The following is a 576,716-nucleotide window of genomic DNA, read 5'->3' on the forward strand; positions in this document are numbered from 1 at the left end:
CTAAATAATACAGAGTATAGGGTTCAGGATAGTAAATATACAGATGGTGGTCATCCAGACTCAAGCGCTACACATAGCTCCCAATGAAAGGCATGTCATTATTTTCATGTCATCTGCACCTTGTTAGACCAAGTTACAATCTCCCTTTCTGTCTTGTCTGCCCTTTGAAATATCAGGATGACTAGCTCTTTCAAGAAGTTTTCCAGGATTTAGATATTGATGCCCTGTCCTCGAGATGTCATCAATATCAGATCGATGGTGGTCCGACATCCCACCCACCCACCAACCAGCTGTTTCGGGCAGCCAGCCTCTGGTATAGGGAATTATACAGTGTGTCCACTGTGTAGTGGCCATACTAGAGCTCGCCTTTACATGGATGGGAGCTGAGGGGTGCAGGGTGTCAGACCCTTATCTTTCTGATATGGATGACCTGGAAAACCCCTTTAACTATCCTCTGCTACAATGTTAATATGTACTAATATGTGTTCTGTAGTCTAGGGTTAAATAACTATTATATCGTTTGCTGGAATAATACAAGCCATATCTGATGCCGGAGATTAATCCTGAAAATATTTTAGAGAAATGAATGACACCCTTTGTGAGGATCTGAGAAAGAGCCTTAAAAGACTATCTGCAGTCACACAATGGCTTCACTTTACCCTGAATCGCAAGCTCTTTCCAGCAGAGACTCCATCTAGCGCACAGTAGGTGGTCCGTACAAAGCTATAGAATATTGTTGTCACTCTATCACTTGTATTATGTTATTGCACTTTTACATTTTTACATAGATACATAGATAAACAGGCGGACTGGAAGCTGACAATAGTGCCCAGTCTAGGCAACGTATGAGGCATGTTAGAAGATTGTATACCCCTTCCCGCAGTGCATACAGGGATTACGCTTTATTAGTCTAAAAGATGTGAGATCTAGTGCATATCATTCTTTTGTGCAGCAGCAAACACTGGCAATGCTATTTTCTCTGGTGTCCTCCAGGGAAGCAGCTACTTTCACACTCGGGGACGGATTCGTTCAGATAATACAACCGTTTGCATCCGTTCAGAATGGATCCGTTTGTATTATCTTTAACATCGCCAAGACGGATCCGTCTTGAACACCATTGAAAGTCAATGGAGGACAGATCCGTTTCCTATTGTGTCAGATTGTGTCAGTGAAAACGGATCCGTCCCCATTGACTTACATTGTGTGCCAGGACGGATCCATTTGGCTCAGTTTCATTAGACGGACACCAAAACGCTGCAAACTGATGCATTCTGAGCGGACCCTTTTCCATTCAGAATGCATTAGAGTGCAAACTGATCCGTTTTGGACCGCTTGTGAGAGCCCTGTAAGTATGCTACACATGATGGCAACATCAATTGTAGCACTGATACCACCAGGAAAGACAATCTCGTATGGAATGTCAACAAGTATTGAGAAGGAAACCCCATAAGGGTATAAGGGTAGATACAACATATTCGTTTGACAGTAATGGGGAGCATTCATTGATCATAGTTGTATACTGAACACATCTAGCACAATCAGGAAGAACGTTGCTGAAGAACCTCACCTTCCATTTAAGGCTCACATACACCATCGTATGTATTTTGCGGTCCGCAAAATACTAATACCGGCTGTATCTATGCCGCATTTTCCTAATAGAACCGCCTAATCTTGTGCACAAAATGGACAAGAATAGGGAATGTTCTCTAATTTGCAGGTGGCCGCACTCACATGGACCCATAAAAATAAATGAGTCCATGTGAAATCCTCAAGAAAAAGGAGATTGGACACGGACCCAAAGAACAATCATGTGCATAAGGCCTTAAAGGGGTTGTCCGGGTTCAGAGCTGAACCCGGACATACCCTTATTTTCACCCAGGCAGCTCCCCTGAGGCTAGCATCGGAGCATCTCATGCTCCAATGCGCTCCCTTGCCCTGCGCTAAATCGCGCAGGGCACGGGCTCTTTTGTTTTCAATAACACACTGCCGGGCGGAAACCTCCGCCCGGCAATGTGTTTGGTGACGTCACCGGCTCTGATGGGCGGGTTTTAGAGCTGCCCTAGCCGTTTACTGGCTAGGGCAGCGCTAAATCCTATCCATCAGTGCCGGTGACGTCACCGGCTTCCTGACAGCCCTATGGAGATCTCCGGTACGTCACCGGATCTCTTAAAAAATGCCTTTGCCCTGGGCAAAGGAGCGCATCGGAGCATGAACTGCTCCAATGCTCCTGTTAGGGGGGCTGCCTGGGTGAAAATGGAGGTATGTCCGGGTTCAGAGCTGAACCCCTTTAAACTGATAACTTTTTACAACAGGACTTTTTCACATTTTTGTTGTATAAGCCATTTGTCTTTTTGACATCTGTGAGTGATGTGTCGTTGATTATGGTATGCCAAAGACTACTTAGATACTAAGACAGCATCCATATCTGCAGCATAGTGTGGCTACATAGTGAGGTATGTGTTTTATGTGGTATGTGTGATGACAGTACCTACCTAGGCGGGATTGTGGATTTACTGTTTGGAGGGATTCAGTAAGTGAGAGGAGGGGGTTGCAATGTCTCTGAAGGTGGATTTCAACTGCCCAGTTGTAGGACTCTGTCGTACGAACATTCATTCATGGGAATTATATGCAGCAAATTGAAAGGGAACTCTGCTGCCCAAAAACAATGACCCTGGATGAGGACGTGCAATGGCAGTAGAGGCGATCGCTTCATGTAAATGAACAGGCATTTATTGGGCGGGAACGTTTCTTTCTCTATAATCACTTGCTCCATTGGGCTGTGTAAATTAGGCATTAGTACTTTAAGATAATAAATTGATATTAGATTTGATTTGCTGTCATTATGAGTTTGGAGGAAACGGCTGTAAAGAGAAAACATCAGTATAGTCAATGACCTACAGCTCTCATCCTCCCAGTCGTGTTTGCAGGACCACTCCTGCGCTACACCCATTCTATGGAACCCACTGCTCCAGTCTATTAGACTCATTAGATTTAGACTTAATTAGGGCTCATGCACACGACTGTATTGCTTTTTCAGTGTTTTGCGGTCCGTTTTTTACCGATCCGTTGTTCCATTTTTTGTTTCCGTGGTGTTTCCGTTTCCTTTCCGTTTGTCCGGTCCGTTTTTCCGTATGCCTTATACAGTATACAGTAATTACATAGAAAAAATTGGGCTGGGCATAATATTTTCAATAGATGGTTCAGCAAAAATGGAACGGATACGGAAGACATACGGATGCTTTTCCGTATGTGTTCCATTCTTTTTGCGGACCCATTGACTTGAATGGAGCCAAGCACAGGACATGTTCTATCTTTTCACCGTACGGAAATACTGAAACGGAATGCACACGGAGACACTTCAGTTTTTTTTTGCTGAACCATTGAAATGAATGGTTCAGTATATGTACCGCATACTGAACTAAAAAAACGGCCAGTATACTGAACGCAAAATACTGTGGTGTGCATGAGCCCTTAGACTCAGGCTGTATTGTCTGTTTTGAGTTTGCCCATAGCCCACACAGCAACTGATCTATTTGCAGATATCTCAGCTCCACTATTCTGTGGTCTTAAAGGGGCTTTCTCAAAGTACACTATTGATGACCTATCCTCAGGATAGCTGTTCTAGCTGTTCACTGATCCTAGGCCAGTCACATCACGTTCATTGGTCACACGGCAGGTCTGTCCTGTTCAAATGAATGGGTCTGGGCTGTAATACCAAGCACGCCCAATGTACGGCGCTGTGCTTGGCATGCTGTGAGGAGGCCACAGCACTTGTCTTTTTTGAGCTGCAACCCTTTTAAAAAGCATATCAACCGGAGGTGCTGAGTGTCAGACCCCACCTATATGATCTTGGTGATTTATCCTGAGGTAAACTCCTAAAACTTGTTACTTTTGATGCGTTAATCTACACTTTATGCCTGCTGTGTTGGAGCTTTACTTCTTATTCCATTGCCAATACAAGGGGCTCGTCTCATGAACATAATTTGCACCGTGTGCTTACTACTGTACGTCACTCTTGCCATTACATTTAGATTGTAAGCTCTTAGGGACTTCCATTTGTTTGTTGAACCAGGTGGCAATGGTAAGCTTTGCTGAAGAAAATGTTAGTTGTATCACATGTATACAAGTTATTACGTTATGAAGTATGCAATTTATATATTTTTTTTAATATATATATATATATATATATATATATATATATATATATACTGTATATGTATAAATATTTCTCATAATGTGGAATTAGAGAAAGTCCTGGATTTACAAACTCTTCCTGTTGTCTCCTATATATACTGTATATATATGCTGTGGGTATCACTTCAAAGCAGGAGGCAAGCTGATGAGAGGTGCTCTGGGGATTTGGAGGGTGGTGGGCTAGGGTCTCTCATGGTCAGAGCCCTCCCAGACACTTTGCATAAATAAATAAATCAGTTCAGAGTGTGCAAGGAGGAGTGGAGGAGGTTACACAGAAGGAGGGGGGGCTCATCTAGCTGGCTCATCTGATCCCTGCAGTTCAGAGGGAGAGAGCAGTGTGTGTCATGTTACACAGGAGAGAAGATCAGCCACAGCACACAGCTCCCAACCAGTTGAGAATTACACCTTCCTAATGGGGACTTCTATGCGGGATTCCTTTACAACTCTCACAAGTCACTGAAGTTTGCAAAGCAGAAGAGGGAAAACTCCACAGCTCAAGACCTTTCCAAGAACTTTTTTCCTCTTCTTTTTCTCAATATTGAAGTTGGGTCCCTAAAAGCTGCAGAAACCTATTTATTTGTGGCTCCCGCACCCTGCCTGGCATATACTGAACAGCTGCTAGTGGAACCACCTTGGGTTGACTCCCTCACCTTTAGTTCTGGATTGTGCTCCTTGGATTAGGATTGTGGCTTATTTATTCTATTTATTTATTTATTGTTCCTCTGGACAGCATGGAGGGGAAGGAGGATTGGAGAGCTGCTGTCTTCTCTAGGAGTTGTAGAACCATGCCCTGTAGGACAGAGGACTGTGGGAAGTGCAGCAGGTTCCCTGCACTCTTGGGATGTGGGTTTGCCTTATTATCAGTGTTTTCCTTACTCCTCAGTCTCCTGGTTCTCTGCAGAACTTCAGATTTACAGTCCAGGGTTTCTGATTTAGAGAAGTTCAGATACACTCACTTATCTGCCTTAGTCTCTGCAGACCAAAGGGAGACAGCTATTTTGGGAAGAGTTGACCAACTGCTGGAAGAGGTCTGTACATATTTACTTATCGCACCTTTCTACTTTGCTCAAATATTGAATGAAAACACCAATATCTCCACATTTCACACAGCGGCTGCTGGGAAACACATTCTGTTCTATTCTGGTCTTGTGAAAGCATGCTTGCTTTTATGTTCTACTCTTAGATAACTTTTTTTTGTTGCCATTGTTCTATAAGCTGTAGACTGGTTTGAGGAACTGTTGCCAAAGCAACCAAAGTATCAATGAAAAAAAAAGTCTGAAATGTTTAATGTCTTATATTGTCATTATAGTGCAAGCTCTTGAGCATCACTTGATATTTTTTGAGAGGGAAGCACATGTAATAGGGAGACACTTCGGGACACATTTATGAAAAGTGTCATTTTGGTGACAAATGGTGCAATGTTATGAGATGGGCAAAATTGAATGGGTGTATGTGACCTTAACACGCACTGTCCTTAAGAAAACTCTTCTGCCATTCTAAGACGGTCTGGTTGAGTTGAGTTAAGTTAGTAGGTTTTTGGTAAAAATTGTTGTGCATGTTTTAAAAATTTGGTGCACATTTGAAATACATTAGACTATACCTCCAAACTGGAGATTGAAGAAAACGTCTATTTTATTTAAGATGACATAAATGACAGGTATATGTCAAAACCGCCATCACTGTAAATTTACAGATTCCCAGCGGAAATCTGTGGCAAAATCTTTGTTTTACATGTGGCTTTTGTTGTGGATTTGAATCCTCATTGAAAAATCTGCTGAAAGAATTGACTTGCTGCGGATTTCTAATCCTCACCACATGTCAATTCCCACAGGGATTTTTCTCCACATTTATTAAAATATCATTTTGCTGTCCCTATAATATGTTGAGGATTTTCCACTCACAAAATCCAGAGGAAAACCTCTAGTGTAACCGCTATCTGTACGACCACATGTCCTAGTCGTGTCACAGTTAGGATGTGGCCGTTCGGTACTCGACTCCCAACTGTGACACGACGGCGCCGACAAGGTTGCAGCATGCTCTAATTAAACTAATGAAGACAGCGCTGTTCAGTGGGTCTGTATTGTAAATGGCCACTCTCTATTGAAGGTGCTGTGCGGCCATTAACAATACAGACTCACTGAAAAGTGCGGTCTTCATCAGCTTAAATAGAGCCTGCTGCGGCCCTACTGGCCACACGGTACGCGAATGCAGCATGGCTGCGTCACAACCGTGACAGGACCGCTCCACATGGTCTTGGATTTTCTTGTGATGTCTCCTTTACCATGTGACTGTTTTCCAGTGGATCCAAACTCTGCTAAAACCAATGAGTTTAATCGGGTTGTGGCAGGTTATAGTATCTTATGCAGCAAAATTGGCGCTACAGGATATACTATAAAAAGCTCCAGAATGGCAATCGGAACCCCAAGGGAGACAACCAATAAAGCAAATAGAGCCTTAAATAAACCTAACTTTTTATTAAGCATTTGATGGATATAATATTATGTATTGAGCCTAAACCTGGTCTTGAAATAAGATGTTTGAGGCTAATATCAGTTCAATGTGATTATCAATCACGATCAATACATTGTACAGGTACAAGTCATTGTAATATATACCCCAGAAACCTTTATAATGATTCAGTTCCAATAATAGCTACAACTTTATTTTACAAGGGTATGGACTAAACCCTCTCAGTCATTACACATATATTAAGACTGAAGATGTCCTCAGAATGGGTCAAATACACAGATAGGAACAATGCATCTCTTTCCTTCATAGGTTAAGTAGAAATGATAGGAATGGTGACCTCTTGTCTGTGGCTTCTTTTGAAGTTATTTCAGTCCTGAAAACTACTGCTCAAAAGCAACCATGTTTGATTGACGAGGAGGAGCTTGATGGTTTAGTGTCTCCGTCCTGGAACATATATAAAACTTGTCTATGCCCCAGAATGCTAACACAGATTACAGGGACACATTTCTGCTTTCTGTTTCACATGGTCATAGATCTTTGTGATCATAATTAGGGTAATGGCAAACAAATGATGAAATGGCACCAGAATCAACTGAACCTTACATTTGGCATTAATCGTGTATTGTCAATAAACAATCTTTATAATCTGAAGGTTGTTAGCTTCATGTCCACCAGACTTGTATAGAGGTCCTAGTTGTTGATGCACCAGGACATATATATTGTAATGTATATGTCTAAATCTTGGTGTATATCGCGCCTCCATTAAAGGAACTGGGTAGCTGGTTGTGCTCTCCTACTGGAGTGACAGAAAATCTAAATGATCAGCTCTTGACCACAAACCTATGGTATATACCCGCTGACGGGAACATTGGCTCAGGTATCATAGTGATGGTGTGGTTTAAGCAAAGTACACATTTAATATTATACACAAGAGCGCAAGAGGGTTATTTTTTATACAAATTTTTTTAAGTTTATGGCATTGAATTAGAAATAGAAAAAAAGACTTCCAGTGTAAGGCTAGAGTTACGGACGGTGTATAACCCCAAGTTATACTATGCTACAAAACTGGGACATAAGTAATAAGTAGCTACTGTATATTACATTTTGATGAGAATGAACGCTGATTTTTTTTGTATTTTTATAAGAAATCGGATGGGACTAGTCATGATGTAATCGTGCGCTACTTTATTATTTAGTATGGAAGTAGGAGTCACATTAGTCATATTGAAAGTAATGAAAAACTTTTGCACAGGATATTTACAAGTTGTCACTTTCTGACAGCGAGGATGTATAATACTACACCGTACATTATAACGGGTTCCTCTTTACTAATACACATGAAATAGACATTATCTGTTACCTTTGATTGTCTCTAAACATCTTCTGAAGGTTCAAGCTCTATGCCTTTCTTAAAGGACTCCTACACTTGCATGTCCTTGTGCTCATATAACTGGTGACTGCTGTCTGCAACTTACAGACACAAGATGCATGTCCATACAGCAACCTCTGTGCGCTCACTGGTTTCACAGAGTTCAATGTAATTACGTGGTCCGTACTTGCTTTGTGTGTTTCCAAGCACAAGCAAAGACAGTGCATTCCTCCATTTATGGTCCTGGACATTTCAACCCTGGAATCACATTTATATTTTATAGTTACATAAAAGACATACATTGGAAAGGTCAACCAAGGGATGGGAAGGGAGGGGGGGGGGGGATGAAGGAGATGGGGTATGGAAAGGCTAGGGAATTATTGCATGTAAGTTGCAGTCGGGTAAATAAATAACTGCTAATAAGTATAGAATTCTGTAATAGAATGCATCCCGACAGATGATGTTGGGGGAAGCAAGGATCGGGCATGTTGACTTTCAAAGCTTGAACCTTTTCAAACTTAAGGGAGATACCGATGTACAGTAGTAGAGTTAACATTCATGCTTTCTAAACTAAGCAAACACCTTTAATTGCTTTTCAATGGATTTTGTTTCAAGATAACGATGATTTAAGAAATGTGAGTTAAGAGTTTGAGTGCTAACCCTGCTCCATCTGTATGCAGACAAAAGTGTCTGGCAGGAGCTTTTCCCCTCTCCTCATTGATAACACTTACTTGCATGTCCCCAGTGGCGTAACTAGAAATTACTGGGCCCCACAGCACATTTTTGAACAGCAACTTTTTTTGCAACCCTCTGCTCCTGTGCAACCCCAACTCCTATGGCTAGTCTAGATCATTCTCCTAGGTGAAGCACGGCAGCCGGTCTATCGGTTTCCTACATGTATATATTGTATATGATGTCACTGTATAATACTGTTGAGGGGGCCCTGACGATAAAATCTTTTAGTCCTCCTCCTGGGTTGGCCCCTTCTGAGTTTGGGCCCCAAAGCAGCCGATTCCCTTGCTTCCCTTATAGCTACGCCCCTGCATGTCCTCCCATCTCCATCTACACAGGCTCGCTTGATCCACCAAGCCAGCCTATAGCTTATGAGAGTGTATGACTTTTAGTTACAGTAGTGACCATCATCATTGATGTTTAGGACCTCCCTTGTGACCCTTCGAGCTCATTTAGGCAGATATAGTATATTATGCTGTTATATACGTCTTTGACAACAGCACATACCATATTAATAATGACAATGTCTACAGCCATAAATTGTCATCACCAGAGCAGGGTGGGCTCTGTTGTCATCCAAGGCAAAGTCTTCAAGCTTTCTCTTACCTATCTCATACCTTGGCATTGGTTGTCACGTAGTTATTACACTGTATAATTATAACTATACTTAGAGTAAAAGTTGTAATTATGTCCACTACTTCAAAATCTATCAGTTCTCATAGCCGCACACTAAAAGACTTGGTGCTTCTGGTCTACAGTGTAGCCTACACTTACGCTTTTCAGCACTTCTTGTCTACTAGCTAGGAATATACAGCGAGTCTGTTGTGTGTGGCGGTTTAGGTGACATGTTTGACAGTAGGATTTCATAGTTTATTAATTGTATTATACAGTTTGTGTGTTCTTTTGTCAGCTTTTATGCCGCAGACTTGCTGTATGGTATACATTCATGAGTTATTGCAAGAAACAAATCATCTCACATCATCTTGTTTGCTTATGTCTGTAAAGGTTAACATTGCCATTCCTCCCAGTGTGGGAAATTTGTTAATCCTAATGAACTATACAAGACATGAACCAATATGTCTCAAGTATAGCTGCACCAAATTTACCAATGGGTCACAGCCCCTGTTCATGAATACAGTGGGGATGAGAAACAATATCGGGGTAGATATGGCAATTATTCCTGTTAATAATATTAATAAATGAGTCTTATATGGTAGAAGATCCACCACCAACTGTAGTTTAACACTGGCATTAATGTGTCAAAAAATCTGCTCCTAGGTTTTTGCTGTTGTCGTTTCTCACCATCAGCATTAATAATGGTTTTCTTTTAACCCTTTAGTGACCCCAATATGCCTTTTTACGGTGGTCACTAAGGGGCCTTAGGCTGGCCCAGCCTAAGAGCTGCAGGAGTCCCCCGTAACCCCAAGGCCCCTTTCACACGGGCGAGTATTCCGCGTGGGTGCGATGCGTGAGTTGAACGCATTGCACCCGCACTGAATCAGGACCCATTAATTTCTATAGGGCTGTTCACATGAGCGGTGATTTTCACGCATCACTTGTGCGTTGCGTGAAAATCGCAGCAAGCTCTATTTTGAGCGTTTTTCACGCAACACAGGGCCCATAGAAGTGAATGGGGCTGCGTGAAAATCGCAAGCATCCGCAAGCAAGTGCGGATGCGGTGCAATTTTCACGCACGGTTGCTAGGAGATGATCGGGATGGAGACCCGATCATTATTATTTTCCCTTATAACATGGTTATAAGGGAAAATAATAGCATTCTGAATACAGAATGCATAGTCCAATAGCGCTGGAGGGGTTAAAAAAAATAAAAAATAATTAAACTCACCTTAATCCACTTGATCGCGCAGCCCGGTATCTCTTCTGTCTTCTTTTTTGCTGTGTGCAGGAAAAAGACCTGTGGTGACGTCACTCCGGTCATCACATGGTCCATCACATGATCTTTTACCATGGTGATGGATCATGTGATGGTCCATGTGATGACCGGAGTGACGTCTCCACAGGTTCCTTTCCTGCACACAGCAAAAAAGAAGACAGAAGCGATACCGGTCTGCGCGATCAAGTGGATTAAGGTGAGTTAAATTGTTTAATTTTTTTTTAACCCCTCCAGCGCTATTGGATTATGCATTCTGTATTCAGAATGCTATTATTTTCCCTTATAACCATGTTATAAGGGAAAATAATACAATCTACAGAATACCGATCCCAAACCCGAACTTCTGCGAAGAAGTTCGGGTTTGGGTACCAAACATGCCGATTTTTCTCACGTGCGTGCAAAACGCATTGCAATGTTTTGCACTCGCGCTGAAAAATCGTGCATGTTCCCGCAACACACTCACACCTTTTCCCGCAACGCCCGTCTGAAAGAGGCCTAACATTAGAGCTGAGCTCCTGCTCTAAAGGCCCGGACGGACTGGCAGGAGCGCTGATCCAGGCCATTTACCCCATTCCATTCCAATGGCAATAGCACCGTTGGCATGTAAGCGGTTACAGAGAGAGTAGACACCCTTTGTCTCCCATTGGAACCCCACCTGGTATTGCTGTTTTCTCCCTCACAGAAATGGTTAATAAAAATGAATCAGTAGGTTATAAGTACCCCAAAAAGGCACCATAAAAAACTTCAACTTGTCCTGCAAAATGCAAACCCCCTCATCCCCCCAGCTATAGCTCTTGGAAGGCGACAAATGTATATATTTTTTTTAAATCAGTTGGTCAGTAAGAAATTGTCACATTTAAATGCAGTCCAATCTAAAGGAATTATGTCATAAAGCAGGAGTAGATGAGCAGATTGATATATACTTTTTCGGTAAAGATTCAGTAAAAGGTCATTTATTTATTTAAATCACTGCTCAGTCTGAACTGAGGGGTCCAGTAGGTGGTCCTAATAAGTGATTTACAACCTGACCTACACATACCTAAGCTTCAATGCAAGGGTCAATCCTTGAGCAGGACCGCCCACATGACTCCTCAGCTCAGAATGACTATATATATATATATATATATATATATATATACTGCCTGTCCAAAAAATAAGTTGCCACCTGGATTTAACTAAGCAAATAGCTATGAGCCTCCTATTGGATAGTTACTGCATGGGTGATTATCTTTCTGTACAAGCCTGTGGGGGCAGTGCTATGATCTGGGGTTGCTGCAGTTGGTCAGGCCTAGGTTCAGCAACAGTATGTGCTCCAAGAATGAGGTCAGCTGACTACCTGAACATACTCAATGACCAGGTCATTCCATCAATGGATTTTTTCTTCCCTGATGGCACGGGCATATTCCAAGATGACGATGCCAGGATTCATCGGGCTAAAATTGTAAAAAGAGTGGTTCAGGGAGCATGAGACGAGACATCATTTTCACACATGGATTGGCCACCACATTCCAGACCTTAACCCCATTGAGAATCTTTTTTTTTTTTTTTTTTTTTGTGGCGACTTTTTTTTAGGACAGGCAGTATATATATATATATATATATATATACTAAGCTCCTTTTACAGAATTTACTGGTTCCCTTTAATCCTATAAGCCACAGTGCCATAATAGTGTGTTGTACGTCACTGGAAGTAAGTAGTTAGGCCTCAGCAAGATCCTATTACAGCTTTGTGATGTCCCAGGAGCTGTGCCCACACTATCACTGGTGGATGCCAGCTATATTACAAGGCTGCTCTCACTGCTGGTTTAACTCCAATCCTTAGATGCCACAGTCAATGCTGCTCATGGCATCTAAGTGGTTAGAGGGAAGGCGACGACTCCCTCCCTAACGCATTCAGTCCTCCCTTGTCTTGATGTGATTGCAGGGCAACAGGGGGATCCTATGGCAGCCAGAAACAGTTAAATGACAGCTCAGCCTGCGACTTCTGTACCTGACAAGCATGTCACTGGGATTATTTTTCTTCTTTCTATATAAAACTATGTAAATGTTTCTTTAACAATCGCACCAAATGTTGAGGTGAAGAATGTCTTTGAGCAAGTGTCTGCTGAGTTTTCTTTTCCGGTTTGGGTATGTCTCATTGGTGTAGTGTTGCTGACAGGTGTCATAGCAATGTGTGTGGTACTACAGACGGCTGCATCAGTGTGACTCACTCACTCGCTCCCTGCTTGCTTCTACGCTGAAGATAGATTAAAATATGATACTCGTCTATCAGCATTACCTTCCCTCTCACTGCTGGGACCCATTCTATCTACTGCAGGGAAGATGTCCTTCATAGAAACTAGGTTTATTCTTCGCTTAAAAATTCTCCTATTTAGTTCTATCAAAAGGCTATCTTTGCAATTAAAAATATAAAAAAAAAAAAAGTTACACATTCCTTGCCAAACTGGCACCAAAGTATTTAGTTCCAACTGTTCCAACAGTTGCTGTGTCCTACAGTCATGATGATATTAGGCTGGGGTTTAAAGGCAGCCGGAGCCCTGTAATCTGCACATTAATGATACCATTACAGTGTGTAATTATTCCAAGTTGGCTCAGCTATTCTAACATGTTCAGAGGTTTTTTGGGGATATCCTTACTTTTAAAATAAAACATTTGCATATGTATTGTACTTCAAAGTAGCAAAAACCCTATAAAGGCAAGTACAAGAAATATAAATATAATAGCAATATACAGTAGAGAGTAAGACATATTACATATTGTTTTCTTCAACTGTATGTGTATCATAACAAGTGCTGCATAACTTTTGTAGCTCCTCTTTCTATAGTGTATAGGGAATAGTTAGCATTTCATATTTCTCACAACCCCTTCCCTCACGAGACACGGTCTATAATCATCTATCAGCTACTGTATCACATAACCAGCCGTCTTTAGTTGAAGGTAGGAGGGTGGTGTAGAAGATTTGAAAAGGATCCCAATATAATCCATGTTTGGTGCTGTTCAGTTATGTGCTGAATGCAGCACTTCCATGGTTTTCACTGTTCTGCTCATCTAATCGAGCAGAACAACAGAAATGACTCCGGTGGTGTGAACAAATGCTTCAGACTAAAAAAAATAAGTAAAAAAAATCACCCATTTAGTCCCACATAGTATGGCATGTGAGGCAACTAATTGACTGCAGTGGCTACGTCCTGGCCACAGACGGCGGAAACGCTAGAATAATTGCACTGGATCAACTGGAGAATTAAGTGGTGAAGAGGTAAGTATTTTTTTTTTTTTTTAAGACATCTGAAAAATAAAACATTTAATCTGACACCCAGTTGCCCAGAGTGACAGTACAGTCCAATATGTTAGAGATTTAGTACGGGCTGATTGGAAGTTGTACATAGTTGTATTTAAGTTGTATACCCTTATATATGCTTATATTCTATAAGTGGGCTTGATATCTATCAGGTTGCTTTATGTCAGATTTTGGTTTTATGCTTGTCCCCATCTTACAGATCCATAAGTCTAGGGGTGCACAACGACATGTGTCGCGCGACACTGATGTCACACCAATGTCGTTCGACAATTTTTATAATGATAGTCTATGGCGTTGCACTGACATGCGACATGCTGCGACTGTGACAGGACAGTAGCAAGCAGTGCGACACCATAGACTATCATGTGTCGCGCGACACATGTTGCAATATAGTTGTGCCCTATGTGTCAAGTTGCATGACACATGTTGTCGTGTAGCCCTAGCCTAAAGGTTCCTTGTGGTATATATTTGTAATATGGCACTAATGTTATCCTATAGAGACAAGAGATTTCTTCATCACCTTCCCACCTATTGGTATTGGGGGGTCATTTATTGCCAGTTTTTTGGACTAGAAAAGTCACAAATTTTAGCGCAAGTGACAAAATTTGTAGCTACTTTTCAACGCTCTTGTCACTTGTTCAAAAAGTGGAGGCGAGTGGGTGGGAGGAGGTCCGCAGGTGGGAACTTATTTAACAAAATGTGCGTCAGAAAACTGGCTCACATTACACAAGAAATCTACTCCTAGTTCCTGGCTGGAGTAGATTTCATATCTGATGCACAGATAGCAGAAGATGCAACAAATTCCTAATATGTTGGATCTTCATGCAGAAGGGTGTTAACTAATACTGGCATGTGAAACACTGTCCTTTAGTAAATGACCACCATTAATAGAATAAAGCTTACATTTTTTAGGCTGTCTTTACAGGTCCGATTTGAGTTGATCTTTTACACACCAGTGGCATCAGAGATTAGTTTCTGCACATTGTGGCCATTAAAGTATAGCTTATTTAATCTCACAATATAGAACTTTATACCTGTCCTCAGCAAAAGCACAAAAATAGGACTTTTCAGCATCTTAGAGGGACCATTTGGATTGTATACAAAGTCTCACAGTTAAGCCTTGATTGATGCTGCTGACTCTACGGAAGCATGTCCGCATACAATTAATTGTTGTCCTACAGGAAATTGCTAATAATTGCACAGGGACTTCCTGGTGACATTTGACTTCTTCTTGTATTTCCCTGGAGGTATGTACGTCAGTTTCCAGAATATGGTGTTAAAAGATACAAAGTTTTAGAATATTACACTTCCAAAGTTGGCTTGGGCAATTAAAGGGATGGCACATATGCATGCTTGTTATGAGCAGTGAGTGTGGAACCACTGTGTCAACCAACTAGTTTGAGTTGGGCTAAACCTAGGGGTGTTATCCTAGCAGCTCCCTAGTGCTCACCCTGTTACCTATGTACAGGGATCTATAACCTCATTGCAGGGGAGCTACCAAGCTGCTACCTCCTAGTTTAGTCCAGATGTGGTTGACAGCTGACCCACGGAGATCAGAGACACTGGTACAAGGCAGCGAAGGAACTGGTCAAAGTCAGGTAGAAAGACTTCATGCAAATCCAAGAAAAAAGTCTGGGCTGACAGCTGAGTGTCAACGGTAAACAGGCAAGGTTGGTACATAGGCAGACAATAGAAAACAACACCTTTGCAAGGAGCTAGCATGGTAGGAACCTTAATTGCTCTGGCAAGGAAATTAGGTCAGCATCACAACTATGAAGCATCACACAGAGGAAAGGGAGGAGGGGAGTGGTAGGGAAGGCAAAAATGGGAGTAGTAAAAGTTCAATGAGTAATGTTCATAGTAGATCTAGCGTAGTAGCGACAGACCTGGACCACTGCTGAAACAATATATGGAGATTCTCTTTTTGAAAAAAGACACCTCTGGGGGTTCTCACCATTTAGAACACAGTTTGTAAAGATAGGGTAACCCCTTCAGTAATACTAGGCCTCCATCACATAAGAGTGTTTCGGTTTCGGAAATGTGTTCCATGTGATGGCCGCATTTTCTGGCCTGAACACTGCTCTTCTGATCAGAAATCACAGCATTATAATGACTTATAATGCTATATGTTCCTGCCTGACTACAAGTCTACTGTACTGTACTGTATGGCATTAGTATATGAATATAGCACAGTAGATCTGCAGTTGGGCAGGAACTTACAGCATCATAAGTCATTTTGAAGCTATGAGTTTGGGTCAGATGATGGTGTTGGGTTCGGAAAATGTGGTCATCACACAGAACGTGTTTCCCAGACTGAACACGCTTGTGTGAAACTGGCCTAATATCTGAAATAAGACTGCAGTTTTTGCTACCAATATTCGTCTCTCTGTAAACCTACAAGCCATTACATAGTTTCCTTTCTCTACTTCCACTGCTCACCATTATCCACCTATTATTTTGTATTATTTGGAAGCATAGACAGCTATTGTGATGATATCTGAAACCAGATGGTGATCCAGATGACAGCTGGCGGCATATCATGAAGACACATTTCAACTGAGAAATGTTGTGAGGACTTTTCCGGATTTAGGGTTTTAATCTTAAGAGTAACGTATGCATTTTGTGTGTAGTGTAGATGTATAAATAGTTGTTGGCATTGGGAGGTCTTGTCAGATTGCCATTCTTAGAGAAATGTGGCTGGTTCGTGCAGGGTTTGGCAGTCTGGACAGGATGCTGCCGTTTAGCTGCTCATGGTGGACAGCTGCCAGTATTAGTAATACATGTATGTCACAGTTCATAGGGTTTACCTCTCTCTTTCATTACCACAAAGCAAGATATAGGGGGTAAATACTTAGGGCTCATTCAGATGGCCGTATCCTATCCACAAAAATGCGGATCCGTTTTTTTGCGGATTAGATGCTGACCCATTCACTTCTATGGGGCTCTTTTCTATTCCACGGTTCTGCAAAACACATGAAACATGTCCTATACTTGTCCATGAAAATCAGGACATGGCCCCATTGAAGTTTATGGGTCCGCAAAAAAACGGATAGCATTCTGTATTTTTGCAAACAGAATACGGCCGTCTGAATGAGCCCTTAAATGTGCAATTTAATATTAGGTTATCTAAAGCAGTGTTTCCCAACCAGTGTGCCTCCAGCTGTTGCAAAACTACAACTCCCAGCATGCCCGCACAGCCAAAGGCTGTCCGGGCATGCTGGGAGTTGTAGTTTTACAACAGCTGGAGGCACACTGGTTGGGAAACACTGATCTAAAGTATATTATGTTATATTAATGCCGCACGATTTTATATTAGGGTATCTATAGTATATTATGTTATATTACTGCCTCACAATTTAATATTAGGGTATCTATAGTATGTTATGTTATATTACTGCCGCACAATTTAATATTAAGGTATCTATAGTATATTACCGTATGCTATATTACTGCCGTACAATTTAATATTAGGGTATCTATAGTATATTATTTTATATTACTGCCTCACAATTTAATTTTAGGGTCTCTATAGTATATTATGTTATATTACTGCCTCACGATTTACTATTAGGGTATCTACAGTATATTATGTTATATTACTGCCGCACACAATTTAATATTAGGGTACCTATAGTATATTATGTTATATTACTGCCTCACGATTTAATATTATGGTATCTATAGTATATTATGTTATATTACTGCCTCACAATTATCAATTTAAATGACATTACTTATCATTTATATTTCCCCTGTTAGTTTATTGCTTTATCGATACTGCTCCATTCTTTCTCTATGGGACCACCAGAGATAGCTGAGTACAGCATTTGACTATTTCTGGAATTCTCATAGAGAATGAATGGAGCAGCAAGGCGCACGCTTGACCTGCCACTCCATCAGACTGGAGGAATGGGGCCCCATTTATCAGATCAGTGGGGATCCCAGAGCTCAAGCCCCTAGCGATCAGTTATCCTCTGGATAACTTCTAAACTTGACACAACCCCTTTAATTATATAGTCTCCTTTTAAAATGCTCTTGTATATTCCTACATATTCTTATTAATTTAAATGGGCAGACAGATGTGACCACACATACCGTGCATGTCCATCATTGTTCCGCAAATTAGAACCTCCTCAGAAGATGCACATTGGACTCCGCTCTTATTCATGGAATATAACATATAAGTCTGATAGATGTGGGTCCCACCTCTGGGACACGTTTGTGGAGAACAGAGGTTCTCTGACCCCCTAGGAGAGCTTGAACTCAACAAAATATCATCTGCAATTCTGGTGGTCCAGTCCACAACTGTAGATACCATATCAAGACTGCCCCTTTTTACCTCCTGTCTGCAAATAAATGAGGCAACTTTGGTATCTACCTAAAGGTGCTGCCACACATTCACGCTGGGTTCAGACCTGAGCGTACTTGAACGTACGCTCTGTATGCGCGATTGTACGGCGTTTGCAATCGCGCATACAGAGACAAGCGAACGCCCATTGTCGCGCGTTCCCGCTAAAGTCTATGTACGGGAACGCGCGACAAGACGCCCCAAAGAAGCTCATGTACTTCTTGGGGCGTCGGGCGATAGGGAATCATTGGTTCTTGCCTGTTGAGCGTTTTACAGCGCGTAGGAACGTGCTGTAAAACGCTCAGGTCTGAACCCAGCCTCAGAGTTTTTTATGCAGATTTGGAAGCTAAAATCAGGTGTGGATAATAAAAATTGAAAAAGTATTAATGGAAGATACTCCATCTCCTTTTTTTTTTTTAATCCACTCCTGATTCTGGCTTCAAAAAACTTAAACAGGTGTCAGCACCCTAAGGTTTAGCATTTAGTATGATTGTGAATAAGCTGATGCTAATTTAAATAATTTTTTGCCCTATTGTCAAGAAAAGATGAGCCTGTCGCAGTGCTTTGTCTTAATGTGTTTTACATCTGTTTCTTTGAATATTTGTAAGACCCACAGAAAATTCTGTCTTTAAAAATGCAAATGAGCTTGAACAGGAGCAAAACACATAGCAAAAACTGTGAACCACCTACCTACAGTATGTTTGTTTTCAGATGGGTCTAGGAAATTTTGACAGGCGGAATATACAGTCATCCAAAACATTTTGGAATCATAATTTAACAGTTATATGCAGTACCAGATGAAAGGAAAGAAACGTGTGAAGAACATCTTACAGACTTCTATACTATAGATATAATCTCTGCACATTACAGACCCATAGCCTGATGCTGCCCCAAATGGAGAGTCCAATGGCAACTTGTCTCTTTTCTGATTCCTGGCATGTGCTGCGTCTTTATGAAAACCTTGCTTTGGTTCAGTTCATCATATCTACATTCTACCTGGTTTAAATAGTTCAAGTTATTATGTGTGTGTGTGTGTGTGTATATAGATTAAAAGATACATAATTAATATATAAATTGAGACAGACCAATAGATAGATAGATGAGATATATGAGAGATAGATAGATAGATAGATAGATAGATAGATAGATAGATAGATAGAGGTGAAACTCGAAAAATTAGAATATTGTGCAAAGTTAATTTATTTCAGTAATGCAACTTAAAAGGTGAAACTAACATAGGAGATAGACTCATTGCATGCAAAGCGAGATATTTCAAGCCTTTATTTGTTATAATTTGGATGATTATGGCCTACAGCTTATAAAACCCAAAAGTCACAATTTGAAGGCACCCTGTGCTCAGGGGGTATGGATTAATTAGCTGACTAGAGTGTGACACTTTGAGCCTAGAATATTGAACCTTTTCACAATATTCTAATTTTAAGCTGCATTAAAGCAATTTCTTTTAAGTTGCATTATTGAAATAAATGGACTTTTGCACAATATTCTAATTTTTTGAGTTTCACCTGTAGATATATATAAGATAGATAGATTTTATTAAATATTTTTTCCATAAATGACAAATCTGGATTATATTTTCTTATAACTCTGTGTTGTGCCATTACTCTGTTATTCCTCCTAGGCATGTATTCATAAATTGATAATTGTTACCATTCCGTTTGTGAAAGGGGTGTATACTTACAGAGTAAGCAGTGACTGGACAATATCAGAGTGTGCATGTATACTCCCCAAATGGTAACACCGAATTGTCAATTTATTAGTACATTTCTAGGAGGAATAGCAGAGGAACAGTATAAGAGCTAATTGACATGACCGTATAGTCGTCGTGCTCGGTCTGCAAAACAAAACTCTATGCTGCGGGGCAGACCGATTGACTTTAATGGGTCTGCGATCTTAATGGGTTCACATGGCCAGTTGCTGTGCATTGTGGACCCGCTGTTTGCGTTCCGCAACATGGGCATCATGACCATGCGGTTGTGTGAATGAGCCCTAACACATATAATCTTGCATTATTATTTTATGGGAAATAGAGTCATTTGTCCCCAAAAAAAAAACAACACAGACAAAACGGAGAGTTGACAGGTCCTCATTAATGCATTTTGCCATTTTGAATCCACACATGGTCTCCATGATAACTTGGCACCTGATAGGAATCAGGAGAAGGAACTTAGTAATCAGAATCTGTGCAAATAGTGCAGCTCAGGCTTAATGGTACCTGTAATCATATCCGAACACAGAGAGATATTAGAAATGGCTCTCAGAATTTTTATGTACACCGAAGAGATGTTTTTTCTTTCCCTTGTCAGGTCTCCTTTTGAGAAATCGGCATCTTCTTATACTTACTGATAGATGACTGAGGATCTACTTAGTATGTTACATTTATCTTATAGTTGGCTACATTTCAAAATACATTTCCTTTGTTTTGAAAATTTTCTTCATGGCGTGTATTATCATTTCTGTTCTTTGATGGAATCTAAGATGTGGTTTGTACTTTAGAAAGTGAAGTTATGCAGGCATTCTATGGCTTGCTTTCCTGCTGGAGAACTTATGTCCTAGGAAGCCCATGGATTCTGGAACCTGGAGTGGCACAAGTTCTATATCCAGTGCTTTCTGAATCCTACCACCCATGATCCATGTAGTCCAGCATGATAATGCTTTACCTGTCCATAAAGCAAGCTTTTCTGAGGCGAAAATAGTGTTAGGGATCCCTTGGAGAGTGGAAAACATACTAATTGGTTTCCTCATGATTAGGGTTGGGAATGACAGTCTTAGGCTTCATTCACACGTCTATGGAACACGGTCCGTGAGATACCGGACTGGCATCCTGCTTAGTGCAGAAGCATACGGCGTCATTGGTTGCTATGACGCTGTGCGCTTTGTGCCGTACCGCAGTACAGTAATACACTCGTATAGATCATACAAGTGTATTACTGTACTGCGGTGGCGGCACAAAGCGCACAGCGTCATGGCAACCAATGATGCCGTACGCTCCTGCACCAAGCAGGATGTCAGTCCGGTATCTCACGGACCGTGTTCTACGGACGTGTGAATGAAACCTTAGGCTGACCAGATTGCTCCAGGATATGATAATGTGCATGCAGTGGTATTTGTCTGACCGAATCCAGGCGTATTTGCTGGGTAGTAGCTGAATCTCTGCTGGACCCTGATATAGTCAATGGGGGCGGCATGCATTCTGCCAATGCCAGATCCAGAGAACTCCAATAGGGTGTTCCAGGAGAGAACTCCACAAATGTGAAACAGGTCTAAGGAAAAATCCACAATGTTCCTCAAAATCAACTCCCACTGATCCATTTTAGGGATGAGCTGCAGGGGCTATATTCGAATTTGCGATATTTCACAAATATTTTGTAGAATATTCGTCATATATTTGCAAATTTCGAGAATAAGAGATTATTTTATTGAATGCGAAAAATCGGCAATGTAAAACTCGCGTAATGCGAATTTGTAACGAGAAATACAGGCATGGGTCACTTTGGCTACATTTTTCAAGCTGCTAAAAGATTCCTGAGATTGGAGAAAATGGTTGGCACGACAGAACATTAGAATAGCTTTATATGCAGATAGAGTCAAGTGCTCCAATAGATTTGCGATTACGCTAATCGGCAGTGATTGGAATATTTTATCGCACTACGTGTAACTTCACATTTTAGCAGGTCTGACTACAGATTACTGATTGGTGCACTAAGTATTGTTGTGAACTTGACATTGCTTCCTTCTCATTGGCCCACAGCAAGAAGCAGAGAGGAATCATGTGTTTAGATGGAAAAAAATGCTGAATATTTAATATAATGAATATATAGCACTATATTCTAAATATTCACGAATTCTCAAAGTGGCGATATTCACAATAAAAATTAGCTATTCGAATATTCGTGGTCAACACTAATCTATTTCCCAGTTAACAACATTTTTCTGAAATTTTTTACCATGTTCATATGTGCCCACATTGCTGAAAAAAATAGCAAATGAGCCTCTATGAGCAACAAGGGCATTGCCTTTACACTTAAAGGCTCTGCTCTCTCTGCCACTACCGCCCCTGCATTTTGTTTGACAGGACCAAGAAGATGTGATGATGTTTACACTGCCTGGACCTGTCAATCAAAGTGCAGGGGTGTGGCAGTTGAGGAGAGAGCAAAGTCTCTAGGAGTAACAGCAACGCCCCCATTGCTCCTAGATGCTCATTTGCATATATTAAAACATCATTTTTCTCAGCAATGTGGACACATATGAACATGAGACCACCACAGATGCCTTCAGCTGCCAAGTGCACATGTAACAGGTCAGCCAGTTTCATAGGTACAGATCTGCTGACAAATGACCTTTAACTGAAAATTGTACATTTGCTGACAAATTACCTTTTGATATCAGCATAGTTTTTATTCTCTTACCATAAAATCATAACAATCCCTGAATGAGGAGATCAAATGTGATACCTGATAAAAATCTAATAGAGAATTTTGTTGAATGTTTTGCAACGATAAAAGACAACTTTGATTTATCTCCCAGAAATAATGTGGGGCCATCTTAACCCCATTAATGATTCCTAAATATTACTTAATAGCATTTGACATTCACCATGGTCAGGTTGGTTTTTACAGGGTGTGAAGCCATTGCAAACACCCCGTAATACTCTACCTAATGTTAATATTACCTACTGACCACCACACCAGTGACACTGATGGGGACTTTAATGTCTCATGTGAAATGCTGATGTGTCCCAACTGATTTGGAATGTACCTCTTCCTGACGTACAGTATGTCCTTGTCAACAAGAATATTAAGCAATTGGGAATTCATCTAGGGGTTACCTGACAGTGGACAGTAAAATATGGTGTCTCTATTTGCTTCTGTTTGGCAAGCAAAGGAAATTGATCTCCTAAGAGGATGAGTAGTCAGAATGAGGTCAATACTTCTGTCTGGACATTGAGATCTGACAGTCATCCACATAAAGTCTCAACTGTACGGTGTTCAGCCAACAGCTAAATCCCCAATGTTCCCTACAAATATTCATTGTTGGCTCAGCAGAGCATAAAAGTTTAGGTAAAAAGGGAGATCATTCACTGTGACACCCCTGGTACCATTTATCTCCTAGGGGAACAAAGCATGTTGAAATGTTCATGTCTTCTGTGGGCTGCAGTTGGCTGCCTCTATACACATTCAAATGTTGACTGATCTCCCAGAATTTGGCAAGTCCAGCCAATGTTCATTTATGGTCAGTAGTGATGAGCAAAGTTTTGAAATGTTGTATTTGGCAGTTTCGCCAAACTTAGTCAAGAAATTTGAATCATTACAAATTACTTTGTCACTTTTCACTTTTCTTTGTATGGTGCGCACGCAATGACTGGGAACGGCAATCGCTCCATGCCCTCCCCCCCCAGTCATATGCTGCATTCAATGCTGATCGCAGCATCTGAGACTTACTCTCAGGGGGTTAATACAGGGTTAAAAAATATATCTATATATAGTCATCGCATCCACCTGATCGCGGAGAGGCCATCCGCTCCCATCTTGATTAAAGAAAACTCGCCAAAGGACCTGTGGAGAGCGTGATGACCTCACTACGTAATCACCCACTGCCCATGGTGACGTCATCACGCTCCACGCAGGTCCTTGGAAGGTGGAATTCGATCCAAATTTCAGGAATAATTTGATTCATCACAAATCCGAATTTCTTGCAGTCTTGTGATAATTAATCAATTTTTCGCAGTAAAAAAAAAAAAAAACATACTCACCTCATCCATTTGATTGCATAGAGGCCATTACAGCCATCTCGATTGAAGAAAACGCGCCAAATCCTGCACCTGCTGACATGTGACATCACCACGTCAGCGCGCTGGCCAGGCACGATGATATTATCACGTCAGAGTGCGAAATATTTGGTGTCTGCTACAGCCTTTCAGTGATAAAATGGATGAGGTGATCCTAAATAACCCCAGAAAGGCCTCAATGTTACTTTCAGATGTCGCAATCAGCGTTGAATGCAGCATCTGGGGATTAAATGATGGGGGGCGATCACTACATACAATGAAATGCGATTTTTGACAAAGTACTTTGTAACAAATTCAAAATTCTTGGCGAAGTTTGGCAAAGCAGCCGTATCAAATTTTTTAAAACTTGGCTCATAACTAATTCTCTAAGAAGATGGGGCAGTATATCATATATGGTGGGAACTTACAATCTGTTTCAGCAAATCTGGTCTAGATACCTCTTTTTGAAGTTTCCGTGTTTTAGGTGGAAATATTTTATTTCTAGCTCCCTCTTGTGCATATTAATGGCTTTGACATTTCACTGGACAGAAGTCCTTTTTTTGTATGGTCCACTCTAATTTAGATGGTATCTTGGTTGTGGTGGTCATGTCCCTCATGTTCCTTACCCACATATAGATGCTATCTGTATCAAAAGGGATGTAATGTTGTTTGGGAATGTTTTGTCTTTATTCTTCCTAAATTCGATATCCCAGCAAGATCAAAATGCCTGCTGCTTTAGGTTGTGTGGGAGGAACTGTTCCTAACTCCAAAGTCTTGTTTATACAGTACATAGGCACGGTTACACATATGCATTTTCTGCAAAATGAGACTACTGCTAATTTATATACCAAAGAAATGTGAAGGTGTTTTCCATGGCAGCCCAACGGTATCAGTATGTACAGAGCCAGTTTTAGACAATATGTGGCCCTGGGCAAAATGGGACAGTCAGTTCAAATTGTAGTATGCCAGAGTATTGCTAAGTTCTTAAAAGATCAGGGTTAAATGGCATATGACCCCCCCCCCCTCAAATAAATGTATATATGTATAAAGTTGTCCAATATTATTACTAAACAAGGACCAAATATTAACACCACAGTGATAAAATATCAAATAGTAGTTCTCCCTGTATAATACCCCCTGTAGTTCCAGTATAATGCTGCCTCCATAGTGCCAGAATGTATAATGTTCCCCCTGTAGAGCCAGTATTTATCTAATGCTCTCCCTTATAGTGCCATTATATATATATATATATATATATATATATATATATATATAGAGCTCGCACCCGTAGTGCCAGTATATAGTCCTCCTCTGTACCCCCCGAAACATAGTGCCAATAATCCTCTATATATAAAGCACCCATGTAGTGATATATATATATATATATACTGTTTCTCTATTCTCCCCTGACGTGCCAGTATATAATGCTCCCACTGTACTGCCAATATATACAATGCTCCTCCCATAGTGCCAGTATGTAATGCTCCTCAGCCCCACCCGAAGTGCCAGTATGATGTCATCACGACTTTGTGCACAATCTTAATACCTTGTTCTACTGACTTCCATAGTAAAAAAAAACAAAAAAAAAAACATTGAGGATACCAACTTTTCAGTGACTTCACTTATGGCGTTAGCACTGAAATACATATTAAATGCATTGGTCAATTGCCCTTGATGTTAGGATGTCTATGAGATATCCTAACAAATACAGCCCCTCTGGTTTAGTGGGTTCTGAAATGAATTCATACGTAAAGTACATTCTACCACCTGATCAGAGGGATTCATCCAATGTGATTGCATACAAGAGGTAACTATAGTGTAGTGGTAATAAATTATTTTATTATACATATAATTAAAAAGAATATGAAAGTATAAAACAATATCTGATGTATAAAATGTTTTTCGGAGAGTGTCAGAGATATTCAACAACGGGGACCGTAGTAGATGAGACCATGGTATGGTTAGGTCCCCGTAATGGATATCTCGGATAGTCTTCAAATGGCCATATAGCACCCTTTGAATACTATCCGAGATATTCATTACGGGGACCTAACCATACCATGGTCTCATCTACTACGGTCCCCGTTGTTGAATATCTCTGACACTCTTCGAAAAAACTTTTTATACATCAGATATAGTTTTTTTCTTTCATATTCTTTTTAATTATATATATATATATATATATATATATAATAAAATAATGTATTACCACTACACTATAGGAAACTCTTGTATATAATCAAATTGGATGAATCCCTCCAATTGAGGTGTGCGCAACCATTCTCTATTTCATATTCACTCTTTACCTTATAGACTGGGTGTGTCTATATCGGTTGGGGCACCCACTCCATGTACAACAATTAGGTGAGCCATCACAAATACATTTTATTCACCTGATCAGAGGATTGCCATTGTCCACCACTCTCCTGTGTGCATCCGCTAATTGCCCATATAGACATTATCTATAGGTAATAGTTGAGAGAAGGTGTTGGTGAAACCAGTCTCTTCACTTTTACTCTCCCAGGCCAATAAAATATAGGCTCTATGTTTGGTGCCTATAATCTGTCAACAGAAAGTAAGAAGAATCTGTTAGGAGCTTCTTCAGCACATCTTGATAGACCCGCATTATTCATAGAGTATCAGTGCTGGAAGTGGAGGCTGAATTCTGAGGAGAGGAATTTGTAAAGGAAGCAATTCGGGTAATAGGTATATAATAGGAAGTTACAGTAATTTAATTTACTACTATATAATCCTGAGTAAAGGCAAACCTTGGCTTCAGCCCAGTTATTCTAAGCTGCTGTGATCACAGAGGAACAGCAGTTGTGATCCTGCAATCACCCATGAAAGATGCTGTCAATCACACCCCACGGGAAAACTTTGATCCTATCTGTTTAACTCCCGTGTATAAATTTGAAGCTATATTTCATGCACTGCAAAAAGATGCCAATGTTATAAAAAAAAACTGAAAAGGTCATGGCTCTCACAGTAAGGTAAAAACATCATTGTGTCAGTATTCTGGTATCATGCAGACTTACACAAGTTGGTACTGTGGCTGCTCCGCTTAATCCCTGATCATTACAACGTTCTGCGAGACCATTGTTATTGATTAAGTGCCACACATCTAACATGACACTTGAGGCACGTATAATACATCTGGCAGATATTTAATTACAATTCAATTTTTTTCTATTTGTATATTTTCTTTTATTATTATAAAATAAGTTTTATCGTAGTTTTTTGGGGGGATATGCAAGGTAAAAATGCTGTGTTCTGGAAGCCACATTTAGCCACGTCTTAAAGGGGTTAATCATCAATGTCTGCAAATCATTGTGTTTTAGTTAGAGAATCAAATTTTCTTATATATGAGAAAGTCCGTTTAACTTTTCTTGTGTCTTATTATTTTCCTTCTCGCGATGTGATGAGCCGGTTTAGTAGCTGAACAGGATTGCTTTGGGGTTGACGATTTCCTGTTTTAAGATAAATGCCGTTCAGAGCGGCAGAATATTATATGTCACCATTGTTTAGTCCTCAGGGTGGGTGGGATGTAGTACTTTACCAGTTTTGTGCAGATTCCCACAGTGTCCTCCAACCATCACTGTATAAAAGCTGTTTCCTGTATATGTAATGTTTTGTGCATTTTCCTACAGTGACAGTTACACATGAGGTGTTATATGGCTGATTGACTTTACTGCTATTCTTGTAACAGTCCCCTTTAACAGTGCCCTCCATCTCCCCTATTGTGACCATTTAAATGCACCAGAGCTTTGATGTTTAAAACCTCATTGATAGTGTTTTGTTGGCTTTCATTGATGCTCTATTACAGGCTTCTTCTGATGGGTTGTTATTTGAAGTGGTAAATACATCATTAAAACCCGATAGATCCCTTTAATGCAACAATCAGATGTGTGTGGTATGGTTTACAACCTAGCAATGTCTTAGGCAAAAAGCAATGGAGAGGAAATAAATGTAGGGTAAAACAATCTAGGCCAGTAAAAAAAAAAAAAAAGTTACACAGTCAAGATCTACAGTAATTTTTCCCCCTAGATTTTTTTACATAGTTTTTTTTTTAATTGGCTGAATGTTTTTAATTGAATAAGATTATAAAAATAATTGCCCACGGTTTATTGTGAAAAATATATTTCAGCGTGGTTTGCATTTTTAGAAAAACAACAAATTTTTTGCAGCATTTTTCTTCCAGTGTTTCAATGCTGGAGTCAAATATTTGCTGGATAAAACACCATACAAACTGTGATTTTATTTGGGACTTTTGGCTTCGTTCTTGCTTTACTAATAGGGTATAGAGCATTATATATATTTTTTATGCAGTGGGGAACCTTACCTAATGCTTTAACGTCACAATTGTGGCATAAAAAGTCACAAATTATGGTGCATGCAAATAGCTGGTGTAGACTTAAGTTTCTGGCGCTCTGAGTGCAGGAGATGCAACTAATCTGCCTCATAATAAATTAGGCATATATTACTCCAGCGCAGAGAGATCAAGACTGACTACGGATGAGCGAACCCAAACTTTGCGAGTTCAAGTACCCGGATCCAGACTTTTTCACTAATGTTTGGGTTGAGGGTTTAGGTCATTTTATTATTTTCCATTATAACATGGTTTTAACGTAAAATAATAGCATTCTTAAGACAGAATGCAAAAGAATATGGCAATTTAGGGGTTAAAAACAACAACTCACCTCATCCACTTGATTGCACTGCCGCAAAAGGACCTGCGATTACATCACTGCACTCACCACGTGCAGGTCCTGCTGAAAGAAGATAGAAGATGGTAACGCAATCAAGATGATTAGGTGAGTTTTTTTTTAATCCCTAAATTGCCATATTCTTTTGCATTCTGTCTTAAGAATGCTATTATTTTCCGCTATAACCATGTTATAACAGAAAATAATAAAGTGAGGTTGGGGTGACTTTAATGGGGTCTGGGTTCGGGGTCAAGTTTGGGTCAAGTTCAGGTCCCGACCCCGAACTTTGACCTGAAGTTTGGCTGAACCCGGCGAACCCGAACTTCCACGGGTTTTCTCATCCCTAAGGCCTCTTTCACACGGGCTAGTTTTCCGCGGGGGTGCAATGCGTGAGGTGAACGCATTGCACCCGCACTGAATCCGGACGATTCATTTCTATGGGGCTGTGCACATGAGCGGTGATTTTCACGCATCACTTGTGCGTTGCGTGAAAATCGCAGCATGCTCTATATTCAGCGTTTTTCACGCAACGCAGGCCCCATAGAAGTGAATGGGGCTGCGTGAAAATCGCAAGCATCTGCAAGCAAGTGCAGATGTTGTGCGATTTTCACGCATGGTTGCTAAGGAGACGATCAAGATGGGGACCTGATCTTTATTATTTTCGCTTATAACATGGTTATGAGGGAAAATAATAGCATTCTTAATGCAGAAGTAAATTAGGGATAGAGGGGTTAAAAAATAATAAACAAATTTAACTCACCCCATCCACTTGGTCACGTAGCGGATCTCCTCTTCTTTCTTCAGGACCTGGGTAAAGGACCTTTGATGACATCACTGCGCCCATCACATGGTCCATCACCATGGTGATGGACCATGTGATGAGTGCACTGACCTCATCAAAGGTCCTTTACCCCGGTCCTGAAGAAAGAAGAAGAGGAGATCCACTACGCGACCAAGTAGATGGGGTGAGTTAAATTTGTTTATTATTTTTAACCTGTCAATGGACATTGTACTATGCATTCTGAATTAAGAATGCTATTATTTTCCCTAATAGCCATGTTATAAGGGAAAATAATAAAATCTACAGAACACCAAACCCAAGCCCGAACTTCTGTGAAGAAGTCCAGGTTCGGGTGTGGGTACCAAACATGGCGATTTTTCTCACGCGCATGAAAAACGCATTAAAACGCTTTGCACTCGCACAGAAAAATCGTGCATTTTATCCGGCCCTCACACGCGATGCTTGGGTGAAAGAGACCTAAGACTGGCGTATTGGATAAATCTCCCCAGGGTGCTGTAGTTGTGATTTGTATTTCAGGCATTCTCTTATAGGAGTCTCTAGCGAACTTGAAAAATGCCTGATGAAAAAAACACGTTACAAATTGTCTTAATTGAAAAAAATGCATGATGTTCTTAATGCATATGTTGATTTAAAAAAGTGAAATGGGAAATAGAAGGAAATAAGAGGCAAAAAAAAATAAAAACTGAATGAAAAGCTGCCACAAAAACTGCATTGCAGAAAGGTCCAACACATTTCTGCTGTCTGTTCTCCAGAACCTGAAATCTATTAGCTGAAGTAGATTTCACTTAACTTTTTTTTGTTTTCTGGTGTAAATTGTCTCAGGTCGTGGCCGCTTCACCCTACCATAAAAAGTTGCAAATTTTTTGTGCAAAATTATAATTTGTGTCAAACTTTGCACCTTTTTTACGGGGTGTGTTCACATGTGCTAACTTTGTGCAGAAAATCTGCTGTTTCTGCAGGATGTGCATGGTTTTCTGCACGCCACATTCAACAAATCTGTCACGTGTGAACATGTCCCTATTTGAAGTTTCAGTTTTAGGTTTTGCGCTGTGTATGCATTTGGTCATTAAACATGTTATACAGCATTTTCTATAGGATTCAGCTGTATAATACACAGTTCACTTCACATTTTCACATCTGAGGACTGAAATGGAGCCAGCACAGTATCTTGAGGTACGTTGGCACGTTTCTGCCAAGGGAAGAGAGCAGCGCTGCACCTGCCCGCACTATGCCTGGCTCACAGTCCTGCAGGAAGCTATATCCTGCACCATCCAGAGGTGCAAAGACTGTTCAGTTCAATGTGTTTATCAGTAGGTGCTCAGAGACAGGAAAATCTAATTTCAAATATTAAATCCTGGTTAAGATCATGGAGCCGGAACCTTACGTGAAATGCTGAAAGCAATTACGCTTACAAGAACCATGGATCTGATTAACCGCCAACATGTGTGCACAGAACTGTACACTGCACCACATCTTGTCTGCTTTTCATTCTCCTTCCCAGATGTGGTAACATCACGTTTGGTCACGTCAGTAAATGAGCCATGCTCAATTAATGCTTCACTTAATGAAATCTAAATATATTTTTATCCCTTTCCCTTACAGAAACTGCAAGCTCATCTGCCAAAACTTCGAGAAGTAAGAGACACAAGTGTTAAATGTCTGTGTCCGCCTGGTAAGGATCTCTTCTCTTTTTATTATATGACTATGTGCTAATAAATGTATAAATATATATATGCAGATCGGGTATACAGGTCCTTCTAAAAAAAAATAGCATATTGTGATAAAGTTCATTATTTTCTGTAATGTACTGATAAACATTAGACTTTCATATATTTTAGATTCATTACACACAACTGAAGTAGTTCAAGCCTTTTATTGTTTTAATATTAATGATTTTGGCATACAGCTCATGAAAACCCCAAATTCCTATCTAAAAAAATTAGCATATTTCATCCGACCAATAAAAGAAAAGTGTTTTTAATACAAAAAAAAGTCAACCTTCAAATAATTCTGTTCAGTTATGCACTCAATACTTGGTCGGGAATCCTTTTGCAGAAATGACTGCTTCAATGCGGCGTGGCATGGAGGCAATCAGCCTGTGTCACTGCTGAGGTGTTATGGAGGTCCAGGATGCTTTGATAGCGGCCTTAAGCTCATCCAGAGTGTTGGGTCTTGCGTCTCTCAACTTTCTCTTCCCAATATCCCACAGATTCTCTATGGGGTTCAGGTCAGGAGAGTTGGCAGGCCAATTGAGCACAGTAATACCATGGTCAGTAAACCATTTACCAGTGGTTTTGGCACTGTGAGCAGGTGCCAGGTCGTGCTGAAAAATGAAATCTTCATCTCCATAAAGCTTTTCAGCAGATGGAAGCATGAAGTGCTCCAAAATCTCCTGATAGCTAGCTGCATTGACCCTGCCCTTGATAAAACACAGTGGACCAACACCAGCAGCTGACATGGCACCCCAGACCATCACTGACTGTGGGTACTTGACACTGGACTTCAGGCATTTTGGCATTTCCCTCTCCCCAGTCTTCCTCCAGACTCTGGCACCTTGATTTCCGAATGACATGCAAAATTTGCTTTCATCCGAAAAAAGTACTTTGGACCACTGAGCAACAGTCCAGTGCTGCTTCTCTGTAGCCCAGGTCAGGCGCTTCTGCCGCTGTTTCTGGTTCAAAAGTGGCTTGACCTGGAGAATGCGGCACCTGTAGCCCATTTCCTGCACACGCCTGTACACTGTGGCTCTGGATGTTTCTACTCCAGACTCAGTCCACTGCTTTCGCAGGTCCCCCAAGGTCTGGAATCGGTCCTTCTCCACAATCTTCCTCAGGGTCCGGTCACCTCTTCTCGTTGTGCAGCGTTTTCTGCCACACTTTTTCCTTCCCACAGACTTCCCACTGAGGTGCCTTGATACAGCATTCTGGGAACAGCCTATTCATTCAGAAATTTCTTTCTGTGTCTTACCCTCTTGCTTGAGGGTGTCAATGATGGCCTTCTGGAAAGCAGTCAGGTCGGCAGTCTTACCCATGATTGCGGTTTTGAGTAATGAACCAGGCTGGGAGTTTTTAAAAGCCTCAGGAATCTTTTGCAGGTGTTTAGAGTTAATTAGTTGATTCAGATGATTAGGTTAATAGCTCGTTTAGAGAACCTTTTCATGATATGCCAATTTTTTTAGATAGGAATTTTGGGTTTTCATGAGCTGTATGCCAAAATCATCAATATTAAAACAATAAAAGGCTTGAACTACTTCAGTTGGTGTGTAATGAATCTAAAATATATGAAAGTCTAATGTTTATCAGTACATTACAGAAAATAATGAACTTTATCACAATATGCTATTTTTTTTTAGAAGGACCTGTATATAGGCTTAATGGGCTTCTCCAGCAATATAGTGATAATAGCTGGACATGCACTGACCTTCTGCAACACATAGTTTTGTGCAATTTGTTTTCCTTAACGCCTTAAAAATTGTGAATTGGTCAGTAATTTTTGTAGCAGTTTTTTAGGTACTTTAGAGGCTTTTATGCCCATATAGTATGCTTTACTCCCTGCCATTTCTTCTTGCTGTTTTTTTTTGTATAGGAAAGTATCTACCTCTATAGCTTAAATTCCTCTGTAGAGCAGTATGGGGAAAATATATTTGCAAAAAAACAATGCCATGCTAAAACGCCAACACACAATGATGTTGGTTTCGAGCAGGGCAAAAAAACAAAAACAAAAAACAATCGCATACTATGATTTAAAGAAAATGCAATTGACCCAAAAAATACATAATGCAAGGTCAAAAACACCACAACAAAAGTAACTCTTTGTCCTGAATGTAATATTTCCCATAGACTTCCATGCAACATTTGGAGCTGACATTTTTTGTCTAAACAATGCAGCAAATATGGCAGTAAAAAGGTATCAAAAACTGCAAAACATAAAAAACCTATGTGTGACACCAGCCTGATGGTACTTTCAAATATAGGTTTGCTGTTTTTTTTTATTATTATTTTTTATGCATTTTTTAAAGAGGTCTATAGGAGGTCTATGGGAAATATGAAAAGCAGGACACACAGGATGTCTTTTTGCTACTGGTGTTTTTATCAGGTGGCTTCTATTCAAAAATGCTGCATGCTGTAGCTCTTGGCATCTTTTCAGGCATTTTGACATCACCTTCTCTATAGGGAAAAAACACTGAGGAGGAAATGCTAGAAATACTTTGTCAAAAGTGCCAGGAAAACTGCCACTGCGAAGTCATAGGTGGCCAAAAACAAATGCAAGAGGTCATTTTAGCATTTTTTAATGGTGCCACACTCATGTGTGCAGAAACCCTCTGACAGTTATTTTGTTTCCCCAATTCCTGGACATTTTTTAGGTCTACCATAGATAAGCTGATTCTATCTTCAAAAAGTATGACGTTGTGTTTTTTTTTTTCATTCATCTCACCCACTGGTGGATATCATCCATCCATGTATGAGATGGATGGTCATATATTTGAATGTGTGCATGCAATACTATATTTCCCTTCCAGTTTTCTTAAGGCCCCAACAAGTGTTTGTACGGACACTCATTAGCAACAAAGGGGCCTTCCAGACAATCGCTTGCTACATCAGGGCATGGAAACCCCACAGCTCAAGCTTGCTTTTTCCAGTTCTGCTGACATTGGTGGGTTCTGACGACGTATGGCCAACTTAAGAACAGATTCTTCATTAAAAGCTACAAAAATGCAGTACTCCATTAGCTGAACCTTAGGTCTCATGCACACAAATGTTATTTTTTTTCCGTGTCCATTCCATTTTTTGTTACGGACAAGGATAGGACTGTTCAATTAGGGGCCCTTCAGTTCCGCAAAATGCTGAATGTACACAGCCGGTATTCTTGTTTTGCGGATCTGCAATTTGTGGACTGCAAAACACCCAACGGTCGTGTGAATAGGTCCTTAGCAATATATTATAAGTGAACAGCTTTTCCACCGATCTGAAGTACAGTGTATGATTTCATCTTCACAAGGGACCTTAACCTGTGCAGATTCGGTAACCAGAGGAACACAGTTTTATATTCAGGTACATGCAGATCATGGGAGTGCGGGACCCTTAAATCTTAAGGCAATGTTTCCAGTAAAGCAATGACACTTAATACATAGTTTGTGTTTGTAGTTGAACTTTGACATGAGTGAAACCTCAGCAGTAATCAGGGTCATTCTCTAGTGACCCGACCTCTCTGCTTTAATATTCATCAAATCCAGGTTCTTTAGAAATGATGGTGATTTAATGATATTCATGTGTTGCTGGGTACAATGGTTTGACCTCTTGTGCAGGCGTTGTTGATTGTTACCATCACCACAATGGTTTGAGGTTGTGTCTTTTGTTATTTCACGATTCATCATTACGCGGGCTCTTTTTCTAAAAAATCATAGCGTTCTTAACCTTAGAATTTTTTTTGTCAAACTGTCCATAGTTACATTAGACCATGAAGCACAGGAACGATCAGAAGTGACTTTTTCTTTTTCCCTTTAAAACAAATGTATAATAATTTACCTTTTCCCTTTCCTGGGATTCTCACAGTAATATTTCCTGTACCCACTGTGCAGTACAGGTAACTGTTTTAATAAAGAAAATAATTACATTCAATGACATTTTCACATGTGACATGATTAAACCAAGTGACTTCATGTATTATTAATAACAATAGTGTCTAAGATTATACTTAAATAATAGATACTGTAGTCTTACAGTTTGTAATTTTTTTAGTTTTTTTTATAATTGTATTTTAATTAAAGATAAAATTTCTAAGCACTCATATATTACTCATTGAAACAATACTCGTGATGTGTTGTTTAGTGCTTTCTCTGTGATTGCTAATCCATTAATTCCGGAAAAACGGAAGTAACGGATTTCCTGATATATAGTGGTATATTCACACTGGATGCATAGAAAAATATTGTGCATTTAAAATGAATATTAGCTTTACAGATGAGCGAAGTTATCAAAAATTCAATTAAGCTGCTTCGCCGAAGTTCACAGAGAAATTTGATTAGTTACCAATTAGTTTGTTGTGACTCGCATTCCATTGTATGTAGTGGACGCAATGATGGGGAACGGTGATCACGCCGCCCCCTGTCATTGAACCACTCAGATGCTGCGTTCAATGCTGATCACAGCATCTGAAAGTCACATTGAGGCCTTGTATGGGTTAATCTGGGGTTAAAAACAAAAAATACATACTCACCTGATACATTTGCTCGTGGAGAGGCTGTCATGGCCATCTTGATTGGTGATGAGGAGACTATGTATTTTTTTGTTTTTTACTGCCATTTCAGGAAAAATTGATTCTTTACCACTGAGCATGAGGAAATTCGGCTTCGTGACAAATTTAATTTTTCCTGAAATTTGGATCAAAGTCTACTCCGGATGCTTCAATTTGCTCAACACTAATTAGTTATACTGTGCAAATCTTCTGTTTTCACATCATCATTTAGTACAGTTTTTTGTTTTGCTTTAACCAAGAATGTACAATTTATTTCGCATGCCACATCATTACAGCGGTTCACCAGGAATGATTTAAAATGGCCTTCAGAAACCGATCCTAGAGACTGGTTGTCTCCACTGCAGAGCTGCCTGGGGGTGAGGGGATGGGGACTCAATAAACATTATGCTCTGGCACTTGCATATACTATGTATTGGTGAGTTGTCCTGTCAGGCTGCTCATCCATGATGACATATTGTAGGCCGGATTGCATCGTTACCATCTATTGTAGAGCAGAGTAGTGTGACGTGAGACCTCTCTCCCTCACCCCCCCCCCCCCCAGACAACTCTGCAAGTGGAAGCAATCAGTCTTGTTCACCTTCTAGAAATGGTTGCCAGCGGCCATTTTAAATCATTCCTCGAGAAACCCCTTAAGATATGGCCACACATGGGTATTTATTGTTACAGACTTTCATGCGGATTTCTCAAAGATTTTATGCTATTCCTAAAATCCCATCAACATTACTGGTATTTTATAATCCTAATCCATGGTGGTAAATCCACAGTGTTTACGTCCCCTTTGGACATACACTTAACCCTCAGAGGACCTTGTGATTTTATGTTTTTACATTTTCGTTTTTTGACTCCCTCATTCCCAGAGCCAGAACTTTTTTAATTGTTTACATTAACATAGCCTTATAAGGCTTTTTTTTTTGCGGGATACATTGTACTTTTTAATGCTACTATTTAATATTGCTTATGATGTAGCGGGGAGCTGGATTTTTTTTTTAAATGAGGTAGAATTGGGAAAAAAATAATTATGCCATAGTTTTATGTTTTTCTTTGTGCTGTCGGCTATGCGGTACGATTGACCTGTTATCTTCATTCTCCAAGTCAGTACAATTAGAAAGATATCACACTTGTATATTTCTTTTTAGCATTTTAATACTGAAAAAAAAATTTTAACCTTGAATTTTTTTTTCTTTTTATCGTCATATTCTGACCCCTATAATTTTTTTGTAGTTAGCTTTTAAAAGAGCTGTATGAGGGCTCTGCTTTTTTTTGCGTGGTGACCTGTACTTTTCAGTGATACAATTTTAAGGTGTGTGTGACTTTTTGATCACTTTTTATAAAATTTTTGGGGGTAGTTGAACTGACAAAAAATGGGCAATTGGCCACTTTAAATTTTATTCTATTACACAAGTCAACGTATGTGATAAATATTGTTATAGTTTAATATTATGGGTGTTTTTGCACACAGCAATGCCCATGATGTGTATTTTTTTTATTGGTTATGTATTTTTATTTTGTTGAAAAGGAGGTTATTTGAACTTTTATTTTATTGTATTCCATGGTTCTTTGGCAATCGTTGTCTACTAGCCCATTGCGATGAGGTGTCAAATTCAGCAACTGCACCCTTAATATTGGTTAGAATGGACAGCATATCACCTCTGTAGTCAGTGAATGGCATATTTATATGTCAGGCACACAATAGTTGACACTTCATCAGCAATTGAAGGATAGTGTGTGTGTGTGTGTGGGGGGGGGGGGGGGTATGAAACTATTGGTATGGCAGTGGTGTGACATTTGAAATGCCAATATGTAACATAAAATTATTTTTACCCCTATTTTTTTTATACAAAATAGGTATGTATGTTTACTAATATACTGATGCATACTGGAAAATGTATGCCAGAAAGACACCTTTTTGGAATACATTTAGGGGGTCATTTATCAAACTGGTGTAAAGTAGAACTGGCTTAGTTGCCCATAGCAACCAATCAGATTCCTCATTTCATTTTCCAAAGGAGCTGTCCAAAATAAAAGGTGGAATCTGATTAGTTGCTATGGGCAACTAAACCAGTTCTACTTTACACCAGTTTGATAAATGACCCCCTTAGAAGACCTGTCACCACAAAATGCAATGCAATCTGAAATCACCATGCTGTAGAGCAGGAGAAGCTGAGTGGGTTGATATATATTTTTTTGGGGGGAAAAATTCAGTAATACTTGTAATTTATACATTTATATTTTTTCTTTTTCTAACAGCTCGGCACAGGAAGGAGGTGTTATTAGTGACTGACTTCTATGTGTGCCAATAGCTGTTCACAGGAGGTATAAAAAGCTAATATATAACTGGATAAATTAAGTTTTTCTGAATCTTTTCCTATAAAACTATACATCAATCTGCTCAGCTTCTCCTGCTCTAGAATTTGGCGCTTTCAGATTCCATTGCATTTTGTGCTGACAAGTCCTCTTTAAAGTCTACATGGTAGATTTTTTGTGCGCCACAGATGCAGTCTTTTGTTCAATGATGATACAGAATACACTTCCTAATCCTTTTTGTTATAGCTATAGTCTTCATTTTGAGCGCTGCCATTACATTGGCCGACCTGTTTCCACTCTAATTTGCTTTCATTGTAGTCAATGGCACCTGAGAATAGATTTCTTATTCTCCTCTAGTAGTGTCTGTCTGTGATTTTAATAGGTTTTATTGGTCAGTAATAAACTCAGTCTTTCTTCCTTCTGCTATCAGTCCATTCGGAGATTGACAAGCAAAAAGCTTTTATTTAAATGTACGGCTTTCTTGAAATGACTGTACGCAGGTTTCAGATAAATGCTTCTCTGGGCTTGAAGAGAATACAAAGCTTGTGATGCCCACGCATCATTTGATTGGCTTTGTTCATGGCAGATATTGCCACCGTTAGATGTGTTGAAATGAAATGTCTACATTGTCAGGAATTTACAGGTTTTATTTTATCTGTGTAGACAAATGGGAATTACACAGAAAGCTGCAATATTGATGCCTTGTAAGCAGTAAATACATTTTTGGGTGGATAAACCTCTAAGGATAGATGCATAAACATACACATAAATAAACTAGACATTGAATTGAATTGAATTGAATGGTTTTCTTATTTTGTACTCTAATAATTAATATTGTTTCTGTAGAATCAGAAAAATCAAAGTGAAAAGAGCTATTTTCTGTTCATCACTTTAAAGGGGTTGTCCGGGTTCAGAGCTAAACCCTGACATATCCCCATCTTCACCCCTAGCCCCCCCCCCTCCCAATATGAGCATCGAAGCATTTCATGCTCTGATGCTCTCCCTTGCCCTGTGCTGGATTGCCCAGGGCAAGGGCTTTTTTGTTCATATTATTACAGTGGAGGAAATAATTATTTGACCCCTCACTGATTTTGTAAGTTTGTCCAATGACAAAGAAATGAAAAGTCTCAGAACAGTATCATTTCAATGGTAGGTTTATTGTAACAGTGGCAGATAGCACATCAAAAGGAAAATCGAAAAAATAACTTTAAATAAAAGATAGCAACTGATTTGCATTTCATTGAGTGAAATAAGTATTTGAACCCTCTAACAAAAAAAGACTTAATACTTGGTGGAAAAACCCTTGTTTGCAAGCACAGAGGTCAAACGTTTCTTGTAATTGATGACCAAGTTTGCGCACATTTTAGGAGGAATGTTGGTCCACTCCTCTTTGCAGATCATCTCTAAATCCCTAAGGTTTCGAGGCTGTCTCTGTGCAACTCTGAGCTTGAGCTCCCTCCATAGGTTTTCGATTGGATTAAGGTCCGGAGACTGACTAGGCCACTCCATGACCTTAATGTGCTTCTTCTTGAGCCACTCCTTTGTTGCCTTTGCTGTATGTTTTGGGTCATTGTCGTGCTGGAACACCCATCCACGACCCATTTTCAGTTTCCTGGCAGAGGGAAGGAGGTTGTCGCTCAGGATTTCACGATACATGGCTCCGTCCATTTTCCCGTTTATGCGAATAAGTTGTCCTGTGCCCTTAGCAGAAAAACACCCCCAAAGCAAAATGTTTCCACCCCCATGCTTGACGGTGGGGACGGTGTTTTGGGGGTCATAGGCAGCATTTTTCTTCCTCCAAACACAGCGAGTTGAGTTAATGCCAAAGAGCTCTATTTTGGTCTCATCAGACCACAGCACCTTCTCCCAGTCACTCTCTGAATCATTCAGGTGTTCATTGGCAAACTTCAGACGGGCCTGCACATGTACCTTCCTGAGCAGGGGGACCTTGCGAGCCCTGCAGGATTTTAATCCATTGCGGTGTAATGTGTTTCCAATGGTTTTCTTGGTGACTGTGGTCCCTGCTAATTTGAGGTCATTAACTAACTCCTCCCGTGTAGTTCTAGGATGCTTTTTCACCTTTCTCAGAACCATTGACACCCCACGAGGTGAGATCTTGCGTGGAGCCCCAGAGCGAGGTCGATTGATGGTCATTTTGTGCTCCTTCCATTTTCGAACAATCGCACCAACAGTTGTCACCTTCTCTCCCAGCTTCTTGCTAATGGTTTTGTAGCCCATTCCAGCCTTGTGCAGGTCTACAATTTTGTCTCTGACATCCTTGGACAGCTCTTTGGTCTTTCCCATGTTGGAGAGTTTGGAGTCTGCTTGATTGATTGATTCTGTGGACAGGTGTCTTTTATACAGGTGACTAGTTAAGACACGTGTCCTTAATGAGGGTGACTAATTGAGTAGAAGTGTCTAACCACTCTGTGGGAGCCCGAACTCTTAATGGTTGGTAGGGGTTCAAATACTTATTTCACTCAATGAAATGCAAATCAGTTGCTATCTTTTATTTAAAGTTATTTTTTCGATTTTCCTTTTGATGTGCTATCTGCCACTGTTACAATAAACCTACCATTGAAATGATACTGTTCTGAGACTTTTCATTTCTTTGTCATTGGACAAACTTACAAAATCAGTGAGGGGTCAAATAATTATTTCCGCCACTGTACACTGCTAGGTGACGGCTTCTGTCTAGCAGTGTTCCCAGTGATGTCACCGCCTCTGATGGGTGGGCTTTAGCGCTGCCCTAGCCTTTTACAGGCTAGGGCAGCGCTAAAGCCCGTCTATTAGTGCTGCTGACGTCACCTTGCTCATTGCTAGGTGGAAGCCTCCACCTAGCAGTCCCTATAGTGACCCCGTTATGTCACCGGATTTCCATAAAATGCTTTTTGCTTGCGCAATTCAGCTCATTTCAGTGGGGCCGGAGGGGTGAAGATGGGGATATGTCTGGGTTCAGATCTGAACCTGGACAACCCCTTTAAAGGGTTGTGTCACCAAACATATTCTACATTTTCCAAATTAGCACCAGGATGTGAGAAGCTTTTTAATTGAATGTAATTAAAATGTTAGTATAGCCAGTGAGCTATTTAATTAAATGTATTTGCATAGCGCCACCTGCTGTTTGTTCTTTTCCTCATTTCTTGTCTGCCTCACTATTCTGGTCGCACATGCTCAGTTTAAATCTTCAGCTGACACCAGCCATATCTTCTGTTAGAAGCTGAGGCACTTACAGGAAGATAGCTGTAGCAGAAAGGACACCCCCTGAGCTGTCAGGCTAAAGATAATCTAGCAGAGCAATTAGAGCAGTGAATGGGGAGATCTCTGGATCCATGTGAGGAACATGGCTGGTTCTAGCTTTGTTAGGAAGGTATTGTCATGTACTATGACATGTCTGAGTTTCATTTTTTACATCAATCATGGCATAGCCCCTTTAAGATATAAGTGTTCCATATACTGTCACACTGGGTTGTGATGTAGCCTGCACCGTAGGATATAGAAAATACTAGTAAAATATTCATAGTTAATAATATGTTGTATCCACAGGCAGTCAGGATACGGATTTCACCTTCTGAGTTCAAGGGAAAATGTATAATGTACAAATAGTCTAAATCAGTAAGGCAAAAATCTCATTAGATTTGAACGTGCATAGTAATAGTTTCCCCTGCATTTACATTAAATACATTGCCTCTGTGTATGAACTGTTTTGTCAGCATGATTTTATTAGATTTTATTGATGTATACAGCTTAAAGGAAACTTTATATAGCCAAGAATGTAAGAATTAGATGCATATCCCTGATCCAATTTTTGGGGGTCTGAAGTAACCACATATCGTTAATTTTCGATGATGGTCACCTGTTGTGTGGTTGACGTATATAAAAAAGAAGATGGCTTCGGCAGCATGTAGCAGTATCAAAACTTCTTTATTTGTACCTCCAGACACAAATGGCAACGTTTCGACTGTTCACCAGTCTTTGTCAAGCCTAATGACATCAGTGTTGGTAGGCATATAAATACCCCCCATAATAAAAAACACGCCCCACATTCAATCAACAAAGCTAATCATTGTGATGGAATAAATCTGTACAGGTTATTACTTACTGAAACCGGCATGGCCTCCATCCTCCTCATGTGCGCCACAGCGTGTTGTTTACTCCATTGCGCAGCCGCGGCTCGCCGGCTACACATGTCGGAAGTGTCGTCAGTTACCATGACTACGGCAGGCATAGACGTCTCCGGTCAATAGAAAGCCAGAAGAGAACATTGTCGTCATCGTCGTCATCATCTGCGCGACGTCCACGTGACACCCCACATGGTGCGCACAACCGTGCGTCAATCTCATGGGTCACATGGGCGGCGCAGCCAATGAAGACACAATGCAAGTGTCGGAGCCATGGAGACCCCGACGCCGCGGACTGCGCAACTTAACCTAAGGTGATGTGCATGATCCATATGTCAACATGCACTCGATAGGTGGCTGGATGAACATTGTCAGATCAAGATCGCAACAATGATCACCACATTCTCCCTAACTAATGGCCAAATCAAACAGAGGTGGAGACCATGTCCGGCGTCGCACATCATTATGTATAGCACATATTTCACAAATGACACCCATCAGACAATAAAAGACATTATATCATACAATTATAGCAGTCACTATAATGGGGATGTGTTATCACATATAAAAAATTAATTATAAAAAATTAATTAATGATGTCCCTATACTGAAGAGGACCATCGAACGACCCACATCAATCGATAGATGTAACGTTAAACTCCAAGTTTAACCCATAGGGTTGAAGGGATCTAAGGGTATGGATCCACTTTAATTCCTTTTTCCTTAGGATCGCCTTCCTATCACCACCTCTTCTCAGATATCCAACTCTGTCTATTACTCGGAATCTTAATTGATTAATAGCATGTTTACAATCAATAAAATGTTTGGCAACCGGTTTGTCAATGGCTCCTGTTCTAATAGTACTCTTATGCTTATTAATCCTTTCCCTCAGTTCCATTGTGGTTTCACCCACATATATTAGGCTACACGGACACTGTATCATGTAAACCACATCTGTGGATTTGCATGTGAAGTGTCCCTTGATCTTAAACCGTTTACCACTATAGGGATGAGTAAAACCATCACCTCTCATGATGCAACTGCAGTTGCAGCAGGAGAGGCAAGGGAAATTACCATTCCTAAGTGGTGCCAGTCTTTTCTGTTTGTCTAAATCCTTGCCTCCTATGTCCGCTTTGACCAATCTGTCACGTAAATTACGGGTCCGTTTATATGCCATCATGGGGGGGACAGAAAACGCTTTGACTGTTGGCAGTCCTTTCTGAAGGATCTGCCAGTCCTGGCGTAAGATGGCAGCAATATTGCGGCTGTCACCCCCAAAGATGGACACAAAAGGGATACGGGCAGACTCTTGTTTCAGTGGTTTTCTCACCAATGTGGATCCACGATTCATGGAAGTGATCCTATGTTTGGTACGGTTAATCAGCTGGTTAGGGTAGCCTCTCTTTGCAAATTTCCTACACATCTCATCTATTCTGTAGTCAAATTGGGTGTCATCGGATACGATCCGACGTACCCTTAGTAACTGGCTCCATGGAAGAGAATTCACCATGGACTGAGGGTGATTACTGTTGTACATTAGTAGGGTATTCCTATCTGTAGGTTTCTGGAATAGATCAGTACTGATCCTTCCATTGTGCACCTGAACTCGGACGTCAAGGAACTGCAGCTCACGGGCAGAATGCATCACGGTGAACTGCAGGTCCCGGACCCCAGAGTTCAGGTGCACATGGAAATCCTCCAGTTCAGGTATAGTGCCTGTCCAAATCAAGAAAATGTCGTCGATGTAGCGCAAAGAGAGGCTACCCTAACCAGCTGATTAACCGTACCAAACATAGGATCACTTCCATGAATCGTGGATCCACATTGGTGAGAAAACCACTGAAACAAGAGTCTGCCCGTATCCCTTTTGTGTCCATCTTTGGGGGTGACAGCCGCAATATTGCTGCCATCTTACGCCAGGACTGGCAGATCCTTCAGAAAGGACTGCCAACAGTCAAAGAGTTTTCTGTCCCCCCCATGATGGCATATAAACGGACCCGTAATTTACGTGACAGATTGGTCAAAGCGGACATAGGAGGCAAGGATTTAGACAAACAGAAAAGACTGGCACCACTTAGGAATGGTAATTTCCCTTGCCTCTCCTGCTGCAACTGCAGTTGCATCATGAGAGGTGATGGTTTTACTCATCCCTATAGTGGTAAACGGTTTAAGATCAAGGGACACTTCACATGCAAATCCACAGATGTGGTTTACATGATACAGTGTCCGTGTAGCCTAATATATGTGGGTGAAACCACAATGGAACTGAGGGAAAGGATTAATAAGCATAAGAGTACTATTAGAACAGGAGCCATTGACAAACCGGTTGCCAAACATTTTATTGATTGTAAACATGCTATTAATCAATTAAGATTCCGAGTAATAGACAGCGTTGGATATCTGAGAAGAGGTGGTGATAGGAAGGCGATCCTAAGGAAAAAGGAATTAAAGTGGATCCATACCCTTAGATCCCTTCAACCCTATGGGTTAAACTTGGAGTTTAACGTTACATCTATCGACTGATGTGGGTCGTTCGATGGTCCTCTTCAGTATAGGGACATCATTAATTAATTTTTTATAATTAATTTTTTATATGTGATAACACATCCCCATTATAGTGACTGCTATAATTGTATGATATAATGTCTTTTATTGTCTGATGGGTGTCATTTGTGAAATATGTGCTATACATAATGATGTGCGACGCCGGACATGGTCTCCACCTCTGTTTGATTTGGCCATTAGTTAGGGAGAATGTGGTGATCATTGTTGCGATCTTGATCTGACAATGTTCATCCAGCCACCTATCGAGTGCATGTTGACATATGGATCATGCACATCACCTTAGGTTAAGTTGCGCAGTCCGCGGCGTCGGGGTCTCCATGGCTCCGACACTTGCATTGTGTCTTCATTGGCTGCGCCGCCCATGTGACCCATGAGATTGACGCACGGTTGTGCGCACCATGTGGGGTGTCACGTGGACGTCGCGCAGATGATGACGACGATGACGACAATGTTCTCTTCTGGCTTTCTATTGACCGGAGACGTCTATGCCTGCCGTAGTCATGGTAACTGACGACACTTCCGACATGTGTAGCCGGCGAGCCGCGGCTGCGCAATGGAGTAAACAACACGCTGTGGCGCACATGAGGAGGATGGAGGCCATGCCGGTTTCAGTAAGTAATAACCTGTACAGATTTATTCCATCACAATGATTAGCTTTGTTGATTGAATGTGGGGCGTGTTTTTTATTATGGGGGGTATTTATATGCCTACCAACACTGATGTCATTAGGCTTGACAAAGACTGGTGAACAGTCGAAACGTTGCCATTTGTGTCTGGAGGTACAAATAAAGAGGTTTTGATACTGCTACATGCTGCCGAAGCCATCTTCCTTTTTATATACGTATTCCAAGGCCTGATGGATCAAGGGCCTACGGCTAGGCTACTGCATTGAACGACGCATTATCTTGAGACCGTAAGGTGCTGCTTCTACATTTTCACGTTTATCTGTTGTGTGGTTGAGTCACTCAGACCAAGAAATGTGCTGCAGCAAGTGTAAGGTAATGACTCTGTACCCCTGGCTTCCTGCATGAATTTTTCTAAAACAATGACAGCTGCTGGGATTATGCCTATGGCCACATTTGAGAAGCACTGTACACAGATGACTTTCATACTTCTGACTATAGGGAATGGCTCTGCTGATAATTTAGTGATTTGGGCATCAGGATGCATTTGTCTGTGGATGCTTTCCATTTTCTGCATAGCTAAGATGTTAGATCATTAGAATTTTACCTGTAATTAATGTATGGTCCATATCTAGGCTGTTCACACAATACAAAACATAAAGTTAGAAGTAGGTGGACGATTTTCAAAAATTACATTTGAGAAGTTAGGATGAACTTAACGGTAAGGGCGTAGGCCTTATATACATGTCATATACTTGTCAGTAAATCGTGGATGTGTACTGTCCATGTAACTCTTCTTAGCAGACTGTGAAAATCACACAGGGGAGGATCAGTCACAAAAACTGAAGGGCCTGCTGAACTTGATTTGTCTGGCATCGGATTCCACCATGACATTGTCCTAAAATATAAAACATTTGCATGCAATAAAAAAAAGAATAAGATGGAATGATTCAGTGATTATATATTGTCTTCATACATGACTAGTGCTATGACATCCAGGTTCCAATGCCTGAGTACCCACATCGTATCTTCATACATAACTACTGGTATGACAACCAGTCTCCAACACCTTAGAATCCAGATAGTATCTTTATAACTAGTGATATGACATCCAGGCTCAATGTCTGAGAACCCATATCTTTATACACGGCTAATGGTATAACAACCAGGCTCCGAAGCTGGACTGGCCAAACCCGGGTCGGGTAGATTTGTGATGAAAAAGACTTGTTTTTATGACTCAGATTTTAGACCTTTTTGTAAGTAGAATAAAACCTGCTGATTGCGATAAATCCCTGGTGGAACTTCACTATTTGTACTAATACTTCCCTCTAGGGTGCAGGTGTACGTGAGTGCACCTAGCCTCTGGTAACCGATTGTGTGGCTACAAAGTGAAACAACCTGAGCATTGGAGAAAAAGAGGGTCTGGGATTGGAACTTTTGCACTCAAAAGGCAGCGCAATCTACAAACTTCTGGACATTTTAACCATTCTCCAATGTCTGAGAACCCATATAGTATTGTTATGCATGACTAGTGTTATGACAACCAGACTCCAATGTATGAGAACCCACATGGTATCTTTATACATGACTAGTGGATATGACGACCATTATCCAAGGTCTGAGAACCCACATGGTATCTTTATACATGACTAGTGTTATGACAACCAGACTCCAATGTCTGAGAACCCACATGGTATCTTCATACATGACTACTGGTATGACAACCAGTCTCCAGTGCCTTAGAATCCAGATAGTATCTTTATGACTAGTGATATGACATCCAGGCTCAATGTCTGAGAACCCACATCTTTATACATGACTAATGGTATGACAACCAGGCTCCAATGTCTGAGAACCCATGTGGTATCTTTATACATGACTCTTGGATATGACAACCAGACTGCAATGTATGAGAACCCACATGTTACCTTTATACATGACTAGTACATATGACAACCATTCTCCAATGTCTGAGAACCCACATGGTATCTTTATACATGACTAGTGGGTATGACAACCATTCTCCAATGTCTGAGAAGCCATAAAGTATCTTTATGTATAACTAGTAGATATGACAACCATTCTCCAATGTCTGAGAACCCATATAGTATCTGTATGCATGACTAGTGGATATGACAACCAGACTCCAATGTCTGAGAACCCACATGGTATCTTTATACATGACTAGTGGATATGACAACCATTCTCCAATGTCTGAGAACCCATATAGTATCTTTATGCATGACTAGTGTTATGACAACCATTCTCCAATGTCTGAGAACCCACATGGTATCTTTATACATGACTAGTGGATATGACAACCATTCTCCAATGTCTGAGAACCCATATAGTATCTTTATGCATGACTAGTGTTATGACAACCATTCTCCAATGTCTGAGAACCCACATGGTATCTTTATACATGACTACTGGTATGACAACCAGTCTCCAATGCCTTAGAATCCAGATAGTATCTTTATGACTAGTGATATGAGATCCAGGCTCAATGTCTGAGAACCCACATCTTTATACATGACTAATAGTATGACAACCAGGCTCCAATGTCTGAGAACCCATATAGTATCTTTATGCATGACTAGTGTTATGACAACCATTCTCCAATGTCTGAGAACCCACATGGTATCTTTATACATGACTAATAGATATGACAACCATTCTCCAATATCTGAGAACCCATATAGTATCTTTATGCATGACTAGTCGATATGACAACCAGACTCCAAGGTCTGAGAACCCACATGGTATATTTATATCTGACTAATGGTCTGGCAACCAGGCTCCAATGCCTGAGAACCCACATGGTATCTTTATACATGACTAGTGAATATGACAACCATTCTCCAATGCCTGAGAACCCACATGGCCATTGGCTACATTACAGTACAATAGTACTGTGAGTATGTGAAGGTACAATGAAATATATGGTTCTTTTTTTTTACATTGTTGTATAGTAGATGGAGCTCTGTCACTCTATCATCAATAGCTCCACTTTTATAATGTATATGGATCCAGTCACCACACATCCATCACCATACACAACAGTATATGACATCATTGGTGGTAAGGTGGTATGTGCTGAGATTACTCTTGCAGCAGGTTTAAGCTATTTCTCTGTACTGATAAAACATGATACTATACCCACTTTGCACAAATATTGCAGTGGAACCCAATTAATTTTTTTTAGTTGTAACTTTTCCTTGGAACTATCCAGTATATATTCATGCTAAAAGCATAAAAGCTTACCACCCTCATCTGTTTAACTAACAGTGTGCTATGCTTAAAGAACAAGTTATAGTTTTGCTCATGAAGATTTGCCAAAATGTACTACTTTAGTAGAGGTAATGGTGAAAACGTTAACATCTGTGGACTGTGGAGATGAAACATTGTAAAAAAAATGGTAGATCTAACTTTTGCCATGTTCAAAAAAAATGAGGAAAACCTTAATACCATGTGTAGCAGATTAAAGAACATACAGTATGTATGAAACTGTGGAAGTAGCTCAATCTTTCCATTAGCAGTATCTCTCCTGCTTCTCACATAAGACATAAGAAAAAAAAATGTACTAGAATATGGGAAGACAAAGCCAAGGCTTTGTAGACAATGTCTTTTGGATATGTCTTGTTATGGTTTCTGGCAATAGTGTTTTCCAAGATTTTTATATATGACAGTTTCCATAGAAGAGATCTATTTTCTGCTATTTTATCTGCTGCTTCACATGGGAATAATTTACCAAGCTGTAATTATGGATATTTTCTAATTATATATAAATGTCCATGGACTATGTTATATCTTTATTACCTACTGAAAGAAAAAAATACTCTATGGTCTATTAAATGGCAGCTGCTACCGGACTCTGGTGGACCATTGAGTATGATTATTCTCAACGGAAAGACTGACATATTCATGTTGCCTCTAGTGAATTTTACTGGATTTTAACTAAAGGAAATCTCTGTAATTACTTTGGGTTAGTAATTTATTTTGTGCCATTATCCCTAAATGTTTTCAGCCTATAGCATTTTCTCCCGTTATATGTATGTTTAATATTAATGTAAATTATTAGAAGGATAATTAGCTTTTTCCTGTTACTTAGCCAAAATCTCAGTAAGACAATAGTTTTATTCATATGCTATCACATAGATTTTATATATAGTTCATAGACCTGTCAGAAGTTTTATAGTATATATTTCTTTCTTATCTTCATTTAGTGGGTGAGGTTTATTAATACTGTAACATTGCACCATCTGATCTGAATTCAATGTTTTTTCAATGTATTTATGCTAAAAAAAAACTAAAAAAAACTAAGTACAATTATAAAACGGCCTCATTGTTTTAAAGGGGCTATCTGGGAAATCCAAAATTTTAACTGATGCCTAGACCCTGCCTCTCATTTAGAAGGAATCATACACCTACCTGCTCCAGTCCTGTGGCACAACCACCTTTTGAAGTCAGTGGTTGGCTGTCATGGAGCAGATCACCATGCCCATGACTGAGAAGAAGTAAACAGGACACAAACTAGAAAATGGACACACAAGAGTCAATGCGCAGTGAGCCGGCAAGTGTGAAGCTGTTATTGTGGAGGCTGGCGGCAGGCATCAGTTAAAAGTTAGGCATTCCCTGACAACATCTTTAAGATGGAATATTCTTACAGGAGATGTCTTATAGTGACCTAGTAGACCGTATGATAAGTAAATAGCTACAATAGACAGTTTACAGGGCGCTTCTTAAGGGCTCTTTCACACTTGCGTTCTTTTCTTCCGGCATAGAGTTCCGTCGTCGGGGCTCTATGCCGGAAGAATCCTGATCAGTTTTATCCTAATGCATTCTGAATGGAGTGAAATCCGTTCAGGATGCATCAGGATGTCTTCAATTCCGGAACGGAACGTTTTTTGGCCGGAGAAAATACCGCAGCATGCTGCGCTTTTTGCTCCGGCCAAAAATCCTGAAGACTTGCCGCAAGGCCGGATCCGGAATGAATGCCCATTGAAAGGCATTGATCCGGATCCGGCCTTAAGCTAAACGTCGTTTCGGCGTATTGCCGGATCCGACGTTTCGTTTTTTCCTAAATGGTTACCATGGCTGCCGGGACGCTAAAGTCCTGGCAGCCATGGTAAAGTGTAGTGGGGAGCGGGGGAGCAGCATACTTACCATCCGTGCGGCTCCCGGGGCGCTCCAGAGTGACGTCAGGGCGCCCCAAGCACATGGATCACGTGATCGCATGGCACGTCATCCATGTGCATGGGGCGCTCTGACGTCATTCTGGAGCGCCCCGTGAGCCGTGCGGACTGTAAGTATACCGCTCCCCCGCTCCCCGCTCCTACTATGGCAACCAGGACTTTAATAGCGTCCTGGGTGCCATAGTAACACTGAAAGCATTTCAGTACACTTGCGTTTTTCCGGATCCGGCGTGTAATTCCGGCAAGTGGAGTACACGCCGGATCCGGACAACGCAAGTGTGAAAGAGGCCTAAGAAAGGAGTGTTTATTAAAACAGAAATATATACAGCACATTTCACCAACGGACTTCAGGGTTCCTTTCTATTTTACTAGTAGACCATATGGACATGAGAGAGCTGAACTCATGACTGCCCCTCTATGAGCCAGGATGCATGGGCGCTAACAAGCGAATGGGACAAATCTATTTTTAACTTTGAAAGCAGAAAAAATAAACCTTTGCAATTCTTACAGTCATCCGGACCGTCATTGGGAGTGACGGGGAACAATAGAATTTTGTGACCTTATGTTTTTATATATAGAACATGATAATGGTTTGTTGCAGGGAATCCAGCTTCACAAAAGACCCTGGGAGCCTTCTCTTAGGAAACTGCCACTTGACATAACGTCACAGTGAATTTCCAGGTGAAGATAGCCCCAGTGCACATCTTAAGAATAATTTTAGTATGTTCCAGGATGAAGATATAGTCTAAGGAGTTGTATTTCCTATATGTGTACTATCAGCGGGTGGCTGTCCTTGTCTGATTCTTGGTATGGATTCTTTGGCTTGTCAGTGATAGATGGGTATTGCTGAACTTGTGTGCAATACTGACACCGTTCCAAGATAGCTACTCAAACCAGCTACTCTTAAACTTCTTACCTTCTTGACTGTCAAGCTAAGAATTTGAGGTAGCTCTGAAAACTGAAATCGAATCAGCCTTTTATGTAGAAGTCTGTAAGTCTGCCTATAAAATGTGGAATCAGAATACACATTTGCATCATTTTTCTTTTGCTTGGAAGGACCTTTAAAATGCACTCCTTTTATGAGTGCCATCATTTGGATTGAATTACTTATGTGGCGCCTATGTATTTTCAGAGTATGAATGGGGGGCGTCAAGAAATTCTGTAGAAGCTGTATTGCTACACCATATAATAGGCATGCTCAACCTGCGGCCCTCCAGCTGTTGTAAAACTACAACTCCCACAATTCCCCTGCTGTAGGCTGATAGCTGTAGGCTGTTCGAGCATGCTGGGAGTTGTAGTTTTGCAACAGCTGGAGGGCCGCAGGTTGATCATGCCTGCCATATAACATTAGTTACATATCTCACACTTGAAGATATTGTGAATGAAACTTTTTTTCGGCACATTAAAAGTCCCTTTACATGGGCCAATTATCAGGAAGGAATATACCTAGGAATGCTTCTTCTCGATAATTGTCCCCTGCAAAAATGCTGCCAATCATCCAGTGAATGAGAAAACACTCTTTGGTTGAAAGCATCATTGATGCAGACACCAAAATCATTCTTTTTTGGCCTGGATCTGCTGCCCAGAATCAATCTTTTTGGAGACAAGCAATTTTGGTCACTCATCCCTATTAAGACAAGATTATTGCTGCATGCAATTGCTGCACTCTGAAAAATGGTTTGTTCATGATCATCAGTCAGCCTATGTAAAGGGGGCCTTACCTTATCCCATTTAAATGTAGATTGTGTGAATTTAGACGGTCTAAAGATCTGTCAAATTTATCACTATGGGCCAGGCTGGATGAAAAATTTGGTGCATTGCTAGATTTCTTTAACTTCATACAACCTATTGGTTAGCTTACAGATTTTTTTTTTGCAAAAGTTTTGGCACAGAATGTTGCATCTTCATGGGCAAGGATCATACATTATTCTTTTTGGCTTACTTGACTTCATAATGTGTCTAAAATGAGATATACAAAACCACGAAAAATAATCTAAATTGTGATGTTAAGTATGCAACAATTCAGGTGCAGCCACAACATGTCACAGCACATGTAACCCCTGTCAAGCAGGACAAGAGCGAGGCAGTGGGGGTCTGAAGGAACCAGAATCCAGTAGCAGGGAGAAGCAAAGTATTAGGGGCTCTGGCCAAAAGGCCCTTAAAGTTGTGTGTTTTAGGAGGACTTGAAGACAATCTAATGTGTATGGGAAAGGGGGGGGGACTCTTGACTATTCCCCTTAAGGCTCATATATAGGATGTTGAAGGGGAAAGAAAAGTACACCAGGACCTTGGAAAAACCCAACACTATAATGGGTGACCCAGTCTATTCTATGGGGCATGCTCTTGTCTAAGTATGCCTCCAAGACATTAAGGCCTCTTTCACACGGGCATCCCGGATTTGCTCTGGATGCGTCACGTGTGCATTGTGGGAAAGCCGCGCGAGTGCGCACGCAATTTAAGTCAGTTTTGACTACGATTCCGTTGTATTGTCCAGTTTTTATCGCACGGGTGCAATGCGTTTTGCAACGCGCGTGATAAAAAACTAAATGTGGTACCCAGACCCGAACCCAGACTTCTTCACTGAAGTTCGGGTTTGGGTTAGGTGTTCCGTATATTTTATTATTTTCCTTTATAACATGGTTATAAGGAAAAATAATAGCATTCTTAATACAGAATGCTTACTAAAATGTTGATTTGAGGGGATAAAAATAAATAAATAATTAACTCACCTCATCCACTTTTTCGCGCAGCCATCATCGTTTTGTTTCTTCTTCTTTCAGGACCTTTAAAAGGACCTTTGATCACATAATCCTTCTATCTTCATTCAGCAGGACCTGCGCTGACGTCACCACATTCACCAAGTGGTGAGTGTGATTACGTCATCAAAGGTCCTTTTGCAGGTCCTAAAATAAGAAGAAACAAGACAATGCCAGCTGCGCGAACAAGTGAATGAGTGAGTTAATTTTTATTTATTTTTAACCCCTCAATCGACATTTTAGTAAGCATTCTGTATTAAGAATGTTATTATTTTCCCTTATAACCATGTTATAAGGGAAAATAATACAGTGAATTTACTTTAATGGAGTCCAGGGTTGCTCATCCCTATCATCTCCTAGCAACCATATGTGAAAATCGCACACGCATCCGCACTTGCTTGCAGAATATAGAACATGCTGCGATTTTCACACAACGCACAAGTGATGCGTGAAAATCACCGCTCATCTGCACAGCCCCTTTGAAGTGAATGGGTACGGATTCAGTGCGGGTGCAATGCGTTCACCTCACGCATTGCACCCGCACGGAAAACTTGCTCGTGTGAAAGAGCCCTAAAGCTTTACATACGCAATTAAGACGTGTAAGATAGAAGGTCACTATGCTGAACTCGATAAAATAATTTAGTCACCTTTGGTGACAAGACCTGTTGCTAAGCATTCGATCATTTCAGATAGACACGTCTTGCCACCAGAGAGAGATGTCTCCCTGTGATCCTATTTTATGCTGTAAGTGCATAAATAGGGCACAAATATAGTGACTTATTTGCATTTCTCATATGGTTTCATATTTAACGCAGCAAGTTAGAGCATGAATTATACAGCTGTGTGCTTTTAACCTACTGATTTGTATTCAAGCAAACGTTGAAGAAACTCATGCTGTGCCACTATTGGGCAAATCCTACACATAATGTTGCATAATGCTTTCTTTTGATCCAATATGTAAATGTGCAATTGCACCCTACTAAAGAAATTCCCTGCCAGTTCTTTGTTATTCAGACAAGTCATTTTGTCTCCGATTGCCCCTGGCACCAAATTTAGAGTGCAAGCAACAGGCTCACCATGCCCCTATTGTACATTATAGTATAGTTCGCCTTTGGTTATTTTAACTATACAAGATAAAAGAATCGTTAGTATTTGCATAGCTATGGACCCACAATGGATAAAGAGCCAAGACAGGTTCTGATACTAGCAATGTTCTCTAAAAGAAAAAAAAATCTGTGCTAAAAAAAACAGTAGCCTAAATGCATCCTTGGCAATATATTTTGTGTTCTTCGGTGCTTAGTGTAGGCAGTATGCTGTTTATTTTAGTTGTACCACAATTGTTCAAAGTTATATGTGTGCGGGGGAGACGTTGGTTGTCAAGCCTTGTTTGCAGAGTAGCACAAAGTGAGTTTGTCAGCTGAAACCTAAGATCACGTTGGGACTAAAATCTCCCATTCTAACTTTCCCATAAAGCATATTCATATACATTTCAATAGCTCATTTGTAAAGGGTTTTTATCTGAATATTTATTTAGTGTCTCTTAGATCTGTGGGGCTTTTGTGATGTGTCCTGGCCTCGTACATTCCAAGTAACACGTCAAAAAGGCAGAGTCCTCCACTTGAGAATAGTGTGGCTCTGCAAAGGAATCTTTCTGCAAATAAGATGTTTTCCTTTGTGCTGTTTTCATGCTAGTTGCTTCTTTTGAACAGGTTTGTAATTTGTGCCTACAGTGTCATTTAGAACACGCAAGACATTAAAGCTAGAGGAAGAGTAGAAGAAAAGTAAGTCGTATTCCCAGCCCAAAAAAAGTACAACTGACACTTTTCTTTTCATCTTAATTCATTATTGTGTTTATTCTGAGCCCGCTAGCCAGCCTACATACCTATCGGCACACAATCATTTAGATAAAGGGACAATAGCGCCAGTTTCACCAAATAGTTGTTGTGTTCCCTTTTAGGTACCTTATTGCAGATTTCACACCAAAAACAAAATCATTTTAGTCTAGTTGATGCTTTTTCTGGTCTATTTCTATGTTATTCCAGTGTTTCATTCACTGCTAAATAACTCAAGGACTCCCTGTACAATAATACTACTTTAGTTGGTTAGAGGTTTTCATTGGAACCTGTGCCATTCGACTATATGCCCAACTCTTAGACCTTACATACTACAGTGCCACAGGCACTCCTTGTGTCATCATATGGTGTCTAGTATCGCCACCAAAAATATGGTTAGTTTTAGGGTGTATATACATGTGCCAGTTTTGTATCACTTTTTGCAGCGATCATGCCTAAATCACATCCAACAAAAACACCACAAAACTGGTACTTGTAAACAACTCTGAAAATGGGTATAATGTGGGTGTAGTTTTTGGGAATAACTTCACCCTGTTTTGCCACTTAGCACTGGGAGCCTCAGACAGACAATGACTCACTATAGCTCAGTTAGTATTCTCCTCCTCTGCCCTCCGGTCTTAGGTCTTGGAGCAGGCAATGCAGATGATTCTGGCTGCTGAATAAGTGCCCCTTGCTGAGATATGCTGCTTGCTAGCTGAAATTTCTTGCGGGCATCGTCCCCATTAGACTGTCCATAAGTCTGGTCAGCCTGGCAAAGGGGGGAAATCTAATCCAAGGGTGAAGTTATCAGCTTTATTAATGGGCTTGTCCAAAGGATAGGGGATAAGTGTCTGATCGGTTGGGGTCTGACTGGTGGGAGCTGTATTCCCCCATTTTAATGGTGTGGCTGACATGGATACTGGTCTGCAGCTCCATTCACCTCTATGGAACTGCCGGAGACAGCCAAGTACGAGCGTTCTGCTGTCTCAGGCGGCACCATAGAGTTGAAAAGAGCAGCACCACATATGTATGTCCACAGCTCCATTCAAACTTTAGACAATGGGCCCCTGCGGTCGGATCCCCCCATGCACACACCACCCCACCCTGCCAATTAGACACTTATTCTATATCCTTCGAATAAGGAACAACGTCTTTAAAAATACTGACGCTAATTTATTGCCCAGTAGACATTTTTTTTATTGGTACTATCCTCTAAGTATAAATACCAGCCAGGTGGTCTACCAGTCTGGTGGCAGTACTAATGATGCCTCATATGGCGTTGTATTCTATTTGTACATAAAACTATAAAAAATAAAAAAAACACCCTGCATTAACTCGTAGGCAAAGAGATGTAGTAAAACCCAAGATATTTTTCCTGAATGCTGTATTATGATTCCATAAAACTAGAAGGTTGCATGGAGCTGTAATATAACAACACCCTTGGGTCCTTACCGTGGTCACCTTCAGCTTAGTACGTCCGTTCTAGAGGCACACACTCATGGACTGTATCTGCAGGTAAATAATGACATCGATTTTGTCATCTAAGACAACTAGATACCTGCTACAGAATAGGTCATATATGAAAATCTAGAAAACATGCTCATTCATATGTGGATACAGTCAAAATCTGAGATCAGAAATAAATACTATTTATTTGTAATTATTCCAAAGGTATCCTTCCTGCATCTACATATTTGTCAGAAGGTTTCTTCATAAATGAAGTCCGTTCACTATGAGAACGAAAGATTATTGCTTTCTTACAGAGCCCTCTTGTGGCAAACTATACTCATAAGTAGTGGCTCTTCTGTCTCTTCTCGTATGGAACAAGCAATATCATGCAGGTTCACTGATGAGTGGAAGATGATATATATCAGGTAATAAAGAGTTTTCTCAGAATCAAGTGTCCAATACCACTGTAGAGTTTGCAGTGTGTGTGGCCTTTATACAAAATAAAAAGGAAATGGAATTACGGGAAAAAGCCTATATTTTTCTTTCTGGAGCTTGTTTGCAGAGTGATAAAATTATCGTGGGATAAGGGCATGACTCAAGCTCAGGAACTGTTTGAGATGTAAAGATAGATTTTATGTGGACTTATAAAGTAAGATACAGAAATGAGTTACAGATAGACTGGCAGACATCCAGTGAGAATTTAAATCATATGCTATAGCAGGCTCCCCTGCAATATCACACTTGTCAATGTGTACATACAATGAGCGGTAGCATTGTATATGTCTTCTGTAATTGGCTGGATGACACAAAGCAGACAATTATTGTGAGGGCATTCCCTCTCCTGGATGTTCACCCATACTAAAGATGTTTCTTCTTCATCATATTTTTGACAGGTAGGAAAAAGCCAAGAATGAATTACATTTAAATAGAAAATATTATACTGGTTATCCGGTGTTTAGTGATTTTTGCTTTAACTACAGATTATTTTTCCTTGCAAATCTAGGATTTGTCTTACAATTTATAGTGAACCCCAGCTAATCTAACATACTTAAAATGGCTTAAACTTCTAGATTTTCTGAACAAAAGAATGCTCACTTGGTTCTTCACTAATCATTACTATCTCTTACAACTACCATTTAGAGATAGCTATGACGGCTAATGCTTACCGTGGTTCAGTGGTTTGCCTTGCCTTGCAGTGCTGGGGTCCTAGGTTCGAATCCGACCAAGAACAACATCTGCATGGAGTTTGTATGTTCTCCCCGTGTTTGCGTGGGTTTCCTCTGGGTGCTTTGGTTTTCTCCCACACTCCAAAGGCATACTGATAGGGAACTTGGATTGTGAGATCCATTGGAGACAGATGGATGCTAATGTCTATAAAGCACTGCAGAATATAGTAGAGCTATGTAAGTGCATAAAATAAATAAATAATAACTGGTAATGCTGGTTATTCTGATGTACTTGGAATATCTATAGGTTCTGTCTAGTGCTACATTCAAAGGGATTGTCTGAGATTTTGACATTGGCTCCGACTCCCGCCACTCCCACGATCATCTGTTTGAAGGGGCCACGGTGCTCCGGTGAGAGCTGCAGCCTCTTCCTAGGCCATTGATGTCATGTTAATTAGTCCCAACGCCCAGTTACAGCTCAGTCCCATTCAAGTGAATGGGGCTGAGCTGCAATACCAAGCACAGTCGCTATCCAATGGACGGTGCTGTTCTTGTTAAGCTGCTGTTGATAGTTCCGCACCCTGTAGAATTTTTGGAGACATTTTATTGCTCTTTAGAAAGTTAATGAATTGGTTTGCCTGGACAGTACATTTTACTACTGGTACTGTATACTTTGACTTGATTCTTTTCCCAGATTTTAAACCTCTACACACATCTCTATTATCTTAGTGGGAATAGACACATATAATGTTTTTACTGTAGCTAACAGGAGCGCACTGGAAACTTAAAGTGGGTCTGGAAGAAAAACAAAGTGGCCTCATGTTGTAAGGGGTCTGAATTGACAGAAGGCAGGTCAGCAATACCATATTGTGGAACAAAGCTAAATACCTCAGTGCAACACAATAAACTGACCTAGAAGCATTAAAAACCACAGTGCAGCACAAAATAATGTCCCAGCAGGACTAAATACCTCAGCAGAAGTTACCTCTTTGTGGTTGCCAGTGCCAGCTGCCACGTTCTGTCCTCCTACTCTAATTGCCTGGCAATACAGGATGAATTCAGGAATCAGGAGTGCACCTATGATCACTGCCCAGGTACATAACTACTTCACACCCCGGGCATTAATTCATTCTGGGAGTGACAGATCATGACTTGGCTGACTGGTGGCCCCCTGGGCATCAACCCAATACGGAATTTCCCTGTAGAGACTATAGGAAATGTGCCCCTGATAGCTAATAAGACAATGATTGATATTCAGGAAAGCACTGCAGCCTCCTCAACAGCTGATTGGATAGGGTGCTGGGTTTCAGATTACCACCGATCTGATATTGATGACCTTAGATACCCAGAAAACTGCTTTAATTTTGTAAGTGCTAGATTATCTGGAATTTCGATCCCTGCTTGTTATGGCATACTGCAAGAACATGGTATAATATTTTGACTGGTGGAGATCTGATTAGTAGGAACCCTCCACCAATCTAAAAAATATAGGCATTTTTTCTTTAGGCTACTTTCACACTAGCGTTCGATCGGATCCGTTCTGAACTGATCCGATCATAATAATGCAGACGGAGGCTCCGTTCAGAACGGATCCGTCTGCATTATTTTAGCATATAGAAGCTAAGTGTGAAAATAGCCTCGTACGGATCCGTCCAGACTTTCAATGTAAAGTCAATGGTGGACGGATCCGCCTGAAGATTGAGCCATATTGTGGCATCTTCAAACGGATCCGTCCCCATTGACTTACATTGTAAGTCTGGACGGATCCGCACGGATCCGCAAGCAGCGTTCAGCTGTCCGCCTGTCCGTGCGGAGGCGAGCGGAGCGGAGGCTGAACGCCGCCAGACTGATGCAGTCTGAGAGGATCCGCATCCATTCAGACTGCATCAGGGCTGGACGGAAGCGTTCGGGTCCGCTCGTGAGCCCCTTCAAACGGAGCTCACGAGCGGACCGACGAACGCTAGTGTGAAAGTAGCCTTACAGTGACAATCTGGTGCACTTGTACCCAGTCCCCCATTCTTGAAGGGCCCATATTATTGTACCACCAGCATTATACTGTAAATATCATATAGTAGTAGATGTGGGCCATGTTACAAAATCCATTGAGATTCAAGGGCTTCAAGTCTCTATTCATAACTATACTTCATGCCTATTTATTTATTTAATGCACTTATGAACCGCTGACATATATTAAGAAAAGTGGTTACAAAATCTTGAGATAAGACCAGGAAAGAACTAGAAACTTAAAGTGGTCCTGGAAAAAAACCTAAAAGTGGCCCTATGTTGCAGGTGGGTCCAAATTTACAGAAGGTGGGTCAACTCGAGTAGATAAGGCTAGCATACTATAGTGCAGCACAAAATACTGCCCCAGCAGAACCAAATACACAGTGCAGCACAAAAAAATTTCGCCCTCACTATAGTATTCAACTATATCACTGCCCTGCCTGAGGCTGTATCACCATTATGTACCCAGCTGGCGGCCATGAAGAGGACTGAGGCAGTCCTTTGGGCATCGGCCTACTCTGAAATGTTCCTGTAGGGTCTATGACCAGTGAGCCCCTGGATAAGACTGTACTGCACATGATACCTGCTCATTGATACTTGAAGCCCCTGTAGTTAAATCCAAAGTTCAGCTCTACATGCACAATTCTTTTTGCACGATTATTGTGTGATGTTTCTGTGCTAGTGCTGTTATTGATTTTTGTTGTGTTGAGAATATCGTGAATAGACATTCAATTTTGTCTAAATTTTTTAATTATGTGAAAACGAATTATGTGAATTCATAATTTTAGGGGAAAGACATTTCCACTATAAATCAGCATTGAAGTCCAAAAATAATATTTCTCAAACTTTTTTGTGTTTTCTTTGGAATATATAAATGTATGAGAGAAACTCTAGCTGATTTCAACTTTTTTGGTTTAGGAAATGGCATCTTCAAGTACATGTGCAGCTACCTCATATCCATACGAGAGCAGTCATAATAAATGAGTCATTTATTTAAAAGTTGTGAGTCATTGTCCCACCAGGATTCAAAGCCTTTGCACAGTAGCACACAAGGACCTTCATCTGTCTCATGGAAAAAATAATATAGTTGGAGAGAATGCCAATTTTTTTTTTAGCACTTCTTTGGGTAAATTGTATTTATAGGCTTACCATAGAACATGGTGCTGGATAGTCACTGGGCAGTATCATAGGCAGCTATTTAGCTTGTTCATGCTGTATGTTATGGGAGGAAAGCAGATTAATACAAGTGCATATGTTGTAGTCAGATGTGAATACATGCCATGCCCCTATGGTAAAAGTATGTCTTTGTGTATTCTGTAGTTTATACTCAAATTAACAGTGGTTAATTGACAAAATTATCATATTCCGCCTGTTTAAAGGAGCTGTCATGGCATTTAATTAAAATAAAAGATGGCATAAAATGAGTGAGACTTGCCTTACAGATCCCCCCCATCACTACCATTCTCAAGATTAACCCTGTGCTATCACTCTTTTCTTCCTGATCCCTGATGGCACACAGGAAATGACTGCACAGCCAATCACTGTTGAGGCTAGTGATTGGCTGAGTGGTCATTTCCTGTGTGTTGAGAGTCACCAGGAAGTGGAGAGTGACTAGGGATTGGGAACATTAGAAGAGTAGTGGTGATGGATCTAAAAAGTGACTGTTTATATGACTTACAGAATTTTACCATTTTACACTATTGTAAGCCTTTTAAACATGTAATCGGCAAGACAGTCCCTTTAAGGTCCTTCGCCTTGTTTCTCCAAGTGCTCCATAGCACCTCTATGATCTGCCTCTATGGTATGTACTCTCTTGGTCCATAATATTACTTAAAACTGCATCAAAATATATAGTGTGATCAGGCCTTTGATATTTTCATGCCGTGTAGCATTTTGGAGACTTTTCATGCTCTTTACAAACTGAATGAATTTTTACATGGACAGTCCATTTCACTCGTGGTAATATATAATTTGACTCTTTTCCCAGCTTTCAGACCTCCAGCACATCTGTACTATCTGCCTTAGATAGACAATGATTGCTATGCAGAAAATCTCCAGTTACGTCTAGCAGACCATATATACTACATAACGTATAACCAGCATACCTGTATGTGGTGATTTACAGGGCTGGAGATAAGTCTTGGCTTGACAAGTCATTTTTTTCACAGTGGGTATGCCAATGTCTTTCAGAACAGGATGAGATATAGGCAGATAGCCAGGCTTGAATATTATAAATGTCACCATGCAAACCACCCAGATGACAACTCAAATGCTAAGGGCCTCACAGCATTGCAGCTACTCAACTATTTGAATTTATTACACTACGGACATGTTCACATACTGCATCTTATTAATCAAACATGAGAAGTGGAAACAAAATAAATTCATTTACGGTCATGTTCAAAAGTGCAGTTGAATTGGCAGCTTGACCGGTTTGTAATGTTCTCTTTCCCTAGGAAGTATTAATGACATCAGTGTCATGAATTGATGATGCATAAAAGAGGAAAAAGTTTTCATCTGTGTTGATTTTGCAGGGTCAATTCAGGTTCATCAATAGTGTTACTTGAAAACTCCAGTAAACCAATTAATTCAGCGTTTATTTTGAGGCTGACAATAATCTAAATATATGTTCGAGACATACCGTATATCTGACATTTCCTGACAGCTTCTTGTTACCTTGCATATACATATTTACTTTGACTCTCTACTTCCCAGTCAACTTGAGCATGTTTAAAGAGAACCTATCGCCTGAAAATGGAGCTGATGTTTGTCAGTGTTACTAAGCTAATTAAATTCATTGAACCAATTACTCTCCAGATAGTCCTGGATTTGAAATAAAAAATAGCTAAACTGACATCACATTTCACTGTAGTATAACCATTGTTCACCTCCACAGCTTTTACAGTATATCTTAATACAGTGCTAAACTAATGTTCACATGCTGTCCTCTATGTGAATGGATCCTTACATACGGTACTAAAGTTACATACATTACATAATCAGTGCTACCTTGCAATACCCAAATAATGCCCCCCAGTATGAGTTGCATTGAGACTAAAACATGCCATCAAACACCAGTACCAGCGTACAGTTGCCAGGATAACACAACGTAGAGGTCATGTGTGAAAGGCAGTGACTGGAAGGAGTTGTGATTTCAAAATGTTGTGAAAAAGCTATAATTTTAACGAGAGGATCACTTTCTACATGGTGTATGGGGACCAGGGGCGTAGCTATATGGGGTGCAGAGGTAGCAGTCTGAGGGGGGCCAAAGACCCTTGTGCCACATAAGAAGACACTGGTATTATAGAAAGTGCATTCAAGTCAAGTTACCTCTATGAATATTGGCAAGACTGGTGTAGTCGAGATGATGATTGACAATGAATGGCGCAGTACACAACCAGACGTGAATATATGATGATTGCGGTTTTATTTTAGGTTCAGGACAATGCATTTCAGAGTACGAAGGGCGCCTTTATCAAGTCTAAATATATACAGGTCCTTCTCAAAAAATTAGCATATTGTGATAAAGTTCATTATTTTCTGTAATGTACTGATAAACATTAGACTTTCATATATTTTAGATTCATTACACACCAACTGAAGTAGTTCAAGCCTTTTATTGTTTTAATATTGATGATTTTGGCATACAGCTCAAGAAAACCCAAATTTCCTATCTCAGAAAATTAGCATATTTTATCCGACCAATAAAAGAAAAGTGTTTTTAATACAAAAAAAGTCAACCTTCAAATAATTATGTTCAGTTATGCACTCAATACTTGGTCGGGAATCCTTTTGCAGAAATGACTGCTTCAATGCGGCGTGGCATGGAGGCAATCAGACGGTGGCACTGCTGAGGTGTTATGGAGGCCCAGGATGCTTCGATAGCGGCCTTAAGCTCATCCAGACTGTTGGGTCTTGCGTCTCTCAACTTTCTCTTCCCAATATCCCACAGATTCTCTATGGGGTTCAGGTCAGGAGAGTTGGCAGGCCAATTGAGCACAGTAATACCATGGTCAGTAAACCATTTACCAGTGGTTTTGGCACTGTGAGCAGGTGCCAGGTCGTGCTGAAAAATGAAATCTTCATCTCCATAAAGCTTTTCAGCAGATGAAAGCATGAAGTGCTCCAAAATCTCCTGATAGCTAGCTGCATTGACCCTGCCCTTGATAAAACACAGTGGACCAACACCAGCAGCTGACATGGCACCCCAGACCATCACTGACTGTGGGTACTTGACACTGGACTTCAGGCATTTTGGCATTTCCCTCTCCCCAGTCTTCCTCCAGACTCTGGCACCTTGATTTCCGAATGACATGCAACAGTCCAGTGCTGCTTCTCTGTAGCTCAGGTCAGGCGCTTCTGCCGCTGTTTCTGGTTCAAAAGTGGCTTGACCTGGGGAATGCGGCACCTGTAGCCCATTTCCTGCACACGCCTGTACACGGTGGCTCTGGATGTTTCTACTCCAGACTCAGTCCACTGCTTCCGCAGGTCCCCCAAGGTCTGGAATCGGTCCTTCTCCACAATCTTCCTCAGGGTCCGGTCACCTCTTCTCGTTGTGCAGCGTTTTCTGCCACACTTTTTCCTTCCCACAGACTTCCCACTGAGGTGCCTTGATACAGCACTCTGGGAACAGCCTATTCGTTCAGAAATTTCTTTCTGTGTCTTACCCTCTTGCTTGAGGGTGTCAATGATGGCCTTCTGGACAGCAGTCAGGTCGGCAGTCTTACCCATGATTGCGGTTTTGAGTAATGAACCAGGCTGGGAGTTTTTAAAAGCCTCCGGACTATTTTGCAGGTGTTTAGAGTTAATTAGTTGATTCAGATGATTAGGTTAATAGCTCGTTTAGAGAACCTTTTCATGATATGCTAATTTTTAGAGATAGGAATTTTGGGTTTTCATAAGCTGTATGCCAAAATCATCAATATTAAAACAATAAAAGGCTTGAACTACTTCAGTTGGTGTGTAATGAATCTAAAATATATGAAAGTCTAATGTTTATCAGTACATTACAGAAAATAATGAACTTTATCACAATATGCTAATTTTTTGAGAAGGACCTGTATATATAAGTTGAGAAAAAAACGGTATGAGCAGCACTGCGGTCAAATCAATATGGAGAGCCAGCGACTGAAGAGGCTATCCACCAACTAAAATGATAACAGGACAAATATAAAAAGAAGTTGGAGAAGGGAACAAATGGAACACACATAAATATATATATATATATATATATATATATATATACAAAATTATAAGTGTATAGCAACAATAAATGAAGGTCAAATTACTTTATATAACAATATAAAAAATAATCATTGTATTACATTAATTAATTAAAAGGGTACATGTAAATAACAAAATTGATATGATAATAAGAAAAATTTATCACCAAGTAGATAATAATTATAAGGGTAATCATAAGATAAAATAAACAAAGATAAAATATTAAATATTACATTTTATATAATCACGATAATGACTAGTGTTCGGCGAGCATGCTCGGCTGAACAGTAGTTCAGCTCGAGCATTGCTATGCTCGGCATATCGCAGTGTTCGGCCGAATACTTTGTATGCTCGAGCACAATTGAACACAATGAAAATCAATGGGAGACCCAAGCATTAAACCAGGCACCCCCTGCTCTGAAGAAGAGAGAGCGTCTGGTTCACAGAAAAATCTTAGAAATTTATGGAAACACCACCGAAATGGTTTGGAAACAGAATGGGAAGGATGTCTGGATGCATCTTGGACTCCCATTACCTATGACATACAATAGACAACCACACAAAGGCTATATGCAAAAGCCGGGTATATGCAAGCCAACAATCTATCCATGATAATGATAATGATCTAGGTGAGCAGGTCCACCCAAGCCATCAAACAGATATGAAGCAACTTTGAGGCATACTGGTTCTCAGTCAGATGAGAGCTGGTTTTGAATGTCTCATAGTGCACAAGGCTACCATTGTAAGGTATGCTGACTAAGCCTGTCAACTATCTCATGGATAGATTGTTGGCTTGCACATACCTGGATTTTGGCATATAGCCTTTGTGTGGTTGTCTATTATAGGTTATAGGAGTCCAAGATGCATCCAGATGTCAAACCATTTTGGTGGCGTTTTCCTTCAATTTCTAACCTTTTTCTGTAAACCCGACACTCTCTCCTCTTCAGAGCAGGTTTAATGCTCGGGTTCTCCCATTGACTTCCATTATACTCGGGTGCTCGGTAGAGTGTTGCAATGTGTTCGGCCGAGCACTTTGGTGCTCGATCAACACTAATGATGACATTAAAAGCTCAAATAATTCATGAATGAAATTGTAGCTTGTGGTAAGCGCTATTCAAAGTACTAGCACTAACCCACTAGTGACACAAGCGTGTCTGACCACTGACAGTTGATAAGTTATTAATTATTAATCATTACAAGAAAATAATTCATAATTGGTGTCTCCACATTAATTATAGTCTAATACATTCCAAATTGTATCGCCAGTATATATTCGAAATATATAGAAAATATATGAGGAAGTGTATCTAATTGGACAAACCCTATCTGCAAACTAATGGTTGAACTGTGTATTGGTATCTAAAAAGAATATTTTCTTATCTGTAATAAAATGTATCCATATGACTGAAATGATTTTGGCATGAACTTATATTGAGGAGTATGAATCGTACCTGTATAAGAGAAGTAGCTGTGTGACTGGCGGGAACGTCAGTGAGTGCAGCCGCTAGGAAGCGTAACCCAGCTCTGCTGCAGAGACACGTGCAGCGTTCATGCTCATAGGCAGTTGAAATGAGCGCCTAGTGGAGAATGGACAAGGTATAGCAATGTGGGGTGGGGACGACATGGTGGATGTGTGTACTGTTGAATGTGGGTGTGATAAAGAATGGGGTACCCAGGGAATGTTCATTGGGATCTGTAGCAGGATAGGTGAAGAATTTGGCATGGGGGGTTGCTGTTTCAATTTTTGCCTCAGGCACCTCGAAGGCTATCTGCTTCCCTGCCCCTGGCCACAAAGCACTGAGGGAAGGGGGGCCCAAGCTGAACTCTTGCACCAGGGCCCATGAGCCTTTAGCTATGCCCCTGATAGGGACCCCCCAGAAGATATTGTATTCCCCACTAGAAGCAATATTTTAAAGCAAGAATATCTCTTTAATGTCGCATTTACTATTTTTGTCAAATGGAAAAAACAGTTTACAGCTGCATAAAATCATAATACAACTATGCTATCTGACCATATTAATACAAATAGAATATGGTTATGTGGCAAACATTTGCATAAGGCTTAAAGTCATCCCACTGATTTTAGCAGTACCAGCTGACTATCTTATGTGAGTGGCGGGGATCCTGACTCATATCTGTTAGGTTAAAGAAAGATCAGGCATGTTGAAGTTCATTATCTGATTTTTTTATTCTCACAGAAGATAAGCTGCCACCAGAGGTGTCTGGCAATGGGTAATGGTGGTATTACACTGTCCGATGTACAGGCAGTGAATGATAAAATGGATTACACAGACTAATGCAAACAGAATGATCCGTGTGCTTTTCGCATATCTATGTGTGATCCTCAGAAAGACAGAAAATGCCCTATACTTGGCTGAAAAATGCAGACCACAGACCCATTAAAGTCAATAGGTCAGCAAAAAATGCAGATGCAACATAGACTGTATCCATATTTTGAGATCCATAATTTGTGGAAAGTAAAATACATATGATTGCGTGTATGAGGCCTAAGCAGTGAAGAGGACGCAGTGCTCGCACAAGTGCTGTGGCTTCTTCAAACAGCTGATCGGTGGGGGTGCTGGGAGTTGGACCCACGCCAATAGGATATTGATGACTTATCCTAAGGATAGGTCATCAATATACTAGCACTGCACAACTTCTTTAAGACATAAAGCAAAATTCCATTGTGCACTGCAAATAGTGTGGTGTTTCTTAATGATACAAATATCATACCAAAAATAGTCAACCAAAAATGTCATATTTCCATTCACTTACTTTTAACATTTGGATGCCGTGTGCTTCAGCAAGTCTAATGGCAAAATGTTCAATAATAGCTTTGGGTAAAACTAACCAAAAGGATAAACCACCACCATGAAACGACAAAATAAAAGACTGGAATATTGGCAAATAAAATAATTACAGACATTCCTCATGCCTAGTTTATAGGCTTTTTTTTTTGTGCATAGGATGTAATTCCTTGCATTGTGTATTTTTGCCTGCTCCAGTAATGTGCACTCTCTACACAGGTCAAGAACTAGATCAGACTAATCGAGGTGTCAATGAGGATGAGCAGTGCACTGGTTTAATTATGCTGAGTGTCCTCAAAGGAGAGATCAACAGGAAGGGTAATGAACTCTCCTTACGTCAGATCACTTTTCAGATCAGCTGCCAACCTGTATTCTTGACTTCAGATTTCTATGTCTGGTGCCTGCTTATAATGGACAGGGATGGGAAGGACAGAAGCAAGCATAGCAATGCTGGGAGAAGAGTGGGTACACAGAGAAACATCATCTGCTAAATACATAGCTGCCTCTTCTCTTCCACCCATCCCCCAGGAACATTCTATCCTTCCTTTGATGGACGTCCAAGAAAATAGTTCTTCCACATCCTAAACTTGTTAGCACCAGTTAATCACCTTAACCTTCCCCTTCCCAATACACACTCCAGAGAGTGTCTCATCTCCACAGGTCATTAGAGCAACTGGCATTCTTAACATTAAAAGCCAGAGAAAAATTAATAATTAAGCAGTTGTGGAAATCCTCTTTATATTATAACTTTATTAACTAAACCTAGAAATTTCACTTGGTAACCCCATATTCAACCTTTATCACATTATGAAGTTTTTAGTTTTTTTTTCTATACTTATGTTAATATTTCATCATGCATATTATGTATTATTTTTTTAATATTTTATTATTATTATTACTATTATTATGATTATCATTATTATACTTGACCTCAAAGTACCCAGATGAGATATGGGCACAGAAGAAAATGAAATCCTCAGATGTTGCCATGATCCTTATGCTACAAGACAGTCAGCCACCACCAATTACAAAACCTCCTTCGTCTCTTGACAGTGGATCCTCATGCAAATGTAGTAATGATGCTTCTGTCTTTTCTGTGAAGCTCAGAGGAAAATTAAAACAGTTGTTCTCTATTGGATACTGCTAAAGTCAAATTGGTTGGTTGCTCTGAGACTATTTTAATCTATATATAATTTAAATACATTTTTCCCCCCCTTGAAATCAGAGGCCCAGTTGTACTAATCCTATAAATCAGTGATGGTGCACCTTTTACAGACCGAGTGCCACAACTGCAACCCAAAACTCACTTATTTATCGCAAAGTGCCAACATGGCCATTTACCCTGAATACTAATATAACATATCTTCCATGTATTTTATCATTTATCTATAATAGCCTGCCTACATTCAGTGAGCTGTCTGTGCCATTCATAGCATGCCCTGCGCTGATGAATGGCAGAAAAAGTCTAAGGCATAGTGTTACACCTTGGACTTCTTCCAGGGTGTGGGTGCCCACAGAGAGGGCTCTGAGTGCCGCCTCTGGCACCCGTGCCATAGGTTCCCCATCACTGCTATAAATGATGTAAACTTGGACAGCCTGTCTAAACGTACACCAGATTTATCACAGTATCTCAGGCTGGTTGATGAGTGTGGAGATCTATCTCTATACCAACTATTGGTTACCTCACTTTGAGACTGAATTTTATGCCAGAATTGTTCAGCAATTATGGTGCAAAATGTGGCAGCTTAGGCCATGGCAACTTTTAGTGAGGAGTAGAAAAGTCTTCCATTTGGCAAAGCACTTTTCTGTGTTAACTTTTTTATGCCTTTCTGCATCAGTTAAGCCAAGTTCTTACTTCAGTTATTTCGTCAGTTACTTCTAACATTTCTTTTGAGCCAAAACCAGTACTGAAACCTACACAGAGATAAGATATAATGGAAAGATATGCATCTGTTCTGTGATTTTGACCCGCATCTGGCTTTGGCTGCAAATAACTGCTGGAAATAACTGACCAAATAACTGAAGTGAGAATTTGGCCTTAAATGAATGCCTTGGAAATATAGTATTTGATCTCAGAAACTACAGTGGGAAAATCTAGTGTGCGGGGCCACTATAAGGATAGTACTGGCAGTGTTGCTTTTACAAGCCTGGAGCAGCTGGGGGGCCCAGCCAGCCACTTCGGATCTGTGACATTGTAAGCCTTGTTAGTATTAATTTTAGAGAATACTGAGGCCCTCTCCCTGCACAAAGAAATATACTAAATTGATTATTTAATCATAACTAGTGTTAATCGAGCATGCTCGGCTGAACACCAATTTGGCTTGAATACCGCGTGTGCTCGAGCTCGGTGCTCGAGTCTCCTCCCTGCACGTTTGCTGGCTGCTAAGCAGCCAATAAACATGCAGGTAAGTACTGCCACTCACTGTAATGCCGTAGCCATGTTGGTTACTGGCATTACAGTGATTGGCTGGCCGACACGCGTCATCGGGTGCCATAAAGCAACCGATAACACGTGGTTCGGCCAGTCTTAGTCAGGGAGAGCTGTGCTGTAGAAGATAGTGTAGGGAATTTTAATTTTGTGTTAGGGTTAGAGACCCAAAAGTCATTTTAAGGACTATATTGTGTCTGGCAGCAATATATATTTTTAGTGCAACCTGTGCTAAATTGCGTGCGATTAGAGACCCAAAAGTCCTTTTAATTATTGTTGTACCTGGCAGCAATATATATTAATAGCGCAACCTGCGCTAAATTGTGTGCAATAGCTAGAGACCCAAAAGCAGTGGCGGAGCTAGAAATGACTGGGCCCCACAGCAAATCATTGAATGGGGCCCCCCTCCTCCAGCAATTTTTTCGCAACCCCTTTCTTTCATGCCGCCCCCATTCCTGTAGCTAGCAAAGATCGCGCTCTCAGACCAAGCCTCGCAGCTGTTCCATCCGTTTTCTACACTGTCTATACTGTCACTGTATATAATTTCATTGTGTAATACTGTTGAGGGGGCCCTGACAAAATCTTTTAGTCCTCCTCCTATTGGATAGAACCCTTCTGGGTCAGCGCCCCAAAGCAGCCGCTTCCCCTGCTTCCCCTGTAGCTACACCCTGCCCAAAATTCCTTTTAAGTAGTGTTGATTTTTATACAAAAAAACTAAACATTTTCTTTGCTTATAAAGCCAATAAATAGTACTACAGTGTTCTTCATAGGCATAACATTAAATAATTAGTAAACATAGTATTACTGGGTTGAAGTAAAATAAAAGTGCCCTTTTTATTTATGCTGATAGCCGATCACTATAAATAACGTGTTCCCTATATTGTACAGGTTATTATGTTTATAGGTATACCAAATATTGTTGTGATAGTTACTGAAACATTTATTGTAATGGTTTTTGGGAAGTAAAGGTTTCAAAGGTCTCCGGTGGGAATGTATGGGCAGGCAGCGTGTTTGCCACTACACAATAGAACTGCTCTGCTATAAAGATAGGAATTTATATGCCTATAAAGCTGCTAAACAGGAATATTATTCATGCTATTTAATATCATGCGTATGAAGAAAACAATAATATTATTTAGCAGCTTTTTCAGCACTAATTCCAAACCTTACAATAGTGTAGTGGTAAGCATGCTGCCTGCTATACAGAGGGTCCTGGGTTAAATTCCCAGTGGAAAGTTATAAAATAATTTGTTTAGTAAAAGTTATAGCAAAAAAAAACTTTTAATTTCTAGCTTCTTATGGTAAAAGAAAAGCTGGAAAGTGAAAGGTATATATTTCTGCAAGGTTAATGTCACTTAGAAAAAATAACGAAGCAAAAACTATTACAATAAATGCCTTTTAATAACATATACTACAGCATTCGATATCCTTGTAATCATAATAACCCATACAATATAGCGAACATTTTATGTATGGTCATCAATAAATAGTGTAAATAAAAATTGTATTTTTTTTTTTACTTAATTTAACCCATAATATATGTCCTTAGAAGTTAAAATCTTACTAGGTGACAAAATGGCCTGATGCAAAAAAAAAAGCTGTGGCTGTTAATGACTGTGAGAAAGGATGGTGGGCCAGATTGAGGGGTGGGGGACACATAGTTTGCCTGCATGGGGCCCTGAAATTCCTTATGGAAGCCCTGCTGGTAAGGTTCATTTGAGCTATTCTTGAAAAAAGACCCAAAAGCATAACATGGACAATCATTGGTGTACTTTTTAAGGAGCTTTCCAGTTAATTTTATTTTATGTAATGCTCCCAGCGTGCCTCTCAAAAAAGAAGATTCTTACTTACCTGCTCTATGCCGCTCTGATTCTCTGCTGTCTCCATCTTCTGGTCCCTGTACTGTTTATACCCTGCTGGCCATGGACATGGTGATATGCACAGCTCCAACCAATGATTGGCTTTAGTGGTGATGTGGCAAATCAAACCACTTTGATGAGTAGTGCAAGAGAAGATTTTGGGACTCAAGGTAAAAAGAGAATAGTTGTCATGTAGAATACAATTTCTACCTCAAGCCTTCATTTCTTTAGTCAAGACCATTTCCTATGCCCGAGATCAGTGGCAGGTGCCTTACACTTAGAATATTGTACAGTGCAATGTGAGAACTTGGGAGACGGGTAATTTAATATCATAGATGGCATGATGAGTCAACTTAAATAAATATTCCCTTAGGTGCAAATTAATAATACATGAGGGTACCTTTGCCCAACCCTCCAAAATTTTGTCTTTGAAGTGTTCATCTTGAGTTATGTGTTTCTACCACGCAAAGATCCTACCATCGATACAATAAAATATCATAAAATATCTTCAAAATCATTTAGCACAGTTTCAATGCTTGGGCTTATAAGTCAATTTTTAGAATGATATAAACTGTGATATCTAAAATAACTGGTTGTCTTTCTAAAATATATTTGATTTTAGGTTTAGTTACTGTAGGGTGAACCATGTGCAGTCATCAACATGCATGAGTTGTTTTGCTTCTAGGATCCTTTTTTCATTCCATGTCTGAAAAGACTTGTTTTCTTTTCCCTGTGGGAATTCTAGATGATCCCTTAGAAGTAGCCTTTTGAGAAGAAAGAAAATGCAACCTGAAAGCTTTCCTTCTAAGTGACCACTATGTCTATTAGCAAGATAGAGGCTTTAAAAAGGGAAAGCAGGTGCTCGAATTTAGCATGTAGGTAAGATACCAGGCCCCACAGAGCTCCTAAACTTGTCTCAAGAGATCAATCGATTGAAATAAACGTCTGCTTTATGTATCCCGTCAGGGAGCTTTTATACCCATTTTAGCTGTGCTCAACATTCATTTGTGAAGAGCTATCTATGGCTAATTACTGACCAGATGTATTTGGCAAATTTGAAATGTATCCACAAGTTATCTTCAGTTGTTTGATTATGAAAGGAACAGTTTGTAAAGGGTACAGCAATTTAGAAAAATGGTTAAGAAAAACGGTAATTGCTAATTATCTTACCTTACTCGGAAAGGTGATAGGAAGGTGTGACCAGTGTTTAAGTGCCACTATAATTTTGACAAATAAAGTAGTGTAGTTTAGCAGGTACAGGAGGCTGGGTGATTTGCTATGTTGCTGCAATTTCATGTATATCATGGATACAATCGTAGTATGACCTTTGCCCAGACAAAAGACTCTTGAATGAAATTGCAGTTAGTCGTGTTTCAAAAATATTCAGCAATAAAGTTTAATTCCCATTTCTCTTTTACCTGTCAGATGTTCTGTTGTCTTTGGTCTTAAAGATTTTAATGGAAACCAAGAAGCAATTCTCCTTGAAACCATGTAGCTCCAAATAAGACAAGACAATGTCTGAGGCAATCAGTTTGGAATTACTTGGCAATGTGTTTGTTGTTATTATGCAGCCTTTCTGATCTATGTGCAAACACATTGTGGTTTTGTTTAGTTTTCAACAATTTCTTCATCATGTTGCTCTGGTGTTTTGTGAGAGAATTCTGAATCTGTTAGTTCAGCTGGAGAATTTAGGAAGATCTCTGAAACCATGCAGAGAGAATGTTTGGGAGGTAGGCGTCTGTAGAACATGTTTTCACCCCAGGTTGCAGAAATATATTCTTAATTAGGTGACCAAGCCTTAATCCTTTCTTTGAACTCCCTGCCTTCCCATTGGCTATTTGATCATGCATCAACTTGAATCCATGTTCTGTGTGATAATAGACTGCAATGCACCATGTTTGTCAAGTACCTTAAAGGAAATGTGTCACAGAATATTTTTTTCTCCAAGTTAAAAGCAGAGGCACATCTCCTTTTTATTATTCTATTTCTTGTACAAGATTATGGGGGCAGCCATCTTGACTGAGCTGTTGTTAATAGCATTGACATCATGGGCCATACTGTAGATACAATAGACAGGAGGGGACCTCATTAAATTTGATGAAAGAGTTTTCCAGGCATGCTCTGCGACCTGTGCAGACTTCAGGAAGGTGTAGATAGGCTGTGATATCACCTATTGTGAATGCGGATCCTGTGTTATCTATAAAGAGGTGATATCTGTCATTGTAATCCTGCCTGTAATGGTAGATAGATGACTGCATTAAAATGATCTGTACAGAACAGGAAGTGGTGCCTATGTTTTATACCAAAACATTATATAAAAAATATGTTTAACATAAAAACATGCTTTAAACAATAGGTCATTTTCAGATGACATATTCCCTTTAACTTAACTTAAACTTCCTTAATAATTTTACTAAGAAGAGAAATAAACATTTTATCTAGAGGCGTAGATCTCTGGTGGCCCTCAAAAGTATAGTAATGTAGACCTTATGACTATGAACTATACCCTTAAAAATCTTGAATACATAATTATTTACAGTACAGCGAAATTGAAATGTGAAACTCATAAAGACATATGGCTTTTTGCAATATCAGGACCAAACGTATGGAAAAGTTTCAAGTAGATGTAAACCCTTTCTTGGAGTAATTCAGGAGAAACTACTAGAAGTAGTTGAAAATAAATAATGAAATTTAAGTTCTATTTTGAAGAAATGCTCCATTGTTCTCATCCTCCTCCTCCTCCAGTCCAGCCCCCACAGGGCTCATGTGGCCGTGACATCTAGGCTCCACATCTCCAGTCCCCTGACCAACCAGATTTACCAGCATCTGTTACAGAAAATAAAGCAGTGGAATGACGTTGTTCATCCCGTAGTCCTGGTGAATGACAAATAACGTGGCCTCCTCAAAGGGCCTGAGCAAACGGCAGGTGTCCCGCATGAGCTGCCACTGGCTGACATCAAAGTTAGGCCTCTTTCACACTACAGTTTTTTGCGTTCCGTATACGGTCCGTTTTTTGCGTTCCGTATACGGTCCGTATACGGAACCATTCATTTCAATGGTTCCGCAAAAAAACGGAATGTGTTCCGTATGCATTCCGTTTCCGTATTTCCGTTTTTCCGTTCCGTTGAAAAGATAGAACATGTCCTATATTTGGCTGAGAATCACAGTCCGTGGCTCCATTCAAGTCAATGGGGCCGCAAAAAAAACGGAACACATACGGAAATGCATCCGTATGTCTTCCGTATCCGTTCCGTTTTTTGCGGAACCATCAATTGAAAATGTTATGCCCAGCCCAATTTTTAATATGAAATTACTGTATACTGTATTTGCCATACGGAAAAACGGAACGGAACAACGGAACGGAAACGGAACCACAACGGAAGCAAAAAACGGAACAACGGATCCGTGAAAAACGGAACGCAAAACACTGAATGCAACATACTGTAGTGTGAAAGAGGCCTAAGGCTACTTTCACATTACTTTTGCATTTTGGGCAGATCCATCATGGATCTGGAATAACTGATTTGTTACAATAATACAACTACATGCATCCATCATGAACGGATCTGTTTGTATTATCTGTAACATAGCCAAGACGGATCCGTCATGAACTCCAGTGAAAGTCAATGGGAGACGGATCCATTTTCTATTGTGTCAGATTGTGTCAGAGAAAACTGATCCGTCCGCATTGACTTACATTGTGTGCCAGGACAGATCCGTTTGGCTCCGCCTCCAGAGCGGAATGGAGACTGATCCGAGGTAAACTGATGCATTCTGAGCGGATCCTTTTCCATTCAGACTACATTAGGGCAAAATTGATCCATTTTGGACCGCTTATAAGAGCCCATGACGGATCTCACAAACGGAAAGCCAAAACGCGAGTGTGAAAGTAGCCTTACGCAGCGGAGTACTCCTGTTTGCTTGGGTCATCAAGAAATCATTTATAGCCTTTCACTACACCTTGTTGCAACTTTGAAGGATATTATTGTATAGCCTAATTGAACTAAAATGGATTGCACCCAGCAGATACAGAGGAGTGTTCAGACAGGGCGTTTCCAGATGCAGAGGAGTGTTCAGCCAGAGCGTTTTCAGATGCAGAGGAGTATTCAGACAGAGCTTCTTTAGATGCAGAGGAGTGTTCAGACAGAGCTTTTTCAGATTTTTTCATATATTTGTTCATTTTTTATATCTCGTGACTGCACTCTTATTTCTCTCCTCCCTACCTGCTGGATGCAATAATATTATAGAATGTGTGTTCATAATGGCTCATTTTGGATTTTAATTTTTAATTCTGAATGTGTTTTTGTGCACTTAAATTTCTGTTAGCACTTTTAATTACAACACCTGAGATGACCAGCACCGCCCTGCTAGTTTAATGGGGGAGGGATTTCTGTGTTCACCTCTCTATATATACACTGTGTTGGAAATTTACTGTGGAGGTCATGATTAAGAACCATCTGGTTCGAAACATGTAGACCGTACTGGGGCTTATTTTTGGAGGTTTCTATCACCGCTGTACATTTGGTTTGTGGAATAAACGTCAAGCAAGAAAAACAAGGTGCTGGATCTTTCTTCCTTTCCGTTCAAGTTTATAGCCTTTCTCTGTTTGCATAGTCGGTCCAACATATCGAGGGGGGAATTCCTTTTTTTTTTAAATATAAATCTTTATTGCGTTTTTACAACCATTCACAAAAATTCAATTGGTAACGTTTTTGCAACCATTACAAAAATTGTTAATTATTCAATTATTGCATTTAAATACACTTAACCCACCCCCCTCCCTTTGCTCGCCGCATGCTCCTTCTAAAGGAAAAATTTAAAATACATTTTCTTTCCCCCCTCTCTCCCCTTCCTCCCCTCTCCTCTCTCTCCTTTAAGTCACCATCCCCAATCTCCCTGTCTCTCCAACTCCCCCACATCTCCTGGTTCCTACTCTCCCTCCCCAAGACCGCTCAATTTTTATTAGTAACCATTTCTGCCATAACCTAGCTAATCTATATTTTTTCTCATTACCTACCAAATGAAATTCCTCCCTGGCAAGCGAGACTCTAACAGAGCTCTCCTATTCTTTGACCGTGGAGGCACCACTCCCCCCCCCAGTGTCCAACAATACATTTCCTGCCCTGGAATAGAAGTATCTCTCGATGCTGGGGGACATCAATTCGATCCATCACCCCACTTTTTTTTTTTTTTATTGCCTTGGTACTTTAAACTGGTGGTATTCCTCTATTTTTTCATTAACCTTTTCCCAGTACTCTTGAATTTTTACGCATGACCATAATACATGTATATTGTCCGCTGCTACCGCACCACATTTTGGACACATAAACTCTTTAGACTTGTAACACTTCATTACATCTTGAGAGAGTAGTAGAGGCAGTACAGTATATTAAATTGAGTAATTCTGTGAGAAAAATTCCTTGAGATCTTATTTTCTGCCTGTATGGCCAGTTCCCAAAAATCTTCTCGTTGAGAATTTAAGTCCCTCCGCCATTTATGCATTAGACTATCAACTGCTCTTCTCTTGTTTGCTGGAATTACAGAGCTGTATAATGGCAATTTGGATCCACAGTCAGTGCAGCCAGGTGTAATAGGATTTTCCCTATTACCAAGGATGTAAACTCCCCTACTGAACCCTGTTCTCCTTCAATACTGTGGAATGATTCCTCCCTATCCTTTCCCTGAACTTCTATACAGAAAATCATTTCTACCACTGTCCCTAGCGCCTGCTGACATCTCTCCCTGCACTATATACACTGGAAAATGGCTGAATCCAAGATGGCTGAGGCTATTTATAGGGCTGTGGCATCACAGGGCTGGCTGCTGATTGGATGCATGCATGGCATTGTGGGTGATCTCTCATTCCCAGAGTTCCTTGCTCTATGTCCTAACACGTGCAGCAGCCATTTTAGGAAAAAGTGTGACACAAAGAGTAAGGAAATTGGGATTCGGTGCAAATTGAATTTTTCCTGAAATTCGGATTGATTCGCTCATCTCTACTTACAACCCATCTTCTTTAGAAAATCCTCCCCTTCCTCAGGAGACAACTTCCAGTGCAATTTTGGGTAGTCTTCTCAAAGCGGTTAAATTATATATAAAGTAGTTCTGGGGAACAGATTGCCAGCACCACATCAGGCACTAATGTGCTTTCAAAATCACATGTTTGCCCCTGCATATGTGCAGTAGGGTATATAGCAGGTTCCCACTTAGGACCTTTCTCTATGAGCTAGAATGAAGAATGGCTGCCATTGTGTGTCCAGGTGCAGCTTCACCCAGGAGTTAGAGAGGCTGACTTCTATGTAAAATATCCTTTAACTTTCAGTCCCAAGCAATTTATAAATGTTGTATTCTATGCTACCCAAGGTATTATGTATAGGACCATATGGTGGTCACTAGAGATGAGCGAATTGAATCCCACAAAGTGGAATTCGATCCGAAGTTAAGGATGAATTTGATTCGCCTCAAAGCCGAATTTCCTTGTGCTTCATGTTAGCGAATCGATTTAACCTGAAATAGTGTAAAAAAAAAACAAAAAAAATCATACTTCCCTCCTCCATTTGCTTGCGACGGACCTCCAGCCACCATCTTGATTGAAGATCTTGGCAGAAATCCGTATCATACGTCACCATGACGGCCAGCGTGATGACATAATCTCAAGACGCGCAAGTTTTCGCTCCAGATCTTCAATCAAAATGCGGCTGGCGGCCCGTTGCGAGCAAATGGAGGCAGTAAGTTTGATATAGATATTTTGTTATGTTAATTTTTCACACTTTTTACACTCAAATGCCGCGATCATGTATAAATGCAGCATCTGACGGGTACAATGACGGGGGGCGGCTCTATCACAGCTCCCTGTCCCCCGCTGCTTACAGAAAATGCGCTTTGTGACAAAGTAATTCTTTTTTTAATTTGCTTATCAGCCGAATCTAAATTTTCATAAAATTGCTCATCTCTAGTGGTCACACGTAACTACTATGGTTATGTAACTTTATATCAGATCCAACATGGTCTTGATGCTGTCCACTATATGGCTAAATAATTAGCCGTATTTATGGTCCCATGATGACATATGATGTTTGCCAGTCACCAAATTAAGCCCTCCTTATTTGGCTCCTCTAGTGTCATTTTTGTTCAATGTAGGAATGATACATAATTTTACTTTACAAGGTAATTTGAGGGCAATTCTCACCATATATTAACCTCATGGAGTCTCTTCTATAGAAATCTGGCTTGAGCTATCATCTGTAACCAAAGTTTTCTATGTTGACATTGCAGTGATTTGTGTCTCTTTTATCACGATGCTTTACAAACATACATTTTTAGGCCTTTTGTATACTATACACTTTGTTGTAATGGATCCATTTACTCTAATCATTAATCCTTACATATACATTGATCATTTACATTCTTTAAAGGATCAATAAATGACTCCTTACAAGTGGCAGTGATCAAAGCATGCACAGTGCTCATTCTGTTTTCTCCATTACTCCCCATTATTCACAACCATCGTCTATAGATTACTGTGCGTGCAAGGAGGTCCTTTTTTCAGGCCTGGAAATTCCACTTTTTATTAATGATGAAAGATAGTGCAGTGCAGGCAATTTCATTTTCCAGGTAGCACATTTGTCCTTTCCTTTTTTCTGTACTGCATTGTATAAGCTGCTTGGGGAATGTACTCTCAGCTGCTAAGAGGAAACACGAATGCTCGCCAGGTGCAGTCCTGAAAATGGTAATACTAAGCTGAGAAGAAATCTCACATATAATGTTCATTCAGTAATCAGTATTCTCCAAATATACAACAAAATCCTATGTATTGCAGTATAGGTATATGCAGGGAATTAGGTGTCTGAGCGGTATAGTTTTTATCCTAGACCCTCTGCTCTTTTGCATCTCCTGTGCTGCTTCCGGTAAGGTATTGTGCTGACTTGTACTTGTACTCCTGATTCCTATTGCCGTTTCCTAGCAAATAATATATTCAGCACCAAAAATATGGCCACATACTGTCAGAGAGATGCAGGATATGTTTTTTTTTCTTCTTTTTTTAGGAACAATTTGCTTGCTTCCCTTGATGGCTCCATTGCTAATGTTGTTGCTGAATATGCAGCATTCGCATGGAGCTGTAATATAGCCATGTGAATAAAGGCTTACAGCACAGTAATTTGATAGACAACGGCAAATGGTGCTGCATTTGTGTCTTTGGCAGTCACTAGGTGACAATCCGGCACCTGCCACATCTGTATGTCCCTTGCAATGTAGTACTGGGAGGTCAAGAACGCTGCTCAAATTGACCCTTGTTGCATTAAATATACTGCTTGTAGACAGTGGCTTCTGGGGTGCAATAATCCTAATATTAGACACAGGGCTCATCTATAGCTGAAGACAGATATTCTTTACAGTGAATCTTAGAATAAATGTGAGAACTTTGCAGCCATAGTGAAACCTGAGTAGCCGTTGCCTAATATACTTACGTTAAAGTTTTTTTTTTTAGCTTTTTTGGACTTTTTTAACCGTCAACCCAAGTCTTCTGTTCCTTTTGAATATATCATACTGATCTGCTCCCTGTAACTCAGATTCATATTCTTGGCACTCTTCATTGGTCTTCCAGTCTACAGTACATCTTGTAAACTTCTGGATGGGCCAAGTCACGTGTACCACTGTAGCCAATGACTTTGTCCCGAAACAGCACAGGGTCCGTTCTTCTGGAAGTTTACAGGCTGGGGATCGGAGGTCTGTTGAGGGGAGTCACGAACCCAGGGAGACAATACAGAATGGTGGGGAGCAGGCAAATCTTTTTTTTTTTTAGGTACAGTAGGCTGGGGTTGACAGTTAAAAGTCTCAAAAGCTGGACCATCCAAGGCTACATTGACCTAGACATATTATTATCTCATACAGGAACTGTATAGTTAAGGGTCATGATACTTTCTGAAAGAAGACATTCTATATCCTACATGACCTGGCTCAATCTGTAATGCTGGCAATTCCAATAAAATTAATCAAATGCTTGCAAATGAATGAACGGTAAAGGATTATGTGTAGAGTGGAGAATGCTCGATATCGCTGCCATAAAGCCTTGAGCATTTCCCTATATCCAAGGATTGCAAAGGAAATAGTCATCTACTCCAAGCATGTAACTAATACCTTCTGACAATATAAACATATAATTAGTGAGGATATAATCCTATCTATATCTTGATGCCATTAAATGGATCCATTAGATCATAACCACTAATTTCCTCTGCAGACAAGTAAAATAAACCTTCCTTTTTCACATCAAAAGACTCTTAGTTGAGTGATACTCGCTGTATGATATGTTAGTAGCCTTTAGCACACACAGAGCTGGACAAGTCGCTGAGATCCTCCTGGAAGTCATTTGTATGGCATAACGGGATTAACGTTGCTCTCTTAGCTTTTGATATTTGACTGTCAGCTTGTGACCTCTGCTGAACTGATGTCCGCCTCTACAAGAAAATTGCATTAGTACACCTATGTCCCAGGCAGCATAACAAATAGAGCAAGGACAGAAAAGTACTGATGTCCTTGAAAAACAAACTAAACAGATGGTAAATTATCTGGAAATATGTTTTTTTTTTGTTTTTTTTAAACAAAATGCAGACATTACATTTTATTTAAATATCAATATTTTAACATAATTTTGTCCTTACATGACGGTTACTTCCAGAATATACTTATAGGGGTTATTCTAGAAAAAATAATGATGACTTATCCTCAGGATAGGTCACCATTATTACATCAGCGGATCAGCGGGGGGGGTCTGAGTCCCGGCATCCCCACTGATCAGCTGTTTCAGGGAGCCACTGCATTCACTGGGGCTATGGTAAGCAATGCAGACTCCTGGAAGCTTTCCAAGGAGAGTGCTATACATTGTATAGTGGCAGTGCTTGGTATTGCAGCTCAGTCCCATTAACAGTGATGTCATTGACCTAGTAAGAGCCTGCAGAGCTCAAGGCCTGATCGGTGGGGGACCCCGATGTCGCATCCCCACAGATCTGATACTGTTGACCTATCCTGGGGATAAGGTATATATCTTTTCCTGGATAATCCCTTTTAGGCTACTTTCACACTTGCAACAGAGTGTTCCGGCAAGCAGTACCGTCCCGGAACTGCCTGTCGGATCCAACAAAATGTACACCAACTGATGGCATTTGTAAGGCCTATTGCACACGGCCGTTTTTTTTTTCCCGTTTACTGGCCGTTTTTTGCGTTCCGTATACGGTCCGTATACGGAACCATTCATTTCAATGGTTCCGCAAAAAAAACGGAATGTACTCCGTATGCATTCCGTTTCCGTATTTCCGTTTTTCCGTTCCGTTTTAACATAGAACATGTCCTATTATTGCTCGCAAATCGCGGTCCGTGGCTCCATTCAAGTCAATGGATCCGCAAAAAAAACGGAACACATACGGAAATGCATCCGTATGTCTTCCGTTTCCATTCCGTTTTTTCCTGAACCATCTATTGAAAATGTTATGCCCAGCCCAATTTTATCTATGTAATTACTGTATACTGTATATGCCATACGGAAAAACGGAACGGAAAAACGGAACAGAAACGGAAACACAACGGAAACAAAAAACGGAACAACGGATCCATGAAAAATGGACCGCAAAACACTGAAAAAGCCATACGGTCGTGTGCAATAGGCCTAAGACTGATCAGGATCCTGATCAGTCTGAAAAACGCCTGATCAGTCAGAAAAATGTATTGAAATGCCGGGATATACGAATCCAGCATTTATTTGTTCACCTTTTTTTCGGTCTGCGCATTCCGGTATTTTGAATGCTGGTTCCGGCACTAATACATTCCTATGGAAAAAATGCCGGATCCGGCATTCAGGCAAGTCTTCAGTTTTTTGGCCAGAGATAAAACCGTAGCATGCTACGGTTTTATCTTTTGCCTGATCAGTCAAAAAGACTGAACTAAAGAAATCCTGATGCATCCTGAACGGATTACTCTCCAGTCTGAATGCATGGGGATAAAACCGGAACTCTATGCCGGAAAAGAAAAACGCAAGTGTGACAGTAGCCTAAATTGCTTTAACTGGCGGAAGCTTCTTATGCTTCCCTACCTGAGCAGTGTATGATAGAATATGGCTTGGCAAGCTTGGGGTGATAGATTTTTTTTTTACATGAAAATACATCAAATCATAAAACTATAACTGCTACAAGGGCTCATAGATAAAGCCTATGGCCCTGATTTATCGAGACTTGCTTGTGCTAACAGCTTGTCAGGGTAGAGTAGGGAGCTCCCCATACACATTATAGTGTTGTCCGAACCAGTGTTCCCTCTAAGCCTTGGCAGCTGCTGAGCGGGGTCGGCTCAGAGCTGGGCACAGCGCCATCAAAGGTGGGCGCTAGGAAAACCTAAGATAAGTGTCACATCAAAGAGCATACAGTGTAACCTCTGCACCATGCCGTACAATACAGTGTAACCTCTGCACCATGCCGTACAATACAGTGTAACCGCTGCACCATGCCGTACAATATATAGTATAGTTCATACACAGTGCCGTACAATATACAGTATAGTTCATGCACCATGCTGTACAATATACAATATAACCCCAAAACCATGCAATATGATGTACATTATAATCCCTACACCATGCTGTACGATGTACGTTATAATCCCTACACCATGCTGTACGATGTACGTTATAATCCATACACCATGCCGTACAATATACAGTATAGTTCATGAAGAAAAGAGAGAAAATCCAGCTCTTGATAGCAGGGAATACTTTATTCACAGCGGTATTAAAACTTCCACATACGCAGGGCAGTCAAATCTATGCATTTCGGACATTTACATGCTGGTCCTTAATCATGATAATGAACAGTATAGTTCATACACCGTGCTGCACAATATAATCCATACACCATGACGTATAATATACATTATAATTCATACACCATGCCGTACAATATACACAATAATCCCCCAGTGTAGGTGGTATACTGTATATTGTACGGCATGGTATCTGAACTATACTGTATATTGTACGGCATAGTGTATGAGCTATACTGTATATTGTACGGCATAGTGTATGAACTATACTGTATATTGTACGGCACGGTGTATGAACTATACTGTATATTGTACGGCATGGTACAGGGATTATAATGTACAGTATACTGTACAGCAAATGACAATATAACCCCTGTGCCATGCTGTACAATAAACAGTATAACCCCTACACCAGGGATGTCAAACTCGTGGCCCTCCAGTTGTTGCAAAACTACAACTCCCATCATGCCTGGGCATACTACAGCTATCAGGGAATGATGGGAGTTGTAGTATTGCAACATCTGGAGGGCCATGAGTTTGACATCCATGCCCTACACGGTGTCCCTACACTGCACCTCTCTGTATATATTTCATTATTTTGCCCCTCTCTCCATCTCTGTATATATTCCATGATAATGAAGGATTTGCTGCCAGTGGGCCTGCCCTCATATGGCCGGCGTGGGCTACCTTTTCTGAATTCAAGTGCGGCGTGCCCCCCCCCCCCCCATGAAGCCGGTGTGTGTGCATACATAAATAAAAATACCTACTCTGCTCCACTCATCTGTCAGAACAATCCCGTCATACCCTCTCCGGCGCCGCGCCATTCAGTCATCCCGCCATTCAGTCATCCCGCGTGATCCTGCGAGACCTGTGACCTCAGTGCCGAGTCTCGCACTGTCACAGCTGGTGGCGCAGGCGCAGGCGCAGCACCGGAGAGGGTATGGGTTACTTAATGTGCGCACTGGGCCGGTAGCGCAGCCGGCCAATCGCACTGTAGGCGTTATAAAAATAAATTGCACAGAGAGGCCCCGAGCCCCTTACATAAAGTCCGGGCAGCAGCAGTGAGCGGGCCAGCAGAGGTGCTGAGCGGAGGCATAAAGGAAGCTGCGCGGCCGCGCGCCCGCGCAGCTTACAGGGAACACTGGTCCGAACCCACTGTACTCTGGAGGTTCGGCCAACAATACACTAATATTTGTACAGTCTCTTTTTCCCACTCCATGTCTGGGTCAGATCTGTTCTTAATCTTATGATTGTTATATAGCATGTCAATATTATACTGTACATAAATAAGAAATGCATGAGAATTGCCTTCCTTTTTGTCCCAGTATAGAGATTCGTTGGTGGAACTGATTAGCAAAAGTATCTAATGCTTCCCCTTTCTTTTATTTCTTTGGAAATGTGGTAATGGGTATAGCCCGGCTTACTTCATCCTTTTGTTTGTTTCTCTTCACCTTTCTCATGTACGTCTCAGATACCTAAGACCCCAAGGCATGAGTAAAAATCCAATAGAATGTACAGATGCCCTACTCATCTCTAAGATTACTTCTCAACGTTCATTAAGGTTGAAGGTCACTAGACTACCTATTTGCTTTGTCTACACATCATCTTGTGAAGGTGATGATTTCCTAAGACATGAATCTTCTTGGGAAAATATACTGAGGTTTAACTCTTGAGTGCTATGCTAACTAATTACTTCACCACCCAATAACTGTCATTAGTCCCTCTATCTCCATTTACTCCCTTCTGATCTCCTTAAGAGGACCTGTCCGCTCTCCTGCCATGTTTGTTTTAGGAAATAATTGTTTTTCCCATGAAACCCGAATTTTGGAGCATCATTTCTTGTAACTTGTAGTTTTATTCTGTTATTCCTATTAGAAGTATGAATAAATTCATAACTGTATGTTACTAGTTTGTGGTATGACCTTACATAGTCTGACAATTCCCAATCAGTGCTTCCAGTATTAGATTGTGTAGAGGCACACACCTTCGACAAGAGGGATAGTAAGACCCAGTTGTCAGTATATTCTACATTTCTAGAAGAACATCAAAACACAGAGGCCCAGATTTACAATTAGTTAGATAGGCTAAACATGTAGAAGGGGAGGCATTAAATGCACCATAATTATAACAGTTGTTTAGGTTGTATGACAAATCTGGCTCCTCTGTAGACTGCCTGAACTGTAAAGGAGTTGTCCAAGTAAAAACTTGAGCAACCCCTGCAAACGGTCTAAAATAACAAATGAATAGATACTCATCTGTTCTCACCACTGTTTCTTCGAGTGCTGCACTTTGATCTCCCCCCTGTTGATGTCATTTTCTTGGCTGCTGCAGTGACTTTCCGTCAGCTGTGCATGGGATGTCTCTGCCGAGCCCAGTGATTGGCTGCAGCGGTGACCTGTATGCACATCACAGCTGCAGCCAGAAAAAGTAAGAGCAGCAAGGACCCGAGCCCATCGCAGGAAGAAACAGCAGAGGAAACAGGTGAGTAGCCATTCATTTGTTATTTTAGGCTGCTTGCAGGGTTTGCCTGAGTTGTATGTAACTCAGACAACTCCTTTAAAGCAACTCATACTCGCTTTCAGATGTTTAAGTCACATTTTAGGCTACAACCTTTAACCCCTAACCCATATTCTTTCTCGGCTAGCCCTGGCACCGTTGTCAAACATGTCAGAACACTAAGGAAAGGGATTTATCAAAGACTGGCATTTTACGCTGGTCTTTGAAATCTCTTGCACTTCCTGAGGATGCCACTAATTTATGACAAGGCTCCTCGTCATAAATTAGGCGCATTCTCTGGGTGTCTGTGCGCCAGAATGAAATCTATGGCAGCTCAGACCTGCCATAGATTTCTGTCTTTATTTGCTCCTGAAAACAGGGCCAAATTAAGATAAGTGTGACGGACCCTCTTGCCATGCCCGCCCACCACCCTCACCACAAAGCATCCTCTCAGAAAGTGCTGTGCAGGTTTTGACTCAAATGGCCTTTAAAAAGATGCAAACACAAGGTTTGCGACTTGTTACGCCACAAAAAGAGGCACATGGAGATGATAAATTTCTACCTAGATGTGACATCTTGCACCAAAGGTTTAGACAACTTCAAGGCGCAGAGTATTGTGAATCTAGGGCAAAGTTCTAAAAAAAAAGATGCTCCAGAATTGTAATCTCATGACGAATACATAAATTTGCTAAAACAGACATAGATCCTTTTTAAGTGCCTCTAAAACATGGTTATAAACAGAAAAGTAACAGAAAAGTTCTCTACTATATTCTCTACTGCTGTACAGTCCTGTGAACCATTTTGTCTATTTGTCCACATCATCTACTGTAATGCAATTAATGTTCCACCAAACACAGACATCTTGGTGACCATTAGTTACCAACTACTGTCAGAATGTTTTACATTCATCTTTCATTACGGCCCAAAAACAAGGAATATACACCTAGAAGGTCTATATTTACGTTGGTATTGGCGGCCTATCCTCCGAATAGGTCGTCAGTATTAGATTGTTGGGTGGCTGTCTGACACCACCACTACTGATCAGCTGTTTCGGGCAGCTGCTGGTGCCAGAAACTATACAGTGGATGGAAGGCATTGTTCATATTCTTTGCAAACAAAAATCCTTTACTGATTTCTCAAGACGTGAAAAGAATTTCTATAGGAGAAAAACACTATAAATCGTGACCCTCAGAACTCTACATATAAAATACACACAGCTGCATAAATATACCAGCAATAAGGTAAGTAACACCAGAGCCGTACATAGGAGTTTTATTTGTCCAACAGATAGTCGTTTTATGGAAGCAAATTGTTTTAAATGTTTCAGTGACCTCTGCGAGGAACAGCTCTAGAGAAGTGAAGTGTTTTATTCTGTTTTACATCTGTGCCTTCGTTCATTTTCTATGTAATGGAAACAGTGAGGAGGAGACGGTGCGATTGCTCCTTGGCAGGAGATTTTGCACATTTTAACAAAAGATCACATCTTTGAGGGTAAAATAATATATTTGCTTTAAACTCCTCTGCAAATTTTTAACGGGTTTTAAACTCTCCTCTGTGTTTAACCCATCAGCTTAATACTATATAGGGTATTGCATTTTTAATTAAAGGGGTATTCCTGTTTCATTCAATTGATGACCTATTCTCGAGATAAGTCATCAATTTCAGATTGGTGGAGATCCTCGCCAATCAGCTGTTTGAAGAGGCTGTGGCACTAGTGCAAAAAATGCATCCACTTCAATGTTTACCTGCATGCCGTCCATGTAGTGGTGGTACAGGGCAATTGCAGCCACCCAAATGAATGCGAGAGCAAGCTGTAATTAACCTGCACCACCACTACATAGATGGCGTGCAGATAAACATTGAAGACGATGCAGCGCTTGCACTAGTGCCACAACTCCTTCAAACAGCTGATCGTGAGTCTGCTGAGAGTCAGACCATTACCAATCTGAAAAGGTAGGTCATCATTATGAGGAAACCAGAATAACCCGTATTCAGTGTGCTAACTCCATTTTGTTGTACTGTAACATCCTGTTTAAACTCCATTTTGTTGTACTGTAACATCCTGTTCAGCACCCTAAAGGGGTGCTGAAAGTGCTGGCCTATGTGCACTCCCAAGGTCCCAGTCGCCAGAGGTTTTTCGCTTTTTTCCTTATTGTACCAGCACGACCACTGCTGCTGAATTACAGAGTGGTCTCAAAACATAAATACGAGCAGTGTATAATGTGTTGGAAAAATTAATCAAGCCAGCAAAGATTTGGACATCTACAGCCCCACTCAAATGTGGTTTGGGGTTTCGCTCTGGTAGACAGGATTGGAGGACGCAGTATAGAGGCTACAACAAGTTCTTTGGATCAAACAGTTCAGTGTTTTATTCAAACTTTAGGCAAGTGACAAAACAAGCAGTCATAATCAAGCAAAAAGTCACCTTGCGGTGTTGGTGGTAATTCACACCATGCGGCAATTCTGCCTCTAAGAGTCCTTGACCATAGCAGCACCAACCAGTTTTTACGCCAAACAGATAGCAAGCCTTCATCCAGACACAAGGCTCCCAGATTCCAACACAGAGACCTGGCTTCTGAGCCCAGCAGCCTATTTAAGGACAGCCAGGTGCTGCCAAAACCTGGACCGGCACTTAAAAGCCGGTCTGGTTTTTGACCTCACCTGGCTGTGAATCAGCCCAGCAGCACATGCTGGGAGGAAAATACCTGTTTTCCCAGACCAAACCTCTGACTGTGTTACAGTTGGCAGCATCCATATTGCAAATTTCATGGCCTAGCAACCTCCATATCCATGCTACAAATTGTTATTTCAGCTAGTATGCGGCATAGTCTACTTTTCTTTTATTCCATTGCAAGCATATGCAGATGCATTCCTTTTTTTTTTCTACAAAAACCTGCAACTGCAAGATAATGGAGCTTGAGGGATTCTCTAATTAGTTAATATGTGAAAAAAACTGGATTAATTGATGGTACATTCAGTTCACTGTGAATGTCAGCTGTAAATATTGTGGTGTATAGAGTCCAAAAAACAGGACTATACTCGCTTTGTAATATAGGTACTAATACAATGCATAGGTCAGGAGAATGCTTGTACAAATTTGAGATGGTGTTGAACACTTGAGTTAACATACATGGACTTACTGTATTCTGTAGTCCAGATTTGTGCATCTATACTGGTGGGATGTGTGGAATGCCAATTCTTCTCTGTCCTTCTTTGTCTTTTTTCTTTTGTGAACTTTTTTTCTATTGTGACATTATTTTTTACTAATATAGTCCAATATACTATCCACGACCACTGAATGGATCCAATGCTTGCCATGTATCACATGTATTACTACAGAGTCACTTGGGATACATTTGTGTCTGCATTACTTTTTAGCTCTGAATGGACTGCAGTGATTGTTCCTTTAAAAAAATTCAATAATCTGATGTATTCTCACAGCTGGTATGAAACAAGCCATGCTTGGCCAAGTTTCTGTAGTTAATTGAAGTTACAGAGTCATGTTGTGCTCTACTTAGGTGAGTGTGGTTACAAGTGGTGTGTATTTTATGATCTGCTGCTAGAAGTGCCACCTACTACAGACAGCAGCTGGGAATTCCTATGGAGCTGCCAGATTGCATAAGATCGGGTCTTGCATCTAGACTGTTTACAAATCTGACAGCAATGTAGGAGTCACAGGGAAATGTATCTGATTCATTCTATGTTACTCCTGATATATAGGGGAGAAAGGGATGCAAATGAGCTCCTAACAAGCTCTGCCCCTAATACCACCAGATGTAAGGCAGCTATCCTATAAGTCAATGTTCGACCCTTTAACTAGGCCTTATGACATGACTTGGATATTAATTAAGCCAACACCTCATCTAAAAAACAGCTATTTCGGGGTGATTGCTGCCCTATTTAAAGAGTGAAACATTGATTTATAGGATAGCTGCCTTACATTTGGTGGCATCAGAGGCAGAGCTTGTTAAGAGCTCATTTGCATCCCTTTCATCCTAGAGTTTCAGAGAAGCATGTAAGGCCTATGATCCTCCTCACGCCGATTAAGGCGTTCTCTCCAAGGAGAGATAGTACCCCACAAATACTGATATATTCAGCAGGTATGATTAATCCATCTGGCATTTCACACAAGCCTATGTGCCTTGAATGAAAAGAAAAAAATTACACCTGTCCAAAAGCTGAATACCTTAGGAAGCTGGGTAGTAAAGATTTAAGATGTCCACTGAATCTAGAATTTAAGTCAAGACAGACAGTTGGTAAGACAGGTAGCTGTTATGTGGCCAGCCATGGCAAGAATTTCAGGAAGATACATGTTATATGTCTAAGTCTGTGCAGCTTTGGGTGTGTTGCCAATCCAAGTGATTTCCCATCTCTCTTTACAGAAGTTTTGATATGTTGCTTTGCCATTGGCATTCGCTTGCACTTGGACCTACAGTACCAGATACTGTCACTACCAAAAACATAGGGTTGTATCTGGTAAAAAATGAAATCTTTGTGGCAATCAGTGAAGGCCATGGGATTGGTCAATATTGTAGTCTTGCTAAAAAAAAAGCTTATACTTAAAAATCTGGAACATGCAACACAGTTTACTTAGTTAATGTATTCGTTTAATTACTGATAGATGTTCACTGCAATCCTGGAGAAGATATATTTGACTACATGAGACTATAAGACTATAAAAGAAGGGCCTAAACCTTATCATTTCTATTTAACTGAAAATTTTATATTTATACATTTGGTATTGTTATACACTAGCTGATACTCTATTCTCCAGAAATATGGTTGATATACCCATCTACATAGAAAGAATCAACAACTATCCCTGACTCGTGATAGTCAGGATTGTACTGTAAGTCAGTTTGTTCATTCATATATTGGGTCAATTGGATAGGATCATACAATAATCAATATGGATCAAATATGCTTACAAGTCGATGTTCAAACCAGGTTCTTCAAAAATAATTCTTATGATAGTAAAGTGTTATTTTGCCATGAATAGATAATAGTAGTTGTAAATATATCATTTTCTAACAGGTTCATTATTAGAAACAATACTTTTTTTGGGGCTACACTGACTACCCAATAATTCATCATTGTGACATCAGTTTGTGCTCGATAATTACATAGAGAGAAAAGGCAAAATTAGTTTTTCCCATCACAAAAAGACCCTTCCATCTCTTATAATGGGATATCCCATTGAATCATGGCAAGTCTATAAACAATCCAAATATTGATCTTCATTTAGCTATCAAACACTTACTTTTATAGAAGAGCCACCATTTGCGGGCTATGTCTGGTATATTTATTGCATGTCAATATGACAGAAATGTGCAATAGTCATATCTGCCATTTATATATATATGTGCTCCATGTTGATTTGGCTATAAACGTCAGTGCCATGATGATCTATTTGATTTGACATCTATCACTTACCATCCATCATCTCCATCAAATTTTCCATAAAACATTTCCTTCTCCTACTCCCTAACTGGTTTAATTTTCTCAAACCAGGTCCTCCCGGAGCAAGGGGCAAAAGAGGACAAAATGGGGAGTCAGGTACTGTATGTTTTCTTTATGGTAACTGGGACAGTATCGATATATTTGTTTTTTCATTGTTATTATGTTTTGTATTATCAGTACTGTATGCTCCTTTTTAGTGAACAAATATTAATGAGCTGTCCAGCATTTTAAATGTATACTGATTTTGGGTACACAAGGTAGGTGTACTACCATTTTAAATAAAACAAATAACACAGGGCATATTTTAGTGAATTATTGTATCCAGATGTACTGGATCAATGATGCATGCCCTGCAGAAAGTAACACATTATGAATATATCTGATCTCCCAAACTCATATATTTATTAATTCCAGCTTTGCAATAAAGATCCTTTGTAGCTTGCATGAGGCTTCCATGAAATTCACATGTAATATTTTCAAAAAGAAAAAAAAAATAGCAGTAAAAAAGCTAAATCTGAGTAATATGTATTTATATTAAGCTATATTTTATTTTAATAGAATTAAAGGGGTTGTGTATACCATAATATACTGATAACCTACCCTTATTCAAGTAAATGGACCAAGTACTTGTAATTACCCTGCACTTCTGAGACGATGGGCAGTGTAATGAAGAGGAAGCAACGCTTGCATGGAGCACCGTCTCCTCTTCAAACAGCTTATCAACAGGGGTGCTGGGTGTTGGACCTCCTGTCCAGAGGATAGGTCATCAATATATTTAGCCTGCACAACTCCTTTATCAATGTATGGTATATTATTATATCTGTGTTTCATCGTATTCACGTTGAATTCCAAAATCCATACTTATGGTACATCGAATTTGCAGAGAAGACCAATGCAAATTGCATTTACCTAGAAAACCTTATCGAGGTCTAAATAATTGACCAAAAGTAAAAAAAATTGAAAATTTGCTGACACTATTTGTCAGTCTAAGGGATTTTCTGCATGTTCCTGAAGCAAACAGTCTTACAGAAATGTCCTGATTACTTCCTTTCTCAGTTGAAAGAGGATAAATGGAAGGGACCTAACTAAAGGGCTAGAACTTAACATTTTAAGTCTTCTATTGAAGATATAACAGCGGGGGATGCTCCTTCTGCAACTAGTTATTTTAAAGGGGTTGTCCAACTTAAATCTCGCCAAAGCCCCTAAATGGACCTCAACTCTGGTCTGTGTTTACAGGCTGCAGTGGTGATATACAGAAGCCGTATACATAGCATAACCACAAGATAAAGTTGTGTGTGGAAGTCATCGTATGCACTTCAATTAAAAAACGAACACATTATGCAATTTTAGATTTGGAGTGCATATGGTGATTTCTGCATATAACTTTGTCTTGTGGTTCTGGCACCCGTTACACCTTAAAACTTATAAGTGGTGAAAGACGTATATAATTTTTAGCCTTGAATGTAACAGCTTACAGCACATGACTGCTGCAGCTAATCACTGGCCTCAGCAGTGTCATGCTGTATACCATTGAGACCAGTGATTGGCTCTAATGGTCAAGTGCTGTATACAGCTAAATCACTGATTCAGCCTGAATACAGACCAAAGCTGAGGACTGGAGCAGCAGCACTAAAAAAGCAGAACATTAAGGCTACTTTCACACTAGCGTTCGTCGGTCCGCTCGTGAGCTCCGTTTGAAGGGGCTCACGAGCGGACCCGAACGCAGCCGTCCAGCCCTGATGCAGTCTGAATGGAGCGGATCCGCTCAGACTGCATCAGTCTGGCGGCGTTCAGCCTCCGCTCCGCTCGCCTCCGCACGGACAGGCGGACAGCTGAACGCTGCTAGCAGCGTTCGGGTGTCCGCCTGGCCGTGCGGAGGCGTGCGGATCCGTTCAGACTTACAATGTAAGTCAATGGGAACGGATCCGCTTGAAGATGTCACCAATTGACTCAATCTTCAAGCGGATCCGTCCCCCATTGACTTTACATTGAAAGTCTGAACGGATCCGCGCAGGCTACTTGCGCACTTGCGCACTTGCGAATTTTTTTAAAGTTATTAATGCAGACGGATCCGTACTGAACGGAGCCTCCGTCTGCATTATTATGAGCGGATCCGTTCAGAACGGATCCGCCCGAACGCTAGTGTGAAAGTAGCCTAAGCTGTTAGTTATCACATTTAGGGCCTCTGGGAAGATTTTAAATTTAAGACAACCTCAGGTTTTCAAGATGGTGCCCACTCAGAAGCTGAAGTGGCGCCGTAGCTGCCAGGTTTCTGCTGTTTTACATAGCAGACATCAGGAGTCATCAAGACATCAAGATCGAGTGAGCTATCCAGTTGCTATGGGAGCCTCAGACCTTCTGAAAGCTCTGAAGCCTGCCAAAGCAAAGTTCCTGTGGAGCCCCGCCTGTGGCAGGACCCACAGTGATTCTCCTATAGACTGCAGTGTTAAATCATTGCAAATTATGAGATAAGCGATAAGGCAAGCACTTGTTAAAGTTCCCTATGGGGACTTAAAACAAGTAAAAAAATTTAAAACATGGAACAATATAAAAATTCTATTAACAATAAACAACAAAATAATAAAGATTATTAGCATCACCGCATCCCAAAATGCCTTACTATTAAAACATAAAAATATATTTTTATTGTATGGTGAACAGTGTAACAGAAAAAAAAATGGCCAATTTACCATTTTTTGGGGTTAAAAAAGTCCTAAACAGTCCAAAATGGCAAAAAATTAGCCCTCACACAGCTCTGTAAGTGTAAATATTGAAACGTTATGGGGGTTAGAATATAACAATACAACTATTTTTGAAATCATACTGTAATGGGTCACTTTTATCTCATAAAGAATGCCATAAAAACAAAACCCATAAAACTAAGGCAGAATTGCATTTTATTTTTCCAATTCCATCCCATTTTGGATTTTTTTCCAGCTTCCCACTACACTGTATGCAATATTAAATGGTGCCATTAGAAAGTGCAACTTGTCCCACAAAAGCAAGTATTTATATGGCTATGTGAATGGCAAATGAAAAAAGTTATGGTGCCAGTAAGGCAGAAAGTAATAATAAAAAAAAAAGAAAAAAAAAGAAAAAAAAAGAAATGGGGTTAAAAGCCATACATTCCGATAAAGTTTGTCAAGGAGCATGGATTTTACCCTCTTACTTCTGTGTAAGGTAAGGGACTAGACAACCGTAAAATTGTGTTTTTGGCCCCCTAAACTCTCATAGGAGACTTACTCTGGAATTTCTCAAGGTTAACAAATCGTCTGAACAGCTCTGCTTAAATTTTCTGAGTAGAATCCTCATTTGCCTTCCTAAAGTAGAGAAACAGCCCCAGAGCTGTCATTATGCCATTACAATTGACTCATTTGACACTAGCACTCTGTGTACTGCCTGCCGGAACACATGGGTAGATGTGAGAATGAAGAGAAACATAACGGTACAGAGGAGAAAAGACTCGGGGTCAGGAGGGAGTTATACAATGCTTTTCACTGCTTATATTGTTTAGAGAATTTACCTTATGACTCCTGATGTTACATAAGTGCAGACTGACAGCTACAAAACGGTGGTACCCGCCTTCTATTGTATATTGAATTATGGTCCGCCACATGTTTTACTATAACCTCTGTTATAGTAGCATTGTGAAGGTCTAGATTTGCTTAATTATCTAATATAATTGAACATATCATTTTAGTCATTTATTACATTAAGAATATTTCCATCATGAAATTAGAAACATCCATAACTGGAAATATGTGGAACGATTAACTTTACATCCTGATTTTTACTTAATTTGCATTCATTGTCAAGGATTCTTAAAGTGGTTTTCCAGTTTGCATCAACATCCTTTAAAATAATCATTTATGAAGGTGTAATTTTGCAATGTATTTCTTTGATCTTTTTTGGTCCTTTCTTCCATTCTGGGCTGTGGTCAAATGACTTTGTCCATGTAGCTCTCTCTTACATCCTGCAATGTCATGTCTATGGGTGTCAGAAAGCACCAACAGGGACAGTGATAGGGGAGGGTCTATGTAAATAGCTTGGTGGGAGGAGCTATAAAATAGCTGGGCGTTGTTACGGGCAGTGATAGGGAGTGTCTATGTAACTAGCTGGGTGGGAGGAGCTATAAAATAGCTGGGCGTTGTTACGGGCAGTGATAGGGGAGTGTCTATGTAATTAGCTGGGTGGGAGGAGCTATAAAATAGCTGGGCGTTGTTACGGCAGTGATAGGGGAGTGTCTATGTAACTAGCTGGGTGGGAGGAGCTATAAAATAGATGGGTGTTAGGGGCAGTGATAGGGAGTGTCTATGTAACTAGCTGGGTGGGAGGAGCTATAAACTAGCTGAGAGTTGTTAGGGATGGGGCTAAATCTGTGACAGAGAAAGGAGAAGTGCATCATGGCTTTGGTTGGATGCAGCAACAGGAAGTGCTACATACAGAATGGCAGCAAACCAAAATGGTTTGTTTACATGGTGAGAACAGGTCAAGAGGAGAGTCCAAATTGTAAAAAAAAAAAAAAAACGAGATATACACGAAGTAAGGATTTATATGGGCATATCTGTTAAAAACCATAGTAAACCCCTTTAAGCTCATTGCTTCTCATAAATGCTGATGGAGAAGACATGACTCTAGTAATATTAATACTAGTACTCTATCAGACTACTGTGTTTTATAGCACGCTGCTGTATGATAGATATCTGGCTAATAAAAGTTTGTGTTGGACTTGAAATGTATAATCATTTACATCCTTTATTTTAGAAGGTCCCCTGGCAATTAGTAGATGTTTATAGCTAAGATGTGTTATGAGATGATTTAGGTCTAAAAGTCTGACAAAATGCATGCTAATACCGGCCATTGCTGACAGAACTATATGCAGAAAACCAGACAATTAGCCCCATTCAGTTATGACAGATACCAGCTTGACATCTGTTATCAAATAGTACAATGCAACATTTATTCGTTTCCAAGTTATTACCGCAATAAAAGACATGGTGGACAGAACCAGGATAAGAATTTATTCCCACATAAAGCATATTGAGCTTAAAACTGTTTTAATGTATTGCATTAACGAATTATAGTTCATCTGTCATGGGTGTTGTCTAGTTCTGGTCATCAATGATCAGATATTACCATTGGGTTAAGTTGCTTGTGTGGGTATGATGTTTTACATGAAATGGAATGGTTGTCAGTTGTTGCTCGTAGTGAGATGTCTTAAACGGGCATGTCTTCTTCTTGGTTGTCCATCCAAATGCCCTAATAGGGAAAATGAACAAAGGCTGTACTGATCAGCCAACCACTTTAATTTTGTATGTCCTCACACTTTGTAATGTATTGTACGCAGTGATTTTAGGGACTGTGGCTGCTGTATCCCATGGTCTGCTTATCTGTAATGTGTCCACAAACAAGATATGCAATCACGGATACATGTCAACACATTACACCCCCTGTCAGCACTACTCAGGCTTTTCTAGATGACCCCATGGTCAGTCATTGACCATATCTGGACCAACCATTATTTGATGTGTCTGATGTGTTTTTTTCTTTTTTCTTTCTTTTGAATTTGGAAAAGTTTGTAACATTTTATTGAGATTATAATTATTATTATTTCACAGTTCAGTGATTGGTCTTAAAGGGGATCTGTCATCAACTTTATGCTGACCCTACTGAGGGCAGTATAAAGTAGTGACAGAAATGCTGATTTCAGCAATGTGTCACTCATGGGCTAAAAGTAAGAGGTTGCTGAGAACCAGCATCACAATCATTGCAGCCCAGGCCTTTAAAAGAGTCACAGCCACCTGAGGAGACTCATGGTTATTCTCAAATCCCTGCTCTCCCTGCCCACCTGCTGATGATTGCCAGGCTTCTACCTAGTTTTCTCCCTTTCTCTCTAGGAGAGAACTGCCAATCATCAGGTGGGCGAGGAGAGCAGGAGATTATAATAACCAGGACTCTTCTCAGGTAGATTTGACTCTTTTCAAGGCCTGTGCTGCAATGGTTATAATGCTGGTTCTCGGCAACCACTTACTTTTAGCTGATGTGTGACACACCGCTGACATCAGCATGTCTGTCACTACTTTATACTGCCCTCAGTGAGGTCAGCATAAAGTTGATGACAGGTTCCCTTTAAGGAAACTCTCTGGGAATAATGAGATTTTCTTAAGTGCCAGCAGCCTGCCTGTCTGACTAGAAGATTTATACTTACTTTCTCTCCATAGCTCCGTCCCTCTGCATTTCCTTGGATGTCTCCACATTCCAGTCCGAGAAGTGTTGATATCTGATTGCATGGGAATGGTCACATGCTCAGCTGCAGCCAGTGACTGGCTTCAGTGGTGATATGGCCAGTCATCGGCTGCAGTGGACCATGTGACTATGTCTATGCTGTACCAGATGTGTGACATGGAGGCACCAGTGGATCACAGAGGTCTTCAATGGCCTAGAACAGGCAATCTTCTGGCCAGAGAGGCAGGCTGCTGTCACTTGCAAAAATGTTATCATTCTTGGAGAACCCGTTTAACATGTTAATATCAGTATTTTGAACTGTATTCAAACTTTCATTATGGTTTTCAAATGTGCTCATAAAAAAATACAGTTTTTCTGCAATTGGTTGTCCAGGAAAAAAAAAAAAAAAAAAGTTGGCCACACTGAGGGATTGGCAGGGGTCAGATCAGTCAGGCATTAGTGTAATTTCCGGGGGAATCTTCAGAGCTCTTTGATCACATTATAGGTTGAAACAGTCTCTCTACTGTAATATAATCATCTCAAGTAATGCACTGTCAGGGCCAGCTCTGGGTTCATGTGGGCCCTTGGGTGATAAAGTCTCAGTGGGCCCCTTGTGGCATTTTGCACTACGCACGCGCCAATTAAACTGCATGTATTATAGATGATGCCAAATACAATAGAGCATGCTACAGAGTGGATATATGTGATTTAGTCCTTAAGCACCTACTGTCATTTACCTACCCAGTATTTTAATCCCTCAGGTCTACTCACAGTATTCCATTTTCGACTGTACACCCTCTAAAGAGATACTACAGACATTGAATATACTGCAGATCGGGAGAGGGTTGCAGAGCTGAGGCACTTTGCCCCACTTTACTTTGCCCCACTTTATGCTTATGATGCTGATGTGCAGCAAGCCTTCGCTGATTGGCTGCTCACACTCTGTACTGGCACCTAGTCTGTTGGGCTTTCCTGTGGCTTCATTACAGATCACAGTGCCACCAGCTACTATTAAGTGAAAGCTGAGGTGTAATTATTCCCCTCTTGTGCTGGCACAGAGTCGTAATGCCCAGATATGCCACTTCACAGTAGTTATGTCCACACTGTGTTCCTTTCATAGAAGTAATGGCTACATTGTGCCCCTCACAGTAGTAATGTTCACATGTGCCTCCTTTACCAAAGCTATGGCCAGATATGTGCCCCCCTTCACAGTATGACACCTCATAGTAGTTATGCCCAGATTCATGCCCTCTCATAATAGTTATGCCCAGATATGTGCTCCCTTACAGTAGTTATGCCAAGATATGTGTCCCCTTCGCAGTAGATATGCCAAGATAAGTGCCCCCTAACAGTAGATATGCCAAGGTATGTGCCCCATTCACAGTAACTCCCTAGATATGTGCCCCATTCACAGTAAGTGAAAAAAATAAAATAAAATACAGTAAATACTCACTTGGTTTCTCCGATGATCTGAGTTTTCCAGGAGAAGCAGGATACTGTGCCACATCATGCTTCTATGAAAGAGAAGGAGGAGGAGCAGAGGCTGATTCCCAGATCCTCCTCCTACACAGATCAGCAGCACAATGTTTGAGATCGTGCTGCTGCTGTAGAGTGCCGGGGGCTGAATGGTGCTACCTTCCTCTTCTGGTGCTGACGCGGGCCCTATGCACTGTTAGATATCTGCTGCTTCTTTTCTTACACTTACATTTTTGTTAAAGGGAGTCTGTCACCTCCATATGGCCATATACAGTGCTTACATGACTCTGTAGCAAACCTATACAAGATTGTAACGGTACCTTTGTTCTTTTCTTTAGACTTGCACAAACAGGAAAAACGAAGTTTTATTCATATGCAAATGAGCACTCGCAAGTGCCCAGGGGCGGAGTTCAGTGTGTAGGTGCCCAGGCTGCTCTGCCTTCTTTTCACTTTACTCCTCCCCAGTCTCTGCCTTTGCCCTCCCTCCAAGTCCAGACCTGTCGATGAGGCAAGAGACTTGGAGGGCGGGCAAAGGCAGAGACTGGGGAGGAGTAAAGTGAAAGGCAGAGCAGCCTGGGCACCTACACACTGAACTCCTCCCCTAGGCACTTGCCAGTGCTCATTTGCATATGAATAAAACTTCGTTTTTCCTGCTGGTCTAAAGACAAAGACAAAGGTACCATTACAATACTGTATAGGTGTTCTACAGAGCCATGGAAGCACTGTATATGGCCATATGGAGGTGACAGACTCCCTTTAATATTTTGACAAAGAGATATACAGAGCAGGCTACGTTGTATCAGCACATAGCAGAAAACAAGCTCTGAAAGAAAGTGGCAAACAATAAGAAATAGAACCAAAATACTATAAAGTTAAAATCCATACTTTTAGCCAAACAGGAACAATGAGTAAGCAGTGTATATTTGTCCGTCATGCATCAGGCTGAGGGGAAGGGACAGGGAGTATTATTATAGTTGTAAGGAGGTTGTACACCAAGTATAATTACAAGATTGAATTGGGTAGTGTGATAGCATAAGGTCCAGTAATCCATTTTCCATCTTTTCTAGATTTTGGCTTTAAAAGGGGGGTTAGAAGTGTAGATGAGTTTGTATTGCACACTGTGTATTGGTTGATTAAATTAGGTACCTTAGATACAACAGGTGTGAGCGGCAGTTTCCATGTTCTAGCAATGACCTTCCGGGCAGCCGTAAAGATGTTGGCAACCAACTATCTAGATTTATAGCGAACAGAAGTAGGCTCAAACACAGTACTGCCAACGCAGGTGAAGGAACAATTCGTATTTCCAAAATGCAAAATAGGAGATCAGAGACATCTTGCCAAAAAGAGAGAATAAGGGGGCAGAACCACCACATATGAGCCAAAGTTCCCCTTTCCACACAGGTACACCAGCAGAGATGGTCATAACCAGGCATTATGTAAGGTAGCCTAAAGTTTAGCTACAATCTAACTTAAGTCTTACAGTCTTATTCTGCATGGTTAATACAACTTGAGCCAGCTACAGCCCAGAAAAAGCCATCATGTCAGTCAAATATCGGATAAGTGTCCCTAAACTCTTCCTCCCATTTTGAAAATAAAATCTGGTTTAGCGTCCGGCAATATAAAGCATAGGGATATGTAAGCTATAGACAAAAGTGTATGCGAGGCATGCCCATGGATCTGGATGAAGAAAGGGAGGGGGAACTGACAGATTGCTAGAAAATCTGGAAGTACTGATAAAACCAAAAGTTGAGGAGAATGAAGGAGAATGAAGGACTGATGTAATGAATCAAAGAAAACCAAATTGACATCATAAAACAACTTGCCAAGGTCCCACATTCCCCCAGTCACCTAAGGTATCGAATTAAAGCCAGGGATATGTACAGTTAAAGCGAACAGTGGGATATATGGGGACAAAATATTTGAGGCACTGTAAAGTGGAGTGCCATATTGACAAAGCCCTATGCATGGTGTCTAAGGGTAATTTGTGGGGGTGTCGTGCTTCCAGCAGTGCTTTGAGAAAATGTCGTGGAACAAAGGAGGCTTCTATTTGAAGCCAATGCATCGCAGTAGGGGCCCAGCATTCTTTTACTTGACCTATGAGACTTGCTGGATAATATACTGTTGCTCACTCACAAACAACAAATACATACCCAATATAGTCAAAAATATATCCACTTTATTGCATAAAAATCCATGTACACAATATATAACAATATAATAGTAATAATAAAAGGAAACAACAGATGTATAAAGGTGCCAGAATCACCTGACTTATGCTTCTACTACCCCAAAAAATGATCTTCCACATGTCAAGTGTCACCATATCCAAAAATATACACGATAAAACATATATATCACAAAACTGCCTACCTGTTACTCTATGCATGGGTATATCCCTTAGTACGGGTAGATACCTATATTAAGTTCACTTCCAGGAAGTGTATAATAACACTCCCTAATAAATATTTCCCAAAACAATGGTAATGATGTACAATTTTTTGGGGCAATATTTATTAGTCAGTGTTATTATACACTTCCTAGAAGTGAACTTGATATAGGTATCTACCCGTACTGAAGGATATACCCATGCATGGAGTAACAGGTAGGCCGTTTTGTGATATTCATGTTTTATAGTGTATATTTTTGGGATATGGTGACACTTGACATGTGGAAGATTTTTTTAGGGGTAGTAGCAGCATAGGTCAGGTGATTCTGGCACCTTTTACACATCTGTTGTTTCTTTTATTATTATTATTATTTTTTATATTAACATTTTTTATTGTTTTTATCAAATGTTCACACATACCCATAAGAATGAAGTAATATCTCAGACAATTGAAATACAGATATATGAGTTACATACATGAATGGACAGGGCGAGGAAACGCTCCTATCCGTCTCACAATGGGGATATGAGTTATTGCTAAAATACGTTTGATAACATAACTGTAATAACAGAAATAAGACATGAGGTGGTGCCAACATATCAGTGTAATTTAGATACTAAGCAGTCGGCGTTACTATGACTCGTTTCCTTGTTATATATTGTGTACATGAATTTTTATGCAATAAAGTGGATATATTTTTGACTATATTGGGTATGTCTTTGTTGATTGTGAGTGAGCAACATTATAGGTATATGTTCTGGCTAATATAATAGGTCTGGTATTCCTAAGCCCCCTTTTCGTAATGGGGGGATAACACATATCAGAATATCCTAGGACAAATATTTCCCCAGATAAATCATAGCATATCTGTTGTCTCTGGGGTGTATGCCCAGTACTATCCTCTGCAGGTCGCAGCCTGCACCCTCCCTTCCAGCCTGCTACTATCTGTGCCCTTAGAATGCACTCATGCTCATTAGTGTTGATCGGGCACCAAAGTGCTTGGGTGCTCAAGTAGAACACCTCGGGATGCTTGGATGCTCTGCCGAGCACCTGAGCACAATGGATGTGAATGGGAGAACCCGAGCATTAAACCAGGAACCCCCTGCTCTGAAGAGAGGAGGGTGTCTGGTTCGCATGAAACAGTCAGAAATTGATGGAAACTCCACTGAAATGTTTCGGGAACAGTAGGTGGAGCATGTCTGGATGCATCATGGACTCCCAGGTCGCTGCAGGGAACGATGTTGTCAGAGTAGTTCACAACTTTTACAGACTTTCAATAATGCGCACAAAACCGAAGATAAAATCGATGTAGCGCAGATATTTTTAGGATGCAAAAACGTTATACAGGAGACGTAGCGCAGGTAATGTCACTGTCCGCAGCGTCTATGGAAAATGTACACTGGATGTCACAGATATTTTTAGTATGTGCACACGTTAAACAGGAAATGTAGCGCAAATAATGTCGCTGTCCACAGAGTCTATGGAAAATGTACACTGGATGTCACAGCTATTTTTAGGATACTCAAACGTTATGCAGGAGATGTAGCGCAGATAATGTCGCTGTCTGCAGCGGCCAAACAATTGCAAGCTATTGAGCGTAGGTTGCGCTAAAAATATACATTGCTGCCAGAAACAACGATAGTCCTTAAAAGGACTTTTGGGTCTCTAACACCAACCCTGCCTAACCAAAAAATTAAACTGAATTCCCTACAGCATCTGTCCCTTCTATAGCGCAGCTCTCCATGACTAACACTGAGCCAAACACGTGTCATCGGGTGTTATATAGCACCCAATGACGCGTTCCGGCCAGCCAATCACTGTAATGCCAGTAACCAACATGGCAACGACATAATAGTGAGGGGCACTACTAACCTGCATGTTTATTGGCTGCGTAGCAGCCAACAAAAGTGCAGGGAGGAGACTCGAGCATTGCGCTCGAACGCACGCGGTATTCGGCCGAACACCGCGATGTGCCGAGCATAGCGATGCTCGAGCCGAAGTGGTGTTCTGCCAAGCATGCTGGCTCAACACTAATGCTCATGTCCTACCTCTTAAAGGGCCAGCATGTCCCCTTCCAAATTCTCAACCATCCATTGGCTGGGGATCTCTAGGTATTTAATGCACCCTCCCCAGTCTAGTGGTATTGTGAGTTACCTGTGTTTATCCTGCATTCTTTTCTTCCTGTGAATAACCAGAATAATGGCTGTCAAACTAGTTAGTTGACCCAGTGGGTACATGCTCACTGGTCTGTAACAATATCTGGCATTATGGTTATGAGCTGGTATTATAAGCAGGAGGCATAAGAATTTATATAGGATTTTAGGTAAAATAAGCATTTGAATGACATTTATTTTAGCTATCCAAGGTAAACAGTTAATGGCATGCAAATTAAATGGAATCAGGTGTTTCTCAAGGAGCGTTAGATAAATACCCATATACTGTAAGCTGTCTGGAGAGACGGAGACCATTGATATTGGTAATCTCCCAGTATTTGGAGTTAGACATGTGCTTCTAATAAAGAAGAGCAGCTTAGCTTCTCATCATCTAACCTTTAGGCTGGGTTCAGACCTGAGCATTTTACAGCGCGTTCCTACGCGCTGTAAAACGCTCAACAGGCAAGAACCAATGATTCCCTATGGGAATGGTTCTCACCTGAGCATTTAACAGCGTGTACGATCGCGCTGTAAAACACCCGATGCCCCAAGAAGTACATGAGCTTCTTTGGGGCGTCTTGTCACGCGTTCCTGTACATAGACTTTAGGGAACGCGCGACAATGGGCGTTCGCTTGTCTCTGTATGCGTGATTGCAAATGCCCGTACAATCGCGCATACAGAGCGCTTCATCGCGAACGCTCAGGTGTGAACCCAGCGTTATATATTGGATTTACAGATATAGCAGAGCTAAAAGGAATGTTTCATGTGTTAAGTAAATAATGGCAAGAAAATGTAAATGGACTTTTTGAATGTTTTTTGTTACAAATGGTTTCCAATGGCTTTTTTCACAAGATAACACTGTGACGTGTTATCACAATTCCTTTTAGTTCTGCTACAGTTATACCGTTAATTAACTTAGCTAAGATGCTGGCACAGAGAAGGATCCATTATTTTACACACTGATCATAAATGTTACCGTCACTGTATAATTATGTTTGTACATTGTCACTCAGACATCATTTAATTTTCCCCTTCTCTTTTCTCTTCCAGGGCCACCTGTAAGTAACTGACATATCTTCTTGTAACTCCCTGCTGTGTTCCTGCTGGTAACAGGTTTATAGGGTTGGGGGTGGCGGAAACAGGATAATGTTCAGATAATGAACATGCCAATCATTGTACATAAACTGCAATGCCTAGAAAAAGGGAATGACAGTGAAAATAAATCAATTTGTGATGTATGAGCAGATGATTCTTTATGTGTGACAGGTTTAGAAGTGAGATGTGAATCATCATTTTATTTGTTCTTTATTTATTCTATTTTGTGCAGCATAATCTCCGATTATGATCTATGGTTTGTAGTGTCACTTTCATTATGTTGTAAGCATTGCAGTTATCTCTCTTGCAGGATGTATGTTGAAATTAACTAAGTAAAAAACAGTAGCCATTTTAGGCTAAATTCACTCAACAGCAGGGAAAAAAAAGGCTGTGAAAAACGGACACACTGTCAGTGTTTTATGGCCATTTTTCAACCATTTTTACAGCCATCAACGGGCCGTCTGTCCATTTTTAATGAACATACAGTATTGAGGCCATTTTCAATGATTTGATCATGACATTGGTGGTTTTATTGCGTAGCTATATGATGAAATGTGGTTCCATTTACTTCTGTGAAATCATACGACATAGCTCCCAATGAATTTACAGCTCTAGTAGTAATAGGCTGACACTTCCTGCTCTATAGAGAACATCTCATTATCATCACAGGCAGGATTATAATGAAAAATAACACCTACAGTATATATGGTTACAGAGTATGTCTATAACACTGTTCCATAGAAGCCAGATGGTGATCTCTAAACAACAGGTTCCTGTGGTCCATGTGGCTGCTACAAGGCATAGCTCTAAATGCTGTCCCATAATCAAGTACAGAAAAAAGAAATCATACTAGAACTAGCAATCATATCTGTCTGTGCCTCTGTCTCTCTCTCTCACTCTACAACAGCTCTCCCTCCCCTCTCCATGCACTTCTGTATGCAGCATATAACCTGATCCCCCAATGAGTTGATAATCCCTCTTGTGTCTCAAAAAAGATTTCACTGAGAGTGAATGATTAGTGCAGGCGGCGAGGAAAGTAGAAGAAGTGGCTTATAAGTGGAGAAAGATGCATCTTTCTCTAAAAATATTTATTATACATTTTCTTATAGTCATTTGTGCTATTTATTTATGCAAAGTTTGTTGAAAACTCAAGTGACCATTTAACCAATACAATTAATTTATAGTTACTAAAGTACAGTGGTCCCTCAAGATACAATGGCCCCAGGATACAATATTTTCAACTTTTAAAGGTCTTCCCTTGTCTATCATAAGTTGAAACTTGATTCAGCATTAAAAGCTTAAAAGTCAAATCCAACCAATCAACATGGTAATTTTCTCTGGTAAAACAGATCTATTGGCTTCCATTAGCTACTTTTCACAGTACAGTCTGGTACTATATATCCTGTACTTCATTATCTCTATACCAAGATGAGCTTCTTCTTTGAATGTCAGGTGAGGATGGCTCCATTTTTTTTTTTAAGTTCACTATGTAACTTGAAGAAGCTCCTGTCCTCTACATAGAAAATAATTTTTAGCTTCCAGTATACTGACTGCTATATGTAGGAACTCACTTTATTTGTCTTAGTTATCTGCTTTTTTCTTAAATTGTACCTCTAGCTATAAACATGTTTTCAGAAATGAATAGCACAGGTGACTATAAGAAATTTTGCAATATATCTGATTAAAGATTTATGCATACTCCTGGGATTTCCATGCTACTTTTCTCCTCTTTATTTTACTTAGCATCTTATCTCTATCTGTATCTCTAGTACTCTAGTAGTACTCTAGTCTCTGTCTCCAGCCTCACACACAAAAGTCTATGGATATAAGAGGAGGAATGAGGAGGCTGCTGCCAGTTAGTAGGTGATCTATTACCTCACTTTGAACAGTGATAGACCCTTAGGCTAGGTGTACACGACAACATTTGTCGCGCGACATTTTGTTGCAACAATGTCGCGCGACAATTTTTATAATGGCAGTCTATGGTGTCGCACTGCAACATGCGACATGCTGCGACTGCGACGCGACAGTTGCAGAAAATCCATTCAAGATGGATTTTTCTGCGACTGTCGCGTCGCAGTCGCAACATGTCGCATGTTGCAGTGCGACACCATAGACTGCCATTATAAAAATTGTTGCGCGACATTAGTGCAACAAAATGTCGCGCGACAACTGTTGCGCCCTATCTGTCGTGTAGACCTAGCCTTATCCTACTAGATATAGTACATTCAAAAGTGCCAAGTGTAGCAGAGCTATGAAACTACAGTTTGTGTCTCTCATCCGGCAGCCTCCTCCTTCCTCTTCCTCTCTTCATAGATATCACTGTTAAAAGCAAAAAAAAAAAAATGCCTAAATCACCTAAACTATTCATTTATGAAAAGTTGTTTCCTATTTTGAGGTATGTTTTAAATCTTTTTTCTTATCTTGGGATGACATTTTAGGGCTTTGGAACCAATTTTCAGTTTTGGTCCCAATTTAGAAAGGTCTTCCCCAAACCAAATATAATTGTAGGTTGAGGGACCATTGTACCTCCTTCCTGAGACCTCAAGGCCAATCTTTCTTGATAAATGCAGAGGATGGTAGAGATGCCAAGTTGTTACCAATACTATCATTTCAAAACGTGAATATTAACAATTGTTCGCAATACTTTTTGTGTTCCTTATGTGACCTCTTTAAGGGCGATCTCTGTAGAATCTCTTTCTAATCTCAATCCTTTAATGTACTGCAGCTGACTAAACTATCTGCTTTTTTTCTAGGGCCCTATTGGACAACCTGGTATTCCGGTAAGTGTTCTTTTGTATCTTTTCTGTCCTTGTTGATGAATTTACTGTTGAATACTTATGTTTTTGTGCTGATTGATTTATTTCATGCAATGTAGATCAAAGCAAGACAGTAGCAAAACTTTATTTATTGGACTATAAAATGGAGAACCATAACTCTAGCAATATGTTTTTGTTATGTGTAATGTTATAATAGTATGATGCAGCTAACATACAGGACATTTTTTTTATTCATTGTATTGAGCCTGTTTTATAAAATATATTTTATGAACAAGGATCTGAGAGGAATTATACAACATTTTTAGCCTATTCAAAACCCTGGCTTCTATAGTAGTAATTCACCAAGTAGGTGTCCACAACAGTATATACCAATTAAGAATAAAACCCACTTCCATTTATAAAATTTTTTTTTTTGTTCATCAAATTAAAATGAGACATAAAACATTGAAAATATTAGACACGTAAACCACATAACATAAGTCACCCACTATTGTATGTGACAAACAGAAAACACCCCACACATGTTCTGCAGTTGCTTCCTCAGGGGATAACTGCAAGAAGGAAAACACATTCTTTAAAAAGGAAGCACTTAGCCCCCGAGGAAGGTGTTTGTCACCCAGATGGTCATTATTCATATTATTTTGTTCATAGAGGATTATAATATTGTTTTCCTTTAGTCCCATATTTTATCCTTTCTGTAATTTATTGTGATATATTTGTGAGGGGAATACTAATACGTATATCGATTGAACTATGGTTCCCTGTGACTATATAATTCAACCCCTTTTTTGCACATGCTACTATGCACTTTAATATACCACATTATAGTGGGTGACATTACATTATATGGTTTATATATCAAATATTTTCAGTGCTATATGTGACATTTTAATGTGATGAACAAAATTAAATGTATAATTTTTATAAATGACATTGGCTGTTATTCTTAATTGGTGGTTATTTGCGTTTTTATTCTGTCACTACTTATAGATGTAGAGCTCTCAGAGCACCTCCCGTCAGTGGCGTGCCTAGGGTGTTTGGCACCCGGGACAGGTCCTTTCTTTTGAACCCCCTCCCCCCCCAATACTTTAAATAATATTTAACCCCTCACAGTAGTATTCCCTTTATTGTACAACCTTCACAGTAGTTTTGTACAGATGCGTGCCCCCTCACAGTAGTTATGTCCACACTGTGCCCTCTCACAGTAGTTATGCCCACATTGTGCCCCCCTCACAGTAGTTATACCCTCTCTGTGCCCCTTTCACAGTTGTAATGCCCTCTTTGTGCCCCGTTATAATCTCCATTGTGCCTCCTTCACAGTAATAATCCCCATTGTGCCCTCTTCACGGTAATAATGCCCATTGTGCCCCCTTAATAGTAGTTATGTGCACTGTGCTAGTAATGCCCTCTGTGCCCCTCCATAGTAGAAATCCCCATTGTGCCCCCTTCAAAGTAATAATGCCCACTGAGCCCCCTTCACAGTAATAATGCCCTCTGTGCCCCCTTCATTGTAGTAATGCCCTCTGGCTCTGTGCCCCCTTCATAGTAGAAATGCCCATTGTGCCCCTTCACATTAGTAATGCCTTCTGTGTCCCCTCCATGGTAACAAAGTCCTCTGTGCCCCCTCCATAGTAATGAAATGCTCTGTGCCCCCTCCATAGTAATAAAAACCTCTTTGCCCCCTCTGTATTAAAAAAAAGCACAGTAGCTACTCACCTTGTCCCGCTTCTGAAGCTTGCATACCTCTCTTCTCTGCAGGCATAGATCGGTCTACAGCACTATGTGGGCAAAGCTTATGCAGATTTCAGGGCTGCAGGCTCCGCCCACACAGGCTGGCAGCGCGATCTGTGCCTGCAGGCTGGATATTGGAGTGGGGATAAGTCTTCCTGCTTAACCATTTTATGCGCCGCTGGCCTGAAGGAGGGGAGGAGCGTGGGGAGCTGAGCGGTGAGTGACAGGACCACAGTTCCCAGCACTCCAGCAATGAGCTCTTCCATCTGTATTGATGGAAGCGTTCATTGCTTCTGGCAACCCCCTGAGAGCCGACACCCAGGGCGGACCGCCCCCCAAGCCCCCTCCCCCTTAGTATGCCACTGTGATTAGTCCCTCTGGTAGATATCATAGGATCCGGTGTTGATGGTTGATGGTGACTACATTGTGCAGGTGATCAGGGTATAATATTATGTGGAAGCAAGCCAGGAGAACACAGAGATCTCTGCATCATGGCATGTCAGGTACTAAGATGTAGTACATCAGGTAAGATGTTAACGCCTCTACGCTGTACTCACATCTCTATGCATAGCAGGAGTCTGTGAAAATGACAGAATTGCATAAGAGAAAATAGAATTTCTAACACACTTTTAAGTGATTATTATGTTCTGAAATGTTTGATTGACTTCCACACTTGGTCCAAGCCTTAATTTTTGTGGTTAGCCATAATGTGAAGCCATGTATATGGATAGTTCTAGGATGATCTGAATATAATTCCCACTGTACAAATGTTGGTTTAAGCTGACATATTTATTAAAATCGAAAATCATGAGAATAAGCAGAATGACTAGTCTGAAAATATAATATGACAAACATATGCGTAGAAATACGTGTAAAATAAATCTGCATATGTTTTCTATAAACATCATGCTTTTAAGCCAACAGAAATTATAGTGCATTTTAATCATACACTATTGCGCATCTAAAACATGCCAGTGGGCTGAAAAATAGTATATACGAATGTCACGGGCATATGATTATTTTTCTACTGAAATACAGTACTTCCTACCTAGCAATTAGCCCTAAAATATTTTCAAAATATCTTACAGTAAAAGTAAAGTAACAGTAAGTTACTGTAAAAAATACCTCAATCTTTGCAATTTTATTGCCTATTATAAAATACTAGAACTACAAATAGGTTGCTTAAAAATGTACATTTTATGTTGCTTGTATAGTGCCAACATATTTTGCAGTACTGTATAAAGTCTGTCACCATTTACATCAGTCCCTGTCTTGGCAATTTAATTTCCTTTATTTTACACACTCGGTCCCTAAAGAACAGCATAGCGCAGATGTCGAACAGACAATAACGGACCCCAATTCCCAGCATTCTTAAAGGGAATTTCCAGGTTATAGATATTGATGACCTATCCTCAGGATAGGTCATTAAAGGGGTTGTCTGGCCATATATATTGATGACCTATCCATAGGGTACGTCATCAATATCTGATCAGCGGGGGTCCAACACCTGACATCCTTACCGATTAGCTGTATGAAGAGGAGGCGGCACTCCATGTGAGTGCCGCTTCATGTTCATTGCACTGCACTTTGTCACAGAGGAACAGTGTAATGATGAGTACTCCCTCCAATTTATTTATTTTATGCACTTATATAGCGCTACTATATTCCGCATCGCTTTACAGACATTATCGTCAAGCTGTCCCCAATGGGGCTCACAATCTAAGTTCCCTATTAGTATGTAATTGGAGTGTGTGAGGAAACTGGAGTACCCGGAGGAAACCCACGCAAACATGGGGAGAAGATACAAACTCCATGCAGATGTTGCCTTTGGTCTCATTCAAAACCAGGATCCCAGTGCTGCAAGGCACTAGTGCTAACCACTGAGCCACGGTGCTGCTGTGGAACTAGTACTGGTAATTACACTACACTGCCGCTCCACAAGAGATGAGCCATAGTGTAATGATGAGAAAGCTGCACTTGCATAGAACGCCGTCTCCTCTTAACAACTGATAAGCGGGAGTACCTGGTGTTGGACCCCCGTCGATATGATATTGATGACCTATCATGAGGATAGGTCATCAATATGTATAGCCAGACAAACCCTTTAATATCAGATTACTGGAGGTCTGACAGCCGAGTCCCCCGCTGATCAGCTTTTTGAAGAGGCTGCGATGCTTGTGCGATCACTGCCTTCTCTTCGATCTCTACATTGCAGTGACGTGCAATGTGATTACAGCTTCTTCTCCCATTCACTTGAATAGGATGTACAGCTACAATGTAGATGGCGTGCAGGTAAACCTTGAAGAGGCTGTGGCACTTGTGCGACCACTGTTCCTCTTCAAACAGCTGATCAGCAGAGCCAGATTTTGGATAGGCAATCATTATAAGGAAATCATTTCAGTGTAAAGTCACCTTACATGCTTGGAAATCCTCATAGGAAGCACCTTTTCTATTGAATATGTTGAGATTTACAGCCTGAAATAGACCTCTTCTCTGGGCATACTGCATTCAAGACACTTTCAACAATATCCTGAGTTAACCTTCATATTTAATGTATGTGTGAATGAGGGCAGATACCAGAATTTTTACAGACATGTAACATCCTCTGTTAAACATGAACGTTTTATGAGGAGAGGAAACACTGCAGATACAACCATTAGGCGCCTGTACAACATGGAAGCTGCTGTGACAGGCGAGTCCCATTGGGACAGGGAGTTTGTACAATAAATGTATAAGAGGCTGTAGCACGTCTTTTGAAAAGTTCCTATAATGACTATATTGCTATTTAAAAGATCAGGGACGAACAAAACAGGAAAACCTTAAGTGGCGACATGGTCTTCAAGTTGCATGCAACGCTGGCCAGATGTTCCTCTACAGAAGCCGAGGACAGTTTCAAAGGGAATGTCCCGTGATGCCATTTTTATTGTTCTAGGAGTTGTAATCTGTTCATTGCATGTTTATATTTTTATAGCTGGTTAAACCCTTTGATAACATGCCAGATCTGACTTATCAAAGTAGGACACCATTTTTTTTTATTTTTCACTATTGAGCATCCCATTGGAACATCATAGAAAGATAAACAGAATTTCCCATTCTATTCCGAGCCATTTGATGAATCATCATTTACTGTAGTTGCAGCTATTTCACATAATGGTGGCTACAGGCATGTATTTAATTAGGGGGAAGGGAGCCAGAAAAAATAAACTGACCAAATAAATATATTTAGATAATCATTGGCTACAGAGAAAGAATAAAAGAGACACAACATAGTAATTTAATGCGAAACATATAATCTTGTTGAATCAGTGCAGTGTCTTCTTTCTACTTACCAGTTCTTTAAACTGAAAGCTTTTCTCCTTGAGACAAATGTTGGGATATTGTGGAATGGCATCCAAAGCATAATTGCCGGATATCAGCTATCACTGATTAATTAAAAGCAAACTTTAGTGTACTAATTAACTTTGCAGTATAACAAGCTGAACTGGATAGATAAAGGTCTTTTTTCAGCCTTTCAAACTATATACTAGATGGCAGGGGCGTAGCTATAGGGGGTGCAGAGGTAGCAGTCACTACCGGGCCCAGGAGCCTGAGGGGGCCCAAAGACCCTTGTGCCGCATAAGAAGACACTGGTATTATAGAAAGTGCATGCTGATCAAGTTACACCTCTAGCTGGAGGAAAGGGGTTAGGTCAAGAATTTGGCAAGGTGGGGGGGGGTGCTGTTTCAATTTTTGCATCAGGCAGCATGACGGCTATGTGCTCCCCTGCCCCTGGCCACAAAGCAGTGAGGGAAGGGGGGCCCAAGCTGAGCTCTAGCACCAGGGCCCATGATCCTTTAGCTACACCCCTGCTAGATGGTCTTCTGTATACTAGATGGTCTGCCAACAGATTCTTCCAGCATTAATCTAGTGTGTTTAATCTAGTCTACTTCTGTTGTTCCTGCCTACTTGTATTGCCCCTACCTTCTGTCAATTTGGATCCACCTACAACAAGGGGCCACTTTTAGGTTGCTTTCCAGGACTACTTTAAGTTCTCAGTCTGCTCCTGTCTGTAACCATGGTCCCTAAGATGGACTTTCTGTATTGTACATGCTAACAAGTGTAACATGTACTGTTACTTAAGCTGTTTTGACATCCATCTATACAAACTCTGAAAATAGCTACAGCTTTGATCACCACATTATGATTTAAGCCAAAACAGATTTTGGTGCATTGTAAATTATACTGTATGTTATTTTTTTAATCCTTTAATGTTTTACCATTACACACTTCTCCTTCATTTTTCAAATCCATGCATATTTTTAGACTGTACTTTTGATGATTTTTCCTTTCTTATTTAATATATAGTCTGAAATCAGGTAATTCTAAATCCTGAACTGTTTTAGGCATTGGCATGCCGAGCTTATGCATTTCACAGAAAATGATCCCCCATATTACAAATACCATTTCTTCCTCCTAAAAGAACGCATGTGTTTAAACCTCCTAGACCATGGCCTGGTTGTTAATGTAGTGGTAATGCCTCTGTCAGAGCATAGGTTCACTTTCTCATATGGATTTGAGCTTGGAAAAATATTTCATTAATAAACCAGCCTGTATACTTATTGTGGCTTTTAGTGATGAAGCTCAACCTAGCATATCTAACATTTTCCGGTATGTTCTTACGATCCCCTCATCCTGCCCTACCTGATCACATTTCATGGTAAGTTTGCTTTCCGCGTTCTCCAATACTGGATTTTTCTTTGTTTATGCTCATCATAAACATTATTAAATCTATTATAGGAATGTGCCCAGCAAAGTTGCATGGAAATCTTAACCATATGGCCAGTTCCTATATTGCTTGGAGTTTTACTTAATATACTTAAAATGATTTCTTTTGAAGATTTTATTAAATACTTCATTTTGAATACATGTTTGCTCCATAATTGCCAAAATTCCTAGTCTTGGGACTTTGTTGATTTACACTGCAGCTCTGAATAGCTCAAGCCATACACATAAAAGAGGACATGCTGTTTTCATTTTGATGTACATCTTTTCTCCAATCAAGTATGTACCATATGTTGTAAAAACAGACCTTTTAGAAATTGGCATACTATCTGCTGCATTTACAATGCACCAAAAATCCATGTCTCAGTAACTGTAAACTGGATTTGTCATCAAACTATGATGCTCTACGTAAGAGCATCAACATTGTGGGAATACACTGGACACATAATTATGAGTTGTTGTTGTTATGATTGGAGAATTCCCCTCACTTCTTGCCATGTCCCTCTCACCTGTTCCCACCTCCCAGAGGTAAATGATGGTTGACTACCTTATATCTTCAATAGTCCACCAATGACTACAGGGATCCCTCCTCTCATAAATACACCAGACTTGTATCTAAAGGTGGCTTTACACTGAACAATTGTCGGGCAGATTATCAGGGATGAATGTTCATACAAACGCTCGTTACCATCAATCTGCCCATGTAAAAGTGCCATTGGGACTCTGCTGCCCAGAAGCAATTAATCTGTATGAGAATGAGCTATAGTGGTAGCCTTCACTCATGCCCATATAGTGTAGGGGATTGCTGTCTGACCAGCAGGTATTAGGAAGAATACTTCTTTCCTGACATGTGCCTGCTTCATTAGGTCATGTAAACCCGCCTTAAGTGTCTGATGTATTTTTTATTGCTCCTATTAGGCAAACATCACACAAGATTTTGTGCCATTTCAGCTAATAGGAGAGTGGGCATGTCCTTATATATGCTGTTCTTACATAGGCTAGCACTAGAGTTGAGCGAACACCTGGATGTTCGGGTTCGAGAAGTTCGGCCGAACATCCCGGAAATGTTCGGGTTCGGGATCCGAACCCGATCCGAACTTCGTCCCGAACCCGAACCCCATTGAAGTCAATGGGGACCCGAACTTTTCGGCACTAAAAAGGCTGTAAAACAGCCCAGGAAAGAGCTAGAGGGCTGCAAAAGGCAGCAACATGTAGGTAAATCCCCTGCAAACAAATGTGGATAGGGAAATGAATTAAAATAAAAATTAAATAAATAAAAATTAACCAAAATCAATTGGAGAGAGGTTCCATAGCAGAGAATCTGGCTTCCCGTCACCCACCACTGGAACAGTCCATTCTCAGATATTTAGGCCCCGGCACCCAGGCAGAGGAGAGAGGTCCCGTAACAGAGAATCTGTCTTCATGTCAGCAGAGAATTAGTCTGCATGTCATAGCAGAGAATGAGGCTTCACGTCAGCCACCACTGCAACAGTCCATTGGCATATATTTAGGCCCAGCACCCAGGCAGAGGAGGGAGGTCCCGTAACAGAGAATCTGTCTTCATGTCAGCAGAGAATTAGTCTGCATGTCATAGCAGAGAATGAGGCTTCACGTCAGCCACCACTGCAACAGTCCATTGGCATATATTTAGGCCCAGCACACACACAGGCAGAGGAGAGAGGTCCCGTAACAGACAATCTGGCTTCATGTCAGCAGAGAATTAGTCTGCATGTCATAGCAGAGAATGAGGCTTCACGTCAGCCACCACTGCAACAGTCCATTGGCATATATTTAGGCCCAGCACACACACAGGCAGAGGAGAGAGGTCCCGTAACAGAGAATCTGTCTTCATGTCAGCAGAGAATTAGTCTGCATGTCATAGCAGAGAATGAGGCTTCACGTCAGCCACCACTGCAACAGTCCATTGGCATATATTTAGGCCCAGCACACACACAGGCAGAGGAGAGAGGTCCCGTAACAGAGAATCTGTCTTCATGTCAGCAGAGAATCAGTCTTCATATCATAGCAGAGAATCAGGCTTCACGTCACCCACCACTGTAAGAGTCAATTTTCATAAATTTAGGCCCAGAACCCAGGCAGAGGAGAAAGGTCCCGTAACAGACAATCTGGCTTCATGTCAGCAGAGAATCAGTCTTCATATCATAGCAGAGAATCAGGCTTCACGTCACCCACCACTGTAAGAGTCAATTTTCATAAATTTAGGCCCAGAACCCAGGCAGAGGAGAAAGGTCCCGTAACAGACAATCTGGCTTCATGTCAGCAGAGAATCAGTCTTCATATCATAGCAGAGAATCAGGCTTCACGTCACCCACCACTGTAAGAGTCAATTTTCATAAATTTAGGCCCAGAACCCAGGCAGAGGAGAAAGGTCCCGTAACAGACAATCTGGCTTCATGTCAGCAGAGAATCAGTCTTCATATCATAGCAGAGAATCAGGCTTCACGTCACCCACCACTGTAAGAGTCAATTTTCATAAATTTAGGCCCAGAACCCAGGCAGAGGAGAAAGGTCCCGTAACAGACAATCTGGCTTCATGTCAGCAGAGAATCAGTCTTCATATCATAGCAGAGAATCAGGCTTCACGTCACCCACCACTGTAAGAGTCAATTTTCATAAATTTAGGCCCAGAACCCAGGCAGAGGAGAAAGGTCCCGTAACAGACAATCTGGCTTCATGTCAGCAGAGAATCAGTCTTCATATCATAGCAGAGAATCAGGCTTCACGTCACCCACCACTGTAAGAGTCAATTTTCATAAATTTAGGCCCAGAACCCAGGCAGAGGAGAAAGGTCCCGTAACAGACAATCTGGCTTCATGTCAGCAGAGAATCAGTCTTCATATCATAGCAGAGAATCAGGCTTCACGTCACCCACCACTGTAAGAGTCAATTTTCATAAATTTAGGCCCAGAACCCAGGCAGAGGAGAAAGGTCCCGTAACAGACAATCTGGCTTCATGTCAGCAGAGAATCAGTCTTCATATCATAGCAGAGAATCAGGCTTCACGTCACCCACCACTGTAAGAGTCAATTTTCATAAATTTAGGCCCAGAACCCAGGCAGAGGAGAAAGGTCCCGTAACAGACAATCTGGCTTCATGTCAGCAGAGAATTAGTCTGCATGTCATAGCAGAGAATGAGGCTTCACGTCACCCACCACTGCAACAGTCCATTGGCATATATTCAGGCCCAGCACCCAGGCAGAGGAGAGAGGTCCCGTAACAGAGGATCTGGCTTCATGTCAGCAGAGAATCAGTCTGCATGTCATAGCAGAGAATCAGGCTTCACGTCAGCCACCACTGCAACAGTCCATTGTCATAAATTTAGGCCCAGCACCCAGGCAGAGGAGAGAGGTCCCGTAACAGAGGATCTGGCTTCATGTCAGCAGAGAATCAGTCTGCATGTCATAGCAGAGAATCAGGCTTCACGTCAGCCACCACTGCAACAGTCCATTGTCATAAATTTAGGCCCAGCACCCAGGCAGAGGAGAGAGGTCCCGTAACAGACAATCTGGCTTCATGTCAGCAGAGAATTAGTCTGCATGTCATAGCAGAGAATCAGGCTTCATGTCAGCCACCACTGCAACAGTCCATTGGCATATATTTAGGCCTAGCACACAGGCAGAGGAGAGGTTCATTCAACTTTGGGTAGCATCGCAATATAATGGTAAAATGAAAATAAAAATAGGATTGAATGAGGAAGTGCCCTGGAGTCCAATAATATATGGTTATGGGGAGGTAGTTAATGTCTAATCTGGACAAGGGACGGACAGGTCCTGTGGGATCCATGCCTGGTTCATTTTTATGAACGTCAGCTTGTCCACATTGGCTGTAGACAGGCGGCTGCGTTTGTCTGTAATGACGCCCCCTGCCGTGCTGAATACACGTTCAGACAAAACGCTGGCTGCCGGGCAGGCCAGCACCTCCAAGGCATAAAAGGCTAGCTCTGGCCACGTGGACAATTTAGAGACCCAGAAGTTGAATGGGGCCGAACCATCAGTCAGTACGTGGAGGGGTGTGCACACGTACTGTTCCACCATGTTAGTGAAATGTTGCCTCCTGCTAACACGTTGCGTATCAGGTGGTGGTGCAGTTAGCTGTGGCGTGTTGACAAAAGTTTTCCACATCTCTGCCATGCTAACCCTGCCCTCAGAGGAGCTGGCCGTGACACAGCTGCCTTGGCGACCTCTTGCTCCTCCTCTGCCTTGGCCTTCCACTTGTTCCCCTGTGACATTTGGGAATGCTCTCAGTAGCGCGTCTACCAACGTGCGCTTGTACTCGCGCATCTTCCTATCACGCTCCAGTGCAGGAAGTAAGGTGGGCACATTGTCTTTGTAGCGTGGATCCAGCAGGGTGGCAACCCAGTAGTCCGCACAGGTTAAAATGTGGGCAACTCTGCTGTCGTTGCGCAGGCACTGCAGCATGTAGTCGCTCATGTGTGCCAGGCTGCCCAGGGGTAAGGACAAGCTGTCCTCTGTGGGAGGCGTATCGTCATCGTCCTGCCTTTCCCCCCAGCCACGCACCAGTGATGGACCCGAGCTGCGTTGGGTGCCACCCCGCTGTGACCATGCTTCATCCTCATCCTCCTCCACCTCCTCCTCATCCTCGTCCTCCTCGTCCTCCAGTAGTGGGACCTGGCTGGCCACATTTGTACCTGGCCTCTGCTGTTGCAAAAAACCTCCCTCTGAGTCACTTCGAAGAGACTGGCCTGAAAGTGCTAAAAATGACCCCTCTTCCTCATCCTCCTCCTCCTCCTCCTGGGCCACCTCCTGTTCCATCATCGCCCTAAGTGTTTTCTCAAGGAGACATAGAAGTGGTATTGTAACGCTGATAACGGTGTCATCGCCACTGGCCATGTTGGTGGAGTACTCGAAACAGCGCAACAGGGCACACAGGTCTCGCATGGAGGCCCAGTCATTGGTGGTGAAGTGGTGCTGTTCTGTAGTGCGACTGACCCGTGCGTGCTGCAGCTGAAACTCCACTATGGCCTGCTGCTGCTCGCACAGTCTGTCCAGCATGTGCAAGGTGGAGTTCCACCTGGTGGGCACGTCGCATATGAGGCGGTGAGCGGGAAGGCCGAAGTTACGCTGTAGCGCAGACAGGCGAGCAGCGGCAGGATGTGAACGCCGGAAGCGCGAACAGACGGCCCGCACTTTATGCAGCAGCTCTGACATGTCGGGGTAGTTGTGAATGAACTTCTGCACCACCAAATTCAGCACATGCGCCAAGCAAGGGATGTGCGTCAAATTGGCTAGTCCCAGAGCTGCAACGAGATTTCGCCCATTATCACACACCACCAGGCCGGGCTTGAGGCTCACCGGCAGCAACCACTCGTCGGTCTGTTGTTCTATACCCCGCCACAACTCCTGTGCGGTGTGGGGCCTGTCCCCCAAACATATGAGTTTCAGAATGGCCTGCTGACGTTTACCCCGGGCTGTGCTGAAGTTGGTGGTGAAGGTGTGTGGCTGACTGGATGAGCAGGTGGAAGAAGAGGAGGAGGAAGCCGAGAAGGAGGAGGTGGCAACAGGAGGCAAAGAATGTTGCCCTGCGATCCTTGGCGGCGGAAGGACGTGCGCCAAACAGCTCTCCGCCTGGGGCCCAGCTGCCACTACATTTACCCAGTGTGCAGTTAGGGAGATATAGCGTCCCTGGCCGTGCTTACTGGTCCACGTATCTGTGGTTAGGTGGACCTTGCCACAGATGGCGTTGCGCAGTGCACACTTGATTTTATCGGATACTTGGTTGTGCAGGGAAGGCACGGCTCTCTTGGAGAAGTAGTGCCGGCTGGGAACAACATACTGTGGGACAGCAAGCGACATGAGCTGTTTGAAGCTGTCTGTGTCCACCAGCCTAAATGACAGCATTTCATAGGCCAGTAGTTTAGAAATGCTGGCATTCAGGGCCAGGGATCGAGGGTGGCTAGGTGGGAATTTACGCTTTCTATCAAATGTTTGTGAGATGGAGAGCTGAACGCTGGCGTGTGACATGGTTGAGACGCTTGGTGACGGAGGTGGTGGTGGTGGTGTTGGTGGTACATCCCCTGTTTGCTGGGCGGCAGGTGCCAACGTTCCTCCAGAGGCGGAGGAAGAGGCCGAGGCGGCAGCAGCAGAATAGGCCGAGGCGGCAGCAGCAGAAGAGGTAGCAGGGGGAGCCTGAGTGACTTCCTTGGTTTTAAGGTGTTTACTCCACTGCAGTTCATGCTTTGCATGCAGGTGCCTGGTCATGCAGGTTGTGCTCAGGTTCAGAACGTTAATGCCTCGCTTCAGGCTCTGATGGCACAGCGTGCAAACCACTCGGGTCTTGTCGTCAGCACATTGTTTGAAGAAGTGCCATGCCAGGGAACTCCTTGAAGCTGCCTTTGGGGTGCTCGGTCCCAGATGGCGGCGGTCAGTAGCAGGCGGAGTCTCTTGGCGGCGGGTGTTCTGCTTTTGCCCACTGCTCCCTCTTTTGCTACGCTGTTGGCTCGGTCTCACCACTGCCTCTTCCTCCGAACTGTGAAAGTCAGTGGCACGACCTTCATTCCATGTGGGGTCTAGGACCTCATCGTCCCCTGCATCGTCTTCCACCCAGTCTTGATCCCTGACCTCCTGTTCAGTCTGCACACTGCAGAAAGACGCAGCAGTTGGCACCTGTGTTTCGTCATCATCAGAGACATGCTGAGGTGGTATTCCCATGTCCTCATCATCAGGAAACATAAGTGGTTGTGCGTCAGTGCATTCTATGTCTTTCACCGCTGGGGAAGGGCTAGGTGGATGCCCTTGGGAAACCCTGCCAGCGGAGTCTTCAAACAGCATAAGAGACTGCTGCATAACTTGAGGCTGAGACAGTTTCCCTGGTATGCATGGGGGTGATGTGACAGACTGATGGGGTTGGTTTTCAGGCGCCATCTGTGCGCTTCCTGCAGAAGACTGGGTGGGAGATAATGTGAACGTGCTGGATCCACTGTCGGCCACCCAATTGACTAATGCCTGTACCTGCTCAGGCCTTACCATCCTTAGAACGGCATTGGGCCCCACCATATATCGCTGTAAATTCTGGCGGCTACTGGGACCTGAGGTAGTTGGTACACTAGGACGTGTGGATGTGGCAGAACGGCCACGTCCTCTCCCAGCACCAGAGGGTCCACTAACACCACCACGACCATGTCCACGTCCGCGTCCCTTACTAGATGTTTTTCTCATTGTTATGGTTCACCACAACAACAAATATATTATTTGGCCCAATGTATTGTATTCAAATTCAGCGGGATATAAATTTGAGGCCTAGTATTTAGGCGCTGGGTGACCGGTATGGATTTAGTGACAGAATTAGACTTGGAAATGCACAGAAGCGTGTGTGTGAAGTTATTCTGAATGACCCTATGTGCACCTTCAATATTATATACCCTTTTAGGGATAGATTTCAAATAGCTCTGATATAGCAGAAACCACTAAATTATGAAATTGCTAAATTGGGAATTGTACTTCAACCCAGAACAAAAAATGTGCTTTGACGGACACTAAATATCTTGCCCAGCAACAACAGTACAGCGGTGGGTAACGAGAGATTTAGAGGGATTTAAATTTGAGGCCTAGTATTTAGGCGCTGGGTGACAGGTATGGGTTTAGTGACAGAATTAGACTTGGAAATACACAGTAGCGGGTGTGTGTGAAGTTATTCTGAATGACCCAATGTGCACCTTCAATATTATATACCCTTTTAGGGATAGATTTCAAATAGCTCTGATATAGCAGAAACCACTAAATTATGAAATTGCTAAATTGGGAATTGTACTTCAACCCAGAACAAAAAATGTGCTTTGACGGACACTAAATATCTTGCCCAGCAACAACAGTACAGCGGTGGGTAACGAGAGATTTAGAGGGATTTAAATTTGAGGCCTAGTATTTAGGCGCTGGGTGACAGGTATGGGTTTAGTGACAGAATTAGACTTGGAAATACACAGTAGCGGGTGTGTGTGAAGTTATTCTGAATGACCCAATGTGCACCTTCAATATTATATACCCTTTTAGGGATAGATTTCAAATAGCTCTGATATAGCAGAAACCACTAAATTATGAAATTGCTAAATTGGGAATTGTACTTCAACCCAGAACAAAAAATGTGCTTTGACGGACACTAAATATCTTGCCCAGCAACAACAGTACAGCGGTGGGTAACGAGAGATTTAGAGGGATTTAAATTTGAGGCCTAGTATTTAGGCGCTGGGTGACAGGTATGGGTTTAGTGACAGAATTAGACTTGGAAATACACAGTAGCGGGTGTGTGTGAAGTTATTCTGAATGACCCAATGTGCACCTTCAATATTATATACCCTTTTAGGGATAGATTTCAAATAGCTCTGATATAGCAGAAACCACTAAATTATGAAATTGCTAAATTGGGAATTGTACTTCAACCCAGAACAAAAAATGTGCTTTGACGGACACTAAATATCTTGCCCAGCAACAACAGTACAGCGGTGGGTAACGAGAGATTTAGAGGGATTTAAATTTGAGGCCTAGTATTTAGGCGCTGGGTCACCGGTATGGATTTAGTGACAGAATTAGACTTGGAAATGCACAGAAGCGTGTGTGTGAAGTTATTCTGAATGACCCTATGTGCACCTTCAATATTATATACCCTTTTAGGGATAGATTTCAAATAGCTCTGATATAGCAGAAACCACTAAATTATGAAATTGCTAAATTGGGAATTGTACTTCAACCCAGAACAAAAAATGTGCTTTGACGGACACTAAATATCTTGCCCAGCAACAACAGTACAGCGGTGGGTAACGAGAGATTTAGAGGGATTTAAATTTGAGGCCTAGTATTTAGGCGCTGGGTCACCGGTATGGATTTAGTGACAGAATTAGACTTGGAAATGCACAGAAGCGTGTGTGTGAAGTTATTCTGAATGACCCTATGTGCACCTTCAATATTATATACCCTTTTAGGGATAGATTTCAAATAGCTCTGATATAGCAGAAACCACTAAATTATGAAATTGCTAAATTGGGAATTGTACTTCAACCCAGAACAAAAAATGTGCTTTGACGGACACTAAATATCTTGCCCAGCAACAACAGTACAGCGGTGGGTAACGAGAGATTTAGAGGGATTTAAATTTGAGGCCTAGTATTTAGGCGCTGGGTCACCGGTATGGATTTAGTGACAGAATTAGACTTGGAAATGCACAGAAGCGTGTGTGTGAAGTTATTCTGAATGACCCTATGTGCACCTTCAATATTATATACCCTTTTAGGGATAGATTTCAAATAGCTCTGATATAGCAGAAACCACTAAATTATGAAATTGCTAAATTGGGAATTGTACTTCAACCCAGAACAAAAAATGTGCTTTGACGGACACTAAATATCTTGCCCAGCAACAACAGTACAGCGGTGGGTAACGAGAGATTTAGAGGGATTTAAATTTGAGGCCTAGTATTTAGGCGCTGGGTCACCGGTATGGATTTAGTGACAGAATTAGACTTGGAAATGCACAGAAGCGTGTGTGTGAAGTTATTCTGAATGACCCTATGTGCACCTTCAATATTATATACCCTTTTAGGGATAGATTTCAAATAGCTCTGATATAGCAGAAACCACTAAATTATGAAATTGCTAAATTGGGAATTGTACTTCAACCCAGAACAAAAAATGTGCTTTGACGGACACTAAATATCTTGCCCAGCAACAACAGTACAGCGGTGGGTAACGAGAGATTTAGAGGGATTTAAATTTGAGGCCTAGTATTTAGGCGCTGGGTCACCGGTATGGATTTAGTGACAGAATTAGACTTGGAAATGCACAGAAGCGTGTGTGTGAAGTTATTCTGAATGACCCTATGTGCACCTTCAATATTATATACCCTTTTAGGGATAGATTTCAAATAGCTCTGATATAGCAGAAACCACTAAATTATGAAATTGCTAAATTGGGAATTGTACTTCAACCCAGAACAAAAAATGTGCTTTGACGGACACTAAATATCTTGCCCAGCAACAACAGTACAGCGGTGGGTAACGAGAGATTTAGAGGGATTTAAATTTGAGGCCTAGTATTTAGGCGCTGGGTCACCGGTATGGATTTAGTGACAGAATTAGACTTGGAAATGCACAGAAGCGTGTGTGTGAAGTTATTCTGAATGACCCTATGTGCACCTTCAATATTATATACCCTTTTAGGGATAGATTTCAAATAGCTCTGATATAGCAGAAACCACTAAATTATGAAATTGCTAAATTGGGAATTGTACTTCAACCCAGAACAAAAAATGTGCTTTGACGGACACTAAATATCTTGCCCAGCAACAACAGTACAGCGGTGGGTAACGAGAGATTTAGAGGGATTTAAATTTGAGGCCTAGTATTTAGGCGCTGGGTCACCGGTATGGATTTAGTGACAGAATTAGACTTGGAAATGCACAGAAGCGTGTGTGTGAAGTTATTCTGAATGACCCTATGTGCACCTTCAATATTATATACCCTTTTAGGGATAGATTTCAAATAGCTCTGATATAGCAGAAACCACTAAATTATGAAATTGCTAAATTGGGAATTGTACTTCAACCCAGAACAAAAAATGTGCTTTGACGGACACTAAATATCTTGCCCAGCAACAACAGTACAGCGGTGGGTAACGAGAGATTTAGAGGGATTTAAATTTGAGGCCTAGTATTTAGGCGCTGGGTGACAGGTATGGGTTTAGTGACAGAATTAGACTTGGAAATACACAGTAGCGGGTGTGTGTGAAGTTATTCTGAATGACCCAATGTGCACCTTCAATATTATATACCCTTTTTGGGATAGATTTCAAATAGCTCTGATATAGCAGGAACCACTAAATTATGAAATTGCTAAATTGGGAATTGTATTTCAACCCAGAACAAGAAATGTGCTTGAACGGACACTAAATAACTCGCCCAGCTACAGCACTAGGGACAGATTTAGCTGGATATAAATTTGAGGCCTAGTATTTAGGCGCTGGGTGACCGGTATGGATTTAGTGACAGAATTAGACTGGGATATGGCCAAAAAATAAACAGACTATTGCTGGTTAAATGCACTTGGTGTGACAGCTTCACCCTGATGTAGGCTTTAGCCAAAAAACAACCACACCATTGAGGGTTAAATGCACTTGGTCGCAGCTTGTGCTGGCGCACCACAAGACACAAAATGGCCGCCGATCACCCCAGAAAAATGAGACTGACAAACGGTCTGTGCAGCCTAAAAACAGTGAGCAATTGAGGATCAGCAGCTCAATGATCCACAGCTGCAGATCGATCAGTTAATCAAGTCCTTTGGAGGAGTTAATCTGCCTAATCTCGCCCTACTGTCGCAGCCGCAACCTCTCCCTACGCTAATCAGAGCAGAGTGACGGGCGGCGCTATGTGACTCCAGCTTAAATAGAGGCTGGGTCACATGGTGCTCTGGCCAATCACAGCCATGCCAATAGTAGGCATGGCTGTGATGGCCTCTTGGGGCAAGTAGTATGACGCTTGTTGATTGGCTGCTTTGCAGCCTTTCAAAAAGCGCCAAGAAAGCGTCACAAAAGCGCGAAGAAAGCGACGAACACCGAACCCGAACCCGGACTTTTACGAAAATGTCCGGGTTCGGGTCCGTGTCACGGACACCCCAAAATTCGGTACGAACCCGAACTATACAGTTCGAGTTCGCTCATCCCTAGCTAGCACCATCTGATGGCTGGTCCACTTTAAGGTAGTATTGTAGCCACTTTGCCCATGGATACTAAAAGTTTTGGGAGGGACTCAGACTTTGTGACTTTAGCCTTGGTTGTTATCTTTGGAGCTAAAGTGCAAATGTAATATCATTGTTATGTTCCATCAACACCTTGGAGCACAAGGAGTTAGGGGCTTCAGTGTTGCCACCCAGCTCTTGCTTATTCCTTTGGTAGAAAATCTGAGTATATTCAGATGTTGCCTGCTGGATATAACATATACAACCCAACATGGAGCCCAAAGAATACACTGTATACACATGCTATGGGAAATTCTTTCTTTAATGACGTTTACAATTACTATAATAATGTGTCTCCACCCAGAAAAACATATTTCAGTCCAAATATTGGAATAAAAAGACGAAAAATAATATTTTCTACCTTGTCCCGTAAGCTTTTGGTGTGCTTAAAAAAAGCATTACCATAAATGTCTACAAATGGTATTTAACAGAATTCATGTTAAAGTTCCTTGTGTCATTTCCATTGATTATCAGGGAGATAAAGGTGGTCTTGGGATGCCAGGACGGACGGTGAGTGTAATTCTTCAATTATTTGTGTACAAAAGCTTTTAAGTCATAGAAACAAATTGGAGACATGTAAGGGAGGGCTGGCAATGTTTAGCCTTGGGGGATATAGTAAGTGAGGCGCATGATGAAGAAGCATCCTTTAACAGGTTTACAGTAGTTTACTTTTAAGGGAAGGAATGCAGAGATAGAAGTCCATACTGAGCCGGCAGTAATGTCCTGATTATCACGGCTCTACTTATTTCTTTTTTTTTTTTGCCTTAAAGAAAATTCTGATGGGTGATCACTGCTTTGGGCCATACAACAAAGTGAAAGGCTATTTAACAATAATGATACTATATACAGTCCTTGTTCAAAGCTTACCAATGGACTGAAATGTTGCTGTTTCATTAAGGTCAACCCACATCTGGAAAACTAGACATGCCAGGGGCACTTGCCCTCCTGCCCCCTTGCCAGCCCTTCCTTGCCTTTATTATGCATGCGGAAAGTGCTTTTGTTCACCGTGGGTTTGTGGCTCCTGGAATTTCACTTGAATAATGCTACCATACAAAACCTAAGTGTTACATATAAGTCTTTGAAAAAAAAAGTTGACATTTTTATATGACTAGTAATTGGAAATGTAACGCTCATCTTAGCTGCCGCTTTAGAACCAGCTGTTTTCTTTAGCAGCATGTAATATATGTCCCTAAGTAAGGCAACCTGCTGAACTGCATTAAGGTTAATTTACTGGTCTGAATCCTGCAGTCACAACGAGGAAATTGAGACCCATATCAAACTCTCTTTTCTTCCTTGGGAATGAGGGAATACATGTTGACTTTTCCTTATTACTGGTGTCGTGAACTTTTATAGAGAGTTAGAGATATAGACAGAGATTGGGGATCCTACTGCTAAAGAAAGCAGATTGATTTCCTGTTGAACATGAGAAAATTAATGTGAAGAAATTGTTAGTTTTTCCAGCCAGTCATCAAATATATATATTTATACCATTTATGCCAGAGTAGTTTCCCTTTTTTTTTTTTTTAGAATCTTGTTTGTTCTGTATTTTACAGCAATCTGAAAAATGTTCCAATTTTCATATTTCAAAATAGCTTCATTACTTATTCAGTTCATAATTAAAGTTATATGTTCACAAGATTATTTGTATAGATGAAGGATGGCACCATATGCAGTCCTACTAAGCCTTCACAAACTAAATTTCATACAATCAAGATTTTTTGCTTGGTCATCGAAAGCTTTTCATAAACATATTGCTTTTTGTTAGCAATCAAAACAATTTTACATTTGTTAATGATAATCAACCATTAAGTTTAACCTTACAATAATATGACATGTAAAATAGTTCTGAATTAAGGAACATAATTTTTCTACTTTTCACCTATAGATCACTATAAGTCATTAAAGACTAATGTTCAGGTTCCCTCGATATTGTTCGTATTGATCTTGACATCAAATCATATATAATACTCATTGTAGAGACGACAATCTTTATACCTGTGGTCAGTCAAACAACTACAGTCACCTTCCTGCCAAGCACCAAATGCTTGTTTGGTGGATGTCTATTCCTCCTGACCCTCCCACCTCACGCATGTGTTTTCATTGGGGAGAGGGGAGACTGGTGGTAGCCTAACTCCTTTGAGAAGAAATGAGAATGTTGAAATCCAATACGCCCGGCACCTTTTTCCCCTAAAATCTGCTGACAAGGGATAGACTAGACGCCTTTATACTAGTGATGAGCAAATCGATTTGTTAGAATCCAAATTCAAACCAAATTTAATTTTAAACTATTTTTAAACACAAGTGTTCAGCCAACATTATTCTAACGTGTAAGGCCAGGCTAATGCATGTCCGTCTAATTCTACCCAGGCCTTCAATTGTAAGGATTGCTTGTCCACACCTTTTTATTTTGGATTACTGCTTTATTGTCTGGTTTTGTGTACAAGTTTGCATGAAGTGAACTGTTAGTAATAGATGTTGCATGTATGTAATGTTGGTCATTCTTATATACATATGCCGTAAAGCTTCCTACTAGAGATGAGCAAATCGATTCATTCATCAACAAGTTCTTCACTTGCGAGAGGCTGTCCTTGAAGATGCAACCCCGGTCTCTTGATTTACAGGGCTGGCTCTGATAATCCTGTGCCTGTGCCACTGCTGTGAATAGCATTGCATGCGCAGAGACTCTGCTTATGCTTCAGGAGCAGTGCCTGTTTATGTACCACTACCCAGAAGTGTAGAGGCACATGCACTATTGCTGCACCAGTGCTCTGTGCTTGCGCCACTACTCGGAGCAGATTGTCAGAACTGGGCAAGATATCAAGCCCTGTCAATCAAGCAGCAGGAACAGCTTCTTCGGCAGTGAGGACAGCTCCTTGCAGGTAAAGAACTAATCGATTTGTAGGAATCCATTTGCTTATCTCTACTTCCTACAGAATATCAGTCTTATAGATATTAAAATTCACAAATTACAGCATTCTATGCTGTTAAATTGGGAAATGAAGTGATGATATGGCTATTCTAACTTTCTTATTAGGATGCCTTAAAATGTTGCCAGTTCTACGTATGTCTTCAACTTTAAATAAAGTTGTGTTTTTTTTTTTAAACTGTACCTTTGTCACTGCCAAAATTTGTGCATGCCAAACGTATAGAGCCATGTTTTTTTTAATATCGATTTTAGCCTCCGCACTACATCAGAGCAGACTGGTCGACTAAAAGCAAGAAACTGTACAAATCCATGACTTCCCACTGTTCTACAGAATTTGTCACTGTGTTATTGCCAGCATCATGTCAGGATCATGCAGATATTGGCAATGGTTACAGGCCTGTCAAGTCTTAGTTAATTGGAGCTAATTACTGTTCTTAGTACAGCTAATCCGTCACCTGCATTACATCAGTTTAAGTTGATAAACATGTATTTATTCACAAAGAACAGACCAGTCTTTTTCATATGGGTTTTTATGTAATGAATACAAGGAATAGGTCACTAGACATCATGCCAGAAGCACGGTGACTAGGGGGTCACATCTGTATCACACATTGCTGTGTTGGGTGTCCTCATCATGGCTTTATGACACACGAAAGTGGTCTAATGTCGATGATACATAGGCTAACACCGGTTCAATCTCTGTGAAGCTCACCTTTCTTTTCTTTCTACTTCTCTTAACTCTTACGATCCTGCCTTATTACATGGGACTGTGTCTGATGTAAATGATCCAGGGAATAAAGGGTCATCCTGGCGAGAAGGTGAGTCAGCTCCGCCTTTCTACAAAATACCCCTAACCACATGTGTAGCCATCTGGAAACTGTTTACATGAAGCAAAACCAGCAAAATGACTCCTCTTTTGAGTTTCTGCTTCCCTACTTCCATGTCTGTAGATAAAAGACCCTGCTGCACATAATAACTCCCATCCTAAGACTGTGCTATTTAGGATTAATTACTACACTTAATGCTTAGTACCAGTACACCACCATGGCGCTAGCAACCACATGGCCAAGTGTTCGCCTGTGTTGAAATTATAGCCTCGTAAACACCCACAGAAGTGATAAAAACGTTATACTGACCAGGAATCTTCACCACAAAGGCCATGTGTGGTTGTTCATATAAATTGGACATAGTATTCCATTGCATCCAAATAGAAACAGCTCAGCATTTTGTGAAAATGGTCTAAATATATTCCTTTCTCTCAGCTAAGCTACAAAACACAAGTGCTGTGAAGTAAAATGTAATCTGCAAAGGTATTATGCTGATGATGTGCTGTAGACATGTGGGGACTAATATGACATGAAGGCGGAATGGATAAACACAGTCTATCAGTGGTAATAATTTAGAGGAACGGGACTTATATGTTGCATTTACTCTTGAAGATGTTTTACTGGTTTAACTCAATTAAAAATTGAATTCTGAATTGTTACTACTGATATACCATGACCTGGATGAATGAGAACCTTCATAAACACAAAACACAATAGAATATATAGAAACAAAATGCATTCAGAAACAAGTGTAGTGAACCACCCATCAGAAGACAATTTAAAAAGTAAAAAAATTAAAATAAGAAGTTAAAAATTCTGCACTCTCCGTGAAGTGAAGTGAAATGAAGGTATCATGCGTAACTTATAGTGCCAGTAATGGCATGGTGTGTTGACAGTTCCAGTTGACAGATGTTCTTCACTATAATACTTGGTTTGCCCTTATCTATGAATAAAAAGAACCGGACAGTGATTGGGGAGAGCAGAGTTTTTGCATAATAGATGCAATTTAGCTTTAAATGGGTTGTTCACCCTTGGGGACCTTTTCTGCAGAGATTCCTGAGTGTTACCTGTCCCCCTGTGGGAATCATACCTGATCCCTACCATTGAGTTCTTTCTCCATCACTTCCCCTCATGCACCACTAGTTTCTGATCTCCCTGCATTATTGAATGGCTGCAGCAGTGATGTGTCCTCCATGCGTCATTTCACTGGATCACACTCCACTGCTGTGGCCACTCATTGGCTGCAGTGACCACGTGACCCACATCACACTGTATTTTGACACAGGTAGACTCAAGACCTGCGGTGCCTGAGCGGGAACAAAGAAGCCGGAACCCAGCTGTGGGGATCAGGGAAGTATGATTGATTACCACCATGCGCCTGACCATGCAGGGAAATCTGCAGAAAAAGGCTTCAAGTGTGAGCAAACCCTTTAAGATCGTGACTATGCAACAACATGAAAATCACAATGTCGTACAGCAACATCACATTTTATGATTATTAATGGGGTAGCAATACACTATTGAATGCACTGACTGAGTGAACAGGTGAATGTACTTATTAAGCAGGGAAGAAGCTATTAGGGCATATTATTGATCAAAAATATGTTGGACCCATCTACCAGACGTCAAGGTAGCTTCTTATCAGATGGGACCTACTCTAACATGGAGTGTCCAGCTCCATTGTTACTCTGGGGTAGCAATACGACACATTACATGCTGCAAAAAATGCAACACTATTGGATTTTAGTTCGCAGTCTGCATGTGATTTTGCCATTTTAGACCACAAATTCAAATTGCATTTAACTTGCCTGAGACTTTATTGCAACGTAGATGTCACAGTTCTAAAATAGTTGCATGACAGAAAGTTGCAGACAAGTCATGCAAATGCTTTGGTCTTACGAAATTGATTAGTTTATAATCAATTCACTCATCTCTACAAAAATATTGCCCTAATAATTGGTTTAGTATATATTGGTTAATATGGCAATTTTTGTATTTGATATATAAAATAAAATGTGAATTGTAGGCTAAGCTGCAGTGTAAGTGGGGATGTGACTTTACACACAGCCAGATCTGGTAGTGGGAAGATACAGCTGCACTGCTCTAAGCCAAATGCTTTCAATGAGAACCAAAAAACATTTACATGTTTGTAGACTGTTTCCCATTTCCTAAATGTGTCAACACATGTTAGTGCTCAACAGCAACATTCATCAATGCCAATAATAATGGCCTGGGCTATGTTCCTTTGTCCAAAATAGCATTTTTTTCCAGGAAGTCAGAAGGATTCAGTTGGATTACATATCAAATCTAGACTGGAGGGATAGCTGAACCACAAGACTATGATGTTGGGATGAATAGTGAAATGAGAATAGACATGTAATCATCACTTATATATCAATATATGTCAGTCCCCAAGATTTATTTTCCCATATAACATAACTGATATCACTAATATATGTGTACATTGCTGGGAATATATAGGTAATATATAAAGTATACCCAAAAATAATCAGAACTAATATCTAATACTAGAACATCTAATTATGCTTATTTTTATATGAAATGGTAAAAGGTTTAAATTATATATTTTTTTTAATAAACAAATAAATAGTTTAATGCCCTCTATAAGATAGTCATAGATTTGCTTAGATTCAGAAGTAGGGCCAAACATTCAAGTAGAGATAGATCTCTCCTCTCACTGCCAGCAGTTACATACAAAGGTTTGTCCTTTGAAGTAATATTTAATTTTTTTTAAAACTAGACATTAAGCCCGCTACAATAACGGGCACTAGAACAGTAGTGCATAAACATTAGTCGGAACAGTCTATATTAAATGGCACTGGCACTGACTGGTGGCTGTGGCTGGTGGTCGAGACTGTTGGCTGTGACTGAGACTGCTGGCACTGTAACTAGTGGCACTGACTGATGGCTGAGACTGCTGGCACTGTGACTAGTGGCACTGACTAATGGCTGATATGGCTGGCACTAACTGGTGGTGCTGAGACTGCTGGCATCGAATGGTGGCTTAGATTGCTGGCACTGACTGGTGGTGCTGAGACTGCTGGCACTGACTGGTGGTGCTGAGACTGATGGCACTGACTGGTGGTGCTGAGACTGCTGGCACTGACTGGTGGTGCTGAGACTGCTGGCACTGACTGGTGGCCGAGACTGCTGGCACTGACTGGTGGCCGAGACTGCTGGCACTGACTGGTGGATGAGACTGCTGGCACTGTGACTGGTGGCTGGTGGCACTGACTGATGGCTGATACGGCTGGCACTGACTGGTGGCTGAGACTGCTGGCACTGTGGCTGGTGGCACTGACTGATGGCTGGCACTGACTGGTGGCTGAGACTGCTGGCACTGTTACTGGTGACTGGTGGCACTGACTGATGGCTGAGACTGCTGGCACTGTGGCTGGTGGCACTGACTGATGGCTGGCACTGACTGGTGGCTGAGACTGCTGGCACTGTTACTGGTGGCTAGTGGCACTGACGGATGGCGGACAGCTCTACACACTGGGTGCTCAGGTATGGGCGGTGCAGGCTGTCTGTGCATGTGTGCCGATTGGCCGGCGCACCGCACATGCACACTTAACAAATTAGCACACACACACGGACACAGCGCAGGCACACAGGGCTTTTATTAGGTAGGATATATAGTATAAGACATTGTATACATGAGGCCAGTGTGACTATAACCCCCATTATCATGCATGGTCAGCTCCAGGTATTACAGTAGTGCTGTATATATATATATATATATATATATATATATATAGTATAGCACATTGCATACATGAGGACAGTGTGACTATAACACCAATCATCCTGAATCCCTGTATACCCCTCTATCTCTATAATATATCCACTGTAGCCCCCTCCCTAGCTCTCTTTAATGTAATGGCCGGAAAGTACAGATGTAGTCAGAGTAATGGGTGGAGGGGGCAGAGAAGTTGCGCTGTTGTTTCCCTGTGTCAGCTGCCTGCAGCTCGGGATGACAGAAGACGACACAGAGGGGTGGATGTGGCCTCTCACCTCTCACCGCCACTCACAAAGAGACTGCAGCGAGCAGGTGAGATCATTAGCTCCAGAGACGGGTATTTGGGGAGCCCTGACAGTGCAGCACACACAGTCCCCTCCCCCCAAGTTACGTGGCCCTTTATTTCCAGATAGCTCTACACACCGGGCGCTCTCCCCCATACACATCGGGTGCGCAGGTATGAACGGTGCATGTGTGCAGATTGGCCTGCGCACCGTACATGCGCACTTAAATAGGCACACACGCACTGGGACAGCGCAGGCACAGAGGGCTTTTATTATTATATATACAGTTGCAAGAAAAAGTATGTGAACCCTTTGGAATGATATGGATTTCTGCACAAATTGGTCATAAAATGTGATCTGATCTTCATCTAAGTCACAACAATAGACAATCACAGTCTGCTTATACTAATAACACACAAAGAATTAAATGTTACCATGTTTTTATTGAACACACCATGTAAAAATTCACAGTGCAGGTGGAAAAAGTATGTGAACCCTTGGATTTAATAACTGGTTGAACCTCGTTTGGCAGCAATAACTTCAACCAAACGTTGTAGTTGCAGATCAGACGTGCACAACGGTCAGGAGTAATTCTTGACCATTCCTCTTTACAGAACTGTTTCAGAATTGTTTCAGTTCAGCAATAATCGGGTTGAGGTCAGGACTCTGACTGGGCCACTCCAGAAGGCGTATTTTCTTCTATTTAAGACATTCTGTTGTTGATTTACTTCTATGCTTTGGGTCGTTGTCCTGTTTCAACACTCATCTTCTGTTGAGCTTCAGCTGGTGGACAGATGGCCTTAGATTCTCCTGAAGAATGTCTTGATAAATTTGGGAATTCATTTTTCCTTCGATGATAACAATCCGTCCAGGCCCTGACGCAGCAAAGCAGCCCCAAACCATGATGCCCCCACCACCATACTTCACAGTTGGGATGAGGTGTTGATGTTGGTGGGCTGTGCCTCTTTTTCTCCACACAGTGTTGTGTGTTTCTTCCAAACAACTCAACTTTGGTTTAATCTGTCCACAGAATATTTTGCCAGTACTGCTGTGGAACATACAGGTGCTCTTGTGCAAACTGTAAACGTGCAGCAATGTTTTTTTTGGACAGCAGTGGCTTCCTCTGTGGTATCCTCCCATGAAATCCATTCTTGTTTAGTGTTTTACGTATCGTTTTACTTAGTCCCTTCATCAGTAAGAGATGACGTAGGTGGTCACGTGATCACGGACTTTCTCTCAAGCGCCTTCACAGTGTTCTCCCGACCTTACTGATGAAGGGACTAAGTCCCGAAACGCGTTTAAGCAGCCGGGGATCATCACACTAATTGCGACTCTGAACCAGAGCAGGAGAAGCAGAAAATTCAAGCGCTGAACAGGATCGCTACTACGGGCCGCTGACGTCATTCACCAAGACGCGCGAACCACGCCCCCAGCATCCAAGGCAACACGAGGGACGCTACTGAACACACAGCCTCCCAGGAAGTGCCGACCAGGAGTAGAAGAAAACAGTACCAGCGCCAGGAAGGGTAAGTGATCTCTGTGGCCAGAGACAGTGCGGGACGCCGCACCCAGGCACAGAGCACCGCTCCCCTCTACAGCCTGTACCGCAACTATATTTACATGGTAATGACATAGAAAAATATTGATACCCTGGATTAAGCGGCATCACTACCTATTGATGAACTGTCTCCACAAAAGAACAATATATTACCCGGGATATCCCTACCAACTATACTTGGTTTGTTTTTACCCTTTGAACAGCAGCTACTGTGATAAAGAAAATAGCACTTGAAAGACGTAACAGACTTATCGTTCATTCCAACCTTTCTTATTACAGCTGTCCTTTTTATTGCAGCCGTTTTTATTGCATCATTTTTATTTTAGACCATTTTTTATCAGAACTCTATTATATTGAAAAACTTTTTATGCTACTTTGTTTCCAGGATATTCACCACAGAGTGATAATACCCATACAGTACTCTTATAACCGCAATTACCCAACATCTGATTATTAATTTAAAATAAATACTGATTATTAATTCAAAATAAATATTTATTAGAACCCAAATAGAGTGTGCCTTCTTAACTTCCTTCTTCTTATAATCATTCACATCAGGCAATGCTTCTTGTGAAAAGCAAACCCAGAACTGGTGTGTGTTTTTTATAGGGCAGGTCAGCTGTAACCATCACGTCCAATCTCATCTCATTGATTGGACTCCAGTTGGCTGACACCTCACTCCAATTAGCTCTTAGAGATGTCATTAGTCTAGGGGTTCACATACTTTTTCCACCTGCACTGTGAATGTTTACATGGTGTGTTATTAGTTTATGCAGACTGTGATTGTCTATTGTTGTGACTAAGATCACATTTTATGACCCATTTGTGCAGAAATCCATATCTTTCAAAAGGGTTCACATACTTTTTCTTGTAACTGTGTATATATATATATATATATATATATATATATCCTCTGTATACAGGGGCCGGTGTGAATGTATCCTGGGGCCACAGCCAGCGAGGGCTGTGTGTATATATTGTAAGGGATCGCATCTTATTTGGGGGTCATTCTCACAATGATCTTCATAACCACTGGGTTTCAGGTCCAAACAGTGCAATTTATTTTACACTCTTCATATACAACATGGCATAAAACAAAAAAACCTGCCCGTCTGGGCTCTACCTAAACATAATAAACATTGTATCCCTAACTCGGCTATACGATAGTGTTCCCACATGGAACCAGGTGCGGCTTACCCCAGACATACAGTCCACCAGCCCTCAGGCTGTAACAAATGCAGTACCTTTGGAGGGGGTTGTGGTCTAGCAGTCCTCCTGACTCTGACCTTTCAATACTTGTTCCCGGGTGTCACTGAGTCCCCCAAAGTCCAGGCTATCGCATAGCCTCGTGGCCCCTCAGCCTTGCCTAGCTGAGACCACACTGACAGAGCCTCACCAGGGCTCTGTCCGCACACTATCCAGAGTTAGACACACCCGAGATCCAGTAGCAGGATTAAATAGGATCCCTGGACATGAGCATGCACTAAGTCCCGGACTGGAACCTGGGGAAAACAACACTTCAATGTTCACATTGCCACAATATATATAGAACACACAGCAGTGACCGGGCAGAGATCAGCGCTGCACACCCACTTCCAGTGTCTCCCACTCACACTGAGCTCAGAACCTACCGCCTACCTGCTGCTCCAGCTGCACCACCCGTGATAAAGCCTCATACTGCTTACCTCCGCCCCTCATATCACATGACTGTAGTGTTATCCCAGGTCTTTCAGCACCACTTCTTTTCTTCACTGCTGAGGTCCGCTCCCTTTTCCACTGGTAGCATCTCGGCTATCTCCAGCGCGGCAGTGAAGCGCACTGATGTGGGAGGTCCGGGTGGCTGTGTGGTGTGCCGCCCGGACACACATTCTATTGGCCGGCGCGCCACGCATTCAACATCGGCACACACCCACGGACACATTTCAGGCACAGAGGGATTTTATTATAGAGGATAAATTTCCGTAAAAAGTTGAAAAGCTAATATTTAGCTTTTCTTATAAAGCACTAACATATCCTGCACTGCGGCACATACATTATGCCAAACATCAGTTCAGTATCTGTCCTCAGTGAGGCTCACAATCTAATTTCCCTATCTTAGATGTATGTATACAACCTACATCTCATTTCATAAATAATTAACTTATCAATAAGTTTTTGAGTGTAAAAAATAAAAGGAGTAACTACAAGAAACCTACACAAACATATGAAGGGCACACAAGCTCCATGTATTGTTGTCCTAAGGCTATGCTCACATATGCGTCACAAACTCCTATAGTCTGTTCCGCCTCAGGAAAAGACTACCAGAGTTTACCAAATCTGGGATAGTCGAATAGTGCCATGAACCGCTGGATCCTCACTGACTAAATAAATGCCGGAAAGCAGCTAGAAAAATACCACTGCATGCAACAGTATTTGTCCGAAAGCTGGCACTATAGTCAATGAGAATACTGCAGTGCACGGCAGCATCTGGCTATGCCAGATACAATTAGACTCTGCTAATCTGTTCCTCTGCCGAACCAGATTACTGCGTACTGTATGTGAACCTATCATTAGTTTGACTTGAGCACCTGGATACTAGTGGTGCAAGATGACAGTTTTAACCACAGATCTACTTAGCTATTATTCTTCCCATGATCTTGAGTTACACATTCATAGTTTCATTTACAATTCTGCAGACAGTCTGAGCTAACTTCTTGCAGGTTCTGCAATGTGGTAGATAAAGAATTTTCACTGGACACTGTACATGTACCAAGAGTTCTCATAGAGACAGATCTGTCCTCACAGTGCCAACAGAATTCTGCATACATTGTTAAAAGTGAATGGTCTATAAGAGAATTTGTGATCAGAGACAGAGAGACTCCCCATATTCAGCAAGAGTGCCAATGGCCCATTATAGAAAAGTTATAGTACCAGCTACTAAACTGCAGGCAGTACTAATTTTCAGTTCACCAAAGGTACACCAATGAGGAATTTGCTAGAGAACTACAAGGGAATTATTCAGGGGTACATGGGTCTCCATAGAAAAATAAAAAAATAAAAAAAATGTAACCCAGTTCAACAAAACTTGAAATTATATTTTGACCTCCACTCTGTCACCTGTGCCTCTTTGTCTGGATCTCCCAGTGTTCTACATTAATTTGCCCACCTTCCATCATCCACAGTTATTGCTAACTTCATATTACCTTTGAGTGGCTATAGTCTCCCTTAGTTACAGGGCCTCATAGCATCTACTAAAGTCTATCTTGTTTGTTACTTGTGTAGGAGAGAGTTTTTCAAGCCTTACACCCTAGAATTCTGGCTTCAAAAAGTCACAAATTAGGGCTGTATACATTTTTGATCCTACTTGCACAACATTTTTGCAACATTTTCAATTTTTACTCCACTCCTGTTTTGAATAGTTGGTGTAAAGTGTGATTAACCTGTCAAGCTGATTTAAAGTATCGCTGCCATTCCATTTATTTTTCTAATGTGTACAGTAGTGTGATAAAGTTTTTTACTGTATATACTTTAGAAAACAGCCTCTAAAATGTTCCCTTAGCGACCCTCTAACAGAGTGTGGCTAAAGAAATTCTGTCTACAGTGCTCTGCTGAACACTGAAGATGGGTACCTGTAAGATGCAGGGGCAGGCTTCGTAGCCTGCCTCACGACGTCCTGCCACAGCCACTGCCTCACTATATCTGCCATGTCTAATTTGTTTGACTAAAAATGTAATTTTATATGTTCCATACTGCATTTCATCTGCTGCCAGCACTGATCGCTAGCATCAACGCTGCCTTCTATCTTCCTAGCAAGTTTGTTCATGCTGGGAGGTAGGGAGAGGAGCGGGCTGTAGCAGTTATCTTTAAAGCTAAGTATACAGGAACATAGTACACTCACTGTCAGCGTTAATCATTCGAGCTCCAGTCAACTTAATATCTTCTCAGCACAGAGAGAAGTGGGTCTGCAGAGAAGTGTATAATGTTCCTGTATACTTACCGTCGGTGTTGATGGCTGCAGCTCTGCTCCTCTCCCTATCTTACCAGCGCTAACCAGAGAGGCACTGGGGAGATAGAGAGGAGCGCAGCTGCCAGCTATCAGTGCCGGCAGCAAATGAATTGCATTATGCAGAATATAACCTTAGTTTGTAGGGAAAAGAGTCTGGGGAAGAGGCAGAGAGAGTAGAAGCAGGCTGAGAAGTCTGGCACTGTAATTTACAATTATCCACCTTCAACATGAGGAAAACTCTGACGAATAATTTCCTTAACCACACTCTGTTAGAGGGTTGCTGAAGGAACAATTTAGATGATTTTTGTATAATAGAATTTAACATAATTCCCTAATAAAGTATATTAGAAAACCACTTTATATCACTGTCTCTACACATAAAAAAATAAATGAAATGACAGTTAAGCCAGATTTATCTTCTGGAATATTTTGCAAATTCTAAAAAAATTGTTGCAATCTTACTCTAGTAAAGGGCTGGTGTAGAAAGTAAATAACATACAAAGAAGGAATTTAAAAAGAGCGGGCAGCACTGCTCGGTCACTCCTCACGCAATGGGACGTCCTCCGATACCCAGTCACACACAGTGTTAGTGGTGCTCAGCCAAAAGACCAGACAACTTGCGTAGAAAGTAAAAGTAGACGGCACTCACCACTGTCAGAAGTTTCTTCTTTATTCCTCCATATAGGCACAAACATACATCGGGCTGGGCCTGACAGTGGTGAGTGCCGTCTACTTTTATTTTCTACAATAAAGAGTTTAGAAATTGAATAATATCGCTAAACAGAAGACCATATTCTTCAAACGTGAGACATCTGAAAAACTTTGCCGCACATTATGGCAATGCAGACTCCTGCAAATTGACTTTACAAATTCCCCTTATGATAAATCTCTCCCATGGAGCTGGTTTATGGTGTGCACTTTGGTCTGCAAATTAGCTGTTGGAAAGCAAAGGGCTTATATACAGTTTTTTCACAGGTCCATCATTCTCTGGCTATAGCTCAGATATTCAATTTTATATGTAGATTAAACCTAGATCTGAAGAAAAGAAATGATCCTCATAATAAGAAATGAAAATAAAATTTACTGTAAGATAAAAAAAATATTCTAAAACCAAATAATCCTGTGCCTTGGGTGTGTTTAAGATCCACATATGATCAACTAGAGTCACAAGAAAATGACATGAGTTGTTATTGCTTACACATAAATCAAAAGCCGTATGGTTTGTCTTAGACAATAAATCTGTGAAACCACATCCTGATGATGTCTTCCCTCTTATGTATATGGAATGCTTAGCTTTATATACAGTCAGTTCTGTTCAGGTTTCTAAGTGCCAGAATGAAAATGTATGAGAGATTACAGATGTGACCCTTGTCATTGACTGCCATTGAGTAAGCATTAACTTACATCCCATGGAAATACTGTCAGATGTTCGGATTGACTGTGATAGTTTGCATTGTGCACATGTTGCCACGGGGTCTATGAAAGAATCTGTATTGTCTGCTAGTTTAGCAATGTCACCCAATCATGCAGACATTTCCGTGAGTTGCTCTACAAATCTTTTGGGTCTTTTTCCATTGGTGTGCAGATAAATGTTCTAACATATGATAGGTCTTGGTGTAATCTCATTGTTAGCTTGATCATAAATTCAGGAGAACAATGTTAAAGGGAACCTGTCACATTGAACATGACATGTAATCTGCAGGCAACATGTTACAGAACAGGGGAGCAGGGTGGATTGATAGATAGTTTTTAAAGAAAACTGGTAACTTATTTTTTTAAATCCCAGGTCTTTCCATGGTTGAGTCCAATAGGTGGTCCTACTCATTGGTAGCCCTCTCTGTATGCATGGTCATAGGACTGCCCACTGGAATCCTAAGCTAAGAAAGCTCCTTGATTTTTCTATGCTTAAAAGTCCAGTTGACAGTCCTATTCAGTGACTGACAGTCATCTCTGTATGCATGGTCATAGGTAAGCCAACTGGACTCCTAAGCAACAGAAGCTCCTCACTCTTGCTATGCTTGAGAGTCCAGTGGAGAATCCTATTATAATACTGACAGTCATCTTTGTATCCGTGGTCATAGGATTACCGATTAGGCTCCTATACATAGAAAGAGCACAGATTTTAATCAATAAGTTACAAGTTGAACTAAATGTTTTCCCGCAAAATTCTAAACCAATCTATTAGGATACTCCTGCTCTTTACTATGGTAGATTCAACAGCATTGGTTTTATTTCAAAGAAGATTATCGGGGGCAGACTGACCATAGATCATACAGGGAAACTTCCTGGTGAGCTGTTGCCCAGAGGGCCATTTGAGCCTTCCATACAGTTGATGGCAGGGTACATGACAATCTGACCCTCTCAGCATTAATTAAAGCCAGGAGCATCGGGTACTTATACACTTGGCTGTCAGATGCAGGTGCCCTCCTGAATTCAACTATATTGCCATTCTTAGATGGAGATACAGATGAATACTGCGGCAGGGTGCACTGAGGTATTTGGTTCTGCTGGGGCAGTATTTTTTGCTGCAATATAGTATTTATTTTGTCTTTTCCCACATGTGTTGCCTACCTTCTGTCAATTTGGACCTGCCTACAACATGAGACCACTTTCAGTTTTTTTTTTCCAGTGCCACCTTACATTCCCATTCCACCCCTGAACATTATTCTGAAATTTAAGCTGCTCCAAATGCTGAGTATTTTGAGCCCATATAACCATAAATGGCACAATATACAGTGTTTGCTGTCTGTGGCAGGTCTATTTTATAGCTAACGGAAAATATAGAGAAATAAAAGAGTCTTCAGCCTGCTGCTGGACCTGCAGGGCAACAGTAATGATTTCAACATTACTATAAGATTGTTCACACTTGGATGGAGCACATCCATAATATATTATATGGCAGAAAATTTCTAATTATGTGAAGTTCTAATATATTAGTTTAGGTTAATTGAATGTTGCAACAAACAACAAATTGAAATTGAGGAGCTATTAATGCATCAGCTAAATACTCATTTACCAAAGGTATCCAGGATACCAATTATTCCCAGCAGTTGTAATATCTTCCCTGAGCAATTTTAAAACAAATGAAAAATTCTATAGTTAAGAGTAGGGTCGAGCGAACCCGAACTACAAAGTTTGGGTTCGTACCGAACTTTGTGAGTTCAGGTACCTGGACCCGAACCCAGACTTTTTCACTGAAGTTCGGGTGCGGGTTCGGTTTTCGGGTGATTTTATTATTTTCTATTATAACATGGTTATAACAGAAAATAATAGCATTCTTAAGACAGAATGCTAAATAAAATGGCCATTGAGGGGTTAAAAATAATGAAAAAAAATACTCACCTCATCCACTTGATCGCGCAGCCGGTATCATCTTCTTTCTGCAGGACCTGCAAAAGGACCAGCTATGATGTCACCACACTCACCACGTGGTGTGCGTGGTGACATCATGGCAGGTCCTGCAGAAAGAAGAGGATACCGGCTGCGTGATCAAGTGGATGAGGTAAGTTTTTTTTTATAATTTTTAACCCCTTAATGGCCATTTTATTTAGCATTCTGTCTTAAGAATGCAATTTTTCCGTTATAACCATGTTATAATGGAAAATAATAAAGTGAAGTTCGGGTCCTCATTGACTTTTATGGGGTCAAGTTCGGGTCCCAAACCCAAACTTTGACCTAAAGTTCGGCCGAACCCGGTGAACCTGAACTTCCACGGGTTCGCTCATCCCTAGCTATGAGAGCTAAAAAAAATAATAGTAAGTATAATATGGTTGTACCTGCGCTGTCAGTGAGTCACTTTCCTATCTCTGTAAGCAAATGGTATACAGAGCCGCTGCTAAGTACCTAAAAGGATATCGGCTGCCTCGATCCAATTAAACATGCATGAATGTATAAAATTAATTGCTGTACCAGCGCTGGGATAAAGGAATAATAGCTGTGATTTCTAATATCCTGATGAAAATTTCTCCAAATTAGAATAACATTCCACATATGATACTATGAGTATCATTATGGTCTTACTAAATCACATATCTATGGAAGATACGGAATTGAGATTGATGTCTGACAAAGCAGTGTACAGATATGTGCTTACTTACCTTTCAGAAAAATCACAGGAAGATAGCAGTGGAAAAACATCTGTATGTACAGTAACATAGATGCAACTCATGCCACTCCTATTGGGTTCCAAGAGTAGGGGACTCCAGCTCTTGTCTTCTCCAATAGGTGGAGGGAACTTAAACTGGACTGTCTCTTCATAAGGTAACATTAGCAAACAGCAAGGAAAGAACCAGACCAGGCTTCTACCAAATTTGTCACATATGATGGTATGAATTAACCCATCTTCTGATCTGCAAGATCCACATTCAGCAAATTCCTTTCTTTACTTGTAAAGGCCTCTTTACACTGCTCAATTGAGCAGATGATTATCGGGAAGGAAGTGTTTCTTCCCGACAATCACTTGCTCATCAGGAAGGAGCAACATGCAGCAATCTCCTCCATGGTATGAGCAGGAGCGATCGCTAACGAATCACTTGCCCCCATACAGAATCATTGTTTGCCAGCAGCAGAGTGCTGTTTAGACTGCAGGATCTGCTTCCGGCAAACTATGATTGAGATGACCGTACCAATGTTCCTGTGAAGGCTTATTTGGGATTATCTGCCCTATGCTCAGGGACTTTAATTCCATTAATTTAACTAGTGTTGAGCGAACTTGTGTTTTAAGTTCTGCGTCCAAAGTTCGGGTTCGGGTTATCGAAGAATCCTGTTATGGATTCCGCTACCACGGACCATATGGAATTCATAACGGGATTCTTCGATACCCCAAACCCGAACTTTGGACGCAGAACTTAAAACACAAGTTCACTCAACACTATCCATAACATTTTGTGTTTGTATGTGCTCTCTAATTGTATGTCATAACAGGTGTGTGCTCTGCATATTTACGGTTACAGTATGGTTTCTACATTGTAGCAGCTAATTGCAGTTTTTTGTATGACACAGATAACATATAGCTAGTCCCCTCCCAGGGTAGGAAAGATCTACAGGGACTGATATAGGGTATCTCTGTTCTGCAATATGAAATCCTCATTATCCTTGGTTTCTTAAAGGGTTTTCACTAAAGAAAAATTATGTTAAAGAGTGATATAAAATTTATAGGATAACAGTTATAGAATTTTCTATGAATTGAATGATGCTCATTATCCTATTTTCCTTTCATTCCTTTGCTAACCGTCGAACTATTCCCCGGGCATTTTGCTCCCTGCACCTACTTAGACTGATGTATTGTCTGTCCTCTTTATCTCATGTGGTTGTCTGCTCCTCTGTGTTGTCTCATCCTTATTCTTTCTGTCTGCTGTCTCTCTGCAGGGAGCTCCGGGAGAATCGGGAATGTCTGTTATAGGACCCCGTGGCCCTCCTGTAAGTTTCTAGGTTCTGCAAGGCAATGCTGTACCAAGTGACATTAGGCGTTTCAACTTTTCGTATTTAAAGCTGTTTATTGTTCACTTTCTGATTTTCAGGTTGTTCTACAGGGCATGTTTAAAACTTTTAAACACAAGTTTATGTGTCTTATGGTGAATATAAAACATCAGCCACTCGATTGGAACCATTCAGCCTCTAAGTCATAATGGAATCACATGTAGGAGTCTCATCTGGTTTTGCAATAGTATTACGCAAAATGATAGACAGTCTAATCCCATCCTTCCCAATTTTTCCATTCAAGATGCTTAATTATGCACGGCCTGAGGGGGTAGTGCATGACAAAGAATAGCAAAGAGAGAAAACATACAATGCCTATTTAGATTCTAGGTACAAATCAGTGAATCATTTTTTCCTTTACCATTGGAACCTGAGGGTAATGAGTTTACCTGGATATAAGTTAACTAGCAGAACTGTACTGGGTACGCAGGAATTTCATTTTAATACAACAATACTGATGGAGATCTTCTATGGATGCATTGCTAATAAGAATTTCAGTATGACAAGCTCTTACAGAATCACATCATGATTTCTGACAATATTATATCTGAATAGGTTTATAGTAGAACATATCTAATTTTGCAAACTGCAACTTGAAGGAGAAATATAAAAAGCATAACTTTTTACCCTAACTCTATAGAGGACTATTAGGGGCTTAAATGCATTTAGGTGCTCTGAAACATTGACCCCCTCGACAACATTTGTCCTTGATTTGTTTTTTTTCTGTCTTGTGCATCCAAATCATCAACTACACATCAACTGTAACTATTAAAGATAGCGAATATGTAGAAATATGCTGTAGACTGCAATTAGGATCCATGTGATACTCCTCAGAAAAGGTTGGACTGGCAGGAGACTTTTGTCACGAAAAACACTGGTAGACATGCAATATACACAATATTTTTTTCTGCTTTTCTTATTAGGAGCAGTTGTAATTTTAGACTTTTAACTTCAATTATGCATAGTAAGGGGGCTTATATATAATGCTTTAAGTAGTGATCCTTTAAAAATATCTAACTTTAAAATCATAAAATATGTTTTTGATAATTGGATCAGGATGCGCTTTTTGGAGATGTGACAGTAAATGCAACTGCCTCAAGGGCAAGACACAAGACCATTAAGAATTAGCTAGCAGACCTGTGTGAATAATGTGTGTATTGTGAACAGTAGGCAGCAAATCCCAGAGGAAGTCCTCCGCACTTACAGGCCTGTTACTGAAGCTTCCGTGCAGTTAAATCAAGGGACAATAAGTTGTTCCGTGCTTTATTAAGACATGTACTTCTACCTAAGTAGGAAAATAAGGATAGTTTACAGCTCTTGGCTGGCTTCCTCCTTTGCTGTTGGTCTTATAAACTTGATCATTTTGTATATTTTGTCATTGGTTCTTTATTTATTATGTGATTTATATCATTTTCTGTAGAATAAAAATTAAATTGGTGCTAAGGCAAGATTTATTTGTTGGTTTTGGCCACTGGCCACCTAGGACCAGCAGCTATTCATTTCATTCCGATATTAGTATGTACTTGGGGTTGTAAATTTGGTAAGAATACATTAGACAATATAGTAAATATTTCACTTTTAAATATGTCTTCATGTAAATGGGTGAATATCGTGTTTTGGGATTTATTTGTTAAGAAAGTGTTTGCAGGACTTTCTGGAGATAGTGTTTCCACTGTTCACAAATATACTGAATCCAAAGATGAAAAAATGCTTTATTAGCAAGCTGAAGGCTATGATCTCTCTGTAAATGGAAGCCATCATTATCACAACATGGGCCTTAAGAAGAACGAAGACAAATATAGTTCAATTTGGGTCCAGATTTTTCTTTTTACATTCATTAACAGCCAAGTCTTTAATCCTTCATGTAAGAGTCCTAAAAGTAAGCATAATCACAACTGCTTTGCTGAGTGCCCCATGACTTGGCAAATACACATCTCAATCATGTGAGTGGTAGAAGCACATGGCAGACACTAATTGTTTTTTTTTTTTTTTTATGTTCCAAAAGGTGTTAACAGATTTAGAAAACCCATTTTCAAATGTACTATAAGGGAATTGTTTAGTTAATTGAAGGAGATCTCTCATCTATTAACCTAGTGGAAAATAGTTACAAAGGGTACCTGGAAAATCCAACATCTCTTTTATCCCATTGTGTAATGCTTCATTTCCCCTTTGGTGGCGCAGCACAGATATTGAATGTCTTCTGCAGATTACACATTGGAGGTTGACTGCCATTCCAAGTAGCAGGATATTTTGTGATTAGCTTTTTCTTGAGGGACCCTCAAAAAAGAAACAGATTGTCTAAAATCACAATTTGTAATATAACCTTTGGTAAAATTCAGCCCCAAGACTCTGGCTACAAATGAGGGATGGTTTGTTTTTATACCCCTATCCATAGATGTGTCTAAAGGGTACAAGTATTTAATGGGTGAGTAGGATAGCATTCCTCCTTCCTGTTCCTGTGAGGCTGGTCAGCCACGATGGCATGTCACACACAGGATCACGTCATTACTGTCTATTGTTGAATAGAGTTCATACTCTACAATATAGAGAGTAGTGGAGCAATCCTTTGTATGATATGCATGATATGTATGATAAACGCTCACCAATGTGGAATATATGTGGGCACTAGCGCGCAGTGTGTAGTGAGGACCTATCTTATTACCCCTCCTAGGCAGCTCTGTAAGTGGAGGCAACCTATCTTAGGCTGCTTTCACACTGGCGTTTTGGTTTCCGTTCAGGGCTCTCACAAGTGGTCCAAAATGGAGCAGTTTTGCCCTAATGCATTCTGAATGGAAAAGGATCCGCTCAGAATGCATCAGTTTGCATAAGTTCAGTCTCCGTTCCGCTTTGGAGGCGGACACCAAAACGCTGCTTGCAGCGGTTGCATTATCTGAACGGATCAATCTGTGCAGATTCATGACGGATCTGCACCGAACGCGAGAAAGTAGCCTTAATCACATTCTAAGATGAGTTGGTTGCGGGTGTTTTTCATAATTTCCTGAGAACTCCTTTAAGTTGTCAACATACTGTAGATGAGTATGTCAGTCTCCAACTGAAGCCACAATAGCCCCTAAAAGACAACTTGGTCTTAAAATAAAGATGTTGTTTGTTACCTAGATAGAAACATTCCCCTCCTCCTGTGATATGATCTCCCACCATTTGTCTGGAATCCATGTTTTAAGAGCAGCTAATGCATGACAAATGGTCCTAATGAGGATTACTAACAGAAATGGGTAAACATCGGCCTTCCAAATGAGTGCATATATTCATTTATGTGAGCAATTAGCCCTGTCTTCTTCATGGGTGACATTGCTAGTGTTTACTGCAGGTCATGAAGTAATGAGAACAATAATAAATATATTAAACAAGTAATTGGGGCAATCACATTCCTGCTAAATATTAGATAGAAATGTTTACTTGAAAATGGAATATCCACAAGAAATGATTCAAATGTAAACTATTGCAGTTGCTGTATATCACTGCATTTAATATATAGTAAATTAAATCATTTTACAACTATCTTAACATAGCTGCGTTCATGTACATTTTCAAAGTATAGACATACACCGATCAATAATAACAATTAAACCACTCAACAAATATTGTGTAGGTCCCTCTTGTGTCACCCAAACAGCGCTCTTTAGAAAAGGATGGACTCCACAAGACCTCTGAAGGTATCCTGTGGTGTATGGCACTAAGACGTTAGCAGGAGATCCATTAAGGAGTATGGGGTCATTTATAAAACAGAAATTAGTCTCAATTAGGTGTATTTCTGGTGCAAATTGTGAAGAAAGGGTTCTTTGTGCCGCAAAAAGGGGGGGGGGGGTGGGTGGCGTGGGTGAACGGGCAGGCAGGTGTAGAAAAAGGTCTGAATGTAAGACAGCTAGGAAGCTTTCTCACATTTTGAAGTGATGGATGATCCTCTGAAGTTCTTTAGAGGCCCGCACCTCTTCATAACTCCAACGGATACACCACCGGGTTTAGGGGTTTTAGAGGCATTTTAGACGCCGGTCTTAATAAATGTGCCCCTATAAGTTTTCAAGTTGGGACTCCACAGATTAGACTTGTTTGCCCAGCACATCGTACAGATCATCTATTGGATTGAGATCTGGGTAATTCAGAGGCCAAGTCAACATCTTAGAGCATTTTCATGTTCCTCAAACCCTTAAATTTTGGCAATGTGGCAGAGAGTATTATTCTTCTGAAATAGACCACTGATGTTAGGGAATACTGCTACCTTGAAGGAATGTGCTTGGTCTCAATGTTTAGGTAGGGCATATATGTAAAAGTACACACATGAATGCCAGGACCCAGGAATTCACAACAGAGAATTACCCAGACCATCAGGCCACCTCTTCTAGTTTGTCTTTTTCCCTTAGTGCATCTTCATGCCATGTTTTTCCCAGGTAAGTGATGAAGGTGCAGATAGCCATCTACACTATATAAAAAAAACACATTATGCATCAGACTGCGCCACCTTCATCTATTGCTTCATGGTCTGGATATGATATGCACATGCCTATTATAGGAGCTTTTGTCGGTAGACAGGGTCAGCATGGCCATTGTGACCAGTCTGTAGCTACACATTCTTCCCCACATGCATCAAGATCCGTGATGCACTGTGTGTTCTGAAACTTTTATATCAAATCCAGCATTAACTTTTTCAGTTTATGCTACAAACCTGGATGGCTAGCTCCTGCTTCCCACGCATATTAAAGAGCCTTGAGCTGCCATGAAAGAGCGTATTAAAGAGCCTTGAACTGCTGGGTTCAATGTTTTTGCTCCCCTGGGTCACTTTTGGTAGATACTAAGTTAACCACTACATCATGTACCCCACAAGACCTGCCGCTTTGGAGATATTTTGACCCAATCAACTAGTCATTGCAATTCAGCCCTTGTTAAATTCGATCAGATCCGTGCCCAGTTTTCCAACGTCCAACACATCAACTTCAAGAACTGATTATGAACTTGCTGTCTAATATATCCTACCACTTGAAAGGTGCCACTGTCATAAAATAATTAATCTTATTCACTTTATCTGTCACTGGTTTTGATAATATGACCGATCGGTGTATATAACTGAGAGGAATGCTGAGATTTCAGCTCTGAAACTCACATAATTGCGAATGTTGCTCTGAACCATAATGCAAGCTGTAGCTTGGGAATAGAACAAATTAGGCTACTTTCACACTAGCGGCACAGACCTCCGGCAGGGTGTTCCGTCGGGTGAACAGCCTGTCGGATCAGTCCTGCCGCTAGTGACCGTGTGCCCCCGGACTGCTGCTCCGTCCCCATTGACTATAATAGGGGTGAGGGTGGAGTTACGGCGAGGCACGGCAGCGCATGGCGAGAGGCTGCCGAAATAAAACTATGACATGTCCGACATTTATTCCGGCAGCCTCTCTTATAGTCAATGGGGACGGTGCGTCAGTCCGGGGGCACACGGTCATTAGCGGCAGGACAGATCCGACAGTCTGTTCACTCGACGGAACAGCCTGCTGGAGGTCCGTGCCGCTAGTATGAAAGTAGCCTAAGGCAATGTATTTAGTAGTTATTTTTGTATAGATTAATTCTGCTTGAAAAGTTTTAATGTTGTGGGCCTGTGCTAACTAAAATCACATTTGTTAATGTTTTAATGTTATTTTCCAAAGCCTAAGATCTCATTTCTCTTTACAGGGCCAGCCTGGAACTCGAGGGTTTCCTGGATTCCCAGTAAGTCATGGAAGTCTCAATCAATACAGTTAATCAAAGTGGACATACATTTACATTTTGGTTAATATTATATTTGTTTTTTTAATACCAGGTATTTTTTTTTCTTTACCAAGGAGATATGGTACAAAAGGAGTACAAAAATCTACAACTTGATTTGCCCATGGCAACATATCCAATGCTTGTTAATGATTTCTAACCTTGAATGTTACTATGAACAACACTATAGTTAATACATGTATTTTTATATTTAAATAATAATGCCATAATACAATAGATACAAGCATTATATTTAGACTAAGCCCTAATTCTGATATAATAAAACCTGAGACTCTTAGCCAATATATTTTGAACAAAACACATCTGTTCCCCCCTACCAAGCGCCAAGGTGATCTCAGTCAGGCGGGTCCTACGCTAAACCTACCTATACTGTTGGGCATCTATGTTCAGAAGCGCAGACTATGCACATATAGTGTGCTGCTCCTAGTCACCTCTATGTGCATCCAGCAACCAATGGGAGGAGGAGCAAACATACCCATATGTACCACCTAATCAAGGAGGCTTGTTTGATAGGAAGGGCAAAAGTGCACAATGCTACTCGCAGGATAAAATAGGAGCGTATTCACACTTGAAGGTGCCACTCCCTCAAACTTATACTACAAACTAAACAAAAATCACAGAAAAGAGATGAACAAAGATAAAAACATCCTGCACTATATGATAAATAAATATGTGGATGTCCATGGCTACAATTATGAAAAAAAATCACAGAAAACAAATAATAATGCACTAATATTAATGCATTATTATTTGTTTTCTGTGACCCCCCCCCCCCCATAAATGTAGCCATGGACATCCACATATTTATTTATCATATTCTGCAGCATGTTTTTATCTTTGTTCATGTATTTTTATATAATTTTCATAATACTATTGTGTTTTATTGCATTGATTGCATGATTGCAGTGGGAAAAAAACTTTTATGTGTTTCTTGTGTTTTTTGGTTTATCCATTTTGTTGAGCATGATGAAAGCTTCATTCATTAGTTAAGTTATGCAATTCATTTTAATGAAGCTATTTTGTTTTTTCTTTACATCAAAATTACATATTTATTCATGTACTTATTTCTCAAAAATGTAAATTTTTTGCCCCAAAAGTACACTGCTAGAAAAGAATGCTACTGGATGCCCATACAGGTGGATCCTGCCGCCATTGACTTCCATTCCAAAAAGAAAGACTATATGGTCTGGATACTGTTTTTTGACAGGAGATAACTTGGCAGGCTTCACGTTTCTGTCCTGACAAAAACAATATCCAGGTGTAGATTAAATTCAGACTGCAGTGTCTGTTTGCAGTGTCATATGCACCTGCGGCTTACAGACATAGCTGTCTTTTCAGCCTCCGTCAGGCTGGTAAACATTGGTTCACCTTTTCTCAGTTGTTTGAAATCTTGGCATACTGTATATTTGTTGAGTCTTATTTTTAAACCCGAGAGCCTGTGGGCAACATATGCTACCATGTGGCTATATCTCAGAGGTTTACATCAGCATGCATACATCTGGCATACTGTACACTGTCAAATGCAGTGTGAATAGTCCAGTATACTTTTTTCCCCATTGGAAGTTAATGACAAAAGGATCTGTATAGGCATCTGGTTGCCTTCTGTCGCATGCTTTTTTATTGTTTTTTGTGTGACATAAAAAATCTATATACCTCAAAAGGGTTGTACCAAGATTTGAAGTTACCCCCTATCCACAGGATAGGGGGTAACTAACTGATCAGTGGAGGTTTGAACACTTAGACCGCTACCAATTCTGAGAACGGGGGTTCCGTTCTCCCAATCTGATGGAGTGACTGGTCAAGCATGCACCTTGCTACTCCACTATTTTTCTATTGGACCATCAAAGATAGGCGAGTACAGCACTTATTTATGACAGTGCTTTAGAGAATGAATAGAGCAGCTTGACCTATCACTTCATCAGATCTGGGGCACGGGACCTCCATTTTCAGGACTAGTTGGGGTCCAACCACTGGGAAGCCTATGGATCTCAAGAATGAGGATCCCATTCCCCCGGATCTGATGAAGCATGTGCCCTGCTGAACAATTCATTCTCTATGGGCCGCCAGATAAGAAATAACTTCAAAACCTGGCATGACTCCTTCAACTCTGTGGCAAAATTTAAGTATGACCCTAGCTTAAAAGAAAAAAAAGTTTGCCTATTTTTTTGAAACAGCCACTCTTAGGCTATGTCTAGTATTACAGCTCATCACTGTTAAGACAACTTATCCTCTAACCACACGATAAGGGATATTTCTGAATAGGATGGTACAGTCCAAGCGCTGGGACCCCCAGTGATCAAAAGAACAAGGGCCTATGCTTCCTCGTTTGAATAGAGTGGCGGTCACATGTACTTGAAGTCTACTATCTACAGCAGAGCAGTCCCATAGAGTTGAATGGAGTGGGGGACATGCATATGCGTCTGACACTCCAAGGAATTGGGGAGCACAAGCTCCTGTTCTTGTGATAGATGGGGGCCCCTGCTGTTCAGACGTATCCTCTATACTGTGGATAGGGGTTAAGTTGTCTTAATGGTACAACACCTTTAAGTACATGAGGCTGGGATGTAAAACTTGACAAAAGCCATGGAAAAGATTTATGCCGGTTACTGGAGAAAATCCCTTTAAATGTAATATTTTTCAAAGCTGTCATCAATTAACACCAATGGAAATGTTATTGCCATTGTGTCGAGTACTGATAGGGTTGCGAGTGAATGAGTGGTTGTTTTTGGTTTAATATATAGTAATAATGCTTATGTGACATCTTCTGGGTACACAGCACTACTCCCATGTATATGATGCGTAAATGGTGAGATCTGTAAGTGCTCATATGTATCTTTTATTTGTATTCCAGGGCCCAATAGGATTAGACGGCAAGTCTGTAAGTGTCTAATTGGGTAGCTAGTCTATGTAGAATATGATACTAGTCATTTATGTCAGACTTAGGGCACATGCACACGACCGTATGGATTTTGTGTTCCGCAAAAAATACGGATGACATCCATGCGTTCCATGCGGAACGAAACAGCTGGCCCCTAATAGAACAGTACTATCTTTGTCCGTAATACGGGCAATAATAGGATATGTTCTATTTTTTTGCAGAACAGAAATACGGACATACGGAAACGGAATGCACACAAAGTAACTTTAGTTTGTTTTTGCGGACCCATTGAAATGAATGGTTCCGTGTACGGTCCGCAAAAAAACGGAATGGACACGGAAAGAAAATATGTTCGTGTGCATGAGCCCTAAGTCTGTGGCAGATCCATTTCCTAAACTTCTCAGTTCCCAGCTTTCTTCAGTAACTTTTATGATGGAAACATACACTCAAGGTTATTGCTGCAAGTATTGAGTATCCAAAAAATGTCACTTGTACAGTGGGGTCACTTAGTGAGAATGAAATTCCTCTCCAGAATTAGCAGCATGACTGTGGCCCCTTCTCTGGGTTGCTTGTTGAGAACAATTCTAACCATTTTACTTAGCTGGTTCCAGTCTGAGCATGATCTATAGTGTACTAAAACGTATGGCATCTAAATGCTTGACGCTTTGCATGGAGTAAAAAATAACGTGAAACATTTCATCTAACAGCTCCTGGATACATGGCTGGTCAGTCCTCGGCTGGTCAGTCCTCGCCAATATTTTCTGCCCTTCTGATTTTAACAAACCATTTTATACCTTTCTGCAGCTCTCAGCTATGAGTTGTCACTCCATAAATAATCTGCATAACTCAGGCCTAATAACTCTAGTGACAAGGTCAGAGAAGAGAGGGCACACGGGACACCAATTGTATTCTACCCAGTTGAGTTGAGGTTACAATAAACATACTGATTTTATGGGCTATAGCAGCGGGTGACATGCTCAACATAATACCCTCACCTCAGTGGAAGAGCTTGTGTTTTCAGACGTAGATTTAGCTATCGCGGAGGATTACATTACACAAATTTGTTCATGTCATTTACTGCATATTTCATGTTCTTCACATTGTAGGGTCATCCTGGGCAAAAAGGGGAAAAAGGTGATCTGGTGAGTTCAACAGGAATTACTGTGGTATGGTTTTAGTGCACATGTATATTAGATAGATTTGTGCATAGTGGCACTGTTGGCAATTCGGCATGGGTTGAAAAGCGCAAACTTGGTTTTAGTTAGTCCAAAATTAAAGGTGTATACTGGTAGGTAAAAGTTATCCCCTATTCTCAGGAAATAAATAAAATGTTATATTTATTTTGATCCAAAACAGGAAAGTTTATATTTCTGTTTCACTGCATATGTTATGTCCTAAAAAGTGCCTGCACAACCTTGCTGCCTCTTAAAGGGGTATTCCGGTAGGTAAAAATTATCCCCTATACACAGGAAAGGGGATAACTATTAGATCGGTAGGGGTCCTACCGCTGAGACCCCCACAGATCATGAGAACGGGGGCCTTATACTCCCTGAAAGCCCCTTGTTTCTCCCATGAAATGACCGGAGTGTCACCTGCTACATTGATTTCTTTGGGAGTTCCAGTGACAGTACTCAGCTATCTCCTAAACTCCCATAGAAATGAATGGAGCGGCCGTGCACATGTGTGACCGACCACTTCGGTCATTTCAGGATAGTAGCAGAGAGCCTACAGGGGGTACGGGTCTCCTGTTCTTAAGATCAGTGGGGGTCCCAGTGGTAGGACCCCCACCGATCTGATAGTTATCCCATATCCTGTTGATAGGGGATACATTTTACCCAACGGAATACCCCTTCAATAATATAATATATTCATTATTTATTTAATTTATCGGAAGCCTTCCCCTTTATGTTAACTTTGATTCACACTTACTCGTGATAGCTGACCTGTCTGTTATTTTCACTGCCAGGCCATGAAAAATGAGGTCATTATGGGCCTGTTTGTAACGTCCATGTATGACATACAGCTGAAAGAGATATCAGGCCCCTAATGGCCTCATTTGTTATTGCCTGTGTAGAAATTGGACAGGCTGGCAACCATAAATTGCCAGCCATGTATCCTCACACATGAAAGAAAATGGGTTGACAACCATGGATATTTCAACAGAGTAGTTTCACTCTTGTGTATTATCTTACCTAACACGATGATACAGTGGGTGAAATATTACTAACATACAGTGTCAGGGTATGACCAACGTAACTGTACCCTAAGGGGTTGTACAAGGATATTCAGAATTAGAAACAAATATTAGTAGTTTTTTTTCTCTCCCAAAAAGAGTTGCACCATTGTCTATCGACTATTTCTACCCATAGAAGAAGACTGGTGCTATTTTTGGGGAGAAAAAAAATGAATTCCTTTATTTTTATTGGAGATGTTTATACTTTGGTAATTGCACCTACTAACTGATTCATAGTTAGAGATGAGTGAATTTTCCCAAAAAATCTTTGGGTCTAATTCAGTCGAATCATCCGTCAAATTCGATTCAGTCTTAATAATTGGTGCAAATTAAAAGTGCCCCATTTACCCTATAAAATCTGTGGTCTCCTAGGCTTGTATCCAACCCCTTTCAAGGTCTTTAATGCCAAGACAGCATTAGTAATGACAAAGTGGTAGCAGCATATATATCTATGTGTAGACATATGGTAGCCAGTGCTAACAAACAGCTTGTTTAGTAACATGCCACACTGTCAGATTTTTTTTAAGTGGTTCACAAAATTACCCTTTTTTTTATGGACAATGACTTCTTATTTGTGTTCTGAACTGTAAAACAGTGTCTGCCATGTTGTGCGATTTGGGATGAATCCCCCAAAAATTGGATTAGTTGGAAACCAAATTTTTGGGTAATTTCATACTCATCTCTACTCATAGTTATCTCTCATTATATTATTCTCAACAAATATGAAAATAGAAAATCAACGGTTACATTGAATCAGCAAGAATATGAAAATACATCTGATTTACAGGTGTACTCATGTAGTTATACTTTTCTTCTACAAACATTTTCAGAAAAATGTATTCCATGTGTGACACCTAATAACCTGCCCTAAGAACCAACATACTAAAAGGCCCTGTACATTGTGTAATGTGAAATGTCCTATTATTAACACAAATCTATATTTCCATATTGCGGTTCTGGTTAACATTAAGTGCCCTGTGTGATATATTTCGCATCAAGAGTCCCGCTGCTGTGATGAAGTCACTGTTCCGGTCCCACAATAAATAATTATTACGCTCAAATTCCTCCAGTAATGGCCCCTTTAATGAATCTGTCTATAGCACATAAAATTCCCATTATAAATACATATTTGGGGGCTGTAATTTCTTTACAGTGTGGTGCACTCATGGTCCTCTATTAACAATTCAAATGTCCCAGATTTTGCCATTTATGAGAAGTGTGAGCTTTTGTTACCCAGCTAACAGCTGTAAATGAAATCATTCTGTTCCCAGACACCTCTGAAAGTCTGTCCATTCAACTTCAAACAAAGCCATTAACCCATAGTGGACCCTTTATTAGAGAGGGAACAGTATTTACAGGATCTACTGAGGTGTTTTATGAGGGCATCCACCCTAATAAATCAATGTCCAGGAGCAAAAAGCAGTGATCATCCAAATGTCAGAAATATATTTTTCATGGTGATACATGTCATTTACAGTTCTTGGGGTTAAACTAAGGTGTTTGATATTGAGAGTAGAAGATGGCCCTAGGCATGTAACAATCGAGGACCCAAGCCTATGAAACTCAATAAGTGCACATTGAATGGATTGTCCAATTTTCATAATCCCCTTGTACCCCTTTTTTAGGCCGGTATAAAGTGTTGATCACAAGGTACTGTATCCTACTGCTGAAACCTCCAGAAGTCACGTATAAAAAACTAGAAAGTGTTCAATTTCCCTTAAGTTCCACCACAGGGGAATTAGTCTGCTTGGCCTAGGAGATGACAACCCCAATGGACCCATTGCCCAGTTAAAAAATACTAAACATTCACTTTCAGTCCCCGCCAGACCAGAAATGGCTTGTTCATGAGACTAATGTGGCCAATCTCTGATCACAGAGGTCACATGCTAGTCACTACTCGTGATGTGCCATTCAAGCATATGTGACCATTCAGGCTAGTGATCAGCTGCAATAGTCATGGGACCAAGCCGGTTTCGACATGGCAGGGGCCAGAAGTGTCCAAGAACAGGGCAGCAAGATAGAAATAGCGAGACTGAGGACAAGTTAGTGTTGTTATATATATTTTTTTTTAACTGGATACAGTTTCTGTCTTCCTAGGTCAGAAATCTCCTTTAAGCCCTACATAGTTTCCATAGAAATCAATTAGGTGTCCGTGGATTGAATGTAGCCACAATTTTACAGACCTTCAGATTAAACACTCCCTCAATTGACTGTTGTTGGATATCACTGAAGTGCATATTATATAATGTCTGAAAATCTGGATTAAACATGCCTGAGATTAGGAAAAAAAATTATAAAAGAAAACACTGTGTTATTATCCCTCCTAAAGTATCTATGATTCTATGCTGTTGGCCTAACCCATAGTAGATCTTCACAATGGTACCTTCATTGTTTTGTATTAACTATCCACAATTGTCATCTTTCCACTTTTGAGTAATTCATTTAGGAAGTGTATAGCTCTGTACACCTCATTTTGGGAAAACTGCTCCATGTTCTTCCCACTCTTGGGACATCTGGGGTAGTCTCCTGATATAGTGTTTAGTCAACAGCAGCTGTGATATGGTATCATTTCATGGAGATGTGAATTATGAATTTAAGATCTTTAAAATTGATAGCTGTACGGAAACAGCATGGTCCTGGAACATGTTTTTCCCTTTAGAAAGGTAAAACAAAGCAATGTGTATGACTTCTCCCACTTCCTGAAGCATGCATTATATATCAAATATGACACGTGCACCATTATTACACCCATGTTTGTCTAGACTGGATGTGTCCAAACATTACATTTACACATCTTGCAGTAGGATAATGTTTATTATGCTGAGTCTTTTTGTGATGTCTAGATGACCTTAAGGACAGGAGGTGATAATTCTATTTTAAATTGTAGAACATGGAAGTGGCAGTAACAAGATGTCAACTTTATCACTTCCAGAAATACAGTGTTCTTAATGTCCCTGGTTGTCACCCACTGTTCTTCAGGACACTAGTGGAAATTGCAGATTTTTATTAGACGTTATATAAACAATACTGGAAGGAAGAAACGAGATGAGTAGTAGAAATTTACTAGTCCAGAGGTCTTAATCCTTGTAAGGGTTCATGCAAATGGAAAAACTCTGGAACTGGAGATATGACTCTGTGTGCTGACAAATGGAGGCTTTCTGGGTCACTGTATTCTCACTAGAAGCAATGCTTTCATTATATTTTAGTGCTATCCATGTCATGTTTTTATGTGAAGGGCCATGACATGTCATGGAGAATGTTGTCCTGTGTCCCTACATTTTTTATGAGCCATTCATCCATCAATATGGCAAAGTAGAAATGCAGCCATTATTGGGCATAGTTTTTTGATTAGGCAGAACTGTACAAAAAAATGCCCTTCATGCATGGACCTATCAATGATTGGTTGACTATGTAATGCATGGAGGGTCTGAGTCCAGCAAAACAGGAGCTGTTCTTTCAAAGCAGTGGAACCTACCCTATTGAAGGTGTCCAAACCTGAACCTCCGTTCAGCCAACCGCTACCTCTCATCGCTTTCCCCATACAATTTCAAGATCAATTCAGCGAATCATGTATGTATTGTGAATGGGGAGTGAGATGTAAGACTCTTTCAGAGATCTCTGTCAGCAGCTTATCTCCCACCGGTAGAAAAGGAGCAGGCATTACAGTCCAACATGTCTAATCCCTCTTTCCCACAACATAATCTGTCAGGGAAGATTCGGGAAGCCCCATAAAAAATATATAGTTGGCCATCACACCTGAATCGGCAGGTTCATCTGACTTTTCTAATATGTGCATGTTGGTCTTAAGTCCTTGCTCTGTATGATTTATCAATCTCATTGTTATACATCTGGATAGACGATTAGCTTGGACATTCACATACAAGAATTTAATTCCTTTGTTTCATTGATGATTGTAGTCCATTTAGGTGCCACTTGTCTGTGAGGCCATAATGTGCATCCCTTGCTTTCTCGAAGATTTTCTCTGTAGTGCACTTTTACGCATAAAATGAGAAAAAGGTACTTTTATGTCTGCAAATCAGGGAAAGGTTAAATCAACCAATTATCTGTAATGGCATTCCAATATCCCCAGCTTAAATCACACTGTGAAAGGTATATTTTTATAAGTGCTGAACAGAAGCATGGAACGTATGATTGAGCTAATATGAGTCTCAAATAGCGGCAATTTGTGCTCAATTGTTTATATAGCTGACATTCAAAAACTTTTTCTACATGTAAGTAGAATCTGCCAACGTAAAATACAAATTATACAGGGTTATTACTAAATGTTTGGTGCTGAGCCATGTATCACTCAATACGGCCAGACTATGGATTTGTATAAATGTGACCTCAAATTAACACCAAACATAATTACTAGACAAGATGTGGTTTGCAAATGAATGACCATTATTACACTTTTCCTGTTCCTGACATATACAAGTGATTAATTTATTCTAAATGGTAAATATTCGCTATGCCGATGAGTTAAAAACATTGACAAGTAATTAGTCAATTACACACAGAATAAATAGAGAGAAGCTGCTTCTTATTTCTGGAGCTAATACCAAGTATTGTACAGAACTATTACAGTGTTACATGCTTATTTACAAGTAAATTAAGTGTCCCATATTCTCATATAGCAAATGACCCCCATTGTTTTGCTTGATAATTATGGATGATTTATGTAATTGCCATAAATTAATAAAAATAAAATGCTTTTTTTTTTCTTGGCAGGGTCCTCCTGGCCCAAAGGGACATCTAGTAAGTGCATAATAGGATTAAAACTCTTATTAGTTTGATTTTGTTCATTTTTTTTAAATCCTATTTTTTCTTTTGTTAGGGTGCTACAGGTGTTAAAGGAGAGAAGGTAAGAACTTTAAATGACTTTTATGTTCACTTTAAGGTTGTTCCATTGTCAAGTGCTATGATGTCCAATACATGGTGATGGTGACGGGTGCTAAATCCAAACTGCTTCTAGACTTGCCAAGCTGCTGCCTTCCGAGAAACTCCCCTGTAGACTATCGTCAGGCGCGTAGAATGGCTGCCCATTGCTTCTGGTAAAATGTTGGATCTATGACCGAGCACAGCCGTGCTGGGATCGAAAATATTGTCTGATACAAAATGCAAACACAATTCTGAGTGGAATTTATCTTGATACAATGTGACTAAATGGAATGGGTAGATTAAAGCTATAGGATCAATGTTTGGTGCTGATCCAATTCTTAATATATCTTTACAGAGGTTGAAGCTTTGTTGTTTTAGATACAGAGTCCCCTGAATATACAATTTTTTTGCTTAGATATAGAGAAAATTTTCTAAGCCTTTTTCTGGCCCAAGACACTGGCATATATGACTTGCATCACATTTAGTATGTGTTTTAGACACTTTATGACAGTTTTGAAAAGTGTCTAGAAATGGGGTATGGCTTAAAATGTGCCAAACTGCAAAATATTGGTCTACTGTATACTGAGATAAGGAAGACAAAAGCATCTGTTGCAATGGTAGTGCTTAGCTGCCACTATCCAGTGCGCACAGGTGTTGGCTTCCTATGTGTGAATTAGAGCATGTATGCCTTATATCTCTGTCTTCAGCGCTGGGTAATCTTTTTCTGCTCTGTGAGCTGCTGCACGGCTGTATCCAATGGCTAATCATCTGCTCCCTATATATACCGGACTGTTTCCTTCAGTCGTTGCCTGGGCAATTGATCTCTTTTGGTCTCTACAGATCCTGCTAGGTCTCTCTTGTTAGCTTGAGCCTGTAAAAGAGGTATTAACCATTTGTCTGTCTGATTTCTGGGCTTATTCAACATACTGATCCTGTGTAACCTGCACTGACTTTCTGACTCTTCCTCAAATTTGTACGCACTCTGCCTGTCCTGACCTCTGCCTGTTTCCTGACTGCGTGTATTTCCTAATCATTAGTTCCATGCACTGGTGTCTTTGATTCTTGTGAGTCAGCAGCCAACTACACTGGGACTAATACAAAAGGTAGTGGGCTGATAGCTCCCCTACAATGAAGTCCATATCTCTGTATAAACATTAAATGGTGAATACTAGGGGAACCCCAGGATAACGCCCTTAGGTCTAGCCTAAAGTCAAACCAGTTGGTTGGCACAGTGGGTCCACACCCACTGCCTGTAACAGCGTCAAAGCAAAATACAGCAAACCTATCATACAGAATTAGCCACTGTGATAAGTTTGGCACTTCAGATTGCCTGTATACCATTAAGCTGTCTAGGTTTAAAGGGGTTTTCTGGGAATTCAGCATTGATGACCTATGTCCATGGGTCTGTCTAAGCAGCAACAAGGGTAGTGATAGGGGACAGTCTATGTAACTAGCTAGATGGGAAGAGCTATACACTAGCTGGACACTGTTAGTAGCAGTGCTGGAGATGTGGCAGACAAAGGAGAAGTGCATATTGAGTTTGGGTGGGTACAGCAACAGGAAAGTGATACATGCAGTATGTAAGTAAACCAGAATGATTTCTTTACATGATGAAAATGGTTCAGGAAAGTCCACATTAGAGGAAAAACATGAGGTAAACAACTACATGAAAGCTATGTGTTAAAAACTAAAGTAATCCCAGAAAAGCCCTTTAAGACAGTAATAATGAATCTTCCCCTATAGGAACTGCCACTAGAGGGAGCTTACTGCATACTGTTTAGACTGAACCTAGTAATAAAGCTATAGACGGTAAGCATGCCCTGGGGTGGTTCACTGTGGATTGATTTTATGTCTATGCAGAGAGAAAACGTAACTCTGACCTCTATAAAGATATAATAAGACATTTAACAGGAGAAAATGTTGGACCTATTTAAGATGGGTGGACGTTAAGGAACATAACAATCTTTATTATAAAAAGAATGGATAATTGTTGTTCCTGAAGTCCTCAGGGTTGTCTCACCCATGACAATGTTTTCTTTCACCAATCCTGTTTTGCTCAAGAACAATCCGGGTGTGGGGCAACTTGGCAAATGAGAGAGGATAAACCCAATGCTCTTTGACCAGAAAGGTGAAAGTAAACTAAGGTACTGCACATAACAATCCAGACAGTATCCTTCCTGATACAAAGACAATATTCTCAAGGGTTTGCAGTGTAGGTTACAAAAACGGAGACAAATTTATTATTTTTCCATCTCCTTTTAACAGCTGACCTTTCATATTCTAAGAATCAAAGTTAAGAAAACGATGAACTTTCCATTCAGCAAGGCACTTGAATCTTAAATAATCTGCATAATGTGCAGGGACTCAGCCATTGCTTCCATTTATAAAGACATCATTATGTTTTACGTTTCAGTTGAATTTACATATTTTAACTATAGTTTGTATTGAAATCTACAATGAGGAATTCACCACTAGGTGGAGCCATAGTTAGAGGTACAACTACTTCAACATAGTTCTGGGGCCACACTGTCACATTTCAAACCCTTTGCAAACATGTAATATTCAGTTCAAGAACGTGTAACTTGTAGGAAAATAGAAAACGAATCAGCTTTTTTTTTTTTGCCCCTCATGTCTAGCATATGTTTGGAATTGCAGCTTAGCGCCATTAAAGTAAATGCAATACCAGACATAGACAATGAACAGTGTCTGCTGCCATTAGTATGTCACTCCTTTGGGTCTAATGGGACTATGACGGGAGTTAAAGGGCTTCTGTCACCCCACTAAAGTTTTTTTTTTTTTTTGGGCTAGTGAAATTAGTTATATTGCGATATATGACAATATAATTGTGTTACTTACTTTGATCCAGCAGTTTCTGCAAAAAACGAAGTTTTAATATATGTAAATTCGGTCTCTACCAGCAAGTAGGGCGGCTACTTGCTGGTAGCTGCTGCAGAAATCCGCCCCCTCGTCGTGTTGATTGACAGGGCCAGCCGGGATCTCCTCCTCCGGCCAGCCCTGTCGGCATTTCAAAAATCGCGCGCCTGTGTGGATTCGGCGCAGGCGCTCTGAGATGAGGAGGCTCGTCTCCTCAGAACTCCCTCAGTGCGCCTGCGCCGATGACATCACCAAAATAGAAGACGTCATCGGCGCAGGCGCACTGAGGGAGTGCTGAGGAGACGAGCCTCCTCATCTCAGAGCGCCTGCGCCGAATCCACACAGGCGCGCGATTTTTGAAATGCCGACAAGGCTGGCCGGAGGAGGAGATCCCGGCTGGCCCTGTCAATCAACACGACGAGGGGGCTGATTTCTGCAGCAGCTACCAGCAAGTAGACGCCCTACTTGCTGGTAGAGACCGAATTTACATATTATAAAACTTCGTTTTTTGCAGAAACTGCTGGATCAAAGTAAGTAACACAATTATATTGTCATATATCGCAATATAACTAATTTCACTAGCCCAAAAAAAAAAAATCACTTTAGTGGGGTGACAGAAGCCCTTTAAATAATGCAAGGCACATTGTGTGTTGCATTGCAGGTCATAGAGAGGCAGTCAGGTCACATGAGGATGCCAGGATGCATTTCTGCTGTAGTGGATTTTATTCACATTGTGTTTGGGCTTTAAGGTGGGTTTACATGGGCAGATTATCAGTAATGAATGTTCCTGTGAATGCCTGTTCCCGACAATTTGCTCATCTGAAGGTGCAGCAGATCACCTCGATGAACCTGGTGATCCTGTTCATGCAGGCAAATAAATGATCATTTCGCTTTTTCTTGAATGGAGCCAAGCACCGTGATTTGCGGACAAGAATAGGACATGTTCTATCTTTTCACTGTACAGAAATGGAATGTACACAAAGACACTTTTTTTTTTTTTGCTGAACCATTGAAATGAATGGTTCAGTATATGTACCGCATACTGAACTAAAAAAACGGCCAGTATACTGAACGCAAAATACTGTTGTGTGCATGAGCCCTAAGGGTTCATTCACACGTCTGGAAAATGGGTCCGCATCCGTTCCAAAAATTTTCAGAACGGGTGCACGCCAATTCATTTTCAATGGTGTCGGAATGTGCTGTCTGCATCCGCATTTGCGTATCCGCACTTCCGCATTTGTGTACCCGCACTTCCGCATCCATGCTTCAGTTTCTGGAAAAAAATAAAACTTGTCCTATTCTTGTTAGGCATTTTCTATTATAGTGCCAGCGATGTGCAATCGCGATCCCTTGTCCTCATACTGTGGAGGTGCAACGTACTTCTCTACTGAACGAGCAGCTGACTGACGTTTGAGTGTGCTGCCTTTTTGCATTTTTTAGTTATAGCCTGGTGATCCTTCACTCTTGTTAGTTGCATTCTACAGTCCCAGGGTTACCCTATAATTGAGATTCTAGGACGCCGGATTTATTGATGATAAGAAATTATTCGGTCATGCATACGGATTTTCTCCCATACAATGCATATAAACCTTGCAAATTAGCTGCTGACTGTCATGGTACATAATTAATGACTTAACAAGGATGTGCCCTATTTTTTCTCGTTACAGGGTCACTGTGCAGATTACTCCCACAGGGTAAATATTGCCTGCTATATGCCTGTTTATCGCTCCCTAGGCTCTAATCATACTGCACGCTGAAAAAGCACTTAATTGAAGTGTTTACTTTCCATATAACCATAGTGTACATCTCATTACAGTTTATTCACTTGGGGGAGAACAGATTTAACATGACTAATGAATTGGAGCTCGGATGTGTTTTAATGAAAGACTCTCATTGTTGAGCTATATGTTAATGTATGTGTGTATACTCGTCTGTCTGGAGGCTGTATTTCACTTTTTATTCTATATGAACACAAGGATAGTGAACGGGATGCATGGATGGATTGACAGACAAATAGGAGATAGAAAGATAGACAATGAGATAGATGCAAAAAAGGTACTCTACAGCACTCCAAAAAGAAAAATAAGTGTGATTTTTATTCACCAACGCAACGTTTGGGACCACACACTGGAACCTTTCTCAAGCAGTGATACAAACAGTGGGTGTGGAAGTATATAAGTAGGGTGATCAATATAAATAGTAATTAACGTGAATCAATTTAAAAATCTAAAGTTTTTTTGGAGATTAGGCTGCTGGCACCCAACCTCTATCTGATCTGCAGTGCCGTCCACATGCTTTCAATATGTCTAGATAGATAGATAGACAAATAGGTTATGTAGAGGGAAATCACATGACAGCAGTCCCTGTAAAAAGGGAATGTGTTTTCAGAAAATTACCTATTGTTTTAATAAAGTTTTTTGTAAAAAAATTTTTATAATTTTTTAAAAATGTCCATGTTGCTAGGTATACTTAACAAAAACAGGTCCTAAAATATGTCAAGACTTCTTATTCTTTGAGAGCAGTCACATAGGCCACAAGATGGACAAGAGCTGACCTCATTGACTTCTACTGCAGAGTTTTCTAGACATGCTCTGTGGCCTGTACAGAGGTCAGAAGGGAGTAGATAAGATGAGATATCAGATATTTTTAACGGTGGATCTTGTGTTATCTAGATGTAGGTGATGTCTGTCATTGTAATCCTACAGGTGATGATAATGCAATGGCTACTAAAAAGTTACTTGTACAGAACATAAAGTGTCTACAAAATATTAACAGATAAAGTTCCATTTGGCAGGAGAACTTTGATACTGTAGTATAAGAAATCCCAGCAGCCGTTAGTCCAGTCTCATTCAGTCCTGCTCGGGCCATGGAAAACACCCTAAAATGTTGTTGACAGAATGCAGGGTAAAACAAGTAGGCAAAGCCAACAGAAGTAGGTGGGGCTGGCAACACCATAGTGCAGCACAAAATACTGTCCCCGCAGAACCAAATACCACAGCGCAGCACAAAATAATACTGCTGCCCCACTGTATCTCCATCTTCAGTTGAATTCAGGAGGGCACCTGCAGCCTCCTGACAAGTCCATAAGTAGCTAATGCTCCTAGCATTAATTATGGATGAGATCAGATCGTTATGTACTTGGCCACTACCTCCCCAATACTGTCCCACTATAGTGGCCAGTGTCGGCTGCCGTAGTCTGTCTAATTGCCTTAGGATGGCAATACAGTTAAATTTAGGAGAGAAGCAACAGATTTTTACTTACCATGGCTTGTGGTTGCAAGGGTGGCACAGGCAACTCCCTAGGCATGAGCCTACCAGGAAGTTTTCCTGTAGGGTCCATGGCCAGTCCGCTCCTGTGGGTGTTTTATTACTTAACGTATCAAACAATACTCTGGATGCTTTTCAGCCCCTCCCATTCTTTTTCAACTGATAAATTCAGCTTATTAATTGAAAAGGGCTAGAATGGGCCGAAACACATCCTGAAGATTTATGATACTTTATGTAGTAAAGCAAGACTGAGTGAGATCTCACTAATGCATGCTGAGGATTTCTAAACATATTATTAGGTATAGTGGCCAGTGCGAAAGCTGTATGATGTTAGTTATTTTCTTAAAATAAAGATAGTGATCAGCAGGGGTGCCAGGAGTATGACCCTAACCAATCAGATAGTGATGACTTATCCTGGCAATAGGTCATCAATATTAAAGGGGTGTCCCATGATTGCATGTAATTAAATATTTAGCAAAGCCACTAAGTTATTCAATAAATTGTATGTGTATAGCGCCACCTGCTGTTTGTTTTTTTACTTATTTCTTTGACCTGCTCACTGAGAAGGCCGCACACGCTCAGTTCTATCCTTCAACTGCCTTCTGAGCTGTAATAGGGAGATCGGAGACACGCCCCCTTAGCTGTAGTAGAAAAGACACTCCCGTTGAGCGGTCAGCTTGATATAAATCTAGCAGAGCAATGAATGTGAAGATCTCTGGACCCATGTGAGGTACAGGGCTGGTTCTAGCTTTGTTAGAAAGATATCATCATGTACTATATGATCTCTATGTGATTTTCATTTTTTATATTAGTCATGAGATAACCTCTTTAAATTCCTGAACAAAAGTAAGTTTAAAAAATCCGTTTTTAATCATTGTAGTCTGTGATATGTTAGTTCTAAAATAAAATTCCGTAACATCTGACACCCAGATTATTTGAAGCACTGAATGGCTATTTTCAGGGGCGAACTGGCCATAGACACTACAGGGAAATTTCCCAGTGGGCTGAGCCCTACTTATGGCTGTCAGCTAGGTACAATCTGATGATCTCAGCATTAATTAATGCTACGAGAACCAGGTACATATGCAACTGTCAGGCGGCTGCAGGTGCACTCCTGAATTCAATGTATGGCCATCTTCAGGAAGGAATTTTCTGATGATACATTCCCTTTAAAAAAAGCTACACAGCCTTGGAAAATATATCTTGCATACAATGCATAAAACTAATAAGTTGCTTGCTAATACACTGTCCATTATATACATATTATATATGACCCATTCCACTGCAACCTCTGTAATTCTATGACTGAGAGACAGAGTGTACGGGATCTGGAGCAGACAGTAACTAAACCAAAAAATTAACTTCCAACTCCTATGATGACAGATGATGAAATTATTCATCAGCTCATAATTTTGGATCTATTTCCAAAGCAATAGGCACATGTGAAAATGAGCTCAATAGTATTTTTAGCTTTTTTTAGCAGCAAGAAAGGATGTGCAAGGCACTTCATGACAGTGGAGGGAATCACACAAGATGTTCGGCATATGGTCTCGTAGTTTATTTTTCTAAGTTTTGCTTTTTTCCCTTCCAAATCCATGATTCAAAATTCTGGGTATTGTTTTCCTGAGCAGAATACTCCTCGAGACAAAAACAAGATGTAAAAGGACTAAATAAAGATGTTAATAAACCATATTGTAAAACAAAGGCAAAAACATCATGTCCCCAACCATAAGTAGTATCAAGAATAATCTCAGCATTCAGAATAACGTGTCGCTATAACAATGAGCAACTGACGTTTGTCTGAAGAAAGGCTCAAAGTTAAAAGTAACAAAAAGTGTTGCCGAGTAAATAAACACTGTTGTAACTACCATCTTCTTGGCTTCCTTCCAAATGACATGCCAGTCATTTCATCAGGAATGGATGACATGGTTTATAGGGTGGAGCGGAAAGAGAAGTATTATCAGGTGAAATGAACAAGCACACGCAAGCCTCTAAATATCTTGGTATAAAGGTCTGGCTGCCAGCCATGAACCTATTAAAGCCTGAAAGATTGTTGACCTGACCTTAGCCATGTGTAAGGTACTAGTGGCCAGATCTTCAGCACCCCAGCCAAATCGTAGCTATACAGTATAGAAAATAGTGATTTTGACAAAGTATTAGATTTTGACAAAGTTTTAGACTTTTAGAATTATTATTAGAACCCAATAAAATAGTTCTAGGCAAAAAGTGAGCTGCCTAATATAATCTGTTTATGTAAGGATACGGCGCTTAAAAACTACAGCTTGGTCTAATCATATGTTTCAGTCCAGTGGATTAAAGGGATTGTCCTGCTGGTTATATATTTTTTTAAGTTTCAGAACAGTGCAAAGGAATAAAGAAAGTCCTAGCTCACTTTACCAGTACTCCATCACTCCTGTTCAGACACTTTCTTGTCCACCATCAGTACTTTGCTGGTTGTTTTTGACACACAGGAAATGACCACAGCTAATCGTTAGCCATGGTAGTGAACTACCTCAGCCAGTGTTTGGTTGAGTAGTCATTTCCTGTGTATCTAGAGAAACCAGGAAGTAGAAACCAGCATTGGACTGGGAAATGTCTGAATAGAAACCAGTAAAGTGAATATAAAATTTTTAACAGCCCCTTTAACCAATGCAAATGCAAAAGCCTCTTCATATTCTGAGGTACTGAGTTGTACTCAAAAAGTAAGCTGTAAGCTCCAACTATCCAGTTAGCAGAGGACCAAAGAACAATAGTGCTGTTATTTTACCAACGTCCCACCTCTAATGCCACTTTAAAATATAATAATTTATTTAACAAAAAAGGTAGAGATGAGCGAATTTCAGGTTATGAAACCCGTTCACGCTTCGTTTACTGGTAAAAGGTGAATTGCGTTATAGATTCCGTTACCACGGACTATAAATAAATTCTATGACGGTATGCATGACGGAATGCCTTTAGAGGAATTCCGTTATTCCTTCCGTCATAATAGAAGTCTATGGGCTGCAAAACGGATCCGTCCGGTTTACGTTATGCAGGAGAGGACTCCCCTGCATAACGGAAACAGGACGGATCCGTTTTGCAACCCATAGACTTCTATTATGACGGAATGAATAATGTCATAAAGGCATTCCGTTATGCATTCCATCATAGAACTGCGTTATGGTCCATGGTAAATATTCATATTCAGTCAGCATTTCTTTTAAACTTAATTCCCCTTCTATGTAAATTTTGTGTTTAGTGTCCTGAGTTGACCTCACCTTCTGCTGTCAACTTTCTGCCCTGGGGCACATGTGTCCAGTGTATTCTGTTGGCATTAGACCTGCAACTCTTTGGCGTTTAGAAACAGATTCGACAAATTGCAGACCAAAGGGTAGCGCCTTATACTGGTACAGCCCCTCCGGTGTGATGAAGGCCGTTTTCTCTTTGGCAACCTCCATTAAGGGTACCTGCCAGTACCCTTTGGTGAGGTCCAAAACAGAAAAATACCGGGCTTTTCCTAACCTCTCAATCAGCTTGTCTACCCGGGGCATGGGATACGCATCTACCTCATCAATTTTCGAAAATAATACCTCACAATACCTCATTTAATTTTCGAAAATAATTACAAAACCGAAACGTTTCGTCCGGTTTGGGTATCAGTACTATAGGGCTGGCCCACTCAGTTCTAGACTCCTCGATGACTTCTAGTTGCAACATTAGTTGTACTTCTCAGAGATGGCCTGTCGCCGAGCCTCGGGTACTCGGTATGATTTAAACCGGATTTTGGCCTGAGGCTCATTGACAATATCATGCTGGATTATTACAGTGCGTCCAGGGAGGTCTGAGAACACATCTATGTTCCTGCTGACAAACTCCCTGGCCTCCTGAGTCTGTTTAAAGGAGACGCTGTCAGCAATCTTCACTGTGGCAACTGCTTCCCTTACATCAGACTTAGGGGCTGGAACCTCTCCCCCTAGAAAACTCGGCTGTGGGCTATCGTCAGTACTGGTCTCCCTATCCTTCCACGGTTTGAGTAAATTCACATGGTACATCTGCTCCAGCTTCTGCCGCCCTGACTACCTTGTAGTTTACTTCTCCAACCTTTTCGAGTATCTCGTAGGGTCTGTGCCACCTAGCCAGTAACTTATTGTCCACTGTCAGTACCATAACCAAAACCTGATCTCCCAGGTTAAAGATCCGGACTCGAGCCTGCTGATTTAACATCCGACTTTGAGCTCGCTGAGCTGCCTCCATATGTTCCCTTACGAGCAGCAACACGGCTTCCATACGTTCCTGCATCTGGATGATGTATTCAACACTTTTATATGGTGTGGGTTGTTGCTCCCACTCCTCTTTGGCTATGTCCAACAGACCAAGTGGATGTCGTGGATGTCTGCCATATAGTAATTCAAAAGGCAGAACCTTTTAGAGTAGAGGCCTGAGGCACTTCTCGTATTTCGAACATAAGATAGAGCAGAAGGAGGTCCCAGTCCTTTCCATCCTTAGCTACTACTCATTTTAACATAGTTTTTAACGTTTGATTAACCCTTTCTACTAGTCCGTCAGTTTGCAGGTAATAGACGGATGACCTTAGACATAAAAGGAGTCCCCTGGTCAGTCAGAACTTCTTTGGGTATCCCCAATTTGGAAAACATCTCCATGAACTCTTTTGCTATGAGTTTGGCCGACGTATGTCGCAGTGGCACTGCCTCCGGGTACCGAGTGGCGTAGTCCAGGATGAACAAGATGTGTTGGTGCCCCCTAGCGGACTTTTGTACTGGGCCTACGAGATCCATAGAGATTCTCTCAAATGGTACCTCGATAATCGGGAGGGGAACTAAGGGATTGGGGAACAGGTGCTGGGGGCTAGTGGTTTGGCAGGTCGGGCAAAACTTACAAAATTCATCCAACTCTCTAAAGACACTGGGCCAGTAAAAGCGTTGTAGTATACGGTCCTGTGTCTTCTGCAGTCCCAGATGACCCCCGAGAACATGTTGGTGGGCTAACGCTAACACGAGTTTTCGATAGGCCCCAGGCACCACCAAGTGTTCAACAGGTTCACCCTGCAGCTGGTTTACCCGATATAGCATATTCTGGTGGACCACAAAACGAGGAAACATTGACTCTACCCCAGGTTTTTGGGGTACACCATGAAGTATTACCACATTTTCCCAGGCCCGGGTTAGGGTTGGGTCTCGGCGTTGGGCTGTACCGAAATTCTCCCCGGATACGTTGAGGTCTGCCAACCCAGGACCCTGTGGCAACTCCTCCACATCTCCCACCATTACCCTTTGTGGGGTTCTCTCCCGCTCTTCCACCAAAGTGGCGGTCACCACTACTGCTGGCCCTTGGGCCTCAGGTTTCCAGGGTCTGGCCACCCCCCTGAACAAGGCCAATCTCCTGGGCATATTCCTGTCTCAGGGGTATCCTTCACCACCAGCCATAGGGCAGGGAAACCTGGAAAGTTTCTCCCTATTATGAGTTAATAGTGGAGATTTGTGTCGACTGGCACTTCGTCGGTCCACCTGCCGGCCACCGTGGTTAGAGACACCAGCGCAGCAGGGTAGTCTTTCAAGTCTCCATGAATGCACATCACCCCAACTTTCTGGCCAGTATACTCAGCGGACCGCACCAGGGTAGCCCTTACCAGAGTCACCAAGCTCCCTGAGTCCATCAGTGCCTCCGCCTGAGTGTCTCCCACTTCCACCTGGCACAAGTGGTCTAGAGCCTCAGGGGTACCTGGGACACACAGTTTCCTAGCATATAGCAAATATACCCGATGAGGACACTCACCCTGGTGTGGCCAGGTTCCTTACACCGCCTGCAGATTAACTGGGTCCGGACCATAGGGGGAACCTCCCGGGGGGTTTCATTGGCTCATACCAGTGGGCCTGAGGTGGGGAGTTCTGGAGTTTGCCTGCCCTCCTCCCAAAAGAACCCCCCTTGAGATTCTTGGTGGCCTCATAGCATTCCACCAGGTCCACCATTTCCAGGGCATTTCCAGGAGATACCTGGCCGATCCAGTGCTGGAGAGGGGATGGCAGCACCCTCCAGAATATGTCAGCCAATAGTCTATCCAGCACAGCCGTGGGACTCAGCACATCAGACTGTAGCCACTTTTGAAAATGGTGGAGTAAGTCATAAAACTGGGGTCTCGTGGGCTCAGCCGGCTTAAACCCCCACTGATGTACCCGCTGGGCCCGGACCAGCACATTCACCCCCAGTCTGCTTGATCATCCGGCAAGTCGAAATACACTCGCTGTGACTCTGATGCCAGGAAAGGAGTGACGACCTCAGTCCATTGGTCTCAGGGCAGATTTTCCCTGGTGGCCACTTTCTCATACATCACCAGGTAGGTTTCGATGTTGTCTGCAGGCGTCATCTTAGGGATTGCTGCACGGACTGCTTTCTGGGCATCGTGGACGCTTGGAGTCTGCAAAGCCATCACATGTTGTAGCAGCAACTGGTTGGTCTCTTGCTGCTGCTTATTAGCCTCCCGTTGGTGCAGGTTGGTCTCTCGCTGCTACAAATTAGCCTCTATGAGGGCCTTCACAGCAGCCTCCATTTTGTCGTGGGGCACGGGTTGAAATACAGCTGGTTTGATGTACGACATACAACTGTGCCCAGAAATGCAAACCCTAAAATATATCGGCGTTCACGCCAGCCTCACTGCTCTTTCACGCATCCTCCACCAATTGTGGGGATTCGCTCTGGTAGTTAGAACTAGCGGATGCAGTATAGAGGCAAAGTACACAGTTCTTGAATCAAACAGCAGTGTTTATTCACACATTGGTGAATAAGGTGTATCAGAAAACGCAAGGAAAGTCCATAAACAATAAAAAATCTCCTGCGTGTTAATTCACACCCTGTTAGTAGTTCAGCCTCATCAAGTCCATAAGCGGCCTGTTCGTTTTTAGAGGGGCCTTAGTGCTTCAGCCCCGATGATTCCAGGTACCTTCTTACACTACATAAACTACATAGAAAGAAATAATAAGCACACCTCACTGCCCTAAACCACTTCGATTAATCCCTTCACCATCCCTAACCTCCATAGATATTAAGTGTTTACTACTAGGATAACAAATCATTGGTAAATTTTTGAGCAGACCATATAACAGGGAAGGATTATACTATTTCAACCGTGGGCATCAATGTTCTTAAAAAATGCCCCTTTAAGATTCTAGTAATATTTCTGAGTCCTTTGATCTTTCTCCCTTTATATGGGCAGCATGGCAACTCAGTGGTTAGCACTGGTGCCTTGCAGCGCTGGGGTCTGAGATTCATATCCGGACAACATCTGCATGGAGTTTGGATGCTCTCTCTGTGTTTGCGTGGGTTTCCTCCCACACTCCAAAAGACATACTGTTTGGGTAATTAAGATCATGAGCCCTATTGGGGAGATTACGTAGTGACAATGTCTGTAAAGCACCGTCGAAGGCTATTGCATAAGGTTACTTTCACACCTGTGTTCTTAATTCCGGTATTGAGATCCGGCAGAGGATCCCGGAATTAAATAGATCCTTTTTTATTTTGACCATCAGGATGCATCCGTTCAGTTAGGACGCGGTTGTATGAAATCAAAACGGAAAAAAAAGTGTTCGTCACCAAATACATTGAAAGTCAGTGACAGATGAGTTTTTTAGGCTTCCCATATTTACTATACAGTATTTACTGTTGCAGTATTTTGCTTTTGTAGTTTAGTCTTGGCAAAGCCTTTTTCTTGGCTTGTATAGCCAGGTGTGTAAGGCCAGTGAAGTGACCCAGTCGTGTTTTGCTGGTGACATACGGGCTCTTCCAGTGATCTATTGACAGTGCTTATGTTGCAGCTTTAACACAGGAATAGAAGGGTCAGCTGTGTTTATTTAGCAAAAACAGCATCACTGGATTGTTATGCTGAAAAAGAAAGACCCAAAAAATCCACGCTTAAGTAGTGTCCTGGCTTTTATTACAGAGCTGGGCTGCTGCCTGAAGCTGAGCCCTCAAGGTGAAAAAGAGGAATAAACATAAAATAGGATTAGAAAGCAAGAGAATGAGCAGATCTGTCCACAGCCATCTGTACATAGACTGAGAATATCAGGACACAAGGCAGAGACAAAGGAACTGCTGTAGAAATATATTGCATCAGCTTAAATCAAATCTCCCAACTCAACATCCCTCGACATTATAAGTGCAGACATTACTAGAACAATGCACAGCATCATTAAATACTAGGAAATACTAAGGCCCGCTGTCTAAGGTGACAAACCTCTAATCTAAAACAATCGATTCCTTTTACATGGGACAATTTTTAGCATCTCAATAATACAGTGCATTCGGGATGTCTTCAGACTCTTGAGCTAAAATAAAAATGAAAATATATATAGTTTTCCCCATCACTCTGCACTCAATACCCCATTATGAGAAAGTTAAAAAAAATTATAGAAATGTTTGCAAATTCATTAAAAAAGAAAAACTAAAAGTTCACCTGGACATAAGTATTCAGATCAGACCCTTTACAATGACACTTGAAATTTAGCTCTGAGGCCCCCCATTTCTCTTGATCATCTTTGAGATGTTTCTACACCTCCATCAAAGTCCACTTATTGTAAATTCAGTTGATTGGACTTGATTTAGAAAGATACAACTGTGTCTATATAAGGTCTCACAGCAGAGAGCTCCTCCTAGTGGTGGACAACAGTTAGTGACCTTTTTGCACTAAAGGCAAAACTCAAGAGAAGAGTTTTTATTTTTATTTTAATGAATAAACTAGACATTCCCTGCTTCTTACCTTCATCTATCTGAACAAGTGTTTTACGGGGAGTGTTTTAACAGGAGCGTTCGTAGTAATGTCCATACCTCATAATCGGCCCAACAATTTCCCAATGTAAATATTCCTTTACCAACCAATTATTTTTGTGAGATGCCCATAAACATAAAATAGCTTGATTGTTCAGGTCACATCCAAAGTAAATAGTAGATGTCATGGGTTTACCAGAGTGACCACAGGACAAGAGTCTCTGGTTTGGCTGGTATAAGGTAGACTGGAAAATTGGCTAATTTGCATATGTTTTTCCCATTTTCCCATGGAGCATTGCCTGTGAGTATTGTTACCTCGCCTTGTTGAACCTTATTTATGCATCTGTCACTCTTCTTCAAATGCAGTAACCTTTGTAGTCAGCCGTCCAATTTACAGCTATTCATATAGATGCTCAATTAAATATTAGCCAAAATGAAAATGTATTTCTTGTGTGTATGATATCCTTATCATATATGTTCATTCAACATTATGTCTCATTATGTGAAGTACTAATACACATCGTGGTCCATACTTTAATACATGCTTTTATTATTAAGTGCTAAACTGCTATGTAAATGTATATGTGGTCTTAATGTCTCAATATATTTAATTACAAGTGGTATATACAAATGTATAGCTCTAGTAATTAAATATATAGTATATTGTACTGGTGCCCAACGTAAAAATCCTATATGTAGAAGCTAAAGCTTCCTAAAATATATGACACTATGTTTCTGCTGTCCAATAGGAATATTTAAGTACTACTTTTGCAGCACTACGCTCCAATCAGATTCTTACTTTGAAGGTTTGTGGGTAACTCTAACTCTAAGTGAAATCTGTAGACAATGTCTAGACCAGAGCTGTAATATTGCATTTTCTGAGTTAATTATACCTATAAAAATGTATAGCTTTTGATTTTACTTAAATCCTAAAAACATTGTATATCTCACAGTTACAGTGAGATTCTAATTTTTATTACTTATACTTACTGAAATTATCATCGCATTACATTACGGGGCTTTAATAAGGTGCATGTGTAAAGAAAATGCAGTAGGAAGCTGCCAGACATTGTATGACAGACAGCCTGAAAATGCACTTCCATTGAAATTACATGGAAGAAATATTCTCTCTCTTTTCCATTCTACTTGGAAACATAAGGTACATCTCTTTAAAGTGAGGTGCAACACAGAAGTCTTACCACCAGTGTCAGTTCTTTGGGTTGTAGACCATCATGGCAAAGATTACGAGGGCTCATGCACAAAATGCTAACTAAATTACCTTTGAATGCCAACAGACAAAATGGAAATGTTGCCCTTTCCTCACTTGTGCCTCCCTACGGAGGTCAGCAGCACAGAGGAGCTTAAGGGACATGCTGCTGGACTCATTATAAGCAGGAATTCTCTAACGACTCCTGCCACCGGTCACATTGTCTAACATGCTGCTATTTGTCACTTAGAGAAGTTATCATGTATTCCGATCACTATTTACATATTTGGTGATCATTATTTAGACCCACAGTCATCACTTGGGAGATAATTTATTATACGAACAGCACCCACTATAGATGTGTCCTTCCTTACTTTTCTTTGTGCCTTGACATATCCCAAGATGAGTGACTCAAGATGACTAGCTTAAAAAAACAAAAACAAAAAAAAAACATGTTATATTTGTCTATATGTGGCCACCCAGTGGTTGAGATATGAATTGCAGCTTGTCAAGGTTTTGCTGGCATGTTGGGATAATGTATTGAATTTGTATCCGTCAATGAAATTTGTGGAAAAGTAAGAGCGGACACATCTGTAGTTTCGAAACCCTAATTTAAAGTGGACATATATTATGTGGCAACAGACTTGTCTGTTGCTTTCCAAGATACACCACTTAATGTATGTCCTTTGAAGTTGAATATTTTATAGAGCCAGATGACACCTCAACGGTCCTAGTAAAATGCATATTGGAAAATTGTAATTGCAAAATCACAGGATAAGAGTAATTTTTGTGTAGTGGAAGTTGACTTATTATTCTGCCGGGCAGTGTCCTATACACATCCATAGCAATGCTCCCCCCTACAGATTATGTTAGGTATTACATCCAAATCATTCTTGATATTTCAAGACACTGGAATGATGACACTGGAATAGCAAATTTCTTTGTCATACATATCATTGAAAGGTTATTTCTCAATTCTCCATGATTTAACAGTGGTGATGCTCAAGCTTCTGTGTTCCACTCAAAGACACTTACCTAAGCTTCTATGTAATCACTATTAACGAGAGGATTATTAGCATTGTTTTGTATGGAACCGTTTCAACAGAAGTGAATGAAATGCATAATCTAGGGTTTAAAGAGCAGTACCTGAATGGTCTCCTTCTCCTTCTTGTGCTGTTTCACAGTAAAACATTCTGTTACCCTTTCTCTGTTCTTTCTTCACCTGTCTTGTCCGATCTTCTGACTTGTCACTCTTTGCTGGCCCATCTTGCACTGTTTCCTCCCACCCTTGCACTGGGAAATTCTGGTCTGATGTCCCCCATCAGCTGTTGCCTGCTATGATTAATACAGTGCGGGCGGTTCAGCCAACGATCGTAAGGAAGCGCATCTTCCAGGTACACTCCTTTATTTGCTTGGCATTCTGGCTCATTCAATGACTTTCTTTGCCAGGTTCACATCTGCATTGGAGGTGCAGTTAGGAGCCTCCATTGCAGATTCCGTAAAAAATGCAAGACTATATAGTAAAATGGCATGTGCTATTTTTTCTTAATGCACACCATGACAGAAATCCTATGGATCCCATTATAGTCAATGGGGTCCATCAGGCACTTTAGGAGACTGTCTTGTTACAGATCTGCACTGCCGTTTTTGCAGTTCTGCTTCTATAATGGAAGATAAAAATGGAAATGAAATTGCTGATGTGAACCTAGCCTTGGCAGTTTGCATTATTGTATTTGGTTTTGTTGCTTCTGCTTATTTTTTTTCTAATACGACAATGCTACCAATTGGTTTGCATGATAATGAAATGCAAATATTTAACTCCTAACCAAGTGGATTATTTGGGCCTGTTTCACTGGGCTGTAACCATTTCTAAATTTTTGTATTACGGCAGTAACACCGGTAATGCCCTTGGCTCTGCTGAACCAAATTTAGATAACAGTAGGGCCTAGGTTTGGTTCAATACAACAGCTGGGGGTCTGGCTGTTGTGACCCTGATACTGACACTAAAATGTGGTATGAAGGCAGCCTGAATTAAACACTAATTAGAGATATGAGAATATGCAGAGTAATGAAACATCAAATTTGTTAAAAACTTATTTGAATACTCTATCTCCTTTGGAGAATCAGCAGGAACATAGGAGGCAATACTCAAGAGCATTGACAGCAATCCCAGCTTTTAGAGCATTTGTTTAACTAGTCTTAAAGTGGCCAAACTTCTTAGCTGTCACACGAACACTCTTTTGACCAACATATAATCCTCCTGATACATGTGCAGCTTGAATGTGTTCTCAATACATACTGTGTAATAAGCTGCTGTTAGCCATATCTGGTGGAGGTTTATGTCCCCTTAGAACAAAGGATCAGACATGTTGAAACTCAATATGCCCACCTAACTTGGGGAAATTTGGGACATCTCCATTCACATTAGATGGTTGAAGGGTTTGGCTGGCGCTCATCTAATGTGTATGGCCACCTTTATTCTTGAATAATCTGTACCCAAAGCCATATATTACAACTAGTTACTATACAATGAATAGACACTCTGTACTTTTTAAAACTTAACCAGAAAACTGTTTCAGCAAGCAACAATATGCCTTCATTTTATAGCATTGTTGGGGAGAGATGTTCCAGGAGTGAAGTCACTGACTGACAATATCTCCGGATTAGAGCAGTCATAAGCTGAGGCATAACTCCTTTGTTGTTGATCAGACCATGTGTTAGGACAATGAGGCCTCCAGTCAGCCAGCACTGCAGATTACCTTGTTGCCTGGGAAATTTATTGGTGTATATCAATCTCAACTTAAAATATCCCAACGAGCATGCTAGTAATGGATAACTAAAAATATCCTAACATTCCCTAAGTAGTGCTTTCACTGATCTTCACCGTAGATCTGAATCTGAAAACTGTTGTAACTTCTACTTTATTTAATTAATGTATATGAAACAGTCTACCACACCAGTATTAAAAACAGACTGTTTCCACCACCATGGCCAGAAGCTCCAACCACTGCTGGTTCTCCAATTGGTGTTTGACACCTGCAGGGCAGCCAACCTAATTATTTATTTTTGTGGACAACTTATCACTAAACCAAGTATATCTAAAAAAAGATACAAAAAAAACCTAAGAAATTATAAAGAATATAAGGGATATATGTTTACCGCCCGGAATACTAATATTGACAAATGGGACGCAGCATTTACTGGGATCTGATAAGTACATTTACAATAATCTTTCCCAGTTCCTCCAGCTTCAAAAAAATTATGGAAACATCCATTGTTTTCATGGAAAGAGAAAAAATATCCTGTATAGCTATAAACTGCCTAGGAATTTTTTGAACGCCAACCCTAAACTAATTATAGCCATGTAATGTGCCCTGCCATATGCATTAATGTCACCACCTAGGATGATTGACAGCGGGTGAAGCGATGAAAAGTGGTGGTGGAAAATATATATTTAAAAGATTTTTATTTTCCTACATCTAGCACCGTAGTAGGATATAAATACATTCAGCTCAATTTAAAAGAGTTTTACTGTGGAAAAAATATGGGGCAGAACCAATACTCATTCTCACCAATCCCGCCACTGACTCCCATCCTCTGCTGTGTGTTCCCGCTGGTCTCTATTTCCTTGTCCTGTCTCAACACAGGAAATGCCCACTCAGCCAATCACTAGCTGTGGGGTCTTTTCAAAAATGTGTCAAAATGGGAGAAGGAAACAGAAACCAGTAGGAACCTGAGCAGTGTCAGACCAAGTGCGGCAAAGGACATCTGAAGTGAGCATCCGTTTACATTTTTTAACCCACTCTGACCCAACTGCCATTTTTTCCTACAGGAAAACCAATTACATTTGTTAGAATAGCACATTAACATTCCAAAATTAATTTCCAGGGCCCCTCAAAAAGACTTGCCTAGTAGTTCTCGTCTTACCCTACCTATCTGCACATCCTGAAAAATCACATCCTCGAATTGTCACCCAAAGTTAAGGATGCATAGGAGATAGATTTTCCAGGGGTATGCTATAAGGTAGTAATGTAGCACATATCCTAAACAGTTAAATGGGGATTGCGCCATTAAACCTTGTAGCAGCCGCTCTTATAATCCCAGCTGTAAACGTAGCACACTGCTCTGGCACATTGAGTTTCACAGCAGAATATTTTTAGAAGATATGTCGTCCTTCTAAGAAATCATCTTTCCAACAGCATAGATGCCAGAGGGAAATGCAAGTAAAAAATAAGCGCACTGAGGATTATGCAACTCTAATAGATCTAAAGAAAGGTTCAGTGTGCATCCACATATTTCTTGTATGTAGAATGGCCAAACACCGTAGTATATGCTCCTGTTTACTCCTACCCTCCTTAATCATAGTACATGGTTATTATTTTTATTATTGCAATTATATCTAAAAGCTGCATAGCAAAAGTTTTTACATTTTGTTATAGGAAATCCCTTGAGGTTTGACGCATACTAACCCAATAAATTAAGTTTGCTTGTTTTGTTATACCTATATTTTTATACGGAGCTCCTTGCTGCCTAATGTTCATGCTTTTTACATTGATGTTAGCAATGGTTTCATATAGTTTATGTCTCTCCTTGTTTTCTTGAACTAGGGTGAACAAGGACAAGCGGGAATCCAAGGACCACCAGGGTTACCTGGGCCACCTGGACCTCCTGGGCCACCAGGATCTCAAGGAGATCCAGGATTGCCTGGTGTTGCAGGGTCACCTGTAAGTTTCATCTCTTCTTGCTCAGATCAGGAAGGTTTATGCCATATCTCTAGCTGGGAACATGACATAACATCAAGGATGTGAGATAATTTATTGAATATGGTGAATTAATTATAGAATTTACAAAAGACATGAACAGCACATTATAGACATCGGCCATCATTGCAGCTGCCAGAAAAACGTTTTCAGCCCCAATAGGGTATCGCCACATGGGTCCTTACACAGCAAAACCTGAAATGTATCTACATGTATAACAGGCATATTTTAAAGGATTTTTCAGATTTCCTGTAGATTTCATCCTCCAGCATAGCATAAATTGACAAAATCTGCATTTTAGGTCAATTTCCTCAGCATATTTTTTTTTTACTTAGTGTGTGGTTGATATCAATTTGTTTAAATGTCATTCACTTTGCTTCAACTGTAAAACATTGCAAATTTTCCACCTGCAATTCCACGGTAGAAAATCCACAACATGTATGCCCTGTGTGGATGTAGTGATTAAATGTATTAAAATATGTTATTTTCTAAATGACCAATACTGATAATAACAAGCACATTTCCATTGAATCTTCCTGTTACTGTCTGTACATTCACTAGAAATAGGGCAAAAGAGGGTGAATATTGCTCTTCCAGTGTTTTCATTGCTCCTGTCACTATCAAGACTATCACTATCCAAACATATGTGTCAGAGGGTGACACCAATGTTATTCCCTCCGCTGTAGACTTAAATACCAGGGAGAGGAAGTAACACTCTGACGTGTAATGATCCTGGTCTCAGCAGAAAATCCAACTAAAAAAAGACCCCAGGAGACTTTGAAGTTCCGACTGTATAGGAGCAGTCACATCAATATAAAATTAGTGATCAATTGAGTTTAATTATTTATATATCTATTTTTCTCCCCAGGGGAAAGCAGGGGAGTCGGGTAAACCTGGAAAAGATGGAAAAGTAAGTGTGACACAGTCAACATTTTTCTAAGAAGACTATTTGTAGTTCTCATGGCCATCCACGTTGTGTGAAGAACAGGTGCAGAACTTTTTATGAATTTCAGGACGCTCATGGAGTGTAAGGCTAAAACGACACTATTTATTTGGCACTAGTGTTGGCTCCAGCAAAGGGTGGTTTAAGTCACCTGTCAGATGAAGATACACCTTAATAGCATCATAGCCATGCCGCCCTAGGCTAAATACTGCAATGACATTGAGAAGTGACACCTCTGAGCTGTATTGATGCTACAAACTATTGATCTTTTTAAATTATGCTTGCAATTTCTTGAGGCAATTTGCCAGTCAATGACAGAGCTACTACTAAAACGGCTTGTACAGTGTCTGGTGGCCGTAAAGTTATGAACACCTTTGAAGACATTTAGTTTTTTAATTATTGATTTTTTTTTTGGGGGGGGGGGGGGGGCAAAAAATTGCTTTGTTTTGTTTCTGCAGCCTCTATGTTTCACAGTACAAAGCAAGCTGCAGAATGCTGTTTCCAGTAAAATTTGTCAGAGCAGCAGTATCACAAACCAGCATTCTACAGCTGATGGGTGCCAAGAAAGAACCTGCAGAAGCTAAACACCCACCTGGACCTTAATTACAAACTAATAAATAGTATTAAATTAATAACTTTATCAGGAATAATAAATGAGTAGCACATAATAGAGTCATAGGAAAAGATGCACCATAATTGTCATTACATTTAGGATGCAATTAGTTGCTAAAACAGGTTAGTTAATAAAGGTCCCTTTACATGGGGCGACACAGCAGGCGACTGTTAGGAAGGAAGTAATCTGATCTTGATGATAGGCCATCAATGTCAAATTCCCAGATAACCCCTTTAAGCAGAGGGGGAGAGCTGCCATCACATGCAGCTATTATTCCGTCTCTGTATAGTTATTTTTTGTCAGATGCATATAAGCCAAATTTTCATGATTTAGTGGGACAGTTAGCTCTATGACAAGGTTTACATGGTAAAACAGGTTTCATGGTAAAATCGGTGCATTGCCAAGCACAGACCTTCACTATTTCCTTATGGCAAAGAAAATTGCAAGCAACCATGCAAACATTAATGTTTAATTATTTGCAATGTTAGCAAGGGTCATTATATCTGGTTTTGTTCCCATGGAAAATATTTAAGTTGAAGTAATATCTTGATTTTACTGCTAATTATTGCTGTTTTGATATTGGTCTTTCATTCCTGATCATCCATCCATCAAAACAAATCTTCGATCAGCCAAATTAGATATTTTAGGTTAAAATACAAATAACCATTTGTTCGTTCTCCATACGATATAAAAGACCCTTTAATTGAGCACCAATCCACTTATTATATCATTAATCAATGCTCATACAGCCTCACATCAGCCTGTCTAAATGGAATCTTACACTTTCTATAATGCATATCACTAGTGAAAGCTCAGAATGGTGGGAGATTTTTAGCTCTGCAGAATTGTGAATGCAGCTGTGAACAATAAATACAATAAACAGAAGATATAAAAATGTATTTTTTATCTGAATTATCTGAAAATGGACCTGCACTTTAAGTATCATATGACCCTGCCGTCCATTGGCTTCATTACTACATTGAGTTTAGCTAAATCTATTTGCTTACCTGAGCAAAGCATGATTGGAATTCAACTTTACTGACCATATAGCAATTAGTATTTCTCATTTTGTGCTCTGTTATATTCCTAGGGATTGCCTGGACCACCGGGGCCACAGGTAAAGAATTTTTTTGGTTATAAAAATTTAACAAGCTTAAAAAATGAATAGTTAATTTAACCAAGAAAAGGGAAAAAAATAGCATTACGCCTGACAATCAGAGTCATATTCCCATGTACTAATTTGAGGTCAGCATTTGATGCCAAATTGTTCTTCTCCTCCAGCCTGCATTATAAAAATTGAATTTAAGGGTTTTTCCATAGGGGACATCTTTTTGTTACATAAGTCCAGTAATATTCAGATCACAGTATGTCCTACCACTAGAAACCGCCAAGATCAGCTATTCTTTCTGGAGGAACCTGGCAGTAAGTGTTTAATATCCCTGCAGTGCCACCTCAGGAGAAATAAAGCATTATACAATTCTTATTGAAATCAATGAACTGTCTGAGTGTTATACAGACATACTTGATCCTCTTTAGCAAGAGATGCTCTTTTTAGCCAATTTATAATTTCATCTTCTGGTGTACTGGAAACATTTATCTTGTATTTTGTAATGTATTTATTTATTATTATATTTACCTCTTGGCAAATTAATTGAGAAATGCTAACACCTGATGTACAAAGCGGATCGTCTAGAAAAGTTGTATTATAGAACTTCATGAAAATATAGCAGGATTGATAATGTAGCCTTACATCTGCTATTTCCATAAAAAAAAAAAAAAAACTCTTATAGGATTATTTATTTTTCAGGGAGAACCAGGGGCTGCAGGAATTGCAGGAAGGAAGGTAAAAAAATATTTTTTGGAGCACTGAGCTGCAACAAAGGAACACTGAGTATCTAAAAACATTGTACAGAATAAACATTGTACTGGTATCATCTAATCATGTGTAGAGTTTAACAGTTTTTTTATGTTTAGTTGTTTAAACATAACTAGTTCATAAAATGAAAATTTAAAGTTTCCCAGGAACAAAATGAAAACTATTCTCTGAACGCAAAATGTAACAATAGTAAACTTGCTAATTTACCAAATTTTACAGGTCATCTGTCAGCATATTTGCACCTATGAAACTAACTGACCCCGGAGCTTTCCAGCTGAAGGCACCTGTGTTGGTCCCATGTTCATATGTGCCCGCATTGCTGCAAAAAATTATGTTTTAATATATGCAGATGAGCCTTTAGGAGCAAAAGGGGCAAAGTCTTCACACCTAAAGGCTTTCCTCTCTCTGTAACTGCTGCGCCCCCTGCACTTTGATTGACAGGGCCAGGCATGAGATGTTTACAATGCCAGGTCCTGTCAATCAAAGTGCAGAGGGCACGGCAGTGGCAGAGAGAGCACAACCTCTAGGTGTAACAGCATAGGTCCACTGGGGAGCTGTAGAGACAAAATGAGGGAAAATGTTTAAATGTTCACAAACTTTTCACAAAACACTGCATAATTCAATAGTACAAGCAACCACAAGAAATTTTGTAATAATTTTTATCAGTGGGAAATGTCTAGTTCTTATGTTATCAGCTGTTTTCCCTCCCCTTGCTTTTTACTTAGAAAAATGTCTTAAAGGAGTTCTCCAGTAATAATGACATTTTATCAAATGCCAGCAGCCTGCCCTCTAAGCTCAGAATTTGTACTTACCTACTCCCCGACACTGCGGTCCTCCGCACTGCCTCTGGTGTCTCCATTGTGGCCACAGGCAGCATGTCACCTCTGAAGCCAGTCATCGGCTGCAGTAGAGTATGTGACCATAACCATGGAGCTCCACAGGAAAACATTGCAGAGAACGGAAGATGGAGACACCAGAGGCAGCATGGAGGACTGGAGCAGCAGGGAGTGGGTAAGTATTAAGCCATAGCTTAGTGGGGCAGGCTGCTGGCACTTGGTAAATTAGCATTATTACCAAAGAAACACTTTAAACCCATCCAGGACAGATCAGACACAAAAGATCATATTATACATGTCAATACATTTATGGAGAAGTCTGTAAAGAGAGAAGGGGGAAGGAGAAAGCAGGAGCTGAGGAGACACACACACACACACACACAGACAAATAGACTTTATAGCTAAATAGGAAGCATATATCTTAGTGCTTTATTCACAGCCATACATGTCAGTACTTCTCTTTAATGTCCTCCAAGATCCTAGGGCTGCTTCTGAGTGAGTAAGAGAAGGTTATGAAGCATATTCTCCTCCACTTTCTGTGTGCAGTGGATGGCAGCTAGTCTCCACCACAATGTCTGAGATAACTGCAAACTAGACAGTCAGTATGCAAAGTGGAAAACTGCTAAAATGCCAGATACAAGTGATATTATGGACAGAGATAGTTATTCCTCATGTACACACACTGTACTATTGATTAATGCAAAGTTTACAGAAAGGCTGGGTACGCTTTTACCCCTTAGTCACCACCCTTACGTGTTTCACTAAGGGGCCTTGGACTGGAGCACCGCCTTTTTATGGTGGCACTTCAGCCCAAGTTAGCACTTAAATCAAGAGCTGGAGCTCTGTGCCCGCAGCTACCTGAGGTAGCTAAGGGCTCGAGGCAGTGATCAGAGACCTTGACAACATTACGGAAAATGCTGGCAGCAGAGCTGCTGGCAATAAACTCTCTCCCTCCTCTCATGTAAGAGAGGAGGGAGAAAGTCTCTGGTGCAGAAATCGGGTCTCCCAACTTCCCCATAAGGGAAAGCTGGGTCCCGATCCTCACCACCCCTCGCCCTCAAGAAATATGGCGGCCCAGCGCATGCGCACACTATAAGTTGGTCGCCGCCACCCCTGCAGTATTTCTCTCTCCTCAGGAGAGGATAGATAATAAGTAATTATGCCCCAATGTATTTAACCCCCGCTGTAGACTCCAGTGCTCATTGTGCCCCCCTAATTTCAGGATGGCCGGCGGCAGCGCTGAAGATCCCCCTTCCGCCCCGATCTGTTTCAGGATGGCCAAGCGGTTAGCAGACCGCTGTATGGAATGGGTTAACAGGGAGGGAGCTCCCTCCCTCTCCCATTGGGCCGCTGCGCTGTGCCCGCTGCTGTGGCATGGTGTAGCTATGCCTGATCAGGCTCCTGCTAAAGGCAGGAGCCTGATCAGGCTAAGTGTAAAGTCACAATACACTGCAGTGCACTGTATAGTGTACTGCAGTGTATTATAGAGGCATCAGACGCACTGGATCTTCAAGAACCAAGTGGGTCTGGGTCAAAAAGATGTAAAAAAAAGTGAAAAAAGGTAAAATAAAAAAGATTTAAATAATCTAATTTCTTCTTATAGCCGCACATTTATAATTGATTAAAAATTGAAAAAAATAAAATATACTATACATTTTTGATATCATCAGATCCGTAACGACCTGATCTATGAAAGGGTCATGTTACTTTCCATGGACAGTGAACGCCATAATAAAATAAAAAAATTATTATGATGGAATTTAAATTTTGCCCAACTCACTTCCCCAAAAAAGGTGTTAAAAGTGATCAATAAAGTCGTATGTACCCCAACATGGTACCAATCAAACCGTCACCTCATTCCACAAAAAATGAGCCCCTACATGAGACAATCTCCCAAAAAATGAAAAGAATATGACTTTCAGAAAATGGAGACACAAAAACATATTTTTTTTCTAAAATGCTTTTATTGTGCGAAAGTGAAATAAATAAATAAAAGTATACATATTAGGTATTTCCACGTCTGTAACAACCAGATCTATAAAAATATTACATCACCTAACCCCTCAGGTGAACACCATTAAAAAAAAAAAAACAAAAGCCATCTTACATTAGAAAAAGTGTAATACCAAGCGATCAAAAAGTTATATGTACCCCAAAATAGTACTAATCAAACCATTACCTCATCCCACAAAAAAATAACACCCTACCTAAGACCAAAGAATAAAAATAATATGGCTTTCAGAAAATGGAGATACAAAAACATGTTTTTTCTTTCAAAAATGCTTTATTATGTAAAAGTGAAACAAACAAACAAAGTAGACATATTTGAAATCATTGCATCCGTAACAACCTGCTCTATAAAAAATAGCACACTATCTAACCTGTCAGATGAACATTGTAAAAAACAAAAAATAAAAACTGTGCCAGAACAGCCATTTTTGGTAACCTTGCCTAACAAAAAATTTAATATAGAGCGATTAAAAATTATATTTAACCCAGAATAGTATCAATAAAACTGTCACCTTATCTCGTAGTTTTCAAAATGAGGGTTTTCTATTGTTTTGGCAGCTCAACGCCATTACAAGTGTGCAATGGGGCCTAAAACATTTTCAAGCAAATGGTTCTGAAAGCCATTGGGTGCTCCTTTATCTTTGGCCCCTGCCGTGTGTCAAGACACAAGATTAGGGCCACAATAGGGGGGATTTCTGAAGGCAGGAGATATGGGGTGATACATTTTGGGGTGTATTTCTTCATTTTCATGTGCTTTGTAGAAAAAACGGTCTTTGAATTGACACTTTTGTGTAAAAAATTTAAGTTTAATTTCTTTTCACCTTCTTAGCATTCATTTCTTTAAAAGACTAGGGGGTAAAAAAACTCACTTACACCCATAGATGAATACGTTAAGGGGTCTAGTTTTCAAAATGGGGTCACTTTTGGGCGGGTTCTATTATTCTGACACTAATAAGCCTCTGCAAACTTGGATTGTTGCAGGAAAAAATATGTTTTTTTTTTATTTATGTTAAAAAGTCACCTAAATTAAAAAAAGTAAAAGTTTTTGGTAAGTGCAGCCAAGATGTGGAAATATATTTCTGATAAAAATATTGAATAGTATTTATGTATGTATGTGAAGTATTGCAGTTGAAAATAGGAAAATATGCCAATTTTTACAAATTTTCATAGATTTTTTAGTTTTTTAATAAAGATACGCATATTTTATCAGTAAAATTTTACCACCAAAGTAAAGTACAATATGTGATGAAAAAAACAATGCCAGAATTACTTTGATGTGGAAAACCTTTACGGAGTAATTCTCTTCTAAAGTGACACATGTGCAATTTCTGGCTTGGTCATAAAGGCCCAAACAGGCTTGGTCACTAAGGGGTTAATAATAAACATTCCTTTATATTTTTTGTATAGGAGTCAATAAAATTGTCTGTAAAGGTGAACATAGCCTTTAAGGCAGTAAAAGCATCAAAAAGGAAGATGTGACATAAAAATGGATATATGGGTGGGGTGGAATTTATGTGTAATATTTGGAGTAAGATTTGCTTGAGTCTGCTTTGGCATACTTTTCTCCAAATTCATTAAATGTTGCATGTTTGTTAAATTTGGCACATCTTTAAATGTAACATTTATGCTACTCCAGTTTTTTTTTATGCTTTCAACTTGTTTTGTGACTTTTCAAAAAAGTCACAATGATAAACCACGACCACATTCCCATCCAACAGAAGTAAGTGGTGTAAAAATGTAAAATATTGCAATGTTGTAACTAGGAATGAGCATAACGGAAACCGGATGGATCCGTTATGCAGGCCATAGACTTTTATTATGACGGAATAAATAATAGAATGCTTCTAACGGCATTCCGTTATGAATTCCGTCATGGAATTGCGTTATGGTCCGTGGTAACGGAATCCATAACGCAATTCAGCTTATACCCCAACACGAACTAGAACTCAAAGTTCAAAATATGAAATTCGCTCATCCTTAGTGGTAACCTCAAAAAGTTGTGACATTTTAAAGCCAGAATTCTGTAGTGCGATGTTTAATAAATTCCCCCTGTGGTTTATAATGTAAATATTAACATTTTGGGTTGAATTAATCAAGCACCACTTTCTAGAATTGTGGGTTTAAAAAGTCGTAAAATAGGGCTTAAGATTTTTTAGACTTACATAAAAATTTTGCAACTCCAGCTTTAAAATGTGGGTGGAGAATTGGGCATTGTTAAAGGGGTTGTCCGGGATCAAGATTTTTTTTTAAAACCAGTTAAATCACTATTAATAGCGGTTTGAAGGTCCCCCCAGATGTCTCTAGGTATTTTTACACTTCAGCAGGGCTCCTACAGTCCCCCACTGATTGTTTACCTTTCTGTTTATGTGCCGTAACTTCCTGCCTCAATGCTTTCTGGGTCCCAGCGCAGCTAAACGCCTCCTTCCTTACTAAGAATGCGCCCTGCTCGGCGAGGGGCGTGGCTTAGCGCTACGATGGGCGTGGCTTCGCGGCGTGAGGGGGCGTGGCTTAGCGCTTCTGTTGCCGCATAGTTACTGCCCCTCCATGCGCTTGGATTAATTAGAGGCTGACTGTGACGTCACCGGGCTCCTTGTGAAGCGGAAGGAGAGGCTTTGCTATGCAGAAAGGGACCCGGTGCGTCACTGACTGTGAGAGAAACTGCACTTCCGGCTGAAAATTTGTGAAGTGAAAAAGGGCCATCAGAAATGTCTGGTAAGGGAAGGACAGGCATAAATGTAATATTTAGGGGACCATTGTACATGTAGACCCAGGTCCCCAATCCCAGACAACCCCTTTAACTATGTTATTGAGTTTCACTCCAGATTTATTACCGAGTCTTTTTTTTTTTTTTTTATTACCAAGAAAGGTGACAAGATCACTCCAGTAGGGGGTTTGTTAAAAAACCTTTGTGTAGTATTTCTACTCAAAAGTATAAATTTTAAAGATGTCCCAAATTAAACAATGTGCAACTATTCATGAATTTGGCTCAAAGTACACCAATGCAGACTTTAAATATTCCCCTTGTGATAAATTCCTGCATTGTTTATAGCCATGAAGTGCGTTTCTTTTTTGTTGGGATTTTTTGGTGAACATAGGGGGAAATTTATCATGAGGGGAATTATTGAAGTCAGAACATTGCCATTATTTGAACCAAATTCATTAAACATCGCAAGGTATTTGATAAGGGTACTTTCACACTTGTGGCAGGAGGGATCCGGCAGCCTGGTCTTCCTGTCGGATCCATCCTTCCGCTGTTTCACCGTATCACCGGACCGCCGCTCCATCCCCATTGACTATAATGGGGACGGGGGCGGAGCTCCGATGCAGCACGGCGGTGCACGGCGAAAGCCACCGGACTGAAAAGCCGGACATGCAGGACTTTTTAGTCCGGCGGCTTTCACTGTGCACCGCCGTGCTGCGCCGGAGCTCCGCCGCCGTCCCCATTATAGTCAATGGGGACGGAGCAGCGGTCCGGCGATACGGCGAAATAGCGGAAGGACGGATCCGACAGGGAGACCAGCCTGCCGGATCCGTCCTGCCGCAAGTGTGAAAGTACCCTAAGTTCTGATCATGTTTGAATATGTCCAGAAAATTGTTACTCAAGTTTTTTGCCACCTCCTTCTTTTCCCCAGCTGGAGTAAACCTATGACAATTTTGTGACTTTTTAATTTCTTAAATATGGCCTATTGTTTCATAAATGATGTAAGACATTGATGTACTCTAGAGACACTTCTCTTTTCTGGAACAGAAAGGATATTATCAACTTGACACTATTATTACTGTACAAGTTCAAGTTGTCCCGCAAATGTATTCAAAACTGTCCAACTACATCACCTATTTCCTTTGTCTTTCTTTAGTATCCTTGCACAGCCAATATTGAGACATAAGATGATATAACATAGGGTGGAAGTCTTCTTGTACATAGCTGTAAATTGTAACTCCCTTTGAATTTGATATGGACTTGGCACATTAAAACAACAATGATGGATCATTTTATACTTAAGATTACATGGAAATGATGGGAAATTTGCATTGCTCCACATGTGTTGGAAAGCTAGACTCCGGGGTTGTGTTAGTTACTAGTAGAGGTGAAGGGAATTCTAGAAGAAGCTACAATAAGGTTTCCAATCAGTGGAGCAGATTTCCATTCCTAATGCCATAGATGCAATAATTATCGTTATATTTATGTCTATGGCAGATGTTTGCTTCAAATTAAAGGAGCACCACCATCAGGATAAACAGTATCAAAACTTCTTTCTCTTTTATGATCTCTCTTGACCTGTCAGCTATATCAAGGGGATAAAATGACGTGACCTTTGATTCCTTATGAACTTCCTGGTATTGAGAGTTTGAAAACATTTCACATGATACCTATCATTGTGTTTTGTTGCCTTGAGGTATACATTAGGGACTATAGAACTGTTTTCTAATGTTGGTGCATTTTGAGGTAGCTTGGTATGTTTCTATTGTATCACTTATGTGTCTTGCGTGTTAGGGGGAACTGGGTGAAGCTGGCTTACCAGGCGCACATGGGCTTCCGGGACCAGCAGGTGCCAAGGTATATATGAATGGTTTTGGTCATGCTGAGTGGCATTGATGTGTTTCAAACATGCATTTTGCTTTTATCTTAATGTATCTCAGATATTCATAGATAGATAGAATGATAATACAATATTATCTTACTAAGCAGCAATCGTGTATCTCTATGTCACTGTAGAGGACACCTGGATAATGGATGCTAAAATGATTTTGAACTAAAATTACAGACAAAACAAATAAAATCTACTATATTAAGATGTAATAAGAAAAAACACTGCATCAAAATGTTATAGACAAGTCTTGTCCTTAGTAGTGATGAGCGGCATAGGCAATATTCATTTTCGCGATATTTCGCAAATTTTTCACATAATATTCGCAATAAATTCATGAATTCTAGAAATCATGATCTCCAGTCATGATTTTTACGATTGTGCAAATCGTCACTAATGATACATGCAACATCACATTTTATCGGGTATGACTACATATTACTGATTGGTGCACTAAGTATTGTTGTGACATCACAGCACTATGTCTGTAGCATGTATGTTACACATATGTGTGCACAGTAAAGCCTCATTCACACGTCAGTGTTTCACGGACGTGTGCTGTACGTGTTCTCCACGGACAGCACACGTCCCTATTCATTTTAATGTGTGTATTCACACATCAGTGTTTTAGCACGGTCCGTTGGTCCATTATAGTCTAAGGGTCCATGAAAACCATGGATGCCATCCATGTTGAATCCGTGTTTCATGGATCAATAAGAAGAGATTCTTCGAAAATTATTTCTCAGCTGTTCAGTGTCAGTAAAACACGGCTGCAACAAGGACAGCAAAAAATGGACACACGGACCCAACGCGGATCCTTCACAGACAGCTTCACAGATGCATCACAGACCACCTGGTCACAGATCTGAGCACAGACCAGACGTGTGAATAAGGCTTAATTCCTATCACACTACCTAACACTCTGCACTGGAACCTATCAGCTACACTATATCACTATCTAACCTACCTGACTATCTCCCACTAACTATCTGTATTATATATATGAGCTAACTAACTATCTAATGTAATTGGATAAGGAATAGGATCCAGATGAAAGCACAGAGCACAGCAATGTCACTGCTCTCTCTCAGAACTGCAAAAAAACTGTAGAAAATGGCTGCTGGGGAGGTTCTTTTATTTTCCTATTGGTTGCTAGGGATGTTGCTAAACTCAGACAAAGATAATGCAGCCTTCTCATTGGCCCACAATCAGGTTACTGATAAAAAAAATATCGAGAATATTTGCGATTACGAACATATAGCACTATTTTCTACATCTTTGAGAATTCTGGAAGTGCCAATATTCACAAAAAAAATTTGCGATTAGAATATTCTTGATCAACACTAGTCCTTAGCCAGACATGGATAGCCTTATAAATACACTATACCCTTGCACTGTCCTTGCACAGAGTCTTTAGGTGCATTTACACACGCCAACTGAGCAGGCAAATTACCTTCATGTGATGTCGCCTCCATTCAAACACACTGCTCCTGCACTAGACTTCCAACATTACAAGTGCAGATGACAGGTGTAGTGTATTCAAATGGAGGAGACATCACATAGAGGTGATTTGCCTGATCACTTGACCTTCCATCAGCGGCCATCTCATGGACAAGACCTCTGTGTGGACAGCACAAAATACTTGGCAAACAAGACCGCAAACCGTATGAAATTTAGAAAATGGTGCAGAATTTAAACAAAGGCTATATTAATAAGTGCCATATAATCATCTCACAAACACATTGGTCAACACTGTCAGTCTATAGCCTGAAGATCTGCATGGTTTGAACTATATCATTCCTTTAAACCCTTGCGGTAAAGAACTAAACTGTACAATCTGCTATGGAAGGGACACTGCTATCATGATAGATCATGGCTATAAACAAATCTTAAATGGGTGTGCCTTTGCATGCCAAATGGACATTAAGATAAATGTATAAACAGCACTAAAATAATTTACCAAACATACATTAAGGATATTTTTACAAAACATTTTTTTACATATATTATGTCTTTCTTTCAAACTCAGTTCAACTATATACATATCCATCAGATATTTAGATTTGTGTTTGATCAATACCCTTCTGCTTCTACCACCGGCATTATCTATCAGTGAACTCCTTCTATGCAGTTTCAGAGAAAACAGATTTCCCTACATCTTCAGTGACCACCAGCATTTATTAGTTACCCCTTATATCATGACACTAACTTTCACCACTTCCGATCCTAGGCTACAGAATTACACAGGGCACTATACCCCATAGACTCATTACACCAACCTCCTACTACTAAATGTTGTTATAGTATGTAGCTACTGAATTCTTTTCTGCACCCACCGAAAGGTGGTGAGCACACATACACAAAATGGAAAAATTGCAGAAGATGCTCAATGAAACTTTGAATCCATATTGGAAGAGCAACAACATTACTTATAAGCACTTGCCTCCTGAAGTCAATCACCAGACACAACGACATAGTATTCTCTTTCTTATAGACTAGATTTCTGAAGGCAATGGTTGTGTTTCCTTTATTGACCAAAACGTAGATCAATAATTTTTCATTTTTACAAAATGCTTAGCTATAGGATTAAAAAATGTCTCTGCAGTAATGTCATAAGTAACAAATATCCCACGCAGTATAATTGGCAAGGGATGATCTGGGACAAATAGAAAGCTGGGATTTGTGACATGGCACATTAAAGAGCTGTAAGGGTTTGGGAGCCATTTACTAAAGCACATTTCATTGATAATAATCATCTCAGATAACAAGGAAAGGGGTCTGGTACCAAGCTACTTGAAGAGTGGCAGCTGTGAAAGGTCCAGTCTGGCACCGAGAAGACTACCCTATATAAATTAGCTTGAACACAGAAGAACCACAGAATGAGATATTTGCTAATAAGGCCCTGATTTATCAAGAGCGGAGTGTGCTACGCCGGTCCTGATGTCCCCTGTGCCGCCACTGAATGCATTTAATTCATGATGAAGTGCACACCTGGTTATAAATTAAAAGCATCCTCCTGCAGTCCATCCACCTGAAATCTACTCCAGTTTACAGCTGGCATACAGTTCAGTCGAAATTTATGCCAGAAAAATGTGCCAGGGTGATGGCCCCACCCCCCATTCTGTTGTTGCATGCCCCCTATTTGAAAAATGATGAAGGCCATTTGCAAGAAAAGTGACATGACTGGAAAATAAATCTCCCCTAAAAGAATATGGAAGGTGCAGAACCAAGGTTTACATCATGAGGGTACATACTATGTCTTCACCCTGTGAAGGTGGCATGTGGCTTAGAAACACTGAGATTCTACTGTAGACTAGAACTAGAGTGTAAAGCACACCAAGAGTCCAAATAATAGAAGGTTACCTTGCATCTCATAGACATCTCAAGAAAAAACATAACAATTATGGAGATTGAGTATTATATGTTATGAAATGGATAAAAATAACATGCTAAATGACACTAAACACTTACTGAAATTCGGCACATACCTATGTGCTCCGCATTGCTTTATGTGGGTTTTAAGGGCTCTATGTTAGTAAATACATCCTTTTCAGTTTCCAAACTTTGGTTTTAGAAAGGATTTCTGTTCGTGAGCCAGTACATTACTGGCACGACACACACCTGCATTCTCACACGCATGTTGTGCTTTCTGTTCTTGTGTACTAAGCCTTCATTCCACACATAGCTAAAGAAACTGAATGTCATGCCAGCATGTGCCTTGTCTTATATTCTTCGCCTCTGCGTGGCAAATTATGCATGAGAATTTTTTCAGTTTTGTTTTGCATCTTATATCTCTACTGTTTTCTGTTATGTCTACTCTTTTATTCTTTCACGGTAATGACAAAGGGTGAACAGGGAGAGCCAGGACTGAAGGTAGGACTCTAATGGCTGAATTTAAATCTATATATTTGATGTTAGAATCTGTCATTTTTGGTTCAGTTGACGTTGACATTTCAGAGACAACAAAGGTTTTTACTTTTACGTACAAACTTGGATTTATTCAGTCCACACAATAAAGTGGAGATGACAATGCGGAATGCAGATATTTTCTCCTGAGCTCTGCCACTAGTCAGCCCTTATGGCAGACATTTATGCCGCAGTAATGAGCCAGATGACTGAGGTCCATCTAAAAAACCCTAGTGAAGCAACCTTCACACCATACCTAACAAATTTAAAAATTACAGGTGCAAAAAAAAAAATTCCAACATTTTCAGTAAACCAGGTAGTTTATTTAAAAATAAACATTTTTGTCTGATCCATTAGAAAAATGTAGATGATATATATATATATATATATATATACCATTCAGCATTTAACCCGCTGCAAGCTCACAATATATTTTTCATTTAGGCTTCGTTATTGTTGGCTTTTTAGTGGCTTGTAACGACTGAGCTGAATTTCATACATTTTTTATGGCATTTTTACCTCAGATAGTTTTTAGCATGTGTTTTTCCAAGTGCTTTGCAAGGCCAATAGATTAAGTCAGTGGGAGGTTGGTCAGAATTTTCCATCAGCAGAGGTTGAACATTGAGAAGAAAAATTTGTGCCCCATCTGTGTTTTGGACCCACTCCTGGTTTTGACTTACCTTTACTAAACTGGTAGATAAAATGAATATGATATGTGATTGGTTTATGAGACTGCTGCAGTGGGTTAGTGGGTTAGTACTGCTACCTTGAAGCACTGGGTAGCCAAGAACTTGCATAGATTTGCTCCCAGTCCAAGAACATACTGATAAGCTACTCTTACACATAAAATAAAAGTGGGCTTGAAATTACTTATTTTGATGGCCATTGTTTGAGAATTAAATACAAGTGATTGTTCATACTAGTCCACGCCAGGACATTGTCTGCTGAAACTGATACTGCTGCTCATTTTCCACAAGCCAACTCTGTTCTTTTATTTAAGCTGTGTCCCTGATCTGCAAATTAAGGCCCTAATTTAACAACAAGGGAAATTTTGAAGTTTGACTTCACATAAGTCTATTTGTGTAAAGGTAATGATCTGTATGCCCAATTTATGAAAGCAATACACAGCACTTGTTAAATTTAGCACAGGCGAACTGCCTAGCTGTGGCAGGAGAAACTACGTCAGAATATCATCATTTACATGCACTCATTTTAGCAATTGCTGTTTGACACTTTCAGAAATTTGTCTCACAGACACAAATAATGTGACTGATGTGAAGACAAACTTTATTTATTTCCCTTGTTGATAATTCAGGGCCTATGTCTAGGGGAAAAAAACTCTTCTGTTCTTATATTTAAAAAGCTAAAAAATCTGTGTAGTCAAGTAATTCTTCCAAGGTATCTCACATCTGACAATTGTAGGTATTGAAAACTGCTTAGGCTACTTTCACACTCCGTCATGAAACGGATCCATTTGTATTATCTGTAACATAGCCAAGAAGGATCTGTCATGAACTCCACTGAAAGTCAATGGGAGACTGTTCAGTTTTCTGTTGTGCCAGATTGTGTCAGAGAAAACGGATCCGTCCTCATTGACTTACATTGTGTGCCTGGACGGATCCGTTTGGCTCCGTTTCGTGAAGCAGAGAGCAAAACGCTGCAGGCAGCCTCCAGAGCGGAATAGAGACTGAACGGAGGCAAACTGATGCATTCTGAGCAGATCCTTTTCCGTTCAGAATGCATTAGGGCAAAACTGATCCGTTTTGGACCGCTTGTGAGAGCTCATGATGGAGCTCACAAATGGAAAGCCAAAATGCGAGTGTGAAAGTAGTCTTACTTGGTGTTGTGATTAGGCACACCTCTGTGTAGAACATAGATAAAAGTCCAGGCTATCATTAAATACCAACTTGTGCTAGTTTGATGAGGCCACCAGTTCAGTGTTAGAACATGCTACAATAAAGTTTTGATTTTACCATATCCTGTGAGGTCTCCTCCTCACTAACGATATACTAGGTCATATATACATCTGCTTTTCTTCCACATATCTTTTCCACACTCTGGTATACTTAAAGGGAATGTGTCACCAAATACCTTCCAACGAAACCATCTTCCTGTATAGGTGTGCAATTCTCCACTGGTTCCAGTACACAGAGAAATAGCCCTTTTTAGTTTACACCAATGGGCCACTTAGTCTTTGAGCTAGAGGCTACACCCTTTTTTCAATGCCGGCCAAACCCCCAAAGCTTTAACGGACCAGGCAATGTAGATATAATGGCGCCTGGCCCTGAAAGTTTATGGCAGTGCTTTTGATGCATGCACAGTACAGGGCTAGAGATCGCCAGGCAGATGAAATTCTGCTGAGCGATCTCCAACCCTGTACTGCACCTGCACCAAATGCACTGCTGTGAGATTTCAGGGCCATTACATTTACACTGCCTGGTCTGTCAGTCAAAGTGGTAGGGGCTTGGCTGCCAGAGAAAGAAGTGGAGCCTCTGGGTGCAATTAGGTGCAACAACAAAACCCTTATTGCACCAAGGGGCTCAATAGCATGAACTAAAAACAGGACATGGATCAAAATAGCACAACGTGTATTGGAATCATATAGCATTGATACAGAGAGAATGTTTGGTTGAAAGGTATGTGGTGACAGTTTCCCTTTAACTTTTATTCATACATTCACTATTCAGTTTTTTTTTACTTTCTTTTAAGGTTAATTGTCCGAATTATAGGTGTACAGAACACATTGAAAGAGAAGGTGACATCATCATTTAAACTTTGAATGGATTATTGTCAAATCCTGAGTTTGATGGCGGTTTATCCAATGAGTATAGACAGATGATAACAATAGTCATCTTTTAGAAGATACAGAGATCAGAAATATACTTTAAACTTGACAGCTTTAATGGATAGCATCCAATGTCAGATCTTCAATATTTTTCTTTTAAGTGACTTGTCAGAAAGTATTTGGAATGTTAAAGATCTTTTTTTTTTTTTTGAAGATTCAAAAAATCTGATGAGAGGGACCCAAATAATTAAAGGGGTCACCATCATTTCAACAAACTACATAAATCAATAGTACAGGTTAAAAAAATGTGTCATCAGAAAATAATCTTTTATTTAAATCACATTTTTATGTTCTTCACACTGGCCACTTGGCCTAATAACAGGTGCCACTTCTTGGTCTGTACAAGTCACTTTACTGCAGTAATCGCCTTATCATTACAGGCGGGTTTAGAATGGTATATATCACCAATATGTATAGATAAGACAGGATCCTCCATTCACAATAGGTGATTGTCAAAGTTTATCTATTCTTTCCTTGTACAGTCAGCCCTGCCCAGGTCACAGAGCATGCCTAGAAGACTGTCCCATAGTAGTCAATAAGGTTCCCTCCTGTCCTTTGTGTCTATAGCCCATGTGGGTGACATAAAGTAATTCTTTACATGCTTTCTAAATGCTGTTAAATACAGCTCTCCATGATGGCCGCCCCCCATAATCATGTTTAGGAAATATAATGTCAAAAATCTAATCAGAAAATAAAAACACTTTCTAGTTTTAACTGGCAGAACAAATGTTGATGACACATTCCCTTTAATATGATAATCATCATATTTTGTATTAGAGAAAAGAAGGTTTCTTTCTCCTACCCACTCCTGAACTAAAATTATCTGCTAAGTTCATCTTGAGAGACAAGAAGGCTATCAGCTCACTGAAGAATCAGAATACATCAAAGATTATAGAGAGGGGAAGAGTAGGAGGAGTGAGTGGCAGTAAGTGAAAAGGGACAAAAGAAGCCTATTAAAGGAGACTGAGGCACATATGCTGCCCATACAATGCTGCTAGCAGGAGAAAAATGTATTTTCTCTTATAAGATATATTACACACTTTCTTGTATTTTCCTGTCCTGTACTACTGATTTAAGCAAAGTTTGTAAAAGTTGGAAAAGACAGTGACTATTTAAGCACTTGTTGCCAGGTTTCCCTGCAGATTACAACTGATTACCAGGGGCCCCAGTGTTGGAATACCCTGTGATCATCTTTTGAACTGGCACTTTCAAAGTACTCCAGCCCTTTAACATTCCAGGTGCTTTTGGTTTAGTATCAACTTTTTTGGTTCATAATTTATATGTTTTAGGTGAACTTCCTGCAGAGTAGTAGAAGTGCAATGTTAATTTCAAAGTTGGTATCTAAAAAAAACTATAGATTCTCAAGCTCCATTAAAGTATTTCTCCATATAGACTTCTGTGAAACACATATGAAATCCAAAGGGCGCTGCTCTTTATAACAATCTCAATATGAACTGAGTAGTATACAGTAGTGTTGATCGAGCACCAAAAAGCTTGGGTGCTCTGTTGCTCGAGTAAACTTTGCGATGCTCGGGTGCTCTACAGAGCACCCGAGCACAATGGAAGTCAATGGTAGAAACCGAGAATTAAACCAGGCACCTCCTGCTCTGAAGAGGGGAAGGTTCCGGGTCCCACAGAGGTCTATGCAGAAGATCGGTGTACAGTGAGGGAATCCCCCAGTGTGAGTCTGCGGCTTAGGAGTCCCTGCTCTAACTCCATATATAGCTATGCCCATATATAGAGTCAGTGCTTGGTGACACCCAGTGTATTTAAATCTAATTTAGCCTATATTTCTGAAACGTTTCTGCCAGGATTTGCACTCACAAGCTTCTAAATTAGAGCCAAGAACCTTAACCACTACTCTATACAGCCACATGTTAACCTGCACTGAAATATGAAATGATACTTCTGCTGCATAGGAATACTTACTACATGACAAACTTCTATGAGGTTCTTCTGACACAGTTTATCATTCAGCTTTATAGGCGAGTGGTTAAAGTCCTTGCCTCTAATATAGAAGGTTGTGAGTTCAAATCCTAGCAGAAACTTTTCAGAACTATAGACTAGATTGGATTTAAATACACTGACTTGAGCATACGGTATTCGGTCGAACACTGCAATGTGCTGAGCAGCTCGATGCTCGAGCCAAACTGGTTTTCGGTCGAGCATGCTCGCTCAACACTGGTATACAGTACTGTATATCCCACTTGCAGGTTTCCCCCAGAGAGTGTGTATTCAGTCCTTGAGGCGATATTCTTCTTCCATGTGCTCTTCTTATCACTTCAGAAACCACATATCCTTCATGATCTTGTCAATCCTACACTTCCTATATTCAGGAGACAGGATAGCAAACACCAAAAGTGAAGATCCACAGCAATATTGATTGAAAGCACCCAGCTTATTCACTCACTTGATTAAGACATCAGCACGTATCAATATAAAGGCCTGTCTCACACGCAGGAACCGTCCAACTCGAGTACCATAAAAAAATATTAAATACTCAAACAATATCATGATAGATAGAAAGCGCAGGATTGACAAGCTCATGAAGGATATGTGGTTTCTATGGTTATAAGAGGTCCACGAGGAAGAAGGATATCACCCCAAGGACTGAATTCACACTCTCAGGGGAAACCTGCACAATATATACAGTATACCACCTAGGAAATGGTACCAGATTTCCAAAGATTAGAACACAAATTCATGCACATTGGGTTCAGGTAAAGGAGGGGACAATAATTAGGAGGCAGGGGACAGTCCCTACTTTTAATTAATGAAATGAAGTAAATATGAACTTTGCACAATTGCATCGTAAGTACAGGCTGCAGTGCTTCACACTCAGTGTATGAGCCATTCCACAGCCTCTCTCTTCAGCTGTGACGGCTTCAGCGTATGACCAGGAGACCACTGCAGCCATCACTCAGCAGAGTCTGAAGCACTGCAGCCTGGACTTAGGATGCACTTGTGGGAGCGGCACTCATAGAAATAAAAGTTAATATTTACATCACAAAGCAGTGAGAGAGATATGTATAACCTCCAAGCACCTGTCGGCAGTTATGTATTGTCAAAACTGCTGACAGACCCCCTTTAATGTGATACTGTAGACAAAAGCTTAAAGTGCCACTATTGCCCACAGTGAATGTGCTCTGGCATTAAAATCTCACAGACTGATTGCTTCCTCCTGGATCCTGCCTGTACACTTTCTGGGCAGGGGTTGTATGACCTACCTCGGAACCCGTATAAGTTTACACGTGTGCGCAGTGGGTCATTTCCTATACAGGTTTCCATGTTGGAAATTACGCAGTATATGCATCACGTGTGGCCATACCCTGAAGGTATGTTACCACGTGGCATAAATGCTGTAGATTTGAAGCTGCAGATTTGCACATGAAGATGGACCAGAAGGATAAATAGTAGGGGGCGCTACCAGAGAGAAAGATGTAATGTACATAAAAAATGAACATTATTATTATTTCATGTATACCGCAATAAGCCTTCATTTAAAATGCTCTTTTCATTGAATAGTAATACTTTTTATGGGATAATCCCCTTAAAATGAAATGAAAATTAAAATGTTCTTGATTCAGGCACCGTTAAATAGAAAACACACCTGACATTGCCTACGGGAGTCACATGAAGGCTTTGTACAATCTGGTAATATCACTGACTAATGCTGGATGTCTGATCAATGTATGATTAGAGGCAGGTTTCAGATTTCAGGTTAAGAAACCTAGAAGCAGAACATGGAAAGTAATGTTTGTCAGACTATGCTGCTAGATCCTTATGTCACAGCACCCCCTGATGGAAGTTAGATGCATTGCGATACACTGGAGGGAGCATTGAATTCATATATAAATCAGCATGCAATTTAATAAGCAAAAAATGCAGAGTGACAGAATTGAAAGACTTATTTAATAGCCATCACATTGCTGAAATAAATTTGTAGTAAAACATTGGTAAAATATCCCATCCAAAATAAAGACATAGCTCTAGGGAACCTACTTAATATATAATAAGTACCCATATAAAACATAAAATCAGCAACCGAAATCTGGCAGCGACATTTGTCAATTAATTTGGATTTTGATTTACAATTCTTCGTTTCTCTCCTGCAAACTATTCTTTCTATCCTAAACACACAGTAACATTACACTAACTCTGTCTGCCTCGACTTATTCTGTCCCCTTGTCTCTTATCTCTCATTTCACCCTCAGGGAGAAAGAGGCATGCCGGGGATGCCAGGGAAACATGGAGCAAAGGTATCTTTCTAAAAGGAATGGATTGTAGTTTGACCCTCGAATCCCAGTGTACCTCTCAGCTGACCTTGTGCTGTCTCCGTGCATCCTCCAGTTACCTCCCTAACTCGCACCCTCTCCTCTGTGTACTGGTCCTCACACATCATCCATAGTCATATCGATCATACCACTTTACACCCCCTATGTGGTTTGGCAACCCTAATTTTCATCTTGTGTCCTCTTTTTCTTTAGCTTCCCCCCTGATTTCTGTTTCTGAAAGTTGAGAGGTATGACCCACCCCTTCCTTTAACTTTACCTTCCTTCATATTCTCTTCCATAATCATCTACCATTTCTACCACTTTACTTTGTCAGCCATTACTATCCATCCCTCCCACCTAATCATTTCCAGTAATTGCCCCAGACCTATAACTTGTTCAGTACTGTTGTATTAACATTATTGTAGTATTACATGTATGCTTGCTTTTAGCTAGTAGATCTGCAATTCAGATTGGAAATGCATAAAACTCTGTGATGTCTACTGTTTAGCACATTGGGAATGTGAAAAGATTGGCTGAGATAAGAATTACATTGTTTATTATCACTTGCTTTCCATGGGTTCCAGAGGTTGGGCTCCACAATGATCTAACATTGATCACGTATTCCATGAGAAACGAACTTAAAACCCTTTGGGCAGGAAACATCTCAAGTTTGTAGGTACTGTAGAGGCACGCTGTGGGATTTCTGTAGGAAAGGGTGGTAGTCCAAGTTGGATGCATCCCTTATTTTAAGGGATGATGAGAACCTGGCAGTCAAACCTTCTCCACATCCTGTTGGTTAGCGATATGAGGAATTCATTCTATGATCCTGTAAAGAAGATGGGAGGCAACAAGCACCAAAGTCTCCTATTCATAGTGGTCAGGGTTATCCTCCCTGATACGTGGAGTACTGGAGTTTACTAAGAAAAAATTTAGAGCTGAGATTTAACTCAATAAGCTACTATTCACATGACCATATCCATTTTGCAGTCTGCAAATTGCGGATCTACAAAATATGAACAAGAATAGGACATGTTCTATCTTTTTTGTTGGGCCGCGGAATGGAAATACAGATTTGCATAGCCCACGGTGTGCTTTCCACATTTTTAGTGGTCCAACTAAAATGAATGGGTCTGCATGTGATCCGCAAAAAAATGTGGATTAGCTGCGGACCGGAAATATGGTCTTGTGAATAGCCCCTAAAGAAACCTTCTATCGTAACACCCCAGGCTCTCTTCAGGGTTACTGCAGCCACCAGAATTATATAATTTCACTCTATTGCAAGTCAGTGGGAGACGTTTTAGAATTAGTTTTAGGTCGGTTTTTACACTGTTGTAGATATATTAAGAATTAAATACAGGAGTCGAAGTGAGAGTCTCCTACATTCAGAGAATAGATTATATAAATTATGGTATATTGATATTGATATTAGACTTTTTTTTTATCATGTTGGTGTAACATAAAGCAATAATTTTGATTTTTGTCTTCAGCACATATATAGTGATAGTGATTTGTTATGTAGGAATGGAATGGATTATATGTAAGTGTACATGTAGGGCGTTTCCCTCCCATGCTTCTTTATATGACCCACGTCTTTAGAATGATAATCAGCTATGACTTAGGGCGGGTTTACATCACGTTTTTCCCATCCGTTTAACGTATACGCTAAACGGATGCCTCAGACTGATGCAATACAATGGCATCCGTTCACCATAGAGTTCCATTGTAAAAAAAAAAAAAAAAATAAAACTGTGCAGGATACAAGAACGTGGTATGCAGCATTTTTGCATCCTTTTTTTGTAGCGTATACATCAAACGGAGTCATAAAACGCGATGTAAACCCAGCATAAGATCCAGTGTTAGGCTTGAGGTGAGTAAACGTTATCTGTATTTTTGATGCGCACTCCAAATTTTTATGCCCGGTCCACACAAGTATATTCTGAATGCATTATGGGGGGCATTTCTCAAATCAGCTATGCATGTTTTGTGACGTAAAAATGTCACATGCGCACAGCATTTTGTACATTTTTGCTACTTTTAGTGAAATTTTAAGATTTTTGATGAGCTTTTTCAAAAGTTGAAAGTTAGTTGTGATTACAAATTAGAAATATGCCTAATTTATGATGTACAACTTTTTAAAATAGTCACAACAATACGCTATTCAACACCTTGGCGTACTTGTAATCATATAAACTAGATTGCACTTATGCCAAATTCATTATTACTGTGCCATTTCATAAATAATGCGCACCTGCGCAAACCAAAAAACAGATTTAAGAATGACACAAAATACACTGCAAATGATAAACTTTATCCTATGTGTGACCTGGCCTGACCACAGGATGAAATGACTCGAACTCACAGAATCATAGAGATCTATGATGCAGCAAATTCACGTCAGAAGCTCTTGGTTGGGCTCGGTCACACATCCAAAATACAGAGGATAATGCATTCATAATATACTCTTGTGTACCTGGTTTAAAACTGATAGAATAAAGATAATTTGAATTTAACCTCAGATGCTGGAGTACCACAAATGGTATCATCTTCACTCATACAGCAATAATTCTTGTATTTGTATATCTTCGCCTTTGTGTCGAGTAACTTGCTGTAGAGATCAATTATTTACGCCATAACATGTGACTGTGCATGGGATTACTTGCACTTCTTTTTCTCCTAATTTGATTAAACTTCCGTTATCCCACTTAGAGCCCTTGCACACAACCGTATGCCCTCCGAGACATACGGTCCGTGAGTGGGCCATTGATCGTGAGCACAAGAACACAGCATCATAGATTACAATGATGCTGTGCACGTCGGGCTGCCCGCGGCGCTATTGTCCTGCACTCATAAGATCATATAAGTGTGGGACAGTAGTCCCGCGGGCGATCCGACATACACAGTATCACAGTGACCTATGATGCTGTGCACTCCCCTGCACATGATCAATGCTGCTCCGGGACATATGGCCCGCTCATGGACTGTCGTGTGCAAGGGCCCTTTAAGATGTGACATTTTGTTGCGAGACAAAGTTCAAGTGTATGCATATGCTTCTAGGAAAGAGATGCATCATAACTGCATGCATTGGAAATGCCTCTTATAGCTACATAGTTGATGAGGTTGAAAAACACAGATGTCCATTAGGTCCAACCTATGATCCTACAGCAACACATTTACAAAGACCGGCGGTCTTTGTTTCCCCTTGCACAGTCGAGGGTTAGACTACTTTATGCTGAGGTTTGCGTCTAGTCATAAATAGCGTAGTTTTACGCCATGTACACCTGTTCCCAGGCATACATGTTAGTGAACCTAACGAGGCCAGAGTCCTGGTCCACCAAACTGTTGAGAACATTCTGACTCCAGCCGTGCAACTTAATATTGTTGCACAGCTGGTCAAAAATGGGATCCTTACCCTAACTGTGTTTATCCAGAGAAAGGCAAAAACCCCTATGAGGTGGTCGCCAGTTACTCCATATTAGGGGGGAAATTCCTTCTTGAACCCAAAATATAGCAAGCAGAATAAATCCCTGGATTAACAGATCATCTCCAGAAAACTTGTTTGCATTACTTGTGATATTAATTCTTTCACTAAAGGCATTCAGGCCCTTCTTGATCTTGAATCACAGCATCTTGTGGCAGGGAGTTCTATAACACTATTTGGAATTAATGATAAGTCACAGAAATGTCTGTGCAGAATATACCCTAAAAGCTCACAGCATTGCTGGATTTTGCCAACAGAAATGGAGGGTCATTAAAAGCCCTCACTAGAGGTCATCAATATCCAATTAGTCCAACACCCTGCACCCCGGGATATGTCATCAATATCCAATTGGTCCAACACCCTGCACCCCAAGATAGATCATCAATATTAGCAGTCTGGAAACCTCTTTTAATACAGTACCAGCAAGCCAGATTTTACTTTCTGACCTTCTGGCCCCATAAAACACTTTCACCATTAGTCTCCAGGCTGATAATGTTTTCACATGCTGCTGGTCATGGCCGGAACTGCTTAAGATGAAAATCGGCGCTTCTCTGCTCACAAATGCTGAATTATCGTTGTCTTATACCACTGAGTGCTGTAATATATTTTCCAAGCTGCACAAAGCAGCACAGCAGTTTCTGATCTATTGCTGGCCATAGCAGCCCCCCTCCTCTCCTTCACATGTGCCCCTGCTCACACAAGCCCATTCCTCCCTCTGTTACTGAAGCAAAGAATATGCATTGCTGTGATGGAGGCTATACTGCATCAGTGCTTCAGCAGCAATAAGTGTCTATTCTATTCATTGCTATTGGGGCAGCCCAAACACAGAGCAAAGTACAAAAGTCAGGACAGGCAGGAGAAGTGGAATGCAGAGCAGGACAGACAGAGAGAGCAGAGTGCAGAACAGACAGAGGAAGCAGAGTGCAGAGCAGGATAGACAGAGGAAGCAGACTGCAGAACAGACAGAGGAAGCAGAGTGCAGAGCAGGATAGACAGAGGAAGCAGAGTGCAGAGCAGGATAGACAGAGGAAGCAGACTGCAGAGCAAGATAGACAGAGGGAGCAGAGTGCAGAGCAGGACAGGCAGAGTGCAGAGCAAGACAGACAGAGGGAGCAGAGTGCAGAACAGACAGAGGAAGCAGAGTGCAGAGCAGGATAGACAGAGGAAGCAGACTCCAGAACAGACAGAGGAAGCAGACTGCAGAACAGACAGAGGAAGCAGAGTGCAGAGCAGGATAGACAGAGGGAGCAGAGTGCAGAGCAGGACAGGCAGAGTGCAGAGCAAGACAAACAGAGGGAGCAGAATGCAGAGCAGTATGGAACTGCTGAGTGTAGAGACTTCGGATGCTACATTTGAAGTCACTTAGCTAAAAAATTTGTTAAAATGCTGTACGGAGTAATACAGCACCAGCAAAGTGTATGAGGATAGACAAATTTCCAATATACCTTGCTTTTTCACTCCATGCAGAAATTAGGCTGCCATGCAGATCTTGAAATCCGCTGCATGCAGATTGTACCTTTTTCAATGCAAGGGTGAGATCTGCTGCAAAACCGCATTAAATCCGTACCAAAAAATACAAGCAACACATATGGTTTTTGGTGCTAAAATGTACAGAAATCCGTACAGAAATTCATGTGGAATTTCTGCCAGACAGCTTGCACCCGTGTACAGCTTTTTAAAAGGGTTTTTTCAAGATTGTGATACTGATGACATTGCAAAAGCGGATTGTCCTGGGCTTAAAATGGGCTTCCTGTCTTGTTTGGTAGTATTTCGGAGGGCAGGGTCTATCTATCTGTTCCTAATTTGTCAAGTGCACTGCTGATAAGTATGCAACACCAGACACAGCCTATAGACAAAAGTGTTGCTATTATATAACCTCAGACGACCCAGGTAAAAGAATCCCCACACGCTAATCTTACATGTCTCCACATAATCCCGTTTACTGTTATAGCGAGATTTTGGTGACTCTCTTGGTCTCTTTTCTTAAAGGGCTTCTACCACTAGAAATACTGTTATGTAGCTGATTGACATTAGCGATGCGGTAATGTCAGCACTACTTTAAAAAAAAACGTTTATAATATGCTAATGAGCCTCTAGGTGCTATGTGGGCACAAAATCAGCACCTAGAGGCTCCGTCTACTCACCCTTTATCCCGCCCAGGTCCCCTGTTCTGCCCGCCCCGCTCCTCTTGATTGATGTGACGGTTCGCAGCAGCGTTGATGAAATCCTGCGCCGTTGACCTCTGTCTTCGACGCAGGCGCAGTGAGTGAATGATGCGCTCCTGGTGCCCGATTCCTCACTGCGCCTGCGCCAACTACGTCACAGTGAGAAAGCCAGCACCAGGAAAGCGGCCTTCACTCACTGTGCCGAAGACAGAAGTGAACGGCGCAGGCGCAGGATTTTGTCAACGCTGCTGCGAACTGTCACTTCAATCAAGAGGAGCGGGGTGGGCAGAACAGGGGACCTGGGCGGGATAAAGGGTGAGTAGACGGAGCCTCTAGGTGCTGTTTTTTTATGCCCACATAGCACCTAGAGGCTCATTAGCATATTATAAAAGTGCCAAGAAAGAGTGCCAAGACCCGATGCGGACAGCAGAAGCACGGAGCAGTAACATGATTGATAATGCTCCGTGACTCTCTAATCTCTTTACTACGAAATCACAGTGAGATAAAGTTGTCACTGTGATTTCGTAGTAAAGAGATCAGAGAGTAACGGAGCATTATCAGTCATGTTACTGCTCCGTGCCTCTGCAGTCCGCATCGGGTCTTGGCTGTCATTCACGGAGCGGACGTCACGCACGGCATCTGCTCGTGTGAAACAGCACTAAAGGTTACATAGCAACATAAATCAATATAATGTTATGCGACCCCGGCAGTGCTGGAAGTTCAGGACGGGTGCTGTGCTGCGAGTCCGGAGCGTGACACTCGCTCGTCTGAAAGGGGCCTTAGCACGCCTTGATGTGTGGCAGACGGGCCCAAATAATTTTGTACAAAATATATTTGCCAAGAATCTCAAATTTACCTGGTTGGTCTCTTTTCCGATCCATCTGGTCTGGAGATCAACTGGGACAAGACCGTTCTTCTCCCTATAGACGAGTTGCGGGGCGAATGGGATAACCAGTTAACGATCTCGGACTCAATAAAGTACCTGGGGATAACAGTTTCTGCTAAACCACAGGAATATTTACAACTCAATCTGATCCCCTTGCTGATAAAACTGAGGGCTAAAATTAAGATATGGCAAAAAATTCTCCTTGCAAGAGCGGACAGAATTTCCTTAATAAAAATGGTAGTGCTTCCCCAGGTTCTTTACGTCCTGCGTAACTCGCCTGTTTGGATTGCAGATAAATACTTTAGATTGATAGAGCGGATGCTTAACGACTTATTATGGGGGAGGAAGCGTGTGAGACTGAAGGCACTTTATTTTTCTATGCCCTATAATCGGGGAGGTCTTAACCTCCCCTATTTTAAGGGCTACTTTGTGGCCTCCCAACTCTGCCTTTTTAATGATTGGGAAAATAGCCATTTCTGCAGCAGAGTGGTGAAGGATTCAGGTTTTTCGGATTTTTTTACCGTATTGGAATCTGACTACTTATTAAATACACTGGGTGGTTATACACTTTTCTGCAGAATGGCTACAAAGACTTGGGCGGCCATAAGGAGTTGGTGCGGAGTCAAGGCATCACTCGTTTGCACCCCATTGTGGCATAATTCAAAGCTTATGAACCTGAGAGATTTGAGCTGTAGCTAGTACTGGAGGACCAAAAATGTCCAGTATTTACACCAAGTGGTTAGTGGTGGACAAATCCTGCCCCTTAAAGAACTAAAGCAAAGGGCAAATTTAGGTGAGGTGGCTTGGTATGCATACTTTCAATTGAGGTTAGCACTTTCTAGCACTACGAACAGCCACGTTTTTATTATAGATACTCCTGAATTTATACACAATTTAATTTGCAAGAAAACTGTCACGAGAATTAAAATATCACATTGTTATAGTCACTTAATGAAGAATTTTTTTTTAGATGTTCTCTCTCCAGGACAGAAATCCTGGTCTTCTTTACTTTCAGAGGTGGGCCCTCCAAATTGGGAGAATATAGGGGAAAGTTTAAAGTTGGTTTCACATAATTTTAATCACACGGTTGTACAATTTAATATTATGCATAAAATTTATGTGACACCTGTATGGTTATATAGGAGGGGACTCAGAGCCTCCTCTGACTGCCCACGCTGTGGTGACTCCGAGGCAGATCACTTACATCTGTTTTGGGACTGCCCAATGGTGAGCAGCTATTGGAGACTGGTCCAATCCAATCTGGCTCGTAAACTCGGTATTGTGGTTCCTCTGTCTCCCAGGATATGGGTCCTGGGAGACCTATCGGAGGTTGATTACCAGCCTATAAAACGCTGTTTGTTGATCAATGTGATGTTTTTGGCTAGGCTTCTCATTTCCAGATCATGGTTTTGCTCTTCTACTCCAGACTGCAGTAATTGGCTGGGTTTGGTTGAGAAAGTGAGAAACTATGAGAGGATTCTGTACAAACAAAGAGGATCCTGCGCAAAGTGGAGTCAGCTGTGGGAAGATTGGGACACGGATAATTAATTAGGAATTATTATTTTTTTCCCCTTTTTTTTTTTTTTCCTGCAAGGTGGGGGGTTTGGGGGGTGGGATGGGGAAGATCTCATTAGTCCGGTCTTTTCTACTTGTCTGTATCGGCAAAGAATGTGCAGTTGTTCTGGAGTATTGTAGAATCTGCAGAGATGCTGGGGGATGGCAGGTCCCTCAGGCATTAAATGACGGATGCTGGGGGATTCTGACCTTCTCCCCCCAGAGGGCGGGATCTCCATTCGATTTTCAATACTCATATGGTTATGGGCATTTGTGTTTATGTAATTATTGCCGAGTATGCTCAGGGTTGGAATCGACGGACTTGTGGATTTTATAGTATTATAAATGTTGTATTGACCTGTATTTTTTGTATTATAATTAATAAAATATTTAAATATAAAAAAAGAATCTCAAATTTATAAAATAAGCATAGCATTAGCACCAAAATATTTTCTTACTGTACTTTATTTGGTTTGCAGAGTGCTGCTGCATTGTGTGTGTTTTTTTGTGTTTCTAGCCATGGCGGCGCGCACCTGCGCATTGGGATGTGCTGACTGACACCCTTTCTCTTTGTTAGCATTGTAGCAGTTTAGAACAGTCTCTATAGACACATAGATTGCTATTATACTATCAGTGGTACACAATGCAATGTTGTCGTTTATTACAGTCATGTAAATGTAGCGTTAAACTATCAATGTAGGAAAATCAGTAAACCATGTCGCTTTCTGCACTTATGTATCACAGTGTAACTAAGCTCTGCATGCTTATTTCTGTGCATCCTTTTAGGGTGAACCCGGAGCTTCAGGAGTAAAGGTAACTTCAATATCATTTACATTTTTCTATAGAACGCTTTGCTCTTTTCATGCTTGGTTTGAACCAGAAACATTGTGCTTAGCTGACACTTTTTTGCAGATTATGCTGTAAATCACTACTATACAACCTGATTGACTTTCTATGTTGTTTAGCGTGTTAGCATTGTGTCCTTGACTTCCTGGGACTATAATCACATACCATTGCTAAATATTCAACATTTTGGAATTACAACCTTTGCAGCCTCAGTAAAGGATCTAATCATGTAATCATCATCCCCGTGTAAGAAAAGGCATTGTGGTTTCAATTGAAGCATCCCTGAAGCGAGAGGGCAAGTCTCCACTGAGTGTGGGGTGCAGATGCATGTCCATTGAGATATTTTTAGCACTGATTTATGCCATTTTCTCTGCGGGATAAACTACTTTGTTCTAATATTTCAAGGATGTTGCTTGAAGAATAAAGTGAAGTACATGAAAATCATAGAGCCTTTTCATGCTTGTATCAAGATCAGTAAATTATTGGAGATGTGCAGTCGGGAGCTGTGTAAAAAAAAAATATATATATATATAGTTTCTTTTAATGAGAAATTTGGAATCTGAAAAAACACACAGATTTATCTTAAGTATGCAAAATATATAAAACTGTTTCAAAATAGGGCCTAATGCAAAAAAAATCCCAAGTGACACCCCCACACATACACTAAAGCCCCTGCAAATGTGTCAGTAGTTTTTTATGTAGTATGTCATTTTTAAACCTCACACACACATTTATAACCACACACCCACAAGGAAGCTGGGAATTGTTATGGCTATTTGTAGGATACACAGGATTGTAAACTCTTAGGCCCCCTGCACACGAACGTGTGCTTCCCGTTTCCGTATTGCGGACAGCATTTGCGGAACCGTAATACACGGGTACTGTTCCGGGGGCATTCCACATCACGGATGCGGACCCATTCACTTGAATGGGTCCGCAAATCTGGAGATGCAGAATGGTACGGAACAGAACCCTACGAAAATACTACGGAGTGCTTCCGTGGGGTTTCGTCCCGTACTTCCGTTCCGCAAAAAGATAGAACATGTCCTATCTTTTTGCGGAACGGCTGGATCACGGACCCATTAAAGTGAATGGGTCCGCGATCCACTGCAGCTGCCCAACGGACTGTGTTTGTGCATTGCGGCCCGCATTTTGCGGGCCACAGCACGACCACGGGGTGCACACATTCGTGTGCAGGGGGCCTTAAAGAGCATCTGTCAGCATGATCAATTTTATTAAACCAAGCATACTTCCCAGCAAGGCTCATCATGCTGATTACAACGCCACCTTGTGTTAGTCCCTACCTCTGGCTGCAAGATTTAGAGTCCACTCACACGTCCGTGAATGTGTCTGCATCCGTTCCGCAAATTGCCTATTCATTCTCTATGGGGCACGAATGGATGCGGACAGAACACAGTGTGCTGTCTGCAACCGCCTCTCTGGAGCGTGGCCCCGATCTTCCGGTCTGCGGCTCCGGAAAAAAACGGACAAAAATAGGCAGTTCTATGGGGGTGCTGGCCGGGTGTATTGCGGATCCGCAATACACTAAAGACGTGTGAATGGACCCTAAAGGGTGCAAGTGGCATTTATCACGTAGAGAAAGTTAATACAGGCACTTACTAATGTATTGTTATTATCCATATTGCCTCCTTTGCTGGCTTTTTTCATCATATTATATACTGCTCGTTTCCATGGTTACAACCACCCTGCATCCAGCAGCAGTGGCTGTATTTGCACACTATATGAAAAAGCACCAGCCTCTCTGGTGGCCGAGAGCATAAGAGCGAACATAGGCTGATGCTTTTTCCTATATTGTGCGCAAGCATGACCACTGCTGCTGGATTGCAGGGTGGTCGTAACTATGGAAACGAGCATTGTATAGTGTGATGGAAAAATGAATCTAGCCAGCAAAGGAAGCAATATGGATAATAACAATACATTAGTAACTGGCTTGTATTAACTTTCTCCACATAATAAATGCTATTTGCCAAAGTGAGACAACCCCTTTAATCAGATTTTTAGAAAAATAAATCTAGATAGAAAACCACTTTGAAGAACAAAGCATAATGGAATATTTTTATTACCATTATATTTTGTGATGACTTTTATGAGCATCCATATTTCCAGAGCATTTCACAAATTGATACATGTCAGATTGTTCATGTCAAAATGTTACTGTATTATGTTCCTTCTATTATACTGATTCTCATATAGTCATTATTGATATACTGATATTAAAAGAATATATACTGCTCAAAAAATAAAGGGAAAGCTAAAATACCACATCCTAGATCTCAATAAATGAAATATTCCATTTACTCATTACATAGTGGAATGCATTGCGAACAATAAAACATAAAAATAATTAATGTAAATCAAAATATCCCATGGAGGTCTGGATTCGGAATGATACTCAAAATCTAAGTGGAATATCAAATTTCAGGTTAATCCAACTTTAGTGGAAATGTCTCAAGACAAGGAAATGAGGCTCAGTAGTGTGTGTGGCCTCCACGTGCCTGTATGACCTCCCTACAATGCCTAGGCATGCTCCTGATGAGGCGGCAGATGTTTTCCTGAGGGATCTCCTCCCAGACCTGGATTAAAGCACCAGTTAATTACTGAACAGTCTTTGGTGCAACGTGGCATTGGTGGATGGAACAAGACTTGATGTCCCAGATGTGCTCGAGTGGATTCAGACCTGGGGAATGGACAGGCCAGTCCATAGCATCAATTCCTTCATCATGCAGGAACTGCTGACACACTTCAGCCACATGAGGCATTGTCATGCATCAGTTGGAACCCAGGGCCCACTGCACCTGCATATGGTCTCACAATGGGTCTGAGAATCTCATCCCGGTACCTAATGGCAGTCAGGGTACCTCTGGATAGCACACGGAGGTCTGTGCGGCCCTACAAAGAAATGCCTCCCCACACCATTACTGACCCACTGCCAAACCGGTCATGCTGGAGGATGTAGAAGGCAGCAGAATGCTCTCCACAGTGTCTCCAGATTCTGTCACATGTGCTCAGTGCCAACCTGCTCTCATCTGTGAGAGCACAGGGCACCAATGTCAAATCTGCCAATCTTGGTGTTCTCTGGCAAATGCCAATAGCCCTGCATGGTGTTGGTCTGTAAGCACAACACCGACTTGTTGACGTCAGTCCTCATGTCACCCTCATGGAGTCTGTTTCAGACAGTGTGAACAGACACATGGATATTAGTGGCCTGCTGGAGGTCATTTTGCAGGGCTCTAGCACTGCTCTTCCTTGCACAAAGGAGGAGGTAGTGGTCCTGCTGCTGGGTTGTTGCCCTCCTACGCCCACCTCCATGTCTCCTGGTATATTAGCCTGTTTCCTGGTATCTGCTCCATGCTCTGGACACTGTGCTGACAGACACAGCTAACTGTCTTGCCACAGCTCGCATTGATATGCCATCCTGGATGAGCTGCACTACCTGAGCAACTTCTGTGGGTTGTAGACACCACCTCATGCTACCTCTAGGGGTGAGAGCAATGACAAAATGCAACAGTGACCAAAACAACAGCCAAAAAGGATGAGAACAGAGAAATGGTCTGTGGTCACCACCTGCAGAACCACTCCTTTATAGGGGTTGTCTTGCTAATTGCCATTTCTACCTGTTGTCTGTTTAATTTGCACAACAGCAGAAGAAATTGATTCACAATTAGTGTTTCTTCAAAACTGGACAGGTTGATTTAACAGAAGTGTGATTGACTTGGAGTTATATTGTGTTGTTTAAGTGTTCCCTTTTATATTTTTGAGCAGTGTACTATAGATAAAGTATTTATGTGCTTTATACTCACTTGGAGATCACCTAAATGTATTTTATGTGTATATGTAGGGAGAAAAAGGAGACTTGGGCAATGCACTCAGTGGAATTAAAGGAGAACCTGGTAACCCAGGCCTGCCAGGACCTCCAGGACCAAAGGTGTGTATGTTCTGAAGAACTCAACATGCCCATCTTAAAACAGCTTGACTACAAGTATAATTGAGCATAATGTTTCAACTATCACCTGAATGTGTTCATCACATTACCCTCTCGCTATTTGGTTCAGAGGAAGACAAAATAAAAACCCTAGCTAGGCAAATGTGGTTAATCTTACTTTGCTGATGAGACTCGAACAAATAAACAAATGATGCTCTATAGTCCATAATGAAGTTCTGGAAATAATAAGTAGTTTATAAGAAAAAATCTATATTTCTCCATTATGTTTTTGCATATCAGGATCTATGTTTTCTCTTTTTCTTGCTCAATTTTTCTGCCTCTCATCATATTAGAAATGCCCCATTCCTATTATCTAACAACTAGCATACCTATGTAATCTCTCAGCTTTTCTTATATCCTTCCTGAAAAGTTCTGCATATTCCAGTATTTTATACCAGGGCAATATTATACTTTTCTCATTCTAAGCCTGGGAGTCATTTTCTTGAATTTGCAGCTGATGCTTGGCATTGGGATACATCATTATCTTCTTTATACTAATGCATTGGGTATATGCTGGTGGGATCTGTTAAACGAACTGAATGGCTCCCAAAATCCAAGGTGAGCACAAGATATGGGTGGATCAGCACATCTATTCGGTTGCTTGGCTACTACATAGCTCTTCTCTTGTAGAGCTGTCATGGAATGGGTCAAGCAATCCTTCTTGACCAATAACTTAAGAGGGATAGATGCTAAGAATAGTGTGATCTCCCATAGAAGGGGCACTCCGGGTGGTAGGGTATGAATGCATAAGATTAGTCTTGTTAGAAGATTAAATCAAAGCCCTTATATAGAATGTCTTTCTCCATGACGGATCTTCTTTGATTTCTTTCTCTTTTTTCCCCTCTTCTGGATTCTATATAATGTATTGCCAGCTGTATAGCTACTATGATCAGAGTTTTAAACTTACAATTTTTAACATCTTGAAACTATAGCACATCTGTAGTAACATTCATTAAAATACAAAGTGCACTAGTTTGCGGATACTTGAATCCACAAGGGATAGTTCAATGTGATGGAGTGGTGCCTTACAGACCCCAGTAGAAAGTTGGCTCTGAATGTTCATCCTTTTTATTTTATAATTTGCTTGATATGTGATTCACATTTCACTTTAGATCACAGAGGAAAGGTTCCCATGAATAGAATTAAAATTCAGTCCATAGAGTTAAACACCATCTATCTGATAGAAATCCTTTTGATATCAGGTTTGGAAGATCTTGTTAAAGTAATCACAAAGAACCAGAGTATAGTAGGAGAAGGTTTGTGATAGACAGATCTGGAAGTTTTCTTCTGTTTCTTTGAAGGTTGAAATATGACAAAGTGGGCTTTAGTAAGACAGGGAGGCAATTCTTTTCTTTTTCATTATTTCTTTAGTGGCAGATAAGGTGAAAAAAGGTCAAAGAACAAGAGCAGCTAAATGTACATTTTACAGAGTGTGGTGCACATGTTAACAGGAATTCTATTTAATAGAAAAGGGCATTGCCTCCCCTGGTTCGTAGGGCACATTGGGGATGGATTGCTATTACAGGACTGAAGAACTGTGGTTAACCCTCTCCTGTTGTGACAGCAATAAATCATAATAATGTGGCTTTTGATTTTGAGTGTTTTTCTATTGGACAGTAAGGTTCACATAGTTCCATTTTTTTTATGTTGCCACCATTAGGAAAAACAAACCTCTCTCAAGGCATACATCTAGAGATGAGCGGATTTCTTAAAATTTGATTGGTCCGATATGGCTGTCAGAATCGATTGGGGTCTGGATTAATTCGACTGAAATCAATAGTGCTCTGTTTGTCTGGAAAAGTCTTCTCCTATCTCTTCTCACTCTCTCTATTTCCCTTCTCCCAAATCGAATCACACACCATTTTGTTTCAATAAAGTCAGAAATTTGGATTGAATTTCTGAATTTTAGAATCAATTCATTCATCTCTACATACATTTTACACAAATGATCTCTCTACTACCCTCATGACGCAATGAACAATATGCATTTTTACAAAGACAATATGAAATATGTTTATTAGGTTGTACTTGCTCTTTGAGCCAACAGCTATTTTTCCTGGCTCCTCCATACACATGCATGCACACTTCAGTCAGAGTTCTGAGGCCCCATGCACATTAGAATTAGTGATTTATTTATTTTGTATAGGGGCTGTTAGAATTGCACAGGACTTTTCTGTACCTCCATATGCCTCAGTTTCCTATTTAGGAATATTTTTGTTGTATGCTCTATCAGAAGCTGCAATATGGACCATTGTTACTTCTCGAAGATAATATCTCCATGGTACAGACTACACAATAACCACTATGTCTGCCTGTACAGCCTTAGTTCAATCAAACGCTCACTGTTCGTATTGTATACACTGAGGTATATATTTTAAATGATTACTGTTTTTAGGGAGAAGCTGGTGCTATTGGCCAACCAGGAATTTCAGGCCAGCAGGGTGAAAAGGTATGTGCCCGTTCTTTAAAAGACCCTTAACTTTTCTATAGATCACTTTGGCTTTATATCACACTATTTTCTTTAGTTTAATTTAAAAAACATAAATGTCTTCATTGCAAGGGCAGGATAAGTCAATTGCAAATTAATTCTTCATTTTTTCTTCCTTTTACAGGGAACTCCAGGAATTAAGGGAGAACAAGGCTCTTTTGGACTTCGAGTGAGTAAATCTTATGTACAGAACATTGACTTAAAGAGTCATTGCATTCAGGGCCGTCTTTAATATTGATTGGACCCTGAGCAAAAATTTACTTGGGCCCCCTGGATCCCGCCTTCCCACACCTTAGCAGGCAATCACGCCCTCCACCACAACACACAAAAAAAATCCACACATCTGGTAGAGTACAGTGAATGACTGTAAATACTTCCAGTTCTGAAGACTCCAGCGGCTCAGGATCAGTGCTCTGGGCAGCTGGGCTCAGGCTGGAAGTGGGCACCGCTCTGCAGGAAGGAGACCGGGGCTCGGCTCACCTTAGTGTTACAGTGCACCCCAGCACCCCACAGTATGCAGTATAGCACCCTATAGTATACAGCAACCCACAGTATGCAGTTTAGTACCCTATAGTATACAGCACCACGCAGTATGCAGCATAGCACCCCACACTTTACAGTACCTCACAGTATATAGTAGAGCAGTATAGCAGCCCACAGTATACAGCACCCCACAGTATACAACACCTCACAGTATACATTAGAGCAGTATAGCACCTCACCATATACAGCACCCCAAACTATATACGATACAGCACCCCACACTATACAGCCCCCCACACTATACAGTACAGCAGTATAGCAGTCCACAATATACAGCACCCACAGTATACAGTATACAGCCCCACACAGTATACAGTACAGCAGTATAGCACTCCACAATATACAGCACCCACAGTATACAGTATACAGCCCCCCACAGTATACAGTACAGCAGTATAGCACTCCACAATATACAGCACCCACAGTATACAGCCCCCCACAGTATACAGTACAGCAGTATAGCACACCACAATATACAGCACCCACAGTATACAGTATACAGCCCCCACACTATACAGTACAGCAGTATAGCACTCCACAATATACAGCACCCACAGTATACAGTATACAGCCCCTCACACTATACAGCCCCCCACACAATACAGCCCCCCACAGTATACAGGCCCCCACACTATACAGCACCCCACTATACAGTAGTTTACAGTATATTAGCATAACAGCCCCTGTCACCTTTTTCTGATGTAATCTTCACAAAAAAAGCTCCACAGTTAAGGCAAATTTCTACAGCAACACTCTTGGTAGGACCTTGATGACCTCAATAGCCATGTGACCAGTAATATTGCTAGGTTACTGGTCACATGGTGATGATGTCATCTAAGGTCCTAGAGAATCACAGCTCTCACAGTTCGCTGCCTGGAGTAGAGATGGGAAGTTCGGATCTTTCAGATGAATCGGTTCATTTGAATCAGCTCATTCAAATGAACCGATTCATAAATCGGATCTTCGGTTCACTTGCTGAGTCTACTGACTGCTGAGACGCAAGTGAACCGAAGAGCTTAGGTGGAGCGCATGCGCGGATGCTTCGATTCACTTGCTGAATCGCTGAGTCGGCTCTTGGTACATTGTCTGAGCTCTCTGACTGAGTGAGTCAGGAAGTTAAGGGAAGCGGACAGGAGGACTCAGGAGCTGTGTGGTGTGCATTGTTGTCTGTTGTGCATGCAATGCATTGTTACCCACAGTGACAGCAGTCTGAGAGTAGTACAACCAAGTCAAGTGAATGCACGCACAGGGAAAACTGTATGTGCTAAGTTGATAACAGTAACACTGGCTGATAATAAAATAGTCCCCACAGTCCACACAGACATCACTCAGGAAAATAACTAGTGTGCAATTTGTGCACGATTTTCTAATAAAACTGAAGAGAGATTGTCCCTCTGTCGGATCCGTCCTGCTGCCGCTCCGTCCCCATTGACTATAATGAGGATGGGGGTGGAGCTCTGGCGCAGCACGGCAGTTCGCGGTGAGAGGCCGTCGGACTAAAAAGTTGGACATGCAGTAGTCCGGCGGCCTTTCGCCATGCACTGCCGTGCTGCGCTGGAGCTCGGCCCCCGTCCCCATTATAGTCAATGGGGACGGAGCGGCGGTCCAGCGAAATAATGGCAGGACGGATCCGACAGGGTGAACAGCCTGTCGGATCCGTCCTACCGCTAGTGTGAAAGTAGCCTTACAATCTCATGGCTTCTGAGCAACAGATCGCGTGGTCTTCACAGTCATCTGTCACTTGTCTTATCTCTCTGCTCCTGTCCCTTAATCTTATCACTGCTGCAACAAAAGCATCAGCCGACAGCCTCAGTGTAAACTGTTCTAGTGACTCTAGAACAGAATTGAGAAAGCTCGTTGGAAGAACGAGTGAAACGTTTTCAAGAAATCTACAGTACGTCCAGTTCCCTTGATTTATTCTTTACAGATAATGACTCTGACTCGCGGTTATATTAACTTAAAGAATCAAATGAGTCTCTAACTATGGCCTCATGCACACGACCGTTTTTTTTCAAGGTCTGCAAAAACGGGGTCCGTAGGTCCGTGATCCGTGACCGTTTTTTCATCCGTGGGTCTTCCTTGATTTTTGGAGGACCCACGGACATGAAAAATGAAAAAAAAATCTAAGTCAAGTTTGCCATTGAAATGATAGGAAAAAACGGACACGGATCACGGACGCGGATCACGGACGCGGATGACAATCTTGTGTGCATCCGTGATTTTCACGGACCCATTGACTTGAATGGGTCCGTGAACCGTTGGCCGTGAAAAAAATAGGACAGGTCATATTTTTTTCACGGCCAGGAAACACGGATCACGGACGCGGCTGCCAAACGGTGCAGCTTCCGATTTTTCCACGGACCCATTGAAAGTCAATGGGTCCGCGAAAAAAAACGGAAAACGGCACAACGGCCACGGATGCACACAACGGTCGTGTGCATGAGGCCTAAGTCGGATCTTTAGATTCTTTTAACCTGTGACTCATTCGATTCTTAGACTCCCTGTGCAGTGTGTGACTCAGACTCAGAGCTGCTAGTGCTTGCCTTGCCTCAGCTCTGATTGGTTGGTGGGCGGGGAAGGCCTCGCAGAAGCAGCTTCCACTCTAGGATCAGATTACACTCCTCCTGAGTCCCTCCCTGCTGCCAGCGTCAGCGTCTCTGCTATTGTGTGCTGTGTGACTCACTGACTCAGACTGAGCTGTTTCACATGGATCAGCTCAGTCAGGTGAATCGACTCCTCTGGTTCAGTGAACTCAATCGATTCAAGTAAACGATCCGTTCATAGTGCCGGCAGGCATGGCAGCACCCCCTGTGTAGCTGACAGCCTGACACCCGGGGCAGTGGCTAGCAGGGCTCAAGAGGCAGCTGCCTTGGGCCACCCAGGAGCAACTGGGCCCGGGGCAGCTGCCCCTTTTGCCCCTTGATAAAGACAGCCCTGATTGCCTTGCATTTGCTGGTGTTAAGTACTTGCATGAGCTATAATGCTTATTAATTTAGCATAAACTGAGTAGTATTAGTAGTTTTTACTATGCACTGTAGAATATTACAGAAATGCCAAGCACAGTTTCGGAAGTTGTAAAGAATAATGGCCACACACATTTCTAGTCTAGAAATTATCAAAATGGCCATTTTCAATCAAAACGAATGTTTCGGCAGTTAAAAGATAACAAAGAACAATGGTTTTTGCCAACTGATGGCAGACCATTATCGTTTGAAAAGAAGTCAACCATAGTCAAAAAATAAAAAGTAAAAACTGTGCTAAATAAATTATTTTTTTGTCACCTTACCTCTCAAAAAGTACAACAGCAAGCGATCAAAAAGGCGTTTGCCCACCAAAATAGTACCAATCTAACCGTCACCTCATCCCGCAAAAAATGAGCCCCTACCTGAGACAATCACCCAAAAAAGAAAAAAAGCTCAGAATATGGAGACACTAAAACATAATTTTCTTTTGTTTTAAAAAAGCTGTTATTGTGTAAAACTTACATAAATAAAAAAGTATACATATTTGGTATTGCCGCGTTCGTATCGACCGGATCTATAAAAATATCACATGACCTAACCCCTCAGATGAACACCGTAAAAAATAAAAAATAAAAACTGTGCTAAATAATAAACATTTTTTTTGTCACCTTACATCTCAAAAAGTACAACAGCAAGCGATCAAAAAGGCGTTTGCACACCAAAATAGTACCAATCTAACCATCACCTCATCCCGCAAAAAATGAGCCCCTACCTGAGACAATCACCCAAAAAAGAAAAAAAGCTCAGAATATGGAGACACTAACACATAATTTATTTTTGTTTTAAAAAAGCAGTTATTATGTAAAACTTATATAAATAAAAAAAGTATACATATTAGATATCGCCGCGTCCATATCAACCGGCTCTAGAAAAATATCACATGACCTAAACCCTAACACTGTAAAAAAATTAAAATAAAAACGGCTAAATAAACCATTTTTTGTCACCTTACATCACAAAAAGTGTAATAGCAAGCAATACAAAAGTCACACACACCCAAAAATAGTGCCAATAAAACCATCATCTCATCCCGCAAAAATCTTATCCTACCCAAGGTAATCGCCCAGAAACTGAAAAAATTATGGCTCTCAGACTATGGAAACACTAAAACATGATTTTTTTTGCTTCAAAAATGAAATCATTGTGTAAAACTCACATAAATAAAAAAAATTATACATATTAGGTATTTCCGCATCTGTGACAACCTGGTCTATAAAAATATCACATGATCTAACCTGTCAGATGAATGTTGTAAAAAAACAGTGCCAAAACAGCTATTTCTTGCTATCTTGCCTCACAAAAAGTGTAATATAGAGCAATCAAAAATCATATGTACCCTAAACTAGTGCCAACAATACTGCCACCCTATCCCGTAGTTTCTAAAATGGGGCCACTTTTTTGGAGTTTCTACTCTAGGAGTGCATCAGGGGGGCTTCAAATGGGACATGGTGTAAAAAAAAAACAGTCCAGCAAAATCTTACAACCACATATGGGGTGCTTCTGTAAACTACAGAATCTAGGCCAAAAATATTGAGTTTGGTTTGTCTGTTAACCCTTGCTTTGTAACTGGAAAAAAAATATTAAAATGGAAAATCTGCCAAAAAGTGAAAATTTGAAATTGTATCTCTATTTTCCATTAATTCTTGTGGAACACCTAAAGGGTTAACAAAGTTTGTAAAATCAGTTTTGAGTACCTTGAGGGGTGTAGTTTATAGAATGGGGTCATTTTTGGGTGGTTTCTATTATGTAAGCCTCGCAAAGTGACTTCAGACCTGAACTGGTCCCTAAAAATTGGTTTTTTTGAAAATCTCTGAAAAATTTCAAGATTTGCTTCTAAACTTCTAAGCCTTATAAGATCCCCAAAAAATAAAATATCATGCCCAAAATGATCCAAACATGAAGTAGACATATGGGGAATGTAAAGTAATAACTATTTTTGGAGGTATTACTATGTATTATAAAAGTAGAGAAATTGAAACTTGGAAATTTGCAATGTTTTACAAATTTTTGGTAAATTTGGTATTTTTTTATAAATAAAAATTATTATTTTTTACTTCATTTTACCAGTGTCATGAAGTACAATATGTGACAGAAAAACTATCTCAGAATGGCCTGGATAAGTCAAAGCGTTTTAACGTTATCACCACTTAAAGTGACACTAGTCAGATTTGCAAAAAATGGCCAGGTCTTTAAGGTGAAATAGGGCTGAGTCCTTAAGGGGTTAAAAACAGGGTGCCACATGTAAATGTCCATTAAATAACTAGAACTTGAATATGTTTTAGTAAAAAGGTAAAAAAAACTAATTGTGTCAGTGTCCAAATATATACGGACCCCTTATGGCAAAATGTGAAATCCCAGCTACTTGATGAAGCTGTCATAGTTCAGTGAAATTTGCAAGGGGGATTATTCAGAGCTACACTCATGATCACCTGTCGATATTCCTAGGCAATGAATGATGTATACAGCGTAGCAGCATTCTGATGTAATAAGCACAATAAACTAGTCACTATTTCTTTAGCACTAGAGATGAGCAAATTTTAGTAAATTCGATTCAGGTCTGATTTGGCTGTCCATTTAATTCAGATTCAAATCAAAGGTGCTTCAATTGTCTTGAAAATCTGTGGATGACAATCTCTCATTGTTTCGCTCCTCCTATAGAATCCACATTTTCCCAAAACATTTTGACAAATTCTGATTCTATAGAATCCATTTGCTCATCTCTGTTTAGCACCATTAGCAGAGTAATCTCATGGGGTCAAGTACCCCTTCCAATGCTTAATATTGCGATTTGTAAGGTACAGTAGCTCTGTAAGATTTGAAATGAGTGAAACCATACTTGTTTACAGCCAGAGGCTGAAAATCTAACAGATGGAGTCAGAGTAGTAACCCTCAATAAGGCCTAGTTCACACGAACGTATGGCTTTTTCAGTGTTTTGCGGTCCGTTTTTCACGGATCTGTTTTTTCCGTTTTTTGCTTCCGTTGTGTTTACATTTCTGTTCCGTTTTTCCATTCCGTTTTTTCCATATGCCATGTACAGTATACAGTAATTACATAGAAAAAATTGGGCTGGGCATAACATTTTCAATAGATGGCTCAGAAAAAACGGAACGGATACGGAAGACATACGGATGCATTTCCGTATGTGTTCTGTTTTTTTTGCGGACCCATTGACTTGAATGGAGTCATGGAACGTGATTTGCGGGCAATATTAGGACATGTTCTATCTTTCACCGGAATGGAAAAACGGAAATATGGAAACAGAATGCATACGGAATACATTCCGTTTTTTTTTATGGAACCATTGAAATGAATGGTTCCGTATACGGACCACAAAAAAATGGCCCGTACACTCGCAAAAAAACCGTTTGTGTGAACTAGGCCTAAGTGTGCTACCTGTGCTGTTAGTAAATGTGTTCATTCTGGGCCCCCTATACACAGAAATTGAAAAAATGGTAACGATGCCTGCAAAAAATGCCATAGTTTCAACACGCTACATTAAAGAAATACACCAGATACACAAAAAAGGGCCCCAAATGGAAAAAAAAAGCCCAAAATGCAAGAAAACGCATGCAAAAAAAAACAATTCTAACAGTTCAAAAGTGCTGAAAATGTCTGTATGTGTGAATCCAGCCTTAAAGTATCCGTATACCTATAAGAATTTGGTGTGTTTCTATAGGTTATGATCCGTATTTACATTAATGATCATCTATTGTTTTTACAGGGTCCTAAGGGAGAACCTGGGAAATCCAGCCTTGTGGAATATAATAGCAATCTCAGTGAAGCACTACAGGTGGGCAATGAGATATGCCAACAGATTTTTTTGGTCTCTCCTCTCCCTTTTTTGCCTAAAATTTGCAGCTTAGATCTTTACACAATTTGTTTTAATTCAGATTTGTTTAGAATTGATTCAGTCATCTCTGTTTGTGAATAATTCTAGTGAGCTGTAATGCAAGGTCCATACTGGCGTGTAAGAATTTAAAAGTGACATTTTTACAAGAGGGATTCAGCGGTGTTATGTGATGATTATAGCATCCCAGCATTTAGCCTCTGTACTATGAAATGGCATAAAGAGAGTGGGACCTGAAAAAGCAGGGAGCTTAAAATAGGATTTATCATTCAGCATCATTGTGCAGTCTGTCCATGTATAGAAATTTTTACAGCTGTAAGAAATTAAATTAGAAAGACGCCAGCTTTCTCTTTTGCCTGTAAGGGGTATTCTTTACACTACACTTTTCTTGACCTTTAATATCTTGTTGTCCCCCATCTCTCTCTCTCTCTCTCTCTCTCTCTCTCTCTCTTGCTTTTCCAAACCGAACCACACACTCACAGGCTTAATACAATTTAATTTAGTAGATATTGATCAGCCGGCTGTTCTAAAAGCATAGAACTTTACAGTCTGACAGCGGTGCCTACACTGTCTATCCATTTGCTGCTTGTTATAAAGTATAAGATCCTAGTTAGCCCTTAAAATGCTGATTTTTTTTTATCTCCTGATTATTATTCAACTTTGTGTTTTTGGTAAAAAAACACAAAAGTATTAAATAAAACTTTCAATACCCCAATCACAATGTCATTAGTAATAAGCAATGACATAAGTCTACAATTTCAGATTCGAACACCTATTAAGTCTCATTTATGATGTGCGACTTTAAAAAAAAATTGCAAAAAAGTCACATCTCCATGCCAGGCAACCCCCTGATGTCCTTCTACAGACATAGACGTACACCACATTGAACTTGCACCAAATATATTAATACTGTTTGCCATTTCAAAAATTTGCCACAACCTTGCAAAGCAAAGACAGGCATAAAACTAACACCAAAACCACCGTAAATGATAATTCCCCCCTAAATCCCTATACAGTTACTGTAGACTAGATGACTAGACTAGATTCTCTGAGTAGATTTAACTCTGAGTAACTGCTTAGGAAACATTAGCTAAAAAGGATAACATTTTACATAAATTGCAGAGGTGGTCTATTGAGGGCAGTGATCTCAGATTTGTCAAGGATTAGAAAAAAGTGCATGTTTTCTACAGATATGACTTCACACTTCTCCATGGACTGTATCTGATATTGTAACTTCTCCCCATTCAAGTCTTTGCAGATGAGCTGCAATAACAAACAAATCCTATGAATATGAGTGGCTCTGTTTTCTAATCCTGGAAACCTATTTAACATATGAGGGTCATGGTCAGGTTTTCTGATGCAATTTTGGATGCCAAAATCAGGAGTTGATCATACAATGAGAGAAAGTATAAACAGACACCGACTATCCTCTTTTTTTTAGTCACTCCTGGTTTTGGTTTCTAAAACTGCATAAGGAAACCTGACCGTGTGGCCTTCCGGGACCTTTATTCTCAGTGACGCATACTTTCTATGCAAATTAAACCGCATCAGACCTATTCACGGTATTATGTATGGATGCTCTGAGGCATTCCATATTCCTAACATCTAAATCTAGTAGAATGAGCAATATTCTTCTAGTTTTGATAGATAAGACATTTAGCCATTGTAAGAGTATGCAAGAACAGCCTGACTTTTAAGGGGGCATTGAGGAGATATACAAACAGATCAAGTGGGTGATCTATACCCATGATGTGCTAAAAAACTGCATCTCATGTTTCCAGTTGAGCGAAGAAGTGAAAGAGTCTAAAAAAGAGATGGGAGGGATCCTTGGAGATATCTCCAGCATAGTAAAAAATTTGCCCAGCGTGATGTAATCGATGAAGAAGTTTGGGTGTCATGACTTTTTCAAACAGCTGGTCAGAAGGGTTGCAGAAACACAAATTGTCCCAAAATACCATAATTAATTACTGGCAATTTCAGTGTCAGGATCATGCTACTAGAAATGATCCATATAGATAAAAAGTTTATAAAGACAACCTGGTGACATGAAATAATTCATTTGTTAGTAAAAATGTTGACTTAGTTCTCTGCATTCCTAGCATTATTGTAACCACAGACAAACAAGCCCCGTCTGAGAGTTTTGATTTAGAAAACTCTCAGACGGGGCTTGCATTATTACATGGAGACTTTTTGACTTTAATGCAAATTGTGTAATGCTTCATATACTCTGTGGTGGAGCTGCACGATAATAAAACACCTGATGCCATGTTCTCTAAGACTATGGACCTTGTTTAAGTGTCATGCACACAATCATTGGATTTTATGGTCCACAAATTGTGTATCTGCAAAATACACTTACAGTCCATGTTGCATCTGCATTTTTGAGGACCCATTGACTTCACTGGGTCTGTGGTCTGCATTTTGTGGCCAAGTATAGGACATGTTCTATCTTTTTGTGGAACGGACCTGCCGATGCGGAAATCACACAGATGATCTGTGTGCTTTCTGTATCTGTATGTCTTTTCAGCAAAAGGAATAGGTCCTCAAAATATGGACCATGGAACTATTGAAGTCCATGGGTCTGCAAAAAATGGGAACAGCACACACACGGCATCTGTGTTTTTCAGATCCACAGTTTGCGGACCGTAAAAGAAATGGCATGATCGTGTGCATGAGCCCTAACAATAATTATGTGGAAAATGTATCATGGGGGGGCAGTTTAAAGTCATTTTTGCAGGAGTCTGCATTGCCATGATTTGCACCAGATTTATCAAATATCACACAATGTTTCATAAATTTGGAGCATCTTTACATCTAATACTTCTTGAGATAGTACTCTACTTTTACTCAACCCCTTTATTGGAGTAAAATTGCCATCATTTTTGCGACTTTTTAAAAAGGTACAATTGATAATTCTGGCATAAATCATCTCAACGGGCTAACCAAGCCCACTCTCCTGCCCACTTTTTAAAAATAGAGTGTGTTGAGTAAAAATGCAAAATGTCACAAAGTTTTTGTGAAATAATCCCAATAAGTCAAAAATCCTATTGTGACTTTTTTTCATATTTTTCTTTTTGTACCGGAAATTTGGAGCACAGGGCTAAATCCCCCCTATGTCTTTTTCACCATTTCTAAATTCTTTACTAGTAACATTTTAGAATGTAAACATTTATTTTCCTTAGTAAAAGTATATTGCTAACTATCTAATCTAAATTTGTATAAAACCAAATGTCATGAAGTGAACATTTAGTTCAAATGATGTAGGGATTATTATATTTTATAATTTTTGATTTGATGGGGTTTTTTTTGTTCTCTTCAGGGTCCTCCTGGACCTCCAGGATCACCAGGTTTACCAGGACAAAAGGTATATAATTGCTAGAAAAACATGAAAATGAAAAGAGATTAATTTGAAATTGACTTTACTCCATGATGTCTTAGGCTAGTTTTACACTAGCGTTGCAGGTCTCCAACAGGCTGTTCCGGCACGCAACGGTTTTTGCCCGGCCTTATCCCAGCATATTTGCTGGGTAGCAGATGGATCACTGCTGGATCTCATTATAGTCAATGTGGCCATAAGGCATTGCGGTAACATCCAGCTATGCCAGATTCAGAGAGAACAGCCTGCCACAGCTAATAACGCTGATGTGAAAGAAGCCTTACAAATAATAATGTGCATACAGTATACTGCACATATTCAAGATATATGCAAAATATGTTGTAAAGTTTTTGACAAATATTTTACAGTATATTCAGATATCATGTTCATGATTTTAATTTTTTGACTTTCAAAAGTTTTGAAATTCTCGTAGTATTCTGTATTTTTTAGGTTGCACTTTTTCTGTTTACGACATGGTTTTCATAACTTACAGTGAAAATGTTGAAAAACAATAGAAACCAGAAATCATGAGTATTCCAGCGTGTATTAGGCTAGGTTTACAACTGCACATATTTCTGTTTTCTGTTACTACTGACTATAATGGAGTCACATGAGGCTACATCATTGGTGACCTTCACTCTACTGGAAAAAATAGCACAGCATACGGTGCTATTTCTTCTGGCTTCTTTTTTTTTTTAATAGAATCTACAATGATATAGATGAGAACATTGCATTGCCCACTGCAAGTTGGCAATTTGGCAAAGCATGTTGCTAAAATAACTATCTATAAAATATATTATATATATAATATATTGTTCTGCATGTATACATATGTAATATATATATATATAGAGAGAGAGAGAGAGAGCATGTTCCTGTCCTATTGGATCCAGATTTTGGGTGAAATACTTTTGGTGAGGTATTTATTTCGGGGTATGGGCCTGTGGACAAAACATTACCTGACAGTTTAAAAATAAATATTATTTCAAGCTTATTTGATAAATTTGCCCAAAATTATTAAAAGGGTTCTCTCAAATGGCATTTATCATGTAGACATAGTTAATACAAGGCACTAATGTATTGTAATTGTCCAAAAGTACATGCCTATGTGTGGTCCCACGGTCCCGGACACCAAAGAGACTGGCTCTTTTTCCCATAGTGTGCAAGCGCGACCACCACTGATGGATTGCAGGGTGGTCGTAACCATGGAAATGAGCAGTGTATAATGCAATGGAAAAAACGAGTCAAGCCAGCAAAGGTGTCAATATGGACAATCACAATACATTTGTAAGTACATTGAATGAACTTTGTCTACATGATAAATTCCATTTGCTGAAGTGAGAAAACTCTCTTTAATTGTTTACTATTAGTCTTTTATATATTGATAATAAATACTCGGTTGCTATTTTTCTCTCTTAGGGTGAAATTGGATTACCTGGTGCTCCTGGCCATGATGGAGACAAGGTAAATTATGATTACCTCTTACAGTCTGTTCACATTTTAGGGTCTGTTCAGATTTAGTTCAACAGAAGCTCCGATATAGGCCACAGTATAGGTAAAGAGTGACATACCTTGGCCACTGACTCCCATTATAAAGAAATGTATGCTGTGTAGTATAACTTTTTTAGGCCGTATCTCTGAATAGGGAAGTGTAGCAGACTAATCTTTCCTATGCAGTAAAAAGTATATGATGAAAATACTTGTTCATCTTATGTCAAAAAGACACAGAATGAGAGCATGGAGCCTTTCCAGCACATAAGGTACACCGAATATAGGGTAAAAATGAAATGAGCCCCGAATCAACAAAAGAAAAACACAATTTTCAATCAGGAGAACCACAGCTATGTGTCTATGCAAACAGTTTGATAGAGCGCTCGCTAGTGACATATTTCCTTTTAGTGTACACTATTAGAGCTAAGAATTTCTTAGAAATGCAAAAATTTAACATTTAAAAATTTGGCTTATGTTATGCATGTATTATGTTGTGTTTTCTCTCCTGCTTCCATTTTGAAGTCAATAAGACAAAAAACAACAGGTGGGTGAATCCACACAGCATAAGTTTAGCCCATTACCTGAGTCATACATTTCATTTTATTATCACATTGTGTTTTGATTGTATTTACAAGTAAGGATGTTTGGCTATATTGGTTTATTGCATTATTTTAGGGACCTCGGGGAAAACCTGGTGAAGCAGGACTTCCTGGTCCGCCAGGACAGGATGGACTTCAAGGACCAAAGGGCGACACAGGTCCCAGAGGATTACAAGGGCCAAAAGGAGATAAAGGGGATGTAGGACAAACAGGTTCACCTGTAAGTAATAATGTAAAAATGTAAATGTACAGTGCAGAACATACTGAGCACTAGCTTGTTCTAACACTGTAATATTGTTACAATTTAATGATAAGCTATCAGTATCTGAACAGTGGGGGTTCAACTCTCTGAGCCTCCGATAATCTGAATTGTTCACCCAGGTATAGCACCTTACATTTGTTGTGTCTGTGCCTTGGTCCTGCAGTCATTGAAGCTCATACCCATTCAAGTGAGTGGGACTGGTCTGCAATTCCAGTCACTGTCACAGGATAGACCTAGGCTATCATACTTCTTAATACTGATGTAAAATTATTGGCAAAATTACTGGCTAAATGCTAGCAAAGGTTGTATCTAAATTAGTCCAGGAAGACCAAAGCCGATGAATTCCGGAAGAAAACATCATATTAGGAGTTTGTTTGCTAACAGTCAGGTGGTGGAGATCTCATGTCCATCTTGTCTTTGGACCCTACTAAGGTGTTTTACAGGGTGGAGTAAAGAGTCCAGTGCAAGATGTGGAGAAGTTTTGGTTGGTGAATAGAGTTGAGCGAACACCTGGATGTTCGGGTTCGAGAAGTTCGGCCGAACATCCCGGAAATGTTCGGGTTCGGGATCCGAACCCGATCCGAACTTCGTCCCGAACCCGAACCCCATTGAAGTCAATGGGGACCCGAACTTTTCGGCACTAAAAAGGCTGTAAAACAGCCCAGGAAAGAGCTAGAGGGCTGCAAAAGGCAGCAACATGTAGGTAAATCCCCTGCAAACAAATGTGGATAGGGAAATGAATTAAAATAAAAATTAAATAAATAAAAATTAACCAAAATCAATTGGAGAGAGGTTCCATAGCAGAGAATCTGGCTTCCCGTCACCCACCACTGGAACAGTCCATTCTCAGATATTTAGGCCCCGGCACCCAGGCAGAGGAGAGAGGTCCCGTAACAGAGAATCTGTCTTCATGTCAGCAGAGAATTAGTCTGCATGTCATAGCAGAGAATGAGGCTTCACGTCAGCCACCACTGCAACAGTCCATTGGCATATATTTAGGCCCAGCACACACACAGGCAGAGGAGAGAGGTCCCGTAACAGAGAATCTGGCTTCATGTCAGCAGAGAATCAGTCTGCATGTCATAGCAGAGAATCAGGCTTCACGTCAGCCACCACTGCAACAGTCCATTGTCATAAATTTAGGCCCAGCACCCAGGCAGAGGAGAGAGGTCCCGTAACAGAGAATCTGGCTTCATGTCAGCAGAGAATCAGTCTTCATATCATAGCAGAGAATCAGGCTTCACGTCACCCACCACTGTAAGAGTCAATTTTCATAAATTTAGGCCCAGAACCCAGGCAGAGGAGAAAGGTCCCGTAACAGACAATCTGGCTTCATGTCAGCAGAGAATCAGTCTTCATATCATAGCAGAGAATGAGGCTTCACGTCACCCACCACTGTAAGAGTCAATTTTCATAAATTTAGGCCCAGAACCCAGGCAGAGGAGAAAGGTCCCGTAACAGACAATCTGGCTTCATGTCAGCAGAGAATCAGTCTTCATATCATAGCAGAGAATCAGGCTTCACGTCACCCACCACTGTAAGAGTCAATTTTCATAAATTTAGGCCCAGAACCCAGGCAGAGGAGAAAGGTCCCGTAACAGACAATCTGGCTTCATGTCAGCAGAGAATCAGTCTTCATATCATAGCAGAGAATCAGGCTTCACGTCACCCACCACTGTAAGAGTCAATTTTCATAAATTTAGGCCCAGAACCCAGGCAGAGGAGAAAGGTCCCGTAACAGACAATCTGGCTTCATGTCAGCAGAGAATCAGTCTTCATATCATAGCAGAGAATCAGGCTTCACGTCACCCACCACTGTAAGAGTCAATTTTCATAAATTTAGGCCCAGAACCCAGGTAGAGGAGAAAGGTCCCGTAACAGACAATCTGGCTTCATGACAGCAGAGAATCAGTCTGCATGTCATAGCAGAGAATCAGGCTTCACGTCAGCCACCACTGCAACAGTCCATTGTCATAAATTTAGGCCCAGCACCCAGGCAGAGGAGAGAGGTCCCGTAACAGAGGATCTGGCTTCATGTCAGCAGAGAATCAGTCTGCATGTCATAGCAGAGAATGAGGCTTCACGTCAGCCACCACTGCAACAGTCCATTGGCATATATTTAGGCCCAGCACACACACAGGCAGAGGAGAGAGGTCCCGTAACAGACAATCTGGCTTCATGTCAGCAGAGAATTAGTCTGCATGTCATAGCAGAGAATGAGGCTTCACGTCACCCACCACTGCAACAGTCCATTGGCATATATTCAGGCCCAGCACCCAGGCAGAGGAGAGAGGTCCCGTAACAGAGGATCTGGCTTCATGTCAGCAGAGAATCAGTCTGCATGTCATAGCAGAGAATCAGGCTTCACGTCAGCCACCACTGCAACAGTCCATTGTCATAAATTTAGGCCCAGCACCCAGGCAGAGGAGAGAGGTCCCGTAACAGAGGATCTGGCTTCATGTCAGCAGAGAATCAGTCTGCATGTCATAGCAGAGAATCAGGCTTCACGTCAGCCACCACTGCAACAGTCCATTGTCATAAATTTAGGCCCAGCACCCAGGCAGAGGAGAGAGGTCCCGTAACAGACAATCTGGCTTCATGTCAGCAGAGAATTAGTCTGCATGTCATAGCAGAGAATCAGGCTTCATGTCAGCCACCACTGCAACAGTCCATTGGCATATATTTAGGCCTAGCACACAGGCAGAGGAGAGGTTCATTCAACTTTGGGTAGCATCGCAATATAATGGTAAAATGAAAATAAAAATAGGATTGAATGAGGAAGTGCCCTGGAGTCCAATAATATATGGTTATGGGGAGGTAGTTAATGTCTAATCTGGACAAGGGACGGACAGGTCCTGTGGGATCCATGCCTGGTTCATTTTTATGAACGTCAGCTTGTCCACATTGGCTGTAGACAGGCGGCTGCGTTTGTCTGTAATGACGCCCCCTGCCGTGCTGAATACACGTTCAGACAAAACGCTGGCTGCCGGGCAGGCCAGCACCTCCAAGGCATAAAAGGCTAGCTCTGGCCACGTGGACAATTTAGAGACCCAGAAGTTGAATGGGGCCGAACCATCAGTCAGTACGTGGAGGGGTGTGCACACGTACTGTTCCACCATGTTAGTGAAATGTTGCCTCCTGCTAACACGTTGCGTATCAGGTGGTGGTGCAGTTAGCTGTGGCGTGTTGACAAAAGTTTTCCACATCTCTGCCATGCTAACCCTGCCCTCAGAGGAGCTGGCCGTGACACAGCTGCCTTGGCGACCTCTTGCTCCTCCTCTGCCTTGGCCTTGGGCTTCCACTTGTTCCCCTGTGACATTTGGGAATGCTCTCAGTAGCGCGTCTACCAACGTGCGCTTGTACTCGCGCATCTTCCTATCACGCTCCAGTGCAGGAAGTAAGGTGGGCACATTGTCTTTGTAGCGTGGATCCAGCAGGGTGGCAACCCAGTAGTCCGCACAGGTTAAAATGTGGGCAACTCTGCTGTCGTTGCGCAGGCACTGCAGCATGTAGTCGCTCATGTGTGCCAGGCTGCCCAGGGGTAAGGACAAGCTGTCCTCTGTGGGAGGCGTATCGTCATCGTCCTGCCTTTCCCCCCAGCCACGCACCAGTGATGGACCCGAGCTGCGTTGGGTGCCACCCCGCTGTGACCATGCTTCATCCTCATCCTCCTCCACCTCCTCCTCATCCTCGTCCTCCTCGTCCTCCAGTAGTGGGCCCTGGCTGGCCACATTTGTACCTGGCCTCTGCTGTTGCAAAAAACCTCCCTCTGAGTCACTTCGAAGAGACTGGCCTGAAAGTGCTAAAAATGACCCCTCTTCCTCATCCTCCTCCTCCTCCTCCTGGGCCACCTCCTGTTCCATCATCGCCCTAAGTGTTTTCTCAAGGAGACATAGAAGTGGTATTGTAACGCTGATAACGGTGTCATCGCCACTGGCCATGTTGGTGGAGTACTCGAAACAGCGCAACAGGGCACACAGGTCTCGCATGGAGGCCCAGTCATTGGTGGTGAAGTGGTGCTGTTCTGTAGTGCGACTGACCCGTGCGTGCTGCAGCTGAAACTCCACTATGGCCTGCTGCTGCTCGCACAGTCTGTCCAGCATGTGCAAGGTGGAGTTCCACCTGGTGGGCACGTCGCATATGAGGCGGTGAGCGGGAAGGCCGAAGTTACGCTGTAGCGCAGACAGGCGAGCAGCGGCAGGATGTGAACGCCGGAAGCGCGAACAGACGGCCCGCACTTTATGCAGCAGCTCTGACATGTCGGGGTAGTTGTGAATGAACTTCTGCACCACCAAATTCAGCACATGCGCCAAGCAAGGGATGTGCGTCAAATTGGCTAGTCCCAGAGCTGCAACGAGATTTCGCCCATTATCACACACCACCAGGCCGGGCTTGAGGCTCACCGGCAGCAACCACTCGTCGGTCTGTTGTTCAATACCCCGCCACAACTCCTGTGCGGTGTGGGGCCTGTCCCCCAAACATATGAGTTTCAGAATGGCCTGCTGACGTTTACCCCGGGCTGTGCTGAAGTTGGTGGTGAAGGTGTGTGGCTGACTGGATGAGCAGGTGGAAGAAGAGGAGGAGGAAGCCGAGAAGGAGGAGGTGGCAACAGGAGGCAAAGAATGTTGCCCTGCGATCCTTGGCGGCGGCAGGACGTGCGCCAAACAGCTCTCCGCCTGGGGCCCAGCTGCCACTACATTTACCCAGTGTGCAGTTAGGGAGATATAGCGTCCCTGGCCGTGCTTACTGGTCCACGTATCTGTGGTTAGGTGGACCTTGCTACAGATGGCGTTGCGCAGTGCACACTTGATTTTATCGGATACTTGGTTGTGCAGGGAAGGCACGGCTCTCTTGGAGAAGTAGTGCCGGCTGGGAACAACATACTGTGGGACAGCAAGCGACATGAGCTGTTTGAAGCTGTTTGTGTCCACCAGCCTAAATGACAGCATTTCATAGGCCAGTAGTTTAGAAATGCTGGCATTCAGGGCCAGGGATCGAGGGTGGCTAGGTGGGAATTTACGCTTTCTATCAAATGTTTGTGAGATGGAGAGCTGAACGCTGGCGTGTGACATGGTTGAGACGCTTGGTGACGGAGGTGGTGGTGGTGGTGTTGGTGGTACATCCCCTGTTTGCTGGGCGGCAGGTGCCAACGTTCCTCCAGAGGCGGAGGAAGAGGCCGAGGCGGCAGCAGCAGAATAGGCCGAGGCGGCAGCAGCAGAAGAGGTAGCAGGGGGAGCCTGAGTGACTTCCTTGGTTTTAAGGTGTTTACTCCACTGCAGTTCATGCTTTGCATGCAGGTGCCTGGTCATGCAGGTTGTGCTCAGGTTCAGAACGTTAATGCCTCGCTTCAGGCTCTGATGGCACAGCGTGCAAACCACTCGGGTCTTGTCGTCAGCACATTGTTTGAAGAAGTGCCATGCCAGGGAACTCCTTGAAGCTGCCTTTGGGGTGCTCGGTCCCAGATGGCGGCGGTCAGTAGCAGGCGGAGTCTCTTGGCGGCGGGTGTTCTGCTTTTGCCCACTGCTCCCTCTTTTGCTACGCTGTTGGCTCGGTCTCACCACTGCCTCTTCCTCCGAACTGTGAAAGTCAGTGGCACGACCTTCATTCCATGTGGGGTCTAGGACCTCATCGTCCCCTGCATCGTCTTCCACCCAGTCTTGATCCCTGACCTCCTGTTCAGTCTGCACACTGCAGAAAGACGCAGCAGTTGGCACCTGTGTTTCGTCATCATCAGAGACATGCTGAGGTGGTATTCCCATGTCCTCATCATCAGGAAACATAAGTGGTTGTGCGTCAGTGCATTCTATGTCTTTCACCGCTGGGGAAGGGCTAGGTGGATGCCCTTGGGAAACCCTGCCAGCGGAGTCTTCAAACAGCATAAGAGACTGCTGCATAACTTGAGGCTGAGACAGTTTCCCTGGTATGCATGGGGGTGATGTGACAGACTGATGGGGTTGGTTTTCAGGCGCCATCTGTGCGCTTTCTGCAGAAGACTGGGTGGGAGATAATGTGAACGTGCTGGATCCACTGTCGGCCACCCAATTGACTAATGCCTGTACCTGCTCAGGCCTTACCATCCTTAGAACGGCATTGGGCCCCACCATATATCGCTGTAAATTCTGGCGGCTACTGGGACCTGAGGTAGTTGGTACACTAGGACGTGTGGATGTGGCAGAACGGCCACGTCCTCTCCCAGCACCAGAGGGTCCACTAACACCACCACGACCATGTCCACGTCCGCGTCCCTTACTAGATGTTTTTCTCATTGTTATGGTTCACCACAACAACAAATATATTATTTGGCCCAATGTATTGTATTCAAATTCAGCGGGATATAAATTTGAGGCCTAGTATTTAGGCGCTGGGTGACCGGTATGGATTTAGTGACAGAATTAGACTTGGAAATGCACAGAAGCGTGTGTGTGAAGTTATTCTGAATGACCCAATGTGCACCTTGAATATTATATACCCTTTTTGGGATAGATTTCAAATAGCTCTGATATAGCAGGAACCACTAAATTATGAAATTGCTAAATTGGGAATTGTACTTCAACCCAGAACAAAAAATGTGCTTTGACGGGCACTAAATAACTTTCCCAGCTACAACAGGACAGCGGTAACGAGAGATTTAGAGGGATTTAAATTTGAGGCCTAGTATTTAGGCGCTGGGTGACAGGTATGGGTTTAGTGACAGAATTAGACTTGGAAATACACAGTAGCGGGTGTGTGTGAAGTTATTCTGAATGACCCAATGTGCACCTTCAATATTATATACCCTTTTTGGGATAGATTTCAAATAGCTCTGATATAGCAGGAACCACTAAATTATGAAATTGCTAAATTGGGAATTGTACTTCAACCCAGAACAAAAAATGTGCTTTGACGGACACTAAATAACTTTCCCAGCTACAACAGGACAGCGGTAACGAGAGATTTAGAGGGATTTAAATTTGAGGCCTAGTATTTAGGCGCTGGGTGACAGGTATGGGTTTAGTGACAGAATTAGACTTGGAAATGCACAGAAGCGTGTGTGTGAAGTTATTCTGAATGACCCTATGTGCACCTTCAATATTATATACCCTTTTAGGGATAGATTTCAAATAGCTCTGATATAGCAGAAACCACTAAATTATGAAATTGCTAAATTGGGAATTGTACTTCAACCCAGAACAAAAAATGTGCTTTGACGGACACTAAATATCTTGCCCAGCAACAACAGTACAGCGGTGGGTAACGAGAGATTTAGAGGGATTTAAATTTGAGGCCTAGTATTTAGGCGCTGGGTCACCGGTATGGATTTAGTGACAGAATTAGACTTGGAAATGCACAGAAGCGTGTGTGTGAAGTTATTCTGAATGACCCTATGTGCACCTTCAATATTATATACCCTTTTAGGGATAGATTTCAAATAGCTCTGATATAGCAGAAACCACTAAATTATGAAATTGCTAAATTGGGAATTGTACTTCAACCCAGAACAAAAAATGTGCTTTGACGGACACTAAATATCTTGCCCAGCAACAACAGTACAGCGGTGGGTAACGAGAGATTTAGAGGGATTTAAATTTGAGGCCTAGTATTTAGGCGCTGGGTCACCGGTATGGATTTAGTGACAGAATTAGACTTGGAAATGCACAGAAGCGTGTGTGTGAAGTTATTCTGAATGACCCTATGTGCACCTTCAATATTATATACCCTTTTAGGGATAGATTTCAAATAGCTCTGATATAGCAGAAACCACTAAATTATGAAATTGCTAAATTGGGAATTGTACTTCAACCCAGAACAAAAAATGTGCTTTGACGGACACTAAATATCTTGCCCAGCAACAACAGTACAGCGGTGGGTAACGAGAGATTTAGAGGGATTTAAATTTGAGGCCTAGTATTTAGGCGCTGGGTCACCGGTATGGATTTAGTGACAGAATTAGACTTGGAAATGCACAGAAGCGTGTGTGTGAAGTTATTCTGAATGACCCTATGTGCACCTTCAATATTATATACCCTTTTAGGGATAGATTTCAAATAGCTCTGATATAGCAGAAACCACTAAATTATGAAATTGCTAAATTGGGAATTGTACTTCAACCCAGAACAAAAAATGTGCTTTGACGGACACTAAATATCTTGCCCAGCAACAACAGTACAGCGGTAACGAGAGATTTAGAGGGATTTAAATTTGAGGCCTAGTATTTAGGCGCTGGGTGACAGGTATGGGTTTAGTGACAGAATTAGACTTGGAAATACACAGTAGCGGGTGTGTGTGAAGTTATTCTGAATGACCCAATGTGCACCTTCAATATTATATACCCTTTTAGGGATAGATTCCAAATAGCTCTGATATAGCAGGAACCACTAAATTATGAAATTGCTAAATTGGGAATTGTACTTCAACCCAGAACAAAAAATGTGCTTTGACGGACACTAAATATCTTGCCCAGCAACAACAGTACAGCGGTAACGAGAGATTTAGAGGGATTTAAATTTGAGGCCTAGTATTTAGGCGCTGGGTGACAGGTATGGGTTTAGTGACAGAATTAGACTTGGAAATACACAGTAGCGGGTGTGTGTGAAGTTATTCTGAATGACCCAATGTGCACCTTCAATATTATATACCCTTTTAGGGATAGATTCCAAATAGCTCTGATATAGCAGGAACCACTAAATTATGAAATTGCTAAATTGGGAATTGTACTTCAACCCAGAACAAAAAATGTGCTTTGACGGACACTAAATATCTTGCCCAGCAACAACAGTACAGCGGTAACGAGAGATTTAGAGGGATTTAAATTTGAGGCCTAGTATTTAGGCGCTGGGTGACAGGTATGGGTTTAGTGACAGAATTAGACTTGGAAATACACAGTAGCGGGTGTGTGTGAAGTTATTCTGAATGACCCAATGTGCACCTTCAATATTATATACCCTTTTTGGGATAGATTTCAAATAGCTCTGATATAGCAGGAACCACTAAATTATGAAATTGCTAAATTGGGAATTGTATTTCAACCCAGAACAAGAAATGTGCTTGAACGGACACTAAATAACTCGCCCAGCTACAGCACTAGGGACAGATTTAGCTGGATATAAATTTGAGGCCTAGTATTTAGGCGCTGGGTGACCGGTATGGATTTAGTGACAGAATTAGACTGGGATATGGCCAAAAAATAAACAGACTATTGCTGGTTAAATGCACTTGGTGTGACAGCTTCACCCTGATGTAGGCTTTAGCCAAAAAACAACCACACCATTGAGGGTTAAATGCACTTGGTGACAGGCGCAGCTTGCCCCTGATTTTGTATATGGCCAAAAAATGAACAGACTATTGCTGGTTAAATGCACTTGGTGTGACAGCTTCACCCTGATGTAGGCTTTAGCCAAAAAACAACCACACCATTGAGGGTTAAATGCACTTGGTGACAGGCGCAGCTTGCCCCTGATTTTGTATATGGCCAAAAAATGAACAGACTATTGCTGGTTAAATGCACTTGGTGTGACAGCTTCACCCTGATGTAGGCTTTAGCCAAAAAACAACCACACCATTGAGGGTTAAATGCACTTGGTGACAGGCGCAGCTTGCCCCTGATTTTGTATATGGCCAAAAAATGAACAGACTATTGCTGGTTAAATGCACTTGGTGTGACAGCTTCACCCTGATGTAGGCTTTAGCCAAAAAACAACCACACCATTGAGGGTTAAATGCACTTGGTCGCAGCTTGTGCTGGCGCACCACAAGACACAAAATGGCCGCCGATCACCCCAGAAAAATGAGACTGACAAACGGTCTGTGCAGCCTAAAAACAGTGAGCAATTGAGGATCAGCAGCTCAATGATCCACAGCTGCAGATCGATCAGTTAATCAAGTCCTTTGGAGGAGTTAATCTGCCTAATCTCGCCCTACTGTCGCAGCCGCAACCTCTCCCTACGCTAATCAGAGCAGAGTGACGGGCGGCGCTATGTGACTCCAGCTTAAATAGAGGCTGGGTCACATGGTGCTCTGGCCAATCACAGCCATGCCAATAGTAGGCATGGCTGTGATGGCCTCTTGGGGCAAGTAGTATGACGCTTGTTGATTGGCTGCTTTGCAGCCTTTCAAAAAGCGCCAAGAAAGCGTCACAAAAGCGCCAAGAAAGCGACGAACACCGAACCCGAACCCGGACTTTTACGAAAATGTCCGGGTTCGGGTCCGTGTCACGGACACCCCAAAATTCGGTACGAACCCGAACTATACAGTTCGAGTTCGCTCATCCCTATTGGTGAACACTTTTATTAAGTGGGTTAAAATAATGTATAACTTGCCAGTAAATATTAATAGAACATGACAACTTCCCATTGACTAGAGGGCGCCTGTCAAGACTGACCATTGTCACCTTTACCACTTGTTTTGTCTATAGGACCCCTGGCAAGTATTATTTGTGTGAATAGAAGTATAGAGGTATTGATGATATTTTATTATTTTTGAACGACTCAGCCCTAACAGTCCCTTTGGTTATTAAAATGATTAATGAGTTTGCTTCTCTATTTCTCAGGGCTAAGTATAAATTATTTTTCTTCTTTTGGTTCAAGAGGAAGTACAAATACTTAAGCTGTCTGAAAGTTTTGAGTTTCTGGGGGTTAAAATTTCCAGGAAGGTGGAATACTTTATCTCTCACAGCATTCTGCCATTGATAAAAAGTAGAGAAAATAGATTTGTTTAAATTGTCCTTATTGAGGGCCAGCAGTATTTCTTTAAAGGACATCTGTCCTCACAAGCAGTACCACTATGTCAAACAGTCGGCACCTGTCCATCCGAGCCTGTAAGCTGACTCGCATGATGTCTCTGGCATCTCTATATGTTCCATCAATCCTTGACAAAAATGCTTCTTATAATATGCAAATTACCCGCTAGATGCAACAAGGGTGGTGCCCTTGTACCCAGAGGCTACCTTCTCTGTCTTCTATGCCACATCCCCACCGCTATGATGGACAGGTCAGGCAGTCCCTGAAGTGTTGTGGGATCACATTCAGTGCATGTGCCATAAAGTGATAGAGACTGCTGGGCAGATGGACAATCTCCAAAGGGAGAGATTAAGATTAGAGACACAATTTGATTATTTAATGATAACTGGGGTGAAATAAGAGGCACTTTCTGCTATTTATAAGCATATTATACTTGGCATGACTGCAACAGTTAAAGTTAGAGGTAAGGTGAGATGGAAAAAAATTCTGAAACAGTGCTTTTATTTTCCTCAATGTGAATTGTGAAATTATACAGTCAGGTCCATAAATATTGGATCATCGACACAATTCTAACATTTTTGACTCTATACACCACCACATTAGATTTAAAATGAAACGAACAAGATGTGCTTTAACTGCAGACTGTCAGCTTTATTTTGAGGGTATTTACATCCAAATCAGGTGAACGGTGTAGGAATTACAACAGTTTGCATATGTGCCTCCCACTTGTTAAGGAACCAAAAGTAATGGGACAGAATAATAATCATAAATCAAACTTTAACTTTTTAACTTTGCACTCAATTACAGCCTGAAGTCTGGAACACATAGACATCACAAGAAGCTGGGTTTCATCCCTGGTGATGCTCTGCAGGCCTCTACTGCAACAGTCTTCAGTTCCTGCTTGTTCTTGGGGCATTTTCCCTTCAGTTTTGTCTTTAGCAAGTGAAATGCATGCTCAATCGGATTCAGGTCAGGTGATTGACTTGGCCACTGCATAACATTTCACTTCTTTCCTTGAAAAAAACTATTTTGTTGCTTTTGCAGTATGCTTTGGGTCATTGTCCATCTGCACTGTGAAGCGCCGTCCAATAAGTTCTGAAGCATTTGGCTGAATATGAGTAGATAATATTGCCCGAAACACTTCAGAATTCATCCTGCTGCTTTTGTCAGCAGTCACACCATCAATAAATACAAGAGAACCAGTTCCATTGGCAGCCATACATGCCCACGTCATGACACTACCACCACCATGCTTCACTGATGAGGTGGTATGTTTACGATCATGAGCAGTTCCTTTCCTTCTCCATACTCTTCTCTTCCCATCTCTCTGGTACAAGTTGATGATGGTCTCATCTGTCCATAGGATGTTAGTCCAGAACTGTGAAGGCTTTTTTAGATGTCGTTTGGCAAACTGTAATCTGGCCTTCCTGTTTTTGAGGCTCACCAATGGTGTACATCTTGGGGTGAACCCTCTGTATTCACTCTGGTGACGTCTTCTCTTGATTGTTGACTTTGACACACATACACCTAATTCCTGGAGAGTGTTCTTGATCTGGCCAACTGTTGTGAAGGGTGTTTTCTTCACCAGGGAAAGAATTCTTCGGTCATCCACCACAGTTGTTTTCCGTGGTCTTCCTGGTCTTTTGCTTTTGCTGAGCTCAACGGTTGTTTTGGCCACGCCTAATGTTTTTGCTATCTCTCTGATAGGTTTGTTTTGTTTTTTAAGCCTAATGATGCCTCGCTTCACTGATAGTCACAGATCTCTGGATCTCATCTTGAGAGTTAACAGCAACAGATTGCAAATGCAAATAGCACACTTGAAATGAACTCTGGACCTTTTATCTGCTTATTGTAGTTGGGATAATGAGGGAATAACACACACCTGGCCATGGAAGAGCTGAGAAGCCAATTGTCCCATTACATTTGGTTCCTTAACAAGTGGGAGGCACATATGCAAACTGTTGTAATTCCTACACCGATCACCTGATTTGTATGTAAATACCCTCAAATTAAAGCTGACAGTCTGCAGTTAAAGCTGTGTTTGTTTCATTTCAAATCCATTGTGGTGGTGTATAGAGTCAAAAATGTTAGAATTATGTCGATGTCCTAATATTTATGGACCTGACTGCACAATTTAATATCATTAATAGGTTATATTATTCTTGGATTGGGTTAGATAATCCTCTAGATGCCCTGACTGTAAGCAGGAAGACGTAGACTTTAGGTACATGGCATGGGAATGCTGTAAAATGCAGAGATTCTGGGGTAAGATTTACAGAAAAATTGGATGTAGGTTTACAATTTCTTTACCTTATATAATGATTTGGGGGATACTGAGACATTTTGCAGCTATTCTTAGATCTTAGGATCTGACTTGAAGAGTAATTTTAGGATTCTAGATATCACAAGAAAACCCATCAGAGATTACACAGAAAAACGTGGTTATTGAGTGGTAGAATAGGAAAGGATTTGGTATAAATGACAATATAAGGAAAAAGAATGGAGAAGTAAATGGGGTAGGTGTGGTATTTGACTTCAATACTGCACTTTTTTCTTTCTGCCTCTAGAGCGGAGGGGAAGGGTTGAAAATGTGATATGTTGATGAATTTGATTCATTTTCACTTTTGTAAAATATAAGAGAAAAATGAAACTAAAGAGGGGGGTGTGACGCTGCTTAAACTGATTGATGGGGTGCCAGTAACCATTCAATCTAATAACAATGGCCTAGTCTAAAGATAGGCCCTCAATATTCTAGTCTTAGAAAACTCTGATTCATATAATTAATCTGATATCTGGTTTACTTTTACCAGAATCTTAAGACTTAAACAACTTGTTTATATAGTTATTACAGTATTCATTTTTAAACTTATGGAAATGTTTGCATTATAGGGTCTTGATGGCCCAACTGGAGAGAAAGGAGAACCAGGTGACCAAGGACCTCTAGGACCCTCAGGTCTTCCTGGCCCAATTGGGCTTCCAGGACTTACTGTAAGATTTTCTGTCAAGCAAATTCTGTTGCATGTACTGTAGATATATACCTGAGGATAAGCTGTATTGTAAGGTGTGGAGGTACTTTGTTTTTTACATAAAAATATAATCGAATAAACAAATGTACTTAATTTACATCTTACAATTAGTAAAGGATGTATGATTTTGATGCCAGTTAACATTTTCTGTAAAACAATGGAGAATATAAAAAAAATATGGAGAAAGAGACTATGAAGGTTTAAGTGGAGTCATCAAAGGAAATTTAAAAGTTGACATTTTAAGACTTGAAATTGAAATGATTCCCTTTGAAATTCCTAACTTTATGTTACCAAAAACAAGCTTCTTTCCAAATGTCATGGCAAAAAAAATAATTAAAATCATTAGTCTAGATAACGAATACACAAGCTGACAATTTTCTTCTAATTCTAATGATTAATATGCATGGCTGGAATTCTGAAACTATGTTAATCCATTGTACCTAGGGAGAAAAAGGAGAGACTGGTGAGAAAGGAGATTCTGGAAACACGGTAAATACATTTTGTGTCCATATTTATATTTTTGTTGTCCATTTTAAAATGAAATGCACTTCTAGTTCTTCTTTATTAAATTTATTTTTATGGATTGGACTTTTAGAAGGTTCCTTGTATGCCACAGCACAAAACAATTTGTTTTCACTGGACCTAAAAGGTCAAGGCGGTTAACCATAAAAATTAGACAACCCAGTAATCTTCCTCCACCAAATTTATATGCAAGGATCTTCTTCACAGTATGGGGAGGAGCAATTGCTAATGCCATTCCTCTTCCTATACAGATTCATTGTTTGCTGGCAGCAGAGGCTGTTTAGAGAGCACAATCTGCTGCCAGCAAACAACGATTTAGGTGCCTACACAAATGATTCAACTACCCAATGAACAAGCATTTTTCTTATTCATTGGGTAATCGGCGGCACCTTTACATGGCAGATAATAGCTAACAAGCGTTCCTATGAATGCTCGTTAGCGATTATCTGCCGGATTCTTGGCCCGTATAAAAGCCCCTTTAATTACAGGCAATGCTCCATGGGAAAAAGGACAATTTTCTTCCTTTTGGAAGTGAGCTAATATGTAGACATTGAAAAAGGAAATAAGTGTCTCCTCTAGTGCCCCTAGAAGAGCCTTTTATATGTAAATTGGGGTATCCTCACAAGGAGAATCAATATCTTTCATGAGGGTGAGACTTTCAATATGTCAATGCTAATATTTCTCGTTGGAAGTTGTGTGGCTGTGGGTTCGATTTTATGCACATTAGATGTGGATGTCTAAAGCCACTGATTAGAAGGGATGCCCATATTTTTCTTTGGCTGCATTGTGTAATGTGTATCTGGAACTCCTTTTTTAGACCCTGCTGTTTTGTGATCTCATAAGTGATATATTTTTTTATTATCCAGACTAGTTAAAAATAGTTTGGACAAGTAGTTGGTGGTCTTATTACCAGTATATATGTATGTAATTGGGTTTTTATGATTGCAGTATGTTAAGTTAGTGTTGCTGATTAATGCATCTGTGTTGCTATAGGTGTCTGGGCCTCCTGGCCCTCCGGGTGTTCCTGGGCCTGTAGTAAGTTCTAATACCTTATCTATCTTGTTGTAATACATTTTGCTATTTTAGTCTAGTTTTGCATCTCCAGGAGAAAGACACTGCCCTAACTATAATAGGGTCTGGCAGAGATCCAGCCGCTTTCCGGCAAAAATGCAGAGAATCAGCCTGACAGAAGCTGCTGCATGCTACTGTTTGTGTCCATCAGATTCCCAGCATTCTTTGCCGGAACTGGCTGCGGAAGCACAATGCCGGACATGTGAAACTAGCCTAATTGTGACTTTGAGCAATTAAAGTATGTTTGTGGTGCTTAGTAATATAAAAAACAAGCTTATTGTCAGATACCATCTATCAGAAATATCTTCAGCTTTCTTACACCATAATCTTGTTTCACAGTTACACGAAGGCAGCCATCCTATTAAAGAATGTAGACAATGCTTTCTAATAGTCTCTGCTGCGCTCTGCTGGAATGATGCTGACATTGCTCATTTCAGTTCATATTATCTTTTACTGCTTTATACACCAGTGGAAGATTTATCAAAACTGTACATTATATACAGTAGCACCTATAAATTCTCTCTATTAATATACTGCATTATATACAGTAGTACTGCTGTTTGGTGTGTGGGTATGAAGTCCCAAATATAATAAATTATATTAGATCGCCCACATTTGACTAACAAAGCACTACATTATCCCTGATAGAGCACTGCTTGCTGTTTTTTTTTTATGTCCCATTACTTACAGAATATAGCTTGGCCTGAAAATAATATATTCACTGACATCAATCACAGTCAACTTTCCTAATACTACGTGTATATATTCTTTTAAAGGGCCCTCCTGGACTTCCTGGACAAAAGGTAAATACATATGTAATAAAATAATCATATTTGGATTAAAGTTTCCATTATTACTGGTATGGATTGTACATGCTTGCAACAAGGCTTCAGCCATAATTCTAGTATGATGAATGCCTTTTATATATTTTTTATTTTATTAAAGAAACAGGAATTCAAACAGAAAAGACCCCACTATATACCCATGTATTGTAAGAGGTTCCTGTAACAGAAAGTTTGCCTGCTATACGAAAAAGTGGGCAGACTGGCAATGGAGCTCACCTGGTCACCCAAACATTGGCTTGAATAGACTGACAAACCATAATTACATTCTTAGGGTCCTTTCACACAACCATATACTTTTACATACTGTAAATTGCAGATCCGCAAAGCACAGATACCTGCCGCGTGCGTTCCGTATTTTGCGGATTGGAATGTCTATTGTTGTCCGCAAAATAGACAAGAATAGGACATGTTCTATCTTTTTCGCAGGGCCACAGAAAAGACATATGGATGCTGAGAAAACACGGTGTGCTGTCCGCGTCTTTTGCAACCCCATTGAAATTAATGGGTTTGCATCCGATCCACAAAATCTCAGAACAGATGCGGAAAGAAAAATACTGTTGTGTGAATGGGCCCTTACTCAGCAAAATTGACCTAGTCTGCACAAAAAAATTGTCAAAGCTTTGTGATAATTGTGCCATGAGGCTAAATTCTCATAGTTATTCACAGAAAATATATACAGTATCTATATCTGACTTGACCAATAGTGCCCTGTATCACTTCCTTTGTATCTTCTAAGCTCAAGGTTACATTTTTGTATTGACACTAGAAGTAAAAGCTTCTGCTCTTGACTTGTTCTCATACACTTACTATGCTGTAATTCTATTATATGTAGGGTGAAGTAGGAGAGAGTGGTATGAGAGGAGAAAAGGGCAGCCCGGGAGAGAAAGGAGACAAAGGTCCTTTGGGTTTACCAGTAAGTATATGATAGCCATGCTGTTGTCTTTGAGCCTTAGCTGACGGTATTTGATGAGGCTTACTAGTGTCTTATATTAGCAACTTTTTTCATGCCATGCAGTGTATGATACGCAGATTTGTAGCAACAAGCTTTTCATCCAATACGGAAAACATTTAATTGTTCTCTTCTTAGTTAGAGTACATCTGCTTATTTACCATGTCTTTCCTAAAAACAGGAAATGGTTAAATTACAGATCCTATAGGAGTTGTCAACTATCTTTCCCAGACTCCTAAATAGCAAATTTGCTTAGTTATGCACAGAGCCATATTTGCCACTAGGCACAGAAGTCCACTGCCTAGGGCAGCACATTGCAGGTGCCAGCTGACAATAGTATACATTAAGGGAGACATTTATTATACATTTTATGGCACTTTTTGGTGTATTAATGTCATAGATTTTGTTGCATTGTTTTTTTGCGGCAAAATCTGTGACTTTTCCCAAGTGCCAAAAAAAGGGGGAGTTGCGTAGGTAGAGAAGAGGGCGGGCCAGCTTGCCAGTGTAATTTATCATTTTCCACACCAGTTTTTGGTGTGGAAAATGACTTAAATGCATGCCAGCAAGGGAGCTGGCATATATTTTAGTATGTCACACGGCCTGCTGGAGGGAGCACCAAGTTTTGAGAAGGCCTGCGCAGAGGGACCAAGACCGGCTTCTAAATCATCAGTCATAATACATCTCCCTCTAAATACATACATTTAGTACTCCCAGCAGAAGGCGCTCTTCCTCCAGGTTCTTATATAGACACAGGCTTATATATCACTGCTATTCAGGAGCCTGGAAAATCTCATTACCAACCTTTATAGAACCTATAATTGCAGCCATTTCCTGTTAAAGGGGGTGTCCATGTTATAAAAAAATATAGAAAAAAAAGCAGGGAAGGTGATAATTATTATTTTTTTTTAAATGTATACTCACCAATTCTTGGCTACACAACATGATCTTGCCTGCACTGATCATGTTACTGTATACCAAATTTGGTCTCCGCAGCCAGTCACTGGCCTTAGCAGTATATGGCGCAAGACTGCGGAAGCCAGTGATTAGTTGCAGTGTGGTGTAATGACACATCATAGCTGCTTTCATAAAATCAAAGCCCTGGCCAGGAGGAATGGAGTGGCACTGCTAGAGCAGAGAGGGTTTGAACCAGTGAGTAAGCATTCTTTTACTGTGTAACACCTTCTCTGCCTTTTTTATTTTAACTTGGTCAACCTCTTTAGAATTTGTAACCTGACATTTAGATGAAAATACTCATCATAGGGATTGAGCAACTGCTAAGCATGAATATCTGTTATTTGAAATTAGCACATAAAAATAGTATTAATACTTTTCACTAGAATTGTTTATCTGCTGTTGCATTTGGATTTTTGTTACTATGTTGTTTTTTTTATTGCTTAAGCCAATTTTACATTTTAAGTATAATAATGTATTGTGCTAATAATAAGCATGTTTTGGCACAGAGAAAATTGTGTGGTTTAACCCCTAACTTCACAATCTGGTTTTGTGATATATCATCCACATGCTTTTGTTAACTTAATACAAGTGCTTACAATTAATAGATTTTCTCATAATAATTCCTTCCAAATAACCAATGCCATATATGTACAGGAAACTAGGAAAACATGTGTTCTTCGTCAAATTATAAAACGTAATGAATATAATCTTATAAAACTTAAATATTTGCTTTCATGCGAATAAGGAGGCTTCTGACAAGGAGCATTTAGGTAGGATACAGTTTTTTTTTAAAGATCAGGAATTTACCTTCTCCATTCCGATGGCTGGTCAGTCTACTGGATGATCAGTTGCAATAAAGACATGATGAATAAAGGGACACTCGCTTAATGTTGTAAAACTACCACATATAAGGTTAGGTCTACACCTAAAATTTACAAATAAATTGCTGTGAATGCATTGAGTAGCTTGGAAATCTCTTCAAAACTGCTCCAGTCAAGCGAGTCACTAGCAATGCTGGGATTTAAAAAGGAAGATTTTTTTTTAGAAAATGTCTTGGAGATAGCCCAGTAAGGTTGTGACCACACTATAGAAGAGAAATTTACTACAAAAAGTCTAGTTGTAGCCCTAGCATTACATATATTTAAAGAGGTTTCTGTGAGTTCAACATTGATGGTTTGTCCTCCGGATAAGCACTACAGCTTCTTCTTAGGCTCAGTCCAATTCAGCTACTACATTATGTATGGCACTGTGCTTGGTATGCTGTGAAGGGGCTGCAGTGCTCACCGGAGCACCACAGTCTCTTCAAGCAGCTGAATAGAAGGGGCCTGGGACTCTCACCCACACCGATCAGATGTTGATGACCTATCGGAGGTCACAACATTGATCTCCTGGAAAATACCTTTAACTGCCCCCATGGAAACAAACAGAACTCAAACTTGCTGTATTTAAATACTTCAAGAATGAACTTTGTATGTGGAGAGCATTTATTTTGCAATACTTTAATTAAAAAATATAAATTGGTGGCGTATCTGGGATTTGAAACTACCACTGTTAGATGGAACGAGCCAGCTTGAGCTCCTGTTAGATGCTGCAAGCTTTACTTGGAGAGCTCATAACCTGTCCCAGAGCCCTAAATCTTAAACCCCATAAATGAAACCTTCTGCCTGTAAGATGTATCAGATGTTTAATAACATGTACATCTTGTAGGCACAGAGGACTGGCGAAGCACTTTTATTTTCGATTGTATCAGACCACTCCTGTAATCATTTCCATATCTGCCTGAGACATCACTGCATGCTGAGTTTTGCAGCAATCCGACATTTCTATCTGGGTGCAGTATTTCTATTGTCAATGAGTCTTTATACTTATTTTAGCCCCAATACTAAGTGGCCAGTAATAACAATCTTGTTTCCAAAGTACTTTATAGACAATAGCTCATTAACACCACAGACAATAACATAATGGATACATACTGCAAATATATCTCTGACCTCACTTCCTGCTCTACCTGTTAACCCTCTCCACACATAATGTCTTCTGCTCCAAAAGTAGACAACTAAAATGGAGCAGGGGGCTCTCAGTAATACCAGTATTCTGGGAAGCGTGCATCAGGGAAGGAACAGAGCAGTAGGTTTTGGGTTGCTTCAGCAAATAGCTACAGAGCGAGTGATGTCATCATAGAAGGGGCCATTTTGTAAACTTCTCCTATAGAGTCCATTAGCATGCAGCCATTTTGTTAGCCTTGTGGTGTTGTGCCAATTATAGAGTACTTTGGAAATTTTAGGGAACAAAAGTAAAATAATTAATGGCCCTGATATGCTAAATTACTGTAGTAGCTCCATTCAACATACATGAAAATTAAGCAAGAGTTTCAAATTAACAATAAATACAAATTAGCCTACGTTCTACTCAGGTCAACTGGAAAGGGACTTAAAAATGTACAGATCTACACATGTGGCCTTACATATGTATTGAAGGCGTAATTATATCATTGTGTATACTCAGACGATATGATATCTATGTGCTGTAATAACACGTATCTTTTTTAACTTGTATCCCTTGTTGTCATTAATCATAAGGGAATATAAGTGTATGTATGTTTTCAGTTGCTGCTTCACTCACTTTCCCCTCCCTCATTGTCCCCCCCCCCCCTCCATTCTCCTGTCCATTCCATGTGTATTTACATTCTGCCCTGCTGACAGGGTGCCTCAGGTTTAGACGGCAGAATTGGTCCACCGGTGAGTCCTAACTCCATTATACTAACCTACCTACCTACCTACCTTTCCTTTTACCTTGCCTTGCCCCATCTGCTCATAACTGCAGCCTGTTCACTATCATATGGCTCCCCCCAACCTACAAGCAACATAAGAACTCAGCCTGATTGACATTTTCTTGTGACAGGTTTCCAGTAGTTTCCTTAAATTCTGTAGAATATTGCCATTTAAGCAATGAAACATACATACCATTTGCTATGTAATCAGGTAAAAGATGAGTCTTGTACACGGTGGGAATACTTTGGCAACTGAAAACTGACTATAGATTGCTCTTGGGAGTTCCTGCCATTTTCAGCAGGTCTAGCATCAACCTAATGACTATTGGTGTTGTCAGGCACTTGTGAGTCACTTCTCACAGGAAACGTAGAATTCCCTTTGGAGGTTTTCCAGCTACTTGCTGTAATATTGTCCCAAGGTAAGCAGGACCACAGGTATTGGTCCACCACAATACTTGTCATGGATCACTGCTTGACTACAAAATATGGAAATCCAGCCTTACACATGATAATCCTTAACTCTTCAACACTCATTAGGAGACATTTGTTAAAATGTATATTATTAGAAGGTCTACTTGATTTCACCACTATTGTAGGGTTTAGTTTTCTGCTCTGCATCCCCTTGAATCTTTCCTCTTGTTATTTTACAAAACAGTCTAATCTACAATAATCTCTTACTAAATTTTTGCAAAGTCCTGCAAAATTGTTACATGAAAATAGAATAAATCACATTTTCCTTGTATTAAACATTCATTAAGGAGTTTTCTGGGTTCAGAATATTGATGGCCTTTCTTCAGGATAAGACATCAATATGAGACTGGTGAGGTTCCAACTCTTGGCACGATCAGCTCTGTGAAAGGGTTGCAAATGCTTAAGTCTATTCATGGTATACATGGATCCATCTACCTGCACGCCGTCTACTTAGTAGCTGCAGTACAGGATTTTGCAACTTCATCAAGTGCAAAGTCCCCTTCAGCTGATTGATGGGGGTGCCGAGTGTTGGACCCCTAAGTTCACTGTTAAAGGGGTTCTCCGGGCTTTTAATATTGATGACCTATCCTCAGGATAGGTCATCAATATCAGATCAGCGGGATCCTGCCATAGACATAGCAGCAACGAGCAGGAAGAGAGCTGAGAAACGGCACGTGCACACTGCGCACCTTCCCTTCATACAGCTGATCGGTGGAGGTGCCGGATGTCAGACCCCCGCCGATCTGATATTCTTGAGGATAGGTCATCAATACTAAAAGCCCAGAGAACGCCTTTAAACCAATGAATGTAATGATACCTTTCATTTATCGATTGGTTGCTTCATTCTAGAGACAAAGTACTTTTAATTCATGTGCAGATAAGCAGTTGAGTGCACCGAGGGTGGACCCAAACCACTCTGTACACCCTGACTCCTCCTGCTTCCTCGGTCAGCCACTCCTTCTCCTTCTTGCATAGTCATCTCACCTGGCCCTGTCAATCAAGATTGAGAAGGAGGAGCTGACAGAGGAAGCAGGTGGAGCAATGGGGCACATTGTGGCTTGTGTCTGCCCTTAATGCATTGAATTGCTCATTTGCATATGAATTAAAAGTACCTCTGAAAGATATCGTTACATACAGCAGAGCTAGTCTTACAACGCATTGTGCCTGGTTTAACAGTTAATTTCCTGATGACGGACTCCCTTTTAGTGCTTTATTTTAACCACTGATCCAAGCTGTCTATAATTCCATTACTATGGTGAAACTATTGACGTATTATTCAAGGAATTAGTATTCTGTGTCGAGGATCTGAGATGACTGTTGTGCTGAAATAAATTATTATATCGGAACAATTACCCCATCCTGAAATACTGACTATGGATTAGTTACTACCTCAAGTGTTTTTAGTATGAGGGGAATCATTGTCAGAAGTGAAAACCAAACTGGCCTGACCTTTTGATCTATATGAATGCATACATTTCTGCAGCATGGTGATTTTCAAATTGCATGCTAAGCTACCTTCTTGAAATGATGCAAACTCCTTTCCTTTTTTAATAATCAATTTTAATTTGTATCAGTGAGAATGCTTAAATGTGTAACTAAACCAGTATGTCTTCATCAAGTTACCATTTTCAGCTTTGAGTTAGGATGACAGTTTAGATGTATTCGGAGGTATGGATATATATTTAGGTTAAATGTTCAGATGTTAAGTCTCACTTGTCTACTTTTTCCTGCTTAGACTCAGTGCTGAAAATTGTAACTAGCCAAAGATAACTCGACTGGCTGCCCAAAAGCTTCTACTTGCTTGTTTCCCAACTGCCAAGACCTAAATAATGACTACATGATAACAAGCCATTTTTGTTGTGTAATAGGGGACCCCCGGACCAATTGGTGTTCCAGGACCAGCGGGACCAAAAGGAGAAAGGGTAAAATAAACATATTTTATGTTGGTAACTAACCTGAGGATGTGAATCTAGAGCACACTACGTGCTCTCCGCATTCGCAGAAAAATCCGCCAAAAAATAGAACATGTCCTATTCTTGTCCGCAATTGCGGACAAGAATAGGCAGTTCTATAGGGGGTGCCGGCCGGGTATATTGCAGATGTACAATACACTACGGACATGTGAATGGACCCTAAAGGTGTCCATATACATTAGATAGAAGATGGTTGAACAGCAGTTGAACAAACAGTCATCTGGTGAAGGTTTGTTTGGAGACTCGGTCATCCATATTGCCTGCTACAGTTGTTTAAGCCGCCCATACACTTTGGATGAATCGGGGCAATGGACGACAGATCTTTCTGGGAACATTCTTTCACAGAAAGATTTTTCCTTCATGTACAATGAAAGATTTTCTTCCAAGTATCAGACAAAAATACTAAACATAGCCAAATTCTTTTCAGATGATTAAGGGTATGTCATGGATTGGCTAAAACAATTGTTCGTTGTTAAATTACAACCAATGAACGTTTGTTTTGGTTGAAATCATCCGTTTTGAGCAACTTTAGACTAATGTGTATGGCCACACATTCATCACTAACATATTCATCACACCAATCGAAAAGAAATGGCTTCTATGTACAGAACAAATTAAAACAGCGTAGGCCTCACACAGGGTACTACCAGCTGGCACCTGCTTACTCCTCTATGCCCATTTAAAACACATATATGCTCAGCAGAAGAATAGCCAGAAAAACTAGCTGTCGGCCTAACAAACGCTGGTGTACGAACAGCTTTATCTAAACATGGGTGTGCCGAGGGTCCTTTTCAGTCATATATTTAGGCCATTCTCCAGTGCCCTTTATCTGTATGCCCTCACAGTAGATATTAATAAAAACCCAGTATTTCAAAAGACAACCTGAATGTATACCTAACTGGAAAAATGTCATGTATTCGTTTTTAAAAATCAATATATAAAAAGATTTTTATTGAGCCATGATACTGCGTTGTTTACTATGTGTTAATAACTGCATCAAAGTTAATCATAAAATAATAGGAATGGTACTAGTGATACTTTGATGTCCTTAAAAAGTTTGATTTGCTTTGGTCTTAAGTGCATGTAGAATTATACTTCAATCAGCAAGTGGGATGAGTAAAGGACCTGATGTACCATCTTTTTGTGAGGTGATAAAGACTATATCATCTACTGAAATGTTGAATCCCAGGCTGAATCCACCGTCTTACTTGTCCTGATGGTGATGTAAATGTCACTGCTCGGGTACATAGATTCAGCTGTTCTACACGAGTGTTCAACTGTATAAAAGTAAAGTGAAAGATTACAACAGGATAACTGCATTTATATGATTTTCTGATGCTAAATTATATTTTATAAATTGGTTCTACAGGGCAATAAAGGAGATCCTGGTGTTACAGGACCAACTGGACCAGTGGGGCCACCTGTACGTATACTAGATGAATGATATATATGTATGGATAATGGATTAAGTCTATGCTATCTGGTTCCCCATTTGTCTTTATGGACTTGGTCTTCAGTGTATAAACCCGGACTTAGGAAGTCTAGTGTCATCTATTTTTGACCAATCACATGGGATCCTTTTTTTATTACAGTGCAGTGGCGTGCCTAGGGTATTTGGCACCCGGGGCGGGTACTTTCTCTGGCACCCCTCTTCCCCTGCCGAAACCACAAAAAAACTTTATTTATTTACATTTAAATATACTGAAATATTTATTTTGTTTGAAATAACATTTTTTATCACTAATACACAGAAAATAGCTTGTAAATTAAAATTTTAAGGGAATCTGTCACCATGAAAATACAATGTAAGCTTGGTATTACACATTTTGTAAGGCAAGGTGAAGAAAAAACGGCTGTTTTTGCACAGCTTTTATATATTTTTTTATTTACAGGTTCACCTGATGGGGCGGATCATGTTATATTTTTATAGAGCGGGCTGGAGTTTTCACTGATGCCGGTGCACCCTGCCGTGATAGCAGGGGCTCAGCTGTCAGTGACAGCCGAACCCGTGCCGCTGATCGTACGGCACAGCTCCCGCACCTGCCCGATCAGCCCGCCATACCTGTATAGCGCTGGGACTCAAGTCACGTCCTGCAGCGCCATACAGGTATGGCACTGGTATCCTATATCCCATCCATATTTGGGCCCCTTGTAAATTTCTGCCCTGGCACTGGCTGGCAGCAGACTTGCAACTCCTCAACACCCCTCATCCGCCATTGAAAATTCAAGGCAGCAAGGCCCCTAACTGAAAAAATACCTGTCTAGTCTGCTGCCTCTTGCCTGCACACTGTTCTCCCACAGTGTCACTGTGACTGTCTGCACCACTCCTAACTGCCACACAACACAGCGCCACTGTGACTGCACCACTCCTAACTGCCACACACCACAGCGCCACTGTGACTGTCTATTCATATTTGAGGCATACCCTGGGTAAGGTTTATCTGCACCACTCCTAACTGCCACACACCACAGTGCCACTGTGACTGTCTGCATCACTCCTAACTGCCACACAACACAGCGCCACTGTGACTGTCTGCACCACTTCTAACTGCCACACACCACAGCACCACTGTGACTGTCTATTCATATTTGAGGCATACCCTGGGTAAGGTTTATCTGCACCACTCCTAACTGCCACACACCACAGTGCCACTGTGACTGTCTGCATCACTCCTAACTACCACACACCACAGTGCCACTGTGACTGTCTGCACCACTCCTAACTACGACACACCACAGTGCCACTGTGACTGTCTGCACAACTCCTACTAACTGCCACATACCACAGTGCCACTGTGACTGTCTGCACCACTACTAACTACCACACACCACAGTGCCACTGTGACTGTCTGCACCACTACTAATTGCCACACACCACAGTGCCACTGTAACTGTCTGCACCACTACTAACTGCCACACACCACAGTGCTTTTAGCATGCTCAGCTCGGCGGCAGTGTATCTGCAGACACACACTGTGACGCACACAACACTGGTGAGGTGGTCACTTCACTAGAAGGCACAGGCCGCAAAGCACAGTTGTTTTCTTGCTCAGGAGCACTGGAGCAAGCGCCTACAAGGAAGATGGGAGGTTTTACCACCTGGAAGGTGAGCGGCGGCCGGCAGTAAGCATACAAGTGAGATAGGCCTGAGCGCGCTCCCTGGCTTATCAGAGTGCGCACGCAGGGGCAGATTAAGTATATCATAGGCCGAGTGCTGTTTACCCATCTTGGGCCTCCTCTGTCCATTAGCCCCAACCGTTCTCTCTTTGTGCCCCATGTTTATTTTTTTCTGGCATATATTAAAGAAAACTATGCCATGTATATAGTGTCGTTGCCCATTACCCCTGAGGATGCCTGGCAAACATTATGGGGGCAGCGTATGAAGCGATTTTAGAGGATGGCTATTGTCAATGCTGACCCTAAACCATATAATCAATGTGATTAATCAATGAAAAGGAAGCAATAGATGGACGAGTAGTGACAGTGCATGGAACCACATCCCTGGTGCAGGAGTGAACGCAGAATAATACACTACAATATACCTATAGGATACAGTACCCAACAGTATGCAGTATAGCACCCTATAGTATACAGAACCCCACAGTATGCAGTATAGCACCCTATAGTATACAGCAACCCACAGTATGCAGTATAGCACCCTATAGTATACAGTACTCCACAGTATGCAGTATAGAACCCTATAGTATACAGCCCCCTAAAGTATACAGTATAGCACACTATAGTATAAAGTACCTCACAGTATGCAATACATAGTATAACACCCCACATTATGCAGTATAGCATCCTATAGCATACAGTTTAGCACCCCACAGTATACAGCACCCCACAGTATACAGTATATAGCACCTTACAGTATACAGCACCCCACAGTATACAGTAGAGCAGTATAGCACTGCAAAATAAACAGCACCCCACAGTATACAGTAGACCAGTATAGCACCCAACAGTATACAACACCCCATGCTATACATCACACCACACTCTACAGAAGCTTACAGTATAATAGCATAACAGCCCTGTCACCTTTTCCTGATTGAATCTTCACAAACAAAAACTCCACAAGTATGGCAAACTTCTCCTGCAGCAACACTCCTGGTAGAGAGAAAGGACCTTTGATTACCTCATAGCCATGTGACCAGTAATATCGATGTTACTGGTCACATGGTGATGATGTCATCAAAGGTCCTTTCTCCTAAGAGAATCACAGCTCTCCTTCCTTGCAGAGACATTGGGCCAGGCGCTGCGGCTCATCTCGCCTGAGCCATTCATTTAATGATTCAATGAATGGCAATGGCAGGATGCGCTAGCGCTGTTTGACTCTCAGTCAGAGGCTGCCATCTGCCTCTTATTTCTGAACTCTCTCACAGTTCGCTACCCCCATGTATAGCTGGCAGCCTGACACCCAGGGTGGACCACAACCCCCCTAGGCCCACCACTGCTACAGTGGTCCCTCAAGTTGCAATACTCATTTGTTGCAGGACAACCATTGTAAGTGCAAAATTATATCTTTACTTTACGTAATTTGTCCCAACGCTTCAAAAGGTCCAGTCAAACTAATAAAAAATAAAGATTAAATTAAATTAGGCAGATCACTATTAGAGACAAAGTAAGCCCTTCATATATGAAAGTCAGAAATAGCTGCTGGAAGCTGTAACTTGGTATGTAGAGGAGAGGAGCTTCTTCAGGATCCTGTACAGTACACACACACACAGTGTACAGTAATAATAAAATAGAGCCTCCCTCGTCTGGTATCCAAAGGAGCAACTTATCCTGGTACAGGTCAAGAGCAAAACAGGACATGTAGTACTTTACTGTAGAGAGGTGCTACTAGACAGCCAATCAGTGCATGCATTTCAGTTATACAAGATGTTCAACTGTGAAAGGACAAAACTGGTTGGCTGGATCTTCCAGGTAATCCCACATGCCACAGTTTGGAAACGTCTGTGGTATTGTATGAATGTGGTTTTAAGTTACAATGGCCTAGAAAATGTTGTTTAAAAAAATTAATACATTTATCTAATATTTAATTAGTAACAAATATGTGAAGATATAGCTTATGAGTGATCTACAATAAATTCAATGTGAGGTTACCATCTTCTGTGGTATAAGGACATGGCATATTGATGACTTAGGGTACTTTCACACTTGCGTTTTTCTTTTCCGGCATAGAGTTCCGTCACAGGAGCTCTATACCGGAAAAAAACTGATCAGTTTTATCCCCATGCATTCTGAATGGAGAGTAATCCGTTCAGTTTGCATCAGGATGTCTTCAGTTCAGTCGTTTTGACTGATCAGGCAAAAGAGAAAACCGCATCATGCTACGGTTTTCTCTCCGGCCTAAAAAACTGAATACATGCCTGAACGCCGGATCCGGCATTTTTTCCCATAGGAATGTATTAGCGCCGGATCCGGCATTCAGAATACCGGAATGCCGGATCCGTTGTTCCGGCATGCGCATGCGCAGATCGGCAAAAATGTACAAGACGGATCCGTCTGTCCGCATGACAAGCGGAGAGACGGATCCGTCCTTGCAATGCATTTGTGAGACGGATCCGCATCCGGATCCGTCTCACAAATGCTTTCAGTCAGCGGCAGATCGGCGGATCCGGCGGCCAGTTCCGACGACGGAACTGCCCGCCGGATCACACTGCCGCAAGTGTGAAAGTAGCCTTATTTGTGTTATTCCTTCTTGGATGGGGCATTTCTAAGCATTTGTGGCCAAAAAGATCTGCTAGTGTTTGTATATCAATGAAAAACAAAATACTTGTCTTTTACAGGGAACTCCTGGTGAGAAGGGAAGCCGGGTAAGAATGGTTCACTTGAATCTATTACTAATGCCTTATTAATAAGGTGGAATGATTGTGGGCTGACATAACCTGACAACAGCAGTACACAAAAAGTATATTCACTTACATCCACTTTACATGTACATGATAGATACAAATCATTACAGGCTTGTAATAAAAATAAAGCATTATCAATTAGAAAGCAGTTTTCTTATTTTCCTTCAAGTTATAACTGCACCCTATACAATGTCATGACCGCATGCGCATTACACTTTTACGCTGTGCTATTCCTTGCTGTGGATCTGTGTGCTGTTGGATGGAAATCTGCTTATATCCATATTTTTATATTTTGCATGTTATATATATTGAATAGAACAAAACGCCAGCTGTCTTGAAGCATGTCTCATACGTCAGCATAAAAACAGAGGCATCTTATTATAATCATTCCACCTTAAATGATTTAAAGGAAACTGTTATCAAGATATATAAAAATACTATCAGTGTCAGTGTAAGAAATTCACAGTGAATAGATTCTATATAATATCCAAGAGAATAGCAATAGGGGCTACAGAGACCTTCTAGTAGATAGGAAGACACCAGTACTAGAAACGGCACATGTCGGGGGCCCTGTTAAAGATTTCACAATGTGGCCCACGAGTCGCAAATTACTCCTCTGATATCCCGGTTCTATAGAAATCATATATAGTCTATTGCCATTGTTTTGTACTTAAACATCTTTTTTGAATTTTACATACTAGGACAAGCTGATGTAAGAAACGGCACATATGGTGGACCGCAATAGTTCAAAAGACCAAAATATTGCATAGTTTCCTTAAAACATTTAGGGATTTAGATACCTTTGTAAGGGCTCATGGACAGGAACATAATGTTTTTCTGCATCCAATCCGCATTTTGTGCGGGTGGGATGCGGACCCAATTACTTTAATGGGGCCGCAAAAGATGCGCATAGCTGTCCACATCCGTAGGTCCGTTCGGTGACATCCACAGAAATATAGAACATGCTGTATTCTTGTCCGCATTACAGACAAGGGTAGGGCTGCTCTATTATGGGCCAGACATGCGGCATGCACACGGCCGGTATCAGCGTTTTGCAAATCCGCAAAACAGGCAACAGTCCAAGAGCCCTAAATCTGTTTTTGTTTTCTTTTTATAATTTTTTTTTTGTAGTCTTTATTTTTTATATGCAAGATGGAGGATGCCATCTTGCTTAGCTTTTGTTAAAAGCATTTAGAGATATGCCTTATAGAAGCCACATGAACCTTAGGCACAATAGACTAGGGGGGCTTCTATGGGAGAGTTTTCTAGATTTGCTGCGTGACCTCTGCAAAGTTCAGGGAGGGAGTATATCAGCTATCGTGAATAGTTGATTCTGTGTTATCTTTCATTGTAATCCTGCTTCTGATGATAATAAGATGACTGCCCAGAAGACATAATACAGAACAGGAATTGTAGGAATATTATTAGGCTTAATTAGTGGCCAATTCGAAAACTGCGTGATTTTTGCGGGTTTTTATTTAATACACATAGTGACATGGAAAGTGTAAAAATAAAAAAAACACAAAAAAATTCAAAAAGTATGTTTAATGTATTTGATTTAAACAATAGATTAAAGAAGATAGTACATTATGTATGATATGTTTTCCCGTCACATTTTACTATGTCATAAAAGAACCACTATTCATGAACATGGATATAATCCCAAATGGATATAGACTCTGTTTATGTTTCATTCTATATGGATTTTATTTACAATATTACTGCTTAAAGGGGTTTGCCAGTACTTTAATATTAATGGCCCATCCCAAGGACAGGCCGTCAACATCTGATTGGTGATGGTCCAACACCCTGCACCCCTGCCGATCAACTATTCTGCAGTAGCAGTAGCTGCAATACCTCCAGAACTGCAGCTCTATCCATTGTGTGTAGGGAATGTACCTGGTTACTGCAGCTCTGCGCCCATTTACTTCAGTGGGAACAGCGCTGCAGTAACCAGCTACGGAAATGTAGTTCCTGTGCCAGTTTCCAATGCTGGCGCTATAACAGTTGATTACAGGGGGTGGGTTGTGTCAGACCCCTGCCGATCAGATATTGATGGCCTATCCTGGGGATAGGCCAACAATATTAATATACCGTAAAACCCATTTAAAAGAAAATTACAACAGAAATGTGATATAGAAGTTATAGAGAGCAGCCCCTGCTATGGACCTCTATGAGCAAGAGCAGAGAACCACTAACGGAGGGACCTTTGCCGTGGTGTACCCGGCCCATCCAGATATGCTCTCCCTTGTCTGCTAGAGGTTTCTGAAGCTTAACCTGACACAATCTATACAATCTCAGAAATATCTTCATGACAGCTTTCCTACTGGGTTTATTAAAATATTTTATTTTATATGTCATGTTATGAATTGTTACTGAACAAAAATAAAACTTTCTTTGCACTTTTCATTTGGTTTCCCAGTAAAACTGCCAGAAATAAGAAAGAAACCTGACAGGCTGTCATTAATAGGGATTGTCAGGCGGGTGAAGATCTTTAAATAAAGGCTCAGAATGAAAGCAATACTTACCAATCCCCCAATGCTCCTGTTTCAATGCGCCTGGGTCCCCACTGGTTTCCCCCTCCTGGTCTTTCTCAGTAATGACAAAATGACAGGTCTGCAACCAGTGATTGCTTAAAAGGAATCTGTCAGCATGAGCTTGGACTTTTATCTGTAGTTAATCATGGGTAGCACTGCTTTTTATTTCCTAATGCTCCCCAGTCCCTCACAGTCAGCAATTAAAGCTCTAATGAAATACATTGTTAGGGTCCTGATGGGGGGGCAGTAGGAAATAAAAAATGGTGATCTGGATTCCTTCTATGCGGTACTACTCATGTTTTACTGCAGATAGTAGTCCAGAGTTGTGGCGACAGATGCCTGTGTGTTGAGAAGGACAAGGAAGGAGAGACTGGAGGGGAACCAGGAAGCACCCAAATAGGAGCGGCGAGGGATTGTTAGTATTGCATCTTTTATTTTTAATTTTTTAACCCATTCAGAGCCATTTGTGGAAAATATTTCCTGTAAAGTCAGATACGGAAAATTCTGTGCGATAGGAGCATCTGTACATTCCTGAGCAGAAGCTTTGTGTAATGTTGTGGTCTACAGTGGCCACAGGTTACTGGAAACACCAAATGAAATGTGTTCACTCTGCACTTGTGCAAACCACTTGCTACATTTCCTTTTCACTTGGCGTGTGTATTTTCTTTGCTTTTCACAGGTTCACCTTTGTCCCCTTTATCCTTTTCATTAACTCGTGCCTATTTACCTGGGTCTTTCCTCCAACCTCCTCCATTTTTCTCCTGGATTATCCTTTCTTTGTTGAAGTCCCCTCTCCTTGGTTTTAATTCCCCTGCTTTTCACATCCTATATTCATTCTGCAAGCCACACATGCCTTACTGTAATTGCTTAATCATTTCCTACATTTTCTAATTTGCATTAAACAGACATTTAAGCTTCCACAATATAATGCAAAAAGAAATAAACATAATGAAGTGTACAATCCTTTCTAACATAGCTAAGAACATGAAACATGCAAGCATCGCTTGTCATCAATAACGTACATTTACCACGTTACAACTAGAATATCCTCATTTGCTGTCTAAATCATGCTGTTTATATGCCTCTGATATCTGAAATGACCAGCATTAAATTGCACTAAATACAGTACATGTGAAAAACTCAATTAGTACTGCTATTCCGAACACACTATGGTAGATAAAGGCAAATTAGCTCGTCACAGAGGGTGAGAATTGCATTTACATGCAGCAGTCACCTCTGTTGTATGGGGATAAAGCAATCACTTCTGGGATTATTGTTTATGGGCAGTAGTTCACCGTTTACACAGCATAATCTGCTGCCCAGAAATGATCATTTTGGTACCTGCATCAGCAATGTTTCGATGAACGAATGTTTGCACATACATCAGGTAAACAGCGGCACCTTTACAGGGCAATTTTCTGCGACAATAATGATAATTGCCTCAATGGTTGGTCCATGTAAAAGGGCCCTAACAGAATTTATAAAGTACCAGCCCATGCTTCTTATTGTCCAGTGTAGCCTTATATCAAAAAGTAGTCAGAATAGAAATTGGAGCAAATACTCATAGAAACCAATACAATTCCATTTCTCAGATTAAAAAGATTAAGTTGACTTTTTAAACTGAAAAACTATTTTAAAACTTGGATCCGAACTCAGCTTTGGTTCCGAGGAACCGAAGCCGAGTTTGGTTCCAAGTTTTAAAATGTACCAAAGTACCAACGTTTTTCACCAAAGTCTTGTGAGACTTCGGGAATAACTGACTTCGCCTCATCAAAGGCCGTAAATTTTAATGCTGTACGGAGACAGATCTCCGTACAGTATTAAACTGAAGTTTTGAGCAAAGCGACTTCGGATCTAGGATCCGAAGCTTGCTTAGCTCATCACTAGTTGCTCTGCTTCACATTTGTGCTGCAGGGTGGACCTTTATGTTAACCATCCCTTCCCCCAGTGTACATCATTGACAGGTTAGTCATAATGAGTAGATTTTTGACAATGAGAAGTATGGGTGATTAGAGGATATATCATGTTGACATTACATAAATCAGACTTCAAATAATCTCTTTTGATTTTACTAAAGAATTGTACAGTTAACTGCCAAATTAATAGAAACAGGAATACCGTGTCTGGCAAACAGGCTCAGGAACACTTGGAATAATCACAATAGGTCATGTTCCTGCCATAAAAACACATTTTTTGGGGGAGGTAATATGACTAGTGTTGGTCAAACACCAAAGTGCTCGGGTGCTCGAGTAGAACACCTCGGGATTCTCGGGTGCTCTACCCAGCACCATGGAAGTCAATGGGAGAACCCGAACATTAAACCAGGCACCCCCTGCTCTGAAGAGGGGAGGGTGCCTGGTTCATAGGAAAAGGTCAGAAATTGATGGTAATACCACTGAAATGGTTTGGGAACAGCAGGGGGAGGATGTCTGGATGCATCTTGGACTCCCATATAGTTGCTTGGAACGATGTAGTCCGAGTAGTACGCCACTTTTGCAGACTGACAATAATATGCTCCAATCCAAAGATAAAATCGATTTTAGAGGAAAAATTTGTAGGAAACATTCTTTCCTGTATATTTACTTGTATAGTAAAGTGCAAGTGCTGCCAAAAATTACAAGGAAGAGGCACTCCGATACAACCTGTATATCACATAATGGAGGGCCTCATTCACATTGTGGTACAATTGTTCATGTAGTGGGACTCCTACACTCATAAAGCCTATGCACTAAATGAAAGGGCTTCCAAAAATTACAAGGAACCGGCACTCCAATACACCCTTTATTAGACATAAAGGAGGGCATCATGCACACCCTTTAACCACTTCAGCCCCGCTAGGTGAAACCCCCTTCATGACTAGAGCACTTTTTACACTTCGGCACTACACTCCTTTCACCGTTTATCGCTCGGTCATGCAACTTACCACCCAAATGAATTTTACCTCCTTTTCTTCTCACTAATGGAGCTTTCATTTGGTGGTATTTTATTGCTGCTGACATTTTTACTTTTTTTGTTATTAATCGAAATGTAACGATTTTTTTGCAAAAAAATGACATTTTTCACTTTCAGCTGTAAAATTTTGCAAAAAAAACGACATCCATATATAAATTTTTCACCAAATTTATTGTTCTACATGTCTTTGATAAAAAAAAAATGTTTGGGCAAAAAAAAAATGGTTTGGGTAAAAGTTATAGCATTTACAAACTATGGTACAAAAATGTGAATTTCCGCTTTTTGAAACAGCTCTGACTTTCTGAGCACCTGTCATGATTCCTGAGGTTCTACAATGCCCAAACAGTATAACTACCCCACAAATGACCCCATTTTGGAAAGTAGACACCCTAAGGTATTCGCTGATGGGCATAGTGAGTTCATAGAACTTTTTATTTTTTGTCACAAGTTAGCGGAAAATGATGATGATTTTTATTTTTTTATTTTTTCTTACAAAGTCTCATATTCCACTAACTTGCGACAAAAAATAAAAATTTTTAGGAACTCACCATGCCCCTCACAGAATACCTTGGGGTGTCTTCTTTCCAAAATGGGGTCACTTGTGGGGTAGTTATACTGCCCTGGCAATTTAGGGGCCCAAATGTGTGAGAAGTACCTTGCAATCAAAATGTGTAAAAAATGACCGGTGAAATCCAAAAGGTGCACTTTGCCCACCTTGGCAGCAAAAAAGTGTGACACATCTGGTATCGCCGTACTCAGGAGAAGTTGGGGAATGTGTTTTGGGGTGTCATTTTACATATACCCATGCTGGGTGAGAAAAATATCTTGGTCAAATGCCAACTTTGTATAAAAAAATGGGAAAAGTTGTCTTTTGCCAAGATATTTCTCTCACCCAGCATGGGTATATGTAAAATGACACCCCAAAACACATTCCCCAACTTCTCCTGAGTACGGCGATACCAGATGTGTCACACTTTTTTGCTGCCAAGGTGGGCAAAGGGGCACACATTCCAAAGTGCACCTTTCAGATTTTGCAGGCCATTTTTTACACATTTTGATTGCAAGGTACTTCTCACACATTTGGGCCCCTAAATTGCCAGGGCAGTATAACTACGCCACAAGTGACCCCATTTTGGAAAGAAGACACCCCAAGGTATTCCGTGAGGGGCATGGCAAGTTCCTAGAATTTTTTATTTTTTGTCACAAGTTAGCGGAAAATGATGATTTTTTTTTTTTTCTCTTTTTTCCTTACAAAGTCTCATATTCCACTAACTTGCGACAAAAAATAAAAAATTCTAGGAACTCGCCATGCCCCTCACGGAATACCTTGGGGTGTCTTCTTTCCAAAATGGGGTCACTTGTGGCGTAGTTATACTGCCCTGGCAATTTAGGGGCCCATATGTGTGAGAAGTACTTTGCAATCAAAATCTGTAAAAAATGACCGGTGAAATCCGAAAGGTGCACTTTGGAATATGTGCCCCTTTGCCCACCTTGGCATAAAAAAAGTGTCACACATCTGGTATCGCCGTACTCAGGAGAAGTTGGGGAATGTGTTTTGGGCTGTCATTTTACATATACCCATGCTGGGTGAGAGAAATATCTTGGCAAAAGACAACTTTTCCCATTTTTTTATACAAAGTTGGCATTTGACCAAGATATTTTTCTCACCCAGCATGGGTATATGTAAAATGACACCCCAAAACACATTGCCCAACTTCTCCTGAGTACGGCGATACCAGATGTGTCACACTTTTTTGCTGCCAAGGTGGGCAAAGGGGCACATATTCCAAAGTGCACCTTTCGGATTTTGCAGGGCATTTTTACACATTTTGATTGCAAAGTTCTTCTCACACATTTGGGCCCCTAAATTGCCAGGGCAGTATAACTACCCCACAAGTGACCCCATTTTGGAAAGAAGACACCCCAAGGTATTCCGTGAGGGGCATGGCGAGTTCCTAGAATTTTTAATTTTGTGTCGCAAGTTAGTGGAATATGAGACTTTGTAAGGAAAAAAGAAAAAAAAAGAAAAATCATCATTTTCCGCTAAATTGTGACAAAAAATAAAAAATTCTAGGAACTCGCCGTGCCCCCCACGGAATACCTTGGGGTGTCTTCTTTCCAAAATGGGGTCACTTGTGGCGTAGTTATACTGCCCTGGCAATTTAGGGGCCCAAATGTGTAAGAAGTACCTTGCAATCAAAATGTGTAAAAAATGGCCTGCGAAATCCGAAAGGTGCCCCTTTGCCCACCTTGGCTGCAAAAAAGTGTGACACATCTGGTATCGCCGTACTCAGGAGAAGTTGGGCAATGTGTTTTGGGGTATCATTTTACATATACCCATGCTGGGTGAGAGAAATATCTTGGCAAAAGACAACTTTTCCCATTTTTTTTATACAAAGTTGGCATTTGACCAAGATATTTTTCTCACCCAGCATGGGTATATGTACAATGACACCCCAAAACACATTCCCCAACTTCTCCTGAGTACGGCGATACCACATGTGTGACACTTTTTTGCAGCCTAGATGCGCAAAGGGGCCCAAATTCCTTTTAGGAGGGCATTTTTAGACATTTGGATCCCAGACTTCTTCTCATGCTTTAGGGCCCCTAAAAATCCAGGGCAGTATAAATACCCCACATGTGACCCCACTTTGGAAAGAAGACACCCCAAGGTATTCAATGAGGGGCCTGGCGAGTTCCTAGAATTTTTTTTTTTTTTTGCATAAGTTAGCGGATATTGATTTTTTTTTGTTTTTTTCTCACAAAGTCTCACTTTCCGCTAACTTAGGACAAAAATTTCAATCTTTCATGGACTCAATATGCCCCTCACGGAATATCTTGGGGTGTCTTCTTTCCGAAATGGGGTCACATGTGGGGTATTTATACTGCCCTGGCTTTTTAGGGGCCCTAAAGCGTGAGAAGAAGTCTGGAATATAAATGTCTAAAAATGTTTACGCATTTGGATTCCGTGAGGGGTATGGTGCGTCCATGTGAGATTTTATTTTTTGACACAAGTTAGTGGAATATGAGACTTTGTAAGAAAAAACAAAAACAAACAAAAAATTTCCGCTAACTTGGGCCAAAAAAAATGGCTGAATGGAGCCTTACCAGGGGGGGGGTGATCAATGACAGGGGGGGTGATCAATGACAGGGGGGTGATCACCCATATAGACTCCCTGATCACCCCCCTGTCATTGATCACCCCCCCTGTTAGGCTCCATTCAGACATCCGCATGATTTTTTACAGATCCATGGATACATGGATCGGATCCACAGAACGCATGCGGACGTCTGAATGGAGCCTTACAGGGGGGTTATCAATGACAGGGGGTGATCAGGGTAATCAGGGTGATCACCCCCCTGTCACTGATCACCCCCCCTGTAAGGCTCCATTCAGACATCCGCATGATTTTTTACGGATCCATGGATACATGGATCGGATCGACAAAATGCATGCGGACGTCTGAATGGAGCCTTACAGGGGGGTTATCAATGACAGGGGGTGATCAGGGTAATCAGGGTGATCACCCCCCTGTCACTGATCACCCCCCCTGTAAGGCTCCATTCAGACATCCGCATGATTTTTTACGGATCCATGGATACATGGATCGGATCCACAAAATGCATGCGGACGTCTGAATGGAGCCTTACAGGGGGGTTATCAATGACAGGGGGTGATCAGGGTAATCAGGGTGATCACCCCCCTGTCACTGACCACCCCCCCTGTAAGGCTCCATTCAGACATCCGCATGATTTTTTACGGATCCATGGATACATGGATCGGATCCACAAAATTGCATGCGGACGTCTGAATGGAGCCTTACAGGGGGGTTATCAATGACACGGGGTGATCAGGGTAATCAGGGTGATCACCCCCTGTCACTGATCACCCCCCCTGTAAGGCTCCATTCAGACATCCGCATGATTTTTTACGGATCCATGGATACATGGATCGGATCCACAAAATGCATGCGGACGTCTGAATGGAGCCTTACAGGGGGGTTATCAATGACAGGGGGTGATCAGGGTAATCAGGGTGATCACCCCCCTGTCACTGATCACCCCCCCTGTAAGGCTCCATTCAGACATCCGCATGATTTTTTACGGATCCATGGATACATGGATCGGATCCACAAAATGCATGCGGACGTCTGAATGGAGCCTTACAGGGGGGTTATCAATGACAGGGGGTGATCAGGGTAATCAGGGTGATCACCCCCCTGTCACTGATCACCCCCCCTGTAAGGCTCCATTCAGACATCCGCATGATTTTTTACGGATCCATGGATACATGGATCGGATCCACAAAATGCATGCGGACGTCTGAATGGAGCCTTACAGGGGGGTTATCAATGACAGGGGGTGATCAGGGTAATCAGGGTGATCACCCCCCTGTCACTGATCACCCCCCTGTAAGGCTCCATTCAGACATCCGCATGATTTTTTACGGATCCATAAAACGCATGCGGATGTCTGAATGGAGCCTTACAGGGGGGTTATCAATGACAGGGGGGTGATCAGGGAGTGTATATGGGTGATCACCCGCCTGTCATTGATCACCCCCTGTAAGGCTCCATTCAGACGTCCGCATGTGTTTTGCGGATCCGATCCATGTATCCATGGATCCGTAAAAATCATGCGGACGTCTGAATGGTGCCTTACAGGGGGGTGATCAATGACGGGGGTGATCAATGACAGGGGGTGATCAGGGAGTGTATATGGGTGATCACCCGCCTGTCATTGATCACCCCCCTGTAAGGCTCCATTCAGACGTCCGCATGATTTTTACGGATCCATGGATACATGGATCGGATCCGTAAAAATCATGCGGACGTCTGAACGGAGCCTGACCGGGGGGTGATCAATGACAGGGCGGTGATCAATGACAGGGGGTTGATCAGGGAGTTTATATGGGGTGATCAGGGGTTTATAAGGGGTTAATAAGTGACGGGGGGGGGGGTGTAGTGTAGTGTAGTGTGGTGTTTGGTGCGACTGTACTGACCTACCTGAGTCCTCTGGTGGTCGATCCTAACAAAAGGGACCAGGTAGGAGGTATATTAGACGCTGTTATGAAAACAGCGTCTAATATACCTGTTAGGGGTTAAAAAATTCGGATCTCCAGCCTGCCAGCGAGCGATCGCCGCTGGCAGGCTGGAGATCCACTCGCTTACCTTCCGTTCCTGTGAGCGCGCGCGCCTGTGTGCGCGCGTTCACAGGAAATCCCGGCCCTCGCGAGATGACGCATATATGCGTGACTCTGCGCAGGGCTGCCACCTCCGGACCGCACATCTGCGTTAGGCGGTCCGGAGGTGGTTAAAAATTATGATTGATGGCCTGCTGGTGACCCTCAAAAACATTAGGAGCAAGGGCCTGCTGGTGACCCTCTAAAACATTAGGGGCGAAGGGGCGAGGGCCTGCTGCTGAGCTGACCTTCTAAAACATTAGGGGTGAAGGCCTGCTGCCGAGCTGACCATCTAAAAAAAATTGTGGGCATGGGCCTGCTGCCGAGCTGACTATCTAAAAAATGTTGTGGCCGAGGGCCTGCTGGTATTGCGAACATTTTCCACAATGACCTTCTGGTATTGCACCATTTTGCTTGTCCTCTCCAACACAGGAATGAGAGATGAGAAGTTCTCTTTGAAGCAGGGGTGCTGAAGGGTTAACAACCAGTAATCGGTGTTGGCCAAAATGCGTACAGCGACGGTCACGGGAAAGGCAGCCTAACATAAAGTCATCCATGTGTCCCAACAGACAAGACTTCGCTGTTTTCATCAGGAGTATGACTCTCAATCTCCTCATCCTCTTCCTCCTCCTCCTTCCTCTACCCATCCACTCTGAACAGATGGAATAAAACTTCCATGGGTACTACCCTCTGTAGCGGAAACAACCATCTCCTGCTCCTCCTCCTCATCATCCAATTTGCGCTGAGAAAATGAACTGAGGGTGGTCTGGCTATCACCCTGTGTACTTTCTTCCCCCATTTCCACCTCTTCCACATGCAAAGCGTCGGCCTTAATTGTGAACAGTGAGCGTTTGCGCAGACACAGAAGTGGGATGTTTACGCTGATAATATCGTTATCGCCACTCACCATCTGTGTGTATTCCTCAAAGTTGCGTAAAACCTTACAGAGGTCAGACATCGATACTCACTGGTCGCTTGTGAAGAGCGGAAGCTGACTGGAAAGGCGACGACCATGTTGCAGCTGGTATTCCACTACTGCCCTCTGCTGCTCACAAAGCCTTGCCAAAATGTGGAATGTGGAGTTCCAGCACGTGCTCACATCACACAACAGTTGGTGAGCTGGCAATTGCAAGCGCTGCTGTGGCGTTGCAAGACCGGCGGCAGCTGTCGATGACTTGCAGAAATGGGCACACACACGGCACACCTTCACAAGCAACTCAGGCAAATTGGGGTAGGTTTTGAGAAACCGCTAAACCACTAGGTTGAACACGTGGGCTAGATATGGTATGTGTGTAAGCTTGCCGAGCTCCAAAGCCGCCTCCAAGTTACGGCCATTATCCGACACAACCATGCCTGGTTGTAGGTTGAGTGGCGAGAGCCACAGCTCAGTCTGGTCCCTTATCCCCTACCACAGCTCTACGGTGGTGTGCTGTTTGTCACCTAAGCAGATTAGTTAAGGCACGGCCTGTTGCCACTTCCCCACTGCAGTGCTACACTGCTTCTAGCTACTGACTGATGGCTGACTGGTGCTGCAAGATGATAATTTAGAGGTGGAGGTGGTGGAGGAGGTAGAGGAGCAGAAGGGGGGGGGGGGTTGCAGCCACTAACATGGCAAGAGGCATTGCCGCAAGGGGGTGCTCCGGGGAACAGTTGCGGGCCTGTTGGATGTGGCCCGCCTATTCCATTTTACCACCCCACTGCCTCTTCCAGCCTGTTGCAGTGCTGCGGATCCCTCCCCCTCTGTACTGCTGTCCTCGCTCGGCTTGCCACCTTCCCAGGTTGGGTCAATTACTTCATCGTCCAGCACCTCCTCTTCCACTTCCTCACTCTGGTCATCCTCCTGACTTGTTGACCTAACAACAACCTCAGTTATTGACAACTGTGTCTCATCCTTATCATGAACCTCTTGAGACACTAATTGCGGTTGACTTATTGGCAACTGTGTCTCATCATCATCATCATCATCCACCTCATGAAACACTAATTGTCATTCCCCACCGTCATCTTCTTCTGACTGGGATGCTCCAGAGTTTGGGAATCAGGGCACAAGATCTCCTCATGTCCCTCTTCAAGCGGGCTTGGCAAGAGGCCCAAATTATGGAATGGCGATGAAAAGAGCTCCTCAGAATATCCGAGTGTGGAATCACTTGTTTGCCAAGACTCTCCATGGTGAGAGGAAAGAGGATCAGGGTGATTATTCTGTTGACCAGACTCTTGGCTACTGAGACTGGACTTTGTGAAAGACAGGGTGGTGCTTAACCGAGTGGAAGCATTATCTGCTGCAATCCAACCGACCACCTGGTCGCAATGGTCTGACTTCAAGAGTGGTGTCCTGCGCCGCCCTGCAAACTGGGACATGAAGCTAGGTATCGTGGATGACTGTGTTTCCTGTGCTCTGGCAGCAGGCACAGTTTCACTGTGCCCAGGGCCACAGACTCTGCGTGCACCATCAGGAGGACGGCCACTTCGTCGTCCCTTACTGCTCGCCTTGCGCATATTAAATGGTATATATGCTTAAAAGTATGTCATACGTACAGTAGCGCAGGCTTTGTAAGTGTTTGCGCAAATAAAGTACACAGAATTTCACAGATATTTTTAGGATGCACACACATTAAACAGGGGATGTAGCACAGATAATGTTGCTGTCTGCAGCGTCTATGAAAAAGTACACTGAATGTCACAGATAATTTTAGGATGCGCAAATGTTATACAGGAGGTATAGCGCAATCAATGTCGCTGTCACCACCGGCTAATAAATAATTACACTGAATTCATGTCACTGATATTTAGGATGCGCACACTTTAAACAGGAGGTATAGTGCAAGTAATGTCGCTGTCACCACCGCCTAATAAAAAATTACACTGAATTAATGTCACTGATATTTATGTTGCACAAACGTTATACAGGAGGTATAGCGCAAGTAATGACGCTGTCACCACAGGCTAATAAAAAATTACACTGAATGAATGTCACTGATATTTAGGATGGGCAAACGTTATACAGGAGATGTAGCACAGGTAATGTCGCTACCACCAACAGCAAAATAATTTGACTGAATGTCACTGATATCTCGGATACGCAAACGTTATACAGGAGATGTAGCGCAGGTAATGTAACTGTTCGCACCGGACACCTTCTACATAAAAAGTACACTGGATGTCACAGATATTTTTAGGCTGCGCTAACATTATACTGGAGATATATGGCAAGTAATGTCGCTGTCACCAGCGGCTAATAAAAAATTACACTGAATTAATGTCAGTTATTTAGGATGGGCAAACGTTATACAGGAGATGTAGCGCAGGTAATGCCGCTGCCACCAGCAGCAAAAAAATTACACTGAATATCACTGATATTTCGCATGCGCTAGCGTTATACTGGAGGTATAGCGCAAGTAATGTCGCTGTCAGCAGCGGCTGATTAAAAATGACACTGAAATAATGTCACTGTTATTTTGTATACGTAAACATTATACAGGAGATGTAGCGCAGGTAATGTAACTGTCCGCAGCGGAAACTGTCTACGGAAAAAGTACACTGGATGTCACAGATGTTTTTAGGCTGCGGACACGTTAGACAGGAGATGTATCACAGATAATTTTGTTGTCTGCAACGGCCAAACAATTGCAAGCTATTTAGCACAGGTTGCGCTAAAAATATATATTGCTGCCACACACAATAGTCCTTAAAAGGACTTTTGGGTCTATAACAAGTAAAAAAAACAAAAATATTGCTATTTCAATCCCTACACTATCTCTCGCTTCTGCTCTCCAGCTCTCCCTGACTAATACTGAGCCAAACACTTGTCATCGGGTGCTATTTAGCACCCAATGACGCGTTCAGGCCAGTCAATGGCTACTGCATTACAGTGAATGGCAGTACTTACCTGCATGTTTATTGGCTGCGTGCAGGGAGGAGACTCGAGCATCGCGCTCGAGCACACGCGGTATTCGGTCGAACACTGCGATGTGCCGAGCATTGCAATGCTCAAGCCGAACTAGTGTTTGGCCGAGCATGCTCGCCCAACACCAGATATGACACTATATTAACAGCAAAAGTGGTAACAGCGGAAATGCCCCATAAAACACATTGCTATCATGTCTTTTAGAAGCACTTTTAGACTTGCCTGGTGGATAAAGAATACACTTTAGAAACTTCCTTAAAGCAGTTGCCCCCCAACGACATCGCTTCTAGGTAATTACGGTGGTATGGTGATCAGCAGGTCACTGTGGGTCTCGCTTTGCTGTTTTTCACCCAGGGGAAAACATGGTCAGCTATACATTTGAATCATTTCTTTTAAGTTTTCCAAAAGTGAAAACTGGAAATGATAGCTATTACAACCTTAATAACGGTTGTGACATTTTCCTGACTGTTAAAGGGAACCTGTCAATATGAAATGCGGTTCAATCTGCAGACAGCAGGTTATAGAGAAGGAGGAACTGAGAAGATTTCTATATAGTTTTGTGTATATAGATTATATATAGTCCTGGGAAAAGTTTCAGTAAACCTTGTAATTGAATCACTTAGAATTGTGTTCTTTCTATGCTTAGGAGTCACGTGGGCAGTCCTTGTTTAGTGACTGACAGTTAACTCTGTATGTTTAAAGGGATTATCTTTCTACGCTTAGCAGTCATATGGGCGCTCTTATCAGTGATTGTTAGCTCTCTATGTAAGTTTAAAAGGATTATCCAACACTATAAAAAATGCCCCCCATATACCGGGACCCTCACACTGAATATACTTACCAGGCTCCCCGCTTCCTGCACCGCTCCTGGTCCCCCGATATCAGATCGGTAGGAGTGCGACTCTCAGCACCCCACCAATTTGCTGATGGAAGGAACTGCAGCACTCAGGAAAGGGCACAGCTTTATACATGAGTAGTGGGTGTGAATGATACTGCAGGTCTCTCCCATTATTTTACATTCACAATAAGAAAATGGTTTTAATGGGGTTGTTCACCCCTGGGGACCTTTTTACAGATCTCCCCAGTATGGCTGGACCCACAGTGGCAATCATACTTGCCTTATCCCCACCGCTGGGTTCCGGCTTCATTGCTCCCCCTTGGGAACAGCAGGTCTTGGATCTCCCTGTTGACGTGTGTCACATCGCTGCTGCAGCCAATGACTGGCCACAGCGGTGACAGTCCTGTAACTTCAGCCAATTATATCTGAGCAAGAAGTAAGATACTAAAATTTGATTGCTAATAACATTATTATAATAGATATGTGGGGTTCTGTGGAATAAAATTTTCCCACCATTGCCCTGCAAATCCATCAATACTTTTTTTATTGTGTGCAATATAATTTTTCAATTATTTGGTAGTTGACTGTACATAGTTTTGTATTTCCATCATATGGGATGACACAATACAACAACAAAACAAAGTGCAAAAATATAAAAACTGACGCAATCTGCCATAGATCCTCAATGACATAATTACAGCCAGATTTTAATAATGTGTTACATTACAACTACATCATGCTAAATCCATATTGACATACGTATAAAAAGCAGATATAAAATACAATTATATCATTATATTTTGGTCTATATGCTCTATAAAACAACTTTGAAGTGGATGATCCTACAAAAGTCATTACATCTCTTGTTGAACTTAATTATTATTTGCAGGGGGAAAGGGGGAAGAAAGGCTCTAGGGGGCCTAAAGGGGATAAGGGAGACCAAGGAGCGCCTGGATTAGATGCACCCTGTCCATTGGTATGTTTGATTTTTACAATGTATTTTATATAGAATTTGAGGATGGGAAGAACAAAGGATTCATTGTACATGATTTTGTTTGCTTAGTAGATACAAGCTTAATTGTATATAACTTTTTATGCTTTGTAATCATGATTTTTCCTGTAAAGAATATTCCTTCCAGGTGTCATGAAGATCCTTGACGCAACGACTTAATGTTGGTGACACTTCTTCCCTTCCTCAGTACTGTCACCACCAGGTGGTATTATATCCAGAAGTGGCAAAGCTGCTGAACACAACAGTTGGATTTAATATTTAGACAAATTATTTCTCCAGCTTTCAGTCTATTACGTAACTTTTTGCAAACTTTACAGTATTCATTTGAGGTAAAATGTCCTACTATAAACATCTACATATGATCCCATCTATGTTATTACCAAAGGCAGAACGTCATATCTTCACTTTATGGTGGGAAACCCTAAATCAATTTCAGTTTATTAAATCCAGGTTGGTGTCCTACAGCTTTGCCTTCGTACAAGCTGCTGCTATCAAACTGAAGGTGTATGACATCTTATGGAATAATAAAAATAGTTTTCATGAACAGGGACACCGAGGTGTAAAAGGAGAAATTGGTGATCCGGGGATACCAGGGCTGGATGGGCTGGATGCCCCATGCCCATTGGTATGGCTTTAACAACCCTTTTTCCTGCATGTTGTATGCTGTCCTTTATTTAATGTCTTTTGCATGGTTACATTAACATGTATTGCCTCCTTGTCCTAATCCATTATCTTATCTTATAATTACTTAGGATTCATGAACAGGAACTTACTAAACAAGTGGAAATTTAGGAATTTACTAAACAATAAAAAAATATCTTTAATGTGAAATTCCAGGCAAATTTGTAAAGTGCAATTGCTAGAGTAATTTAGCAGGGTCATAAAAAAAAAAAAAATTCACCCATGTCCCTCAAATGTAAGTTCCCTGTGCACTCTGTACAGTACCAGTCCTAAAGCAGCATCCACTCTTTTAAGCCAGGCATCATGCCTGGTAGTGTTGGTCTGGCTGTGTAAATCGGTATCCTTTTTATATACAGTATTTCCTTTTACTGAGATATAGTCCCTACTCTGCACCTCCTTTATTCCCCTTCATTGACAGGTCCAGACATCAGAGAATCTGCAATAGTGAAAACTATGGCACGGGTACAAGATTACATCTCGTCTGGCCTTGTCAATCAAGGGGGATGGGGGAGCAGCAAGAGCTGCAGGGCATTGAAGATCTGGTGCTCCAAGGGGCTCAGGCCCACCTTTGGTGCACCAATAAGCTAATTTGCATATAAATACGAACATTTATATCTTGGAAATGGTGCCACATAAATACATAAACATGGTATCATTTTAATCAGCAGGATCAATACTACCTCATGCCTGGTTTGATAGGGCTGATGCTGCTGGCAGATGCTCTTTAATGCAACAGTCAGTTAGAAAACCGCTCCCTCTTAGTGGGCTGTACAGGAGAACTTATCAAAACTGCACTCACTTCTCTGACATCACTTCCTGCTCTGCAGCTATTGGCTGTATAGATCAATGATGTGGAGGAGTTTTGTTGTTTAAAGGGTAGGTTGGTTCTAAAATGTAAAGAATTAAATGGAGCCTCTCATCCACCTTATGCTGCCCTCACTGAGCAGGAGCTCATGAATATCCATGACTCTTCTCAGGCAGCCCGGTGACTCTATAACTGCACTGGTTGTGATGATTATACAACACGTGCTTGGCAACTACTTAATTTTAGCTGCTGCAGTCAGAGCGTCTACCCTAATTTAAGCTGCCCTGCTGAGGGTTCCTTTTAAGAGACTTGGAATGTTAAATGACCCTAGTAGCTCCATTTTACTAATAATGAATATTTGCCAAGAATTTCACTTTAAACTAGTAGCATGCAACATAACAAAACCACATTTTTCTAATTATTATTCATTTCCCTTCACTTTATCTGTAAAATTACCATATATAAAGCATATGTATAAGGCCTCATGCACACGACCGTTGTTTTAGTCCGCATCCGAGCCACAGTTTTTGCGGCGCGGATGCGGACCCATTCACTTCAATGTGCTGTCCGCATCCGTCGCTCCGTTCAGCGGCCCCGCAAAAAAATATATAACCTGTCCTATTCTTGTCCATTTTGCGGACAAGAATAGGCAGTTATATCAATGGCTGTCTGTGCCGTTCCGCAAATTGCGGACCGCAAAACACACAATGGTCGTGTGCATGAGGTCTTATTGTCAAGTAATTGCCCTACCATTTGAATTAAACAGGTCCATTTTATTAATTTCTCTCTAAATTGTGGTTCATTAGGTGCAGTAAACTGATATTATTATTATTAGTAGTAGTAGTAAAATAACCAACTTAAAGGGGTTGTACAGCAAGTCATCAATATCTCGTGGGGGTCCAACTCCTGGTACCACCGTCGATCAGCTCTTTGAAGAGGAGTCATCACTCGTACCAACGATACTTCCTCTTCATAATTTCACTGCGTATCACCTCAGAAGTCTCAGCCATGCAGTATAATTACAATTGCTTGTTCCATTCACTTGGATGGAACAAGGACTTGGAATTACACTGCACCACCACTGCAAACGAGTAAGCATGCAGTGTAATCTTGAAGAGAAAGTAGCGCTCATTCGAGTGATGCCTCCTCTTCTAAAAGCTGGTGCCGGTAGTTGGACCTCCACCAATCAGATATTGATGACCTATCCTGAAGATAGGTCATCAATATGTACTGGCTGTGCAACATCTTTAAATACAAATTCATCAGAATTCTTTTTTACTTGTATTTAAAGGGTTTTCCAGGAGTTAAAAATTGATGACCTATTCTCAATATAGGTCACCAATCTCTAATCATAAATTCAGATATTTATGACCTTTCCTGAAGATAAAGACCTTTTTACACTGCCTGATAGACAAGCAAATTATCAAGGATAAACGTTCGTATGGAAACTCGTTCTCAATAATCTGCACATGTAAAGGTGCTGACGGTCTACAAATGATCAAGAAAAACACTTGTTCATCGGTTAAACAATCATTCATGCTGACACCCTTTGTTGGGCTGCCCCAAAAAACTATGACTCTGTATGAGAACGAGAGATGGCGCTAGTGATTGCTTGCATACAGTGGAGGGGATCGCTGCATGTAAATGCAACTTTCTCCTCCACTGAAAAGCAGGCAGTGATCCTTCCTTGTAAGCTGGCATTAAAGGGGTTGTTCAGACAGTAATATTGATGACCTATCCTCATGGTAGGTCATCAATATCTCATCAGTAGGATTCCAACCCCCCCCCCCCCTGCTGTTTGAAGAGGAAGTGGTACTTGTATGACCGCTACTTCTCTTCAAAATTACACTGTGCTTCACCTCGGAAGTCCCTGCGGTGCAGTGTAATTACAATTGCTTGTTTTATTCACTTAACTGGAACAATAACTTATAATTATACTGTGCCGCCAATGCAAGCGAGATGACGTGCAGTGTAATCTTAAACAGGAAGCAGTGCTCGTACATGCGCCGCCTCCTCCTCTTCAAACAGCTGACCAGCTGGGGTAGCGGATTTTGACTGCACAACCCATTTAAAGGGAACCTGTAATCAACTTTATGCTGACTTCGCTGAGGGCAGTATAAATTAGTGACCACAATGCTGATGTCACCAATGTGTCACTCATATGCTAAAAGTGGTTGCTGAGAACCAGCATCATAATCATTGCAGCCCAGGCCTTGAAAAGAGTCACAGCCACCTGAGAAGAGTCATGGATATTCATGAATTCCTGCTCTCCCTGCCCACCTGCTGATGACTGACAGGCTTCTACCTAGTTTTCTCCCTTTTCTCTCTAGGAGAGAACTGCCAATCATCAGCAGATGGGCGAGGAGAGCAGGAGATTATAATAACCAGGACTCTTCTCAGGTAGATTTGACTCTTCCCAAGGCCTGGGCTGCAATGCTTATGATGCTGGTTCTCAGCAACCACAGACTTTAAGCTCATGAGTGACACACTGTTGAAATCAGCGAGGTCAGCATAAAGTTGATAACAGGTTCCCATTAAGTCATCAATATTTAAATCCTGGGAAACTCCTTTAAGTGATCTATACATGTAAAATGCAAAAGGATGTCCATTGTGAATGGGCCAAAACAAAGTGCAGTTCCTGAATAATATCCTCAGCTCCAAGACATTAAAGGTGTTGCTCAGCCTTTTTTTTTTAGGATAGGCAATCTTTTGCTGATTGGTGGGGGTTTGGAAAGCCGCACGCAGTAGCTCCGTCGCCACAAGTGTAGTGGCGAACTCCCTCCACTAAAGTGTTGACGCTGCTCTGTAGCTTCAGCTCTGACTTGCGGTGATGGAGCTACACTAACTGATCGCTGTCGGTGTAGGACCTCATGCTGATCAGCTAGTGAAGTATAGGCTATGACTTAAAAAAGGCTGCATAACCCCTTTAAATAAAAACAAGATACAGATAAATCAAGATACACAGGATATATGTATGTTTTCACTCCCTTGTTTTTTCTAATGAGCACTTTCCAGATTCTTCCTTCTGACAAACTTAACAATTTCAACTCTCCTTTTTCCCTGATATCATAATCAATACTCTATTAAAACATTACCAGTTTCTAGAAAGCAAAAACCTTAACCAGCCTCATGGTCTTTGCTATAGTGGGCAGTATTGTTTTGTGAAAAGTGACTTATTTGCCATCTGGTCTGCATGCCAAAAAAGCCACAGTTACTAAAGAATATGAATTAGATCGAAATACACAACAAGGGCCGGCATACATTTCATGATTTATTTCTTAGTAGTCTTTAGTGTTTTATTGGTTTTCAGCTGATTGATATACTGTACACTAGATACATTACCCTGAAAACGAATCTTCTGTTAACACTATGTAATTTTAGGACCAAAGTTCTGTGTTCATTATTTTCTGAATGGATCTGTATTGAGGTCAAAACTTAATTTCTGTACTATGCTGCTCCAAGGCCCTGTGTAGACCAGAGCTAAGTGACACAATTCAATTTCTTTCAGCCGCCGCTACAGAGAGCTTACTGCATACTGGTTTCCCTCAAGAGACCGTTATATGTAGACAATATCTTATCATGTGATCTATGTCTATGCAGGAGAGTAGGAGCTCTGACCTCAATAAAGGATGAATCCAGAATTGTGGACCTATTTTGATAAAATGCAGGGGTCATTTATTAAGACCGGCATATTAGACAACGGTCTTAATATCCCCTATAGCTGGTGGGGGATCCGCCAGAGTTATGTAGAGGCGCCGGCCTCTACATAACTTCGGCGAATTCACCGCCGCTTCTAAATGCAGCGGAAAAGTGTATTTCCGGTTAGTAAATAGTAAATAACCCCCCCATAGTGTTTAAGAGTAGGTATCCACTGCAGTCGACTATCGGAAACTTATCTCCAGGAGTAATTTTTCTCCTGTGGATAGGTCATCAATATTCTACTACCAGAAAACCCATGCTGAAATCTGCTTATAAGGCTCCCTATGGGGTCTGTGGAGTGAGTGTTGGGGAAAGGGTAATTTGGGTAGGTTGCAAATTCTTATGGAACTTCAGTATCTGTCACTAGCCTGAGTGGTATTCTTTCAGCAAATAAGTTGGGCCCCACCCACTGTATTGCAGGGCCCATTCACACGACCGTATATTTGAGTCTTCATTCATTTCAATGGGGCCTCAAAAGATGTGGACAGCAGACCTTGTGCTCGATAGGGTCATCTGAATGAGCCCTTACACTCATGAATTAATGATGGTTGATCTATTTGCTATTAAGCCATTAAGCAGAATCAGTACTAAACTATATATATATATATATATATATATATACACACAAGATTTTTTTTGTCCATGGTGTATATGTAGTAGAATATGTGTGTGTACTTTAGAACACATGTAAATGCATTTGATTTTACATGGTCATTTACTGATATTGTATTACTTATGTTTTTGTGTTTGTTATATATTCATCTTCGAACAAAGAAGAATATTGTTTTTTAGTTCTCCTTTTTCCTAGAATAAGAATATAGCTGATCTCCAAGTTTTACCTTGCAGATGAAGTACAATAGTAACTACTAGGGAACTGTCTGTGCATGATTGTTTTTCTGCAACTGTATGAGGAAAGTTGAAATTGCAAGCAGTTGGATTATACTGGCAGAATATTCTCACACATTAAGCTTTTGCATGACCAAAATCAGCTTTAGTACAAAAACTGAAAATTGGCATATGCGGGTTTTAGAAAAGAGCATGAATGTAATGTGACTATCATAAATTATGCAGATTAAAGTATATTTTAAAATGTCTCGGTCATTAGACATAAACGCTTTAAAGGGAGTCTGTCACCAGGAAGTTTACTGTTAGGGTGCTGCCACCCATTGATTCAAGAATCTGTCACAGTTTTATCTACTATAAAGTAAAGACTGGCTAAAATCATGTCATGTCAGGCAGGACTATTGACTAATCTGGCTAATTTCACCTGCCTATGGTGCAAAGTCTGTTTCCTCCCCGTGTACAAAGGATTTGTCATCTAATGACATGCGCTGAATATGTACGGCAGTTGTCTCTTTAAAGATGGTACCCGCTTCAGAGCACCCGGGGATAATGCCTGCGATAACGCCAGTTGCATACATTTTACCCCTCAGATGTCATGATCAGTTGTGACCACAGCGTCTGAGACGCTCCCTTGGCCCAAACAGCTGAGATCAGGGAAATCATTCATTTTCTGCAATAGCCTGCTATTACAGATGCAGGTTTTATGGAGGCCTGCAGGTGGCAGGGCTCCATAAGAATATAGCTAATTTACTATTCATTGTAATGATAATTCATTGGAATGTAAGATAGAAGGGATCTGAAAATTGCATATTCAATTACTTAAAAAAGTAAAAAAAAAAAAAAAGAAATTAAAAATATATTTTTTTATCACCCGACAATAAAACTAAACATAAAAAAAGCATTCCAAATGCCTAAACTATTAAAATATTAATGTATGTATCCCTTCAATCTACACTGTAACAGAAAAAAATATCTAAATGGAAGATTTTAAGTTTTTTTATTGCTACCACCAAAGTGGTAATATAAACTACAGATCGTCCCACAAAAAAAATTAACCTTCACATAGCTCCATAGATGGAAATATAAAAAAGGTATGGGAGGTAATTTCTTAAAAAGTTTTTTTTTTTATTAAGGCACAAGAAAAACTATATATACTATGGTATTGCTATATTTGAACTGATATGGAAAATACAGGGGACCAGTCAGTTTTACCACATAGATAAAAAAGAAACCCATAAAACTATGGCGCAATTGCGTTGTTTTTTTTTTTTTTTCACCTTATTTGGATTTTTTTCCAGCTTCCCACTGCATCAAATGCAAATAAATGGTGATAATAGAACGTGCAACTTTTCCCACAAAAACAAAGCCCTCATACATCTATATGAGCCGGAAAAAAAATGGCTTATGGTTATGGCTACAGGAAGGCAGGGAGTAAAAAAAATTAAAACTAAAAAAGGGAAAATCGCTTTAAGACATAATACTGAGAGGTCATCAGTATCTGATCTGTGGGGGTCCAACACCAGGGACCGCTGCCGATCAGCTGTTTGAGAAGGCACTGGTGCTCTTATTAGTACCGCTGCCTTCTCAAACTGCTGATCGGCGGGGGTGCCGGTTGTCGGACCCCAGCAATCAGCTACCGATGACCTATCCAGAGGATATATGCTGTGGAGAATAACATCGTGACAGGTCCTCTTTAAATGGATAACACTATAACATAAATGACTGTCTAGTGGAAAATAGATGGATAATAATAAAAATGTATTCGACCAGCAGTGCTTTATGATATGTGGATTGTATTTTACTGCATGTTTTGACTTACTTCAATGTAATTTACATAAATTAAGATCTCAAATTATTATTTTTTCCATAGGGAGAAGATGGTTTACCAGTTCAAGGCTGCTGGAATAAGGTAACATTAGTAAAGCAGGATTTAGACTGTATCATAGCACATTTAAGTGTTGGTTCACCTTTAAACATCATTATATTTTAAACATAATCTGTATAAAAGGTTAAAGGGAATCTGTCACCTAGTTTGAGCATATTAAACTGTTAACATTGCAATGTTCACTAAACTACCTTCATTCCAGCAAGGGTCTTCTTTCTTTTATTCAAGTTTTCATTTTGATAAGAAAGCGATTTTTCGGTTATGCTAATGAACCTTCAAGGTGCCCAGAGGGGCGTTATTCCTCTCCCCTGGAGCCCAGTAATGCCCCCCTGCAGTACCCAGCCCGCCTATATTTCAAGCCGCCCCTCCCCTACGTCATGTAATTTATTCACCCCACGATCCCTGCGTCCTCCTTTCTTGCCCCTGAAATCTCACGCAGCCTCAGTATCACCAAATGCCTGCGCCTGTCCGATCCTACGGCTCCTGAGGGCAACAGCCTCAATAGTGTCACTGGGCATGCGCCGAGCCCAGTGACATAATCAGAGCGCTGTTGCCCTCAGGAGCTGTAGGATCAGACAGGTGCAGGCAGTTGGCGATATTGCAGCTGCGCAAGATTTCAGGGGCAAGAAAGGATGAAGCAAGGTTTGTATGTTGAATAAATTATGACGTAGCAGAGGGGGCTGCGCCGTTCAGCTCGGCTGAGGGAGTAAATTTATTTATGAGGAGGCGTGCTGGGCTTGAAATAAAGGCGGGCTGGGCACTGCAGGGGGGCGTTACTGGGCTCCAGAGGAGAGGAATAACGCCCCTCTGGGCACCTTGAAGGCTAATTAGCATATCTGAAAAATCGCTTTTTTATCTAAATGAAAACTTGAATAAAAGAAAGAAGACCCTTGCTGGAATGAAGGTGGTTTAGTGAGCATTGCTATGTTAACAGTATTATAGGCTCAAACTAGGTGACAGATTCCCTTTAAGAAACTTTAGCATATATTGTATTACCTTGTGCTGGTCCTGAGCTACACCATGTATTGCAGCCTTTGCTGTTTTGGGAAATAGTTAACAAACTCCAAAGATAAAGATGTAAAATTGATCTTATGGATCATTTTGAATAAATAAAATATTAATTAGGTCATCAGCATATCTACATGTAAGCATTCCCAAAATACCCCTGCTGATATCATGATGTTGAAATCAACGCAACAGCCTCATTACATTGGTACAGCAGGATTAATGCTGCTATCACAGTGGTGCCTCTGCAGTGCACACAGAGTACAAGTTCTGGACCTTTTCATCTATTTTTTAGGATAATAAGGCATGGGATAATTTTTCTGAATCAATGAGATTTCCAGCTCACAGTGTACTGGTATAATGGAAGCTTACTGTACTTCCTAAATCAGTTTCCCTACAGTGAATGTTATAAAGGCGATAGTTTTGAGAATACAAGACCTAGACATACGTTGTAGCATCATACAATGGTTATGATACCAGCAAAACTGTGAATTTAGTTTTTGACCACATTACAGGATCAGAACAAGAAAAAAAGAACACATATACATACTATATATACATACTATAGTAAAAATGTTTAAAGGTGAACATCAAAGGCGACTGTCTTATTTGCCTTGCTATTGACAAATGTGTGTGATGTGTGTTGATCACAGTATCATGTTGCAATTATTTTTAATGTCTATATGAATTATGTTCCCAGTTGTGTTTGTAATTGTGAAATGCTGCTTGTCATTGTGTGTTTTGCACAGATATGCATGCAGTGTATTTTGCACAGAAATGCATGGATAATGATTGCGAACAATTTTATACACATAACAGGTTAAAAAAAAACTTGCACACATTAGTTAAAATGTTTCATCAATTATAAATAACTTTACAGTAATTATTATAATTATTATTATTATAGAAAAATACCTCTTTCTTAGATAATCAGCTCCCCTTGCTAGAAGCTTGAGACTAGCTCAGCGATGTCTCCCATACTCAGCACACAGAAAGAAGCACCTGATTCCTGCTCCCCTATTTGTCTGTAGTACCCCTTCAGAAGCAGTATATATATATATATATATATATATATATATATATATATATAACATTAGCAGTACTTAGCTATGTCTTATCCCAATGCTGCTGAATCCAGCATTGGGATAAGATTGAATGGGAAACTTAAAAGTGAAAAAAGTGAAACGCTGCTGCAGAGTCTCTCTGTGTGTCTCTGTCCCTGTCTCACAGTCTGCAGCTGCTTCCTCCTCCTACTCTCCTCCCCAGGTCTCTTAGGTCAGCGTGTAAACTGGTCTCTTAGTGAAGTTGAAAAGCCATTTCCTCTCTGGAAACCAATTTGATCAGTTAATTTTTAGTGAGAAGAGCCTGATAAGTGGAGAAAGTGTCATTTTTCTTTATTAAGATATATTAGAAAGTTTGCATTATTGATTTACAAATCTGTGATAAACATTTAAAAAAATTACCATGTATTTTAGGGAAAGTCAGAAGTAAGTGACTCATAGTAAAGAATTATGCTACAGCTATGATAATATCTGGACAGTTCAACCAAAACTTCATTTTCAGTCAGTTGTGGTCTGTTAAAAGTATGATATATGGAAACTTTGGAAATAGGGACACAGCACAATACAATATTCCTTAATAATGTATTGTGAATAGCAGTCCAGAATTCACTTCCCTACAAGAGATGTAATAGGGAATCAGCCAAACGAACACAAGCAAATTTAATCAAGTACCCCATTCTGATCAACTGAAGATCAACTAAGACCCATCTTTGAGTCAAACAGTTAAGTTATGTGTCTTCCCCTTCCCCAACTGTATCTAATTAACATAAGTAACTATCCTGATTCTTACTTGTCAAAGGTTTGCCAAATGGCCATATGTTTGGTCCATAGAAATCTATTCTTAAATAGCATGATACTCTTGGATATTTTTTTTCTTATCCAAGTGTATCCTTTAGCCAATATACATGATATTAACTTTGACTCCTGCCTCCCACTCAGTTATGTTATTGTAGAGAAAGGACAACTATGGGCCATATATACAGTATGTCATGGTGATGCTCTTTGCCCATCGCCATCCTGCTATTCAGGGTAGCAATGGGTCCCGCATCACTCACCTAGCTTCTGTCTTGTACTGGCCACCAGGCTCTTGTGTCCGATGCTGCAAGCTGCAGCCTGGCTACTAGGTATCTTTCTGTATGTGTATTAGTGTCTATTCATTGAACTTCTCCCTGCAGCACTGCTAGGGTTACTTCCCCTTTTTGCTCTGCGGTTAGCTGATAAGCTCATTACCCCTCTTACATATGCTGAGCTGTTTGTTCCATTCCTTGTCTGAGCAATAGATTCCTTTTGGTTTCACTTGCTTGTTAGACCCTGCAAAAGAGCTACAATCCATTTGTCTGTATTCCGACTTCTACCTGTTTGTTGAATCCTGACTCCCTGCTGCCTGACCTGTGGCTGTTCATCGTAAATGACCCCGAGCCACTTGACCTCTGGACTGTTTCACAGATTCGCACATGCTCTACCTGCCCCGACCTCTGACTGTTTTCTGACTACATGTATTGCCTGATCCCTCAGTGCTTGGCACTGGTATCTCTGACCCCAGTGGGTCAGCATCCAACCACACTGAGACTATTCTAAAAGATAGAGGCCTAGTCACTCCCCTGCATTGGAGGCCAGATCACTGTATGGGTGAAAACCAGGGGACTGATGGAATAACACCCAAAGTCAAACGAGTTGGCTGGCACATTGAATATAGAAAAAAAGGGGTAAAATGTATGGCAAAAAGTCATGTTTGGTCTCTAGGAATCTATTGTACATCACATGATACTCTTGAATATGGCTTTATCTAATCCAAATGCATCCTGAGGAGGCAGCCAATGAACATGATTGGTTCCTAAATATGAGATAAATTTCATGCTGATCATGTGGTGTTTTCCAATATCCCAGATCGAAATCTACGCTCTTGCAAACTCAAAATATAATTTCAATGAGCCATTACTATATTTTTTTATCCTGTATTGTTTAACATTTTATGATCTCAATATCTGGGCTATATTCATTGATAACCATAGACATTTTTCGCACAATTCTCAGTATATCCATGCTCTTAGACCCATGAAAACTAACAATTAATCTTGTTGTGTTCTTGGAGGAATTACTGAAAAGCATTTAGAGAGGTTTTCTGGAGTAGAGACAGGGCTCTGTTTTTTTCTTCTTCTGGAAATAGCACCATTCATGTCCATGGGCTGTATCTGGAGCTGAACTGCAATGCCCGACAAAGCCAATGGACAGAAGTGTTGGGATTAGAGCTACAATATGACTCCGAGCCTATAGACTAGGCAAAGCTGCAGTACCACACAAAACCCATGGATAGGAGTGGTGCTGTTTCTAGGAATATTAGGCTTACCTGATATTCAGTTCTCAAAAAATCCCTTTAAATTTCAAGTTCTCAGCCCCTGCTTTCAACTTTAGCTTTATTTGTTGCTTAATCTATAAACCTTTATCCATACTCCAGTTTATTATTACTATCTCCTTGAACTCAACACCAAGTACTAAGAGTCCAGTTTAACCCAAGTTTATGTTTTCTTTTGCAGTGATCGTTCTAACCTTGGATTGTCCCGTGTGTCTGTACATAGAATATTTATTTTTATACAGTGTTCGGTAGAAAAGAGAAACCATATCAAACTTTATGCATTTTGTACAGAAATACTAAAATAGATGTTCTCCTTCTTTTTAAGCTATCGTGTATATTGTTTGTTTTTGCTTTTCTAATATTTGTGAAGAAATGCTGCTGTATTTGCATGATATTTGTGCACATTTATTAAATAATGCTTTTGTTAAGTTATTATACTTTGGTGCCAAAAGTACATCAAAGAAATGATGGCCGTTTTCCTGAGTATGATGGTTAATGAAAAATAAAGTAAATCGTTGAATGAAACATTCAACAACAATTCCTACTCTGTGTATCCATTAACATTTCATTGTTCTATATGAGAACTTTTTTGATAGATCTCTTTTATATTGTTACTGAGAACAAGCATGGTATCATTTGTAAGATGAACATACCATGTAGTCAATTAATACCATCTGTCATGGAGACGGCATGGAATGTGCATTACTTTTAGGAGAACTGATTTTTTTTAAATAAATAAGTCCTTGCTTGGTTTTATTGTATTGTGATTTTTGCTTGTATTGCATGATTATGCCATGTATTGCTGTACTCCATATCTGTCCATTCATTTATTCTGTTTAAAGCAGCTCTGACAATGACATTACCAGTTACTGTATATAAGATACCAAGGAGCTGCAATCTACATTGTAACTAAACAAAAGAGGAAATTTCCTCATCCACAATTAAAGGGAACCTGTCATCATCTTTAGGGTCCATTCACACGTCTGTGGAATGGGTCCGCATCCGTTCCGCAATATCTGGAACGGGTGCGGACCCGTTGGGTATTCATTCTCAATAGGGCAGGAATGGATGTGGAGAGCACTATGTGCTCTCCGCATCTGCGGAGCGCGGCCCCGATCTTCCAGTCCGCAGCTCCGGAAAAAAATAGAACATGTCCTATTCTTGTCTGCAATTGCGGACAAGAATAGGCAGTTATATGGGGGTGCCGGCCAGGTGCAATTTGCGGATCCGCAATACACCACGGACGTGTGAATGGACCCTTATGCTGCCCATACTAACCGCAGTATAAAATAGAGACAGGTGAGTTGATTTAAGCTGTCATTTAAAAGTTAAAAGTAAGTGGTTGCTGAGAATCAAAATCGCAATCATTGCAGACTGGGCCTGGAAAAGAGTCATGGCCACCTCAGAAGAGTCATGGTTATTCATGGATTCCTACTCTCCCCGCCTGCTGATGATTGACAGTCTTCTACCTAGTTTTCTCCCTCTCTCTCTAGGAGAGAACTGCCAATCATCAGCAGGTGGGCAGGAGAGCAGGAGATTATAATAACCAGGACTCTTCTCAGGTAGATTTGACTCTTTTCAAGGCCTGGGCTGCAATGATTATGATGCTGGTTCTCAGCAACCTCTTCCTTTTAGCTCATGAGTGATACACCGCTGAAATCAGCATTTCTGTCACTAATTTATACTTCCCTCACTGTGGTCAGCATAAAGTTGATGACAGGTTCCCTTTAAGTCATTCTTGAAAAGAGGAAGCTACCATAACACTTGTTTGTATATCTTTTTGAGATAATGAAGATAGAAAATCTTTCGCCTCCAGAAATGTAGAAAAGTAGCATTTATAAATTCTTCAGCATCAAGACAATATATAACATGAAAATGTTGCACTAAACTCAAGCAGCTAGAATCCTACTCTATACTAATGAGGGGCAAACACCCTGAAACAGCTGCCTGCAGATGGATATCTGGCTTGGCTATTTTCCCTTGTCATGTTCTAAAGCTTAATGAAAAGTCGAATTTTGACTCATAGAGAGCCGCTTCCAAAAGGTGGTGCCAGTGATGCAGCTCAGAAGGAAGGACAGTAGTCCCAATGTTACTCTTGTCTGGTATTGAACATTGTCAGTGCTTCTGTATTTTCCATAGCCTAATCATGAAAGCACCTTTATTTGATACTTTAAGGGCCAGACTCCATGGCTAATAGCCAAAAAATGAAGATGGTTGCTATTCAGTAAATGAGACTTTGGTCTACAAAAGATGAAGATAAGGACAACTGTCTCCTGATCTTGATGACTTCTGCAAGTCCAACTGCTGGTGGAAAAAATGGTCTTGATCACATTTGGTTTTGCCAAAGGAGATTAGTTTCCTGAATTGAGTTTCACTGTGTTGCTATCACCTGTCTGTGTGAGCAGTACGGATAGCTAGTGGGGAAGAAAGAGGAACATTGCACTATGCTCATAGTATTTTCTAGAGGTTCCCATAGTGTTGTATTATAGACAGTCCGTCTTGTGTGACATTACTCTGTAATGCAGGACAATACCAGTACATGGACTCCAGTAGAACGGTTTGGAGATAATGTTTTATTTTTACATTTGAGGAAAGGCTGTTTATGAATAAGTAAGAACAGAACATTTCCTCAATTTGATTTCGATGATTCCTCCATTACCCTATCACTGCCTTTTAGTTACCAAGTTCCTTCCATGTAGGAATTCCATTTTTTATCAGTTAATTTTTTGATGTTTTTATCTATTACTAGAGCTCTAATTGCTAATCCTTAATTACAAATTTCAAGGACTATATTATATATATATATATATATATATATATATATATATATATAATTTGTGTAAATAAAAGTTTCACGATGCCCTGTGAAACAGTACTTTACCAGGTTGATCAAGTCAATATAATATAGAAATATAGCACTGTAGTAGGTGGCCCTGACATATGCGGTTTTACTTTATTCCAGAGAATTCCTAAACCATTGTAGAATCTGTCTAGATTCTTTCCATTTAACCCCTTCACTGCCAGATGTGCTCTTGAAAGCACTTGTTCCACTAAGGGGTTGGCATTAGTTTTCATTTATAAGTAAACTAAGCTATACAAGACGACGTTTAAAAAAAGTCTTTTAAATGGTGTATATTTGAAGAATTGTTTCTCTCTCTCCAGATATTGTAATTGTCGAGGGGAACTGTGGAATCTTCTTTTCTGTTTTGGGTGGGAGATAGATTATAGCTTTAAAAAAAATGATCTTTTTTTTATTTTTTATTGTTTGGTTAAGATTGTTCTCTTTCTATGTACTTTGTTACTATGTTCTTGTTATGAAATGACCAGAGATGCAGACTGTATGCCTCTTTTATGTTGTAAATAGCAGCATATCAGGACAATGTATAATAATGGTATGAAAAGAGTTGTTTAACCATCTTGTATTTACTTATCCTGGTTCTGTAAATGATGCTTATGGTGCTTATACGTCTAGGTTTATATTTATAATGTATTCACTACAACAGCATTATATTATTTTTATGATGATAAAATATGATGTCAATAGGATGTATTTATAGCGCATGACACACTGTAAAAAAGATACCATGTTCTATAGAATGTCATTTACAGCAACATTTTCCTCTTCACTGTATTAGTTGTTTCAAATAGGTTTACATCAGTGACATAGGTTAGTTGTATATTATCACCTTGGAGACGGCTAAGTGAACGGCAGGATTATCAAAATGAACACCGAAATAGATTTATTTTCACATAAAGGGTCTCATATATTTTAATAAATATTTCTAAAATAGCAAAATGCCAAACTAATCCTGAAGCATCCCTGTTTCCATCAGATGTATGGTGAATGGGTCTTTGATAAACATTTCTGAGTATAACTGAAAAAGAAACCCTGGGGAAACATTTTGTAACTGAAAAGTATCCCAAAAGACTGCTGAATGCTACAGTCATTCCCCATAATATTAGCCACATAGCAAACTTTTTTTTAAATGTGTGCACAGATTTAGTTGGTGCATAATCCACACTTTGTATGCCTTATTTTAGGCTTATTTCACAGGAGCAGTGAATGAGTCAGAGTCTATTCAGGGAAAACTGATGGTTTACAATTGCGTTCAATGTTTCAGTTTTTTATTTTCATGTAGATGCAATCAGTTTTTGATGTTTTGTTCACAACCATAGAGAAAACTGAAGAATAACACACTCAACATCTCCTAGCAGCCATCAGTGAAAAATGCATTGCATCCGGGCGCCTTCCATTTTTTACACAAGCCCCATTCACTTCTATGGAGCCAAGCCTGCATGAAAAAGGCACAATATAGAAGATGCTGCAATATATCCTGAACACAAAGATGATTAGTAAAAATATACACAGACCCATTGAAAGGAATGGATCAGGATTCAGTCCTGATGCTCTCTGTTCACAACATGCATCGCCTCCGGAAGGAAAACTTGCTTGTGTGAAAGTGGCCTTAAAGTCTAGCCACCCTAAGATACATCCGTCCACACAGTAGTCAAAGGATGTTCTCTCACTATTTCTTCAGTACTGTATGCTGCTAACTACTGTACTTGCCCAACTACTTTTACTGTGGCCTTTCATGATTTCCTTCCATTGCCCCATGCACCCAGCCTGTTCATGATCTGGCTCCTGCCAGTCCCTTTTCCTCCTCCTTCTCATCCATGTTTGTACAGACCCTTTAATCTCTTTATCCCTCTTGGTTTTCTGTTAAATGTACTGTCCTATGCCTAGATATAATAGGGTATTCTGGCCACAGACATTTATTACCAGAGATCCTTCCCCCCCAGCCAGGGCCATGCATTCCTTTACACTGAATGGTATTTACAACAGAACCTGCCAAAGACAGCCTCTTGTTACACTGACCAGTGAAGAAACAGTGGATGTCATCGTTTGTTTCAGAATATTTCATAAGCCTCGCGTTCTGTTTGTTTACTGACCACTTCCATCACTAGTGGGTCTTATCTACAGGTGAAACTCGAAAAATTAGACTATCTTGCAAAAGTCCATTTATTTCAGTAATGCAAATTAAAAGGAACTGCATAAATGCAGCTTAAAATTTTAATTTTGTGAAAAGGTTCAATATTCTAGGCTCAAAGTGTCACACTCTAGTCAGCTAATTAATCCAAACCCCCTGAGCAAAGGGGACCTCAAAATTGTGACTTTGGGGTTTCATAAGCTGTAAGCCATAATCATCCAAATTATAACAAATAAAGGCTTGAAATATCTCACTTTGAATGTAATGAGTCTATCTCATATGTTAGTTTCACCTTTTAAGTTGCATTACTGAAATAAATGAACTTTGCACGATATTCAAATTTTTCGAGTTTCACCTGTATATGTACAATACCCATCATACCCACGATCAGAATACACATGGGTATGGACTAAAACAACATGGCTCTAGTGGCTTATTAAAGAGGCTCTCTTAGAATAAAATGCTTGCTTCCCCCTCCCTACTTTTCTCTTTAAATGAGCTAAATCGATTTAAATTCAGCCTCTCTCACTGTTAGATATTAGATCCCACAGGAATTCAGTTTCTCTATATTTATACCGATGGGAATGACACCAATGCTGTCATAGACGTGAATAGAAAAAGACAGATGCATTGGGGGCACATAATACAAAAATACATCAACAAATCTAAATTAAAAAAAATGTACATTAACTGTGGAATGAACAGAACGCTTAATTGGAGGCACTCCTTTTCATCTTTTCAGCTGCAGATTTGCTGATTTCAGTTTTTTTCTACTGTCGTCCAAGATGGCCGCACTGCTTCTCAGAGTACTCGATGTATACTATGCATCAGTAGTCCAAAACACTTCCTGCTGCCCTTTGATTGACCAGAACTGCTCACAGTTCTGGCTGATCCAACAGCACAGCTGGATATGCAAGGCATGACTAGGACTCTAAAGATGTATAGTGTGCATCAGGTAGTCTGAGAAGCAATGTGGCCATCTTGGATGACAGAAGACAAGTTTTGGAATCAGAAGATCTGCAGCTGAAAAGATGAAAATTAGGGCAGTATAAAACTATTTACTCCCCAGTGAATGTCATTTTTGTTCTAGAACCAGAAGGTCACTTTAAACTCAGAAAAACTTAGAAAATCATAGTAATATTTATTAAAACCCACAGGCCCCTTATAATACCAATTCAGCACTCTTCTCAGTGTATATCTCAGAAGTCTCCAAAGTATATCTGTGCAGTCATTCTGAGCATTAGGGCTCATGCACACGACCGTATGCCCTCCGAGACATACGTTCCGTGAGCGGGCCATATGTCCTGGAGCGGCATACATTGTGCACATGGGAGCGCACAGCATCATAGGTTACTATGATACTGTGCGCATCGGGCCGCCCGCGGGACTACTGTCCTGCACTCATATGATCATGTGCAGGCTCCATACATACACCGCTGTCATGTGCATGACTACTTAGGCTTGATATCAGCCATATGGGGTAAAAAAAAGTTTGCAGCATAGTTTGTAATGGATGAAGCTGGGTTAGAATTTGTGTTAAAAAAAACTGAAGATCTTTGGGATTGTTGTTTCTTTTTGCAGAGACGCCAGCAAATGTAGGGAGTCTTACAGTGCTCCATAGGAGAAACTACAGTTTGCTTTTCTCCAGGAGGAAGGAAACTTTCTTTCTAATTGCACATACAAGCTGGTGTCACACATAGGGTTTGTGGCGTTATTAAGAGGTCTTGCTGTATTTGGTGCATTTTTATTTTCATGGTGTCATTTCTTGCTCCTTGCGGTGCTTTTTTTTTTTTTTTTTTTTTTTTTTCAGTGGTGCTTTTTTTTCTTAAATCAGACCATGGTCTGGGTCTGGCATCTTTTTTCATAGACCTCCATTGGTTTTTGCTTTGCTTGAAAAAACACAAGTGTCAGTGTGTGTTGTATTTTTAATGGGATTTTTGCACTTTGTTTTTCGCAACAATGCATTTTCCCCATACTGCGCACAATGGAAAAATCATTGCACTATATGGAAAAAAAATCTCAAAAAAGCCCAAAAAAAAAGCTACAAAACACTGACATTCTTTTGGCCAAAAAAAACAAAACACCTACAACACAAAACTATGTGCAGCATCACTCATAGATAGCTATCCTGAAAGTCAATGTACAACCCATTAAAGTACCCTGAAACATTACTTCGAATATTGACCAAGTAAAAATCTCCTCCAAAAGTATCTCTTGTTTGATTGATTTCCTAAGGCTTCTTTCACATTTGCAGCAGAACTCTCTGGCACATTGTTCTGCCAGAGAATAGTCTGTTGGAGTTCTCGGGATCTGGCATTGCCAGATGTTACTGGAACGCCTGTCGGCCCCATTGACTATAATGAGGCCTGATGGAGATCCGGATGCTACCCGGCAAATATGCTAGGATTCAGCCAGACAAAAACTGCTGCAAGCCTTCGGGAGAGCTGTGCCGCAAGTGTGAAGGTAGCCTAAGTTATGTTTCAGGACTCTTTAATGGCTCAGACATTGACCTAGATGGTAGCTACCAATAGGGGGCATAAGATAATTTTTATTACTTCTGAAAGAGAGCTTATTTGTATATAAACAGGATCACATGGACGATGGGTAAAGGCAGGCCCAGATATTACATTTGTATTTTTTTATTGAACATTTATAATACACTGATGATATGCTACATCAATTCAATTGTTGAACAGTTTTCCATAGCACCTCTACCCACTCATGCAACAATATTGATCTATATCTCCCTGTAATAGTTGCATTTATAGAAAATAAATAAACCCTAAGAAATAACTACTTTATTAAAACATTTCTTTTGATGCTGAAATCAATAATTTTTCTGTGTTCATTTTGTCACATTATATTTTGTTTTCTTGTATTATTAACCAAGATGTATTATAGTAAAATACAACTGTATTATAATATTCTTTTGATATACTGCAAAGTGCAAAGAGGGCATTGTGTTTGTATTTTAAATATATATAAAATATCTAGTTAAGATTTTAAAGAGATATTTAATACATGTCCATTGTTTGGCAATTTTATAACAGTTTTGCACTTTTTAAATTGTTGTTTAGACTTTCACATGTTTGTTACATCTATGTCTAAACAGTAAGCATAGTGCTATATAGCTGCTTGGAGGTGAAGTAAAGTGTTCTGTCCTTATTACATCCAACTCAGAGTATTTGCCATTAATGGTGAGCAGGCCATTTTTAACTGCTCATCACGATAGGACATCAGTATCAGATTGGTGGTGGCAGAATTGTAACTTGAAGATTCTGGGCCCCTCAGATGCCGTGGTCAAATGTGACAATGGCATTTGAGCGCTGTAAATCCAGAAGCACTGCCCTTCTGTGGTTTACAATGAAGTGCCAAATCACTGCTAAAATCAATATGAAGATCACATATTATAGCCCCTTAGGGGGGCTTAAAAAAGTTTAAAAAAATTCAAATCACCTCCCTTTGTCTAGAATTTAAATAGAAATATATACACAATAAAAAATAAACATAATAGGCATCACTGCTTTAAAAAATGCTATTAAAATATAAATATATTTATCCTATATAGTGAAGGCCATAATGAAAAAAAAATCTAAATGGCCAACTTTCCAATAAAATTGTATAAAAAGTGATCAAAACATCACACACTCCAGAATAGTATCAATGGAAACTACAGATTAGGTTGCAAAAAATGAGCCCTAACACAACTTTGTAGATGAAACAAACGTTTGTTTTCCCCAACCTTTTTATTATTTTTCAGTAAAACAAAACTAGTATGATATTATTGCAATCGTACTGACCCAGAGAAGGCAGGCAACAGGTCAGTTTTAGCGTATAGAGAATGCTGTAAAAACAAAACCCATAAAACTGTAGCAAAATTGAATTTTTTTTCCAATTCCACCCCATTTGGATTTTTTTTTGTAAGCAACAACAAATGGTGTGGTGCCATTAGAAAATACAACTTGTCCTGCAAAAAATAAGCTCTCATAAGACTATGTGAACAGAAAAATAAAAATAAAGTTATGGTTCCAGTAGGCAGGGAGTGAAAAAGGAAGACGCAAAAATGAAAAATCCTCCGGGATTAAAGAGGCTTGGACTCGTTGGATCCCTCGCAATCTGATATTTATCATCTATCCTGTGGATAGGTGATACATACTTTTTGTGGGATAACCCCTTTAATGGAGAGGAGTCACTCATGTGAGACTTCCATCAAATAACTAGAGTAGAGAGTGGCTAAATGAGTATCTCCTTCCAGAAAACCTATCTCTTCCATATGCTATGCAGATTGTCCTTTCTTTTTAACAGTCACTATAAAATGCTGCTTCTGCCTGGATTTGAGCTAAAAGTCCGGAGTAGAAATGTGATTTCAGCCTTAGGCCTCATGCACACGACCGTGCTTTTTTTTGCGGACCACAAACCGCGGATCCCCAAAAAAACGGCCCATTGTAGACATGCCTATTCTTGTCCGCAAAACGGACAAGAATAGGACATGCTATATTTTTTTTGCGGGGCCTCGGAACTGAGCAACGGATGCGGACAGCACACGGAGTGCTGTCCGCATCTTTTGTGGCCCCATTGAAGTGAATAGGTCCGCATCCGAGCCGCAAAACCTGCGTCTCGGATGCGGACCCGAAAAATAGTCGCGTACATGAAGCCTTACAAAAATGGATTGTTTGATGTGGACAACCCCTTAATCACAGTTGCCTCTGTACACATATTCCTTTCCAGCCAGAAATAACTCCCTCAGCTGTATGTGCATATTCTGGTTTTGGCAATGTTACAAGGACAGAAGCCATGTTGACTTCCCCAGGCACCTTTCTGACAGTGTAAACACTGTTTGTAATCAGACATCTGAAATAGTTCTGTTTCATTCTATGTTTGTGAACACTAGTGATGAGCGGCATAGGCAATATTCAAATTTTTGGCCGAATATTCAACATAAATTTAAAAATTCGAGAATTTGTGCTCTCCAGTCATTGTTTACTCGATTGCAAAAATCGGCAATGTAGTATATTCGCGATTAGAATATTTGCGCTCAACACTAGTGAACACGTCCTTTATTATAACATTTAATATTTAGTATTTTATATTCAGTACACCTATCTGGTGAGACACGCACTGGACATGACATTTGTCCAGCACTTCCAAATGAAACCACATAGTATTCATTCTGATTATTCTGAAATACTTCCCAGATGAAATGAAGGATATGTAAACTAGGTGTCCAGCGAGTAAAGGTTTAGTAGTAATAAAAAGTCATTTCTATTCTCTATAAATCTAGGATGTCTAGTTACAGTTATGTCATTTGTACTGTATAACATTTTCCTTTCTACATTATTAAGTATTGCATTGTAGCATTACATGATGTATATATTTTGATATTTTTCGATTATTTTATTATGTATACATTTTTCATGGTTTATAGTCATAAGCAGACTGAATAAATAGAAAATTAAGCAAATATCTGGCTCATAGTTTCCTTAAACCTTTCTTGATCTTCATGGTTCATAAAGTTAAGGACCCTTTACATGGGACAATATTACAGAAGATTGTTGGGAAGGAGGTGTTTCTTCCTGAAAATCTGCTGATCGCTAGCTGAGGAGACCTCAGCATTTACGCATTTATCATGGCTAACGCCATTGCTCTTCCCCATAATGACTCATTGTTTGCCGGCAGGAGATTGTGTTCACACGGCATGATCTGCTGCCGGTAAATGATCATTTTTGCGTGCACACAATCAGATTACCTGATGAAGAAGCGTTTCTCTCATTCATTGGGTAATCTCAGCTTGTGTAAAGGGCCCTTTAGACATTAGGCTTTTACAAATACTCATAAAGGCCCTGTAAGCATGAACAACTCTATTAAACCAGGCATACTGATTGATTGTGGATGCGGAAAGGGGAAGCTAAGGTCTAAGGTGTATAGGGGTAATAGTGACTTGTGGCAGCTATAGTAGCGGCAGCAGTAGAAGCACAGCATGGAACAGACCAGGCAGTAGTTCTGTGTGCGGCTGTTTAGGGATAGTAGTAGTGGCGGCTGTGTAAGGGTAATGATATAGGCAGTAGGGGGAGTAGCAGTGTGACAGGGGTGGCAGCAGCAGCCATTCAGAACATGATGGTAGGCAGGCAGACAGTGGCAGTGAGATGATGGACTGCCAATAAATAGCCACAATCAGTAATGACAGATCTATTCATTGGCCTAAGGCCTCATGCACACGACCGTTCCGTTTTTGCGGTCCACAAACCACGGATCCGCAAAAAACGGAAGCCGCCAGTGTGCCTTCCACAATTTCCGGAATGAGCGGCCCATTATAGACATGCCTATTCTTGTCTGCAAAACGGACAAGAATAGGACATGTTATATTTTTTTTGCGGGGCCACGGAACGGAAAAACGGATGCGGACAACACACAGAGTGCTTTCCGAATCTTTTGCGGCCCCATTGAAGTGAATGGGTCCGCACCCGAGTCGCAAAAACTGCGCCTCGGATGCGGACCCAAACAACGGTCATGTGCATGAGGCCTTAGCTGGAGGTGTGTGAAAATCTCCACAGACCTACGCCTTGTTCATTTTTACAAATGTGATGTTTTGTACACTGGCCAAGGACAATTTTGTCCATTTGGGTGTGAAGACACCAACTGTCACTCTAAAAAACCCTCAGTGAGATGACACTGGAAGCTGAACAAGACAGTTTAGCAAGAGCCAACTGAGCCAGCTACTGTTCCAGAAGTCTGTGCGGTCAGGGGACATGGTAGCTGCTAGAGAAAAGCCACAGTCCAAATAGGACTGAACCTGGTTGTTCAGGCGGTACTTCACAGTTGCTTCTTCTGCGATTTGTGGTAGCAGAAACAGCTGGAGGTGGGTGACTAGGCATGGGGGGAGAGAAGCCTCTTGCTCTGGCACATAAACAGCAGTAGTCTGCTCGAATGAAGCTGCTGCAAGCTGCATACACACAGCATCCTGGTAATCCAGCAATTTTATCTCCTTTTTGGCAACAAAAAAAACATTTACCCATTTTGCTTTGATACCAAAAATCTAAAAAGTATGGCTACCCAGTAATTATAAGATTGCTTGATGCTAACAATTCACCTGTTAGTAGGTAAGTAAACCAAGCATACGACTTGCCATGCTCACCAGCGTGGCCAAAGACCAAGTTCTTTCTGGCTCCCCACCACCACCCACTGCGATGATTGTCCGTCATTGTCTTCATCATCATCATCAGCCTCATGCTCCTCCACCTCCAGTGGTAGCTTCTTATCTCCCCCATGGGCCTTTGTGTGGGTCCAAAACAGCTACTTAGTGGCCAGCAAGATGCATTAACAAGTTCTTATTCGCTCATCCCTTGTTGCATCAGCATGAGTGCCTGTTCTAAGATAAATATCAGGGGGTTGACGATGTCGCAGTTGTCTCTACTGAGAAATTTTGTGGCCTCTTTAAAACCACTTCAGCCCCGCTAGGTGAAACCCCCTTCATGACCAGAGCACTTTTTACACTTCGGCACTACACTACTTTCACCGTTTATCGCTCGGTCATGCAACTTACCATACAAATGAATTTTACCTCCTTTTCTTCTCACTAATAGAGCTTTCATTTGGTGGTATTTCATTGCTGCTGGCATTTTTACTTTTTTTGTTATTAATCAAAATGTAACGATTTTTTAGCAAAAAAATGACATTTTTCACTTTCAGCTGAAAAATTTTGCAAAAAAAAACAACATCCATATATAAATTTTTCACCAAATTTATTGTTCTACATGTCTTTGATAAAAAAAAAATGTTTGGGCAAAAAAAAAAATGGTTTGGGTAAAAGTTATAGCATTTACAAACTATGGTACAAAAATGTGAATTTCCGCTTTTTGAAGCAGCTCTGACTTTCTGAGCACCTGTCATGATTCCTGAGGTTCTACAATGCCCAAACAGTAGAAAACCCCCACAAATGACCCCATTTCGGAAAGTAGACACCCTAAGGTATTCGCTGATGGGCATAGTGAGTTCATAGAACTTTTTATTTTTTGTCACAAGTTAGCGGAAAATGATGATGATTTTTATTTTTATTTTTTTCTTACAAAGTCTCATATTCCACTAACTTGCGACAAAAAATAAAAAATTCTAGGAACTCACCATGCCCCTCACAGAATACCTTGGGGTGTCTTCTTTCCAAAATGGGGTCACTTGTGGGGTAGTTATACTGCCCTGGCAATTTAGGGGCCCAAATGTGTGAGAAGAACTTTGCAATCAAAATGTGTAAAAAATGACCGGTGAAATCCAAAAGGTGCACTTTGGAATATGTGCCCCTTTGCCCACCTTGGCATCAAAAAAGTGTCACACATCTGGTATCGCCGTACTCAGGAGAAGTTGGGGAATGTGTTTTGGGGTGTCATTTTACATATACCCATGCTGGGTGAGAAAAATATCTTGGTCAAATGCCAACTTTGTATAAAAAAATGGGAAAAGTTGTCTTTTGCCAAGATATTTCTCTCACCCAGCATGGGTATATGTAAAATGACACCCCAAAACACATTCCCCAACTTCTCCTGAGTACGGCGATACCAGATGTGTCACACTTTTTTGCTGCCAAGGTGGGCAAAGGGGCACATATTCCAAAGTGCACCTTTCGGATTTTGCAGGGCATTTTTTACACATTTTGATTGCAAAGTTCTTCTCACACATTTGGGCCCCTAAATTGCCAGGGCAGTATAACTACCCCACAAGTGACCCCATTTTGGAAAGAAGACACCCCAAGGTATTCCGTGAGGGGCATGGCGAGTTCCTAGAATTTTTTATTTTTTGTCGGAAGTTAGTGGAATATGAGACTTTGTAAGGAAAAAAGAAAAAAAAAGAAAAATCATCATTTTCCGCTAACTTGTGACAAAAAATAAAAAATTCTAGGAACTCGCCGTGCCCCTCACGGAATACCTTGGGGTGTCTTCTTTCCAAAATGGGGTCACTTGTGGCGTAGTTATACTGCCCTGGCAATTTAGGGGCCCAAATGTGTAAGAAGTACCTTGCAATCAAAATGTGTAAAAAATGGCCTGCGAAATCCGAAAGGTGCCCCTTTGCCCACCTTGGCTGCAAAAAAGTGTCACACATGTGGTATCGCCGTACTCAGGAGAAGTTGGGTAATGTGTTTTGGGGGGTCATTTTACATATACCCATGCTGGGTGAGAGAAATATCTTGGCAAAAGACAACTTTTCCCATTTTTTTATACAAAGTTGGCATTTGACCAAGATATTTTTCTCACCCAGCATGGGTATATGTAAAATGACACTCCAAAACACATTCCCCAACTTCTCCTGAGTACGGCGATACCACATGTGTGACACTTTTTTGCAGCCTAGATGCGCAAAGGGGCCCAAATTCCTTTTAGGAGGGCATTTTTAGACATTTGGATCCCAGACTTCTTCTCACACTTTCGGGCCCCTAAAAAGCCAGGGCAGTATAAATACCCCACATGTGACCCCACTTTAGAAAGAAGACACCCCAAGGTATTCAATGAGGGGCATGGGGAGTTCCTAGAATTTTTTTTTTTTTGCATAAGTTAGCGGATATTGATTTTTTTTAGTTTTTTTCTCACAAAGTCTCACTTTCCGCTAACTTAGGACAAAAATTTAAATCTTTCATGGACTCAATATGCCCCTCACGGAATACCTTGGGGTGTCTTCTTTCCGAAATGGGGTCACATGTGGGGTATTTATACTGCCCTGGCTTTTTAGGGGCCCTAAAGCGTGAGAAGAAGTCTGGAATATAAATGTCTAAAAATGTTTACGCATTTGGATTCCGTGAGGGGTATGGTGCGTCCATGTGAGATTTTATTTTTTGACACAAGTTAGTAGAATATGAGACTTAGTAAGAAAAAACAAAAACAAAAACAAACAAAAAATTTCCGCTAACTTGTGCCAAAAAAAATGTCTGAATGGAGCCTTACCAGGGGGGGGTGATCAATGACAGGGGGGTAATCACCCATATAGACTCCCTGATCACCCCCCTGTCATTGATCACCCCCCTGTAAGGCTCCGTTCAGACATCCGCATGATTTTTTACGGATACATGGATACATGGATCGGATCCACAGAACGCATGCGGACGTCTGAATGGAGCCTTACAGGGGGGTTATCAATGACAGGGGGTGATCAGGGTAATCAGGGTGATCACCCCCTGTCACTGATCACCCCCCCTGTAAGGCTCCATTCAGACATCCGCATGATTTTTTACGGATCCATGGATACATGGATCGGATCCACAGAACGCATGCGGACGTCTGAATGGAGCCTTACAGGGGGGTTATCAATGACAGGGGGTGATCAGGGTAATCAGGGTGATCACCCCCCTGTCACTGATCACCCCCCCTGTAAGGCTCCATTCAGACATCCGCATGATTTTTTACGGATCCATGGATACATGGATCGGATCCACAAAACGCATGCGGACGTCTGAATGGAGCCTTACAGGGGGGTTATCAATGACAGGGGGTGATCAGGGTAATCACCCCCCTGTCACTGATCACCCCCCCCTGTAAGGCTCCATTCAGACATCCGCATGATTTTTTACGGATCCATGGATACATGGATCGGATCCACAGAACGCATGCGGACGTCTGAATGGAGCCTTACAGGGGGGTTATCAATGACAGGGGGTGATCAGGGTAATCAGGGTGATCACCCCCCTGTCACTGATCACCCCCCCTGTAAGGCTCCATTCAGATATCCGCATGATTTTTTACGGATCCATGGATACATGGATCGGATCCACAAAACGCATGCGGACGTCTGAATGGAGCCTTACAGGGGGGTTATCAATGACGGGGGGTGATCAGGGTAATCACCCCCCCTGTCACTGATCACCCCCCCTGTAAGGCTCCATTCAGACATCCGCATGATTTTTTACGGATCCATGGATACATGGATCGGATCCACAGAACGCATGCGGACGTCTGAATGGAGCCTTACAGGGGGGTTATCAATGACAGGGGGTGATCAGGGTAATCAGGGTGATCACCCCCCTGTCACTGATCACCCCCCCTGTAAGGCTCCATTCAGACATCCGCATGATTTTTTACGGATCCATGGATACATGGATCGGATCCACAAAACGCATGCGGACGTCTGAATGGAGCCTTACAGGGGGGTTATCAATGACAGGGGGGTGATCAGGGAGTGTATATGGGTGATTACCCGCCTGTCATTGATCACCCCCTGTAAGGCTCCATTCAGACGTCCGTATGCTTTTTGCGGATCCGATCCATGTATCCGTGGATCCGTAAAAATTATACGGACGTCTGAATGGAGCCTGACAGGGGGGTGATCAATGACAGGGCGGTGATCAATGACAGGGGGGTGATCAGGGAGTTTATATGGGGAGATCATGGGTGATCAGGGGTTTATAAGGGGTTAATAAGTGACGGGGGGGGGGTGTAGTGTAGTGTGGTGTTTGGTGCTACTGTACTGACCTACCTGAGTCCTCTGGTGGTCGATCCTAACAAAAGGGACCACCAGAGGACCAGGTAGGAGGTATATTAGACGCTGTTATGAAAACAGCGTCTAATATACCTGTTAGGGGTTAAAAAATTCGGATCTCCAGCCTGCCAGCGAGCGATCGCCGCTGGCAGGCTGGATATCCACTCGCTTACCTTCCGTTCCTGTGAGCGCGCGTTCCTGTGAGCGCGCGCGCCTGTGCGCGCACGTTCACAGGAAATCTCGGCTCTCGCGGGAGGACGCGTATATGCGTCCACCCAGAAGAGCAGGACCGCCGGCAGGACGCAATCCTGCGTACGGCGGTCCTGAGGTGGTTAAAGGGCCTGAGTACACGACAAGTGTCTCTAATGAGCTTACACTGCCTTCCCTCAAAACAACACATGCTCCCTGCTGTGGTGGTCTGGTGCATGACAAAATCATTTACTGCTTTACACTGCATTTACAGATGCTCAAGTATATGTGAAATTCTGGTCAGTTGGAACCTTGCAGATCAAGTGGTGCAATGGCAGACCTTTCTGTCAATGCAAGCCCTGGGGGGAGTCTCTTGCCATATAAGAATGGCTGAATGCAAGGACAGTCTCCAGAATATGGCCAATACCTTCTGCAGGCCACAGTACTTTTCCAGAAGGTGTTGCACACCTATATTTATGACATGCGCCCTGCAGGAAACATATGTTATTTTCCCCAAATACAGCACAACCACAATGTACCTGGCATTGTTGTTGACTGCCTTGCTCAGTTAGAGTTAGCAGGGGTCAGCTAGTGGCATATTTGATGCACTTTAGCAACTGATCAGCTCTAAGACAACATAGGAATGCTTCACTTTAAATACAGTCAGGTCCATAAATATTGGGACATCAACACAATTCTAATATTTTTGGCTCTATACACCACCACAATTTGATTTGAAATGAAACGGACAAGATGTGCTTTAACTGCAGACTGTCAGATTTAATTTGAGAGTATCTACATTCAAATCAGGTGAACGGTGTCGGAATTACAACAGTTTGCATATGTGTCTCCCATTTGTTAAGGAACCAAAAGTAATGGGACAGAATAATAATCATAAATCAAACTTTCACTTTTTAATACTTGGTTGCAAATCCTTTGCAGTCAATTACAGCCTGAAGTCTGGAACGCATAGACATCACCAGACGCTGGGTTTCATCCCTGGTGATGCTCTGCCAGGCCTCTACTGCAACTGTCTTTAGTTCCTGCTTGTTCTTGGGGCATTTTCCCTTCAGTTTTGTCTTCAGCAAGTGAAATGCATGCTCAATCGGATTCAGGTCAGGTGATTGACTTAGCCATTGCATAACATTCCACTTATTTCCCTTAAAAAACTCTTTGGCTGCTTTTGCAGTATGCTTTGGGTCATTGTCCTTCTGCACTGTAAAGTGCCATCCAATGAGTTCTGAAGCATTTGGCTGAATATGAGCAGATAATATTGCCCGAAACACTTCAGAATTCATCCTGCTGCTTTTGTCAGCAGTCACATCATCAATAAATACAAGAGAACCAGTTCCATTGGCAGCCATACATGCCCACGCCATGACACTACCACCACTTTGCTTCACTAATGAGGTGGTATGCTTAGGAACATGAACAGTTCCTTTTCTTCTCCATACTCTTCTCATCCCATCACTCTGGTACTAGTTGATCTTGGTCTAATCTGTCCATAGGATGTTGTTCTGGAACTGCGAAGGCTTTTCTAGATGTCGTTTGGCAAACTCTAATCTGGCCTTCCTGTTTTTGAGGCTCACCAATGGTTTGCATCTTGTGGTGAACCCTCTGTATTCACTCTGGTTAAGTCTTCTCTTGATTGTTGACTTTGACACACATACACCTACCTCCTTGATCTGGCCAACTGTTGTGAAAGGTGTTTTCTTCACCGGGGAAATAATTCTTTGGTCCTCCACCTGTCATGCCCTGCTCTGACTATGTGCGGAGGTTGGCCAGAATAGCAGCACGTGTTTAGTGTTTTGTTTTGGAGTCGTGCTGGATCCGCCTCCCATCAGGTGCACTGGGTGGGGTCATTAGTTTAAATAACTCTCAATTCCAGTGCTCTGGGCTGGTTATAGAAATCAGTCTGGCCTTGGAAGCAAGGAAGGAAGGTTGTCTGTTCCAGCTCAGAAAAGATAAGTGTGGTTTCAGTTTTTGTTGTTTGCTGTCTAGGTATTGTTTGTGTCATCTCTCCCATCCAGGTTCTGTGCGAGCAGGCTGCTCCTATTTCCCCTTTTCTCCATCTCAGGGAATCTAGGGTGTTTTAGCCCAGGCACGGGGACACATCATTCCTACCACCAAGGTCTGAATGTGGGCTGAGCAGGGCAGGGAGAGAAGTCAGGGATTAGCTAGGAGGTGACCCTTCCCCTGCTTCTCGCCTAGAGCCTGGTTGTTGTTTTATCTGTGTGTTTGAGTGCTCGTCCCCCGTGACATTATAACTTTTGACTGTCATTGCTCAGCAGTTTTGTGATGGCGTCAATTGATGCGTTAGTTGAACGCATGCAAGGGCTATCCCTAGAGGTTGCAGAGCTACGTGGTTCGGTCACATGGTGTCAGAATGCACTGGCATCAGGTGCAGGTCAAATTTGTGTGGAGCCTAAAGTGGCTCTTCCTGATCGATTTGCAGGGGGTACGGATGACTTTATCCGTTTTAGAGAGTCTTGCAAATTGCATTTTCGGCTGTGTCCATCGTTGTCAGGTGATGAGAGTCAGAGGATAGGTATAATCATTTCTCTTCTTAAAGGGGACGCGCAATCCTGAGCCTTTTCTCTGTCGTCCGGTTCGCAGGCCCTCCGGTCGGTGGAGGAATTTTTTAAGGCTCTGGGATTAATCTACGATGAACCAGATCGGGTCTCAATGGCGGAGTCAAAATTACGTAATTTATTTCATGGTGAACATACTGCAGAGGCTTACTGTGTTGAGTTTAGGAGATGGGCTACAGAATCAGAGTGGAATGATCCCGCGTTACACAGTCAGTTTTGTCAGGGGTTATCTGAGAGATTGAAGGATGCCCTTGCTTTTCATGAATACCCAGACTCTTTGGAGAATGCCATGTCTTTAGAAGTACGGTTAGATAGATGTATCAGAGAAAGGTGTAGGGCTCCCTCCGTGCAAGGGATCCCTTCTGTGAGTGGTTTCGTCTCTACTGCCTCCCCGGGTGATGTTACAGGTAACTCTGGGGTAGCGGAGGAACCCATGCAGCTGGGTCAGGTTTCTTGCCATTCTGATAGTAGAGACTTTATTTTTCTCAAAGGAGTCTTACTCACATTGTTCATGGTATTCACTTAGGGGTGGGTGATTCACATGTTGAGATTATTTCTTGTTTTGTCATGAAGGATTTGCCAGCTCCTATAGTTTTGGGGTTGCCATGGTTGATTAAACATAACCCGATTATAGATTGGCAAGCAGGACAAATCATTGTTTGGAGTGAGTTTTGTTCGGATAATTGTCTTGGCACATCTATCTCTGGTGTGTCCACTACGGCTTTACCTCAGTATCTCTCAGATTTTGCGGATGTCTTTTCAGAGGGTGGGGCTCAGGAACTGCCCCCTCATCGAGACTATGATTGTCCAGTTAATCTTATCCCAGGGGCTAAATTGCCAAAATCTCGGCTTTACAATCTTTCTCAACCCGAAAGAGAGGTCATGCAAAAGTATATCGCCGAGAGTTTGGCAAAAGGTCATATTAGGCCATCTAAGTCTCCGGTGGCAGTAGGCTTGTTCTTTGTAAAAAAAAAAATAGGATGGATCGCTGAGACCGTGTTTGGATTTCCGGGAATTGAACCGTATTAAGGTCCGGGATCCATATCCCCTGCCTTTGATTTCTGACCTTTTTGATCAGATTGTTGGACCAAGGTGTTCTCCAAGTTGGATTTGAGAGGGGCCTACAACCTGATCAGAATCAAAGAGGGGGATGAGTGGAAAACGGCCTTCAATACGCATGAGGGTCATTTTGAGAATCTGGTTATGCCTTTTGGGTTGACAAACGCGCCAGCAGTATTTCAGCGATTCGACAATGACATTTTTCATCATTTGGTGGGGAGGTTCGTGGTGGTTTATTTGGATGACATTTTAATTTACTCTCCTGATCTGAAGACCCAACAGGATCATGTGAGACAGGTTTTGACGATCCTTCGGGAGAATAAATTATATACTAAATTGGAGAAATGTTTGTTTTCGGTGCAGGAGCTTCCGTTCTTGGGATATCTGCTTTCTGACTCTGGTTTTCGTATGGACCCTGAAGAGGTCCGGGCGGTTCTGGAATGGGACCGACCAGAGAATCAGAAAGCTTTGATGCGGTTCTTGGGGTTTACTAATTATTATAGGAAATTTATTTCGAACTATTCCACCATTGTAAGACCTCTCACTGATATGACTAAGAAGGGCGCTGGCGTCTCTGTCTGGTCGAATGAGGCATTGAAGGCCTTTTCGGCTATTAAGAAACGTTTTGCGTCTGCTCCCATTCTGGTGCAGCCTGATGTGTCTCAGCCATTCATTGTGGAGGTTGATGCATCTGAAGTGGGGGTTGGAGCGGTGCTGTCGCAGGGTTCATCGCCTGGCAAATGGGTCCCGTGTGCTATTTTCTCCAAGAAGATCTCGGTCGCCGAGAGGAATTGTGATGTTGGAGATAGAGAGTTGCTGGCTATCAAGTTGGCCTTTGAGGAATGGCGTCACTGGTTGGAGGGGGCGTCTCACCCCGTTACGGTATGTGCATGAACTTGGCTTACTTGCAATCTGCCAAGCGTCTAAACCCTAGACAGGCCAGATGATCACTGTTTTTTACCAGGTTCAATTTTGCGGTTACCTTTCGCCCAGGGGTTAAGAACGTCAAGGCAGATGCCTTGTCTCGCAGCTTTCCTGGGGGAGGTGATTCAGAGAATCCTGCTCAGATTTGGCTGATGGGGTGGTGGTCTCCACTCTGTACCCTGAATTGGAGATGGAGGTGTTGGGAGCCCAGGACGGGGCTCCTGGTTCTTGTCCCCCAGGGAGGTTGTTTGTTCCTGAGGGCCTGCGATACAAGGTATTCAAGGTATCTTTCCTTGTGGATGTAATCATCATGCCTTCTGGTAATGCTGTATCTACGCCTTCCTCTTTGAACATCTGTAACTAAGTATCGTTGCATTTATACTATCGCCCTTGTATCATTGTTCACATCTATGTCTTAGCTGGACTTAGTCCAAATTTCTACCTACCTCCTGATGAGCCTGATTTTATACAGGCGAAACGCGTTGAGGTGTGTGTAATAAGATGTGCTTTTTTAAAAAAAACTTGCGTATTGTATATTTGAGTGTAACGGTGATTTCCCTAGTATCTGGACTCCCCTCCACTCCTATATTGTGTATTTTTGATTTTCGGAAAAGGGTGGGTGGTGACCCCATATATTGAACCACCTTCCATTTCCGATATATCTTCTAGGGATTTGATAGTCTTAGGTTCGGGGACAGGGAACCCCCACCATTAGGGGGTCACCCTGGGCTGAGCAGTTTTTAGGGCTATTTAGGGTAAGCATTGTGTCTGCCCTGCCCTTTCCTCAGACCCTGTCTTATTATTTTTTGATATGATCCTCGAACCATATAAGCCTATTGACAGTATTGTATCACTAGTAGGGGTCACTACTCCCCTGTCAAAATAAATTTATATATAATCCCTTTTGAAATTGTAGTACACTCTGTTGGTATATACATACCTATACCCACAATAACACTAATAAAGGTATTTTTAAAAGTCACTAATTCTAAATAGCTACGAACATCACAATACTGTCCTTGCTGAACATCCTGGTGGTAAGTCCACCTGTGATCTGGTGTCCCGGAGGTTCTGGTGGCCAGGGTTAGGTAAGAGCATTGAGGATTACGTGGCAGCTTGTGAAACCTGTGCTCGGTCAAAGGTTGCTCATACTCGACCGGCTTGTTCACTTCTTCCATTGTCTATTCCGTCTCGTCCCTGGACGCACTTGTCTATGGACTTTATTACGTATCTGCCGAGTTCCTCCGGGAGAACAGTAATTTTGGTGGTAGTTGACCGTTTCAGTAAAATGGCTCATATTATATCTTTAACTAGTCTGCCTAACGCCAAGACTCTTGCGCAGATTTTTGTGGATAATATAGTGAAATTGCATGGTATACCTTCGGATGTGGTCTCCGATAGGGGCACACAGTTCATCTCCAGGTTTTGGACGGCGTTCTGTTCTCGGCTGGGCATTCAACTTTCGTTCTCTTTGGCTTTTCATCCGCAGTCGAATGGACAGACAGAGCGTACTAATCAAAACCTGGAGACCTACTTGAGGTGCTTTGTGGCGGAGAATCAGGAGGACTGGTCCTCATCCTTGTCTCTAGCAGAATTTGCTTTGAATCACCATAGGCAGGAGTCCACGGGTAAGTCGCCGTTTTATGGCGCATACGGATTTCATCCTCAGTTTGGTACCTTTTCTTGGACTGGTTCCTCTGTGATGCCAGAGGGGGAGAGATTTTCTTCTGCCTTGTCTTCCATCTGGTGGAGGATCCAAGGGAATTTGGAGAAGATGGGTGAGAGGTATAAGCTAATGGCTGACAAGAGACGTGTGACTGGTCCGGACCTTTGTGTGGGTGATCTGGTGTGGTTGTCCACTAAAAATATTAAGTTGAGATACCATCTTGGAAACTGGGTCCAAGATTTATCGGTCCGTACAAAATTTCTGTGGTGAATCTGGTGATCAATTGTCATGGAACCATGAACCAGACGTACAACCGAGATAGGTGGAATAAGAAGGCTTTATTGAAAATCAAGCCGTAGCTAAAGTCCAAACGGATGGCTAAACTGAAGCAGGGTCTTGCGTAGACGGAGGTCAGGAACCAGGAGGGTAGTCAGACGTAGCCAGGATCAGGAACCAACGGGGTAGTCAGACGAAGCCAGGATCGGGAACCAACGGGGTAGTCAGACGAGGCCAGGATCAGGAACCAGAAGCAGCAGCAGTCTTTGAAGCATGTGCACACAGGAGGACCAAGCAAGGAACTGAAGCCACAGACCTTCTATATATATGAGCTAGGCATCCAGCTCCTCCCAGTGGGAAGGAGGAGCCGCAGGGTGGGAGGCTACAAGAAACCCAGAAACCAAGATGGCCGCCAGCACATGTCAAACGAAGGAGAACAGTGAGAAGGTAAGACCATGACAGTACCTCCCCCTCAAGGGCCCCTCCTCCGCGGAGTAAGGAACGGTTTCAGAGGGAAGCGTGCGTGGAAGGCTCGGAGCAACGCAGGAGCATGGACATCTGTGGAGGGAACCCAGGAACGCTCCTCTGGACCATAACCACGCCAATGGACCAAAAACTGCAACCGACCGCGGACCAGGCGTGAGTCCAGGATATTGCTCACCTCATATTCCTCACGATTGCCCACTTGGACCGGACGGGGCCGAGGAACCGAGGAAGTGAAACGATTACACACCAATGGCTTCAACAGGGAGACATGAAACACGTTGGAGATCCGCATGCCAGGAGGAAGCGCAAGGGCATAGGCTACCGGGTTTACCCTGTGAAGCACTCGGAAGGGACCAACAAAGCGAGGCGCCAGCTTGGGAGTGGGCACTCGAAGGTTGAGGTTGCGGGTGGACAACCATACACGGTCTCCGACCTGGTAGGAAGGAGCGGGCGCTCGTCTGCGATTAGCCTGGAGTCTCTGGCGTTGCGCAGAGACCTCAAGGGACCTCTGGATCTGTACCCAAGAAGTACGTAGGACGGAAAGGTGATCCTCCACAGCCGGAGTATCCTGGGGAGAGAATACCTCCGGTAACACGGCAGGTTGGAACCCATAATTGGCCATGAAGGGAGACGTCCCAGAGGAAGAGTTCACCGCCGTGTTCCTGGCAAACTCAGCCCAAGGCAGGAGGTCAACCCAATTGTCTTGGTGATCGGAGACATAGCAACGAAGGAATTGCTCCAAGGCCTGATTGGATCGTTCTGCGGCCCCATTGGACTGAGGGTGGTAGGCCGAGGAGAAAGAGAGATGAATCCCCAACTGGGAGCAAAAGGCGCGCCAGAACCTGGACACAAACTGACTCCCCCGATCCGACACAATCTCCTTGGGCAAACCGTGCAACCGGAAGACCTCCCTGGCAAAAATCGAGGCCAACTCTTGTGCAGAGGGTAACTTCTTGAGAGGAACACAGTGGCACATTTTGGAAAACCGATCCACAATCATGAGAATGACCGTATGGCCTCGGGATGCAGGAAGGTCCACAATGAAATCCATCCCCAGGTGTGACCATGGACGCTCCCCGGTGGCTATGGGTTGCAAAAGGCCCAACGGAAGGTGCCGAGGGGACTTACTCTGGGCACAAACGGAGCATGCCGCTACATATGCGGCGATGTCGGAACGTAGAGAAGGCCACCAGAACAGACGTGAAACCGCCCAGGACAGCTGATTCTTTCCAGGGTGCCCCGCGGCCTTGGAGTTATGGTAGGTTCGCAACAACCGAGTGCGCAACTCCTCAGGCACAAAACATCTGCCGTTGGGTCTCCCAGAGGGAGCACCAGATTGAGCCGCCAAAATCTGCTCACCCAGAGGAGAGGTCAGGCTGGTGCGAATAGCAGCCAGGATCTGATTCGGGGGTATGACCGTAGTCGGAATCGACTCCTCCCCGGACAGCTCGGAGTACTGCCGTGATAAGGCATCCGCTCTGATGTTCTTGGAGCCGGGTAGGTAGGAGACCACGTAATTAAAACGTGACAAGAACAGAGCCCATCTGGCTTGACGTGGTGTCAATCTCTTGGCCTCAGAGAGGTAGGTCAGATTCTTGTGGTCCGTCAGGATGAGAACCGGAACCACCGAGCCCTCGAGCAAGTGCCTCCATTCTTTAAGGGCCTGCACGATGGCCAATAACTCCCTGTCACCAATCGATAGTTGCACTCCGCGGAAGACAGTTTCCGGGAGTAAAACCCACAAGGAAGCAGAGGACCCTCTGGTGTTCTACGCTGAGACAGGAGGGCGCCTACTCCCGTCTCAGACGCGTCCACCTCGAGGACAAAAGGCAACCCAGGGTTGGGATGCGACAGAATCGGAGCCGACACAAAGGCGGACTTTAGAGCCTCAAAAGCTCGGATGGCCTCGAGCGGCCAGACCTGAGGATTACTGCCCTTCCTGGTCAGATCCGTGAGAGGCTTGGCTAGCATGGAAAAGTCCCTGATGAACTTCCGATAATAATTGGCGAAGCCCAAAAAGCGCTGCAGGGCACGAAGCCCACTGGGCTGGGGCCACTGTAAGACAGCCGAAACCTTCTCAGGATCCATGGAGAACCCCTCAGCGGAAATGATGTAACCTAAGAAGGTTACCTGGGATCGGTGAAATTCGCATTTCTCAAGCTTACCGAACAGCTTGTTCTCTCGTAAGCGTTGCAACACTCGTCTGACATCCAGAATGTGGGCCTCCATGGATGCAGAATATACCAAGATGTCATCCAAATAGACCACCACACACTGCTGCAACAGGTCACGGAAAACATCGTTGATGAATTCCTGGAAGACTGCGGGCGCATTGCACAACCCAAAGGGCATAACCAAGGATTCATAATGACCGGTCCTGGTGTTAAACGCGGTCTTCCACTCATCGCCCGCCTTGATCCTTACCAGGTTATATGCCGCCCTCAGGTCGAGTTTGGTAAAGACCGTGGCCCCTTTGAGGCGATCGAACAGCTCGGAAATCAAGGGTATCGGGTAAGCGTTCTTGATCGTGATGCGATTGAGACCCCTGTAGTCGATGCAAGGCCTCAACTCACCGCCCTTCTTTTTCACAAAGAAAAATCCAGCCCCTGCCGGGGACGAGGATTTGCGAATGTGTCCGCGTGAAAGCGCCTCCCTCACGTACTCCTCCATGGCCTCATTCTCCGCTACCGACAGTGGATAGACTTTGCCACGAGGAGGAACGGCACCAGATTGTAACTCTATGGCACAATCGTATGGGCGGTGCGGAGGTAGGGCAACCGCACGCACCTTATCGAATACATCCCGGTACTCCTCGTATTCAGGAGGCAACAGAGAGTCCGAGGAAGTACACAGCAACTTGACAGGCCCATGGATGCAACTAGCCCCACACTGCGGTGACCACGAGAGGATCTCGGCCGATCTCCAATCGAAAGTCGGATTATGCTTCTGGAGCCAGGGGTACCCCAAGACCACCGAGTAGTGTGGAGACGAAATAACCTGGAGACAGACCGACTCTCTGTGAATGGCACCAATGGCCATCCCCACTGGAAGGGTCTCCTGAGTCACGTGTGGCGGCAGAAGGGGTCTGCCGTCTATCGCCTCAAGAGCCAGTGGGGAACCTCGAGGCTGCAGAGGAATGGAATTGGCGGCGGCGAACACACTATCAATGAACAAGCCACCAGCACCAGAGTCCACCAACGCCTGGGTCGTCACCGAGCCCCCGACCCAGGAGAGGACAACAGTAATCAGTGGTTTGTCAACACGGGAAACCGGGGACGAGGAGACTCCACCCAAGATCTGCCCCCGACAGGATCTCAGGTGCGAGCGTTTCCCGGACGGTTCGGGCATGCCAACCGAAAATGCCCACCGAGACCACAGTACATGCATCGGCCCTCGCGTCTCCGGAGTACCCTCTCCCCCTCGGACAGGCGAGCAACCCCCAGCTGCATGGGTTGACCCCCAGACCAGTCATCCCCAGGAGGCGTGGGAGGAGAGGGAGGCACGGGTGGGACAGCAAACGTAGGCGCCAATCTGTTAGAAGGCCTCCGCAGGCTCTCCTTAAAGGAAGGTCTCTCCCTGAGTCTGGTGTCAATCAAAATCAGGAAAGAAATAAGGGACTCGAGCTCCACTGGTAGGTCCTTGGCTGCAATCTCATCCTTCAAGGCATCCGAGAGACCATGAGAGAAAGCAGCGACCAGAGCCTCATTATTCCAGCCCACCTCTGCTGCCAGGGTACGAAACTCAATGGCGTATTCAGCTACGGATCGTGAACCCTGTCTGATGGACATAAGGAGCTTCGCAGCAGAGGCAGCACGAGCCGGCACATCGAATACCTTCCGAAGAGAAGCAACAAAACCGGAAAACTCGGCAACCACCGGATTGTTGTTCTCCCATAAAGGGCTGGCCCAGGCCAAGGCCTTGTCCGAGAGCAGCGAGATCAAGAAGCCCACCTTTGATCTCTCAGTAGGAAAGGCATGTGGCAGCAACTCGAAATAAATGGCCACCTGGTTAAGGAAACCTCGGCACTGAGTTGGCTCTCCCCCAAAGCGCTGTGGAAGGGGGGCAGAACCGGTCATACCCCGAAACACCGCAGGTGCAGCAACAGGTGTCGGGGTAGACTCTGGCGCAACAACCGGAGCGGCAGTAGGAGCGGGCCCAGGAGCGACAACCGACCCATCGGCAACGGAAGCTAAATGAGCCGTGCGTTCAAGCAGGGTTTGTAACGCCACAGCGAACCGACCCAACAGGTGATCCTGCTGATCAAGTCTGGCAACCAGCGTAGGTAGCGAGGATGGCCCTGTACCGTCAGAATTCATGGCTTGGTCCTAATGTCATGGAACCATGAACCAGACGTACAACCGAGATAGGTGGAATAAGAAGGCTTTATTGAAAATCAAGCCGTAGCTAAAGTCCAAACGGATGGCTAAACTGAAGCAGGGTCTTGCGTAGACGGAGGTCAGGAACCAGGAGGGTAGTCAGACGTAGCCAGGATCAGGAACCAACGGGGTAGTCAGACGAAGCCAGGATCGGGAACCAACGGGGTAGTCAGACGAGGCCAGGATCAGGAACCAGAAGCAGCAGCAGTCTTTGAAGCATGTGCACACAGGAGGACCAAGCAAGGAACTGAAGCCACAGACCTTCTATATATATTTGAGCTAGGCATCCAGCTCCTCCCAGTGGGAAGGAGGAGCCGCAGGGTGGGAGGCTACAAGAAACCCAGAAACCAAGATGGCCGCCAGCACATGTCAAACGAAGGAGAACAGTGAGAAGGTAAGACCATGACATCAATCCAGTAGCGTTTCGGCTGGATCTTTCGCAAACTTGGAGGATCAATGATGTGTTCCACAGGTCTTTACTGAAAAAATATGTGAAACCGGTGGAACCATCGCCATTGCCTCCTCCTCCTGTTCTGGTCTATGGAAATTTGGAGTTCGATATCTCCAGGGTTCTCGACTCTAGAGTTCTTCGGGGTTCCCTTCAGTGTCTGGTACACTGGAGGGGATACGGCCCTGAGGAGAGGATGTGGGTTCCGGCGCTGGATGTCAGTGCCAGCCGACTGGAGAGGGCTTTTCATAGATCCCATAAGGATAAGGTTGGTCTGGGGTGTCCGGAGGTCACCCGTAGAAGGGGGGGTACTGTCATGCCCTGCTCTGACTATGTGCGGAGGTTGGCCAGAATAGCAGCATGTGTTTAGTGTTTTGTTTTGGAGTCGTGCTGGATCTGCCTCCCATCAGGTGCAATGGGTGGGGTCATTAGTTTAAATAGCTCTTAATTCCAGTGCTCTGGGCGGGTTATAGAAATCAGTCTGGCCTTGGAAGCAAGGAAGGAAGGTTGTCTGTTCCAGCTCAGAAAAGATAAGTGTGGTTTCAGTTTTTGTTGTTTGCTGTCTAGGTTGTGTTTGCGTCATCTCTCCCATCCAGGTTCTGTGCGAGCAGGCTGCTCCTATTTCCCCTTTTTCACCATCTCAGGGAATCTAGGGTGTTTTAGCCCAGGCATGGGGACACATCATTCCTACCACCAAGGTCTGAATGTGGGCTGAGCAGGGCAGGGAGAGAAGTCCGGGATTAGCTAGGAGGTGACCCTTCCCCTGCTTCTCACCTAGAGCCTGGTTGTTGGTTTATCTGTGTGTCTGAGTGCTCGTCCGCCGTGACACCACCACAGTTGTTTTCCGTGGTCTTCCGGGTCTTTTGGTGTTGCTGAGCTCATTGTGGGTTCCTTCTTTTTAAGAATGTTCTAAACAGTTGTTTTGGCCACGGCTAATTTTTGCTATCTCTCTGATGGGTTTGTTTAGTTTTTTTCAGCCTAATAATGGCTTGCTTCACTGATAGTGACAGCTCTTTAGATCTATTCTTGAGCGTTGACAGCAACAGTTTCCAAATGCAACTAGCACATTTGAAATTAACTCTGTACTTTTTATCTGCTCATTGTAATCGGGTTAATGAGGGAATAACACACACCTGGCCACGGAACAGTTGAAAAGCCAATTGTCCCATTACTTTTGGTCCCTTAACAAGTGGGAGGCACATATGCAAACTGTTGCAATTCCTACACCGTTCACCTGATTTGGATGTAAATACCCTCGAATTAAAGCTTATTTGTTTCATTTCAAATTCATTGTGGTGGTGTATAGAGCCAAAAATGTTACAATTGTGTTGATGTCCCAATATTTATGGACCTGTCTGTATATTATAGGAGGTAGGGGGAGTGGAAGCAATGCTCTGCTTTCACCTCCCCTTGAATCTCTTCTGCATAGCAGTCCAAACACTGACTGTTCAGACTTTGCTGGCGCTGACTTCTGTAAGTAATGGGGCATCAACAGCGAGGCGGACAGGCTTGCGGCTATGACTCAACAAATACAAAATAAAGAGAATAGAAAGGAAGAATTTGATCAAAGCAACTAACTTTTCTAACCACCACTGGAGAGAAATCAAAGTTCTCATTTGATTGGCTGACATGGTCAGGTACCAAATGCTTTATGTCTGTTCCTGTTTTTATGCATGAAGCCATATATTTTCATTTTCAGAATAAAAAAAAAAAACAGAACACTACTGTCAATGATACAGAGACAAAATAAAAGACAATTTGGAAAATGGTAATTTACTGTATGCTTGCACCAGGCAGGTATCTATGCAATGCAGAGATGTGTCTTTACCTTTCCTCTTGACTTGATTTACTGTATCTGAACATGAGTAGTGCGAGATTACCAGCTTAAAAAAAACACAAGCCCAGATTTACTAAAGTGTCTGCGCTAAAATCCGTCTACAAAGTGGCATATATTGGAGAAATGTGGCGTATCTAGGGTTTCTACACTTTTTCTAACATGCTCGACAGGAGATGGGGGATTACCGGAAAGGGGATGGAGATTTCTAGGAAAGGGGCCATGCCTAATGTGCACCATTTTGTGCCAGTAAAGTAAATATCTGCAACAGTTTTGAGACTTTGTTGGTAGGTATTTATGCTATATATGTGTCTATGTTTCCAGCCAGTGGTTGAGAAGTGAATTGCAGCCTGTCAAGGTTTTTGCTAGAATGTTGAAGTAATATATTTAATTTGTGCAGAAAGGCAAGGGTGAACACATCTGTATGAACATATTATTATGGCTGTCATTTGGTTAGTTTGTATATTAAAAATGTTTATTTTAATATTCTCTTTACAGTAAAGTAATAAACAACTGGTATGTTGAGTTAGAAGTTAAAGAAAAGGCAGCATTTAAAATGTTATTAATAATTCAATTAATACTTATTCGGGCATCTTTTGTCCCATTTCTTTCCAGCTTTTTGAAACAAATATATCTCTACTTTTTGCTCTAGTAACAAAAAAACTCCCCAAGTAGAAACCATTGATCTGGCCAACTCCAGCGTTTCGACCCATAGACAATAGCATAGTGACAGGTCCTAAAAAAAGAAACACAAAATTAGTTGCACTGACATTTGGCTGTACAGTTTATCAGAATTACACAGAATTTTCTGTACTTTCTTCATTTACCAACTTGCTGCCACAGAGATAAGTTCATATAAAACAGAATTATGCATCTGGGTACCTGTTTTATAGGTCTTGAGTGGTTTGTCCATAAGACTGTGGATAATGTTGGTTACTGCAATCTTGGCATGCAAGCCAGCATTATAAGCCATTTTAGGTCCGCTTAAATCAGCACAGTCCCCAACTGCATAAATATTATTATATCCTTCCACTTGTAAATGATCATTCACTTTCAGAGCCCCATTGCTCGCCACTTTATCACCTTAATGGGAAAAATAGTATTTAATAAAAAAAAAAAAATTGTAACAGTATAACATCTTTCGGAAATAAGTATATCCAGGGGTGAACAGACCATGAACACTACTGGGAAGCTTCCTTATGGACTGATGCCCAGGGGGCCAACTGAGTCTCCAGTACCCTCCTCATGGTCACCAGCATGGTGCTTAAAGGCCTTATCCGATATCTGAAATATCTTCCCCAATGCCCAGGCCCCTAGTATGGATTATATTTACCTGCTCGCTCCTGATCCCTGCATGGCCACCACTGCATCTCCCCGTCGCTCGAATCAAAACGTCCAGCGATGGGGGAGCAGCTAATAGCAGGCCGTGACTGTGACTAGCCTCAATGGAAGATGCAGCAGCGGCTGTGCAGGAATTCAGAGCGATGCTGGTGCCTGGGAGCAGGTAAGTATAAGCCATACAAGGGGCCCGGGCAAGGGGGGGGGGATCTTTTAGATATTGGATAACCCCTTTAACAATCTCATGTTCCAAATTAACGCTGGCGTTGTCAAGTCCTTATGTACCCAACGGCTGTTAACCCTCAAAAGCCACTAGGCTTGAAGTCTATGAGACAGGGTATCTATGGGGCAGGCATGTGTGTAGCAACAATGACATCATTGCAACCACCTGTACCAGGGTGAAAGCAGCTCAGTGACATCATCGTAACCGCCTATGCCAGGATACAGACCTCTCAGGTTGCAAGCTAAAAGAGAACTGCAGCCTTCACAGCAGACACAGCATGGAATGGGAGTCAGGTTGTAAGGGTGGCACAACCAGTGTAGTGTATGAGCACAGGAACTAGGTGTGTGGAAGATTTTACACAACTTTACTTCAGTAATGAAATATATAACTCTGAGTGGTTCAGTGACGCAAGTTCTGTGTCTGCACATCTCCACAAACCACTGACACCGGTCTCCACTCATCCTCCAACTGCCCCTTCTCAGTGGTAACAGTCCCAGATGCTCTTAACCACTCTCATTTAGCTATGTTTTCTCTAGTGGTCCCAGTCTTTTCATCTCTCTCTAGAGTCCCCTCTCCATGATGTCTTTCCTCTCAGAGATGTCGCTGCAATTTTTCCAGACTATCCTCTCATAACTATCCACAGGGGCAGACTGGGAACTTAAAGTGGCCCTGGAAAAGATACTAAAAGTTTTGTAGTTGGGTCTAAATTAATGGAAGTCAGGGCCCCCTGGGCCAATGCCCAGGGGGCCGAGGCGGCCCCCTGGGCATTGGCCTACTGGGAAATTTCCCTGTAAGTTCTATGGCCAATCCACCCCTGACTCTCCATAACAGTTCCATGGAGCCCTATTTCCTTTCAGCACCAAGCTCTGCCCCTCCTTTCTTAGCACTCTCTACAATGTCTGACACAGGCTGTTGGAGCACGCTCAGTATACTCAGTCACACATAGTAATATATTCATTCTACATAGATACATAGATGTATAACTTAAAACCAACCTCTGTTACATATCAAACATAGTAAACAGTGGAACACAGGGTATGCAAATAATAGGACAGACTATATACTACAGACGTGGTTACCCCTCTCACAAGGTTTAGATAATTTTTTCTAGTGTAGGCCATTTTAGGGGAAGCACACTACTGGATATATTATTATTACCTGGGGCACAATAGGATGCAATATGATTACTACTGGGGTCAGTAAATGGCACATTAATACTACTGGGGGCACTATAGAGGGCAATATTACTATTATCGGGGGAACTATATGGGGCATTATTCTTACTGAGAGTATTATAGGAGCAATATTTTTCTGGAAAAAGTATCGGGGACATTATCATTGAGGGTACTATAGGGGGCTTTATTATTACTGGGAGCACTTTAAATATATTATTACTACTTGAGGCACTATTGGAAGGCATTATTACTACTGGGAGCACTACAAGGAGGTTTTATTTCTACTAGAGGCCACTTGAGGGGATTGGCACAATTAATTTGTATGGTGCTGGCATTTTCAGGGGGACTATCTGTTTGGAACAATTTGTCTTCAGTATAGTATTTGGGGGAATTGGGAAACACAGCATGCGCAGTACTATAGGTGGCAGCAGGATTACACCGTTGGGGCACCAGGCTGAGGAGTTTGCACAGAAGGTGGGGAAGATGATGGATAAGTGAGGAACCTAAAAAGGCTGTGTGGAAAACTGCAGAGATGATATATGGCTGAAAGAATTCATGGCATTTTGGGCTGAAAGGAGAAGATGAAAGAAAAAGTCTACAATCAGATGAGACAACACTTGTTTTAGTATGTACAGTTGTGTTCAAAATTATTCAACCCCCACTGAAATTTAGTGTTTTGGCCAGTTTGACATTGATTTTGATCATCTTGTTTACAATTAAATCAAAGAGGCACTTGTAAGTCAGACAAATATAACATAACATTTATAATGAAATAACCACAAATGTCTTTTCTGTGCTCACATCATTATCAGTTTTATTCAACCCCCAAGTGACATTCAATCTTAGTACAACATCCTTTTCCAGTTATAACAGCTTTTAAACGTGAAGCATAGCTTGACACAAGTGTCTTGCAGTGATCTACGGGTATCTTCGCCCATTCTTCATGGGCAAAAGCCTCCAGTTCAGTCACATTCTTAGGCTTGCACGCTGCAACTGCTTTCTTTAAGTCCCACCAGAGGTTCTCAATCGGATTTAAGTCTGGTGACTGCGATGGCCACTTCAAAATGTTCCAGCCTTTAATCTGCAACCATGCTCTAGTGGACTTGGAGGTATGCTTGGGATCATTTTCCTGTTGAAAGGTCCAACGTCTCCCAAGCCTCAGGTTTGTGACAGGCTGCATCACATTTTCATCCAATATCTCCTGGTACTGAAGAGAATTCATGGTACTTTGCACACGCTGAAGCTTCCCTGTACCTGTAGAAGCAAAACAGCCCCAAAGCATGATTGACCCTCCCGCCATGCTTCACAGTATGCAAGGTGTTCTTTTCGTCATAGGCCTTGTTCTTCCTCCTCCAAACATAGCGTTGATCCATGGGCCCAAACAGTTCTAATTTTGTTTCATCAGTCCACAGAACACTATCCCAAAACTTTTGTGGCTTGTCCACATGACTTTTGGCATAGTGCAGTCGACTCTTCTTATTCTTTGGAGACAGCAATGGGGTGCACCTGGGAGTTCTGGCATGGAGGCCTTCATTACGCAGTGTGCGCCTTATTGTCTGAGCTGAAACTTCAGTACCCACATCTGACAAATCTTTTTTCAGTTCCTCAGCAGTCACACGGGGTCTTTTCTCCACTTTGCGCTACAGGTAGCGCACAGCAGTCGAAGTCAGCATCTTCTTTCTGCCACGACCAGGTAGCATTTCAACAGTGCCCTTTGCCTTGAATTTGCGAATGATGCTTCCTATGGTGTCTTTCGGTATGTTTAACATCTTTGCAATCTTCTTATAGTCATTGCCCTTCCTGTGAAGAGAAATCACCTCTTCTCTTGTCTTCCTGGACCATTCTCTTGACTTCACCATGTTTGTGAACACACCTGTAAATGTCTAGAAGGAGCTGAGTATCACAGTCCTTTTAAATCTGCCTAATTGGTGCTTATTATGCTTGATTGCTGCTCCTTGACATCCACAGGTGTTTTCAGTACCTGATCGAAAACACTTGAATGAACCTCTGTTATTAAGAGTGGTAGTCTTTAAGGGGTTGAATAATTGTGTTAATGAAGAAATCACAAAAAAAAAACATTTAATACTGTATTACAAAAATAATTGATGTCATTTTAGTTGCATTTGGTTCTTTAAAAAGTCCTTGTAAGATTTCATTCTTAACACAATTACAAATGTACACTAAATTCCCTAAAACCCTTTACAGCATTGGGGGTTGAATAATTTTGAACACAACTGTATGTACTACTGTATTCTGATATCTGTTTGGTAGTGCTGAAATACAAGCCAGCATGCTGAAATAGGGCTGGCATAATGCTGTGGCCCACAACTCACCTTATCAGTCCCTTCCTCCATATCTTAATTAGAGACTACTGGAGCAGGAGGAAGAGAAGGATAGAACATGACAGCTGACACTGGCCATCACAGGAAAGGAGCTTCTGGGCAGGTATTTTGTGGTGCCATTTGGTGCTGATGAAGCAGTATTTTTTTATATTTGCTTCTGGTAGGGTAGTATTTTGTACAGCACTGTGATATTGCTGACTGGGCCTACTTGTGTTTGCCCCACAAACTGCCTGTTAGGACCACCTACTGTACAACATAGGGATACTTTTAGTTTTTTTCCCCCAGTGCCACTTTAAGTTTCCAGTCTGCCCCTGAGTATATAAGTACTAATAATGAGCAGCGTGAAGTGACACGTCATAAAATTCAAACAGATGTAAGTCTGACATCTTGCCCCCAACTGTCCTCAAGAATAATGGGTTCTTGTTTTTTCAATATGCAGGACGAAAATGTCCAATATACCATTTATGTGCTATCACTCTCCATAAAAATGTATGGGGAATACAAAGAGTGATGCGTGCTAAAAAATTCTGTTGCACATACGTATTTTTTCACTTACCAAAAGCATCCATGTAGCAAGATGAATTAATCTTCAGTCCTATGCAACAGAGAATCAGGTCAGCAGTGATCACCTCTGTACCCTTGTCCAAATGCAATTCCATATTCTCTTGAACCACGTTCAAGGTTAATTCATTCAGATTGGTAACTCGTTGCCCTGTTTAATAATGGTTGGCACAATTACTATGTATTCATATCTTGGGACCATGCTATTATTTTCCTAATATCAAAAACAGTTCTCACTAGAGTCTCCGTTTTTGGAGGCATACCACTCAGATTGGATTAGACAGGCACCTTTTGCTTTACACAAAACCATAATAAAATGCTAATAAGAGCTCATATAGATTAGCAAAATCTTCACATACCCAATACTAGCTCAACTCCTTTTTCCAAAAGGATATCCTTTATAGCCTGCCTTACACACGGCTGCAGCTCCACATCGGCTAACGCAATTTTTGAATGTATCAATGTCACCTGTTAGGAGAAAAGTAGCTGTTTAAAAAATCATAGTGAATTTGAAGTAATAAATGAGAAGTTACAAGCAGCATGCTATTTATATTTTAGGAGTTTGACTGGACAGAAGTTGCCAGACACCCCCCATCAAGCAGCCCACACCAATAGTCATTTATGTTGGATAAGGTGGCTGGTTGTGTAACTAAAGGTACTTTTTAACCCTTTCAGTACCGAGCCACTTTTCACCATAAATCCCAGGCTGATTTTTTTGCTGACATGTGTCACTTTATGTGCTAATTACTTTGGAACGCATTTACTTATCCAAGCCGTTCTGAGACTGTTTTCTCGTGACACATTGTACTTCATGACAGTCATAAATTTGAGTCAATATATAACACCTTTTTTAATGAAAAAATCGCAAATTTACCAAAAATTTTGAAAAATTCACAAATTTCTAAATTTGAGTTTCTCTACTTCTAAGACAGATAGTAATACCTCATAAAATAGTTATCAATCAACGTTCCCAATATGTCTACTTTATGTTGGCATCATTTTCTAAAGGTCATTTAATTTTTTTAGGATGTTAGAAGGCTTCAAATTTTAGAAGCAATTTTTCACATTTTCACCAAAATTTCCCAAACCATTTTTTTAAGCACCAATTCAGTTATAAAGTGATTATGAGGGGCTTATGTAATTGCCCCCATTTTATAAACTACACTCAAATTATTCAAAACTGATGTTACAAACTTTGTTAACCCTTGATGTGTTCTACAAAAATGAAATGAAAATGGAGGTTAAATTTCAAAATTTCACTTTTTTGGTAGATTTTTCATGTTAATAATTTTTTTCTTGCAACACAGCAAGGGTTAACAGCTAAATAAACTCAATAAGCATTACACTGATTCAGCAGTTTACAGAAATACCCCATATGTGGCGGTAAACTGCTCTATGGGCATGTGCCAGTGGTCAGAAGGAAAGCAGCGCCATATGGATTTTGGAGGCAGATTTTGTATTTGAAGACAGCCTGAGGTACTCCTACAGTGTAAACCCCCCAAAAGTGATCCCATTCCGGAAACTAGAACCCTCAAGGAGTAGGGTTGTTTTGATACCCAAATTTTAATACGGTTACGTTACCATTAAAAAGTATTGCGATACTCGATACAATTTGATACCACGCGGGAAAAAAAATAATCCGTATGCATTCCGTATTTTATGGAACGTCCGGCCCATAATAGAACAGTCCGATCCTATATTTTGTAGGGAAAAGGTGACAAAAAAAATGGCAAATTGCGCAGTTTTTATTTATTTTTCTTTTATGACGCTCACCGCATAGGACATGTTTTTTTATATTTTAATAGTTTGGACTTTTTAGACGTGGCGATATGTGACATGTTTATTTATTGTTTTTATGTTTTATATGTAAAATTAGGAAAGGGGGTGATTTATACTTAATATTTTGATGGTTTTTGCTGGGGCTTCGATTGGAACTGCCACTGCCACCAATGAGGGGGAGGGGACCCTGTGGCCACTGACACCAATGATTTTAATACTGGGGGGGTTGGGGGGGTGCACTGAGCCACCAATGATTTTAATACTGGGGAGGAGGGGGGGAGGGTGCACTGCGCCACCAATGATAATATAATTAACATTTAATATAGGAGGCGGGTGCAGCACCTGAGGGGTTAACTGCCGCTAATTGGAGCTCCCCGCCAACACTCACCTCCGGGATTTGTATTGAAGAGGACCTTTCATCTGGCAAAAAATTCTGAACTAAGTATCATGATATGTAGAGTGGCGCCCAGGGATCTCACTGCACTTACTGTTATCCCTGGGCTCCATTCTCCCGCTATGTCCTCCGGTATCTTCGGGGACTTGTTTTTTTTCTCCCAGGCTATGAGCTCTGTGCTGCGATTGGCCAGCGCTACAGCCTGGTAGAAGGAGAAGCACAGGAGAACAAGGGCAGTCTCCGCCCAGTATAACCAAGTCACCGAAGATACTGGAAGACATAGCAGGAGAACGGAGCGGCGCCCAGGGATAATAGTAAGTGCAGTAAGATCCCTGGGCGCCGCTGTATATATCATGACACTTAGTTCTGAATTTTTTGCCAGATGAAAAGTCCTCTTTAAACATTTACTTTCATTGGTGGCGCAGTAAGCCCGCCCCTCTCTCCTCATTGATGGCAGCGGCAGCTATGGCATAGGGGGAGGGAGAGACTTCTTCCTTCTCCCCTGTGCTGCTGAGGAGAACACTGAGTGCGTTGAGAGCAGCTCGCTCATTGTTCTCTGATACTAGACTGCGCAACAGCGAAGCCTAATATCGAAAAAAGGCAAATCCTGGTATCGAGGTCGTACCAGACAAAAGTGTTGATTGGGTATTGAAAATTCGATACCCGAAACAACCCTATTAAGGAGTATTTCAAGGTGTGTAGTGAGCACTTTGACCCATCAGGCGTTTCTCAGAATTAGGAAATACTTGGCTGTGAAAATGAAAAATTAAAATTTTTTGCTGAAAAAGTTGCTTTATACCCACATGTTTCACTTTCACAAGCGGTAACAGGACAAAATGCACCCCACATTTTGTTACCCATTTTCCCCTGAAACGTCAAAAAAGGATTTTTGAGAGCATGACAGGGTTCAAAAGGGAACGAGCACCAGAGGGATTTTGTAGGACAGATTTTGCAGCATTGGCTTTTTGGAGCTAAGTAGCATATGAAGAGACCCTGAGGTACCCCTACAGTGGAAACTCCCAAAAAGTGACCCCATTCCGGAAACTAAACCCCTCAAGAAGTATTCAAAGGTGTGCAGTGAGCACTTTACCCATCAGGCATCTTACACTATCTTCCCACTAACTCCTAGGACAGGGGATATTCTGGGGGTTCAATCCGGGTGTCCCTCGCTTTGTAAACCTGGAACTTGTGAGTGTACCCAGAGCTACTCTCACAGACTTTATACATTTTAGTATAAAAAAATCACTACAGTGCTTGGTGGTTTCAAAATGCACCCACGCAGATGGTGCGTTTGTGCAAAATGCTAAACTGACACTAAACTGACACTAACTGAAATTGATTTATATATATATATATATATATATATATATATATATTTGTGGTCATGGCTACAGATACTGAACTTGACATAATGGGGACAAAATAGTTGAACTATTGGCTTGGATTGTGCCCATAGCTATGAACGTGGGTAAGCCTATAAGGGGGCATACCCAGAGGAGAGCCAGTAAAAGGGGGAGGGAGGGTGGGACACGGAAGACGCCCGTGTGGAAGGATGAATGTGTAGGAATTTATAGAGCCTCCGCCCCTCCCACAATTACAGGCTGAAATCAGCATTGACAATTTGTGGTCATGGCTACAGATACTGAACTTGACATGATGGTGATGAAATAGTTGAACTATCCACATCCTGCTGACTTAACTGAATGGCTTTGATTGTGCCCATAGCCATGAACGTGGGTAGGCCTATAAGAGGCAAAAGAAGACAAGCAGGGTAGCTTAGGATTTTATTAAATGAAAGCGATTTATAAGGCTAAATTACAGAAAGCTTCAGAAATTTCATTGTGTGGGTTAGGAATGTACCTGATAAAGCACGATGATTGCCAGCGATCCATTTTACGGATGATATGGCAGGGTACATTGTGCTTGGAAGCCGCAGAGGCGGCCCCGATGTGAAACGAGTGCCCTGATATGGTTTTGGGGTCAAAACCTAACCCAGTTGCTAAAATGCGGATGTGGGCTATGAACTGTGCTGTCATAAGGGGCTTGGTTTTGAAAGGCAGTAACGGGGGAGGAATTACCCAAGGTTACTATCAACTTATTTAAAACTTGGACAGGGCACCACTTGTTGAAAGTTTGAAAATATTTAACTTGAACGGGAGGCCCGGTTTGTGATGTTTTAGTTGACGGCAGATATAAACTTTAATGGTCGTGATTCCATACTAGTTTACTCCTAGTTAAACCTTTTAATTTGGGATAGAAACTGGTAAATTCCCCTGGTCGTAGAAAACCATAGAAATATAGATACATGGCAGCCTTAATAACCGTGCTGGGTTGGAGCCCAAAAGGATTACCGTCTAGGGAGTTGGAGAGTTTCCTAAACAGTTCCCCTGAAACTGGTTGTCTGCTTAGAGTGGTGTTTCTGTTGCTTTTTTTAATACCTCTGAGAGTGGACTTGATTGCAGGGGAAGTGAAGATTGACCTACTTCCTGGATCTTTCAACATTGAATAGTATTGCACCCCAGTGAAGTATAATTTAATTGAATTGTAAGCGCGTTTAAGGTGTTTATGACAATAAGCCAGAAAAGCCATTAAATAAGTGGTCTTATCTGTGTCGTTCCTTGGATGGAGAAGGGAACACTTTTTTGAAGATATTCCAGATGGTCTTGTAGTTTCTGGCCGTGTTGGCAGATAGCGACCTTTGCACAAGGGATTTGGCTGTTAATATGAAGTGTCCTAATCCATACGCAGAGTATTGAAGCCTGGAGGGGATAATCCTGTTTGTTCCGCTTCTGGCATGACCTGGAAAAAAGTATGGAAATGAAAGCGTGATAATGTGTCAGCAGCTAAGTTCTGAATGCCTTGGATATGTCTGCATAACACTTGTAAGTTATAATGTAAAGAAATCCAGACTAATTTGAGAATGAAGGGCATGACATAAGATGACTTTGACCTGCCCTTGGTAATGATGTCCATCACTGCCTGGTTGTCCGTGATGAATGTCACTGGAGAATTGGCCCATTGCATACACCAGACTTGAGCAGCAGCTACAATTGTATAGATCTCTAATAACGGAGAGGATCTGAGGTAGGCGTTGAGTGAAGAGATTTCTGGGGGCCAATGGCCTGCAAACCACTGTTTTTGATATATGGTTGCAAAACCTCTGGAGGCGGCTACGTCTGAGAAAAACGTAGAAGATGTGGGAAAACGAGTGCCCTGATATAGTTTTGGGGTCAAAACCTAACCCAGTTGCTAAAATGCATATGTGGGATATGAACTGTGCTGTCGTAAGGGGCTTGGTTTTGAAAGGCAGTAACGGACTATCAGGGGATGAATTACCCAAGGTTACTATCAACTTATTTAAAACTTGGACAGGGCACCACTTGTTGAAAGTTTGAAAATATTTAACTTGAATGGGAGGCCCGGTTTGTGATGTTGTAGTTTGGCCAGAAACTACAAGACCGGCTGGAACATCTTCAAATAAAAATTCCCTTCTCCATCCAAGGAACTACACAGATAAGACCACTTATTTGATGGCTTTTCTGGCTTATTGTCATAAACACCTTCAACTCGCTTACAATTCAATTAAATTATACTTGGCCGGGGTGCAATACTATTCAATGTTGAAAGATCCAATGTTGAATAAGGAGATCCCGATCCAGTTGGTCAGGAAGGTATTCCACATGGCCAAGTCGGCCATTGCTGGAATCCAGGAATCCAGGGGAGTCCTGCTCTATGGCTGCCGGAAGTAAATCCAATAATCTGGCATGATTCTAGTTGCAAAGTTTAGCATGCCTAGCAGGGATCCTGTTTCATGAAAATTCTGGAATCCACAGAATTGGAGATAATCTCCTTGATTTTGATAAGCTTATCTTCTGGCAGTCTTGTTTCCAGGACTATACCTAGGAAGGTTATTACCGTTGAGGGCCCTTCTATTTTTGATGGGGCGACCGGAATGTTAAGACTTGCGAATACTTGGAGGAGATTATTTAGTTTACAGGGTTTAGTGCAGGGTTGTTATATCAACAGAAAATCATCTAAATAATGAATGACCATTGGGCATTCGCAGTGGTTTACCAGAATCCAATGTAGGGCCTGTGCAAACTGGTCAAATTGCCAAGAACTGCTCTTAGAACCGAATGTTAAGCGGTTTGCAAAGTAGTAGAGACCTTCCCATTTTATTCCATAAAATTTCCAAAGCTGTGGGTTGATAGGCAGCAGCTTGAAAGCATCCGCAATGTCTGCTTTGGACAACCATGCCCCTTTACCTGCCAAAAGGATAAGTGATATAGCCTTGTGAAGTGAGGAGTATTTCATTGAGATTTATTCAGAGGGGACTAAAGAGTTGAGGCTAGGAATAGCTGAACCATGAGGGGCTGAGAGATCGTAGATCAAACATTTTTTATTTGAATTTTTTTTAGTAACAATGCCGATAGGGTTGATTCTCCAATAATTGAAAGGAACTGTGGAGTAAGAACCAATAAGGAAACCTTTCTCCAATTCTGCCGGAATTAAGGAATCTACTGATTCTACAGGTGGACTGAGGAAGGGTAACGAGACCCATATGAAAACCCTCCGTGAAACCATCTAGCAAGAATTGTACATGTTGAGGGTTATGGTGGTCACGAAGGAGTATTACCAGCAGGTCCACGTTAACTCCGTCTCTTCATTTATTCCTGGACGTTCTATGAGGGCAAACCAAAAGGGGGTGAGCTCTAAAGCAGGCGGAACAGACGTGGAGCGCTCTGCATTGGTTGTAATTACATGTTGCCAGATTATAGTTATTGCAGACCTGGCTGCTACCTAATAAGACTATGGGACAACCCAATTTATCTGTGCCAGTGTTTTGCCTTTGTTGGAACAAGGCAAAACAGGGGCCTGCCGATGATCTATTTTGGGCCACCGAATGACTAAAATTCAGACACCATTCTGAGGAATGGAGAATCGACTGACATGAAGCGCACGCTGGAGCTTTTATCCCGGCGAAATGACGGCAGAACAATTCCATATGCAGGGATGCCCAATTAGTGACCCGCTGCAACTGGGTGAGAGCTGGCACGGCTTTTGCCTAAAAAGAACGGTGGTAATCATAGAAGGCGTGCCCTCCATACTTATACCCCAAGTCAGTGACCCTATACAGGTATAGATCCAGCTCCTTCCGTCTCTCGGGGTGGGCTGAACAGATTATATCCCTGAATAGATTAAATGCCAATACAAACTCTGGGATAAATAGTTTTTTATTCAGTTGGGCATCCCTGGATTTGAGAACTATGGAAACGTTTTCGCAAGCGATTGTTTTATTTTCTACTGTATCATGGGTGGCTAGTAGAATCGCGGCTAGGTTTACATCTTTCCCTTCCAAGATATCTCTTTTGATGCTATCTGTCACAAAATGGGATGGAGCTACTTCAGTCATGTTAAGGACCCTACCTGGGGACGTTGACTGGTACATGGAAGCGACTGGGAGAGGAGGTGCGGGTACGCTGGCTGCCGAACCTCTGGATTCCACCACCAGCAGCCTGTTCTGAATATCCGAGATTGCCGAAGATAAGTTATTAATTGTGCCATGCAATTGTGTCAAGGACAATTGTATTGTTGACATTGACACTTGCTCTCTTGATGAGATAGATGATTCGGATATTAAGAGTCTGTATAACTCCGCCTTCAGAGCGGAAGCTGGGTAATGGATCCCTCTTTTAATCAGTTCGGCAATTAGTTTGGGAACCGTCCAGCTCCTTACTGACGTATTGATGGCATGCTCAGATGCCAGGGTTTCTAGAACAAACAAGGCTTCCTTGATATCTGACAGATGTGACATACTGAAACTGAAATAGGTGACTGTTAGCAGCTTTAGTTAAAACAACAATCATCCCCTTGACTGTGGAGAACCTTAAGCCCGTATTTTGTGCCTAGAGGTTATTATGCGGCAGGGTGTTTATGCCACCTGGTGAGAGGAGATGAAGCGGATATGGTGTGGTACACTGGGAATGGTGAACTGTGAATGTGGTAGACCCTAATGGGGAGAGGTTAAATACCTGATTTCCAAAACTTGGCGAGCAATACTTGGAATAAGGACCCTGGTCCTGGATTGTATTGTGGAGGCGATACCGTGACCGAAGCTTAAATGAGATAAGCATTTAGAATTTAGAGGGTGGCCTGGCGGAATAGACAGTTGATGGCGGGAGTGACCGACAAGCGAGACATGTGACCCTAGAGACAACTTGGAGGAAACCATTGAGATGAGGAGATGTGGCCTGAATAATTTAGACAGGCGGCAGACAAGAGATGAGGAAACATGGCCTGAACAGTGTGAACAGGCGGGAGACACAGATATGATGAAACAAGGCCTGCGTGACGTGAACAGGCGGGAGACATGGATAGGACAAACGTGGCCTGAATAACGTAAACAGGCTAGAAAAATTTTGGGTAAATTTCGGATAAAAAAAAAATGTAATGAAAAATATTGACTGAAATTTACCACCATCATGAAGTATAGTGTGTCACGAGAAAAAAAAAATCTCAGATTGGCTTGGATAAGTAAAAGCTTTACAAAGTTATTACCACATAAAGTGATACATGTCAAATAAAAAAAAGTCCTGGTCCTGGTCCTTAAGGTGAAAAATGGCAGGGTCCTGAAGTGGTTAAAGATATAAAGGAAAACTACTTAAGAAGGACGATCCACATTATTAGGCAGGCCACATGTTTCAAGCAATATGGGAACGGAAAAGGATCTCTCTGCTGCTAAAAAGTGTCAAATAGTGTAATGCCTTGGACGAGGTATGAAAACATTAGCTATTTCACAAAACATAAGTGTGATCTTTGTACTGTGAAGAGATTTGTGGCTGATTCAGAGCACAGAGAGGTTTGTGCAGATAAGGGCATGAGGAAGGTTTCTGCCAAACAAATTCATCAGATTAAGGCCTCATGCACACAGCCGTTGTGCGGCCGTTCCGTGCATTTGGGACCGCAATGTTCTATTTTTTTTCAGTGTGCCTCCGTAGGGTTCCATGCCTCTGTTCCACACAGCAGATCCGGACTGCGGACCCATTCAAGTGGCCGGGCCCGCATATTGCAGACCCGCTGTTTGCAGGCCGCAATACGGCCATGGCCGGGCAACGGCCAAGTGCATAAGGCCTAAGAGAGCAGCTGCTAAAATGCCATTACAAAGCAGCAAACATGTATTTAAAGCTGCTGGTGTCTCTGGAGTCCTGTGAACCTCAAGGTGTAGGATCCTCCAGTGGCTTGCAGTTGTGCATAAACATAAACTATTCAGCTACCCCTAACCAGTGCTCACAAGCAGATATGGTTACAGTGGGCCCAGACATACATGAAGACAAATTTTCAAACAGTCTTATTTACTGATGATAGATTGTCCAGATGGATGGAGTAGTGAATAGCCACCATTTCCCAACAAGACTACGACTACAGCAAGGAGGTAGCAGAGTCATGTTTTGAGCAGGAATCATGAAGAGGGAGCTGGTAGGCCTCTTTAGGGCCCCTGAAGATGTGAAAATGACCTCAGCAAAGTATATAGGAGATCTAAAGATATTTATCAAACTGGTGTAAAGTAGAACTGGCTTAGTTGCCCATAGCAACCAATCAGATTCCACCTTTCATTTTTTACAGCTCCTTTAGAAAATGAAAGATGAAATCTGATTGGTTGCTACGGGCAACTAAGCCAGTTCTACTTTACACTAGTTTGATAAATCTCCCCCATAGAGTTTCTGACTGACCACTTTCTTCTATGGTACAAAAGGAAGAACCGTGCCTTCCATAGAAAATTCTTCTTCATGCATGACAATGCACCATCTCATGCTGCAAATAATACCTCATTGACTGCTGTGGGCATAAAAGGAGAGAAACTCATGGTGTGGCCACCATCCTCCCCTGACCTCAACCCTATTGAAAACCTTTGGAGTATCCTCAAGGAAAAGATCTATGATGGTGGGGCAGTTCACATAAAAAAAGCAGCTGTGGTTATTCTGACACCCTACAAAGAAATTCAAGCAGAAACTCTCCAAAATACAGAAGTTCAATGGATGCAAGAATTGTGAAGGTGATATCAAATAAGAGGTCCTATGTTAACATGTAACTTGGCCTGTTAAGATGTTTTTGATTGAAATAGCTTTTGATTTCAGTAAATGTGACCTCTTAATGGTATAAACTCAAGAAATGACCCCTTCAGTTCTTTGCAACCATTAAATTAATAAAAGTGCATAATAATTTGGAAGAGTGCGTTTTTTCAATTTTTGAAAAAAAATACTGTTATCATTGGGAGGTTTGTTCAATAAAATTTTATTTATACTGCATCGGTTGATGACTTGAAAATTACACTCACTGTCATTTGCATCAACCATTTCGGAAAATCAGAGAAAATATTTGCATAATAATTTGCAACCCATAATATATTATATATATATATATATATATATATATATATTATTTTAGTTAAACATATTTTAATAGCACAGGAAGAAGTTAATATTGAAAACAAAAACTACAATATTCTACCTCTTTTTCAGGATAGTCAGTTTTCACCTCTGCGGCCATTTCAACTCCAGCTGAGCCTCCACCAACAACCACCACATGTTTAGCCTTTTGGACCTTGGGAGGGGGGAAAAAAACGGTACAATTTATGTAATGTTCTGATAAACTATGATAAGGCCTTTTTCACACGGGCGTCCCGGATTTGTTCTGGATGCGTCGCGTGTGCATTGCAGGAAACCCGCGCGAGTGTGCACGCACTGAATGTGGTACCCAGACCCGAACCCTGGACATCTTCACTGAAGTTTGGGTTTAGGTTAGGTGTTCTGTAGATTTTATTATTTTCCCTTATAACCATGTTATAAGGGAAAATAATAAAATCTACTGAACACCTAACCTAAACCCAAACTTCAGTGAAGAAATGAATGGAGCTGTGTGAAAATTGCAAGCATCCGCAAGCATGTGCGGATGCGGTGTGATTTTCACGTATGGTTGCTAGGAGATGATAGGGATGAGCAACCCCGGACCCCATTAAAGTAAATTCACTGTATTATTTTTCATGTTATAAGGGAAAATAATAGCATTCTTAATACAGAATGCTTACTAAAATGTAGATTCAAGGGTTAAAAAAGAAATAAAAAATAACTCACATCCATCCACTTGTTTGCGCAGCCGGCATAGTCTTCTTTCTTCTTCTTTCTGGACCTGCAAAAGGACCTTTGATGAAGTAATCGCGCTCACCACGTGGTGAGCGTGGTGACGTCAGCGCAGGTCCTGCTGAATGAAGATACAAGGATTACGTCATCAAATGTCCTTTTGCAGGTTCTGAAAGAAGAAGAAAGAAGATGATGCCGGCTGCTCGAGCCGCGAGTTATTTATTTTTATTTTTTAACCCCTCAATCAACATTTTAGTAAGCATTCTGTATTAAGAATGCTATTATTTTCCCTTATAACATGGAAAATAATACAGTGAATTTACTTTAATGGGGTCCGGGGTTGCTCATCCTTATCATCTCCTAGCAACCATGCGTGAAAATCACACCGCATCTGCACTTGCTTGCGATTTTCACACAGCCCCATTAATTTCTATGGAGCCTGCGTTGCGTGAAAAACACAGAATATAGAACATGCTGCGATTTTCACGCAACGCACAAGTGATGCGTGAAAATCACCGCTCATCTGCACAGCCCCATTGAAGTGAATGGGTCCAGATTCAGTGCGGGTGCAATGCGTTCACCTCACGCATTGCACCCGCGCGGAATTCTCGCCCGTGTGAAAGGGGCCTTGCTGTATAGTCAATATCTATTAAGGGGTATATTCAGATAGCAGATCTGTCCTATTCATGGCATCATTCATCTGAATTAGGAAGTGCTTGCTGCAGAAAAAAAATCTTTAGATATATGGAAAAGATTTACTGTACATTGCTGAAATATTTATTAAAACAGAAGCTGGCCCAACTATCATCACCAACATCCCAGTGATCAGCTATTGGGGATGCTTTATCTGATTAGACATCTGAAAAACAGACACCTAATACAGTACTCTGTTGCACTGTATTGTGGAGGGAATTTTTGCAAGAGAACATTGCAAGCAATGCAAATCAGGATAGCATAATCTATATAGACACTGACACTGTATAGGCACTGAGCCAGAAAGATGCTGCTAAGTAGTAAAGTCACAGCAAAAAAGCCGAATACATGCTTTGACCCACAGCTGTAATACATGATACAATATCGGTAGGTGCTAGTGACTATGCAAATGCCTTGCATTGGTTGCTGATAATCCGCTGAACAGTTGTAAAAACTGAAATATGTGAACCGGACATAATGTGCATGTTGCCATAATCCATGGTTCTGATAAAATAACTCTTCTTTAGTATTCAGAAGACTTGTAGTTGTAACTCATTTTTAGTAAATGTTAGCTTTTACATAACTATGACTTACATCAATGCAAGACAATCCAAAGTATCACTAGAAGTAGCATCAGTGCACTCCACATCAGGCTCCTAAACAGGCAGTGTCCAGACTCCCAAAGCTCTTAGTGTCTCAGGCCACCAGCTAACAGCCAAGAGGTTCCCTGAGTAGGACTTTAGTAGGTCCAGTGTTCAACTTGCTCATAGGGCCCCCATTTACTTCTGATTAGACCCTGTCCTGTAGATATTGCTTCAAAGCACCAAGTAGCCACTTCCTTTGCTCTGAATAGAGGTCATAGCCACCAGCCCCAGGTTTAATGTTCAGAAGACTAGCAGACTGTTACTGCAACAGCTGCTCTATACTTGAGCTGCTCCAGCGCCGGAAGTCAATGCCAGAACTACATAGGTATGTCCACTACACAGTAGTAACTGCAGCACTTCTTCAATTTACCTCAATGGGAGCAGTGCTCTATTTACCAGCTCTGTTCACTACACAATGGGCAGAGCTGTGTGGTTCCAGCACTGACTTCCAGCACCCAAGCTACTGCAAAACAGATCATCAGCAGGGGTCCAAGATGTCGGATTCCCGCCAATCATATATTAAAGGCCTCTCCTGAAGATAGACCATCAATATAAAACCCATTTAAAGTGGATGTCAGCTCAATATGATTCCATTTGGACTTACGTGAGAGCATATTACAGTTACAGGTCTGAAATACTGACCACAATGGGAAAAAACTTATTAGTACATCTGTATTCATGAGCAGATTGCTAAACCTACCCTACATATGCATAGCAGCCTGCCAATGACCTCTCTAAGGGGTGGGCATGAAACGTAAGGGGGCACAATAACTAATGGACTTGCCCTAGCACTTTATGGTTCAGGATTATGTACCAGCACTTTAGTATTGGTTATATAAAAAAAAAATTGTCATCATGTTATTTTATACAGAATGTGCAGTTGATCTATGTTCTTTTCATCTTCTCATCAGTCATGAACATTTGCTGGTGATGACAAGGTCTGTAATGCGCTGCAGAGTATGTCAGTGAGTATGTCAGTGAGTACTAAATTAAAAGCTTGTGTCAAACTGTGGTGGGTTCACAAATAATGGATCTACTACATAAAATTTCCAAATTTATGCTAAATTGTGTGGAATATGACAGTGCCTCCAGCAATGACATGTCACACAAACTGAGACTGCTGCAGCTTGTGACTGATATGACATGTCTTTACTTGATGCCAATATAGACTACTGTGGGACCAGGAAATTGTTACCATGAGACCCTCCGGCGATTGGTAAGGTCAGTATACTGCTTTTCAACACAGTACAATTAAACACAGTGGACCTTTGTTCCAATCTTTTTGGAGTCTAGTAGCGCCCCTGGTAAAGACAGAGTCCCAGAAAGTTTCTGGCACAGTTCTAGAGATCTTGAAATGTTAAGCTTAACAGAAGGCAGAAAAACAAAAGTATTTTGGAAATTTTTATGCAACAAGGGCAAAAAGGAAAAATTTGCATCCTGGTAGATGTAACAAGCCCTTAAATGATTTTAATTGTAACAAGAATAGGACATGTTCTATCTTTTCACGATATGGAAATACGGAAATACTGAAACGGAATGCACGCGAAGACACTTCAGTTTTTTTTGCTGAACCATTGAAATGAATGTATATGTACCGCATACTGAACTCAAAAAATGGCCAGTATACTGAACGCAAAATACTGTCATGTGTTCTAGAGATCTTGAAATGTTAAGCTTAACAGATGTAAGATAGATGTAACAAGCCCTTAAATGATTTTAATTGTAAAACTACAAGCTAAAAACCAAACCTCTGTATATTTAAACTGACAGAAGCAGTGAGGTCTTTCAGAAGAAATTAGCTATTTTCCCCAGAAACACCCCCAAAATGCACCGCTTTGGAAACTACACCTCAAGGAATTAATATAAGGGCTCATTCACACGACAGTATGGCTTTTTCAGTGTTTTGCGGTCCGTTTTTTTTACGGATGCGTTGTTCAGTTTTTTGTTTCCGTTTAATTTCCATTTTTCCATTCCGTTTTTCCGTATGTCATATACAGTATATAGTAATTACATAGAAAATTGGGCTGGGCATAACATTTTCAATAGATGGTTCAGCAAAAATGGAACGGATATGGAAGACATACTGATGCATTTCCGTATGTGTTCAGATTTTTTTTGCGGACCCTTTGACTTAAATGGAGCCAAGCACCGTGATTTGTGGACAAGAATAGGACATGTTCTATCTTTTCACGATATGGAAATACGGAAATACTGAAACGGAATGCACACGAAGACACTTCTGTTTTTTTTGCTGAACCATTGAAATGAATGTATATGTACCGCATACTGAACTCAAAAAACGGCCAGTATACTGAACGCAAAATACTGTCGTGTGCATGAGCCCTAAGGGTGCAGTGAGCATTTTGATCCCACAGGTGATTTATACAAGTTATTAAAATTGGGGCATTAAAATCCCAAATTGCATGTTAACAATAATATGTAGTTTTAGCTCAAAATGTTACCATCAGTTAGGGCTCATACACACAAACATATGTGGCCCGTGCTGTGGACCATAAACAGCGGTCCGCAATACGCGGGCACTGACTGTGTGCCTGCTATTTGCGGAGGCGGACCCAATAACTATTTTTTTGCAGTGCGGAGGCACGAACAGAAATCCCTTCTCTTCTGCTCCATGCCTATGCTCCACACTGCTCTGTGTGGGTCTGCATTTGTGATACAGAGTGCACAAGCACGAGCTGCAATACAGACACAGGGCGCACACGTTCGTGTTCAGGAGCCCTTAAGGAGAGACAAAATAAAAAGACAAGAAAAAACTCTTGAATCAGGTTTCAGAACCCCCCAATAATTTTTTAAGCAAAAGCATGGTTTATTAATGGACAATAGGTAATAAGGGGTGTGGGGAGCACCATGAATACTAAATTGTGTATTTTCCTTTAAAGGGGTTGTCTCACTTCAGTAAATAGCATTTAACATGTAGAGAAAGTTAATACAAGACACTTATTTATTATCATTAGTGTTAAGCAAGCACCAAAGTGCTTGTGTGCTCTAGTAGAACACTTTGCGATGCTCGAGTGTTCTATCGAGCACAATGGAAGTTAATAGGAGAACCCCAGGCACCCCCTGCTCTGAAGAGGGGAGGGTGTTCGGACTCTAGTTCGGCTTAGGAGTCCATGCTAGCTGCATCTATATATGGAGTCAGTGCTTGGGGACACCCCAGTATATTTAAATCTCATTTCTGAAAAGTTTCTGCCAGGATTTGAACTCCCAACATTGCACATTAGAGTCAAGGATCTTATCCACTCAGCTATAAAGCTAAATGACAAACTGTGTCAGTTTCTGATTTACTGAGTAGTGTTGAGCACGAATATTCAAATAGCAAATTTTTATCACGAATATCGCCACTTTGAGAATTCGCTAATATTTAGAATACAGTGTTATTTATTCTTCATATTGAATATTCAGCTTTTTCTTTCTATCTGAACACATCTGAACACATGATTCCTCTCTGCTTCTTGGTTGTGGGCCAATGAGAAGGAAATTAATGTCAAGTTCACAACAATACTTAGTGCACCAATCAGTAATCTGTAGTCAGACCTGCTAAAATGTGAGGAAAGAAGCTCAAAGTACCAAACTAGTAGTTAGAAAAGTTAGAAAAATATAAGTTTTTATTAGGGTAGGGGTAGCGCCATCCTGGTCTTCTTTCACATCTGGTCTTAGATCACAGTTTCCCCGCCATGGCTATGTGCTGCCGATGCTGAGACCTCTCACTTGGCCTGTAATCATCCATTGGTATACTGTTTGTGCATTTTTGTACTGCCTATGCCCTGTGTATCTTATGCACCACAGCCATGGTGGGTTCTTCTATTGATCTCTACTCACCTTTCTAATATATATCATAATTTTCTTGTACACTGCATTCATGAGTTGGTCATTGTACCCTACACAGTTGTGTTTCTCTCATGATTACAGCAGTATCCTTCATATATTATTTATTTATATTTGTTTGAGACCAGTGTGTTTGTCCAGGGTGGCGCTTGTTCTCTCTTCCCTGTTCCCTTTATCTTGTCCTTGGCATCCATTATGTGTGTGTTTTTTAATTATGTATTTAATAAAAACTTATATTTTTCTAACTACTAGTTTGGTACTTTGAGCTTCTTTCCCCTGTTTTCTGCCATTACACTCGGAGCTCGTACCGAGTCATCCTCTTTCGGGTACCCCCAAACATCTATTAGATATATATGTAGGCACTGTCCTTTCTATTTGCGTTGGGGGCTATCCGGGGTCCTTTTTTTCTTTTTTTTTCTTCTTTTTTCTGCTAAAATGTGAAGTTGCTAAAAATATTCTAATCACTGCTGATTAGCGCATTCAAAAATATATTGGAGCACTTGACTCTATCTGCATATAAATCTATTGTAATGTTCTGCCTTGCCAACCATTTTCTCCAGTCTCAGGAGAAACTTATGAAACTTCTAGCAGCTTGAAAACTGTAGCCAAAGTGACCCATGACTGTATTTCACGTTACGAATTCTCATTATGCGATTTTTACATTGGCGATTTTTCACATTCAATAAAATAATCTCGAATTCTCGAATATATGATGAATATTCTACAAAATATTTGTGAAATATTGCGAATTCGAATATAGCCCCTGCCGCTCATCACTATTAGTGAGAATTCCTATTCAGCAGAAGACTTATTTTATATTTCTGTGCAGGTTAACATGTAGCTGTATAGTGTAGTGGTTAACATCCTTGCCTATAATGCAGTGTTTCCCAACCAGTGTGCCTCCAGCTGTTGCAAAACTACAACTCCCAGCATGCCCACACAGCCAAAGGCTGTCCAGGCATGCTGGGAGTTGTAGTTTTGCAACAGCTGGAGGCACACTGGTCGGGAAACACCGCTCTAATGTACAAGCTTGGGAGTTTGAATCTCGACAAAAACAATCCTGAAATAGAGATTAAATATATATATATTTTTTTTTTCCTGATATATATGAATGCATAATATGTTGGTTACTACTACTGATGTTTTTAGTCATAATATATGTACATATAATATTATATATTTAGAATATATAATATATTATATGCAAATATATTATGGCTAAAAACATCAGTAATAGTTTCCCACATATTATGCATTCATATATATCAGAAGTAGGATTTTATCTATATAGCTATATACTGTATATAAAGTAAAATAAAAACTTCTGAGCAGCACCACCAGACCAAAGTACGAATGGAGTGCCAGTGGTTGGGGCAGTGATCCTACCACCCATGCATCAATAAGAATAAGAATACCGCGGAACATCCATTAAAGTGACATGAGCTTTATTCACCAAAAATGTGACATTTCGGTTCACTTCATGGAACCTTTTTCAAGCACTGCTTAAAAAAGGTTCCATGGAGTGAACGGAAACGTTGCATTTTTGGTGAATAAAGCACATGTCACTTTGTGTCACTTTAATGGACGTGCCGTGGTATATTTATTCTTATATATTTATTTTATATTTTTTCTTTTAGTAATTACACATTTATTTTGTGCCATACATTTTTTACAATTACTAAAAAATATATATATAAATTTGATATCTATTTCAGAAATGTTTCTGACGGGATTCAAACTCCCAAGCTTGCACATTAGAGGCAAGGATGTTAACCACTACACTATACAGCTACATTTTAACCGGCACAGAAATATAAAATAAGCCTTATGCTGAACAGGAATACTCACTAAATCAGAAACTACTATGAGGTTTTTCTGACACAGTTTAGCATTCAGCTTTATAGCTGAGTGGATAAGGTCCTTGCCTCTAATGTACAATGTTGAGAATTCAAATCCTGGCAGAAACTTTTCAGAAATGGATGCTAAATTATATTTAAATACACTGACTGGAGCACACGCAATGTTCGGCCTAACATAGCGATGATCGAGCCGAACTGGTGTTCGGCTGAGCATGCTCGCTCAACACTAATTATTATCCAAATTGCTTGCTTTCCTGGCTTGATTGATTTTTCTTATCACATAATACACTGCTCATTTCCATGGTTACGACCACCCTGCAATACACCAATGATGGCCATGCTTGCACACAATAGGAAAAAGCACTAGTCTATTTTTTTTCCTACAGAGTGCAAGGTTACAACAACCCTGCCTGAATTGCAGTGTGTGCGTAACCATTGAAATGAGCAGTGTATAATGTGATGGAAAAATGAATCCAACTAGCAAGGGAAGCAATATTGATAATAACAATACAGTAGTAAGTGCCTTGTATTAACTTCCTCTACAGAATAAATGTTATTTGCTGAAGTGAGACAACCCCTTCTACAGGAAATGGAAGTCTTTGCTGCCCATTTTTTAAAGACTGTAACAACCTTGCTTATGTTACGTTTCAAGTGTTGTACTTTGTACCGGCCAACCTTCAATGACTACTATCATCATTGCTTATCCATGGAGATTGTATGCCGCAGGCCTGATGCATCAGTTTATAATGGTCATGGCTGATAGACCTGAACTCAATAATTACTAGGGAGTCCACATGTTCATTTAAGGTAGATAATGACGAATGAGAGACCTAGGCAGCTGCCAGACACCAACAGAAGTGAAAAGTTTGATATTCAACCTGTTTGATTACCCCCCCCCCCCCCCCAGGCTGTATCATGGGATTATTGGACTGTCATCGCATCAATGTTCAGTGTTATTGACTGAATTCTTATTTGCTGTGGGACATTTATTACATTTATTATGTGGTGTTAAAAATAAAAATAAATCACAGATTTTGTCACACACCATTTTTGTGGCAAAATCTGCGACTTTTCAGAAGTGGTGAGAAAAGGAGAGTGGTGAGGGCGGGGGCATTTATCTTTATTCACGCCAGTTTTCTGGCATGAATAAAGACAGAAATCTACAGTAGCTAGGAGGCTGCCATATATTTTAGACTGTCACACAGCCAGTGGGAGGATGTGCCAAATCTGTGAGGCTTGTACCTCTACATAAATTTGGCGCATCCTCTGGCGGCACGGGGGAATCAAGACTGGCAAAGAAAATGTGTCTGAGCTCGCAGACTCCACCAATCTTATCTTCTGATGGGTCTTTATGCTTTGGTTATTACCACCTGACCACATGACAAATTTGAGCAGAATGAATATCACTGCATGGTCACTCACCTGCTTTACTAGATCTTCATATAATTGAATGGCACTATCCTTGGTGGTTGCTTTATTTAATTTCCCAGGGAACGGACCATCACTCCCAGTTGCAATGATGAGATGGGAAAAATGTATTTCCTGGGTAAAAAGAAATTGACATAAAAATTATGCAAATCCCAAAACAGTAGGCCGATATCTGTACAGAGCATATAAATTTTACACACTCGATAAGATGTCACATTAACCTCTTCCTAATGCAACCATTTTCGATTTTTGAATGTATTTATTTTTACTCCCTGCATTCAGTAAAATTACAGTGATGCCAATTTTATATAGCTGTTGTTATGCTTTTATAGCTAAAAAAATATAATAAACAACTGGAAAAAAAAACTTGCAACTCCATATTCTTACACCCTTAATTTTTTTTAGCTTCTGCTTATGGAGCTGTGTATTTTTTTATTTTATTTTTTGTGAGGCAAGCTTTTGTTTTTATTGATATCATTTGAGATATGTATGATTTTTTTTTTTTTTTGATTACTTATTATTCACTTTAGTTGAGAAGCAAAACACCAAAAAAAAGACAATGAGGTCATATTTTTTTCTTCCTTTATGGCTTCGCTGTAAAAGATAAATACTTTATAACAATTCAGCTAGTGATTCATAGGAACTTTATTCCAGCAGGCCTGGGAGCCTTCACAATTCCCAAAGCGCTGTCACTATTTACCAAAGTCAATCAGGAGCCATTAAATAATAGTAAATCACTGGCCACAGCAGTCTTGTGACATATATTCCTGAGGCCAGTGACTGACTGACATGGGGTTTAACAGCTACATACACAGTTACTGCAGGGGAGGATTGAGGCAGCATCTCTAGAAATATTGGGTGAGGATACAATGTTTTATTTTATTTTAACATACAATATTTAAGGGCTTTGAGGAGCTTTTGAAATAAGTTGGACAATCCTATATGAGTTTAACCGCTAATTGCTAATTCAGCTATAATTTTTTTCTGCCAGATAAAACCAGATCGGGACACATATCTGTTTTTACTTTCTTGCTGTAGCTATTTTTATTCTAATTCTTGAACATGATTTTAAGGGCAGACATCTTACCAGAGCTGTTGTTAAAGCAGTATTCCCATCTTGTCCTTTCATGGCCAAGATGGGAATAACAGGAATAAGGAAGGGCCAGAGTTACAGAAACACCCAAGCCAGCTGCACTCCTCTATTTCCCTCTGAATGGGAGCTTTGCTGCTTCTGGTAACTCCAGAGATATGGAAGTATAGCTTGCTGTGCTTCTTGCATAGCTCTCCATCACTGGGAGTTAAGAAAACAGCGGAGTGCAAGCTGCTTGGCCATTACCATAACTTCGCCTAACCTGGCTGATGCTTATTGTGGTTTCAAATCTCAGCCATGAAAAGCCAAGATGAGAATAATGAATTAACAGCATTTAGATGCTTTACAGCAGCCACCATGGGCCATCAACACAATAGACTGAAGGGGACTCATTGACTTGCATTGGAGAGTTTAGGCATACTCTTTGACCTGTCCAGAAATCATTGTACAAGGTAGGAGTAGATAAGCTTTGACTAGTGTTGAGTGAATCAGAGCATCTGAAGCAGAATTCGATCAGAAATTTATGAAAATTTAGATTTGCTGCAAAGCCGAATCTCCTCACTCTTCGTGGTAACGAATCAATTTTTCCTAAAATGGCTGCGTCATCACGCTCGCCGCAGGTCCTTGGGCAGGTTTTCTTCAATCAAGACGGAGGGAATGGCCTCTCCGCTATCGAGTAGATGAGGTGAGTATAATGAATGAGTCCGTGTGCAATCCACAAAAAATGTGGATTGGACACTGACCCAATATTACAGTCATGTGCATGAGCTCTGGTAATTTTGTGATAAATTTCCTTTAAGTCATTCTTTATATGTGGCACAGTGTGGTTACTTTGTTAGATAGTTACCACAAGAGAGACATGTTGAACAATGTGTTGGACTTTTTTTTATCAGTAGGGTACGGCCACACAATCAGGTTTCTGGATGCAGCTTTGGAAGTCAAAACCAGGAGTGGATTTAAAAAAGAAACTGAGGAAAAGTAGTATCTGTCTATTATACTCTCTCTCCTTTTATAACCCATTCCTGATTTAAGCTTCCAAAACTGCTGTCACAACCAGACAGCTGAGAAGCTCTGACAGAAGCCTTTCAGAACCTCCTCCTTGAGTTTCTTTGTTGTGATGTTCAGTCCCTCATCTCGTTAGCCTCTCTCAGCTGTCATGTGGTTGGACTGATTGCATCCCTTTTTACTTCCTGGAGTGTGTGTGCATGATGATCTAGTTTTCCAGTCTGCTACAAAGTTAAGTGCCAGGTGACCCTGACTCCCTCCGTGTCTGGTGTAGGGAGCCGGTGGTCGTGTCCCCTCACTATTGTAGGGTGTTCAGGGGTTATATAGTCGAGGTACGTGGATATGCAACCTCCTGCGGGAGAATAAATTATATGCAAAACTGGAAAAATGTGTGTTTGCGGTTCCAGAAATTCAATTTCTGGGGTTTCTTCTCTCCGCTTCTGGTTTTCGCATGGACCCCGAGAAGGTCCGCGCTGTGCTTGAGTGGGAGCTTCCTGAGAATCAGAAGGCGCTGATGCGGTTTTTGGGCTTTGCCAATTATTACAGGAAGTTTATTTTGAATTATTCCTCTATTGTTAAACCAGTCACTGATATGACCAGAAAGGGGGTAGATTTTTCTTCTTTGTCAGTAGAGGCGCGTAAGGCTTTTTCTAATATCAAGGAGAGTTTTGCTTCCGCTCCCATCTTGGTGCAACCTGATATTTCTTTACCCTTCATAGTTGAGGTTGATGCTTCTGAGGTGGGTGTGGGGGCGGTCTTGTCTCAGGGTTCCTCTCCTGCCAAATGGCGACCGTGTGCCTTTTTCTCGAAAAAACTCTCCTCCGCAGAGAGAAATTACGATGTGGGAGATAGGGAATTGTTGGCCATCAAGTTGGCTTTTGAGGAATGGCGCCATTGGCTAGAGGGAGCCAGACACCCTATTACCGTATTTACTGACCATAAAAATCTGGCCTACTTGGAGTCAGCCAAGCGTCTGAACCCGAGACAGGCCAGATGGTCTTTGTTCTTTTCTAGGTTTAATTTTGTTGTCACGTTCCGCCCTGGAGTTAAGAATGTGAAGGCAGATGCCCTGTCACGTTGTTTTCCGGGAGGCGGGAATTTTGAAGACCCGGGTCCCATTTTGGCTGAAGGTGTGGTGGTCTCTGCTCTTTTTTCTGAATTGGAGGCAGAGGTGCAGGCAGCCCAGTCAGAGGCTCCTGATCTTTGTCCTCCTGGGAGGTTGTTTGTGCCTATCACTTTAAGACACAAGATTTTTAAGGAACACCACGATACGGTCCTTGCTGGGCACCCGGGGGCAAGAGCCACACTGGATCTCATCGCTCGGAGATTCTGGTGGCCTGCGCTTCGTAAGTCGGTTGAGGGTTTTGTGGCAGCCTGCGAGACTTGCGCTCGTGCCAAAGTCCCTCATTCACGGCCATCAGGTCCTCTCCTTCCCTTACCCATTCCTTCCCGTCCTTGGACACATCTGTCCATGGACTTCATAACGGACCTGCCTCGTTCCTCAGGGAAGACTGTGATTCTGGTGGTGGTGGACCGTTTTAGCAAAATGGTGCATTTCATCCCTTTTCCTGGTTTGCCCAATGCTAAGACGCTGGCGCAGGCATTTATTGATCACATTGTCAAATTGCACAGTATTCCTTCAGACATAGTCTCTGATAGGGGCACACAGTTTGTTTCCAGATTCTGGAAGGCTTTCTGTTCTCGCTTGGGGGTTCAGTTGTCATTCTCTTCTGATTTCCACCCGCAGTCGAATGGCCAGACAGAGCGCGTCAATCAGAATCTGGAGACATATCTGCGCTGTTTTGTGGCGGAGAATCAAGAGGATTGGTGTTCTTTTTTGTCCCTTGCTGAGTTTGCTTTAAATAACCGTCATCAGGAGTCCTCTGATAAGTCACCATTATTTGGTGCATATGGGTTTTCATCCGCAGTTTGGGACTTTCTCGGGAGAGGGGTCTTCTGGTTTACCTGATGAGTACAGATTCTCCTCGTCTTTGTCATCTATTTGGCAAAAGATTCAGGATAATCTAAAGAGCATGTGTGAGAGATATAAGCGTGTGGCAGATAAGAGACGTGTGCTTGGTCCGGACCTGAATGTTGGTGATCTGGTGTGGTTGTCTACCAAGAATATCAAATTGAAGGTTCCCTCCTGGAAGTTGGGTCCTAGGTTTATTGGGCCTTACAAAATCCTGTCATCAATCCTGTTGCCTACCGTCTTGATCTTCCTCAGACTTGGAAGATCCATAATGTTTTTCATAAGTCCTTATTGAAACCTTATGTTCAACCCATTGTACCCTCGCCTTTGCCTCCTCCTCTGATTATGGTTGATGGGAATCTTGAATTTCAGGTCACTAGGATTGTGGATTCTCGGCTTGTGCGTGGTTCTCTCCAGTACCTTGTTCATTGGGAGGGTTATGGTCCTGAGGAGAGGATGTGGGTCCCAGTGACGGACATTAAGGCCTCTCATCTCATCAGGGCTTTCCATAGGTCCCATCCTGAGAAGGTGGGCTCTGAGTGTCCGGAGTCCACTCGTAGAGGGAGGGGTACTGTCACAACCAGACAGCTGAGAAGCTCTGACAGAAGCCTTTCAGAACCTCCTCCTTGAGTTTCTTTGTTGTGATGTTCAGTTCCTCATCTCGTTAGCCTCTCTCAGCTGTCATGTGGTTGGACTAATTGCATCCCTTTAAATTCCGCCCCATAATGCATTACTGGGCTGCTTATACTACTTCCTGGAGTGTGTGTGCATGCTGATCTTGTTTTCCAGTCTGCTACAAAGTTAAGTGCTGAACATTTATCTGTTATTTTCTGTTTGCTGGATCCCAGGTGACCCTGACTCCCTCCGTGTCTGGTGTAGGGAGTCGGTGGTCGTGTCCCCTCACTATTGTAGGGTGTTCAGGGGTTATGTAGTCGAGGTACGTGGATATGCAACCATCCACCTCTGGGATCGTTGCATAGGCTGAGCAGCCAGGGAAAGTCTCAGGTCTTGTGCAGGGGTCTCCCTTATGCTTTGGATCCAGTGAGTCATATATGCATGTTGCTTTGTCTTGTTTCCTGTACACTGTTCGTGACAACTGCATCCAAAAACCTGATGGTGTGGCCATACCCATATCAAATACAGTTGCTGTAACATTTGTAAAGTTGCTTGTGCAAACTGATATGCACCTTACCAAAAGATACTCAAATCACAGATCAAGGCAGAAACCCATGCCATCAATTCTTTGTTTTATAGCCAACCACACTTGAGGCAAAGATATCCAGCAGGCGGTTCTGGCAGTGGACAGACCATTGGTGTTCTATGGATCTGGCATAGCTGGATATTTCCATGTGTCCGCCGGATCCTATTGACTATAATGATATCTGGCTGACCAACAACTTAATTGCCGGGATTCGAACAGACAAAAATCTCTGCATGCAACGTTTTTTGCCGAGCCAACTCGCAGAATTTATGCCGGAGAGTGGCTGGATCCTGACCTGATCATGCTAGTAGTCAATGGGGTCTGGCGGGCACAGTGCAGTATCCAGCTATGCTGGATCCAGAGAACACTGGCAGGCTGTCTCTGTTGAAATCCTGCCGGATAGCTTTGCCACAAGTGTGAAGTTAGCCTATATGAAATCTCGTGTGTATTGTTATCTACTCAGAACCAATGCCTACCTAGTCATTATAATATGGTGACTGACAGAACAGTATTTACCTCATTGTTCTCCAGTACAATAGTTTGGTTCTGCAGGTTTATTCCCACCACTCGTCCTTGCTTGTAGCTGTCTTGGTATGAATCTCCATAGGAGATGAATGTTTTTCTTGCAAAACCTACATAAGAAGCAGAAAATTAGCACATACTCTATATTGCGAACAGAGATAGCAGTCACCTACACAGACATGCAACCTACGAAGCAAGCATAAAGTTACGGGATAGCACGCATGTAAAACTGCCAATCGCTATTGTCCTATCATATTCTACTCAGCGGGCCATTTAGGCTACATATCTTCTGGGCCAGTTAAATTTTTGCATAATATATTTTTAAGTGATTAATCCCATGTTAATTTAGATTTTCCATCATGTGTTCAAGCTTTGGAATGTTTCCAAAATCATTCAGATGAAAAATTGGTTTTATATGCATGACTGCTAGACTGCTATGCACAAATCGCTTCAAAGTAGGCACATTTTCACAGCTATGTCTTACATCTCACATGTCAAGTCTATGGAGAGTGAAGGCACATGCTTGTCTGACATACTTTAAAAGCAAAAGAGGGATCATTGTAAGAAGGCTCGACTGAGAGCTGATGGAGTAAATAGGCTGGAAAAAAAAACTAACAAAAAAAACCCCTTACCTTAACAACCTAAATGCAACTCCACAAACCAAAATGCTGTGAATATAAAGATACTCATATTTCACTTTAGACTTTCGGCTAACATCTGAATTTACAATTTTAGTCAAACAGAAAAAGCAAAACAAAAGTGTAGAAACAAGTTTAGAAATCCGACCCAGTTCAAGATGTTGCATGGAATTTTATGAGAAATATTAAAGGCAGGACAAAGAGGCTTTTTGTAGTGGTGTTTTTTTTTTTACCTGTACACAGTTTTTTAGGTCAATGGCATGTTTTTCAAATCACATCAACTGTTGCTGGCCAGCTAAGACCTGTCCTAGGTTGCTAATATGGCTTACATGTTTATATGGCTAGACTTGCCAATAATTTTAACCACTTAAGGACCCTGCCATATTTCACTTAAGGACCAGGCCATTTTTTGCAAATCTGACATGTCACTTTATGTGGTGATAACTTTAAAACACTTTTACTTATCCAGGCCATTCAGAGATTTTTTTCTCGTCACATATTGTACTTCATGACATTGGCACATTCCTTAAAAAAGCACCATACTGCGGAACATCTACCCCTTGGCAAGGGAGATTTACGCAAGGGGGTGCTCCGTGGAACAGTTGCAGGCCTGTTTGCGTGTGGCCCGCCTTCTCACTTTTGGCACCCCACTGCCTCTTCCAGCCTGTTGCAGTGCTGCAGATCCCCCCCCCCTTCTGTACTGCTGTCCTCTCTCGGCTTTCCACCTGCCCAGGTTGGGTCAGTGACTTTATCGTCCAGCACCTCCTCTTCCACTTCCTCACTCTGGTCATCCTCCTGACTTGTTGACCTAACAACAACCTCAGTTATTGACAACTGTGTCTCATCCTCATCATGAACCTCTTGAGACACTAATTGCGGTTGACTTTTTGGCAACTGTGTCTCATCATGATCATCCACCTCGTGAAACACTAATTGCCGTTCCTCACTGTCATCTTCTTCTGACTCTGGATGCTCCAGAGTTTGGGAATCAGGGCACAAGATCTGTCCCTCTTTAAGCGTGCTTGGCGAGAGGGCCAAATCAAGGAATGGCGCTGAAAAGAACTCTTCAGGATTTCCGAGTGTGGGATCACTTGTTTGCCCCGACTCTCCATGGTGGGAGGAAAGAGGATCAGGGTGAGGATTGTGTTGAACAGACTCTTGGCTACTGAGACTGGACTTGGTGGAAGACAGGGTGGTGCTTAACCGACTGGAAACATTATTTGCTGCAATCCAACCGACCACTTGGTCGCACTGGTCTGACTTCAAGAGTGGTGTCCTGCGCCGCCATGCAAACTGGGATATGAAGCTAGGTATTGTGGATGATTGTTTTTCTTGTGCTCTGGCAGCATATATACATATATATAGTTCAAGAAAAATGGCGGCACTGGTTCAGAAAAACGCATGGTTTGGGTGCACGTCCCAAGAGGAATAGTCTTCTTACCCCAATGAACAAATCCAGAAAAACGAGCGGCACTCCAATGGATAAAAATAAGTTAACCTTTTATTCACCCAGGTGAATAAAAGGTTCACTTATTTTTATCCATTGGAGTGCCGCTTGTTTTTCTGGATTTGTTCATTGGGGTGAGAAGGCTGCGGCGCTGCTGGAGCGCCGCTGCCTTCTCAAAAAGCTGAACGGCGGAGGTCCCAAGTGTCGGAACCCCGCCAGTCAGATGCTAAAGATCTATCCAGAGGATAGATCATCAGTTAAAACAAACTGTAGAACCCCTTTAATTTATTGGTATATACACATACATTGCAGTGGATTTTTGGTCTTGATGTACTCACTATGACATTTAGGGTACATTCACAAGACCGTTCTGCGGTCTGCAAATTGCCGATACACAAAACACGGATGCCTTTTCTTGTCTGCAATTGCGGACAAGAATTGGACATGGTCTATCTTTTTTTTGCGGGGCCGCTGTGTGCTGCCTGCATCTTTTGCAGCACCCTTTGAAATAAATGCAGTCGTGTCAATGTACCCTTATGTACAAATGAATTATGTTCTAGTGCTACTGAAGGAGGATACACAGATTTGTTTTTACTTCCTGCATCATGTGTATAAATAGGACACTATCTGTGCTCTGTCCATAGGTCTGATGAAGAAGGGGGACCCTTTTTGAAACATGTTGCTTTTTTATACTTTTTATTGACTTTTAATAAATTATTTTCCTGCTATTAGTACCCCATTTTCCCCTTTTTATTTTTTCTGCCTGGAATCTTTTTTGATAATGTAATAGGGGGCTTATTACAAAGTTGTTGCTTTTTTATTCTTTTTTTTTATTTTTTTTTTCAATAGACATGGCTGGGGATAGAGGACATTGTCTGACTGTGCTATCAAGACTGATAAACAAGTTCCTGGTTGTGGTCTATGTCTTCACATGGAAAGAAAAAACGGATGTGAAAGGGGTTCTCCGGGAATTAAGAAAATGAAAATACTTTATTACTTTAATTATAAATATATTCCCAAATAACTTTCATTAGTTATAAGGGCTTGTTTTGTCCAGGGAGCAATCATTAGGAGAAATAAAATAGCCACTGTCCTATTAGTGCACACAAAACCTGTGCTAATCACACAGCAGGACAAGTTACTTCACTCTAAGATAAAGAGCTGTCTAATCCTCCTCTCTGCTCTGCTTGTCAGGAATTATGTTCCTGAATATAGCTGATAAGATGAATCTCTGTAGGAATAGAGTTCATGACTAGATATGTGTCACGGCAGACAAGCACTCAGACACACAGAAAAAACAACAACCAGGCTCTGAGCGAGAAGTAGGGGAAGGGTCACCTCCTAGCTAATCCCTGACCTCTCTCCCTGCACTGCTCAGCCCACAGACAGACCTTGGTGGTAGGAATGCTGTGTCCTCGTGCCTAGGCTAATACACCCTAACTTCCCTGAGATGGTGAAAAGGGGAAATAGGAGCAGCCTGCTCGCACAGAACCTGGATGGGCGAGAAGATATCAACACGACAAAAACAGCAAACAACAAGAACAGAAACCACACTTATCTTAACAGAGTTGGGACAGAAAACCTTCCTTGCTTGCTTGCTTCCTAGGCCAGACTGATTTCTATAACCCGCTCAGAGCACTGGAAATGAGAGTCATTTAAACTAATGACCCCACTGACGCACCTGATGGGAGGCGGATCAAGCACGACTCCAAAACAAACACTAAAGACGTGCTGCTATTCTGGCCGACCTCCTCACATAGTCAGAGCCGGGCATGACAGTACCCCACCTTCTACGGGTGACCTCCGGACACCCCGGAGCAACGTTATCCGGATGGGATCTATGAAAAGCCCTCACCAGTCGTCTGGCACTGACATCCCATGCAGGAACCCACATCCTCTCCTCAGGGCTGTATCCCCTCCAGTGTACCAGATACTGAAGGGAACCCCGAAGAACTCTAGAGTCGAGAACCCTGGAGATCTCAAACTCCAAATTTCTATCGACCAGAACAGGAGGAGGAGGCAATGGCGATGGTTCCACCGGTTTCACATATTTTTTCAGTAAAGACCTGTGGAACACGTCATGAATCCTCCAAGTTTGCAGAAGATCCAACCGACACGCTACTGGGTTGATCACTGCAGATATTTTGTACGGACCGATAAATCTTGGACCCAGTTTCCAAGATGGCACTCTCAACTTAATATTTTTAGTGGACAACCATACCAGATCGCCCACACACAGGCCCAGTCAAACGTCTCTTGTCATCCATTCGCTTATACCTCTCACCCATCTCCAAATTCCCTTGGATCTTCCGCTAGAAGATCAACCCAAAAGGCATAACCAGATTCTCAAAATGACCCTCGTGCGTATTGAAGGCCGTTTTCCACTCATCCCCCTACTTGATCCTGATCAGGTTGTAGGCCCCCCTCAAATCCAACTTGGAGAACACCTTGGCTCCCACAATCTGATCAAAAAGGTCAGAAATCAAAGGCAGGGGATATGGATCCCGGACCATAATACGGTTCAATTCCCGGAAATCCAAACACGGTCTCAGCGATCCATCCTTTTTCTTTACAAAGAACAAGCCTACTGCCGCCGGAGACTTAGATGGCCTAATATGACCTTTTGCCAAACTCTCGGCGATATACTTTCGCATAACCTCTTTCGGGTTGAGAAAGGTTGTAAAGCTGAGATTTTGGCAATTTAGCCCAAGGGATGAGATTAACTGGACAATCAAAGTCTCGATGAGGGGGTAATTCCTGAGCCCCACCCTCCGAAAAGACATCTGCAAAATCTGCAGAGATACTGAGGTAAAATCGTAGTGGACACCCCAGAGATAGATGTGCCAAGACAATTATCCGAACAAAACTCACTCCAACCAATGATTTGTCTCGCTTGCCAATCTATAATTGGGTTATGTTTAACCACCTCAGCCCCCCTAGCTGAAACACCCTTAATGACCAGACCACTTTTTACACTTCTGCACTACATTACATTCACCGTTTATTGCTCGGTCATGCAACTTACCACCCAAATGAATTTTACCTCTTTTTATTCTCACTAATAGAGCTTTCATTTGGTGGTATTTCATTGCTGCTGACATTTTTACATTTTTTTGTTATTAATCGAAATTTAACAAATTTTTTGCAAAAAAATGAAATTTTTCACTTTCAGTTGTAAAATTCTTTACAATTTTTCGCAAAATTTATTGTTCTACATGTCTTTGATTAAAAAAAAAATGTTTACAAACTATGGTACAAAAATGTGAATTTCCGCTTTTTAAAGCAGCCCTGACTTTCTGAGCACCTGTCATGTTTCCTGAGGTTCTACAATGCCCAGACAGTAGAAAAACCCCACAAATGACCCCATTTCGGAAAGTAGACACCCTAAGGTATTCACTGATGGGCATAGAGTCACTTTTTATTTTTTGTCACAAGTTAGCGGAAAATGATGATTTTTATTTTTTTATTTTTCCTTACAAAGTCTCATATTCCACTAACTTGTGACAAAAAATAGAAACTTCCATGAACTCACTATGCCCATCATGAAATACCTTGTTGGGTAGTTATACTGCCCTGGCATTTTAGGGGCCCAGATGCGTGAGAAGTAGTTTGAAATCAAAATCTGTAAAAAATGGCCTGTGAAATCCGAAAGGTGCTCTTTGGAATGTGGGCCCCTTTGCCCACCTAGGCTGCAAAAAAGTGTCACACATGTGGTATCGCCGTACTCAGGAGAAGTTGGGGAATGTGTTTTGGGGTGTAATTTTACATATACCCATGCTGGGTGAGATACATATCTTGGTCAAATGCCAACTTTGTATTAAAATAAAATGGGAAAAGTTGTATTTTGCCGAGATATTTCTCTCACCCAGCATGGGTATATGTAAAATGACACCCCAAAACACATTCCTCAACTTCTCCTGAGTACGGCGATACCACATGTGTGACACTTTTTTGCAGCCTAGGTGGGCAAAGGGGCCCACATTCCAAAGAGCACCTTTCTAATTTCACAGGCCATTTTTTACAGATTTTGATTTCAAACTACTTTGCATGCATTTGGGCCCCTAAAATGCCAGGGCAGTATAACTACCCCACAAGTGACCCCATTTTGGAAAGAAGACACCCCAATGTATTTCGTTTTAAAAAATGCCCTGTGAAATCAGAAAGGTGCTCTTTAGAATGTGGGCCCCTTTGCCCACCTAGGCTGCAAAAAAGTGTCACACATGTGGTATCGTCGTACTCAGGAGAAGTTGGGGAATGTGCTTTGGGGTGTCATTTTACATATACCCGAGTACGACGATACCACATGTGTGACACTTTTTTGCAGCCTAGATGCGCAAAGGTGCCTAAATTCCTTTTAGGGGGGGGGGGGGCATTTTTAGACATTTGGATCCCAGACTTCTTCTCACACTTTAGGGCCCCTTTAGGGCACAAGTTAGCGGAAATTGATTATTTTTTGTTTTTTCTCACAAAATCTCCCTTTCCGCTAACTTGAGACCAAAATTTCAATCTTTCATGGACTCAATATGCCCCTCAGCGAATACCTTGGGGTGTCTTCTTTCCAAAATGGTGTTATTTGTGGGGTGTTTGTACTGCCCTGGCATTTGAGGGTCTCCGCAATCATTACATGTATGGCCAGCATTAGGCGTTTCTGCTATTCTCCTTATATTGAGCATACAGGTAATGAGATTTTTTTTTTCCGTTCAGCCTCTGGGCACATATTTCTTCATTCACATCGATCAATGTGGATGAAAAAAATCTCTGCCAAAAAAAAAAGGAGGGAAAAGGCGTCTGCCAGGACATAGGAGCTCCGCCCAACATCCATACCCACTTAGCTCGTATGCCCTGGCAAACCTGATTTCTCCATTCACATCAATCGATGTGGATGAATAAATCATTGCCGGGATTTTTTATATTTTTTTATATATACAAAGTGTTTGCCAAAGCATATGAACACCACCGCCTCCTCAGCTCATATATTCTAGATGTCTTTGATAAAAAAAAAAAAGGTTACCACCCAACATACTGGATACAGGAGGTTCTCGATGATCTCTTCCTGAAATTTGAGCAAGGATCCTGTTCTCCCAGCCTTACTGTAGAGAACAAAACTATTATAGGCAGCCAATTGAATTAAATATACAGACACCTTCTTATACCAGCGTCTGGTATGTCGGGAAACTAAATACGGAGACAACATCTGGTCATTGAAGTCCACCCCTCCCATAAGCAAATTATAGTCGTGGACACAGAGGGGCTTTTCAATGACTCTGGTTGTTCGCTCAATTTGGATTGTCGTGTCTGCGTGAATGGAGGAGAGCATGTAAACGTCACGCTTGTCTCTCCATTTCACCGCGAGCAGTTCTTGGTTACACAAGGCAGCCCTCTCCCCCCTTGCAAGACGGGTGGTAACGAGTAGGGATGAGCGAACTCGAACTGTATAGTTCGGGTTCGTACCGAATTTTGGGGTGTCCGTGACACGGACCCGAACCCGGACATTTTCGTAAAAGTCCGGGTTCGGGTTCGGTGTTCGTCGCTTTCTTCGCGCTTTTGTGACGCTTTCTTGGCGCTTTTTGAAAGGCTGCAAAGCAGCCAATCAACAAGCGTCATACTACTTGCCCCAAGAGGCCATCACAGCCATGCCTACTATTGGCATGGCTGTGATTGGCCAGAGCACCATGTGACCCAGCCTCTATTTAAGCTGGAGTCACATAGCGCCGCCCGTCACTCTGCTCTGATTAGCGTAGGGAGAGGTTGCGGCTGCGACAGTAGGGCGAGATTAGGCAGATTAACTCCTCCAAAGGACTTGATTAACTGATCGATCTGCAGCTGTGGATCATTGAGCTGCTGATCCTCAATTGCTCACTGTTTTTAGGCTGCACAGACCGTTTGTCAGTCTCATTTTTCTGGGGTGATCGGCGGCCATTTTGTGTCTTGTGGTGCGCCAGCACAAGCTGCGACCAAGTGCATTTAACCCTCAATGGTGTGGTTGTTTTTTGGCTAAAGCCTACATCAGGGTGAAGCTGTCACACCAAGTGCATTTAACCAGCAATAGTCTGTTCATTTTTTGGCCATATACAAAATCAGGGGCAAGCTGCGCCTGTCACCAAGTGCATTTAACCCTCAATGGTGTGGTTGTTTTTTGGCTAAAGCCTACATCAGGGTGAAGCTGTCACACCAAGTGCATTTAACCAGCAATAGTCTGTTCATTTTTTGGCCATATACAAAATCAGGGGCAAGCTGCGCCTGTCACCAAGTGCATTTAACCCTCAATGGTGTGGTTGTTTTTTGGCTAAAGCCTACATCAGGGTGAAGCTGTCACACCAAGTGCATTTAACCAGCAATAGTCTGTTCATTTTTTGGCCATATACAAAATCAGGGGCAAGCTGCGCCTGTCACCAAGTGCATTTAACCCTCAATGGTGTGGTTGTTTTTTGGCTAAAGCCTACATCAGGGTGAAGCTGTCACACCAAGTGCATTTAACCAGCAATAGTCTGTTCATTTTTTGGCCATATCCCAGTCTAATTCTGTCACTAAATCCATACCGGTCACCCAGCGCCTAAATACTAGGCCTCAAATTTATATCCAGCTAAATCTGTCCCTAGTGCTGTAGCTGGGCGAGTTATTTAGTGTCCGTTCAAGCACATTTCTTGTTCTGGGTTGAAATACAATTCCCAATTTAGCAATTTCATAATTTAGTGGTTCCTGCTATATCAGAGCTATTTGAAATCTATCCCAAAAAGGGTATATAATATTGAAGGTGCACATTGGGTCATTCAGAATAACTTCACACACACCCGCTACTGTGTATTTCCAAGTCTAATTCTGTCACTAAACCCATACCTGTCACCCAGCGCCTAAATACTAGGCCTCAAATTTAAATCCCTCTAAATCTCTCGTTACCCACCGCTGTACTGTTGTTGCTGGGCAAGATATTTAGTGTCCGTCAAAGCACATTTTTTGTTCTGGGTTGAAGTACAATTCCCAATTTAGCAATTTCATAATTTAGTGGTTTCTGCTATATCAGAGCTATTTGAAATCTATCCCTAAAAGGGTATATAATATTGAAGGTGCACATAGGGTCATTCAGAATAACTTCACACACACGCTTCTGTGCATTTCCAAGTCTAATTCTGTCACTAAATCCATACCGGTGACCCAGCGCCTAAATACTAGGCCTCAAATTTAAATCCCTCTAAATCTCTCGTTACCCACCACTGTACTGTTGTTGCTGGGCAAGATATTTAGTGTCCGTCAAAGCACATTTTTTGTTCTGGGTTGAAGTACAATTCCCAATTTAGCAATTTCATAATTTAGTGGTTTCTGCTATATCAGAGCTATTTGAAATCTATCCCTAAAAGGGTATATAATATTGAAGGTGCACATAGGGTCATTCAGAATAACTTCACACACACGCTTCTGTGCATTTCCAAGTCTAATTCTGTCACTAAATCCATACCGGTGACCCAGCGCCTAAATACTAGGCCTCAAATTTAAATCCCTCTAAATCTCTCGTTACCCACCACTGTACTGTTGTTGCTGGGCAAGATATTTAGTGTCCGTCAAAGCACATTTTTTGTTCTGGGTTGAAGTACAATTCCCAATTTAGCAATTTCATAATTTAGTGGTTTCTGCTATATCAGAGCTATTTGAAATCTATCCCTAAAAGGGTATATAATATTGAAGGTGCACATAGGGTCATTCAGAATAACTTCACACACACGCTTCTGTGCATTTCCAAGTCTAATTCTGTCACTAAATCCATACCGGTGACCCAGCGCCTAAATACTAGGCCTCAAATTTAAATCCCTCTAAATCTCTCGTTACCCACCACTGTACTGTTGTTGCTGGGCAAGATATTTAGTGTCCGTCAAAGCACATTTTTTGTTCTGGGTTGAAGTACAATTCCCAATTTAGCAATTTCATAATTTAGTGGTTCCTGCTATATCAGAGCTATTTGAAATCTATCCCAAAAAGGGTATATAATATTGAAGGTGCACATTGGGTCATTCAGAATAACTTCACACACACCCGCTACTGTGTATTTCCAAGTCTAATTCTGTCACTAAACCCATACCTGTCACCCAGCGCCTAAATACTAGGCCTCAAATTTAAATCCCTCTAAATCTCTCGTTACCCACCGCTGTACTGTTGTTGCTGGGCAAGATATTTAGTGTCCGTCAAAGCACATTTTTTGTTCTGGGTTGAAGTACAATTCCCAATTTAGCAATTTCATAATTTAGTGGTTTCTGCTATATCAGAGCTATTTGAAATCTATCCCTAAAAGGGTATATAATATTGAAGGTGCACATAGGGTCATTCAGAATAACTTCACACACACGCTTCTGTGCATTTCCAAGTCTAATTCTGTCACTAAATCCATACCGGTGACCCAGCGCCTAAATACTAGGCCTCAAATTTAAATCCCTCTAAATCTCTCGTTACCCACCGCTGTACTGTTGTTGCTGGGCAAGATATTTAGTGTCCGTCAAAGCACATTTTTTGTTCTGGGTTGAAGTACAATTCCCAATTTAGCAATTTCATAATTTAGTGGTTCCTGCTATATCAGAGCTATTTGAAATCTATCCCAAAAAGGGTATATAATATTGAAGGTGCACATTGGGTCATTCAGAATAACTTCACACACACCCGCTACTGTGTATTTCCAAGTCTAATTCTGTCACTAAACCCATACCTGTCACCCAGCGCCTAAATACTAGGCCTCAAATTTAAATCCCTCTAAATCTCTCGTTACCGCTGTACTGTTGTAGCTGGGAAAGTTATTTAGTGCCCGTCAAAGCACATTTTTTGTTCTGGGTTGAAGTACAATTCCCAATTTAGCAATTTCATAATTTAGTGGTTCCTGCTATATCAGAGCTATTTGAAATCTATCCCAAAAAGGGTATATAATATTCAAGGTGCACATTGGGTCATTCAGAATAACTTCACACACACGCTTCTGTGCATTTCCAAGTCTAATTCTGTCACTAAATCCATACCGGTCACCCAGCGCCTAAATACTAGGCCTCAAATTTATATCCCGCTGAATTTGAATACAATACATTGGGCCAAATAATATATTTGTTGTTGTGGTGAACCATAACAATGAGAAAAACATCTAGTAAGGGACGCGGACGTGGACATGGTCGTGGTGGTGTTAGTGGACCCTCTGGTGCTGGGAGAGGACGTGGCCGTTCTGCCACATCCACACGTCCTAGTGTACCAACTACCTCAGGTCCCAGTAGCCGCCAGAATTTACAGCGATATATGGTGGGGCCCAATGCCGTTCTAAGGATGGTAAGGCCTGAGCAGGTACAGGCATTAGTCAATTGGGTGGCCGACAGTGGATCCAGCACGTTCACATTATCTCCCACCCAGTCTTCTGCAGAAAGCGCACAGATGGCGCCTGAAAACCAACCCCATCAGTCTGTCACATCACCCCCATGCATACCAGGGAAACTGTCTCAGCCTCAAGTTATGCAGCAGTCTCTTATGCTGTTTGAAGACTCCGCTGGCAGGGTTTCCCAAGGGCATCCACCTAGCCCTTCCCCAGCGGTGAAAGACATAGAATGCACTGACGCACAACCACTTATGTTTCCTGATGATGAGGACATGGGAATACCACCTCAGCATGTCTCTGATGATGACGAAACACAGGTGCCAACTGCTGCGTCTTTCTGCAGTGTGCAGACTGAACAGGAGGTCAGGGATCAAGACTGGGTGGAAGACGATGCAGGGGACGATGAGGTCCTAGACCCCACATGGAATGAAGGTCGTGCCACTGACTTTCACAGTTCGGAGGAAGAGGCAGTGGTGAGACCGAGCCAACAGCGTAGCAAAAGAGGGAGCAGTGGGCAAAAGCAGAACACCCGCCGCCAAGAGACTCCGCCTGCTACTGACCGCCGCCATCTGGGACCGAGCACCCCAAAGGCAGCTTCAAGGAGTTCCCTGGCATGGCACTTCTTCAAACAATGTGCTGACGACAAGACCCGAGTGGTTTGCACGCTGTGCCATCAGAGCCTGAAGCGAGGCATTAACGTTCTGAACCTGAGCACAACCTGCATGACCAGGCACCTGCATGCAAAGCATGAACTGCAGTGGAGTAAACACCTTAAAACCAAGGAAGTCACTCAGGCTCCCCCTGCTACTTCTTCTGCTGCTGCCGCCTCGGCCTATTCTGCTGCTGCCGCCTCGGCCTCTTCCTCCGCCTCTGGAGGAACGTTGGCACCTGCCGCCCAGCAAACAGGGGATGTACCACCAACACCACCACCACCACCTCCGTCACCAAGCGTCTCAACCATGTCACACGCCAGCGTTCAGCTCTCCATCTCACAAACATTTGATAGAAAGCGTAAATTCCCACCTAGCCACCCTCGATCCCTGGCCCTGAATGCCAGCATTTCTAAACTACTGGCCTATGAAATGCTGTCATTTAGGCTGGTGGACACAGACAGCTTCAAACAGCTCATGTCGCTTGCTGTCCCACAGTATGTTGTTCCCAGCCGGCACTACTTCTCCAAGAGAGCCGTGCCTTCCCTGCACAACCAAGTATCCGATAAAATCAAGTGTGCACTGCGCAACGCCATCTGTAGCAAGGTCCACCTAACCACAGATACGTGGACCAGTAAGCACGGCCAGGGACGCTATATCTCCCTAACTGCACACTGGGTAAATGTAGTGGCAGCTGGGCCCCAGGCGGAGAGCTGTTTGGCGCACGTCCTGCCGCCGCCAAGGATCGCAGGGCAACATTCTTTGCCTCCTGTTGCCACCTCCTCCTTCTCGGCTTCCTCCTCCTCTTCTTCCACCTGCTCATCCAGTCAGCCACACACCTTCACCACCAACTTCAGCACAGCCCGGGGTAAACGTCAGCAGGCCATTCTGAAACTCATATGTTTGGGGGACAGGCCCCACACCGCACAGGAGTTGTGGCGGGGTATTGAACAACAGACCGACGAGTGGTTGCTGCCGGTGAGCCTCAAGCCCGGCCTGGTGGTGTGTGATAATGGGCGAAATCTCGTTGCAGCTCTGGGACTAGCCAATTTGACGCACATCCCTTGCTTGGCGCATGTGCTGAATTTGGTGGTGCAGAAGTTCATTCACAACTACCCCGACATGTCAGAGCTGCTGCATAAAGTGCGGGCCGTCTGTTCGCGCTTCCGGCGTTCACATCCTGCCGCTGCTCGCCTGTCTGCGCTACAGCGTAACTTCGGCCTTCCCGCTCACCGCCTCATATGCGACGTGCCCACCAGGTGGAACTCCACCTTGCACATGCTGGACAGACTGTGCGAGCAGCAGCAGGCCATAGTGGAGTTTCAGCTGCAGCACGCACGGGTCAGTCGCACTACAGAACAGCACCACTTCACCACCAATGACTGGGCCTCCATGCGAGACCTGTGTGCCCTGTTGCGCTGTTTCGAGTACTCCACCAACATGGCCAGTGGCGATGACACCGTTATCAGCGTTACAATACCACTTCTATGTCTCCTTGAGAAAACACTTAGGGCGATGATGGAACAGGAGGTGGCCCAGGAGGAGGAGGAGGAGGATGAGGAAGAGGGGTCATTTTTAGCACTTTCAGGCCAGTCTCTTCGAAGTGACTCAGAGGGAGGTTTTTTGCAACAGCAGAGGCCAGGTACAAATGTGGCCAGCCAGGGCCCACTACTGGAGGACGAGGAGGACGAGGATGAGGAGGAGGTGGAGGAGGATGAGGATGAAGCATGGTCACAGCGGGGTGGCACCCAACGCAGCTCGGGTCCATCACTGGTGCGTGGCTGGGGGGAAAGGCAGGACGATGACGATACGCCTCCCACAGAGGACAGCTTGTCCTTACCCCTGGGCAGCCTGGCACACATGAGCGACTACATGCTGCAGTGCCTGCGCAACGACAGCAGAGTTGCCCACATTTTAACCTGTGCGGACTACTGGGTTGCCACCCTGCTGGATCCACGCTACAAAGACAATGTGCCCACCTTACTTCCTGCACTGGAGCGTGATAGGAAGATGCGCGAGTACAAGCGCACGTTGGTAGACGCGCTACTGAGAGCATTCCCAAATGTCACAGGGGAACAAGTGGAAGCCCAAGGCCAAGGCAGAGGAGGAGCAAGAGGTCGCCAAGGCAGCTGTGTCACGGCCAGCTCCTCTGAGGGCAGGGTTAGCATGGCAGAGATGTGGAAAACTTTTGTCAACACGCCACAGCTAACTGCACCACCACCTGATACGCAACGTGTTAGCAGGAGGCAACATTTCACTAACATGGTGGAACAGTACGTGTGCACACCCCTCCACGTACTGACTGATGGTTCGGCCCCATTCAACTTCTGGGTCTCTAAATTGTCCACGTGGCCAGAGCTAGCCTTTTATGCCTTGGAGGTGCTGGCCTGCCCGGCAGCCAGCGTTTTGTCTGAACGTGTATTCAGCACGGCAGGGGGCGTCATTACAGACAAACGCAGCCGCCTGTCTACAGCCAATGTGGACAAGCTGACGTTCATAAAAATGAACCAGGCATGGATCCCACAGGACCTGTCCGTCCCTTGTCCAGATTAGACATTAACTACCTCCCCATAACCATATATTATTGGACTCCAGGGCACTTCCTCATTCAATCCTATTTTTATTTTCATTTTACCATTATATTGCGATGCTACCCAAAGTTGAATGAACCTCTCCTCTGCCTGTGTGCTAGGCCTAAATATATGCCAATGGACTGTTGCAGTGGTGGGTGACGTGAAGCCTCATTCTCTGCTATGACATGCAGACTAATTCTCTGCTGACATGAAGACAGATTCTCTGTTACGGGACCTCTCTCCTCTGCCTGGGTGCCGGGGCCTAAATATCTGAGAATGGACTGTTCCAGTGGTGGGTGACGGGAAGCCAGATTCTCTGCTATGGAACCTCTCTCCAATTGATTTTGGTTAATTTTTATTTATTTAATTTTTATTTTAATTAATTTCCCTATCCACATTTGTTTGCAGGGGATTTACCTACATGTTGCTGCCTTTTGCAGCCCTCTAGCCCTTTCCTGGGCTGTTTTACAGCCGTTTTAGTGCCGAAAAGTTCGGGTCCCCATTGACTTCAATGGGGTTCGGGTTCGGGACGAAGTTCGGATCGGGTTCGGATCCCGAACCCGAACATTTCCGGGATGTTCGGCCGAACTTCTCGAACCCGAACATCCAGGTGTTCGCTCAACTCTAGTAACGAGCCATTGGGGGAAGCCGGCGCGACTAGTTCGCGCGGTGCCACAGCAGCCAATCTGTTCTAGGAACAAATGCCTGAAGAGGACCACACTTGTGTAGAAATTGTCTACATAAAGATGGTACCCCTTGCCAAATAAGGGTGACACCAAGTCCCAGACTGTCTTTCCACTGCTCCCCAGGTAGTCAGGGCAACCGACCGGCTCCAGGGTCTGATCTTTTCCCACATAGATCCGAAATTTGTGGGTATAGCCTGTGGCCCTTTCACAGAGCTTATACAATTTGACCCCATACCGGGCGCGCTTGCTTGGGATGTATTGTTTGAAGCCAAGGCGCCCGGTAAAATGTATTAGGGACTCGTCTACGCAGATGTTTTGTTCAGGGGTATACAAATCTCCAAATTTCTGGTTGAAGTGGTCTATGAGGGGCCGAATTTTGTGGAGCCGGTCAAAAGCTAGGTGGCCTCTGGGACGAGAGGTGCTGTTGTCGCTAAAGTGCAGGAAACGCAGGATGGCCTCAAATCGTGCCCTGGACATGGCAGCAGAGAACATGGGCATGTGATGAATTGGGTTCGTGGACCAATATGACCGCAATTTATGCTTTTTGGTTAGACCCATGTTGAGGAGAAGGCCCAGAAAAAAATTTAATTCGGAAACTTGGACTGGTTTCCACCGGAAAGGCTGGGCATAAAAGCTTCCCGGGTTGGCGGATATAAATTGAGTGGCATACCGGTTTGTTTCTGCCACAACTAAGTCCAAGAGCTCCGCAGTCAAGAACAGCTCAAAAAATCCCAGGGCCGAACCGATCTGAGCTGTCTCAACCCAAACTCCAGACTGGGCGGTGAAAGGGGGAACTAATGGTGTGGCTGAAGTTGGGGACTGCCAATCAGGATTTGCCAGCACCTCAGGGATTCTAGGGGGTCTACAGGCCTGTCTGTGCGGTGGCTGCGACGGGGTAACTACTGCACATGCCACCGTACCAGCTTCAACTGCCCTTCTGGTGCTCGCCACTTCACCATGTTGTACGGCAGCGCTGGTACTAGGTCCAGGGAGGGCTGCGCTGCTGGTGTATGCCTCACCACGTAATCCGACAGTGCCAGCCCCACTCTGCTGCCCTTGAAGCGGATCCTGCGCAACCTGTGGTCTAGCGACACGGGACCGGGTACACCTGGTGGTATCAGGGACCTCAACCTCCTCGTCCGAACTTTGGGTCAGACTGCCACTGCTTTCTACAGGTTCATATTCTGACCCACTAGATTCATCAGATGAGGGTTCCCATTCCTCATCCGACTGGGTCAAAAGCCTGTAGGCCTCTTCAGAAGAATACCCCCTGTTTGACATTTGGGCTACTAAATTTAGGAGTATTCCCTGAGACTACCCAAGAAAAAAAGCAAGCCTGTCTTACAAATGGGAGGCTAGCGAAGTACCGGAGGCCGCTGCGGTTGATAAAAAATATCAAAACTGATTTTTTTATCGCCGCAGCGCTTGTAAAGTGATTGTGCAGTGATCAAAAAAATAATAATTTTTGTCACTGCGGCGGGGCGGGCGTGGGTGAACGCACGTGTGGGCGACCGATCAGGACTGATCGGGCAAACACTGCGTTTTGGGTGGAGGGCAAACTAAGGTGACACTAATACTATTATAGATCTGACTGTGATCAGTTTTGATCACTTACAGATACTATAAAATTACAAAAGCTGATTAGCGATACGCTAATTAGCGAATAAGTGACTGCTTTGCGGTGGGCTGGGTGACAAACGATCGCTAAACTACCTAACCAAGGGGCCTAAACTATCCCTAAAACCTAACAGTCAATACCAGTGAAACTGACAGTTTACACTGATCACTTTTTTCCTTTCACTAAGTGATTGACAGGGGCGATCAAGGGGTGATCAAGGGGTTAATTGGGGTGCTGGGGGGTGATCTGGGGCTAAGTGAAGTGTTTAGTGCTACTCACTGTGATGCCTGCTCCTCTGCTGAGACCAACCGACGAAAAGGACCAGCAGAGGAGCAGGGAAGCCATTTAACACATTATATTTACAAATATAATGTGTTAGATGGCTTCTGATTTGAGATTTTAAAAATCGCCAGCCTGCCAGCAACGATCATTGGCTGGCAGGCTGGTGACGTGACCCCCCTCTATCTTTTGCCGGCCCGCAATGCGCATGTGCGGGCCGGCTAAGCGAGTCATCTCGCGTCTCGCGAGATGACGCTTATATGCGTGACTGTGTCTGGAGCTGCCTCCTCCGGAACGCGATCCTGTGTTAGGCGGTCCGGAGGCGGTTAATCAACCATGGCAACCCCAAAACTATAGGAGCTGGCAAATCCTTCATGACAAAACAAGAAATAATTTTAACATGTGCATCACCCACCCTTAAGTGAATACCATGAACAATGTGAGTAAGACTCCTTTGAGAAAGAGGGGAAGAATCAATTGCAAAAACTCGAATCTCATTCTCTAAAGTGCAAGTACTTAGTCCTAGATTTTGAAGAAAAAGAGTCAATTAGGTTTACCCCAGCACCACAATCAAGGAATACTTCAACAACAAAAAATTCTTGACTGGCGCCACCACAGCTGGAAGGAGAAAACGGGAACTGCAGGGAGCTTACATACCTACCTGCTCCACCACACCATTCACGCTACCAAGTGACAGGGAAGTTTTTATTTTCTTTTTTTTTCACTTCCACCTGCGGTTTAACTCAAGGACAAGCAAAAATAAAATGACCACTCTTTCCACAATAGTAACACAGTTTGTGCAATTTCCTAAAGTCTCTACTATTAGAATGGCAAGAAACCTGACCCAGCTGCATGGGTTCCTCTGCTATCCCAGAGTTACCTGTAACATCACCCGGGGAGGTAGTAGAGACAAAACCACTCACAGAAGGGATCCCTTGCGCGGAGGGAGCCCTACACCTTTCTCTGATACGTCTATCTAACCGTACTGCTAAAGACATGGCATTCTCCAAAGAGTCTGGGTATTCAGGAAAAGCAAGGGCATCCTTCAATCTCTCAGACAACCCTTGACAAAACTGACTATGTAACGCAGGATCATTCCACTCTGATTCAGTAGCCCATCTCCTAAACTCAACACAGTAAGCCTCTGCAGTATGTTCACCCTGAAATAAAATACGTAACCTCGATTCTGCCATCGAGACCCGATCTGGGTCATCGTAGATTAATCCAAGAGCCTTAAAAAATTCCTCCACCGACCGGAGGGCCCGAGAACCGGGTGGCAGAGAAAAGGCCCAGGATTGCGCGTCCCCTTTAAGCAGAGAAATGATTATTCCTATCCTCTGGCTCTCATCACCTGACGACGATGGACGCAGCCGAAAATACAATTTGCAGGATTCTCTAAAACGGATAAAGTTATCCATACCCCCTGAAAATCGATCAGGAAGAGCCACTTTAGGCTCCACACAAATTTGACCTGCACCTGATGCCAGAGCATTCTGACACCGTGTGACCGAACCACGTAGCTCCGCAACCTCTAGGGATAGCCCCTACATGCGGTCAACTAACGCTTCAATTGACGCCATCACAAAACCGCTGAGTAATGACAATCAAAGTTTGGCGGGTTATAATGTCACGGCGGACAAGCACTCAGACACACAGAAAAACCAACAACCAGGCTCTGAGCGAGGTGCTTAGCACTTTCTGGCCCTTTTGCCTTCACTCTGCGGTCCAGCTCACCCCAAACCATCTCGATTGGGTTCAGGTCCGGTGACTGTGGAGGCCAGGTCATCTGGCGCAGCACCCCATCACTCTCCTTCATGGTCAAATAGCCCTTACACAGCCTGGAGGTGTGTTTGGGGTCATTGTCCTGTTGAAAAATAAATGATGGTCCAACTAAACACAAACCGGATGGAATAGCATGCCGCTGCAAGATGCTGTGGTAGCCATGCTGGTTCAGTATGCCTTCAATTTTGAATAAATCCCCAACAGTGTCACCAGCAAAGCACCCCCACACCATCACACCTCATCCTCCATGCTTCACGGTGGGAACCAGGCATGTAGAGTCCATCCGTTCACCTTTTCTGCGTCGCACAAAGACACGGTGGTTGGAACTAAAGATCTCAAATTTGGACTCATCAGAGCAAAGCACAGATTTCCACTGGTCTAATATCCATTCCTTGTGTTTAGGGATGAGCGAACTCGAACTGTATAGTTCGGGTTCGTACCGAATTTTGGGGTGTCCGTGACACGGACCCGAACCCGGACATTTTCGTAAAAGTCCGGGTTCGGGTTCGGTGTTCGTCGCTTTCTTCGCGCTTTTGTGACGCTTTCTTGGCGCTTTTTGAAAGGCTGCAAAGCAGCCAATCAACAAGCGTCATACTACTTGCCCCAAGAGGCCATCACAGCCATGCCTACTATTGGCATGGCTGTGATTGGCCAGAGCACCATGTGACCCAGCCTCTATTTAAGCTGGAGTCACATAGCGCCGCCCGTCACTCTGCTCTGATTAGCGTAGGGAGAGGTTGCGGCTGCGACAGTAGGGCGAGATTAGGCAGATTAACTCCTCCAAAGGACTTGATTAACTGATCGATCTGCAGCTGTGGATCATTGAGCTGCTGATCCTCAATTGCTCACTGTTTTTAGGCTGCACAGACCGTTTGTCAGTCTCATTTTTCTGGGGTGATCGGCGGCCATTTTGTGTCTTGTGGTGCGCCAGCACAAGCTGCGACCAAGTGCATTTAACCCTCAATGGTGTGGTTGTTTTTTGGCTAAAGCCTACATCAGGGTGAAGCTGTCACACCAAGTGCATTTAACCAGCAATAGTCTGTTCATTTTTTGGCCATATACAAAATCAGGGGCAAGCTGCGCCTGTCACCAAGTGCATTTAACCCTCAATGGTGTGGTTGTTTTTTGGCTAAAGCCTACATCAGGGTGAAGCTGTCACACCAAGTGCATTTAACCAGCAATAGTCTGTTCATTTTTTGGCCATATACAAAATCAGGGGCAAGCTGCGCCTGTCACCAAGTGCATTTAACCCTCAATGGTGTGGTTGTTTTTTGGCTAAAGCCTACATCAGGGTGAAGCTGTCACACCAAGTGCATTTAACCAGCAATAGTCTGTTCATTTTTTGGCCATATACAAAATCAGGGGCAAGCTGCGCCTGTCACCAAGTGCATTTAACCCTCAATGGTGTGGTTGTTTTTTGGCTAAAGCCTACATCAGGGTGAAGCTGTCACACCAAGTGCATTTAACCAGCAATAGTCTGTTCATTTTTTGGCCATATCCCAGTCTAATTCTGTCACTAAATCCATACCGGTCACCCAGCGCCTAAATACTAGGCCTCAAATTTATATCCAGCTAAATCTGTCCCTAGTGCTGTAGCTGGGCGAGTTATTTAGTGTCCGTTCAAGCACATTTCTTGTTCTGGGTTGAAATACAATTCTCAATTTAGCAATTTCATAATTTAGTGGTTCCTGCTATATCAGAGCTCTTTGAAATCTATCCCAAAAAGGGTATATAATATTGAAGGTGCACATAGGGTCATTCAGAGTAACTTCACACACACCCGCTACTGTGTATTTCCAAGTCTAATTCTGTCACTAAATCCATACCGGTGACCCAGCGCCTAAATACTAGGCCTCAAATTTAATTCCCTCTAAATCTCTCGTTACCCACCGCTGTACTGTTGTTGCTGGGCAAGATATTTAGTGTCCGTCAAAGCACATTTTTTGTTCTGGGTTGAAGTACAATTCCCAATTTAGCAATTTCATAATTTAGTGGTTTCTGCTATATCAGAGCTATTTGAAATCTATCCCAAAAAGGGTATATAATATTGAAGGTGCACATAGGGTCATTCAGAATAACTTCACACACACCCGCTACTGTGTATTTCCAAGTCTAATTCTGTCACTAAACCCATACCTGTCACCCAGCGCCTAAATACTAGGCCTCAAATTTAAATCCCTCTAAATCTCTCGTTACCGTTGTCCTGTTGTAGCTGGGAAAGTTATTTAGTGCCCGTCAAAGCACATTTTTTGTTCTGGGTTGAAGTACAATTCCCAATTTAGCAATTTCATAATTTAGTGGTTCCTGCTATATCAGAGCTATTTGAAATCTATCCCAAAAAGGGTATATAATATTGAAGGTGCACATAGGGTCATTCAGAATAACTTCACACACACCCGCTACTGTGTATTTCCAAGTCTAATTCTGTCACTAAATCCATACCGGTGACCCAGCGCCTAAATACTAGGCCTCAAATTTAATTCCCTCTAAATCTCTCGTTACCCACCGCTGTACTGTTGTTGCTGGGCAAGATATTTAGTGTCCGTCAAAGCACATTTTTTGTTCTGGGTTGAAGTACAATTCCCAATTTAGCAATTTCATAATTTAGTGGTTTCTGCTATATCAGAGCTATTTGAAATCTATCCCTAAAAGGGTATATAATATTGAAGGTGCACATAGGGTCATTCAGAATAACTTCACACACACCCGCTACTGTGTATTTCCAAGTCTAATTCTGTCACTAAACCCATACCTGTCACCCAGCGCCTAAATACTAGGCCTCAAATTTAAATCCCTCTAAATCTCTCGTTACCGTTGTCCTGTTGTAGCTGGGAAAGTTATTTAGTGCCCGTCAAAGCACATTTTTTGTTCTGGGTTGAAGTACAATTCCCAATTTAGCAATTTCATAATTTAGTGGTTCCTGCTATATCAGAGCTATTTGAAATCTATCCCAAAAAGGGTATATAATATTGAAGGTGCACATAGGGTCATTCAGAATAACTTCACACACACGCTTCTGTGCATTTCCAAGTCTAATTCTGTCACTAAATCCATACCGGTGACCCAGCGCCTAAATACTAGGCCTCAAATTTAATTCCCTCTAAATCTCTCGTTACCCACCGCTGTACTGTTGTTGCTGGGCAAGATATTTAGTGTCCGTCAAAGCACATTTTTTGTTCTGGGTTGAAGTACAATTCCCAATTTAGCAATTTCATAATTTAGTGGTTTCTGCTATATCAGAGCTATTTGAAATCTATCCCTAAAAGGGTATATAATATTGAAGGTGCACATAGGGTCATTCAGAATAACTTCACACACACCCGCTACTGTGTATTTCCAAGTCTAATTCTGTCACTAAATCCATACCGGTGACCCAGCGCCTAAATACTAGGCCTCAAATTTAATTCCCTCTAAATCTCTCGTTACCCACCGGTGTACTGTTGTTGCTGGGCAAGATATTTAGTGTCCGTCAAAGCACATTTTTTGTTCTGGGTTGAAGTACAATTCCCAATTTAGCAATTTCATAATTTAGTGGTTTCTGCTATATCAGAGCTATTTGAAATCTATCCCTAAAAGGGTATATAATATTGAAGGTGCACATAGGGTCATTCAGAATAACTTCACACACACCCGCTACTGTGTATTTCCAAGTCTAATTCTGTCACTAAATCCATACCGGTGACCCAGCGCCTAAATACTAGGCCTCAAATTTAATTCCCTCTAAATCTCTCGTTACCCACCGGTGTACTGTTGTTGCTGGGCAAGATATTTAGTGTCCGTCAAAGCACATTTTTTGTTCTGGGTTGAAGTACAATTCCCAATTTAGCAATTTCATAATTTAGTGGTTTCTGCTATATCAGAGCTATTTGAAATCTATCCCTAAAAGGGTATATAATATTGAAGGTGCACATAGGGTCATTCAGAATAACTTCACACACACGCTTCTGTGCATTTCCAAGTCTAATTCTGTCACTAAATCCATACCGGTGACCCAGCGCCTAAATACTAGGCCTCAAATTTAATTCCCTCTAAATCTCTCGTTACCCACCGCTGTACTGTTGTTGCTGGGCAAGATATTTAGTGTCCGTCAAAGCACATTTTTTGTTCTGGGTTGAAGTACAATTCCCAATTTAGCAATTTCATAATTTAGTGGTTTCTGCTATATCAGAGCTATTTGAAATCTATCCCTAAAAGGGTATATAATATTGAAGGTGCACATAGGGTCATTCAGAATAACTTCACACACACCCGCTACTGTGTATTTCCAAGTCTAATTCTGTCACTAAATCCATACCGGTGACCCAGCGCCTAAATACTAGGCCTCAAATTTAATTCCCTCTAAATCTCTCGTTACCCACCGGTGTACTGTTGTTGCTGGGCAAGATATTTAGTGTCCGTCAAAGCACATTTTTTGTTCTGGGTTGAAGTACAATTCCCAATTTAGCAATTTCATAATTTAGTGGTTTCTGCTATATCAGAGCTATTTGAAATCTATCCCTAAAAGGGTATATAATATTGAAGGTGCACATAGGGTCATTCAGAATAACTTCACACACACGCTTCTGTGCATTTCCAAGTCTAATTCTGTCACTAAATCCATACCGGTGACCCAGCGCCTAAATACTAGGCCTCAAATTTAAATCCCTCTAAATCTCTCGTTACCCACCGCTGTACTGTTGTTGCTGGGCAAGATATTTAGTGTCCGTCAAAGCACATTTTTTGTTCTGGGTTGAAGTACAATTCCCAATTTAGCAATTTCATAATTTAGTGGTTTCTGCTATATCAGAGCTATTTGAAATCTATCCCTAAAAGGGTATATAATATTGAAGGTGCACATAGGGTCATTCAGAATAACTTCACACACACGCTTCTGTGCATTTCCAAGTCTAATTCTGTCACTAAATCCATACCGGTCACCCAGCGCCTAAATACTAGGCCTCAAATTTATATCCCGCTGAATTTGAATACAATACATTGGGCCAAATAATATATTTGTTGTTGTGGTGAACCATAACAATGAGAAAAACATCTAGTAAGGGACGCGGACGTGGACATGGTCGTGGTGGTGTTAGTGGACCCTCTGGTGCTGGGAGAGGACGTGGCCGTTCTGCCACATCCACACGTCCTAGTGTACCAACTACCTCAGGTCCCAGTAGCCGCCAGAATTTACAGCGATATATGGTGGGGCCCAATGCCGTTCTAAGGATGGTAAGGCCTGAGCAGGTACAGGCATTAGTCAATTGGGTGGCCGACAGTGGATCCAGCACGTTCACATTATCTCCCACCCAGTCTTCTGCAGAAAGCGCACAGATGGCGCCTGAAAACCAACCCCATCAGTCTGTCACATCACCCCCATGCATACCAGGGAAACTGTCTCAGCCTCAAGTTATGCAGCAGTCTCTTATGCTGTTTGAAGACTCCGCTGGCAGGGTTTCCCAAGGGCATCCACCTAGCCCTTCCCCAGCGGTGAAAGACATAGAATGCACTGACGCACAACCACTTATGTTTCCTGATGATGAGGACATGGGAATACCACCTCAGCATGTCTCTGATGATGACGAAACACAGGTGCCAACTGCTGCGTCTTTCTGCAGTGTGCAGACTGAACAGGAGGTCAGGGATCAAGACTGGGTGGAAGACGATGCAGGGGACGATGAGGTCCTAGACCCCACATGGAATGAAGGTCGTGCCACTGACTTTCACAGTTCGGAGGAAGAGGCAGTGGTGAGACCGAGCCAACAGCGTAGCAAAAGAGGGAGCAGTGGGCAAAAGCAGAACACCCGCCGCCAAGAGACTCCGCCTGCTACTGACCGCCGCCATCTGGGACCGAGCACCCCAAAGGCAGCTTCAAGGAGTTCCCTGGCATGGCACTTCTTCAAACAATGTGCTGACGACAAGACCCGAGTGGTTTGCACGCTGTGCCATCAGAGCCTGAAGCGAGGCATTAACGTTCTGAACCTGAGCACAACCTGCATGACCAGGCACCTGCATGCAAAGCATGAACTGCAGTGGAGTAAACACCTTAAAACCAAGGAAGTCACTCAGGCTCCCCCTGCTACCTCTTCTGCTGCTGCCGCCTCGGCCTATTCTGCTGCTGCCGCCTCGGCCTCTTCCTCCGCCTCTGGAGGAACGTTGGCACCTGCCGCCCAGCAAACAGGGGATGTACCACCAACACCACCACCACCACCTCCGTCACCAAGCGTCTCAACCATGTCACACGCCAGCGTTCAGCTCTCCATCTCACAAACATTTGATAGAAAGCGTAAATTCCCACCTAGCCACCCTCGATCCCTGGCCCTGAATGCCAGCATTTCTAAACTACTGGCCTATGAAATGCTGTCATTTAGGCTGGTGGACACAGACAGCTTCAAACAGCTCATGTCGCTTGCTGTCCCACAGTATGTTGTTCCCAGCCGGCACTACTTCTCCAAGAGAGCCGTGCCTTCCCTGCACAACCAAGTATCCCATAAAATCAAGTGTGCACTGCGCAACGCCATCTGTAGCAAGGTCCACCTAACCACAGATACGTGGACCAGTAAGCACGGCCAGGGACGCTATATCTCCCTAACTGCACACTGGGTAAATGTAGTGGCAGCTGGGCCCCAGGCGGAGAGCTGTTTGGCGCACGTCCTGCCGCCGCCAAGGATCGCAGGGCAACATTCTTTGCCTCCTGTTGCCACCTCCTCCTTCTCGGCTTCCTCCTCCTCTTCTTCCACCTGCTCATCCAGTCAGCCACACACCTTCACCACCAACTTCAGCACAGCCCGGGGTAAACGTCAGCAGGCCATTCTGAAACTCATATGTTTGGGGGACAGGCCCCACACCGCACAGGAGTTGTGGCGGGGTATTGAACAACAGACCGACGAGTGGTTGCTGCCGGTGAGCCTCAAGCCCGGCCTGGTGGTGTGTGATAATGGGCGAAATCTCGTTGCAGCTCTGGGACTAGCCAATTTGACGCACATCCCTTGCTTGGCGCATGTGCTGAATTTGGTGGTGCAGAAGTTCATTCACAACTACCCCGACATGTCAGAGCTGCTGCATAAAGTGCGGGCCGTCTGTTCGCGCTTCCGGCGTTCACATCCTGCCGCTGCTCGCCTGTCTGCGCTACAGCGTAACTTCGGCCTTCCCGCTCACCGCCTCATATGCGACGTGCCCACCAGGTGGAACTCCACCTTGCACATGCTGGACAGACTGTGCGAGCAGCAGCAGGCCATAGTGGAGTTTCAGCTGCAGCACGCACGGGTCAGTCGCACTACAGAACAGCACCACTTCACCACCAATGACTGGGCCTCCATGCGAGACCTGTGTGCCCTGTTGCGCTGTTTCGAGTACTCCACCAACATGGCCAGTGGCGATGACACCGTTATCAGCGTTACAATACCACTTCTATGTCTCCTTGAGAAAACACTTAGGGCGATGATGGAACAGGAGGTGGCCCAGGAGGAGGAGGAGGAGGATGAGGAAGAGGGGTCATTTTTAGCACTTTCAGGCCAGTCTCTTCGAAGTGACTCAGAGGGAGGTTTTTTGCAACAGCAGAGGCCAGGTACAAATGTGGCCAGCCAGGGCCCACTACTGGAGGACGAGGAGGACGAGGATGAGGAGGAGGTGGAGGAGGATGAGGATGAAGCATGGTCACAGCGGGGTGGCACCCAACGCAGCTCGGGTCCATCACTGGTGCGTGGCTGGGGGGAAAGGCAGGACGATGACGATACGCCTCCCACAGAGGACAGCTTGTCCTTACCCCTGGGCAGCCTGGCACACATGAGCGACTACATGCTGCAGTGCCTGCGCAACGACAGCAGAGTTGCCCACATTTTAACCTGTGCGGACTACTGGGTTGCCACCCTGCTGGATCCACGCTACAAAGACAATGTGCCCACCTTACTTCCTGCACTGGAGCGTGATAGGAAGATGCGCGAGTACAAGCGCACGTTGGTAGACGCGCTACTGAGAGCATTCCCAAATGTCACAGGGGAACAAGTGGAAGCCCAAGGCCAAGGCAGAGGAGGAGCAAGAGGTCGCCAAGGCAGCTGTGTCACGGCCAGCTCCTCTGAGGGCAGGGTTAGCATGGCAGAGATGTGGAAAACTTTTGTCAACACGCCACAGCTAACTGCACCACCACCTGATACGCAACGTGTTAGCAGGAGGCAACATTTCACTAACATGGTGGAACAGTACGTGTGCACACCCCTCCACGTACTGACTGATGGTTCGGCCCCATTCAACTTCTGGGTCTCTAAATTGTCCACGTGGCCAGAGCTAGCCTTTTATGCCTTGGAGGTGCTGGCCTGCCCGGCAGCCAGCGTTTTGTCTGAACGTGTATTCAGCACGGCAGGGGGCGTCATTACAGACAAACGCAGCCGCCTGTCTACAGCCAATGTGGACAAGCTGACGTTCATAAAAATGAACCAGGCATGGATCCCACAGGACCTGTCCGTCCCTTGTCCAGATTAGACATTAACTACCTCCCCATAACCATATATTATTGGACTCCAGGGCACTTCCTCATTCAATCCTATTTTTATTTTCATTTTACCATTATATTGCGATGCTACCCAAAGTTGAATGAACCTCTCCTCTGCCTGTGTGCTAGGCCTAAATATATGCCAATGGACTGTTGCAGTGGTGGCTGACATGAAGCCTGATTCTCTGCTATGACATGCAGACTAATTCTCTGCTGACATGAAGCCAGATTGTCTGTTACGGGACCTCTCTCCTCTGCCTGGGTGCTGGGCCTAAATTTATGACCATGGACTGTTGCAGTGGTGGCTGACGTGAAGCCTGATTCTCTGCTATGACATGCAGACTGATTCTCTGCTGACATGAAGCCAGATCGTCTGTTACGGGACCTCTCTGCTCTGCCTGTGTGCTAGGCCTAAATATATGCCAATGGACTGTTGCAGTGGTGGGTGACGTGAAGCCTCATTCTCTGCTATGACATGCAGACTGATTCTCTGCTGACATGAAGCCAGATTGTCTGTTACGGGACCTCTCTGCTCTGCCTGTGTGCTAGGCCTAAATATATGCCAATGGACTGTTGCAGTGGTGGGTGACGTGAAGCCTCATTCTCTGCTATGACATGCAGACTGATTCTCTGCTGTCATGAAGCCAGATTGTCTGTTACGGGACCTCTCTGCTCTGCCTGTGTGCTAGGCCTAAATATATGCCAATGGACTGTTGCAGTGGTGGGTGACGTGAAGCCTCATTCTCTGCTATGACATGCAGACTGATTCTCTGCTGACATGAAGCCAGATTGTCTGTTACGGGACCTCTCTGCTCTGCCTGTGTGCTAGGCCTAAATATATGCCAATGGACTGTTGCAGTGGTGGGTGACGTGAAGCCTCATTCTCTGCTATGACATGCAGACTGATTCTCTGCTGACATGAAGCCAGATCCTCTGTTACGGGAGCTCTCTCCTCTGCCTGGGTGCTGGGCCTAAATTTATGACAATTGACTGTTGCAGTGGTGGGTGACGTGAAGCCTGATTCTCTGCTATGATATGAAGACTGATTCTCTGCTGACATGAAGCCAGATTGTCTGTTACGGGACCTTTCTCCTCTGCCTGGGTTCTGGGCCTAAATTTATGAAAATTGACTCTTACAGTGGTGGGTGACGTGAAGCCTGATTCTAGGCTATGATATGAAGACTGATTCTCTGCTGACATGAAGCCAGATTGTCTGTTACGGGACCTTTCTCCTCTGCCTGGGTTCTGGGCCTAAATTTATGAAAATTGACTCTTACAGTGGTGGGTGACGTGAAGCCTGATTCTCTGCTATGATATGAAGACTGATTCTCTGCTGACATGAAGCCAGATTCTCTGTTACGGGACCTCTCTCCTCTGCCTGGGTGCTGGGCCTAAATTTATGACAATGGACTGTTGCAGTGGTGGCTGACGTGAAGCCTGATTCTCTGCTATGACATGCAGACTGATTCTCTGCTGTCATGAAGCCAGATTGTCTGTTACGGGACCTCTCTGCTCTGCCTGTGTGCTAGGCCTAAATATATGCCAATGGACTGTTGCAGTGGTGGCTGACGTGAAGCCTCATTCTCTGCTATGACATGCAGACTAATTCTCTGCTGACATGAAGCCAGATTGTCTGTTACGGGACCTCTCTCCTCTGCCTGGGTGCTGGGCCTAAATTTATGACAATGGACTGTTGCAGTGGTGGCTGACGTGAAGCCTGATTCTCTGCTATGACATGCAGACTAATTCTCTGCTGACATGAAGCCAGATTGTCTGTTACGGGACCTCTCTCCTCTGCCTGGGTGCTGGGCCTAAATATATGCCAATGGACTGTTGCAGTGGTGGCTGACGTGAAGCCTCATTCTCTGCTATGACATGCAGACTAATTCTCTGCTGTCATGAAGCCAGATTGTCTGTTACGGGACCTCTCTGCTCTGCCTGTGTGCTAGGCCTAAATATATGCCAATGGACTGTTGCAGTGGTGGGTGACGTGAAGCCTCATTCTCTGCTATGACATGCAGACTGATTCTCTGCTGACATGAAGCCAGATTGTCTGTTACGGGACCTCTCTGCTCTGCCTGTGTGCTAGGCCTAAATATATGCCAATGGACTGTTGCAGTGGTGGGTGACGTGAAGCCTCATTCTCTGCTATGACATGCAGACTGATTCTCTGCTGACATGAAGCCAGATTCTCTGTTACGGGACCTCTCTCCTCTGCCTGTGTGTGTGCTGGGCCTAAATATATGCCAATGGACTGTTGCAGTGGTGGCTGACGTGAAGCCTCATTCTCTGCTATGACATGCAGACTAATTCTCTGCTGACATGAAGACAGATTCTCTGTTACGGGACCTCCCTCCTCTGCCTGGGTGCTGGGCCTAAATATATGCCAATGGACTGTTGCAGTGGTGGCTGACGTGAAGCCTCATTCTCTGCTATGACATGCAGACTGATTCTCTGCTGACATGAAGCCAGATTCTCTGTTACGGGACCTCTCTCCTCTGCCTGTGTGTGTGCTGGGCCTAAATATATGCCAATGGACTGTTGCAGTGGTGGCTGACGTGAAGCCTCATTCTCTGCTATGACATGCAGACTGATTCTCTGCTGACATGAAGCCAGATTCTCTGTTACGGGACCTCTCTCCTCTGCCTGTGTGTGTGCTGGGCCTAAATATATGCCAATGGACTGTTGCAGTGGTGGCTGACGTGAAGCCTCATTCTCTGCTATGACATGCAGACTAATTCTCTGCTGACATGAAGACAGATTCTCTGTTACGGGACCTCCCTCCTCTGCCTGGGTGCTGGGCCTAAATATATGCCAATGGACTGTTGCAGTGGTGGCTGACGTGAAGCCTCATTCTCTGCTATGACATGCAGACTAATTCTCTGCTGACATGAAGACAGATTCTCTGTTACGGGACCTCTCTCCTCTGCCTGGGTGCCGGGGCCTAAATATCTGAGAATGGACTGTTCCAGTGGTGGGTGACGGGAAGCCAGATTCTCTGCTATGGAACCTCTCTCCAATTGATTTTGGTTAATTTTTATTTATTTAATTTTTATTTTAATTCATTTCCCTATCCACATTTGTTTGCAGGGGATTTACCTACATGTTGCTGCCTTTTGCAGCCCTCTAGCTCTTTCCTGGGCTGTTTTACAGCCTTTTTAGTGCCGAAAAGTTCGGGTCCCCATTGACTTCAATGGGGTTCGGGTTCGGGACGAAGTTCGGATCGGGTTCGGATCCCGAACCCGAACATTTCCGGGATGTTCGGCCGAACTTCTCGAACCCGAACATCCAGGTGTTCGCTCAACTCTACTTGTGTTCTTTAGCCCAAACAAGTCTCTTCTGCTTGTTGCCTGTCCTTAGCAGTGGTTTCCTAGCAGATATTCTACCATGAAGGCTTGATTCACACAGTCTCCTCTTAACAGTTGTTCTAGAGATGTGTCTGCTGCTAGAACTCTGTGTGGCATTGACCTGGTCTCTAATCTGAGCTGCTGTTAACCTGCGATTTCTGAGGCTGGTGACTTGGATGAACTTATCCTCCGCAGCAGAGGCGACTCTTGGTCTTCCTTTCCTGGGGCGGTCCGCATGTGAGCCAGTTTCTTTGTAGCGCTTGATGGTTTTTGTGACTGCACTTGGGGACACTTTCAAAGTTTTCCCAATTTTTCGGACTGACTGACTTTCATTTCTTACGCTGGGTTCAGACCTGAGCGTTCTGAAAGGAGCGCTCTGTATGCGCAATTGTACGTGCGTTTGCAATCGCGCATACAGAGGCAAGCGAACGCCCATTGTCGCACGTTCCCGATCGTACGCGCTGTAAAACGCCCAGGTGAGAACCATTCCCATAGGGAATCATTGGTTTCTCCTTGTTGAGCGTTTTACAGCGCGTAGGAACGCGCTGTAAAACGCTCAGGTGTGAACCCAGCCTTAAAGTAATGATGGCCACTCGTTTTCTTTACTTAGCTGCTTTGTTCTTGCCATAATACAAATTCTAACAGTCTATTCAGTAGGACTATCAGCTGTGTATCCACCTGACTTCTCCACAAGGCAACTGATGGTCCCAACCCAATTTATAAGGCAAGAAATCCCACTTATTAAACCTGACAGGGCACACCTGTGAAGTGAAAACCATTTCAGGTGACTATCTCTTGAAGCTCAACAAGAGAATGCCAAGAGTGTGCAAAGCAGTAATCAAAGCAAAAGGTGGCTACTTTGAAGAACCTAGAATATGACATATTTTCAGTTGTTTCACACTTTTTTGTTATGTATATAATTCCACATGTGTTAATTCATAGTTTTGATGCCTTCAGTGTGAATCTACAATTTTCATAGTCATGAAAATAAAGAAAACTCTTTGAATGAGAAGGTGTGTACAAACTTTTGGTCTAGTACTGTATATATATGTATATATATATATATATATATATATATATATATATATATCCATTAAAACCTAACACTTACCCTGGGTTCACACCTGAGCGTTTCTGAGACACGCGTTTTATGCGCGTATTTGTCGCTCGTTTTTAGGCGCCAGCATCTACATAACTTTGGCGCATACAGCACAGTTTCTAAATGTAAGACAGCTTCCTAGCTGGCTTACATTTAGACCAGTTTCTATGCCTAAACCAGGCGTAAAAAATTATGAATGAAACTGACGGACCAGATATTGGTGAGTTTGTTAGGGGATGGTGGAATGAGTACAGTAATAACTCTACATTATTATGGGAAGCAGCAAAAGCTGTGTTTAGGGGCAGGTTAAAGAGGACCAGTCACCCCTCCTGACATGTTTAGTAACTACTTGCATTCCCCTTTGTATTAACAATTCTGGATCTATTCTGATGACTATGTTGTACCATTCCTATATTACTCCTGCTAGAAGTTTACAAATATATTGTCAATAGTCTGCAGTAGAGGTACTGCTAAGGGTTACCTGTAGATGGTGTGTATTACTGTCTAATCAGTGCTGCTGGTGTCAGACTATACAGGGACACACTCCCAACTGGTAACACCCCTCTGTACCTTTATGGCAAGCTGCAGATAATTAATTCATAAAATTCTAGTAGAAATAACAGAGGAATGACACAACATAGAGTCATAAGAATAAATGCTAAATAATAGTTATTACATGGGGAGTGCATGAAGCTATTAAAACAGGCTTGTCAGGAGTGGTGACAGGTCCTCTTTAATCGCGTATAGCAGTGATACATCAGTATAGTCTACAGAACAATACTCAAGTAAGTAAGAATTATTGCAAGGCTTCTTCTGAATATAAATGAGAGCAGACAGAAATAAATAGGGACAGGTTTATTCAGGCAAAGAACCTAGGAGATATTTGAGTTGCAAGACTGGGATCTTATTATTCAGCCCATGGGAACCTTCATTTTTGTAAATAAAGAAATAAAGCAGGAAGGATACTAGCAGTACTGGCAAGAGGACCATAGGAGGTCACTTATATCTTTTCCCTGAGGGATCTGGAGGGTATTTTTCCATCTAACCCAAGACGTATAGAAGGTGTTATGTATGGCACAGTTTTAACATGCTGATACATTTCATTTTGAATAAGCTATCTCTATTATACATCAGAGCATCTTGGTCTGTGAAAGGGGGTTTCCCATCGGAAAAAATAAAAACACCACCGGCAATCAAACTTACTGCATAATATAAATCAGATGATTAAGTTCTGAGCGCATTTTGGTTCCTGCACTGTAAGGCCTCATGCACATGGCCGAGAGCGGACCGTGGAAACCCGTCCGGGATTCCTCCTGACAGCATGAGCGCACGGCGTCATTGGTTGCTATGACGCCGTGCGATTCATGCAGCCGCTGCTGTACAGTAATACACTATAATTGCAGACAAGAAAAGGCATTTTCTATGAGAGTGCCGGCGATGTGTGGTCCGCAAAATGCACACATTGCCGGTGTCTGTGTTTTGCGGATCCACAAAACACATATGGACGTGTGAATAGACTCTTAGAGGCAAGGTAATTGATTATGTGCGGACAGGGCAGAGCCCTACCACGCCTCAGATGTCCACGTGATGTCCTCAGGATAGGGAACCAACACAGTGGAAAATGTCACATGACACTAATGGAGTGCAGGAAAACGGGGAATTAAAGATAAACAATCACTATTAGTAACTGATAACTTGTTGTTTACTGTCATTAGATGCTGGAAATTGCTAAACCGGACTACCTTTAAATGCACCATCTCTAAAGAAGAGTTCGACAGTGCAATTAAGATAGCTGATCAGGCGCCATTAACTGATTTATGTAATCATGTTACAAGGGGGAGACTATTTAGCTTCATGAAATACTGTATATGTTAAAGTGTTGCTGAAGAAAAAAAAGGAGACAAAAGAAGCAGTGAATGTAATTAAGAATATTAACCCCTTCATGCTGCAACGACTTTCCATTTTCTGGTTTTCTACTCCCTACCTTTCCATCACCAAAACTTTTTTATTTTTCTATTCACCTGGATATATAGGAGGGCTTACTTTTTTAGCAGGACAAGTTGTACTTTCTAATGGCACCATACCCCCATCAAAAACAGAACTGCTGGTAACATCAACCTATTAGAAACCAAAGTACTCAAACATTTTTGAATATTCACATTCCGGGAACTGACTGTGGAACATTAAATAGTAACTTAAAATGTATGTTCACAAATGCCAGAAGTCTAGCAAGAAAAACGTGCGAGCTGGAGTCTATGGTACTAGAGGAACAAATAGATGTAGTTGGTGTAGCTGAGACATAGCTTGACTCTTCACATGACTGAGATGTTAATATTCAGGGTTGTACACTCTTTAGGAAAGACAGGTACAACAGGAAAGGCGGTGGCGTGTGCCTGTATATGAAGGAGAGTGTGAAATAGGCAGGTGTGGGGGAGGAAGGTGACAATGTTGAAACCTTATGGGTGGAATTACAAAAGGAAATAAACTCTAAAAAAATAATACTTGGGGTAATCTATAGACCCCCTAACATCACAGAGGAGATAGAAGCTCAGCTGTATAACCGAATAGAGTGGGCTGCACAGGTTGGTACAGTGGCCATAATGGGAGATTTTAACTTCCCAGATATTGACTGGGGTCATATTTCTGCCTCAACTTTCTACAGGACCACTTTATGGGCCAGTTTGTAGAAGATCCAGCTAAAGGCAATGCACTTTTGGATCTGGTAATTTCAAACAATGCAGAACTTGTTGGAAATGTTACGGTCCGTGAAATACTTGGAAACAGTGACCACCTCCTCCTCTCCAGCAGCTCATTCACCTCTTTAAAGTAGTGCAGACGAGACTTGACAAAGGTCATCTCGACTGAAACGTTGTCACTTTATTCATCTGAATACACAATTGTATACTGCTGATATTGGAGAATTATATGTAAACATTAAAAGCACTATGCAATAAACACAAATCTATTCATGCGTGTGTACTGAACTTTTACTTGAATAGTGACCACAATATAATTATATTCCCTTTGAACTATAAAATACAAACTCTGGCTGGGAGGGCAAAAAACAGGCCAATTTATCCATTTGATGGCAGCATTTCAGGTCATAGACTGGGAATATCTATTGTCACATAGTACACAGGATAAATGGGAGACCTTTAAATCTACTTTTGGTCATTATACTACAAATTTTATTCCTGTAAGTAACAATAATAAACGGCAAAAATTAAACCCCACGTGACTTACAGCTACTATAAAAATGGCAATGAATGAGTACAGGTAAGGGTAGAGAGCAATAGGTGTTGTGTGACATTTCATATAATGTCAATGGTGTTGCAGTGCAACATGCGACGAGCTGCATCGCGACAGCTGCATAAAATCCAACACTGCTGGATTTTGTGCCGTATGTCGTGCACAAATTTTACTTTATTGACTTCAATGCAAGTCGTGTGCGTGACTCACCTGTGACCTACCTGTATTTTCACAGCCAAATCCCAGCTCTAAAAAGAGTCACGCAACAACAAGTTGCAGACAAGTCCCACATATTTTTGTGACACATGTCAGCATCAATCACCACCCTCTGAGCCAACCTGCAGCCTCCTCACTGGCTTTTACAGTAAACATGCTGCAATTTGCCGGTCAGCATTTCCCAGCCAATCGCAGCAATCAGGCTGCTGGGGGGACAGGGTGTTACAACCCGATGACATGGCTGGCTGGCCCTCTCCTGCCATTTTAGCCAGGTCACCATGCGATTGACAGATTTTTGTTGTGCTGTACATATACAGCACAATGTGGTAACTTTTGTTGTGAAGGGGTTAATCTGAAAAATATTTTCATGGGTATAAGAGAGAATAAGAGGGGCTATGTTATGCCATGCATTTTGGGAATGTCCCTAAATAATTCCCTTTTGGAAATAAGTTGCATTGATTATTTAGCAGATAGTGGGTACTAAAATTAAGGAAGATCCTTCCATATATTTACTTTATACGAGTCTTGACAGGTTCAGTAGTGGTTCCACATAAGTACCCTATCCACTGGTACTTATGTCCTTATATGAAACCACTACTGAACCCATCAAGTCTTGTATGAAGAAAGAGTAATCATTAAGGAATGATTTGGAGAAGACTCAGGGAGGTGGAAAAGACACAAAGGGAATATATAGAGTTCTATAAACGCTGAAGGCCATATATTGAGAAGGGAACATCAAAGGAAGAAAGACAGGATCTGACCAGACAATATTGCTATTTAAACAGTTATTTACTAGAGAGGATAGAATGATTTAACTGTAGTTGAAGGGCAAATGGAAGGAGCGACACCCGGGAGGGAGGGGGGAATATCAGAGATACTTATTATATGGCGTAGGAAGTAGTCTAGATTGGTTAGGATTTACTGTTTATGGTGCGGAGCAAGACGGACCCGTCATGACTCACAATGTAAGTCAATGAGGACGAATCCGTTTTCTCATACATAATAGAAAACAGATCCCTCCCCCATTGACTTTTAATGGTGTTCAAGACAGATCCGTCTTGGCTATTTTAAAGATAATACAACCAAATCCGTTCATAACGCATGCAGACGGTTGTATTATCACGACGGAAGAGTATTTGCTGATCCATGATGGATCCAGATAAAACGCTGGTGTGAAAGAGGCCTAACAAAGGCAGCTTGTTTTGCCACATGTAGTGTGTATTTGACATGCCTTACCACTTTCTACAGATGCTCGAAGGGCAGCAACATTGTGATGAAAGGCATCTTTGATATCCACTAAAATAAAAGGAATTTCATAGGACTTCAGCTGATTGGCAGCTGCTATTCCAGCAAATCCTCCACCTATGATGACTACTTGCACAGATTCATCTACTGACAGTTTAGAGCCCATATTGGTCCCTGTTGAAAGAAAAGAATGAAAGCTTAAAGTCAAACCTTTAAACGCCACATTCAACATTTACTTGCAATATATTATTCACATTTAAAAGCAAAATACAAACAGGATTTTTCCTTTCATCAAAAATAACGGATCTCAGACAGTAATGAATAAACGGATGCAAAATAAGTACAATCGATGCTCAAAATAAGCTCCATTGATGCTCAAAATAAGGAATCTTTTGTTTTTGTTTTTTATTTTCAGTTCTTCTGACAGATTAGAAGAATGGAAAACTAAATGGTGATGTGAACCTAGCAGTAGGCAGCATATCCTAATGCGCAGATGCACGTCGCCATGGTTGAAAAATCAAAATCAAACAATGCAACACAATTAAGCAAATATGGAAATTTTGTTCATTCACGCTAACCACTTGTAACACACGGTCAGATTTCCTAATGCAGTTTTGGAAGCAAAACCAGGAGTGAATTCAAAAAAGAGAAGTCATATCTGTCTTTTATACTTTCTCTCCTTTTATGATCCACTCGTGATTTTGGCTCCCAAAACTGCATTCAGAAACCAGACCATGTGGCTGTATCTTTAGGTCTCGTTCACATTTCCATGTACATCTGTCATATGTAAAAAAATCTGTCCAGGTTTCATCCGTGAAGGATATGTGTTTGATCACAGTTTCTATTTCCCCCATGCCTCCACAACGGCAATACCTGGAGGGTACCCTGCCCCATCAGAGACAGGAAAACAATGCTGATCAGCGTATAAAAGCCCCCTCCCCTTTAACTTCACCAGTTGTTTTCCTGTCCCTTACATGGCAGGGTATAAATCTGCATGGTCTGCGCAGGGCCTTTGGTAGGTTGTCCCGGTTTTCCGGAGGGCTCCTGCAGGGGAAAGGATCTCGGAGCTATCATCCGTGTTCCTCCTTTCCCTCTGGCATAAGTTTAGTGTGTGCTGGCTGCCCCGGGCTTCAGTTCTCCAGCGCTACTGAGCCGATGTTCTGCCACTTTTCTATACCCGGACAAAAGTCTATACCCGGAAGTGATGTAGCTGCACCGGAAGTCACGTAGACCCGTTTGAATCAGCTGGAGGAGGGTGTGTGCGTGGTGCGCAAGCGCATTTGGCTAAAGTATAGTAATCTGGCAGAACGCTGCAAGCCCGTAATCTACATTAATTTGTACGCTCGCCACGCATTGGGCTAAGCCTCGCAGCGCTCGGCATTTGCTAAAACTACCACTATGCCGCCATTGATGGTAAAGAAAGAGATGGATGGTAAAAAAAAAGATGGAAGGTAAAGAAATAGATGGATAGTAAAGAAAGAGATGGATAGTAAAGAAATGGAGGGCTGGGAAAATGCAGGGGCGTTCTGCCAGATTAACATACTCTAGCCGAATACGCTTGCGCAGCGTGCATACCCCCTCCTCCAGATGATTCCAACATGTCCACATGACTTCCGGTGCAGCTACATCACTTCCGGGTATAGACTTTTGTCCGGGTATAGAAAAGTGGCAGAACACCAGGAATCGGTTGGTGAGGTGGCTGGGGCGTTCCCAGGGCTAGGAGACGCTCCGGTCCATACTTTGAGGTGCGGCGTGCAGTGGAAAGCAGCGCAGACATCACCCTGCGTGTGATGTCATCACGCCATTCTCGGAAATGCTCGGCCGGCCAAGCTTATTTGAAAATGGAGGTCTGCCACACTCTGCAGTTGCAGGTGTCTACTGCCTGTTATTCCTGGCTTTGCCTACCTCCTCTGGACTGCCAGCATGTCTGTTCCAGGAGATTTGGAACCAGCCAGGAAGACCACCGACACCTCAAGGCCCTTTAGCCTGGTAAGCCCCCTCTCCGAGGACATGTAATGTTGTTGGTGAATTCACTCTAACATGGTGCATAGGGCGGGCAGCCATTGATCCTAGACTGGTGGCAGTCTCCCCTAAACCTTCCACCTCCAGAGCAGTTCCCTCGATATCTGATGAACAATTTTCCGAGCTTGAGGAGAATGAAGTTTCTTCAGAGACATAGTTGATAGGGTTGAAAAAAGACATAAGTCCATCAAGTTCAACCAAGGGATAGGTGGGGACTCGAAGTCCAGAAGGAAGTGAAACTCAGATTTCTACACCTTTTCATAAGCATTAATGTTGTTTACTTTTAAGAATTCATCTAAACCCTTTTTGAAACTGTCCACTGTTCCTGCTGTGACCACGTCCTGAGGAAGTCTATTCCACAGATTCACAGTTCTTACAGTAAATAAGCTTTGACGCTTCTGGAGGCTGAACTTTTTCTTCTCCAGTCGGAGGCAGCGCCCCCTTGTCTTTTGAGGGCATTTTACATGGAACAGTTTTTCACCGTATATTTTGTCTGGCCCATTTATATTTTTGCATAGGTTAATCATGTCCCCCCTTAGACGTCTCTTCTCAAGACTAAATAAATTCAATTCTTTTAATCTTTCTTCATAACTAAGACCCTCCATGCCCCTTATCAGTTTAGTCGCTCTCCTCTGTACTTTTTCCAGCTGCAGTGCTTCCTTTCTATGGACTGGTGCCCAGAACTGAACTGCATATTCCAGATGAGGCCACTCCAACGCTTTGTAAAGTAAAAATATTACATCCTTGCCCCGCGAGTCCATGCCTCGTTTAATGCATGACAATATCCTGGTGGCCTTAGAAGCAACTGATTGACATTGTATGCTGTTATGTAATCTACCATCTACAAGGACACCTAAATCCTTCTCTATAAGTAACTCTCACAGTGTTACATTACCTAGGACATATGAAGCACAGAGATTATTACTACCAAGATGCATAACTTTACATTTATCCACATTGAACCTCATTTGCCAAGTTGATGCCCAATCACTCAGAGTGTTCAAGTCAGCTTGTAGTTTATGGACATCATCCATAGACTGTACAGTACTACATAGATTGGTGTCATCTGCAAAAATAGAAATGGTGCTATTAATTCTGTCCTCGATAACATTCATAAATAAATTAAATAATAGAGGGCCCAGCACTGAACCTTGGGGTACACCACTTATAACCTGGGACCATTCTGAATAGGAATCATTGACCACAACTCTCTGGACACGGTCCTCCAGCCAGCTTTCAATCCAATTACAGACTATACTTTCCAAGCCTATAGACCTTACTTTACCTATTAAACATCTATGAGGGACAGTATCAAAAGCCTTTGCAAAATCCAGAAACACTACATCCACAGCCGCCCCTCTGTCCAGGCTACTACTCACCTCCTCATAAAAACAAATCAGGTTAGTCTGACAACTTCTGTCCTTGGTAAACCCATGTTGGGTATCACTTATAATATTATTTACAGTCACATACTCCTGTATATAGTCCCTTAAGAGTCCTTCAAACATTTTTCACACAACAGAAGTTAAACTAACTGGTCTATAATTACCTGTGGAGGACCTATATCCTTTTTTGAATATGGGCACCACATTTGCCTTGCGCCAATCACTTCATACTGTACCAGTCACATATAATCGGGAGGGGAGGGACACCAGAATAACAACAGATGGAGAAAGGCAAAGAACTAGGCTTCAAGGCTAGGGAGAGGGATCGGTCACCTCCTAGTAAACCCCTAACCCTGGCCCTGACTCCTGTCAAAATGTATAGACCCTGAAGGTGGAACAATACATACGCTGGAACCTAAACCCTGAGAGCCCTGGAATGCCCTAAGGTAGTGACAGGGAATGAGACAACTGGTTCCTTCCCAGGTGAATGAACCATGACCATATTTTCAAAATGACCCTCAGGGGTATTAAAGGCCGTCTTCCATTTGTCCTCCTCCTTGATCCTTACCAGATAATATGCCCCCCTCAAATTCAGCTTAGAGAACACCTTGGCACCGACAATCTGACTGAACAAATCTTGGATCAAAGGAAGGGGGTAAGGGTCGCGGACAGTGATACGATTGTGCTCATGGAAATCCAAACATGGCCTAAGAGTTCTGTTCTTCTTCTTAAAGAAGAAGTCTGCAGCTACTGGGGAATTGGACGGTCTAATATGTCCCTTAGCCAAACTCTCGGTGATGTACTCTTACATGGCTGGTCTTTCTGTTCAGAAAGATTATATAACCAAGTTTTGGGCAATTTAGCTGAGGGAATAAAGTTGATGGGGCAATCATACTCACGATGTGGAGGTAACTCCTGTTCTCTACTTTAAGAAAATACATCAGCAAAATCAGAAATAAATGAAGGTACAACTTTAGTGGTTACAATAGAAAGTGATGTGCCAAGACAGTTGTCTATACAATAATCACCTTGGCAGACAAGAGAAATCGGGTACTACCGGTAATTGACAAAAGTTAATTCAGATTCAGCACCCACACCACCCAAACGCCAAAGCATCCTTCAGGTTCTCGGACAGCCCCTGACAGAATTGACTACGGAGAGCTGGATCATTCCATTCCGTATCCGTAGACCATCTCCTAAATTCAGAGAAATAGGTCTCCGCAGAACGCTCTCCCTGCCTTAAGCCACACAACTTGGTCTCGGCCAGAGAGATCTGATCTGGGTCATCATATATAAGCCCTAGAGCTCTGAAAAATTCATCTATCGACCGGAGGGACGGTGATCTGGTCGGCAACGAAAAAGCCCAAGACTGAGCGTCACCTTTTAGCAAAGAAATAATTATACCCACTCTTTGACTCTCGTCCCCATAAGAGCGTGGACGGAGTCTAATATATAACTTGCACGATTTCCTGAACCAAATAAAATTGTCACTTCCCCTGGAAAATTTGTCTGGAAGATCCACCTTGGGTTAAGGGCAGGCCTAGTTTCTGCTGTCGGAACCAGCCACCTGTGGTCTCTGGATCTGTGAAACAGTGCGTGCGGAGGTCAGCTACCTCCAGAGACAGTCCCTGGAGTAGTCTGACCAGTGCATAAATAGGATCCATTGCCGCATTGATACAAAAGAAAGGCGGTTTTGGCAGTTGATAATGTCATGTCTAATGGGGAGGGGAGGGACACCAGAATAACAACAGATGGAGAAAGACAAAGAACTAGCCCTTAGAGCTAGGGAGAGGGAACAGTCACCTCCTAGGAAACCCCTAACCCTGGCACTGACTCCTGTCAGTATGTATAGACCCTGAAAGTGGGAAAATACTTACACCAAAACCTAAACCCTGAGAGCCCTGGAATGCCCTAAAGTAGTGACAGGGAATGATACAACTGGTTCATTCCCAGGTGATTGAACCACTGTCTCCCTGAGGCCTAGTAACAACAAGCACAAGGGAAAAAACCTAATACAAAGAGCAGTACAACTTATCTTATAGAAAATGGAGGAGCAAGGACACAGGAAAGGTCCACATACCAACTCTTCCAAATCCATACAGAGAATATCAACCGCATGGATTAAAGTGTGAGACCAAACTAAATAGGGAATGCAGTAATGACAACAAGCAGCACCTGACGAGAGGTGTGGTCATTACCAAACAACAACACTGAGAATAAGAGACTGTCAGTTAACCCTAGGTCCAGCTAACCTCCCAGATCTTCTAACCTCTGACACGGGAGGTACCGTGACAGTACCAGTACCTAGAGAATCTTTAAAAAATTATAAGCAGAGGCACAGCAATGACTGAACTGAGATCTTTAAGCACTCTTGGGTGTAATCCATCTGGACCTGGAGCCTTGTTCACATTTACCTTATTTAACTTATCTTGGACCATATTTACAGTTAGCCAATTGAGCGGAGCTCATGGTACCAAAAGTTAAAACATATTTTAGTGTGAGATGATTAAAAGATATATATGTAAGGAAAGGGTAAATGATATGACATTAAAAAAGTGAATAGGAGCAGAAAAAGAGCGCCACCCTGGGATAGCACACGTGTCAATTCAATAGCACTCGCAATACAAACCCTGCTTTATTGCCGTGTAGGTTCATTTTTTAACTGCTGACTCGCCTGTGTATCAAGGTTATCATACTGTTCCCTGGTCATTAGCCGGTCATTGTACCATGTACATTCCATTGATCAATATATACATTTTTTACAATTGACACGTGTGGTAACCCAGGGTGGCGCTCTTTTTCTGCTCCTATTCACTTTTTTAATGGCATATCATTTACCCTTTCCTTACATATATATTTTTTAATCATGTTACAATAAAATATATTTTTACTTTTGGTACCATGAGCTCCGCTCTCTTGTTTTTTCGCTATTTCACTCGGGAGCTTGTACCGAGTTACAAACTACGGGTGTCCTTTGTGGCTATATTAGGTGGGCACTGTTTTCCATTTCCCTTTGGGACACCCTTGGTCTTTTTTGTTTTTCTAGTTAGCCAATTGAGTATATTACTGCATGTCTTAAAACCCCCTGCACCACAAATATCAGCTCCTTTCTCTTCTTTTGTATATACAGAGCTAAAAACATTTAGTAACTCTGCCTTCTCCTTTTCTCCTTATCTTCAGTGACTCCCCCCCCCCCCCCCCCTTACCATTATTTAGGAGACCTACCTGCTCGGACCTTGGATTTTTAGCATTTATATATTTAAAGAATTTTGTGGGATTTGTTTTGCTCTCTTTTGCCACCTGCTGTTCGTTTTGAATTTTTTGAAAATGTAATCTTTTTACAGATTTTATTAAGCCCTTTGTAATCTTCAAACGCTATAGCTGACCTCTCAGATTTGTATTTTTTAAATGCCCTTTTTTGTCTTTTATTGCCCTTTTTACAGTAGCTGTAAGCCATGGGGGGTTTAATTTTAGCCGTTTATACTTGTTACCTAAAGGAATACATTTTTCAGTGCAATTACTCAGTGTGTATTTAAATCTCTACCATTTATCCTCAGTATTATTATGTGACAGTAGCTGCTGAGGGCAGTCTATGCCCTGAAATGCTGCCCTCAGCCCAGGGAAATTAGCCTTTTTTAACATTCAGTGTCTTTGCTGTACCTGACAGAGTTTGCTTCTTATATAGGGGGAATATAATTATATTGTGGTCACTATTACCTAGCGTTTCTCGAACAGTAGCATTTTCATCAAGCTCAGCATCATTTGAAATCACCAGATCCAAAAGAGCATTGCCCCTAGTGGGAGCTTTTACAAACTGGCCCATTAAGTGGTCCTGCAGCAAGTTGAGTAATTTTCTCCCCTTTGATGTTAAGGCAGAATCATGACCCCAGTCAATGTCTGGGAAGTTAAAATCTCCCATTATGTCCACTGTACCAGCCTGTGCAGCCCACTCTATTTGGTTATACGGTTTCTATCTCCTCTGTGATGTTAGGGGGTCTATAGATAACAGATAAATATTGTAAACTGGGATTCAATAAAACTTAACCTTATGGGTGGAAGTTCAAAGATCTTTACTAGGTCATTTAAAATAATATATCACACTGGGTGAGAGACGACATTGACAACGATTTACCTCCACTATATCAATTCATATAGCATTCAATGAAATGAAAAAAGGGTGGATCTCACCTTGTCTGGGTGGGGTCCACGACCATGGAGGAAGGTCCTGGCAGTGGTAATACCTTTGACCGATGTGACCAGGTGCTGATGTTGTGATTGGCACAATATTAACTCCTAAGACACCCTATTATGGCTTTCCTGCCTTTCTAGGGGCTAAGGGGCTGTTCTTATGGCCTGCCTACCACAATGGAGCACCCGCCCCGACAGGGGCGACCCCACACCGAACCTTTCCCTCAGTATGGGTCTAAAGTTCTATAAAGCTCTAACTACAACGCCCTACATGCCATGTTTCTGTCTTTTTCCAGACATCATCAGGGGACTTCACACATGTATTCCAGGGCAATAGAGATCAAGGTGGTTTTAGCCTTGTATCATCAGACAGGATAGTGGGTAACTCTTATCCTCACTGTTACAGGGGAAGTGTCCCATGTCAGTCCGTGATTTGGGTGAGCCATTTGTGGTGAGACACGGACTGACATGGGACACTTCCCCTGTAACAGTGAGGATAAGAGTTACCCACTATCCTGTCTGATGATACGAGGCTAAAACCACCTTGATCTCTATTGCCCTGGAATACATGTGTGAAGTCCCCTGATGATGTCTGGAAAAAGACAGAAACATGGCATGTAGGGCGTTGTAGTTAGGGCTTTATAGAACTTTAGACCCATACTGAGGGAAAGGTTCGGTGTGGGGTCGCCCCTGTCAGGGCGGGTGCTCCATTGTGGTAGGCAGGCCATAAGAACAGCCCCTTAGCCCCTAGAAAGGCAGGAAAGCCATAATAGGGTGTCTTAGGAGTTAATATTGTGCCAATCACGACATCAGCACCTGGTCACATCGGTCAAAGGTATTACCACTGCCAGGACCTTCCTCCATGGTCGTGGACCCCACCCAGACAAGGTGAGATCCACCCTTTTTTCATTTCATTGAATGCTATATGAATTGATATAGTGGAGGTAAATCGTTGTCAATGTCATCTCTCACCCAGTGTGATATATTATTTTAAATGACCTAGTAAAGGTTACGTTTTATTGAATCCCAGTTTACAATATTTATCTGCTATATTTGGGTGTAATTTCATACCACGTACACATACCTGAAGAGGTGGTATAATTAATTTGGTCTATAGATAGAACACCAAGTATTATTTTTTCAGTGTTTATATCCCTTTGAACTTCCACCCATAAGGTTTCCAAATCCTCACCATAATTGCCTCTTTCACACTTGTCTTGAGATCTCTCCTCACATACAGGAATACACCACCACCTTTTCTACTGACCCTGTCTTTCCTAAATAGTGTAAAACGCTCAATATTTACAGTCCAGTCATGCAAAGAATCCAACCATGTCTCAGCCACACCAACTACATCTATGTGTTCTTCTAGTACCACAGCCTCCAGCTCCCCCATTTTGCTAGCTAAATTTCTGGCATTTGTGAAAATACATTTTAAATTACTCTTACCTTTAAAGAGAATATCTGGGATTTTTGGGTTACCTTGGTTGATGTTTGTATGTAATAGGTTCTTGTTACCAGCAGTTCTATTTTATATCGGTTTATAGTTCTGCCCAGTCTTCTCCCTACTTTCCTCACTAACTCCAGCCCCCACTAAATCCCCAGTGTCCCCTCCAATAGCCCACTCTTTATCTACAGCTTTATTAGTATGAACCTCCACCCTCCCGCCAGATCTTATTTAATTTTTGAAGTTGTTGTTTCTTCTCAGTCAGCATTTGACCTCCCTTTGTTTGTAATGTTATGTTGATTAACTTTATTAAACGGTGCATTTACTTTTGAGTCCTAGGGTATTAATTGGTTAAGGTGAAGGAGAGGGGGCTTTTATATGCTGATCTCTGTTGTTTTCCTGTCCGTGAGGCCTCTTGCACACAAACATTGTGTGCCCGTGGCCGTATTGCGAGTGCTTCCGTGGTGTTTCTGTCAGTGCCTCCACACCACAAAAAAATAGAACTTGTTCTATTTTTTTTTTTTGTGTGGCCGGATCACGGTGTCATGCTCAGTGTGGGGGGGGGGGGGGGGGGGAACTCCACACTGAACAGAGGAGGAAGGGGAACAGTAACTGGGCCTGGAAACTAGGGAAAAAACAGGTCACCTCCTAGACAACCCTAATCCGGGCCCTGACTACCTATCAATATGAATAGACCTTAAAGGAAGGAATATTCATATGCAGGATACCTAGGCCCTGATTTCCCTATAAGGCCCTGGAATAAGTATAGGACCAGAGACAACCCATTCCTCCCCAGATGGATGAATGGAAGTCTCTGTCTCAGAACCAGATACAACAACAGGGAATATAACAAATACAAACAAATGTGACACTTAACTTCTGAAGAGATGGAAGAACAGGAACAACAGAGTGGATCTCACACCATTTCAGCCAAACCCAAATTTAGCTATCAACCGCATAGTCAGAAGGGTAGGGTGAGACTATAAAGAATAGAAGTGATTACCACTGAGCAACAGCTGAGAAAAGGGAAGTGGTCATTAACCCTATCAACACTGAATCAAGAGAAATCAAGGAGGCTGTTAGATTTCTCCAAGCTCAGTCAATCTCCTTGATTTCCTGACATCAGTCACCTGAGGGACCGTGACACACAGACCCATTCAAGTTGAATGGGTCTCGATCCGTCTTGGCCACCGCGCGGACGTTGCCCATGCATTGGGGACCGCAAATTGCGGTCCCCAATGCACGGAACGAATGCACAACGTTTGCGTGCAAGAGGTCTGAAGAGGTGGGGTACCCTCCAGGTAGTGCCGTTGTGGAGACTAAAGGAAAATCCAATTACCGGTAAGAGTAATTATCATCTTTTTTGCCGTCTATGTGTCATCCGTATCCAACAGACACTGACTGCTCAGCTGCAATTAATTTCGTAAGCATCTCCTTTCAGTGCTAATTTAAAAAATGGACCTTACACAGACCAAATATAGATGCCATCCATGTTGAGTTCATGATTTTCACAGACCCATAGACTTCGAAGGGTGCTTGGTCCACATTAGAGACCAAAGAAGGGCATGTCTCAATGAGTTTTTCACTAACCCACCAGTGATGGCCAGTTCGCAGTGTTCACCAGCGAACACATGTAGGCTGCCATCTTTAGTAAGGTAGACTCATCTGTCCGGCGATGCACAGGTAAGCCCTTACCTGTGCCTGTGCCGCAAGCCGGTCTGAAATCAAATGCGGTCACCGGGAGCAGGCCGTTCCGAGAACAGCCGCTGGGGGCCTTCATCGGGCTGTTCTCGTAATTGCTTGCTCCCGGTGACCGCATTTGATTTCAGAATGGCTCGCGGCACAGGCACAAGTTAGGGCTTAGACGGTTGAGTCTAACCTTACTAAAGATAACAGCCCGCATGTGTTCGCTGGCAAACACTGCGAACTGACCATCACTGTAACCCACTGTCAGTAAAAAAATACTGATGTGTGAACAGATATTAAGGGCTCATTCATATGACCCTAAGCCTCCGTGCCCGTATTGCGGACCACAAACAGTGGGTCCACAATACATGGGCACCGGCCATGTGCACTGCATGTGATCCACAAGATACAGCAAAAGATAGGACATGTACTATCTTTTGTGGAGCGGAGGCACGGATCAGACGACCATGGAAGCACTCGGAAACTCTATCTTTTGCAGTATTTTGCGGATTGTGGACCAATTCAAGTCAATAGATCTGCACCGCAATATGGGATTCACACTGCTGGTGCCTTTGCATTGTGTACGGCTATTTGGGGTTCGTAGCATGGGCACAGAGCCCTTATGTTTGTGTGAATGGGCCCTAAAATGCATGGGTACGTGTACAGCACACTCAAGTGAAAAATGGAAATGTGAACAAGGCCGTAGTCTGGGTTTACACATTTTTGGGAAGGTTTTTGGATGCAGTTTCTGAAGGAAAATCCATGAAAGACACAAAGTTGAGGCCCCTTTCACACAAACTAGTTTTCCGCGCGGGTGCAATGCGTGACATGAACGCACCTGCACAAAATCAGGGGGTCTATGTACATGAGCGTTTTTTTTCACGCATCAGTTCTGTGTTCTGTGATAAAACGCAGCATGTTCTATATTCTGCGTTTTTCACGCAGCCCTGGCCCCATAGAAGTGAATGGGGCTTCAGTGAAAAACACATGGCATCCGGAAGCGAATGCGGATGTAATGCGTTTTTCACTGATGGTTGCTAGGAGATGTTGTTTGTAAGCCTTTAGTTTTTCATCACGCGCGGGAAAAACGCATCAAAACGTATTGCACTTGTGTGGAAAAAACTAAACCACTGAACGCAATTGCAGACAAAACTGACTGAATTTGTCTGCAAAATGGTGCGAGTTTCACTGAACGTATCCAAAGCCAATCTGTCACACTAGTGTGAAAGGCGCCTTACTCACACAGTCAGTGAGGGAGATTTACGCCTGATTTTCTTTACATCAGTTTTGATAAATCTCCCCCAGTGTTTGATCAATCAGTGACTGTGAGCCAAAACCAAGCAGATCCCAAACTGAGGCAAGTTTTAATAGCAATGTTTGCATCTGTTCTGTGTGTTATACCGGCACCTTTGGATCTCATCACTGATGGAAATCACTGATCAAATGACTGTGAACTAGGTCTGACTTTGTGAAAAATTATGATTACACTTACCGGTAATCGGATTTTCCTGACCCCACGACAGCACCTTAGAGAGATGGCTCCACCTCCAGGACAGGAAACCTGCAGCTTTAAAAAAGGTGGAGCCACTCTCCCACCTCAGTGAGTTTTCAGAGCATGAGAGGGACTCCCCTTTATATTAGTTTAATTTCACAAGCATACATACATATATATTGTATTTGTTTTTTTGCGACGCCCGTGAACACACAGAACCACCACCATAGGGAGGGTATAAAGAGGTGCTGTCGTGGGGTCAGGAAAATCCGGTAAGTGTAATCATCATTTTTCTCCTCCCCTACGACAGCACCTTAGAGAGAGATTACAGAGATAACTCAAGGATGGGAAACAGCTTCCAAAACCTTTGTGCCAAAAAGTAGATCAGAAAAAGAATCGAGTTGAAGCCTGTAGTGCTTATAGAAAGTAGAGGGAGAAGACCAGGTAGCCGCACGACAAATCTGTTCTATGGATACACTGTCTTTCTCAGCCCAGGAAGTTGACACCGCTCTCGTGGAATGGGCTCCCAAAGAGACAGGTGGAGAAACACCAGACACTGAATATGCCAAAGAAATGACTTATCTAATCCAGCGGGCAATAGATGCCTTTGAGGCCGTATTACCTCTTTTAGCCCCACCAAAGAGCACAAATAAAGCAGAAGATTTTCTCCAGTTTTTAGTGACCTCTAAATACTGTAGACTACATATTCTGACGTCAAGAGAATGTACAGGGAGTGCAGAATTATTAGGCAAATGAGTATTTTGACCACATCATCCTCTTTATGCATGTTGTCTTACTACAAGCTGTATAGGCTCGAAAGCCTACTACCAATTAAGCATATTAGGTGATGTGCATCTCTGTAATTAGAAGGGGTGTGGTCTAATGACATCAACACCCTATATCAGGTGTGCATAATTATTAGGCAACTTCCTTTCCTTTCCAAAATGGGTCAAAAGAAGGACTTGAATGGCTCAGAAAAGGCAAAAATAGTGAGATATCTTGCAGAGGGATGCAGCACTCTTAAAATTGCAAAGCTTCTGAAGCGTGATCATCGAACAATCAAGAGTTTCATTCAAAATAGTCAACAGGGTCGCAAGAAGCGTGTGGAAAAACCAAGGCGCAAAATAACTGCCCATGAACTGAGAAAAGTCAAGCGTGCAGCTGCCAAGATGCCACTTGCCACCAGTTTGGCCATATTTCAGAGCTGCAACATCACTGGAGTGCCCAAAAGCACAAGGTGTGCAATACTCAGAGACATGGCCAAGGTAAGAAAGGCTGAAAGACGACCACCACTGAACAAGACACACAAGCTGAAATGTCAAGACTGGGCCAAGAAATATCTGAAGACTGATTTTTCAAAAGTTTTATGGACTGATGAAATGAGAGTGAGTCTTGATGGGCCAGATGGATGGGCCCGTGGCTGCATTGGTAAAGGGCAGAGAGCTCCAGTCCGACTCAGACGCCAGCAAGGTGGAGGTGGAGTACTGGTTTGGGCTGGTATCATCAAAGATGAGCTTGTGGGGCCTTTTCGGGTTGAGGATGGAGTCAAGCTCAACTCCCAGTCCTACTGCCAGTTTCTGGAAGACACCTTCTTCAAGCAGTGGTACAGGAAGAAGTCTGCATCCTTCAAGAAAAACATGATTTTCATGCAGGACAATGCTCCATCACACGCGTCCAAGTACTCCACAGCGTGGCTGGCAAGAAAGGGTATAAAAGAAGGAAATCTAATGACATGGCCTCCTTGTTCACCTGATCTGAACCCCATTGAGAACCTGTGGTCCATCATCAAATGTGAGATTTACAAGGAGGGAAAACAGTACACCTCTCTGAACAGTGTCTGGGAGGCTGTGGTTGCTGCTGCACACAATGTTGATGGTGAACAGATCAAAACACTGACAGAATCCATGGATGGCAGGCTTTTGAGTGTCCTTGCAAAGAAAGGTGGCTATATTGGTCACTGATTTGTTTTTGTTTTGTTTTTGAATGTCAGAAATGTATATTTGTGAATGTTGCGATGTTATATTGGTTTCACTGGTAAAAATAAATAATTGAAATGGGTATATATTTGTTTTTTGTTAAGTTGCCTAATAATTATGCACAGTAATAGTCACCTGCACACACAGATATCCCCCTAAAATAGCTAAAACTAAAAACAAACTAAAAACTACTTCCCAAAATATTCAGCTTTGATATTAATGAGTTTTTTGGGTTCATTGAGAACATGGTTGTTGTTCAATAATAAAATTAATCCTCAAAAATACAACTTGCCTAATAATTCTGCACTCCCTGTAGTTCCTCCTCTCTGTCATTCTTTGGATCTGGAAAGAAAGCTGGAAGAACTATCTCCTGAGACCTATTTGCTCTAGGAACTTTCGGCAAAAACCCTGGATCTGGCCTCAATACTACTCTATCCTCTCTGATTGACATGAAAGGAGGATTAATGGAGATAGCCTGGATCTCACAAACTCTCCTGGCTGATGTTAAGGCCACCAACAAAACCAGCTTTAGAGTAAGCCGTTTAAATGAACAGGACTCCAAAGGCTCGAAGGGATGTTTAGTCAAGGCGTTCAATACTAAGTTCAGATCCCAAGGAAGGAATCTGGGGCCCTTCACTGGTACCATCCTGCCATCCGCTTTAAAGAATCTTATTATCCATGGGTCCATAGCTAATTTTCCCCCCCTAATACCGAAAGTGCAGATCCTTGCACCTTTAGTGTGCTTTCTGCCAACCCCAAGGATAATCCTCTGTGGAGGAATTCCAACACCTGCATCGTTGAGAATTCCAAGGGCCAGGAAACTCTGTCTATACCTAAAAAAGACAAGAATTTTCTCCACACTCTGGCATAAATTACATTAGTCACTTCCTTCCTACTTTTCATCAATGTGGAAACAAATTCCTTTGAAAACCCATGGCTGGCTAGAAATGACCTCTCAAATTCCACACCGAAAGATGTAGGGATTTTACTGTCGGGTGAAACACTGGACCCTGCGATAACAGGTTTGGGATCTCTGGCAGAATCCAGGGGTCCGAAAATGACAAGGCTCTCAACAGTGAAAACCATGCCCTTTTTGGCCAGAAAGGAATTATCAGGATTACCCTCGCCCCTTCGTACCTGATCTTTTTTATAACTAGCAGTATTAACTGCAGTGGGTGAAATGCATACCCCAGAGGAAAGTCCCACTTCTGGAGAAATGCATCCACCCCAGATAGGCACTCCCTTGGGTTGAGAGAAAGGAATTTCTCTACTTTCCTGTTCTCACTTGTGGCGAACATGTCTACAGATGGATGACCCCACAGATTCACTATCTGGATTTAGTGTCCATTGCCCTTGTCGTAACCTGTGTTGACTCAAAAAATCCTCCCGAGTATTCTCGACTCCTTTTATGTGGAGAGCTGACAGATGTAATATCTTCTCTTCTATCTCCTTGAAAATCCACTCTGTCTCGTTTAGTAAGGAACTTGACCTGGTACCCCCTTTATGATTGAGGTACGAGACTACTGTTCGATTGTCGGACATTATCCTGACATGTTTGTTCTGGACCTCTGGTAAAACTGCCCTTAGTGCCATCAGGACCGCTCGGAATTCTTTCCGGTTGGAAGATAAACAAATCTGCCCCTGGGACCATTCTCCCTGAAAAATCTGGTCTTCTACGTGAGCCCCCCAACCCCAGGGACTGACGTCCGTAGTTACTATCACTGGATCCAGATAGGACCAGGGCACTCCCTGAACTAGATTCCTTGCGTCCTTCCACCAACTCAGGGATAACAATGTTTGACCCGACAAGTTCAAGACTGACTCTAGGGATGTTCCTACCCGTCTTATTGAGGTCAAAATCTCCATCTGTAGTTGGCGAGAGCGCCTCTGAGCCCACTCTACTGCTGGTATACAGGATGTTAAGTCTCCTAACAGGGACATCCCTTTTCTTATAGTTAAGGATTCTCCTGACTGCACCCTGTGTATACCTTGCTGAGTCCGGACTATCTTCTCCTTTGTAAGGAAAGTCCTCTCCTCTATGGAATCCAGCACTAGACTTAAGAACACCTGTCTCGTAGACGGTAGCATTCTGGACTTTTGAATATTCAACAACCATCCCAGCTTCTTCAGTATCCTCACTACATGTTCTAGCCATCTAACACAGGCTTCCCAAGACTGGGCTACTAGAAGGAAATCATCCAGGTAAGGTAAGAACGTGACATCCTCCTTCCGGATGAAGGAGGCCATCTCCGCCACCACCTTGGTAAAAATTTGCAATGCCTGAAACTGAAGGTAAATGATCCCGGACTCTGTCCTCATTGCTACCCTGAGAAATTTCTGGGGATCTAGATGTATCGGAATATGGTGATAAGCATCCTTTAGATCCAGAACCACCATATGACAGCCTGGAGACAAAAGATGAATTGCAGACCTGATAGTCTCCATCTTGAATCTTCTGACCTTCAGAAATTTGTTCAAATGCTTTAGATTTATAATTGTTCGATACGAACCATTGGCTTCTTTACCAGGAACAGGGTTGAATAGAAACACTTCTCTTTCTCTAAACCCGGAACTGGAATCAACACATTTTTGCTTGTTAATTTTTTTATTTCTTCCATTAACACATGAGATGAGTTTGAAATGATGAATCTTTCTGGTGGATATCTCTTGAGCTCTAGTCTTAGTCCATTCCACAGGAGTCCTACCAGCCATGTTCCTGCAATTTTTTCCTAAGCAGGTAGGAAGTATTTTAATCTTCCCCCTACTGGGATCATGGCGTAATTGTTTGGATTGTTTATCCGGACGAGCGGAGGCTGATCCGAACAAAAAACCTTTATTCCCAGGTCTAGCCCTTGCTCCCTGCTCTCTAACTCCCGTTTGCCTTTTACTTTGGAACCTGGACGATGTCCAAAAGGGCCGCTTATAATTTTTAAATTGAACAAAGGTTTCTTGTGGAAATTTTTTCTTCTTATCTGCAGCTTTTTCAAGCAACGTGTCTAGATCTGACCCAAATAGAAACTGACCCTCACAGGGAATGCTGCATAATCTTAATTTTGAGGGCATGTCCCCACCTCTCCAATTCTTCAGCCATAGAGCACGGCGCGCAGAATTAGAAAGGGAGGCTGCTCTGGCCTCCAGTCTTACAGCATCCATGGAGGCATCTGCAATGAAATCTGCTGCCTTCTGAAAGGTAGGAATAGAGGCCAACAACTGTTACCTACAACACTTGTCTCTGATCTGTCCTTCCAGTCTATCCAACCACTCTGACATGGATCTGGCGGCTACTGTGGCGGCAATACTGGGCCTAAAAGAAGCAGCTGAAGCTTTCCAAGTACTCTTAAGGGACGAGTCTATCATTTTGTCTAAGGGATCTTTAAGGAACCCCAAGGCCTCAAAGGGTAAAGAAGACTTCTTAGAAATTTTCAAAATCGCCACGTCCAGTCTTGGGGCTTTATCCCAGGTAGTTGATGCCTCTTCCTTAAACGGGTATTTTCTTTTAAAGGTTTTAGATATAAACGGCTTCTTATCAGGTTTTTTTCCAGTCATTCTTGATTGCCCGTTGCAATAGTATTATGCAATGGAAAACATCTGCGTTTTTTCTCTCGCAGACTTTCAAATACTGAGTGGTGGATCTTATAACCTTCAATAATTTATCCGTATCCTCTGCAGGGAACAAAAACTTTCCTTCTTTTCCTTCTTCCTCAGAAGAGGAGGAATCGTCAGAGTCCCCATCTCTACAGGGAGTCTCGATATCATTAGATGACTCCACTTCAGACCCTTTGACCTCGGATCTTATAAGGGATTTTAAATCCTTAAAAAAACTCAGTGTTTCTTCCGCCACTGTTTTCTCAATACACTGCTGACAGAGCTTCTTTGCATACGTAGATGACATCGGACATTTGCAGATAGCACATTCTTTATTTTTTCTCTTGGTCACCACCTTCTTAGGCGCCATCTATAGAGAAAACATATACCAATATCTAAGAAAACAACCTTAACCCTTTAAGGACCAACCATTAGAATTATCAATACCGGTGGCAGAATTTCAATGTCTGTGTTCTCAGACCTCTTCTCTTCCTCTATAGCTGCAGCTAAACCTGCATACAAGCAATATTATTTATTACCACCAGTCATCAGATTTTTCGCTCTCCTGAAAGTCCTTTTGCTCTGTCTCTGCAGCTCACCATGCACCGGACGCCACCAGAATATCGCCTCCAAAATTCGGCCTTAGTCCTTTACCTTTCCGGTACCAACACATACCTATTCGCGATGCCTCTTCCCGCATTTTCACTGCGTTTGAATGCTAAACTTCCGGTCAGCTGACCGGAAGCGCCCGGCTTTGGAATGCAAGCTTCTTCCTGTCAATGTCATCAACCTGCGTCTACCTCCGTTCCCAGCCTGTGCCGTCCCGTTGTGCTGTAGAAATGCTGGGGCCTTCTGGCCACGCTTCCAATCAATGGTGTGATCTTCCTCATCAGAGGGATCGACACCTCCTGCATCCTTGAGGAACAAGCGGTCCCCTGGAATACCACCGCTCCACATGTCTCTCCAACCCTAAGCCTATGGGAGAAGAAACTTTGGCAGGTAACACGAATCTGCCCATGACCTTCTGGTAGCTACCAGGGCTTCCTGGTCATGGGCCCCTAGAATGCAGAAACTGCAGGCTTCCCGCTCCAGGACAGGTAACCTCACTGAGGTAGGAGAGTGGCTCCACCTATTTTAAAGCTGCAGGTTTCCTGTCCTGGAGGCCATTTCTCTAAGGTGCTGTCATGGGGGAGGGGAAAATCACTGATCAAATGACTGTGAACTAGGCCTGACTGTGTGAAAAAGGCTACTTTCACAGAGTAAGGGTCATTTATCATGCTATTTGCATCTATTTTTTAGAGTGTGATTAGACTGGCAGCGTAGCCTGTCATTATTTTGCATAGTATTTATACTGTAATAAGTCTCAAAGCAGATGATGAAATTGGTAACACATCTTTGTATTGTATTTGGTGGATCATGTGCAGTTAGACTACTTGTTGATCGGCCCACAAATTAAAGGGGTTATCCAACCCCTGAAAAGCCCCCCCTATATGCCCGGGCCCCTCACACAATGTGTTTACCTCACGTCGTTCCTGGTCCCCACACTGCCGCCACTGCATCTCCATGTCGCGCAGATGAAAATATCCAGCGTCGGGGGTGTGGGGGTACAGCCACTGACAGGCGGTGATGAGCCTCCCTAGCATCACTCGCGATGATAGGGAGGCTCATTCCCGTCACCGTCTGCCATTGGCGTCCTTCTCCCCTACACCAGATGTTTTTATCAGGGAGATGCAGCAGCGGCTTTGCGGGGAACAGGAGCGACGTGGGTGCAAGGGAGTGAGGTAAGTACATTGTGTGTGAGGGGCCCAGGCATATTGGGGTCATTTCATGGGTTATATAACCCCTTTAAGGTCCCGTTAAATGGGACAATTCCTGAGGCATTCCTTTTCCAGCAATCGTCTGCTCGTCAGTGAAGGAGACTGTTGCATTTACATGCAGTGATCTCCTCCACAGTATGGGGAGGAGTGATCGCTAATGCTATCGCTCTCCTCCATACAGACGAGTTTTTGCTGCCGGAAAACAACGGATTTAGGTGCCTATGCAAAGAATTCAATTACACGAAGAACCAGCATTTCGCTCAGTGATGGCTAATCTCCAGCACTCCGGCTATGTTGAAACTACGACTCCCAGCATGCTCCATTCATTTCTATGGAGTTCTGTGAACAGCCAAGCTAGTGTCCATCTCGGCAGTTGTAGTTTTACCATAGCTGGAGTGCCAAAGGTTACCCATCACAGCAGACAACTTTTGCTTGTTTATCATGTAATCGAAAGCACCTTTAAACCGCCAGATAATCGCTAATGAGCGTTCCTATGAACGTTCATTAAAGATTATCTGGCGGATTCTCGTACCGTGTAAAGGGCCCTGTAGGTGCAAATGTGGCATGTTAGATATAAAAAGTCGCAGCCATATACACGTTTATGTGTGTAAAAAGGTGCACATCTACCCACCGATAAGACTATTTTATCACACAAACCAAGACAAAGAAGATAAACAGAACTACAACACCCCTGGAGTGAAGTAAACATGAGATGGTTTTTGTGCCTAATACATCCGTAAAAAAGGGTTACCTACATAAATAGGCTTAAAAATAAAAAAAACACAAGAATTAGACTAAAACTGAAAATTATCGAACGAGGCACAAACGCCTCCGAAACAGGCACACTTTCATTAGTAAATGTGCTTTAAAAAATGTGCCTAAAATAGGAAAAATTTGACTAAATGTCACACGTCCATATGAATGGGTTTGCATCCGTTCCGCAACTTTTCTGAATGGGTGCAGAACCTTTCATTTCAATGGGGCCGTAAAAGATGCGGAGAGCACACCGTGTACTGTCCGCATCCGTACTTCTTTTCAGGCACTAGTCCAAAACACAGAACATGTGCAAGACTTTCCATTCTGTGTTATCTTTGTGTAGCCTCCGCTCATGAGAATCACTGATCAAAATAAATGAGACCGGGCGTGATCCACAAAAAAAGAAAAATGCGGATCAGACACGGACCAAAACTATGGTCGCACGCACAAGGCCATAGATAGGGATGAGCAAACTTGTGTTTTCAAGTTCGGCGTACAAGGTTCGGGTTCTCTAAGAATTCTGTTATGGATTCTGCTACCACGGACCATAAGTTATGGAATTCTTAGGGAACCCGAACCTTGTACGCCGAACTTGCGGAATCCATAACGGAATTCTTAGATAACCCAAACCTTGTACACAAAACTTGAAAACAGAAGGTTTGCTCAACCCTAGCCATAGTTGAGCCTTCTTCTCTTTTGAATACACTCCTGACATAAAAACTGTGTCAAAACCCAGCCTGAAAGATAGATATCTGAAAAAAATATAAAATAAATCTGGGCCATTGTATTGAATCCACTCACCGATCACAGGGGACGTCAGCTGGTTGTATGAAGAGACACTGAACAGTCAGACAGTCCCAGCTTGCTACAGAGCACCTATAACATAGTCCAGCCCACTCTATGCACACACAGCATGACTCATCAGTAAAGAAAACCACAGCTATGTGTGAGCTGCGCTGCCATCTAGTGACACTTTTTTGCATTGAAATAAAATTTCAAAAAATACACATTTTGCACAGCTATATACTATTTATACAGTAATAGCTGCTACATTTTCATACACCTTAGCAATTCAGAAAAGAAGGACCCTATCAGCACTGGGGAAACATAATGTACATTTACGCTGGGTTCAGACCTGAGCGTTCTGAAAGGAGCGCTCTGTATGCGCGATTGTACCGGCGTTTGCAATCGCGCATACAGAGACAAACGAACGCCCATTGTCGCGCGTTCCCGAAAGTCTATGTACGGGAACGCGTGACAAGACGCCGCAAAGAAGCTCATGTACTTCTTGGGGCGTCGGGCGTTTTCCAGCGCGATCGTATGTGCTGTAAAACGCCCATGTGAGAACCATTCCCATAGGGAATCATTGGTTTCTCCTTGTTGAGCATTTTACAGCGCGTAGGAACGCGCTGTAAAACGCTCAGGTGTGAGCCCAGCCTTAAAGGGGTATTCCAGTAATGCAAAGTTGAATTTACGTTAAAGGGGTTATCCGGTATAAACTTTTCCCTTTGGGCTCATGCACACAATCGTATGTATTTTAAGGTCCGCAAAACACAGATCGGTCCGTGTTACATCAGTTTTTTTTTGTAACAATGCCTGTCCTTGTCTGAAAAATGGACAAGAATAGGACATGTTATATCTTTTTGAGGAACTGACTTGCAAACATATGGAAACTGAATGTACAATTTGTCATTTCTGTTCTTCTTGCAGCCCCATTGAAATGAATTGTTCCGTATAAGGGCTACAAAAAAACAGAATGGACACAGGCAAAAATTATATTTATGTGTGGGGGGGCAGTGTCGTGGAAACTACTGCGTGGGGGGCAGTGTCGGGGAAACTACTGCGTGGGGGGCAGTGTCGGGGAAACTACTCCGTGGGGGGCAGTGTCGGGGAAACTACTCCATGGGGGGCAGTGTCGGGGAAACTACTCCGTGGGGGGCAGTATCGGGGAAACTAATGTGTGGGGGGCAGTGTCGGGGAAACTACTGTGTGGGGGGCAGTGTCGGGGAAACTACTGTGTGGGGGGCAGTGTCGGGGAAACTACTGTGTGGGGGCAGTGTCGGGGAAACTACTGTGTGGGGGCAAATTACTATGGGGGGATTACTATATGGGGCAGTGTGTGGGGCCTTGCTCTTGGGGAGGCACTGTAGGGGCAATTCTATTATTTTTTGGGGACACTATACAGGGATTATTACCTGGAGAACAATAGAGGGTGTTATTATTACTCGGGGCACTCTAGGGGACATTATAGCTGCTGTAGACACTATAGGGACATTTGGGGTAATTTATCAAACTGGTGTAAAGTAGAACTGGCTTAGTTGCCCATAGCAACCAATCAGATCTCCCCTTTAATTTATGACAGCTCCTTTGGAAATCTGGTTCTACTTTACACCAGTTTGATAAATTACCCCAATTATGTCTATTAGGCCTCATGCACACGACCATATGTATTTTGCGGTCCACAAAAAATACGGATGACGTCCATTTGCATTCCGTATTTTGCGGAATGGAACAGCTGGCCTCTAATAGAACAGTACTATCCTTCTCCATAATGTGGACAATATTAGGACATGTTATATTTTTTTGCGGAATGAAAATACGCACATACGGAAACGGAATGCATACGAAGTAGGTTTTTTTTGCGGACCATGAAATGAATGATTCCGTATACGGTCCTAAAAAAAACTGAACGGACACGGAAAGAAAATACGTTCTTGTGCATTAGCACTTAGGGTATTTTTTCAGTAGTATACAGGTCCTTCTAAAAAAATTAGCATATTGTGATAAAGTTCATTATTTTCTGTAATGTACTGATAAACATTAGACTTTCATATATTTTAGATTCATTACACACAACTGAAGTAGTTCAAGCCTTTTACTGTTTTAATATTGATGATTTTGGCATACAGCTCATGAAAACCCAAAATTCCTATTAAAAAAAAAAATAGCATATTTCATCCGACCAATAAAAGAAAAGTGTTTTTAATACAAAAAAAGTCAACCTTCAAATAACTATGTTCAGTTATGCACTCAATACTTGGTCGGGAATCCTTTTGCAGAAATGACTGCTTCAATGCGGCGTGGCATGGAGCCAATCAGCCTGTGGCACTGCTGAGGTGTTATGGAGGCCCAGGATGCTTCGATAGCGGCCTTAAGCTCATCCAGAGTGTTGGGTCTGGCGTCTCTCAACTTTCTCTTCCCAATATCCCACAGATTCTCTATGGGGTTTAGGTCAGGAGAGTTGGCAGGCCAATTGAGCACAGTAATACCATGGTCATTTACCAGTGGTTTTGGCACTGTGAGCAGGTGCCAGGTCGTGCTGAAAAATGAAATTTTCATCTCCATAAAGCTTTTCAGCAGATGGAAGCATGAAGTGCTCCAAAATCTCCTGGTAGCTAGCTGCATTGACCCTGCCCTTGATAAAACACAGTGGACCAACACCAGCAGCTGACATGGCACCCCAGACCATCACTGACTGTGGGTACTTGACACTGGACTTCAGGCATTTTGGCATTTCCCTCTCCCCAGTCTTCCTCCAGACTCTGACACCTTGATTTCCGAATGACATGCAAAATTAACTTTCATCCGAAAAAAGTACTTTGGACCACTGAGCAACAGTCCAGTGCTGCTTCTCTGTAGCCCAGGTGAGGCGCTTCTGCCGCTGTTTCTGGTTCAAAAGTGGCTTGACCTGGGGAATGACCATTTCCTGCACACGCCTGTACACGGTGGCTCTGGATGTTTCTACTCCAGACTCAGTCCACTGCTTCCGCAGGTCCCCCAAGGTCTGGAATCGGTCCTTCTCCACAATCTTCCTCAGGGTCCGGTCACCTCTTCTCGTTGTGCAGCGTTTTCTGCCACACTTTTTCCTTCCCACAGACTGAGGTTGCCTCTGGGAACAGCCTATTCATTCAGAAATGTCTTTCTGTGTCTTACCCTCTTGCTTGAGGGTGTCAATGATGGCCTTCTGGACAGCAGTCAGGTCGGCAGTCTTACCCATGATTTCGGTTTTGAGTAATGAACCAGGCTGGGAGTTTTTAAAAGCCTCAGGAATCTTTTGCAGGTGTTTAGAGTTAATTAGTTGATTCAGATGATTAGGTTAATAGCTCGTTTAGAGAACCTTTTCATGATATTTGTCACGAACTATGGATCCGATCGCTCCGGATCCCACAGCCCTGACGTAGTGGTCTGTGACGGAGTCTGCGCACACACAGAGACCTCACGTGACCGGGGTATTACCATTCGGCTAACAACCCCCACTATACTTTGGTAACTGCCACCACGTGGGTTTCCGGTCCACGAGCCGACTATCCGGGTAATTCACTATCACACAGATCAGTGGATGAACCGGATATCACTTACTGACCAACCGCAGTCAATCACACCCAGCTACAATTCCTAAATGCAATTTAACTAACTACCTGGTAACGTCTCTTCAAAGGCAAGGTACGTTGTTCAGCAGCTTAGAATATGGAAGACTTGGCCATTTAGATTTTATAATCTTTAATAAGCGGTAAAAAGCAGTGCATACAAGTCTAATGAAAATGACTATAAATCTACAGAATAATAATAACAATATAAATAATCACGACAGTTCAAATGAAAGGGAAAAAGATAAAAGAATACTTCGTTTCTCTGGAGGGTTTCAGATGGTCGTTCATATGTCCTTTTTGAATCCTTGCAAACCCCTTTTCAGTATGTATCAGGGGAGACCCTCAAAGTTCTTCTGATACAGGGATATGCTGTCAATGTCCAATTAAGTGTCTGGTGATGTTCCATGGGTCTCTCTCCTCTGTCCTTGTGCATGGATTTTTATGAACTCTGCCATGGGCAGGAGACTTACTCCTGTCAGCCAATGGCAGCAGAGTGACTGTGAAGCTTAGGGATGGCCCCCAAGTGTTTTATGACCCCATCAAAGTTCAGTTCCTACAATGAGGATTATACTTAAGCCCGTATCTCCCTGATACATCGGCATATTTTTATACAGAATACATATTTACGATCCTTATTTATTTACCTACAGAATGAGACCACACACGGTAATGCTGGGACCTGTAGTTCTTCTACCACCCATAGGTCAGCTAAGGAATCACATCCTCTAGTCATATTTGATACCCAATTAACCACAATACTCTGTAGAGCCTGGATCTGGTGTCAGAAAGGGCATAAGTTGATTCATAAATGAAATATGAAAGTGTGTCACGGATGATCCGCGAGAATATTGAACTGTCCTCCCAATATTATCAATATTACTCTGCCTTATTGAACAGTGGGTCTATTAAACAGTAATTATTTCCCTAGGCCCCAGAACCTACAATTTGATTATTCAGAGCGTCTCCTTCTGTTGCACCCAGAGAACAACATAGTCCTTTTGTTCAAGTCAGTCAATAGATGCCCAGCAGATACCGCAATTACAGCTGGCTTCCTTAGGTTGACAAAAGAACTTCCCTTCCTGAGGAGATATCACAGCTAGGTGTGAAGACTGCACCTGGGGGGGGGGGAGACATTTGGTGTCGCTGCCATAAGGGGTCTGTAAGCTGGCTTGCTGCAGACAAGCCGGCACCAAGGTTTCCCAGACTGCAACATGAATCTGAGATATGATTTTTACCTTTTTAAGAGAGCCCATGCATCTTACGGACATAAAAATTACATCATCGTGTCACTCAGAAGTCACTGGACGTTTACATAGGACAAACATAACTCTAAGATGTGCCCAGGTAAAGTTATGGTGTTACCCCATCATAGAACCAGTTATAATAGTAATATTTGGTATTTCTGAACTCCATATTTTGTGGGGAATGTGAATATGTGCTTGTTACTTGTGTACAGCGGAGACATCCCGCGATATGGCACATGACATATTTCAGAACTGACATTCACCTAAGGAATACAGCCTGCCCAGCAGGCGGACTCTCAATTCCCCGCCTTGATTCTGGGAGCCTTTATACCAAAGATCTAGGATCTGCTAAAAGAGTTCTCCACTTTTAACAACACCTAAAGAGGGCCTCAGCCAGAGAACCTGTGGGCTGAAGGCATATTACACTGGACAAAGGCTTCTTGGACTTTACCCCTGCAACTGACTATTTCACCAACGGACATCTTTTCTGCGGAACCTAAGTATTTTCTTCCTTTTCTCCCTTTTTGTTTATTGGACTATACTTTCCTTTATTATTGTGTTAATAATTACTGTGCATCTTGATAATTTGTATTGTATATAGATATATAATAAATGACCTCCAAGTCATTTCTCTAGCCATATGCCTGTTTTCAAACACTGCAAAAACTTACCCTAGCCTCTCCGAAGAGAAAGCTACTCGGTTGTGTTATCTAGATAGTGGGTTCCTCGCTCCCATAAATTGTGAGGTGGTGGCAGTTAAACTACCCTGTGTGTAGTTCCGGTCGCAGATCGTCGCACGCTTACTGGCGGTCAATCGGCGGTCCACTCCCTGCGCTTTCAGCCTATCGACTGTACGGACTTAAGTGAGACTGTCGGTGTGCTGAAAGTGGCTGGGAGGCCTGTTTGCGGATTGACCACTAGGGGCGCTGTGACGGTTTCGTGACGTATTGTGGCCGCGGCGGTCGCAGTACGTTACATGTTGGTAGGCAGCTACTGGGATTCCTTTTTGCATGTGTTTAGAACATCTGAACAGAGATTAACTAATTTACCTCTGTCAGAACCAAACCAATTTGGTGGTGGTGTGGCTGAGTGCAATACATTTATCTGTGTGTACAGAGAGACTGTGTAGTCCAGTACCCTCCCCGAAATCTTGTTTTCTTTATCTATCTTTTATTTGGCGTGAAAATGTCCGGGGAATACAAGAAAATGGCTTTGGCAGATCTGGAAAATCTGTGCCAAGAACGGGGCATTGAAGTCGGTCGCAAGACGAAGACCGACCTGATAAAAGACTTGTTCCGATGGGATAACCAACAACTGCGGCTGTTGGATGTGTCTACTGCGGGAGACACCGGCCCATCTGACTCAAGTCCTGAGGAACCGGAGACTGAGAATCCTGACTACTCGGAGGGGGAACATCCTGCGGGCCCTGTTGGGCCCCCAGCGCAGTATTTCAGTACGGATCCTAATTTTTCTTTAAGTACTCGCCCGGAACCGGCCAGTACCAGACTATCTATTTGTACAGACCCTATGATGCAGCAGGCCCTCCAAAAACTAATGGACACTGACCCGGTAAAGTACCTACAGTACATGGCTGAGCGCGAAGAAAGCCAACGTCGGCATGAACTGAGCATGGCCAGAATACATCAACCCAGCCGAAGCTCATCACCCAACTTTCCTGCAGAAGGAGCAGCATCACACGTGAGTGCAAAATTTAAATTTGCTCCCATTGAAAAGGACACTGACATAGACTTGTTTTTGCGATCCTTTGAGAAAGCCTGCCGTCAGTATCGTCTGCCCCAAGAGCAGTGGGCCAGACACCTGACCCCCCTGTTGAGCTACAAAGCGCTGGACGCGTTTGCGGAGTTATCCATGGAGCAGGATGAAGATTATTCCGCCATAAAAGACGCTATCATTGCTAAATACCAGCTGACCCCTGAAGTCTATCGGAAAAGGTTTAGGTCCTTACAAAAGGATCGTACGGACTCTTATCCGGATGTGGTCAACAGCTTACGCACTACATTCCGCCAGTGGACTTTAGGCCTAACAAAAGGGTCTTATGACATCCTAGAGGACTTGATGGTGCTAGACCAGCTTCTTTGTATTTGCCCTGCGGATGTGAGACAATTCGTGCTAGAACGGAAGCCTGCATCAGCAACCGCTGCTGCAGACTTAGCTGAGACTTTTGTCACAACCCGAGTGCCCGATCTGTGTAAATCTGCACCATCTCACTGGAGCGGAGGTCTGCCCAATGTCAGGGCAGACCCCCCTGCCTCTGTGGGCCGTCCACCACAGAGACCACCAAGTGCAGCTACTGCTTCCAGACCTGGGGCACTTAATGGAATCACCTGTCACTACTGCCGCAAGCCTGGACATATGAAATTCAACTGTCCTGAGCGGAGACAGCCACAGCCAGCATCTGAACCACCTGTACCTCGCCCACGACAGACACAGCCAGCCAGCGCATCCCAGCGTGAACCATCATCCTCAACTGTTTTGTTCGCCGGTGGGGAGGAGATTCACCCCATCACCAGCAATCACCAGCTTGTTACAGTGAATGACCAGCTAGTCACCGGTTTCCGGGACACGGGAGCCGATGTCACCCTGGTGCGTCCGCACCTTGTGCCCACAAAGGACATCATCCCAGACAGGTATCTCACCCTCACTGGGGTGGGGGGCACTCTCTGTCACATTCCCCAAGCCCGGGTTTCCATCGACTGGGGGGTGGGTGTTCAAGAAAAGGTAGTTGGTATCCTAGACCAGCTACCAGTTCCTGTTTTGTTGGGGTCCGATCTAGGCAAGCTGGTATCCTATTATGAACCCGCCACGAACCCCTCGGGATCCCAGGAAGGGGGTCCGCCCTTTGCCCCCACCCAGGTGCTTGGCACCCGGGGGCAAAAGTCTGGGGGAGGGGGGTTGAATGTATGCAATATTAATGTTGATGATATGCATGACGTACCTGCTAATGTGATTTCTACATGTGATATTGAAAATGCTAATCTGCCTTGCTCCGAAGTCATACCTGTCCTAGCTGTGACTCGGAGTCGGGCCACCCAAAACTTGAACTCAGAACAGGGGGACGAGGCTCCGGTCTCCTCCCACTCCTCTGACCCCAGGGAGGGTGACTGTCAGCCACAGGCCTCGTACGCCACGGGCCAGCTGGCTGAAACGGATCAGGCGGCCTTCGAGCATGCACTTCAAACCGATCCTAGCCTCGAGGGTCTCAGAAGACAGGCTGCTGAGCCCCTTGCGGATGGGGCCAGGTTCAAAGTGTACTGGGAAGGTGGGAAGTTGTATAGTGAGGCGATACAACCCACCGAAGGCGAAATGACCGTGAGTACCAAGTCGCTTGTGGTACCTAGTGCCTTCCGGGGGCATGTGCTGAAATCCGCACATGACATCCCCTTGGCAGGGCACCTAGGAATTCGCAGGACACTTGACCGTATTCAGGGGCATTTCTACTGACCTAGAATGAGGATAGATGTCATCAATTATTGTCGCTCCTGTACGGTTTGTCAGAAGGTTAAACGAGCTGGGAATCCGCGCAAGGCTCCCCTGTGTCCACTGCCAATCATAAGTGAGCCATTTCACCGAGTGGCAGTCGACATAATTGGACCTCTGCCCATTCCCAGCCGCAGCGGCAAGAGGTACATCTTGACGCTGGTGGATTACGCGACTCACTACCCAGATGCGGTCGCCCTCTCCTCCCTGAGGGCAGACAAGGTAGCAGACGCGCTAATTTCCATATTTTCACGTGTAGGGTTCCCTGCGGAAATGCTAACAGATCAGGGACCCCAGTTTATGTCTGAACTGATGGACGCCCTGGCGGCAAGGATCCAGATGACGCACCTCGTCTCCAGTCCATACCACCCGCAAACCAACGGCCTCTGCGAGCGCTTTAACGTGTCATTAAAGCAGATGCTGGCCACATTCGTTGAGTCGCAGGGTGGGGACTGGGAACGGTACCTGCCTCATCTGCTGTTTGCCTACAGGGAAGTACCGCAAGAGTCCACCGGGTTCTCCCCGTTTGAACTCCTGTATGGCAGGAACGTCCGAGGGCCACTACAGCTGATGCGAGAGACGTGGGAAGGCAAAGGTGATCCCACGGATGTCTCTGTAGTGGATTACGTCCTGAAGTTCAGAGACAAAATGGAGTCACTCTCTGCCATGGTAACGGAGAATCTGGCCCAGGCCCAGGCCAAACAGAAACTATGGTACGACCGCACCGCGGGAGACCGGGCATTTGAAACTGGAGACAAGGTCTATGCCCTTCTTCCCATACGGCACAATAAGTTACAGGCGGCATGGGAGGGGCCATACACCATAGAGAAGCGTTTAAACCCCCTGACATACTTGGTGAACATGGGGGGTAGAAAACAGAAGGCCTTTCACATTAACATGCTGAAGGCTCACCACGATAGAACCCAGTATGTACTCCCAGTGTGCAGCCGGTTAGAACAGGGCGAGACAGACCCTCTGGTAGATCTGCTGGCTGACACCCGGGAGACGGACGGGGACATAAATGTCAACACGCAGCTCTCCCCGTCCCAGAGAGAGCAGTTACAGGAGGTGTTAGGTCGGTACCACCGGACCTTCTCAGGTATCCCGGGACGGACCAATCTGGTCGCTCACCGGTTAGATACCAAAGCACATCCCCCCATCAAGCAATCCGCCTATCGCGTCTCTCCGGAGGTGCAGGCGGACATGCAGCGTGAGGTGGGGGAAATGCTAGAACTGGGGGTCGTTCAGCGGTCCTGTAGTCCATGGGCGGCACCCGTCGTCTTGGTACCCAAGAAAGACAGGACAACGCGGTTCTGCGTGGACTACCGGAAGTTGAACGCTGTAACCACTACGGACGCCTACCCCATGCCTCGCATCGATGAGATGCTAGATAAGCTGGCGGCTGCCAGCTATCTATCAATCATGGATCTGAGCCGGGGGTACTGCCAGATCCCTCTTGCCCCGGACGCGCGGCAGAAGTCGGCCTTTATCACTCCCTTCGGGCTCTTCGAATTTACGACGATGCCCTTTGGAATGAAAAATGCGCCTGCCACGTTCCAGCGGGCTATGAACGACCTGCTGGAGGAAATGCAACCGTTCGCTGCAGCATATTTGGACGATATTGCAGTGTTTAGCCCCACCTGGGAAGAACACCTCAAACATCTGTCCCAGGTACTGCAACTGCTGGCTGCAGCCAATTTGACAGTTAAGCCAAGTAAGTGTCAGATCGGCATGATGGAAGTCCAGTATTTAGGGCACGGAGTGGGAGGGAACACCCTGAAACCGGACATGGGAAAGGTTGACGCCATCGCGAAGCCCCTGACGGATGCCACTGGTAAGAAGCACCCGAAAGTGGTTATGTGGACCCCTGAGTGTGAGAACACCTTCCGGGCCTTGAAGCAGGCGTTAGCTAGCGCCCCTGTGCTTCAAGCCCCAGATTTCAGCCGTCGGTTCATAGTGCAAACCGACGAATCAGATTACGGTCTCGGCGCTGTCTTAAGCCAGGTGGATGGAAAAGGGGACGAGCATCCTCTTCTGTACCTGAGCCGGAAACTTCTTCCCCGAGAAGTCTCCTACTCAACTACAGAACAGGAGTGTCTGGCGATTGTGTGGGCCCTGCAGAAGCTTCAATCCTATTTGTACGGCCGCTCCTTCACAATCATTACGGACCATAATCCTCTCAGTTGGCTGAACCGTACTGCGGGGTCCAACGGGAAACTCCTACGTTGGAGCTTGTCGCTGCAGCAGTACGATTTTACCATCCAGCACAGGGCAGGCAGCAGACATCAAAATGCGGATGGCTTATCCCGGTGCAACGGCGATCCAGACCGATCAGCGCAGGTTAGCGGCGATGCCACCCGTCTTGCGGACGGATGTCTAGCCACAGACGCGGGGGGGAGGTGTCACGGATGATCCGCGAGAATATTGAACTGTCCTCCCAATATTATCAATATTACTCTGCCTTATTGAACAGTGGGTCTATTAAACAGTAATTATTTCCCTAGGCCCCAGAACCTACAATTTGATTATTCAGAGCGTCTGCTTCTGTTGTACCCAGAGAACAACATAGTCCTTTTGTTCAAGTCAGTCAATAGATGTCCAGCATATAACGCAATTACAGCTGGCTTCCTTAGGTTGACAAAAGAACTTCCCTTCCTGAGGAGATATCACAGCTAGGTGTGAAGACTGCACCTGGGGGGGGGAGACATTTGGTGTCGCTGCCATAAGGGGTCTGTAAGCTGGCTTGCTGCAGACAAGCTGGCACCAAGGTTTCCCAGACTGCAACATGAATCTGAGATATGATTTTTACCTTTTTAAGAGAGCCCATGCATCTTACGGACGTAAAAATTACATCATCGTGTCACTCAGAAGTCACTGGACGTTTACATAGGACAAACATAACTCTAAGATGTGCCCAGGTAAAGTTATGGTGTTACCCCATCATAGAACCAGTTATAATAGTAATATTTGGTATCCCTGAACTCCATATTTTGTGGGGAATGTGAATATGTGCTTGTTACTTGTGTACAGCGGAGACATCCCGCGATATGGCACATGACATATTTCAGAACTGACATTCACCTCAGGAATACAGCCTGCCCAGCAGGCGGACTCTCAATTCCCCGCCTTGATTCTGGGAGCCTTTATAACAAAGACCTAGGATCTGCTAAAAGAGTTCTCCACTTTTAACAACACCTAAAGAGGGCCTCAGCCAGAGAACCTGTGGGCTGAAGGCATATTACACTGGACAAAGGCTTCTTGGACTTTACCCCTGCAACTGACTATTTCACCAACGGACATCTTTTCTGCGGAACCTAAGTATTTTCTTCCTTTTCTCCCTTTTGTTTATTGGACTATACTTTCCTTTATTATTGTGTTAATAATTACTGTGCATCTTGATAATTTGTATTGTATATAGATATATAATAAATGACCTCCAAGTCATTTCTCTAGCCATATGCCTGTTTTCAAACACTGCAAAAACTTACCCTAGCCTCTCCGAAGAGAAAGCTTCTCGGTTGTGTTATCTAGATAGTGGGTTCCTCGCTCCCATAAATTGTGAGGTGGTGGCAGTTAAACTACCCTGTGTGTAGTTCCGGTCGCAGATCGTCGCACGCTTACTGGCGGTCAATCGGCGGTCCACTCCCTGCGCTTTCAGCCTATCGACTGTACGGACTCAAGTTAGACTGTCGGTGTGCTGAAAGTGGCTGGGAGGCCTGTTTGCGGATTGACCACTAGGGGCGCTGTGTGACGGTTTCGTGACGTATTGTGGCCGCGGCGGTCGCAGTTCGTCACAGACTGGTTTTATGCCCAGAGCTAATTAAGGGCTATTAGCTCTCCTCAAACCAGACCTGGAAATTAATGACGTCACGCTCCAGCCAGGCTTGACAGCGAGCTGATCTTATCTCAAAGGGCAGTATGAGCTGGGCCTGGTATAGCTTTTATGACCTTTTATTGCTGGCCTTACAGAGTAGTGGTAATAAAAGTGTCCATCTATATCATAGGCGACCCAGGCTTCAGAAAGATGAGAGTTCACAGTTTTTTACATAGGCCAGAAGCATATAAGATGGCTACCCAGAGGAATTATGTATGTATGCCGGCACAATATGCTAATTTTTTTAGATAGGAATTTTGGGTTTTCATGAGCTGTATGCCAAAATCATCAATATTAAAACAATAAAAGGCTTGAACTACTTCAGTTGTGTGCAATGAATCTAAAATATATGAAAGTCTAATGTTTATCCATACATTACAGAAAATAATGAACTTTATCACAATATGCTAATTTTTTTAGAAGGACCTGTAGTACCATGGGACATTGGGGCGCACAGGCACAGCATTCGGAGTGGCAGCAGGATGAAACTGTAGGGCCACCAGGATGGGGAGGTTGATGGAAAAATTGAGAAATCTAACATATCTGTATAACAAAGTCTGTAGAGACGAGATGCGGCTGAAATAATTTGTCATGCTGGTCTGGGTCAAACGGAGGAGAAGAGGAAAGAGAAGGTCTACATGACAGGAGATGTCCCTGGATGTAAGAGGTATGTGGTCACTATGACATGTAGAAAGTGTTTTTTAGGGTCCATTCACACGTCCGTAATTTGGGTCTGCATTCGTTCCGCAATTTGTGGACCCATTCACTTTTAATGGGGCTGGAACGGATGCAAATCCACATTTCCTGAATCCGCATCCGCATTTTCGGGATCCTCATCCATTTTTTTTGGGATCCATTTTTTCGGGATCCGTTTTTTGGGGATCCGCAATTTCGTTCCTGAAAAAAATAGAACATGTCCTATTCTTGTCCGCAATTGCGGACCAGAAAGGGCATTTTCTATTATAGTGTCTGTGATGTACGGTCCACAAATTGCGGATCGCACATTGTAGGTGTTCATGTTTTGCGGATCCGCAATTTGTGCATCCGAAAAACACTTACGGACGTGTGAAAGGACCCTAAAGGAGAGTTACACTATATATGTTTGTCTTTCCAACCTGCTTCTTGTTTTTTCACTTAAAGGGGTATTCTCATCTCGCTTATTCATCCTTACCTACAGTCACTCTGCTGTTCACTTCCTGGTTTTCTGCAGAAAAGGCTGGGCGGGCTTAGGCAGCTAGAGTGAAGGCCGGCCACACCTCCTTATGACATCACAATGAGCACTGAGTTCTTACGTGCTAGTTCATGTGAAGAGAATGAGTCATCAGTCTGGCAGCCTGCAGTGTGTGTGAGGCCCCTCCCCCCTGCTGTGGATTCCTCAGAGTGCTGTGATAAGTGAGCTCAGTGTACAGTAACATGTGGCTCTCCTGCCTGGTTTTACACATAATCTCAGTCTGATCTTTTACAAACCCATTCTGTGCAGCAAACACTACAATTCCATATTACAGTCGTGGCCAAAAGTTTTGAGAATTACAAAAATATTGGAAATATTGAAACTTGCTGCTTAAGTTTTTATAATAGCAATTTGCATATACTCCAGAATGTTATGAAGAGTGATCATGGCAAAGAAGGACTATGAATTGCATAGTCCTTCTTTGCCATGAAAATTAACTTAATTCCAAAAAAACCTTTCCACTGCATTTTCTTGCTGTCATTAAAGGATCTGCTGAGATCATTTCAGTAATCGTCTTGTTTACTCAGGTGAGAATGTTGACGAGCACAAGGCTGGAGATCATTATGTCAGGCTGATTGGGTTAAAATGGCAGACTTGACCTGTTAAAAGGAGGGTGATGCTTGAAATCAGTGTTCTTCCATTGTTAACTATGGTGACCTGCAAAGAAACGCGTGCAGCCATCATTGCGTTGCATAATAATGGCTTCACAGGCAAGGATATTGTAGCTACTAAGATTGCACCTCAATCAACAATTTATAGGATCATCAAGAGCTTCAAGGAAATAGGTTCAATTCTTGTTAAGAAGGCTTCAAGGCGTCCAAGAAAGTCCAGCATGCGCCAGGATCGTCTCCTAAAGAGGATTCAGCTGCTGGTTCGGCGTGCCACCAGTGCAGAGCTTGCTCAGGAATGGCAGCAGGCAGGTGTGAGCGCTAGTGTTGAGCGGCATGTCCCATATTCGAATTCGCGAAATTTCGCGAATATTCGAAAGAATATTCGTAAAATATTCGCGAATATTCGAATTCGTTATTATTTTGCATATGCGATAATACATATTATGAGATGCAAAATTCGCATGTGCGCTAATGAAATCGCCTTACGAAGATTCGCAACTCAATTCAATCACTAATGTAAGAATGCAATAATAGTATAGCACCATATTCGCGAATACTTCGAACTTCGTAAAATTCGATTTTCGAATATTCGTATTTTTTATTTTAGTTTCCACCTTACAGATTACATTGATCTGTACTCTGTCAACTACTGTCATCACCCCCCACTGTTTCTCGATTGATTCCCAAAAGTCCAAAAGCTCAGATCTTACTCACATTGCCTAGAAAGTGATTGAGGCGCAAATCTTTGTAAGGCGATTTTATTAGCGCACAGGCGAATATCGGCACTTGTCCCAGAACAGAGGCAAAGGGCTTTGCATTCATACAGTATGAATGCAAAGCCCTTTGCCTCTGTTCTGGGACAAGTGCCGATATTCGCCTGTGCGCTAATAAAATCGCCTTACAAAGATTTGCGCCTCAATCACTTTCTAGGCAATGTGAGTAAGATCCGAGCTTTTGGACTTTTGGGAATCAATCGAGAAACAGTGGGGGGTGATGACAGTAGTTGACAGAGTACAAATCAATGTAATCTGTAAGGTGGAAACTAAAATAAAAAATACGAATATTCGTAAATCGAATTTTACGAAGTTCGAAGTATTCGCGAATATGGTGCTATACTATATGAATGCACATGCACAGGCCTTTGCCTCTGTTCTGGGGACAAGTGTAGATATTCGCATGTGCGCTAATAAAATCGCCTTACGAAGATTCGCAACTCAATCACTTTCTAGGCAATGTGAGTAAGATCTGAGCTTTTGGACCTTTGGGAAACAATCAATTATATGTGTACTGTAATTTTGTGAAAAAAAAAAAAAAAAAAATGAATATTCGTTTTTACGAATATATAGCACTATATTCGAAATATTCGCGAAATCGCGAAGTTGCGATGTTCGCGAAAAAAATTCGCTTTTCGAATATTCGCGCTCAACACTAGTGAGCGCATCTGCACGCACAGTGAGGCGAAGACTTTTGGAAGATGGCCTGGTGTCAAGAAGGGCAGCAAAGAAGCCACTTCTCTCCAAAAAAAACATCAGGGACAGATTGATCTTCTGCGGACAATATGGTGAATGGACTGCTGAGGACTGGGGCAAAGTCATATTCTCCGATGAAGCCTCTTTCCGATTGTTTGGGGCATCAGGAAAAAGGCTTGTCCGGAGAAGAAAAGGTGTGCGCTACCATCAGTCCTGTGTCATGCCAACAGTAAAGCATCCTGAGACCATTCATGTGTGGGGTTGCTTCTCATCCAAAGGAGTGGGCTCACTCACAATTTTGCCCCAAAACACAGGCATAAATAAAGAATTGTACCAAAACACCCTCCAACAGCAACTTCTTCCAACAATCCAACAACAGTTTGGTGAAGAACAATGCATTTTCCAGCACGATGGAGCACCGTGCCATAAGGCAAAGTGATAACTAAGTGGCTCGGGGACCAAAACGTTGACATTTTGGGTCCATGGCCTGGAAACTCCCCAGATCTTAATCCCATTGAGAACTTATGGCCAATCCTCAAGAGGCGGGTGGACAAACAAAAACCCATTAATTCTGACAAACTCCAAGAAGTAATTATGAAAGAATGGGTTGCTATCAGTCAGGAATTGGCCCAGAAGTTGATTGAGAGCATGCCCAGTCGAATTGCAGAGGTCCTGAAAAAGAAGGGCCGACACTGCAAATACTGACTCTTTGCATAAATGTCATGTAATTGTCGATAAAACTTTTGGCCACGACTGTATACCTTAGCTCTAAAGATTGTCAGCCAGTAGACTTATAATCTGTGCATTTGATTCCCATAAAACATGACCATCCCCCCCCAGCACTGATGCAGATTTCTTTCTATTACAGCTGTACTACAATTGTGTATAACCCTTACACTATGTATATGTATAGATGCATATACAGCTCAGGAACACGTTTCTTCTCCAGTCTCCTATCATAAGTTTCGCTCAAGGGCTTCCTATACAGCTCAGCTACATCTTTATTATACACTCACACCATCCTTCAGGTTGACGGTCCGCATATAAAGCTCTGCTACAACTCTTTATTACACCATCACTGAGGCTGACCATCCACTTATACAGCTCTGCTACATATATATATATATATATATAAGAAGAAAAAGTCCAGCGGGAGCACCAACCGGGTTGCGGGTGCAAAGTCCAGCAGAGCGCAACGGCTGTACCCAAGATTTGTAGAGACGAAAAAAGTCGGACTGCACTCCAAAATGATGGTGAAATAAAGTGTTTTAATCACCCATAATATGGCAACTTGCGACGTTTCGGCTCACAAGAGCCTTCCTCAAGCAAAGAGACAGTGAAAATGGAAGCATATATAGGTATAACAAAGGTATAGGACCAATCACATTGAAGTTACAATCAAGGTACAATTACATACATCTGCTGTGAAAAACAAAGTGCATGTGCATAAAGTGACATGTGCCATGTGATCTACATTCACAGGGACAAATCCCTTAACGTAGAAAAATATAAATGATATATAAGTGTTGGCAATAAGAGACAAGTTTAAAACTGTGTCATAATAGTGGATAATAAATAATAAATACGGATCGCAGAAATCAGGCCTTCAGAAGTTGTAGCGTCCACATAGACCATCGTGTTGGTTGAGCGTCTCTATCTCTATCGTGCGCATGTCCAGATCTACGTCATCGTATGAGTCATGGTGCAAAGGGTATGGCGCATGCGTTCTATGATATCTAACGAACGTCGCCATATTGCTTAAGGGAAAATTGCCCTATAGTTCTATGTATATACATAGTCCACAGATGGGAGCTGTAAAGATGTAGAAATATATACAAATATAGGGCCGCAGTAGGGATCTCCTACATGTGTCAGCAGAAGGATCGGGATCCCGCCCCTCCGGGAGGGACACCGAACCTGGAGGGCCGCAGGTGTCGAAGCGAGACACTTCCATGAATCACATCGACATCAGCAGCCAAACCGCATAAATAAAAGCAGCCATAGAGGGAACATCCCTCCACATCATCTAGCAGCATCGCATCCAAGAAAGAATAAAAGACATAATAATCCGCAACTAGATTACAGATCTGGACTTGCGCAGAGAGGAGAGAAGGATGATGTCAGCACTGGTCTGTGTAGCTTACAGAAGGACATAATTCTCGGACCCGTATCCAATATTATGTGTGTTAAAACCATCTAAAAGGCAAAGAGAGAATACATATATTAATGTATATAGATATCAAATTACAATACTATATTATTTTTTCACAATTCTCTTGCACTATCATACATTAATGAGGAAGGTATCTCACACAAGAAGGAAAGGGAAGCGGGCCACCAATCTTGAGTAGATCAATTAAGGATGTACCTGAGTTTAAATTCCCTCCTCTTCTATCCTATCGGAAAAACAAAAATATTAAGGATTGCTTAGTGAGGGCAGATGTCGGCCCCAAGAAGGTTAGTATACAGCGGACACTGGCACCGCTGGGGCTGGGATGTTATCCCTGCCTCAGTTGTGTCAATTGCCGCTATATTTGCAAGTCTAGATCTTTCGTGCATCCATTCACTAATAAAGAATATCCTATCAAATTCCATCTGACCTGTTCCTCCTCATACGTAATCTATGTTCTGTCCTGCCCCTGCAACCTAATTTATGTTGGTGAAACATCAACAGAATTGAAACTGAGATTAAACAATCACAGAAATTCCATAAGGAAGAAACGCACCGACTTGCCAGTTGCGAGACACTTTGGATCCCTTCAACATACTGAGCGTGACCTCAGGTGTTGGATTGTTGATCAAATTTCACTTCCCAGGAGAGGGGGTGATCGTTCAGCAATCCTCAAGAAAAAAGAATTGCGTTGGATCTATGAACTTGATAGCTTGTACCCTAGAGGTCTTAACGTTGAGTTTAGGTGAGAGCCTTTTGATTGGTGGCCCGCTTCCCTTTCCTTCTTGTGTGAGATACCTTCCTCATTAATGTATGATAGTGCAAGAGAATTGTGAAAAAATAATATAGTATTGTAATTTGATATCTATATACATTAATATATGTATTCTCTCTTTGCCTTTTAGATGGTTTTAACACACATAATATTGGATACGGGTCCGAGAATTATGTCCTTCTGGAAGCTACACAGACCAGTGCTGACATCATCCTTCTCTCCTCTCTGCGCAAGTCCAGATCTGTAATCTAGTTGCGGATTATTATGTCTTTTATTCTTTCTTGGATGCGATGCTGCTAGATGATGTGGAGGGATGTTCCCTCTATGGCTGCTTTTATTTATGCGGTTTGGCTGCTGATGTCGATGTGATTCATGGAAGTGTCTCGCTTCGACACCTGCGGCCCTCCAGGTTCGGTGTCCCTCCCGGAGGGGCGGGATCCCGATCCTTCTGCTGACACATGTAGGAGATCCCTACTGCGGCCCTATATTTGTATATATTTCTACATCTTTACAGCTCCCATCTGTGGACTATGTATATACATAGAACTATAGGGCAATTTTCCCTTAAGCAATATGGCGACGTTCGTTAGATATCATAGAACGCATGCGCCATACCCTTTGCACCATGACTCATACGATGACGTAGATCTGGACATGCGCACGATAGAGATAGAGACGCTCAACCAACACGATGGTCTATGTGGACGCTACAACTTCTGAAGGCCTGATTTCTGCGATCCGTATTTATTATTTATTATCCACTATTATGACACAGTTTTAAACTTGTCTCTTATTGCCAACACTTATATATCATTTATATTTTTCTACGTTAAGGGATTTGTCCCTGTGAATGTAGATCACATGGCACATGTCACTTTATGCACATGCACTTTGTTTTTCACAGCAGATGTATGTAATTGTACCTTGATTGTAACTTCAATGTGATTGGTCCTATACCTTTGTTATACCTATATATGCTTCCATTTTCACTGTCTCTTTGCTTGAGGAAGGCTCTTGTGAGCCGAAACGTCGCAAGTTGCCATATTATGGGTGATTAAAACACTTTATTTCACCATCATTTTGGAGTGCAGTCCGACTTTTTTCGTCTCTATATATATATATATATATATATACAGACGTGGACAAAATTGTTGGTACCCTTTGGTCAATGAAAGAAAAAGTCACAATGGTCACAGAAATAACTTTAATCTGACAAAAGTAATAATAAATTAAAATTCTATAAATGTTAACCAATGAAAGTCAGACATTGTTTTTCAACCATGCTTCAACAGAATTATGTAAAAAAATAAACTCATGAAACAGGCATGGACAAAAATGATGGTACCCCTAGAAAACACAGAACATAATGTGACCAAAGGGACATGTTAATTCAAGGTGTGTCCACTAATTAGCATCACAGGTGTCTACAACCTTGTAATCAGCCATTGGGCCTATATATATGGCTCCAGGTAATCACTGTGTTGTTTGGTGATATGGTGTGTACCACACTCGACATGGACCAGAGGAAGCAAAGGAAAGAGCTGTCTCAAGAGATCAGAAAGAAAATTATAGACAAGCATGTTAAAGGTAAAGGCTATAAGACCATCTCCAAGCAACTAGATGTTCCTGTGAGTACAGTTGCACATATTATTCATAAGTTTAAGATCCATGGGACTGTAGCCAACCTCCCTGGACGTGGCCGCAGGAGGAAAATTGATGACAAATCTAAGAGACGGATAATCCGAATGGTAACAAAAGAGCCTAGAAAGACTTCTAAAGAGATTCAAGGTGAACTTCATGCTCAAGGAACATCAGTGTCAGATCGCACCATCCGTCGTTGTTTGAGCCAAAGTGGACTACATGGGAGACGACCAAGGAGGACACCATTGTTGAAAACGAATCATAAAAAAGCAAGACTGGAATATGCCAAACTACATGTTGACAAGCCACAAAGCTTCTGGGAGAATGTCCTGTGGACAGATGAGACAAAAATCGAAGTTTTTGCCAAGGCACATCAGCTGTATGTTCACAGACGAAAAAATGAAGCATATCAAGAAAAGAACACTGTCCCTACTGTGAAACATGGAGGAGGCTCTGTTATGTTCTGGGGCTGCTTTGCTGCGTCTGGCACAGGGTGTCTTGAATCTGTGCAGGGTACAATGAAATCTCAAGACTATCAAGGAATTCTAGAGAGAAATGTACTAGCCAGTGTCAGAAAGCTTGGTCTCAGTCGCAGGTCATGGGTCTTGCAACAGGACAATGACCCAAAACACACCGCTAAAAACACCCAAGAATGGCTAAGAGGAAAAAATTGGACTATTCTAAAGTGGCCTTCTATGAGCCCTGACCTCAATCCTATTGAGCATCTTTGGAAGGAGCTGAAACATGCAGTCTGGAAAAGGCACCCTTCAAACCGGACACAACTGGAGCAGTTTGCTCATGAGGAGTGGGCCAAAATACCTGCTGAGAGGTGCAGATGTCTCATTGACAGTTACAGGAAGCGTTTGATTGCAGTGATTGCCTCAAAAGGTTGCGCAACAAAATATTAAGTTAGGGGTACCATCATTTTTGTCCATGCCTGTTTCATGAGTTTATTTTTTTACATAATTCTGTTGAAGCATGGTTGAAAAACAATGTCTGACTTTCATTGGTTAACATTTATAGAATTTTAATTTATTATTACTTTTGTCAGATTAAAGTTATTTCTGTGACCATTGTGACTTTTTCTTTCATTGACCAAAGGGTACCAACAATTTTGTCCACGTCTGTATATTTATATACAAACCGGATTCCAAAAAAGTTGGGACAACTATACAAATCGTGAATAAAAACTGAATGCAATGATATGGAGGTGCCAACTTCTAATATTTTATTCAGAATAGAACATAAATCACGGAACAAAAGTTTAAACTGAGAAAATGTACCATTTTAAGGGAAAAATATGTTGAATCAGAATTTCATGGTGTCAACAAATCCCCAAAAAGTTGGGACAAGGCCATTTTCACCACTGTGTGGCATTTCCCCTTCTTCTTACAACACTCAACAGACGTCTGGGGACCGAGGAGACCAGTTTCTCAAGTTTAGAAATAGGAATGCTCTCCCATTCTTGTCTAATACAGGCCTCTAACTGTTCAATCGTCTTGGGCCTTCTTTGTTGCACCTTCCTCTTTATGATGCAAATGTTCTCTATAGGTGAAAGATCTGGACTGCAGACTGGCCATTTCAGTACCCGGATCCTTCTCCTACACAGCCATTGATGCAGAATGTGGTCTGGCATTATCTTGTTGAAAAATGCAGGGTCTTCCCTGAAAGAGATGACGTCTGGATGGGAGCATATGTTGTTCTAGAACCTGAATATATTTTTCTGCATTGATGGTGCCTTTCCAGACATGCAAGCTGCCCATGCCACACGCACTCATGCAACCCCATACCATCAAAGTTGCAGGCTTCAGAACTGAGCGTTGATAACAACTTGGGTTGTCCTTGTCCTCTTTGGTCCGGATGACATGGCGTCCCAGATTTCCAAAAAGAACTTTGAATCGTGACTCGTCTGACCACAGAACAGTCTTCCATTTTGCCACACTCCATTTTAAATGATCCCTGGCCCAGTGAAAACACCTGAGCTTGTGGATCTTGCTTAGAAATGGCATCTTCTTTGCACTGTAGAGTTTCAGCTGGCAACGGCGGATGGCACGGTGGATTGTGTTCACTGACAATGGTTTCTGGAAGTATTCCTGAGCCCATTCTGTGATTTCCTTTACAGTAGCATTCCTGTTTGTGGTGCAGTGTCGTTTAAGGGCCCGGAGATCATGGGCATCCAGTATGGTTTTACGGCCTTGACCCTTACGCACAGAGATTGTTCCAGATTATCTGAATCTTCGGATGATGTTATGCACAGTTGATGATGATAGATGCAAAGTCTTTGCAATTTTTCGCTGGGTAACACCTTTCTGATATTGCTCCACTATCTTTCTGCGCATGTCACCACCAGACATCTGAGAAGCTCTCTCAGATGTTCTTCAGAACCTCCTGCTTGAGGTTCCTTTTGTTTTGCTTTTGTTTTCTCATTTCGTTAGCCTCTCTCAGCTGTCATGTAGTTGCATCACTTTGCGGTTTATACAACTTCCTGGAGTGTGTGCATGCTGGATGCTACTACTGAGTCTTCTACAGATAAGTTTTGTTCATTCATTTGTGTTTTCCTGTTTGCTGGATCCCAGGTGACCCTGACTCCCTCCGTATCAAGTGTAGGGAGCCGGTGGTCGTGTCCCCTCACTATTATAGGGTGTTCAGGTGTTATACAGTCGAGGAACGAGGATATGCGATCATCTACAATTGAGATTTTTGCATAGGCTGAGCAGTTAGGGAGAGAGCCAGGTCTGTTGCAGGGCTCTCCCTTTGGTTCCTTAGTTTTGGATCCAGTCAGTCGGATCTTCATTTTGTGTCTTCTAGTTTTCTGTACACCTTCTGTGACATTATAAACCGCCAAAACCGTCTTAAGCATGAATCCGGTTTCAACCTTGATTGACCGCATGCAGGGTCTTTCATTGGAGGTAGCAGATCTTCGGAAAACCGTCTCTCAGTTTGAGGTGACCATTTCTGCTTGCGTTCATGGAATTTGTTCTGAGCCTAAAATCTCACTTCCGGATACGTTCTCCGGGGGTAGTGAGAATTTTGTTTGTTTTAGAGAGGCTTGCAAACTCCATTTTCGCCTACTTCCCCATTCCTCTGGTGATGAGGAGCGGAGGGTGGGGATCATCATCTCGCTGCTCAGGGATAACGCTCAGTCCTGGGCCTTTTCGCTGCCGGTGGGGGCACGGCCCCTCTGTTCAGTGTTTTTTTTTTTTTTTTTTTTTGCCCTGGGTCAGATATATGATGATCCGGATCTTATATGATGATCCGAGTCTAGACTACGTCTTTTATGCCAGGGTAAACAGTCCGCAGAGATATACTGTTCAGAATATACTGGGCAGCTGATACTGGTTGGAATGATGCTGCACTCCGAAGTCAATTTTGCCATGGTCTTTCAGAGGGACTGAAAGATGCATTTGCCTTTCATGAGAGACCTACCTCCCTGGACACTGCCATGTCTTGGGCCATTCGTATTGACAGGCGTCTTAGAGAGAGAGGAGAGATCACTCCCTCCTGTCATACTCAGTCCAAGGAGTGCAGCGGTCTCATTCAGTGCACAGGGGTCTCAGTCGCTCTCAATCTCTTCTGAGCAGGAGCCCATGCAGCTGGGTTTGCTTGCCTCTGACAATAGAAGATTCAGCTCTCATAGGAAGGTTTGTTTTTGTTGTGGAGGTATAAATCATTTGGCAAATGTTTGTCCTTCTAGGAGATTCAGGCAGTTTTTTTAGAGTAATAAAGAAACAAAAAGAAAAAAATCCTCTAAAGACGTTCCATCTGTTACTATTGGCAAGGTTGATGCGGAAATTGAAGGTTTTCCATTTGCTTGTAGTTCCCGTTTTGTCCTACCTGCCAGGGTGGCGCTAGAGAGCAAGAACATTTTTTTGTGAGATTTTTGTAGATAGTGGAACAGCTGTAAATCTCATTGATAATCAATTTGCTATAACTCATGGTTTCCAGGTATGCATTTTGGGAAAGGATATACCTGTTTTTGCTGTTGATTCCGTTCCACTTTCTCAGAAATCATTAAAGGGCATAGTTCACAATATCCGTTTGATTGTGAGTGATACTCATGTTGAGGATGTGTCATGTTTCGTCCTAAGCGGGTTGCCTACTCCTCTAGTGTTGGGGCTACCCTGGCTCACTAAACATAACCCCACCATTGAATGGCAAGCGAGGCAAATAAATGGTTGGAGTGACTTTTGCAGAGAGAATTGCCTCACGACATCTGTTTCTCAGGTTTCTACTAAGACTGTACCATCTTTTCTCTCTGGATTTTCAGATGTGTTTTCTGAGAGTGGTGTTCAGGAATTGCCCCCTCACAGGGAGTACCATTGCCCTATTAATCTCACCCCAGGCGCCAAGCTGCCTAAATCTCGTTTATATAATCTCTCCCAACCTGAAAGGGTCGCTATGCGTGCTTATATCTCTGAGAGTCTGAGAAAGGGACACATACGACCCTCGAAGTCACCTGTTGTCGCAGTTTTTTTCTTTGTTAAGAAAAAAGATGGTTCTTTAAGACCATGTCTGGATTTCAGGGAGCTGAACAGTATCACAATTCGTGACCCTTATCCGCTTCCTCTGATCCCGGACCATTTTGAGAATTTGGTTATGCCTTTTGGTTTGATGAATGCTCCAGCCGTCTTTCAGCATTTTGTGAACAGCATTTTTTATCATTTAATGGGGAAATTTGTATTAGTGTATCTAGATGACATTTTGATTTTTTCTCCTGATTTCAAAACTCATAAGGACCACCTACGTCAGGTCTTGCTCATCCTGCGGGAGAATAAATTGTACGTTAAACTGGAAAAATGTGGGTTTGCGGTTTCAGAAATTCAATTTCTGGGGTTTCTTCTCTCCGCTTCTGGTTTTCGCATGGACCCCGAGAAGGTCCGCGCTGTGCTTGAGTGGGAGCTTCCTGAGAATCAGAAGGCGCTGATGCGTTTTTTGGGTTTTGCCAATTATTACAGGAAGTTTATTTTGAATTATTCCTCTGTTGTTAAACCACTCACTGATATGACTAGAAAGGGGGTAGAATTTTCCTCCTGGTCGGTAGAGACGTGTAAGGACTTTTCTAGTATCAAGGAGAGTTTTGCTTCCGCTCCCATCTTGGTACAACCTGATATTTCTCTGTCCTACATAGTTGAGGTGGACGCTTCTGAGGTGGGTGTGGGTGCGGTCTTGTCTCAGGGTCCCTCTCCTGCCAAATGGCGACCGTGTGCCTTTTTCTCAAAGAAACTCTCCTCCGCAGAGAGAAATTACGATGTGGGAGATAGGGAGTTGTTGGCCATCAAGTTAGCTTTTGAGGAATGGCACCATTGTCTAGAGGGAGCCAGACACCCTATTACCGTGTTTACTGACCATAAGAATCTGGCCTACTTGGAGTCAGCCAAGCGTCTGAACCCGAGACAGGCCAGATGGTCTTTGTTCTTTTCAAGGTTTAATTTTGTTGTTACGTTCCGCCCTGGGGTTAAGAATGTGAAGGCGGATGCCCTGTCACGTTGTTTTCCGGGATGTGGGAATTTTGAAGACCCAGGTCCCATTTTGGCTGAAGGGGTGGTGGTCTCTGCTGCTCTTTATCCTGAATTGGAGGCAGAGGTTCAGGTAGCCCAGTCAGAGGCTCCTGATCTTTGTCCTCCTGGGAGGTTGTTTGTGCCTCTCGCTTTAAGACACAAGATTTTTAAGGAGCACCACGATACTGTCCTTGCTGGGCACCCGGGGGCAAGAGCCACAGTGGATCTAATTGCTCGGAGATTCTGGTGGCCGGCGCTTCGTAAGTCAGTTGAGGGTTTTGTGGCAGCCTGCGAGACCTGCACTCGTGCCAAGGTCCCTCATTCACGGCCATCAGGTCCTCTACTTCCATTACCCATTCCTTCCCGTTCTTGGACACATCTGTCCATGGACTTCATTACGGACCTGCCTTGTTCCTCGGGGAAGACTGTGATTCTGGTGGTGGTGGACCGTTTTAGCAAAATGGTGTATTTCATTCCTTTTCCTGGCTTGCCCAATGCTAAGATGCTGTTGCAGGCATTTATTGATCACATTGTCAAATTGCATGGTATTCCTTCAGACATAGTCTCTGATAGGGGCACGCAGTTTGTTTCCAGATTCTGGAAGGCTTTTTGTTCTCGCTTGGGGGTTCGGTTGTCATTCTCTTCTGCTTTCCACCCGCAGTCGAATGGCCAGACAGAGCGCGTCAATCAGAATCTGGAGACATATCTGCACTGTTTTGTGGCGGAGAATCAGGAGGATTGGTGTTCTTTTTTGTCCCTTGCTGAGTTTGCTTTAAATAACGTCGTCAGGAGTCCTCTGATAAGTCACCATTTTTTGGTGCATATGGGTTTCATCCGCAGTTTAGGACATTCTCGGGAGAGGGGTCTTCTGGTTTACCTTATGAGGACAGATTCTCCTCATCTTTGTCATCTATTTGGCAAAAGATTCAGGATAATCTAAAGAGCATGAGTGAGAGATATAAGCGTGTGGCGGATAAGAGACGTGTGCCTGGTCCGGACCTGAATGTTGGCGTTCTGGTGCGGTTGTCTACTAAGAATATCAAATTGAAGGTTCCCTCCTGGAAGCTGGGTCCTAAGTTTATTGGGCCTTACAAAATCTTGTCCGTCATCAATCCTGTTGTCTACCGTCTTGATCTTCCTCAGACTTGGAAGATCCATAATGTTTTTCATAAGTCCTTATTAAAACCTTATGTCCAACCCATTGTACCCTCGTCTTTGCCTCCTCCTCCGATTGTGGTTGATGGTAATCTTGAATTTCAGGTCTCTAGGATTGTGGATTCTCGTGTTGTCCACGGTTCTCTCCAGTACCTCGTTCATTGGGAGGGTTATGGTCCTGAGGAGTGGATGTGGGTCCCAGTGACGGACATTTAGGCCACTCGTCTCATCAGGGCTTTCCATAGGTCCCATCCTGAGAAGGTGGGCTCTGAGTGTCCGGAGTACACTCGTAGAAGGAGAGGTACTGTCACCACCAGACATCTGAGAAGCTCTCTCAGATGTTCTTCAGAACCTCCTGCTTGAGGTTCCTTTTGTTTTGCTTTAGTTTTCTCATCTCGTTAGCCTCTCTCAGCTGTCATGTAGTTGCACTGATTGCATCCCTTTAAATCCCTTCCCATACTGCATCACTTTGCGGTTTATACAACTTCCTGGAGTGTGTGCATGCTGGATGCTACTACTGAGTCTTCTACAGATAAGTTTTGTTCATTCATTTGTGTTTTCCTGTTTGCTGGATCCCAGGTGACCCTGACTCCCTCCGTATCAAGTGTAGGGAGCCGGTGGTCGTGTCCCCTCACTATTATAGGGTGTTCAGGTGTTATACAGTCGAGGAACGAGGATATGCAATCATCTACCATTGAGATTTTTGCATAGGCTGAGCAGTTAGGGAGAGAGCCAGGTCTGTTGCAGGGCTCTCCCTTTGGTTCCTTAGTTTTGGATCCAGTCAGTCGGATCTTCATTTTGTGTCTTCTAGTTTTCTGTACACCTTCCGTGACAGCGCAACATTGTGGTAATTGGTGATCCTCTACCCATCTTGGCTTCTGAGAGACACTGCCACTCTGAGAAGCTCTTTTTATACCCAATCATGTTGCCAATTGACCTAATTAGTGTTAATTGGTCTTCCAGCTCTTAGTTATTTACTTTTTCCAGCCTCTTATTGCTACTTGTCCCAACTTTCTTGGGATTTGTTGACACCGTGAAAATTTGAATCAACGCATTTTTCCTTTAAAATGATATATTTACTCAGATTAAACGTTTGATCTGTCATCTACGTTCTATTACAAATAAAATATTGACATTTGCCATCTCCACATCATTGCATTCAGTTTTTTTTTCACAATTTGTTTAGTGTCCCAGCTTTTTTGGAATCTGTTTGTATATAATAATAATCACATTCTACTTGTTGCTGTTAAAAATTAATTTATTGATATTTATAAAACCTTTGTAGTTAGTGAAGATAGTTGCAGAAAAATGATAAAACAGTAAAAATAAAAGTAAAAATAAAAAAATTATAAAAAAATGTCTTAGATCCACTTGGTATGAGGCAAGAGATAAGAATTTAGTATAAGGCAAAGGAAAAATTCACATAGCCAATGCTGCTACAGTCTAAGAATTATCGTTGTGGTCCAGTAGGGGGAACTGAAGTAGCTAAAATAGTTACAGCTGAGGGGAAATGGGGAAAAAGATTTTTATGTTGCAAACATTACTATACAACTTGTAAAGAGAGGAGCGCAGACAGGTGCTTAATGCAGATGCAACCTGTCGTCCTTACGTTACCCGTTCTGCTAATGCGATGTTTGCCGGCCCTGCTCTACCTGCCCGTGATGTGGCGTCCCACGTGGGCTGGAGCGGTGGCTTGGGGTTTAAAAAAGAGCAGGTATCGATGTGAATCCTTGGGTTAGCGTGTTCCTTGGAACGATCGGCAAATGTCTGTGTGTTCTTTTATCCAAGTTATATTCTGCGCTGTGAAGGGTAGCTGCAGGATACCAGACGCGTTTTGAAGCGCAATGCTTCTTCCTCAGTGAAAGCTGTCTTCCACTCGTCTCCCTTCTTAATTTGAATTAAGTTATATTCCCCCTTCAAATCAATTTTAGAGACCCAGGAAGCCCCCTGTACTTGATTAAACAAATTGAGAATCAACGGGAGGGAGTATTGATTCTTAATCGTAATCTTATTTATTTCCCGATAATCAATACAAGGTCTGATGCCTCAATACTTCTTTTTGACAAAGTAAAATCCTGCCCCCATAGAAGATACAGAAGGCCTAATGTGCCCCTTACTGAGACTCTCCTTAACATAATCCTCCATGGCTTTGTGTTCAGGCCTAGAAAGATTATAGATGCATCCCTTAGGAAACCTGACATCCTCTACCAATTCAATGGCGCAATCTTAAGACCTATGGGGTGGTAGACTCTTGGGGTCAGATAAGAACACATCCATATATTCCTTAATGAGTAGAGGCAATGTATTGGATTCTGCTGAGACCCCAGCTTGCACCACAGACAAGCACAAGTCGCACTTAACCCCCCATTTCACAAGTTCTCCCTTGGTCCAGTCAATAATGGGATTACTCCCTCCAACTGGAGCCAAGGCATCCCCAGTACTACCTCTACTGGTAAATTTTCAAGAACTAACTAGGAGCATATTTCGGAATGACACACCCCCACAGTCAAGGATATCAGGATATCTCAGAGGTGAAATACTTCATGGTGCCACCCACAAGGGGGGTGGAATCAATCGCCATGTTGTGGATGGGAGTGGGTAGTGTCTAAATTGGAATACCCAACCCTAGTGCAAATTTATGATCAATAAAGTTGGCAGCAGAACCAGAGTCTATAAAAGCATTGCCAGAACATTTGTTATTACCCATAGAGATAGTAATAGGTACTAATACCTTATTCTTGAGCACGTTAGGATATGCCTGGTTCTTAGGCTCCCCGTCTTGGTCAATTTACCGGAGGAAGGCTTCTTGGAGCACTGGTTAATCCAATGGTCTGAGTCTCCACAATAGAAACCAGCCTCATGTTGGTGACGCTGATCTCGGTGAGTCATCCCGACATGCATGGGTTCCTCAGAAGAGATATCGGCTCTGCTCATAGAACAGACTTCTGGCTAGACCATCTCCTGGGAAAAAAGCAAACGTTCCTGCCATCTCTCCCTAAAACGTCTGTCAAGTCGAACAGCGAGCGTCATAGTCTCCTCCAATGTTTCAGGAAGCTGATAGTTTACTAATAGGTCTTTCAGATTCTTGGACATCCCTGACCTGAACTGTCTTTTAAGGGCTGTTTCATTCCAGCCAGAGGGAACACACAATCTTCTGGGTGCAATACTCTTCTGCAGGTTGATCTCCCTGAACCCCCCTAAGTTTTAAGAGCGGTTTTAGCTATCATTTATCTGTCAGGTTCATCATACAAGGTTCCCAGGTCCTTAAAGTAGACGGAACTGAGACAACTAGCATCGGAAGGCAAGGAATAAAGCCCAATCCTGGGGGTCCCCCTGTAGTTGGGAGATAACTATGCCCACTCGTTGAATCTCAGAGCCGGATGACAAGGGGCGTAACCTGAAGTAAAGTTTACAGTTCTCTTTGAAGGAAAGAAACTTTTTAAGGTCACAAGAAAATGGTTCCGGAATCTTTATCTGGAGCTCCATATAATGACTAGGTGAATGTGGAGTGGAGACACTCTGTCCTGACTCATGTAAATGGAGTTTCTCCTCCAATTCCTGAACCATCTGAGTCAAATTAGAAACATGCTCCATCAGGGTAACCAAAGAATTCATGGAAACAGTGGTAATTTGGGCCTGGTATTCTGTCACACACACACAGGGAGTGGGGAAGTGACCACTGAGCTCAACCCATACCCCTCACCCTGCCTACTTGCCTCGCAAGTCCTAGTGACAAGGGACAACTGGTTGACAAACCATCAACTAGGATAAGTACAGGGAACACGAACAAAACACACAACAGAACAGTCGAATAAACCGAGTCTATAACCAAGAGAGCAGTAAAGTACCAGAGGAGCATGCAGAGGATCGTCAGGAAGAAGCCAAAGTCAGAACCAGGAGGGAACGCCAAGACCAAGGGATGAGATGGACGGGAAGTATAACACGAGCAGGAGAACAACAAACCAGGTAAGTAATCACAGGAAGGGCCTCAATAACAGGCAATCTATGGCCAGTAGATTGCCTGTTTTAAATAGGGGGTGCCAGTGGAGTCATGTGATGTGGCCAGCGCCACATGACTCCTGAGTTCCAATCCAGCCCTATTGCGGTTAACACGGGAACGGGCGACGCCGGGCGCGCTGATGACGCGAGCGCGACCTGGCCGTCCTCGCCACCTGGAACCCCGCACAGAGCACACCGTGACAATATTAATCCATTAAATTTTATATCTGTTTTGGACCGACTCCTGTTTTTTGCTTACAAGTACTTATCAAATACTGATGCACAGTACTGACCGTGTGATAGAGGCCATTAAAGTTCTGGATGCAGGACTTTTATTCTGTATTAACATAAATGATTTCAGACCTAAATGGCCAAAACGAATGCAAATTGAGCCTAAGGCCTCTTTCACACAGTCAGTATTTGTAAACCAAAAGCAGGGGTGGTTCCAAAACACAGAATAGATGCAAATATTTCCATTACATCCTATTTTTGGCTTACAAGTACTGACTGTGTGATAGATGCTCAAAATACAGGATCATTTATATATTTTTTTTGTTCTTCTACCAGATCAGAAAAACTGAAAAACAAATGGTGATGTGAACACTGCCTTACTACCACTACTGCTGCTGCCACCCTCCCCACTCTGTCATGGGGCCACTACTGTCACTGCCAGTGATGGCCAGTTTGCCTTTGCGCGAGCCGGTCTGAAATGAAATGCGGTCTCCGGGAGCAGGCAGTTCCGAGAACATCCTCCGGGGACCTTCATCGGGCTGTTCTCGGAACTGCCTGCTCCCGGTGACCGCATTTAATTTCAGATCGGCTCGCGCACAGGCACAGGTAAGGACTTACCTGTGGCTCGTCGGACTTTTCAGTTAAGATGGCAGATCGCATGTGTTCACTGGTGAACACGGCGAACTGGCCATCACTGGTCACTACTGCCACCGCTGCTGCTGCCACCCATTCCGCTCTGTCATGTGGCCACTACTTGAATCTTGGTGCACTGTGTTGTAAGTCCACAGCATTAAATCAGATCTGACTGTAACATTGACCTGTAATACTGACGCACAGTAATTCAACAGCTAACAGAAGGGATTAAAAAGCATGTGTTTGTACTGCCATAACATGTATTAACCGCCTCCGGACTGCCTAACGCAGATCTGCGGTCCGGAGGCGGCAGCTCTGCGCAGAGTGACGCATATACGCGTCATCTCGCGAGAGCTGAGATTTCCTGTGAACGCGCACACACAGGCGCGCGCGTTCACAGGAACTGAAGGTAAGCGAGTGGATCACCAGCCTGCTGACAGGCTGGAGATGTGATTTTTTTTTAACCCCTTAAAGGTATATTAGACGCTGTTTTGATAACAGCATCTAATATACCTGCTACCTGGTCCTCTGGTGGTCCCTTTTGTTTGGATCGACCACCAGAGGACACAGGTAGCTGTGTAAAGTACCACAAAACACTACACTACACCCCCCCTCCTGTCACTTATTAACCCCTTATAAACCCCTGATCACCCATGATCACCCCATATAGACTCCCTGATCACCCCCCTGTCATTGATCACCCCCTGTCATTGATCACCCCCCTGTCAGGCTCCGTTTAGACGTCCGTATGATTTTTACGGATACATGGATCGGATCCGCAAAACACATACGGACGTCTGAATGGAGCCTTACAAGGGGGTGATCAATGACAGGCGGGTGATCACCCATATAGATTCCCTGATCACCCCCCGTCATTGATCACCCCCCTGTCATTGATCACCCCCCTGTAAGGCTCCATTCAGATGTCCGTATGATTTTTACGAATCCACAGATACATGGATCGGATCCGCAAAACACATACGGACGTCTGAATGGAGCCTTACAGGGGGGTGATCAATGACAGGCGGGTGATCACCCATATAGATTCCCTGATCACCCCCTGTCATTGATCACCCCCCTGTCATTGATCACCCCCCTGTAAGGCTCCATTCAGATGTCCGTATGATTTTTACGGATACATGGATCGGATCCGCAAAACACATACGGACGTCTGAATGGAGCCTTACAGGGGGGTGATCACCCATATAAATTCCCTGATCACCCCCTGTCATTGATCACCCCCCTGTAAGGCTCCATTCAGACGTCTGTATGCGTTTTGCGGATCCGATCCATGTATCCGTGGATCCGTAAAAATCATACAGACGTCTGAATGGAGCCTTACAGGGGGGTGATCAATGACAGGGGGGTGATCACCTCATATACACTCCCTGATCACCCCCTGTCATTGATCACCCCCCTGTAAGGCTCCATTCAGACGTCCGTATGCGTTTTGCGGATCCGATCCATGTATCCGTGGATCCGTAAAAATCATACAGACGTCTGAATGGAGCCTTACAGGGGGGTGATCATTGACAGGGGGGTGATCGATGACAGGGGGGTGATCACCCCATATAGACTCCCTGATCACCCCCCGTCATTGATCACCCCCTGTAAGGCTCCATTCAGACATTTTTTTGGGCCCAAGTTAGCGGAAATTGGTTTTTTTTTTGTTTTTGTTTTTTCTTACTAAGTCTCATATTCCACTAACTTGTGTCAAAAAATAAAATCTCACATGAACTCACCATACCCCTCACGGAATCCAAATGCGTAAAATTTTTTAGACATTTATATTCCAGACTTCTTCTCACGCTTAGGGCCCCTAAAATGCCAGGGCAGTATAAATACCCCACATGTGACCCCATTTAGGAAAGAAGACACCCCAAGGGATTCCGTGAGGGGCATATTGAGTCCATGAAAGATTGAAATTTTTGTCCCAAGTTAGCGGAAAGGGAGACTTTGTGAGAAAATACAAAAAAAAAATCAATTTCCGCTAACTTGTGCCCAAAAAAAAATTCTATGAACTCGCCATGCCCCTCATTGAATACCTTGGGGTGTCTTCTTTCAAAAGTGGGGTCACACGTGGGGTATTTATACTGCCCTGGCTTTTTAGGGGCCCGAAAGCGTGAGAAGAAGTCTGGGATCCAAATGTCTAAAAATGCCCTCCTAAAAGGAATTTGGGCCGCTTTGCGCATCTAGGCTGCAAAAAAGTGTCACACATCTGGTATCGCCGTACTCAGAAGAAGTTGGGCAATGTGTTTTGGGGTGTCATTTTACATATACCCATGCTGGGTGAGATAATATCTTGGTCAAATGCCAACTTTGTATAAAAAAATGTGAAAAGTTGTCTTTTGCCAAGATATTTCTCTCACCCAGCATGGGTATATGTAAAATGACACCCCAAAACACATTCCCCAAGAGCACCTTTAGGATTTCACAGGTCATTTTTTACACATTTTGATTTCAAACTACTTACCACACATTAGGGCCCTTAGAATGCCAGGGCAGTATAACTACCCCACAAGTGACCCCATTTTGAAAAGAAGACACCCCAAGGTATTCCGTGAAGGACATGGCGAGTTCCTAGAATTTTTTATTTTCTGTCACAAGTTAGCAGAAAATGATGATTTATTTGTGTTTTATTTTTTCTTACAAAGTCTCATATTCCACTAACTTGTGACAAAAAATAAAAAATTCTAGGAACTCGCCATGCCCCTCACGGAATACCTTGGGGTGTCTTCTTTCCAAAATGGGGTCACTTGTGGGGTAGTTATACTGCCCTGGCAATTTAGGGGCCCTAATGTGTGCGAAGTAGTTTGAAATCAAAATCTGTAAAAAATGGCCGGTGAAATCCTAAAGGTGCTCTTTGGAATGTGTGCCCCTTTGCCCACCTTGGCTGCAAAAAAGTGTCACACATGTGGTATCGCCGTACTCAGGAGAAGTTGGGAAATGTGTTTTGGGGTGTCATTTTACATATACCCATGCTGGGTGAGATAAATATCTTGGTCAAATGAGATAAATATCTTGGTCAAATACCAACTTTGTATAAAAAAATTGGAAAAGTTGTCTTTTGCCAAGATATTTCTCTCACCCAGCATGGGTATATGTAAAATGACACCCCAAAACACATTCCCCAACTTCTCCTGAGTACGGCGATACCAGATGTGTCACACTTTTTTGCAGCCTAGGTGGGCAAAGGGACCCACATTCCAAAGTGCACCTTTCGGATTTCACCGGTCATTTTTTACAGATTTTGATTGCAAACTACTTCTCACACATATGGGCCCCTAAATTGCCAGGGCAGTATAACTATGCTGCAAGTGACCCCATTTTGGAAAGAAGACACCCCAAGGTATTTGTGATGGGCATAGTGAGTTCATGTAAGTTTTTATTTTTTGTCACAAGTTAGTGGAATATGAGACTTTGTAAGAAAAAAAATAATAATAATAAATCATCATTTTCCGCTAACTTGTGACAAAAAATAAAAAGTTCTATGAACTCATTATGCCCATCAGCGAATACCTTAGGGTGTCTACTTTCCGAAATGGGGTCATTTGTGGGGTTTTTCTACTGTCTGGGCACGGTAGAACCTCAGGAAACATGACAGGTGCTCAGAAAGTCAGAGCTGCTTCAAAAAGAGGAAATTCACATTTTTGTACCATAGTTTGTAAACGCTATAACTTTTACCCAAACCATTTAATTTTTTTTGTTACCCAAACATTTTTTTTTTTATCAAAGACATGTAGAACAATAAATTTAGTGAAAAATTTATATATGGATGTCGGTTTTTTTGCAAAATTTTACAACTGAAAGTGAAAAATGTCATTTTTTGCAAAAAAAACGTTAAATTTCGATTAATAACAAAAAAAGTAAAAATATCAGCAGCAATGAAATACCACCAAATGAAAGCTCTATTAGTGAGAAGAAAAGGAGGTAAAATTTATTTGGGTGGTAAGTTGCATGACCGAGCAATAAACGGTGAAAGTAGTGTAGTGCAGAAGTGTAAAAAGTGGCCTGGTCATTAAGGGGGTTTCAGCTAGCGGGGTTGAAGTGGTTAAAATAACCTCTTTTTTCACCATGACTTTATGGGTACTGACTTCTTTATTTTTTTCCACTAAGGAGCCATTTGGACACAGCTTCTGCAGAGGCACGCACTGTTTATTTTTTTTGTTTACTGAAGGGTGCTGTATGCATTTCTTTTTAACAGAAGGGATTAGCTATGAATCTTGGTGCATACTGTTACTGCCACTGCTGCTGACTACTTCAATCTTGGTGCACTGCACAGTTAAGTCCACAGCGATAAATTAGACCTGACGGTAAAATTGACCTGTAATACTGATGCACAGTTAATCAACAGCTAACAGAAGAGATTAACTATGAATCTTGGTGCACTGCACACTAATGTACACAGCGACACACTCTCCCTGCTGTCTCCCTGCAGTTTAAGTTCCAAGCCTTCACATTGAGATTGAGCCAACAAGTGGGAAGAATATAATTAGGGAGATTTGGCTGGGTATGCCAGATTTATATTGATTTGTGACAAATTAATTTGGATCAAATCAAATTTCTTGCTGAACGAATTTTCCCAAATTTATCTAAATTTTTGCTGATTACACAACATTCTGTTCCCACCTTGAATTCTGCTAGCATGCATTATGATTTTTTCTGCCAAAATGCTATGCTACAGACACAAGACAGTAAACTATCTGTACTAGCAACACAACAAGAAGTTAATAGAGATACATAATTGGTTAGATTTTAGAATTTTATCAGGGAAAGCTTAGCATAGAGAGTGAGGGCCTGGCCTCTGGGAGAGGGCATTGTCATTGTCTGCCATTGCCTGGGGAGCACATTCGTGTAAGGCTGGTGGGGGATGTCACATGGTCATCGGGCCAATAGGAGGCCTTTGTGCGTGGATGTCACTTCTGGGTCATGTGGTACACCATACCCCGGAGGAATGAGCTATAGAAGTAGATTTCTCACCTCTAGGCTGAATCTTGTAGGCTTTAACCCATGCACCTAAATCTGCGACAGACATACACCAAATTGGCATATATCTAATAGTGATGAGAGGCATAGGCAATATTAGTTTTCACAATATTTTGCAAATTTATCGCCCAATATTCGCCATAAATTCGCAAATTCTAGATTTTGCAATTTCCAGTCATTATTTTCTCGATTGCGAAAATCGGCAATATAATTTGCGCATATTGCGTGCGCAATACAGGCATGGCTCACTTTTGCTACATTTGTCAAGCTGCTAGAAGTTTCCTCAGAATGGAGAAAATGTGCAGTATGCCAGACCGACAGGGGAATTATATGTGAGGTCACGGTGTGAGCATTAGGTGAGCCGAGGTAAATACAGTTCTGGTTACTCACGGTTATGTCGTCCCTGGGCAGGGCTGCACAAGTGATAAGGAGAACGGCACAGGAATTCTCTGGGGCACACTCTGGTGTAAGGGACACAGGCCAGATGGTGAGTCGAGGTGCCCTTGATGGTCTGTATTAATGTGCCTATGGCAAGGTCCCTTGTAGTCATGACGCCAGTACCTTTTATGGTGGTACAACCATTTACTGTAGTGTTAACTGAGGAATTGGGGACTGAGACAAGGATGGTGCAATCCAGTTTATAACTTTTACTAAACATTGGCTCTTAATAACGGTTACATCCAGGTATAAAACAGTCTCTAGTACATGCAGATATCTCTCGCCTGATTCTAACCTGGATTAAAGGTGTTTTTTAGAATCCTTGAACCTCTATTTCCAGTGCTTTTCTGACAGATGGCCCATCTGTCCTCAGGGTTTAAACTGGAAGGTGTGAATGCCGGAAGCTGTGTCCTACACCTAATTGCAAAGGTGCGTGGGAAGCCTTTGAGTATGGCCGTTTGCTATCCTTTGACTTGAATAAAATATACTAATCCCCTTGAATACTTGCTGTAACAGCTTGTCACTGGTCACCCCGGAGGAATGAGCTATAGAAGTAGATTTCTCACCTCTAGGCTGAATCTTGTAGGCTTTAACCCTGGACTGTGGAGCCAACAGGGAGAGAGCAGAGAGGCAGGAGGCCACCCTCCAGCAGGCAGCTACATCATTTTTTAATGAACAAGTATTGAATGTCCATTGTCATATTGTATAAGGTTTGAATTATCAAACATTTTAGACCACATTTATTACTTTTTATTCTATTTTATTAATATCTACAGGTCCTTCTAAAAAAATTAGCATATTGTGATAAAGTTCATTATTTTCTGTAATGTACTGATAAACATTAGACTTTCATATATTTTAGATTCATTACACACCAACTGAAGTAGTTCAAGCCTTTTATTGTTTTAATATTGATGATTTTGGCATACAGCTCATAAAAACCCAAAATTCCTATCTAAAAAAATTAGCATATCATGAAAAGGTTCTCTAAACGAGCTATTAACCTAATCATCTGAATCAACTAATTAACTCTAAACACCTGCAAAAGATTCCTGAGGCTTTTAAAAACTCCCAGCCTGGTTCATTACTCAAAACCGCAATCATGGGTAAGACTGCCGACCTGACTGCTGTCCAGAAGGCCATCATTGACACCCTCAAGCAAGAGGGTAAGACACAGAAAGAAATTTCTGAACAAATAGGCTGTTCCCAGAGTGCTGTATCAAGGCACCTCAGTGGGAAGTCTGTGGGAAGGAAAAGTGTGGCAGAAAACGCTGCACAACGAGAAGAGGTGACCGGACCCTGAGGAAGATTGTGGAGAAGGACCGATTCCAGACCTTGGGGGACCTGCGGAAGCAGTGGACTGAGTCTGGAGTAGAAACATCCAGAGCCACCGTGTACAGGTGTGTGCAGGAAATGGGCTACAGGTGCCGCATTCCCCAGGTCAAGCCACTTTTGAACCAGAAACAGCGGCAGAAGCGCCTGAACTGGGCTACAGAGAAGCAGCACTGGACTGTTGCTCAGTGGTCCAAAGTACTTTTTTCGGATGAAAGCAAATTTTGCATGTCATTCGGAAATCAAGGTGCCAGAGTCTGGAGGAAGACTGGGGAGAGGGACATGCCAAAATGCCTGAAGTCCAGTGTCAAGTACCCACAGTCAGTGATGGTCTGGGGTGCCATGTCAGCTGCTGGTGTTGGTCCACTGTGTTTTATCAAGGGCAGGGTCAATGCAGCTAGCTATCAGGAGATTTTGGAGCACTTCATGCTTCCATCTGCTGAAAAGCTTTATGGAGATGAAGATTTCGTTTCTCAGCACGACCTGGCACCTGCTCACAGTGCCAAAACCACTGGTAAATGGTTTACTGACCAAGGTATTACTGTGCTCAATTGGCCTGCCAACTCTCCTGACCTGAACCCCATAGAGAATCTGTGGGATATTGGGAAGAGAAAGTTGAGAGACGCAAGACCCAACACTCTGGATGAGCTTAAGGTCGCTATCGAAGCATCCTGGGCCTCCATAACACCTCAGCAGTGCCACAGGCTGATTGCCTCCATGCCACGCCGCTTTGAAGCAGTCATTTCTGCAAAAGGATTCCTGACCAAGTATTGAGTGCATAACTGAACATCATTATTTGAAGGTTGACTTTTTTTGTATTAAAAACACTTTTCTTTTATTGGTCGGATGAAATATGCTAATTTTTTTTTATAGGAAATTTGGGTTTTCATGAGCTGTATGCCAAAATCATCAATATTAAAACAATAAAAGGCTTGAACTACTTCAGTTGGTGTGTAATGAATCTAAAATATATGAAAGTCTAATGTTTATCAGTACATTACAGAAAATAATGAACTTTATCACAATATGCAAATTTTTTGAGAAGGACCTGTATATGTACAATACATTTTTTAATGATATATTTTGCGGCTTGCGGCTGTGTTGAGACGTCGGTCGCGGGGGTAGATGACGTCATCTGGGACGTAGGTGCCTCTGGGACCTGGACTTCTGGGCTGACGTCGGTTTCCGCAGGAGCAGGCTCGAGAACGGCGGCCGTATTTGAGTCACTGGTGGCGGCTGTCTCGCCGGCTGAAGAGGAATCCGCAGCCTCTGGTATCACGGCAAACACCGATGGGCCTTTCTTGCTCACAAGTTGAGAGACCCGGATCTCTGGTGGGTATTTTTCGTACACCGGTTCACCTTTTATTGTCATCTTGTCCCACTTTGGCTTGGGGAGCGTCATCTTCCTTTGCTCCTTGTTGATGTTGGGTGCAGGAAGTGAAGGTGGAGCCTGAGAAGAGGAGTCTTCACTCCCTTGGCTCACATTGCAAAGTTCTTGGTGGGCAGGATTTTGGTTTTCCGCTTCTAGAGGGGTGTAGTTAGCATTTTCGCGCTCCTGAGAGGTTGTTCTTGTGTTTTCCCGCTTCTGAAAGACATAACGAAGCAGCGCCATTACAGAAATATGGCAAATTAACCCTTGGAGTGCTGGTGCACACTGTTTAAAGCTTTCTAGCACTGCAATAAAAGCAATAAAGTAAATTTTCTGGCTTTTAACAAAGTTCTTAGGCCTGACGCCAATTGAAGGGCCCTTCCAAGGTGTTATAACACACGTCCCAGATTAGGAATGCCAGAGTGGTGTAATGGCCTATAATGTCTCTGTAGTTTTGCTGTAGTTGTGTCACCGTGTCTCCTACCTGGGTATGGCCGGACTCCTGGCTTACTTGCAATAAATTTGAGTGTAGTGATAGTATAAGTAATAGAGGAATTTTGCAGAAGAAATTATGTCCAGACCTTTAGATAAAGTTCAAACATTTCTTTATTTCAAGTACCTTTCATCCAAGCGGTATACAGCTTTGGTCTCTTGGTCCCAGCAGGTTTTGGCAATCATTGGCAGGAAGAAGTACTTCTGCTTTAAATGTGGAGCTTGTAGGATAAAACCTTTGCTTGGTAGCTCTGTAACTATGGCAGGATTAGCTTCTGCACTTATCTGGTACCTTCTGCTGTGTGGGGACAGACTAGCTGAGGAGGAATTGGCTTCTCCTAGGTCTCTGGACTTATCTCACAGATGGATTCTCAGGGGATGATTTCTTCCTGGAACTCTGGATTTGGTCTGTAGTTTCTGCTTTCCTCATCCAGCTGAGCTGAAGGTGCTCAGACTGGGTATATGGCCAAGTCTCAGCCAAGACTAGGTCCTTGCTGTCTACCCTATACAGGGGGTTTCATGGACACTATCACACAGCCTTCCCCTAGCAGAGGGGGGGCTACACTGACTCTAACTTCCTTCTCTACCTATGCTGCAGGATGTGGGACCAACCCACCTCTCCACAGAGGGGGAGCCAAGCTGGGATAATCCATTCCAGCTTAGAGTGACTAAACACTAAACAATACTTGCCAATGGGTTTCTGCCACCTACTGGTAACCCGGCAAATTACATGAATGATTGCATTTAACATGGAACTGTAGGCACATTTGTGGAAGACATAATGTATATTGCATCAGATGACAGTATAAAGGCTCTTAGGAGATAGTAGTGGGGTAGAGGCACACACTTGCTTACCTACTGACAGACATATCATTAGTATAAAGCAATCTGTTAATTACTGGATAGCCATGTTTTTAGACCCTCGCTATTAAGGCAAAATTGGAGAATGTTTTCCTGTGGCCGAAAGGGAGGCCAAATTGCTGTATTACCAGGATGCACGGTGTAAGCAGCTTGCCACGGCTTTCAGTTTTGCAGCAGCCAGATCAGTCTCATGAACATGATGGATGAGTTTTTTTGTGCCACACTACAGTTTTTTGTGCCACGCCAGGCTGATTCAAGTCAACAAATGGAGACATAGGGGGTCATTTATCAAACTGGTGTAAAGTAGAACTGGCTTTGTTGCCCATAGCAACCAATCAAATTCCACCTTTCATTTTGGACAGTAGAGTAGGTTTTTTAATGCGGAAGGTGGCATTGTGACACCCAAACGTTCAAAGCTCTCCTCCACCAGTGTACAAAACATCACTATTAGGTGGATCTGCAATACACGGGCGCCGTTCCGTGGGCATTCTGCATCACAGATGCGGACCCATTCGGACATGTGGAATGGTGCTGAACTGAAGCACAGAACGAAACCCTACGGAAGCAATACGGAGTGCTTCCATGGGATTTCGTCCCATACTTCTGTTCCGCAAAAAGATAGAACATGTCCTATTTTTTAGCGGAACGGCCGGATTGCGGACTTATTAAAGTGAATGAGTCCGTGATCCGCTGCGGCTGCCCCACGGTCGGTGTTCATGCATTGCGGGCCGCAGCACGGCCACGGAGCGCACACGTTCTTGTGCAAGATGCCTTAGGCCTCTTTCACACGAGCGTGACGGATTAGCTCCGGATGCGCTCAGGATGCGTTCAGTGAAACTCACACCATTTTGCAAGCAAGTTCAGTCAGTTTTGTCTGCGATTGCGTACAGTTTTTTCTGCGTGGGTGCAATGCATTTTGATGCGGTTTTCACGCGCGTGATAAAAAATCTCTTAGCAACCATAAGTGAAAAACACACTGCATCCGCACTTGCTTGCGGATGCAATGCGTTTTTCATTGAAGCCCCATTCACTTCTATGGGCCCAGGGCTGCGTGAAAAACGCAGAACATAGAACATGCTGCATTTTTCACGCAACGCAGGACTGATGCGTGAAAAAAAAAAAATGGTCATGTACACAGACCCATTGAAATAAATGGGTCAGGATTCGGTGCGGGTGCTATGCGTTCACGTCACACATTGCACCCGCGCGGAAAACTCGCTCGTGTGAAAGGGGCCTTATGAAAATGAATGAGGCATGGATCTGTGAGGATTTTCCGAAACCTTTAGCTGAGGCCAATGAATAGATCTGCCATTGCTAATAGTGGCTATTTATTGCCAGCCCCATCACATTTCACATCCCGCTGCTAATCCCTCATTACCTCATTCCATTACCCCTACTGACACTACCAACACTTCATTATGTTTATTTTTTATTTTTTTATTTTACACTTTGTTCCCCCATAAGGTCATACAAGACCTCTGGGGGACATTTAACGTGACATTTTTTTTTTGACTATTGATTTCTCCTGTAACTGGGGCTGACATAGTAGCCCCAGTTACAGGGAAAATACACCCCCCAGAGAAACTATACAACAGTATACAGCGCTGTACAGCCTCAGTGCAGGGCTGATTGAGGTCTTTGGAAGACCCGGTAGCTCCTGCACTCTCCCGACCCCCGGCGGTCACATGACCACCGGGTCGAGACTGGGAGCAGCACATTGCTTCCTTGCTGTATATACAGCACTCATTCAGTGCTGTGTATACAGCGATCTAGAAGGTAGGGACACACAGGTACAGTCTCTGCCTTCTCTCTGGGGTGCCCTACTGTTACTGAGGCACGATTAGCATGCAGCTGCCATCTCTGAAAGGACGTTTCAAAACGTCCGATCAGAGAGAAACTCGATCGCCCAGGACGTTTATAGTCAATGGGCGGTCGGGAAGTGGTTAAAGGTTCTCCATATAAGTTTAAAAAAGTTTTAAAAAGAAAAAAAAATTCTAATCACCCGCCTTTCCCCATAATAAAATAAACAATAAAAAGCAAACATCATTAGCATCATTTTAGAAAATTTTACCATTAGGACTGGAGCAATTATTTTCTAAACATTTCATAATAAACCTAAGAATGTCTAATAACATTGTAAAATTATTACGTTGAGCCACGTCCCTAACGCAAAACCTTTTATCCAACAAATGTGCAACCATAATTGTCACCAAGGTTTTATGTAATGTTCTAGAAAATACACTAGAGGGCCCTGTTCTCTATGAAAATAAACGTGCCATTGATCAGTCAGCCATCTGCTGGTCCTGTGTAGATTCATCACTATCCTAATTTGCAAAGTTTTGAACACATTTTTCTCTTCATGTTCCAGCCACTCAGTAACATTTTCTTCAAATTTTCATTAATTCGCCAAATGAAATGAATTAATGTAAATAAGTTAATCACTGTACAATGTACACTGTACATCCTGTATTCAAGCTGTGTAAGGCTGCTTTCACACTAGCGTTCGCTGGTCCGCTCGTGAGCTCCGTTTGAAGGAGCTCACGAGCGGACCCGAACGCAGCCGTCCAGCCCTGATGCAGTCTGAATGGAGGCGGATCCGCTCAGACTGCATCAGTCTGACGGCGTTCAGCCTCCGCTCCGCTCGCCTCCGCACGGACAGGCGGACAGCTGAACGCTGCTTGCAGCGTTCGGGTGTCCGCCTGGCCGTGCGGAGGCGTGCGGATCCGTGCGGATCCGTCCAGACTTTCAATGTAAGTCAATGGGGACGGATCCGTTTGAAGATGCCACAATGTGGCTCAATCTTCAAGCGGATCCGTCCCCCATTGACTTTACATTGAAAGTCTGGACGGATCCGTACTAGGCTATTTTCACACTTAGCTGTTCTATGCTAAAAATAATGCAGACGGATCCGTTCTGAACGGAGCCTCCGTCTGCATTATTATGAGCGGATCCGTTCAGAACGGATCCGCCCGAACGCTAGTGTGAAAGTAGCCTAAGGAAGTATTTTTATTTATATTTTGAGTACTTTCACACTTGCTTTGTGAAATCCGTGTGCAAACTGATAGCATTTATAGATGGACCCGGATGCGGATCTGTCTAACAAATGCATTGAAGCACCGGATCCAACTCTCCGGTGTCATCCGGAAAAACGGATCCGGTATTTTATTTTTTGCCCTTTTTAAGGTCTGCGCATGCGCAGACTGGAAAACCAAAATCGTTTTGCCAGAACACTTAGTGCTGGATCCGGCATTAATGCATTTCAATGGAAAATAATGCCGGATCGGATTTTGGACGGAGTAAATACCGTAAGAGGGACTGAACTGAAGACATCCTGATGCATACGGAACGGATTGCTTTCTATTCAGAATGCATTAGGATAAAACAGATTTTTTTTTCCCCAGTATTACTCAATACCGGAAAAGAATAACGCTAGTGAGAAAGTACCCTAATGCGCAGACCTTTAAATCTAAATACCAGATCTGTTTTTCCAGATGACACCGGAGAGACGGATCCAGTATTTCAATACATTTGTCAGGCGAATCCGCATCCGGAGCCGTCTAGCAAAATCCATCTGTTTGCATCCGGATTGCCGGCGAAGGAACTGCCTGCCGGAATCCTCTGCCTCAAGTGTGAAAGTACCCTTAGAGACTAAAACCCGGAACATATTAACCTACACAGCTGTAGGTTTGCAACCATGTATCAGGTTTAGGCAGACTATGTCTATGAGATCGGCAGACTGTAGCTAATTTACTGAAAAAAAGCAGAGAGAGAGATCTTGAATAGTTTTCTCTTACGTTGCTGAGTTTGGCTCATAAAAGTTGACAAAAAAACATGTGAATCCAGGCTTAAACACCACACAAACCAGACGACAGCAGACTTTGCAAAAAACAAAGCAGCAGAGAAAGATGATGTCAAACATCCTGAAATCTTGGAAGGGAATAATGTTGGAGAAGTCAAGTCAGAATCGGGAACAAGAAAAAAAAAAAATACCAAAACTCTCAAGTAGAGTTGAGCGAACACCTGGATGTTCGGGTTCGAGAAGTTCGGCCGAACATCCCGGAAATGTTCGGGTTCGGGATCCGAACCCGATCCGAACTTCGTCCCGAACCCGAACCCCATTGAAGTCAATGGGGACCCGAACTTTTCGGCACTAAAACGGCTGTAAAACAGCCCAGGAAAGGGCTAGAGGGCTGCAAAAGGCAGCAACATGTAGGTAAATCCCCTGCAAACAAATGTGGATAGGGAAATTAATTAAAATAAAAATTAAATAAATAAAAATTAACCAAAATCAATTGGAGAGAGGTTCCATAGCAGAGAATCTGGCTTCCCGTCACCCACCACTGGAACAGTCCATTCTCAGATATTTAGGCCCCGGCACCCAGGCAGAGGAGAGAGGTCCCGTAACAGAGAATCTGTCTTCATGTCAGCAGAGAATTAGTCTGCATGTCATAGCAGAGAATGAGGCTTCACGTCAGCCACCACTGCAACAGTCCATTGGCATATATTTAGGCCTAGCACACAGGCAGAGGAGAGAGGTCCCGTAACAGAGAATCTGGCTTCATGTCAGCAGAGAATCAGTCTGCATGTCATAGCAGAGAATGAGGCTTCACGTCAGCCACCACTGCAACAGTCCATTGGCATATATTTAGGCCCAGCACACACACAGGCAGAGGAGAGAGGTCCCGTAACAGAGAATCTGTCTTCATGTCAGCAGAGAATTAGTCTGCATGTCATAGCAGAGAATGAGGCTTCACGTCACCCACCACTGCAACAGTCCATTGGCATATATTTAGGCCTAGCACACAGGCAGAGCAGAGAGGTCCCGTAACAGACAATCTGGCTTCATGACAGCAGAGAATCAGTCTGCATGTCATAGCAGAGAATGAGGCTTCACGTCACCCACCACTGCAACAGTCCATTGGCATATATTTAGGCCTAGCACACAGGCAGAGCAGAGAGGTCCCGTAACAGACGATCTGGCTTCATGTCAGCAGAGAATCAGTCTGCATGTCATAGCAGAGAATCAGGCTTCACGTCAGCCACCACTGCAACAGTCCATTGTCATAAATTTAGGCCCAGCACCCAGGCAGAGGAGAGAGGTCCCGTAACAGACAATCTGGCTTCATGTCAGCAGAGAATTAGTCTGCATGTCATAGCAGAGAATCAGGCTTCATGTCAGCCACCACTGCAACAGTCCATTGGCATATATTTAGGCCTAGCACACAGGCAGAGGAGAGGTTCATTCAACTTTGGGTAGCATCGCAATATAATGGTAAAATGAAAATAAAAATAGGATTGAATGAGGAAGTGCCCTGGAGTCCAATAATATATGGTTATGGGGAGGTAGTTAATGTCTAATCTGGACAAGGGACGGACAGGTCCTGTGGGATCCATGCCTGGTTCATTTTTATGAACGTCAGCTTGTCCACATTGGCTGTAGACAGGCGGCTGCGTTTGTCTGTAATGACGCCCCCTGCCGTGCTGAATACACGTTCAGACAAAACGCTGGCTGCCGGGCAGGCCAGCACCTCCAAGGCATAAAAGGCTAGCTCTGGCCACGTGGACAATTTAGAGACCCAGAAGTTGAATGGGGCCGAACCATCAGTCAGTACGTGGAGGGGTGTGCACACGTACTGTTCCACCATGTTAGTGAAATGTTGCCTCCTGCTAACACGTTGCGTATCAGGTGGTGGTGCAGTTAGCTGTGGCGTGTTGACAAAAGTTTTCCACATCTCTGCCATGCTAACCCTGCCCTCAGAGGAGCTGGCCGTGACACAGCTGCCTTGGCGACCTCTTGCTCCTCCTCTGCCTTGGCCTTGGGCTTCCACTTGTTCCCCTGTGACATTTGGGAATGCTCTCAGTAGCGCGTCTACCAACGTGCGCTTGTACTCGCGCATCTTCCTATCACGCTCCAGTGCAGGAAGTAAGGTGGGCACATTGTCTTTGTAGCGTGGATCCAGCAGGGTGGCAACCCAGTAGTCCGCACAGGTTAAAATGTGGGCAACTCTGCTGTCGTTGCGCAGGCACTGCAGCATGTAGTCGCTCATGTGTGCCAGGCTGCCCAGGGGTAAGGACAAGCTGTCCTCTGTGGGAGGCGTATCGTCATCGTCCTGCCTTTCCCCCCAGCCACGCACCAGTGATGGACCCGAGCTGCGTTGGGTGCCACCCCGCTGTGACCATGCTTCATCCTCATCCTCCTCCACCTCCTCCTCATCCTCGTCCTCCTCGTCCTCCAGTAGTGGGCCCTGGCTGGCCACATTTGTACCTGGCCTCTGCTGTTGCAAAAAACCTCCCTCTGAGTCACTTCGAAGAGACTGGCCTGAAAGTGCTAAAAATGACCCCTCTTCCTCATCCTCCTCCTCCTCCTCCTGGGCCACCTCCTGTTCCATCATCGCCCTAAGTGTTTTCTCAAGGAGACATAGAAGTGGTATTGTAACGCTGATAACGGTGTCATCGCCACTGGCCATGTTGGTGGAGTACTCGAAACAGCGCAACAGGGCACACAGGTCTCGCATGGAGGCCCAGTCATTGGTGGTGAAGTGGTGCTGTTCTGTAGTGCGACTGACCCGTGCGTGCTGCAGCTGAAACTCCACTATGGCCTGCTGCTGCTCGCACAGTCTGTCCAGCATGTGCAAGGTGGAGTTCCACCTGGTGGGCACGTCGCATATGAGGCGGTGAGCGGGAAGGCCGAAGTTACGCTGTAGCGCAGACAGGCGAGCAGCGGCAGGATGTGAACGCCGGAAGCGCGAACAGACGGCCCGCACTTTATGCAGCAGCTCTGACATGTCGGGGTAGTTGTGAATGAACTTCTGCACCACCAAATTCAGCACATGCGCCAAGCAAGGGATGTGCGTCAAATTGGCTAGTCCCAGAGCTGCAACGAGATTTCGCCCATTATCACACACCACCAGGCCGGGCTTGAGGCTCACCGGCAGCAACCACTCGTCGGTCTGTTGTTCAATACCCCGCCACAACTCCTGTGCGGTGTGGGGCCTGTCCCCCAAACATATGAGTTTCAGAATGGCCTGCTGACGTTTACCCCGGGCTGTGCTGAAGTTGGTGGTGAAGGTGTGTGGCTGACTGGATGAGCAGGTGGAAGAAGAGGAGGAGGAAGCCGAGAAGGAGGAGGTGGCAACAGGAGGCAAAGAATGTTGCCCTGCGATCCTTGGCGGCGGCAGGACGTGCGCCAAACAGCTCTCCGCCTGGGGCCCAGCTGCCACTACATTTACCCAGTGTGCAGTTAGGGAGATATAGCGTCCCTGGCCGTGCTTACTGGTCCACGTATCTGTGGTTAGGTGGACCTTGCTACAGATGGCGTTGCGCAGTGCACACTTGATTTTATCGGATACTTGGTTGTGCAGGGAAGGCACGGCTCTCTTGGAGAAGTAGTGCCGGCTGGGAACAACATACTGTGGGACAGCAAGCGACATGAGCTGTTTGAAGCTGTCTGTGTCCACCAGCCTAAATGACAGCATTTCATAGGCCAGTAGTTTAGAAATGCTGGCATTCAGGGCCAGGGATCGAGGGTGGCTAGGTGGGAATTTACGCTTTCTATCAAATGTTTGTGAGATGGAGAGCTGAACGCTGGCGTGTGACATGGTTGAGACGCTTGGTGACGGAGGTGGTGGTGGTGGTGTTGGTGGTACATCCCCTGTTTGCTGGGCGGCAGGTGCCAACGTTCCTCCAGAGGCGGAGGAAGAGGCCGAGGCGGCAGCAGCAGAATAGGCCGAGGCGGCAGCAGCAGAAGAGGTAGCAGGGGGAGCCTGAGTGACTTCCTTGGTTTTAAGGTGTTTACTCCACTGCAGTTCATGCTTTGCATGCAGGTGCCTGGTCATGCAGGTTGTGCTCAGGTTCAGAACGTTAATGCCTCGCTTCAGGCTCTGATGGCACAGCGTGCAAACCACTCGGGTCTTGTCGTCAGCACATTGTTTGAAGAAGTGCCATGCCAGGGAACTCCTTGAAGCTGCCTTTGGGGTGCTCGGTCCCAGATGGCGGCGGTCAGTAGCAGGCGGAGTCTCTTGGCGGCGGGTGTTCTGCTTTTGCCCACTGCTCCCTCTTTTGCTACGCTGTTGGCTCGGTCTCACCACTGCCTCTTCCTCCGAACTGTGAAAGTCAGTGGCACGACCTTCATTCCATGTGGGGTCTAGGACCTCATCGTCCCCTGCATCGTCTTCCACCCAGTCTTGATCCCTGACCTCCTGTTCAGTCTGCACACTGCAGAAAGACGCAGCAGTTGGCACCTGTGTTTCGTCATCATCAGAGACATGCTGAGGTGGTATTCCCATGTCCTCATCATCAGGAAACATAAGTGGTTGTGCGTCAGTGCATTCTATGTCTTTCAACGCTGGGGAAGGGCTAGGTGGATGCCCTTGGGAAACCCTGCCAGCGGAGTCTTCAAACAGCATAAGAGACTGCTGCATAACTTGAGGCTGAGACAGTTTCCCTGGTATGCATGGGGGTGATGTGACAGACTGATGGGGTTGGTTTTCAGGCGCCATCTGTGCGCTTTCTGCAGAAGACTGGGTGGGAGATAATGTGAACGTGCTGGATCCACTGTCGGCCACCCAATTGACTAATGCCTGTACCTGCTCAGGCCTTACCATCCTTAGAACGGCATTGGGCCCCACCATATATCGCTGTAAATTCTGGCGGCTACTGGGACCTGAGGTAGTTGGTACACTAGGACGTGTGGATGTGGCAGAACGGCCACGTCCTCTCCCAGCACCAGAGGGTCCACTAACACCACCACGACCATGTCCACGTCCGCGTCCCTTACTAGATGTTTTTCTCATTGTTATGGTTCACCACAACAACAAATATATTATTTGGCCCAATGTATTGTATTCAAATTCAGCGGGATATAAATTTGAGGCCTAGTATTTAGGCGCTGGGTGACCGGTATGGATTTAGTGACAGAATTAGACTTGGAAATGCACAGAAGCGTGTGTGTGAAGTTATTCTGAATGACCCAATGTGCACCTTGAATATTATATACCCTTTTGGGATAGATTTCAAATAGCTCTGATATAGCAGGAACCACTAAATTATGAAATTGCTAAATTGGGAATTGTACTTCAACCCAGAACAAAAAATGTGCTTTGACGGGCACTAAATAACTTTCCCAGCTACAACAGTACAGCGGTAACGAGAGATTTAGAGGGATTTAAATTTGAGGCCTAGTATTTAGGCGCTGGGTGACAGGTATGGGTTTAGTGACAGAATTAGACTTGGAAATACACAGTAGCGGGTGTGTGTGAAGTTATTCTGAATGACCCAATGTGCACCTTCAATATTATATACCCTTTTTGGGATAGATTTCAAATAGCTCTGATATAGCAGGAACCACTAAATTATGAAATTGCTAAATTGGGAATTGTACTTCAACCCAGAACAAAAAATGTGCTTTGACGGACACTAAATATCTTGCCCAGCAACAACAGTACAGTGGTGGGTAACGAGAGATTTAGAGGGATTTAAATTTGAGGCCTAGTATTTAGGCGCTGGGTCACCGGTATGGATTTAGTGACAGAATTAGACTTGGAAATGCACAGAAGCGTGTGTGTGAAGTTATTCTGAATGACCCTATGTGCACCTTCAATATTATATACCCTTTTAGGGATAGATTTCAAATAGCTCTGATATAGCAGAAACCACTAAATTATGAAATTGCTAAATTGGGAATTGTACTTCAACCCAGAACAAAAAATGTGCTTTGACGGACACTAAATATCTTGCCCAGCAACAACAGTACAGCGGTGGGTAACGAGAGATTTAGAGGGATTTAAATTTGAGGCCTAGTATTTAGGCGCTGGGTGACCGGTATGGATTTAGTGACAGAATTAGACTTGGAAATGCACAGAAGCGTGTGTGTGAAGTTATTCTGAATGACCCAATGTGCACCTTGAATATTATATACCCTTTTTGGGATAGATTTCAAATAGCTCTGATATAGCAGGAACCACTAAATTATGAAATTGCTAAATTGGGAATTGTACTTCAACCCAGAACAAAAAATGTGCTTTGACGGGCACTAAATAACTTTCCCAGCTACAACAGTACAGCGGTAACGAGAGATTTAGAGGGATTTAAATTTGAGGCCTAGTATTTAGGCGCTGGGTGACAGGTATGGGTTTAGTGACAGAATTAGACTTGGAAATACACAGTAGCGGGTGTGTGTGAAGTTATTCTGAATGACCCAATGTGCACCTTCAATATTATATACCCTTTTTGGGATAGATTTCAAATAGCTCTGATATAGCAGGAACCACTAAATTATGAAATTGCTAAATTGGGAATTGTACTTCAACCCAGAACAAAAAATGTGCTTTGACGGACACTAAATATCTTGCCCAGCAACAACAGTACAGTGGTGGGTAACGAGAGATTTAGAGGGATTTAAATTTGAGGCCTAGTATTTAGGCGCTGGGTCACCGGTATGGATTTAGTGACAGAATTAGACTTGGAAATGCACAGAAGCGTGTGTGTGAAGTTATTCTGAATGACCCTATGTGCACCTTCAATATTATATACCCTTTTAGGGATAGATTTCAAATAGCTCTGATATAGCAGAAACCACTAAATTATGAAATTGCTAAATTGGGAATTGTACTTCAACCCAGAACAAAAAATGTGCTTTGACGGACACTAAATATCTTGCCCAGCAACAACAGTACAGCGGTGGGTAACGAGAGATTTAGAGGGATTTAAATTTGAGGCCTAGTATTTAGGCGCTGGGTCACCGGTATGGATTTAGTGACAGAATTAGACTTGGAAATGCACAGAAGCGTGTGTGTGAAGTTATTCTGAATGACCCTATGTGCACCTTCAATATTATATACCCTTTTAGGGATAGATTTCAAATAGCTCTGATATAGCAGAAACCACTAAATTATGAAATTGCTAAATTGGGAATTGTACTTCAACCCAGAACAAAAAATGTGCTTTGACGGGCACTAAATAACTTTCCCAGCTACAACAGTACAGCGGTAACGAGAGATTTAGAGGGATTTAAATTTGAGGCCTAGTATTTAGGCGCTGGGTGACAGGTATGGGTTTAGTGACAGAATTAGACTTGGAAATACACAGTAGCGGGTGTGTGTGAAGTTATTCTGAATGACCCAATGTGCACCTTCAATATTATATACCCTTTTTGGGATAGATTTCAAATAGCTCTGATATAGCAGGAACCACTAAATTATGAAATTGCTAAATTGGGAATTGTACTTCAACCCAGAACAAAAAATGTGCTTTGACGGACACTAAATATCTTGCCCAGCAACAACAGTACAGCGGTGGGTAACGAGAGATTTAGAGGGATTTAAATTTGAGGCCTAGTATTTAGGCGCTGGGTCACCGGTATGGATTTAGTGACAGAATTAGACTTGGAAATGCACAGAAGCGTGTGTGTGAAGTTATTCTGAATGACCCTATGTGCACCTTTAATATTATATACCCTTTTAGGGATAGATTTCAAATAGCTCTGATATAGCAGAAACCACTAAATTATGAAATTGCTAAATTGGGAATTGTACTTCAACCCAGAACAAAAAATGTGCTTTGACGGACACTAAATATCTTGCCCAGCAACAACAGTACAGCGGTGGGTAACGAGAGATTTAGAGGGATTTAAATTTGAGGCCTAGTATTTAGGCGCTGGGTGACAGGTATGGGTTTAGTGACAGAATTAGACTTGGAAATACACAGTAGCGGGTGTGTGTGAAGTTATTCTGAATGACCCAATGTGCACCTTCAATATTATATACCCTTTTTGGGATAGATTTCAAATAGCTCTGATATAGCAGGAACCACTAAATTATGAAATTGCTAAATTGGGAATTGTATTTCAACCCAGAACAAGAAATGTGCTTGAACGGACACTAAATAACTCGCCCAGCTACAGCACTAGGGACAGATTTAGCTGGATATAAATTTGAGGCCTAGTATTTAGGCGCTGGGTGACCGGTATGGATTTAGTGACAGAATTAGACTGGGATATGGCCAAAAAATGAACAGACTATTGCTGGTTAAATGCACTTGGTGTGACAGCTTCACCCTGATGTAGGCTTTAGCCAAAAAACAACCACACCATTGAGGGTTAAATGCACTTGGTGACAGGCGCAGCTTGCCCCTGATTTTGTATATGGCCAAAAAATGAACAGACTATTGCTGGTTAAATGCACTTGGTGTGACAGCTTCACCCTGATGTAGGCTTTAGCCAAAAAACAACCACACCATTGAGGGTTAAATGCACTTGGTGACAGGCGCAGCTTGCCCCTGATTTTGTATATGGCCAAAAAATGAACAGACTATTGCTGGTTAAATGCACTTGGTGTGACAGCTTCACCCTGATGTAGGCTTTAGCCAAAAAACAACCACACCATTGAGGGTTAAATGCACTTGGTGACAGGCGCAGCTTGCCCCTGATTTTGTATATGGCCAAAAAATGAACAGACTATTGCTGGTTAAATGCACTTGGTGTGACAGCTTCACCCTGATGTAGGCTTTAGCCAAAAAACAACCACACCATTGAGGGTTAAATGCACTTGGTCGCAGCTTGTGCTGGCGCACCACAAGACACAAAATGGCCGCCGATCACCCCAGAAAAATGAGACTGACAAACGGTCTGTGCAGCCTAAAAACAGTGAGCAATTGAGGATCAGCAGCTCAATGATCCACAGCTGCAGATCGATCAGTTAATCAAGTCCTTTGGAGGAGTTAATCTGCCTAATCTCGCCCTACTGTCGCAGCCGCAACCTCTCCCTACGCTAATCAGAGCAGAGTGACGGGCGGCGCTATGTGACTCCAGCTTAAATAGAGGCTGGGTCACATGGTGCTCTGGCCAATCACAGCCATGCCAATAGTAGGCATGGCTGTGATGGCCTCTTGGGGCAAGTAGTATGACGCTTGTTGATTGGCTGCTTTGCAGCCTTTCAAAAAGCGCCAAGAAAGCGTCACAAAAGCGCGAAGAAAGCGACGAACACCGAACCCGAACCCGGACTTTTACGAAAATGTCCGGGTTCGGGTCCGTGTCACGGACACCCCAAAATTCGGTACGAACCCGAACTATACAGTTCGAGTTCGCTCATCCCTACTCTCAAGATACTAAGAACTAGGGTTGAGCGAACCCGAACTGTAAAGATTTTTGGACCCCGAACCAGAACATTTCAATAAAAGTTTAGGTTCGGTGTTCTGCGCTTTCTTGGCGCTTTTTGAAAGGCTGCAGAGCAGCCAATCAACAAGCAGTTAAGGCTCCTTTCACACCTGCGTTCAGGTGTCCGCTCGTGAGCTCCGTTTGAAGGGGCTCACAAGCGGCCCTGAACGCAGCCGTCTGGCCCTAATGCATTCTCAGTGGAGGCGGATCCACTGAGAATGCATCCGCCTGCCAGCGCTCAGCCTCCGCTCCGCTCAGTGAGCGGACACCTGAACGCTGCAAGCAGCGTTCGGGTGTCCGCCTGGCCGTGCGGAGGCGAGCGGATCCGTCCAGACTTATAATGGAAGTCAATGGGGACGGATCCGCTTGAAGATGACACCATATGGCTCAATCTTCAAGCGGATCCGTCCCCCATTGACTTTCAATGTAAAGTCGGAACGGATCCGCTCAGGCTACTTTCAGACTTAGAAAATTTTTCTAAGTTCTAATGCAGACGGATCCATTCTGAACGGAGCCACCGTCTGCATTAATATGAGCGGATCCGTTCAGAACGGATCCGAACGAACGCAGGTGTGAAAGTAGCCTAACTGTCTGACCTTAGAAGCCATCACAGCCATGAGTACTAATGGCAGGGCTGTGATTGGCCAGAGCAGCATGTGACCCAGGCTCTATATAAGCTTGGGTCACGTAGCGCTGCACGTCACTCTGCTGTTACAAGTGTAGGGAGAGGATGCTGCTGGACTGGTGATTTCAGGGAGAGAATAGGAGAGAATCTAACTCTGCGAACTACATAGAAATAGTTGTGTGGGTGCAGGACACAATCATTTTACCCTGCCCTGAGCACATTCACATTAAAAAAAACTAACTTTTATCTGTCTGTTAGTTAGGTGGGCGGCGGTGGCGGCCATTTTATGCAAGCTCAGTGCACCAGCACTGCATCTGAGCTTTTGGGACATTGAAAATCAATTTTTTTTGGGCAATATACAACATCTGGATTAGTCAGTGTGCAATTTAAGCTAGAAATACAGCCATCATTTTTGGGGTTTTTCATGGAATTGATGGGCTATCTCCTTTGTAGTTAAAGCCTGGTCACCTCCAGCCTTGATAATTTTGTGTATATAATTATGGGCTCTTCTTTTTTTTATTCTACTCATCATAAATCTAGATGTTTTATCACCATGAGCGAAGAATTTATACTGAGAATGCAAAAAAAGCTTTGCGGATTGTGTGTTTAGATAATTTTTCAGTTCCGCTCTCAGTTCGCTAAGTCTGGTGAGCTGGGAATCTTGCAAAGACCTTTTATGAAGGGTCTCTAATTTACGGATTTCTAACATCAGGTGGTCCATATGTTCCTTCCTTTTTTTCTTAAGAATCGAGCCTGCCTTGATGAACTGACCTCTTATGAAGGCCTTGTGGGTGTCCCAGACTACATGGGGGGAAGTTTCAGGAAGAGCGTTGAACGCGAAAAATTCTTCCATGGAATTCTGGATATCTAGAATTTGTTCTTTAGACGATAGGAGTTGTTCATTAAGCCTCCACATAAAAGACCTTGGGGACAATTGAGGCGTAGAAATGTTGACTAAAATAGGGGAGTGATCGGATAAGTGGATAGAATCGATCCATGCTTTAGAACACAAATGGATATGCTCCCTGGAGATCATAATATGGTCTAGTCTTTGATATGAACCATGGGCCTGGGAAAAAAAGGTATAATCTCTAGTTTCTGGATTAAGGGTTCTCCAGACATCAATGAAGTCCTGATTATGAATTTGTTTCTTAATGGACACCAAAGCTTTATGGGAGAGGGCTGATTTATGGGAAGATGTATCTTTCAAGGGGTCCATGACCAGGTTAAAGTCTCCGCCCAAAACAGTGATACCCTCTTTAAAGGATTCTATTATTGGGGAGAGACTTTGAAACCATTGTTGTTGGTTAGTGTTTGGGGCGTATATATTAATAAACGTGTATACCTGGTTTGAAATACGACCCTTAATCAAAATGTAACGTCCTTCTGGGTCCTGTAGTTGGGAACACAACTGGAAAGGCACATCACCCCTGATTCCCACACTGACTCCCCTGGATGCTGAGGAGTTGGAGCCACAGTGGAACCATAGCGGAAATTTTGAGTGGGATAAATTTGGATAACGATCAAATCTGAAATGTGTTTCCTGCAACAGCAGGATTGAACAGTCTTTTTTAAAAGTAGGGAGAGAATCTGACATCTTTTGGAAGGCGCGTTAAAACCTTTTACATTGTAGGAGACAATATTTAAATCCGCCATCTAGTTACCTCAGAAGTGGGAGTGCCTGAACTATTGAATGCTCGAGTGACCATAGAAGCCAGGGGTATAGATGTGCCTTCCCAGAAGCAGCCACCAACCGCATTGCCATCATCCTAAAATGATATATCAAATCGAAAATGTCAGTGATAGTTCTACCTATAAGAACAACATATATAACCAATAATAATAGGTAACTGTTATACCGCATACTCTTCTGCTTTACAATCAGCAAAGAGGTCATGTGGTAAAAAAATGGAAACATAATAGATTGGATAGAAAATAGAATACAATCATAGGATAGGGGTAGGAATATGAAAATAATATCCCGAAGGAAAGGTAAAGTAGGGGGGAGAAAAACAGATCAGTATCAGTGCCCTTGTGACAAGAAAGTGGCCTGGTTAGATCAAGGAGGGAGTGTAAAGATCTATATCAAGAAGGGGGAAAATAAGATGCAAGCGAAAGAAACTAAGGGGGAGATACCCCAGTAGGAGGAGAAGTGCGGATAATACAATACAATTATGCTGGAGGAGAATTATTCTCCCATAGGAAGTCTTCTCGGGGTGGTTTTCTGGTTCCCTCTTCTGTTTCTCTGCTGTTTGGGCGTATGCAGTTTGTCCCAGGTTTCAATAGGAGGGAGAGCAGGTAATCCGCAGAGATCTTGCACCGGATCCCAGTCCTGGATATCCAGTGGAGCTATGTTCAAATGTTCATACACCGCCTCCAGATCCACATAGGACGAGATCGACATCCTGCGGCCATCATAGACAAACGTAAGGCCAAAGGGAAAGGTCCATCTATACATGGTGTTGTTCCGTCTAAGCCAATCCGTTAGTGGCTTAAGGGATCTCCTTTTCCTCAGTGTAGATTGGGCTAAGTCCTGAAAGACAAGGATCTCATAACCATCCCACTGCACCGTTTGCATATCTCTGGCTTTATTTAACACTGCTTCTTTTACTGGGAAGCTTAAAAATTTGCAGATGACATCTCTCGGTGGTGCTGGGGGGACAGGCTTGGGCTTCAGAGCCCTGTGAGCTCTTTCTAACAAAATCTCATGAACTGAGTCTGGGCCCAGCAAGGAAGAGCATATTTGCATCACAGTGTTAGGGATATCACTCTGATTAACCGTTTCAGGTATCCCCCTGAGACGGAGGTTGTTGCGGCGGCCTCTGTTCTCCTGATCTTCTAAGGAGCTATAAATCGTGTTCAGATTAATCTGTACCGCCTGCAGCTTTTGTGCCACTACTGTTTGATGATCCAACAGGGCTATTTGTGTCTCCTCCAGCGCTTCCACCCTGCGGCCTATGTGGCGGACATCTTGTTTTATCGCACCAATATCAGTGCTGATCGGTTCTAAAGCAGATGCCAGCGATGCAGTCAGAGTGTCCCTGAGGTAAGAGCGGGAGATCGGGAGGGTATCAGAGTCATCCTCACCTCCGTGCGCGCCCATGATCGCTTCACCTTGTCTTCTGCTGGCCGCATGTGGAGACGCTGGCGCCATCTTAGCTTCCCTGCTAACGTAGGTAGCGGCAGCTTTTTTTATGAATTTATCCATATCGCCGCTTGCTGGAGCAGATTTCACTTGGGCAGTGGATTCCCCTGCCTTGGAGCCTCCGATCTTGACCATGATTCGGCCTAATCACGCTGTAATACAGGCTGTAAGGGCACTTTTACAACGGAGCTCTGTCTTCACACAGCCATTCAGCACGGCTGCAGGCTCAGCCCCCCTCCCATTTTTGGGGTTTTTGACCCCTTAAGGACTCAGCCCTATTTCACCTTAAGGACTTTATTTGCAAATCTGACCAGTGTCACTTTAAGTGCTGATAACTTTAAAACACTTTGACTTATCCAGGCTATTCTGAGATTGTTTTTTCGTCACATATTGTTCTTCATGACACTGGTAAAATGAAGTAAAAAAAAAAAACGAATTTACCAAATATTTGGAAAAATTTGCAAATTTCAAAGTTTCAGTTTCTCTACTTCTGTAATACATAATAATACCCCCCCAAAATTGTGATGACTTAACATTTCCCATATGTCTACTTCAAGTTTGAATTATTTTGGGAATGATATTTTATTTTTTGGGGATGTTACATGGCTTAGAAGTTTAGAAGCAAATCTTGAAATTTTTCAGAAATTTACAAAAACCCAATTTCTAGGGACCACTACAGGTCTGAAGTCACTTTGCGAGGCTTACATAATAGAAACTGCCCAAAAATGACCCCATTCTATAAACTACACCCCTCAAGGTATTCAAAACTGATTTTACAAACTTCGTTAACCCTTTAGGTGTTGCACAAGAGTTATTGGCAAATGGGGATGAAATTTGGCACTTTTTTTTGTTATTTTCAACATTCATCTGACAGGTTAGATCATGTGGTAATTTTATAGAGCAGGTTGTCACGGACGCGGCGATACCTAATATGTATACAATTCTTTTTATTTATGTAAGTTTTATACAATGACTTCATTTTTAAAAAACAAAAAATGCTTTAGTGTCTCCATAGTCTAAGAGCCATAGTTTTTTTCAGTTTTTGGGCGATTATCTTGAGTAGGGTCTCATTTTTTGTGGGATGAGATGACGGTTTGATTGGGGTGCATATGACTTTTTGATTGCTTGCTATTACACTTTTTGTGATGTAAGATGACAAAAAAATGGCTTTTTTTACACCGTTTTTATTTTTATTTTTTTACGGTGGTCACCTGAGGGGTTAGGTCATGTGATATTTTTATAGAGCCAGTCGATACGGACGCGGCGATACCTAATATGTATACTTTATTTTTATTTATGTAAGTTTTACACAATGATTTCATTTTTGAAACAAAAAAAATCATGTTTTAGTGTTTCCATAGACTAAAAGAGCCATAGTTTTTTTTCAGTTTTTGGGCAATCATCTTGGGTAGGGTATGATTTTTGCGGGATGAGATGACGGTTTGATTGGTACTATTTTGGCGTACATGCAACTTTTTTTATCACTTTTATTACCTTTTTTGGGAAGTAAGGTGGGCAAAATTTCAATTTTCTCATAGTTTTTAATTTTTTATTTTTATGGCGTTCATCCTGCGGGTAAAATAACATGACAGTTTTATAGATCAGGTCGTTACGGACGCGGCGATACCTAATATGTGTAGTGTATTTTATTTTTTTTAATTTTTATTCAGTGATAAATGTTTTTTTTTAATCTTAACTTTTTTCACTTAAAAAAAAAAAAATTGACCCAGACCCACTTGGTTCTTGTATAATACAGTACAGTACACTATATAGGGTACTGTACTGTATTTTACTTACACTTTGTCTGAACAGATCTATGCCTTTAGCATAGAACTGTTCAGCACCATGGACAGCAGGACGCCTGAGTTGCCATGGGAACCTTCCCCGTCTGCTCAGTAGTGACCAGAACTGCGCAGATGGGGAAGGGTAAGGACGGGGGCTCCCTACCTCTGTGACCCCATCCTGTCTGGGGGCTGCAAAGGCATAGCAGCCCCCCGATGGGAGAGGGAGGTAGCCCCTTGACCCTGACAGTTAACCTTTTCCATACCGTGGTCCGTACGGACCACGGTATGGAAAGGGTTAAACGGCTGACATCTGCACAGATGTCAGCCGTTTATACCAGAGTGTCAGCAATGTGCTGACACTCGGGTATACCACTGTACACCAACGAATTTTCAAGGGGAGGTAGGCGGGGGATCGCGATCCCGCCTGCCGCACCGCCCGCCTCCCGCAACGCTCGCAACCCCTGCGACACCCCTCCTGCACCACCTGCCGGCATAAAATCTTTATTTTAGGCACACTAAAGTTTCTGATCCTTGCGGATCACTATTTAATTACTATTTAAACTTAGGACGTATCGGTACGCCCTGAGTCCTTAAGGACTTGGGAAATAGGGCGTACTGGTGCGCCCTAAGTCCTTAAGGGGTTAAAAACACACTTTTTTGCCAAAAAACACTATTTTCCTCATCTGCAAGTGTTAAATTCAAGTTTAATATATACAGCTTTCATATTCTGTTACCCAAAAAACACTTTTTTGGCAATCTACAACATCTGGATTAGTCAGTGTACAATTTAAGCTAGAAATACACCCATCATTTTCTGGGGTTTTAAAAACACTTTTTTGCCAAAAAACACTATTTTCAGGCCTTGCAGCATCAGTACCTGTGAAATTACAGGCTTATATACTGCTGTCAAATTCATGTGTTAAACAAACACTCGTTTGGGCAAAACAAATTTAGTTGGCAGCCTTTTATGTAGATGTCATTGTGAGATACACCCTTAAAGGGGTTGTCCAGGTTCAGAGCTGAACCCGGACATACCCTTATTTTCACCCCGGCAGCCCCCCTGAGCCTAGCATCGGAGCATCTCATGCTCCGATGCGCTCCAGTGCCCTGCGCTAGATCGCGCAGGGCACAGGCTCTTGTGTTTTCAATAACACACTGCCGGGCGGTAACTTCCGCCCAGCAGTGTGTTCGGTGACGTCACCGGCTCTGAGGGGCGGGCTTTAGCTCTGCCCTAGCCGTTTTACTGGCTAGGGCAGAGCCAAATCCCGTCCATCAGTGCCGGTGACGTCACCGGGGTTCCTGTCAGCCCCATAGAGAGCCCGGTACGTCACCGGAACTCAGAAAAATGCCTTTGCCCTGTGCAATTTAGCGCAGGGCAAAGGAGAGCATCGGAGCATGAACTGCTCCGATGCTCATGTCAGGGGGGCTGCCTGGGTGAAAATGGAGGGCTGTCCAGGTTCAGCTCTGAACCTGGACAACCCCTTTAATACATTTGGGTTAGATTCAGATATTTGAAATACCGCCATTTGATGCATCAATATTGAATTCAGGCCTACACTGGTTCAGGCCGTGTGAGATATACCCTGTATATGCAGGGCTTATATTATTTCAATAATAAAACACCCTTTTTGGGGCAAAATACACAATAGTTCAGGCCTTGCAGCATAAGCACGTTTGAAATTCCTGGGTTATATACTGCTGCCATATTGAGTTATTAAACAAACACCCGTTTGGCCCAAAAAAGTTTATTTGGCAGCCTTTGCTGCAGATGTCATTGTGAGATACACCCTAAATACATTTGGGTTAGATTCAGAGATTTGAAATACCACTATTTGGTGCACCAATATTGAATTCAGGTCTACACTGGTTCAGGCCGTGTGAGATACACCCTCTACATACAGGGGTTTGATTCAGGCATTTGAAATACAGTCATTTGAAATACAGCCATTTTGGGCAAAGAAATCTTTAATTCAGGCCTACACTGGTTCAGGCCGTGTGAGATACACCCTCAACATACAGGGGTTTGATTCAGGCATTTGAAATATAGCCATTTCGTGCAAATAAATCTTTAATTCAGGCCTACACTGATTCAGACTGTGTGAGATACACACTCTACATACAGGGGTTTGATTCAGGCATTTGAAATACAGTCATTTGAAATACAGCCATTTTGGGCAAAGAAATCTTTAATTGAGGCCTAGTCTGGTTCAGGCCGTGTGAGATACACCCTTTACATACTGTCATTCTATTAATTAAACACCAATTTAGAGCAAGATCCTAAATTAAAAAAATATGAGAAGAGCGTTAAATAAGGAACGTGGCCCAGGTCGTGGTGCTGCTGGTGGAGCTCCTGTTGCAGGGAGAGGATGTGGTCGATCTGTGTCAGCTACATGCACAAGTGAAACCCCTTTCTCACGTGCGAGTAAGCGACAAAACCTGCAGTGGTATTTGGTCGGGCCTAATGCTGCTCTACGAATGGTGAGACCTGAACAAGTACAGGCGATAGTAGATTGGGTTGCTGACAGTAGATCCAGTTCCTTCACATTGTCTCCCACCCAATCTCCTGCTGAAAGACCACAGTTGGCACCTGCAACCGATGTCCACCAGTCTTTCACCTCACCCCCTTGCAAATCAGCCAAGCAGTCTGAGCCCCAAGTGATGCAGCAGTCTCTTGTGCTTTTTGATGACTCTGTTAGCAGGGTTTCCCAGGGCCATCCACCTAGCCCTGCCGCAGAAGTGGAAGAGTGCACCGATGCCCAACCACTTATCTTTTAAGATGAGTACATGGGAGTGACGAAACACAGGTGCCAACTGCTGGGGCTTTCGAAAGTGTGCAGACCGACAAGGAACGCAGGGGTGAAGACTGGGTGGAAGATGATGTGAAGGACGATGAGGTCCTCGACCCCACATGGAATCAAGGTCATGCAAGTGACCTATATAGTTCGGAGGAAGAGGCGGTGGTCACACAGAGCCGCCAGCACAGAAGAAGAGGGAGCAGGGAGCAAAAGTGGAGTGGCCATGCTCTAGACAGTACGCCTGCTACTGCCCACTACAGCAAGGGACCGAGCACACCAAAGCGAGCTCCAAGGAGTTCCCTGACAATGTGCTGACGACAAGACACAAGTGGTTTGCACGCTGTGCAATCAGAGCCTGAAGTGAGGCATAAACGTTCTCAACCTAAGCACAAACTGCATAACCAGGCATTTAAGTGCAAAGCATGAGCTGCAGTGGAGTAGGCACCTCAAAAACCAAGAAAAGTCTCTGGCTCCTCCTGCTTCCTCTTCTGCTGCAGTCTCGGCCTCTTCATCCACCTCTTGAGTGACAGTGCCACCTGGCACCCCGCAAACAGAGGATCTGCCAGCAACACCAACACATGGGTCACCAAGCATCTCCACAATGTCCCAAGGAAGCGTTCAGCTCTCCATCTCCCAAACGCTGGAGGGAAGAGGACATACCCCCCCTAACCCACCCATGATCCCTAGCACTGAATGTCAGCATTTCTCAATTACTGGCCTTTGAAATGCTGTCATTCCGTCTGGTGGAGACGGATATTTATAAAGGCCTTATGTCGGTGGATGTCCCACAGTACGTCTTGCCCAGCCACCACTACTTTTCAAGGCGAGCCATCCCTTCCCTACACAACCAAGTGAGGGACGAAATCAAGTGTGCACTGCGCAACACCATCTGTGGCAGGGTGCACCTGACTATGGATACGTGGACCAGTAAGCATGGTCAGGGCCGTTATATCTCCATAACAGCACACTGGGTAAATGCAGTGGCGGCTGGGCCTGAGGCGGATAGCAGTTTGGCGCATGTCCTTCCATCACCGAGGATTGCAGGGCGCTTCAGTTTGCCTCCTGTTGCTTCCTCCTCCTACTCTGCTTCCTCATCCTTTACCAGCTTCTCATACGGTCAGCGTAACACCTTCACCACCAACTTCAGCACAGCCAGGGGTAAACGACAGCAGGCAGTTTTAAAACTTATCTGTTTGGGGGACAAAACCCACACTGCGCAGGAGCTGTGGATGGGCCTTGAACAACAGACCGATGAGTGATTTGTGCCAGTCAGCCTCAAGCCCGGCCTGGTGGTATGCTATAATGGGCGAAATCTTGTAGCAGCTCTGGGACTAGCCGGTTTGACGCACATCCCTTGCCTGGCGCATGTGCGGAATTTGGTGGTGCAGAGATTCCTTAAAAATTACCCCGATATGTCAGAGCTGCTGCATAAAGTGCGGGCCGTCTGTGCACGCTTTCGGCGTTCTCACCCTGCTGCTGCTCGCCTGTCAGTGCTGCAGCATAACTTTGGCCTTCCCGCTCACCGCCTCATATGCGATGTGTCTACCTTCCACATTCTGGCCAGACTGTGCGAGCAGCAGCAAGGCACGGGTGAATCGCTCAGCGGAACAGCACCATTTCACCACCAATGACTGGGCCTCCATGCGAGACCTGTGTTCCTTGTTGAGCTGTTTCAAGTACTCTACCAACGTTACCAGCGTTACTATCCCACTTCTATGCCTCCTTGAAAAAACGCTCCTGGCGATGATGGAAGAGGATGTGGCACAGGAGGAGGAGGAGGAAGAGGGATTATTTTGTAGGGTTTCTGGCCAGTCATTCCCAAGAGGCCCTGAGGGTGGGTTCCTGCACCCACAAACCCAAGGTATACAATTGTCCAGACAGGGCACAGTTCTGGAGGATGAGGAGGTGGAGGATGAGGAGATGGAGGAGGAGGAGCCATGTTCACAGCAGGGTGGCACCCATCCAGCTCATGGCCATCACTGTTGCGTGGATGGAGGGATACAGAGGACACAGACGATACACCTCCCACAGAGGACAGCTATTTGTTGCCTCTGGGCCGCCTGGCACACATGAGCGATTACATTCTGCAGTGTCTCCGCAACGACCGCCGAGTTGCCCAAATTCAAACTTGTGCTGATTACTGTGTGGCCACGCTGCTGGATCCCCGTTACACTGGAGCTCGATCGTAAGATGCGCGAGTACAAGCGCATGCTGGTAGACGTGCTGCTGGTGGCATTCCCACCTGACAGCGGGGGCACAGTGGAAGCACAAGGCGAAGGCAGAGGAAGAGGTCGCCAACGCAGCTGGGGCACCGCCAGCACCTCAGAAGGCAGGGTTAGCTGGCCGAAATGTGGAAAAGCTTTGTCAGCACGCCACAACAACCAGCACCACCAGCTGATATGGAACGTCTTAGCAGGAGGCAGCATTTCACCAACATGGTGGAGCAGTATGTGTACACTCGCCTACACGTACTGAATGACGGGTCTGCCCCCTTCAACTTCTAGGTCTCCAGGAGGAGCTTGCCCTGTACGCCTTGGAGGTGCTGGCCTGCCCTTAACGTGTGTTTAGCATGGCAGGGGGCGTCATCACAGACAAGCGCAGCCGCTTGTCCACAGCCAATATGGGCAATCTCACGTTCATTAAAATGTACCAGGCATGGATCCCTCAGGACTTTTCTGTACCTTGTGCAGAATAGACATGCATACCGGCACTAATTGCTCATTCTTGTATTTTGGATATTTCACACTCTTTTAGAGTGTACCCTAATTTAAAAAAAAAAAATTAAAACAAAAAACCTGTGTTGGCTACCTCGTCATCCACCGCCGCTTCCACCTACACCGCTACATCCACCACCTTCTCAAACTCCTACTCCATATGGAACTCAAACTCATAAATCAAATTTAATTTAAATTTGTACGGATTTTATTTTATATCATTTCACTACATTCACTTCATTTACATTTTCGGGTGAAATTCACAAATATTTGGGTGTATAGTACCACTGCTATCCCTAGTAGACAAGTATAAAATTAAAATAAATTGTCAGTTACATTTTATGGTAAAATTAACAATTTTTTGGGTGTATAGTACCACTGCTATACCTAGTGGGCTGGTTAAAAAATTGTCTGTTACATTTTCTGGTGAAATTCACCAATTTTTGGGTGTGATGTACCAGTGCTATACTTAGTAGACAGGTTCAAAAAATTTATAAATAGTCAATTAAATTTTCCAGTGAAATTCACCAGTTTCTGGGTGTGATATACCACTGCTATACCTGCTATACCTACTAGATAGGTTTAAAAATTTATATTTGTCAGTTAAATTTTTTGGTGAAATTCACCAATTTTTGGGTGCAATATACCACTCCTCTACCTAGTTGACAGCTTAATAAATTTCAATAATTTTTCTGTTACATTCTTGGGTTGACATTATACAATTTTAGATGTGAATAAACACCTGCTATGCATAGGTGACAGGGAATAAAATTTTATATATTATTCAATAATTAATGCGCGCCACATCCTTTCATTCAATGCTTAAACTTTGAAAAGTTTTACGCTTTAATAATTTCTCCCATAATTCCACTCTATAATTTTAAATTTGAAAAAAATGAATCCTCCCTTGGATATGGTCTCTCTTTCTCACGCATCCTCTCTGGCCTGGAACCCTGATTCCCCGCCACCCATGTTCACCATGGTAGGCGCATAAAAGAACATCGAAAGTTGATATCAAATTGGATTGTGAACATCACGTGCGACATGGTGGGGCAGTAAGTGTGCACACGCCTACACGAACTGACTGACAGGGGTCAGCCCATGCAACTTCTGGGTCTCCAAATTGGGCAGATGGCCTGAGCTTGCCCTTTACCCCTTGGAGGTGCTGGCCTGCCCTGCAGCCAGTGTATTGTCTGAACTTTTGTTTAGCACGACTGCAGGGGGTTATCACAGGTTATATTTCCCAATGCTTTGGGGTGTACCCTAATTTTAAAACTAAAATTTAAAACCAAAAAGCAGTGTAGGCTACCTCCCCCCCCCCCCCCACCGCCGCTTCCACCTACACCGCCACATCCACTACCTCCTCAACCTCCTACTCCATATGGACCTCGTCCTCCTAGATCAAGATTATTATTATTTTTTAATTATTTTTCTACCTATTTTATGTTATTTAAAGTCATTTCCCTATCCACATTTGTTTGCAGAGCACTTACCATGCTCTTAACCACATTTTGATGCCATTTGCAGCCCTCTAGCCCTTTCCATGGCATTTTTACAGCCATTTTAGTGCTCAAAAGTTTGGGTCCCCATTGACTTAATTTTTTCTCAAGTTCGGCCGAACCCGTCGAACCCGAACATCCAGGTGTCCGCTCAACTGTACTGCCAAGTGTACATGCAACCGAATAGCCAGTTTCCTAGGTACAAAGTTGTTGACAGTTCCCTTTAAGGAAATGGTGATGAATTGCAATACTAGGCACAACTTGTACAAAATGTATGGAGCGTTGCCTGGTGTACAGTGAAGGCAAGTGCACTTTCAATCAGCTAAACAGTGGGGTCTGCAGACCCCTACAGATCTGTCATTAAAGTAATTTTCCAGGAGATAACTACTAATGACCTTGGGTAGGTCATATATCAAATGTCAGGCATTCGGCACCCAGCACCCCTGGCGATCAGCTGCTTTCATGAGTCGCGGTGCCGAAACTACACAGCTCTGTACATTGTGTAATGGTTATGCCTGGATACTCCAGAGCTGCACCCATTCAAGTGAACCCCCATGATGACCTATCCTTAGGGTTCAATCACACGTCCGTAGAATGGGTCCGGATCCGTTACGCAACGTTGCGGAACAAATCTGGACCCATTAATTCTCTATGGGGGCAGAAGAAATGCGGACGCATCCGCATTTCCAGAGCGCGGCCCCAAACTTCTGGTCCACGGCTCCCGAAAAAAATAGAACATGTTCTATTCTTGTCCGCAATTGCGGACAAGAATAGGTAGTTCTATGGGGGTGCCAGCCGGGTGTATTGCGGATCCCCAATACACTACGGACGTGTGAATGGACCCTTAGGATAAGTCCTGACAAACCCCTTTAACGATTTATTCTGAAGACAGAACATCAAGATCAAAATACTGGCAAACCCCTTTAAGGCATAGGGACATCATAGATAGGGCTCTTACTTGGGATTATCCTTATCAGAAAGATCATCTTCTGATCCGGGTGCTCAGTGTACATTACATGGTCACCCATTTACATGGAGTCTTAGTTAATGGCAGCTATAGAATTTTTTGGCATGTATACAGACATCTGACTTTACCATATGAGGGAACAGAAGAGGCTTCTGGTGGAGAATCCTGTACATTCCTCAGTTCTCAATTACTGGGATCTCTGAGAGTTAGTAAATGTGCTCCATCTCACACAGCGGACAAGCTGTCTTCTTTACCCCACACAGAGCACATTTGAATTTGCATCTTTTCCGAACATAAGGCTTCTGTTCTGGTTCCTCTAGGCAAGGACCATTCTGCACTGCTGGCAGTTCTGCACAGAGTCTCCATTCACTGGTCACTCTCTATAGAGCACCTAATGCATTTGCATGCAGTAAATCATTGTGCTGCACCCCTGTTCAGGGCAGGGAATTTTCGCTAGCTGAGGGAATACACAGAAAGGAAACAGTTTATCTAGGTGGTATCGGGCTTTAGAAGCCATTAAAATATACACAGTAGCTAGCGAATAAATGTCAAGTGGCCCCTGCAGACAATTAATTACACTAATGTGTCAGCCACTACAGAGAGTGTCACCCAACAGAGAAGGTGCTGGGTGACCAAACACCAAAGTCTGAAAGTGCTCTCTGTGGATTGTGATTTACCTTGTGGCCTTTAAAACTTACATGAGTTTAAAAGAAAAAACAAACAAACACTGTTTTACCAAGTTAAGCCAGATACAGTGGTCCCTCAAGTTACAATATTAATTGCTTCCAGGACGACCATTGTATGTTGAAACCATTGTAACTTGAGTAATCGGTTCCAAACCCCAAAATGTTATCCAAGATAAGAGAAAATGAAGATGTAAGAAAAATAAGCAGATAACTAAGACAGATAAAACAAGTGCTTACATATAACAGCCAGGAATAGCTGATAACTAACAACTAATACATCTTTTTTTACCAGAGAAGTGCCTTTGATTGGTTGGATCTGGGTCTGAGACACTGTATGCTGAGTCTAGTTTCAACTTACGATGGGTCAGAAAGGACCATTGTATGTTGAAAATATTGTACCCTAAGGCCATTGTATCTTAAGGGATCAGTGTATTGATACTGATTGTTTTTGTAATCTGTTTTCATTTTCTGTTTGTAGATTTTTTTATTCTATTTTCTGTGATGATTATGTTGGCTGCCATCTTGCCTTAGCAGTTTTTTTTTTTTACATCATTTAGAGATATGCTTTATAGCAGCCAAATGAACCATAGGATCCTGTAGACTGGTGATTACTCATTGGCATCTGTGGGGGAGCGTTCAAAGCAAGCTTTGTGACCTGTGCAGAAGTCATTGTGCAGCGAGGAGAAGGAGGTGAATGATGGATCCTGAGTTGTCGAAATATAGGCCTTAACTTTCATTCTAATCCTGTCTGTGATGATAATGAGATGACTACTGAGAAGTGATCTCAGCAGAAAAGGAAGTGTCAGTCTATTTTGAGGCTTCAAGATTTCAGGATTTTTTAATATAGAAAATGATGTGGAGTATTTAAAAAAAAATGTGGTAACTTCTCTGTCTACACACTTGACTGCTGTAGCCAATGTCTGGGGCTGATGAGGCCAGTGGTTTTCCTGGTGTGTAGACAGGTATATCATGGCTGCAGCCAAATGTAGAAAAACCGACATGGACTACTGGAGTTGTGAAGCTGGAATGGAGTGGAATTTATCAGGTCTGTTTTGGTTCTTTTATTATTTTAGTCCATTCCTCTAGATTTTCTCTGATCTTGGAAAAAGCTTTTAATATAATCACAAAATGTATTTAGTTACTGTAGTTATTTTAGGCTTCTCCTGTGATAAAAATAATCAGTATCAAGCTTTTATGATTATTACTATAATCATTATAATTAATAATTACTACTAAACAATATAATTTACAGGTCTTACATCTATGGATATCTTAAAGGCTCCTACACACATTAATTTGGTCCTGCATTCTTTTTCTTTTTCATGTGAAATCCTTTTTATTGCATTTTTTCTGAATTTTTTTCTTCACACATTGACAATTAATAAATATAAAAACGCACGGCAATCAGAAAAAAAGACAGTATTAGGCCTCATGCACACGACCGTTGTATGCATCCGTGGCCGTTGTTCCGTTTTCCGTTTTTTTTCACGGACCCATTGACTTTCAATGGGTCCGTGGAAAAATCGGAAAATGCACCGTTTGGCAGCCGCATCCGTGATCCGTGTTTCCTGGCCGTGAAAAAAATATGACCTGTCCTATTTTTTTCACAGCCAACGGTTCACGGACCCATTCAAGTCAATGGGTCCGTGAAAAATCACGGATGCACACAAGATTGTCATCCGTGTCCGTGATCCGTGTCTGTGATCCGTGTCCGTTTTTTCCTATCATTTCAATGGCAAACTTGACTTAGATTTTTTTTTCATTTTTCATGTCCGTGGATCCTCCAAAAAACAAGGAAGACCCACGGACGAAAAAACGGTAACGGATCACGGACCTACGGACCCCGTAGGTCTTGTGCATGAGGCCTTATAAAACATTATATGTGCTGTGTTTTATAATTCCCATAGACTTCCAGAAAGTTCTGGAGCTGCTGTTTGTGCAGAAAAAAGAGGTACTAAAAATGCATGTGAAAAAAAGCAGCAAAATCCGCAGAAGTTGGCCAAAAGTGACAAAAAAAATCTGTGTGGGAATCCAGAGTTAGATGGCAAGCAATGACTGTGTCCATATTTTGGTCCACAAAATCCAGATACCTTCCATGTGCATTCTGCATTTTTTTATCACTGCCATCAATAGAATTGACTATTCTCTTCTACAAAATGGACCAGAACATGGACATGTCCTATAATGTGGTGAACACCCATGTGGAACCACAAAGAATATGGATATATGCATGACCCCACAGAAAATAAATGGGTCAGTGTAGGGCTGCAGTAAACGAATATTTTTGTAATCGAGTATTCTATCGATTATATTTCTCGATTCATCGAGTAATCTAATAAGAAAAAGCTACTTAAAATAACGTACGTAATTAGGTATGTATAAAGTTATTGGTTTGAAGGGGTTAATAACTTTATACATGCCTAATGCCAAGGTGCTTCCATTAACCCCTCCAAACCAATAACTTTATACATGCCCATTGGGTTTGGAGGGGTTAATGGAAGCACCTTGGCATTAGGCATGTATAAAGTTATTGGTCTGAAGAGGTTAATGAAAGCACCTTGGAGGTGCCTTCATTAACCCCTCTCTAAACCAATAACTTTATACATGCCAAGGTGGTGCTTGCAGCCTCCATTAACCACTCTCTCTCCATCTGCCTCCCCCCAGCCTCTGATCTGCTTGCCCCCGCCTCTGTGGCCCCCCCCCCAGCCTCTGATCTGCCTCCCCCCCCCAGCCTCTGATCTGCCTCCCCCCCCAGCCTCTGATCTGCCTCCCCCCTCCCCCCAGCCTCTGATCTGCCTCCCCCCTCCCCCCAGCCTCTGATCTCCCTCCCCCCTCCCCCCAGCCTCTGATCTCCCTCCCCCCTCCCCCCAGCCTCTGATCTCCCTCCCCCCTCCCCCCAGCTTCTGATCTGCCTCCCCCCTCCCCCCAGCCTCTGACCTGCCTCCCCCCCTCCCCCCAGCCTCTGATCTGCCTCCCCTCCCTCCCCCCAGCCTCTGATATGCCCCCTCTGGTAACGCAACCCCCCCTCCCTCCCCAGTATTAATCATTGGTGGCAGTGGCCACAGGGTCCCCCTCCCCCCCCCCCATCATTGGTGGCAGTGTCAGTTCCGATCGGAGCCCCAGCAGTGTAATGCTGGGGCTCCGATCGGTTACCATGGCAGCCAGGAGTCACGCTGCTGAAGTCCTGGCTGCCATGGTATGTTAGTAGTGAGCAGAGAGCAGCGCATTATACTCACGTGTGCTGTGGCCGCCGGTCGCTCCTTCTTCTGTCTGTGCGGCGGATTGCTAATGCTTACAGCATTAGCAATGCGCCGCACAGACCTATGAGAAGGAGCGACCGCCGGCCACAGCGCACGTGAGTATAATGCGCTGCTCTCTGCTCACTAACATACCATGGCAGCCAGGACTTAAGCAGCGTCCTGGCTCCCATGGTAACCGATCGGAGCCCCAGCATTACACTGCTGGGGCTCCGATCGGAACTGACACTGCCACCAATGATGGGGGGGAGGAGGGGGACCCTGTGGGATATGGCCGGCACATTCATTGGTGGCGCAGTGGCCACAGTCCCTCCCCTCCTCTCCTCCTCCTTGGTCTTCAGCGGCAGCCGCACACAGTGGGGAGGGAGAGACTCCCTCCTCCTCCCTCAGCTGTGCCGGCCGCTCAGTCCTGCCTCTCTGGCCCCGGAGGACACGGAAGCGGTGAGTGAGACGCTTAATTTCACTCCCGCTCCGTGATCACGTGATCTGAACGATTCCTCGATGCAGGGAAACTGCATCGATGAATTTTTTGACTCGATTTAATCGAGTTATTCGAATAATCGTTTCAGCCCTAGGTCAGTGTGCTACCCACAAAAAAATGCGGATATCCATATGGGTGGTTTCACACACAGCATTATTTTTACACACTGTGGTTTTTGAGGCACTGAACTGCATCAGTAACTTGAGCTGCGTTTAAAAAAAATGCTGTGCGAGTCTGTACAAGTGGCAGTTTGTGACCCTTCAGCTTAAAATAGTATTGCACACTGGATCCATGAAATAGCCGAAAACCATATAGCAACACTGTGGCAATTTCTTGACAAAACCATGTGTGAGTTTGCCACATGCAACTCGATCATTCTTCACAATCTAACAAACTGGCTTCTTAACACTGACCCTAAGGGCTCATGCACACGATCGTTGTTTTGGTACGCATCGGATGAGGTCGGATGCGGACCCATTCACTTCAATGGGGCTGCAAAAGATGCGGACAGCACTCTGTGTGCTGTCTGCATCCGTTGCTCCGTTCCGTGGCCCCGCAAAAAATATATAACATGTCCTATTCTTGTCCATTTTGCGGACAAGAATAGGCATTTCTACAATGGACCGCCCGTTCCACAAATTGCGGAAGGCACACAGGCAGCTTTTGTTTTTTGCGGATCCGCGATTTGCGGACCACAAAATACTGAACGGTCGTGTGCATGAGGCTTAAGGCTGGAGTCACATGTGTGGAAAATCTACAGCATTAGGCCCCCTGCACACGAATGTGTGCTTCCCGTTGCCGTATTGCGGACCGCATTTGCAGATCCACAATACACAGGTGCCGTTCCGTGGGCATTCCGCATCACGGATGCGGACCCATTCACTTGAAAGGGTCAGCAAATCCGGAGATGCGGAATGGTACGGAACGGAAGCACAGAACGGAACCCTACGGAAGCATTACGGAGTGCTTCCATGGGGTCTCGTCCCGTACTTCCGTTCCGCAAAAAGATAGAACATGTCCTATCTTTTTGCGGAACGGCCGGATCGCGGACCCATTCAAGTGAATGGGTCAGCGATCCACTGTGGCTGTCACACGGACTGTGTTCGTGCATTGCGGCCCGCATTTTGCAGGGGGCCTTATACAGTACCAGCAAAGTGGATGAGAATGGGGGCCTTATACAGTACCAGAAAAGTGGATGAGAATGGGGGCCTTATTCTCATCCACATTTTGCGTAAAAAAACACAGAGGAAAAGCTGTGGCATTGCGAACTTGAAATCTACAGAATGTTAAATTATACAGCGGATTTCTCTTGTAGATTTTACCCGTTGCAATGGAGATGGTGAAATCTGCTGGTTTTTCTGCTGCAAATGTTATGGGTTTTGGTGCAGTTTTTGAGGCGTCTCCTTTTTGGATGGTCAAATAGGGACATTATTGTTCATTGTGTGAAAGATCCATTTTTCCCGCATATGCATGCACTTCAATAGTTCTTTTTACACAATAGCCCACTACAGAAATTTCTAAAATCCAAATTGCATCAAATAATGAAATAATATACAAGACAGGCTCTAAAATACAGATAGAAACCAGACAAACAGTTTCTAGATAAATATGGTAAATGTAGTAATGCAAATCTATACCTCAGGTCAGAAAGATGGACATTTAAGGAGCAAAGAGGGACAAAGGGAGTTGGGTCAAAAGTAGGAATTGTCCCTCCAAAAGAGGGACACTTGGGAGGTCTGACAAAAAGTATGTTATTACTTTGAGTGAATCACAAAAGGGAAGTATTACTACAGGGGCAAACAGGCGTATCATCCCCCTCCCCCCCCCCCCCCCCCCCCTCAGCTGCCCTACTGTTAAAGGCATACTGTGATACATTTGGTAAAGATAGATTTCCCATGGCCCTGCCACTGCCCCCACTTGACTCTAGGTCTTGTTGCCTGAGGCAATTGCCTCACCTGGCCTCATTGGAGGTGCACCCTGGGCATGAAAGGGAAAGTTATTAGTGGATGAGGACAATTAATGGTGCACACAAGGTGAATATTATTGTGTTTAGGCATCCAAGAGGGCACTTGTACTATGCAGGGCACAAATAGAGGCCCCTTTACTGCATAGAGACACTGAGAGGACCAGCAGGATCAGGGATTTGTATGCAGAGACGAGATGTGGCTGGAAAAAGTCTTCATCGAGGTCTTGGCCCAGATTAAGAAAAACATATGACTACAATCAGACAAGACGTCAGTCACCTGTGAGTCATTGGAATTACAGTAACTGTACTGTATTCACATTTCACTGCATATCTCTGGTACCTACCATTAATTGGTGAACGCATTATTTAGAGGTATACTATGACTTATATAGCCGAGTTGCTGTATCTAAGCCTTTTGTGTTATAAAAGTTCTCCTGGCTCTTTTCTAAAAATAATATTTAATCTCAAGTATAATAAAATGACCTCCGCTCCAATGTAACAAAATATACAATTGTATAAAATATATAATCAGAATAAGCTATAATTAAAATGCATAAAAATAAAAATCCTAGTTTTGTAATAGAGTTCTCTTTTTCCTATTTTCCACTGTTGAAAAATGCTAGGCATTAGTGGATTCCACCTAAGGCCTCCTGCACACAAACTTTTTTTTTTCCGTTCCGTTTTTTTGCGTTCAGTATACGGACCGTATATGAAACCATTCATTTCAATGGAGCCACAAAAAAAGGAAGGTACTCCGTATACCTTCAGTTTTCATATTTATGTATTTCCGTTCCGTTCAAACATAGAACATGTCCTATTATTGCCCACAAATAACGATCCATGGCTCCATTCAAGTCAATGGGTCCACAAAAAAAACGGAATACCTACAGAATGCATCCGTATGTCTTCTGTATCTGTTCCGTTTTTGCTGATCTATTGAAAATTTTATGTCCAGCCCAATTTTTTTATGTACTTACTGTTTAAACATTATTGTATGTTTCCGTTTTCGTTTGCGATCTGCAAAAACGGATCAAAAACGGAAACCACATGGAAAAACGGAACGGCAAACGGAATGAAGTGGAAACCCTACTGAAACAAAAAACGGAACAACGGATCCGTGAAAAACGGACCGCAAAATACTGAAAAAGCCAGACGGTCGTGTGCAGGAGGCCTAACAGAGAAATTCAGTGATGCTTATAACCCAATCCTAGATCAGTTTAAAAATGTGACACAAATTGTTAAAAATGACTGATGAAAAATATAGATGCTGGATTAATTTTTTTTTTTTTTTATAAAACTGTATTTTTATTAAAGAGTTTTCAATAAAATATAATACAAAGGTACTGACGGTTTTGTACATATTCAACAAATCAGTAAAGTGCAATATATCCATCCAAAACAATATACAGTAAATTAACATTTCAGGGATACTTATGGGAAAGAATGCCACAAGCAAAACCAGGAGAAAATAAGGTATCCCTACCAGACATACAATATAGGCAATGTAAGAAATCAATGTAAGAAATAGCCGAGCAGGCTGTGCTGTTACCATAACTCTCAACGAAGTACAGAAACAGCTTAGCATAGCCAGCTTGGCGGCTTCTGTAATCCCACTGGCAGCTGTATATGATGGCTAAGATGAGAATACCCCTTTAACCCCTTCCTGACATCCACCGTCAGGGGCGGATTAAGTGCATGAGAGGCCCGGGGCTGTCTACCCAATTCGGGCCCCCCCCCCCCCCCCCCCTCCATTTTAGTTTTAGTTTTTTTTTTCTATATGAAGAGGCTGCGGTGCTTCACAAGCGCCAACGTCTCTTCCTAGGCAATATGACATCGTTCACATGGTCTAGGTGCAGCTCTGTCTCATCCGAATGATTGCAGCTGAGCTGTAATACCGAGCGCAGGGCTATCAAATGGACAGCGCTGTGCTTGGTAACGAGCAAAGAGGCTGCAACGCTCACTGGGACATCGCAGTCTCCTCAAACAGCTGATTGGCGGGGGTGCCAGGAGTCAGACCCCCACCATCTCATAACTCTCTGTGTACAGATGTCATAGATGTTATCTGCAGTCCTATGTAACACCCCACATAACACAGTGAACTATTGTGTTATGTGGGGTGTTACATAGGACTGCATGGAACATCTACTACATTATCTGTACACAGAAAGTAATCACTGTTATCTAGGCTGTTACATAGGACTGCAGGTGAAAAATACAAATTTTAGTTGCCAAATTTAAAATACATACAATTATGATAAAAAAAAGACTTGGAGGAGAAGATGAGACACAAGTCACAGTAGTGAGCCAGCACTACATATAGGATAATACAGCACCACATACCTGTTACATCCAGTGACATCTCCTGTCATGTAGATCCTCTCTTTCATCTTCTCCTCCGTTTGACCAAGACCGCCATGACAAATTCTTTCAGCCGCATCTCGTCTCTACAGAGTTTGTTACAGACACGTTAGATTTCTCATAACTGGGGTCATTTATCAAACTGGTGTAAATTACAACTGGCTTAGGTGCCCACAGCAACCAATCAGATTCCACCTTTAATTTTCCAAAGGAGCTGTGAAAAATGAAGCTGGAATCTGATTGGCTGCTATGGGTAACTAACCCAGTTATACTTTACACCAGTTTGATAAATTACCCCAAAGGTCCCTATAGTGTCTACAGCTGTCCCCTAGAGTGCCCCCAGTAATAATAACACCCTATATTGTGTTCCAGGTAATAATACCTGTATAGTGTCCCCAAAAATAATGTCCCCTAATAGAAAGGCCCCCACACTGCCCCATATAGTAATTTCTTCCATACTGCCCCCACACAGTAATTCCTCCACACTGCCCCCACACTGATCCATATAGTAATTTCCCCCACACTGCCCCATATAGTAATTTCCCCCACACTGCCCCATATAGTAATTTCCCCCACACTGCCCCATATAGTAATTTCCCCCTCTCTGCTCCATATAGTAATTTCCCCCTCTCTGCTCCATATAGTAATTTCCCCCACGCTGATCCATATAGTAAATTTCCCCCACACTGCCCCCACACAGTAATTCCCCCACACTGATCCATATAGTAATTTCCCCCACACTGCCCCATATAGTAATTTCCCCCACTTGCCCCATATAGTAATTTCCCCCACACTGCCCCATATAGTAATTTCCCCCACACTGCCCCATATAGTAATTTCCCCCACACTGCCCCCATATAGTAATTTCCCCCTCTCTGCCCCATATAGTAATTTCCCCCACACTGGCCCATCTAGTAATTTCCCCCACACTGGCCCATATAGTAATTTCCCCCACACTGCCCCCATATAATAATTTCCCCCACACTGCCCCCATATAATAATTTTCCCCACACTGCTCCCATATAATAATTTTCCCCACACTGCCCCATATAATAATTTCCCCCACACTGCCCCCATATAATAATTTCCCCCACACTGCCCCAAATAATAATTTCCCCCACACTGCCGCAAATAATAATTTCCCCCACACTGCCCCCCAAATAGTAATTTCCCCCACACTGCCCACTCAATAGTAATTTCCCCCACACTGCCCCCCCAATAGTAATTTCCCCCCAATAGTAATTTCCCCCACACTGCCCCCCAATAGTAATTTCCCCCACACTGCCCCCCCCAATAGTAATTTCCCCCACACTGCCCCCCCAATAGTAATTTCCCCCACACTGCCCCCCAAATAGCAATTTCCCCCACACTGCCCCCCAAATAGTAATTTCCCCCACACTGCCCCCAAATAGTAATTTCCCCCACACTGCCCACAAATAGTAATTTCTCCCACACTGCCCCCATATACTAATTTCTCCCACTCTGCCCCCATATACTAATTTCTCCCACTCTGCCCCCATATAGTAATTTCTCCCACACTGCCCCCATATAGTAATTTCTCCCACACTGCCCCCATATAGTAAATTCCCCCACACTGCTCCATACAGTAATTTCTTCCACACTGCCTCCCATATAGTAATTTCCCCCACACTGCCCCAAATAGTAATTTCCCCCACACTGCCCCAAATAGTAATTTCCCCCACACTGCCCCAAATAGTAATTTCCCCCACACTGCCCCAAATAGTAATTTCCCCCACACTGCCCCATATAATAATTTCTTCCACACTGCCCCATATAATAATTTCTTCCACACTGCCCCCAAATAGTAATTTCCCCCACACTGCCCCCTCAATAGTAATTTCCCCCACACTGCCCCCCCAATAGTAATTTCCCCCACACTGCCCCCCCCAATAGTAATTTCCCCCACACTGCCCCCCAATAGTAATTTCCCCCACACTGCCCCCCCAATAGTAATTTCCCCCACACTGCCCCCCAAATAGTAATTTCCCCCACACTGCCCCCCAAATAGTAATTTCCCCCACACTGCCCCCAAATAGTAATTTCCCCCACACTGCCCCCAAATAGTAATTTCTCCCACACTGCCCCCATATAGTAATTTCTCCCACACTGCCCCCATATAGTAATTTCTCCCACTCTGCCCCCATATAGTAATTTCTCCCACACTGCCCCCATATAGTAATTTCTCCCACACTGCCCCCATATAGTAAATTCCCCCACACTGCTCCATACAGTAATTTCTTCCACACTGCCTCTCATATAGTAATTTCCCCCACACTGCCCCAAATAGTAATTTCCCCCACATTGCCCCAAATAGTAATTTCCCCCACACTGCCCCAAATAGTAATTTCCCCCACACTGCCCCATATAATAATTTCTTCCACACTGCCCCCAAATAGTAATTTCCCCCACACTGCCCCATATAGTAATTTCCCCCATATAGTAAGTTCCCCCACACTGCTCCATACAGTAATTTCCCCCACACTGCCTCCCATGTAGTAATTTCACCCACAAAGTAATTTGCTGCCCACACTGCCCCCATCAAGTAATAACCCCACACACTGCCCCCCATTAGATCATTTTACCTGACACTGCCATCCATTAAGTAATTTGCCCCCTCACTGACATCCATTAAGTAATTTGCCCCCACACTGCAATCCATTAAGTTATTTGCTCCCACACTGCCATCCATTAAGTGATTTGCCCCGACACTGCCATCCATTAAGTAATTTGCCCCCACACTGCCCCATCATTAAGTAATTTGCCCCCACACTGCCCAATCAAGTAATAACCCCCCACACTGCCCCCCATTGGATAATTTCCCCCCACACTGCCATCCATTAAGTAAATAGCCCCCCACAATGCCCCCACAGTATTAATTTCTCCACACTGCCCTCACAGTATTAATTCCCCCCATGGTAGTAATTTGCCCCTACAGTATTAATTGTCTCCCACACTACCCCCACAGTATTAATTTCCCCCATACTAGTAATTTGCCCCACGTAGTAGTTTGCCCCCCACTGTTCCTTCAGTAATGTCCCCCAAAGTCGGCAGTTGGCACACAAAAAAATAAAAAAAATAACAGCTAATACTTACCTGTGTCCCAGCCGGCGCTCACTCGTAGATGGCTGCAGGCGTGCGCACACACATCAGTGTGCTGCGTACGGGCACAGGCACGGCGCGATGACGTCATCACGCCCGCCTGCACCAGGATTTTACTACCGCATAGGCCTCAGGCCTGCTAGGCCTGAAGCCTATGGTGGTGATCGGCGGCGGGGCAGGGAACTATGCGCTCCCGTGCCCCGCCGTTGTTTGTGGGCGTTTGGGTCGTTGGGCCCCCCAGCAATGCCGGGCCCGGGGCTACCGACCCAAACGCCCCAATTATAATCCGCCACTGTCCACCGTACACGTATGGTAGATGTCAGTTCCTTAAAGATCGTGCGTACTTAGGAGCTGAGCGGGTGCCATTGCCACAGAGTGTCTCCTGGTTTACACAGCAGGCACTTGTTGGCAGAGTCTATGATCTGCAATAAAGCAATATCACTGACGTTTAACCCCTCAGATACCATGATCAATAGTGACCATGGATTCTGAGAGTACAATTCCAGAGAGCGCTGTTCTCCCTGTGACTGAGTGGCTCCCCTGTGACAAGATTGTTGGAGCCGTTCAGTTGCTATGACAGCCTCAGGCCTTCTTAAGGCTCCAAAGCCTGCCATAGTAAAGTCCTTATCAAGCTCTATCAAACAAACAAAAAATAAAGATCATTGGTCTTAGAGCATCCAAAAATGCTTGTACTGTTTAAAAGTATTTATCCCATAAGGTAAATGGGGTAACAGAAAAAAATAATTTACCTTTTTTTGTTCAGATTAACTCCCCAAAAAATTAAATAAAAAGTGATCAAAAACTCAAACATAACCCGAAATTGTATCAATGAAAAATATAGATCATCCTACAAAAAATGTGTCCTCCCCCAGCTCCGTAGCTATAAACATAAAAAAGTTATGGGGTCATGCAAGAAAAAAAAATATTTTATTATGTATTATTTTATTGTGTACTAAAACACAATAAAACTAATAAAAAGGTGTCATCACTGTAATAACACTGACCAGCAAAATGAAGTTAACATCAATTTTACTGCATATGGAGCTCTATAAAAAAAAAAAAAAAAAACGGTGGCAGAATTATATATATATGCTCACATTGACCGGTAGACAGGCCTGGCCATCTTTGCTGTGGTTGCTGATCAGTTGCTCTGTGCACATAGTATCGCGCGATTTGAATTTCTCGCGCATGCGCAGAGACTGAACAGGGACGCCGCCGGGATCATGATAACGTCTCTGCACTGAGCATCAGCTGATTGTGAGTTTTTAATGTGGTGATTATGTATAACACACCTGCACTAATCAGGGGTATTTACAATACTTGCCCTATATTATAAACACAATGTATTTTTATTTGACACTTAACATATGTACTGTATTTTGCAACTTTTTGGATGCAATTAATGTATTTTGTGTAGTATGATGAACCATGGATCTTATGATTTTTTTCCTTGTATGGATAAATTGTTTTAATTGTATTTTCAATTGATGCACCTTTAAAATGTATACTTGTAATACATGTGCACATAGCTTGAGAAAGACAGCAACAAGCTGTTGAAACGTCGCTGCTGACTCTGGGTGAATAAATCACACGTTTTCTATTGACGTCCATGGTGTGCTGCTGGCCTTCTTTTACTTCTTTTTATATATATATATATATATATATATATATTTTTTTTTTTTTTTTTTTTTACTATTCCATCACATTTAGAATTTTTTTTTCAAGCTTTTTTCAAGCTTTTTTCAAGCTTCCCCACATGGTATTCAATGATAAATAGTGCAATTAAAAAGTAGAACTTGTCCCACAAAAAAAATGTGCATGCAAAAATGCTCTAATATGTGAATGGAAAAATAAAAAAGGTTTGGCTTCGGGAAGGCAGGGAGTGAAAAAACTAAAATGCAAAAACAGAAAATAGCTGCCTTAGTGAAGGGTTAATACATTAGTGGACCTGAGATCTAACTTTTACAAGATTTTAATTGTTTCTTCCCTATATCCTAACATTATAGTATTCCTTGTTTGCTGTCTGAATAATTATAGGCTCCTTACTCCAACTACTCATTAGGATGTTCTAAACTTTTTCTGCGAAATAAACATACCTTCAAATTATATGACCAAAGCTATTTTAGATGCTTAATTACAGAGATGCTTGGATCTGAAATGAGAACATAGTAGACCATAAATATAGTGAATAAATCTATATATATGACTGTATGTTCTCAACTCACCTCAAACTTTATGCATTCTGGAAATGTGTGCATTCTCTTACATAGAGCAGATATCCTGTTTAAAAGATAATAAATAAATACAATTCAGAAAATGTGCAAATTTTTACCATCAAGTGTCCACCAAAGTTAACAATTTTTAAGACTGAAGATGGGAGGGAGGAAGGGGCCCAATGGACCCTACTTTCTGTCTATGTGGGGACCAGATACTGCAGCTGTGTTCACAACCCTGTTTATAGCCTGAGCAAGTACATGATGATAATAGTAGATTTAGTAGCTTCAGACATTCTGTAGTTTCTGCACTTTTGTGGTCCTAAATGTATTTGTTTATTTGGATTTTAGTGTTTTATTTGCAGCAGTTACAGATTGGCATTCTTGCTGTCAGTTTTTGATACTTATTGGAAATCTCAACCCTCTATGTTATGCTCTCCCAAGAGGTGCAGCTGGCTAGCATGGCATGTTTTCTGAGCATTCACCCACAACAGCTTCATTGTGCAACTGTGCCAGTCAGTCCATCAAAGACACTACTACAGCGTCCTTATTTCTGAAATACTGTAGGTTCTGTATTGCTTGGAAGCTTTCTTCAGATCATTGTTTTGTCACATGATGACGCTTACGCCTGGCAGGTGCCGATTACAGGGGTTTTAGTTCATTACTCGGTATATACAGTCCTGATCAAAAGTTTAAGACCACTTGAGAAATGGCAAAAAATCATATTTAGCATGGCTGGATCTTAACAAGGTTCCAAGTAGAGCTTCAACATGCAACAAGAAGAAATGGGAGTGAGACAAAATATTTTTTGAGCATTTAATTAAAAAAATAAAACCAAATAAACTGAAACAGGCTGTTTTTCAGCTGATCAAAAGTTTAGGACCACACCTCCCCAAAAAACTAACCCCCCCCCAAAACAGAAATCCAACTTCCAAACATGAACTCAGCAATGAGTAGCTCCACCGTTATTGTTTATCACTTCCAAAATTCATTTCGGCATGCTTGATGCAAGCGTTTCCATGAGGTGAGTGGGAACAATTCTCCAAGTGGTGAAGACGGCCGCACGAAGGCCATCTACTGTCTGTAAAATTCCCTTGCCATCCATCCCCAAAGGTTCTCAATTGGATTTAGATCAGGGGAACACGCAGGATGGGCCAAAAGAGTGATGTTATTTTCCTGGAAGAAGTCCCTTGTCCTGCGGGCATTGTGCACTGTTATAGCCAAACAAATCCTCAATAGAAATGAGAAATCATATGTGAGCCAAACTCAATAGAACCAATAAACAAACACACATGAACATAAATTGCAAATATTTTATTAATATGTCACCTAAAAGACGACAAAGATACAGTCAATAATAAATATAGTAAATAAGATGCAGTAATGTGGTGGCGCTACAGAACAGCGCCCCACCAAGGATACACAAGGAACGTTATATGCCCAAAGCCCCTGTCTCTGATAAGCCCAATATTAACAGGATGATTAATCTCAGCACGGGCTCAAAGGAGACACGAGCTATAGTCAAAGTGCAGGTGTTAGCATGCTTGTAAAAAAGTATACATCAATTGGTAGAAACAGTATATGAATCCCACATCCAAAACGGATGTCATAATGTGTCACCTGCATCCACCATATATCACATCAACACAAGCAAGAAACCACCACATATAAATAACACATATCAAAATATATTGGGAAACAGACCTTTGATCCCTGGTGAGCGGACCCCATACGCGTGTTTCGCCAAGCTTTTTCGAAGGGGCTCCTTCAGGGGTCCGCTCAAAGGTCTGTTTCCCAATATATTTTGAATCTACGACAGCTCAGAGTGGCCGTAGATTTCTGGCTTCATTTGAACCAGAAAACACACAGCTTGTGACTTTTTAAAGCCACTGGCGCATGGGAGATTATTAATAAAGATGAGTGAACCGAAGCTGATAAAGTGGAATTCGATCCGAATTTCAGGAAAAATGTAATTCGCACTGTAGCCGAATTTCCTCCCAATTCGTGGTAACGAATCACATTTTTTCACAAAATTACTGTTTGAGGACTGCCATATATCAGCTTCCACAAAATAGTGATAGAGGTTTTACATATACCCGCGCCCACAAAAAACTAAGTGCAGGTTTTGATATACCTGCTTCAACTAACAACTAATTGGGGCCTGCTATATATCAGCTTCCAAAAAATAGTGATAGAGGTTTTCCATATACCTCTATCCACAAAATTACTGCTTGAGGGTGATATACCAGCTTCAACTAACAACTGATTGAGGCCTGCCATATATCATCTTCCCAAAAAATAGTGATAGAGGTTTTCCCTATACCTGCGTCCACAAAATTACTGCTTGAGGGTGATATACCAGCTTAAACTAACAACTGATGAGGCCTGCCATATATCAGCTTCCACAAAATAGTGATAGAGGTTTTCCACATTACTGTGTCCTCAATTATAGATTGCGGGTTGTGATATACCAGCTTCAACTAACAACTTGTTGAAGCCTGTCATATATCAGCTTTCAGAAAATAGTGATAGAGGTTTTCCATATACCTACATCTACAAAATTACTGCTTGAGGGTGATATACCAGCTTCAACAAACAACTGATTGAGGCCTGCCATATATCAGTTTCCACAAAATAGTGATAGAGGTTTTCCATATACCTCTATCCACAAAATTACTGCTTGAGGGTGATTTACCAGCTTCAACTAACAACTGATTAAGGCCTTCCATATATCAGCTTCCACAAAATAGTGATAGAGGTTTTCCGTATACCTACGTCCACAAAATTACTGCTTGAGGGTGATATACCACTTTCAACTAACAACTGATTGAGGCCTTCCATATATCAGCTTCCACAAAATAGTAAAAGAGGTTTTCCATATACCTGCGTCCACAAAACACAGTTTGCGGGTTGTGATCTACCTGCTTCAACTAACAACTGATTGAGGCCTGCCATATATCAGCTTCCACAAAATAACGATAGAGGTTTTCAATATACCTGCTTCCACAAAATGCAGATTGCGGATTTTGATATGCCTGCTTCAACTAACAACTGATTGAGGCCTGCCATATATCAGCTTCCACAAAATAGTGATAGAGGTTTTCCATATTACTGTGTCCTCAATTATAGATTGCAGGTTGTGATATACCATCTTCAACTGGCAACTGATTGAGGCCTGTCATATATCAGCTTCCAGAAAATAGTGATAGAGTTTTTCCATATACCTACGTCCACAAAATTACTGCTTGAGGGTGATATACCAGCTTAAACTAACAACTGATGAGGCCTGCCATATATCAGCTTCCACAAAATAGTGATAGAGGTTTTCCACATTACTGTGTCCTCAATTATAGATTGCGGGTTGTGATATACCAGCTTCAACTAACAACTTGTTGAAGCCTGTCATATATCAGCTTTCAGAAAATAGTGATAGAGGTTTTCCATATACCTACATCTACAAAATTACTGCTTGAGGGTGATATACCAGCTTCAACAAACAACTGATTGAGGCCTGCCATATATCAGTTTCCACAAAATAGTGATAGAGGTTTTCCATATACCTCTATCCACAAAATTACTGCTTGAGGGTGATTTACCAGCTTCAACTAACAACTGATTAAGGCCTTCCATATATCAGCTTCCACAAAATAGTGATAGAGGTTTTCCGTATACCTACGTCCACAAAATTACTGCTTGAGGGTGATATACCACTTTCAACTAACAACTGATTGAGGCCTTCCATATATCAGCTTCCACAAAATAGTAAAAGAGGTTTTCCATATACCTGCGTCCACAAAACACAGTTTGCGGGTTGTGATCTACCTGCTTCAACTAACAACTGATTGAGGCCTGCCATATATCAGCTTCCACAAAATAACGATAGAGGTTTTCAATATACCTGCTTCCACAAAATGCAGATTGCGGATTTTGATATGCCTGCTTCAACTAACAACTGATTGAGGCCTGCCATATATCAGCTTCCACAAAATAGTGATAGAGGTTTTCCATATTACTGTGTCCTCAATTATAGATTGCAGGTTGTGATATACCATCTTCAACTGGCAACTGATTGAGGCCTGTCATATATCAGCTTCCAGAAAATAGTGATAGAGTTTTTCCATATACCTACGTCCACAAAATTACTGCTTGAGGGTAATATACTAGCTTCAACAAACAACTGATTGAGGCCTTCCATATATCAGCTTCCACAAAATAGTAAAAGAGGTTTTCCATATACCTGCGTCCACAAAATACAGTTTGCGGGTTGTGATATACCTGCTTCAACTAACAACTGATTGAGGCCTGCCATATATCAGCTTCCACAAAATAGTGATAGAGGTTTTCCCTATACCTGCGTCCACAAAATTACTGCTTGAGGGTGATATACCAGCTTAAACTAACAACTGATTGAGACCTGCCATATATCAGCTTCCACAAAATAGTGATAGAGGTTTTCTCTATACCTGCGTCCACAAAATTACTGCTTGAGGGTGATATGCCAGCTTCAACAAACAACTGATTGAGGCCTGCTATATATCAGCTTCCACAAAATAGTAATAGAGGTTTTCCATATACCTCTATCTCTATCCACAAAATTACTGCTTGAGGGTGATATACCAGCTTAAACTAACAACTGATTGAGGCCTGCCATATATCAGCTTCCACAAAATAGTGATAGAGGTTTTCCATATGCCTACGTCCACAAAAAACTGAGTGCGGGTTTTGATATACCTGCTTCAACTAACAACTTATTGAAGCCTGCCACATATCAGCTTCCACAAAATAGTGATAGAGGTTTTCCATATACCTGCGTCCACAAAATTACTGCTTGAGGGTAATATACCAGCTTCAACTAACAACTGATTGAGGCCTTCCATATATCAGCTTCCACAAAATAGTAAAAGAGGTTTTCCATATACCTGCGTCCACAAAATACAGTTTGCGGGTTGTGATATACCTGCTTCAACTAACAACTGATTGAGGCCTGCCATATATCAGCTTCTACAAAATAATGATAGAGGTTTTCCATATACCTGCTTCCACAAAATACAGATTGCGGGTTTTGATATACCTGCTTCAACTAACAACTGATTAAGGCCTGCCATATATCACCTTCCACAAAATACTGATTGAGGGGTTTGATATACAGTGGGGCAACAAAGTATTTAGTCAGCCACCAATTGTGCGAGTTCTCCCACTTAAAAAGATGAGAGAGTCCTGTAATTTTCATTATAGGTATACCTCAACTATGAGAGACATAATGAGAAAAAAAAATCCAGAAAATAACATTGATTTTTAACGAATTTATTTGCAAATTATGGTGAAAAATAAGTATTTGGTCAATAACAAAAGTTCATCTCAATACTTTGTTATTTACCCTTTGTTGGCAATGACAGTGGTCAAACATTTTCTGTAAGTCTTCACAAGGTTTTCACACACTGTTGCTGGTATTTTGGCCCACTCCTCCATGCAGATCTCCTCTAGAGCAGTGATGTTTTGGGGCTGTCGCTGGGCAACACGGACTTTCAACTCCCTCCAAAGGTTTTCTATGGGGTTGAGATCTGGAGACTGGCTAGGCCACTCCAGGACCTTGAAATGCTTGGGATCATTGTCATGCTAAAAGACCCAGCCACGTTTCATCTTCAATGCCCTTGCTGATGGAAGGAGGTTTTCACTCAAAATCTCACGATACATGACCCCATTCATTCTTTCCTTTACACGGATCAGTCGTCCTGGTCCCTTGGCAGAAAAACAGCCCCAAAGCATGATGTTTCCACCCCCATGCTTCACAGTAGGTATGGTGTTCTTTGGATGCAACTCAGCATTCTTTCTCCACCAAACACGACGAGTTGAGTTTTTACCAAAAAGTTCTACTTTGGTTTCATCTGACATTCTCCCAATCCTCTTCTGGATCATCCAAATACTCTCTAGCAAACTTCAGACAGGCTTGGACATGTACTGGCTTAAGCAGGGGCACACGTCTGGCACTGCAGCACATGAGTCCCTGGCGGCGTAGTGTGTTACTGATGGTAGTCTTTGTTACTTTGGTCCCAGCTCTCTTTAGGTCATTCACTAGGTCCCCCCGTGTTGTTCTGAGATTTTTGCTCACCGTTCTTGGGATAATTTTGACCCCACGGGGTGAGATCTTGCATGGAGCCCCAGATCGAGGGAGATTATGATTGGCCTTGTATATCTTCCATTTTCTAATAATTGCTCCCACAATTGATTTATTCACACCAAGCTGCTTGCCTATTGCAGATTCAGTCTTACCAGCCTGGTGCAGGTCTACAATTTTGTTTCTGGTGTCCTTCAACAGCTCTTTGGTCTTGGCCATAGTGGAGTTTGGAGTCTGTTTGAAGTTGTGGGCAGGTGTCTTTTAAACTGTTAACAAGTTCAAACAGGTTCCATTAATACAGGTAACGAGTGCAGGACAAAGGAGTCTCTTAAATAAGAAGTTACAGGTCTGTAAGGGCCAGAAATCTTGCTTGTTTGTAGGTGACCAAATACTTATTTTACTGAGGAATTTACCAATTAATTAATTAGAAATCCTACAATGTGAATTCCTGTAATTCCCCCCCCCCCCCCATTCTGTCTCTCATAGTTGAAGTGTACCTATGATGAAAATTACAGGCCTCTCTCATCTTTTTAAGTGGGGGAACTTTCACTATTGGTGGCTGACTAAAAACTTTTTTGTCCCACTGTAAAGTTGTGTTTAAAATAATAGCAGTTAGACATCACTAGCCTGATCAATCACTGTTTTTGGTAGAAATGATATTTCTACATGGAAAGTTAGTTACTAGCAGGTGTAGTAGAATAATAGAAATCCAACCGACCAAACAGTCATGACATGCATGCTGCTGATTCTGTGTCATTGAGTCACTAATTGAAAGGGACATGTTCAAAATAATAGCAGTGTGGAGTTCATTTAGTGAGGCCATTCATTCTTTGAAAAACAGGTGGCAATTATTGCCCTTATTTAAGAACGGAAGGCAGCCAATGTTGTACATGCTGGTTACAGTGCATTTCTCTCTGAAATTCTGAGCAAAATTGGTTATTCTAGACATTGTTCAGAAGAACAGCTTACCTTGATTAAAAAGTTGATTGGAGAAAACATATAAAGAAGTGCAGAAAATGATAAGCTGCTCAGCTAAAATAATCGCAAATGCTTTGAAATGGCAACAAAAACCTGAAAAACATGGAAGAAAGCGAAAAACGACTATTCGAATGGATAGAAGAATAGCCAAAATGGCAAGGACTCAGCCAACAATCAGCTCCAGAAAGATCAAAGAAGGTCTAAAGTTACCTGTGGGTACTGTTACAATTAGAAGACGCCTATGTGATGCCAAGCTATCTGCAAGAAGCCCCCGCAAAGTCCCACTGTTGAAAAAAAGGCGTGCTAAAGAGGTTATAATTTGCCAAAGAACACATTGACTGGCCTAAAGAGAAATGATGCAACATTTGTGGACTGATGAAAGTAAGATTGTTCTATTTGCGTCTAGTGGCCAGAAACAGTTTGTTAGATGACCCCTAAACATTGAATTCAAGCCACAGTACACTGTGAAGACAGTGAAGCATGGTGGCGCAATGAAGACAATGAAGCATGGCCTATTTATTGCATACCAGGGATCATGAATCAGTTTGAATACATCAAAATACTTGAAGAGGTCATGCTGCCTTATGGTGAGGAGGAAATGCCCTTGAAACCCCAAACCAGGGCCGTCTTTACCAAGGGGCAAAAGGGGCAGCTGCCCTGGGCCCAGTTGCTCCTGGGGGGCCCAAGGCAGCTGCCTCTTGAGCCCTGCTAGCTACTGCCCCGGGTGTCAGGCTGTCGGCTACACAGGCATCATGATCGTACTGTGTTAATGATCTTAATTCTAGGACCTTAATGAGTTGTGATCTAGGACCTTAATGACATCATTACCATGTGACCAGTAACCTAGCAATTACTGGTCCCATGGCTATGAGGTCATCACAGGTCCTACTGAGTGTTGCAGAAGTTAACTGTGGAGCTTTTTTGTGTAAAGATTACATTAGAAAAAGGTGACAGGGGCTGTTATGTTAATATACTGTAAACTACTGTATAGTGGCATGCTGTATACTGTGTGGTGGGCTGTATACTATGTGTTGGGCTGTATATTGTGTGGTGGGCTATATATTGTGTAATGGGCTGTATATTGTGTGGTGGGCTGTATACTGTGGGGGGGGGGTGGCCTGTATACTGTGTGGTGGGCTGTATACTGTGTGGTGGGCTGTATACTGTGGAGGGGCCTGTATAGTGGGGGGGAGTGCTATACTGCTGTACTGTATAGTGTGGGGGGCTGTATCGTGTATAGTTTGGGGTGCTGTATACAGTGAGGTGTTGTATACCGTGAGGTGCTGTATACTGTGGGCTGCTATACTGCTCTACTATATACTGTGGGGTACTGTATAGTGTGGGGTGCTAAACTGCATACTGTGTGGTGCTGTATACTATAGGGTGCTATACTGCATACTGTGGGGTGCTGGGGTGCACTGTAACACTAGGGTGAGCCGAGCCCTGGTCTCCTTCCTGCAGAGCGGTGCCCACTTCCAGCCCAGAGCACTGATCCTGAGCCGCTGGAGTCTTCAGAACTGGAAGTATTTACAGTCATTCACTGGACTCTACCAGATGTGTGGATTTTTTGTGTGTGTGTTGTGGTGGAGGGCGTGATTGCATGCTAAGGTGTGGGAAGGCGGGATCCAGGGGGCCCAAGTAAATTTTTGCCCAGGGTCCAATCAATATTAAAGACGGCCCTGCCCCAAACACACCAGTAAACATGCAATATCTTTGTTCTATATCAAAAAAATTGACGTTATGGAGTGGCCAGCCCAAACTCTGGATTTTAATCCAATAGAAAACTTGTGGGGTGACAGCAAAAATGCAGTTTCTGAGGCAAAACCAAGAAATAGAGAATAACTGTGGAATGTAGTCCAATCATCCTGGGATGGAATACCTAGTCACAAGTGTCAGACATTGGTTGACTCCATGCAACACAGATGTACAGCAGCTGTCAGAAACTGTGGTTATACAACTAAATATTAGTTAAGTGATTCAAAGGAAAGCAAAATCTTCAAACATTTTTCAGTTTATATAGTGAATATTTGAGTTTGTAAAGAAGAATACAACACTGCTATTTTTTTGAACAGACTAATATTCACTTTTCTACAATTTTTTTAGAGGAACACAAATTTGATATATTTTTCGTCATGTTGTAAATTGGAATAGAATGTTCCCAATGCATTTGTGTGTATGGAAATAAAAGCTATTAGAAGAATTTTGAGCTTTATTCACTTTTTCAAACACACAGCTGTACCTGCTTCCACAAAATAATTATTGAGAGGTGCGATATACCTGCTTCCACTAAATGTTGATTAAAGGGTTCTATACACCTGTTTCCATAAAATACTGATTGAGGGGTGCTATATACCTGCTTCTACAAAATACTGATGAAGGGGTTCTATATACCTGCTTCCAAAAAATACAGATTGAGGGGTGCGATATACCAGCTTCCACCAAATACTGATTGAGGCCTGCGATATACCTGCTTCCACAAATACTGCTCTTCTCTAGGGACTTTGGCAAAGGGTCATTTTTAAAATGACAGGCAGAGAAGGAGGCAGGCCGTTCCACAGGGGTGGTAGGGGTCAAGCAGGTGCACCAGGCCAGAGCCTAGGTGGGAAGTTGGAGAAGGTGGTGCGATTAAGAGAAAGGAAGCACCAGAGTTGGTTGAGTGACTCACTCAGCCTTCCGCTTCTGCACCCTCTTTATCCTCTGTATCTGCACCCTCCTCACTCTCTGCTGTGTGCACCCCCAAAGACACCACCACCACCATAGCCCCTCCACTCGAGTCAGAGGAATTAATTTTCCCATCCATTCCCAGACCTTACCAATGAACAGCCATTCTTGGCATCGGATGAGGAAGAGGAGGTAGCAACAACCGCCACACAGCAGTCTGACAACAATACCCAGATCAGGCCAAGTAGGGTGATCCCTGCTGTTGCTGCTTACTCCGAGATTTCTAATGTCAGTGGTGGTGAAAGTGATGATGATGACGTGTCGATGGATTTCACTTGGGTGCCCACAAGATAGGAAGAGAAGGGGAGTTCAGAGGGAGAGACAGAGCAGCAGATAGGGAGGAGGAGGAGAAGCAGGCAGAACTCGCAGTGCACAGGAGGCAAAAAGCAGAATACAAATGTATCTCGAGTGAGCCATCCACCATTTTTTTTTTTTCAATGTGTCAGCTGCTGACAATAGTGTTGCCATCTGCAGCCTGTGCTGTCAATGCATAAGTCGCAGTAAGCCCAACCGAGGGACAACCGCCTTAAGAAGGCACCGGGTTTCCCATCACATCCTTCCTCTTCTCCATCTCCTCTCCTATTTGTCCTCCACTCCACCTTCCACAGTGCCTTCATTGTGTTCATCTGGCACATGGCAGGCTTCCGTGGGCCAAATGTTCGAACGTAAAAAAAATTATGTTGCCGGATAATCCTCTTGCCCAAGAGCTGACTGCTGGCTTGTTGGAACTGCTAGCCCACCAACTACTGCCATATAAATTGGTGGACTCGGAGGCCTTTAGAAAATATGTGGCCATTGACAAACCGCAATGGAAGGTCCCCTGAAGGAAATATTTCTCCCAGAAGGGCATCCCTGAAATATATGTCCACGCTCAGCGGCAAATTAATATATCTCGGGCACAAAGTGTCGGTGCCAAGATACATCTGACCACAGTCACGTGGTCTAGAAAACAAGGGCAGGGATGGTACATAGCTTTTACTGCCCACTGGGTGACCCTTCTGACGGCTGACTCCTCCTTTTCCACTGCTACCGCCTCTTCCGCTACACCCCCGAAGCTCCACAGAACTTATTCGATGTGTCAGGTGAGACGTTGCCATGCCGTGCTGTGGCTGTTGTGCCTGGAAGCCAAGAGCCACACTGGTCCTGCACTGCTTTCAGCTCTGCGTTCATGGGTCGATTAGTGACTAATCCCGCTCAATTTGACAGTTGTTAAAGTGTTGTGCGACAATGGTGCCAATCTGCTGAGCCAAATGAAACAGGTCAAAATGACACACATATGCCGTGCATGGCACAAGTCCTGATCTTGGTCGTGCAGCGATTCGTTGCCAAATACCCCGGGGTCCAGGACGTCTTGCGGCAGGCCAGGAAAATCTCTGGGCATTTTAAAAGATCGTGCACGGCCATGGCTCGCCTTGCTGACGTTCAGCGGTGACAACACTTGCCCATCAGATGTCTGATTTGTGACTGCCCGACGTGCTGGAACTCCACCTTGTATATGCTTGATAGGCTGCTCCAGCAGAATCATGCCATTAACGACTACCTGTACAAACTTATGCATGACGCATGCAGACTTCTGCGGCCATTAGATGAGATCACCAAACTGGTCAGTCGCAGCCAGGGTGCCATCAGTAACATCGAACCTTATGCCTTCTTTCTGGAGCGTGCATTGTGTCGTGTCATTGATCAAGCTGTCGAGGAGCAGGAGCTGGAAGATGAGGAAGTCACAATGCTGAATGAATTCCCAGGGGGGCTACTCCATCTGAGACAAGTCAGCAGCAGTCTGAAGAGGAGTCAGAGGAGGATGGTGGCTGGGGGGAGGGAGCAAGAAGAGCAGGCGTTAAACTTTTCTGGGATCCCTGGTGTTGTCCGTGGCTGGGGGGAGGAGACCGAGGATGACATGATCCTGGGTTATGAGTAGTAGCCAGGGTGCCCACTGCTTCCAATTTAGTGCAAATGGGTGCCTTCATGCTCCAGTGTTTGAAGAGGGATCCCCGTATAAAAAGCATAAAGGTCAAGGACCTGTACTGGGTGGCAATGTACTTAAACCCCCGGTACAAACACAAAATGGCAGACATGTTAGCAGCATCACAGAGGGCTGTCATAATGCAGCATTTCCAGGCCTTTCTGCGAGAGATGCTGCATTCTGCTGTTGCGGGCACTGGCAGAGGAAATTTCCACTCACAGAGAAACTGTTCCGAGTACCAATCCTCCAGCGCATGCAAGAAGAGGGTGGTTTGAAAATGTGTTGGTCACTTTGAATATGAGATCATTCTTGCAGCCAACCCATCGACAGCCGCCCTCTGGATCCAGCCTCAGGGAAAGCCTAGATGGACAGGTGTCTGACTACATCGGGTTATTGGCCTATGTGGATGCTCTGAGAAGCAAGGAACCTCTTGACTACTGGGTGTGCAGGCTTGACCTGTGGCCAGAGCTGGCACAATTTGCCATGGAACTCTTGGCTTGCCCCTCGTCGAGTGTCCTGTCCGAAAGGACGTACAGCGCAGCAGGGGCGGATTCGTGACTGATAAGCGCACTCGCCTAGCTCACGACAGTGAATGAGGCATGGATTTTGGAGGAATTCAACACCTGTGACGACCACGTTTAATTGAATTTCCTCATGCCAGCCCACACATATCCGCTACCACCCAGTACAAATAATGGTCCCTGTCTTATGCAAATGCAGCGGAATAAAGGGCCTTTTCTGTCTGGTAAATGCCTAATGTTTGGGGCCACGGAGGAATTCAACACCTGTGACGGGTCTGACGACCACATGTTATCAAATTTCAACTATCATCTTTTTTTTTTTTTTTCAAGGGGCGGATTTCGTTAGCCATTTTTTTATCCAATTAAATTTTTTTAGTTCTTTTAAACATATGTATTTGACATGTATTTGTACTAGCCTGCAGTAAAATCGATATCCAATGCCCGTCTAATATACCTCCAGCCTGATTAATTTTTGCGGCCTGTATTCCACTGGCCTGAAGTAAAATTGTTATCAAATGACCGTCTAATATACCTCCAGCCTCATAATCACTTGATGCTTTCTGTTCGGTGAATACCTAATGTTTGGGGCCTTTAGTCCACTGGCATGCAGTAAAATTGATATCCATTGACCGTCTAATATACAGTCAGGTCCATAAATATTGGGACATCAACAAAATTCTAACATTTTTGGCTCTATACACCACCACAATGGATTTGAAATGAAACAAACAAGATGTGCTTTAACTGCAGACTGTCAGCTTCAGGCCTCATGCACACGACAGTATTTTTTTGCGGTCCGCAAAAAGGGGTTCAGTTTTTCCGTGATCTGTGTCCATTTTTGTTTCCGTGGGTCCTTCCTTTATTTTTGGAGGATCACCAGACATGAAGGAAAGTAAAAAAAAATCTAAGTCAAGTTTGCCATGCAAATGATAGGAAAAAAACGGGCGCGGACGCGGATGACAATCTTGTGTGCCTCCGTGTTTTTTCACGAACCCATTGACTTGAATGGGTCTGTGAACCGTTGTCCGTGAAAAAAATAGGACAGGTCATATTTTTTTCACGGACTGGAAACACTGATCACGGACGCGGATGACAAACGGTGCATTAGCCAAATTTTTCCACGGAGCCATTGAAAGTCAATGGGTCCGCAGAAAATCACGGAAAATGGAACAACGGACACGGAACACAACAACGGTCGTGTGCATGAGGCCTTAATATGAGGGTATTTACATCCAAATCAGGTGAACGGTGTAGGAATTACAACAGTTTGCAAATGTGCCTCCCTACTTGTTAGGGAGCCAAAAGTAATGGGACAGAATAATAATCATAAATCAAACTTTCACTTTTTAATACTTGGTTGCAAATTATTTTCAGTCAATTACAGCCTAAAGTCTGGAACGCATAGACATCACCAGACGCTGGGTTTCATCCCTGGTGATGCGCTGCCAGGCCTCTACTACAACTGTTTTCAGTTCCTGCTTGTTCTTGGGGCATTTTCCCTTGAGTTATGTCTTACATAGTAACATATTAGTAACATAGTACATAAGGCCGAAAAAAGACATTTGTCCATCCAGTTCGGCCTGTTATCCTTGCAAGTTGATCCAGATCAAGGCAAAAAAAAAACTGTGAGGTAGAAGCCAATTTTCCCCACTTTAGGGGAATAAAAAATTCCTTCCCGACTCCAATAAGGCAATTAGACTAACTCCCTGGATCAATGACCCCTCTCTAGTAGCTATAGCCTGTAATATTATTACGCTCCAGAAATACATCCAGGCCCCTCTTGAATTCCTTTATTGTACTCACCATCACCACCTCCTCAGGCAGAGAGTTCCATAGTCTCACCGCTCTTACCGTAAATAATCCTTTTCTATGTTTGTGTACAAACCTTCTTTCCTCCAGACGCAGAGGATGTCCCCTCATCACAGTCACAGTCCTGGGGATAAATAAATGATGGGATAGATCTCTGTACTGACCCCTGATATATTTATACATATTAGTTAGATCTCCCCTCAGTCGTCTTCAGCAAGTCAAATGCATGCTCAATCGGATTCAGGTCAGGTGATTGACTTGGCCATTGCATAACATTCCACTTCTTTCCCTTAAAAAACTCTTTGGTTGCTTTTGCAGTACGCTTTCCATCTGCACTGTGAAGTGCCGTCCAATGAGTTCTGAAGAATTTGGCTGAATATAAGCAGATAATATTGCCCGAAACACTTCAGAATTCAGCCTGCTGCTTTTGTCAGCAGTCACATCATCAATAAATACAAGAGAACCAGTTTCATTAGCAGCCATACATGCCCACGCCATGATACTACCACCACCATGCTTCACTGATGAGGTGGCATGCTTAGGATCATGAGCAGTTCCTTTCCTTCTCCATACTCTTCTCTTCCCATCACTCTGGTACAAACTGATCTTGGTCTCATCTGTCCATGGGATGTTGTTCCAGAACTGTGAAGGCCTTTTTAGATGTCGTTTGGCAAACTCTAATCTGGCCTTCCTGCTTTTGAGGCTCACCAATGGTTTACATCTTGTGGTGAACCCTCTGTATTCACTCTGGTGAAGTATTCTCTTAATTGTTGACTTTGACATACATACACCTACCTCCTGCAGAGTGTTCTTGATCTGGCCAACTGTTGTGAAGTGTGCTTTCTTCACCAGGGAAAAAATTCTTTGGTTATCCACCACAGTTGTTTTCTGTGGTATTCCGGGTCTTTTGGTGTTGCTGAGCTCACTGGTGCGTTCTTTCTTTTTAAGAATGTTTCAAACAGTTGTTTTGGCCACACCAAATGTTTTTGCTATCTCTCTAATGGGTTTGTTTTGTTCAGCCTAATGATAGCTTGCTTCACTGATGGTGACAGCTCTTTGGATCTCATCTTGAGAGTTGACAGAAACAGATTCCAAATGCAAATAGCACACTTAAAATGAACTCTGGACTTTTTATCTGCTCATTGTAATTGGGATAATGGGGGAATAACAAACACCTGGCCATGGAACAGCTGAGAAGCCAATTGTCCCATTACTTTTGGTCCCTTAACAAGTGGGAGGCACAAATTCAAACTGTTGTAATTCATACACTGTTTACCTGATTTGGATGTAAATACCATCAAATTAAAGCTGACAGTCTGCAGTTAAAGCACATCTTTTTTGTTTCATTTCAAATCCATTGTGGTGGTGTATATAGCCAAAAATGTTAGAATTGTGTTGATGTCCCAATATTTATGGACCTGACTGTACCTCCAGCCACATAATCACTTGATATTTTCTGTCCGATGAATGCCTAATGTTTGGCGCCTGTACCCCCATGGTCTAAAATAAAATATGTCTAGGCTCCAGCAGGGCACATTTTTGAGTTTTCCTTTAAGACGCATAAAAATGGCCCCTGATTAAAATACATACTTTTTGTGGGAATACTTGCCATTGACCCCCCTCTGGTATGTCACTGTCTATGTTGTGGGGCGATTTGTGCACTTCTAGCAAGTATTTGGTGGCTGAAAAAATGACCTGAAGGTTTTTCAGGTCGCCTGCCATTAAAGTGAATGGCGCCTGCCGCGAACTTGTGGTTTGCGTACATTTGATTGCGTTCGCGAATCGTCCTGGCCGGTGTTTGTCCATCACTACTGTAGACTGCCTTTTGCTGTGCAGACCAAATTACGTTGATTAGCCATTCAGTGGTGAAATTTGTTTGTGATACAGCCTTTTTGGGAAAATTGATGGGTGATTGTAGACTGCCTTTTGCTGTACAGATGAAATTATGTTGATTAGCCATTCAGTGGTGAAATTAGTTTGTGATACAGCCTTTTTTGGGAAAATTGGTGAGTGACTGTAGACTGTTTATTGCTGTACAGACCGAATTATGTTGATCAGCCATTCAGTGGTAAAATTAGTTTGTGATACAGCCTTTTTTGGGAAAATTGGTGAGTGACTTGTAGACTGTTTATTGCTGTACAGACCGAATTATGTTGATCAGCCATTCAGTGGTGACATTTTTTTGTGATACAGGCTTATTTGGGAAAAATGATGGGTGATTGTAGACTTTCTTTTGCTGAATGGACCGAATTAAATCGATTAGCAATTCAGTGGTGAAGTGGTGAAGCAGACTTTTTGGGGAAAATTGGTCAGTAGCTGTAACTACGGTCAAGGACAATATATGTCCTTTATGGCCCACTGGGTATATGTGGTTCCTGGCCAGTCACACCAGCAACTTGGCCAGGTGATGCCGCTTCCGCCTCCACGTTCTCACGCCGTTGGTCCTGCAACAATGTCCGCCTCTGCCTCCTCATCCTCCACCATGTCCTCAGCCTCCTCTGCAGGTATAATTCACAGTGCTACTCCAACATATCACATGTGCAGGGCACGGCGGTGTCAAGCTGTTCTACACCTCATTTGCATGGGAGAACTGAGTCACACAGGGGAGAAACTGATTTGCGTCCTTCATCAAAAAATCGAATCCTGGCTTTTTCTGCGACAAGTTGGTTGTCAAGCAGCTCCTGAAGTCTTTCACCCATCTGCAAGACATCTTAAAAATGGGCAGGAAACTTGCATTTACTTCAAGCACTTGTACACCACAAAGCACACCCTCCTCAAGCTGCAGCAACAGAATGGCATCCCTCAACATAGGCTGATATGCGACGTTTCCACCACTGGAATTCCACCCCCCATATGTTTGACCGACTATACAAACAGAGAAAGGCCATAAATGATTTCTTGATGATCCAAGTGAACAGGAGTACTCCCCTATGTAACTTCGATGTCAGCCAGTGGCAGCTCATGCGTGACAACTGCCGTTTGCTCAGACCCTTTGAGGAGGCCACGTTATTTGTCAATTGCCAGGACTATAGGATGAATGATGTCATTCCACTCCTTCATGTCCTGGAACAGATGCTGGCATATTTGGCTGGTCAGGGAACTGGAAACGTGGTGCCTAGATCTCACGGTCACATGAGCCCTGTGGGGGCTGAACTGAAGGAGGACATTGGAGCACAAGCAATGTGCAGTGAAATAGGTGGTTTTTACACACAGGTGACAGGAGAGGAGAAGTAGGAGCAGCTGAAGGTGCTACAGGGTGATGAGGAAGGGGACCCAGACACACCATGGCAGTATGCAGTGGAGAAGAAGGCAGGGAGTCCCTCCGAGTCACTTGCACAACTGGCCCGATGCATGTTCACTTGCTCACGTAGTGACAGCCGAATTGTCACTATTTGGGAGAGGGATGACTTCTGGCTATCCTCCTTTTTGGACCCTAGCTACCTGTCCAAAATGGGGGCCTTTTTTACACCCGCTGAGAGGGAGGACAAACTGAATTACTACAGAGACATCTTATGTAGTCAGTTGGCCGCTGCCTATCTGCACCATCATCCATCCTCTCGTAGGTCTAATCAGAGAGGGGCCCTCTGTGCTCACATTCCACTGCCACGGCTGCTGGGAAGGGGAGGGGTGGCAGGAATAGCTCCATCAGCAGCAGCCTGAGTCTGGAGTCGCTGATGAGCAGTTTTCTTCACCTGCCTAGTGAAGAAATCACTCACCAGCAGCAGCCGCTAGACCTGGAGCAGAACCTGAACCAGCAATTGGTGGCATACTTGGACAGCACCCTGCCACCTCACATTGATGATCCGCTGGACTACTGGGCAGTCAAACTGTATTTGTGGCCGCAACTGGCAGAGTTTGCCCTAAAAAAGCTGTCCTACCCGGCCAGTAGTGGCATAAGAGCTGGTGTTAAGTGTGGTGGGGGCCATAGTTACCCCAACAATAACTCACCTTTCCACCCAAAATGTGGAGAGACTGACCTTTGTCAAGATGAATCAGGCATGGATCAGCCTTGTCAAGCAACTTAAGCAGGGAAGAATTATGACTTCAGATGGAAAAAAATGGCCAATAGTCTAAAAAAATCAAATATATAGCACTATATGCAATATAGTGCTGTATATTCGTATATTAGAATATTCGTCATTTTTTTTCATCTGAAGTCATGATTTCTCCCTGCTTAAGTTGCTTGTGGGCCAATGACTCATTGGCCTACAAGCAAGAAGTAGGGAGGAATCATGTGTTCAGATGGAAAAAATAACGAACAGTCGAAAAACGAATATATAGCACTATATTCTAAATATTTGCCGATTCTCGAAGTGCCGATAGTCACGATTAAAATTTAATTGAATATTCGCGCTCAACATTATGTGGAATCAACTGACGATGGTGTAAAAAGAGTGAGCTCTTTTACGCTACAGTGCTACAGTAGGATCTTGGGCCTCTGCATGGTTCTGTCACGGCTGGCGGTGGGGAAAACCCCCAGCCGTGCGGTGCCAGGAGAAGGTAGGGTTACCACTTGGCCGGGACCACAGAGTTAGGGAGCAGGTCACCTCCTATAGCGTCCCTTACGCTGACCCTGTCTCCTGTCTGTATGAGCCGACCTTGGTGGTAGGAGGGCTCATACGCCGGAACCTAAGAGTCCCTACAAGCCCTCAAGTCGGCCCTGAACTAGGGGACAGAGTAAGACGACCTGCTCCTCCTAGACACGGAGGAGCAGGAGTCTCAACGGCCAAGCAACACAGGGGGAACATCAACAGACATATGGAAATGACAGGTAAGTGAGACTAGTCCTGCACTTACCTGCCACAGACACACAAACCTGGAACCCATGAACCAGTGCTGATGTCCACAGCAACATAAAGGACACAGCACACACCAGACATACAAGGGAAACCAGGATACCATAAGCTGCACTAACAAGATAACCCCACACACACCTAGATAACACCAAGAAACATAGAAATTCCCAACACAGGTTTTATGACCAGAAGGTTGGTCCTCACCAGGCAGATGGAGGAAACAGGAGGCTGCTCCAGCCAGCATGGCTGAGAGCAACCTACTGAAGCCTGCAGGAGTCTCAGGCTATATAGGCCGAAAGGCCACACCCACCAGTCAACCACACCCAGTGACAACACACACACTGGGAAGGGAGTTAACCCTTCCTACACCACAGAAGGGAAAACACCAACTTAAAGGGGAATAGCACACACACTCACTCACCTGTCACCGCTGGCAACGGCATGCGTGGCCACCGTGTCCTGCAGAACAACCAGCAGGCAGAGACCCTGCCACCACATGCACAACACCAGACGTTGCCGCGGACAACCGCAGGTGAAGGGAGGTGTCCAAGTGCATACAACCTCGTGCACAACAAACAGACAGGGAAGTGCACACAAACACAGACGAAGGACGTGCACACCAAAACACGATGCCAAGGGCAACCGCACGCATGCCTGTTATTCGCGGCAACCGCACCTGAGGCAAACCACTAAGTGCCCCCAGCTGCGGTTGCGACAACACCAGACCGCGGATAACTGCATGCGGCTCCCAAGGAGTCACGACCATGACCAGGGGTCGTGACAGGTTCTTTACCTGGCGCTAACATTGACCTGTAAGGCTGATATCACACTTGAGTTATTTGGTCAGTTTTGGCCCCGTAACTGCCCTAATAATTGAAGTGTGCTGTGATTCTAAGGCCTCTTTCAGACGGGCGTTGCGGGAAAATGTGCGGGTGCGTTGAATCGTAATGCGTTTTGCACTCGCGTTAGAAAAATCGTGTGTGTTTGGTACCCAAACCCGAACTTCTGTGAAGAAGTTGGGATCGGTGTTCTGTAGATTGTATTATTTTCCCTTATAACATGATTATAAGGGAAAATAATAGCATTCTGAATACAGAATGCATAGTAAAATAGCGCTGGAGGGGTTAAAAAATAAAATAAAAATTTAACTCACCTTAGTCCACTTTCTCGCGTAGCCGACATCTCCTTCTGTCTTCACCTTAGCTTTGTGTAGCAACAGGACCTGTGGTGACGTCACTCCGGTCATCACATGATCAATCACCATGGTAAAAGATCATGTGATGGATCATGTGATGACTGTGACGTCACCAAAGGTCCTTGTTGCTACACAGAGCTAAGATCAAGACATAAGGAGATGTCGGGCTGCGTGAGCAGGTGGATTAAGGTGAGTTACATTTAAAAAAATATATAATTAACCCCTTCAGCGCTATTTTACTATGCATTCTGTATTCAGAATGCTATTATTTTCCATTATAACCATGTTATAAGGGAAAATAATAATGATCGGGTCTCCATCCCGATCATCTCCTAGCAACCATGAGTGAAAATCGCACCGCATCCGCACTTGCTTGCGGATGCTTGCGATTTTCACGTAACCCCATTCATTTCTATGGGGCCTGCGTTGCGTGAAAAACACACAAAAAAGGAGCATGCTGCGATTTTCACGCAACGCACAAATGATGCGTGAAAATCACCGCTCATGTGAACAGCCCCATAGAAATGAATGGGTCAGGATTCAGTGCGAGTGCAATGCTTTCACTTCACGCATTGCACCCGCGCGAAATACTCGCCCGTGTGAAAGGGGCCTAAGAGCGACGCCTGTCATGTGCGTGTCATACTGACTCACAGTATTGTTTCACTACCACAGCAGACTCCCTATGTTATGCATGTTACTGCAAGGCACAGTGTTCTACACCACTATACAGGCTCTCTGCAGCAAGGAAATAGCTGTTTTTAACGTTATTCGCCGCAAATAAATTTGGCTCAAATCAAAGCTTTTCAGAAAATTCTGCGAACCGGCCAATTTTTTAGAAATTCGCTCATCTCTAATCACAATCTTACTCTGTATTTCACTCTGTACTTTTCCCTTAATGCCTTCAATTTCTCATTTCCAGCTTCTAGTGACATCACCGGATTCACTAAAAGCGGACACTGACGTTTTTCTTTTCTCCAGCTTATTTTAACCCATAACTTTTTATAGGAATACTCTCTACAAATGATGTTTGGATATATTCTGTGCGTATTTCAGGAATAAGAGAAAAACATTCATTGAAATGCAGAGGAAAAAAAGTGACATTTGGGAAAAAAATAGAAAAAAAAGCAAATTTCTCCCTAAAGAGGTTGGGTCAGCTCGTCAGCTCCTAGTTTTACCAAAAGAGTATTCGCCTTGTTCTGGGTATGAAAAAGGCTTTGTAAAGCAAAAGTGAGAGCTCAGTGAGGCTCTGTCACTGCCTGAGAGTCGAAAAGACAGAGGTACAGTTTAAAGACCCTGTTGCAGAACTTCCCCCGCATACATAAACACACACGTACACACTTCCTGACATTTAGTATAAGCTTCTTAAATCCCCTTTCTCCAAATATATACAGTACATATACCATTGACATCAATGTTCTCTTCCTAATTGTCCCTGTTTGAGTAGCTTAAAATGTGGAAATCACAGCAAAGTTTAATCAGGGCAGCTTGATGCAGTCTTTGATACATTATTATTCTTATTATTAACATTATTTAGCCAAAGCTAGGAGTAGATCCTAAAAGGAAACAATGTAAAGGAAGTTCTTGAAGTAGTTTTACAAATAGTCATATTTTTTTAGTGTTTTTTATTTTTTGCATTTTTATTTTTGCACTTTTTGCTGTGTGTGCAATGTTTGTTGGAAGTCTATAAGAATAATTCACTATTATTATTATTATTATTATTATTATTATTATTATTCACAGTGGTTGTCTTTCTCACATGAGTTGTGTTTTTGGGTCATGTGCTGGCTGTGGCACTTTTTTTGCCTCATTTCCTGACATTTTTGACCCATAGACATCCATTTATTTCTAGGCTCTGCTCTGGTGATAGTGTTGCTTTTTTATGGTGGATTTTCATTAAATTTTTTTGAATTGATTTTCCTTTATACTGATCTAGAGATGAAGTGATATGTAGAAAAAGACATGGCTTCCCCCCAAAAAAAACGCATGTGCTCAATTACACTATTTGTGAAGTACTAGAAAAAAAGCAACAAAAACTAAAAAAAATGACAAAAAGGCAACAAAAGGGAGTCATATTGGGATGTTGTTTTTATAAAACAAATTAACCCAAGAGATGTGTGGCAGCACCCTTACATATTCATCAGTGCTGTTCAAAGATTGTACAGGGCTCTCACTAGTGGTCACAATCCAAATTCCAAGCAAACCTATCAGTATGTTTTTGGAGAGTGGGAAAATATGGATGCATGGGAATGATTCCAATAAAATCACCAGGAGAACATATGGAAGGCATGTAGATGTTTTTGTTCACTTCGCATCACTATGCAACCAAGCCAATCAGGTTTCTAACCGTGTCCAATCCTAGAGCAAGATGAGGGTTTAAGACAGCTGATTCCAATCAACCTTGCCTATGATTGCATCTGTTTTTTCAGGGCTCTAAACCTGCCGACTTCACTGGTCATTTGACTTATGACTTGCTTTTGGACTATCCTTGTGCCTGCTGTTTTTGCTGATATATACTCTCCTGATAATCAACTCTGGCTTCTTTTTGAATTTAATCTTTTATGGACAATATTTGTCACTTTTGTCCCACCTGGCTTTTGATGCTGCCTGCTGACTTCTGTTTTTACTCCATGGTCATTCTGGAGGGTCTGCTACTTCTGTGGCAGCAAAATTGTTCTGTTATCAGCTCTTCAGATGTATCCTGGGTCTCAAGCATCCCTAGTGCCTTGCAGAGTTCCATTGTGAAGAATCTAGGGGTACTCTAGCTTTAGAGAACAGACTAGAAAAATAATTAGGGATAGACTACACGTACCAAGATTAGCATTAGAAAAAAGTAGAATTTAACGTGCTTACTAAAAACAAAAAAACAACAACACATATACAGGTGAAAATATGTATGTATTTTCATCTGTATATGTGTTTTTGTTTTTCCTGGATTTATTTATTTCCAATCCAGGTCTGAGAGTAGGGCTTTATTAGGGCTCCACCATCAGGGGACATCCCTGTGCACAGGACTCTAGATCTTGAGGGTCATCTAGGGAAAGATTCTTTCCCACCCATTTACCCATTACCCCATCTTTCCTAGTCAGCACTCTATTGACCCCATTTAAGAATTTATCCTATCCACAATAGGAGTTCTTGTTCAATATATATATATCATACTTAGGATATCACCTGAGCAGTGTAGTTTCAGAAGGGTTTTGTTGCTATTTGTCAAATTCTAAACCATGACCCCAGTGGCATCGATGCTAATCACTGACAGTGCTACACATGGAAAACTGAACCAGACAAAACAGATGTCTAATTGATTTTTTTTGTTAAACAGTTTCATAGGTTTGTTCTAAAAAAGCCTCTATGGAAGACTGAATCATAGTACCATATAGTTGGAAGTAGTGTTGAACGAGCATGCTCGGCCGAACACCAGTTCGGCTCCAGCATTATGATGCTCGGCCGAATACCTCATGTGCTCCAGCGCAATGCTCGAGTCAGTGTATTTAAATCCAATTTAGCCTCTATTTCTCAAAAAATTCTGCCATGATTTGAACTCACAACCTTCTACATTAAAGGCAAGGACATTAACCACTCGGCTATAAAGCTGAATGATAGACTGTGTCAGAAAAACCTCATGGTAGTTTGTCATGTAGTAAGTATTCCTATACAACAGAAGTATAATTTCATATTTCACTGCAGGTTAACATCTAGCTGTATAACATAGTGGTTAAGGTTCTTGGCTCTAATGTAGAAGGTTGTGAGTTCCAATCCTGGCAGAAAATTTTCAGAAATAGAGGCTACATTTAATTTAAGCATATATACAGTTGCAAGAAAAAGTATGTGAACCCTTTGGAATGTTATGGATTTCTGCACAAATTGGTCATAAAATGTTATCTGATCTTCATCTAAGTCACAACAATAGAAAATCACAGTCTGCTTAAACTAATAACACACAAAGAATTAAATGTTACCATGTTTTTATTGAACACACCATGTAAACATTCACAGTGCAGGTGGAAAAAGTATGTGAACCCCTACATCTCCAAGAGCTAATTGGAGTGAGGTGTCAGCCAACTGGAGTCCAGTCAATGAGATGAGATTGGAGGTGTTGGTTACAGCTGCCCTGCCTCATAAAAAACACACACCAGTTCAGGTTTGCTTTTCACAAGAAGCATTGCCTGATGTGAATGATGCCTCGCACAAAAGAGCTCTCAGAAGACCTACGATTAAGAATTGTTGACTTGCATAAAGCTGGAAAGGGTTATAAAAGTATCTCCAAAAGCCTTGCTGTTCATAAGTCCACAGTAAGACAAATTGTCTATAAATGGAGAAAGTTCTGCACTGCTGCTACTCTCCCTAGGAGTGGCCGTCCTGTAAAGATAACTGCAAGAGCACAGCGCAGACTGCACGATGAGGTGAAGAAGAATCCTAGAGTGTCAGCTAAAGACTTACAAAAGTCTCTGGCATATGCTAACATCCCTGTTAGCAAATCTATGATACGTAAAACACTAAACAAGAATGGATTTCATGGGAGGATACCACAGAGGAAGCCACTGCTGTTCAAAAAAAAAATATTGCTGCACGTTTACAGTTTTCACAAGAGCACCTGGATGTTCCCCAGCAGTACTGGCAAAATATTCTGTGGGCAGATGAAACCAAAGTTGAGTTGTTTGGAAGAAACACACAACACTATGTCTGGAGAAAAATAGGCAAAGCACACCAACATCAAAACCTCATCCCAACTGTGAAGTATGGTGGTGGGGGCATCATGGTTTGGGGCTACTTTGCTGCGTCAGGGCCTGGACGGATTGCTATCATCGAAGGAAAAATGAATTCCCACGTTTATCAAGACATTTTGCAGGAGAACTTAAGGCCATCTGTCCACCAGCTGAAGCTCAACAGAAGATGGGTGTTGCAACCGGACAACGACCCAAAGCATAGAAGTAAATCAACAACAGAATGGCTTAAACAGAAGAAAATACGCCTTCTGGAGTGGCCCAGTCAGAGTCCTGACCTCAACCTGATTGAGATGCTGTGGCATGACCTCAAGAAAGCGATTCACACCAGACATCTCAAGAATATTGCTGAACTGAAACAGTTCTGTAAAGAGGAATGGTCAAGAATTACTCCTGACCGTTGTGCACGTCTGATCTGCAACTACAGGAAACGTTTGGTTGAAGTTATTGCTGCCAAAGGAGGTTCAACCAGTTATTAAGTCCAAGGGTTCACATACTTTTTCCACCTGCACTGTGAATCTTTACATTGTGTGTTCAATAAAAACATGGTAACATTTAATTCGTTGTGTGTTATTAGTTTATTCAGACTGTGATTGTCTATTGTTGTGACTTAGATGACGATCAGATCACATTTTATGACCAATTTGTGCAGAAATCCATATCATTACAAAAGGTTCACATACTTTTTCTTGCAACTGTATATATATATATTAGCCCTAATATTTTTACATACAGTACAGACCAAAAGTTTGGACACACCTTCTCATTCAAAGTTTTCTTTATTTTCATGACTATGAAAATTGTAGATTCACACTGAAGGCGTCAAAACTATGAATTAACACATGTGGAATTATATACATAACAAAAAAGTGTGAAACAACTGAAAATATGTCATATTCTAGGTTCTTCAAAGTAGCCACCTTTTGCTTTGATTACTGCTTTGCACACTCTTGGCATTCTCTTGATGAGCTTCAAGAGGTAGTCACCTGAAATGGTTTTCACTTCACAGGTGTGCCCTGTCAGGTTTAATAAGTGGGATTTCTTGCCTTATAAATGGGGTTGGGAACACCAGTTGCCTTGTGGAGAAGTCAGGTGATACACAGCTGATAGTCCTACTGAATAGACTGTTAGAATTTGTATTATGGCAAGAAAAAAGCAGCTAAGTAAAGAAAAACGAGTGGCCATCATTACTTTATTGTGGTCGGAAATTATGGTCGGTCAGTCCGAAAAATTGGGAAAACTTTGAAAGTGTCCCCAAGTGCAGTCACAAAAACAATCAAGCGCTACAAAGAAACTGGCTCACATGCGGACCGCCCCAGGAAAGGAAGACCAAGAGTCACCTCTGCTGCGGAGGATAAGTTCATCCGAGTCACCAGCCTCAGAAATCGCAGGTTAACAGCAGCTCAGATTAGAGACCAGGTCAATGCCACACAGAGTTCTAGCAACAGACACATCTCTAGAACAACTGTTAAGAGGAGACTGTGTGAATCAGGCCTTCATGGTAGAATATCTGCTAGGAAACCACTGCTAAGGACAGGCAACAAGCAGAAGAGACTTGTTTGGGCTAAAGAACACAAGGAATGGACATTAGACCAGTGGAAATCTGTGCTTTGGTCTGATGAGTCCAAATTTGAGATCTTTGGTTCCAACCACCGTGTCTTTGTGCAACGCAGAAAAGGTGAACGGATGGACTCTACATGCCTGGTTCCCACCGTGAAGCATGGAGGAGGAGGTGTGATGGTGGGGGGTTGCTTTGCTGGTGACACTGTTGGGGATTTATTCAAAATTGAAGGCATACTGAACCAGCATGGCTACCACAGCATCTTGCAGCAGCATGCTATTCCATCGGGTTTGCGTTTAGTTGGACCATCATTTATTTTTCAACAGGACAATGACCCCAAACACACCTCCAGGCTGTGTAAGGGCTATTTGACCATGAAGGAGAGTGATGGGGTGCTGCGCCAGATGACCTGGCCTCCACAGTCACCGGACCTGAACCCAATCGAGATGGTTTGGGGTGAGCTGGACCGCAGAGTGAAGGCAAAAGGACCAACAAGTGCTAAGCATCTCTGGGAACTCCTTCAAGACTGTTGGAAGACCATTTTAGGTGACTACCTCTTGAAGCTCATCAAGAGAATGCCAAGAGTGTGCAAAGCAGTAATCAAAGCAAAAGGTGGCTACTTTGAAGAACCTAAATATGACATATTTTCAGTTGTTTCACAGTTTTTGTTATGTATATAATTCCACATGTGTTAATTCATAGTTTTGATGCCTTCAGTGTGAATCTACAATTTTCATAGTCATGAAAATAAAGAAAACTCTTTGAATGAGGTGTGTCCAAACTTTTGGTCTGTACTGTATATAGAACCCAATAATGAGTATTTGCTAAAAGTGGGTAAATCAAACCCCTTAATCAATATTTGGTGGAAACTGGTGTATCACACCCCTCAATCAATATTTTGTGGAAGCCGGTGTATCACACTTCGCAATTAGTATTTTGTGGAAGCAGGGATATCGCACCCCGTAATCAGTTTTTGGGGGGGCAACAGGTATATCACACCAGTTGCAATTAGTTATTCGAATAGCGTTTATCCCTCTATATAGCTGCGGTATCTCAGCAGAACCGCACACAACTGCTGCACAATACAAATGTATTATACTATACTTTCTATGTTAGAAGGTATATTATAGGTATGTCCCACCCCTCTATCATTTTTTTGGGGGGGCAACAGGTATATCACACCTGTTGCAATTACTTTTATTCCAATAGCGTTTGTACCTCTATCTAGCTGCGGTATCTCCTTAGAACCACACACAACTGCTGCAGAATACAAATACACTATAATATACTTTCTATGTTAGAAGGTATATTAAAGGTCGCACCAGTTGCAATAACTTATTCCAATAGCGTTTGTCCCTCTATCTAGCTGCGGTATCTCAGCAGCACCGCACACTACTGTTGCACAATACAAATGCACTATAATATACTTTTTATGTTAGAAGGTATATCACACCAAAAAGACACAATCCCTAAAAAAAATGCAAGCCCCCTGAGCTGCCAGCTTGGAATAAAGCTAGCAGAGCAATTGCAGCAATTAATTGGGAGATCTCTGGATCCATGTTAGGTACAGGGCTGGTTCATCTGACATTAATATACTTTAGATGGCCAGATTTATATACGGAATATATTTTTAAATAGTATATTTCACAGCACATTTGTATAGCTTACTATAGATGAAATATATATGAAGTATACAACGTAGACAAGTGCAGTATTACCATACAGAACTGGATAATATGTGGCATTTACAGTCAGTAACATTATTCAGTATCCCATTTATCAATACATTTAAATAGCAAGGAAGTAACTAGCCTTGCCTATGTTATGACTATACTCACATGGCAGACATATTTGGTGAATGTTGTTGTATTGGCAGCTTATGCCTATCACCACGCTGCTCTCTCAGGCAGGCATGTGCACTGCTCCACTCAAACTCCTGTTGCTCCAGCAGTCTGCACTCTCTGATCTTCTTTATCTATCTAGTAGCAGGTCCATCCACAGGAGTTCCATGTGTCTGTTCCTGGCAAGTGGCAAGCTGCAGCCTGCCTTCTGCCAGAAAAAGCCCCTTCCTTCTGCCCATAGGGCTCTTAAAGGGCCAGTGCATGAATAGCCTTATTTATTCCTATGGCTGGCTACCTCTGGATACCTAAGGCAAATTCCCCCATGAGAGGGTGCCTGAGCATGATGTTTTCTAGCTTGCTAGTTCCTGTGTGCTGTATGACCTCACCTGTGTCTGACCACCATCTTGACCTTTCGACTGTCTGCCCTGATATCAGACCATTGCATGTACTCTGCCGGCCCTGAGCATGGCCTATCCTTGACTACTATTTTGCCTGACACCTTGGTGCTCTGCATCAGTGTTTCTTGATCCCTGTGGGTCAGCTGCCAACCACATAGAGACTGCTCCAAGAAGTAGCGGCCTTGTGGTCCACTGCAGGGAAGTTCAGATCCCTTGTAGGTTTAGCCCTAAACCAATTTTTAATTTTTTTACATGTGACAATAAATTAATTTAATGTCATTATTACACCTACCAAAAAAGTGTCAAAAATCTGTGGCAAAGATGCCACATGTGAACAAGCAGATACAAGTTCCTATGTGTTATTTGTTAGGGCTAGAGACGCTTTAACAGTCAGGTTATGTGAGTTGGATATTATGTTATGAATTGTGACAGTCAAGTCTTGCTGAAAGATGATGTAATCAAGTGTAAAAAGAAGGCTTAAGTTTCCACAGTTTTGAGTGAAAGAAAGTTATACCAAATAAAGTGAGAGAAAAGGATGTCAAACATTTAAAGGTTTTTCCAAACTTGTGTCCTGTCTACTTTAAGTCCACGGAAATGAGAGAACTCTGTCATATTTCTACTTAAGTCATGAAGATGTTATTTGTATAGATATTTAAGCCACAATTATTGTGTGAAAATAGAGCATGCTCTTTCCTCTGAAGAATCCGGCTCACCCAGTTATTTCCTTAATGAGCCAAAATAAAGTTGTTTAATTGAGGTAGCTTTTGGAAATTTTCGCAGAAATAGACTTGGCAAAGCTAATTCAAATATGTGCCATCCGGCTTCTGGGAAACACAACTGACTGACCAGTTTGAGAACAGAGCAGAGAGTGTCTTCACAGGGCCAGATTCAACCTTAGAATAGACTGATCTACTAGACTAGGAGGCCCCAAAGGTTAGGTCTTCCTTTGGGAAACCTTTTATCAAACTATTATCAATACCTTATCTTCATTAAGGTTATTTCACAATAGAGATCTACGGTAGGCTTATCTAGTAAGTAAAAGTGTAACTTTATTCACCCAAATGGATTTAATTCTGTCTGTCTGCTTTTCTGTCTGTCTATATATCCTTCTATGCTTATTGTTACAAAACAGATATGGATCCGCTGTGTCACTTGAACATATTTGATTTGGGGCTACTCCTAAAGTTGTTGTCAAAGTGGTCCCTTTGGTCTTCACCCTTTAACCCCTATACAGGGATCTGGATTCTGCAGACTTCTTGAAGTAGTCTTAAGTGGTGGCTGACTTACAGGGGTCAAGAGACCAAGGGATCAGGCAAAACTGTAGATGGGGATTGGCCGAGATCAAGGAAAATGGAGTTTGTGTGATCTGATAAATAGTCCGAGGTCAGGGCAGGCAGCTCAGGGTCAGAACGGAGATCAGGTAGAGGTCAGGTCAGGCAGCCACAGGTCAAATCCGAGAAACAGTCAGAAGTCGGTTCACAGGCAGACAAACTTAGAAACAGCACGCCTTTGCAGGACACTAGCAAACCTATTGCTCAGGCACCTTACCAAAGGGGAAGGTGCCTTAAGTACCTCAAGTAAAGATTAAGGTGTGCATGTGCTGGCTCTTTAACCACTTCAGCCCCGCTAGCTGAAACCCCCTTCATGACCAGGCCACTTTTTACACTTCGGCACTACACTACTTTCATCGTTTATCGCTCGGTCATGCAACTTACCACCCAAATGAATTTTACCTCCTTTTCTTCTCACTAATGGAGCTTTCATTTGGTGGTATTTTATTGCTGCTGACATTTTTACTTTTTTTGTTATTAATCAAAATGTAACGATTTTTTTGCAAAAAAATGACATTTTTCACTTTCAGCTGTAAAATTTTGCAAAAAAAAGACATCCATATATAAATTTTTCACCAAATTTATTGTTCTACATGTCTTTGATAAAAAAAAAAATGTTTGGGCAAAAAAAAAAATGGTTTGGGTAAAAGTTATAGCGTTTACAAACTATGGTACAAAAATGTGAATTTCCGCTTTTTGAAACAGCTCTGATTTTCTGAGCACCTGTCATGTTTCCTGAGGTTCTACAATGCCCAGACAGTAGAAAAACCCCACAAATGACCCCCATTTCGGAAAGTAGACACCCTAAGGTATTCGCTGATGGGCATAGTGAGTTCATAGAACTTTTTATTTTTTGTCACAAGTTAGCGGAAAATGCTGATGATTTTTATATATTTTTTTTTCTTACAAAGTCTCATATTCCACTAACTTGCGACAAAAAATAAAAAATTCTAGGAACTCACCATGCCCCTCACAGAATACCTTGGGGTGTCTTCTTTCCAAAATGGGGTCACTTGTGGGGTAGTTATACTGCCCTGGCAATTTAGGGGTCCAAATGTGTGAGAAGAACTTTGCAATCAAAATGTGTAAAAAATGACCGGTAAAATCCGAAAGGTGCACTTTGGAATATGTGCCCCTTTGCCCACCTTGGATGCAAAAAAGTGTCACACATCTGGTATCGCCGTACTCAGGAGAAGTTGGGGAATGTGTTTTGGGGTGTCATTTTACATATACCTATGCTGGGTGAGAGAAATATCTTGGCAAAAGACAACTTTTCCCATTTTTTTATACAAAGTTGGCATTTGACCAAGATATTTTTCTCACCCAGCATAGGTATATGTAAAATGACACCCCAAAACACATTCCCCAACTTCTCCTGAGTACGGCGATACCAGATGTGTCACACTTTCTTGCTGCCAAGGTGGGCAAAGGGGCACATATTCCAAAGTGCACCTTTCGGGTTTCGCAGGCCATTTTTTACACATTTTGATTGCAAGGTACTTCTCACACATATGGGCCCCTAAATTGCCAGGGCAGTATAACTACGCCACAAGTGACCCCATTTTGGAAAGAAGACACCCCAAGGTATTCCGTGAGGGGCACTGCGAGTTCCTAGAATTTTTTTTTTTGTCACAAGTTAGCGGAAAATTATGATTTTCTTTTTTTTCTCTTTTTTCCTTACAAAGTCTCATATTCCACTAACTTGCGACAAAAAATAAAAAATTCTAGGAACTCGCCATGCCCCTCACGGAATACCTTGGGGTGTCTTCTTTCCAAAATGGGGTCACTTGTGGCGTAGTTATACTGCCCTGGCAATTTAGGGGCCCATATGTGTGAGAAGTACCTTGCAATCAAAATGTGTAAAAAATGGCCTGCGAAACCCGAAAGGTGCACTTTGGAATATGTGCCCCTTTGCCCACCTTGGCAGCAAGAAAGTGTGACACATCTGGTATCGCCGTACTCAGGAGAAGTTGGGGAATGTGTTTTGGGGTGTCATTTTACATATACCTATGCTGGGTGAGAGAAATATCTTGGCAAAAGACAACTTTTCCCATTTTTTTATACAAAGTTGGCATTTGACCAAGATATTTTTCTCACCCAGCATAGGTATATGTAAAATGACACCCCAAAACACATTCCCCAACTTCTCCTGAGTACGGCGATACCAGATGTGTCACACTTTTTTGCAGCCTAGATGCGCAAAGGTGCCCAAATTCCTTTTAGGAGGGCATTTTTAGACATTTGGATCCCAGACTTCTTCTCACGCTTTAGGGCCCCTAAAAAGCCAGGGCAGTATACATACCCCACATGTGACCCCACTTTGGAAAGAAGACACCCCAAGGTATCCAATGAGGGGCCTGGCAAGTTCATAGAATTTTTTTTTTTTCGCAAAAGTTTGCGGAAATTGTTATTTTTTTTGTTTTTTCTCACAAAGTCTCACTTTCCGCTAACTTAGGACAAAAATTTCAATCTTTCATGGACTCAATATGCCCCTCAGCAAATACCTTGGGGTGTCTTCTTTCCAAAATGGGGTCAGTTGTGGGGTGTTTGTACTGCCCTGGCATTTGAGGGTCTCCGCAATCATTACATGTATGGCCAGCATTAGGAGTTTCTGCTATTCTCCTTATATTGAGCATACAGGTAATGAGATTTTTTTTTCCGTTCAGCCTCTGGGCTGAAAGAAAAAAATGAAAGGCACAGATTTCTTCATTCGCATTGATCAATGTGGATGAAAAAATCTCTGCCAAAAAAAAAAAATGGAGGGGAAAGGCGTCTGCCAGGACATAGGAGCTCCGCCCTACATCCATACCCACTTAGCTCGTATGCCCTGGCAAACCAGATTTCTCCATTCGCATCAATCGATGTGGATGAATAAATCATTGCCGGGATTTTTTTTTTTTTTTTTTTATATATATACAAAGTGTTTGCCAAAGCATAGGAACGCCGCCTCCTCCTCCTCAGCTCGTATGCCTCGGCAAACATATCTGTTACTGCAGAGGAGAAAATCCCGTCTTGCAGCGCCGCATACACCGACTTGCGTGTAATCTGACAGCAGCGCAATGCTTCTGTCAGAATGCACATCGGTGCTGCAGCTGGTCGATCGGTTGGTCCACCTGGAAGGTAAAAAGACAAAAAAAAAAAAAAGAAAAAACCAGGCCGCAACGCAATAATTTTATTAACTTTGCAACAGAACATGTAACTTTAACTTTTTGAACTGAACATCAACGTGTTTGCTTACTGGTGTGTTTTTTTATTTTTTTTTATTTTACCTTTATAGAACAAACCTCTCCTTCCCCATGGGTCAATGTGCAAAGCGCAAATCGCCCAAAGATGTGGCAAAGTGCGTTATGCACTTTGTCCCATGTGAAAGGAGACGTTTGCAGCAGCAGTGAGTGAATGGGCCCTAATAGCCCTGTGTGCCTATCCTGGTGAGATGATCCCTATGCTAATAGTGTACCTGTGAGTGGTACTTCCGGAAACACTCTCCAAAGCATAGGGCAGGGTGGTCAGGACAGTCAGGACAGAAATAGCGGGTGTCACGCCTTATTCCACTCCTGCTACAGACACAACATCTTTTTCGGGGTGACAGTTGGGTTGAGGTACCAGGAACGACATTGGGAAAATGTCGCTCGTGTAGACGGCTAACTACACTGGTGGATGGGGCCACGGAACCTCCTGGGTACAGGAGGTTCTCGATGATCTCTTCCTGAAATTTGAGGAAGGATCCAGTTCTCCCAGCCTTACTGTAGAGAACAAAACTATTGTACAGAGCCAATTGAATTAAATATACAGACACCTTCTTATACCAGCGTCTGGTTCTGCGGGAAACTAAATACGGAGACAACATCTGGTCATTGAAGTCCACCCCTCCCATGTGGAGGTTATAGTCGTGGACTGAGAGGGGCTTTTCAATGACACGGGTTGCTCGCTCAATTTGTATTGTCGTGTCTGCGTGAATGGAGGAGAGCATGTAAACGTCACGCTTGTCTCTCCATTTCACCGCGAGCAGTTCTTCGTTACACAGTGCGGCCCTCTGCCCCCTTGCAAGACGGGTTCTAACGAGCCGTTGGGGTACCACAGGCGCCAATCCGTTCTAGAAACAAATGCCTAAAGAGGGCCACACTTGTGTAAAAATTGTCCACATAAAGATGGTACCCCTTGCCGAATAAGGGTGACACCAAGTCCCAAACTGTCTTCCCACTGCTCCCCAGGTAGTCAGGGCAACCGACCGGCTCCAGGGTCTGATCTTTTCCCTCATAGACACGAAATTTGTGGGTATAGCCTGTGGCCCTTTCACAGAGCTTATACAATTTGACCCCATACCGGGCGCGCTTGCTTGGGATGTATTGTTTGAAGCCAAGGCGCCCGGTAAAATGTATTAGGGACTCGTCTATGCAGATGTTTTGCTCTGGGGTATAAATATCTGCAAATTTCAGGTTGAAATGGTCTATGAGGGGCCGAATTTTGTGGAGCCGGTCAAAAGCAGGGTGGCCTCTGGGACGGGAGGTGCTGTTATCACTAAAGTGCAGGAAACGCAGGATGGTCTCAAATCGTGTCCTGGACATAGCAGCAGAGAACATGGGCATGTGATGAATTGGGTTCGTGGACCAATATGACCGCAATTCATGCTTTTTAGTTAGACCCATGTTGAGGAGGAGGCCCAGAAAAGTTTTAATTTCGGAAACTTGGACTGGTTTCCACCGGAAAGACTGGGCATAAGAGCTTCCCGGGTTAGCGGTTATAAATTGTGTGGCATATCTGTTTGTTTCGGCCACAACTAAGTCTAAGAGCTCCGCAGTCAAGAACAGTTCAAAAAATCCCAGGGCCGAACCGATCTGAGCTGTCTCAACCCGAACTCCAGACTGGGCAGTGAAAGAGAAAACTACAGGTGCGGCTGAAGTTGGGGACTGCCAATCAGGGTTTGCCAGCACCTCTGGGATTCTAGGGGCTCTACGGGCACGTCTTTGCGGTGGCTGCGACGGGGTCACTACTGCACGTGCCACCGTACCAGCTTCAACTGCCCTTCTGGTGCTCGCTACTTCACCAGGTTGTACGGCAGTGCTGGTACTAGGTCCAGGAAGGGCTGGGCTGCTGGTGTATGCCTCACCACGTAATCAGACAGCACCAGCCCCACTCTGCTGCTCTTGAAGCGGATCCTGCGCAACCTGCGGTCTAGCGACACGGGGCCGGGTACACCTGGTGGTATCAGGGACCTCAGCCTCCTCGTCCGAACTTTGGGTCAGAGAGCCACTGCTTTCTACAGGTTCGTATTCTGACCCGCTGGATTCATCAGATGAGGGTTCCCACTCCTCATCCGACTGGGTCAGAAGCCTGTAGGCCTCTTCAGAGGAATACCCCCTGTTAGACATGTGGGCAACTAAATTTAGGGGTATTCCCTGAGACTACCCAAGAAAAAAAAAGCAAGCCTGTCTTACAAAGGGGAGGCTAGCGAAGTACTGGAGGCCGCTGCGGTTGATAAAAAATATCAAAACTGATTTTTTTATCGCCGCAGTGCGTGTAAATTGAATGTGCAGCGATCCAAAAAAAAATTTTTTGTCACTGCGGTGGGGCGGGTGTGGGCGAACGCACGTGTGGGCGAGCGATCAGGCCTGATCGGGCAAACACTGCGTTTTGGGTGGAGGGAGAACTAAAGTGACACTAGTACAATTATAGATCTGACCGTGATCAGTTTTGATCACTTCCAGATACTATAAAAGTACAAATGCTGATTAGCGATACGCTAATCAGCGAATAACGGACTGCGGTGCGGTGGGCTGGGCGCTAACCGATCCCTAAACTACCTAACCAAGGGGCCTAAACTATACTGAAACCTAACGGTCAATACCAGTGAAAAAAAAAAGTGACAGTTTGCACTGATCACTTTTTTCTTTTCACTTGTGATTGACAGGGGCGATCAAAGGGGTGATCAAAGGATTAATTGGGGTTCAGGGGGGTGATCTGGGGCTAAGTGTGTAGTGTTGGTGTACTCACTGTGAAGCCTGCTCCTCTGCTGGATCCAACCGACGAAAAGAACCAGCAGAGGAGCAGGCAGCCATATAACAGATCATATTTACAAATATGATCTGTTATTCGGCTCTCTGATTGGATTTTTTAAAAATCAGCAACCTGCCAGCCAATGATCACGGCTGGCAGGTTGCTGACGAAATAGTCCTGAACGAAATGCCGGCGCGAACTGCGCATGCGCGGGCGCATATTCGCGTCATCTCGCGTCTCGCGAGATGACGCGTATATGCGTGACTCTGCGCAGCGCTGCCACCTCCGGACCGCACATCTGCGTTAGGCGGTCCGGAGGTGGTTAAGAGGGAGAAGGAGTACACGTGTGCATCCTATGGGCAGAGCAGGAGCAGACATCAGTCTGCATACAATTGTATCAACTAGTATCATACAGCACTATAATTTCTAGAAGTTCCTATATTCACCACATATTAACTTCCATAGTTCCGATTCTTGTAGCGTCTATGTAAATGTTTCAGTCATTAACACTCTGTTGCTTACAGAAAAAATGACAGTTTTAAAGTCTTCTGCATCAAATGATGCTGCAACAATATAGGTCCATCAGACAATAGGCTCCCTTTGCCCAAGAGCTGTCTCCAGTATCCCCCGGGGAGGAGGAGGCCAATGAGAGTACAGACTATGTTGGAGGCAGAATCTGGTCTCTCTGAAATATACAGTAATGTCTTAAAATTGTCTTAAAAAGGAAATGTGTCACTCAATCTTTTAATTGTAGATGTTTTTAATTCTATTTCCTGAACATTATTATAAGGACTGCCAACTTGCCCGAACTGTCCTTAACAGCATTTACACAGCATTAAAAAAAATGCTTTATGGCAGCCACAGGGGCCAAAGACACAATTGACAGGAGGGACCTCATTGATCTCTATGGGAGAGTCTTTCAGGCATGCTCTGTGACCTGTGTAGAGGTCATTTTACAAGTAAAAAATAGATAAACTTTGACAGGTGGATCCTGTCTTATCTATTCACAGAGGTGATATCTCCCTATCATTACAGGCAGGTTTAGAATAATATAAACCTGCAGTAAAGTTATCTGTACAAACCAAGAAGTGGTGACAACTATTAGACATTGTAGCCTGTGCATAAAAAAAAATCATTAAAGATTCTTAAAAACTTAAAAAAAGTGATTTAAACTGCAGGTAATTTTCTGATGACACATTCCCAAAGTTGATCTAGAAGGTAAGGCTGGCTAGGATACGAGGTCTGGTGGAACCATGTGGCTCTAAAAAGTCAGTCAGACAACCACTCCTGCCATTGTTTTATAAAATTTACAGAAAATGTCTTACAATTTATAAAATGTCACATACCATACATTTGGCAAACAACAAGTGAAATGAAGAACTTATTTTGGCTGCAAGTCATAGAAGATGTATTTATAGAGCGCAGGAAGTTTGTGGAACAGCTGCTCGTTTAGAACAAAACCCTCCAGTGTGCTGTGTTTTATTTTTACACTTTTCCCTATTATTACTTTATTTCACATTTTGGGCAGACCACTTGTTTACACCATCCCCCAAATGACTGGGTAAAAGACTGTACAGGCAAGGCATTTATGATATAGGAAAATGGATTTCCTTATTTTGCAGTGACTTATTTGTTGAGTCTAGTGCGGTTTAATCATTTCAGTAAACGTTTTTCATCTGAAAATAAAAGTTACAATACTTTTTGTCATTATTCCAGTGGGTACAGCTGCAACCGCTAACCTACCCTCCCCCACCCCCAAATTACTGTGGCAGCTTCAATCTTTGGTCTGCAGTGCCATGAAGGATCATTCATGTGGAACTAAAGCAATGATCCCTGTTCAGGCCACTGTCATTAAAAGGGTTATTCCATGATTAATGGAAAAAATGAAAATTAGACATCATATACAGTAGTACATGACAAGCTCTTCCTAACAAAGCTAGAACCAGCCCTGTACCTCACATGGATCCAGAGATCTCCACATTCATTGCTTCAATTGCTCTACTGCATTTTCTTTAACCATAGATATGGCCGGTGGCAGGTGAACAATGAAATTGAGCATGTTTGACCATATCAAAGAGGTGTAAAGAGAAGTAAGGACAAGAACAAATAGTAGGTGGAGCTATATAGATACATTTTATTGAATAATGCACTGGTTATACAAAAATTTTAATTACATGCTATTACAAATGTACTCAGATCCAGATGCTACAGATGTACCATGGTTAGCACTCCCGCTGTTAACTCAAATTTCTTAACTTATTTCATTATTTTGAGACAAAAGCCATTGAAAAGCAATTGAAGGTGTTTGCTTACATTAGATAACACAACTCAGAAATCTCAGAAAAAAGGAGTGCTAACCATGTGACATAGTTTGAAAAATGCAGAATGTTTTTTTGTGGGACTGTCCCTTTAAAGATGTACTTCAGCCCAAACAAAAAACCTATTTCTTCCTTGGTGCAGATGGTGAAAAAAAATAACAGAACTTATACTTACTTCCCCCTCCACCGTCACTGTTGTTTCAATGGTGCCGATTCCTCATTACTTTCCATTTCCCGCTGACATCTCTACAGAGCATGAACTAGTTGGGCATACTGCTTAAGGCCTCTTTCACACTACAGTATGTTGAATTCAGTGTTTTGCATTCCGTTTTTCACGGATCCGTTGTTCCGTTTTTTGCTTCCGTTGTGGTTCCGTTTCCGTTCCATTGTTCCGTTCCGTTTTTCCATATGGCAAATACAGTATACAGTAATTTCATATAAAAAATTGGGCTGGGCATAACATTTTCAATAGATGGTTCCGCAAAAAACGGAACGGAAACGGAAGACATACGGATGCATTTCCGTATGTGTTCCGTTTTTTTTTGCGGACCCATTGACTTGAATGGAGCCACGGACTGTGATTTGCAGCCAAATATAGGACATGTTCTATCTTTTCAACGGAACGGAAAAACGGAAATACGGAAACGGAATGCATACGGAACACATTCCGTTTTTTTGCGGAACCATTGAAATGAATGGTTCCGTATACGGACCGTATACGGAACGCAAAAAACGGACCGTATACGGAACGCAAAATACTGTAGTGTGAAAGAGGCCTAAGGCTACATTCACACGTCAGTATTTTTCTATAATCCGAATTTCGGTCCGTTTTTTGCGGATCCGTTGTTCCTGAAAATGTTTCCGTATGTCATCCGTTTTTTGCGGTTCCGCAAAAAACGGAAACATGTATACATTTCAATAATCAAATAAAGTTGTTTGGATTTCTTTGAAAAAAAAAAAAAAAAAAAAAAAAAAAAATATTTGCTATGTGTTTCCAGGAACGGATTCCGCAAAAAACGGAAGACATACGGAATGACATCCGAATGTCTTCCGTTTTTTGCGGAACCATTGACTTTGCATTGTACCAGGATCCGATTTTTCAGGAACATAATAGGACATGTTTTATATTTAAACGGACATGCGGAACGGAACAACGGAAACGGACAGCACACATTGTGCTGTCCGATTTTTTCCAGGACCCATTGAAAATGAATGGGTCCTGATCTGGTCCTGATCTGTTCCGCAAAAAACGGAACAGATCAGGAAAGAAAAAACGGACGTGTGAATGGACCCTTACCCATCAACAGCTTCAGTGATAACCCATCTGGCTGAGCATCAATTCCAGCTTCTTCCTGCTGTGTCGAGACGGGAGCAGAAAGTGAAGAGCAGCAGGGACCCCAGTACCATGGAACGGCAGTGCCGGTGGGATTGTGAGATAAGTATACCCTCTGTTATCGTTTATACCACTTGCAGGAGAAAAGTTTTTTTTAATTGAAATAAGGGGTATTGATTTAGGCTCTACTGTAGAAATGAATTATCCTGCAATGCCTAATAATCACTGTACATTAGGGTCCTCCCTATGAAGTGCACCAACCTCTGACCTGTTTTACATATAAGGAAGAACTCTGCCTGCCTGGACCACGGCCTGCTTCTGACTACAAGCATAGCCTAATCCCTTGATGCTTCACGTCGGTGTCTCTGACCTCTGTGGGTCAGCTGCTAACTACAATAGGACTAATAGGAGGTAGCAGCCTGTTTGTTTCTTTGCAGTGAAGTCCAAATCCCTGTACAGGGGTTAGGCCGAATGCACATGGCCGTGGAACACGGACGTGAGCGGTCCGTGGTATCCCGGCCTGTAGTGTATTACTGTAGTGCAGCGGCGGCATGAAGCGCACAGCGTCACAGCAACCAATGACGCCATGTGCTCCTGCTGTCAGCAGGATGCCAGGCCGGGATACCACGGACCGCTCACGTCCGTGTTCCACGGCCAAGTGCATTCGGCCTTAAAAGGTGAATACCAGCGGACTGTCAAGACAACACCAGTTAGTTGCCACAGTGAGCTTACATCCACTGCCCTATTTACAGAAAGATACAATTCATACTATTAGAAACTGCTGAGATTACCATTGAGAAGGATATTTTTTGACTTTGGCGAGGGAGGGGGCAAAATCCAAGTAATGTCTAAGGTTAGGTTTGCATTTTCCTGACTGAAGTGTGTTGAAGGTTTTTTTTGTGCATCAATTGAAACAGAATCCAAAGTCTTAACAGCAAACCTCTCCAATCCCAGCAGTTGTAGCAGCTCTGAGCCGCCACCACCCCCATCATGATAAGGATGTCATCAATATTTAGAAGTGGAGCTTATTTATCAATGCATCTACTTGGCATGCACTTCCACAACCTACTTTGGTTTTGTAAAAATAGTCTTGTCAGTGAGGTTCTGTATGGCATGTGATGGGGTCCTCCATCAGGGCTGTACAGCCATTACATGGGGTCAGTTTCTTATCACCATCCACTTATATTTATTACTGTCCACTGTAAACTTATTACAGCTTGGCCCCTGCATGCCCTGCTTTGCCATACATTTTTTTTACTTAACCTAAATGAAAAGGGACCCTCAGTATTAACGTGTGCGCCCCGTGGTCGTGGTGCGGCCCGCAAAATGCGGCCCGCAATGCACGAGCACAGTACGTGGGACAGCCGCAGCGGATCGCGGACCCATTCACTTGAATGGGTCCTCGATCCGGCTGTTCCGCAAAAAGATAGGACATGTTCTATCTTTTTGTGGAACGGAAGTACGGGATGAAACCCCACGGAAGCACTCCGTAGGATTCCGTTCCATGCTTCCATTACGTACCATTCCGCATCTCCGGATTTGCGGACCCATTCAAGTGAATGGGTCCGCATCCGTGATGCGGAATGCCCACGGAACGGCACCCGTATATTGCGGATCCACAATACTACAACTGGAAGCACACGTTTGTGTGCAGGGCGCCTTACAAAGATGAGCACCTCATCGGACTCTGTGTCCACCCACTGTTCACTGCTGCTCCTCACAGCAACATAATGTGTACACTGCGGTGGTAGGACCACCAGACCAAGCAACAAATACAAAGAGAGCAGAAGGAGTCTTCTGTGAAACTGTGGATGAGTACAGATGTAGCGTTAACTTGATGGTTAACGCATTGTGTAAACAATGGCAAGAAAATGTTAATTGACTTTTTTAATAGATTTCAATGGCTTTTGTCACGAGATAACACTGTGTATGTCTGTGTTCCTTGTCACTTTTTTGAGCCATCTTGCCCACACTCCATATAGAACCTTGTAGGTTGTGTGCTCCCCTGTTCCCTATAGAGCCCCTACCATATTGTGCTTTCCCCATCACAGGGCCCATGCCATTTAATATCCCTCATGACCTTCCCCCACAGACCCCCTGCCATCTTGTGCCTCCCTCTGCTCCCAAAGGCTGCCTGGACTATGCATGGATTTTCTAAGTTGGTTATTGTGCTAAAGGTAAAATCTAGGGAAAATCGGCAACAGAATCGACAACAAAATCTCCATGTAACATTGTGGATTTTGAAATGAATTCAGCGCCGAAAAAGTATTGAAATACGCACAGAAACTGAGCATCAAATGCATTCAAATATGCAGGTAGCCTAACAGAGCACCTCCTTCCTAGTGTCCACCCCTTTCTCCTGAATAAAAGCCCAACCCACCTGCAGTCTCTGGTCTGCACCTCCCCACCAATAATGTCTTTTATTTGCCCTAAGGGGTTGAGGTTCTAGAATGTAGGGTCGTATAGGGCCCAGAAATTCCTCATGGTGGCCCTGACGGTAGTGAATGGCTCTCTTACACCAGTACTGTGTAAGAAACAGTCATGTAATGTGTCTAAGTTTCGTTATCCTGGTAAATTGTGTTAAAATTTAATGTATAATGCTATTCTAGTAATACAGATAAATGTAAATGCCTGCAGTATTCGTTTGGTCAGTAGATGGCAGCATAGGACCAATTTGCATTGAAGTTTGCCATAGAGAAAGTGTATTAATGTGGTAGTGGCTCTTTAAAACAGCAGTTAAGTGTTGAAGTGACACGCCCCTTATGATGTCAGCCTGCCTCAGTGTGAGCAGGAAGAAAGAGGAAGAGGGACTGAAACTATAACGGCTGCCATCTTGGCTAGATAGAAAGCAAGTTCTGTGCTATGTAAGACGTGTGTGGAGATACTAAAGGACGTTCCTGTGCAGCCAAGCTGTGTGAACTCAGTCTAGAGACCGTGCATTTAGTGAAGCCAAGTTAAAAAGGACTGTGTGCAGCAGCTAACCTGTGGAGCCGACATTGGGCTGAGTGGATTGCCCCAAACAGTAAAGAGACTCACAGTGCTGTCGAGGTACCGGACAGTCACTGTAAAATCCTGGATTATATCCATCTGGTTTTCCGGCCTGCTGAGGAGGACTTCTTTGTTGCGGATCCTGCGCTGGTTATAAAAGAAAAGGACGACATCGGGCCCCACCGTGCACTCCCACAAACTGTAAGAGGTCCACTTGGACCACTGGGATAAGGGGGGTGCGCACCCGCTTGAAAGTTAGGGTCAGTTAGGGATAGTTCCTGGGACTGCTATTCCTTAGTGTCCGCACCTCGAATACAGACACAGCAAAGGTGGAAATTGTTGTAGTATTTGACTTGAATTGTTCATACTGTTTTATTGTTAACCTGCTTTATTAATTGATAGTAAATGCAATTTTCTTAATCTTGACTTCTGCGTACGCACTCTTTTCTGGTTGCGGAGTCATACCACCTGCCTTGCTCTCGGTTCACAAATTGGCGTAGTCGGCAGGATCCGCCTACCAGAATGGACGGCGACACACCCGTTAGGAGGGATGGTGCTGGAGGAAGAATGCCAGCAGGGGCTGTAATGAGTCAGTTAGCAAAGTTTGATGGCAATAATATGTCTGTGAGTGTGTGGGCAGAGCAGATACGAATGGTACAGCGCATGTACCAGACCGCACCAGAAGTACTAGTAGAGCTAGCCATATTGACGTTACAAGGAGATGCTAAGACTACAGTGATATTGCGGCCATTTGAACAAAGACAGACATTTGAGCAAGTTGTCCAGATTCTAGAAACTATTTATGGAGAAACCGCATTGCTGGGGTCCCTGCAGGCACGGTTCTTTCAGAGGGTACAAAAGGAGAATGAAAGTCTCCCTCAGTATGCAAATGCCCTACAAGAACTGCTCCGAGATATTCAAGGGAAGGAAAGAGGGGGCTCACCAGCCTTCTGTAACCCTGATCGGACACTCCGTGACCAGTTTGTTCTGGGGATCCGTGATGGCAGCTTGACTGTTGCTATGCAGGACTTTATACGACGGGAGACTGATGCTAAATTTCATGACGTACAGGTGGAGGCCATCTCACGTGCCAATAGTATGGTTCAGAAGCCTCAGACCGCAGTTGGAGTTACATTGTCGCAGGGGGCTAGCTCTGGCCCAGAAACAGTGGAAAAAGGGACAGTTAAAGAGATACTTACAGTAATGCAGAAATTGCAAGAGCAAATGGAACACCTACAAACCAATTGTAATGAGAATTCTATGAGAATTGCAGGCCTCCAGAAAACTAGAGACGAAGGGGTGGGCCGTTCATACCAAGAAGGTCAGCATCACCCACAACCCTACTGGAGGGATGAGGATAGGACCTACCGAAGGGGTCCCAATAATGTAGTACAACTCTCAGGAGAGAACGATGGGGCTTACCGAAGGGGCCCAAACCGATGGCCAGAGCGACGGGAAGTACGCTGCTGGGAGTGTGGACGCGTGGGCCACATTGCTGCTAGATGTCCAGAGCAGCGACAAGCTTATGAGAGACCGCCGTTAAACTGAAATCCCCTGCTGCAGTAGGGCGGGCAGTAGGGGAAACTGAGAAGGAGATTATGAGAGGAGAATGCCCTGAAGAGGATCTGATCGCTGCAAGTCCCATCATACAGATGGAATTGGAAGGTATTCCGGTTACCGGGATGATTGACACGGGTTCCCAAGTAACGACCCTGAGTAGAGACTGTTACGAACGGTATTTTCAGCGACATGTGAAATATGATCCCCATACATTCATACGAGTGGTCGCAGCTAATCAGTTACCAGTACCGGTGGTGGGAGTGGCCTGGATGAATGTCAGATTATGTGGCCAAGATCTAGGCAAGAAAGGCATTGTGGTAGTACAGGAGTCACATAAAGTAAAGGTCCCTGTCATCTTGGGGATGAATGTGTTAAAAGAATTGGATCAGATTCTCTTTGAAAAGAAAGATCACGGTTATTGGAGAGAAACCACTAGTCATCGGCCTACTCAAACGGCCTTCCAGCGGCTGGTCCGAACATGTGGCTTACAGAAAAGTTCAGATGCACAGTGTCCTCTTGCTCGGATTTCGGTCCCTCTGCATACAAAAGTTACGTTGCCACCCAGACGGGAGATGATAGTGTCCATGCCTGTAGGCACCTGTAGGAAACTAGAGGGCATAGCTGTGTTGATAGAACCACTGCCGACAGCCGGAAGAAGTGTTGATCCGCTAGTAGCCCGTTCCTTGGCAGTAGTCCGCAATGGGAGAGTACCCCTCCGATGTGTGAACACTCAGGATCAGAGTGTAGACCTAGTCCCAGGAAGGCTGCTGGCTAACCTCTATGTGACTCCGGAGGAAGTGAGGAAAGCGACCCCGATGCAGCTGAGGCCGGCTGAACGAGGTGAATGGGCCGTAACCGTGTCTATGGGGGAAGGCGAGAACCCCACCCCTAAATGGAATGGCGGTGCAATTCGAGAACAGATGAAGATAGAGACTTCTTCGTGTTCTCTGGAACAGATCCGGAAGGTAGATGAACTGTTATGGGAAAACCGCACAACCTTTGCACGTCATGCTGAAGATTTTGGATGTACAACAGGGATCTACCATGAGATTCCCACAGGAGACACCCTTCCAATCAGAGAGCGCTACCGACAAATTCCTCCACAGATGTATCAGGAGGTGAAAGAACTGTTGACCCAGATGCTGCAGGGTGGAATCATTCAAGAAAGCCAAAGTCCCTGGGCAGCTCCAGTGGTACTAGTAAGGAAGAAAGATGGGTCCATTCGGTTTTGCGTAGACTATCGAAAGTTGAATACCTGCACCGTACGAGATTCCTACCCCTTACCTCGGATTGAGGAGTCCCTTTCGGCACTAGGAAGAGCCCGGTACTTCTCCTCACTAGACCTGGCTAGTGGGTATTGGCAGGTGCCAATGGCCGAGAAAGATAAGGAAAAGACAGCCTTTATCTTGCCCATGGGACTATACGAATTTAACCGGATGCCCTTTGGATTGACAAATGCACCTGGAACGTTTCAACGATTGATGGAGAAATGTCTTGGTGACTTCAACTTTGAATTCACTCTCATCTACTTGGATGACATTATAGTGTACTCTGCAACCTTTGAGGACCATCTCCGCCAGTTGGGACAAGTATTTCAACGATTGCGGGAACATGGGCTCAAACTGAAACCCAGTAAATGTCGGTTGTTCCAATCTGAAATTGATTACTTGGGTCATTGTGTATCAGGAGAAGGGGTGAGGCCGTCAAGGGACAAGATAGCGGCTGTTCAAGACTGGCCGACACCGACTACCCTGCGAGAAGTGAGGGCGTTCCTGGGAGTAGCCGGCTACTATCGACGGTTTATTAAGGACTTTGCTAGAGTAGCAGCGCCACTTAATGCTCTCCTATGAGGCACCGCCGGGGGTCCGAAGAACCGGTCCGTGAAATGGGGCCCTGAACAGGAACACGCCTTCCAGGCATTGAAGGATGCTCTTACAACGGCCCCAATCTTGGCGTATGCTGATTACCACTTGCCCTTCCAGCTATATACCGATGCAAGCCTGTATGGTCTCGGAGCGGTGCTATCTCAGTTCCAGGATGGCCAAGAGCGTGTCATAGCGTATGCCAGCCGATCCTTGCGAGATTCTGAGAGAAACCCTGACAATTATAGTTCATTCAAGTTAGAACTGTTGGCACTGGTATGGGCCATGACTGAGAAATTCTCTGAGTATTTGACCGGAGCTGAAGTCTTAGTACTGACTGACAACAACCCATTGGCTCACCTGGAAAATGCCAAGCTCGGGGCTTTGGAGCAGAGGTGGATAGCCCGAATGTCTAAGTTCAATTACCGCATTAAGTATCGGTCCAAGACGGAGAACCAAAATGCCGATGGACTTTCTAGGGTAACTACCCAGGCCCCCAGCGGAGACGTGGATCATGAGTTGGAGCATGTGGAGATGCCTGACTTCAGCAGATTTTCACAAGCCTTGGTCACTGCTATGCAGTGTGCAGTGGAAGGGACCGAAACGGCTCCTTTCTTTGGCCCCTCACTACAGGAATGGGTGCAAATACAGCAGGCCCATGAGGGGCTGGCGAAAATGATCAAGTGTGTTGAGAAAGGCAAGAAGCCCTGTAAAGAGGAAAGAGAACTGACTGACCCGTGAAATGCTATTAGTCCTGAGTCAGTGGGAAAAGTTAGAGATGAAAAATGGAGTGCTATGCCGAAAGGTATATCTGCCTTCTGAAATCGACATTTGTTACCAAATCGTAGTGCCTAGTGAACTGGCTCAATCATTGGCTCTTGAGGCTCATAATAAGAATGGACATTTTGGTCATGAGAAGACCTTTCGGTGGCTACAGCGACCGATTTACTGTCTAGCTCTCCGTCAAATGGTCGAAGAAGTATGTCATAGATGTCGAACTTGTGAGATCCATAAGGCAATAGAACAAAGAGCTCCCCCGCAAACCATAGTGACCCAGGAACCTTTAGAGATCTTCATGATAGACTACCTAATGGTGGGCCCATCCAACAGTGGGCACCAGTACTGCCTCGTAATGGTGGACCACTTCACCAAATTTGCGGTGGTGACCGCCACCAAGGACCAGACCGCTGAGTCAGCAGCTCGAGCCCTATGCCAAGATTTCATCCGAGTGTACGGGTGTCCACAACGCATCCACTCTGACCAAGGGGCTTGCTTTGAGGGACATGTAATGAAAGAAGTTCAACGTATCTACGGGATAAAGAAGTCGCACACGACTCCATACCATCCCCAAGGAAACGGAGCCTGCGAACGATTTAATAGAACTCTGCTACAGATGATGCGGACTTTGGAGGAGGACAAGAAGTTACAGTGGCCTCAGTTCTTGTCTGAGATGGTGTGGGCCTATAACAATCAGGTCCATTCTACAACGGGGTATTCTCCTTATACTCTCCTCTTTGGACGGTCTGGGCGAAGTGTCGGAGAGTTACAGTTAAATGATGTGGATGGGTTCCCTCCAAGAGATCCAGCCTCCTGGGTGCGAGCACACCGGCAGAGACTTGAGACAGTTCATCGATTGGTGCGACAGCGTCTGCAAGAAAATTCTCATCCTGATAAGACCCCGGTGCAAAGGGCACCATTGCAGCCAGGTGACCTGGTGCTGGTACGTGTCAAGAAGCCTCAAGGAAAATTGGAAAGCAGGTGGGAGGCTGTGCCATATCGTGTAGTTGCCCGCAAGTATGCAAATGGGCCTGTGTACGAAGTTCAGAAGGAAGGAACTGATTGTGTCCGAGTACTTCACAGAAATATGTTGCGCCTGTGTCAATCTGAAGAAGCAAATTGTGATGGAACTGATAATGTCAATGAGCTCCCACAGTCCGAGACTGGTGGTGTGGAATGGGCTTACGATGATGAGGATGATTGTTGGCCAATCCCCGCTCCTGAGGATGTTCCACCTGTGACTAGTGTGCCCCCAGCCTGTGCCCCCTATGATGCGGAGTCTGCTGGTCCTTCTCAGCCTATGGCTACAGTACCCCAGAGTATACCAGTGGTTCTCAGACGCACCACTAGACCAAATGCTGGCATTCCCCCTGTTCGGTATGCGCAGGACGAGTTTATTTGGCCTGCCATACAACGGTACATTACCACTCTACATATAAGAGTACAGCCCTCTGGATATTCAGTCATTGGCAGGGACTGCCAATCTTAAAGTGGGGGGGAATATGTAAGAAACAGTCATGTAATGTGTCTAAGTTTCGTTATCCTGGTAAATTGTGTTAAAATTTAATGTATAATGCTATTCTAGTAATACAGATAAATGTAAATGCCTGCAGTATTCGTTTGGTCAGTAGATGGCAGCATAGGACCAATTTGCATTGAAGTTTGCCATAGAGAAAGTGTATTAATGTGGTAGTGGCTCTTTAAAACAGCAGTTAAGTGTTGAAGTGACACGCCCCTTATGATGTCAGCCTGCCTCAGTGTGAGCAGGAAGAAAGAGGAAGAGGGACTGAAACTATAATGGCTACCATCTTGGCTAGATAGAAAGCAAGTTCTGTGCTATGTAAGACGTGTGTGGAGATACTAAAGGACGTTCCTGTGCAGCCAAGCTGTGTGAATTTCAGTCTAGAGACCGTGCATTTAGTGAAGCCAAGTTAAAAAGGACTGTGTGCAGCAGCTAACCTGTGGAGCTGACATTGGGCTGAGTGGATTGCCCCAAACAGTAAAGAGACTCACAGTGCTGTCGAGGTACCGGACAGTCACTGTAAAATCCTGGATTATATCCATCTGGTTTTCCGGCCTGCTGAGGAGGACTTCTTTGTTGCGGATCCTGCGCTGGTTATAAAAGAAAATGTCACGGCTGGCGGTGGGGGAAACCCCCAGCCGTGCGGTACCCAGAGATGTTGGGTCGCTGCAAGGCCAGGACCACAGGATCAGGGAGCAGGTCACCTCCTAAAGTCTCCCTGATCTGACCCTAACTCCTAACCTGCATGGGCCGACCTTTAGGGTAGGAGGACCCATGCGCAGGAACCTCGGGTCCCTACTATCCCTCCGCAGGTCCCTAGGCTAGGAGCTGGATAGACTACCTGTTCCTCCAGAACACGGAGGAACAGGAGCCTAGAAAGGCCAAGCTGGTAATAAGGGGAATCCAATACCACTTATGGGAGTGGCAGGTATGTGGAGCTACAACCTCACCTACCTGCCACAAACACACCGCCCGGAACCCATGCAAAAGTGCTGTCTGTCTACAACAACAGAAAAGACAACAGCACACACCATACATCACACAGGGAACCAGGGAACCATACGGTGCAACAAGCCAGCAACCACATACACATAAACATAACATCAGACAAGGTAACAAAGGTTTATGACCAGAAGGATGTTCCCCACCAGGCAGATGGAGGAGACAGGAGGCTGCTCCAGCCAGCATGGCTGAGAGCAACCTACTGAACCCAGCCAGGGACTGAGGCTTTATAGGCCAAGTGGCCACACCCAACGGTCAGACCCACCCAGTGACTCACACACACTGGGAAGGGAGTTAACCCTTCCTACACCACAGAAGAGAAGGGAAAACACCAACTTAAAGGGAAATAGCACACACACTCACTCACCTGTTACCGCTGGCAACGGCATGCGTGGCAGCCGTGTCCTGAAGAACAACCAGCAGGCCGAGACCCTGCCACCACATGCACACAACACCAGACGTTGCCGCGGACCACTGCAGGTGAAGGGAGGTGTCCAAGTGCATACAACCACACAACCTCGTGCACAACAAACACACAAAGGGAGTGCACATAAAACACGTTGCCAAGGGCAACCACACGCATGCGTGTTATCCGCGGCAACCGCACCTGAGGCAAACCACTAAGTGCCCCCAGCTGCGGTTGTCGCAACACCAAAACCGCGGGTAACTGCATGCAGCTCCCAAGGAGTCACGACCAAGACCCAGGGTCGTGACAGAAAAGGACGACATCGGGCCCCACCGTGCACTCCCACAAACTGTAAGAGGTCCACTTGGACCACTGGGATAAGGGGGGTGCGCACCCGCTTGAAAGTTAGGGTCAGTTAGGGATAGTTCCTGGGACTGCTATTCCTTAGTGTCCGCACCGCGAATACAGACACAGCAAAGGTGGAAATTGTTGTAGTATTTGACTTGAATTGTTCATACTGTTTTATTGTTAACCTGCTTTTATTAATTGATAGTAAATGCAATTTTCTTAATCTTGACTTCTGCGTACGCACTCTTTTCTGGTTGCGGAGTCATACCACCTGCCTTGCTCTCGGTTCACAACTGAACCATGTAGATTATGTACAGTCTTTGACTAAGACCTCATCGGTTGAAACGCATCAGGCTGCCACCATGTCTGTGTATGTTAATATTTTCTATACGGAATAAAGAATCTACTGATTTCACTCACTGGATCCATCCGTTTTCTCTTGAAGATTATGTATAATACACTGCGCTAGTTCATGTCTTTACTGTGTTCTTTCAATGCATACAATGTGGAATACTGTTGAGTATTAAGTCAGCAGTGAAGGTAATTTCTAATTTCACATACCTTGCAGTGCCCTACTTGGCATTGTAAATTTGTCATGTGAATAAGGTCTAAAAAAAGAGTCATTTTTGGCAATTTCACACAGCTGGAATGCAGTCGAATCTTTGCATCCAAATTGCTACAGCCAGACTCCTGTATTTTTGCTAGACTCTATGTAGATCACCATGAGATGATAATATATCACTTTTTGGCAGCCTTTATCCCCATAGTTGCAGAATTTCTTTACCTGCAATCTGTATGTACATTTTCTGTGGCAGGCACCCATGTAGATTGTCCTGAAATATGAATAAATTACCTCGGCAATGGCATGACAAATTTTTGTTGGAAAGGAATCGGCGTTAACAGCTTCATACGAGTCACTGAGCAGGAATTACAATGGGTCACTGCTCAACACAATTTACTTATAATGAAGTGCAATTTACCAATCATCAGGTCTTCTGTCGCACAATTGAAAAGCTAGTGATGAAAGATTTTCTTTTACAATCTCTATGTGGGAAAATATGCAGGATGTATTATTAACTGTAAAATTATTCATATACCATTTTAAGGTGCATCATATATTTTTTGTTTTGTTATTTATTTTTCCGGAGAAGTTATGCATAAAAATGCATCCACTATGCTGTATAATTTCCTTCTTAACTTTATTCTGTTGGCTGTTTTGATTATGGCAATACCAAATATGTATAGGGAATGTTATTAAAGTTTTTTTTTCTGGGATTACTATGGTGTTTAAAAAATGTTCTTGCGCAGTTACTTACGTCAAGTACATAGTTACATAGTTACATAGTTGATACGGTTGAAAAAAGAGATAAGTCCATCAAGTTCAACCAAGGGATAGGTGGGGACGCGAATCGCAGAAGGGAGTGAGACTGTCACGAGGGTGTCAAGAGCCACGTCTGACTCCGTTATACCCGGGGTCAGGAAGTCGCAGCGGGTGGCTGCGCGCTCTATGTCTAAAGATCACGGTGTTTCTTAGTGTTTGTTTTCTGTGTTTGCCTTGCTATCCTTTTTGTCTCACTCAGGGATCCGTAGCTTCTCCTCCTCAGCTGTTTCTTGTCTGCCACTCCCAAACTCCTTATATTCTCCTCTCACACTTCTCTTGTTGCCAGTTATAGAGCTTCCTGCCTGGACATCTATGCTGACCCACTGGAGCTGAGAATCTGGTTGTTGTTCCAGAGTGCTACCCTCCGGATCCCTGTTGGGCTTTTGTTGTCTCCTGTTGTTGCCCACCAGGGATTATATGTTTAGTTTGTATTGTCTGTCCTCCCCTTGGTGTTTTCCTTTAGAGCTAGTGGTGCGGACTAGTGTTCCCACCGCCCTGTTCACTATCTAGGGCTCATCCTAGGGAAAGCCAGGGTTTTAGGCACGTGATCGGCGTACGGGTGAGGAACCCGTCTAGGGACGACAGGGCAGCCAGGCGCCAGCCGCAAGGTGAGTCAGGGGTCACCACCTTCCCTCTCACTAGGGCAGGGCCTCCCTCTTTTCCTCCCTCCGTGTCACGTATGTGACAGTTACGCCGATCGTGATAGAGACTTACTTTTAAGAATTCATCTAAACCCTTTTTTAAACTGTCCACTGTTCCTGCTGTGACCACGTCCTGAGGAAGTCTATTCCATAGATTCACAGTTCTTACAGTAAAGAAGCTTTGAAGCTTCTGGAGACTGAACTTTTTCTTCTCCAGTCAGAGGCAGTAACCCCCTTGTCTTTTGAGGGCATTTTACATGGAACAGTTTTTCACTGTATTTTTGGTATGGCCCATTTATATATTTGTATAGGATAATCATGTTCTCCCTTAGACGTCTCTTCTCAAGACTAAATAAATTCTATTATTTTAATCTTTCTTCATAACTAATACCCTCCATGCCCCTTATCAGTTTAGTCGCTCTCCTCTGTACTTTTTCTAGCTGCAGTGCGTACTTTCTATGTACTGGTGCCCAGAACTGAACTGCATATTAGTCCAGATGAGGACGCACCAGCTCTTTGTAAAGTGGTAGTATTACATCCTTGCCCTGCGAGTCCATGCCTCGTTTAATGCATGACAATATCCTGGTGGCTTTAAACACAGCTGATTGACATTGTATGCTGTTATGTAATCTACCATCTACAAGGACACCCAAATCCTTCTCTACAAGTGATTCCCCCTGTGTTACATCACCAAGGACATATGAAGCACAGAGATTATTACTATCAAAATGCATAACTTTACATTGAACCACATTGAACCTCATTTGCCAAGTTGATGCCCAATCACTCAGAGTGTTCAAGTCAGTTTGTAGTATATGGACATCTTCCATAGACCTGTAGAGTATTACATAGCTTGGTGTCATCTGCAAAAATAGAAATGGTGTTATTAATCCCCTCCTCAATATCATTAATAATAAATTGAATAATATAGGACCCAGAACTGAACCTTGGGGTTACAGCACTTATAACCCAGGACCATTCTAAATAGTAATCATTGACCACTAGTGATTAGAGATGGCCTTGCAGTTCGCCCGGCGGTCATTTCACGGCAAACTTTGGGTGTTCGCGATTCGCCAAACATGCGAACATATGGAGATATTCGCGCCTTCCATATTCTTTTACATTGTGAAGATTTTTGACCCATGACACATCCATCAGGTGGTACAGGACTGCCAATTGAGACATTTCAGCACATGGACATACCCCCTACCTTATAAATAAACCTGATCTGGCCCCTATTTTACATTCAGTGTTTTGCCAGTGTAGGGAGAGGTTGCTGTGTGGAGCAGGGACAGGCTGTTAGGGACACCAAACGCTAGCTAATAGGGCCACAAAAGTCCTTTTAAGGACTGGTATAGGTGTGCAATCGATAGGTGTGATACATAGAGAGGTGCGATATACTTATAATATACTTTTATAATGAGTCAAAAACACATAGATCTATATAGTGATCACCTGGAAGTCATGGGTCTAGGGGTTAGGGGCTTACTAGGGCCATTTTTATATAGGGTAAGGTTCCAGACGGGGTCGCTCTTATCAGGGGCGGGTGGTCTGTGGTTAGGCTATCAGGGCCAGAATAGCAACCCCTGTAGGGCAATATCAGGGACAGTTCTTTGCCCACTCTGACCTTCAATACCACATCATCATCTAGCCCAGGGATAGATGTTTTTTGCTTTCCCTCCGGGATTCATGGATGTGCACTGGAACCCCCTGGATTGTGGTAGGACATATGGTTTCTGATTTGGTACCGCCGAGCACCTGATTTAGTGCCGCCGAGCACTTGTTATTGCTGACCACATCTATGCTTTTTGCTTAACTTTAATAATTTCGTTTATTTTCATTTTGAGGGATATCTTTTACATTCACACGTCCGCAAAATGGGTCCGCATCCGTTCCGCAATTTTGCGGAACGGGTGCAGACCCATTTATTTTCAATGGGGCCAAAATGTGCTGTCCGCATCTGCATTTGCAGATCCGCACTTCCGCATCTGTGCTTCCGTTTCCGCAAAAAAATAGAACATGTCCTATTTTTGTCCACAATTGCAGACAAGATTAGGCATTTTCTATTATAGTGCTGGTGATGTGCGGTCCGCAAATTGCAGAATGCACATTGCCGGTGTCAGTGTTTTGCGGATCCACAAAACAATTACGGACCCTCATAGTAACATTATTAAAGGTTACGTTTTATCTTTATGTATATTCTAATGGATTGCCTTCCTTGTACAATGTTATAATATACTTTCTATGTCAGAAAGTATATTATAGTGCATTTGTATTGTGCGGCAGTTGTGTGTGTTTCTGCTGTGATATTGCAGGTATATAGAGGGAAAGCATTATTGGAATAAATAATTTCTACTGGTGTGATATACCAGTCACCCCCCCCAAAAAAAACTGATTGAAGCAGGGTGTTATATACCAATATACTTTCTTTAAAGTGCATTTGGGTACTGTTTAGTGCATTCGTGCATGCGTGTACGTGAAAATTATATTGCCAATATTTCGCATTGAAAAAAATTATGAATGGAGATCGCAAATTCAAATAATAAATCTGGTATGTCACTGTCCATGTTGTGGGATTATTTGTGCACTTCTAGTAATAATTTCTTGGCTGCAAATATGAGCTGAAGGTTTTTCAGGTTCTCCTGCCATTAAAATGAATGGGACCCGCCGCAAACTTTCGGTTTGCGAACATTTGATCATGTTCGGTCGATCGCGTTTGTGAACCGTCCCTGCAGATGTTCATCCATCACTACTAGTGATGAGCGAATATGCTTGGCGAATACTTGTTGGCTCGAGCAAGCTATGCTCGGCACATGGCGGTACTCGGACGAATATCACATGTGCTCGAGCGCCATGCTCGAGTCTCCTCCCCGCACGTTTTGCGGCTTATAAGCAGCCAATAAACGTGCAGGTAAGTACTGCCATTACTGTAATGCCAGTAGCCATGTTGGCGGCTGGCATTACAGTGATTGGCTGGCCGGAACGCGTCATAGCCCCCGATGACGCATGTTCATCTCATAAGCTGCACCTAGGAAGGGACCAGATAGTGCAGGGAGTTTGTGATCGCAATTTATTCAATTTTAAAACGTTTCAAAGACCCAAAAGTCCTTTTAAGGACTGTTGTGTTTGGTGGCAGCAATTTAATTGTGCAAAGTTATACTCAAATATTTTTTTTTATACTTTTCGAAATAGCGATTATTTTGCTATATAGAAGGTGTCTGCAGTGTCTTGTGACATCTGTGCAGCAATACCTTCTGTGTGTCAGGGGCAGAGATATGAAGAATATTAGTGAAAATAATAATTTTTTCCCCATAATCCACATTTTTGCTGTCAACGGTGTAATCCATGAATTGTGTGATCTGCGCTTCAATACCTTCTGTGGTTATGAGACCCAGATATAGGGAAAAAAAATAAAAAATACAGAAAACAATTTTCTCTCATAATCTGTCCACATTTTTGCTGTCAACGGTGTAATCCGTGAATTGTGTGATCTGCACTTCAATACTTTGTGTGGTTGTCAGGCCTAGATATAGGGAAACAAATTAAAATACAGAAAACTATTTTTTTTCCATAATCTATCCACATTTTCGCTGTCAGTGGTGTAATCCATGAATTCTGTGATCTGTGCTTCAATACCTTGTGCGGTTGTCAGGCCCAGATATAGGGAAAAAATTAAAATACAGAAAACAATTTTCGCATTATGAAAATTTGCAATCAACACTACTCCTAAAGTCAAAGATATTTCAGCCTTCTCATTGGCCCACAAGCTAGAAGCAGGGAGGGATCATGGGTACTGATTTAAAAAAAAAATCTTGAATATTAAAAATTACAAATATATATCACTATATTCTAAATATTCGCAAATTTTCGAAGTGCCGATATTCGCAATAAAAATTTGCAATTCGAATATTTGTGATCAACACTAGTTGCCAGGCCAAGATATAGGGGGAAAAAAAAATACAGTAAACATTTTTTCTCCCGTAATCTATCCACCTTTTTGCAGTCATCTGTGTAATCCGTGAATTGTGTGATCTGCGCTTCGATACCTTGTGTGGTTGTCAGGCCTAGATATAGGGGAAAAAAAATAAATACAGAAAACTATTTTTCTCCCATAATCTATCAACATTTTTGCTGTCAACGGTGTAATCTGTGAATTGTGTGATCTGCGCTTCAATACCTTGTGTGGTTGTCAGGCCTAGATATAGGGAAAAATATAAATACAAACTACAGGGTGGGCCATTTATATGGATACACCTTAATAAAATGGGAATGGTTGGTGATATTAACTTCCTGTTTGTGGCACATTAGTATATGTGAGGGGGGAAACTTTTCAAGATGGATGGTGACCATGGCGGCCATTTTGAAGTTGGCCATTTTGAATCCAACTTTTGTTTTTTCAATAGGAAGAGGGTCATGTGACACATTAAACTTATTGGGAATTTCACAAGAAAAACAATGGTGTGCTTGGTTTTAACGTAACTTTATTCTTTCATGAGTTATTTACAAGTTTCTGACCACTTATAAAATGTGTTCAATGTGCTGCCCATTGTGTTGGATTGTCAATGCAACCCTCTTCTCCCACTCTTCACACACTGATAGCAACACCGCAGGAGAAATGCTAGCACAGGCTTCCAGTATCCGTAGTTTCAGGTGCTGCACATCTCGTATCTTCACAGCATATGCATAACAGTAACAGTTATCTTGAATATTCTAGTCTACATTTTAAAAAGTGGAAGACTAACATCCCTTTTGGACAATTCAAAAGATTAAGAAGGAATTGTTCTCTGACTATGGACTTTATCCTACAAAGTGGTAAAGTGAGATAATTCGTAGGAGATTCCAGAAGAAAGGCTATCATCATGGAATCATCGAGGCGGCCTACAATAGAGCTAAGGCCCTCTCACAGGAGAATTGTTTATCAGTCAGCCAGAAACAGTTGAAATACAAATCTTCAACCTATCCTCCTATCTACTAAACATGGAGGAAACATCACTCCTATCAAGGGTTTAATTTATTTTTAGATCTACACAATTTTGTCAGGAAATTGACATTAAAAATACATTTCAGTCTACTAGAGAATTCAAGTAAACCAAACACTGAACACACCATTGAGGTCCCCCTCTATTTCAGCAACAACACACTATGTCTCCACTAGTCTTAAGCCCCCTCCGACTTTTTACCCGACCCATCACAAGGAGAATTTTATAGACATCTTTTATAATTTAGTGATGGATGACTTTCGATTTATCCATCAGAAACCAATTTTAAATCGTAATCTCAATCCCAAAGAATTCAAGGCATTTAAAAGCCTACATGAAAATACCTCAATTGTCATCCGTAACGCTGATAAAGGTGGAGGTGTAGTCATCCAAAATAGAGATGACTATGTTAAAGAAGCCCTTCACATCTTATCCGACGCTAATTACTATCTTCCTTTGGAAGAGGACCCCTCTGGGGAACATAGGGTTGCACTAAGATCTCTGATTGATTCAGCTAAACATATACTTAGCAAAAAAGAACAAGAATACATTCTCAAAACAGATTCAGTCATTGCACTTTTTTACCATCTACCCAAAATCCATAAGGATACCCAAAATCCCCCTGGCCACCCCATCATATCTGGGATATCCTCGCTGACCTGAAATTTGTCTCACTATGTGGACATTCAGTCAGGCCGGACAGGGAGCGCAGCGGTACGGGAGGCCACTCATGAAGAGGTTTTTGGCAGTGAGGGGACAGGTGAGACAGGGGTTAAGTGGTGGAAGCGGGGAGAAGACAGGGGGTGCGAGTTGCTAGGAGAACGGGGGGTGTGGCCAGCGGTTACGAGGGAGGTGGAGTCGGGAGCAGAAGCATTGCGGCCAGGGCAAGGAAACAACAGGCTGTGTGATGGCGGCACGGTTTTTTCTGTGGAGGAGCTGTTGGAGCGGCTGAGGAGTGAGGCGGAGGTGCAGGGCCTGGCTGGCTGCAGGAGCAGGTTGGTGCATGTGGACTTTTGCCTGCTCCTGTGGCTACCCCCACTGAACGGGCTGCCCGGCCGCGGCGGGGTCACCCACCGGCGCGCCTAAGCCCTAAAAGCACCCCCCGGGTCCGGCGCCAAGTAGGGAGCCCCTCTGCGGACCCTCCGCAGTAGAGAGTGACCGCTCAGCCTTCAGTGAGTCGCTCTCGCCGCGGGAGGAATCCCACTACACGACGGGGCCCTAAGCGGAGCGGGACGCCCCTTCCCCCACTCTCTGCGGCAGTCCATGTGGATGCAGGACCAGGAACGGTGGACCGGCTCAGTCCATCCTATAGCAGGCGGTCTACTCGGCTTCTTGATGGGATCCAGGTGCCTCGGGCTGCATTGGATGGAGGGGAATACCCGTGCAGGCCCAGAGAAGATCAAGACAGAGAGGAAGAGTGTCCCCCTGACGTGGTGGGTGCCTCGTTTTCGTCTCAGGGGCCTCCCAGCGTGGTCCAGAGGGTCGTGCAGGTGGTCCAGAAGGAAAGGCCATCGACGTCCAGGAGCTACGCTGGTGAAGTGTCTGTGCTACGGGAGTCAGGATTTGCGGCAGCGGGAGTCACAGCGCCTGTGGTGCCTGGTGAGATTGCATGGGGTTCCATTTTAGCGCAGAGCTTCCCAGTGGGGGGTGCGGCGGCCATAGGAGAGTTAGGTAAGGGGTTGGGGCAGTTTTTGGGGGGACTGGCAGGATGGTTGTCTAGCTTGGGGTCGGCCGGGGGGTCGCCATTGCCAGGATGGGGAGTGTTGCCAGGGTCGGTGGCTGGGACGCGGGGGGGGGGGGGCTGGGTCGGTGTCTGTTGAGACTCAGGTGGGGGGGATGAGGAGGGGCAGAGGTTGGATGACAGGGCGCGTGGCGAGGTGTATGTGTGCTTTGAAGCACCACTTGAAGCAGGAGGTGAAGGAGAAGATCTGGAAAGGGGAGTATGTGGAGATATTTTCGCTGCTCCCATTGGAACGGTTTAACTTGCATAGGGGGAAGAAGGAGGAGGGAAAAAGGAGGAGGAGGATAAGCGGCGGCATCGGTTGATCCCACGCACATTTGCTAATTGGCTGCAAGCGTTTGCCATATTAGCAGTGTCATTGGGGAAAGGTCCCCGGAATGTTGTTCGGCGCTTTTTTGCTACCAGGATGCCATAGGGGAAGCGTATCGGGTCTACGACGGGGTGGGCTGGCTCCGTTATAATGAGCAGTTCTGGCAGGTTAAGGCGGTGAGGACTGATATCCGGTGGGACCATAAGGATATTGGGTTATGGCTGAGGGTGACGGCGCTGCCTAGGGCTGGGCAGTCCTTTCGGGGGGAGCCCGGGGGGTCATCTCCGGGAGCGTTGGCAGCGGCGTCTGCAAAAGGGTTGTGTTTCCTCTTTAATGAGGGAAACTGCAGATTCGGGGCTAAGTGCAAATTTAAGCACGAATGCACGGTGTGTGGGGGCCCGCATGGAGCTAGCCGTGGCTTTAAGGGGGGAAAGCAGCGTGGTGGTGAGGGGGCTGGAAAAGGGACGGACGCCGGTGTGGGTGGAAGAGATGCAGGAGTTTCTAGATAGGTATCCGGATCAGGAGGCGGCCGGGTTGTTGGGGGACGGTTTTAGGTTTGGTTTTTGCATTCCTTAGGTTGCAGCGGCGGGGCCTATTGTTCATAAGAATCTTGCGGGGGTAGTGGATGAGAAATTGAGAAAGGAGGTGGAGTTGGGGCGGATGGCGGGCCCATTCAAGGAGCCACCGCTTCCGAACCTTAAGGTGTCTCCTCTGGGGGTGGTGCCGAAAAAAGAGCCGAACAAGTTTCAGCTCATTCATCATTTGTCTTACCCGAAAGGTGCGTCGGTCAATGATGGTATAGATCCTGAGCTTTGTTCGGTGGTCTATACTTCCTTTGATTCGGCTGTTAGGTGGGTGAGGCGGTGGTGGCGGGGGACGTTGTTGGCTAAGGTTGATGTTGAAGCAGCCTTACGTTTGCTTCCGGTTCACGTGGAGAGCATGGGTTTGTTGGGCTGTTTTTGGGAGGGGGAGTATTTTGTAGATAGGTGTTTGCCTATGGGGTGCTCTCTCTCGTGTGCGTATTTTGAGACTTTTAGCTCGTTGTAATGACCGGCGTCACGCAAAGGGAGGGAAAAGGGAAGGCCCTGCCCAAGGGAGAGGGAAAGGTGGAGACCCCTGACTCACCTTGCGGCTGTCACCTGACTGCCCTGACGTCCCTAGATGGGTTCCTCACCCGTACGCCGATCACGTGCCTAAACCCTGGCTTTCCCTAAGATGAGCCCTAGGCGGTGGGATCACTAGTCCGCACCACTGACACTAAAAGGAAAACACCAAGGAGAGGACAGACGATACAGACAAACATATAATCCCAGGTGGGCGACAACAGCAGACCACAAATGCCCAACAGGGATCCGGAGAGTAACGTTCTGGAACAACAACCAGGGAACGCAGCAACACAGCTCCAGTGGGTCAGTATAGAAGTCCAGGCAGGAAGCTCTATATCTGGCAACCAGAGAAGTGGGAGAGGGGAATATAAGGAGGTTGGGAGTGCTGGACAAGGAACAGCTGAGGAGAAGGAGCTACGGATCCCTGAGTGAGCCAAAAAGGGTTGCAAAGCAAACCCAGAAAGCTACCATAAAGAAACAGCCCTATCTTTCTACATAGAGCACGCAGCCAACCGCTGCGACTTCCTGACCCCGGGTATAACGGAGTCAGGCGTGGTTCTTGACACCCTCGTGACACTCGTTTTTGGAGTGGGTGGTGGTGGAAGTTTCGGGTTGTCCGTCGATTATTCATTATTTGGACTGACTTTTTGTGTTTGGGGCCGGCTGATTCCCGGGTCTGTTCTTTGTTGTTGCACACGGTGCAGTCGGTTTTTGCGCGTTTTGGGGTACCGTTAGCGCGGGAGAAGACGTTGGGTCCGGTGACTGAGTTGTGTTTTCTGGGGATTGTCATAGATACAGAGCGGATGGAGTGTAGGCTTCCAGAGGATAAGTTGCTGGATTTGCGCCAGGAGATTGATAGGGCCATAGGGAGGGAGAAGATTAGGTTGCAGGATTTGCAGTCGTTGTTAAGGAAGCTTAATTTCGCATGTCAGATTATGCCGATGGGTAGGATTTTCTCTAGAAGGTTGGCTGCAGCAACGTCAGGAGTGTCAGCGCCTTATCACTTCATTAGGTTGTGGAAAGAGTTAAAAGGGGATTTGAGGGTGTGGGCGGAATTTTGGGTCAGTATAATGGGCGGACGTTAGTAATGGGGGAGTTGTGTGATAGTGTGGATTTTGAGTTATATACAGACGCGTCGGGGGGAGTGGGTTTTGGGACTTATTGCCAGGGGTAATGGTGTGTGGGCTGATGGCCAGAGTCATGGGTGATTCGGGGTTGGGTGAAGAATGTGGCATTGTTAGAACTTTTTCCCATTGTCATGGCGGTTGTGTTGTGGGGGGAGAAATTTGAGAATAGGAAGGTGCGTTTTCATTGCGACAATTTGGGGGTGGTTCAGGCTATCAACATTATTCTGCATCTTCCCTGCCGGTGGTTAGGCTTTTGCAGTTTTTGGTATTGCGCTGTTTGTCGATTAATGTGTGGTTGGTGGCAGAGCATGTGGCTGGAGTGTCTAATTCTGTGGCGGATTCTCTTTCTCGTTCACAGTGGGAGCGGTTCCGGCTTCTAGTGCCAGAAGCGGAGGTGGATGGTCTGGAGTGTCCGCCATGGCTTTGGGGGATCCTGGAGGAGAAGTGATGGGGTTGTTGAGGGACTCGCTGAGTCCTGGTACTTGGAGGGAGTAATGGTAAGGCGTGGACGACCTGGGAAAGTTGGAATGGGACCAGGGGAGCTGGTGTGGGGGATGGGGATATTAGGCTGTTGATATTGCTGGGTAATTTGAGGAGCGAGGGCTGGTCGGTGTCGTTTGGGTTTAGGTTGCGGGGGCTGCCGGATTTGACAAAAGGTTTTCTGGTGCGGCAGGTTTTGAAAGGTTGGCGTAGGGGGGTGGGTAAGGTGATAGATCAGAGGAGGCCGGTGTCTTTTGAGCTGTTGTTGCAGATGGGTGAAAAGTTGAGTGTCATTTGTAGCTCAGGATGGGAGCTGGGGTTGTTTAGGGCGGCGTTTGCGCTTGCGTTTTTTGGGGCTTTCAGGTTGTGGGAGTTGGTGAGTGGTAGTGTTAACAGAGCGGGGGGTTGAGGTGTGAGGACGTGGAGTTGGCGGGGGACAGGGTTGTGGTCCGGATTCGTAGGTCAAAAACGGATCAGGAGGGTAGGGGGCAACAGTTTACTTTGTTTTCGGTTCCAGGTTGTGGTATGTGCCCAGTGCGGTGCGTAGGAACTTATGGATTGGGGATTAAAAAGGATTAGTTGCTGTTGAGGATGGTTCCTTTTTGTCTAGATTTCAATTTTTGGCAGTGTTCAAAAAATGTTTGAAAGGTTTGGGACTATTCTGGACATTCTTTTCGGATCGGGGATGCGACTGAGGCGGCTAGGTTGGGGGTCAGTGATGAAGTAATTAGGAGGATCGGGCGTTGGGAGTCGGTATGGTTTAAATCTTATGTTCGGCTGGGATTTTTGTAGTTGTGTTGCGGTGGGTATGGTTTGTGTTAATTATTTTTCTTTTGTTGTTTGCAGGTTTGTCGGCGGCCTTGGTGTGGATCTTGGGTCACTCCTATGTGTTTTGGGGGGCGATCAGAGCGGATGTGCAGCCGAGAGGTCGCCAGTTGGGATTTAGTTCGGAGTTGGCTACGGTCAAGTGGTTAGGGGTTAGAGGGATGTTGTGGGGGAAGTGTTGCGGGAGGTTCATCGCTTTGCGCGGTTGGATCGCCCTACAGATGTGTTGGTGCTACATGTGGGGGGCAATTATTTGGGGAGGCGGCCGTTTAGGGAGTTAATACGGGATGGGAAGTTTGACCTGCTGAGGATCTGGGCGATGTACCCAGGTGTGGTCACGGTTTGGTCGGACATTGTTCTGCGGAAGGCTTGGAGGGGGGCAAGGTTGGTGGAGAGTCTTAATAAGGACCGGATAAAGGTGAATAGGGCAGTGGGCCGTTTTATGGCAAAGAATGGGGCTGTGGTGGTGCGACATGAGGAGTTGGAGAAGGGTGTGGGTGCTTTTTGGAGAGCGGATGGTGTGCATCTGAATGCAGTGGGGACGGATCTGTGTCTCTGGGGCTCCAGAGTGGTGTGGAGATAGCGTTACGGATGTGGAGGGACACGCAGATTTGAGGATGTCAAGCTGCGCGTTCTTGGAGGTGGGGGAGGTCCTTGAAGTGGAAGAATATGGTGGTACCTGAGGATGGGGGGGCCCCACAGGAGGGGCTGGACTCTCATTGAGGAGCTGGTATTAACTAACTACGCGTCCATCAGTTGCTGCCTCCGAGCTGGGTTCAACGGCTGGGGGCAAGATGGAGACACAGGTTTTCCTGGGTGTTTATGAGGTTATTGGGGCTTCTAGGACCTCCCTCGTCATTGGTTAATTTATTAAGTTAATTATGTTATGTATTTATTCAATAAACGGCTGTTGTGGTAGTGTTGTGTATTTATTTCTATGGGGTGGGGGGGAGGGTTAAGTAAAGAATATGGTGTAGGGTACTGAAATGATTGCCAATGCCCTCTTAATGTTACAGAAATATGTTATCCAATTACCTTCATATCTGAAAGACTCCACTTCCCTAATAAAATCATTAAAAGGAATTACATGGAAGGATACATATTCGTGGATAGCCCTTGATGTTGCGACTCTATATTCCAACATTAATCACAAATTGGGTATAAAGTGTGTTGATCTTTTTCTAGATAAAGACCCATCTGTACCGGATGACCAGAAGTCGTTTATATCAGAATCCATCAAATTTATTTTGACGCACAATACATTTTCTTTTGGTGAACAGCTATATCTTCAATGCAAAGGCACCGAGATAGGTACACTGTTTCGCGCCCAGTTTCGCAAACCTTTTATGGGAGCATTTGAAGATAGATACATACACAAGTCCACCCAGTGGTCAGATAATATTGTCCTATATCGACGTTATATAGATTACCTATTTTTCATATGGGATAGGGATTCTGATTCTATTGAGAATTTTATCAAATATCTCAATTCTTCCAATTGGGTAACCCTGTCTGGCACATATGATCGTTCAAGAATTGAATTTTTGGATCTGGAAATGAATAGAAATGGTGATGAAATTGAAACCCGTACGTATTTTAAAAAGGTTGACTGTAACAGTTATCTTGAATATTCTAGTCTACATTTTAAAAAGTGGAAGACTAACATCCCTTTTGGACAATTCAAAAGATTAAGAAGAAATTGTTCTCTGACTAGGGACTTTATCCTACAAAGTGAGATAATTCGTAGGAGATTCCAGAAGAAAGGCTATCCTCATGGAATCATCGAGGCGGCATACAATAGAGCTAAGGCCCTCTTACAGGAGAATTTATCAGTCAGCCAGAAACATCATACTTACACGGCACTCCAACAACAGGCGTATCAAAGGTATCCTCCGCAGCTTGTGTGGTTCTTCGCAGCGAAGGTCAACGTTCACACGCCAGCACACAGAGTTCAACCACGGACTTAATTCCAGCACACACCAGATGAGTCTGCTATTATTCCCCACTTCTTTTGATTTAAAAATTTCTGTGGATACAAGTGGCTCCTACCATAGTGAAGCTCCGATAACTATTTTAAAAAGTTTATTCAGTACATACTTACAAACATGTACTCCAGTAGAATACACGGAATACATAGATAATTTTTTTACAGAAATACGTACCATTAGCACCATCATTTTTGAAGGATAGTGGTTGTGTGGTGAAAATGATAAAAGAACTACAGGGGGTTGGGGAGAATACGTGGATGGCTACCATCAACGTATTCTCCCTGTACATCATTATACCAAAAAACAAAGGATTACAAGCAATAAAAGATTCCCTGTATGATGACCCTGACATGACAAAAATACAAGCCGACTTCATTGTACGTTGTGTGGAATTCTGCCTAGATCATAATTATTTTTGGTTTAAGGGCCAGTATTATTTATAGAAGGTCGGAACGGCGATGGGGGCGAAATTCGCCCCCAGTTTTGCAAATATTTTTATGACCATGTGGGAAAAACATTACATTGACCCCAAGGTGAACAAATGCAAAAAAAGTGGGACATTAAGAATATGGAAAAGGTATATAGATGATTTCCTGGTGATATGGGAAGGGGAAAAAATCAGCTGGAGGCGTTTATTAGAGGATTGGAAAATAAGGAATGGCACTTAAGTTTTACTAGCAATGTTAGTGCGTTTTCGGTGGATTTTCTGGACCTAACTATATATGTGGATGAGGGACAGCTCAAAACTAAGACCTATTTCAAGCCCACTGATGTCAACGGGTATATAGATTTAACCAGCTGCTATTATGCCCCCTGGCTTCAAAATATACCCAAGGGACAGGTCCAGAGAATCGACCGCAACTGCACTGACACAGTTATGTTTAAAGAACAAAGTAAAATAATAAAATAACGCTTCTTAGAAAAAGGATATGAGAGTGAAAAATTGGAGAGATGTATAAAAGATACAATAAAACAAAGAGAGGAGACCCCAAATAATCCAAAAATACAGAAAAACATAACCAATTTCCGTTTCTCGTTCATAACCCAGTTCACACAATGTTCTGGGGAACTAAAAAACGCAATTAAAAAAAACTGTCCCATTCTGAAAAATGATCCAGTACTTGGACCTGTAATTCCCGAACAACCACTGGTCATTTACAAAAGAGCACCTAATTTACAAAATAAATTAGTACATAGTGCTATCCGACCTGAAGAGACAAATAAAAAATAAAAAAAGTTTTAATTGGTGTGGTTTCTGCATTGCCTGCAAAAATAGAAAAAGAACAGAAAGATTACAAAATAGCACCACAGTATACAGTACTGTGAAAGGCAAACAAATGGAAGTAGTGGGAGAGATGACATGCCATAGCAAAGGGGTCGTATATGTACTGGAGTGCCCATGTGGCCTCCAGTATGTAGGACGTACCATCAGACCCCTCAAGATCCGGGCGCAGGAGCATATAAGAAATATCAAGAAGGGGCTAGAAAGTCATGGTGTCTCGGCGCACTATAAAAAATATCACCAAAAGAACCCAGAGGGACAAAAATTTATGGGGGTAGAATTAGTACAAAATCATTGGAGAGGAGGACGTTTTTTTGAGAAAATTAATAAAAATGAAAGTAGGTGGATATATGAATTGAGTACGCTACAACCAGGGGGCCTGAATGTAGATTTTGACCTGCAAGCTGTTTTAAATTAGTTACAGAAGTTGGTAGAACAACTATCCCCATGTGAACTAGGACCTAAAGATTTGCGTTTTTTCCCATTGAGAACTAAGAGATACAAGTGTAGGGTTGAGTGATAGAAAAAAAGAGGAGGCGTGTGGAGTAGCACATCAGGTGATTGATTAACGCTAGCCTACCAAATAAAAAAGAAGGGGGAGGGAGAGATGATGTGTGCCCCTGACGAAGCTCAAGGAGCGAAACCTGGGTCGGGCAAAGTAAAAGACGCTGGGATTTTTTAATGCGATTTTAAAGTGCATGTTTGTAAGTATGTACTGAATAAACTTTTTAAAATAGTTATCGGAGCTTCACTATGGTAGGAGCCACTTGTATCCACAGAAATTTTTAAATCAAAAGAAGTGGGGAATACTAGCAGACTCATCTGGTGTGTGCTGGAATTAAGTCCGTGGTTGAACTCTGTGTGCTGGCGTGTGAACGTGGACCTTCGCTGCGAAGAACCACACAAGCTGCGGAGGATACCTTTGATACGCCTGTTGTTGGTGGAGTGCCGTGTAAGTACAATCTGCGCATAGAAGGGTAGCACAACCATACGGATTTACACTATTACAATTTTTACAAGTTGCAGGATATCCGCAAATAGGACATCTGCAGACCTCGGTACCTTTCTAAAAGGAGGAGAAAAAAACTGTTTGTATACCGTCTATTTATGATACGCGCGGTCCGAACCCTATATGTAAATTCCATGAAAGTGTGATCGACCCCACAACACTCCTCGGACCTGCAGCAGAATTTTTGCGGACTGGTGATTAAATATCTTTCTTTTTTACAGCCAGAAACATCAGATAGACGATGAACAGCACCAAAATAACAAATGGAGTGCCAATTTCATCACCACTTATAGTAGCAATCACAAAGAAGGGAAACATCCTCTCCAAACATTGGCACATTATTAAGAAAGATCCATTTATAGGCAAATCTCTACCCACCCATCCGCCCTCGACCTTTAGGAGAGCAAAAACCCTAAAAAGTCTGTTGGCACCTAGCAAATTGTGTGAATCACACCACAATAAAGTAGCAGTATCAACTGTTAGCTCCTTCCTGCCATCCAGATTAGTGGGTAGCTCAAAATGCAGACAACCCAAATGTTTGTGTTGCCTCTCAATACGCAATTCCACCTCTTTTCAAAATAATAAAGCAGGAGAAATTTTTAATATCAAACAACAATTGGATTGCGGGTCAAAAAATGTGATCTACGTACTTGAATGCCAGTGTGGATTGCAGTATGTGGGACGCACCACACAAACATTGCCCAATTGGCTGAACAAGCACCGTTCAAATACCAAGAAGAAATTTATGCAGCATAGTGTGTCAAGACACATCACTGATAAACATCAGGGTCTTTTTTCAAGTATTTCTATTTTGCCCATTGAACAGATCTATATAGATAGCCGGAACATTATGAAAACAATCAAAAGACTTGAAATGTTCTGGATCTACAAATTAAACAGCTTGAATCCCCAGAGTTTAAATGAGGCATTTGAAATTAATTTATAACCTATAGATCCATTGTAATTAATAATAAGAAACATATACTATTTATAAAAGCAAGAGAAACAGGAGTTTTTGCAACTATACCAGGTTCGGGCATGTACCAATCGCATGCCGGAGACTATTGGGTTCCCAATCCCTTTCCTACTAATCAATTGGTGCATTATCAGGTTGTACCATTATCATCACCATTGCTTTTAGTGGCAATCACACCGATCAGCATCTTGAAGGGTGTGCTGATGTATGAGTGCATCCGTGTGTTTCTCTACACACGTGTACATGTCCATGAACCCACCCTCATTTTAAAGATGTTGCGGTGATGATTGTTAGTAATCATGTGTATTGATTATTCAGTGTATTAATATATTTTTTCTGGATATGATCGCTTCACCAGAAAAAAAATAATTATGTGGTATTTTATGTGGTATTTTTACTTTCATGTATTACCCCAGAGGTGTATATATATGTATTTTATTTATCTATTTATTTATTCATGTATTTATATTCATAATTATTTGTTTTTGCTCACTTTTTATCCTTTTAGGACTATATTACCCAATTATGCCAGTTGTTTTTTTTATTTAGGAGTCTTATTCCTTTGTCCCTGGTGTACTATCACATCTATGATTTAATTTTGCTCCCCCAGCATAATTTACATTGAGTGAACATCCTGTCTGCCTCCTAAACAGCGGACCGCTCCCACACCATCGGAGATTCCCTGTTACCTGGCAGCGGCTCCCACGTGATACGGCCTCTATCACGTGATGCTGCCGGAACACGTGACATGTTTCTTAACAGCAGATTGCCCCCGCGACATCGGAGCGTCTCTGCCACTTGGCAACGGCTCCCACATGACCTGGCCCCGCTCATGTGATGCAGGTCTGGAACACATGGTAGTATTACATCACCAGCATGCGCGATTTCGGACGCTTCAGATGCGCTTTCTGATGCGCCTCTAATTGCTTTTCATTCTAGTGCCGGCCTCTTTACGGGCGTCATCCTGTGATGTGACCATGAGGTTTTCATTAAATAAGTAAAGAGCACTGTTATTTTTGGTTTCACAATGTGCAAGCAAAATAGGTTTGTGTACACTAATAGTTTTTCATGAGGACCGTGCTGATATACACATTGTATCTGTCTTCTATCCATCTAGGGAACACCTCCTTTGACCCTGTGACCCTTTTATAGGTGGTACTTTGTATGTATAAATATGTGTAGCTTTGTGCTGTTAAATTTGTGCAGCTTTTTTGTACCGGATGAAGGGGATTGATTACCCGAAACGCATTGTATCGCTGCAATAAAAGATTCCATTCCTGATCCTGGTGACTGGCTGACGTTTTTTTTGCGCCGTGGGAAGTGTTCGCTTCCTTTATGCCAATTATCTTCTTGGGGACCTCAGGCATCTCCAACAAGAAGATCCTTTGTGATCCCGTGGCTGCAGACCCATATCCAGGCGTCCAGGTCCTCCAGACAAGTTTTCACTAGTGTTGTGCCTACATTTGCACAACCACATAAGGTGAGTCCTTGCAATTTATCACCGCTTACACTCTTGTACTCACAGAATTACCCTATGGTGCGCACATCTGTTTTTTTACAGTTTAATCAAGCCTGCTATATCGCAAAATACCGCAGTGACATTCCCTGTACTTTTTTATTACTCATTTCAATAACAGGGCATCTTAAGAGTCCTTTATAATTTTTTATCAGTCACTACCTCCCTGAGTCGGGAGTGGGTAATTGCCTGCTGCCTTCCTTGGATGTTTCTGCTTTAATAACTTGACCCACCCTCTCTGGGTGGTTCACAATTAGGAAAAAAAGTGGCAAGGCAACAACAGCCAATCAGATTTCAGCCATTGACCACCCTTGGTTGTGGTATCCCTTTCTCAAGCTCCCTCTCCGACATGGAACCCTGATTCCCCGTTACCTGTGATCACCATGGTAGGCGCATAAAAGAACATCGAAAGTTGATAGGGAAAATATCCAAATGGATCATGTACAGGTCCTTCTAAAAAAATTAGCATATTGTGATAAAGTTCATTATTTTCTGTAATGTACTGATAAACATTAGACTTTCATATATTTTAGATTCATTACACACAACTGAAGTAGTTCAAGCCTTTTATTGTTTTAATATTGATGATTTTGGCATACAGCTCATGAAAACCCAAAATTCCTATCTCAAAAAATGAGCATATCATGAAAAGGTTCTCTAAACGAGCTATTAATCTAATCATCTGAATCAACTTATTAACTCTAAACACCTGCAAAAGATTCCTGAGGCTTTTAAAAACTCCCAGTCTGGTTCATTACTCAAAACCGCAATCATGGGTAAGACTGCTGACCTGACTGCTGTCCAGAAGGCCATCATTGACACCCTCAAGCAAGAGGGTAAGACACAGAAAGAAATTTCTGAACGAATAGGCTGTTCCCAGAGTGCTGTATCAAGGCACCTCAGTGGGAAGTCTGTGGGAAGGAAAAAGTGTGGCAGAAAACGCTGCACAACGAGAAGAGGTGACCAGACCCTGAAGAAGATTGTGGAGAAGGACCGATTCCAGACCTTGGGGGACCTGCGGAAGCAGTGGACTGAGTCTGGAGTGTGCAGGAAATGGGCTACAGGTGCTGCATTCCCCAGGTCAAACCACTTTTGAACCAGAAACAGCGGCAGAAGCGCCTGACCTGGGCTACAGAGAAGCAGCACTGGACTGTTGCTCAGTGGTCCAAAGTACTTTTTTCGGATGAAAGCAAATTTTGCATGTCATTTGGAAATCAAGGTGCCAGAGTCTGGAGGAAGACTGGGGAGAGGGAAATGCCAAAATGCCTGAAGTCCAGTGTCAAGTACCCACAGTCAGTGATGGTCTGGGGTGCCATGTTGGTCCACTGTGTTTTATCAAGGGCAGGGTCAATGCAGCTAGCTATCAGGAGATTTTGGAGCACTTCATGCTTCCATCTGCTGAAAAGCTTTATGGAGATGAAGATTTCATTTTTCAGCACGACCTGGCACCTGCTCACAGTGCTAAAACCACTGGTAAATGGTTTACTGACCATGGTATTACTATGCTCAATTGGCCTGCCAACTCTCCTGCCCTGAACCCCATAGAGAATCTGTGGGATATTGGGAAGAGAAAGTTGAGAGACGCAAGACCCAACACTCTGGATGAGCTTAAGGCCGCTATCGAAGCATCCTGGGCCTCCATAACACCTCAGCAGTGCCACAGGCTGATTGCCTCCATGCCACGCCGCATTGAAGCAGTCATTTCTGCAAAAGGATTCCCGACCAAGTATTGAGTGCATAACTGAATATAATTATTTGAAGGTTGACTTTTTTTGTATTAAAAACACTTTTCTTTTATTGGTCGGATGAAATATGCAAAATTTTTTAGATAGGAATTTGGGCTTTTCATGAGCTGTATGCCAAAATCATCAATATTAAAACAATAAAAGGCTTGAACTACTTCAGTTGTGTGTAATGAATCTAAAATATATGAAAGTCTAATGTTTATCAGTACATTACAGAAAATAATGAACTTTATCACAATATGCTAATTTTTTTAGAAGGACCTTGTACATCACGGGGACGTGCGATCAGGCAGAAGTTATCTAGAGTAAACAAAGCGGCAGCAGGGCCTCTCCTGTTTAACGTTTCCTCATCCAAAATACCGCAGTGACATTCCCTGTAATTTTGTATTACTCATTCCAATAACAGGGCATCTTAAGAGTCCTGTATTGTTATTTATCATCACTACCTCCCCGAGTCAGGAGTGGGTAATTGCCGCACACCTGCTGCCTTCCTTCGATTTTTCTGCTTTAATAACTTGACCCATCCTCTCCACCTAATCAGAATTCAGCCATTAACCTCCCTTGGATGTGGTATCCCTTTCTCAAGCTCCATCTCTGGCATGGAACCCTGTTTCCCAGTTACCAGTGATCACCATGGTAGGCGCAGAAAAGAACATCGAAAGTTGATAGGGCAGACATCAGAATGGATCATTGCCATCACGGGGACGTGCGATCACCCAGAGGTTATCTAGACTAATTTAATTGTGGCAGCAGGCCCTCGTCCCTAAGGTTCTAGATGGTCAGATCAGCAGGCCCTTGCTCCAAATGTTTTTGAACGTCACCAACAGGCCATCGATCATAATTTTTCAAGGGTGTGTATGATGCCCTCCTTTATGTGCAACAAAGGGTGTTTTGGAGTGTCGGTTCCTTGTAATTTTTGGCAGCCCTTTCACTTAGTGCATAGGCTTTATGAGTGTAGGAGTCCCACTACCTGAACAATTGTACCACAATGTGAATGAGGCCCTCCTTTATGTGATATACAGGCTGTTTTGGAGTGCCTCTTGCTTGAAATTTTATTGCAACACTTGCACTTTATATACAATTGAATATACAGGAAAAAATGTTTCCTAACAATTTTTCCTGTAAATTTTTTTTTTTTTTTTTTTTTTGGGGGGGGGGGGGGGGGGTTTGTGCATATTTTTGTCAGTCTGTAAAAGTGGCTTACTACTCGGACAACATGGTTCCCAGCAGCGACCTGGGAGTCCAAGATGCATCCAGACATCGTCCCCATGGTGTTCCCGATCCATTTCGGTGGTGTTTCTGTCACTTTCTGACCTTTTCCAATGGACCACGCACCCTCCCTTCTTCAGAGCAGGGGGTGCCTGGTTGTCTCCGATTGACTTCCATTATACTTGGGTGCTCGGCCGAGCACACGAATATAGCAATGTGTTCGGGCCGAACACCCGAATACTTTGGTGCTCGATGATCACTATTGATCACATCTCTCTGGACACGATCCTTCAGCCACTTTTCAACCCAATTACAAACTATACTTTCCAATCCTATAGACCTTACTTTACCTATTAAACAGCTATGAGGGACAGTATCAAAAGCCTTTGCAAAATCCAGGAAACACTACATCCACAGCCGCCCCTCTGTCCAGGCTACTACTCACCTCCTCTTAAAAACAAATCAGGTTAGTCTGACAACTTCTGTCCTTGGTAAACCCATGTTGGTTATCACTTATGATATTACTTACAGTCACATACTCCTGTATATAGTCCTTTAAGAGCCCTTCAAACATTTTTCCCACAACAGAAGTTAAACTAACTGGTCTACAATTACCTGTGAAGGACCTTGATCCTTTTTTAAATATGGGCACCATGTTTGCCTTGCGCCAATCACTTGGCACTGTACCAGTAGCTAGAGAATCTTTAAAAATTATAAACAGGGGCACAGTAATGACTGAACTGAGCTCTTTAAGCACTCTTGGGTGTAATTCATCTGGACCCGAAGCCTTGTTCACATTTACCTTATTTAACTTATCTTGGACCATATCTACAGTTTGAGTGTATTACTGGATGTACTACAGCCCCAGCACCACAGATATCAGCTCCTTTCTCTTCTTTTGTATATACAGAGCTAAAAAAACCATTTAGTAACTCTGTCTTTTCGTTATCTTCAGTGACTACCCCCCTTTACCATTATTTAGGGGACCTCCTACCTGCGCTCAGAAAGTCTACAGGCATTTTCCCTTTTTTTTTTTACATCTTGTTATGTTGTGGCCTTGTGCTAAAATAAAAAATATCATGTTTCCTCCCATCAGTCAGCACTTAATCCCCTTAATGAGCGGCGTAACTAGAAATGACTGGGTCCCCAATTGTTTAACCAGCTAATCCCCCCTCCACCCTCTTCTGTACTAGTGTTGAGCGTGAATATTCGAATTACGAATATTTATTGTGAATATCGCAACTTTGAGAATTCGCGAATATTTAGAATATAGTGCTATATATTTGTTTTTTGAATATTCGTCATTTTTTTATCTGAAGTTATGATTCCTTGCTGCTTAAGTTGCTTGTCATGCACTGTAATGCTGTAGCCATGTTGGCTATTCAAAGGTAGGTTTAATGTAATAATCCTTTATACCAACATACGTATATATCTCAGGAATGAATATTTAAAAAAAAAAATTCTAAATAAAAGATCAAAAAATCCAAAATTATAAATTATAAACAAATCTCTATATGTGATACAGATGATGCACTTTATATTACGATTGCTGGGGGAGACGTTTCGGTCCGTTAGACCTTTATCAAAGAATCGCTGTAAAAAATAGTAAAAATAAAAATATATTAGTATTAGGGATTGGTAGTAGAATTATGTCGTAAGGAGGAAGATAAAGGTAGGAAACTAGGTCCATTGGCAATAAAGTATAGGTAATATATAGCTAGAGGGCTGAAGTCGTGTCACAGGGCATGAGGTATACGTCAATCAGGAGTAGAGGTGTGGACAGAAAGGTAGTAAAGGGCTGAGTAAAATAGTAGGATAAGGTACAGGGGGTGTGTATAATATAATGCACCCGGAGTATGTAGGGAAGATATGTATAGTAAACAATGTAGCAGGGGGAGAATGTTGTAATACAATGGAACAACTAAAACATAATAGCAGTGCTGTTGTAGTGCAGTATCTTGAAAATAAAGCTTCAGGCTTACCTTAAAAGTAGAGTAGTATGTGTGGTAGCGGTAGCATCCCACGTGGAGGATGCTGGCCCGGGAGTAGCATGCTGTACGTGAGAGCCACGGGGAGAAAACGAAATTGCGGACGTGTGAATCGGGCCTAAGCCTTCTGAAATAATGACTCCTAAATCCCTTTCCTCAGATACTGAGGTTAGGACTGTATCACTGATTTTATATTCTGTTCTTGGGTTTTTACGCCCCAGGTACATTATCTTGCACTTATCAACATTACATTTTAGTTGCCAGATTTTTGACCATTCCTCTAGTTTTCCTAAATCCTTTTCCATCTGGTGTATCCCTCCAGGAACATCAACCCTGTTACAAATCTTTGTGTCATCAGCAAAAAGACACACCTTACCATCGAGGCCTTCTGCAATTTCGCTGATAAAGATATTAATTAATATGGGTCCCAGAACAGATCCCTGAGGTACCCCACTAGGTAACAAGACCATGGTCTGAATATATTCCATTGACTACAACCCTCTGTTGTCCGTCCCTCAGCCACTGCCTAATCCATTCAACAATATGGGAGTCCAAGCTCAAAGACTGCAATTTATTGATAAGCCTTTTATGTGGGACAGTATCAAAAGTCTTACTAAAGTCTAGATAAGCGATGTCTACTGCACCTCCGCCATCTATTATTTTAGTCTCCCAATCAAAAAAATCTGTAAGATTAGTTTGACATGATCTCCCTGAAGTAAACCCATGCTGTTTTTTTTATCTTTCAATGCATGGGATTTTAGATGTTTCACAATCCTCTCCTTAAGTATGGTTTCCATTAATTTCCCCACTATTGATGTCAGGCTTACTGGCCTATAGTTACCTGATTCTTCCCTACTACCTTTCTTGTGAATGCGCACAACGTTTGCTAATTTCCAATTTTTTGGGATGACTCCTGTTACCAGTGATTGGTTAAATAAATCTGTTAATGGTTTTGCTAGTTCACCGCTAAGCTTTTTTAATAGCTTTGGGTGTATCCCATCAGGCCCCTGTGACTTATTCGTATTAACTTTAGACAGCTGACTTCGAACCTCTTCCTCTAGTAAAGACACATGCATCAAAATTCATTAGTCTTCTTCTCTAACTGAGGTCCTTTTTCACTGACTGAGCTAATTTCTCTTCTGCCTGTGCTTTAGAAGCTCTTATACCTTGCTTGGCCTCTCTCTGCCTAATCTCATAAATTTCCCTGTCATTCTCTTTTCTTTTGTTTTATTACTAAATGCTATCTTTTTGTTTTGAATGATTTTGGCCACTTCTGCTGAGTACCACAGTGGTCCCTTCCTTTCTTTTTTCTTTTACTGACTAGCCTAATGCAATTATCTGTTGCCTTCAATAGTGCCACTTTTAAGTAGTCCCATTTCTCCTGGACTCTATTGAAACTGTTTAAATCTGATAGTTTTTCTAAAATCTAAAACTTTAGTTTTTGTGTGGTGTGACTCAGGCACAGTACTTATTGTAAACCACACTGACTGGTGATTACTAGATCCCAAGCTTTCCCCTACAGTAATATCAGATACCAAATTCCCATTTGTCAATACTAAATCTAAAATGGCCTCCTTCTGGGTTGACTTCTTAACTACTTGCTGTAGAGATAATCCTAGTACAGAATTTAGAATATCTGTACTCCTGGCAGAACTAGCTATATTGGTTTTTCAGTTTACATCAGGAAGATTAAATTCTCCCATAATGATAACTTCCCCTTTCAATGTCATTTTAGCTATTTCCTCAACTAGTAGATAATTTAATTCTTTGACTTGGCGAGGTGGTCTATATATTACACCTACACGAGTTACCTTATGATTATCAAGCTGCAACGTAACCCAAACTGACTCTAAATTGGTCTCGCTAACTTGTATTAAATTAGATTTTATGCTATCATTCACATACAGGGCCAGCCCTCCCCTTTTCATGCCTTCCCTGCCTTTCCTATATAGAGAGAATCCTGGTATTGTTATATCCCAGTCATTACTCCCATTGAACCACGTCTCAGTAACAGCCACTAAATCTATATTCTCAGACGCCATTATAGACTCAAGTTCATTGATCTTATTCCCTAAACTGCGAGCATTTGTAGACAAGACTCTGAGCTTGTCATTTATTAAGCTATGTGCTACTGGCATCTTCTGGTATTGTTCCGGGGGGCAGTTGGACTGCTGGATTATCACTCTTTTGCCCCCCTTTCCTAGTTTAAATGCTCCTTAGCAAATACTTTAAACTGTTCACTGAGGACATTCACTTCCCTTCAGAGAAAGATGCAAGCCATCTTTCTTGTACAGTTCTTTTCCATTTCAACGAGAGCTAACATGAGACACAAAGCCAGACAGACAGCCATGACAGTTCAGACACCATTCACCAAGCCAAACATTGAATTCCTTAATGCACATCTGCCTCTCATGCTGAAGGTTATGCACAGGCAAAACTGTAGAGAATGAAACAGTTGATTCAACCGTATATCATTACCAAGTGTGTGAAAAGCTTCCTTCACCTTTGAAACCTCATTGCAAGCCAGATCAGTTTGTCCCAAGATGGACAATAACATCCACCTCCCTTTCCTGCTTTGCTTGCCTAACAATATTAAGGATATGTCGTCTGTCCCTGCTAGCGGTAGCACCAGGGAGACATCTCACAAAACCATTTTCCTCAAACTTCACACCTCTTATGATAAAATCGCTCACAAACAGCCACTTACTATCAGTCCTCACCTTATCCTTTTTGTCTTTGGCTGCAGTCTTGCATACTTTAGGCATAAGAGATGAATGTTCCTCACCCATTGTGCCTAAGCCATCCTCCATGTTGCTATTGCTCTCTGAAAGTGCTGCAAATGAATTATGGAGAGCCAGAGGCTGTGGGACATGTCTTCTATAAACAACTCTAAGTCTACCAGAACCTGCAGTAACCCATCTTCCATTTCTAGGGGGTCTATGTGGCAGTGGCATTGCAACGTTCCCAGCCTGAGTTTGTTTAACAGTTCATTTACAAATCTCAGATTTCAAAAATGCAATTTCCTGCTGCATTACAGAAAGCTGTCTACAGATCAGACAGCATCCAAACCTACGAGGAGTGGAACCTGAAATAAAATCACAACAATTCCTGCACAGAACTAGGTCTGCCATTTTAAAGAGGGGAAATATTTTAAACAAACAAATCTTACTTTTTTAGATTGTATGTTGCAACCTGCGCTTAAATGCTCAGTCTTAGGGAGAGCTGTGCATAGGAAGAGACAGTGTAGGGAGTGTAGGGAGTGTTATCCCAGTATAGGGAATGTAAGATATCGCGATCCCCCGCCCGCCTCCCCTTGAATAATCGTTGGCGTCTAGTGGGTTATAACAGGGTGCCAGCACATTGCTGGCACCCTGGTATAAATGGCTGACATCGTTGATGCGATGTCAGCCGTTTAACCCTATCCATACAGCGGTCCGTACGGAAAAGGTTTACAGCGCAGGGAGCTCCCTCCCTCTCCGATCGGGGGGCTACTGTGCCTTTGCAGCCCCCCGATGGAGAGGGAGAGAGCCCACAGAGAGCCCCCCGAAGCCCCGTCCTCACCCTTTCCCGTCTGCGAAGTTGTGGCAGACGGGGAAGGTTCCCATGGCAACAGGACGCCTGCTCAGGCGTCCTGCTGTCCATGGTGCTGAACAGATCTATGCAAGTAAAATACAGTACAGAACCCTATTGGGTTCTGTACTGTATTTTACAGACATCAGACCCACTGGATCTTCAAGAACCAAGTGGGTCTGGGTCAAAAAAATGTAAAAAAAAGTGAAAAAAGTTAAGATAAAAAAAATAACATTTATCACTGAATAAAAATCAAAAAAATAAAATACACTACACACATATTAGGTATCGCCGCGTCCGTAACGACCTTATCTATAAAACGGTCATGTTACTTTCCCCGCACGGAGAACGCCATAAAAATAAAAAAATAAAAACTATGAGAAAATTGAAATTTTGCCCACCTTACTTCCCAAAAAAGGTAATAAAAGTGATCAAAAAAGTCGCATGTACGCCAAAATAGTACCAATCAAACCGTCATCTCATCCCGCAAAAAATGAGACCCTACTCAAGATAATCACCCAAAAACTGAAAAAAATATGGCTCTCAGACTATGGAAACACTAAAACATGATTTTTTTTTTGTTTCAAAAATAAAATCATTGCGTAAAACTTACATAAATAAAAATAAAGTATAAATATTATGTATCGCCACGTCCGTATCGACCGGCTCTATCAAAATATCACATGACCTAACCCCTCAGATGACCACCGTAAAAATAAAAAAAACGGTGTAAAAAAAGCAATTTTTTGCCATCTTAAGTCACAAAAAGTGTAATAGCAAGCGATCAAAAAGTCATATGCACCCCAAAATAGTGCCAATCAAACCGTCATCTCATCCCGCAAAAAATTAGACCCTACTCAAGATAATCGCCCAAAAACTGAAAAAATTATGGCTCTTAGACTATGGAGACACTAAACAATTTTTTGGGTTTAAAAATGAAGTTATTGTATAAAACTTACATAAATAAAAAAATTGTATACATATTAAGTGTAATATAGAGCAACCAAAAATCATATGTACCCTAAACTAGTACCAACAATACTGCCACCCTATTCCGTACTTTCTAAAATGGGGTCACTTTTTTGGAGTTTCTACTCTAGGGGTGCATCAGAGGGGCTTCAAATGGGACATGGTGTCAAAAAAACAGTCCAGCAAAATCTGCCTTCCAAAAACCGTATGGCATTCCTTTCCTTCTGCGCCCTGCCGTGTGCCCGTACAGCAGTTTACGACCACATATGGGGTGTTTCTGTAAACTACAGAATCAGGGCCATAAATAATGAGTTTTGTTTGTCTGTTAACCCTTGCTTTGTAACTGGAAAAAAAAAATATTAAAATGGAAAATCTGCCAAAAAAGTGAAATTTTGAAATTGTATCTCTATTTTCCATTAAATCTTGTGCAACACCTAAAGGGCTAACAAAGTTTGTAAAATCAGTTTTGAATACCTTGAGGGGTGTAGTTTCTTAGATGGGGTCACTTTTATGGAGTTTCTACTCTAGGGGTGCATCAGGGGGCTTCAAATGGGACATGGTGTCAAAAAAACTGTCCAGCAAAATCTGGCTTCCAAAAACCATACGGCGCACCTTTCACTCTACGCCCCGCTGTGTGGCTGTACAGTAGTTTACGGCCACATATGGGGTGTTTCTGTAAACAGCAGAGTCAGGGCAATAAAGATCCAGTCTTGTTTGGCTGTTAACCCTTGCTTTATTAGTGGAAAAAATGGGTTAAAATGGAAAATTAGGCAAAAAATGAAATTCTCAAATTTCATCCCCATATGCCAATAACTCTTGTGCAACACCTAAAGGGTTAACAAAGTTTGTAAAATCAGTTTTGAATACCTTGAGGGGTGTAGTTTATAGAATGGGGTCATTTTTGGGCGGTTTCTATTATGTAAGCCTCGCAAAGTGACTTCAGAGCTGTAGTGGTCCCTAAAAATTGGGTTTTTGTACATTTCTGAAAAATTTCAAGATTTGCTTCTAAACTTCTAAGCCTTGTAACATCCCCAAAAAATAAAATATCATTCCCAAAATAATTCAAACATGAAGTAGACATATGGGGAATGTTAAGTCATCACAATTTTTGGGGGTATTACTATGTATTACAGGAGTAGAGAAACTGAAACTTTGAAATTTGCTAATTTTTCCAAATTTTTGGTAAATTAGGTATTTTATTATGCAAAAAAATTTATATTTTTGTCTTTATTTTACCAGTGTCATGAAGTACAATATGTGACGAAAAAACAATCTCAGAATGGCCTGGATAAGTCAAAGTGTTTTAAAGTTATCGGCACTTAAAGTGACACTGGTCAGATTTGCAAAAAATGGCCTGGTCCTTAAGGTGAAAATGAGCCTGGTCCTTAAGGGGTTAAATTATTCATGCCACATCTCCTGTGTAAAGTGTGCGCATCCCTAAAATATTAGTGATACCCATTGTACTTTTTCCGTAGACGGTGTCCATTGCGGACAGTTAAATTATCCGCGCCACATCTCCTGTGTAAAGTGTGCGCATCCCTATAATATCAGTGACATCCAGTGTTCTTTTTCCGTAGACGGTGTCCACTGCGGAGAGTGACATTAGCTACGCCACATCTCCACTGTAAAGTGTGCGCATCAAAAAAATATCTGACATCCAGTGTACTTTTTCCGTAGAAGGTGTCCGCGGTGGACAGTGACATTAGCTGCGCCACATCTCCGGTGTAAAGTGTGCGCATCCAAAAAATATCTGACATCCAGTGTACTTTTTCCGTAGACGGTGTCCGCTGCAGACAGTGACATTAGCTGCTCCACATCTCCTGTGTAAAGTGTAAGCATCCAAAAAATATCTGTGACATGCATTGTACTTTTTCAATAGACAGTGTCCGCTGCGGAAAGTGACATTACCAGTGCCATATCTCCAGTGTAATGTGTGCGGTAAATTTTTTTATCTGTGACTTACATTGTACTTTTTCCATAGACAGTGTCTGCTGCGGACAGTGACATTACCAGCGCTACATCTCCAGTGTAACGTGTGCACTTAAAAAATGTATCTGTGACATACAGTGTACTTTTTCAATAGACGGTGTCCGCTTCTGACAGTGACATTACTAGTGCCACATCTGCAGTTTAACGTGTGCACTGAAAAAACTATTTTGCTTTGGTTCGTCATGCGCGGGTCCAAGAATTTCACCACTATCCGCACAATACGGATGCCCCCGGCCGTCCCTCTTAATCATGGCCCCAGTCCCGAAAACCAACAAAATAGAACCGGAGTCCTATTACATTATTCTTAGCTGAAGTATTCAGGCAACCCGGCCTGCTTTGAACACTGTAAACTTTTTCAATGGTCAGCTAAGCAGCAGGCCCTCACATATAATTTTTTAGAGGGTCAGATCCCCTGCAGGCCCTGGCATATAATTTTTTAGAGGGTCAGCTCACCAGCAAGCCCTCACCTACAATCTTTTACAGGGTCGGCTCACCTGTAAGCCCTAACCTACAATCTTTTAGAGGGTCAGCTCACCTGCAGGCCCTCACCTAATTATACCTAATAGGTAATTTGCGCTTATGCTGCCTTGCTTGGAAGTGGTAAGCATAGCTGTTTCTCAGGCTCCCTCTCCAGAATCAAACCCTGATTCCCCGTTACCTGTGGTCACTGTGGTTGGCGCTGAAAATAGCATCGAAAGTTGAAAGGGCAGACATCCGAATGGATCATCGCAGTCAAGGGGACGTGCGATCGGGCCCATGTTATCTAGAGTCACCAAACGGCAGCAGGCCCTCGCTCATAATGTTTTAGATGGTCAGATCAGCAGACCCTTGCTCCAAATGTTTTTGAGGGTCACCAGCAGGCCATCAATCATAATTTTTCAAGGCTGTGTATGATGCCCTCCTTTATGTGTAATAAAGGGTGTATTGTAGTGCCGGTTCCTTGTAATTTTTGTCAGCCCTTTCACTTAGTGCATAGGCTTTATGAGTGTAGGAGTCCCACTACCTGAACAATTGTACCACAATGTGAATGAGGCCCTCCTTTATGTGATATACAGGTTTTATCGGAGTGCCTCTTCCTTGTAATTTTTGGCAGCACTTGCACTTTATATACAAGTAAATATACGGAAACAATTTTTCCTCTAAAATCGATTTTATGTTTGGTTTAGTGCGTATTATTGTCAGTCTGTAAAAGTGGCGTACTACTCGGAAAACATTGTTCCCAGCGGCGACCTGGGAGTCCAAGATGCATCCAGACATCCTGCTCATGCTGTTCCCGAACCATTTAGGTGGTGTTTCCATCAATTTCTGACCTTTTCCTATGAACTAGGCACCCTCCCCTCTTCAGAGCAGGGGGTGCCTGGTTTAATGCTTGAGTTCTCCCAGTGACTTCCATAGTGCTCGGTAGAGCACCCGAGCATCCCGATGTGTTCGGCCAAGCTCCCGGGCACCCGAGCACTATGGTGAGCACCTTCCCTTCAAGCAAAAGAAGCACTTTGAGCTTTTTCTTGGATGGTCACTTTAACATATATTAGAATATTCCCATATTTTGTCTTTTTGTCATATTTTGTTGGCTAGTAAGTCTGTCCTGCATGACTTTGTTAGGCTCTGGCTGTCTTAAAAACATCAAACCCCTACGAATGTCTTGCAGGGTTGCTGATGGAGTTACATCTTGGGTGAAATCTTATGAAAAAGATGTTAGTGCCAATAGAAAACTAGATATTTTTGTACTCGATAAAATAATTTCTCATGGCAGTGCTTCTTTACTAGTCCAATTTCACAAACCTAAATAGCACACATCTAATCATATAGCACTCACCATCTGGGCAAATTAAGCAAATATGACCTAGACACTGAAGGCCACTGTCTCACCTACTGTTTCAGATTCACTAGACAAGCGGTCTCCTATGCAATGTTTATGCAATATTGCTGACAGGCTGCTGGCAACTGCTGCTCCTATGATTGGCTGAATGTTTTCTTCTGTAATAAATTAGGTGGCTGTGAGGTTGGCGTGGTGGTGTGTTCTTAGAGTGTATGCACTTAGTCAGAAATTTTTGAGAACTACCAAGAAAGGATATTTTTTATATATGCAAATAAATGGTAAATGTGGTCATTATGTATACATTTCATCTGTCAGAGTACATAAATCTTTTTCTGTTACATAGTTACATAGTTAATACGGTTGAAAAAAGACAAACGTCCATCAAGTTCAACCAAGGGATAGGTGGAGACGAGAATCCCATTCTGCGTCTCTGGATTTGCTAAATAACATATATGTAACAAATGTTGCTGTAATCTGCTGAATTAACAATATATGCTTTAAATTGTCTAGTAAAATAAAATAAAAGTATGCTGCAGGTATTTTCTCAGGCAAAATACTGTAAAAGGGATTGAACTGAAGACATACTGATGCATACTCAATGGATTGCTTTCCATTCAGAATGTATTGGGATAAAACTGATGCGTTTTTGTTCCTGTATTGAGCCCCTATGACGGAACCCAATACCGGAAAACTTTAACGCTAGTGTGAAAGTACCCTTATGCAAAACGAAGGCACTGTAAATGTCAGACTATTTAGAGCATTGATACATATGATAGTCCTGAAAATATGTAAAAACTGGTAAAAGGTGAAGGCCACCCACAATAAATATTGTCCACAACCACAATTGTAGCATCAAAAATTGCTTTTACTGATTCATGACCATACACAAAACAGGACATAAAGATAACCCATAATCTCCAACATGAATTTAGAAGGTTCCTGTTAAGGAACGCTATACTAGCCTGCAAAGAATTGCAGGACAGTAAGGCTCCTCACCCCCCAGGGTCACACCGCCAATTAGGCGAGATAAGGCGATAGCCTCAGGCGGCGTGGCCCTTGTGGCAAGTGGGGAGGCAGCAGGGCAGCAGGAGGGGAGATGAGCGCTTCCATTGTGGAAGTATTCATCTCTATATTCATCTGTATCGCCATCATCAGGACAGCAATACAGATGAATGGTGCGGCGTGGCAGGGGAGAGGTGTTTCCCTTCCCCATTCCTCTGATAGGTTGCAGTCCTAGTGCCTGTAGCCTATCAGAAGCCGATGCAGGTGGTGCAAAAACGTCATTGTGCCGCCTGAGCCATACAGCGCGAGACAGAGGCCTGCATTGCATCGCTGAAAGCTGCATGGAGGTAAGTATATGTGCTTTTTTTTATTACATAGGATAATGCAGGAAAGGAGCACTATGGGGGGCATCTAGAGGCACTTCTTATTGGCACATTATGGGGGGCACTATGATAGCATCCATTGATGGCACAAAGAAGGGGTATTTTATATGGGGATGGGTAAGAGGAGCAGTATGGGGGCATCTATTGCGGGCAGTAAGAGGTTTTTCTATACTGTTGCATTATGGGAGGCACTATGGGGGCAACTATTGGGGGCAGTAAAAGGGTATTTTATACTGGCACATTATAGGGGGCACTATGAGGGCATCTACTGGGGGCTCTGTATAGGGGCGATTTATACTGGGGCACATAATGGAGGCACTAAGAGAAAGGGGGAGAGAAGCACTATGGGGGCATCTACTGGCGGCACTAAGAAGGGGTATTTTATACAGGCAAATTATTAGGGACACTGAAGGCATCTACTTGGACACCATAACGGGTCATTTTATACTCTGGTACATTATGGAGTGCACAATGAGGAAGGGGGAGAGGAGCACTATAGGGGCATTTACTGGGGTACTATAGGGTTTTTTATGCTGGCACATTATGGGGGGAACTATGGGGAGGAGCACTATGGGGGAATTTACTTAGGGGCATTATAAAGGAGTATTTTATACTTGCACACATTATGGTGGAACTATGGGGACATTAGCTCAACTGGGGGCGCTAAAAGGGGGGGTATTTCAATTTTTGCCTCAGGCAGCAGAAAAGTGGTGCTAGGTGTCCCAATATGTTTCCTCCATTGAAAGGTTACTCAGGGGGTGATACCACCATGATAAACATATAATGACCATGACAGGTAAGCATAGATCAATTTGATGCTAAAATAAACTAAACAAAGAAATGCTCCACAGATAATCTTAGGAGTCCCTGCTCTGACTCCATATATAGCTATATTCCTATATGCAATTAGTGCTTGGGGACAGCCCAGTGTATTTAAATCTAATTTCTGAAAAGTTTCTGCCAGGATTTGAACTCCCAACCCCTTTTACATTACAGGCAAGGACCTTATCCACTCAGATATAAAGCTGAATGCTATACTGTGTCAGAAAAACCTCATAGTAGTTTCTGATTTTGTGAGTATTCCTATTCAGCAGAAGACTTATTTTATATTTCTGTGCAGGTTAACATGTAGCTATGTAGTGTAGTGCTTAACGTCCTTGCCTCTAATGTACAAGCTTGGGAGTTTGAATCTCGGCAGAAAAGTTTCAGAAATAGAGATTACATTTATGAATTTTATATATTTTTTTAGTAATTGTAAAAAATGTATGGCACAAAATAAATGTGTAATTACTAAAAAAATAATACTAAAAAAAAATATATATTAGATAAAATCATACTTATGATATATATGAATGCATAATATGTTGCAAACTACTACTGATG

General features: G+C 42.6%; 2 protein-coding genes across 6 annotated transcripts; one reads left to right on the plus strand and one right to left on the minus strand.

Annotated features, from left to right (window-relative positions):
- Positions 1–4,536: 4,536 nt before the first annotated feature.
- COL13A1 (collagen type XIII alpha 1 chain) lies at positions 4,537–290,872 on the plus strand. Of its 5 annotated transcripts, XM_044299207.1 has the most exons (42): positions 4,537–5,222; positions 31,197–31,266; positions 91,994–92,038; positions 105,235–105,242; positions 108,036–108,062; positions 126,783–126,818; positions 130,026–130,052; positions 145,016–145,066; positions 150,803–150,838; positions 153,747–153,773; positions 154,880–154,915; positions 160,738–160,764; positions 160,844–160,870; positions 165,429–165,455; positions 176,532–176,588; positions 181,597–181,713; positions 182,618–182,659; positions 184,396–184,422; positions 185,113–185,148; positions 192,523–192,585; positions 196,463–196,489; positions 203,582–203,626; positions 212,511–212,537; positions 216,430–216,516; positions 218,969–219,022; positions 219,186–219,230; positions 226,350–226,418; positions 229,795–229,839; positions 231,271–231,315; positions 232,018–232,161; positions 245,808–245,906; positions 246,389–246,433; positions 247,460–247,501; positions 248,314–248,340; positions 249,215–249,295; positions 252,988–253,023; positions 255,395–255,448; positions 256,869–256,922; positions 261,298–261,324; positions 277,666–277,752; positions 285,687–285,725; positions 290,302–290,872. In XM_044299207.1, the coding sequence occupies exons 1-42, from the start codon at positions 4,926–4,928 to the stop codon at positions 290,302–290,304; spliced, it is 2,265 nt and encodes a 754-aa protein (XP_044155142.1). In that variant the 5' UTR covers positions 4,537–4,925; the 3' UTR covers positions 290,305–290,872. The 5 variants fall into 5 exon arrangements, with proteins under 5 accessions (XP_044155142.1, XP_044155144.1, XP_044155143.1 ...); XM_044299209.1 differs by lacking the exons at positions 176,532–176,588; positions 252,988–253,023 and adding an exon at positions 178,315–178,383; XM_044299208.1 differs by lacking the exons at positions 176,532–176,588; positions 196,463–196,489 and adding an exon at positions 178,315–178,383.
- Positions 290,873–320,360: 29,488 nt separating this feature from the next.
- On the minus strand, positions 320,361–409,490 carry AIFM2 (apoptosis inducing factor mitochondria associated 2). The gene is made up of 9 exons (XM_044299288.1): positions 409,400–409,490; positions 388,236–388,418; positions 351,612–351,727; positions 345,822–345,941; positions 336,729–336,821; positions 326,407–326,515; positions 326,043–326,198; positions 321,291–321,491; positions 320,361–321,144 (listed from the first exon to the last, which is right to left on the minus strand). The coding sequence occupies exons 2-9, from the start codon at positions 388,408–388,410 to the stop codon at positions 320,990–320,992; spliced, it is 1,125 nt and encodes a 374-aa protein (XP_044155223.1). The 5' UTR covers positions 388,411–388,418; positions 409,400–409,490; the 3' UTR covers positions 320,361–320,989.
- Between the last annotated feature and the right edge of the window lie 167,226 nt (positions 409,491–576,716).

Source organism: Bufo gargarizans, chromosome 6, assembly GCF_014858855.1.
Source record: "Bufo gargarizans isolate SCDJY-AF-19 chromosome 6, ASM1485885v1, whole genome shotgun sequence".
Taxonomy (NCBI): Eukaryota; Metazoa; Chordata; class Amphibia; order Anura; family Bufonidae; genus Bufo; species Bufo gargarizans.

What these genes read in the sequence shown, in the direction of transcription:
- AIFM2 (XM_044299288.1), bottom strand. Translation starts at nt 388,410, where the DNA reads ATGGGCTCTAAACTGTCAGTAGATGAATCTGTGCAAGTAGTCATCATA. An exon ending in TTGTACTGGAGAACAATGAG is followed by an intron (nt 345,942 to 351,611) that starts GTAAATACTGTT and finishes CTTTTTACCCAG; the next exon opens with GAAATACATTTTTCCCATCT. An exon ending in CTGACTATCCTGAAAAAGAG is followed by an intron (nt 326,516 to 336,728) that starts GTAGAATATTGT and finishes TTCTCCTAACAG; the next exon opens with GTGACATTGATACATTCAAA.
- COL13A1 (XM_044299207.1), top strand. Translation starts at nt 4,926, where the DNA reads ATGGAGGGGAAGGAGGATTGGAGAGCTGCTGTCTTCTCTAGGAGTTGT. An exon ending in AGGGTCATCCTGGCGAGAAG is followed by an intron (nt 130,053 to 145,015) that starts GTGAGTCAGCTC and finishes GTCTCTCTGCAG; the next exon opens with GGAGCTCCGGGAGAATCGGG. An exon ending in CCGGAGCTTCAGGAGTAAAG is followed by an intron (nt 212,538 to 216,429) that starts GTAACTTCAATA and finishes GTGTATATGTAG; the next exon opens with GGAGAAAAAGGAGACTTGGG.